The sequence below is a fragment of the Caloenas nicobarica genome, chromosome 27 (genome assembly GCF_036013445.1).
Source record: "Caloenas nicobarica isolate bCalNic1 chromosome 27, bCalNic1.hap1, whole genome shotgun sequence".
NCBI classification, from domain to species: domain Eukaryota; kingdom Metazoa; phylum Chordata; class Aves; order Columbiformes; family Columbidae; genus Caloenas; species Caloenas nicobarica.
Genome location: NC_088271.1, coordinates 2,625,774 through 3,090,359, shown reverse-complemented (window position 1 = coordinate 3,090,359; position 464,586 = coordinate 2,625,774). Strand labels below are relative to the sequence as shown.

At 51.8% G+C, this 464,586-nt stretch overlaps 35 protein-coding genes across 64 annotated transcripts; 17 read left to right on the top strand and 18 right to left on the bottom strand.

The window, feature by feature from the left end:
* Positions 1-5,651: 5,651 nt before the first annotated feature.
* Positions 5,652-24,348, top strand: MAST3 (microtubule associated serine/threonine kinase 3). 3 transcript variants are annotated; one of them, XM_065652576.1, is made up of 27 exons: positions 5,652-5,787; positions 11,087-11,175; positions 11,717-11,789; positions 11,906-11,926; positions 12,844-12,922; positions 13,309-13,466; positions 13,887-13,962; positions 14,324-14,533; positions 14,615-14,716; positions 15,122-15,254; positions 15,766-15,833; positions 16,218-16,303; positions 16,442-16,650; positions 16,955-17,093; positions 17,327-17,459; positions 17,570-17,735; positions 18,072-18,173; positions 18,336-18,458; positions 19,193-19,302; positions 19,420-19,568; positions 19,990-20,222; positions 20,320-20,520; positions 20,604-20,830; positions 20,952-21,074; positions 21,185-21,321; positions 21,499-21,680; positions 21,779-24,348. In XM_065652576.1, the coding sequence occupies exons 1-27, from the start codon at positions 5,702-5,704 to the stop codon at positions 22,780-22,782; spliced, it is 4,419 nt and encodes a 1,472-aa protein (XP_065508648.1). In that variant the 5' UTR covers positions 5,652-5,701; the 3' UTR covers positions 22,783-24,348. The 3 variants fall into 3 exon arrangements, with proteins under 3 accessions (XP_065508648.1, XP_065508649.1, XP_065508650.1); XM_065652578.1 differs by lacking the exon at positions 5,652-5,787 and adding an exon at positions 7,614-7,803; XM_065652577.1 differs by lacking the exon at positions 11,906-11,926.
* Positions 24,349-25,392: 1,044 nt separating this feature from the next.
* On the top strand, positions 25,393-43,741 carry PIK3R2 (phosphoinositide-3-kinase regulatory subunit 2). Of its 2 annotated transcripts, none has more exons than XM_065652429.1 (16): positions 25,393-25,480; positions 31,146-31,874; positions 35,214-35,306; positions 35,778-35,840; positions 36,641-36,772; positions 36,917-37,118; positions 37,229-37,314; positions 37,796-37,901; positions 38,007-38,105; positions 38,215-38,395; positions 38,596-38,721; positions 38,845-38,987; positions 39,172-39,348; positions 39,631-39,702; positions 40,146-40,316; positions 41,056-43,741. In XM_065652429.1, the coding sequence occupies exons 2-16, from the start codon at positions 31,535-31,537 to the stop codon at positions 41,246-41,248; spliced, it is 2,184 nt and encodes a 727-aa protein (XP_065508501.1). In that variant the 5' UTR covers positions 25,393-25,480; positions 31,146-31,534; the 3' UTR covers positions 41,249-43,741. The 2 variants fall into 2 exon arrangements, with proteins under 2 accessions (XP_065508501.1, XP_065508502.1); XM_065652430.1 differs by lacking the exon at positions 25,393-25,480 and adding an exon at positions 28,151-28,208.
* Positions 43,742-44,384: 643 nt separating this feature from the next.
* Positions 44,385-47,709, top strand: IFI30 (IFI30 lysosomal thiol reductase). The gene is made up of 7 exons (XM_065652683.1): positions 44,385-44,622; positions 45,170-45,349; positions 45,420-45,494; positions 45,577-45,672; positions 46,924-47,076; positions 47,164-47,232; positions 47,597-47,709. The coding sequence occupies exons 1-7, from the start codon at positions 44,488-44,490 to the stop codon at positions 47,660-47,662; spliced, it is 774 nt and encodes a 257-aa protein (XP_065508755.1). The 5' UTR covers positions 44,385-44,487; the 3' UTR covers positions 47,663-47,709.
* Positions 47,710-47,899: 190 nt separating this feature from the next.
* On the top strand, positions 47,900-51,871 carry MPV17L2 (MPV17 mitochondrial inner membrane protein like 2). Of its 2 annotated transcripts, none has more exons than XM_065652597.1 (6): positions 47,900-47,957; positions 48,662-48,828; positions 49,776-49,937; positions 50,187-50,263; positions 50,584-50,712; positions 50,802-51,871. In XM_065652597.1, the coding sequence occupies exons 2-6, from the start codon at positions 48,663-48,665 to the stop codon at positions 50,847-50,849; spliced, it is 582 nt and encodes a 193-aa protein (XP_065508669.1). In that variant the 5' UTR covers positions 47,900-47,957; position 48,662; the 3' UTR covers positions 50,850-51,871. The 2 variants fall into 2 exon arrangements, with proteins under 2 accessions (XP_065508669.1, XP_065508668.1); XM_065652596.1 differs by having other exon boundaries at positions 47,933-47,957; positions 48,603-48,828.
* RAB3A (RAB3A, member RAS oncogene family) lies at positions 51,718-56,226 on the bottom strand. The gene is made up of 5 exons (XM_065652601.1): positions 56,133-56,226; positions 55,120-55,347; positions 54,826-54,944; positions 54,605-54,729; positions 51,718-53,063 (listed from the first exon to the last, which is right to left on the bottom strand). The coding sequence occupies exons 2-5, from the start codon at positions 55,345-55,347 to the stop codon at positions 52,873-52,875; spliced, it is 663 nt and encodes a 220-aa protein (XP_065508673.1). The 5' UTR covers positions 56,133-56,226; the 3' UTR covers positions 51,718-52,872.
* A 1,500-nt stretch (positions 56,227-57,726) lies between these two features.
* PDE4C (phosphodiesterase 4C) lies at positions 57,727-67,114 on the bottom strand. Of its 3 annotated transcripts, XM_065652581.1 has the most exons (16): positions 66,970-67,114; positions 66,205-66,419; positions 62,972-63,154; positions 62,861-62,897; positions 62,693-62,757; positions 62,536-62,585; positions 61,958-62,070; positions 61,743-61,836; positions 61,097-61,275; positions 60,925-61,023; positions 60,690-60,854; positions 60,496-60,595; positions 60,249-60,403; positions 60,041-60,163; positions 59,047-59,229; positions 57,727-58,971 (listed from the first exon to the last, which is right to left on the bottom strand). In XM_065652581.1, exons 1-16 carry the CDS (start codon positions 67,009-67,011, stop codon positions 58,453-58,455), a joined length of 2,322 nt encoding a protein of 773 aa, XP_065508653.1. In that variant the 5' UTR covers positions 67,012-67,114; the 3' UTR covers positions 57,727-58,452. The 3 variants fall into 3 exon arrangements, with proteins under 3 accessions (XP_065508653.1, XP_065508652.1, XP_065508654.1); XM_065652580.1 differs by lacking the exons at positions 66,205-66,419; positions 66,970-67,114 and adding an exon at positions 64,755-65,044; XM_065652582.1 differs by lacking the exons at positions 66,205-66,419; positions 66,970-67,114 and adding an exon at positions 63,878-64,468.
* On the top strand, positions 63,001-196,390 carry REX1BD (required for excision 1-B domain containing). Of its 4 annotated transcripts, none has more exons than XR_010607679.1 (6): positions 193,623-193,653; positions 194,382-194,464; positions 195,029-195,233; positions 195,318-195,406; positions 195,705-195,868; positions 196,258-196,390. XR_010607679.1 is itself a non-coding variant. In XM_065652599.1 (5 exons), exons 1-5 carry the CDS (start codon positions 63,002-63,004, stop codon positions 195,775-195,777), a joined length of 453 nt encoding a protein of 150 aa, XP_065508671.1. In that variant the 5' UTR covers position 63,001; the 3' UTR covers positions 195,778-196,214. The 4 variants fall into 4 exon arrangements, 2 of the variants coding, with proteins under 2 accessions (XP_065508671.1, XP_065508670.1); XR_010607678.1 differs by lacking the exon at positions 196,258-196,390 and adding an exon at positions 196,012-196,214; XM_065652599.1 differs by lacking the exons at positions 193,623-193,653; positions 196,258-196,390 and adding an exon at positions 63,001-63,004 and having other exon boundaries at positions 195,705-196,214.
* Positions 67,830-70,458, bottom strand: CIST1 (colon, intestine and stomach enriched 1). Its single transcript, XM_065652807.1, has 4 exons — positions 70,358-70,458; positions 68,467-69,015; positions 67,990-68,135; positions 67,830-67,905 (listed from the first exon to the last, which is right to left on the bottom strand). Exons 1-4 carry the CDS (start codon positions 70,413-70,415, stop codon positions 67,858-67,860), a joined length of 801 nt encoding a protein of 266 aa, XP_065508879.1. The 5' UTR covers positions 70,416-70,458; the 3' UTR covers positions 67,830-67,857.
* Positions 72,191-73,569, bottom strand: JUND (JunD proto-oncogene, AP-1 transcription factor subunit). Its single transcript, XM_065652426.1, has one exon. It carries the CDS (start codon positions 73,426-73,428, stop codon positions 72,469-72,471), a length of 960 nt encoding a protein of 319 aa, XP_065508498.1. The 5' UTR covers positions 73,429-73,569; the 3' UTR covers positions 72,191-72,468.
* On the bottom strand, positions 78,040-84,203 carry LSM4 (LSM4 homolog, U6 small nuclear RNA and mRNA degradation associated). The gene is made up of 5 exons (XM_065652345.1): positions 83,837-84,203; positions 83,625-83,666; positions 83,416-83,514; positions 81,579-81,762; positions 78,040-79,425 (listed from the first exon to the last, which is right to left on the bottom strand). The coding sequence occupies exons 1-5, from the start codon at positions 83,837-83,839 to the stop codon at positions 79,337-79,339; spliced, it is 417 nt and encodes a 138-aa protein (XP_065508417.1). The 5' UTR covers positions 83,840-84,203; the 3' UTR covers positions 78,040-79,336.
* On the top strand, positions 84,057-99,418 carry PGPEP1 (pyroglutamyl-peptidase I). 3 transcript variants are annotated; one of them, XR_010607670.1, is made up of 6 exons: positions 84,420-84,480; positions 87,127-87,179; positions 92,337-92,453; positions 92,966-93,198; positions 93,545-95,936; positions 96,528-99,418. XR_010607670.1 is itself a non-coding variant. In XM_065652344.1 (5 exons), exons 4-5 carry the CDS (start codon positions 92,993-92,995, stop codon positions 93,735-93,737), a joined length of 399 nt encoding a protein of 132 aa, XP_065508416.1. In that variant the 5' UTR covers positions 84,057-84,072; positions 87,127-87,179; positions 92,337-92,453; positions 92,966-92,992; the 3' UTR covers positions 93,738-99,418. The 3 variants fall into 3 exon arrangements, 2 of the variants coding, with proteins under 2 accessions (XP_065508416.1, XP_065508415.1); XM_065652344.1 differs by lacking the exon at positions 84,420-84,480 and adding an exon at positions 84,057-84,072 and having other exon boundaries at positions 93,545-99,418; XM_065652343.1 differs by having other exon boundaries at positions 93,545-99,418.
* On the top strand, positions 106,475-108,228 carry GDF15 (growth differentiation factor 15). The gene is made up of 2 exons (XM_065652822.1): positions 106,475-106,796; positions 107,444-108,228. Exons 1-2 carry the CDS (start codon positions 106,475-106,477, stop codon positions 108,226-108,228), a joined length of 1,107 nt encoding a protein of 368 aa, XP_065508894.1.
* LOC135999201 (uncharacterized) lies at positions 109,701-111,636 on the bottom strand. The gene is made up of 3 exons (XM_065652756.1): positions 111,102-111,636; positions 110,382-110,498; positions 109,701-109,993 (listed from the first exon to the last, which is right to left on the bottom strand). Exons 1-3 carry the CDS (start codon positions 111,614-111,616, stop codon positions 109,987-109,989), a joined length of 639 nt encoding a protein of 212 aa, XP_065508828.1. The 5' UTR covers positions 111,617-111,636; the 3' UTR covers positions 109,701-109,986.
* Positions 112,697-123,213, top strand: SSBP4 (single stranded DNA binding protein 4). 2 transcript variants are annotated; one of them, XM_065652593.1, is made up of 18 exons: positions 112,697-112,911; positions 113,982-114,054; positions 114,190-114,251; positions 115,228-115,312; positions 117,959-118,048; positions 118,783-118,863; positions 118,992-119,051; positions 119,147-119,213; positions 119,322-119,392; positions 119,890-119,957; positions 120,079-120,124; positions 120,226-120,261; positions 120,354-120,408; positions 120,515-120,585; positions 120,683-120,761; positions 120,986-121,014; positions 121,574-121,675; positions 121,929-123,212. In XM_065652593.1, exons 1-18 carry the CDS (start codon positions 112,856-112,858, stop codon positions 121,956-121,958), a joined length of 1,161 nt encoding a protein of 386 aa, XP_065508665.1. In that variant the 5' UTR covers positions 112,697-112,855; the 3' UTR covers positions 121,959-123,212. The 2 variants fall into 2 exon arrangements, with proteins under 2 accessions (XP_065508665.1, XP_065508666.1); XM_065652594.1 differs by lacking the exon at positions 118,783-118,863 and having other exon boundaries at positions 121,929-123,213.
* On the bottom strand, positions 123,193-128,149 carry ISYNA1 (inositol-3-phosphate synthase 1). Of its 2 annotated transcripts, none has more exons than XM_065652589.1 (11): positions 128,023-128,149; positions 126,845-126,969; positions 126,592-126,753; positions 126,261-126,390; positions 125,994-126,187; positions 125,754-125,903; positions 125,461-125,676; positions 125,219-125,383; positions 125,025-125,138; positions 124,738-124,955; positions 123,193-123,734 (listed from the first exon to the last, which is right to left on the bottom strand). In XM_065652589.1, exons 1-11 carry the CDS (start codon positions 128,132-128,134, stop codon positions 123,524-123,526), a joined length of 1,797 nt encoding a protein of 598 aa, XP_065508661.1. In that variant the 5' UTR covers positions 128,135-128,149; the 3' UTR covers positions 123,193-123,523. The 2 variants fall into 2 exon arrangements, with proteins under 2 accessions (XP_065508661.1, XP_065508662.1); XM_065652590.1 differs by lacking the exon at positions 128,023-128,149 and adding an exon at positions 127,791-127,881 and having other exon boundaries at positions 123,195-123,734.
* Positions 134,410-183,255, bottom strand: ELL (elongation factor for RNA polymerase II). The gene is made up of 12 exons (XM_065652726.1): positions 183,099-183,255; positions 160,183-160,230; positions 154,974-155,095; positions 154,507-154,670; positions 151,410-151,663; positions 148,286-148,410; positions 145,488-145,584; positions 142,184-142,679; positions 139,311-139,377; positions 137,147-137,318; positions 136,178-136,222; positions 134,410-135,246 (listed from the first exon to the last, which is right to left on the bottom strand). Exons 1-12 carry the CDS (start codon positions 183,231-183,233, stop codon positions 135,142-135,144), a joined length of 1,830 nt encoding a protein of 609 aa, XP_065508798.1. The 5' UTR covers positions 183,234-183,255; the 3' UTR covers positions 134,410-135,141.
* On the bottom strand, positions 184,358-189,700 carry FKBP8 (FKBP prolyl isomerase 8). The gene is made up of 9 exons (XM_065652790.1): positions 189,614-189,700; positions 189,091-189,378; positions 188,751-188,920; positions 188,494-188,582; positions 187,978-188,195; positions 187,731-187,903; positions 187,542-187,619; positions 185,241-185,378; positions 184,358-184,718 (listed from the first exon to the last, which is right to left on the bottom strand). The coding sequence occupies exons 2-9, from the start codon at positions 189,362-189,364 to the stop codon at positions 184,632-184,634; spliced, it is 1,227 nt and encodes a 408-aa protein (XP_065508862.1). The 5' UTR covers positions 189,365-189,378; positions 189,614-189,700; the 3' UTR covers positions 184,358-184,631.
* KXD1 (KxDL motif containing 1) lies at positions 190,046-191,941 on the top strand. Its single transcript, XM_065652791.1, has 5 exons — positions 190,046-190,141; positions 190,440-190,540; positions 190,637-190,789; positions 191,150-191,196; positions 191,516-191,941. The coding sequence occupies exons 2-5, from the start codon at positions 190,446-190,448 to the stop codon at positions 191,749-191,751; spliced, it is 531 nt and encodes a 176-aa protein (XP_065508863.1). The 5' UTR covers positions 190,046-190,141; positions 190,440-190,445; the 3' UTR covers positions 191,752-191,941.
* UBA52 (ubiquitin A-52 residue ribosomal protein fusion product 1) lies at positions 192,432-193,477 on the top strand. 2 transcript variants are annotated; one of them, XM_065652521.1, is made up of 5 exons: positions 192,432-192,513; positions 192,711-192,830; positions 192,904-192,990; positions 193,111-193,213; positions 193,319-193,477. In XM_065652521.1, the coding sequence occupies exons 2-5, from the start codon at positions 192,728-192,730 to the stop codon at positions 193,410-193,412; spliced, it is 387 nt and encodes a 128-aa protein (XP_065508593.1). In that variant the 5' UTR covers positions 192,432-192,513; positions 192,711-192,727; the 3' UTR covers positions 193,413-193,477. The 2 variants fall into 2 exon arrangements, with proteins under 2 accessions (XP_065508593.1, XP_065508592.1); XM_065652520.1 differs by having other exon boundaries at positions 192,492-192,583.
* Positions 196,383-204,414, bottom strand: CRLF1 (cytokine receptor like factor 1). 2 transcript variants are annotated; one of them, XM_065652592.1, is made up of 8 exons: positions 204,282-204,414; positions 199,892-200,170; positions 198,553-198,682; positions 198,126-198,295; positions 197,800-197,957; positions 197,549-197,717; positions 197,125-197,307; positions 196,383-197,003 (listed from the first exon to the last, which is right to left on the bottom strand). In XM_065652592.1, exons 1-8 carry the CDS (start codon positions 204,352-204,354, stop codon positions 196,987-196,989), a joined length of 1,179 nt encoding a protein of 392 aa, XP_065508664.1. In that variant the 5' UTR covers positions 204,355-204,414; the 3' UTR covers positions 196,383-196,986. The 2 variants fall into 2 exon arrangements, with proteins under 2 accessions (XP_065508664.1, XP_065508663.1); XM_065652591.1 differs by having other exon boundaries at positions 197,129-197,307.
* A 4,855-nt stretch (positions 204,415-209,269) lies between these two features.
* On the top strand, positions 209,270-214,822 carry TMEM59L (transmembrane protein 59 like). The gene is made up of 8 exons (XM_065652595.1): positions 209,270-209,425; positions 210,607-210,712; positions 210,964-211,058; positions 212,117-212,263; positions 212,355-212,454; positions 212,753-212,864; positions 213,011-213,128; positions 213,325-214,822. Exons 1-8 carry the CDS (start codon positions 209,270-209,272, stop codon positions 213,484-213,486), a joined length of 996 nt encoding a protein of 331 aa, XP_065508667.1. The 3' UTR covers positions 213,487-214,822.
* Positions 214,823-222,920: 8,098 nt separating this feature from the next.
* On the top strand, positions 222,921-241,319 carry KLHL26 (kelch like family member 26). 4 transcript variants are annotated; one of them, XM_065652584.1, is made up of 5 exons: positions 222,921-223,066; positions 233,534-233,716; positions 236,782-238,345; positions 240,372-240,542; positions 241,004-241,319. In XM_065652584.1, the coding sequence occupies exons 1-4, from the start codon at positions 223,020-223,022 to the stop codon at positions 240,519-240,521; spliced, it is 1,944 nt and encodes a 647-aa protein (XP_065508656.1). In that variant the 5' UTR covers positions 222,921-223,019; the 3' UTR covers positions 240,522-240,542; positions 241,004-241,319. The 4 variants fall into 4 exon arrangements, with proteins under 4 accessions (XP_065508656.1, XP_065508658.1, XP_065508659.1 ...); XM_065652586.1 differs by lacking the exon at positions 233,534-233,716; XM_065652587.1 differs by lacking the exon at positions 241,004-241,319 and having other exon boundaries at positions 236,782-238,157; positions 240,372-240,465.
* Positions 241,320-248,861: 7,542 nt separating this feature from the next.
* Positions 248,862-290,641, top strand: CRTC1 (CREB regulated transcription coactivator 1). Of its 7 annotated transcripts, none has more exons than XM_065652353.1 (15): positions 248,862-249,026; positions 266,817-266,933; positions 268,128-268,175; positions 270,990-271,127; positions 271,918-271,979; positions 272,437-272,531; positions 273,535-273,620; positions 274,014-274,057; positions 274,294-274,514; positions 276,658-276,791; positions 277,356-277,607; positions 279,608-279,709; positions 284,094-284,180; positions 284,991-285,171; positions 285,962-290,641. In XM_065652353.1, exons 1-15 carry the CDS (start codon positions 248,901-248,903, stop codon positions 286,171-286,173), a joined length of 1,905 nt encoding a protein of 634 aa, XP_065508425.1. In that variant the 5' UTR covers positions 248,862-248,900; the 3' UTR covers positions 286,174-290,641. The 7 variants fall into 7 exon arrangements, with proteins under 7 accessions (XP_065508425.1, XP_065508418.1, XP_065508419.1 ...); XM_065652346.1 differs by having other exon boundaries at positions 248,879-249,026; positions 266,823-266,933; XM_065652347.1 differs by lacking the exon at positions 268,128-268,175 and having other exon boundaries at positions 248,879-249,026.
* Positions 290,642-294,322: 3,681 nt separating this feature from the next.
* On the bottom strand, positions 294,323-308,593 carry COMP (cartilage oligomeric matrix protein). The gene is made up of 19 exons (XM_065652829.1): positions 308,348-308,593; positions 306,220-306,305; positions 304,032-304,083; positions 302,434-302,606; positions 301,049-301,186; positions 300,195-300,272; positions 299,920-300,078; positions 299,270-299,374; positions 298,986-299,093; positions 298,681-298,840; positions 297,970-298,088; positions 297,507-297,559; positions 296,966-297,159; positions 296,352-296,530; positions 296,130-296,178; positions 295,687-295,883; positions 295,381-295,553; positions 295,076-295,215; positions 294,323-294,907 (listed from the first exon to the last, which is right to left on the bottom strand). The coding sequence occupies exons 1-19, from the start codon at positions 308,421-308,423 to the stop codon at positions 294,861-294,863; spliced, it is 2,286 nt and encodes a 761-aa protein (XP_065508901.1). The 5' UTR covers positions 308,424-308,593; the 3' UTR covers positions 294,323-294,860.
* An 18,472-nt stretch (positions 308,594-327,065) lies between these two features.
* On the top strand, positions 327,066-346,128 carry UPF1 (UPF1 RNA helicase and ATPase). 2 transcript variants are annotated; one of them, XM_065652411.1, is made up of 24 exons: positions 327,066-327,582; positions 331,642-331,784; positions 332,209-332,298; positions 332,824-332,991; positions 333,897-334,077; positions 334,661-334,822; positions 334,960-335,044; positions 335,241-335,339; positions 335,535-335,643; positions 335,900-336,059; positions 336,182-336,300; positions 336,575-336,739; positions 336,963-337,077; positions 337,253-337,396; positions 337,835-338,048; positions 338,219-338,336; positions 339,261-339,417; positions 340,421-340,563; positions 341,253-341,427; positions 341,916-341,997; positions 342,517-342,678; positions 342,859-343,076; positions 343,478-343,600; positions 343,712-346,128. In XM_065652411.1, the coding sequence occupies exons 1-23, from the start codon at positions 327,358-327,360 to the stop codon at positions 343,595-343,597; spliced, it is 3,354 nt and encodes a 1,117-aa protein (XP_065508483.1). In that variant the 5' UTR covers positions 327,066-327,357; the 3' UTR covers positions 343,598-343,600; positions 343,712-346,128. The 2 variants fall into 2 exon arrangements, with proteins under 2 accessions (XP_065508483.1, XP_065508482.1); XM_065652410.1 differs by having other exon boundaries at positions 335,526-335,643.
* An 877-nt stretch (positions 346,129-347,005) lies between these two features.
* Positions 347,006-350,712, bottom strand: GDF1 (growth differentiation factor 1). The gene is made up of 2 exons (XM_065652776.1): positions 350,061-350,712; positions 347,006-349,081 (listed from the first exon to the last, which is right to left on the bottom strand). The coding sequence occupies exons 1-2, from the start codon at positions 350,344-350,346 to the stop codon at positions 348,246-348,248; spliced, it is 1,122 nt and encodes a 373-aa protein (XP_065508848.1). The 5' UTR covers positions 350,347-350,712; the 3' UTR covers positions 347,006-348,245.
* Positions 350,713-350,771: 59 nt separating this feature from the next.
* Positions 350,772-364,473, bottom strand: CERS1 (ceramide synthase 1). The gene is made up of 7 exons (XM_065652778.1): positions 364,222-364,473; positions 356,194-356,353; positions 355,553-355,733; positions 354,324-354,485; positions 353,288-353,435; positions 352,591-352,739; positions 350,772-352,389 (listed from the first exon to the last, which is right to left on the bottom strand). Exons 1-7 carry the CDS (start codon positions 364,441-364,443, stop codon positions 352,347-352,349), a joined length of 1,065 nt encoding a protein of 354 aa, XP_065508850.1. The 5' UTR covers positions 364,444-364,473; the 3' UTR covers positions 350,772-352,346.
* Positions 364,474-366,927: 2,454 nt separating this feature from the next.
* Positions 366,928-372,624, bottom strand: COPE (COPI coat complex subunit epsilon). The gene is made up of 10 exons (XM_065652629.1): positions 372,485-372,624; positions 372,037-372,099; positions 371,209-371,309; positions 370,862-371,014; positions 370,418-370,471; positions 369,872-369,953; positions 368,660-368,815; positions 368,314-368,382; positions 367,798-367,872; positions 366,928-367,278 (listed from the first exon to the last, which is right to left on the bottom strand). The coding sequence occupies exons 1-10, from the start codon at positions 372,608-372,610 to the stop codon at positions 367,231-367,233; spliced, it is 927 nt and encodes a 308-aa protein (XP_065508701.1). The 5' UTR covers positions 372,611-372,624; the 3' UTR covers positions 366,928-367,230.
* A 191-nt stretch (positions 372,625-372,815) lies between these two features.
* On the top strand, positions 372,816-377,712 carry DDX49 (DEAD-box helicase 49). Its single transcript, XM_065652494.1, has 13 exons — positions 372,816-372,975; positions 373,047-373,170; positions 373,260-373,345; positions 373,544-373,665; positions 373,762-373,949; positions 374,071-374,211; positions 374,571-374,646; positions 374,755-374,831; positions 375,299-375,396; positions 375,719-375,793; positions 376,368-376,456; positions 376,850-376,921; positions 377,117-377,712. Exons 1-13 carry the CDS (start codon positions 372,861-372,863, stop codon positions 377,291-377,293), a joined length of 1,440 nt encoding a protein of 479 aa, XP_065508566.1. The 5' UTR covers positions 372,816-372,860; the 3' UTR covers positions 377,294-377,712.
* A 6,622-nt stretch (positions 377,713-384,334) lies between these two features.
* HOMER3 (homer scaffold protein 3) lies at positions 384,335-403,772 on the bottom strand. The gene is made up of 9 exons (XM_065652454.1): positions 403,551-403,772; positions 393,846-394,002; positions 392,823-392,954; positions 392,300-392,407; positions 389,254-389,375; positions 388,237-388,393; positions 387,239-387,349; positions 386,169-386,249; positions 384,335-385,397 (listed from the first exon to the last, which is right to left on the bottom strand). Exons 1-9 carry the CDS (start codon positions 403,553-403,555, stop codon positions 385,209-385,211), a joined length of 1,062 nt encoding a protein of 353 aa, XP_065508526.1. The 5' UTR covers positions 403,556-403,772; the 3' UTR covers positions 384,335-385,208.
* A 3,605-nt stretch (positions 403,773-407,377) lies between these two features.
* Positions 407,378-416,627, bottom strand: LOC135999004 (semaphorin-4E-like). The gene is made up of 16 exons (XM_065652376.1): positions 416,528-416,627; positions 415,522-415,610; positions 414,200-414,497; positions 413,648-413,793; positions 413,264-413,323; positions 412,974-413,072; positions 412,689-412,788; positions 412,428-412,538; positions 411,912-412,063; positions 411,415-411,590; positions 410,216-410,372; positions 409,663-409,885; positions 409,154-409,269; positions 408,575-408,741; positions 408,350-408,402; positions 407,378-408,000 (listed from the first exon to the last, which is right to left on the bottom strand). Exons 3-16 carry the CDS (start codon positions 414,300-414,302, stop codon positions 407,378-407,380), a joined length of 2,286 nt encoding a protein of 761 aa, XP_065508448.1. The 5' UTR covers positions 414,303-414,497; positions 415,522-415,610; positions 416,528-416,627.
* Positions 416,628-416,934: 307 nt separating this feature from the next.
* On the bottom strand, positions 416,935-431,135 carry SUGP2 (SURP and G-patch domain containing 2). 3 transcript variants are annotated; one of them, XM_065652375.1, is made up of 11 exons: positions 431,011-431,135; positions 430,355-430,476; positions 427,877-429,499; positions 427,397-427,514; positions 426,186-426,694; positions 425,886-425,997; positions 424,513-425,024; positions 423,906-423,970; positions 423,346-423,482; positions 421,315-421,435; positions 416,935-418,508 (listed from the first exon to the last, which is right to left on the bottom strand). In XM_065652375.1, the coding sequence occupies exons 2-10, from the start codon at positions 430,467-430,469 to the stop codon at positions 421,315-421,317; spliced, it is 3,312 nt and encodes a 1,103-aa protein (XP_065508447.1). In that variant the 5' UTR covers positions 430,470-430,476; positions 431,011-431,135; the 3' UTR covers positions 416,935-418,508. The 3 variants fall into 3 exon arrangements, with proteins under 3 accessions (XP_065508447.1, XP_065508444.1, XP_065508446.1); XM_065652372.1 differs by having other exon boundaries at positions 430,923-431,102; XM_065652374.1 differs by lacking the exon at positions 416,935-418,508 and adding an exon at positions 418,528-421,125 and having other exon boundaries at positions 430,923-431,102.
* Positions 431,136-431,304: 169 nt separating this feature from the next.
* On the top strand, positions 431,305-437,634 carry ARMC6 (armadillo repeat containing 6). Its single transcript, XM_065652572.1, has 8 exons — positions 431,305-431,412; positions 431,898-432,050; positions 432,503-432,585; positions 432,932-433,502; positions 433,987-434,132; positions 434,745-434,876; positions 435,404-435,541; positions 436,360-437,634. The coding sequence occupies exons 2-8, from the start codon at positions 431,930-431,932 to the stop codon at positions 436,570-436,572; spliced, it is 1,404 nt and encodes a 467-aa protein (XP_065508644.1). The 5' UTR covers positions 431,305-431,412; positions 431,898-431,929; the 3' UTR covers positions 436,573-437,634.
* Positions 437,635-438,445: 811 nt separating this feature from the next.
* SLC25A42 (solute carrier family 25 member 42) lies at positions 438,446-457,497 on the top strand. Of its 3 annotated transcripts, XR_010607682.1 has the most exons (9): positions 438,446-438,521; positions 447,066-447,193; positions 448,312-448,423; positions 450,264-450,289; positions 451,113-451,279; positions 451,934-452,050; positions 452,535-452,686; positions 453,077-457,065; positions 457,205-457,497. XR_010607682.1 is itself a non-coding variant. In XM_065652740.1 (8 exons), the coding sequence occupies exons 2-8, from the start codon at positions 447,110-447,112 to the stop codon at positions 453,400-453,402; spliced, it is 984 nt and encodes a 327-aa protein (XP_065508812.1). In that variant the 5' UTR covers positions 438,446-438,521; positions 447,066-447,109; the 3' UTR covers positions 453,403-457,497. The 3 variants fall into 3 exon arrangements, 2 of the variants coding, with proteins under 2 accessions (XP_065508812.1, XP_065508813.1); XM_065652740.1 differs by having other exon boundaries at positions 453,077-457,497; XM_065652741.1 differs by lacking the exon at positions 451,934-452,050 and having other exon boundaries at positions 453,077-457,497.
* Positions 457,498-459,604: 2,107 nt separating this feature from the next.
* Positions 459,605-464,365, bottom strand: TMEM161A (transmembrane protein 161A). The gene is made up of 12 exons (XM_065652396.1): positions 464,329-464,365; positions 463,600-463,703; positions 463,437-463,517; positions 463,100-463,197; positions 462,851-463,007; positions 462,407-462,558; positions 462,275-462,335; positions 462,011-462,154; positions 461,679-461,792; positions 461,313-461,487; positions 461,143-461,239; positions 459,605-460,488 (listed from the first exon to the last, which is right to left on the bottom strand). Exons 1-12 carry the CDS (start codon positions 464,362-464,364, stop codon positions 460,232-460,234), a joined length of 1,476 nt encoding a protein of 491 aa, XP_065508468.1. The 5' UTR covers position 464,365; the 3' UTR covers positions 459,605-460,231.
* Positions 464,366-464,586: the final 221 nt, after the last annotated feature.

Genomic DNA, 464,586 nt, shown 5'->3' with positions numbered 1-464,586 from the left:
GTGCTGTGCGTAGGAGTTGGGTGCTCTGCGTGTGCGTGTGCAAGAAGTGGGTGCTGTGAGCGAGGGGTGGGAGTTGGGGTCTCTGGGTGCTGCATGCAAGAGGTGGGGGAGCTAGAGGGGGACACCCACCCGTGCGGGCGCTGAGGGCTCCTTGGGAGCATCGTGGTCCCTTCGGCCCATTTCTGTGCCGAACCACTGTGCCAGCGCCAATTTACTCCTCCGAGCAGCCGCCCCCTCCATCACCCTGTGTTCCTGCTCCTGGCAGGCCAAGGGGCACCCATCCTGCACCCGCTGCCATGCTCAGAGGGGTTACAACCACAGCCCCCCCAGTTTGCAGGGCTGAGCGCTGAGCCTGATTTTCCAGGTGACCTCCCACCTCCGTCTCCATCTGCAGAGCGGGGCTGCAATAACCGGGGGGGCCCAGCCCGAGCTGTCGGGGCGGTTGGAGAATGGCACGGCACTGCCTTCATCCAAGCTGGCAGCTCCGCGGGGCAGCTGTGCTTCGCTGCACGCTCCCCCCCGGGAAAGAGCCTTTGCTGTGGCTGCCTCCCCACCAATATAGCCACTTGCAGCCACAGCCATGAGGTTCGGGGCTCTTGGCCCTGGGTGTCACTCCCTGGGGACAGCAGAGCCCTGGGGCCGTGCCTGCGTGCCGGCATCCCCGTGGCAGAAGGGGTGGGAAGGGGATGATAATCCCGAAATGCTGGGCAGTGATACTGTCCCCGATGGCATCCTTGATGCCGTCCCCGCAGGGATCAGCTGATGGTTAATCCTGGCTGGTGGGAGATGCACTGTGCCAGATGGGTGCATCAGGCACCCTGTGGGTGCTGGCCCCGTGGCACTGCCCCATGCGGGTCCCCAGGGCCCTCGGGGGACACTCTGGCTGTCCCCGGGGATGCAACATGGCCAAGGGAGCCCCCAGCAATGATGGGTGTTGGGTGCCACAGGACCACTCTGCACCCTCACTGCACCCACAGGTGGGTGGGGAGGCTGTGCTGTGGGACAGAATTGAGTATGGGGAACAAGGCTCAGGTCACCCAGTGATGCTGGGTGGTGCTTGGACACCCACATTCACCCCAGGCACCCACCCCATGCACCCACACCACCCCTGGGGGCAAATACACACTCGTGGGCCTCGGGGCTGCCGAGTCCCTGTGCGCCCAGGCGTGATGTCACCCGTTGCCATGGCGATGCTGCTGCATCACTGCGTTGCAGCATGTCCCAACTCTGGGATTTCCGCAGGGGCTGTACAGCGTGGGCTGTGGGATGGGGCAGGGGTACCCCGAGGGGTGCAGGGTACGTGGGTGCTGCCATGTGTCCCCTCGTGGGTGGCAGCAGCCCCTGCCCACAGGGAGCACCTTGCCCGTGTCTGGAAAGTGGTTAAGCTGTTTCGGGGTATGGGGCTGGTGGGCGCAGGATCAGGGCGATGATGGGGCATCAGCACCTGCCACATGTGCCACCACCCCATGGCGTGCCAGGGCTCACACTGGTCCCTTCACACTGTGCCCCTCGCAGCATGCCCGTGAGACTGGTGCCGTGTGCTGCGACATGTCCAGCGGCACACGGGTGGGCACGGGGGCTGTGCCGGAACCAGCTGGTGCCCACCGCAGTGGGAGGATGGCGTGGGCCAGGGCTCCTGCCCACACAAGTGCCCTTTGCCCTGTTGCAGCACCTGCGAGCAAACAGCTCTGGCAAGAAATATTCCCAGCGGCTGGAAAAATAAACAGCGCGGGGGCTGTCGGCTGCTCCCCACAGCCAGGGTCAGGGGGACGGGGTGGGGGACAGGGCACAGCCACCACCCCAGGGCCACGCTCCAGCCCTGCAGCTGGGTGCTGCTCCCACTCCACCACCCATGAGTCCTCATGCCTGGGGCCACCAGCCCTGGGACTTTAGAAGGAGATGTCCCCTTGTGCCGAGCATGGGCGGGTGATTTGTCACCCCCATCCAGCACAGCAGAGATGGAGCACCCTGGGCATGGTGAGGGGGGACCGATGCTGTGGTGACACCCGGGTGCCAAGGGCAGTGGGGGTGCTGCCAGGTTCTGCTGAGAGGTGGGGGTCCCACATGTGGGCACCCCCCGACACCTGTGGCCACGCTCTGACTCTGCCTCTTGCTTTTCTCCTTGCAGAAGGAGCTGAGCCTGCCACGCCGTGGAAGAGCGTAAGTCCCCAAGCTGGGCCACCCAGGGTGTGGGACGGGGTGTCACCGGGAGGGACACACTCGGGGATGTGGCACTGTCGCTGCGGGGCACAGAGGGGACGGGTGTCGGATGGCGCTAGGGCTTGTGGTGCCCAAATCCAGGGTGGCATCACCATGTTTTCTGATATTGGAGGGACCTGATTGTGCATGTGCTGGGGTGTACTGGGATGTACTGGGGTGTGCTGTGCTCTGCTGCAGGTGTATTGGGCTGTGTTGGGCTGTATTGGGGTGTTCTAAGTGGTTCTGGGGTGCACTGGGCTGTGCTGTGATCTGCTGCAGGTGTATCAGGGTGTTCTGGGATGTTCTAAGCAGTACTGGGGTGTACTGGAGTGTGGCGGGAGGCTGTCGTGAAGCTGTGCTGGGTTTGTGTGTTGGACTGTACTGGGGCTGTTACTGGGTTTGTGTGTGGGGCTGTACTGGGGCTGTTACTGGGTTTGTGTGTGGGGCTGTACTGGGGCTGTTCCAGGGTGGTTTAGGGTGTTGAGGAGGTAACGCAGGAGGCTCTTGGCACTGGGTCGGTCACGGGGCTGTTCTGGGAGGGCACCAGAGGGATGTTGGTGCCGTACTGGGGCTGTGTTGGGGTGCACTGGAGCCGTACTGGGGCTGTACTGGAGCTGTGCTGGGGCTGCGGTGTCTCAGCACCGGCACATCCCGGGGCCAACCGGGATCAGGGCTGCCGCTGGACCGGGTCGGGTGCGCCGGGGGCTGCCGAGCCGTGCCGAGCCGAGCCTTGCCGAGCCGAGCTGTGCCGAGCCTTGCCAAGCCGAGCTGTGCCGAGCCTTGCCAAGCCGAGCTGTGCCGTGCCGTGCCGTGCCGAGCCGTGCCGTGCCGTGCCGAGCCGTGCCGCGCCGCAGGGGCGGGCCCGAGCCCGGCGGGCCGAGCAGGGAGCCCCGGCGGGGCCGCCGCTGCCGCCCGCCCGCGGGAGCCGCCCAGCGCGGGGGCAGCCGGGGCGGCGGCGGCGCGGGGAGCGGAGCGGAGCGGGGCGGCATGAAGTCGCGGCGGGACAGGCTGAAGATCCCCTCGCTGACCTTGGAGTGAGTCAGGACTAGGGCAGGGAGCGCCGGTACCGGCCCCCGGGGGCGGGCGGCGGGGCCCCGGGGCATCCTCGTCCTGCTACGTCCCCATCATGGAGCATCCCCATCCCGGTCCATCCCCATCCCAGAGCATCTTCATCCCTGTCCAACCCTATCCCAGAGCATCCCCACCCTGCTCCATCTCCATCCCAGCTCATTCCCACCCCCAGGCTCCAGGTCCCAGCCCTTCCTCCTGCACCCACAGCACCGGAGACCCCCGGTGATGTCCCCCCCAGCAGCACCAGACCACCTGGTGTCTTCTCCTACGCAGCTTTAGACCCCACAGTGTTCCTGCTGTCTCTTGTGCTCCCGCGCCAGCTCTGCCCCACTCCCCCTCCCTGCCCTGCCTGCCCCCTCAGCTCTTGTCTCCTCTCCAGCCCTTTCTCCCTCTGCTCTTGGGCCCCCTCCGGACCCCCCAGCCTGGTTGGGGGCTGTGCCAACGAGGTGCCCACCGGCACTGCTGACGCCATGCCGGCACGTCTTGCCTTGCAGCTTGTCTCCGCGCAGCCAGAGCCCGACGCTGCTGAGCCCCTGCAGCCCCTGCAGCCCCTTACTAACCCTGCACCCCTGGAGGTAAGACCCCCTCCCAGACCATCCTCGGGCACTGTGGCCACCAGCACCGGGGCAGAAGGGACCGCGCAGGGAAGGGGGAGAGGTGGAGATGGGGGCAGCGAGGTGGGGTCCCCCCACCAGGGGTGCCTCGGGGGGCCCTGAAAGCAGCGCTGTCTTCTGTGGGACACGTGGGGTGATGTGGCCGGAGTCTGTCCCCAGCCCTGTGCACCCCAAAAGTGGCCTGGCCACTTGGGAGCAGGGTGGGAGTGGGTATGGTGCCTTCATCCCACCCAGGAATCCTCCCTCGCCGCCTTTTCTGCTTTGCTCTGTGGGAAGGGGAGGGAAGGCTGCTCTAGGGCATGGGTGCTCCCCACCCAAAATGCCACGAGCCCCTTGTGGTGCCCCACTGGGTGCTACCATCACAGAGGCAGGTGCCCAGACCCTGCAGCATGTGCCGGCTGAGCTCTGCCCCGGGGACAAGGTGCAGCAGGTGTGCTGGCACCTGGCTGTCACACCCCACCCATGTGTCCCAAGGTGCCCATGGGGCAGAGCCGCAGCCTGCCTGGCACCCACAAGTGACACCAGGTGCCTCCATCCATCGCCCAGCTGACGCTGGGTGGGAGGGACCCAGTGGGGAGCTCTGCCACTGCTCAGCAACCGGCAGAGCCATTCGTTGCAGGCAGGAGCCAGGGTGCTGCCTGCATTCTGCTTGCACAGGGGGCCCTGCCAGCTGCGCTCCCCCCATCAGCCCTGGCTGGCCACCCCTTGCCTACAGTGCAAACATGGGAAAACATGAGCGGCCACGCGCTTGCTCAGCTAATGCCTCGGGTGGGGTGTTTTTGGGATGCTCGGGATGGGGATGAGGACAGGCAGCCTGGCAGCACCCCTGGGTGCCTCCACGTGCTGGAGTCTCGCAGCTGCCGGGCAGGAGGTGAGGGAAACGCGGTGCTGCTGCTCTCGGTGCTGCCCTTTCGCCAGGCTGAACCCCTGCCCGAACCCCCAGCGTGGTGACTTCTGGCTGTGGCGCTGGCCGGTGGTGCCCGGTGAGTGTGGCGATGCCGTGCCATGCGGCTCGGGTGGCTTCGCTGGCCTCGGCGCGCTGCCACACCGCATTTTGTCACTGGTGCGGTGGAGGATGGATGTCACTGGGTCTTTGCTCAGGATCACCCCGATTAAATGTGATAGCCGGCGTGGGAGGGGGGTTGCGGGGTGTTTACCGGGATGCTACCGGGGGTTGCCCTGTGATCACGGTGTCCCGGGGGTGCCAGGGTGCTGCTGGGGGAGTGCTCCTCCCAAGAGACCCCCGGGCTTTGGGGCCACTCCCGCTAATTTGGGGAGGGGGCGATTTGTGCCCCTCGAATGCATCAGCAGCAGATGCTGCATCTCCATGGTAACCCTGACCCCATTTTGGGGTGCCGCCCTGTCTCTATGGTAACCTCAAGCCTCCATTTTGGGGTGCTGCCCTATCTCTCCGGTAACCCCGACCCCAACTTTGGGGTGCTGCCCCATCTCTCCGGTAACCCTGACCCCAACTTTGGGGTGCTGCCCCATCTCTCCGGTAACCCTGACCCCAACTTTGGGGTGCAGCCCCATCTCTCCAATAACCCAAACCCCTTCTCCCCCGTCCCCTTATTCCCCCCCCACCCTTTTGGGGTGCTGCCATGGAAACCCCGACCCCGTTTCGGGGCGCTGCCCGTCTCCATGGTAACCCGGGCGGGAAGGGGCGGGCGGCGGCGGGAGGCGGCGGCGGCGGGAGCCCGGCCCCGGTCCCCGGTCCCAGCCCCCGGCGCCGTTCCCGGCCCCGCGCGTCCCCGCCGGCTCCTCCCGGCCGTCCCGGTGGATGCGACCGGGCCCCGGCGGGGCCGAGCGCTCCCGGGATGTCGGACCCGAGCTGCTGGGGAGCCGCCCCGCCCGGTTACCGGGGCCAGCGGGCGGCCGGCGCTCTGCTCCAGCGCTCCAAGAGGTACCGGGGCGGGAGGGCGCACCTCGGCGGGCGTGGGTTTTGGGGGGGCCGTGTACCCCCGGGCGTGGGCGCTTTGCACCGGGGAGTGCACCGGGGTGCGTGGTTTGGGGGGCGCTTTGCACCGGGGAGTGCACCGGGGTGCGTGGTTTGGGGGGCGCTTTGCACCGGGGAGTGCACCGGGGTGCGTGGTTTAGGGGGCGCTTTGCACCAAGGAGTGCACCGGGGTGCGTGGTTTGGGCGTGCATTGCACCAGGGAGTGCACCGGGGTGCATGGTTTGGGGGGCGCTTTGCACCGGGGAGTGCACCGGGGTGCGTGGTTTGGGGGGGCGCTTTGCACCGGGGAGTGCACCGGGGTGCGTGGTTTGAGGGTGCTTTGCACCAGGGAGTGCACCGGGGTGCGTGGTTTGGGGGGCGCTTTGCACCGGGGAGTGCACCGGGGTGCGTGGTTTGGGGGGCGCTTTGCACCGGGGAGTGCACCGGGGTGCGTGGTTTGGGCGTGCATTGCACCAGGGAGTGCACCGGGGTGCATGGTTTGGGGGGCGCTTTGCACCGGGGAGTGCACCGGGGTGCGTGGTTTGGGGGGGCGCTTTGCACCGGGGAGTGCACCGGGGTGCGTGGTTTGGGGGGCGCTTTGCACCAGGGAGTGCACTGGGGTGCGTGGTTTTTGGGGCGCTTTGCACCAGGGGGTGCACCAGGGTGCGTGGTTTAGGGGATGCTTTGCACTGGGGAGTGCACCGGGGTGCGTGGTTTGGGGGGGCCTTTGCACCGGAGGTGCACCCCGGCGTGCGTGGGTTGCAGGGGAGGAAGCATGCATGAGCAGGGCGCACTGGAGTGTATGGTTTTGGGGGGCTGTGAACCGGGGTGCATGGTTTGTGGGGGGAGGGCTTTGCACCAAGAGAGCACACGGGAGTGTGTGAATTTGGGGGGGTATTTGTACCAGAGCGGGGGGCGGGCATCGGGAAGTGCATGGTTTGGGTGGACTTTGCACCAGGGGTGCACCCTGGGGTGCACAGCTTGGGGGGTCTGTGCACCGGGGGGTGCACACCGAGGCGTGTGGCTTGAGGGGGCTGTGCACCATGGCTGCACCTTTTTGGAGGGTTTTGGTCACTGGAGGGGGAGAGAGTGCATCCCCAGAGGCCCCAGGTTTCTGGGGTGGGGTGAGCTGTACATCGGGGGGCATGCATTGTTTGGGAGCCTAGGGCCATGGGGGGTGCAGATTTTAGGGTCCCAGGGCATTAGGGGATGCATTAGGGGTGCAATGAGCACCTGCTGAGCCCCCCCGGGTGCAGGCGGTGGGGGCTGGCACCTCCATCCAGCAGATTTGGGGTGCCATAGCCAGCTCAGGCATCAAACCCTTCTCTGACTTGATATATATATAAAAAAAAAAGGTGTTTTAAGACAGCGCGGAGGCAGAGTGGAGATATTCCCATTGTGAATGTATTTCAATATTACCGTGGGCTGGCACAAAGCGACACGGTTGCTTAGCAAATGAATCCATCCAGCACCGATCCTGGCCCCATAAGGCACCTGCTTCACCTAGGCTGCGGGAATTACTGCTAACGGCACATGAGGATGGGCCAGGGAGATGCTTAATAAATGAGAAAAGGCGTTGGATGGAGTTTTCCAACCCGGGGTGGCTGAGCCAAGGGGGCCCTGGGAGAGATGTGTAATTGGAGAGATGATCCAGGCAGTCATATGTGTCCAGCTGAGTGTGATGAGGCTGTAATTCTCATGAAGGGCAGAAGGATTTGCTCTTCTTTCATTGGTATTCCTAGAATCCACGGCGAGAACCGGTCTGGCCTATTTTACAGTGGGCAGAAAGCAGATGATGTTATTTAAGTGGGATTAAGAGGTCTGAGGGATCCTGATTTCCCACCGGGGGGATGCTGAGCTGGCTGGTGTAGGGCAGGACGGTCGGTGGTTCAGTGGTTGATGGGACTCTTCTCCTCCGTGGATGCTGCCCGTGGCTGTTCACACCTCGTACACTGCAGGAAAACGTGCCAGCAGATGTAACAGGTACCATTTCCTACCCGCTGATGGGAAACTGTGGCACGGGGACATGCGGGGGTGTGTCCCGAGGAGCAAGGCAGTTTCTTTAGGTTGTTTTCTTGCAGCGCAAAGAAATAAGTCTTGACGCAACTTGGTACCCTGTGATTCCCTGCGAGGATTTGGGATTTTGCTTGGTGCTCCGGGGTGGGTTAATAAGAGCATCCGCAGTGCCAGGTTTTCGGCTGGGGTGGGATGGGGGCCAGGGTGGCTCCGCAGCGCGATGCTGGGAGCCTGACGGGGTGGTTGTGAAGGTGTGCTGGGGTTGTGAAGATGTGCTGGGGTCATGCGTGGCCTGTGCCAGGCAGCGTGTTGCATTTCCCCACCCAGACCCCCGTCCCCAGCCTCCCCCATCCCAGCCTCCCCCATCCCAGCCTCCCCCATCCCAGCCTCCCCCATCCCAGCCTGCATCCCCAGTTCAGCGCCGTCCCAAGTCACAGAGAAGAAATCTCATAGAGAAACTTGGAGATGCAGCTGCTTGGTTCGGCGCGTTTTAACATTAAACACGAGCTTATCCCACTGGAAAAATAATTTTTCCAGGATGTGGTGATCTGTGGCCCTTCCCTAAATCTCTAGGCATTTAAGTTCCGTGCACCCGTTTTGGGGGGATAAAGAGGAAAAATGTTCTCTGCGGCCGCATGAAGAAAGGAGCCGGGAGCAACGACTCGTGCTCTGAATCACGTAGCTGGGAGCGGAGCCACCCGCCTGCCCTTTGAGACTGCGCCCGCTCCCTTATCGCCCCGACCCTGCCCTTGCTGCCGTGCTGCTCCCACCACCCTGCACCCATTTTGCTCCAAAACAACAGCTTTTTGCCTGATTTTTCCCCCCAGCACCCGGCTGGCACCTGGCACATGATGCTTTGTCGTCCTGGGAAGTTTGCAGGGTGGGATGCTGCGGGAGAGGGGTGGGATGCTGCGAGAGCAGTGCGGGATGCTGCAGCCCCTCCGCGATTTTCCCGGTGATGTTGGCGTGACCCTCGGTATCGCACGGTGCTGACTCTTTGCCACCCAAAACCACTCGTCTGGATCCACGCACCAGTACCGGTTGGGGAGGAACAACCCCAGGCACCAGTACAGGTTGGGGGTTGACCTGCTGGAAAGCAGCTCTGCGGAGAAGGACGTGGGAGTCCTGAGGGATGCCAGGGTGACCACGAGCCACCAACGTGTCCTGGTGGCCACGAAGGCCAGTGGTACCCGGGGTGTGTGAGGAAGAGTGTGGGCAGCACATGGAGGGAGGTTGTTCCTCCCCCTCTGCTCTGCCCTGGGGAGGCCCCATCTGCAGAACTGGGACCAGTTCTGGGCTCCCCAGTTTAAGAAGGACAAGGAATTACTGGAGAGAGTCCAGCACAGGGACACAAAGATGCTGAGGGGTCTGGAGCATCTTTGTGCTGAGGAAAGGCTGAGCGAGCTGGGGCTGTTGAGCTGGAAAAGAGAAGCTGAGAGGGATCTGATCCATGGGATCAATATCTCAGGGCGGGTGTCAGAGGACGGACCAGACTCTGTTGAGTGGTGCCCAACGCCAGGGTGAGGGGCAACGGGCACAGACTGAAACACAGGAGGGTCCATCCAAATATGGGGAGAAACTTCTGTGCTTTGAGGTGCCAGAGCGTGGAGCAGGCTGCCCAGAGCGGGTGTGGAGTCTCCTTCTCTGGAGACGTTCGAACCCGCCTGGGATGCTGTGTGATCTGCTCTGGTGACCCTGCGTGAGCAGGGGGTTGGATGGGTGATCTCCAGACGTCCCTCCAACCCCAACCGCTCTGTGTGATTCTGTCACACACTTTCCACATCCTTTGAAATAAACGCTGGATGGCAACGGCAGCACCGAGGCTGAGGCAGCCTCAGCATGAGCAGCGCGGGAGATGCTGACAGCGATTTTTCCACTCCATTTTTGGTACCAAATGTGCAATTCGGTGATGGAGGCAGAGGGCAGCAGCCCCAGCTCCTGCCTCCAGGGCTCGGCAGCTCCTCTCTGCCCCGGGGCTTGTTTCCAGCCTGAGGTTTCTGTGCGTGAAGGATGGGAACCAGCTGGAGATGATGCATCGGGCGAAGCGGTGGGGGGGTTGAAGTGGCGCAAGATGGTTGCGGAGCCGAGGGTGGAGCGCACGGAAACAGGAAACATCGGCCTCTCTCTGTGTCACCGCGGCTGGAACTTGCTTCGTTAAAGATTTATTTTCACTTCCAAAATGAAACCTCCCGAGCAGAGAGTGAGCCCCTGGTCCCATGGGGTGTCCCCCACACTGCAAGACGGGGATGCATGTGCACAACCGAATGGTGAAGCTGGTGCTTTCTGGCTGATAAACCTCTGCTCGTGGCGGAGCGGGTTTGCTTGCTGTGCCTCAGTTTCCCATCCGGCGGCGCGGAGCTGCGGTTTTGCTCTTGCTCCGGCGGTGGGTGCTGGGCTGTGAGTTTGCAGCTGCGGGTGCTGCAATGGGTGTTCAAGCCGGTGTTTAAGCAAGAAGAGTCTCAAGCAGAAGAGTTGAGGCTCCCAGGTTTTGGATATAGCGAGAATCCCTTCGCCTCGGGTTAATCCTTTCGATTTTGTGGGTATATCTGATGTTAAACGATGTCCTTTAATTAGAGGTACCTGTGTGGGTTCCTGTTCCCAGCCCAGCGAGGAAATCTAGCATCACCTTTGCAGAATTTGCAGCCCGAGGAAGCGCGGATAGAGGAAGGGGAAGGTTGTCCTCGCGCTTGAGCTTCTACTCTGTGCTGGAAATATCTGCAGTTCCCTCTCGGCAGAGGGAAAGAACTTAAATGAGCTGATCATATTTTAAATAGGGTTAAAGTGGGCTGCAGACGGTGTTTAGTGACACAGGGGCTGGGGACCTACTGTTCTCCCCGCTGTGATGTGGGGACTGCCCAATATAAGGAGATTTATCAGAACTGGGGGCATTTTCCAGGCGATGGAGCAGGTCGGGTTGTGGCCTGAAGCCGCGTGGGCATTTCCATCGCTTCCTCCTTTTACATCCCTTTTTCTATTCCTGCCCTCGGCGCTTTGCCCAGGGGGCCGCTGCCTCTGCCCCCCCACAGCGAGCCAAAACCAGAAGTGGGACCTCAACGAGACGGTTTGTCATTAAAAATAACCCTGTTGGCCCATCTCCAGCGGCGTTGAACCAGGGACAGATCTTCCCTGCAGCAGGAGACCCCTAATTGGTGGGGTGACAACAGCCACGTCCCCTGGCACATCATGGACCCATTCGTGCCCAAACCTGCCCTTTCCTTCCCCAATTTAATTCCTTCTTTTTCTCCCCCAGTTGCCGAAGCAGCAATAGGAAGAGCTTAGTGGTGGGGACCCCCTCTCCGACCCTCTCCCGGCCTCTGTCCCCCCTCTCCGTGCCGACAGGTAAGGGATGTCCCAGGGGGTGGGTTGAGCATCTCTCAAAATTACCCCGATATTTTGGATGCGGGGGTGGGGGAGCCCTTCTCCTTCTGCAGCATCTTGTTAGCCGCAGTGGGCTCTCTCCTGGCCTTGGGTGCCTTTTCCGGGAGGCAATACCTTGGGAAATGATTTATCCCCTTTTTCCCCTCACGGAGCAGCTGGGGTGAGTATTGGGGTGACTCCCTGAAAGGAGCTTGGAGCCAGGGGGGGTCGGGCTCTGCTCCCCAGGAACAAGCGCCAGGACCAGAGGAAACGGCCTCAAGTTGCGCCAGGGGAGGCTGAGGTTGGATCTGGGGAACAATTTCTTCCCCAAAGGGCTGTGGGGCATTGGAACAGGCTGCCCAGGGCAGTGCTGGAGTCACCATCCCTGGAGGGGCTGGACAGACGGACATGAGGTTCTCAGGACACGGGGCAGTGCCAGGGGTGGGGAACGGTTGGACTCGATGATCTGGAGGGGCTTTTCCAACCAAAATGATTCTGTGAGTTTTCCCCTCCCTCCCCGCAGCCGGGAGCAGCCCCTTGGACAGCCCGCGCAACTTCTCCGCCAGCACCTCCATCAACTTCCCCTTCGCTCGCAGGTGAGCCCCCAGCCCTCCTCCCACACCGTTAATATTCCCTAATAATTCTAATCCACCAACTGGGATATGTTTTGATTCTTTTTTTTGCTTTTTTTTTTTTTTTTTTTTCTCCCCAGCCATGCTCCTCGGACTGACAGGTGAGGGCTGGGGACGGGCTGGGGCTGCGTTTGGGGGAGATGTCTGCCCAGCATCAGCACAGCCCTTCGTTAAGTGCATCCCCAGGTGGTAGATTTTGCACTTAGACTGGGTCCCCTGCGGCTCCAGGGACAGAAATGTCCCTGTTCCCATCACACTGTCCCCATTCCCAGCTCGGACACTTGCTTGGCCAGGTCCCTGCGGACATAGATCTTGCTGCATCCCCTCCCCATCCTGCACAGCCGCCAAAATCCTGTTTAACTAATTAATTAATTGCACACACGAGGAGGGCGGATGGCTGATTTTAACCCATCGATCGTCACATGGAAAAAAACCTGGAGGCTTACGGATGCTTTTCACGCTTGTAACGGAGCAAAAAGCCAAAGCAGGGGGTTGCGAGCCGGTCGGTGGTGAGGGCACGTGGTGATGCCGGTGCCGAATCCGGCACCCGTCCAGCTCCCGTTGCCCTTGGCCTCACACGGGAAGCGGGAGGTAAAGGTCCTCGTCTTGACCTGGACATTGCCCCGTCCCTTAGAAACATCTCCGGGAGGAAACATTCGCCTACGTACGAGCAGTTGCCTTCCTGTTTATAACCGGGCTCAGCTCCGTGGCGCCTGTTGTCTCGGGATGGGGCTTTAGGAATCCCCATTTCTCCTAGAACAAAGCCCCAGAAGGCTGAATTTTAGTCCAATTGAAAAACAGATTCCACTATTCCTTTCCTTTTCTGCAGAACAACCCCCTCCCCTACCTGCAAACCCCTCTTATTTCACCCAATTTCAGTCCATACTGAAAAGAGATTTCAGGGTTTATTATTCCAGCCAAACCTGGATCCTCCTCCCCATCCTTATCGCTCTGACATTATTTGCATTTAGATGTTGGGTTTTTTCCCTGTATATGATGGGCACATTTGCACTCGCAGGGCTGATGGCAGAAGGTGGTCACTGGCTTCGCTCCCCTCCTCTGGCTACGGGACCAACACCCCCAGCTCCACTGTCTCGGTAACGTTTGCTTTCTCGTGGCAGCGGGCGAGAAGAACCCAAAACCTTTGATTTTTCGTGAAATGCCTCCTGAGACCCTGTCATTTCCTAGGCAGCCCCTCCATTTCGAGAGGACCATGTGCTTTAGCCACATTGTGCTTTCCAAATGTGCTTTTAAAAAAGTCATAGAGTTTGGTGAATGGCTTTGCAGCATCCCCGGGTGTCAGAGCATCCTTGAGCGTTACTGCATCCCTGGGTGTTACGGCATCCCTGGTGCTGCCCATTGGTGTTTCCAGCCTCCTAAGAGGCTCTGAGGAATTTTTTCCTCGTGGTCTCGCCGGTTTCCACCCCAGCACCGAGAGGGACGGCTCCATCTCCTGATGTCCTGCATCTCTCTTCTTTTCCAGTCGTCTTCGTCCTCCCAGGAGCGCCTGCACCAGCTGCCGTACCAGCCCACCCCCGACGAGCTGCATTTCCTTTCTAAGCATTTCCGCAGTACGGAGAGCGTCACGGACGAGGAGGGCCGGCACTCGCCCTGCCTGCGCCCGCGGTCCAGGAGCCTCAGGTACGGCACCCACCTTGGGGAGCAGCCACCATGAGGAGCATCCACGGTGCTGCCGGGATGATGCACTGGGTGCTGGAACATCCATTGCATCCTCTGCTCCTCCCAGGAGCTGTTCCTGGGATTTAATAAATTTTTGACACCAAGGGTGGTGAGAGCCTGGCCCAGGCTGGCCAGAGAGGTGGTGGATGAACCATCCCTGGAGACATCCCAGGCCAGGCTGGACGGGGCTCTGAGCAACCTGAGCTGGTGAAGATGTCCCTGCTCATGGCAGATGAGCTAATGGCTCAGCTCAAATGAGCTTTAACCACTTGGGACTGGGAGTTGAGAGGAGGGAACAAATTAGTCTTCAGGAGCAGTAGCTATTTGCGTAGATGGAAAGGACTTGCACCTTGTAATGCAACTGGTTTCCTCGCTCCGCAGCCCTGGACGGACGAGTGGAACATTTGATAATGAGGTTGTGATGATGAACCATGTCTACAAGGAGCGGTTCCCCAAGGTAACTGCTGGGACCGGGGAGGACGAGCATGTTGATTCCTCCTCAGCCTCCTGACAGCATCTTCTCCAGAATGCATGGGTAGATATACCAGGGGGTGTTGGAGAACACTGGAGACATGGTCAAGAACCAGGGAGGCAGAGGTCTCTGGAGACTTTGGAGCTTTTCCAGCCTGCTGGAAGCTGCGTTCCAGGTGGGGCCAGGATGTCCGCATGGATATTGGAGCTGTGGGAGGTGGTAGCATGAGATCCCGGTTGGCCAAACCCAAAGCAGGAGGTGGTAGAATGAGATCCTGGCTGGCCAAACCAAACCTGTGGTATGGGGGTACATGTTCCTCGGCATCACCATCCATTCTGCCTCACAGGCCACAGCCCAAATGGAAGAACGTCTGCAGGACACCATCACAAACTTCTCTCCGAGCAGCACTCTGCCGCTGGCAGACGGGGTGTTGGGCTTCATCCACCACCAGATCATCGAGCTGGCCCGCGACTGCCTGGCCAAGTCCCAGGGAGCTCTCATCACCTCCCGCTACTTCATGGAGCTGCAGGAGAAGCTTGAGAAGATGCTCCGAGATGTGAGTACGAGGCAGTTCCCTGCCCAGTGTCATCTCCTGAGCCCACCGGTAGACGCCTGGTTTCTGTCTCCTCTCCAACAGGCTCAGGAGCGTTCGGAGAGCGAGGAGGTGAAGTTCATTGACCAGCTGGTGAGGAAGCTGCTGATCATCATCTCCCGTCCCGCTCGCCTTCTGGAGTGCCTGGTAAGACATTGCAGCTCCTGATGTGTCTTGTCTTGTATGGACCATGAAAGGCAAAGCATCTTCTCACCACTTTGCCTGGTCCACGGTTTCCATGGAAACCGCTGCTTCTCACCATCCTGGCCAGGCTGCAGCAAGGAGCTAAGACATTAAAGGCATTAAAGCCATTTCTTGGAGAGGAGAAGCTGTTTTTTCCTGGCAGAGTAGGGAGATGTGAACTTCTTGGCAAGCTTTCTCATCCATTTTCAGTTTTTTTTAGTTGTTGCACTGAATTTCTAAAGCACTCACCGTTGTGCTGTGGTTCCTGCAGCTGGAAGAAGGAGCTCTTGGGGCTTTGTTTTTTTCCCATCAACCCTTTACATGGGGAAAAGTCTCGCTCCTCAACTCTGCTTGGTTTTCCCCATCCAGGAGTTTGACCCAGAGGAGTTTTACCACCTCCTGGAAGCTGCGGAAGGACACGCTAAAGTTGGCCAAGGAATAAAGACCGATATTCCCCGCTACATCATCAGCCAACTGGGGCTCGTCAAGGACCCGCTGGAGGGTAGGGAAGCGCTTGGGTTGGTGGCTTTGAGGTCTGCAGCGGGATGCGGACTCCCAGTTTGGCCACTGGCAAGCATGAACGAGCACTGGGAAGTGGTAGAAGGACCAGCAGGGCTGAGCTGGTGTCATGGGGTGGGTCACAGCAGGACCAGGACAATGTCCAGGTCTCCCAGCCAGCCCCACATCCCTGGTTATTACTCCCAAAGTTCAGCAAAGCAGATTAAGCTCAAGAGCACTTAATCCATAGGAAGCCACAGCATTGGGAGGGGAGCCATAATTCCTGAAGAACATGGGGATGACTATGGAAAAAAGAGAATTCTATAAAATAAATGTTTAACCTCATGTTGAAACTCTTAATGCCATGGCCTGGATTTCTCCATCTGATAGCTCGAGCAAAGTATGTGGCTAAATCTCCATGGGATCTCCAAGTTTGGAGGGAAAGTAGTTGGTGGGGGGTTATTTTGGTGAGGGCTGAGGATGAAGAAGGTGAAAACCATCCCTGTCTTCTGCAGAAATGGTCCAGCTGGATCACTTTGACAGTGGGAACACCATCACACCGGAGAACGATGACACCTGTGAGGTGAGTACAGTCCTGCCTGCCCGTCCCACCTGCTGCCTCCAGCATTGTCCTGTCTCACCCCACACCAAAGCAGCTCCTCTGCTCTCTTAGGCTGCGAGATGTTAATTCGGGTTGTCCCCAAGGGTGGCTGCTCTATTCAAGCGTCACATCTCACAGTCCCTCCTCTGGCTTCTGGACTAGACAGAGCTCAGGGCGGGCTCTTGACCTGCAGAGCATCTTGGTCTTCTGCTTTGGGGCTGGTGGCTGGACAGGGGTCAGGGAGGGATGTTCTCTGGCAGCGAGGAGCACTCGGAGGTGATACCTGATGGTGCTTGGTGAAGTCCTGATGGCACTCAGAGCGCTGGCACGCTGGAATACATTAAAAACTTTTCGTGTCTTCTTCAGAGCCGACCTTCGGCCACCGCTCCTCGGAGGAAGCCCTGCGAGGGGGACTTTGAGACCATCAAGCTGATCAGCAATGGGGCTTACGGGTGAGTTGGGAAGTTCCTAACCCTTGTCTCCATCTCTAAACATCCCAAAGTCCACTCCGGCTGAGCCTCACGGTGCGGCGTGGTCAGTCCTGGGGTTGGAGGACGTGTTTGGAGGTCCAGCATTTTGCCCTCTCCTAGGGCTGTGTACCTGGTGAGGCACCGGGAGACGCGGCAGCGCTTCGCCTTGAAGAAAATCAACAAGCAGAACCTCATCCTGAGGAACCAGATCCAGCAGGTGTTCGTGGAGAGGGACATCCTCACCTTTGCGGAGAACCCCTTTGTGGTCAGCATGTTCTGCTCCTTCGAGACGAAGCGACACCTCTGCATGGTGATGGAGTATGTGGAAGGTGAGAACGGGATTCGGGACTGCAATGGGGAATATCAGTGTCTGAGCACTGAAGACACCACTTGGGCATCTCCTGCCCTATTTTGCTTCAAGAGTGGAGGGAAGCATGGGGAGATCCTGCGTCTCCCCTTGATGAAGGTGATGGTGCTCACCTAGGAGAGCATTTGTTCCCCAACACTGGTCCAAGGGAGGACAGGAGAGTCTGGTTGGGATCCTGCTTGGCAGAAGAGGCAATGTCACCCTTCCCGGTGACCTCCCTGCCTTCTCTGAGCCCCCCATGCTCAGGAGGACCCATGTCCCCACAGGGGGCGATTGTGCCACGTTGCTGAAAAACATGGGCCCGCTGCCCGTCGACATGGCAAAGATGTACTTCGCTGAGACCGTGCTCGCACTGGAGTATCTCCACAACTACGGCATCGTCCACCGTGACCTCAAACCTGACAAGTGAGGATGTGGGTCAGGGCTGAGTAAGGATGGGGCTGGGTTTGAGTGGGGATGAGAGAGGGACTGATCCAAGCCAGGAGGATAAGGCAGGATGAGGTCATGGGTTTTTGGTGCCCAAAGACCTGTTTTTGCGTTGCTGCAGCAGGACCAGAGGTCTTGCGGTCCAGCTGGTCCTGCCCAGGTCTCCTCAGAAGCAAACAGCATCGTTGTGGGGTGTTGGTCTTCTCTTGCAGTTTGCTCATCACCTCCATGGGCCACATAAAGCTGACGGACTTCGGCCTGTCAAAGATCGGCTTGATGAACATGACCACAAACCTCTACGAAGGGCATATGGAGAAGGACACTCGGGAGTTCATGGACAAGCAGGTACGAGGTCCTGCTCCGCTCGGCCGATCTGGTGTCACCGGGGACCGGGATGGCCTCAGGACCTGCTGCAAAGGTCCTTGCAGAGGTACCAGCCGCTGCTCCCCACGCAGGTGTGTGGCACCCCGGAGTACATCGCCCCAGAAGTCATCCTCATCCAGGGCTACGGGAAGCCCGTTGACTGGTGGGCCATGGGCATCATCCTCTACGAGTTCCTGGTGGGCTGCGTCCCCTTCTTTGGGGACACCCCCGAGGAGCTCTTCGGGCAGGTCATCAGCGGTGAGTGTCGGTGGCAGCTCTGCTCCTCGGGTCGCTCTTCCCAGTGGTCATGGCTCATCCTCAACACCTGGAGAGCTTCATTCCTCCATTTTACACCTACATTTTCACCCTCCCTGCAGCACTTTGTTGCATCTCCTTGAGCAAGAGTGCTGAACAGTGAGGAGGCTCCTCAAGCTTTGATTTTCCACTTTGGGCAGATGCTTTCATCTCCTGCATCTCCTGGGGGACTCTTCTCTTGCCCAGAAGTGTCTTCTCCACCAACCTTGCATCATCACAGCCCCCATCGTGTCCAAATTCTTCCAGCCACCCCAAACTCGTTTTCCTTTCTCCCTGCAGATGAAATTATGTGGCCGGAAGGGGACGAGGCTCTTCCCGCGGACGCCCAGGACCTGATCACACGGTTGCTGAGACAGTGTCCCCTCGAGCGCCTGGGCACTGGTACGTGTGGACTAGATGAGCTTTGGAGGTCCCTTCCAACCCAAACTATTCCATGAGTCTATTATTTGCTCTGCATAGAGGAGGGACCGTGACATTTGGGATGGGGACGGGAGCATCCCGGGTCCTGCCCCGTCCCCCTGACGGGGGTGTCTCTCCTGGCAGGGGGTGCACACGAGGTGAAGCACCATTCCTTCTTCCTCCACCTGGACTGGAACGGGCTGCTGCGGCAGAAAGCCGAGTTCATCCCCCAGCTGGAGTCGGAGGAAGACACCAGCTACTTCGACAGTGAGGCCAAATCCATCCCTTTTCCCCTTTCTGCCCCCCAATACGTTTCTGTTATCCCAGCCACAGGTCGGATGCTCCCACGGGAGATGAAAATTGGTCCCTTTACAACCCAAGTCGCAAACCAGATGCAATCCTGTTGCCACACTGCTCAGCCTTACCAACCCCCTTATTTTCTCCCCCAAAAACTTCCCTGGGGTTTGGGACCAGGCTTAGTACTGGGTCCAGTTCTGGGCTCCCCAGTTTAAGAAGGACAAGGAATTACTGGAGAGAGCCCAGCACAGGGACACAAAGATGCTGAGGGGTCTGGAGCATCTTTGTGCTGAGGAAAGGCTGAGCGAGCTGGGGCTGTTGAGCTGGAGAAGAGAAGCTGAGAGGGATCTGATCCATGGGATCAATATCTCAGGGCGGGTGTCAGAGGACGGACCAGACTCTGTTGAGTGGTGCCCAACGCCAGGGTGAGGGGCAATGGGCACAGACTGAAACACAGGAGGGTCCATCCAAATATGGGGAGAAACTTCTGTGCTTTGAGGTGCCAGAGCGTGGCCCAGGCTGCCCAGAGCGGGTGTGGAGTCTCCTTCTCTGGAGACGTTCGAACCCGCCTGGGATGCTGTGTGATCTGCTCTGGTGACCCTGCGTGAGCAGGGGTTTGGATGGGTGATCTCCAGACGTCCCTCCAACCCCAGCCATCCTGTGGTTCTGTGACTCTGTGACTCTGCTCTGCCTCTTGCTCTCAGCTCGCTCCGAGAGGTATCGCCACTTGGATTCGGAGGATGAAGAAACCAACGATGAGGAATCATCTGTGGAGATCGGGCAGTTCTCCTCCTGCTCCCATCGCTTCAGCAAGGTGCTCCCATCCTTCCTCCGGCAGCTGAAACACCGGGCACTGCACTTGTGCTGAGCATCCGTGTCCCTGGGGACTCCCAAATTTCTGCTCTTGGCTGATGTCTCGTCTCCTCCTCAGGTGTACAGCAGCTCCGAATTCCTGGCGGCTAACTCCAACCTCAGCCTCTCGTCATCCTCTGACCGGAGTCACAGTGAGGACAAAGAGGAGCGATGGGACCGGCACTCGGGAGACGAGGACAGGAGCCGGCTGGCGGGCACGGAGCCCCGGTGCGTGCCGGGACGGGGGATGCACCAAGGGTTTGTGCCGGCATCGAGGGTTTGTGCTGGCACCCATCGTTTGTACGAGCATCGAGGGTTTGTGCTGGCATGCAAGATTTGTGCCAGCTCCAAGGGTTTTTACCAGCACTGAAGGTTTGTGTTGGCACTAAGGGTTTAGGCTGGCATTGAGGATTTGTGCCAGGACTATGCGTGTGTGCTGGCATTGGGAGTTTGTGTCAGCGCTGAGGGTTTGTACCGGCATTGAGGATTTGTACCAGCATCCAGGGTTTGTGCTGGCACTGGTGGTTTTTACCGGCCCCGAGGGTTTGCAGAGGTGCCCGTGGGACACCTCCTGGGGTCCTGCCGCAGTTTGCTGTCACCCCTCTCACCCCTTTTCGGTTGCCCTGAGCCCTCCCGCTGTGCCCCGCAGGCTCCGCTCCTGGACGTCCTGCAGCTCCACGCCGTACAGCTCCCGGCACGAGCGCAGCCGCAGCCCCGCCGCGCTGCCCAGCACCTACAGCCTGGACACCATGCCCAAGTTCGCCTTCTCCTCGGAGGATGAAAGCCCTTGCGTGGCGTCCTCCAAACCGGAGAGACCCAAATTTGTGCTGGGAGACCCCGACGCGGGGGCCAGCAGCGCGGTGAAGCCATCGGCGTTATCCGGTATGTAGATGCCGGTGTGGGATGCTCTGGGGGCAGCTGGGATGGTGTGAGGTGGCTTCTCCATGTCCCCAAATTCTCCTTCGTCACCTCGGCGCAGCTGATCTCGTCAGCCTGAACCGCATCCGCCTCCGGAGCAACAGCACTGGCACCAAAAACTCGGCTCCTCGGGGTCTGGAGCCGGGCGGGAGCCGTCGGCTGGGCAGCCAGAAGGACATCCCGGACAGACAGAGATCCTCGCCGGCTGGCCGTGTCCCCAAATCCGCCTCCGTCTCAGCCTTGTCCCTCATCATCACCTCAGGTCCGTGTGCCGTGCGGTTTGTCCCGCCGTGTGGTGGTTGCCGCGTGGTTTTCCCGGGCTGAGCCGGCTTTTCCTGCTCACAGATGATTTCGGCGGCGGCGCCTTGATGAGCCCCATCTCCCCCCACTCCCTCTCATCCAACCCCTCTTCCCGCGACTCCTCCCCGAGCCGGGATTCATCCCTCGCCATCGCCAGCCTGCGACCCCCCATCATCATCCACAGCTCGGGCAAGAAGTACGGCTTCACCCTGCGCGCCATCCGCGTCTACATGGGGGACAGTGACGTCTACACCGTCCACCATATGGTCTGGGTAGGTGGCCTGGGCTCCGCGTGGGGAGGGACTGGTGGCGCCGGACACATCTCCCGATGGGAAAACCCCCGGAGGAAACTCAGGCTTGCATCCAAATAAAATCTCGGTGTTTCGATTGCAGAGCGTGGAAGAGGGGAGCCCGGCGCAGGAAGCGGGGCTGAGAGCGGGCGATCTCATCACACATGTGAACGGCGAGTCCGTGCTGGGTTTGGTTCACCGGGACGTCGTGGAGCTGCTGCTGAAGGTAGGTGAGCGGCGCTGCTCCGCTCAGCCGGCACCGGCGCACCGATCCGGCGGCTCCCCGGCATCGCGTCTGGTTCTTGGGCTGCACTGACTTGTTTTTATTCCCCCCAGAGTGGGAATAAAGTGGCCCTGCGCACAACCGCCCTGGAGAACACCTCCATCAAAATCGGCCCCGCGCGGAAAAACAGCTCCAAGACGCGGATGGCGCGGAGGAGCAAGAAGAGCAGGAAAAGGGACGGCCAGGACAGGTGGGGACAACCGGGGTGGGATAAAATGGCATTTGTCCTGGGGGAGATGCTCTGGCTCTGCCGTACCGGGGTGTTTGTTGGGGTCCAGTTCTGCATGGCAGATTTTGGGTTGCCAGCTTTAAGGAGAAACCAGGGCTCTTCCTTTCCCCATCACCATTGTGTCCTCCCCCCGACCAGGAGAAAAACCCTTTTCAAGAAGATCTCCAAGCAGTCGTCGGTCCTGCACACCAGCCGCAGCTTCTCCTCCGGTCTCCATCACTCTCTGTCCTCCAGCGAAAGCCTCCCGGAGTCCCCAACGCACAGTTTGTCCCCCGGTCCCACCACCCCCTGCCGCAGCCCCGCTCCCGACCTGCCCCCAGGTACCTGTGGCGAGGGGGGGGATATTTGCTCCGGGCAAGGCGGGGATGCCACGTGTCCCTCTGTCCCTCTCCATGACCTGTTTCTCTTTGTCCCCCAGACGCTGTGTCCCCACAGAGCACCTCTCCCTCCTCCAGCACCCCGACGTCCCCCGCCGGCCACGTGCGCCCCAGCTCCCTGCACGGGCTGGCGCCCAAACTGGGGGGGCAACGCTACAAAGTGGGACGGCGCAAATCTACCAGCAGCATCCCCCCCTCGCCCCTCGCCTGCACCCCTTCCTCCGCCCAGCGCCCCCCTTCTCCCCAACGCTCCCCGTCCCCGCTCCCCGGTTACCCCAAAACCCCCCATCATTCCTTCCAGGGCAAGACCCTGTCCCCCCCAACCATCGTCCGGCAGAGCTCACGGCCCCGCAGCGCCGACTGCCCCCGCTCCCCCCTCCTCAAACGCGTCCAGTCGGCCGAGAAGATCGTCACCATCCTGGCGGAGAAGAAAACTGGTGGCGGCCGCAAACTGGGGCTGGAGATGCCGGCGGCGGATGGCGAGGCCATCGGGGAGGGTGAAGTGCCGGCGTACCCTGGGGAACACGGTTATCACCCCCCCGGCTCCCGGCACGACCGGGACCAGGAGATGGTGGTCATGCGGCGCCTGAACCTCTCAGAGCGTCGGGACTCCTTCAAGAAGCAAGAAGCGGTTCAAGAAGTGAGTTTTGATGAACCGGAGCCGGTACCGGCAAGCGAAGACGGTGACAAAAGCGAAGCCGCACAGGGCGCAGCTCTCTGGTGTGGCGGCGCCAAGCCCGGCGCGGTGCCGCAGATCGCGGTGCAGGGCTCTGAGAGCGACGAGCAGGAGCCGCCGGCGGCCGAGTGGGAATGTCGCGGCTCCTACCCCGTCGGCAGCGCCGCGCAGCCGGACGGCAGCGTCCCCTCGCCGTGCTGGGACAGGTGCGAGCAGTGGGACCGCGGCTCCCGGCAGCACCGGGACTGCGGGGAGCGAACAACCGGCCACCAGCAACCGCCACCGGTGCCGGCACGGGGCCGGGAGCCAGCGGGTGCTCAGGTCCCGGCACGCCGGGGTGCTGCGTGGAATGGGGCCAAGCACCCCTGAGCCCCACGCCGGCACCCGGGGATGCCCCGTGACATCCTACCACCTCCCAAAACAACCTTCCCGTTGTGGCGTATCCATGAGATGAACCATCCCTGGAGCCGTTTTGGACGTCGGTGCCCCAGCATTTCACCTCCCTCCCCACAAAAGGCTTTTTGTACTCCCCGAAAGATGCTGATATTTTTATAGAGACACGGGAGCTTTTCCGGTGGCGGCGTTTCCCCGGCAGGGCCCCAACCCTTTGTGTATAGAAAGGACTCGATGCAAATATTCGTTAATTAATTTATTACTTTTATAAGCTAAACGGGCAGTGCAGGATGGTCGCAGGGTCCCACCCGGACCTGGTGGGGTCCCCAGGCTTTTCCGTGCGGTTCCCAGCTGGATGACATGATGTTTTCTAACCTTGCAAACACCCACTTGCTTTTCCCCACTTTTTAACTTCAGTTTTAGCTGGAAACACCCTAAATCTCCTAAAAAATGCCTATCAAGGGGGGTAATTGTAATATTTAAAATAATAATTAAAAAAAAAAACCCAACGCACAGCAACAGCCCCCCAGACACTTGCAGCCTGAGCTGGAATGCATGTGCCTGATTTTGTATGCATACGGGTCATCGTATGATGATGCATATGGTTCATTTTATAAGCGTATAGCAGATGTAAAGGTTTTAATTCTTTTATTCGGAGCCTTTCGGAGCCGCTCGTCTCCAACGGCTCTTCCAGGCGGGAAAAGCAAAGATGGCCCCATGGGGGCAGCAATCGGATGTGAATATTAATGGGATTTTGGGGTCAGTTTTCACTCTTTGCATTTCTTCTGCCACCACATCCCACGGTGTTCATCGGTCGGTGCATTCAGACGTCCGTAAAAAGCCCATATTTCTTTAAAAAAACCCACAAGCAACCACCCACCCACCCAGCCAGCAAGCGCCTTTGCTGCTGCTTCATTTGTAATTTGGAAATTTCACCCCCCTGTCACTTTTTATCCAACAAACTATGGCTCAACCCAGCGTTTCCCCCCCGTTTCTACTGTTTTCTATGATATAAATGTTTCCATTTGATAACGCATGTACTGGCTTTGCCCCCCCGGCCGTGATTTGCCGCCCCGGTGCTTCGGGCACCATCCTGGCAATGGGGGGGGAACTGTCCCCAATTTGCTGACCCCCCCTTGCCATCGGGCATCACCGTGCCACCGCCGACATGTGCGTTTTCAACCCCAAAGCAGCCGGCGGATTTTTCGGCTGCGTGTTGGATTATTTTGTGCGCGTGCGGTTTGTGCCAGGCTCCGGATCCTACTTCTCTCCCCGTTAAACCGGCGTCGCTGAACCCCCAAAAACGAGCAGCCGGGGCCGCTCCGTGTTGCCTTTGCTTTTTCCCTCGTTGTCTGTATTAAAGTCTCGGGAAGGCAGCAGGATTCGGGGGAGACACCGGGCACCCCCTGCCCACCGGCACCACAGAAAGGGAGCTCAGCCGCACACCGGCAGCATGGATATAGCAGGAAAAATTATTTTTTTAATGGAAAACGTCTTATAAACCAAGGGGACCGTGTCTTCCTGCGCAGCGCCCAGCTTTATTCTGCCTCCGGGAAGTTTGATGTTGTATTAAAATTGTTCCATTGGCTGAGCCATGAGGTGATGTCTGCAGCCCGGGGGGGTTTGGGGTGCATGGGGGGATGGCGAGGGGTGATAGGGGCCGGGTTAGGGGGTGGGGGCCGGGGCTGGACTGGGGGTGCCCAGTGTGGTACCCGGCGCAGTGCCTTGTGTCTGCGGTGCTCGGTGCAGTGCCGGTGCCCAGTGCAATGCCCGGTGCAATGCCCAGTGCAGTCCTGGTACCCGGTGCAGTCCCGATGCCTGGTGCAGTCCAGGTGCCCAGTGCAGCCCCGATGCCCGGTGCAATGCCCAGAGCAATGCCCGGTGCAGTCCTGGTACCAGGTGCAATGCCTGGTGCATTCCCGGCACCAGATGCAATGCTCGGTGCAGTCCCGGTGCCCGGTGCAGCCTCGATGCCCGGTGCAATGCCCGGTGCATTCCCGGCACCAGATGCAATGCTCGGTGCAGTCCCGGTGCCCGGTGCAGCCCCGATGCCCGGTACAATGTCCGGTGCAGTCCCGGTACCAGGTGCAATGCCCGGTGCAGTCCTGGTACCCGGTGCAGCCCCGATGCCCGGTGCAATGCCCGGTGCAATGCCCGGTGCATTCCCGGTACCAGGTGCAATGCCCGGTGCATTCCCGGTACCAGATGCAATGCCCGGTGCAGTCCTGGTACCCGGTGCAGCCCCGATGCCCGGTGCAATGCCCGGTGCAATGCCCGGTGCAATGCCCGGTGCATTCCCGGTACCAGATGCAATGCCCGGTGCCGTCCCGGTGCCCGGTGCAGCCCCGGTGCCCGCTCCGCGGTCCCGCCCCGCCGCCAGGAGGCGCCGCCGCGCTCTCCCGCGGCACCGAGCGGCCGTCGGCTCCGCCAACCACTCGGCTCCTTCCGGAGCGGCTCGGGCGAGGGGCGTGGTCCCGAACGCAGCCGGCGGCCGAGGGAAGGGGCGGGGCCAGCGAGCCTTCGGAGAGATTCGTTCCTCTCCGGCATCTGTCGGGTGTTTCCGGGGCGGGTTCGGGCCGTTCCGGCGGCGTTCGGGCCCTTTCCCAGGCTGCCGCCGGGCTGGGAGGTCGGAGCGGGCTGGAGCCGAGCGGCGGCGGATGGGGCCGGCGGAGAGGTGGGACGGGACCGGGACCGGGACCGGGACCGGGACCGGGGGAGAGGGGAGGCCGGGATGGGAGCCAGACCCAGCGCCTGGCGCCGGGACCCGCGGTGAGCGCGGCCCCTCAGCGTGAGGCGCCCCGGGGGCCCTGGGTGGCCTCGCTGGGCCGAGGCTGTGCCCCGTCCCCGGGGGCCGCACCGGGACTGTCCCCGTCCCTCTCCCGGTGCTGCCAGCGCAGTGTCACCCCCCCCCCCCACCTTCCCGGGGCTGTGCCACCCCCGGGCTGGCCCTGTCCCCTCTCCCCGAAGCGCCAGGGCAGGTCCCCTGTGTCCGCCCCATGGTGCCACCGCTGTCCCTGTCCCCTCCCCGTGCAAGGGCCGTGTCCCCCAGCCCCCCCGGCCTCTCTCCGTCCCCTGCAGTGGGGACCTCAGTGCCATTCTCCATGCAACGGTGCCGGTGCAGGGACCTCCCCCTTGGTAGGGTCCCCCCCTCATTGTTGGGGTCCCGGGCACCCCCTCGGGGTGACAAAGCCCCTGTCAGGGCTCCCGCCTGGGCTGGGGACTTGTCCCCACCGCAGTTCTGCCCCAGCAGACTGGGGCTGGGTGACCCAGGGGTGCTCCTGCCCAGCCAGGGTGGCTGCGGCTTTGTCCCCAAACCCTGGCTCTGGGGTGATGACCAGCCCCTCTTTGTGCCCTGCGTCCCTTCCAATCCTGGGGATGTTTCTCGACCCCTTTGAAGAGGGACCTTCCCGTGGCCATGTACATCCAAAACCGAGGCTCTGTGTTCGATAGGAAACAAAACCGGGGTGGGGAAAAGCCAGTTTAAAATGAGAACTGCAAAGAGTGGCACCAGGATTGCGCCTTTCGGCACCCGGCGTGGCGGGGGAACGGCCGCCTCTCCTCCCTGGTAAAGCTGGGCTTTTATTTCCCGAGCCACTCTCAGAGCCACTGGGGAACTGGCCCTGTGACTTTCTCTGTGAGAGCGAGAGAATGGAGACAGCTGAGTAAATATAGCCTAAATCACTGCTTTCCTGGCCATTCCCCCGCCCTGCGGAGGGCTGGCGTGTCCCCGAGGCTGGGTTGGCCTCTGCTCTACTCATCGGTTCCTCCATGATGTGGGAAAGTCCAAGCGATGGTTTGGTTTTCTTTGGTGACTCTTTTCTCTGACGTGGGCAGATCGTGCTTCGATCTGCCCGTGCGGTTCGCGGCGAGGCTCCGGTCTCCCGAAGCTCATCGCTGCCCCCAAAAATCTCAGTTTTTAACTCGGTGGAACGTGGCTTTCGGCACAACGGGGAAATCCTTTTCTGCCCGCAATTGGGTCTCGCCGGACAAAAGCTCCGGGTTGGAAGAGAAGCTGTGGCCGAGCTGGAACGCGGCGAGGAGCAGAGCGGTTTGCGGAGCCAGTTTGGAGCCGTGTCAGAGCGCCGGCGCTTCGCTCCCAGCGCTGGGGTGTGTTTACAATGAAAAAGAAAAAAAAAAAAAAGGAGTATTTATAATATCGAGAGCTCTTTTAATTCCTCTGGGAATATGTGGAGCCGCAGCTTGGAGCTAGAGTAGCCAAGTAATGGAAGATAAAAAGCAAACAGAGGAAGGGACAGTGGGTTTCTCAAGTTGGAAGGTCTTGCCTTTCTCAACCAATACCCGAAACATGTTGGCCTGCTAACGTGATTGCTGTGCAGAGCTGCTAAAAAATCGGCGTAGAAATCTCAAATACCCCAGGGAATGTGATTCTAAGCAGATAAGTTAGCAAGAGCAGTTGTTTTTTGGTGTTTTTTTTTTTTAATGTACTCAGGGGTTTTTTAAACTGTAATTTTTGAGGGAAGTAGCCAAAACATTGGGTTTATTTCTGAAAAAGAAGTCCCTAATCCCAGCCCTATGAATGCTCCTAAATGGAAGTAGTTCTCTCTTAAAAATGAGGAAGGTATTCGGTTATCCCGAGGAAGGGATTTATGAGGCTCCTCAGGTCCCTGCTCACCATAACATTTACTTTTTCAGTGGAAATGTTGGCGATACTCCTTCATTTCCTTGGGCTTCCGTGAGTAAAGCGAAACATTTACTGAAATTCAAGGCTGAGCAGTAAGTGCTCTGTGTCCCTGGCAGGGGGTGGTTGCATGGGGAGTGTTTCTTGGTGAGAAAAGAGGTAAAACCAGCCTAATCTGTCCCAAATTATACACTGGGGATTCCCAAGCTCTCACCCCAGCTGTGCAGGGCAGAAGGACTCGATGCAGCAGCAATTGTCACCATAGGGCACAATGTGGCAGGCGGTTCCGTGTCCATTTTTATTTCCATGCCCAGTTGCATTGTCCCATTTTCTCTCTTTTTTTAATTAAAGGAAAAGTTTGTTCTCGTTGTAACCCATTAACATGTAGGGTTTTGCAGTTCAAGCCTTGATTTGGTGGGTTTTTGCCCGCTAAGGATTTGATGTAACTTGGAAAGATTTGAGCTGTTTAGATTGTCGTAAGCATATTCTTCTTTAAAATATTTTTATGCATTTTTTTCACCTCACTGCAGGGAAAATAATTCTCAGTCTGGCTTCGAACTTTGAACTGCACTTGGAACTGGGTTAAAAAGGCACAGGAACCACATTTAAAACGTTAAGATACTTTTATTTATGCGCTGGGCACACACAAAAAAGGCTTGTAATGTGTTTTTTGTTTCAGACCCATGTATTAAACAAAGCAAGTATTGACAGCAGTTAATGAATCGAGGGATTGTTCCTGGGCGCTGAGATAGATTTACCAAAGGTATTTAGATGTCTGATGCATGGGATTTTTTTTTTGCAGAGCGGCCTCAGCGAGCGCTCGCCAGCGCGGCAGACACACCAGGTTCTTCTCCGAGAGCTGAGAGAAGCTGGAGCCCAGCCCAGCTGGAATCTTTTTTGGCAACCCGCTCCCCGTCTCCCGCGCACGCAGAGCCCCCGGTCACGGCTCCGCTTCCAGCCGACATGCTCCTGCCTGTCCCCGGCTCTCGGTTCTGCCTTTCCCGGCTCGCCTTCCCTGCAAAAAGCTGGTTTTTAGGGATTTGGGAAGCGTCTGTTCTCTCTCCCCAAAGACGGGCGGATTCGCTCGGCTGCTTTTCGGGGGGGTGCGGAGCTTTCCTGCCGTCCCACGTGCACAGATCAGTCTGGGAAAACACTAACCGGGTCTGTGGCAGGACGTTGGGACAAGTGTTTCCCCTGACGGTGCTGGCATTTACTGTGTGGATTTGGCTTTCGCAGGAGGCTCCTCACCCCTGTTCTGGCTTTAAATTTTCTGTATTTTTTCATTTTCCCAGTGACCTGCTGGGACATGGATAGCAGGGGGGGCACAGAGCTGCATCTGTGTTCCCACCACAGGGGAGGAGGCTGGAAAGAGTCATAGAATCATAGAATAGACCTTAGAGATCATCTTGTCCAACCCCTGCTATGAGCAGGGACATCTGCACCAGCTCAGGTTGCTCAGAGCCCCGTCCAGCCTGGCCTGGGATGTCTCCAGGGATGGGGCATCCACCAGCTCTCTGGCCAACCTGGACCAGGCTCTCACCACCCCCGGTGGCAAAAATTTCTTATGTCCAGCCTGAATCTCAGAGCAGAAGCTGCAGGACCTGCTCTTTGGAGAGACTCGCTGCTCCGGGGCAACTCTCTCCCTCTTCCCACCCTTTCATGCAAGTTTTAAAAAAGCTACTGAACAAGTTCGCCAGGGCTCAGCGTTTTGTCCTTCCAGCCTTGTCGGAGGCACCGGGAGCTAGGGCTGGAAGCCGGGGAGCACCAGCCCCGCTGGGTTTGGGCTCTGGGTGCAATTACAGGGTCTGTCGGACCCTGACAAGCAGCGTTTAGAGGGGCGAGAAGCCTGCTCATAAATCTATCTTTATACTCTGGATGATGAAGTAATATTTTCCTGGATGGAGCTGGTCGGGTTGGGGAAATGCTATCCCGGTGCAGCGGGAGCTTGCGTGGCGGCTCCGCTGGGATGTGCCGCTTCTCTTGCAAATACCCCATCCCCGGGGTCTCCCCATGAGTCCTGCAGCCTCGTATCGCTCCTGGAGCTGCAGGAAAACTCTCCAGCGACCCAAATCAAGCTCGATCCTGTTCCTCACCCGCCGAATCCTGCCTGCGAGCATCCTGCATCCCCGAGGGCAGCGCCTGCTCCTTCATGGCAAAGCAAACCCAGCCGGGACGCTTGCCCAAGCAACGAGCATGGGCTCTGGCTGCTGCACAGGTTTTATGTGCCACGGCCTCTTTTTTGCCTTTTTTTGTCAAGAGAAGGAGCCCGCAGCGTGGCGAGCTGGCTGCGGAGAGGCAAAACTGGCTCCTCGGGGGAGATTTGCACCGATTTTGGGCTTTCTGGCGGCGCATGGGGGTGGGAACGTGCCAGAGGGACGAGGGGCTTTGGAGCCGACGTGAACTCTTAACGTCTTGCTGGCCCGGGAGGTTTTATTTTGAAATAGCGCAGATCCCTGGCGTTAGTGCCTCTCGCGGAGTCCAGCCAGCGGTCGGAGCGGCTTTGGCTTTGGCCCCGCTGGGAAGGGTGCCCGGGCTCCCCGCGCCTCCCTCCCGCAGCCCTGAAAAGCTCCTTCCTGCTCGCTAATAGTTTGCAGATGAGACTCGAAAGTTTGAGCCGGGTCGGGTGGGTTTTGGGCCAAAACGGCTCGAAGAGTTAAGAGGACCCGCGGAGTTTCGGCGAGCTCGGGGTGTCCCTGGGAAGGCTGGGGTTTGAGTGCCCCTAGGTCCAGGTTTGCTGAGAGAACTGGGATTTGCCCCGGGGAAGTGGAAAACTGGCCGGTGCAACCGGGAGGGGATGGGAAAAAAAGGACGTGCCCGACTGGTGGGAATGCCCCAGCTCATCCATCCCTTCAACAACATGTTATAACCCAGGTTTGGGGTTTGTTTTTTTTTTTTTTGGTGGATTTTTGGGCAGGGCAGGCAGCTTATTCTTCAATTTCTCTCTGAATAGCTGAAAGGCAGTTAGCAGCTTTAAGCAGACTCGAAGGCTTCTGAAGGTTATTTTAACTCGTCTCGCCTCCGTTTCTGCGAGAAGAACCCGTGCCCACGCTTGATGCTGGTGCTGCTTTTGAAAAGTTCAAAAATTTACTTTGCTCAGAGCGAAGCTTTGAAGTGCTGCTCTGTGGGAATGGCAAAGGCATCTCGAAAGCCTTTTGCCAAAAGCTCGGTTAACCTGCATTTGTGGGCAGCTACCTTCAGAAGATGACTTTGCGCATGGAGGAGATGTAAAGGTGAATTGTGAAATCGAATCGATTTAGCAAGAAAAGGTTAAATCTGTTTGTTTTGCTCCTATTCAGGGCCTCCAGCTGGTGGTTGCGGAGGTCACCCTTTTCTCTGTGCAGAAGTTCCTGCATAAAAAGGCTTTTTTGTCCTGTTTGTTGTCTTGTTTGCATAAGTGCTGCGAGGAGGGTGAGCTGGAGAAGCAGGAGTGGAACCTCTTTAAGATGCAGAGCCGGTGCCGGGTTGGAGCAGGGAGGAGGTGACATTCCTGCACACAGCTCCTCGCTCGTTTTTTTGGGAGTGTAAATTGGAATTAAGCATCTCCTGGTTGGATCCAGGGCTCAGCAGCAGCTGCTAGGGAGGGGAGAAGCGAGTCCTACCTCTCCCAGCTGCTCAGATGAACCCCTAGTTTAAATCTTGGCGTCTTGGGGGCGGTTTGAGTGTCTGACTGTGCAGTGACAGGTTCTTCTTCTCTTCGCAGGCGCTGGGAAGGGAGACGGAGCACGTCACGCTGTTCCAGGCTGGAATCGCACCGTGGTTTTGCCCCCCAGACTCCAAGAAACCTGCTTCTTTTTCAGCGGAGCGGACCCTGATCTCCTGTTTCTCCGCTGCATGCCCGCTCACGAGTGCTGGATTATGTTTGTCTCCTTCTCCCTTTGCTCCATAATTTGGCTGAATCGCGGTTTCAAGCTCAGGAAAAGGGGCTGCACCTAAGCGTGCCGGGACACCCAGACCAGGCTCCTGCGGTGCTGGTTCACGTCGAGACGTTCAGAACGCCGATGGGGGAGAGCTGCCTCTGAAATCCCTCCTTTCTCACCCAAAAACCGCGCTGCCTCGCCATTCAGAGCCCGTCTCCCCGCCGCAGAGAGGATGGGCAGCACCGATGGGTTCCAGTACCGCGCGCTCTACCCCTACCGCAAGGAACGCGAGGAGGACATCGATCTGCTGCCCGGGGACATCCTGGTGGTCAGCAAGGGGGCCCTGCAAGCCTTGGGCTTCAAAGACGGGGATGAGCAGACCCCTAACCAGATCGGGTGGATCCTGGGCGTTAATGAGCGGACCAAGCAGAAGGGTGACTTTCCCGGCACGTATGTGGAGTACGTGGGGCCTGTGAAGATCTCGGTCCCTTCTCACCGGCCGCGGGTGCAGAGACCCCTCCCCGCCACGCCGGGGGCCGGCGGGGGCCGCTTGCCGGAGGCTCTGGAGCAAGGTAAGCGCTGCCGCGGGCCGGGTTGCTCCAAGATATCCCCACTCCCGGCGTGTGGCCAATGAGGGGGTGTTGGTGGCTTTGCAGGACAGCGGTGAAGCCCTTGGCTTGGCAGCAGCATGGTCAAGTGGCCTGGGGGTCAGAATCACAGAGTAGTTTGGGTTGGAAGGGACCTTCCAAACTCATCTGGTCCAACCCATGAGCAGGGACATCTGCACCAGCTCAGGTTGCTCAGAGCCCCGTCCAGCCTGGCCTGGGATGTCTCCAGGGATGGGGCATCCACCAGCTCTCTGGCCAACCTGGGCCAGGCTCTCACCACCCTCAGGGCAAATAATTCCTTCCTCATGTCTCAGTTTTGGGCTCGCACTTAAAGAAAGCACATTGTCCCTCCAGCTTCTTGGGAGTTTAGCAGAGCTTCTTGGAGCGAGCCTTGTCCCACTCCTTGTTACCGCTCCAGGATCCTTCTCCCTCTCTGGTTGTGACCAGCCAGGATCCCTGTGGTCCTTGGACCCTCTCCCTGCTCTGCTGAGGGTTTTGCTCCTCTCCCTCCCTTTAGGAACAACTCCTGACCTCTCCCAACCACCTCCCTGCCTCCGGAGCGCCCGGGGCATCGCTCCCTGCCAAGAGCCGCTCGGCCCCGCTGAGACACGCAATTAACTTGTCTCTGGGCAAAGAGGAGAAAAGTCAGGCTCTAAAAGAGAACTTCTGAGAACTGGAGCTAATTGCTTCTCTGCCTGGCACCCGTCCCTTCCCGCAGATCGCAGAGCTCCATGGCTGATCCTGGCCGGCGCTGGGCTCGGGACCGACCTTCTTTTCGCCTGTATTTTTATATTTTTGTGTTTTACAGGCCTTGTGGCATGGGCTCAGCAGGCTCCGTGTGCTCTGAGACGGCAAACAGGGGCGATAGCCACGTTTCACTGCCTTTGCTCCTCCTATACCTTGCAGAACACCACGAACTGGTGTGTACTGGGGGAGCAGGGTCAGCGGAGGAGCTGACGGGGATCAGAATGCATTCCCACTCCTCCCCGTCCCATCAGATGCTTCAGGCTGTGTGGAACATCTCTGGGGTCATAAGGCACAGAAAGGAGACCCCGTCTCTTAACTTGGGGTGCTGGGGCTGTGTCTGCAGCTCCCCAGAGCTGCCCCACAGCCGGAGGGGCGGCCCTGGGAAATGTCTCCGCAGGGTGGGAAGGCGGCAGGGCCGTGAGTTTGGGTTGGCAGTGAGAGCCGCTGTCCTGAGTCATCCCGCTCACAACCTGCCTTTCCAAGAAAGCAGCTTCTCCCGGGAGCCAGGGGCACGCTCTGTGGTGGATGATGCGCCGGCCGTGCCCGCGTCCAGCCCCGCGCTCCCTCGGGGGCTGCATTTGCTGGATTTGTGCCTCCGTGGGCTCCCTCCTCCTCCTCCTCGTCTCGAGCGGAGCTTGTCTGAGGCATGTTTGGGTGGTCAAAACCGTCGCCCTGAGCAGGGGTGGGGATCGCGGGGATGTGGAAGGAGATACGTGCCGAAGCGCCCAACACGCAGAAAATACAAGGTTGGGAAAGAAACCCAAACCTGGCCGGTCTGCACCCTGCCCGGGGATGGAGCAGAGAGCGGGTGGGGTACCAGGGCACCCCAGGGGGGTGTCAGCCCTGTCCCCATCCCCTGTGGGTGCATCCCCACAGCTGGGGCCTCAGGGTGACAATTCAAACCCCAAAGGCCATTTTGGCACCGGGATGCTGGTGGGGAGACGCATTTTTGCGACTGAAAAACTATGTTTAAGCCAAGCTCGTGTTATTTCTTCGTGGTCTGTGCTTTGGGAGGTGCAGGGATGTCTCCTGGCTGCCCTGCGGAGCTCAGAGCTGGTGGCATTTCTGCCCTGTTGTCCCATCCTGGCTGACAGGGACCCCTGAGCTCCGCGGTGTCACACACGGAGCAGGGACAATGCCACAACTGCCACCCAACCCTGGAGCGGCACTGTCCCCACCGAGCAGCCAAAACCCAGCGCTTTCTGCCCACGGACTTACAAGCTGCTGGGCTTTGCCTTCCGTAGAGAACACGAGCGGAAAATGCGGCTGGGAACTATTTCCGCAGCTGCCCCGGCCGTGCTGTGAGCAGCCTTGTTCGCGGCGGCCTGGCCGGCTCCGGCACAGCCTCCCTCATTTTATTTTATTTTATTTTATTTTTTTACAAAAAGGCAAGCTGCTGCCTGCTGAAACAGCACAATCCCGGCCAGGCCACGTGTGCAGCACCAGTATTTATTCTCCTTTCAGCCCTTCCCCAAGGGGTCAGGCCCAGAGCTGCCAGTCTGGCACCTCGCCTGCAGCTTCCCCAGCCCGACCAGCACCACGCTGGGTCCCTTCCCGTGCCCGGGGGCTCTTTCTGGTGGCGGTTTTACCCCCCTCCAAACAACGCAAGCCCTCACAGAACTGCCTGCCTGCCCCTCTGCTCCATAGCACCCACGCGAGCTGCTGCGTTTCCCCGTGGGTGCGGGAGGAGTTCCAGAATTGCTGTGAGACCACACCGGGCGCCTTGGGGTCAGATCCGTGACAACAGAGCCATGTTTCACAACGGGGAGCGGCCTTTTTTCACCTGTGGAGTGTCCTGGGTGTCCTCGCCCACCATGGGCTCCCAGGGATCTGCCCAGTGCTGTGGATGAGCCTCGAGGAGCCTCCTGCACTGGCTAGTGCTTAATTAGAAGAAAAATGGGGCTCTGGCACGGCTCATCCTTTGGCAAACCTCCCGCTGGCAGCTGCTTGCCCGGGCCTGCGTGTTCCTGCCCTGGCATGTGTCACCCTCCGGCACAGCGTGCCCGGCGCTGGGACATCGTGATCTCCTGGAGGTGACAGCGAAATGCCTGATGTAGCTGTCGATCCCCTGGGAATAGTGGGGAGGACTCCAGTCCCGTGTCCGTGCCCCGTAACGGCGTGCGCGGCGGGGGAGGCCGAGGGCTGGTTTCCATGTTAAACGAGCAATCGAGGGCAGGAATTTGCTGACGCGGCGTTCTGCTGGTTTAATCGCGGCTCAGCGCCGCCAGCAAGCTCCCTGGCCCTGCTCCACCAGCCCTGGGCAGGGACTGAACCCAGGGACACAGGGGAGCAGCAGGGATCCCCCAAACCCACCCTGTTGGGGGCTCAGAGCAAAGCCGGGCTTAACCAGTGCCATACTGGTTTCTGAGCCAGTTTATGGGTTCCCCGCAGCTTCCGTGCGGTGTTTGCGTGGGCTGTGGCCTCATGGCCGTGGTTTTTCTTCGCTCTGGGACACCAGCGTTGGGAGCAGCGTTGGTTGTTTGTACCCCAGCCCATCTGTGGGGGGCTGAGCAGGGTCTGATCCCCTTCTCTCCCTCCCTCTTTTTCCCCCTCCAGTGTCTCCTCTCCCGGATTTGCAGGACCAGTTCAGCCCTCCAGAGCTCGCGCCGCCACTGCTGGTGAAACTGGTGGAAGCTATTGAGAAGAAAGGTAAGGGGAGATGCTGAGCACCCCCCAAAATGAGCACTGAGGGGCTGAGACCACCCCAAAGCCCCCCAGCGAGGGCAGAGGGGGAGGCAGCTGTCTTTAAAAGCTGTTGGCGTTGGATGGAGCTCCGTGGGGGACACTGGATGCAGCTTCTTGCAGAAATGTGGGGGGGGTCTCTGCTCCCCGACCTGAATTGAGCTGCTGTTCCCCAGGATTGGGCTCACCCCCCACCTGCAGAGGCCTGGGGGTGCTGGGGTTTGGAAAACGCTTCCAACCTGGATCTGTGATGCAAAGGAGAAACGGGGCCGCTAACCCGAGTGTCCCGGGGGCTGCGGGAGGTCGGTTTGGACACGGTCCAGCCCCGGTTAGCCGTGCCGTAGCCATTGCCCGGCCGGCACAGGGCTGGCACCAAACCGGTACGTGCACTGGGAGCCGCAGGGCTCGCCGCTAACAGCAGCGCCCTCCCTCCTGCAGGGTTAGACAGCGAGATGTTGTACAGGACATCTGGCTCCGAACTGCGGCAAGCGCTGCGAACCGGTAAGAACCAGCTCGGCGCGGGGAGGAGGCGAATCGGCTCAGATGGAGGAGATTAGGGGATGTGACAGCGCCAGTGCTAATGCAATCCAGGCAGTTCCTGGCTCCCAGCACCACTGCCGTGGGGCTGGGACGGCCCCACACATCCCCCTCTCGTGTGGAAGGGACGGGATGGGGGGGATTCCTGTCCCCATCCGTGGGCTGGAGCAAAGCATGAGAGGAAACGGCCTCAAGTTGCGCCAGGGGAGGTTGAGGTTGGATCTTAGGAACAATTTCTTCCCCAAAGGGCTGTCGGGCATTGGAACAGGCTGCCCAGGGCAGTGGTGGAGTCACCATCCCTGGAGGGGTCGAACAGACACAGAGATGAGGTTCTCAGGGACATGGGGCAGTGCCAGGGGTGGGGGAGCGGTTGGACTCGATGATCTTGAGGGGCTTTTCCAACACAAATGATTCTGTGAAAGGGACGTGACGCCAGCTCAGAGACTCGCAGCCCACCAAGCGAACCCCTGCGCTTGTGTCCCGCTGCTCTCGGGGTGCTCTGCTGATGGGCTGGCAGAGTTTTCTCTTGCTCTGTCACACCACAAATGAGCAGAGGAGGATCTTACGGCTCAGCTTGTTGGCTGGAGCCATGGCTCCACTCTGCCGGGAGCCTCATTTCTGGGGTGCAGGGGGGCACTTCCAGGCATCATCCGTGTCCCCACGTGGTGTGTGACAGTCACCAGGACTGGTGCCGGCAGCACTGGAACTGCCGTTTGGTGCCCAGTGCTGTGCCCACCACCCATGGGATGTCTCTGTCCCGACAGATTGGACCCTGGGCGACCTGGAGCCCTTCGACGTGCACTCCCTGGGTGAAGCACTGCGGGGTTACCTGCAGGACCTGCCGTCCCCTGTGGTGCCAGTGGCCGTGCACGGGGACATCCTGCGTGTCCTGCAGGGTAAGAGCTTCGGGAATGCGCAGCTTGGTGGGATGGACACATTTGGGGTATTACAATATTTCCTATGGCTGTGGGGTCTGTGTGACACAGCCGAAGCGTGGCGAATGGTGCCGTCTCTTCCATCGTGTCTTCTTCTCTCCCCAGAGATCCCCCAGCCAGAGAATTGTCGGAAGCAGCTGCTGCTGGCCCTGGAGTCGCCTGTGGTCCCGCTGCAGAACACGCTCACCCTGCAGTTCCTGCTCCGGCATCTGGGGAAGGTATCGCAGCAAGCCGAGAGCAACAACCTCCACCCTCGGGCCCTGGGAGAGATTTTTGGGCCCCTGCTCCTCCGGCTGCCCGGCGCCAGGTACGGCAGGCTCTTGGCTGGGATGGAGCAGGCAACACCAGGGCTCAGGCATGGGAGAAATTCCAAGTTCTCCCCAACAGCTGCTGATCTCTGCTCCTCTCTCCCTGCAGCCCAGAGCTGAGCCCTGACTTCTCCGTGCTCTTCCTGGAGATACTTCTGCAGACGAAGGAGTTGGAGCCAGAGCAGTTGCCTCCAGGTATTGACATCAAAGAATCACAGAATAGTTTTGGTTGAAGGGACCTTCCCAGCTCCCCCAGTGCCACCCCTGCCATGAGCAGGGACATCTTCACCAGCTCAGGTTGCTCAGAGCCCCGTCCAGCCTGGCCTGGGATGTTTCCAGGGATGGTTCATCCACCACCTCTCTGGCCAACCTGGGCCAGGCTCTCACCGCCCTCAACGTCAAAAAGACGCCCCTTCCTTGGGGCCTGAGGCGCTGGCGTTTGTGCTCCGTGGGTGCGGAGTCTCTGCCCCCACGAGCGGGTTGCCGAGGGTGTTTCTGTGCCTGGGGGCAGCTCAAAGTGTTCAGCTGCTGCTGTAGATGTGTCTGGAGCAGCTCCCGGCAGCGTGGTGGCCAAGGGGGCTTCCCAGGATGGTCACTGCTGGGAGGGGAGCACTGAGGGAGCTGGGACATGAGGCCACCCTCCTTCTCCCCTCCTTCTCCCCTCCTTCTCTTCCAGCTTTGCCTCCAAAACCTCCTAAGCCAAAGCCCAGCGCAGCCAGCTTGGCCAACGGGAACAGCGTGCCTTTGCAGGACGCCGAGTGGTACTGGGGGGACATTTCTCGGTAAGGGGGTGTCTGGCAGGTGACGTCCTGTACGCCCTGTCCTTCCCGTTATCCCAGGGAGCTCTGCTGGCACCTCACAGGCCATGACGATCACGTTCCTTGCAGGGAGGAGGTGAATGAAAAGCTCCGGGACACACCAGATGGTACCTTTTTGGTGCGCGACGCCTCCAGCAAGATCCAGGGAGAGTACACGCTCACGCTCAGGTGGGCACTGGGGTCCCCGAGAGCCTCTGCTGCTCTGGGAGGGAGTTGTCACTGCGTGTCCCACACGTCAGGGTGGTGATCGGTGCCCTCTGTCCCCTCCCCGCTGCAGGAAGGGCGGCAATAACAAGCTGATCAAGATCTTTCACCGGGAAGGGAAATACGGCTTCTCCGAGCCCCTGACTTTCGGCTCGGTGGTGGAGCTCATCACCCATTACCGGCATGAGTCGCTCGCCCAGTATAACGCCAAACTGGACACCAGGCTGCTCTACCCCATCTCCAAGTACCAGCAGGTGAGGCCTGAGCTGCTGGGACAAAACTGGGAGCGCAGCTCCAACCAGGGGCCATTGCACATCCATCCTTGGCAAATAGCATCCCACTGCTTGCCCCGTGCTGGGACGTCGCTTTTTGGGGTGCTGGGGGGCGGTTTGTGGGAGCAGCTGCCTCGCCGAGGGGCAGGAGCAGGTCCTGACCGAGGCTGCCTGTACGGCAGGACCAAGTGGTGAAAGAAGACAGCGTGGAGGCCGTTGGGGAGCAGCTGAAGGTCTATCACCAGCAGTACCAGGACAAGAGCTGGGAGTACGACCTGCTGTACGAGGAGTACACGCGCACTTCGCAGGTACCGACACCCCCCGGGCTGCCCCAACACCCCCTGATCGCTGGGCCAGGAGGAGAAGGGATGAGAATGAGCAAAAACCTGCCCAAGTCCTCCCCCTTCCTCAGCCCTCCCCTCCCTTTTCAGGAGCTGCAGATGAAGAGGACGGCGATCGAGGCTTTCAACGAGACCATCAAGATCTTTGAGGAGCAGTGCCAGACGCAGGAGAAATGCAGCAAGGAGTACATCGAGCGCTTCCGACGGGAGGGCAACGAGAAGGAGGTGCAACGGTGAGGACTGGGGGTGCCGTGACCTGTCCTGCAAGGGGATGGGGGCTGGAAAGGACCATCCTCGGCCCAGGCATGCGCAATCCTCACCTCCCCAGCAGCGTGCTGTGTGCTGGAGCTGGCAGGCCGCCTCCTCTGCCTCCCCCACGCTGGCTCGCAGCCTAAACCTTTTTTTCCCCCCGCCAAGGATCCTCATGAACTCAGAGAAACTCAAATCTCGCATCACGGAAATCCACGACAGCAAGATGAAGCTGGAGCAGGACCTGAAGAAACAGGCCTCGGAGAACCGGGAGATCGACAAACGCATGAACAGCCTCAAGCCAGACCTGATGCAGCTGCGCAAACTCCGGGACCAGTATTTGGTGTAAGTAATTCCTGCCCCCGCGCAGGGCTGGGAACAGGGCCCTGCTGCCCCTCCAGCCCAGCTGGGAGCCATTCAGCTGGTTCCTGGAGGGTTTTGGGGTTTGTAAAACCGGCTTGTGGGCTGCTGAGCCCTGCAGTGTGTGGCCTCGGGGCATGGCAGCCCCTCAAAGGGGATGGCTGCTGCCCTCTGGTGATAGCAGAACAAGCGCCTGGCGTCAGGGATCCGAGCACGTTGGGGATCCGGGCACGGTGCCCGCGCTGAGCTCTGCCTGTCCCTCCCCAGGTGGTTGACGCAGAAAGGAGCCCGGCAGAAGAAAATCAACGAGTGGTTGGGCATCAAGAACGAGACGGAGGAGTGAGTGTCCCCGCTGACGTGTTGTGGGGTGGAATCAGAGAATCGCTTTGGTTGGAAAAGACCCTCAAGATCGAATCCAACTGTTACCCAACCCTGGCAATACCCCATGTCCCTGAGAACCTCATCTCTGTGTCTGTTCGACCCCTCCAGGGATGGTGACTCCACCACTGCCCTGGGCAGCCTGTTCCAATGCCCGACAGCCCTTTGGGGAAGAAATTGTTCCTGATATCCAATCTAAACCTCCCCTGGCGTAACTTAAGGCCGTTTCCTTTCATCCTCTCAGGATGTGGGGGGCTGTGGGACCGTGGGCAAGTCCCATCTACCCACCTGGGAGCTGGGGACACCATCCCTGCTGGAAGGGGTGACAGCAGATGGCAGAAGGGAGATGCGGGGGCCGTGTCCCCAAACCAAGGGGTCCTGACCCTCCCTGTGCTCGGTTGCAGCCAATACTCCATGATGGATGACGAGGAGGAGCTGCCCCACCACGAGGAGCGGACGTGGTACGTGGGGAAGATCAACCGCTTGCAGGCGGAGGAGATGCTGTGCGGCAAACGAGACGGCACCTTCCTGATCCGCGAGAGCAGCCAGAAGGGATGTTACGCCTGCTCTGTGGTGTGAGTAACCCCCACGCAGACCTGCCGGGACGTGCCTGGCATGGGCTGTGCTCCCGCATCACTCTCCCGGTACTGGTAACAGGCTGGGGGGCGAAGGGATGGAGAGCAGCCCTGCGGAGAAGGAGTTGGGGATGCTGGAGGATTAAAGGTTGACCGTGAGCCGACAATGTGGGCTCGTAGCCCAGAAATCACGTTGTATCTTGGGCTGCATCCCCAGCAGGGGGAGGGAGGGGATTCTGCCCCTCTGCTCCGCTCTGGTCAGATCCCCCTTCCAGCTCTGAGTCCTCAGCACAGGACACACATGGACCTGCTGGAGAGGGGCCAGAGGAGCCCCAGAAATGATCCGAGGCTGGACCAGCTCTGCTGGGAGGACAGGCTGAGAGAGTTGGGGTGTTCAGCTGGAGAAGAGGAGCTCCGGGGAGACCTTAGTGTGGCCTTTTTGTACTTAAAAGGGGCCCATGAGAAAGATGGGGACAAACTTTTGAGCAGGGCCTGTTGCGATAAGACAAGGGGTGATGGTTTTAAACTAAAGGAGGGAGATTCAGGCTGGACACGAGGAAGAAATTGCTGCCCCGAGGGTGTTGAGAGCCTGGCCCAGGTTGGCCAGAGAGATGGTGGATGAACTGTCTCTGGAGACATCCCAGGCCAGGCTGGACGGGGCTCTGAGGTGACACCCACGTGTGCTCTGCTGTCCCTGTCCCCGCCATGCGCTGACCCGTGCTCCCTTATCTCCCCGCAGGGTGGACGGTGACACCAAGCACTGCGTGATCTACAAAACGGCCACCGGCTACGGGTTCGCCGAACCCTACAACCTCTACGCCTCCCTCAAGGACCTGGTCTTGCACTACAAGCACACGTCCCTGGTGCAGCACAATGACTCCCTGAATGTCACCCTGGCTCACCCCGTCCTGTCCCAGCCGCCGGCCAGATGAGCAGCCCGTGCACCATGCAAGAGCTGCCTCCAGCTTCTCCCCAGGGCGCTGCTTTCTGGCTCTGGACTCTCGCACCCTGTATAGTTCGAGTCTATGTGCTCCTGCCCCTCCAGAGCCTCTGAGATGTCTGTGACCGTTCCTGGTGTCCCTTTTGGTCAGTAGCTTGAAACCCGCGTTGGCTGGTGGGACAAAAAAAAACCAGGCTGAGCTGTCGATTCTTCCAGCCTTTAGGAGGTGGGATCCAGTTGTGATCTGAATTGCCGGGAGGCAAACGCAGCCCACTCCTCTTCTCCGATGAGCAGGTCAGATCCTTTCTTGCAGGCAGGTCGTCCCGCTATGCATCGCCTTCCCAATTCCTCGGCGTGTGTCACCGTCCCCGTGTCACTGCGGGGTCCCTGCCTGATGCTGGAGGAGGAGGAGGCTCCACTGAGCATGTGCATCCTCTGCTCTCACTTCCCTCGGGGGTTTTGTTCGGTACGAGGGGTGCTGCTCCTCCGACTCATTTAGGAAGGAGAATCCCCGTCCTCCGCAGGGCTTCTGGGCTGAGGTCTCCGCTCACATCACACTCCACCTCACCGTCTTGTTCCCTGATGTCACCACCCCCCTGGAGCGTTGCCGTCCGGGGAGGGAGGATCTGGTTAAGCGCCGAATCTCTCGTCTCATTTGTGCCAACTAAGCTGTGAAACCCCTGTCGGTACCCGTGGTTTTTCCCAGCAGAATCTGGGGGATGTGCAGCTGGTCGTTTCAGGCTTATCTTTTGGTGCATCTTTGCAAACTTAACCTGTTGTAGCTCTGTAAATACGGTTCATTTCCTAATCGGCTGCTTCCCTAGTCCTGGTTTTTGCTGAACTCCCACAAGCGGCCGGCCGGGCTGTTCTGGACTGGGCTCCTGCAGCTGCAGCAGGAGGGGCCGGAGGCGACGCACACGATGAGCCCTCCCCGAAATGAAGGACCTGTCTGCTGCGGGAGGACGGTATCTCCTGAGCACGTAGAAATGTATATGCATGACGTGGAATTATGTATGCAAAGCACTTATAATCGTCAGTACTGTACGGGGAATTGGGGTGAAGGAGCCGGGGGTCGCCGGCGCGGGATTTATTGTGGCTTTTTTTGGATAACGCTGAGGTCAGAGCGCTCGAGGGCAGCAGGGGTGGCCCTGGAAGAGCTTTAAGAGTCGAGGCCGCGGTGGCGTTTGCTTTGCTGGGTTATTTTGCCTGCCTGGCTGGAAGAAAGCGTTCATCGTCCTCTTGACTAGCCGGAGAGGCTCTTCCCTTCTCCGGGCTGCAGCCGGTGGATGCCGGAGCTTCTGCCACTTCTGCTTCGTGTCGCGACTCGGGCTGCGCCATGTCCGTGGGTGCTGCTCTGCCTCCGTCCCCTCCCCAACGTGCCACCTGCGTCGGGGACCGTGCTGTCCCTTGTCCCCACTCAGCTCAGCCGCGGGACGGTCCCCGGATCCTTTTGGAGCTGCGATTGCTGGAGCAAAACGTCTTATTCCTGTTGCTCGCGGCGGTTCTCGGCTGTACAGACCCTGCTCCGTGCGTTGTGCTTTTTGGCTCTGGTTTCTCGGTGTGCGTTTTGGCTTTGGGGATCGCTTGGGAAAAGCCGTCGGGGATGATTAAGGGAATAGTTTGGGCTCGGCCACGTGAGAGATGAGAGCACGGGTGCTCAGCACTGTCCCTGCAGACCCTCCTGGGGCTGGGGGGGCTGTTGCAACACCCCAAATCCTTCCGCTGGGGGTTTCCAGCCTCTGCTGCTCCTGCCCCACATTCCAGCTTCTCCTGATGGTGTGTTTTTTTTTTTTTTTGACCCTTTCTGTTGAATTTTCACCCCACGCTGCCCCTTCCCAGCCAGAGCCTCTTGCACCCCAGGAGCACTGGGGGGGTGACGGTCACCCCTGCGCATTGTCCTGGCACCCGTCACCACCAGGGTGACACCGCTCGCGAGTCCTGTGCACAACGAGGAGGAAAATGCCCTTTCCAGGGCCCCCTTTCCCCGACTTGCCCCCCAAAACCCCAGCTTATCCCCCCCACCCCGAGCTCCCCAACCCACGCAGCCCCCTTGCAATCAGCTCCTTGTCATTTGTCCCTTTGCTGCTTTTGCTCGTGCTGTTCCCAGCGCCGGGTGACCCGGCAGCGACGTGTTTTCAAAGTCCTGGGCTCCGCTTTGCTGCTTCGTGACCCCCCCCCGTGTCCCCAAACCCGTGTCCTGTGGGTACAACGTGGCCGTTCCTGCTCCCCGGGGCATGACCTGGGGCTTCGTCCCTTCGTGTCCCCCGTTGTCACCCCCTCGAGGGCTCTCGTGTCACTGGTGGCTTTGTGCTCGGAGGGGACGTGGTGACCGCGTGGTTTTTAGTCCCTAGGTATCCGCAATAATCAATAACTCGCCACTTCAGTTGTTCGTTACCAGCAGTAGTTCTCTATGCTCTTTCTGTTGATGTTTACTAATGTAAAACCCAGTATTTGTTACTGTAAGAGGATTTTTTTTTTTTTTGTACGGTACTTCAAAAGAAAAAAAAAACACAAAAACGACCAAAAAAAAAAAAAAAAAGGAAGAAATAAACAGAATTAATAAAGGGGCTGCGAGGATTTCTGTGGGTGTTGTGCCAATGGGGCTCATCCTGGGCTGGGCGCAGGATGTGACCCATCGCCTGGGGACCTGCGGGGCTAGGACAAGCGGGGATTGTCCCCGTGCAGGGAGGTGGCACCGCAAGGAGGTGGCACCGAACCCCGAGGGGCGAGAAACAGCCGGAAACAGCGGCTAAAAACAGCGGGGGGAAGTACGAGGTTCCGTGTTCAGCACCAGCAATGAGCCCAGAGGGATTTTTTTGGGCAGCACCGAAGCCCCTGGGTGTTCCACAGGGATTTGGGGGGGTCCCACACAGAGCCACCCCCCTGCCCGTTTGGAGACGCCGAGCACGGTGTTGGGTTTCTGTCCCCAACATGTCACAACCTGCGGGGAAGCGGCAGCCACCGGCGGGGCTGAGCGAGGGGCTGTGACCCCAAAACCCCAACTCGGGGCTTGGCTCCCAAGGGGACAGCGGGGACGGGGTGTCCAGAGCGGGGTGGGACAGCGGGGACAGGGTGACCCAAGCCGGGCGTCCCCACGTGAGTCAGCAGCGTTGGCGTCACAGGAGGAGGCCGGTTGATCCGGGCAGGACGGGTGCGCGGGGGCGGGCGCAGCCGGGCTTTAAAACCCCCAGCAGGGCCAGGCTCGGCTTCCCGCCACCCCGCAGCGTCCCCATGGCCCCCGCGGTGACACTGGCGCTGCTGGTGGCCCTGCTGGCCCCGGGCCTCAGGGTGGTGGCCGCTCCCCCCGGCTGCGACACCCGGGCCCCGCTCTGGTGCAGCTCGCCGGAGATCGCTGCCGCTTGCCAGGTCAGAGCCACCGCGGCCACCGGCCCACGCAGGGCAGGGCCACCGGGCATATGGGGACAGACGGTGTGGGGACATCGCCCGCGGTACCCGGTGCTGAGCACCCCTGCGGCACAGGCTGGCGTGTCGCGGGGCTGCCCAGGGATCCTGTGCCGCACTGGCACCGCGGGGACGCACCGACCCCCAACCCATCCCCAGCTGCTTTTTCAGCATAAAACCACCTTTTTGGCTTATTCCACCCTGGACGGTGACGCTGCTGCGATGGTGGGTCTGGCAGCGCCCTGGGGGGTGCAGCCACAACCGGGCGGTGGGCGCTGGGCTGCGCCCCCACCCAGACACATCCCGGCCGCACCAGATCTGTTTTCCCCAAAAATACTTTGAGGAAGTTCCCCCGGAAAGCCCCAGCGGCGCGTCGGCAGCGCACAGGACCCTGCGGCCGCAACAGCCGCTCTCACTTCCCTCCCCAACCCCGTGCACCCACATCCCAGGAGCTTCGCCCCCATCCCCTGCAAATATCGGGGACCCTGAGCCCCCCGAAACCCTCCCACAGGCCGAGAGCCGCTGCGCCCACCGCTCGCGCCCCGCGGCCGCCCCCGTGGAGCTGAGCCTGTTCTACGAGAGCCTGTGCCCGGCGTGCCGCGCGTTCCTGGTGCAGGAGCTCTTCACCGCGTGGCTGGTGCTGCCCGACGACGTCCTCAGCGTCACCCTGGTCCCCTACGGCAACGCACAGGTAGGAGCCGGTGCCACCGGTGCTTGTCCCCGGTGCCGCCGCCTGCTGCTCAGACCCGTGTGTCCCCCAGGAGAGGAACGTCAGCGGGAAGTGGCGCTTCCAGTGCCAGCACGGCCCCGAGGAGTGTTTGGGCAACATGATCGAGGTGACGGTGACAATCCCTGTTCCCACGGTGGTGGCACAGGGTGGGTCTGGCAAGCCCCTCACCGTCCGCCCTGTCCCCATAGACCTGCCTGATGCACGAGGCCAAGAACTTCAGCACCTACTTTCCCGTCATCTTCTGCCTGGAGTCGGGCAGCTCCGTCACCAAGAACCTGGAGGCCGTATGTTCCCTCACTGTCCCCTGCGCCCCGCACACAGGGATGTCCCTGTCCCCCTGACCTGCCTCTGTGTGCCTGTGTCCCTGTCCCCATCCCCCTGACCTCCCAGTGTGTGTCCCTGTCCCCTGCACCCCACTGCAGGGACGTCCCCATCCCACTGACCTCTTGGGGTGTGTGTCCCCTGTCCCCTGCTCACCACCACGGGGATGTCCCTGTCCCCCTGACCTCCTGGTGTGTCCCCATGTCCCCTGCTCACCACCATGGGGACATCCCTGTCCCCCTGACCTCCTGGTGTGTCCCCATGTCCCCTGCTCACCACCATGGGGACATCCCTGTCCCCCTGACCTCCTGGTGTGTCCCCATGTCCCCTGCTCACCACCACAGGGACGTCCCTGTCCCCCTGACCTCCTGGTGTGTCCCCATGTCCCCTGCTCACCACCACAGGGACGTCCCTGTCCCCCTGACCTCCTGGTGTGTCCCCATGTCCCCTGCTCACCACCACAGGGACGTCCCTGTCCCCCTGACCTCCTGGTGTGTCCCCATGTCCCCTGCTCACCACCACAGGGACGTCCCTGTCCCCCTGACCTCCTGGTGTGTCCCCATGTCCCCTGCTCACCACCATGGGGACATCCCTGTCCCCCTGACCTCCTGGTGTGTCCCCATGTCCCCTGCTCACCACCATGGGGACATCCCTGTCCCCCTGACCTCCTGGTGTGTCCCCATGTCCCCTGCTCACCACCATGGGGACATCCCTGTCCCCCTGACCTCCTGGTGTGTCCCCATGTCCCCTGCTCACTGCCACAGGGACAAACCTGTCCCCCTGACCCTCCCATGTGTACGTCCCCCCTGTCCCCATCCCCCTGACCTCTTGCTGTGTGTCCCCTCTTGTCCCCTGCTCACCACCACAGGGACATCCCTGTCCCCCTTACCTCCTGGTGTGTCCCCATGTCCCCTGCTCACCACCACGGGGATGTCCCTGTCCCTGTCCCCCTGACCTCCTGGGGCATCTCCATGTCCCCTGCTCACTGACACAAGGATGTCCCTGTCCCCCTGACCTCCTGATGTGTCCCCATGTCCCCTGCTCACCACCACAGGGACGTCCCTGTCCCCATGACCTCATGTGTGTGGCCCCCGTCCCCACCTCACCACCATAAGGATGTCCCCATCCCCCTGACCTCCCACCGTGTGTCCCCGTCCCCAGTCCCTGGCGTCCCCACGTGTCCCCTGACGTCCCCGTGTCCCCCGTCCCCGCAGTGCCTGCAGGTCTACGCCCCGCAGCTGGACAGCGGCCGCGTCGCCGCCTGCGTGCAGGGGGACGTGGGGGCCGCCCTGATGCACCGCAACGCGCAGCTGACCGAGGCGCTCGACCCCCCGCACCAATACGTGCCCTGGATCCTCGTCAACGGGGTACGGCGGGGAGGGGACAGGGAGGGGACAGCCGGGGGGGCCGGGGCGCCGCAGGGACCCCCCTGACCGCCCCGTGTCCCCCCATAGAAACACACGGACGAGCTGCAGGCGCAGGCACAGGCCTCGCTGCTGGGGCTGATCTGCCGCCTCTACCAGGTGGGATGGGGGGCCCGGGGGGGCTGGGGGACACATCCCTGTCCCTGTCCGTGTCCCTGTCCCCGTCCCTGTCCCCATCCCTGTCCCTGTCCCCATCCCCATCCCTGTCCCCATCATCCCTGTCCCTGTCCCCGTCCCTGTCCCCATCCCTGTCCCCATCCCTGTCCCCATCATCCCTGTCCCCATCATCCCTGTCTCTGTCCCCATCTCTGTCCCCATCTCTGTCCCCATCTCTGTCCCCATCCCTGTCCCCATCATCCCTGTCCCCATCATCCCTGTCCCCGTCCCCATCCCTGTCCCCATCATCCCTGTCCCTGTCCCCGTCCCTGTCCCTGCTCGTGCTCCACCAGCCGCTCTCTGGCAGGGGGAGAAGCCCGAGGCCTGTGGGGGCTTAGGGGCCTCGAAGGTCCCGGCCGGCTGCAGGCGCTGAGGGACGGCGTGGGAGCACGGAGCGAGCGGCGAATAAAAAGGACGATTTTGTGGAAAAATCAGAGGCTCTGGAGTGTGGTGTTTGAGGCGGGGGGGGGGCGCTGGGAACGCCGCTGCCTCGGTAGGTGTCATGGCGGCCGCTTGTGCCTCGGTAGGTGTCATGGCGGCCGCTTGTGCCTCGGTAGGTGTCATGGCGGCCTCCTGCGCCTCGGTAGGTGTCATGGCGGCCGGCGGAAGCGGAAGACGCTGGGTTACGGGGCACGCCCCGCTGGTGCCGGTGGCGGAGGCGCGCGGCGGTGAGTGGGGGGGGCACCGGGGGAACGGGGAGCGCCGGGGGCCACGGGGGGAACTGGGGTGACGGGGGGGGAGCTGGGAGCACTGGGGGGGCACGGGGGGAACTGGGAGCACAGCATGGATAACTGGGGGGGCACAGCATGGATAACTGGGGGAACTGGGAGGGTACAGCAGCAGTAACTGGGGGACAGAGCACGGATAACTGGGGGGGGCACAGCATAGGTAACTGGGGGAACTGGGAGGGTACAGCAGCACTAACTGGGGGGAGCACAGCCTGGGTAACGGGGAACTGGGGAGCACAAGATGAACTGGAGGGGTACAGCAGCACTAACTGGGGGGCTCAGCATGGATAACTGGGGGAACTGGGAGGGTACAGCAGCAATAACTGGGGGACAGAGCATGGATAACTGGAGGGGGCACAGCACGGATAACTGGGGGAACTGGGAGGGTACAGCATCAGTAACTGGGGGGCACAGCCTGGGGACCTGGGGAGCACAAGACGAACTGGAGGGGTACAGCAGCACTAACTGGGGAGCACAGCACGGGTAACTGGGGGAACTGGGAGGGTACAGCAGCACTAACTGGGGAGCACAGCACGGGTAACTGGGGGGCACAGAGTGACTGTGGGGCCATGTGTCTGTGTTCAGGGGTGTCTCTGTCCCCGCTGACCCCTGGCAGGGGGCCCCGGGGGGGTCTGTTCCCGCAGGATGCTGTCGCGGGGCCGGCGGCTGCTGCGGCCGCTGTTCCGCGGGCGCCTGCTGCTGCTGACCAACACGGCGAGCTGCGGCGCGCTGCTGGCGGCCGGCGACACGCTGCAGCAGGCCTGGCACCGCCGCCACCACCCCGACACGCAGCCCCAGCTGGCACGCACAGGTGACAACCCGGGGCGGGGGGGGACACATCCGAACCGCGGCGGGGGGCGCAGAGCAGCCTCGCTGTGCTGCTTTGTCTGAAAATGGGTGAATTTTCTTCGCGTGGTTAGAGACTTTTTTTCCTAGCTAGCACGGTCATCGTGTGGATTTAGTTTGAGAGCAAGGGATAGCAGCCCAGCACAGAGTTAATGTTTTTAATTGCTCTGGCCTGGGAGCCAAGGACACTCTGAGCTCTGCCCACAGGTGTGAGGCAGCGAGGATGGATGGACAGAGCTGGACTGACACCCAGACTGATCAATAAGAGTATCCATCCCATTAGCATCACACTAGTTATTTAAGGAGAGTCGGGATCTTCCACTTCCTCTCCTGGGCGTTATCGCTCTTGCTCTCGGGCTCATTTTTTTCTTCGCTCTTTTTTGCCGGAACCGGGAGAGTTTTGGTTCGGAACGTTTCGTTCGGCCTTTTGCTGTTTTGCAGAGGGCTCTGGGCTTTTATGCCTTTTCCCTTTTCTTCCTTTTTTCCTCTTTTTGGGATCGGGGTGCGGCTTCCTGGGACTGGCTGCTCGGTGTGGACAGAGTTCATGGGGAATTGCCTTGAGTATCTTTTATTTCTATTTTATATGTATATTTACTAGTAGTGTATTAGTATTTTGTTATTTTATTAAACTGTGTTTATCTCAACCCAAGTTTCTCCCTTCTCTTTTCGATTTTCTCCCCTATTTGGGGAGCAGGGGGTGAGCAAGCACCTGTCGTGGTTGTATCACCAGCTCGGGTTAAACCACAACGCTCGCGCATCGTTTAATCGCGTCGTTAGCAGAATCGGGGTCACATTTGCTAAGCCACGCTCCCTTTGTGTCTTCCCCGGAGCTGGATCTGCTTTCGGGGGGGTGGGGGTCCCAAGCGGGGTGACATCAATAATTCAGGGCTCCCGGGGGGTGTTGTGTTGCAGGACGCATGTTCGCCGTGGGCTGCAGCCTGGGCCCCCCCATGCATTACTGGTACCTCTGGCTGGACACGGCGTTCCCGGCGCGGGGGCTGAGAACCGTCCTGAAGAAAGTCCTGATCGACCAGCTGGTGGCATCGCCCGTCCTCGGCTCCTGGTACTTCCTCGGTACGTGTCATTGTCACTGGGGATTGAGCGTGACACCCATCAGCCCCCCCTTAATGGGGAAAACAGGGGGTTCCTGGGGGTTTTTTGGGGCATTTTTCAGTCTCTGGCACAGCCGAGATGCTCATTCTCATCCCCGCTCCCCAGCGCTGGAGCCTCGGGGGCACCCCTGTCCCCACTGGCATCCGTCTGTCCCCGCTGACACCCGTCTGTCCCCAGTCTGTCCCTGCTGACACCCGTCTGTCCCCGCAGGCATGGGCACACTGGAGGGCCAGTCGCTAGAGGAGAGCTGGGGGGAGCTGAAGGAGAAATTTTGGGAGTTTTACAAGGTAAATACATCCCCCCTGAGCTCCCCATCCCGTCCCTGGTGAGAAGATAGAATCATGTTGGTTGGAAATGCCTCTTAAGATCGAGTCCAACCATAACCCACCCTGGCACTGCCCCATGTCCCTGAGAACCTCATGTCCGTCTGTCCAACCCCTCCAGGGATGGTGACTCCAGCACTGCCCTGGGCAGCCTGTTCCAATGCCCCACAGCCCTTGGGGGAAGAAATTGTTCCCCAGATCCAACCTCAACCTCCGCTGGCGCAACTTGAGGCCGTTTCCTCTCTTGTTAAAACTCTCCCGGCTGGTTTTTTTACCCCCTCCAGGCTGACTGGTGCATCTGGCCGGCTGCTCAGCTCCTCAATTTCCTCTTCGTCCCCCCCAAATTCCGGGTGGTTTATGTCAACGTGGTGACGCTGGGCTGGGACATCTACCTCTCCTACCTCAAGCACCGGGTGAGCACCGGCACCACCACCGTTTCTCGCCGCCGCCACCAGCCCCACTCGCACCGAATTTGCCTTTTTTTTTCCTCTTTATTTTCCAGCCCGGCAGCCCCAAGAGCACCAAGAACCAGCACGACGTCGAGACATAGAGGCAGCTGCTCACGACGACTGCGACATTTTGCCCACGGCGAGCGGTTTTTCTGGGCATTTCAGCTCAACCCACTCTGAAAACGACAGCCAGAACCCACCGCAACCTGATTAACTCACTTACTAATTGCAATGATGGCTTGGGATCGCATTTATAACCCATCTCGTGTCATAGATGAGCCTGGAAAGCTGATTTATTTTTATATTTTTTCCACAGAGCCCACGCTTTGCCTTAACACCCCGGGGAAGGTCCCTGCGCTCTCCCCTTGTCTGAAAACAGGGGGGTTTTTTCCCCCTTTTTCCGGCGTTCCTCTGCTTTTCCGCAGTGGGACGCTGCCCCCTCAGCTCCTCAGCCTTTTTACCTGCTAATTTTTTATTTTTGAGCTGAATCGAGAAGCCGCTCGGCTCCTTTTCCCGGCCCCACCTCCCCGGCGCCGCGCGTGGGCTCTGCTGCCGACCCCGTTTTTATAAAAATAGGGGTGCGATCGCTGCCACCCGCTCGCCACGTTTGCCAGCAGCGGAGCCAACGTGGAGGCGGTCGGGGGGGTTTTTTAAGGCGAATTTTGCAGGATTTGGGACCAAAACACCCTTCTGATCCCAGCCCTCGGGCAGCTGGACCCTCCCCCTGTAACCCAAGAACTTCATTTATTTCCAGCAGCGATGAAAACTGCCTAAATGTGATTTTTTTAATATATATATATATATATATTTTTAAAGCTGTGCCTTATTTCCAGCTCTGTCCTCATCCCCCCCAGGATGACACCAGCCCCCCCCGCTACCAAGCCACCATTTGGTAAATGTTAATTAAGAAACCGGCTCGTTTTTGCGCCTTTCCGGCAACAGGAGGAGCAATGACCCGGAGGAACAGGTGATCAGCATCGATTTATTTCTTCACAACATTTCTTTTAATACAGTGATTTTTAGGAAATTGTACTCTTTTTTTTTTTTTTTTTTTTTGACACTTTTGACATTTGTACAGTACAGTGTTAACTCTTCCAGAAGTAAACTTCACAAAAAATAGGAAAGGGGAAAGAGGCGGGGGGGGAAAAGGTGGTACTGGGCGAGGGGAAATCTGTAAAATAAAGACACAGCGCTCCGAGAAAAAAATAAATAGAGGGCGGCAGGATCTTGGGGTCCGTCGTTGCTACAGAAATATCCACTTATTCACAGCACGGTACGACAGGAACACACGGAGCCCAACGCCCTGCAGCAAATTAGCGACACTCCTCTGAGCCCTGCACACCCCCATGAGCCAAGAAAAGCCAAAACTGAGCCAAAAAGAACCAAAACCAGCCCAAACTGACAATTCTGCAAAGGTCCCCGTCCCCAAACTGGGGCTAATTTGCTCCAGGGCTTGGCTGGCCTTGCTCATGTATTATTATTTTTTTTTAAACCTTTTAAATAATAGAATTTTTTTTAAGTGATATTCACAAGCAAGGTTACCACACCGAGAAAAAAAAAAACAAAACACAACATAAAATTAAAAATAAAAATAAATGCACCAACACGGCCACAGCACGGCAGGTCACGCGCACAGCGTCACTTCTACGCCTATTTACAAGGAGATTTTTTTTTTTTCTTCTGTACAAGGAGGAAGACGGCGGGAGCATAAATTAGCATCTATTTATACAAATAAACAAGAGTTTTAGGAGTTATCCATCCAGCGAGGGGGGAGAAATGGGCACAAAGAGCCTCCGGGGGCCCTTTGGGTGGGTGGGTGGGGGGGGACACGCGAGGTTTTGGGGGGTACAGTGGAGAAAATCATATTTTGGGGAGTGATAAAAGCAGAATGGGAGGGGGGATCTACCAGCCCAGGCTTAAAAATAAATTAAGGGCGGGGGGAGAGGGAGGGAGCACAGCCTAAATGAACGGGGGCTCCTAGGTAGGCCGCAGCCCTTTGGGAGGTACCAGCAGCAAATGTTTTGCCCCACAAAAGAGGGTTTTTTTGGGGGTGTGGGGTGCGCTGAGGGTTTTTTGGGGGGTGTGGGGTGCACTGAGGGGTTTTGGGGTGCGGGGGGGGTGTCCCTAGCAGGCGCAGTCCTGGTGCGGGGGGGCCTGCTGGTCGCTGAGCTGCGGGCCCTGCTTGGCGCCGGTGACGGCCGGGTCGGCCGCGTCCAGCGACTCCGACATCTTCTCGCAGATGATGTCCACCAGCCGCTCGAACGTCTGCTTCACGTTGATGTTGTCCTTGGCGCTGGCCTCGAAGAACTCGAAACCTGGAGGCGGGGGGGATAGGTGATGCTACGGGGGGGGTATCAGGGGGTAAAACCCCCTCCCAGCCCCGCACCCAGGAGCCTGATGCCATGAACCTCGTGCAGCTCCTCCCCTCCTTAAATCGTGAAAATATCCATCGCTATTGAAGAAAATTGGCATATTGGAGAAGAATATTGAACAATATTAAATGATATTGAAATATTGAAGAATCATTCTGAACAAGAATGTTGAATATTGAGGAATATTGGAGAAGAATATTGAACAATATTAAACAATACTGAACAACACTGAACAATATTGAAGAACAATATTGAACAAGAATGTTGAACAATATTGAATAACATTGAACAATATTGAATAAGAATGTTGAATATTACACAACATTGGAGAAGAATATTGAACAATATTGAATAACAACATTGAATATTGAACAATATTGAGCAATATTGAAAACCAATATTGAACAAGAATGTTGAACAATATTGAACAATATTGAATAAGAATATTGAATATTAAACACTGGAGAAGAATGTTGAACAATATTGAATAACAACATCGAATATTGAACAATATTGAGCAATATTGAAACCCAATATTGAACAAGAATGTTGATAAATATTGAACAATATTGAATAAGAATGTTGAGTATTAAACAACATTGGAGAAGAATATTGAACAATATTGAATAAGAACATTGAATATTGAAGAATATTGAAAACCAATATTGAACAAAAATGTTGAACAATATTGAATAACAATATTGAACAATATTGAATAAGAATGTTGACTATTGAAGAAGAATATTGAACAACATTGGAGAAGAATAGTAAAGAATACTGAAGAAGAATATTGAGAACTACTGGAGAAGGATATTGAACAATATTGGAGAAGAATATTGAACAATATTAAACGATACTTAAAAATATTGAACAAGAATATTGAAGAATACTGAACACTATTGAAGAACAACATTGAACAATAATGTTGAACAATATCGAATAAGAATATCGAACGGTACTGGAGAATAATATTGAACAATATTAAACAATACTGAACAATATTAAACAATACTGAACAATATTGAACAACAATGTTGAACAATATTGAACAAGAATACCGAACAACATTGGAGAAGAATATTAAACAATATCAAACACTATTAGACAATATTGAACTAAATTGGACAAGAACATTAAACGATACTGAAGAAGAATGTTGAATATTGAAGAATATTGAACAATATTGGAGAAAAATCCTGGAGAATATTGGAGAATATTGAAGGGCTGCATGTGCTGCACACCCAGACCCCCCCCAGCCCCTGCACCCCCCGGGAACACCCAATTCCCCCCCCAGCACTTGCCAGCAGGTTTACAGCACCGTAACCAAACCTGCCATCACACGCCGGTGCTCGCGGCTTAATTACACCTTATTTTTCCTCTTTAACTGACGAGTTACCGCAGCTATCGAAGCAGAAGAATTACAGCCAGGGAATTAAGCCCCTAATTAAATTATTTGTGGGAAGACAGCAGCCCCCCCGGCTCACCCAAGTGCTCGGCGAGCTGGCGGCCCTTCTCCGAGGAGACGACGCGCTCGTCCTCCATGTCACACTTGTTCCCCACCAGCAGGACCTGGGCGTTGTCCCACGAGTAGGTCTTGATCTGGGTGGACCTTTGGGGGACAAAAAAAAGGGAATTATGGTGGGGGGGGGGGGAAGAGCACGGGGATGGTTTTGGGGAGGTCCCCCAAGGCCCCATGAGTGCTCACCAGTCCTGCACGGCGTTGAAGGACTCCTCGTTGGTGATGTCGTACATCAGGATGAAGCCCATGGCGCCGCGGTAATAGGCCGTGGTGATGGTGCGGTACCGCTCCTGCCCGGCCGTGTCCTGGGGAGGGGACAAGGATGTCACCCCCAGGGACACGACGTCACCCCCGGGGACACCGCTGGGGTGATGGATGCGGCCGCTCCAGGTGGACAGCGAGGTCCCCAGGGCACCCCAAAACATCACATCAGCCCCACGGGGAGCACCGGGGACACCCCGGGGGGTGCGGGGACCTCACCCAAATCTGCAGCTTGATGCGCTTGTCGTTGCGGTAGATGGTCTTGACCTTGAAGTCGATGCCGACGGTGCTGACGAAGGCGGGGGTGAAGGAGTCGTCGGCGTAGCGGAACAGGAAGGAGGTTTTCCCCACGCTGCTGTTGCCGATGATCAGGATCTTGAACATGTAGTCGAAGTTCTGGTCCGAGGATTCTTTCTGCCCATAGCGGGAGTCGGTCGCCGACGCCATCTGCAAGGCAGGGGGGAGGCCATGACGGTGGCGGCGGTGACAAACCCGCACAGCATCGGGCTCCGGGCGGCACCGGAGCCACAATCCGGAGCCGCTTCCCACCAACGCGGTGGCAATTAAGTCCTATTTTAATTTGAGATGTTGGCGGGTGTATCACCCAGGGTGAGGCACGGAGCCATCAGCGCTGGGGGGGGGGGGGGCTCTGCTGTCACCCCCAATGGTGACCCCGAGAAGGTGCCACAGCGAATTTGGGGTGCACGGATGGGGGGGGGAGCTGTGACTCTGGCAGCGGTTGGGGTGCTGCGGCCAATCCTGCATCTCCCCTGCAAAATGGCACCTGCAGCGGTGCTGCGGGGGGGATGCTGGGGAGGGGGGCACGGCGGTGGGGGCTCTCCCCGGGGGGTGCAGGGCGGAGCGGGGGTTGCTGCGGGGGGGGGATGCACTGTAGGGTGCCGCAGGGTGCTGCGGGGAGGGGGCGCTGGGTGCTGCAAGGAGGGGGCTCAGCCCCTTCCCCCCCACCCGCAGGCCCGAGCCCGCCGCACCCCGCTGCACCGGCAGAGTGACCGGGTGGCGGGGGGGGGACCCGCGGCCCCCTCGCTGCAACCCGCCCGCCCCCCGCCCCCAACGCCCGGTGCAGCCGCCATCCCCGCCAGCTGGCGGACACCCCCTCCCCTCGCCCGGCCCTCCCGCCCCACCCCGGTGCGATGCAGCCGCCGGTGCCGGGGGGTGCCCGGGGGTTGGGGGGGGGGGGGCACACCGGGGGGGGCGCGGGGGCGCGCGCTCACCTCCAGCCCGCGCTCGCGCCGCCGCCTCCTCCTGCAGCAACTGCAGCAGCGGCGCGCGCCGCCCCGCCGGTTGCAGAGCCCGGATGACGTCGGCGGGGCGGAGGGGGGGGCGGGGAGGCGTGGCGAGGTATGTAAATGAGGGTGACGTCACGGGCTGGCCCTCCCCCGGTGGGGAGCGCTGATTGGCCGGCAGCGCGCTGTGATTGACAGGTGGCGGGGCGCCACGCTGGGCGGGGCGGGGAGGGGAGGGGAGACGCCCCTCCCGGCGCGGTGGTGGGCGCCGCTTTCCCCCTCGCGGCGCGCAGTGGTGCGGTCCTGCGGCGCCGCCGTGGCCGGGGGGGGCTGAACCATCCCCTCCCCGGGCGGGGGGGTGCGGGGCGGACCATTCCCGCTCGGAGGGTGGGGTGGCCAGCCAACTCACAGCCTCCCCTGTCACGACATGACCCCTTATCGCGACGGCCTGCGGCTTCCCTGCGGCCACGAGTGGCCTGACCCTCTCATTTCGCAGGGGCACCTGGCCCCTGAGGTGAGGCCTGGTGCTCCCAGCGCCCCGCACAGCTGGGGCGGGGGGCGCAGGTGGGCGCCGTGTCCTGCCCGAACCCCCGCGGCCTCCCTCGCCCTGTGGCAACCGGCGGGGATTAGGGGGAGGCAGCATATGGCTCCGCGGGCCCCCGGGCGGTGATGCTCCCCAGCCTGCGGCCTCGGCCTCGCCCAGGCCGGCGCGGCCCTGCCCGGCAGCTCCTTGTGCGGAGACGGGGGCTCGCAGGGGAGCGGGGTCGGGCTCTGCTCCCCAGGAACAAGCGCCAGGACCGGAGGAAACGGCCTCAAGTTGCGCCGGGGGAGGTTGAGGTTGGATCTGGGGAACAATTTCTTCCCCAAAGGGCTGTGGGGCATTGGAACAGGCTGCCCAGGGCAGTGCTGGAGTCGCCATCCCTGGAGGGGTTGGACAGACGGACGTGAGGTTCTCAGGACATGGGGCAGTGCCAGGGCTGGGGGAACGATCTTGAGGGCCTTTTCCAACCCAGTTATTTTCTGATTCTACAGATGCTGCAGCCCCTCAGCCAAGCAAGGGATGAAAAAGGCTTCTTCAACCAGCTCCTGCCCTGCTGGAGATCACAGATCACAGAGCCTCGTCTGGTCCCTATCGACCCGCCAGCTTCATTGGGAGAAACAGAGCGATGCTGAGCACCCGCTGGCCAGGCAGGGACGGCACGGAGCCCCTGGTTGTGCTGGGGAAGGAGCATTCAGCTCCCGCGGCCCCATCGCCGATGGGCGAGCGCTGGCGGGGCCCTGCGTGCCAGGGCAGTGCCACGGGTGGGGACGTGTTTGCAGATATAAATCACCGTGGGGAGCAATGCGGAAGAGGCCGGGAGTGGGGAGAGAACGGTCTCTGCGCCACGCCAAGCCGGCGATTAAATATTTACCTTAGCCGGTTGTGTTTGCCAGTGATGGATCGAGGTTTCCAGGGAGGAGCTCGGCTTTTGTTCAAACACCGAGCAGGGCCACCAACAACGCCAGTCCCCAGGGACGGTGGCACGAGCACAGCTCCCGCGGCAGCAGCGCGGTAAAGAGGCACTTAAAGGATCGGAATTAGTGAGGAACAAACCAGGTTTAATCTCTGGAAGGTGAAGGAAGAAACCCAAAGGACCCCAGGGGCTGCGCCGGCCCCTGTGGAGATGTGGGGGGGTCGCGGCACCCACCGGGGCCCGAAGTGCAAAGTACAAACGCAGCGTTTTGAGGATCGATCACAGAGCAGAAACGCATCTTTCTGCCGCAGGAACGCGTGTGAGTGCGCCTAGGTGAGGCTCGTATTAAAAAGTGAGCTACAAAAAAAGGCTTGAAAAAGTGAATTTGTCCCCAAATAAATAAACCGCTGGCTTGCGCCTGTGCTGCGCCCCAGTCCCTCGTGCTGGGGGATGTCACCGGCCCCCTTCGCTGTCCCACCGCGGGGCTGCGGTTCTGCCAGGGGACACCAAAGGGACACCAAAATGCTTCTGGGTGTGCCTGGCCCCATGGGGGACCTGTCCCTGGAGCCCTGTGGGGCACCATGCCCCAAAGATGTGGCAGGAGCAGTGTCCCCATGCCCTGTCTGAAGGGGACAGGGACTTTCCCCAGCAGCTGCACACAGGGACACCAGGTCGGAGCAGGGGACAATTGCTGGGACAGGGTGAGCGGTGTCCTCGTGCCTCTCAGGACCTGCCCAGCTCCCACATGGGACAGGCGTTGTGTCCCCTCGTGTCCCCGCAGTGCCCGTCACTTGCCGGGGCAGCGCCCTGTCCCATGTCCCCACGGCAGCGAGGGGACCCACCGGCCAGTGCTGCTACCTGCCCAGGGACAGGAATGTGACGTTGCCCTCCGTGTCCAGGCACAGCCCCTGGCTGCCCTCAGCGCCTGGCACCGAGCACCCGCCGCCACCGTCCTTTGGCAACGTCCCCTCCAGCACCCGCCGGTTGTCCACGTCCCTGGGGTGGGTGACAGGCGAGTCCCGGTCCCCAGGGCCGGGTGAGAGGCGCTCGGTGTCAGCCGACCCCGAGTCATCTGTGGCTGGTGTCTTGGAGCCGCTGTTGTCCTCGTCCAAGGGGCTTTCAGCCCCCTCGGGCTCCGTGTCCAACTCACCCTCCTCCTCCTCCTCCTCCAGCGTCAGCTCGAACTGGAACTTGTCGGTGGCAGCGGGGGACGCACCAGGTCCCTCGGGCGGTGGGGACGGGCTGCGTGGGATCATGCTCTGGTACCATTCCCGGTTGTCCTCCAACGTGTCCAAGATCTCCTGGGCGTCGGGATGCACCAGGTCGGCCCACGTCTCCCACAGCGGGTGGGCGATGAAGTCGATGAAGCCCACCTGGGGGGGAAAGCAGAGCTGAGCCCCCTCAAAAACCCAGCCCTGTGCCCCACCAGCCCCACAGCGCTGCCCCACCTGGGACTTCTCCACGGAGGCCGTGAGCTTGTCGCACATGGGGCTGATCTCCATCCCCTTCTCCCGCTCGCGGTCACCCTGGTGGAAGAACTCCACCATGATGCGGTCGGTCCACTGCCGGTACAGCTCCAGCGGCTTGGTGGGGTTGCTGAGGTCGGCGCAGTGCACCATGTTCTGCAGGACCTGTGCGGAGAGTCACGGGGTGGTTGGGGTTGGAGGGACGTCTGGAGATCACCCATCCAAACCCCTGCTCAAGCAGGGTCACCAGAGCAGATCACACAGCATCCCAGGCGGGTTTGAATGTCTCCAGAGAAGGAGACTCCACACCCGCTCTGGGCAGCCTGGGCCACGCTCTGGCACCTCAAAGCACAGAAGTTTCTCCCCATATTTGGATGGACCCTCCTGTGTTTCAGTCTGTGCCCGTTGCCCCTCACCCTGGCGTTGGGCACCACTCAACAGAGTCTGGTCCGTCCTCTGACACCCGCCCTGAGATATTGATCCCATGGATCAGATCCCTCTCAGCTTCTCTTCTCCAGCTCAACAGCCCCAGCTCGCTCAGCCTTTCCTCAGCACAAAGATGCTCCAGACCCCTCAGCATCTTTTTGTCCCTGTGCTGGGCTCTCTCCAGTAATTCCTTGTCCTTCTTAAACTGGGGAGCCCAGAACTGGTCCCAGTTCTGTAGATGGGGCCTCCCCAGGGCAGAGCAGAGGGGGAGGAACAACCTCCCTCCATGTGCTGCCCACACTCTTCCTCACACACCCCAGGTGCCGTTGGCCTTCGTGGCCACCAGGACACGTTGGTGGCTCGTGGGACACAGACACAGACTTACCCAAAGTCCCTCGTCCACCGGGGCCACCACCCCTGTGCCAGGAACCCCCTTGGCCATGGTCGGGCGGGTGGTGGCACCAAACAGGACTTCACAGCAGCCCTGACCGGAGCCACAACCAACACGTGGAGCATCACTAAGGTTCCCCACCCGTGTCCCCACGCCCACCTGGATCCGATCAGAGTAGTTGTCCAGCAGCAGCACCCCGAGGCTCGTCACCTTCTTGGTCTCCACCATGGTTTTCAAATCCGCCAGCAGATTCATGTGCTTGGACATGTCTGTGGCCAACACCTGGGCAGGGCGAGGTGGGAACGGGGCTCAGCCTGACCCCCCCACAAAGCCCCCCCACCCTGGGGTGCTCCGGGCCCCCCCGTACCATGTCGATGGCCATTTTGCGCAGTGACTGCCTCTGCTTCTTGCTCAGGTTCTGGAAGATGTCGCAGTTCTCCTCCTGGAGAAGCTTGAAGCCCACGGCCAAGTGGTGGTTCTCCAGCACTGAGGCGTCGTTGTACATCAGCGCCAGCTCTGAGTCTGCGAGATGACACCGGTCACCCCAGGGTGACCCAGGAGGACACCGGGGTCCCCCACATCCCCCCCAGCTCCATCCTTGTGCCCCGGCTCACTGGTGTTGATGAGGAACTGGTTGGAGACACCAGGGTGGTCAACATCATGGATGGCGCTGGCGAAGATGGCGGCCATGATCTCCAGGTCTGTGAAGACAGCCTGGGATGGGGGGGAAAAAAGCCATTGTGGGTGCATCACAGCCCAGCCAGACACACTTGGTGGCCTTGGTGGCCTTGTGGGGACCAGGACTCACCTCCAGCGCGGGCGTGGAGAGGAGGACGTGGGTGGACTGAGCCACGTCGGCGGCGTGGATGCTGTTGTGGTAGGCCACGTCGGCGTGGTAGTGGTCCTCCAGCGTCAGCATGTAGGTGATGAAGGTGTCGACGGGGATGCGGAAAGTCTTCATCAGGTCACGCTCCTGCAGGGAGGCGGCTTGTCCCCATCTGGCCGTGGAGACGGGGACGGGGACATCCCGCCGAGGTGCTCACCTGGAAGATGCTGTACATGATGACCGTCAGCGGGCGGTTGCCCGAGTACTCGGCGACTTTAAACACGTTGAGACCCCACTTGTTGGTGTCCTCCAGCTCCTGGGGACCAAAGGGACAACGATCCAGCACGGGGGACCCCGCGGCTGGTTGGGTCACCCCCGCTGGGACCCACCTTGGCCAGCAGCCCCTCCTGGTCCGTCCGGACCCCGAAACGGGGGATGGCGGCGGCGGCGAGGCTGGAGCCATGCGGGAGCTTCCTGACGCCGCTGATCTGCGACATGGGACGTTTCCTCCGCTCCTTCTCCTTGTCCTTGTCCTTAGCTGGGGGAATCTCCACCTCCTGCTGCTTGTCTGGGCCGGCACAGGGGGGTCATGAGTCGAGGGGAGCCTGGTGTGTCCCCCAGCGTCCCCTCGGTGACGTGCGGATGACAACGTGGTGCCATGGCAACGGGGGGATGCCCAGTGCTTCTTCTCACCCCCCCTGCATGGGGCCACCCACCTTAGACCCTGGGCACCCCCCCATGGCCACAGGGATGTCCCCACCAGCATGCACCAGTATACATCAGCACTCCCAGCCAGGACAGTGACTGTGACACCCCCACAAGGCAGCAAATCCCGCAGGGACATGTGGAACCTCCTCCCCCGCAAGCTCCATAAATTGAATTGTTTTTGCAAAAGGCAAGCGGCACCGTCCCCGTGGGTGCCACGAGGTGCCACAGGATTCGTGCCCAGATGTGAATCCCACCCAGCTGCCAGCCGAGAGGTGACACCCAGGTGGGGGTGTCCCCAAGCGGGGGTACCCAGGAGAGGCTCCTCACCCAGGAAGGTGCTGGAGATGTACTCGGAGACCTGGTTCCCTGAGCGGCTGGTCTCCGAGAGGTGCGTCAGCTCCCGGTTCAGCATCCTCTTGAACTGGGGGGAGCGGGAAGGGGCTCAGCGCCAGGGGGAGCGGGCAGGACCCCCAGTTTCCCATCCTGGGGGGTCTCCGTCCCCCCACCCAGGGCAATGTGGGGTCCGTCCCAAGGGTTCTCACCTTGTTGGAGGCCATCTCGCTGACGGAGTGCCGGGTCCGCAGGGTCTCCAGCTGCTCCAGGCACCAGTCCAGCTCCTCCAGCGTCTCCCGCGAGAGCTTCTGCTGGGCATCCTCTGCCGGGGGGGGACACCGGCTTGGCGAGGGACCCGCCACCGCCACGGTGACCCGGCACGGGGACACACACAGGGTCCCAGCACCCCGAGCCCCCATGGGTGGCTGTGCCCCCAGAGCTGGGGACACGGGGGGACGCGGGGGACCGGACGGGGGTCAAGCATCCCCAGGCAGCGGGGTGTCACGCTGTCCCCATGGCCTGGCGTGTCACGCTGTCCCCGGGCGGGGGGTGACAGCTCCCGCGGGGCCTCGCCGGCCGCCGGGGTTTTATTAATGGAAGGTTTGACGTCAACGGGAGCTTTTCCACCGCGCCGAGAGCGGCCGGAGCTGCCGAAAACCAGACATGGAGCCCAAAGGGCAAAGCCGTGACTCTGCCCTGGTTTGGGGGTGGCCTTGTGCACCCCCCAGGGCCACATGGGACCCGTCCCTCGTCCCCGAATCGTCCCCCATCGCCCCCCGGCACTCACCGGCCAGGCTGGCCTTGCTCCCGGAGGGGAGGCTGCTGCTCGACGCTCGCCTGCGAAACACAGGGGGGCTGAGCACAGGTGTCCCCCCCCTTGCCGTGGGTCACAGTTCCCCCCAGCCAGGTGACACCCTCGCCCTCCCTGTCCCACGGACACTCACTTGATGCCGGCGCGGTCCTGGAGATGGCTCAGGTTGCTCCGGACGGTGCGGAGACTGGCCAGGACCTGGCGGGGGGAAAGGGGGCTGGGGCCACGCGGACCCCCCCAGACACCCACCCCAGTGTAGGGCAGCGTCCCCTCCTTGCTGGGACACAGGGACAGCACCTACCTGGGCGAACGGGGTGACGATCATGTCTTCTCCATGCCTGCGGGAGCAAAGCGGGTGTGAGGCTCAGGGCGGGGGGTCAGGGTGGGGGTCGGGGTGTGGGGGGACACTCACAGGTCGCTGGCAATGGAGGAATTGCGGGACATGGCTTTTGGGGACAGGTCGTAGTCGCTGTCGGAGCGGTAGAGGAAGGACTCGCGGCGCTGGCCATGGGGGAACGTCCCTTGCAGGACCAGCCCCGGGCTGGCCTGGGGGTCCAGTGCCCCCCGCCCGGGGGGGCCATGCTCCAGGTCGAAGCTGCGAGGGGACAGGGGGCAAGGCTGGCACGGGGCAGGTGGCCTGGGTACCTCTGCGGTGACACGGGCCACCGCCCAGCATGGCCACACCAGCTCCTTCGTCCCGCTGCTGAGAACGGGCACAACTCAGTGCACACAGACCTCACGGGTGCTGGGGACACCGGCCAGCCAAGGCGGGTTGTCCTGTGTCACCCAGGTGGGACAGGACCCCCACGCTCAAGCCACCAGCTCCAGAGACCCCAGAAGGGCCACCTCCTCTCCTGTCCCCTCCTCACGGTCCCCGATTGTCCCGAGTCCTCAAAAGCCCCAAAACCTCCATCAGCTTCAGCTCCAGGCACCATGTCCCATGGGGGGTGACAGTGTCCCAGCCATGGCACGGAGCCAGGGGACACCAAAGGACAGAAACCACTAAGGAAGCCAAGGCCTGGCCCTCGGGGACAGGCTGGTGGTGACCTGGGGACACCCCAATCAGAACTGCCCAGCAGCTGTGCGGGTCCGTGGTGGGACAGGGGACACGGGGACAAGGATGGTGACCCTGCTGTGTCCCCTTGGTGTCCGTGGCCGCCTCACCCCCCTCTCCTGCTCTGGGATCATGGGAAAGGCTGTGTGTCCCCATGGCCACCCCCGCTGTGGGGACAGGGACGAGCCACCCCAGAGCACTGGGTGAACTGGAAAAGCGCGGGGGCCGCTGGGGCCACCCTGTCCCCATCTCGCTGTCACCTACCCGATGCAGGAGTGCCTCCGGGACGGGCACCGGTTGCCCGGCAGCATCTCCCCGCTCCGGCAGTGCCACCGCTCCCCGCGCTGTGACCGTCCCTGGCAGCGGCACCGCGTTGTGCCACCCCCGGCCCCTTGTTGTCCCTGCCTCTGCCTTGCGTCCCCGATGGTACCAGGGACACAAAGCCGCATTGTGGCTCCGACGGCCCCGCGGTGACACCCGCGGCTGCTCCCGGCCCCGTGCCACCACCTCTGACCCCACTGCCACCCCAGGGGACAGCCCTGAGCAGGGGGAGAGGGGGGACAGGAGCCCCCATGGGGGGGTTTGTGATTAATTAAACCCCCTTGTTTGGGTGACAGGCTGTCGGTGTTAATAACCGCGGAGCGGCGGGGGGGCCGGGGGCTGCTATAAATAGGTGCTGTTGCTGCTGAGGAGGGACCTGCTGATCCCCACGGCACCCACCAGCACCCACCAGCACCCCGGGGTGCAAGCAGGGGGGCACCCAAAACCAAATCCTCTATAGCTCCAAGGTGGGAGGCTCAGAGGGGTGCCCAGCTGTGCCGGGGTGGGTGTTTCGGTGCTTTGCGGTGCCAGGAAAAGCCCCTCTGCCCTCCCCACCACCCCACTTGCCCCCCCATGGCACCTGCACATCCTCGCCTGCCCATCACTGCAATGAGGGTGTTTGTGCTCAGCTCCCCACTGCTCGGCTGCGAGGGGACCCCCGCTGACCCCTGCTTGTCCCCCATGGCCTTGGGGACATGCCACAGCACGGGGGGGCTCCACGCTGACCCTGTCCCAGCAGCGCAGCCCGGTGCCTCCTCCCGCCTGCCCAGGGCCGAGCGTGTCCCCTTGCCGGGGACCCTCCAGCGTCCCCCCCCCTTACCAGAGGGGATGCGCCACGGTGAAGCGCCGCTGCAGGCGGATGCTCTGGTTCATCAGGAGCTTCCGGAAGAGGACGGGGGAATTGCGGGGGGAATTACAGGGGGAACCGCAGGGGGACGCCGCCGGAGAAGCCCCCCGTGAGCCGTACGTGGTGGGCAGCATGGCCCAGCCCAGGGACCCCCGACAGGGCGGTGACGGTGACGGGGAGGCCACGCTGCCCGCCGGTGCGGAGCAGGAAGCGTGTGGCCGTCCCAGCCCCGTCCCCCCCAGCGGCCCCGGGAAAGTTTCCATCCCCCTCCCGCCCGCGCCTGGGAAATTAAACAACTGTCTGGCTCCGGCACATGGAGCGGGTCCCCCCCGGCTGCGCTGCCCGGTGTGCGCCCAGCTGCCTGGGCACGTGGCCCCTCGCTGGCCCTGTGCCACTGGCCACTCTGCTGTCCCCAAGGCGGCAGCTGCTCCCACAAGGACAGGGGTGCTCTGCCCGGACACGCGGCAAAATGCCCCAAGTGGCTCTGACATGCGGGGTGGCCGTGCCATGGTGCCACCAAGGGATGCAGCCAAGCTTGGCGCATCCTGGACATGCAGCGTGGACATGCCACGGTGTCACCAAGTGATGCGTCTGAGCCTGGAGCAGCCCGGACATACTCGCTTCCAAGGGACTGCAAGCATGGGGACATCATGGCAGAGGAATGCTGTGACAGAGGGACATCAGGGGACGTTGAGGCAGGGGCAAAGCCTGGCCCCCTGGGCTACCTGGCAGCCAACATGCCCTAGGACACTGGCCACAGGACAGCCAGTCCCGTCCCCCCCTGGCTGTAGCTGTCCCTGCCAGACACGTCTGTGCAGGGGGTGGACAGCGAGTGACACCGGAGCCAGGTCCCTCCGCTGTGCCAGGCCCATGCTGTCCCCACAAGCCAGGCTGGGACAGGCACGGGGGGCGGGGAATGGCCCAAAAATAACCCTGCAGCAGCACAGCCGGGACTGAGGTCACCTCCGGGCAGGGGCAGGCCAGCCCTGCGGTGGCACCAGGCTGGGACAGGGGATGGGGACAAGGAGGGCATGAGGAGGATGGGGACAAGGAGGGGATGAGGAGGATGGAGACAGGGGATGGGGACGGGGATGGGTGATGGGGGCGGAGGTGACAAGGATGGAGGTGATGGGGACAGGGGTGATGGGGATGGGAACAGGATGGGGGAGACACGGGTGACAGGGACAGTGACATCGGGTGCACAGGATGGACATCCCGGGGCCGGAGCAGCGGGGATGGTGACAGAGGGGTCTGTCCCGCAGCAGCCGCTGGCACCGGGCGCTCTCCCGGTGCCGGTACCGGTGCCCCGGGGCCGCTGTCCGCCCCGCCGGTGCTGAAACCGGGAGCGGCACCGCCCTGCCAGGTAACCCCATCCCGGTGGCACCGGGGCGAGCAAACACCTCGCCCCCCGTCCCGCTCTTACCGGGGGGGCTCGGACTCGTCGCCGCTGCTGGGGCCGCTTTCCTCGATGGTGAAAACCACCCGGTTGCCCTCGGGCTCGGGGCCGCGGGCCGCCTCCGCCAACCGGCAGCCCAACGGCGGCAGCAACGGGCTACCGGAGAAACGCCGGCGGACGGCGCCCACCGCCGTTCCCGGGCCCGGGCCCGACGGGGCGGCCTCGGTGGCGTCGCGGCAGCGCTGCGGGGAGACGGGGCGGCGGTGAGGGGCGGCGGCACCGGTACCGGCGAGCTCTGCAGGGTGCTGCTCCCGGTGTCCGTGTGTGTCCCCACCCGCGGCACGGGGGTCCCTCCCCCGGGGCAGCTCCCCCCACCCGCCTCCCCGTTACCGGGCGCCGGTAGCGCGCGGGCGCCCCCTGCTGGACACGGTGCCGCCCTGCACCCCGGCGGTACCGGGGAAGGCGGGGTGCACAAGGCCAAGGGCACGGCCGGTGCACCGGGAGCGGCTCAGCCCACAGCGCAGGGAGCCGCCGGGACTCCCCAGCCCCCTCCCCGCCGCCGCCGCCTCCCGCTCCTTCCCCGGGGACCCCGCCGGAAAAACCCCCGGAGCCGGCGCGCAATTACGCAGAGGTGAATAATAATTAACCGCCCATTAAGAGGATAATTAACTCCCGCTCAACGCCTCCATCCCGGTTATTGCTGCCCTGGGGCCCGGCGCGGGGACGCTCGTACCGGGGACACCCCCGCCCTTGGGACACCCCCCCGGTCCCCGGTGTCCATCCCGGTCTCACCTCCGCGCCGAGGAAGGGCAGCGCCGTCCGGCTCCGTCTCATCGCCGTCCCTGCCGGGGGGGAGCTCCGAGAGCTACGGTCGTGAGGGGGTTCAGCGGCGGGACCCCCCCCGCTGGCCGGGACACGCGGGATCCTCCCGCCCGTGATTTATGGGCGCCGGGTCTCGGCCGTGACAGCTGCCCAGGCTCAGCCTCTGCGTCGGGTTTCAGGGCCCCGCAGCTGCCCCCCCCGGCACAGTCCCCCCCGTCCCGCTGCCCCCGAGGTCTGATGAGGACAGGTCACCCAGGCCTGAGGCCACGGGGATGGCCTCTGGTCCCAGCACCCGCCAAGCCATGAACCCCCCAGTGCCAGGGGCACCTGTTACCACCATCCCTGGGGACCCCGGGTGCACCGGTTGTGAGCACACAGCTCCCGCTGTTCCCTGGGGCTGAGCCCCCCACACCCCAACCAGCACCAGGAGCAGCCTCAGCCCGAGCTGGGGGGATGCTGAGCCCCGGCACAGGGGTCCCTGCTGCCACCAGCCCCTCGCCCTCACCCACAGCCCCTTACCAGCGCCCGGTCCTCGCGGTGCGCCGCCGTCCCCGCAGCGTGCCGAGGCCCTGGCCGAGTGCAGCGGAGCAGAAGGAAGGCGACGTGCGTGCCTGGCTGCTCGCTCCCTCCCATCCCACCCCGCCGGGGGGGCCTGCACGGCCCCCACCACCTTGTGCGCCACCGTACCGCACCCCACACCCACCCTGGGGGCACCCCGGGGCCTCCAGCCTGGTGTGGGGGGGACCCCAAAAGCAGTTGTGGCCTCCCCCAGGACTAGGGGGTTTTCCCTGGGCAGGGTGCAGAGCAGACGGGAAACCAGAGCCAAGGCAGCAGCTTCTTTATTCAGCAGCGTGGGGGTCACCTGGGTCCGTAGTGGGTGATGGGGGACCCCTCTGTCACCTTGCTCTAGAGAAGAGAGAGAAAGTGGGGTGAGCACCCTCAGCTTTGCCCGACTGCCCTCCCTGCCACCCCCCAGCCCCCCCCACGCACCATGGGCACCTCGTCCAGGTGGCGGAATTGGGGGGTCCCGCGCCGGCATAGCCGCACCAGCAGCACCGCTGCTGCCCCCACCAGCACGCAGACGAAGAGGCAGATGACGACGACCACGCCGGGGTTGGGTTTGGCAGGGGCCTGCGCTGCAAGAGCGGGAGACAGGCACCCCGTTACCCCCCAGCACCACCAAGCCGTGTGCCTGGGCGAGAGGGAGCTCAAGACCAGCTCCAGGTGCCCCCATCCCACCCCTCACAGACCCAGCACCTGGCTCTAGCGTCACCTCCACCTGTGGGGGACCAGCTTGGGCTCTGGGGTCACCTGGAGACCTGCACCCCTGAGCCTCCCATCCCATCCTGTGAGCACAGCCCCTGAGTGGGGGGGTCTAGGGGGAACTTGGGGCTCCTGTCAAGCCCATGGCCATGAGCAGGTCTGGGGGTTCCCTTCCTGCACAGTGCCCCCCGGCCTGGCTCTCACCCGAGCTGCTGGCTGCGGTGCTGGTGCTGATCGCTGCTGTCGTTCTGGAGCCGGTGGCCAAGGTGCTGGCACTGGGGGTCACAGTGGGCGCAGGAGAACTGGGCGCAGAAGAACTGGGCGCAGAAGAACTCGGCGGAGAAGAACTCGGCGGAGAAGAACTCGGCGGAGAAGGGGACCCGGAGGTTCCAGGTGAGGATGGGGCCAGCGTTGCCGTCGAGCTGGGTAGATGCTCGGTGGTCGGGGAGCTGGGCACGGTCGGCTGCGACAATGACGGTGTCATGGTCGAGCTGGAGCGAGGTGTCAGAGATGTCGTAGGTGCTGCTGAGCCTGGTATCGTGGTGGGAGGTGATGCTGTGACTGGGTTGGATGAAGATATAGATGCTTCTGGAGCCGATATGGTGGCTGTGTCAGTTAAAGGTGACGCAGACAGTGATGTGGCCGGTGCACTGGACAGAGGCGCTGAGGTGGGTGAGGCGGATGAAGGTGCAGGTGTTGCTGTGGCCGATGAGCTCACAGACACTGTGCTGCTGTTGGTACCATGTCCTCTCTCTAAAGTGTGGAGGAGAGAGAGCTGGTCAGCAAGGATGTGGCAGGACCGTGGGGCAGGCAGAGCCCCGGGGGGGACAGTGGCACCTGCCCCAGCTCCCGGCCTCATGATGCTCATTTCCCAGGTGGTTTCACCACACACAGAGAACCAGAAAACCGGGATTAAGCCACTATCAGATCCCAGAAATCCAGGGTTGGGAAGAGCCTCCCGAGCCGTCACGGCACAGGCACAGTGCGACAGGACGAGCAGAGCAGCGCGGCAGGTGGGCATGTGCACAGGGACACGTGCCAGCCCAGCCCCGGTGGCACCCACCAGGCAGCCCTGGGCCACCCTGCGATGGGGACTCTGCTGTGGCCTCGTGGGACGGGGATTGCCGGGCAGCGCCGGCACCGCGGTGCCCTTATCGGCCCAAGTCCTGTTTGCACAAGAGGAGGAGCAGGTCCAGCCTGGCCCCACGGGGGGACACCGGAGCAAAATGCCCCACGGCAGAGCCAGCACCCAGCGCCAGCACCCAGGCGGGACTGTGTGAGTGGCTGCTGGGGGTCCCCACGACCACGGGGCCCACAGGATGGGCCATTCCCACCCAGCTGCCACTCTGCACCGGGCTGGCGGTGAGCCCAGGGCTGAGCACCCAGTGTTGGGTGCCAGCTCCCGTGCTGGGACGGGCAAGCCGAGGCACCCCGGGGTGCAGGGGAGTGGTCGGGGGGCCCAGGCTGGAAATGGGGGGACCATGGTGCAGCAGAGCCCACAGCAGCACACAGTATGGGGGCCCTTTGCCCCCAGAGTGCCAAGGCGGTGCCGGAGCACCCACGCCACCGCAAGCACCAGCCGGCCCAGCCGGTTTGGCAGCACCAGGGCCGCATCCTGCCCTGCGGTGCTGCCAGCTGCGGGAGGGGCAGGGTGCTCTCCTCCCACCCGGGGAGCCCCCAGGGGGGACAGACCCCAACAGCTTCCCCGGGTCCCCCAGGGAGTGGGTGCAGCCACCCCACCTTCCCAAAGAACCCCGGCTGGCCCGGGCAGGGCCAGATCCGGCCCCGCTGCACCCCCCGGAGCTGGGTTAGCAGGCAGAGCCCCCCCGCAGTGCTCCCCAGGCTTGGGGGAGGCATATGGACCCCAGAACACGCTGAGCCCGGCAGAGCAGAGCGTCAGGGAGCCCACGGGAACCCCTCCCGGCCCCCCCCCGGTGGCCGGTGCTGCAGGGCTGGGCAGCGGGAGGCCACGGGGAAGCACACAGCCCTCCCGGTACCGCGGCGTGCACGGCCCCCGAGTGCCCCCAGGACCTCACGGAGACCCCCGGGGTGCACGGACCCGTGCCGGTGCCCCCCACCCCTCGTCCCCCGGTACCTGCGAGGAGCACGGCAGCGGCGCAGCAGAGCAGCAGGCGGAGCGCGCCCCGGGCCATCCCGCCGCCCCGGGCCCGCTCTGCCGCCGCCCGCCGCCGCCGCCGCCGCCGCCGCCGCCTTTATCCGCCCCGGGGGAGGCGGGGGCGACCCCGCCCGCGGCGCCCCCTGGCGGCCCCGGGCCGCGCCGCAGCATCCCCCGTACCCCACCCCGTGCCTCAGTTTCCCCTGTGCCGCACCCCCCGAACCGTGAAACCACCCTGGGCAGTGGGAGCCACCCCTGCTGGTGTCACCCCGGGGAGGGGAAGGGTCCGAGTGGGGACATGGGGACACAGGGGTGGGGGGCGGGAATAAAGTGATCTGGGGACATGGTGACATTGGGATGGTTGGACTTGGGGATGTGGGGACACAGGGATCTGGATCACAGTGACCTGGCAACATGGACATGGGGACACAGGGATCTGGGAATTTGGAAACACAGGGACTTAGGAGATGTGGGGACAAAGGGATCTGGGGATGTAGGGATGTGGTGACAAAGGGATCTGAGGACACGGAGACTTTGCGATGTGAGGACACAGGGACTTGAGCACAAAGTGATCTGAGGACACAGGAATGTGGTGGCACTGAGACCTGGGAACATGGGCACATAGGGACATGGGGACACAAGACCCACAGCCACGGGGCTGCGCTGGCTCTGCCGCAGGGACAGACAGACACCCCGTCCGTCCCGGTGGCGCAGCACCACATCTGGGGCGCAGCATGGCCGCGCCGGGGCCGCTTCCGCACGGCGGGGAACAGCGCTTCCTCCCGGCAAACCACAGCCGCCCCGGGTCCCCAGGGAGGCCATGCTCCCCCCACTGCCGCCACCACCCAGGGCAGGGCCCCAGTGTGCTGGGCCCCCCGCCAGCAGGGCCATCCTCGGCGTTGGCATGGTATGGCACGGCTCGGCACGCCGCGGCTGAAACCAGCCAGAGCGACCAAGTCAACCTTCCTGCGGCCGGTGCCACTGTCCCCAAATGCTCCCAGGACAGAGGGTCTGTCCCTTGGGTGCTGCTCCATGGGTTGGATTGGGGAACCAGCCCTTGCAGGTGGGGGCCATGGAGAAGGAGCCATGGCAGTGCCAGGAAGCCAAGGCCAGGTGCCAGAGCCCAGGACGCCCAGACTCGGGGTGGCCCAGCCAAGAGCTGTGGGGTGACCCCAGGGTGCCAGAGCACTGTGTGTGTCAGGGGGGTGTGGGGGACCCCCCCATGGAGGCACCAACCAGCCCCGGGGGCTGGCAGGACAACACCACAGCCGGGACCAGCAGCCAGGTTCCCCACAACACCTCCCCACCCGTAGGGAACCCCCAGTAACCCCAGACACCCCCGAGGGAGCCCTTGTAACCCCAGACCCCCCTCTCCAGGGAGCTCTTTTAACCCCAAAACATCCCCCTCTATCCAAAGCCCTTGTAACCCCAAAACATCCCCCTCTACCCAAGGGAGCCCTCCCAACACCCAAAGCTTCCACCATCGCCTGCTGAGATCACCCCAAACACCCTCCAGCACACACTTCACCCCCCAACACCTCCAGAGCCCCCCAACACCCCCTCCCAGTGACCCCCAGAGCCCTCCTCCCCGCCAGCCCCGGGGGTAACCCCCCCCCCTCCTCCCAGCACCCCACATCCCTCCCCTCCGCCCCCCATTCCCCCCAGTACCCCCCCGCCTGCCCTGTCCCCCCCCCGCCCCAAGATGGCAGCCGGCCGCGCCGCTTCCTGCCCGCGCCGCCGCGCCAGGTCCCATCCGTTCCCCCCCCCCTCCACCCCCGTTCTCCCCCGGCGCAGCAAACACCGAGAAGCCGGTCACCGTTGTCGCGGGGGGAGTTTTACTGGGGCCTGACTGGAATGTCTCGGGCGCGGGGGCCCGTGAGTCCCGGCGCGGGGTGGCGGGGGGGGGGCGGCCCGGGCTCCCCGTCTAAGTCCGTTTGCAGCGCGGGAAGAGGCCGGTGCCCCCCCACACCTCGAGAAAAAAAAACAAAACACTGTCCTCTCCCTCCCCTCACACCCTCAAGTCCCGCGGGGCCCCTCAGTCCGTGTCCGGGCCCCCTCGGTGGTGCAGGGGGGGATCCCCGGGGGGGAGGTCAGTACGCCGGCACCTGGTGCTGGTGCTGGGGCAGGAGCTGGCAGCCGCTGTTGACGTGGCTCAGGACCTTCTGCTTGAGCTGGGCGACCTGCTCCCGGAGCAGGCTGGCGGTGGACGCCAGCTCCGTGTTCTGGCTCTTGAGGCTCTTCACCTTCTCCTCCAGCCGGGAGATCCGCTCCAGCTTCCTCTTGCGGCACTTGGAAGCGGCGATGCGGTTCCTCAGCCGCTTGCGTTCCGCCTTGATGCGCTCCTGCGTGTCCATGTCGATGGGGGAGAGCGGCGGGCTCTCCCCGAAACTCGGCACCTCCGGGACGATCTGAGGCTCGTCCTTTAACGGGGGTGGCGGGGGCGGCGGCGGCGGCGGGAGCCGCGGGGGTGGCGCCGCGAAGGGGCCGGGGTCGGCGGCGTAGCTGACCGCCGGGTAGCTGCTGAGGTTGGCGTAAACCGGCGGCTCCGGGGCCAGCCCGGCGGCGGGCAGCTCGCCCGCTCCGCCGCTTCCTCCTCCACCGCCGCCGCCTCCTCCCGCTCCGCCGCCGCTCCCCGCCGCGCCGCCGCCCAGCTGGTTCTGCTTGTGCAAGTCCTCCAGCGCTTTAACGAAACCCTCGGCGAACTCCTGCTCCTCGGAGGCGGCCGCTTTGGGGTAGAGGAACTGGCCGCTGGTCGGTGTGGTGGTCACCAGCCCGTTGGACTGGATGATGAGCCGCTCCAGCTCCGGGGACGCCAGTTTAAGCAGACCCAGCTCGGCCGAGCCCAGCAAACCCGCCGCTTCGCCGCTCGTCGTCGCGCCCGGTGCTTTCAACGCTGCCGCCACCTGCTCCGGTAAGGCCATCCCGAGCGCGTCTTTCTTCATCATGCTGCCGCCGGGGAAGGGCAGGAGGAGCCCGCTGCTACCGGAGGACGGGGCGAAGCCGCTGCCGAGGCCGCTCAACACATCATCATGGTAGAAGGGTGTTTCCATCCTCCTCCCCCGCCCGGCTGCGGGGGAACGGGGGGCCGGGGCGGGGGGAAGGGAAAGGAACGGGGCGAACGCTGCGCCGGGGGGGAGGGGAGGGCGGGGGAGGCGCCGGTAGGACCGGCGGCGGCCCAGCTCCTGCGCGCGCGCACACACGCGTCTGCCGCGGCCGCGGCCCCCGCGGGGCTTTAAATACGCGGCGCCGCGGCGGTGACCTCACCGCGCCGGGCGCTGATTGGCTGCAGATGACGTCCTCGCCCGCCTTCGTTTGCATAAAGGGGCGTGGCCTCCGCCCCGGGAGAGGCGGCGCCACGCCCACTCCTGGCTCCCGCCGTCGCCGGGGCGACCGGGCGGGTAAACCGGACAACAGCGCGGGGGCCCCTGGGCTGACGTCAGCGCGGGGGAAGGGGCGGTCACGTGGTCCCCCCGGCGCCGCGCGCGCCCCCGCCGGGGCTGATGGGGCACAAAGGGAGGGGCGGGACCGGGGACCGGGCACCGGGCACCGGCTGCGAAACGGTGCGGTGAATAAATAAACACACCGGGAACCGTGTGGGACACACCGGGCCGGTAGCCACCCCCGGTGCACACCGGGCTCTGCCCGCCCGGTCCCTGTCCCGGTGGGACGGAGCCGCCATGGCGTGCGTGTGCCCCCGGTGATACCGGAAAGTCGCCCCGGCACTGCCTCCCCGGTGTTTACCCCCGGTGGTACCGGGAACGGTGCGGTTTGCCCAGCGAGCACCGGCGCGCACGGCCACATGGCGGGGGGGCACGGCCAACCGCGCGGTCACGCCGCCCCGGTCTCCGCCAGCCCCGGTGCCGTGACGCGGTGGGTCAACCGGGCCAGGCCCTCCCCGGGCCACCCCCGCTCAACCGGCAGCGCGGAAGGAGTTAAGCGGTGGCGCGCACGTCACGGCCGCCGGACCCGCGGGCGGCTGAGGGGGCGGACCGGCGTCAGCGCTGACGTCACCGGCCCCGGCCCCGCGTGCAGCCGCCGCGCGGGGGGAGGCGGCGCCGATGGCCGCCGATAACGCACGTGCTGGCGGGAGGCGGCGCAGCCGGATGGTCCCGGGGCTGCGCGAATGAGAGCGATAAATGAGCTGTGGGACGGTGTGGGGACAGCGCCGGCTGTGGGGACAGTGTGGCACCAGCCATGGGGACAGCACCGGCCATGGGGACAGCGTGGCACCGGCCATGGGGACAGTGTGGCACAGCGTGGGGCACAGTGGGACATGGCACCGGGCGTGGGGACAGTGTGGCACTGGCCATGGGGACAGCGTGGCACTGGCCATGGGGACAGCATGGCACAGTGTGGGGCAAAGTGTGACATGACACCGGCCATGGGGACAGCGTGGCACTGGCCATGGGGACAGCATGGCACAGTGTGGGGCAAAGTGTGACATGACACCGGCCATGGGGACAGCGTGGCACTGGCCATGGGGACAGCGTGGCACTGGCCGTGGGGACAGGATGGCACCGTGTGGGGCAAAGTGTGACATGACACCGGCCATGGGGACAGCGTGGCACTGGCCATGGGGACAGGATGGCACTGGCCATGGGGACAGTGTGGCACCGGCCATGGGGACAGCATGGCATGGCGTGGGGCACAGTGTGACATGGCACTGGCCATGGGGACAGCGTGGCACTGGCCATGGGGACAGTGTGGCACCGGCCATGGGGACAGCGCCAGCCATGGGGACAGTGTGGCACTGGCCATGGGGACAGCATGGCATGGCGTGGGGCACAGTGTGACATGGCACTGGCCATGGGGACAGTGTGGCACAGCGTGACATGGCACCAGGCGTGGGGACAGCGTGGCACAGGGCACGGCTTGGCCCTGGCTGTGAGGAGGCTGTAGGGGACACAGGTGACATCCAGGACAGTGCTGGGGCAGCCCCCGGTGCTGGCACTGGGGAAACTGAGGCAGGAGGCGGCTGGGACAGGGACATCCCCTCCCCCCATGCCTGCAGTGAATTAGATCCCAAATCAACTCAGTTGCTTAACCCTCAAATAAACCAGAACGCGACCGAGGTCCTGCTGTCCCCGCCAGCCTGTGGCCTTCGCCGTCCGTGGTGTCCTGACCCAGGGAGGTGGCAGTGCCAGTGTCCCCAGGGCTCGGCGGTGCCCGCGTCCCCAGGGCTCGGCGTGCCGACCCGCCGCGGAGCTCCCAGGTGAAGCCGCCATCTGCGTTTCCGCTGCAAACCCGTCATTAGGGGCGCGGCGGCGGCCGGACCGGCAGGTTCAGACTTTCCGTCCTGACGAAACCCGCCTGGCGAGGGACGGGGACCGGGGAGGGGACAGGGACCGGGGGATGGGGGTGGCTCCCCCTGCCCTGGCACCGCACAGGGACCCCCTGGCCGGGGACGCCCCCGTGGGCATCGCGCATCCATCCGTGCTGCTGCCCGTGCCCCCGCGTCCCCCCCGTCGCTACCGAAATGAGAACCAGCTTTGGCTGAAGGTGCTTTAATTAGTTGCAGGGAGGAACGAACCGGCCCTGGGGCCCCCCTGGAAGTGCGGCTGGCCGGTGGCCAGGGCTGCGAGCCACCAGCCACGGTCCAGCCCGGCCCAGCCGCCGCTGCCGCACCCCCCGGCAAAACCCGGCTGCCCCCCGGTGTCCCCCTCGAGGGTCACAGCACCCCGGGGCTCGTCCTGCCATGTCCCCCCATCCCATCGCCACTGCTGCTTTGTCCCATGTGCCTCTGGTCCCCAAAACGGAGGCACCACAGCATGTCTCGCCAGTGGCCACCTGATGCCCGTGGCGAGCTGGCAGCTTCATTTTCTTAATGAGCGTTTAATGAGGGTCATGATTCAGCCGCCCCTTCCGCCTGCAGACCCGTGGGGAACACGAGTGGGGCAGCCCACGGAGCTGGTGGCAGCGCCACTGTCACTTTGGCCGGGGGCTGGTGGCTGAAGCTGCTGTTCCCGGAGGTGTCGGAGCCCCCGCCGAGTCCCGCTGTCCTTTGCCACCTGCCAGGGGGTTATATTTACCCCAGAGCAGGCGGCGAGGATTTCGGATGAACCCACGTCCAGCGCACGACGAGCCTTGAGCCACGTTTGCCGGATCATCCTCGTACCCCCCGCATCCCCGCGTGGCTCCTGCTCTTCCCATTTCCCCCGTAATGGGACCGTTCCCTGCGTGTAACCGGCTCCATCGCACCGGTTGGTCCTGATCCCGCTCCGGACGGGAGCCACAAGGTGCCACGGTGACGCTTGACAAACCGGGGACACAGGCTGGACCCAAAGATGCCACGATGCCCATGAATGACCGTGGATGCGCTTGGATCTCCCTGTCCCCCCAAAAAGGGAACAAGCAGGACAGTGTTTGGCACCCCGGGATTTGCACCATGGGCACAGGGGAAGCTGCCTCTTAGTCATGGAGAGGAACTGGGAAGACAAGAAGTCACCGGCTGCCTGTCCCCAAAGCCACATCAGTCCCTGAGGAAGCCCCGAGGGGCCGCACTGCCCCGGGGCCTCCAACAATCCAAACCAAGAATTAAAAAAAAAAAAAAAAAAAAAAATTAGGAAGAAAGAAAGAAAACACATCTAAAAAGGAAAAAAAGGAGGAGGAGGGTTTGACGTGTATTTTTAGTTGCTTAGCGCAGCCCTGAAATATTTCGGCAGCCACTCCCTCCGCGTCGCAGGCGGCTGGTGTGTAACTATTCCTGTGCTGCTCCCCGGCGCGGCACCGAGTTATGAGTCACCGCGGGGCACCGGCACCGGGGACACGGCCCCACAGAGGTGCCACCAGCCCCGGCCACCACCGCAGTGTCCCAGGGAGGGTTTCCAGTGGCCTTTGCCATGTCCCCTGCGCCCCAGCCCGTCTGTCCGGCCGGGACGCGTCGGTCCTGCCCGGCCGTGCCACCCGCCCTGCCGGCAGCGCGGCTCAGGTGCTTGGTGCTTTTACCTCGCTCCTCCCTGTTTTGTTGTTGAAGTTCTTTTTATTTATTGTTTTGCAGCCTCCCTGCGCTGCCGTGGGGCACACGACAGCCCCTGACACCCATTTTTGGGGTAAAAAGGCCCAAGGCCACAGCCGTGCCGCTCTCGCACGGAGCCACCTTCACCCAACCTGCTGCCAGTGGCCGCGCCTGGGGACAAAAATATTCCGACAGAGCTGGAAAAAGGAAGAGGGGAGGCGAGCAGGGCAGGCTGCTAAAGCCTGGGGTTGTAATTAAACGAAAGCAGAGCTTAATGAGCTCCAACGCCCGACCCCAGAGATAAGGCACATGAGGAGGACTCTGAGCCGAAGCCAAAGGTCCCATTGTTGCGGTGAAGATTTATCTGGCCAGAACAGCCCTGAAATCCAGGCAGCGCTGCGGCCGTTTCCTTTTTTCAGCAGGGCAGCTGGAGTTTCTGCGGCTTGGAGGGACCCGAAAGGGAGGGAGCAGGTTGGGAAGGGAAAGTCTGACACAAGGCTCAGGCTGGGCTTTGTTCAAATGCCACACGGGTGTTTATGTTGAGTTTCCAGGAGGGAGGACGCTTTGCCCCGTTCCCATCGCCTGGAATCGGCTCCTTGGCCCGAGAAACCGAAGGTTTAGCTTGGGGATTTATAACTTAGACCAGAGCGAGGGTTTAGGCGAAGCCGGGCTCAGCGCCGTCGCAGAGAAAAGAGAGAGGGAGTCGTTTTGTGGAGGTTGGCAATTTATTCCTACTCACCACTGCACGCGAGTTCTAGAAACGTTAAAAAAATAAGTATATATAAAAGCATGTTCTTCACTCATTTTCAAGACAGTGGCGATGGCAGAGAGTAGGCTTCAATATGGGAATCGCTTGTAAAAAAACCCAACAAAACAACAAACAAAACCTGTTCAGGAGAAGTCACAATATCAGCTTTTCCCCACAAATTACACTATTTCATCCCTTCAGGGGGATGAGCCACGGTCAGAGCCTCTTTCTCCCCCCATGTCCCTGCACGGACGCTCAATTCCGATCAACCAGGATATTTCGCGGGTGCGTTTTGCCCGCGGGACCCCATGGGTTGGAAGACTGGAGCAAGTCGAGCCGGGAATCCACAGGAGGTTCCTGAATCACCAGGTAGCAGAAGAAAAGAAGCTTGAGAAATATTGTCAGAATTCAGGGTTTTAAAGTGGGAGGGGGAAAAAAAAAAATAAATAAATCAACTCAACAGCTCGGTTGCTTTTCAGAAAAAAACCAACACATGAGGAGTAAGGGGCAGACCAGCCTTCCACAAAAAACCACAGAAAACTCTTTCCTTTAAAGGAAACTTCTAATCTCAAGTCAAATTAGTAATAAGCTAATTGGGAAACTCTCATTTATCACAAAGCGCTCTTGGAAAAAACCCTTGATGGCCAATGCAACGTTCATCCCACGTTCTCCTTTGAACCACAGGAGAGAGACAGAACTGACTGGCCAGAAAGAGAAGATAAACGACAGCTTAAAAGTTTGTTGTTTTTTTTTTTTTTTTTTAAAAAAAAAAAACCCAAACCCTTAACACTACTCAGGTGAAGATACAATATCCTCAAGTTCAGTGTTTTTAAACCAAAACACTCACATCTGTTACAAATGCAACAAGTTTCCCACGTTTCAAGTACATTAAAAAAAATCCAAAAAATCCAGAAAGTGTTTTTGCCTTTGTTCTGACGCCACATGGTTCATCTTTTAAATTAAACCTGGCGACCCTGAAAAATGAAACGGTGCTTTCCCTCTCAGGAGAAGGCAGAACTTAAGTCCTTAAAGATTGTTTTTTAAATATTTCCAATGACTTGCTGACTAGAAGGAGCGAATAACTCCGCTTTCCCAGGTTAAATCGCGAGGGGCTTTCCAAAACAATACGATTCGGGCACGGACCGGCTGACGGAGGAGCGGGAAGGTAACGGGTTTTGAACAAACGGCGATCCTGAGGTGCTAAAAACCCACATGGCGGCGCGGCAGCGGCCCCGGCCGGGGTGCAAACAGCCTCTCATTGCTTCGCCGATTGTCTGCCCGGCTTTTTTTCCTGCTGGCCTCTTCCGCTGCCTGGAATCCCTCGGCCACGGCCGCCAAACACACCTACGGGGCAGAAAGAACGAGCGCAGATGTGAGAGCATCCCTGTGAGCCAGCGACACCTCCCAGAGCTTTATATGTATTTATGTTTTACCCAAACTCACGCCTATTTTCTAGTCGTAGCAGCAGAAACGGGACTTTTAGACGAGCTGCGCTATCGGCGTAAAGTGAAGTTTAACTTCTTCTGAAAAACGGAACCGAGGAAGCGATCCCGTGTTTTAAATCCCATGGGATGAGTGGGTTATACCCTGTCCCTCAAAAGCAAAATGGCAAATAAAAGCAACGAGGAGGGCGACTCGGTTTGAAGAACGCTCAGTGATAAAACAGAAAATAAATACATCTGAGCGTCCTCAGAGTCGGGAGCTGCGACCGTCCGAGCCCCCTCGTCCTTCCCTCACCGCTCAGATTCACCCCAAATACACAGAAAAGCAAATCCAGGCAAGGGGAATTTGATCTGGGTGTGCAAAAGCGATAAAGGGGCTGCGGATCTACTGTCACCTCCCTACAAAGGGCAGAACCTGGAGGAGACCCAGGTTGGGCAATGGGCAGAAAAGCTTCTCTGGAGCACTCGGCTCTTGTGGCTTCACCTTGGAGACGTGACTAAGCCAGAGGCAAAAAGAAAAATAAAAATAGTAATAATAAAAATATCACTCCTAACCCTGCAGTCCCAGAGAAGTTGAGCAGAAACTGTTGTACTTCTGAATTTGGCAAGCCGAGAAGTAAAAGGCGAAAGATTTACCAGTGTCAGAAACAATAATCCTTTCAACTCTCTGCACAATTACAGCTTTGCTTCTGCCTGCTGGCCTCGCAACAAAATTGTCCTGCTTTTTTATTTTCTTCCTCCTCCCTTCGTGTCTCGGTAATGAGAGCCAAACGTTTGAGCTAATTAGCAAATGCCGAAGCTTCCCTTTAAAATATTCCATCAGCGAATTGAAGCTGCACATCAAAACAGCGGGGAACTCCGCCTCAAGCAGAGCTCAGCTCTGCTCTCCACGAGGTGGTTATTTCCACAGCAGAGAAAAAAATATTTCAGCTGAAATGTTTGTCCAAATAACCATCTTCCAGAAAAAAAAAAAAAAGAAACCTGTTATGCCAAGTGCTTTGGCCACTGAAAAAGGGGAAGGAGGAAAAAGAAAAGGCGCCTTCAGATTTGTAAAGGTCACTTTTGCGCGCTGGGAGGAGAAGAAATCACGGGGTTTTTCCTCCAGAAGTCCCTGGGAGTCGCAGACGTCGCGCGATGGCCCTGGGTACGTCCCACCAGGTTTCCTCGCGTAATCTAAACGAGGGCAGCTCGTTAAGGCTGCTCTGCAATCAGATGTCGCCCCTTCGGTGTCACAGCGACTTTTAAAACCTCCGATTTCCTGCACCAAACCCGGTTTTGTTGTCGGGAGTGAGCGCGCTCGGGATTTTTAAGCAACCCTGGGGCTGAGCGAAGTGATCACAAATTGCAAATACATGGCGGGAGGGATGAGCAGGAAAAGAGAGAAGTGGCTCTTGGGCTTCCAGCTGGACAGTTTGGGGAGAAAACAGCAAATACATCCCCCAGCTGAAGTGCTCCAAGATCTCCTGACCACACTGAGCAGGAAGGAAGAGTTGGTTTGGTGACTTATTTCTTCCAGTGGCAACCTGTCCTTTTATCAGAAACATGAATTATTCATGTGGAGCAGGAGGAACACAAACCCTCCAATATTTTTGGTTTTTAAAATATAAATAAATCAACAAGTCAGGAGACCAAAAGCCCCATTCTCCCGGGAGAAAAGATGATGTTTTTCTATCAGTGCCACGGTCTATTTCCAACCAGAACAGCCAGTTGTTTCCCTCCCAGACTTGTTGAGCCAAGAGACACCAGTTTTGTAAGGCCACGCTCCCGAATTAGCCAGGAGGAGTAGAAACAGTCAAGCTCAGACTCTCTGAAGCTCCTGCCCAACCCCAGGAGGAGGGAGGCATATCCCTGGCACTAATCCGCCCAATTCTTTGGCAGAGGCAACACGCTCGCTCGGCTACACCTCACCCAGGATCGGCTCCAGCTTCTCCCAGATACACGGTTTTGGGTTTAAAGCCGAGAAAAAGGAGCCATTCCTTGCACAAGAGGTGAAATTTAAAAGCAAAGATCCCGCTCGGCCCCTCTCCGAGCTGAAAAGCAAACCAGGATCGTTACCTCGTCCAGCACCTCCAATACCACGGCCCTTCTGTTGCTTCTGCTGCTGCATCCCGCCGCGGCCCCGGCCCTTGGACACCACCTCTTCTTTCACCATATCGATTATTTCATCGGGAATACGCAGGTATTTAATGGTGCTGCCACGAATGTAGCACTCCGGCATCCTCCAGAACTTGTCTCCATCCTAGCGGGGAGGAAGGTGTTAGGCTACGAACAAAACCAGGTGCTTTTTGTGTTACTTTTGGGGCGTTTGAATATTTCCCATCACTTCTGGAGAGCGTGACGGCTCCACCAATCTCTTCTGAAAGCGTTACCTGTAACTAGCTGCAAAAAAAGGGGGTTTTGTTCCTCTAAAACATGGAGCCCTATAACTTGGGGGGGAAGAGCGTTCAGCCACAAGCAACCGTAGTTTTAATTTGTTCCACAACCGCAGGAAACGAAGGATGAGGAGACCGAGGAAACCAGCACCTTCCCTTCTCGTACGAGAAAGGAATTGAAAGTGGGAGCGAAGAGCGTCGTAAGTCACACACAACAGCTAAGAAGAACTGGATTTTTTTGGCAAGAAAAACACCACAAAAGGCGTCGTCGTGGAGTCACCTCGCTCCTTCCCTCCTCTGGGGTGGGGATGGAACAGCGAGGCAGGTCTGGAGCCAGCTGGCATGTGCCAAAATAAAGAGCTTACAGATATATATATAAACTTTTCAGGTGTACAATTACGCAGCAGCCACCTCTATACGTTGTTTAACGCAGTTTTGGGGCTTTCCTACGATGTAAATTCTCGGGGTTTCACCTCCGAGGGCGGTTGGGGGAAGAGGAATCGAGTGTCGAAGCTGAAACAACAACTGGGCTGCCCATGATGTCAGCGGGAGGGGGGACGGGACCCGCCTCGCCCCAGCACCGCAGCTCCACCAGGGTTTGGCCGCGGACGGGTTTGGCTCCAGCCCAGCGATTCTCACGCGGCCGAGGCGCCTGTAACGCCCCAGAAGAGCGAGCGAGACGAGAACGCCTCGTTCCTCCTCTCCGGGGAGAAAATAAATCGCTTGCCTCCCTCCTCCCCGCCCCATGAGGAGTTATTTGGGGCGACTCTGCCTGTACAGGCAAGTCCTTCGTGCACAAGACGAGACACAGAGAACCAGTCGTGTTCCAAACGCCGCCCAGTGAACCCCACCCTGCCCTGGATGCTGCTCCTTGGCTGGGGAGCGGGGAGGACGGAGCCAGATGCTGCTTCGCTTCCTCGTTCCGGCCTCTCCCCCCGGAGTAAACACCCGCCCGGGGCCGGGGACGTCGTTCCGCCGCCGCTCCGTGCCATCTAGCGGCCAGTGAAACCAGTGCCACCAGTACAGCCCCGGCAGAGCCTCCAGTTCTGCTCTCACTGGGTTTGGGTGTTTTACGGTGAGCCTGGCGGGTCTGGATCCCTCTAGAGCAGAGAATCACAGAATCTTTTGGGTTGGAAAAGCCCCTTGAAATCAGAGTCCAAGCATTAGCCCACCCCTGGCATTACCCATGTCCCTGAGAATCTCGTCTAAACGCCTTTTAAACCCCTCCAGGGATGGTGACGCCACCACTGCCCTGGGCAGCCTGTTCCAATGCCCGACAGCCCTTTGGGGAAAAAATTGTTCCCAAGATCCAACCTCAACCTCCCCTGGTGCGACTTGAAGCCGTTTCCTCTCATTCTAACTGTATTACATTTACATTTCAGGCAGAAATCACCCTTGCACAGTGGTGACGGTCTCTGAGCTGCAGCAGAGCTGCCCCAGGGATGCTCCCCAAGGGCTCCCCGGGACACGGAGGGTGGGAAACCCCGACCGGCTCCCGGTACCGGGCACTCCAGCCTTACCCGGGACGTGCAGATGACCTCCCGCAGGTTGATGTTCATCCAGTTGTCGCAGCTCACCAGGTGCCCGTTGTACGTCTCCCCGTTTTTCAGCTCCACCAGCTGCAAGACACGGGAGTCACGGGGATGGGCGTCAGGTCAGCTCCCGGTACCGGGAACCCACCTCGGTGTCACCGGCGATCCCGAGGCCGGGGGTGGGCGCCAGTACTCACCATGGGATGGTTCTGCGCCGTCTTCAGCAGGGACAGGGGCAGCTGTGGGGGGAAAAGAGAAGTCTCAGGCACCGCCGGTGACCGGGACACCGGGCAGCGGGGAGAGGCGAGTCAGGCCCCGGGCCTTCCCCGCGGCCCCGGGCCCTTCCCCGCGGCCCCAGGCCCCGCCCCGCGGCCCCAGCTCCCCGAGCCCCGGCCCCGCCGTCACTCACCATCGTGCCGGAGCCGCGGAGCCGCCGCCGCACCGAGCGCTGCCGCTCAAACCGCCCCCGGCTCTGCGCGGAGCCAATCAGCGCCCGGCACGGCCCCGGCGGAGCCAATCAGCGCCCGGCGCGGTCCCGGCGGAGCCAATCAGAGCGCGGAACCCGAGCTCGGCCGTAAAGCGTCGCCGCGGCAACTCGGTCCGCGCTTTTACGACAGCAGAAGAGCAGGGCGGGAAGCGGCGCCGGTTCGTGTCCTCCGCAGACTCCCCGGGGGAAAGAGAGCCCCGCGCGTGGATTAGTCTGAACGTTTTGTAACGGTTTAACCGGCTGCCCCCAGGGCCCCTTACAAACTCCCGCCCGTCCTGGCGGACACCATTCAACGGTGCAGCGGCTCCACCCCCTCCCGCCGAGCGACTTCCGCCCCGCCGGCGGAAGCGGCAGGCATGGGGCCGCTCTAGGCGGCTGGGCGGAGCGCTCTCGGTGGTTGCGGGGCGGGTGGGGGGGCCGCTCTAGGCGGCGGGGCGGAGCGATCTCGGTGGCGGGGCGGGGTCGCGCGCTCAGTGCGGGGCGGCGGCGGGAGCGGCGGGGACGGGACGGGACGGGACGGGACGGAGCCGCGATGGAGAAACCGCGGCGGGCGGTGGTGGTGACAGGTACGGAGCTGTCCTGGGGCGGGAGGGTGAGCTGAGGGGCGGCTGCGCTGGGCGGGGGGGGGGCAGTGAAGGGGGGAAGATGGGGAACCCCTTCCCTGAGGTAAATTTGGCGGGGGATGCTGTCCCCTGAGGGGCTGACTAAGGAGGTGCCTTGCGGGGGTGTCGGGGGGGGGGTCTGTCCCCTGTGTGGGGTGATCAGCAGATGACTAAGGGGGGCAGGGGCTGAGGGGGGGTTTGGGGGATTTGGGGGGGCTGCTGTGGGTGGGGGGTGTCAGGAGCTGGGGGGGTGTCAGAAGCTGGGGGGGTACATTGTTCGCTGAGGGGCTTTTCATTGACTTTCCAAACACTTGGCCAGGAACCGGGGAGGGAGATTGGGACCCCCCCGACACCCCCCCCCCCCCCCCCCAGAATGGTCTCCTGGCTGGGGACAGACTGGGACAGAGTCTCCCAAGGAGCAAGAAAACCAGTCAGAGCACTGGAAGTGGGGGGATTTTCTCACCGACCACCCCATCAAGGTGTCGGAACCATTCCCAAAAATCGCCCACGCAGGACAGCAGAAGGAAGAACAACCACAACCCCGGGGGTGAAAGGCCCCGGCATCGCGGGGGAGAGCTCGTCAGGCCCCTTTCCCCCCCACGTACAAAGGACCGGGTGGCTTGATTTGTGGGGCAGGCAGTTCTGTGACAAATGGGGAACCCGGGGCAACTATTCAGGTCTCTCCCCCCTCCACCACCCGCCTCCGGCAGCTGAAGTTGAGGCCGTTTGAATAGCGGGGGCGAGGGGTTCGTTGTGGTCGAGGCGCTGGAGCGGTTTTGATTGGAGGCAAAGTGTCTTTGCAGAGAACGGGCGCGGAGAGCGGAGAAGCAGGTGGCAAAGTCTGGCTTCCCCAAACCCGGATCTAACGCCGAGCAGCCGCGCTCGGCTGTGACTAAACAGAAAACTCGCGTCAGTAAATAGTCTGCCGCTTGCAAAGCTGCTCCTCGCTCTTTTTTCCCCTGTTTTCAGTGAAATCTGTTTCTAAAACGCAGTGGTTACCTTGCCCGGTCTACCCATATTTGATAATGTGCCATCGATATCACGCTAAATTCGTTTTTAAAATCAGCAGCGGCGTTGTGTTCCCGTTCAGTTAGAAGCCTGTGCTCGCTGGCTTGCTGCGGATGAGCGTTATTTGTGTGCGGTTTCTTTTTTAGAACTCTTTAAGGAGATAATCCCATAAAGATCCCTGCAGCTGGTTTACAGCTAATGAGCCTTGGAGGGGCCCATTGTGGATGAGGAGCTCGGCGGAGTCGGATGCTGCCGCCAAAGTTGCTTATCTTCTGCGAAAGAGATAACGCAAGGGATCTGTATCGGGGATGAGTCAGAGGAGCAACAGCCCCCAGTTGTTTTTGTGCCAGTTTGCGTTTGGTTTCAGAGGGAGAGGATTAGGTTACTTGCGTGGGCACCTGTAGGATTTCACCATTCCGGTGGTTGAATTGTTAAAAAGAAATACGTGTATTATGTTTTATTTCTTTTGTAAGACTGTTACGATTTCTTTAGGAATGAAACAGCAGGTCGCGATTGTTTCCAGAGGGTTGTAGGACCTTGTTGACTTGCAGAAGCACCTGAAAAAACATTTGATTATTCGACTTATTCGCCCGTGCTGCGGTCGTAGGTTGTCTTAGTAATGTTGGAGGTTTTCTCCCAGGAAAACAGACCTACATTTTGATTTTGTGGAAACCTTTGGAAGGTTTATGCCAGGGAGGTATCAACTTTGGTTAGATTGTGAGAGATCCATCAGCGCAGACGAGCCCACGCTGTGCAAATTCCTGACGTCTTCGTGTGCAGCGTAACCTCAGACTTACTGTGGACAGCAAGTAGAAGGTTTCCATTAATGTGTCACTTAATATTTGTAGCTCCTCTCAAGTCCTTTCACGAGTTAGACAGAATTTATGCCTCCTAATTGCATTAGACTCATAGGGTAACTCTGACATTTTAAATTAAAGCATATTGACATTGCACCCAGATAAATTGCCTAACCTTTGTGTGCTTGCTCAGGAAAAGATGTTATGGATTACTAGTTAACTCTAAGTTACTCATTAGGAAATTTAGATGTGGTGAATAAGTATTTTTGATAACACTATCATAAACTTTGCTGCTCGGAGTAGGTGGGTTATCAGCAGCATTTTGTTTTTTCCTCTGAAGGTATAACCGATGCTAACAAAGATCTTGGTGAAGGGCTGAGTAGAGAAAAAATATTCGAGACTGGTTCATCCGCGTTTGTGGAAGCATCTGCTGCGGGCTAAAACAATCAGGGACAGCAAATCCAATAATGATTCTCATTCCGTGACATCGGTCAACTTATCTGCTCATAACAAGTTTTTCTAACCCGGTCAGGAAGGAAAAAACGTGCTTCCCTGGTGTCTGTTGGGGGAAAAAAGAGTTTCTTTTGAGGTGAGTTACTGTTTTCCTTCGCAGTAAAAGGTGCAGAGTTCAAACATTTCTGTGAAGGTCTCATTTAGAACTTGGATGTAAAGGAGATAAGGACTGGGCATTAGAAGAAGTGAGTTTTCTTGCAGGCTATGTAAACCAGGGATCGCTTTGCAACGTTAAGCTTAGTCCAATGTGTGAGGGTGACTTCATCACTGTGGATTTTCGCTTCTCTTGCAGGGTTTGGGCCGTTCGGAGAACACGCCGTCAACGCCAGCTGGATCGCAGTGCAGGTAACGCTGCTCCTAACAAGTTCAAACACAGCGCCCTGCTCATAACACACCCCTAAAAATCTTCGTTCACAGCTCTTTTTATGACTTGTCTTCTCAGTCTGTTAACCGAGACCAGCTCGCTGGTCAGCTGGGTAATGTTTTATTCGCTTCTCCGAAAACAATCCCTTAGCTGGTGGAATTTAATGAGATTTGGTTAATGTAGCTAAGGCAAGTGAGGAATTCATAACTCCCTGAGTTTGGAGAATGTTAAATGGGGCAGGGAGCCTGGAATCTTCCTCCACAGGAGATAATTCCAAATAAACAAACAAACCCAGAGGAATTTTAATGTTTTCTCTCAGAAAGGAGGATCCTCGCTCGAGCAGATCATACGTGCTCGAGCAAATCGCGTTGATGCCACTTGTAGCTGCATGTCTGCTCGAGCGCATCCCTCTGCGTAACGCCGATATATTCACAAACAAGGCAAGAAGAGGAAATCAAACTCTTGCGAGATGTTCGGCTAAACCAAGGATTTGAGGCTGCTTGCAGTAAAAGCAGCATCTAGGGACAGCACTGCTGCATTATCCCGCTTCTTATTTGTCACTTCTGGATGTGGTTTATGACAAAGCTACTGGGAATTCCAGGGTACCTTTTAGTACAGTTGCTCAGGGAATTAAATCTATTTTTCTCCCCAACACGTCTCTCTTCCCTTCAGAGCCCTGAGATTAATATCTTCTCTAGAATGCTTTTAAATTAAATCACAAACTCTAATCAATTACAGTCAACTAATGTCCAGATGTCTAATGTGTTGCCTGGTTCAAGAAGACGAAACCTTTGCCTCCAAGAGCTTTTTGAAAATGCATATGTGAGTGAGGGTTTGCTCAACTCAAGTTTGGGGAAAAATGCAAGCTGTGTATGTGGAAAAAAATGACATGTTACTGAAATTATTAGTGAGACTAATTGATTTGTGTTTTTCTTACTCTCTAGAGGAGACAGACATAAGAGTATTTTGCTCCTGGGACAGGAAGAGTGGTGGGTGTTCTGATGTAGCTTACAAAACCAAATATATATATATATATATATACATAAAAAGAGCAATTGTGTGTCATTCCTTCAGCCTGGTGGCTCAAGGGTCCGTGTGGCTGGTAGATGAAGTAATCAAATGCATTTTAAATTAATTTTACGGGTCTGCGGGTGTTTTGAGAGTCTAAAACTCCAGTTGCTGGGGTGGGATCTGCCGCCTTGCAGCCCGTCTTCCTCCCGGTCCTGTTTAACAGCTCGCTTTTGCTTCTAACTGAAACAAAAAAATCAACTTTCAGGCAGGATTTTTGCCTTTCCTTCCCCCGTCTTGGCCCCGAGAGGCCCAGACAAAAAGGAACAGCGTGTCTTTGAGCACATGCGAGTTGGGCATTGTGCGGGTTTCAGACAGGGGACTTCATGGAGCTGAGTGGACACAAAGACATGTCTGAGTTCCTGAATCCCAGACGGTGTGATCTGCATTTTAATAGAAGAAAAAATCAATTAAACAATCTTTGTAAATCCTTCCTAGCTTTAGGGCTAAGCTAGTTCTGGTTTATTATGCCTTTTATTATCCTGCATCCTGAGGATAAAATTCTCTGCTTTTCTTTCCTGGCCGCTTTTTGGTTTTATTTGGCTTCTTCTCTAGAACAGAGTCCGGTGTGACTTTTCCCTGGGACTGCAGTGATTTTCTAGTACAGCTGCATGTTTTTGAAAGCTAAATGACTTTTACACGTAGTTAACACGTAGAGTACCCTAAATAGCAGCGCTAACCATCTCATAAAGTGAAGATGAAATGTTTGGAGATTTTTACACATAGGGGAGAGATTGCCTATAAATTCAGAGGGAAGAAAAACTTCTTTCTGCTTTCTTTCCGGAGGCTTCCACTAAAAACATCCCGTGTTAATGCAGATTTGCTGTTCGGTGTTTTCATCTTTTTAATATTTCATTGAAGGAATTTTTTTTTTTTCCAGCTGCAATTTTTGCTTTTTAAATATGAAGTTCTATGAAACGGGCTTTCTGTTCAGTGCATTTTCTGGCCTTCCCGATGCGACTTTAGGTGTAGACACAGGTGTGTCCCGTGGACTGTGAAGCCGATGGGCTCCTGCCTTCATCCCCTGAAATGCTTCTGGCGAGGAGGAGGAAGAGGAGAGAGGTCAGAGCGCGTTTTGACATCGCGAAGGACAATTGCTGTCAGGGTGTCTAGACAGACCTGATAAGGATATTAAAGGCTGACAAAGGCGACCATTGTTGAGGGGTCAGGGAATCGGTCAAACACGTTCGTTTTTCTGTATTTGTCAGGTATACAAGGCTGGGGGTAATCGGTTGTTGTCTGGGGGCCCGCGTACATCTTTATACATCTTTATTATTGAACGGCAGCGCGCGAACGCTGTGTTTGGTTAAAAAAAAAAAAAAGTTGTGAATTTGTAAAGCAAAGGTTTAATGTCTTGAGAAGGTGGTTGGCGCCAGGATGGTACAGCCCGAGGTTTCCCCTTCGTTATAGATGCTCGTTCTGCACAGCCGGTAAAACTTCCCGCGATCAGATTCATCTTTAGGAGGCGTTTCACACTCCTTAGAGAAGCGATGATGAATTCCTACCAATTAATGCTCTGTAGATCTTCCTAAAGAGACTTGACTTGTATTTGAATACTTTCATTTGCAAACTACTTACTTTATTAACGCACCGCATAAAGCAGCTAACGTTTGGAAGGCGGGTTCGTGTAAAGAAGATGTGATGAGACATCGCTGAGCATCCATCTCTGGTAATGAATGTCTGTGTGCGCCAGACGCTAATCAATACTTTAATGCTTTAATATCAGACTCGCCTTCTGAGCCAGAGCAAGTGATTTATCATTGTTGTTGCTCAGATCTGCTGGGCTGTGAAAGTCTCGCTCTTGCTTTTGCTGTGTGTTTTAGGTTATTTTAAATCTCGTTCCGCTCTCTGTGGTCTGTACAAGTGTTGAAAGGTTGGGGGTTTTTCTCAGTAAAAAAAGACTCGTGCTGATAACTACAGAAAAAAAAGTTCTAAAATAACTGCTCACGTTTATACGGAGGAGGTAGGATTGTAACGGGAGAGTCCAAGAACCTCGACTTGTCCTCTCCTCTGAACTGTCTTTACCAGAATTTTAAACCTAGGGGAATTCAAGATATGAAATTGAGTAGGCTCTGTTGAAAACAGCTGATCTGTACTCCTTACCCTGAAGTTTGCAAGTCTGATCTCCGCACACAGGAAAATAAAGCCAAATCATTGCGTGAAAGTGCAACTCTTGGCTCGGATCACCAAATCTGAACCTGAAATGGAGACAATTTAATAATTCAAGCATATTTTAAAATGTCCTTTGATAGTCTGATGGCTTCTTTCATCGCTGTTTCTACCTCAGATCCATGAGAACAACAACGCTGGCATACAGATGTGAGAGTTGCAGGTTATGTTCTTGCTGTACATACAGCCCCTTTGATGTTAGCACAAGCAGTCATTTCAAGCTCTTGGCACAAGTGAGTTTGCATTTTTCAACCGACATATATCTCAGGAGAAGAGCAACATCAGACAACAAACTTTTGCTGTCTATTAACGTGTGAAAAGCTGGAGTTGGTTCTTCTAAGTGACCCCAGGGCCTGGCGATGGAGATGCAAGAAGGAAAAGGATGCGCTTGCGGCTTCTTTCCAGCGGAGACGGAGCTGCAGGAGGACTCTGCCCAAGGCCGTTGGCTCTGTGGCACATACAGTCACTTATCGCTCTTGAAAAGCAGACGTGAAGTTTTTCAGAGTGCCAAAAAATGTCGTTTTCATCAGAGGGAAACTTGATCTGAGTTAGACGCCGTTGGAATTCGTTGAACTCAACAGCTAAAGTCGCTTCAGTCGCTGGGAAAGTGTCAACTTGCACGAGGCTCCTGGGGTTGAGCTCAGCTGATGATTGTGTTTAAGAACATGATTTTTTTTGAGCAGCTTTAGACCGTGGGGGTGTATCCTCTCCTTGAGTTCTTCGAAGTTTGGGTTTGATGGCCCTGGAATGTTTCAGTTCTGATAAAGTCCTGTTCTGGGCTAGACCAGTAAAGTCTGCAGGACCAAGTGAAGCCTTACTGGTGAGACTGGAATGTGTCGAAATGGAGACCAAAGAAGAGCAAGGGAGAAGTGTCCAGGACCAGGGGATCTGGTTAGAGGGAACTCACAGTTTTGGGAGGAAACACTGTGCTTTCCAGTCAGGTATACTGGGGGGAAAAAAAAAATATCTTTCCTCTCCCTCTGGTTTTAAAGAACATTTTTCAAGGTACTTAACTGCCACTATGTGCTTTTAAAGGTTTAAGGAAATTGGATAAGTTTATTGCCTGGATATTTGGGATGTTTTCAAGGTGTGGCTTTAGTTACTGTTATAGAGGGAGAAATAATTTATTGCATTAGTTGAATCACTACAATGGTAACAAGTCATGTTGCAAAATTAAGTACCATATATTAGGTATAGGTAAAGCTAGTGATGGGAACCCATTTTTTGGAAATGGGCTGTGTTATCTTCCAGGTTCTGCCAAAATAAATACGTTGAGGAGAGTGTGGCAATGGTGCTCTGGTTTCTCATCCCAGGAACATTTGCTAATTGTGGAGACACAGACATCAAATCACAGCCCGGGAGCACCGGCCCCTCACCCCGAGAGCTCTTGGTCCTCAAACAAATGCGAGTTTGCTCCCCAGGCCAACACCCCCAAGAGAAGACAAATTACGTGATGAATATAATCTTCTCAATTCTACTTTCTCTAGAAAATACCTGGTTCTTTCAAGAAGGGAATGTGACTATCTGCTTCTATAAATAATGTAGCAAACCCTTCTTTTGAGCGTGGGTGCTGCTGATGACTGTTGTCAGTTAAATGTTGATTTCTTTGTTGATAACTGGTGTCGGTTAAATGTTGATTTCTTTGTTATACACACATCAGAGCAAAACAAACGGGCCTGTCAGGGAAGACTGTTAACACAGGTGGAGAGACGCCTTTCTTGTTCCCTGTTATGGGTTTTTTTCTTCCCTTCTCGCTCTTTTTGCTGCTTCTTCTGTCTTAGCTCTCAAGAGACTCTCTCTTTGAGGCAGTGCAGGGTATGAGCTAGAAAACCACTTTAATATCCTGAATATCCTAATATCCTGTGCCTGAGCATCCTGGGTTTCTTCCCTTGTGTTTGTAGGAGCTGGAGAAGCTGGGACTGCGAGATGATGTGGATCTGCACGTTTATGAAGTCCCAGTTGAATACCAGACGGTGCAAAGACTCATTCCCGCATTATGGAAAAAACACAGTCCCCAAGTGAGTGAGTGAAGGGAGGAGAAGAAAAGACAGAGCAAATGGTTAAAATCTGCCATTCTTACAGCAACCAGCGTAGTGTGAAGTCCCGTTTTTAAAGTATATTCAGACTGGTAGTCCCTCAACTAGATCTTTTCCTCTGTTGTTTGTGAGAACACATGAATTTGTATAATTTTATAGCTTGGAATAGAGCGTTCCAATTAATGGGAGTAAAGAAGCCACTGCGAAGGGATGTCTAGATGGCTTGCAGTGAGTCCGTGCCACCTGGGCTCTTCCATGGACATGCCCATGTTCATTTTTACCCTGAGTAAATTACAATTTAGGCCAGGAGAGGGTGAAACAAGAAGAATTGTTTTGTCCTGGACCCACGAGTTCATTGATAAAATATCTCGTTACTGCGATATCCACACGAGAACCCTATAACAACTCCGTTGGTCTTTGACTGGGAAGAGCGGGCTGTTGCTTTTCCGCCGGTTGTATTTTGGTTGATTTAACTCGTTTCTTTTCTCTGGTAGCTGGTGGTTCATGTGGGTGTTTCCGGGATGGCCACGACTGTGACTCTGGAGAAGTGCGGCCATAACGTCGGTTATAAAGGTTTGGACAACTGCCGTTTCTGCCCGGGCTCTCAGTGTTGCGTCGAAGGTGGCCCCGAGTGCATCGATTCCATTATCGACATGGACACAGTTTGCAAGAGGGTCTCGGCACTGGGGCTGGATGTCACCGTCACCATATCCAAGGACGCCGGCAGGTACGAGATGCCGGCGATCGGTGAGGGAAATAAGACTCATCCCGCAATGCGCGTTCCCTTCACGCTCAATTTATGAGGCCCGTACGATTCGTGCGCTCTTCCCTTCTCATGGGGCTGGCAATACCATCAATTTTTCAGTGGTTACCCCGTTGTCAGGGGGAAAAAGATAAAACTTGTCCTAAACTTGATTAAAGCGACCACAGACTCACAGTACCTGTCTTCTATTCCGCTCTTCATCGCAGGATGTTGCCGCAATGCCAAATGATAAGACAGGTCATCCTGCCCTGCACTTTGCACGCTGTTATTTATCGCTTGTTGCTAAATAAACTCTATTTTTGTGTTTCAGATACCTCTGTGACTTCACTTACTACACTTCCTTATACCAGAGCCGCGGGAGGTCGGCTTTTGTCCATGTGCCTCCTTTGGGAAAACCCTACAGCGCTGAACAGCTGGGCCGGGCGCTCCAGGCCATCATAGAGGAAATGCTGGATGTTTTGGAGCACTCTGAAGACAAAATCAATTGTCAGCACGAACACTGAACACGGGCAGAAGCTCTCCTAGTATTGCACTTCCACAATTTTTTCCCTGCTACTGAAGTTACTGGGGAAAATGGTTGGAAACGTCCAGATCCAGAATTGGAGACTTAAAAAAAAAAAAAGGAAAAAAAAATTCCACTTCTAGAAATGGACCTTTTTTTTTTTTTTTGGTCAAATGTGAGCATTTCAGCCTAGGCAACAAAGGATTCAAAATCTCTTCTTTTAAAACACCCGCGACTGCTCGTTTTCTGAAGCGACTGATGTGTTTGTGCCGTGTTTTATTGTCTGTCAGCCAAGCGACGGCTCCCGACCCGTCTCACACAGCGCGGACGGGGAGTTTCTCACCTGGGCTTGCTGTTCAGGTGCAGGGAATCAGTAACTCCATCTTCTCATGACTAGTTCTTAAACCAAACAGTTTGCTTTCGTTTTGGTTTGATTTTTTTTTTTTTTGTCCCCCCTCTTTGGCCCAGATTTTAGGTTATAATGTAAAAGAGTTGGAGTGGTGTGGGTTTGTTATAAAACAGCGCTTGGCAGAGACGAGGAGTCTTCAAAATTGCTTTGCTGAAATGGAAAAATATTTTAGGCACTGATTTTTCACCCCCAATATTCATCGGATCCTCTGTAATGCACTGGTAGCTGCAGGTAGAAGGGATGTTTTGGGTTCCTTTTGTTGTGGAGCAGGAGATATCTCTCTTTTTTTCATTTCTATGAGCCCAACTTGCGCCAAATATTCCCAAATGTCTTTTTTTTTTTTTATTACGCTCTCGACGCCGCCTTCCTCGCTCAAGTCAACCATATACCTCCTGTACAAAACACATTGTTTCATACATGTATAAAGCAAATCATTAGCAGTTAAATAGCTTTGCTAAAGGCCACTTTCTCCGCAGGAGATCTTTATCCAGACTCTTGGTGCTAGCTGTTATTTTTAAGGTGAAGGTTGAGTAATTTATAACTTCCTTAGTTATACATTTTCGTTCTCGTTAAAGGTTAGAAGAATAATGTTTAACTTCAAAGTTGCCACCTTGATTTATAATAGGCATAAATATGCAAACATGCGGATTCGAGGACGTTCTGCCAAATCTAAAAATCTTCAACCTGTTCCCGCTGTCTGTAAACCAGAGGAGATTATTAGAAAAATAGGAATTTTGCTTCAAATGAGGATTCTGGGCAGTTTATTAGTGTCCCCCTCCCAATGGGAGGGTACAAAGTGCTGCTTCTTGTGTGAACTTTCCCAGGAATTAGTTTGGGGAAGGGTGCACGCAGGTGCCAAGCAGGACGTTAAAAGTGGTTGACGTGAATCGTACGTGTCAGTTTTTGCTTCCAAATGACAAGACTCCAGCAAAAAACAGATGATTTTACAATGGGAACAGACACAAAATTGGTAATTGGTGACCAGTAGGTCTCGTTGAAGGACCATTTAAGTGAAGAGGTCTGTGATTTGATTCGAATACTTTTACAGATATATATGTATATATAAAAAATAACATTTTGGAAACATTTCAGAATACCGTTATTTTAATTTTTCTAATCATGAATGATTCTGCTATAGTATCTCTCAGTGAGAGCTGCCGTTAACTTGCTGTTTGCCAGTAGAAATCTAGTGAAAAAGGAAATACCACTTCTCGTAACCCTCGGGAGAGGATGGAGACTTCTGCAGCTGTCAGAATTTTGCAAAGAGGACCAGTGTATAAGGATTTTTTGGGATAGATTTCTGGTTTACCGAGGAAATTACCGCTGTATTTTCAGGCTTTCCAGGTCAAAAGAGTTTTGCCTTCAAAGTAAACATTCTCTTTTGCGTTCAAATACGAAGTAGCACTTGTCAGATTGTCAGCAGGCAGGCAGACTTTCTGATTAGTAATTTATTCTATTTAATATTTTGTTGAAATATTTGTGGTTTGACACTTTTTTTTTTTTTTTTTGCAAATAGTTGAGCTGCTTATCTTGTAGGTCAATTCCTTTATCTGGTAAGAAGTTATTGTCGTCAGTGTACCTTAGCTGCTAAACTTATAAAAGAGGAATAATTTGCATATTCTGTTGAGTCAGCAATTGATTTAAGTAATTTTCAGTAACGCTATTTAATTTACTCGTAGTTGGGAATCAAATGGGAGTGGAAGATCGACAGTTTAGTGAGGTGATAACAGAAAAAAGACGCGGCGGCTCCAAATTCAGCGTCGGGGAACGTCGGCAGCGGCGGCTGGTGGGGTGAGCAACTTCCCACGCTGCTTTATTCCGTATATCACATCTCACACCTACAGATTTTTCTTTCCTGAGTCCACTCAGCTGCTCTGGGGGAAAATCCGGAGCCGCTTTCTGCAACAGAAATTTTTCGGAAAATAATTTTGGAAAATATTTTCGGAAAATAATTTTGGAAAATATTTTCGGAAAATATTTTCAGAAATATTTTCAGTGTCACTTCGAGCTGCGCATTTCCTCGTAACCTGTTTTGGTGAAGCTTCCATATGATCGGTTTCTTAGAAAACATAATTTATTTTATAATATTTTTTGGAGTGGGGGGTTGAGTATTAGTCCTCAGAGGTTGTATTTGTAAAGGGTGTCTTTGTGGTAGAGGAATTTTGTATAGTGAAACATTTTAAAATGGCATTAAACTAATTTTATTTAATCTGACCTAAATTAAATACTTTTGGGTTTTTTGAAAGCTTTTTGTTAAACTCATTAATTCATATTGCCTTTCTTATAGGTGCATATTTTCTTTGGAAACACGACATAAAAATGGTTCAGAGCTTCAAAGAGCTGATGTTTCGTGTAACACTTCCTATCTGCTTTCTTTTCCAGATCATCAATAAATAGAATTTGCTCATTTGCACTGACCTGGGAGACGTGTTGCCAACCACAAAAAAAAAACCATTTGTGCTAGTAAGTGTAGGAAGTTCAGGTTTAGTGTTAATCACTGTGCCTGCAATTTGTAAATTGGAAAAGCTGGTAAAAGTTTTGGAATCCTGTGATTGCAAAATGGTCTCGGGGGATATCGCGGAGAAGCGAGGACGAGAATATTTAGCATGGAAGAGAGAATTTGGGAGGTTCCGCCGCATCAGCTCTGGTGTCATTTTTATCTGCGCCGACAGCTCGGAGTAGGAGCTGGTTGACGCGGTGGTGGAGTTTGGTGATGACAATTTAATTGTTTCGGTTATTAAATGCTGCGGAGGATTTTGAGGAACTCCAGATAACTCGTCAACTCCTTCATAATTCGGTGACACTGATGTCGGGAGGCATCGATTCAAATTTCCTTTGGATTAAACCTGATAATCTGCTTTATAAAACAAATCAAAAAGCAACTATGGGCTTGAAAATTACCTTAAAGACGCGTGGGGGACTTGATGATCTGTATGGGTCACTTCCAATTCGAAATATTTTATGATTCTATGACATCGTTGAAGGTAAACACCCATTGTGCATTGGTTTTTGAAAGGGCGTCAAAAATCTGTAAGATTTTGGAGCAGTTCACTCTTATCTGGAGCATTCCCCAACCTGATTGCTTCTCCTAAACGTGCTGGTAGTGGGAAAGGATGAAAAAAAAAAAGGTCATGAGGATGGTTCGAGGTGTTGAGTGTGGTTGTGACATGAGGCTGCGGCCGAGTGAGCTTCCAGAGTCCTTCAAAAGTTTCCGACTCCGTGAAAACTCACCGGTTGCTCAGCTCTCACCGCAAAGAGGAGGGAAATTCAAAGGCAAAAGGTGTCGAGAGTAAATTGGAGATATTAATAAATGCTTCCCGGCTGACTCCTTGCAGCAGCAGGAAAACAGCCTCATTGAGCAGGGCTCTGATCTAATACACCCATTTATCTTTATTTATCTCTGTCGGGCTTGTACGTACGTACAGGTAGGAAACTCCTATTTGTATTTACGCGCCCAGACGGTCACTGGGAGATGTAGCGTCCAAACTCCGCCATGTCTCTGGCTGTTCTGCCGGTTGTACGGCCAATATTTCACCTTTTAGTGCCTCGCTCGGCTGGCGAAGGGGGATTATTTCGGGCCATGTCACACGTGGAATAAAAACCCCAGAGCTTCCAGGCCTGCAGACTCGCACACCCACAGCACAGGCTCCTGCTCTTGGCATTTTTGTTAATGAAAAGGCTAAAAAAGTTTAAATCCACTGAAGTTTCTCCTGATACTCAATCTTCGTCTGAGTGCCTGATTTGTTGACCGCTTGCTTAGGAAACGTCTAAAAGGAATCGCGGTAGGAGGAGTTTCTTCAAACCAAAAATGGGGAAAAAACCCACGTAAATGAGCTGGATGGGTAATTCCTCACAAACACAAGATCTGGCACTGGGCTAAAGCGGCGATTCCAGTCTGTCCGTGTTGTTTCACAGTTTAACTCCTCGCGACTCGCGGCTCTTTTTTGAACTCGTAGCGTTTTTCCGACTCTCTGATCGTGCAGCTGATGCTCAGACACGAAGCTGCTTCACGAGAGAGCAGGAGCGTTTGAGAACGGACTGGAAACCGGGATGTTTAGATGTAGAAACTCCACTTACGTGGGGTTTTTTAGTCCTGATTTTCAGATTTCATCCCGCAGTGCAGCTGATAGTTGTCGGCAATTAATTTGTACGTACTTTCACAAAGTAACTTCCTTCCTGTTGTCTCCTTTACTTACTTTAATATGCTCTCCGATAATATTTTAATGAATTTTCAGAGTTGCGAAGGCTTTCTTACAAACTTTATCTTGGATAGAACGCCCCCAGTTGATACTGTAACTACACATCCCACTGTAGACGGATTTATTATTTTTGCACCAGAAACCCTAATGTTTTGCAGTATAAAGTGCACTTTTTCTTAAAAAAACCCTTGTGTTTGTGTCTGATTAGTGTCTTAGGTGATGAAAGCGATATTCTGCCAAACCTCCAAAGCAGAAACAAAGCCGAGGATATTGTTAATTCCTCGTCGTATTAATTGAAACCTGCGATCCGCTTCTGCTCGGTCTATTTTAAGACAGCGTAGAGAAGAAAATGTCTCCCCGTAGGTAGGAATTAAATATAGGAAATGAAACTACACGCTGCCCTTAAATAAAACTCGTGTGCTACTTAAATACACCTTCAGGTCTTTTATTGCACCAGCTTCTGGAATCACAAGTGTTGACTTTGATGCAACAGGGAGTGCCTTGTCCTGGGGAGTGAGGAGCCATTTGATGGGAGGTGGGTGTTAAAAATGGGGCGTTCAGTGTCCCCTTTATCCGAGGATACTCTTCAGAAACCGCCCTGAATTGCCTTCTCGAGGTTTTTCTGACACACGCTCAGACCCGACAATAAAAAAAAAAAAAAAAAGAATATTTGCTGCATTGTCGTCACTCTCGGTTCATTTGGCCAAATTCGTGAAGGTTTTTCTGTCTCTTTAAAATTCTGTTTTGTTCGGACTCGGTTCTGCACATCACTCGGCCTCTCGGCTCCTCCGTTCGTTAATTGTGGTGAATTAATCAGCTGTCTGGGTACCTCAGGTGTTGCTGATCTCGTGCTTATCGGGACTCTTGGAGCCACAATTCTCAGTCTGTCGGGGCTTTTCTGTTTTTTCTCAGTGTGTTCTTGCAGTGCCTTGTAAAACCAAACAATCCCACGTGTCACAAAGGGCTGTGTAATAAAGAACCATTAACGAACCCTGGGCTCGCTGTGGCTAAACTGGACTTTGTCACTGGAAATTTAAACCCCTGTTTTAAAGTAAATAAAGAGTTTAACTCTGACTCCTGGTGTTCTGGGACGATCGTTGGATCAAGTGGGTTTTAAAAGGGTTTTGTAGGGTCGGTAATTGCGTATCGGCGATCAGATAACGGTGGATTTGGTTTTATACCGTTCCCTAAGTGCGTATTTGGGTTTATATCATTCCCTAAGGACCTGCTGTTTGGATCTCCTGCACTGTCCCACGTAACCATTTTTTTTTTTAATGTTAAGAGGCTATTTCTGTCATTTTATTCAAAAGCGTATTTGGAAATCTTAACTTGCCATTATCTAGTATGTAGGCACGTTTCTTTTATCTATTATGTTCGTTCTTTGTACTTTGAGGTCAATTTTCCAGCTCTAGCTCAGACCACATAGCCTGACGGAGCAACAACCACCCTTCCGAAGAGAGTCCTGCACCAAAATATTTACGCAAAAATTGCTTATTTATGCAAAAAAAACCCCTTTACTGGTATTAAGATACAGAAGCCCAGGGAGCAAAAGCTACTTCACGGTTTTTCTTTATGAGTTTGAGACTCCGAGCTGGATAACTCCAGGAAGCAGCTGAAAGGATCTGATTAATATCTGATTAATTATCAGTGTTCCACACCAAAAACACCGGTTATACTCAGATTTTTTTTGTTATTCATGAGGAAAGGTTTGGCAGAAGCTCTCCCTGGGTCTGGAGAGTCTGGAGCCACATTCTGGAGTCGTCTCTTTGCATCCCATGCTTGAATTCGGACAAAACTCACTCGGGTTTTGCAGAATTTAAACAAAAAAGAACGATTTGGTCTTAAATGAGGGGTCTGTACAGCCCAGTCTGAGGATGCTGCCGCTTCGGTTTCCTGCTGCCACTGGTCCTGACTGGGAGCAAACTGGGACGGCTGGTGCCACCAGATGGTGCTGCCATCCAGGGATGGCCCGAAGGTACCAACAGCTTGGGTTTGATCCTGGGGGGGTCTGGTGGTCCCCCCACCCTGCTGGTGCAGAGCTGGGAGCAGTGAGGATGTCACCGGTGAAGGGACAACATCAGGTCCCCGCAGCACAAGTGACAACGTCGAGAATTCAGCGTTTACGTCTCCCAGAGCAGACTTGGTGTTGTATTATATTTCTTAGTGCAAGGCGCAGCTTTGTTAAGCCCGCGGGTTAAAGCCTGGCTCAGGTAGAGCCCAGAGCCAGCCCAGCATCCCCATGCGGGACGGGGCTCGGAGGCGTGACACACACAGATCTGGGGGCTCTGGAGAGGTCACGGTGCTTTGTGACTGCAGGGGGGGCAGAAAGCAAAGCTTCACAGTTCTCGTTGAATCTCTGCTTTTTCTTTTTTAGTGTCCTACCTCTGGGAACGATTTTTCCCCGAGGTTTTCTTACACTCACTAATAACCAGCGTGCGATGGGCACCAGAGGTTTGAGATCTTCCCCAAACATCATTCGGGACGTGAGGTCCCTGGAGAGGACACGGTCCCTCCCGCCGGCCAAGCCCTGATGAAATCGCTCTCATTTTAATTTGCTTTACGAGGCAATGAGCTTTTCCTGTGCCGCAGCGTTTCCAGGTGATGTCATGCTGGTGGGTCAGCCCTGTGCTCATGAGGTCGTTTTGCAACCAGAACTCTCCGGGGGTGGGGGGAAGATCGAAGCTTTTGCTCCTCAGTCATGAGGAAGCTCATCGTGGAGCATCTTGCTTGGGTTTCTTGGCTGTAGAACCCGAGATCTCTTTGCTGGGCTGGCTCCTCGTAGATCTTAATTTTTTTTTTTGTAGCAGCCTGGTCTGTTCCCCTTCTTTTCTTCCTCCCCCACTCCTCAAACCCTCTGTAAACGAGGTGGGATTTTTGGGCAGCGTCCATCTGGCGGGGCCGCTCGCCTCCCCGCGTTTTCCCGGCTCGCAAATCAAAGCTGAGCTCAAGCGAAGGTGCTGGAGAAACACCCCCCCCCAAACCCCTTCACGCTTTTCCAGCCGCTGCCCAAGGGCTCCCCAGAGCTCCCCCCAGAAATCCGCAGCTGCGGGGCTGGTGCAGGGGAATGGCTGGAATTTCCTGCCCGCTCCGAGCAGCCCTTGCATGTTCGGGCAGGTCCCAGGTCAGGGTTTGCTGCCTCTCGCACCCTCGCTGGGGATGAACAGGCTCCCAGTACATCGGGAAATTCCCAGTATGAGCTTCCCACGGCAGGGGGGATGCTGTGGTGGAGGATTTCCCCATCTCGGGGCTCCTCATCGTGGTGTTTCAACCGTGTTTCTCTTGCCCTGCTGCCTGGAGGTGCCTCATCCTCCAGCTCCAGCTTTTCGGGAGCTTCACCCCAAATCCTGGGGTCAGTTTTGGGCCCCTCACGCCAAGCAAGACGCGGAGATGAGGTTCTCAGGGACACGGGTTAGTGCCAGGGGTGGGTTAACAGTTGGACTCCATGATCCTGAGGGGCTTTTCCAGCCAAAACAATTCTATGATTTTATAGAAATGGATTGTCACCACTACCTTTGCTACAGGCTGGGGTTTTCTTGGCTGGTTCCCAACCAGCATCAGAGTCCAGACCTGGGCGAAAACCGATTTTCGCCGCTCCTGGCCGGCGGTGGATGCTCTGTACACAACCCTGCCCCGAGTCACGTTCCTCTGACTAATTCCCTCCTGACGGGCACGTGAAGCCCGGCGGTATGCAAATAAATAAATGTATTTCTGGTGGAGGTTAGGCTGGCAGCAACCTCACCTAATTCTTCAGCAGCTTTCATTCTCGCGCCCCATCCAAAGTTGTGCCTCGCGCTTAAAAAAAACCATCCAGACTCTTAAAATCCTATGGTTTTAAGGAGCTTTCTGGGTTTTCCTTCCCTTGTAGCATCTCCTGAGGCTTCCCTTGGTAAAAGAAATGATGCTCTGGGATGTACTGAGGTTGGATTTTATTTCCTTCATCTATTCTCCCCCCCGGGCTCTACTGCTTCTTTTTAAAGCTGCTTCTCTCAATAACCATCACTTTGATCCTGCCCAGGCTGAGCTTGTCACCTGCTCCTCATGCGAATGGTGCTCCAGAGGCATTTTACCATATACCATTATACCATATACCATATTTATGTTTGCCGAAGGGGGAATAACATTTGTAAAGCCTCCTGGCTGAGGGACAGACCTTGCCTGGAAATCCGTCTGTCCAGGCAGTCTGTCCCAGGAAAGATGCTCAGGGCCAGCGGAGAACATCCTCATGCCCAAAGGATGGTGTTTTGGGGCAGAAAGTGACGTTCTCTCAAGCAATAGTTCCATTTTTGGTGGCTGGTTTGGAGACATCTCCTGCACTGTCCGGGCAGAGGGGGCTGGAAATTCAAGTTAATCATTGATCACGGGTGCAGTCAAGGCAGAAATGGCTTTTTCCAAGTGGAGTAGAAAACACATTTTTGTCAGATGCTGTAAACTTGCAGCAAAGGTAGAAAAGCCTGATTCCCACTGTGTCAGGGCAAAAGCTGTGTTTCTGCACTCACCTGACTCATCCTGTTTATTTATTCTTTATTTAGAAATGTCCAAAGGTCGATACATTGACCACTCTGCAAATTCATCATGACTGCGGTCAAGCGCTGGGAAAATATGGGCTGTGACTTCCCGACCACGCCAGGCTGGCAGCGGAGGGAGCTTCCTCATCTCCATCCGCGAAACGAGCCGAGATGGACCAAACCTCATCCCCGAGGTGACCGATGGACCATGTCAGAGCCTGGCTGGGTTCCTCCTCTCCACCCGGGGGTTGTTCACCCCAAGTTACTTCTGGAAATGCTGAAGCTGCTTCCAGCCACCAATTTCCCCAGAGACCGAGAGCCCCGGGGGCTGCTCGGAGCTTCACGTGGTGGCAGCCGCTATGGGAAGCTCTGCTGCTCTTCCCTCCCCAGCTTTTGGCTGAAAATACGCCGTGGGAAAGAACTATTGACCTCGTTTGCAGGAAATATCCCTCCTCCAGCATCCAGTTTGCTCAGCCTGAGTGGTTGTGGGGAGCACGTGAGGTCCTGGAGGTTGTGGGGAGCAGCCCCCGCCTGATGCTGTTTGCAGAGGGATGCTCTGGGTGTGGGATGCCCTGGGTGTGGGATGCTCTGGATGGGGGATGCTGTAGGTGACGGGATGCTCTGGGTGTGGGATGCTCTGGGTGTGGGATGCTCTGGGTGCGGGATGCTCTGGCTGATGGGATACTCTGGGTGTGGGGTGCTCTGGATGCGAGATGCTCTGGGTGTGGGATGCTCTGGGTGCAGGATGCTCTGGCTGATGGGATACTCTGGGTGTGGGATGCTCTGGATGTGGGATGCTCTGGGTGTGGGATGCTCCGGATGTGGGATGCTCTGGGCGATGGGATGCTCTGGATGTGGGATGGTCTGGGTGACAAGATGCTGTAACGTCACTCTGTCTGTCCTGGGGCTGATGTGCTCTCATTCCTGGGGGGGGCTCTGGCTTTTGTTGGAGGCTCTCAGCACCTTTTTGGGAGCTCAACAGCCGTGAGGAACTAACAGACCTAAAATCTGGAAGGCAACACTTCCCCTCCTGCTGCTTAAGATAAATGAATTTCTGCAGATAGCTGCAAAAATACCCGGGGTTTCTGCAAACACATGCAGGCAAGCAACTGCAGGGAGTTTCCACACTTTTTGGGGAATGGGAGCTCTCCAGAACCCCCTTGTCTGCGCTCACCCCCATCAACCCCATCCCACTCCGAGCCCTACATGAGCTGGTTCAAGTTCAAGGCTGCGGCCAGCTTGCGTTTCATGGGGAAGTGACTAAAGTTCATGTTCCCCTTCTTATTTCTTTTGGTGTTTGATCTCAGCGTTTGCAATGTCGATTCTTCCCCCGGTGCTGGCTCAGCTGGGAGCTGCAGGTGGCTCTGGGGACCCTATGCCATGTCCCCTCCCCGTACCGACCACCTCACCTCTGGAGGTGGAGAGAGATTGAAAATATTATTTCCATCTTTTCAGGGCTCAGCTCTGAGCTTTCCCGGGGCTTTCTAACCTTCCCAGCTGCTGGCCTCCCTGCGATGGGAGGGATGCGCACGGGATGTATTAACGGGAGAGGAACCTGCATCGCGCTGGGAAAGAGGCGTTGGACAAATCTGACTTTCTGCTGCAAAAAGATGACGCGGTACCGGCCCAGTGAGGACTGGAGGACCTGTGGGATGCCGCTTCCACGCGGGGCAGGGGCTTTGCAATCGCATCTTGCAGGCTGGTGAGGACACGCCGGGACATTTCATAACCGGCCACTCAGCATCCGCAACCGCTGCTCTTCAAACACAAGTTTTACGACTGTTGCTGGACTGTAAATCTCTGACTTCCATGGCTGGCGCCTTATGGGGGAAAAACATCTGGCTTTGGCGAGCTTTGATGCTCGTGGAGCACGAGGCCCCATGCGTCACTCACGGATGGGACTCGGACCACGCAACACGCCTACAGTTTGAAAATTCATTGCAAAAGCAGAAATTTCAGGATTTTGGGGTTTGGCCGGTATTGCTCAAGGGACAAAGAGATTGCTAGTGGGTCAAGGCCAGTTCCTGCTCCTGGACATGCTACATGGCCCCCATTTGGTTTTCAATGAGCATCTTTGGCACCTCGCAGAGGGTGGAGGGGGCTGGCGGCCGGGCTGTCACCTGCTGGGGACCCGGAGATGTTACTGGTGCTCCCAGGAACTCACCAGGGATCCTGCAGCTCCAGCTGGAACAAAAGTTTGGGTTGAAAGTTTGGGTTTGACCTTCCCAGCTCCCCCAGTGCCCCCCCTGCCGTGAGCAGGGACATCTGCACCAGCTCAGGTTGCTCAGAGCCCCGTCCAGCCTGGCCTGGGATGTCTCCAGGGATGGTTCAGCCACCACCTCTCTGGCCAGCCTGTTCATGATGCTGCTTGTGCTGCCAAACTTCTCCTTTTGCACGTTTTAAGGGGAAGAATTTGGCCTTGGTTTTGCCTCAGGCAAGCCCTGGAGAAACTGGGTGAGAAAGGCAGGAATTAGGCTGGAGCGGGGGATAAACAGCCGTAAATCCTGGGATTACTGGAAGCACATTCATCCCGCGGCGGGAGCGCAAAGACCAGGTGCTTGGCACAACTTCGGGACATTTGGGAACAGCCTCGTCAGCACCGGGGGGGAACTGCCCGTTGCCTTGTCCCACCGGGGGGTTTCTGGTCCCTCTACTTGTGTTTTTTGGTCAAAGCATCCCTTAGAGAAGGCAAGAGATGGGTGATCCCGTCTTGGCGTTGGCGGCTTGTTCCAACCGTGGATTTTCTCCGCTTCCCGCTGGCTCTGTGCCACCCCGGAGCACTCAGCTCCATCCCAACCCGGCTTCGGGCTGGTGCCCGGGGTGATGTAACCACGGCCGTCGTTGCTTCAGAAGGGACCAAACCCAGGGCAGGGCTGCAGAGGAGCCGCTGCCGCAAAGCCGGGCGGCGGTGTCATCAGCCACTTTGGTAGGACAAGGTCTAACCTTAATCCTCTTCCTCTTCCGTGCATTGCCAGGATGCCCAGATGCCACTTCAGCCGAGGGGTTTTAGGGAAAAACTGCGTGTCTGGCTCAGCCCTATGTGATGATGGGGACCTGTGTGACAACGGGGACCTGTGTGACAATGGGGACCGGCACGAGGAGAAGGATGGAGGCGGCCACCGAGGACGCAGGGATGGACAAGCCGTGCCCGCAGCGCTTCCCACCTGCACGTCATCCTCCGTCCATCACCCCCTACCACCTCCGAGGCCACCGCTTGTCACCCGTGGCCACTTGTCCCTCACCGATGGAGTGAGTGGGATCCCCTCGGCCACGAGCTGGCTGGGGAGAACAGGAGGTGGAAGGGAAATGTTTGTGCCTGAGAAAAACTATGACATATTTATCATCTCCGCGGCTGCAAATCGCCTGATCCTGGCACCACCGGAGATCCCGTACGAAATCCCAGGCAGAGCAGGAGAGATTCCTGCTGGGTGTTTATTCCGGCGTCACCCGCCGGCAGCCTGGGACGGGGAGGAGGGGGGACAGAGGGCGGGCAAAGTTCGGCTCCTATAAAAATCCGATCTGGTCCACTCCATTCATCTCCCTGGCAGCATCGCCAAGAGCTGCACCTCCAGCCCTTTTTTTTTTTTGCGCAAGAAGTTTTGCAAATAAATCGCTCCCCTGCGTGATGCCGAGGGCGCTGCGGGACGTCGGGGCTGCCGTCACCTGCCTCCAGCTCCTGCTGCTCGCCACCCGCGTGGAGCCGAGGCCGCGCGGGTGGGATGAGGACAGGATGCAGCTGGAAGCCGTCAAGAAGGGGATCCTGGAGCGGCTGGGGATGTCGGCTCCCCCCGTCATCCGGCAGCGGCTGGACCAGGAGAGCATCCGCCGAGCGCAGCGGTTGTACCGGCAGAAAGTGGCCGAGGTGATGGGGAACCGGAGCCGGGAAGAGGAGGAGGAGGAAGGAGCCGTATCCCGGACCAAGCGCCTGCACCGCCTGGCACCCACCCGTGAGTGGCCGCGGCTTCGTGTCCCTCCTGTCACCCTCGTCCCGCGCGTGTTCCCTGTTTTGTCCCCACTCGGGCATGTCAGCGTGTGCCGGGACATGACCGGGCATGAATCACACGTGTCCCCATCACCCTTACCCAGGCGGCTTCTCCTGCCCTGGTGGTGACAGGAGCTGCTGTTTGAGCTGTTTTGCTTAAAAACACCAAAAATTTGGGGTGAAGGTTTTGCCCAGTGGCAGCTGTGGGTGCTCGGAGTGGGGGCTGTGCCAGCTTGGGGACAAACGGAGGGGACATAGGGAGGTGCCATCCCTAAAGCCCTAGTCTGGGGTTTCATCTGGATCTGGGGTGATTTAGGGAAATATTCAGCTCCCTGGGCTGGGGGGGGAACTGGGGCGGGGGGGTCACAAGGCGCCACCCCTCAGTGAGACCCTCCGGTGGGGGGGTCCCTGGGGACAGGGTGTCCTGGGTGGTCCAGGGCTGAGGATGGGGCTGGATGTCCCCATGTCCCCAACCTCGGCATCTCCTCGGGGTCCGGGTGACTCCACGTTGGCGGCAGCTTGGCTGCGGGACAGGAGTCAGTCACGAGCCCGGGCTGGGGCGGGGGGGTGGATTGCCAGCTCTTACATCAGCTGTCCTCACTGTCCCCACAGTGCTGCGCTGGCCAGATGTCCCCCAGGGACACCAGGACCCCCAGGACCCCCGTGCTCCCTACCGCTACCGCCTCGTCCTGTCCCGCACCGAGACTTTCCACCGGCAGCTCCGGGTGGTGCAGGCGGAGCTGAAGCTCTTCAAGAAATCATTGGCATCCCACGCCACGTCCCCTCCGGCCACCTCGCTGTCCCCGCGGGTCAGTATCTACACACTGGGGGGGGCTCACGACCCCCCCAAGCTCCTGCGGAGCCAAGAGCTGGACCGTGACGCCCCGAGCTTGGACATCACGGCGGCCGTGCGGCCCTGGGCTGCGGGTCCCGAGGACACGCTGCGCCTGGAGCTGGTCTTCACGGCCAACGTCACCGCCTCGTTGGCCACCTCGGAGGGCGAGACGCTGGTCCTGGAGGTGGAAACCCACGAGCCAACCATTCGGAGAGCCCGGCGAGCCCGGGGGTTGGAGGAGGAATGCGGGAAAAGCGATGGGAAGTGTTGCCTCAAGTCCCTCAAGGTCTCCTTCCAGGACATCGGGTGGTCGGACTGGGTCATCGCCCCCAACAGCTACTACATGAGGTTCTGCGAAGGTTCCTGCCCCCACAACTACAAGCCGGCCAGCATGCACGCCCAGATCAAAGCCCGCATGCACTCCCTGTCCAAAGCCACCCCGCCGCCCTGCTGCGTCCCCGCCGCCTACGACCCCATGGTCCTGATGCACTACGACGGGCAGGGCCGGCTGGTGTCCACCCTCTTCGAGGACATGCTGGTCACCAAGTGCCACTGCGCCTGATGCCGGCGCCTCGGACTGGGACCCCGCACGCATCCCGGCAGCTCCAGCATCCCAAAACCCAGCCCCCTTTGGCACAAAATCCCCCCTGGGCTCTCCAGTTGTGACCCCCCTCCTCCGCAAGCCACAGTAACTTATTCCCCCCTCCCGCTCTTCCCGTATTTAAAACCTTATTTTATATTGTAGGTGGGTCCTTTCCAGCCCAAAGGGGTCAGGGGTGGGTCTGAGCATTGTTTCTTCTCCGCTTAGAGACTTATTTATACAACCTTCTTATTTATTGCTAACTTATTGCATTTTATAGCAAAATACGTTTTTTGGGGGAAAGGTTTTTTTGTGTATATTATTATTTTATATATTTCTATAAAACAGAAATAATGCCATAATGTAAATGAATAAAGTGATGGGAACGGGGATGCTGGCGGCTCCTCTTGCACATTTTGGGGGGTCTCCAAGAGGACGGGGTTGAGCAGGGACCTTCAGCTGGGGGTCCCACAGCTCGGCCCCTCAGCCACACCTGCTCCACGTGGATTCTCCGGTAAATCCTTACAGTTTTCCAGGGCTGGACCAGCTCGATCCCTGCCCCGGGGGGTGAGTAACACCTGGGTGATGCTCCCAGAGACCTTTGAGTTGTTTATGTCCTCCAGATGGGCGCTGCGCACAGCCTTGACCCCCCCAGCGGGATGACCAGCTGGGATGTGGGTGATGCCCAATTTCCAGGTATCTCAGCTGTGTGTGTGGGGAAACCCTGGCTCCCCCCCGGTTCTGCCAGCACGGAGGTCGGTGGCACACACCATTGTCCCCAAGGGACTTGCCACAGGATGGGGCGGCTCTGCTGGTCACAGCTCCTCTCTGTCCTGTCCCCTCTTCCAGCACGTCCTGGGGGCGTCCTGGGGGTGTCCTGGGCTGCTCGGTCCCTTGGCAGCTTCTGGTGGGAACCTGGGCTTGGGGAGCGTGGGATATGGGGACCTCCAGCCTGGGGACATGGGCTTCGGGGACCCGGACTTGAGGGATAGGGGATATGGGGACGCCCAGTCTGGGGACATGGGCTTTGGGGACCGGGACTTGAGGGATAGGGGATATGGGGACCTCCACCCTGGAAATGGGGTCTTTGGGGATCAGGACTTGAGGGCGATGGGATACGGGGACCTCCAGTCTGGAGATATGGGCTTTGGGGACCAGGACTTGAGGGACACAAGCTGTGATGTCCTCCACTCTGGGGACATGGACTTGAGGGACTTGGGCTTCAGCGACCTCCGCTCTGGGGACCTGGGCCAAAGTGATATGGGCTCTGCGGACCTGTCCTTGATGGTCCTGGTCCCTCGGGACCCCTGCTCTGGGGACTTGGGCTCTGGGGGCTCAGGGACTTTCTCCAGGGACCTCCAGCTTTGGGACGGCCACCCCGTGTCCTGCCCAGGGCTCCCAGCAGACCACGAGCTACGCAGGTAATTTAAGATAATTAAACCATTTAATGGGGCATCACGAGGGCTGGAGCTCAAGGGACCCAGGCAGAGCCGTGGGGACACCCGGACAAGCCCTGGGGGTCCCCATGTCACCAGGCTGCCGGTCCCCTTGGGCTGCACAACCCAACAGCACCGGGCTCAGGGATTTTGCCAGGAGCATTAAAAAATAAAACGGCATGTTGCTCCGTTCCCAAAATCGGCAGATTTAGCAGGAAAAGGGGAGGGGTGCGGGTGACCCAGTGCCCGGATGTCCCCAACCGCCAAGATGTCCCCAAATGCACGTGCGCCGTGCAACTCGCCATCAGCAGCTGAAAGGGGAAGAGGAACCGGGGGCTGCGGTCACTCCACGCCCCCCCCACTTTCCAGGGGGGCCCCACGCGTGTCACCAGCCGAGACGGCTCCGGCAGACGCTGTGACAAGGTGACCCTGCGGTCGGTGGCCACCGGCCCCGGGAGGACACGTCAGCCCTCACACCACAGTGGGAACTGGGGCAAAAGTGGGGGGGGATTAAAATACCCCCCGCCCCCCAAGAGAGGCGTCCCTGGCAGGATGAGTGCGTGGGGACACGTGTGTCCCCGTGTCAGCCATGGGGAGTGCCCATCCCCATCCCCTCTGGGCTGGGGGGACACCAGGGCAGAATCAGGGGGAGTCAAAGTGTCACCCCACAGTCCCCCCCAAGCTCCCCTGGCCCCTCACTGGTCGGGGACAATGTAGATGTCCTCGGGGGCTCTCTGCGTGTTGGCGTAGATGGGCTGGTCCCCGGGGACTGACTCGCCCTCCAGGAAATAGTCGTCGTCTGCTGGGACCTGGGACCTGGGGAGGGGACAGAGGGGTGACACTGTGCCTAGGTGACGGGGGGTCAGGGGTGGCCGGTCCCCGATGGGGGACCAAATGTCATGGGGTGGCTCTGGGGGTGCGGGTGGGGAAAAGGGCTCAGCCCCAGCAAGTGGCTGGGTCTTGGGGAGGGGACAGCACGGGATGGGTGGCACTGGGGGGGTGGCACTGGGGGGGTGGCATGGGACAGCGCAGCATGGGATGGGATGGGATGGGATGGGATGGGATGGATAGGGTGGGGTGGGATGGGATGGATGGATGGATGGATGGATGGATGGATGGGATGGGATGGGATGGAATGGATGGGATGGATGGGTTGGGGTGGGAAGAGATGGGGTGGGATGGATGGAATGGAGAGGGTGGGGTGAACTGGATTGGATGGGATGGGATGGATGGGATGGGATGGATGGAATGGGATGGGGTGGGATGGGATGGATGGGATGGAGTGGGATGGGATGGACGGGATGGATGGGATGGATGGGATGGGATGGCCCAACATGAGCTGGCTGGGTTGGGACACCACGGCACAGTCCAGCCCAGCCGGGGAGGGGACGGGCCATGTCCCACCAGCCAGTCCCTCACCTGTACCGTTCCTCCTGCCACCGCGGTGTCCACCCCTGGCCAGCACGCCGGCTCACAAACACATTCTCATACTCCGGCGCGGTGCCGGCGTCGCTGCCACCGACCTCATCACCCCGGCTGATGTAGTGGGGCTGCCCCAGCGCCGCGGGGGGCTCCTGCTTCCCCCACCCCACGCCAGCAGAAGCCGCTTTCCTCCTCCGGTAGCAAACCACGGCGGTGACCGCCAGCAGCACGGCCACCCCGCCGGCCGCCCCGGCCACCTTGGCCACCAGCCCCACGCTGCCCCCGCACTCCCGGGCGTGAAAATCGGTGACATTGAGGATGTGGCCGTGGGCCGTGAGGCAGTGGCAGGGGGACACGGTGCAGTTGTGTGGGGAGCAGGAGCAGGGGGCCGGGACGCTGCCCAGCGCGTCGCAGCCCCACGGCACGGCCAAGGGCTGCAGCAGCAGCAGCAGCAGCAGAGGGGACGTGGGGTGACCCATGGGGACCCACATGGGGGCTGCAGGGTGACCCATGGCCCCTCCACCCTGCCAGGCGCCTGGGGAGAAACAGGGGGGTCAGCAACGCCCGCCCGCGCGGACCCCCAGTTCTCCCTCCCAGTGCAAACCAGTGCAGCCCAGTCTGGCACCTGCCCCGCTCCCTCTCGTCCCCCGGGGATGCGGGGGGTGCTTTGCTGCCCCCCCAGCCCCAGCACCCCAACTTGCCTGCGCTCCGGCCGCCTCTCTGGCGCAGGCAGGGGTGCGGGAAGAGGAACGGGCGGGTCCCAACGTCCCGTGTCACCCTGCCAGGGCGTCACCGGCCCCGGGGGGGGCAGAGGGCAGCACCCCCCTCCTCAGCGCGCCCCCGGTCGCTCCCGGCCCCCCGGCCCTTTCCGGGGTGCTGCTCTGAGCCCCCGAGCTGCGCTGGGGCTGCTCCTGGCCCAGGGTCTGTGCGTGGGGGTGCCCGTGTCCCCGGGGTGTCCCCACCCCGCTGTTCCCCACGGCCGCATCCCCCCGTGTCCGCCACTCATGTCAGTGTCCCCCAAGGCTGTGGTGGTGTTCGTGTCCTTCCTCCCGTGTCCGTGTCCCTCCGTGTCCACCCTCTCACGTCCCCATGTCCACCCAGGCCACGTCCGCCCCCTGGTGTCCGTGTCCCCCCTCTCACATCCACGGCCGCGTGTGCACCGTGTCCGTGTCCATCCCCTCGTGTTCGTGTCCACGCACGCCCACCCCTCCACATCCGTGTCCCCCCTCGTGTCCGTGTCCCCCTTGTGTCCACCCCCTCGTGTCCGTGTCCCTCTGTGACAACCGCGTCCGTATCCACGCCACCCCCTCCTCTCCGTGTCCCCCCGTGTCCCCCATCTCCGCGCCCACTCCCCCCAGCCCCCGTGTACCTCCGCGTCCCCCCTCGCCTCCGTGTCCACCCTCTCGTGTCCGTGTCCCGCTGTGTCCGTGTCCATCCCCTCGTGTCACTGTCCCTCCGCGCCCTCCCATCTCCTCCATCCCCGGGTGTCCCCACCACCACCGGCCCCGCTGCCATCGCCCTTTTAAGAGCGGCAGGCGCGGGCGGGGGGGGGCGGGTGGCGTTGCTGGAACAGCCGCGCGGGGGGAGGCGGCGGCGCGCGGGGACCCCCGGCCCGGCGCGGCGGTTTCAAGCTCCCCCGCGGGTGCGCGGCCGGAGCCGCCGGGGCCGGGGCCGGGGCCGGGATGGCGGCGGGGGGGAACCGGGAGCGGGGCCGGGGCCGCTGACAGCCGGGACCGCGCCGCCGCCCCAGCATGTACGCCAAGGGCAAGGGCTCCGGCGTGCCCTCGGACGGCCAGGCCCGCGAGAAGTGAGTGCGGCGGCGGCGGCGGGGGGCGGGAGCGGGGCCGGGGGGCGCGGAAGTTTGCCGGGGCGGCCGCCGGGGGAGCGGGGACGGGACGGGAGGTTGGGGGGGTCGGAGGGGCGGGCGGACCCCCCCGCGGCCCCGCCCCGCCGGGGAGCACCGGCAGCCGCCGCGGGGCAGCGGGAGTCGGCGGGTTCGGCCGGACAGCGGGGCCACCGGGAGCCGCGATGTCCTCGGGGCAGCGGGGGCGGTGATGTCTATCTGGGCAGTTCCATCCCCGGGGCACCGGGGGCGGTGATGTCTACCCCGGCAGTTCCCGTGGCACCGGGGGCGGTGATGTCTACCTGGGCAGTTCACCCCCCGGGGCACCGGGGGCGGTGATGTCTACCTGGGCAGTTCCATACCCAGGGGCGGTGATGGTCCCCCCGGCCGTTCCATCCCCCGGGGCACCGGGAGCGTGACCTCGCATCCCGGCGATGTGACCGTCCCCACCGGGGCTTGGGGCCACCGGTGTCCCCGGCGGGGGCTTCATCGGTCCCGGAGCCGGGCGGCTGCAGCCCCCATGGTTCCCCCAGGCCCGGCCACCCCCGCGGGTCCTGTTTCCCGCTGCCGGGGGAGTGATGGAGTGCCGGGAACAGGGTCCCCCGAGGAGTCCCCAACCAGGGGACACCCACGGTGTCACTCACCCCTCGGCCACATCGCGCATGGGACGTGTCACCCATCCCTGACTCATCCCAGTGATGGGAACCGGGGTGGCCGCCCCGGGGATGGCGCCACTTGCTGTGGGCTGGTGTCACCCGTGGGACTCGGTGTCACCGTGATGCCCGTGGTGGGGGTCCCTTGCTGGGAGGTGACATCGAATCCCCCTCGTTATTTCCACACTTATTTAACGGGGGCTCCATCCTGACCGTCCCTCGGTGTCACTCAGGGTCCCTCTCTTTTTGGGGTGTGTGGGATGGGGCTGTCACCGTCGTGCTCTGCCGCGGGGATGCTGTCACTGCAGCGGGGGCACCCTGGGGACGGTGGGTCCCAGGGGGTGGCCGTGACACCCGGTCCCTGTCCCCGTGTCCCCGCAGGCTGGCTCTGTACGTCTACGAGTACCTGCTGCACGTGGGGGCCCAGAAATCAGCTCAGACCTTCCTGTCGGAGGTAAGAGGCGGGGGGAGCACCTCCCGGCCCCCCCAGCCCATGGATTTGCGGCTCTGCAGCCCCCCCAGAGCCCATCCCCGGGGTGTCAGGCCTGGGAAGGCGATGCCTGACCCCCCCCGTGCCCTCTCTCCGCAGATCCGATGGGAGAAGAACATCACGCTGGGGGAGCCCCCCGGCTTCCTGCACTCCTGGTGGTGGTGAGTTGGGGTGACAGGGGGGCTGGTGGGGGGGCTGGGAGCAGGACTGGAACCCCCCCACCTCCCCATAGCGCTGGGGCTGGGATTGGGACCCCCCCAACCCGATCCCCACGCTGCTGCCACATCACTTTGTACCCCGTAGACTTGCTGCTCTGCTTTTCCCATCAGCGATTTCGGGGGGGGTCCATCCCCGCCCCCCTCCCCCCCGCCTGGCCCCTCCAGATGGATCCAATTTGGCACCAAGTGTGGGGCGAGGGGGGGGGTCCCAGCCCGCGACCGGACCCCCCGCACCTGGGGGGGGCCCCAGCAGAGCACCCTGGGGGGGCGATGTTGATGCTGGGGGGACCGGGGGGGTCAAACTGGAGGTGTCACCCCAGCTGGCGGGCGCAGGATGTGGCCGTGCCGGGCGCCGCGGTGCCGCCACATGTGGCCGTTTCCAATAAATGATTAGTTGGTGATTTATGGGGGGGGGACATGGTGCCTTCCAGTCCCTTAACCCTCCCACTGCCAGTTCCTGGCCGCTGCACCCCAAATCCGGGGGGTCACCCAGAAACAGTGCTGGGGGACACACACACCCCCCACCGGCTCCTCCTCTGTCCCGTTCCCACCTCAATACCCGGCGGGGGGGGCGCGGGCGGCCGGACCCCCCATCCCGCCCCGGGATGCTGCAGCCTGATGTAAAGTCCCAGGAATTTGGGCTCCGGCCGTAGCAACCGTTTCCAGGGAAAACAGGCGGCAGTGCCGGAGCCGGGAGGCCCCGCCACACCGGGGTGGGGGGGGACACACGGACACACAGATAACACTGCCCCCCCCCACCCATCACTGCCCCCCACCCCTCTGGCCATAATTGACACAAGTGTGACCGGGCTCAGCGACAGTGGGGGATGCCCTGGGGGGCACAGAGGGTGATGGTGGTGGGGGGGACACACAGGGACGGGTGTTGGGGGGGTCTTGACCTGCTGTCCCCCCGCTCCAGCGTCTTCTGGGACCTGTACTGTGCTGCTCCCGACCGCCGGGAAACCTGTGAGCACTCCAGCGAGGCCAAAGCCTTCCACGACTACGTGAGTACCAGGGGATGGGGGGCTCTGCGCCCCCCCGGCGCTGCCCCCCTGTCAGTGAGACCCCCCCGGTGCCGAGGGACCGGCGGTGGGGGGGTTAATGACGGCGCTGCCAGCCTTGGCCTCGCCAGCACGGCCTGACCTATTTTGCAGGGCAGCGTGGGGGGGGTAATCCCTGCGGCCCTGGCTCAGCCGCCCCCACCCAGGGACCCCGGCATGCCCCCGTGTGCCCATCCCCCCCCATGGGGACAGGGGCCACCCCCCCCCATCCAACCCCATCCCACAGCGTGGGCAAAGTAACAGGCTCTTGCTTCCCAAGCGGGGGGCACTCTAGTGGGGTTGGGGTCCCCTCCTGCCTCACCCTGTGCCCCGGGGTGTCACTGCGGCCCTGGGATTCGGTGACACCCCCCCCCCACCACCAGTGGGAACCCCCCACACCAGCAGCTCCACTGCCAATCGCTGCCTTGGGCGAGTTAATCATTGGCACAGAGTCAACAGCCCAGCCGCCCGCGGGGCTGCGGGTGGCAGGGGGGACACGGGGGGTGGCAGGAGGGGAACTGGGTCCTGGGGCAGTGGGGTCCCGTTGTGGGGGGGACTGGGGGGTACCGTGCTCCGGGATGGGTGGTGGTGCGGGGGCCCAGGGACGCAGGATGCTGCGGGGTCCACAGGGATACAGGATGATGTGGGATGCCATGGGATGCCGTGGGATGCCGTGGGATGCCATGGGATGCCGTGGGATGCCATGGGATGCTGTGGGATGCAGGATGCTGTGGGATGTGGGGTGCTACAGGATGCTGTGGGATGCAGGATGCTGTGGGATGTTGTGGGATGTGGGATGCTGCGGGATGCGGGGATGCATGATGCTGCAGGACGCTGCGGGATGTGGGATGCAGGATGGTGCGGATGCAGGGTGATGCTGTGGGATGTGGGATGCAGGATGGTGCGGATGCAGGGTGATGCTGTGGGATGTGGGATGCAGGATGCTGCAGGATGCTGTGGGACAAACAGTGCTGTGCCTTGGGGGATGCTGTGGGGGCTGTGGTGCTGGGGGCTGCAGGATGCTGCGGTTTCCCTGGTACCGGGGGATGCCGGATGCCGTGAGGTCCCCACTGCCACGGGGTATGGGGTGCTGGGGACATGCGGTGCCCTGGGGCTCGGGCTGCTGGGGCACGTGGGAGGCCACGAGGGACATGGTGCCCCCCACCCTCTCCCCATCCCACTGCAGCGGGGCCAGAGCCGCTCCCGCCTGCACCCTCCCAGGGTCCTCAGCACCCCCCAGGAGCACCAATCCGGTGGGGGTGACCAGGTCACCTGTCACCATCACAGGGACAGCGGGTCCCCATGGGCACGCGTGTGCCTGCGCCAGCAGCGCGGGGGCTGCCGGGGCTGCAGCAGGGCCCCCCCCTCGCCACCCCCGGCCCCCGGCGCGGCGCAGAGCTGATTTCCATGCTGGAATTAATGAGGCTGCCGGTGCGGTGACGCCGGGGACGTGGCGCGGGTCAGGCCGCGTTGCCATGGCAGTGCTGCCTGGCAGGCAGAGCCGGGGACCGCTGTGGGGGGAACCGCAGCTCCCACCCCCCCATTGCACCCCATGGCACAGCCGTGTCCCCATCCCGGTGCCAAACCCGTCCCCACGGCACAAATCAGGGCTCCCTGGTGTGGGGTGGGTGGCCCTCACCGCCCCCATGGGTGCTGCTTAGCTGCCCCCACTCGGGGTGCGTGGGGACCCCACCACGAGCATCATTGGGACAGTGGCCCCCCTCCATCACCGGGGGGTCTGGCCTGTGCATGGCAGCAGGAGGAGCAGTGACAGCAGCATTTTGGGGTCCCCCCCGTGGTGCAGAGGTGTGGGGACCCCCCCCTTAGCCTGCATCCCCCTTGTCCCCCGCCCCGGGTCCTGTTTTCTCCCTCCTGACCTTGAGGCTGCAGGAGGAGCCGAAACTCCCCCACCTGTTGCCATGGCAACTCTGCATCTCTGAGTGTCGGGGGGGCCCCAATTCAGTCCCCACCATGGTGGGGGGGGCAGCACATTGCCCGTGCCCCCCACCCCAGCCAAAGCTGTGACCCATGTACATGGTGTGATGCGTGACCCATGGGACCCTCCCCTTTCCCCTCAACCCCATTTCCACCCCAGCAGCACCCATGGGTGCCCCCACCCCATCCCCCGTCACTGGGTGATGTCCCTTTCAAACGCAGCCAGGGCCCCTTCTCCCCGCAGGGCTGGGGGGGCCGTGGGGCAGTGGGGGCCCCCCGGGTGGAGGGGGCAGTGCGAGGTCCCCCCCGCTTTCTCTTCTCCTCCAAATTGAAACCAGTTGTGGCGGAGGGGCCGAGCCGGAAAACCGGCACATTCCTTCCCTTAACAGCTCCCCCCGGACGGGGCCGGCAGGCGAGGGGGGGCCGGGGCCCCCTGCCCGCGCCCACGGGGTCCCCCCAGGCCTGGCCTCAGCCCCCCAGCCCCCCCAGTTTGGTTAGGAGGGGCTGGCACCCGGTTCTCCCCGCGCTGCCCTCTTGCTCGCACAGGGTTTGCTTGGGGTCACCGCGGTGGTTTCATGGCTGGTTGGGGACGTGGGGACAAGGTGGCCTTGGGGCTGGGGGGGGGCTGTGGTGACCGCCCCCCCACCCCGGTGCTGAGCTCTCCTCTCCCCACAGAGCGCGGCGGCGGCGCCCAGCCCGGTGATGGGGAACCTGCCCCCCGGCGAGGGGATGCCGGGGGGGCCCATGCCCCCCGCCTTCTTTCAGGTACCTGCCCGAACCATGCATGGGGTCCGGGGCGGGGCTCGGTGGTCACAGGGGTGTCATCCTGCTTGTGCACGTGTGTGTGGGACTGTCCACGTGTGAGCCGGCGTGTGTGCACGTATGTGCACGCGTGCAGGTATGTGCGTGTGCACACACGTGAGCATAGCGTGTTGGGGTGTGGGGTCCGAGCGTGCACGCGTGTCCCTGCAGAGCTGTGCGTGATGCAGACGTGTGCACGGAGGGCACGTGTGTGTGTGCGCTCAGGCACCGTGGGTGTGCAAAAACGTGGGTGTGAACACAAACGTGTGTGTGCAGATGTATATGTGTGAGAGCACACGTGTACATATGTGTGCAAACACGTATATGTGAGAGCGCACACGTGTGTGTGTGCAAACTTGTACGTGTGAGAGCACACGTGTGCAAACACATGAGCACACGTGTGCCAGCCCCCGTGCGTGCCAGGCTCCGTGCACGCGGTGCTGGGGACAGTTGTGCCCCCCCCACGTTTGCATGACCTTACCGTGTGCACACGCCCGTGCCCCATATGTGTGCAGCCGGGGGGGTTACACAAACCAGACCCTCCCCCAGCACAGCCAGACACCCCCATCCCCCTGGTGCTGCCCTCTCCAGCCACATGTGCCCCCCCCAACACCCCCCACTGGGGTGCTCCCCCCGGGGGCCGCTGCACCCCCTCCCCAGGCCCCCCCGCCCGTAACCGTGTTTTATTTCTCTTGAAGGGACCCGCGGGCTCTCAGCCATCGCCCCACGCCCAACCTCCGCCCCACAACCCCCCCCCCATGCTGGGGCCGCACAGCCAGGTAAGGCCGGGCACAGCCCGGCTGCCCCCCGCAGTGCCCACAGGAGAGCCCCGCACCCCCCAGCCCCCCAGGGTGACGCCGCAGCCCCCCCAGCCCCGGTTCACCCCCCGCTGCTCCCTCTCTTGCAGCCCTTCATGTCCCCCCGCTACCCCGGTGGCCCCCGGCCCCCCCTCCGGATGCCGAACCAGGTGAGGATCTGACCCCCCCCAATGCCAAAATGGGTGCAGATGCCTCTGGGTGGGGGTCCCGCAGCACCCTGACCTGTGTCCCCCCCTCCCCGCAGCCCCCCGTGGGTGTCCCCGGCTCCCAGCCGCTGCTGCCCAACGCCATGGATCCTGCACGGTCACAGGGTGAGTCGGGGGGTCCCTGTCCCCGTGTCCCTGTCCCCCCACACTTCCCAGGTGAGGGGGGGGGAACTGCGGGGTCTCACGCCTCTCCCCCCCGCTTCCTGTGCACAGGGCATCCCGGCATGGGGGGCCCAATGCAGCGCATGAACCCCCCGCGAGGCATGGCCGGCATGGCCCCCCAGGTGAGGGGGACGGGGATGTGGGGACAGGGATAGAGGATGGGAACGGGATTGGGGACAGGGATACAAGATGGGAGTGGGGTTAGGGATGGGGATACAGGGATGGGAATGGGGTTGGGGACAGGGATACAAGGATGGGAATAGGATTCGGGACAGGGATACAGGGATGGGGACAGGGATACAAGATGGGAATGGGGTTGGGGACAGGGATACAGGGATGGGGACAGGGATACAAGATGGGAATGGGGTTGGGGACAGGGATACAGGGATGGGGACAGGGATACAAGGTGGGAATGGGGTTGGGGACAGGGATGGGGACAGGGATACAAGATGGGAATGGGGATGGGGACAGGGATACAAGATGGGAATGGGGTTGGGGACAGGGATACAGGATGGGAATGGAGTTGAGGACAAGGATACAGGGATGGGGTTGGGAACAAGGAGACAGGGTGACGGGGATGGGGACAGGGCTGTCACTGACCCCCCTGCTCTCCCCGCAGACCTATGGCAGCGGGATGCGTCCCCCCCCCAGCTCGCTGGCCGGCCCCGGCATCCCCGCCATGAACATGTAAGGAACCAGTCCCCCCAGCCCCAGCGCTGGGCAGGGGGAGCCGGGTGGCCCCGCAGGGTGGGGGGGACTCCGGCAGGACCCCCCCCTTCCATCCTTAACTGTCCCCATTGCCTTCCAGGGGCCCCGGTGGCCGCGGGCCCTGGCCGAACCCCAACGCCAACTCTGTAAGTCATGGGGGGGGACACCTGGAGGTGGAGGGACTGGGGACATGGGGGTGCTGGCACTGCGCCCCCCCCATGCTGACCCCCTCCTTGTGTCCCCCCAGATCGCCTACTCCTCCTCGTCCCCTGGGAACTATGTGGTGAGTATGGGGGTGCGTGGGGGGGTGGGCTGTGCTGCAGCAAACCCGCTGTGGCCCCCCCAAAAACCCACCTCTTTCTTCTCCCCACCCAGGGCCCTCCCGGGGGTAGTGGCCCCCCCGGCACCCCCATCCTGCCCAGCCCGGGAGGTGAGTGTGCGCAGGGCTGAGATGCAGAGGTGGGGAACATTGGAGTTGGGGGGGGAAATTTGGGGTGCCACGCTCACGGCCCCACCATGTGTCCCCCCCCACCCAGACTCCACCAACTCCAGTGGGAACATGTACACCATGATGAACCCCATCGGACCCGGGGGGAACCGGCCGAACGTGAGTGACGGGGATGGGGGGGCAAAGGGGGGGTTGTGGGAGGGGTTTGCCCCCCCCCTCCATTTCTCACCCCCCCCCCCCGCCCTTTTTCTTCCAGTTCCCAATGGGGCCCGGACCGGAGGGGCCCATGGGTGCCATGAGCGCCATGGAGCCGCATCACATGAACGGATCATTAGGTGGGTGCCCCGCCGCCCCGCACCCAAAACCCCGCTCCGGCCGTGGGGGGGGGGTCCTCCTGCCCACCCCCCAGCACATGGGGGTGTCCCCAGCCCCACGTGGCCTCGTCCCACGGCCCGTGAGCTCCATCTGCGGGCGGCCGCGCTGCGTGCAGGGCCCCACCATGGCGGGGGGGGGGACATGCGGTGGGGGGGGCACTAACGCGCTGCTGTCGCCCCCGCAGGCTCCGGGGACATGGACGGGCTGCCAAAGGTGGGTGTGGGGACCCTGAACCCCATATGTGGGGACCCCCCCCTGCACTGGGACCCCCCCTGCACTGGGACACCATTTACTGAGACCCCCACGTACACTGAGAACACCCCCCATTGATTGGGACCCCCCTCATTGATTGGGGACCCCCCCCCTATTTATTGGGACCCCATTTATTGGGACTCCACCCCCATGCACTGGGACCCCCTGCTATTTATTGGGACCCCATGCACTGGGACCCCCCCTATTTTGGGACCCCATTTATTGGGACCCCCCCCATGCACTGGGACTCCCTGATATTTTTTGGGACCTCATTTACTGAGACCCCCCCCCTATTTACTGGGACCCCATTTACCGGGACTCCCCCATGCACTGGGACCCCCCTATTTACTGGGACCCCATTTACTGCCCCCACCATGTACAGTGACCCCCCCACTCCATGCACTGAGACCCCCCCCGATGCACCAGGACCCCATGCACCACTCCCGTCCCCCACCCCATGACCCCCCCCACACCATTCCCCTCCCCCACTAACATATTTTTTTTCTCCCCCCCCCCCCAGAGCTCCCCCAGTAACCTGGGGGCCCTGAGCAACCCCCCCGGCACCCCCCGGGACGACGCCGAACTGAGCAGCAATTTCTTAAACCCCTTCCAAAGCGACAGCGTAAGGGACCCCCGGGGGGGCCGGCGGCGAGGGCGGGGGGCCCGGGGGGGGCACGGCGGCCGGGGCCGGGGGGGGTCAACACCCAAATCCCTGTGGCGGAACGACCCCCCCACCCCGATTCCAGCGGGGGGCTCTTCGCCTTGGCCAAGCAGCCGGGAGGCGTGAGGTGGGGGGGGGGCAGTGGTGTGTGTGCCCCCCCCCCCGTGTGCCCCCCCCCATCCCATTAACCCTCCGGTGTCTCCGCTCTCTCTAGTACTCGCCCAGCATGACAATGAGCGTGTGAGCCCAGCGCCGAGGCCGCCGACAGCCAGACAAGAGAAAAATAATTAATAATAATTACCGACACTCCCCCCCCCCCAGCAGCCCCCCCCACCCCAAAACACTAAACAGCAACAAGAAAAAAAAATTGATAATAATTATAAATAAGTCACGCGACTTATTTACTGCCCACCCGCCTCTGGGGAGGGACCCCCCCCACCCCAGCACTGGGACCTGCCCCCCCCCAACACAAATTTTACCCCCCCCAGTGTGGGGGCAGGTGCTGGAGTGGGGGGAAGGGGAGGCACAGATTGGGGGGGGGGAAGCTGATTTTTTTTTTGGGGGTGGGGGGCGTTCATGGCACTGTGCCCCCACAATGGCAGGTAGTGCCAGGAGGAGGATTTTGGGGCGGGGGGGGCGGATCACAGCGTTGCGCCCCCCACCCAGCCTGGCCTGCTGCCCAGCTGGGGCACATGCACTTAATTACAATTAGCTGAAATGCTAATGAGCAATGCCCCACCCCCCCATTCTGGGTGGGGCGCTCACTCCCTCCCAGTTCTCCCAGTGCCCTACTGGGCATCCACCCCCCCCATCCCACAAGGGGGGAGCCCATAGCCACCCCCCCAGCCCTGCCAAAGCCCCGGGGGGGCTGTCCTGCCAGCACAGCCCCCCCAAAAGCCAGGGGCACCCCAGGTTGTGCTGGGGAGGCGGGGGGGGGGGGCCAAGCCATACACCCCCATGGAGCACTCGCCCCCCCCCCGCTGTATAGGGCAGGCCCCAGTGCAGAGAGCAGCCCCCCCAGGCCGCAGGGGGGTTCCCGGCCCCCCCCAACCCTGTCTGTGTGCTCAGCCAGCACTGTGATCCCCGGCCCCCCCTCCCCGAGCGCCAGACCGGGCCCCCCCCCGCCCCCCGCCCAGGGACCACTTGTAAAACTTTAATATGAAGGAATTTTTTTGGTGTGTTTTTCTTTCTTTTTTTTCTGAATTTTTTTTTTTCTCCTCTTTTATAACAGAAAGGACCTCAGAGCCCCCCCCAACCCCCCCAAAAAAAGCCGCGGCGCACCCCGGCCCCCACCCTGTACAGCCCCCAGCCATAGTCGTTCTGTGTAGGGACCCCCCCACCAATTTCTAGTCCCTTGAGCCTTTAGAGACCCTGTTGCTTATCAAAACAAAACGGGGGAACTCCCCCCGCCCCCCCGGAAAAAAAAAAAAAAAGAAAAAGAAAAAGAAAAAAAAAATTTAAAACCCTCCCAAAACCAACAAAAATAACACCCGCCCCCCCCACCCCCCGCATCAATAAATGTAATTTGATTTTTTTTCAGAAGGCGCCGGCATTCGGCTCTCGCTTTACCCGGGGCTGGGGTGCGGGGGGGAAACAAGGAACCAGGTGAGACCGGGGGGGCACACGATGTGTTTTGGGTTTATTTGCGGGTACAAAGCTTCACAGTTTCGAGTTCGGAGCCAGACAGCACCCGAGTGCTTGGAGCAGGGGTGGGCAGGACACAGGTCGTGGATGCGTGTCCCCCCCCAGCCCCTAAATCCACCCCCCCCCCCTAAAAAGCTGCTATGAAATACAAACAGGTGCCCGCCCTTAGTCGGCCCCGTCGACGTGCAGGGGGGGGCCCGGCCGGGGGGGGGTGCTGGGGCTGGGGTGCCCGTTGAGCTGGGTGGCCCCCAGTGTCTTTTTGGGGGCGAGGGGGCAGGCAGCCCCCCCAGGACAGGAGCGCTTGGGGCTGGGAACCGGCCGCTGCATCTTGTGCTCCAGCAGCATGTGGTTCTGGGGGGGCAGCCCCAGGCAGGCCCTGGGGGGGGGAAAAAAGAGGGGGGTGAGGGATGGGGACCCCAGGACTGGGGAGGGGGGTGATGGAACAGGGCGCCCTGTGCACTGGGAGGCACTGGGACCCACTGGGAACCCCTTGCATTTGATACTGGGACCCACTGGGAGCCCCGTGTATCAGGCACTGGGACCCACTGGTGTTGGGGAGTCCCCTGGGCACTGGGACCCACTGGGAAGCCCATGCACTGGGCACTGGGACACACTGGTGGCACAGACACCGAGCACCAGTACCCACCAGTACTGGGCACCCGCAGGCACTGGGACCCCCACTGGTGATGGGCACTGGACCTACTGGTGGCACAGGCACCAAGCACCAGTACCCACCAGTATTGGGCACCAGCTCTTACTGGTGTTGGGCACCTGTGGGCACTGGGACCCACTGGTGCTGGGCACCCATGGGCACTGGAAGCTACTGATGTTGGGCACTGAGACTCACTGGTGTTGGGCACCCATGGGCACTGGGACCCACTGGTGTTGGGCACCCAAGGGCACTGGAAGCTACTGCTGTTGGGCACTGAGACTCACTGGTGTTGGGCACCCATGGGCACTGGAAGCTACTGATGTTGGGCACTGGGACCCACTGGTGCTGGGCACCCATGGGCACTGGGACCCACTGGTGTTGGGCACCCAAGGGCACTGGAAGCTACTGCTGTTGGGCACTGAGACTCACTGGTGTTGGGCACCCACGGGCACTGGGACCCACTGGTGTTGGGCACTGGGACCCACTGGTGTTGGGCACCCATGGGCACTGGGACCCACTGGTGTTGGGCACTGGGACCCACTGGTGTTGGGCACCCATGGGCACTGGGACCCACTGGTGTTGGGCACTGGGACCCACTGGTGTTGGGCACCCATGGGCACTGGGACCCACTGGTGCTGGCACCCGCCCGTCAAGCACAGGGACACCTCCGCAAGCCGCGGGCGCCAGCACGGGCAGGGGGCGGGCAGGAGGTGACACCCCGAGGTACCTGAGGATGTTCTCGATGCAGCTGCGCTGGCGGAACAGCGCGTTGACCACGGGGGTGCCCTCGGGGACCAGCGGGGCCTTGCAGAGGAAGGCGACGATGGAGAGGACGCTGTGGAAGCCCTGGAACTCGGGGTCCCCCTCGGTGCAGAAGCTGATGCGCTGGCACAGCTCGGTCAGGATGGCCAGGTCCAGGATGATGGGGCTGGCCAGCAGCGAGTCCTGCGAGGGGCAGACGGGGGTGAGTGACCCACCAGGGACGCGCCAGCCCCCCCGGGGACACCCACGCACCTCACAGGTGTTGTGGATGACGATGGTGTTGGTGCCGCCCATCATGATCTCCGACGTGTACTCGTCCAGCGCGCGCTTGCTGTCCCCCACGTAGGGCACGTACTTGATCACCACCTGCCAAGCGACGCCCCGTCACCGCCCTGTCCCCCCCTCCCCGTTGTCATCCCGTGTCCCCAACCTGGCCCCCAACTCACGCAGTGGTCGGGCTTGTCCTCGGGGCCATAGAGGATGGGGTTGGCCTGGACCGTGTCGTCTACCACGTTGCTCTTGGAGATCTCCTTGGAGCGAAACTGCTGCGGGGCCGAGAGGTTCTTCCCGTCGTTGTTGCCCAGGTGGTTGTAGCTCACGATGGACGTGGTCTGGGCGGGGGGGTGCGCACAGGTCACCCCTTGTCACAGGCAGGTCCCCCGCCTTGGGCCACCCTGTCCCCACGTACCTTGAGTCCGGCGCCCACCAAGAAGTCCACCAGCACCGACTTGAGCTTGGTCTGACCCGACTTGAAGTCGTCGCCGCAGATGAAGACACGGCGCTGGGCGGCCAGTTCCACGGCCCCCGGCACGAAGGTGTTCTGGGGGGAGCCGTTGATGTAGGCGCAGCCCTCCAGGATGCTGGCCACTGCGAAGAGCGTGGATGGGGACACCTCCAGGCCTTGCTGCGGGGACACAAGGAGGCTCAGCACCACCAGGGTGGCCGCGTCGCCCTCCCCGGTCCCCTCCCCTGTCCCCCGACCTCGATGGCCCGCAGCAGGTTGTCGGCGGTGTCGTTGAGCCCCGGTGTGACATCGCAGAAGCGCTCCGTGTTGGCCGTCCAGAGGATGATGACTTTGTCCACCCCGCTGGTCTCCTTGAAGTCCCGGATGTCCCTGCGGATCTGCTCCACCTGGGATGCCACCAAAAGGGGACACGTCAGCACGGTGGCATCCCCCCCATCGCCTGTGTCCCCCCTCCAGCACCACCACCCCACCAGGACCTGCTCAGCCATGGACCCGCGCAGGACGTTGTCCGCTCGCTCCTCCTGGTTGGCGGCGATGAACTCGGGGATGTAGATGGAGGGTCGGGGCTTCATCTTCTCCAGGTGGGGCCAGAGCTGCTCCTGCAGCGGCCAGTCCAGCACCTCCGCCCGCCGCATGGCCTCCGCCAGGTTCAGCGAGGAGATGTCCCAGCCTGGAGACACGGGGTGACCAACCACTCAGGGTCCCCCCACCCCAGCGCCAGGTCCCCCCGGAGTCCCACCTACCGTCAAAGACGATGTCGTTGGGGTGCACCATGGGCAACAGGTCCCGGAAAGGCACGTAGACGTCACCGGTGGGGCCGGTGCCCAGGCAGACAGTGGAGGCTTGGAGCAGGGACCCGTAGTAGTTGGCTTTCTGCCATGGAGAACATGAGGATGAAGCCACCAGCACAAGAGGGTCCCCAGCTCCCCAGCACCCCCAAAACAGGGGGCCGGGGTTGCAGACCACCTCCACAGGAGCAGGGAAAAATCAGGGTGCAGGACCCAGCTGGAGATGGGAGCAGCCGAGCTCTGTGTCACCGTCCCCATCCCCGCACACCGCCCATGGGACACCCACCTTGCGCCCCGTCTTGGTCATCCAGGACAACCCCAGCTTGTTGGCCAGCACGGCCGCCGTCACCGTCGTCCCGTTGTTGCCCCCCCAGCCCACCAGCATCACCCCCAGGCGAGGGACCTGCCGCCCCGTCCGGAAGGTGAAGCGGGTGGAGCACGGTCGCACCTGCAGAGCCGCGAAGGTGAGAGAGAAGAGGGGACACGCGGGGACGAGCAGAACCGGCACCGAGCCCCCCCCGCCAGCCCCCTGTCCCCACCTTGGTGACGCCGTTCTCGGTGCAGACGTGCACGGTGCTGTACGTGTACTTGGCCTCGATGAAGTCCTTGCTGTACGTGACGTCGGGGCTCTCCACAAGGAATGTCTCTGCCATTGTTCCCGGAGCTGGAATAGAAGGAAATGGGTGTCAGCCCCGCAGGCCTGGCACGCCGGGCCCCCCGGTCCCCCCGCCCTGCCGGGACGCCGCTCGCTGCCAGGCTGTGCCGCCGGTGGGGACCGTTGGCTCCGTGCCCCGCGGCCTCCCAGCGCGGTGGCGGCGGTGGGGCGGCCACCGTGTCCCCTTCCCACGGGGGGGTGAGGGTCCCCGCCCTGGACCCCCCCGAGCCCGGGAACTCACTGAGAGCCCAGCGAGCCAGGAGGGTGCACGGACCCCGTCCTGCTCCGGGACTGTCCTTGCTGTCCCCTCTCCGGAGGTGGCAGGGGGCACAGCAGGGCATAGGGGACAAGGGATGTACCCAGGGGACACGGGGTGTCCCTGCACCCCGGGGTGGCAGAGGGGACATGGGGACAAGGGCTACCCCCACTCCCAGGGGTGGAGGGGATTTGGGGACGGGGCTGTCCCTACACCCAGGGGCGGTAGAGGATGCGGGGGACCTGGTGACACAGGCTGTCCCCACTGCCTGCAGTGGCACAGGGGACACGGGGACAAGGGCTGTCCCTGCACCCTGGGGTGGCAAAGGGCATAGGGGACACGGGGACAGGGCTGTCCCAGAGCTCTGAGATGGCAGAGCATGCAGGGGACACAGGATGTCCCTGCACCCTGGGGTGACAGAGGGGACACGGGGACAAGCGCTGACCCCGCCGTGGCCGGGGCCACACGATCCGGGGACGCCCCCGCTCGCCAAAGACCAAATGTCATCCCGGCCGCCCCCGCCCTCCCCGCGGGCACCCACCATGCACCCCCCGGGCACCCACCGGGCACTCACCGGGCCGCGCTGGAGCCGCTGCCGGTGCTGCCCCGCGGGGGATGATGCGATCGTGGCTGCGGCCGCCCCGGCTCCCGCCGCTTAATCGGCTCCCAGGACCCGCCCCCCCCCGCCGGCCCCGCCCCCCCCCCGCCCCCCCCGCACGTGCCCCGCCGCCCCCTCGCCCCCCCGCGCGCTCCCGCTTGTCCCGCGGCAGGTGCGGGCGGCCCCGGGTCCCGTCGGCGGCTCTTACCGGGGGGGGTCCGGGAGGTGAAGGCGGCGGGAGCGGCCGCTGACCCGGGAAGGGGAAGTGGCGCCGGGGCCCGGGACGGGACCGGGGAGTCCCGCCGCCGCCTTCCGGCCATTGAGCGTCCCGGGCCGGCGGTTTCCTGCACCCTGCGCCTTCCCACGGGCACCGGCCCGCGGGCACCGGCGCACGGCGCTGCTCCCACGGTGCTGCCAGACCTGCCCCGCCGCCGGCACCCCGGCACCGCCGTCCTGCGGTCCCCGGCACCCCGAAGCCAGCAGCACCCCGCAGCCCCTGGCACCCCAAAGCCACCGGCATGGGCATCCCTGCACCGGTGTCCTGCGGCGGCCGGCACCGGCACCCCAACACCGGTGTCCCACAGCCAAGGGCACCAGCATCCCAGAGCCCCCAGCACCCCAAAGTCCCCGGCACCCTGCTGCTGTCAGCATGAGCATCTCAGAGCTGGCACCCTGCAGCCGCTGGCATGGGCACCCTAAAAACCATGGCACCAGCACCCTGGCACCCCAGAGCCCCTGGCACGGGCACCCCAAAGGTCACGGCACCAGCACCCTGCAGCCCCCCATACGAGCACCCCAGAACCCCTGGCATCCACACGCCGGTATCCTGCAGCCCCCAGTGTGGGCACCCCAAAAACCACCTTGGCACCCCAGAGCCCCCACCGCCCTGCAGCCCCTGGCATGGGCGCCCCAAAGGTCGTGGCAGTGGCAGCCTGCAGCCCCCCCACCATGTGCACTCCACATCCCCTCCCCACATTGCCCCGCAGCCCGCACCCCGGGGGGGCAGCCAGGCCCCGCCTGAGGCTGCACCCCACATCTCAGCCATGGGAGCGGCGAGAAAAGGCAGCGAGGGGCCGCGGCTGGCACCCCGCTCCGCCACCCCCCCGCGGCTCCGGCCGCCTTTCAATGGGCAGGACCCGCTTCAAAGGAGCCCCCGGAGCAGGAGCAACGCCCGGGCGGGTCCCGGCCCCTTCCCCACCCTCGCTCCCCGCAGACGTGGCGAGGACAGCTCGGCTCCGCGCATCGCCACCCACCGCCCGCCCGGGGCCCCGGCTCCGCGGGGGCACGTTGGCGTCGCCACCCGCCCTCCTGGCAGCCAGCGGGACGGGACCCACCGGGGACAACGCCGGGGGCACCTGCCGGGAGCGGGGGGCAGCTGTGGGGAGAGGCGGCGGTGGGCACGGGGGTGCCGGGGGGGCCGCGTCCGGCCCCTTGGCCATGGAGGAACAATGATCCCTTGGTGCCGGGCTGGAGGACAAAACGAGCCCCGCGCTGGAATGCCAGTGCCTCAGCAAATTATTGAAACAAAAATAACATTTCTTTGTACAATAATCCTGGGGCGGGGAGGGTCCGGGCAGCGCTGCCAGGGGCCCAGAACTGGTATTTTTCCACTGCTTTTCCCTTTTTTTTTTTTTTTTTTTTTCTCTCTGCCCCCCTCCCATAACTCCCACCATTGTTCCTTCCCCCACTCCCTTCCCACTCCTCCCACGCTCGGCACCGCATGAGCGGGGGCTCCCTCGTTCCCCCCCCGCTCGCCCAACCCGCTCGTGGGCCGCGAGCCCGGGCCGGCCGCCCAAAGCGCCTTCGCTCCCCAGCTGCCGGGGGGCTGGCGGGGGGCCAGGGGAGCCGCAGAGCCATAGCGACCGGCCCGCTCCCCCAGCAATGGTGCCCACACCCCCCCGTTCCAGCGGACCCCCCCGGCTCCATCCCCGGGAACGGGCGTCCTGGCCACAAACTCCCCCAAGAGCCACCATCGTGGCACAAACTCCCCCCGCGGTTCATTCTAAGCAGGTTCAGGGCCGGATTCTGCGCGAATCAGGGATGCTGGGTGCGCTGGGAAGGGCTCGGCTGTGGGGGGGACACAGGAGGACCCCCCTTTGCCCCCCCAGCAGGTCAAGGCCAACACAAGCAACCCCAGATTTGTGCAGCACAAACATCCCCGGCCACGTTTTCCTCTGTTCACAATTGGGTTTCTTCCTTGTTTCTGACCCTTCCTCATCTCCGCTCGCAGCTCCTTGTCCTCCCTGTCCCTGTACTGTCACCCTCCAGGTGCCGCGTCCCCAAGGACGGACCCACGCGGGGAAAGGGACGAACGGCCGATTCGGGATGGTCGTGCTCGGCCGTGCAGCAGCCGCTCTGCAAGAGGGACCAGCACCATCAGACCGTGTCAAGGACAAATTATTCTAATGAGCTTCCTCCTATAAATGAGCAAAAGGTGCACAGGAAAATCCCGAGGGGCTTTCGCTGCGTTTCGAGCATCCTGGGACAGCCAGGACACCGCGGGATCATCTCTGCCCTCCCGCGTCTGCGTGGCCCCAATTTAGGGGCATCTTGTAGTTGATCTGGTGCAAAGTGACACTTTTCCTTGGGATGACCCAAATTATCAGAGCCCGGGGACCCTCCTGAACCTGCATGGAGGGGACAGACGGACACAGCCTGAAATAGCTCCTTGTCCCTGGGGAGGGCCGGCGGCCACGGTCCCGGCTGGGTGAGGATGAGGAGGCAGCGGCAGAGCCGGGCTGGCCCTGGCACCGCCGATCCAGCCAGTAAATTTCCACTGGGGCAGCTCCCAGTTAATGAGCTCAGTGCGTGACCCCGGAGCTGCCAGCGGTTGGGAAGAATTTCCCCAGGAAAGCTGGGAGAGGAGGGGACGGGGACCCTTCCTGCACCAGCGTCCCCACGCACGTCCCCAGCCTTTCAGCAGCCAAACACCCCAGGGGTGCAGCTGACACAAGAGAGGAATTAATGATGGCAAAGGGGGGATGTAGGGGGGTGCAGCTTGGCTCAGAGGTGGCGTTTGGAAGTCAAAACCTGAGGATTTGGGGATTTATGAGCATCAACCAGCCCCGCTCGGCTCTGGCTCCGTTAACCGGGTGAGCGAACCCTTGGCCGTGGGAGCATCGCGCTGTTGTGTCAACTCCAAGGTCAACGGTGGTGAGACAGGAGTGAGCAGAACCCTCCTTGTTCCCCCTACCTTAAAAAAAAAATAATAAGGCATTTTTAAGACATTATTTGATTGCTGGATTATCTTCCCTTTCTCCATATTTTGCCATTTTGGAGGTAGAATCCACTGTGGGCTGGGGATGGACATGGGTGGATTAAGACTTATTGCCAGCACATGGGAACCTGTCACTGTCACCTGCTGCTGAAGGGGGGGACCCCAAAGCAGCACTGAAGGAAAACAGAAGATATTTAGTGTATATTACAATTTTCTCCCCTGGTTTATCTTGCCTGCTCCAGCCGCGGCGAGCAGCGGAGCCAGGGATGCTGCAGGAGGCAGGACCAGAGCAAAGGAGCAGAAAAAAGGGACAGAAATCTCGCTCCAGCTGCTGTTTGCATCCCGAGCTGGAGCTGCGTGACTCAGTGCCGGGGGTGGGAGATCAGCAGCATCGCTGTCCCCTCCGTGACTCACCCCCCACGCAAGCTCAGACGTCAAACCCAGCTCGGCTCAGCCCCTTCTGATCCTCTGTGAGGTCCGGACCCCCCCAGGAGCCACGTGCTGTCACTGAAAGCCACCACAACCTGGGTCGTCACGCTCCTGGGACCCTCCCAACCGCCACCAGCGATGGGCACCTCTTCAAAAGCAGCTTTTCCCCCAAAAAGACTGGCGTTGAAGGCAGAAAAACCCCAGCACGGAAACGCTGATCCCACCAGAAAAATCTTCCCCAAAGAGAATCGAGTGGTTTGGGTTGGGACCTTCACAGCTCATCTAGTCCAACCTCCCGCCACGCGCGGGGACATCTCCAACTAAATATAATCATCTGTAATCACAGAATGCCTCAAGTCAGAAGGGGCCCACGAGGATCAGAGTCCAACTTTTGCAAGACGACCCCAAACTGAAGTGGATGGTGCAGAGCGTGGTCCAGATGGTCGCTCAGCCTCTGCTCTTCCCCTTCCGTCGCTTTTCGCATCTTCTCCTTCTCCAAAGAGCAAAAAAAATGACAAAAAATGGACTATCCACACCCAGCACCTTTTCCTTCTGTTTCTTCCCTACTTGAATCCCCCTCAACCAACTCAATTCCTTTAATTTTCCTGCTCCCAAACTCCACACCAGCCATTTCTCACCTTTCCCTTTGGATTCTCCTCGCACTGAAAAGAACTGTACAACCTGATGGTTTGCTCGTTTTCCAATACAGTGAATTTATTATATGTTGCAAAATCAGCATTCAGCTTTTTTTAGTGTACAAAAAAAGACACTAGCTCTTAAGAAAAAAGATTAGGAAAGCTGAAGACTATGCTGCCTTTAAATTGTAACATTTTGGCAAAGTGAAAAGCTCTTTTTGTAAACTCCAACTCCATGGCTCAATATAGTTTTATCCACAGTACAATATTACAAAGTAAAACACAGTATCAATAAGTTAAGATCATACTTAATCACCTAGAACTGGTTTCTATTAACCCAAAAAGCACAAAATTTGCCTAGCTTCATAATCTCTAAAGAAAAAACAACAAAAAAAAGGCAGATTCGACTACAATTCTTTAACACAGTCCAAAAGAAAAGTGAAGCAGAAAGTTGTTGAATGCTAATTGGGTCTCACAGTTTGGATATTCATTAAATATTTTCAGGTTTTTTATATTCAAATTTTTAGAAGTTCCAGAATATACATGTAAATGTACACAATACATCTTTGTATACAACTCTGTTTGCAAAAATATCTTATAGCAGATGTATAAAGATTGAGATCCATCTCTATCCCCCTCCCTCCCCAAAGCAACAACAACAACAACAAAAAATACCCCAATTCAAAATATTAAGGATCAGGAGAAGTGTTTCCATGGAAGAATTTACTCATCCTGGGTTTGTAGCTGCTGCCTCTTCCGAGTTTCGGGCTCCTCGTGCGCCGCGGTCAAAGTTCGCGAAATCCAGCTTTGTCCCCCCCAAAAAATGCCAAAATAAATCCCTGTGACCCACCGGCTGGTGACGCCGCTCGCGGATCCGGCGTCGAGAGGGTTTCATGGTGACAAATCCCAGCGCTGCGGTGCTCCCGGTGTCCCCGGTGACGTCCGCTCCGCGGCACAAACGCCGGCGACGGGAGCGTTTTGGGATGGAGCGCCAGGAGCTCAGACGTCGCAGCCGCTCGGGAACCTCCCGCACCCACCAAAAAAAGGGGGGACAAACTTCTACGGACACGAGCTCGTTGCCTTTAGCTCCTGCTCAACGATTCCTGGCTGAATTTTCGGGAGCGGCGCGGCGGGTACGCGGACACAAATCGCTCCCCGACCTCTCGTCTTCGCTTGGGGAAGAAGAGACGGGACCGAGCGACGCGACACAAAGCGACAAAGCAAAGCGGTGGCCCTGGCCAGACAACGCAGCAAAACCAATCTAGCCAGAATGGAATTATTATTAAATTCTTTTTTTTAAATACAGCAGATGGACCCACTTATTTTTTTGGGGGTGGAAAAAAATAAAAATACTCCTCATGTAAGAACTCTTTCCCTCCTTAACTCTGCCATTCCGCTCCTTCAAAGGGTGAAAGGCTCTTCAGGGGGAAGGAGACGCCACAGAAACGAATCCTCTAGTTTGGGATAAACGGAAGCGAGAAGTCAAATCACACAGGCTGGCAGGATTGAAAGGGGAGAGAAAGAAATAGCAGAGTTAAAGGACACCTTTGTGCTTTTTGGCGTGTTTCTCACACCCTGGCCATACTCGAAAAATGTTCCCTTCAAGTCCAAATTAAATAAAAAAGAAAAAAAAAAAGGAAAAAAAAGAAAAAAGAAGAAAGACTGGAGAAGCTGGCGAGATAAAGCACAAGAGGGGAAGGACCCGCATGGGAAAATGCCACCTCGCTCCTCTCACGCTCGGGCGCCTGTTCCAAGAACCATTTGCTGCTGCTGCTTCTTTGGAAATAACACGAAAAAGATCACCCAAAACAAAACATAAAAACAGAAGAAGAAAAGCATCACGTCCCCCGCCCCCTCCCCTCCTCTCTTCTGGGTCAGTACAGGTAATAAAATAACGTTTCTGGGTAACTGCCCCATCGGTAATACTGCGGTTATAAGACAGGAAAGGTTCTGAAACACTTGGCCTAAAAGGAAAAGGGAGGCACAGTTTTAGAAAAAGATGCTCTTTTTTCTTTTTTTCTTTTTAAATACAAAAATACACCATAGTCTCATTAGCGATTAATAAAATTGGCTGCCTTGGTGTGTGTATATATATATATATATATATATATAAAATTATAAAAGTCAAAAGACAGGCAGGTCTCGATCTTCCCAGCATCGGTATGTGAAGGATTTAAACGCAGGCGGGACCGCGCGTGCTGGAGAGGCTGCTGCAAAACTTTTACTCAAAACAAAACAAAAAGGGTTTTTTTCTTTTCTTTTTTTTTTGCTTTTTCTTTTTCTTTTCTTTTTTTTTTACATTTTTTTTTTTTTTTTTTTCCACGAAGGATCCATCTCAGCGCTTGCACAAGGCACACGAGCGCAGATCCCGGGGCTGATCCCCTCTCCTGCCACAACCACCCGCAGAAAAGCAAACGCCGGAGATGAGAGAGAGAGAAAAGAAGCAGGAGCAGCCACGGGGACTCGGGGGACGAGCGTATTTGAGATGCACACGAGCGGCGCAGGTGCCAGAGAAGGAGGTAACCGAGCAGCATTCCAGTTCCTCACCATTTGAAGGACAATTTGTAACCCGGGCCAGGGGCAATTACACTTCATGTCAAACTTTAATCCATGAAAAACTACCGATTCTTAACCTTTGGGAGCTTCGTTCGCTTAAATCTTCCCTTAAGTGTCAAACGCTGGCTTCAAATAAGCAAGATTTTTTGTGTGTGTGTTTTAGTCTTTTTTTGTTTTTGTTTTGGTTTTTTTTTGTTGTTTTTTTTTTGTTGTTTTGTGTTTTTTTTTTTTTCTTATTTGTTACATTCCGACATTCAGAGAGGCTAAAACTTGAGAGGACCGTGCCAGGCGCTGGGCTCACGACCCGGCTCAGATGCGGACACGACAGATTCGGCATCATAAATAATCCCCAAGTTCTTCAACCGCGAGGAATTAATGCTCGTCTCTGAAAAGAATCTACTTGTATAAAAGGGAACGTAACGTCCAGGTGATTTTTTTTTTTTTTTTAATTTTTGTTTTTTTCTCCCTACCCAGTCCGGATTAGCGCCAGCTAGAACTGCTGTTGGTCGTACTCTGCTATCAGTTTTTTAATGTGAGCCAGTTTGTTGTGGAGGTATTCGCAGCGGTTCTTCTCTTGGCTGTAATTGGGGTTAGTCTGTAAAGAAAAGAAATGGAAATGCAGTGACGGGAGGTGATTCTTCAGGACGGGGTGACACCTACGCTGAACCCAGACAAGGCTGCTGGACCTCAGAGCGTAAATATATGGCTGAGGAATTAAAAATGGACCCACTCTGGCCAAACAAGGTAAAGAACAAAAAGACTTTTTGTCAATATGAGGAGAGTCATTCCAGGGAAACGAGTGCACCTGGAGCAAAGCTCAGCCTAACTAGGCACAGCTGGGCCAGGCCTTGGCCTCCAACAGGCATCACCTGCCCTGCGTCAGCACCAAACCGTGCAGGTCTGGGAGCTTTAAAATAAAAGATGAACTTGTAACACACACAGAATCTTCAAAAAGCTCCTACATCTCTCAGGGACGGCAAAGCTCGGGGTCATATTCGTAGGTTTAAATAAAAAAACCCAAATCCTCGCCCTGGTGTATGGTGCCCCAGCATTTCTACCTCATCCAGCAAAGCCATAAATCCCTCCGGTCAACAGCTGTTCCTTTATATATACACACGGAAATGCAAAACATTCTGCGTGCCCCGCACAGCAAACAGCCCCACAGGGCACGATGTGCTAGAAATTGCACTCAAATCAGCCCAAATACACCCGTAGACCCCAAAACCTGGAGCATCCTGTAATCACTCAGCCTGTGCATCTAAAATATCAACTTTTCTGTCACTTGACGGGATAAAGGTGCCAATTTAACACATTTTATGCTCCCCAGGGTCCAAGGGACAGTTTCAACCCCCCCCAAACCCTCTCCGATCCAGGCAGGGATCATTTTTTGGACAAGCTCGAGCTGAACAAAGATCTGCTGGAAAGCTTCAGAGACTGGGTTTGTCACTTGGCACGTCCCCATCTCTTTCAGTCACTAGGGGAACCCACCCAAAAGCCTTTTTTTGTGGCCAGCCATTGTTACTTACCTTTTTAATTTTCCGATATTCCTGTAAAATTTGATCATGGATGGTCTAAAAAGGAAAAGATAGCTTATTATTTTCAAAAGCAGCAAGAGTCCTGCGACCTACCACAGCAGGCAAGTCTTTACTGATGGCTCAATATACATATTTCCTTCAAATACTGACAAAAATCTACTCTCTCCGTGACTTTCCCCATGACATCTGATGGCTCCAGCCCCCACCAGTTCCACAACTTTACTGGTGCTGACACCAGAAGCACTGGGAGGATCAGGCCCAATTCCCCAGCCACGAGAAGTATCCGGCAGGATAATCGACGTTTCCTCCACAACTCAGACTAATTTTTCCCCCCGCGATATAAAATAATTCAGCAAGGAATAGCTGAATTTCTCAGAGAGAGGGGAAGGATGTTTGAGGAAGGAAACAGCACTTAGTACAATAGGTGCTCTGTAAAAATCTCTTTATTCCACTCAATGAGACTTTCTCAAGATAATGAATAGTTAAAGCTCTTTTAAAATCAGTCTGACAAGTCGAATAATGCTACATTATTAAGATCAAAGATTCCAGAGGAACAGATGACCCCGTACTAACTCCCCTTCCAGCCCTGATACACAACCATATGTGCAAATATGAGTTTTCTGGCTGGGATACACTAATAGCTTCCAGCAGCTTTTGGCTCAAGACGCCAATTGTCTCACTGAGGCCTTTCCTTGTCAACAAGTCCCATGATGTGCGCTGCGGCTTGAAAACGAAACAACACGGAGCTGTTTTAAGAACAGCCTACAAAGCCGTCAGCTCCGCGGACGTTTCTGCATCCCCCAGCTCTGGGCAGCACGTTTTAGACATCAACCCCATCCCAAACAGCCCCGCACGCCGAGCCATTAAAATAACGAGTCGCGGCATTGCGACTTGCAGAAGTGGCTTTTCAAAAAAAAAAAAAAAAAAAAAAAAAAAGAGATGATCTGTTTCTGTTTCTACCTTATATTCTTCAGAGCCCTGCAAAAGCTGCTTCAGCTTGGCGTCTAACTGCGTAAACCGTCGGGTTATCCTCTCTATCCGAGCGTGCAAGTCTCTGTACTCGTTGTATTCGGCGTTGAAGTCGTTTTTGTAACTCTGACGCTGCTCCGAGGAGGAAATGGCTGCATATTTTCTGGAGGGAGAACAATTTAGTTTATCGGTTTAGTAAGTCTTCTCTCCAGAGAGCACGAATGCTGCAATGCCAAAAGCAGGATTGGTAAGTCTACCAGGTGATTGCATTTGAGAATAAACCCAGACTCTGATGATTTGCGCTATAGTAACACAGAGTTAACAGGATTGTTGCCTTGACCTCTGTGTAAAACAGGACAGGGTTTGCTCCCAGAATTTCCTATCTACACCAGATAGGGCGGAACACGCAGGTCCAGCGAAGCCTGGGAGCAGCGGAGGGTGGAGGGGACGCTCAGATAGTGCGGCTGCGGCTTCTGACTCCCGCTGTCCCGCGGAACACGGAGTTCTGCATCTGTGCCAGACCTTGGAACAGCAGGAATACGACGCTCGCAGCGTTCAAGAGCCCTTAAAGGCACACGAGGAGCGTTCAGCTGTCGCTGCAAAACGCTCGCAGCACGATTATGTGGCAAATGCACAAGAAACCACGTTGAACAGGCTCTGACTGTATTTCCACAAGATACCCAACGTGAAGTGAGCACAGTAAAGAGCTCACGGTTAACAGATACACCTTTGAGGCCCTTCAAAAGTTACTCAGCTCAACACAGAGCCGTTAAACCCGATGTTTTGCAGAAAGCCCAGCAGCCGGTCCTCTCTGATGGCAAAACTCATCTTTTTGGAGGTGATGACTCTACTTTGCCACCTCACTCTGCCTGCAGCAGCACCAGCTCAGTGTGTGAACACGTAGAAGCTAATTTAGGTATCAAATTAATGGAAAAACTTTCCCTCTGTTAACCAAAATGTGGTCTAGCCTTCAAGAACTGAGTCTTTGCTCGGGGTTGGTATAAATAAGCACCTACACAGGATACGCTGCTGTGAGATAAGGAAGTTGTCCTCCCTGGTATGAAACGTGTGTCTATGATCAAAACGGCAGCGACAGCTCTTAGAATTTAAGGAGCTGACCATCGAAACAGTCAGATCGTACCAAGAATTGGGACGACAGACCTTGCAGGAGTTCATAAACCTTGCAGGAGTTCATAAACCTTGCAGGATTCCTTTGGAGATGGACCAAGGAGCTGCAGGAACCCTCCATAGGAGGGATCAGCGCATCCATTGTAAGAAAAAAAAAAAAAAAAGAATCCCTCAGCCATCCGCATTCTTCTGAATGGTACTGGGAACGCCAAGGGGAAGCGGTTTGTGTGGTTTGTACAGCCCAGCAAACCACAGTTTTGTAACCGTACGCGAACCCTGTGTATCCTCCAGTCAACTCCATTGACTCCTGTGGAGCCAGAGTGGAGGCTCCTTCCTCCTCCTCCTCCTCCCGTGTGATCGCAGCCAAACCAGATCGGATGGCACTAAACCCCAGGCTGGGAACGTCACCCCCAGCGACGCTGCTTCGCTATCGCGGAGCTTTGTTTTACAACAGCTTTGGCTTTATGCAGATTTTTGGCTTTCTGCGCAGGGCTTTTTGTGCTTCCGCAGACGAGTTTATTGCTTAATTAACCTCAAGGGGATCTGATTAAAAAGTCAAGAGGTGAAACAACTCGCATCCTAACCCACGGGTTATAACCTCCCCACCAGGAGTATTTTGCTGGTTTATGCAGATGATCTTGGCTCTGACCGGGAAGAATTAGCTAACCTCTCAAAATCCTTTCTTGCCCTGTCTTCCACGACATTAAAGCAGATAATTTCTTCTCCAGGTTTCCAACAGTAACACGGAGACGCTTAATCCTTTCAAACCCCCCAAGATACACCGTGTTTCTTGAAGTGCTTTAAGAACTGGTTTATAGGAAGATAACCTTGAACCCCAGAAGGAAGAACAGACCTTAGTTTAGTCTCCGGAACTATCTGCAAAGTTGGATTTACTCTTTTTTTTTAAAACCCACCTTACAAGTTTACACTGAGTAACAGTAAAGTCCAACAAAAATCCCCAGTACATTGTGATTTTTAGCTTGCAACATGATCCCAAAGTGATGAAGGAACTGATAAACATACTTACAATAAATAATCTGGCATTTCTGAAGTTGATGTTGGTACGCTAGAATTATTGCATGTTCCATTTAAACCTGAAAAAATAAAAACTTGTTTACAGACATCCTTCAACTTTAAGGCTTTATGCAATTAAACTTCAAATTCATAAACTTATCTGCAATATACGGTTTATCGAATTCTAAAGGATTTGTTTGGCTTTGAACTGACAGAGATAGAACATCCACAATAAGGTGGTTGAAACTTCAAGGCTTCTCTAATATTTGTCTGTCAGCAAAACAGTATCAACATCAGCCAATGCACCAAGCAGCAAAAAAAAAAAAAATCTTAATTTATCTGGTTTATAAACACTGCCGGCAGGGAGGGATAACACTGATATCACCACCACTAAACTGCAAAACAAATGTACGAGTCCAGATGAGCAGAACAGAGAGCTGAGCAAAGCGTGCAGGTTTTTTTTCCCCGATTCTACACTATATAGATTCTTACTCTTAATGTTCTGGATCCTTCCAGGGCACATGGGAGAGGTTTGTAAGGAATTCAGCTTTTTCCCTGCAGAAAAGCAAAGCACCCTCTGCTCTGGGAGGCTGAAGAAACATGAATCAAGCTCAAATAAGAACGTTGAGGAGTTTAAGCGAAGGGACTGAAGACCTTGGGAGGAACGAGATTCTGAACACGAGTCTGAAATATCCCAAAACAAACCTAAACTGACCTCGTGGTGTTAGTTGGGATGGAGAAAGTGGTTGGATACAGGTTTGGAAAGGGATATTTCTTACAAACTGTGTATTAAAGCTCTAATCAGAAAGTCAACTGCATCCACAAGAAGGCAGCAAAATAAGAGGAGAGTGAAGGCGGCTGCAAAGGACTTAACTCATCCGCTTTGTGAAAACGTGTTTCTGCTTCCCAAGCGTGATCCTCAGCACAAGCAGAACCCCGACTGCCCCAGGTCCACAGGAAAGGTTTGTCCCCACACTCACCTATTTACAGTTATTACCCCAGACAAACTGTCGGGAGCATGAAATGTCCAAGTAATAAACACAGCGATGTAACAGCAATAACCTAATTATATATATTTATATATATTTTTTTAAATTTATTTTTCCCTGAACTTCCATGGAAAGCAGAATGGAAGAATGGCAGAAAAAACAGTATCAATATAAACCTTCCCAGCTTCAATTCCTCGTGCAGATGTTTGCAGACAATTCTGCTTTTGCCCTTACCTGAGCACCGGCACGAATGATGCGGAACGTGGGGAAGGGAGATTGGGGAAGGAGAAAAGAGGGGAAAAAAAAAAGGTCTATTTTGCCTATGAGTGCCACCTACTGACGTGCTAAATGATCCCAAAATCCCTCCTGAAGAAACTTCCAAGGGGAAAACTGCTTCCCCGCAGCACAAGGGGGTTTGTTGGGACAAAAGGAGCAGGATTAGGCTCATGTTATCCACATGAAGAGAAGGAAAAGATCCCAAGGGAGCCGCGAGCTGCACCGACCGCATCCTGGTTGTAATTATTGCCATGTCCGCTCGGATTCGTTACCTCGCATACATCAGTGGGGCATCAGGAACGGAACCCGGCTCCTACTAATTAACTAAAAGCCAGTCGTTAAAACTGCTTCTAAAGCAAAGCAGGAAAGGTGGTAAAGGGTCAGCGACTTCGCAACGAAAGAATTCAGAGCATTTTGGTATAAGAAACACTGGCAAAAAAGCACATCTAGATAAAGAATGCGTGTATCCGCTGCCATTTAAGACAAACTACATGGGGAAGGAAAACAACATTTAGAGAAAAAGTGAGAATTGACACAAGAGATGGAAGCAGAAGTATCTGGAGAGTGTGGTTCTGCAGTGCCATGCAGTGATCAGAACGGACTGTCATCGAAAATCACGGGTGAGCGATCAAAATGCATTTTGCAGGTGCTACGAAAAGCGTGGGGAAGGTGAGAACTAGTATCACATTAACCCAAATGCCCGGTGAAGCTCTCCCTCTCCAAGAATTCCACTAATTAGTTTCCATTTCAAGTTACTGTCCTTTTTGAGCCAAAACTGGATGATTTTCATGAAGAGGAGCTCAGAAAATAGCAACAGGGCAAAGGAAACAAGACAGATGCAAAAAGAAATTTAACAATACAACTGCAATATTCCCGGAGGCTGCTGGGGAGTTGTGACGAACCTGCAGAAAACACGAAGACAGCAGGCGAGGGAATGGATGGGATTATCCAACGTATGTTCTCTAAGAGTATGTAGAACTGACTTAGAAATATACTGATTTAATGGAAAATATTGTAATCGCATCTCAACGGGTAACAGATTCGCAGTTGTCAGTCCTTAAAGAAATTGGGAGGAACAGTGGGACACAACAAGGAAGGTCTTTCAGCCTGAAGAAAGAAGAGCTCAGCCTGAAAGAGCCGGCTGTGTGCTGCTCTAGCAACATTTATCACAGGACTTATCATTTCTTTTGTATCCAATATCAAAAAGCTTTTGTAACTTTTCATTACCGAGTTAAAAATCAATACAACAGTCAGCACAACACCAAACGCCAGCAGAAGAGCTGTAAGTAATCAAGTAGCACTGCTTTTCCCAACACATCTTGATGTCTGCCTTTCATCCCCATATATTAATCCGGCTTTTAATTTAACAAGGAGAAACACGACATGGTCTGCGGCAGCTCACAACAGCGTGAAAGGTTAAACAAGAAAAACCTGATATCCTCTTTTGAGAGGAAGCGCGTTTGTTGATTTGTAGGTAGGGACAGCGATATTATTTCGTGAACCACACGGTCTCTGCAAGTAGACACGCAACCTCTTTCCTCAAATGAATTTAGAGCAGAAATCGTACAGAGCCGATAACAATATTATCTCCGTACAGGAGGACGTGTCGGGCCTTACGTACCTGTGACCTGCTCCTGGGGAACACTAACTAAGTCAGCATTTTTTATTACTTCACAGTCCTGCTTCTCCTCTTTGCACTTCTCTTCATTTTTCTTCTCCTTCCTCTCCTTCTCCTTGTCTTTGTGCTTTTTGGACTTTTTCTTGGTTTTTACATACGAGCTGCAATTGTGCTTGCTCGTCTGCGGACAGTCTGTTGACAAAGGGTGGCTCAGTCTGTCGGCCGGCTCCGCGTTCTCAGAGTCTCTGCCGTTGTGCGTCAGGTCGTTGCTGACATCGCACAGGGGATCGTGCGGCCTCGGCAGCTCCAGCACCGGCAGGTTGGAGCTGGAACTCACCGACTCCGGCAGCGCCGGCGGCAGCGCGGGGGCAGGAGCATCCTTCCCGTTGGAGGAGTTCAATTTCCCGTTGAAGGTGGGTTGAGTTCTGTGAGCCAAATGAGAAATCCTGGGCTTTTTGTTGGCCAGGGGATCGATGAACTCCAGAGGTTGAGATCGTTTCTAGGGGAGGAAAGAGTGGGGAAAAAAAAAAATTAAATAATCTCGGAAGTCTTGAGGGCAGAGTTTTGGATGCTGTTACCACTAGGTGGTGGTGCGATACCAAAGAACGAGGGAATATCCCCAGAAAAAGAGCTTTGCTGCCCAGGAGAGCTGCCAGCGAGTGTCCCAGCTCAGAGGACACAACCTCCAGAAGCTGCTCCATCCCAAATCGTTTCCCAACAATCCCAACGGCCACTCGGAGCCTGTGGTTTGGTGGGAGAGCTTGGAGAAACCCACCGCCCCACCAGCAAGTCTGGACCTCCTGCACTGTTCATCCTCAGGCCACACAACCTGCTCCCACCGCATCTTATCCCAAACCGAGCCCTTTCGGAGCAAAACCTTCACCTTCCCCGCTTGCAGACACTTGTCAGAGAACAGAAACAACCATCAAAACATCTGTTCTCTCTTCTGGTCATGGTGTGATGTTTAGAGCCCCTCAAAGTCCTTGAAAAGGAGAGATGTGAATACCTCCCTGCTCCAGACAGCCAAGCACAAGTTCTGCATTTTATTCCAAACTGATTTTTTACCAACTCTGCGGTCAACAACTTCACCCCTGCAACACCAGCCCTTCCCCTTGTCGAGAAAGAGGCATTTCCCAGAAGAGGTCAGAAAGCGTTAACTGTTCTCAGAATTTAAGGCAAAAAGAGGACGTTTGCAGCAGTTCTAGAAGCCACGTCACACAGGCAAACACAACCTCAATGCCCCTTCCTTAAATAAGCGTAGGGATTCCCAGATGCCCCCACCAGCCCTCCCTGGACGGTCACGGGCAGGGCTTGGAGATGCAAAGAAGAGCTCAAGGTAGAGCCAGGCTTGGGCTCAGCCCAGCCTGAGCCAGCCCAAATTCCCCTGGCCACCCCTGGTGCCCGCAGAAACTCTGAGCAAAGATTATTTAGCGTCCAGCGGAAACCAAGTGACATCTCCAGTTGTTTCTTTTGGATATTTTATCCTTTTCTTCATGTTGCTGGCAGGACTGTGATGCGTTTGCAAATGGAAATTTTGGGCCGTCACAGACGTGCAGCTGGATGTACAGCTGCTTTGCCAGAGACCCACCAATTTGTGCCTTTTCCCCCAAAGTTCTATTTTTTTTTTCTAACCCCAGGGGTCTCAAAGCCAGGAATCCTTTCAGCTGTCAGGGCTGTTAGGAAGAGGAGCAGCTTGCAGAGCTCAAGGGGCAAGGCCAGGGCGTCGAACCGGCTTTACAACATCCCCGGCTGCCTCCTCAGCAGAACACAGCCGTGTCCATCTCCCAAAAGAAGGAGCCGCATCAGCTTCGGCTCCGGGTCTCAAACCAGCGCTGCCACCTTCTCACCTTCCTTCAAAACCGAACACCAGCTTCACCAACATCACGTCTCTTGACTATGAGGTACCTCCTCTGCCACGCTTCCTCAGAATTCCCAGGCCAACCTTCATTCCACAACCAAACTTTCCCAAAATATTTGGCGTTCCAGCCTACTGAACCCCAGTCCTCTGCTGGGACTGCAACCATCAGCAGGCATCCCCTTCTCTAAATAGAAACTACAGCTATAGAGTATCAAAAAACCAATGGCTTACAACAAAAAGCTGCCTGTGGTTTGCTGTCTGTCACAACCTACATTAGACATTTATATTCCACGTTTGGTTGCCTCTGTTGCTTTTCTAGATCCAAACGAATCGACAACTCAAATTTTTGATGGGGTCATCTCAAGAGACCAGAAACATCCCCTGCAGACCTTTCTGTCTTTCAAAATATGTACGGCCAGAAGCAAAGTGACTTTTCAACCTATTTTCAGAATCAGGTTAAGAAAAAACACAAGACCAGCCTCTTCACAGCATCGTGTCTTTCCAAGCGAACTCCAATGAAGGGGATCACTCTTCATTCACCAGGATCATGCTCACAGCAGAGCAGGAGAGGATTTGGAATTAGTTACCTGGCAAACGAGTTGCACGGTTCTTGTTCTCAATAGCGAATCGCCTCCCATTCCCTGCCAGAAAGCACATAATTTCTTTACCTGCTAATATTCTTTGCCACTAATCCTCAGTGCGTCTGTCCAGACAAGTAGGCATTACACATTCCATTGGCAGGAGGAGAATAAATACTCAACTTGTCTGGGCTGACCCACGGTGGAGAAACGAAGCTGGCGTTGCACAACGTGAGCAAGAAACGTGTGCGCTCAGAGATCCCAAGAGGTGTGGGGACACACTCTGCTTAACGCACAAGCAAACGCGGCTCCTTCGCAGTTTATTGTCACGGAAAAACCAGCCGAAACGTGCTTTTCACAGCTCCACACGCTGGCATCTCGACAAATCAAAGAGCAGACCAACCTGCCCCTGATCTGTCACGGCAATTAGGTTGCAAAAGGTCAAGGTTTTTAATAACTCGGCCGTGTTCAGGAGCTACTTATTACTGCTTCGTTCCAGTCAATTATTAGTAATGAGTAAAACACAAGCTCGTTCTCCCAGGAACTCCAAGAGGGATTGTAGGCACTGCCGAAAAAAATAGAGCCCTTAAGACTAAACCTGAGACACGCTGTCAGAGATCCTCCCTATAGGCCCTCACTGAACCACATCCAGAGGAGAAACAGATGCTGAGGAAACCTGGAATTAGACTCTTAACTTAATAAAAATGGGGAAAAAAAATAAACCCAACCACCTATTGACCTAAGAGCCTCCAGCAGCAGGCGATTACAGCGTGCAGACAGGCTGAACGGCTCAGCCCCGACTCCACGGCGAGCAGATGGAACCGATTTGGGGTTTCTGAGCTCCCCGGATCCTCGGAGAGGGGTCACCCACCTGGGGAGGAGAGCTGGAGTTCACGGTGTCTTTAGGTGGGCTCAGGGAAGGTGCTTCTCCTTGGAAACCACTGCTGTTCTGGGGCTGGCAGAGTTTCCTGAAAAACAGAATTGGGGGCTGTTCAAACCTGGTGCTCGACAAGCCGATGGGTGGTAATTCGGATCTTCCCGCAAAGAGCCTTTTTGCGGGCTCAAATTCGTACTGCTTGAAGGTGCTGTCAAAGTGGGTCCTTCAGGCACTTACAGCTTCGATGTCGGGCAAAATCTACAAAGAAGAATCTACTACGGGAAAATATAAATGGTAATTTCTTCTCTCTTTCTTGCCTCCCTGTGATTTTTGTATTTCTCCATGAGTGGAGGTAACACCTTGGACTGATGCTGCTCATGGTGGGCTGAGCTATCAGATACACCGCAGGATAGAACTTATTTTCTGGCAGGTTCACCTCTTTTCTCTTGACCTGGTCATGCAATTATTACATCAAACAAATCACAACCTTGGAAAAATGATCCATATACAGACTAGTAAAAACTGGCATTGAACTTTAAAGTGTATAGGATATATATATATATTCTAGCTACCGCTTGAAATACAGCTTAATAAGCAAGACAGCATTTAAACTGATTTCTGCTGAGTTTGCCTCAACCCCGCTAAAACTGACTTAATGAGAAAATTCCAAAAGCAAGCGCACTGAAAACGGGCCAAACTCAAGTTCAGATGTTGAGGAATAAGTTCTCCCACTCATTAGCACCATAAAAGCAACACTTTACAGGAACAGCCGCCTTCTTTCAGCAGCAAGTCCCTTTGGGTCCAGGAAATGGAGGATTAGAACAGGAACTGGCACTGTATTATTGGTCCACTAGGATTTACATTTAGGGCCTCATAATAATACTTTTAAGTTGCATCATGCAAAATAGCACTACTCTGGTGTGTATTTGCGGTATTCGACAAACAACAGGAACCTCTTGCAGCAAAAAAACCCAAAAAAGGTACAAAGAAAGTCATTCTGATCACGTAAGCGCGTTAATTCGCGTTCACGCTGGGTATTTCCACTCCCCAGATCTTGGAGTAAAGTTTCCAAGGCACCAGCTTTGCCCTACTCTGATATTAATCACCCAGGAAAAACTACTGGTGCACCAAGTTGCAGCTGTCAAACTGAAAAAATAAAATTCAGGGTTAAAGGTTTTAATAAACCAGCTCGGCAGTCGCTCTATCACCAGCTGTACAGCCTCAATAACCAGCGTCTAAATTCTTCTACAACAGGCTATAATCAGCTTTAAAGTGCACATGTATTTTTCAAACATCGGGAAAATTATTTCAGAGATCGAGCCCACACTTCATGAGATTTTCTTTGAACCTGAGCTGGAATTTTCGGCCGTGCTGCAGCAGCATTTAGACGCCTCCAGTTTCGCCACCATTCTGGCTTTGGTTGCTGCTTTGTTTAATTTTATTTAGTACAATCCCAACAGCCAAGGATCAACCCAAGTACTTGGAGACTGTGAAAACAGGAAGGGCAAGAGCGATATTCAATAAACACCCCGGTGAAAGTGGCTTTTTGGATGTTGTTTGACTGGACTGAGCAACCTCGTCACATCTCCTAATGTGTTAATTACGGATTTTTAAAAAAGTGATCGAAAGACAACAACTTTCAATTCTTGTGAGAGCGGAAAAAACTTTTCACTACAATGGTGAAAGAAGGATGGAAAACACAAACAGCACGAGGAAAAATGAGTCAGTCCAACACGGCCACTGTCACATATCGTTCTAATAATATTTGCAGATGCGTTAATTATTGCGGCTGATGAACCGTTGAGTGGCAACTGGACCTGAAAACCGAGAGGCCTGTGCCCTTTTGGTGAATGTTTTTCTACTGTCCTCAGCCCTACATGTTTTTTCCATTTTGTAGCCTCATTACCTGTGCTGGCCGAGCAGGTCTTTGTTTGTACAGTTGAATACATCCTTGCCAAGGTCTATTTTTAGGCCTTCGCATAACTGAATGCCACAATTCTAGAAAATGCAGTAAACATCGCTTTCTACAGGGAGAAATTAACTTTTTTTTTTTTTGAAAGCCATAAACTTTGCATGGCAGTTGTATTTTTCCATTTAATTATAATTCAACGTCAAGGCCATTTAAACGAGTTGGATTTTTTTCTTTAGCATGCCAAAGCACTTTAAGTGCAGGTTTCTGTTGGTTTAACAAAGTCTCATCTTCAAGCCAACTGTGCTTTCAAATCATGGAAACTGTTCAAACAGAGCGCGCTCTACTTAATCTTAACTAAAAGTGCAATAAAATAAACCTCAAAACCAAGTAAAAATCTCTATCTGCATTACGAAAATCTGTAGCAAGTCAGTACAAACACATTGAAAAATCAGCGGGGGAAATAAAAATACTCGGAGTGGAATTCTCCTTTAGAAACCTGGGAGATACGTTCTCTCTCCCTGCCAGCCAAGAGCTTCCAAGCTCGGAGGCTTCACCTATGGAAAAATATCCCAAGAGGGGAAAAAAATCCTTTAGGAACCAATGAGACAAAACCACCAACTCAACTAAAGGTTCTTTTCAGGAAGGAAGACGAGAACAGGTGTCCCTTGGGATCACACTGTATGTGCGGTAGGACTTGGATATTCAAGTTTAGTCAACTACAGCTACCTGGATGATAAGCAGATTTATTTTATGTTAAAGTCAGTCAAACACTCAACTTACCGCAGTCCTACTGCCTTTGGGTACCCTGATTTATAGCAACCAACCTGGCCCAGTGTTTTCAAGCTCCAGGTGATTATTACACAGAAGATGGAATAATTACCGAACAAGTATCCTCTTCAGCAACTGCTGATCTCCTTCTGAGTAGCCGGGCCAGTCCTTCTGCACCTCTTTGTACACAGAGTCTTTCAGCGTGAAAGTGCTGTCCTTGGCACTCAGGTTTGCCACCTGAAACAAAAGTAATACACACAAAAAAAAATAACACACCCCACGTTAGGGTTTAATTTTCTCACTTGTTCTAACAAAAGAGATCTAAGATACAGGCAAAATCTCAGACTTAGTGGCAGTGTCGCAGAACAAGGAGAGACTTTATACGTGATGCCTATTCAGATGATTTAGTCGAACTGTGCCTTTCCTTTCGCCTGGTCATTGCAATGGTTTATTAGGAGTTTCCAAAGCATATCCTGGGAAACAAGTCATATCTAAACAGATTATTCAGCTTGGATAGCCTGGAACAGTTCAACATCAGTTTATGGAAAAACTTGGAAATAAACCCTAAAGGGAACAGGCAGTTCACTTATCACACCTGTGCGATAGCTAAAATGGGGCAGTTTATGAGCTGATAGAGGAGCTCTCGTGTGATAGCTTAGTTAACAATTGCCAGAAGATAATTTCTCACTAACGAGCCAGTAAAACAGGCAACAGAAAGCTCCTTTCTCAAGGAGCAGCGAAGAGAACGCCAGGCAGATCTATTGCACCAGGGAATTTGGAGGTTGTCCTGTACAGTTCAGTGCTCTGGGCTCATCTGCTGGATTTAACGGAGAACTTTTCCAAGGGCTACGCCAGGGCAAGAACACAACCTGTGATTACCAGCTTGTAACCCAGGGTTTTACAACCCAGCCTTGCACCTAAACCATGTGCTGCAGTTGGCTCAGGACGCTTGCACCAGCAGCTTTCTGACATTTTATCACGTGCAGTTTCCTCGCAAAGCTCTGCACGCATAGGAAACGCTGCTGGAACCGGCAGAACCGCGTTAGAATGGAAACAACTTGGTAAGAGTTATCCCACTTTAATCAGTCTTTCCATAGCTCAACTGAAAATTTCGCTTCTTGCTGCTGGTTACACGCATCTGAAAAATACAACGGTAACACGTCCCAAAAAGCCGCAATTAAGTTTGCACAGATGCTGGCTCAGTGAACCCTCTTTAGGTGATGAAATTTAGAAAGGAAACAAAGCCTTAAATTTGTTTTTATAAAAGGGACATGGAGGCAGAGATGCCACGTGCTGACCCACTGGCAAAGCCTCCCAAATTCACCGCTTTGGTGACCGTGTTCCACTTGGAACTGGAAGATGCTTTGATTGAGTCGGTGGAGATATTGTGCATCTGTTAAAGGATCAGTGTTCTCTCCCTGTTGCTTGCTCTGTTCGGGAAACGGTTGGGCTTATGAATTTCTATCATTCCTGCAGCAGTAAGACAGCCCCAGAAAAGCAAGTGAAGGAGCACAAAGTCTTGAATTAACTAAAGATGCTGTTAATTCCTCTGCTTTTGCTTTAGGGAGACTACGGCCTAATATTAAAAGTTTAAGAATTTAAAAAGCAAAAAGCTGCAGAGCTAATAAAGCAAAGCTCTCCTGATAAGCGAAAAATAGAAAGCAGAGTTATCAGTTTACATGACGAACACTTTGTTTTTCCTTTCAGTTCTGTCAGCTTTCCAAAATCCGGAGCCAAAATACAAGACGACTTTGAGCCGTGTTTTACATTTAGATATCCCAGTAAACACGCCCAAGAGACAAAAGCAAAAACCAGGTTATTTAAAAAAAAAAAAAACTCTCCGAGGATCCCTGGTTACCGCTGCTTTACACACGCTGCTCAGCAAGGCTTGGAGCCCAGGCAGAAAAATAATTCTGATTTTCTCTGCAGAAAGGCTGGGAGCTGCTACCTCCTTGTTTTGCTGGTGTGGGACTGTGCAAGCTCCACCCCGGGCCTCCCAAAAATAGAAACCTTGCAAAATGAGGCAAAAAGGCCAGCGGGAACACGGAGTCCTGGGAGAGATGCAAGAGCACAATGAAACCCACACCTAGACGTATTTAGACACGGGAGTTTTAATGCAGGCTGTAATTTTCAGCTTATCTGAGTCTGCTTGTGGATGGGAGCCCTGGTAGCACTGAAAGGAGATTAATTACAGGCAATACATTTGCAGCCAAATCAGTATTTAGCCCCATCAGGTTGATGCCGCGGACGCTACCGAACACAGCACTTGCCTGCCCGGGGTTTGTGCGAGCATCAATAAAAGGTGGTTATCAGAAACAGCATTTCTAGTATGAAATCTATTTCTAGCATTCAAAAGGGCACTCAAAAGAATTCTAGCGCTGCTGGAAAATTAAGGGCTACAGGATTAATATCTAGGAGCAACAAGGAGCAAGCTGTGCCAGCAGTAAGTATATTTTCAATATGACCTGCCCTGTGCCCTTGGACAAACTCACTCCTCACTGTCTGATTCTTTTCGGCTATGGAAAGGAGTAAAAAAAAACCCAAAAAAACCCCAAAACACAGAAAAAGGCGGCTGCAGCATTTAAATAAATAACCATGATGCATTTTGCACTGTGAGAGCAATAAAGGTATTTACTGCAACTCCTGAAATGGCACCTTCGACATGACTCAAAGCGTTGAGAACTGATTCAGCTTGGAGACGGCTCTCGCCCTTGACATACACATAAGATGCTTTGCAAGGAGCTGCATGATCCTCACAACTAACCAGTTGCATTTCTGGGCAGGAAAGGCACAGCTCTGAGCGACACAAAGCAGATGTGAAGCTCAGCCAGGAGGGACATGTTTTTACCTTCGCATAGGAAACATAGATGAATACAGAATGTGTTCCTCTATGTCCATGAAAATATACAGATTTATAGGTTATAACAAATCAAACAGCTCCTAGATCCTCTGTTAGATAATTCTCCCCACAACCAAGAGTGTTCCTCTAAGGATTGATCTGGTGAGATCAAATCACGCAGCTTAGCAGCAAACACCTCGATCAAGGCGTATACACGAGAGGCGTCTATCTCTAGAAAAATAGCAAATTGTGACTTTCTGTCGGACACGGCCTTTAAAGAAACATTCAGCTGCAGCTTCGAGATACACAGGTTACGTTCAGACTAATACCGACGTTGTTATCGTTCTGAGAAGACATTTCCCTTTACCTAAATCGTTGCCTTCATCAGAGTACAAACCTGTTGCAGAAGGTTGTCCAGCAAATCCTTGTCCTGCTGAGAAAGTCCATCCTTCTGCAATCTGAGAATAAGTTCAGGTTTCTTATAAGGCTTTAGTGCCAGTAAGTGCACAACCCTATCTTTGAAGGGTCTCTGAGAAATGGCACTATTGCCCCTCTTTATTGCACTGGCAAGGTTGACTGGCGTTGGGCGCTTCCTGGAGGGAACAGCATCGGAAGCTCCTGGTGCAGGTTTACGCACCTGAACCTTTTTGCCTAAAATGAGACGAGAATAGTGAAGTGCAGCAGTCACCTTGCAAAGGCCAGTGGGCTGTCAACGCGTACGTGGAGCTCGTTACGCCGTCCCAAGCACTGGGAGATGACAAGGAAGGACAAACACAACCAGCACACCCCGTCCGTTCCGATACGCCGCTGGAACGAGCATCCCGTGAGTTTTATGATTTATGACAAGCTCGTAACAAGTAAACAGCAACACCAAGCTCTGGAAACCTGAGTATTATAGGCCACAAGCTTCAATAAAGCTCTCTTTGTTTGCCAGCTTTTCATTTATCCCAAGTGTATGTATCCCCATAGTTAATCTAACCATTTTTTCCCCTCCCTGTGAGAAGAAAATTCTGCATTATTATGTAGAAGAGTCGAAATATGGAGTGGAAAGACCAGAACTGGTCAACGAGTGGCTCCCTGCTGCTGATCTCAGCAAAACACGCTCCTCCAGCAGATGTTTCTGCTTTTAGAACAATAGGAACTTTATGGGGCTGTGTCCACCTCCCTCCCCCCTGCCAAACGCAGCCACACGAATGGGGTCTAACGTGATACATCAGCCTATTCACTAGTGTCTGTTCTGATAAAATAACCCCTTCTACACTGCAGAAATCACTGCTTCGCCCCCCAACTACATTTACAAATACGTGAGAACATGAAGCTGCCTCAGAAGTTCACCTCGAGCTTCCCCAGCTCCATTCCAACTGTGGTTCTTGGGTTCTGACAGCATCACACAAGAATTCAGATTCCCCGTTCCTATTGAAAACCAGCTTTAACTAGAACCCTCATCACCCAAGCCCTGCATCACTCACTAAAGTGCCAAACAAAGGATTTTGCTATTTTGAACACAAAAAAAACAGGTCACAAAGGCAGGTTCCTGCTACCGAAGGCGAAAGCAGCAAATCAAAAAAGAAAATTTGTAGCTTCCAAGGTCTAAAACCAGGGAGATGCGATCAATAATCACTGTGGTTCAAGAAAGTGACCTTCACTGGGACAAACATCATCCAGCATTTACTGCAAGAACCGTGGGGGTTTATTTCAGCGTGGCAATTCTCCACTGCTAGGAAGCAATGTTTTCGACTGAGTCATCTGAAGATACTGGCGATTGTCTGCAGTGTTTATTTTACTGAAATGCAGATTGCGTAACCGAGGCCCCATTTCCTGGCTTTTTATTACGCACCACGCTGATGCAAATAAACGCGACCCATCATTGGCAGGGCTGCGTTGAGATGAGAGGGAGAAAAACAACAATTCACACGTTAAAACATCCCAAAATTCAGAGGTCAACTGGACTTCATTTCCAGAAATGGGATAAGAGAAGATTCGCCAGCTTTCTAGAACTCCCTTAACTCTTGGCCAGGTCATGAACAGCAAAAACACCCTGGGACGCTTCCACTTAAGGCTGGAGCCAAAATGTGCAATGACAGGAGTTCAACTAAGTTGAGCCAGAAGACAAAGTATTTTAAAATATTTATACATGTGCATATACATAAACGTATACGCACACACATTTAGTGCATACATAAGCACACACATCGCCCTGCAGACACATCAACCACCTATTCCCACATATATTTGTTCAAGTGTCTGTTCTGTTGATCTCCAATTTCAACATTTCATAGAAATTCTCCCCCATCTGAGCTGCCTGGAATGACTGTGCTGCTGGTGAAGTGCTGAGCTCCGTGTTCTCAGGGAAACGTGAGAGCCCCTGTCCCTGCGGAGCAGCCGCGAGGAATCAGCTGATGCTGCTGGCACCAAAAACACGCGGGTCCCACCACGGGACTGTCCTTGCCCAGGTTCCTCCTTCGCTGCTTTCCTCCCATCTTAAACACCAGCATCTTCTACATGCACTGGGGACTCCACTCTGCTGCATTTTTTTTTTTTTTTTTTTTTTTAAACACACTCATACCTCCACTTCAGAACAGTTAAAGTTTTAACAGCAGTATTTTTAAAAACAAAACTTTTGCTGTATCTTTCCAGGAAGCAATTTGCTCTGAGAATCTTCTCCCTCACAAGCCTCACAACCTCATCCACTTACTGTAATGTTCTCGAATGTAAGCTAAACAAAATAATCTTCTAGTCTACAGGAAATCAATGCATTTCCTTCCTGATTACTATCTGACTTCTCAGCTTCAAGCACTTTGCTGATAGAACAATGAGTCAGGGTCAGTTCTACATTTTGCAACTCACCATCCTCATCCCAGACATGCCGAGAAGAGACTGGCTACAGATCACGTGGGCTGCAGAAAAAACAGCTGCCTCAAAACACAAAAAATGACCCCAAAACTCTGCTTTCTGTTTAATATTTGTGCCAGGACTGTGGTTGAGCACGGAGCTGAGCCCTAAGTTGGGTCTCTGCAGGCTCCCTCTGGAGCCTGCTCATTTTTGCCGCTGTTTTATTTCCTCCTCTAAGGTTCTCTTATCACCGTTCAAGGCTGTGGTGCTGCTTGAGGCTCTGGGTTTATTAACGCAAGCGCTCTCCCGTCTGCATTTGAGACATCGCATGTTCTGGCACATGCCAGATGAGCGACCCAGCGACAGTGACGCTGGAGCTGACGCTTCTGATGGGTCAGCGGAATGCTCCCAGCATCCCAAATATGAAATAACGCCAGCGAGCGGTGTGACCGCACACGGGCAATCCTCAGAAACCACAAAAAAAACCCACCACCCGTGTTGTGGGGTGAAGGTGGAAGCCACGAAGAAGTCACAGCACAGGGAGAGCAGCACCCTAATAAATCAGACACCCAGAGGAACGACTGGGTACTTGTTACAGGTTTGTATGTCGGTGTTTGAGTTCAGACGCTATCAAAGACACCCCAAATCAAGCGGCTGCTTACCTACGTATCTCCCGCCGGGTTTGATGACGATGGCGCTCCGGCTGCGCGTCTCCTCCTCGGCCTGGGCCATGCTCTGCCTCGCCTTCTGGTAGGAATCGTCAGTAGCACACACGGTGATTTTATCCTGTATGCTTCCAAGGCAATCCAAATGGATATTGCCATTGCTGCAAGAGAAACGCAATGGGAAAAAAAAGATACTCCCGACACCGCAGACGGGCACTTCTGTCACCAGTGAATAACGGAGGTCACGTTATCTAAATAATTGGGGGGACAGAAGCTGAGAGGTAAACGGATTCTGCTGTGAGTGCCTCTTTACCCAGATATACACACGCAAACACATTAGAAAGACTCTAAAAAGAAAGAACACATATTAAGCTTTGTTCAGGTTTGTTAGGGAAAAGATTCTACAGAAGATATACATATATATTAAAAAAAAAGGCTAGATTTTCTTCTGCTGTACCACTCACCTAGATACATACTGCTGGATACAGTCAAAGCTCCCTTGGGGGCTGTCCTTGCCAATATTGGAAAGATAAAATGTGAAAGTCCGCACTTCCGTCGGTCGATCAGGCCTTGGAATCGCAATGTGCTGTGGGGAAGGAGAAAAAATATTGGTCACTTGGGTAGCCCACACTAACACAAAATTCAATTTTGAATTTTGCTGCCATCGCTGCGTTTTGAGCCTTTTACCCAGTCCAAGTAAAGCACGCGGGTTACTGCATGGGTGACTACGGAGAGCAAGAAGCCGCGAGAAGGATCCAAATTAGCAAAACTATATGCACTGAAAAGATACAGTAATATAGGTAGACAGATGTAACGAGCAGCTAAAAAGACAGTATGTCTGTGACAGAACAGATCGGAGCTGGCGGCTCGCTGCCTTTCAAAGCAGAGCCCACAATCATCTTGCTCCAGGAATCTGACCCAATTCTATTGATTCAAGGCTCAGAACAGACGTGCTACCACTGTTTATATTCAATTTAAAGCACTTGAGACTTGTTTCTTTAGAATTTGTGATCCAGCACTAAACATAGTACACGCCAGGTCACTAGGTAGCATGCTTATTCTTTTTTAAGATATTATAATTCCATAAAGAGATTTCATGGCTCACAGTAGAGTGTGACGCCGCTGCTAAATTAAATATTTAATCAAGCATTAAGTGTGCTCCGCAGACAGTGATCTGCACTGTTTTTCTCCCCTCCAGCCATTCATTTTTCAACAGGGAAACTGCTTCCCCTCTGCGTTCAAGACCCAACATAAATCTCAGCATCTGAGCTCTACTATCACATCAATATTTGATAATTAAGACGGTTTCCAGAAAACCAGGCAGAAGGAACATTGGCTTCGACCTATTTTAGGCTACGCTCTACAGCACGGATTTATATTTACCCAGATTGCCACATTTATGCAGGAAATACCCATGGCCAGCAAACCAGCTGGCAGGTTCCACATCTGCCTGTGCTCCCCCGAAGATCAGCGTGGGTACAGAAGGTGGTTTCCCCTCGACCTCAGATGTCTAGAGCAGCCTGGACACCCAGCACATCTGTGTCACTGGGCTGAACCACAGGGATGTTCTCAGAAGCAGTGAGAAACGCAACCTGTGCTGGTGCAGCTTTTTCCATTTACCCCCCCGTACAAACCAGTTGTCCTCGGGCCAGACCTCCCCTTCTTTTGGAACGGCAAACCCAGAAACCCAGGCGTGAGTGAGACGGGAGGATGAGTGACCCCTGCACAGCCCTGGGATTTGGATCTGAAGATATTTGGAGCGGATTTGGTGGCGATGCAGGCGTCGCCGAACCCTGTTATCACCCCGGCCAAACCTGCGCTGCGGCCCTGAGCCCTTAATCGGCCCTGGCACCCTCTGCCCCCACCCATCCAGAGCGAATCGACTTCTCCTCTGCTTCCCGAGCCAGCTGAGAACACGCACCAAGTTCTGTAAACGGCAGATTGTGGGTATTTCGCAGTTGGCACCGCTCACCCTGCGGTTAATGCACTGCGGGTAAATGCAACGGGTCTGTTCAGCTCCCAGTGCTGCGAGTTGTGCCGCACGCGACGGGTTTGTAAAACAAAGCCTGGAGGATGTCACCAAATCATATATTCACATAAATAACTTGCTTCTAGCTCCTCATTTACCATTGTAAAAAACTGCTGCTCCCACAGCCCCGACTTCAGTGTTTTTTTGTAGATTCTCTGCGGCTTCTTCAAAGGACGTAAAACGAGTGAGAGAATCACTTAAGCATTAAGCGCTGCTCGTTCCAGTACTGAAAAGTGTAGCATACGCAAACTGGCCGTTATCTAGGAATTATTTTTAGCTGAAACAGAAGGTTTCTCAAGCCACCAAATCAGCATGGTAACTGCTCTGAGGGAGCCCTAATTTTGGTGCCGAGTAACACACCAGTAACCATAGACACTTAAAAATAGCTCAGGGCAGATGTGACTTCTGTTTTTTCTTCTTTCAAGTAACATTCATCTGTGGATGGCTCATTCTGAATGGCAATTTCACCTTCCTCTATTAATACCAGCACAAGTTCATCCCAAGAAAAAGGGGAAAACGTCACCTTTTCCAATAACGTCAAGTTAAGACGTTTTGTTCCTAAGAGTCATGTTTAATAAAGCTGCATGAACACACGTGTATTTGGCAGCTGAAGATTTTTCCCCCTCCAGCTCAGCTCGCTCTTTACTCCCCAGATCTCAGGTCCCCCCCAGTAAACACCTGCAAATTTGACCCAAACTCATCTCCAATTCTGCACATGCTTTTACAGAAACAGAAGCACCTTCAGCCTTTCTCATAGAGTTGCGCGCGTCATCAACTACCACCCTTTGTAACGCTTTAGTACTCAAGCTCTTAAACTGATTTACATGCTATTTAAAACAGGCAAAATGCTCAAGACTCCACATCGACTCACACAAGTATCCATGAAAATCCAGTTCATGAGGAAAAACTAATAAACAGGTGCTGCTCTTAAAGAACATCCAGATAGTCCCACTTTGGCATCACAAAGCAGATTAATACTCTCTTAATTTTGACCTAGTTACTGCTACCGAAATTCTGATGATTACACAAATTATTGCACCAAAAAAGGAACGAACAAAACCGGCATCGCTATAAAGAAACACATCCCAGGCCAAAGATCATTTACAGCCCATGGTTTATACGAACTTTGGTGAGATTTGATCCGCATCGGGATCCACGCAGGAGGTTTTGTCCCCATCACTGAAAAAGCTGATTTATTTAGGGCTGGAACCACCAATATCCTCCTGTCAGCACCTGGTTGACCCTGTGTTTTCTTCCTGGTCAATTCCCTTCCCTCTTTAATTAGGCTATTAATCACCAAAGTTGTTTTCTGTGTATGAGAAGCTGAGAGTATCCTCGACAGCACTCATTAGACAGGCACTGAGAATAGGTAAAAAAGACACACACACAGTCATTTAAAAGCCCCACAAATAATGAGATTCAACAGGTCAGGAGGCCTCTAGAGAATTAAATTAAGGATGCAGTAGTTTGGCTTGAACTCCTATTTTATGTCCTGCTTCCCCCAATCATTTTCCTTCTTGCAAGAGGGGTATTTACACAGAAAAGTCACACTATCAAAATCTCCTCTCACTGGATGATGTTTTAAATAACACCGACAATTCTGCTACGTGCAAAACCTACCACAAAAATGAAGGGGAAATCTTCTCCATAGCAACATTGATTAGGAAGCAAAATAGAAAAGTGACAAATTAGGGAAGTGTAGTGGAAACAAGTGTAATCCCAAAAATAAACAGCTAGAAAAATATGTTTTCATGGCATCATCAGAAGTTGAGAACTTGTCAAATTACTGAAATGGTCTTTTCTGCCATGAATTCCTTCAAGCCCAGCACAGCCGTGACATATATGACACTTAAAAGCAGATGGTTACGCAGCTGCCAGCTTCTTGTCGTACCCAGGAAAAATAATAATAAAAGGACAAAGAGCTCTTTCTATCTGCCCCCATTGAACTGGACCGCACTTTCTTCAAAGCTCTACCTTTGGCCTTTACTCGACAGCACAATTAATTAACCAGCTGAAAACGAGGGAAGCAGAGGTCAGATCCGCTCCTTTTCTGTTCCACGCAGGCTGGAATTACAGGTGACCGGCAGCTCCTTCACCAAAAAACTCCTCTCTGGAAGTGGAGGGCTCAAAAAGCATTAAATAATCACCAATTTATTTTTATAAGGAACAGCGTAATTTCAAAGTATTTTTATTTTTTCAGAAGGAACTGTGTCATTTTAAAATAGGCATTTAAAAAATTACTATAACGAACTAGATCATTTTAAAAATCGTCATAATGAACTGCAGCGTTTTCAAATAGGTATTTTTAAGATCATTATAAGGAACTGCATAATTTTAAAATAGATATTTTAAAAATCGTTATAAGGAACCGCAACATTTTAAAACAGGTTTTCGTTTCGTTAACCTGGGAATGCCCGGGTCTGTATCACAGCAGCTGAGGGCGCCGGAGCGTTTTTAAGCTGTTCTGATCCATTTTGCTACATTTCCTTTGAGGATGAAGATTCCACGAGAGAAGCAGCATTTCCAGCACTTGAGCCTTTTCAGCTTCTTTATTCCACGCAAAGCTCTTTGCTCATCTAATAGCACCAAATCACACACCCTTACGAAGTTTCCCTTGTCACTCGCTCCTAATTCTGCCAGACTTCACTTGCAGGTTTTTACCTGAGCTTTTCTGCTGAGCTTTCTGGGAAGTTTAATTGTATACAAAGAAGCTGGAAATTGCTCCTTCCTTTATTTCCCAGGATAAAATGGTTTGTATTTTTCTTCTTAACTTATAATAACAATCATGTCTTTCCTGCTACGATGGACGTAGTGAGACTAACATCACAAGGTAAAATACGAAGTAAATGTGCTAGACTTCAATGCCTACTTAATTCAAGCCTTTTGGAAAATTTTATTGTGCCACTGCAAAGAAATTAAAAAATTATTTACAGCTGAGCTCAGCTTCTTGAACACAATCAAATTCCCCTTCCTTAGGCAGGGTGCCAAAGTTAAACACACACCTGTTTGTATTTAAAACGTATAGAAATGACATTTTTCAAGTTCCCTGGAGAGTTGCATCGCTCTACCAGAAACACCACCAATTAAATCTCAGCATTGTCAGGAACTGGCACGACAGACGGTTTCAAGCATCTATAAATATCAGTCACCGGAACAGCAGCTAAAGAAACAAAACTCCTAAATATAAAAACCCCCTTCTGATACTCACAGAAAACGGTGCAGTTGTTTGGAAGCGCGTATTAAATTGAGCTTCAGTGGAAACAATTCATGCCCATAAAGTTTTACACCAGGTTTACCAGATGTTTCCACCGATTGCTGCGCCCACCACTCTCCTGCCACCACTGAACTTTGTGTCCTTGTTCTACCCAACGGCGTGGCCTTAAAAAACTGAATTTCCCCACCAGCAACGCTGTGCATCGCTGTGGATTTAGCAAGGTTAGAAAATAGAGAGGGGAAAGTTTTTATAGAGAGATAATCCATGCGATCAATGAGCAAACGCTCTTTCCTGGACCACGTGAGTTTTGTATCTCTCGCTTTTGAGAAATCAGAGCATCATTCTTTGAACAGGACAGACATACAGAACAAATACCTTATTCAGATTAATTGTACAAGAACTTTCCAAGGTAACCCACATCCGAACTTACCCCTTGGCTTCCTTGGAACTGGATGACTGGTTTTGATGTCACAGCATCCTACAAAAAACAAGAGGGGAAAAGAAAAAAAATAGATTAGCTTAAAGAAATTTAAAGCTCCAACATTCACTGCCAAAAAATAGCTTGATTTTTCACCTATAGTTTTTTTTTAAAGGTTCAGGGAAATATACGTCATTTTGGAGAAAACACAAAACCTCTTGAAGTGGTGATTTCTACCTAGAAAAGGGATAAAACTGTAACATCACCAGTGGTTCAACAACTTCGCTCTTGAAAGTCATGAACCTTACTTTAGAAAATCTCGGAGATAATCCCTCGACAGGCCACGTTTAGTTCCCTCCTGAGCCCCAAACCCCATTTCAGGCTTCGGTGTCTCTGCAGCACTTGGGGAAGTTTTGAGTTAAACCACGGATATTCCAGGGGAAAATTTATTACAGTTCTAGGCCTGAGAACGCACTAAGCAAATTTTTTCCAATAGAAAGCTGGCAATCCATTGGAAAAGCAAACGGCGACTTTATTGCAAAATCCTGTTATGTTGCCCATTTCAACAATCACTCTCTTCCTCCACAAACTCCTGCAAACTGTAAAACCCCTGAAATGTGCTCAGGACAGAAGCACCGCTGAATTTCGGCCTTTTCGCTTTGCTGGGATTTTGCGCAGATCACAAAAGCTTCGGAATTCAAACTCGAGGTTTCAACTATAGGGAAAGAAATAACGTAGGCAATTCAAGCCATGCTAAATAAGTTTTTAGTTCTTAAATTTCAGGCGAATTGCGGCTGTGTTGGTTTTATTTCCCCGAGTCACATAAAACACTAAAGACACACTAAAAACACCCTCCTGCAGCAGCTGCGGCAAAACACGATCCCACCGTGAAGAATTTACAAACGGGGAGAAATGTCGTTTAGGAGCGAACACGTTGCCGCACACGAGACCCGTTTTCGTGGGAAAAACGCCAAGAAGAGTTTCAAAGTCCAAAGGGCGCGTTTGTATCGGCCTTTTTGTGCGACACTTCTCACATCTCCCGGCTTTCCCGAGATCCCATCGGCTTCCCCAGAATTACACACACAAACGCACCGAGCAGCAAAAGAGTTAATGGCCTGAAAGCCCATTAAGTTTATCATCTCTCATAAAACCTTTCAGCCCAGAAGTGAAGGATCTGAGCCACAACACGCTGACATTAACAACAAAAAAATCACTAGCAAGAAAATATCGCTCTAGCACAGATGAATAAGCTCACACCGAGCCGCAGACCCAGATGATTTTAAGAGCCCATCCAATGTGATTTAACCTAAATTATTACGAGATATTTAGCAAAAATATGCTTGGAGCTGACAGCACTCACTGTGCGTTATATAGAGAGTTTTACAGACCCGCAACAACCTTTATAAAGAAACAATCGACAACATCTTGCTCTTCGCACGGCGATCGGTGGATTCCTTGAGTGCCACGACACCGCATACCACAGCACGATGTTCATCCCCGGACCCGCCAGCGTTGTGTTCACCGTGTCAGCATGTACTGCGCAACGGGGCCAAAAATTCAGCCCAACGTACTTGAGCAAACAAGCATTTGAAACATTAAAAAAATCTGGATTATAAAAAAAACCCATCTGAACGCGGATCTTGTACGGCTGATGACTTTGGTGAAGCGCTGCGATTAATTCTGGAAAATTACTTAAGTGGAATAAAAAGGCAATGTGGAGCGTGTAAGGAGAATAAGGAGGCAGTAACAATAAAAAAGCACTGCTACACAAATCAGGACAAGCTTTAATTACAGAATTTATAAATTCCCTCATCCAAAAATGGTTTGGAGTTAAACGTGTAATTCCGAACTCATAAACGAGCGTTCGTGCAGGTTCAATGGCAAAGTCCAGCTTTATTTCCTCGAAGCCCCGAAATACAGGATTTCCACGTCTGCTGGGTCTGTGATCGGGGTCAGACAGTGGGATCCCAGGGACAAGCTGGATACCGGAGGGTTCCCCTGTTCGGGGAGAAGGGAAAAGCTCTTGGCCCCCCACATCGCTCCCCCTCTGCTGACACCCAGTTCCTCGGCTACAGGTCACTTGAGAACAGCCAGGGAAGGAGAAAACACGCACACCCTGACCTAATTAAGGACATGAATTAAGAGCACTTTTACTACATGAAATTAAATCCCTGCGTGGACACCTTCATTCAGAATAAATGCAAGCAGATGAATTAAGCTGAACCAAATTAAAACCTTATTTCCATTTGTATCTTCAGTTTATTTGGATTAAGTTTCCTGAACGTTCTGGGGTGGATAAACCCCAATTTTAAAGAGTTCTTGCTGCCATTTCCAAAAATCCTTCTGCCATCTTCTAAAAACTCACACAATTCTTCTTCCTTAGTGATGCCAAGATGGTGAAATTCCTTCATTACTGTTCCCTAGAAATGTCGTCCCACCCACCTTTCCTGGGAACAAGGTCTCTCCCTTTTTCCACCTTTCCTTCTAATTAAAAACCTCATCTCCTAGGCCAGGACCGTGGTGCTGCTGCAGGTCCAGCTCTGCCTTCCCCAGAGCACAAAACTTCCAGGGTTCAGTCAGTCTTTAGCGTATTACTGACGTTGACGAAGTTTCACCTTTGTGATCAACTAAGAGGCAAAACAAGACGGATCCGTACGAGCAACCGGGCACAGCTCACAAATTCCACGAGACTCGCCGTATTTAACAACGGCTATCGGAAGCTGATTAAGGATAAAGACAAAAATCTTGAGCGAGAACAACAACAGTTTGAGTATTTTCAAGCAGCCACCTGCGAGTTGAGCAGGTTTCCTGCTGCTGGGTACCAGATGTTCAGCTCTGCCGAGGATGCTCGTCCAGAACGGGGACAGCGTGGGTGACGAGGTCCAAGCGGAATGAGCGACATGGGACCAAGAATAACTGATTTTGGAGCTCTGCGTACGCCAAGAGTGAGCAAAGCCGCTTTAAACACACCGAAAGCGCGTGAATTATGTCTGCCCTGCGCTCGCTATTGTTTCAACGAAAGGTTTCCTGACGCAGGGCTGAACGGTTGGCAAATCGTCACGACGGCTTCGCTGTTTGCCAGGTCCTATAAAGGAACTTTAAGAAAATGCGTCAAGCTTCCTCCTGTCTTACCGTAAGAGAAAATGGAGCGTTTTAAAGCGGAAAGTCCTCCCTGCAGTCGGACTCACCGATGCCCCAGAGCTCTATAGGAATAACCTCCAAAGGAACAGCCGAACTGCAAATTTGCGGCTGATCTACCCAAACTTAAGTTGTCAGCGTCACCGGATTGACCCGACTTGCAAATGGACCCTCAAAAGGAATGTGAGCCGACCCCAGCAACGCCAGGTGACAACCCAGCATTTCAACCCATAAAAATCCACTGATTAGCTTTCTGGAAAGAACATTTTCAGGCTTCTGTAGCTCCTGCTGGAGAAATAACGCAGCAAGTTCATGAACACTCAAGCTCAGCTCTGGGACACCATCGTGAATCAAACCCCACAGACCCAAGTGCTTTTTGTTAGACAATCCTCCAGATACCGTAAAATGAGCTCCCGCAAAATATTTGTGCTTTATTAGCACAGTATTATGCTCATCTCTGGGCGAGAGGGGAGCTCATAACCCTTAAAACACGCTCTGAACAAACCAGCTCCTCGCACATCAATACGCCAGATTTGGCACGTGGAAGTTTGAGTAACATCAATAAAACGCACAAAAATTGAATGTGTAAAACAAGCAACAACAACAAAAAAGCCCGATCAACCAAAATACTGAGTGTGAGCAAAGCTGGCGTGAGGTTTTAAAAATATTTGAGTGGAAAAGCTTGATGGGATATTCCTACACAGGACCAGAAAGGACACTTGAAATCCTCAGATCAAGTAACCAGTTGGAAACTTCCCCGTTTCTTCAGGGAAAGACAGATAATTAAAGAATACGTTGTTTCGAGAAGTTCTGTTATGCGTTTACTGGAATTTAGACTAGAGGCAGTGTTATACGGAAAATATTTGCCTATGCTCAGGCTCGGTGTATTTGCCATTTTCTTGAATGTCCAGAGTCACAAATGCCGAGCAAACAGAGCAAATGAAAGCTTCCCCTTATTTATGTTGGAACAAGGGAATTCTTTTCAGAATTGAAAAATCTTCTTGCAAACATTTAAAATTAGTAGCAAGAATTCCAGTAAATATACAGGGAAACTCTCGAATGGTGCCAATCCCAAGGCTGGCGCTAGTTGGACGTTCCCAACCGTCATGTGCAATTCCAGCCAGGTAAAGCAGTTAAAAACAATGAGAACAAACAGAAATGGCTCCAAATTCATAAATTTCAGACTCGCTAATACCCCGAACTCAAAGTTCCTCCTTCATTCTTTGGCTGGATCCCAATCCAGGGGAATATTCGGTTCAAGTAGACCTGGATGTTTGAGAAAACGTGTCCTGCAGACCCGAACAGAACCAAGTGGTTTCTATGTCCACATAGACTCTGAGAAGTAAAACAGAGATCAAAAGCAAAGCAAATTTATCGAGCGTCTCGTTGTGACAGACTCACAAGAGACACCTCAGAGTCCCAAAGTTCATTAGCAGCAAGATATATAAATCCCAGGGGAAATAAATACCTTTGAATATACCCACAACAACTTCAGGCGACTGTGTGAAGTTTACTGGCAGTCATTTAACCAGAGAACCACTCCACAAAATAATTCTCCCAAGACATTCCACTTTTTCAAGGCTTATATTTACCTCCTACCAGAAACAGAGCAGCAAAAAGCCTCCTGAATATTCTTTCTTATGTCACGTCTATTACTTACAGAATTAAAACACAATCTACATCCGCGATTTAAGGCCCTGCAATAATGTCATTTGAAGTCGAGGACACCAACAGGCTGCAGAGACTCGGAAATTATAGATCCTGTGTAATTTCCCTTGACCTAAACTACAAAGTCTCCCAGACCTTTTAATGCTACATCAGCCCCAGAGACAAGCTACTGGTTTTGCTGCTCAAATACAGCGTTCTTAGGGAAGGAGTCTTGGAAATCTCATGTAAATCCAGAACTTTGAAGGAAAAGCTTAAGTTTCTACTTAAGAGACATGTCGGCAACCACTGTGACAACCGGCATTTTCCTCTCCCCAACATTTAAAAGAAATATTTGTTTGGGGCAGGAGCAAGTACTCGAGCTTTTAATACAACTAATCTTTGAGAAAAAGTGCTTTTTATGAAGCTTTAAGAGCTGGAGACTTACCAATTACTCTGTGAACTGTAGTTTGTATTTATTATAATCTACCTTTTTCCCAATATGCATTAATGGATGTGTACTATCACTGTAATACTAAGGCGCTCACAAATCCCAGACATAACACAGTACGAGCAGCAATAAAATGATAAAGAGCTTTTATGTCAGCCAAAATGCTAAGCTGCACATTTGAAACTTTTAAATTGCTAAACTGCAAAATACATCCTGGCTTCCTTGTTTGCAATTGCTTCATTTTAAGTGGGTTATTACAGCACAAACGTCACTTCCTCAGAAGTTTAACCTTCCAGGCTCAAACTCCAAGAGTGTCCCTATAAGACAGAAAACAAGTTTTATGAAAAGTGTCGGCTCAAAAAAAAACTACTCGACATCAGTGGAACTGTGGCCGAGTTACAGAATTTCAACATTCGCAGCTCCTTGTTAAGGAAGCATCGTAAGCGTACAAAATTTTCCATCATTTCACAATCTGAGCATCAAATATACTTGAAATACAGAAAGCCACCACCCTTGAGTAAGTTTAGAGAGCAAGACACACGATTTAAGCTAAAAAAAAAAAAAAGAAAAAGCGTAGCCTAATCGAAACGCTTTGTGCCTGCAATGTAAAGCAGAAACTCGGTCTCCAAACAGACAATAGCTTGTATCAGCAAAGCAGAGCGCAATTAAACGCCACTGTCATCAAGATGTCACCCCAGAGGCACGAGCGCTGAGCCAGCCATGGAGCCTGTTCCTCACGCATGCCTGGGCCTTCTGAGCTCCTCTAATCCACGGTAAATAGATCTTCCTGGGTCAAACGCAACGGAGTTGGCGATATATTCGCTCGGAAACTTAAAGCGAAGGGACTGAGCAGCGCCCAAGGCCTCGGTGCAGCTCCCAGGCGCCAGGAAAATCTTATTTAAAGAGGAACCGTGAAAGCGGTCGCCCGGCTTTTCAAACCCATCCGTCCTCTTCATCAGTCCTGAGGATGAAGCTCCTTGGTGGGTCTTTGAAACCCTCCACAGCACCAGTCACACCATTCAAACCAAACTCACTCCAGGGATGTTTTACAGAAAGGGTAGTTTAAGTTTTACGCTAGGTGAAATTTTTGCATTTCAACTTGGTAACTTCAAGTAAATCTTACTGGACCTGCTCCAAAAGATTCTTCGCTTCCTAGCACAGAACCAACCTGCGTTTATTCCCGATTCTGTGTTTGCAAAAATAAACCTTTAAATTCCAGAAGAACAGATGCCTCTGACACAAAATCTGATGCTCTGATCACCTTTAACAGCAGACCACAAATCCTGCAAAAGGCGGCTGAAAAATCCCGGCACAAACCGCACATCGCTCGCCATCACCAAGCCAAGGTACGGTAGTTTTCCACTAGAAAGGAAAGTTGCACATACATGCAATTTAGGCAATGCCTTTCAGGAAGAAGATTAAAAGGAGGCTCAATTCTGTAGAGAAAGAATTAAAGTGTTGTCACTTGGTTTCAAGTTTGCTCTGATCGCTGTAGAGCAGGAGACCTTGTTTGGCCATAGAACAACCAGCCCAGCAAACCCATCGCATCCGTCCTTCCCATGAGCAGGAACCGCCAAGTGACTCCTTGCAACCCTTATTCCTAAATTTCTACTGCAACGCAAAGAGAGGAACTCTTTTTCGAGAGCACCGAGATGGAGATAGAATTTTTCCATAGTAAATATGAACAAACGCATGACCTGAAATGGCAGCAGGAGGATGCAACGGTCTGTCTACACGGAAAACGCGAGTTTTGTTTTTGCAGACAAGGGCCTTGGGGCTTCTAGAGGACACCGAGGAGTTAAATCAACGTGTCTCCAGAGAAGGGCTCACCTGGCAGGGACAGGTTACTGCAGAACTCGGCCTCGCTGGGGAATCCACCTGCAGAGACCGTTTCCCAACGGCACAACACTCCTTTTTTTATTCGGTGTTTTTTATCTTCCCTTTTCCGGGGAGTTCAGGGAGACCTGCTTGTTAAGTCGAGCAAGAGAAGCAATAAAGTCTCAACTCTTTACTCCTGACACCAGACTGCCACGAGAGCTTAAAGGACCATTATCTGGAGTTTAATCATTACAAACTCCCACTAATTTCACTATTAACAAGACGGGGCTACTTTGTGCAGTTTTACTGTCCAACAGCCAAACTCCCACGATTTCCAAAGGCTTTTGGGGGAAAAAAAGAACCTTTGCATCCCTGTGTTTAGTACAACTGTCCAAAGCAGCCTGGTAGTCAACTAAAAATATATCATCATGAAAGAATTGGCAAAACACAAGACATCACAACCATTTTTTAGTGCAAAAAGCACAGCAGGTCTCCTTCGCTCCAAGCAAAAACCCGAGTGGTTCTGATAAAATTATTGGATGTCTCTGAAAAGGAAGTTTCATTTTTCGTTGTTGGATTTTCTGCATCCGTCACTCGTTACAAAAGGATGTTCCAGCCCCTCACCGAAACTGAGAACCAGGAGCCCTCAGAGCTATTTTCATTTTCTTAGTGTTGCATTTTTGAACCAGAACTGTCCACACAGTTGAACACCCTCACCTTCCTCTCCAGGTCTCATTCTCTACAACCCAAAGCTCGAGACAGAGGTTCAAGAACTAGAAAATCAGCAAAATTCTGCACAAACGGTTCTTTTTATTACCGTTTTTCCTGAAGGGATTTTTCTTCTGTAACTCAGGCTAAAAGCAATAGAAGGTCAAACTGGGAAAGCATAAAACAAGTTGAAACAGTACTTCCCAAAGCGCTAACACAAAGATAACGCTGTGCTGGCAAATTCGTGGCAAAAACTTAAGCACAAACCTAGAAATAAGTTCCATTGTTTCGTTACACATAAGGAACTGAATGGAGTTTGGGCAAAAGTCATTTTATGTTAAATTAACACATCCCAAAGCCTGCTCCTTTGTAAAGAGAGCAACCCTACAGATATTGGCTTATACAGGAGGAAAAAATGGTTTAGATTTAAAAAAATAAGTTAGAATTTCAGTCTGATCGTGTGGCCTGAACCTATCGCTTTCTTCCAGAGCAGCACCGCGTATCTTTTAGCACAGCTAAATCTGTGGCAGATACAACCACTGCACTCTAAGTTACAGATAGGGGAGAAAAAAGGAAGGTAAATATTGGTATTGCTAAAGTGCAGGCAAAGGAAAGCAAACCCTCTGAGATTTGTTTTCTGAACACGTGGATTTGCTTTGAAACAGTTTTCAACAAGAAACACGATTCCAAAGACATTTCCTGTTCTGCCTCCATACACTGGAAATACTAAGAAGTGTAATAATTATTAAATATTCTCTTAAGAAGAGTTCAGCAGAATGGCTTCAGCATCACATTTGCATTACAAGACAATTTAGAGGGACCTTAGTCTGGCAAGAATCCCATTAAGCCTCAAAACTCCCTGGATAATCATCTCTTGCATGCAACACTGCTTGTTTCTGCAGCAGAATTTTATTGCAGCTATCAGCTGATCTTGTTAAATTGGGAAAGGACTGGAAAAAAAACACCAACAAAACAACCCACCCAAACAAACAAAACAAAAACTGGCAGAAGGAAACTGAATCAGCCAAAATTCCCAACTCTGCTAAAGGTGAACAGCAGTTCTGGTTTTCCCTAAAGGCTTTACTTAAACAGTTTTACGAGCCAAGAATCATTAAGGGGTTTCAGATTTGCTCAGATTAATATTTTAAGAGTCATTCCTCTAGTACAAGGTACCTTGAATGAAGGTTTCTGTGCTGCCTCCGAAGGAACAGGGAGCTTTGCTGACGCTTTACTGGATGCTGGAGACGTGGCCACTTCTCAAAGGAAACCAAAAAGCTTGCGAAAATGCTGAGGAGAACAATTTCAACCCTGGAAATCAATTGGTTTGCCCTCATGTCTCTTAGAAACAGCACTTTTCACCGATTAGCCTTTCTGAAGCAATAGGAGCAATGCTGCTTTTGGTCCGTTTTGACAGCAAAATCAGGTCCGGTACTACAAATATTTTGCTTTTAGCTTTTGCGCCGTACAAAATTCCCAACTATCAGAAGAAAACATTCCCCAAATTAATATAGAAAGTGTGTCACGATAGCACATCTCAAACAACTCCCCCTTACATCATAAATAAAGTTTCCATAACTGATTACAACAGCCAAGCGCTCCCATCCGAGGCCGAGAGCTGTGCTTGAAGTGATGCAAAGTGATGACAGGAACACATTTAGGGTCGACACTTGTCCCATTTGCCCCATCAGAAGTTTTCCTTGTGTGACCTTCTATCGAGAATTTCACCTCTGGGTTGAAACTCCTCTTATATGTGAAATGCAACTAATATTTCCTGGGTGGTACATGGAGATGTGGCCACTTCATCCAATATTTTTTGGGGATCGCTCTGGTCTGTGAGCAAAATCTGGACTGCACTGGTACCCAAAACCCAAGGGTGTCCAACCCAGGGATCCTTCCATCCTAGAATGGGTTGATGAGCAACAGAAGACACACGAGAAAAGAAAATATAGTGTATTAAGAACAGCTTAATAAAACAACTTGCCATTCTGGAAGACTTTGGAGAGATGACAGCTCAGGCAGAATTTAAAACCCACAACCTTTAAGCTATACTGAAAAGTAAGAATTCATTTAAATACCACTTATGCAAGAATGTGTAAGTATTCCAATACTGCTAGCTAGCTAGTCTGTCTAAAAGAAAGGAGTAAGGATACTCTTAAATTACACCAGGTGGATTTCACTGAATACTGAGCCACTCGGGCTCAGCCTTCAAGCACCATTCCAATAATAGTCTTATAAAAACGCTGAATGGGTACAGTCAGCTAGAACGCTCAGTTAAAAATAAATATTTTAAATGACTTCCAACATACCCGCTTTACTGTGTTCCTCGCCAATCTGTGGGTTTCCAATTACTTGATTTTTTTTTTTTTTTTTTTTAAAGCTATTTTTCTTTCACCCATCAGGTTAAAAAGCCACTCAAGACAGAAAGAGAAGCTAAAAAACCTGCTGGATGCAAACTGCCAGCGAATGTACAGATAGAATTTGTGGGGAAAAAAACCTGTCAGTTTGGCATCTTTGCATTATATGTAACAAATGGATAATTCACCTTTTCAGACCCAATCAAGGTAGCCTTGCTTTTATAGCCAAGATGTTCTTTTGAGCAGCTTTACCAGCTCTCCTATGTCAGGCTGCTCATGAAGAGCAAGACGAGACATTTAATACATTAAAAATTAAAGCAAGCGATTGAACGCAGAGCAACACTGGGTTACAACTTATAAAACAGGAATAGTGAAATATCAGAAGCTGACGGTGGTTTCTGACCTAGTTTTAACTGGAGAACAGTCAAAGAGCCGAGCAGACTGAGGCGAGGCTGAAGGTGCTGCAATTCCAGTACTGGGGAACAGGACGACGGTGAAAACCCTCAGACATTCAAACTACCGGCGAAGTTTCACAGAGAACGAGGAATTTAAGGTTCAAGAGCTTTAGTTCAACGTCAAGTGACATCCCAGGGACGGGAGGGTTTAAGTAAGACGGTGATGAAGTAAGAGCACTGAGGACCTTGCTGAGTGGTGGCTACAGGGCAGGGAGAAACAAGGCTGGGAGATAATCTCAAGTTCCGAAATAAGGGAAGAAATAGCTTTAAAAAACAGCACGTGTGTATCTTTTGAAGGTATTTTAGTGGCTTTTCTTCTGGGAACTGTCAAACACCTGTTTGCATAACAAGAAAAATTAAAACCCATCACGCAAGTGAAAACTGCAAGGACTTGGGTACCAAGGGCTACACAGAGACACAGGGGGGTTGGTGCAGAAAAGAAGAGCAACCCCATCCCAATAATCTGGTCATGTCTCTCCCTCTTGCTCTAAAGTCGAATATATTTCCAGCCAGCAGCTACACGTAGGTTTTAAGCCTCATTAAGAAGCAGTAAGTCGCTGGCCTGACATGTCAGATTTTTTAAATGACCTTTGTACTGAGAACAGCGTTACCAAGCTGCTAAGAACAGGGGGAAAAAAAAAAAAAAAAATTGGTTTCCATGATTAGGAGAGGTACGTTCTGGCTGTTTGCATTTATTTTAGTTCAAAAAAAACCCCACCTGTCAGTAAGGCAAGCCATAAAAAAAAGCGAGCAATTCTCTCTGAAGGGCAGCTGTGACGGCATCGGCACTGTTGGCCATTCTTAACGTCGCACTTATCACACAAGGTAAACAGGAGCAACTATCAGTTAATGAATAACACAACCCTAAGGCTGAATTTTAAAGAGCATTTTCTCCACTGCAATCTTTTAATGAAAATACAGCGGCTCTAACTCACCGAATTTGCTTACGAAAGTCTAATTTATTTTAGGACATATGAAGACACCGGGGCTGATTCACTTGCCTTTGTGCTTATAAGATGGCTTAAACGAGCTGCTGAAACATCAGCGTGATCCTTATCTTCCACACAGCTCTACCACTTTTCTTGCAAGAGAAAAATATAGAAAGGCAATTTAGAGATCAGATTGACTAACTTGTTCAACCATACCCGAACAAATCTCACCCAACACACATGCCGTGAGCCCAGGAAAACAAGCCTGGACCAGTTTGCTCCTTGTGCCCGGCTCTATCCTATTGGCACTTCAAGTGTAATTACTAGTCTGCTGAAGTTCTACTTAAGACAATCTTCAGATGTTCTTCATGGAGTCAGAGCCAGCCCTGCTGGAAGAGGCGACAATAAAACAAAAGGCAGAGCCAGGATGCTAAAGGAATTCCAAAGAAATCCGACCACTGATGCCTCTTGAGCCAGATCAGCCTCCGAAGCTAAAGGAAGATGCTCAGATAAGGCTTTTTTTGGCCTTCGGGTAACCAGAGGCGCTCCAACGCTGAGTGGGACCCTGGGGACACAGCCCAACAGAAACTCAGTATTCAAGACAGATATCACTGATGTTTCCTCCCATCTTGCTGGGGGAGTCAGCAATAATCACCAACACCAGGTTTTCTCCACTGCTGTGAGAAGCTGCCCACAAAAAATCCAGCTGAAAGGACCGAACAAGGCGATCCCACTGGATCTTGTACGATGTTACAACCTCAGCGTGTTACATACCCTCTGCTAACACACCATCTTCCAGGGGTACTTGCTTTCTCTGACAGAAAAGCGAAGGCAGCTGCCTGAAGAAGCCACCACCGAGTTAAACCAGGTGCTCCCTTTCCTCCAGCGAGCAGCACAGAACCCGCACTGTTCCAGCTACATCTCTATTTGCACTGCCAGGCTGGTTGGTAACAAACCTGCTCCAAAAATAAAGCGACAAACAGTAAAAGAAAGAACACACTCTTCTAAACTGGCAAAAAATTACCTCGAAATAAAAAATGCAAAGCAGATATTTCTTTGCTCCCTGCGAGGACACCTGTGAAAGTTCAGGTTACAATGGATTCCAAAAATCTGAAAAATTTTCATGTTCATAAGAACAGTAAAAACAAACCACCTCTGCTGACTAAATAGAGACTGACCACAGAGCTGCAAAAAGCCTCCCTGGGTTCAAGCCCAAAAGCCCCGAGAGATTTCATGCATGAAGTTAGAGAATCGCTCTTGCCCGACGGTGAGTCGAGGCAGTTCGTCTAATTCATACATGCAAAAGCAGCGGTGTGGCCACCGAGCCGGCACTTAATTGTCTGACCAGAATTTTTGGTCTAAATATAACAATCCGCCCGACTTCTAGTTCGCTGAAACGTTTTGCTTTCTTAGGCAGGCCCATCTGAGGTTGGAATAAAAGTGCGTTTCTTCCTGCTGTCAGCGTCCATAAATTCAGTCTTAATGACAAGTGAAAGGCCTTTATATTGAGTTAAATGGCCTTAATTGTATGAGAGCACTAAAAGTTGCAGCAAGATGCAAGCAGCACCTACATTAGATACATCTCCAGCGCAAACGACTGCAGAGATTCAGTAGGAAGGTCATGAAAACGTGCCTGACACTATAATCTCAAACCTTCTAGGTAATAAATCTATTTTTCCCCTTCATGTTGAAAAAGCCCAAAAGAAAGCGTTCTAGATTTTAATGCAGTGACCGCCACTGTACCATTTTACCGCATTAAGAACAAAGTCCTTAAACGATTTCAGAATCACGCCTCTAGAAAAATGTTTGCCATCGGTTTTAATCACCGCTACGCTCCACGTCAACTAAAGTGCACATTTCAAACAGGTTTAAGATATCCCATTTACGTTCACAAAGGTTAAGTGTGTTTTACTTTATCCTTTATCCGTTACTACCTCCCCTTTCCCATTTCCACATTTCTAAAGATTAAACAAAAAGCCACTTCCTTAGCAAACTGCGCGTTTTGGGACTCTGTCAGCACAGGTCTGCTCCTCGACTCCGGGCTGGGAGAACTGGTTTCGTACATACACTTGCTCGGCTGCGCTGTTCTCTTTCAGAAAAAACACATTTTCATTTCTGGAATAAGGGAGAGAATTGGTAGCCATCCATTATATATGTCAAGACCACCTCCAAGGTGCACAGGACCCATCCTCACCTCTTCAATGGCATCAGGGAACGTGAACTCACTAACACCAGGAGCATTTCGGATCTTAGAGCAGGAAAAGCAAACAGGATAAATTCCAGCAACTTCTCCACTGAAAAATCCTGACTGCGAAGAGCACATCACCTTTAGTTACCTGTGTGCTCATAGTTATTATTGAATGTCTATGGGGAGCTCACGGACAGGACCCCCGCGCTCCCATCAAAACACAGCTGCCCCGGCAAGCACATGGGGGGCAAACAGGGAGCAAGGTCATTGTCACAGGTGTCACCGAGAGCACTTTGCAAAAGAAATTGGCCAGCAGAGCTCCTACGCACTTCTTAAGAGACTATTTATGGGAGCAGAAGTTGTTCTTAATTCTGCGAGAAGCAACAGCAGAGGTCACGGTTTGAGCTTCGCCGGCTCTGGCTGCTGAACGCCCCGTGAAGCGTGAGCAGGTTCTGTTAGCATTTCCGAAAAAAAAAAAAAAAAGTGTTTTAATGACACAGGGGCTGTCATTTCAGAGCCAAGTCCTGCTCAGCCCAGTCTGCCGTCAGACAAAGCAAAGAAACCCTGTGACAGGGCTCCCCGACCTCCCTCACCTTCTTCCCGGCTCCAGTCGTTTTATAGCAGTTTCACCCTGAATCATGAGCTCACGCCTTCGTTTTGGGACAGCGTGCTAAAGCCCCACGAGTCAGGGAGTTAACGAGTTGCTGCGACTTAATCAGGCCTGCCACACCACACCTCCGGCGAGCGGCGGACGCAGAGGGAACGACTTCAAAGGGCCAGGAGACCTCACGCTGTCCCTGTGAGCGAGGGCTGCTCCCTTCTCCATCCTCCTGGAGGAAAGGTGAGCCCAGCGAGAGCCGGCTGACTCGCCTTATACGGCTTCCAAGGCACAATTTCTGCTTGCCCAAGCTCAGGCAGGGTGGAAAAATTTGCTTCCTTGCTACTCCGCCCATCGCGGGGCTCTGAAAAGCATGCACTGAGTCCTGGATCTGAAAGGAATGGAAGAATTTAGAGCGATGTTTGCACGGAGCTCAGCTCGCTGGAAGAGGTAGAGCCACAGTTTTAGCAACGAGCTGGATCACCTCAAACACCAGAGAGAAATGGGAGCCAAGGAGCCGATACGCAGGCAAAGATCTAACCACAGCCTTTATTCTTCGCATGCCATACGACCAATTTTTCTTGCTATTCAGATGCACTTAAGCCTTTTAAATCTCATGGCAGCAAGCTTTACAAGTTAATTATGAGGTGGGAACATTATTTCCTTTCGCCGATCTATCCATAATACATTTTACTATAAACCAGGAGTTTTGTTTTCGGAATCTAATGAATACAGTCCCAGCTCAGGTTTACACACTATTTTCTGCTGGTGGCTGTTGACGTTACTGGGGCCTGTCCTACCTTCTGGTCCCAGTGATGTTGATGTGATCCAGGTCTGTGTCATTATCAGCTTCTCCAAGCATCACAGAGAAACTCTCAGATTGACCAAACACAGAGCAAACCCTCCTTTCACTGAACATAAATAATGTCACATCCATAGTCCAGAATATCTGCGAGTGCAAGAAAGCTGCTGCCTACAAATGAAGCCCAGTAGACGCAGTCAATTAAAAGGCTGCTTCAGCCTCAACAAATACTCTCACTTTGTGGATTATCAAGTTTTTTTACTTCCAAAAATATGTGCATACTCACTTTTTCTAGCCTTGATTACCTACGCCAGGATTATATCTTTTTTTTTTCACAGCAGGTTTTTCTCAGTGCGAGAACCAGGAAGAGGTTTATCTCCAGCCATCAGTGGTTTGTCTTTGCTTTCGTCTGCAAGTCACTAAATGGCAGAACCCAGCTCATCCACACACAGATTCGCTCAGAAGAGAGAAAAAATGGTGGTAAAAGAGCTTAAAAAAACCCCTAAGTTCTGCCAGTTCCCTTGTTCCTGTCTTTTTGGGGACTGGGAAAGACAGAAACACAGCCCATTTGATTTTCTCATAGAAACCAGGAGCCAAAAACAACTTAAATCAGCGCCGGAGCTGGAAAGGTACAACAAAAATCACACAAACATAAAGTCTAGACACTGAAATGTGGAAATATGATTCAAATAACCACAACTGGCACATAACGTATTGATTGCAGCCCATCACAGAACAGGCCTTCAGTGGGTAAGAATATAGAAGAAAAATTAAACTAGCATCTTTCACCTCAGTTTTAGAAAATACAGACCCTTTGGAAACAGCGGTATGGATTGAGCTCGCATTTCTTCCATCCTGCTGGGCTTTTAAGCAACACACCTGGCCTTGCTAAATAATGACAATTAGCTCAAAGCATCCTCACAGCACCGATCCGGTGTACAAACGAAACTGCCACGGGTGCCGGGCGGCCGCTCTTATCAAAGCGCGGCCTATCAGCCAAACTACACGGGGCTCGAAAATATCCGAGCCAAGTAGTTAAGAGGATGTTTGTCCTGATGAAATCTAAATACTACAAAGGTTTGGGTGACTGGGTGTTTCTAGGAAGTTTCGCAGGACGTCGTTAAGCCCCATTGGCGTGGTTTGGGACGGGGGCCGAAGCCAGTGGCACATCTCAAGCCTTTGCTTGCTGTGTTATGCATAGATCCACCCTTCTCCCCACACTGACCTGCTTTCCTGCAGAGCTGACACCCCGGGACTGTGCCCAGAGCCTCCCTGGATGGCTGCACGTTCTGCACATAAAAAAAGAGCGACTGGTGGTGGTGGTTGGCCTGAAGATACCCTGAAAACGACACCATCTTGGTTTTCCATGAACGCCTTGGGCTAAAGTATTCTCTCCCGCATAACACAAGCCAAGAGAAGTTGTGCAGAGACGGAGAGCGGAGGGTTAACAGCAGTCGGATGGCACCGGCTCAGGGGAGGCTCAGGGTAGGCAGCGAAGTCAAGTCATGCTCCCAAGCAGTGACCTCTTTTTGAGTTAAACAAACGCTGGTTTCTTTAAATTAAAAAAAAGGCATTAGTCCAATGTAAAGAAAGGAGAGACCAAGCGCATGGAGCAGTGTTTTTCCTAGGCTGGCTTTTTGCTGGAGCAGTGCAAAAAGGATTAGATTTTGGAAGTCTGCAGCAGGGACATACATGTTGCAAACCAACTGCTGAGGGGTTTATCATGCTCTTTATTACAGCAATTCTTTGGAAAAAAAAAACCAACCCTAAACAGCCAAAAGGCAATACTAGGTTACCATGGTGTGCAAAAGTTGCCTTATGTACATGGGATGTTTCTAAGCAACACACGAGCTACTACAGAAAACTCCTCTTATCAGCAAATCCAAGCTCCTTTCCTGGATAATGCATCTAGGTCAAGCTAAGGCACGTTGAAGGTAGAAGCCTAGTTTTGGTGATGTCTCCTCTGTATCCACCCTGTATAAAATATTAGCACAGTTCAGGTTATCAGGCTTTTTTTTATTATTATTATTTCGTTAGTGTTGAGTTCACTCCAGATAATGGCTCCTCCAGAAACAGCATTAACTTTAATTATTCAGAGGTAACTTGATCTTAACCTTCCTGACATGATGACACCCAGCTGATGACCACTTCTCCTCCCTCGGCTTCTCCTCTCACACCCCAAAACTCAAATAAACCAGGATATTACAGGAGTGTGTTCACAAATTGGGGTTATCTGGTACGGGATCCCAGCCACATGGTATCTCTTCAAAGTCTGTGTAAACCAGCCCCTCCATCCATTCAAATGCATTCCCCTGTGCATTAGCAGCAAAACCCCTAAGTCAGCCAAAACGTATTCTTCTCCCATGGATTAGCTGGCACAAATTAGTGCAAGACTGACGCATGCAGTCTGTCCCTTCCCTTTTTTCAACATGCACAAACATCAGGGATTTGGAGACGCTTGACAAGTTTACACTTACAAGTCACAGGCAGAACCGGCGTTTTAAATTGTTTGAGATGTGCAAACTGTTCGGGAGATAACGCGTTCATTTACTAGCGAGACCTCAAATGCTTTTTCAAACAAAACCTCCCCTCCCTCACCAAGTCATCAAGGCTCTCCTGCTATCCCAACAGTCGGCACTATGCAAGTGAACTATTTCAACAGCCGCCATCCCTCTGCCAAGCAGCACGATGACAAAAACCAACTCAACAGGACAGAGCACTTTAGAAAAAAAAAATAAATATGTTGGAGGATCAGCCGTAGAGCTCTGTAAGTTGACTGGTCCATGGCAAGTGCAGAAGCCACTCGAGGTGGGACCTGCTGGCCAAGTAAGAGGCAAAAAAAAAATTTAAATAGCTTTTCTTTCTCCCTTTGCTGCTGCTTAAGTGAAATAAGAAACCAAGTGTTGAATACGCTGAAAGGGAGCAAAGGTAATGAGTACAATTGCCAGGATCCAGCTGCTATTGCCGCTGATACAAGTGCCAAAACGCTCCACTTGCTTATCTTAAAAAAATAGAACCTAGCCTCAGAAAAATTATCTAAGGGGTTAATCTTCAAGCTTGCTTCCCCTAGTATTGCTAGAGAGCAAAAACTTAATAATGCCCAACTTCTCCAATTAGTGGTGGTGTATGATTTGCTGATAAAAAGCAGATCATGTTTGAAAAAAAAAAAAATTTAAAAAAATAAAGCACTGTTGGTCATGAGGATTCTGTCACAAACTTTCTATTTTCCCTTGGCATGTCAATGATTAGACCTACTTCAGTCTGCTACCACCAGCATAAAAAAAAAAGGCATAATGGGTTTATAATTTGCCACCGAATCCCATAGCAACTGTACGTCACTTTAGATGTAAATTACAGACAATTCTTTCCCGTGCAATTTGAAAACTATAGAGATGAATCTATAATTTGAGCAGATCCAAATGGTATATGGTTGGGAGAAAAAGCTACCCTAAATAATTGAAAGGAAACTGCCACAGGCCAAAACATTCCTTGCGCAGGACGTTCAATGTCTCTTTGTCCCCTTCCTTCGAATGGGAGGTGCCACATGCGGGTCAGCGTGAGGAACGTTGAGCAGGAGTCGAGCAGTTCAGCATGTTCTGCATATCCTGTCCCATTTCTGCTGATCACAGGGGGACGTACATGTACAGCGAGTTTCCTTTCCAGCCAACCTCCTCTGAGATTCATTGAGTCATGTCACCGACTCATGCTCTCGATGTCGTAATAGCTTCAATTTTGACGGGCTACAGCATCAGTGAATTAATAGGACAGGAAAAAACAGGTCACGGGAAAGGAGGAATGATGCAAAAAGCTCTAAGATAATTCAATGAATTTTGATTCGAAAGCTGGATTGTTCTTTCTGCTCCTGACACCTGCAAGCAGCTTTCAATTCCCAGCTCAGCACGAATACGCATTACCCTAAAGACCCTGTAATGACAGCAGGAGCCTTCATTTTGTATTTCGTGCTTTAAACACAGCAAGATGAAGGCATCTACAACAATCTGCTCCAAAACCAAAGCCTGAAAAAGTTCTTTCAATAAGTGGCAACTCCAAGGGGTGGGTTTAACCCTAACCTTTGAGAAAGAACTTCTGTCACGGTCCGTTTAAGCACAGAAGGCATGGGGAAGATGACTTGGGAAGCCACATCTGTCAGACCACGGTTCCAAAACTCAGTTCGGCCCGTAGAGCACAGGGGCAATGTGCTTCGGTTATCTCAGCTTAGCCCCCAATAAATATTTGTGCATCTGCCAAAGTTCACCGGTGAACCAACCAGTGGCTTCAGTTCAAAATACTCCGTGTAGGGGGACAAGGGGAGCAGGAGGCACCGTCCAGTTGCTGCACTGCATGCTGAGCAAAGTGGGGATGCTACGAACCTCTTTACGTCCTCCTAAAATCACAAGGCTTCCAGGCAAGCAAGGCCTAGGGCTGGCACTGAGCTGAGCCTGGCCCCCATCAGCTACGGTTAGGTCAGCGTTTAACCTCCAAATCATAGGAAAAGGTGCGCAACCACAGTCACGCCATTCGTTATCAAAAGACGATCCACCATTCAAGCTCGCCAGCACCGTTCAAGCCACGAAGAGAGTTTTTAAATAAATACATGAAAGTTGGGAAATTCCCAGGTGAGAGTTCCAGGAACAGCCCTAACGCCGTGTACGTGCCATTGGCACCTACACCACGGTAGCGGGAGGAGATGGACCGACAGCCGAGCGACACTTGGGTCTGCCACAGAGCGTTTTAAATCCTGCATTCAGACTTCTACAGACCCAGAAACCCCCACGATGTTGCTAAAAAAACCCCAAAACACGGGTGTGAAAAACAAAGGATGAATGCCACGGACGGAGATGTGTTAGCGAGGATGGATACAACATCTCGATAAAGAATGAAAGAGGAAAATAAGGCAGGTGCATGAGTTGTTACCTTGTACCTCAACATGGGCAGCAAGAAAGCTGGAGGCAGACCAGAAGAGATGTGGAAAAGCTGTGACTTGCCTTTTTTTGGGGGGTGGGAGGCCTAAACAGTGTGTACACACACCCGAAGGGAACACAGCGAACTGCAAGCTAATAGGGAATTAACCTCCTTGGAGAAGCAGGAGTTGTTTTGGGCTGACACACCGGACCGGCTCCATTTCATCAGTGGACAAACTGACTCCGGCAACATTTTCCAGCACTCGGCCTTTGGCTGGGGAGCTCGGTGCCCAGGGTTTCACAACCGCGGGTAAGCTGCTTCGGGGGCAGCAAGTTTCACAAGGAGCAGCTGGGTGACATCTTAAAGTATCCTCTACAAAGCCGGTGTTACTTTTAAGACTCTTATTTCTTTCAGGTGAGCGTACAGGAGAAATAAATCCTTGTAAGGACCATGTGCCCTGTGCCCGGCACCAGCTCCACATTCTCCATACAGGATACAGCAGCAGCTTGCTGAAACACAGAGTTGGGCATCAACATGCTGACACCCAAACGTAATCTTCACCAGAACGCAGACAATTTAGCAGAGACACAAGCGGGATAGACTCGAGAAGACAAATATCTTGTTTCTCCATAGTCCTGCTGCCCGATGCACACATGGTTCGGCTCCCACACCGCGAACGCAACTGCTCTGGCACAAGGGACACTCAAAACAAATGGCAGCTCGCCCGGCTGGGTGATCATTTTTGGATTATGTAATCCCAATACATTATTATTAGACCAAGAACAAACTCCAGCGAGCAACTGAAGACATTACCCGGCCTGTTCTGGCAAAAGGACAAGAGACTTGTCGCAGGAATCGCACCGACGTGCCGTCCCGGTGCATAAAACAGGTCAGACTGCACACATGTCGGACTTCAGGTAACACAAACAACAGTATTGGATTCCAGGCCATTATACATATTACACAACGCTGTCGTCAGTTATACCGCATTTAAAAACCAAACCGAGCAGAAGAAGCCTTAGCAAGTTTTTTCCATTTACCTACTGCAGCCCCAAATTAAATCAGAGCCTGGACTGGACAAACACACGCTCCGAAGGTGTGTTATAAAGTCGCTTCTTGGCATGGCCGTGACCGAGCGTTTCAGAGGAAGCAGAGACGTTCAACAAGCTGGAGAAACTGTTTATAGAACAAATGCAGAATGAGCATATGTGTTTAATAGCCCACTAATTGTTGCGTTATTCACTGTACAAACAAGCGAGCTCTTCTGCCCTTATCCCTTCCTGCCCATTTAATCACCAGTAGCCTTTGACTATTTCTCTTTTGGGTGGCGGTGAAGGAAGCAAAGTTCATTAGTGGCCGTTGGCCACCAAACAATCTAGAGACCAGACTTCATTTAGAAAATAAACATCACTATTCATGTGTGACACGGACTCAGAATAGCTTCCCAAAATATTTAACACAGCTGCCTGTAGTCTTCCTACTCTCCCGACTCTGAAAGAAAAGACTTTCCTAATATATAGAAAAGCATTTATTTGGATTTTTTTTTTTCTTCGGAGAAAAAGCTACTCTGTCTATCCAAGGCACTTATTGCTACTGACTTCTCATAACGCTGATAAACACTCATTAAAATACAAGTTGATAAACCCTGGTACAGTAATTACCTTCGTCCTCACACAGAGCTTGCCCAATTCAGTGATGTGATGTAACCAACACCCCAAATTAAAAATAGTGTTGTGACAACATATGGTTTATCCTACAGAAGCTGGCAGGCAGGACGCTCCTAATGACAAACGGGTTGGGTTCCCAGCTTCCCCAGCTCCCTGGCAAGATGAGGAGACAGATACGCTCGGGATCAGAGGCGGAAAGAAAAGAAAAAAAAAATAAAATTACAATAAAAAGGACAGCTTTTAATCTCCCTCCGGTCCATTCTAAGGACAGATGCCGAGCGTTGCCATTATTCTTTATTTACGTGACTAATAAAGCTCTCTGGATGCATTTCAAGGAAATATCTCGGAAAACACAATCTGGAAATTTCAAATTACAGCCCCAGTCTGAACCTGCCTCCCCCCGCAGGGAGCCGAGCGCCGGATCGGGGCCGGGACGGGGGGGGACACAAGCGGGTGCCCCGGAGGGGGTGGCAGCGGGGAAGGGATCCCCCGTGCGTGATGGCAGCACCGGGGGTGGGACCCCCCCACACCGGGACACGTCCCCGGGATGAGCCCGGCCCCCCCCCGGGCCCTGGGAACCCACGTCACGCACACGGGGGGGGCCGCACCCGCTCACACGGTCACCGCGGGGGGAAGGGGGGACACCGACGTCCCTTGGCCCCCCCACAATCACCCCCCCAGTGTCTCCCAGTCCCCTACCGGAGAGACACCGAGAGCCCTTCCCCCCCTCGGTATCTACCGGGGGGCGGCTCCCCGGTCACCCACCGGGGGGGGGGGACATTGGGGTCCCCCCAACAGCTACGGAGGGGGTTCACTGACACCCCCCGACCCCCCGCAGGCACTTACCGGGGAGTCACGACCACTCCCCGGTCACATACCGGGGGGGCCCCTCAAACACCCCCGGGGGGAACGCGAGGCGTTCCCGGGGCGGGGGGCACAGCCAGAGCCCTCCGGTGTCCCTCAGGCACCCGACGGCGCGATCGCCGCCCGCCCCGGTTCCCTCACGCAGAAGGGGGGGCCGGGAGCCCCCACATCTCCTCAGCCTCCCACCGGGGAGGGCCCCACAGCGGCCGACCCCTCTCCCCACCTCCCCGCCACACACCCGGCAGCGGCAGGACCGGGCCCCCCCCGCCCCGCTCCGTGAGGAGGCCTCTCCCCCCCGCAGCGCCGCCGCTGCCAACCCCGCCGGTGCTGCCCGCGGGGCTCCGGCCAGGGCCTCGTGGCGGCCACCCCCCTCCCGCCGCGGGGCCGTGCCCACCGCCCCACGCCCCTACCTTACAGGCCTGGTAGCTCTCGAAGGCGCGCAGGGCGCTCTCCGTGAGCTTGACGTGGAAGACGGAGACGCGGGTGCCGCGGCCGAGGCGGCCGCAGGACAGCCCGTACCCGCGCTCCGCCTGCAGCGCCGCCATCTTGGGACCGTCTCCCCCTCCGCGCCTGGGCCGCCGGGGCCTCCCGCCGCCGCCACGCCCCCTTATACATTATTCATGAGCTGCCCGGCTGTCGCTCCGCCAACCCCGCCCACCCGGAGAGCCTGTTGCTGGGGCGAGGAGGTGGGCAACGCGCGCTCCCATTGGCCAGGCCACGCCGGCCGCCGCGTCGGATTGGGAGATGGGAGGAGGAGGCGGGGATATGCAAACGAGCGCCGCGGGGCATGGTGGGGAGGGTGGTTTGGTGCAGCCCGCAGCACCCCGCGGAGGGGGCGGCGGGGGCAACCCCGGTCCCCGGGCATAACCCCCGGGCACGGCCTGGGGGGCCTGGTGTCCTCCCCGGGCTGGGCCTGCAGGGTGCGGGCTCCCCCCGCAAGCAGGGGTTGTAGGCGGAGGACTCCCCCCGCCCCAAGCGGGGCCTGGACGCCCCAGGTTCCGCGGGCACCCCAGGGCACAGCTCCGAGCCAATAACTTCGACTGCGGAGGTTGCTCCCTCCCGCCACAGAGCTGTAAAAATTCCCCCTTTGCCCCCAAATTAAGCAGCTCCCGCTGCAGCCACATGCATGTAACAAGAGGGGGGACAGCCCAGAGGAGCACGCCCCCACTCTGGGAATGAAGAAGTCCCGAGCATGAAGGAATTGTCCTTTATTTGGGAAGTTCACAGTCAGTTTGGGGCAGGAGGACAGTGCTACCCCCCCAGCCCGTGAGCAGAGCTGAGACCGGGGCACAGGGACAGCCCCGGGCTGGAAGGAGCTGAGGGCAGAGGGACCCCGAGCGCTGGGACCTGCACGGGACAGCCCGCAGAGGAGGGTTCTTTGGCTTCCTTTGGACATCGCACGCTCTGGGGAAGCGCTGAGGAGGAGAGCGGGTGCCTGTGGGGGGGCTGAGCCCCCAAGGACACGGGGAATCACACTGCACGTGCCCCTGGGCGCATCCGCATCCCTTTGCCGCAGAAACCACCGTGTCCATTCATACCCCCGTGGCTTCCTTCCACGTGCCTCCCCCTCTGCCCTCCGCACCGTGTCGGCAGGACCACGGCGCCCGCCGAGGCTCACCGGGCTGGGGACAACCATGGCGTATTGGTGTGCAGGGGCTCCCGCTCCCCCCGACACGCTCGGGGCTGGGGGCTGAGCCCCCGATTGCAGGGAGGGTGCTGGGGGGTCTCTGCTCTGCCTGCGGCTCCATCCCTGCAGCTGCGCCTAGAGAGATACAGGGGGACGTCGGGAGGGGGATCCGGCGCCTCCGGCAGAGAAAGCATCAGTATTTCTGCAAATGCAAGTCCGTGGGGAGGGGGCGGTGGAGCCCAGAGGAAGCCCCTTGGCAGGAGAGAGGCACGTCCCGGCGCAGGTGCTGTGCCGCGGGGCTGCCCTGCCGCCATCCTTAGTTCCTTGCTGCGATGACCACGGACAAGGCCACGCCGCCCAGCGCGATGGCTGTCGCACCAAAGAGCCACTTCCAGGGGATGGACTAAAGGAGGAGAGACCGGCGAGGTGATGGGATGTGCCCGGTGTGCCACCAGCAGGGACATGCAGCCCTGCCTGTGCTGGCATGGTGCCATGGGGCAGCACCGAGCTCCTGACACGCATCAGAGATAACACAGCCCAAAAATGGCAAGTGCTGCGTCGGCTCTGCCCAGCGCGTGGCCGGTGCGTCCCTCCGCAGGGACAACGTGTGCCGCTGGCAGCCCAGCTGACAGCGCTTTCCACCGGCGGCAGCTGGGAGCAAAGTCCAGAGCCTCCAGCTGGCATCGCCGGCAGACACAGCCGGGAGCACAGCCGCGGCTATCGGCGTGTTACTGGCAAGGCTGCCCCCCAGCTCCCCAACACAGCAACTCTGTGGGTCACATCAGCGTTCCCCCAGCCCAGGAGCAGGACTGTGTCAACCCCCAGGGACCCAGGGGACAATAACACCTCTCTTGTGCCCTCGCCCATGCTCCCCAGCCCAGGGATGACCCCCACCCACTCTGTCACCCCCCCGCAAGGCCCTTACCCAGGGCAGCTTGTCTTTGCACTTCCCCGGGGCGCCGGCAGTGCTGGGATTTCCCAGCATCTTCCTGTACATCTCTGTCTCCATGTTCTTCTGGTCCGCGTGCTTCTTCACCAGCTTGGAGAGCTCAGCGTGGATGGTCTGGGGAGGAGAGCAAGGCGCTGCCGTTATCAGTTATCAGCCTCGCGCTGTCCCCTGGGGTGGGGACAGGGACCGCAGTGCCACCAACAGCAGGTCCCATCCCCCAGGGCCATGCAAGAGCTTTGGGGAACAGCCCAGAAGCAGCTGGTGGGTGATGGCCTGATCCTGCCCCACTCCCCAGCGCCCAGGGGCTGCATCAACACCCAGGGTGGGTGACCCTGGCTCTGAGTGTCCCTCTGTCCTTCCTGGCCACCCAAGCTGCTCCCCATTCCCTGGCAGTGAGGAGCGGAGCCCAGGGCTGATGCCAGACATCGGGAAAAGGATTTTTATCCTTTAATCGAGACGGAAAAGCGTCTGCCTCAGGGACAGACATGCCCAAGCTCTCCCACTGCTCTGTCTGGAAGCAGGCTGGGAAAGCGGCCTCGACTCAGCCTGCGCTGAAGTGGGATTGCAGCAAGACCTGGGAGCGTGTCGGCACCTGCCCAGCTGTGCCGAGCGGCAGCGATGGCTGTGGCTGGAGGGAGCGCGGCAGGAGAAAGCTCCATGTCCTGCGCAGAGCTTGCAGGCTCCCAAAAAGCAGCAAGGAGCACCGGAGAGCCGAGCACGGCACTGCCAGTTGTTCCCCGAGCCCGCAGTGGCAAGGAAGGACATGGCGTTGGTGCAGCTGGCCGGTGCCGCGGCCGTGCTGTGCCCTCTGCTGGGGACACCTCCCTGAAACACCAGCACTCCCACCGGCAACCACATCAGCTCCAGACGACATTGGCTCCCTCGGAGACCGACCACAGCTTCACCAGGTTGTGCCATGCTCAGAAACGCTGCCTCAGTGTGAGACTTTGGATGTCTGGAGGGTGCAAGGCAGCAACGTGCTCACAGACACCCCCAAGCTGGCATGTTGACATAGGACAAACGTTGGCATCTCCTCCTGCTCCCAGAACGTGCATTTCCGAGGGCTCAGAAGGGAACCCAGTTGCTGATGGGCTGTAACAGCTGAAAAGTTCCAACAGCCCCAGAGAACCAGTTTCCTCATCTGAGGCAGGTGGAGCTGAGCATTTCTCGAGTCTTGTTTTCACCACCGGTAGCTGCAGCCCGTGACTCAGCGACGCGTGTTTAACGCTGCCGTCTGGAGCGGCACCGCCACTTCCCTGGGAGTCCCGGCAGCCAGCCGGAGAGGCCGGTAATTTGCTGTACTTGTGGTTTCACTGGTAACGTCACTGCTGGGCATTTTGACTTTTTTTCACCCCTCTCCAATTAAAAGCTTCGTCCAAATGGGCGGCAAGCAGCCACCCCACCAACAGCGACGTGTCAGAGACGCACGGGAGGAGCTGCTCCCAGTGCTGCCTGTGTCGCTTGCGCTGCTCCCTCCCCGCGGCTGCCCACCCTGACTTTGCTGGGAGGGTGGGTGCTCGCAGACCACGAGCTCTGCAGGTGCTGCGAGACCACCGAGCACTTGCTCGTGGTGCCCCACCCTGCACCAGATCACGACACAAATCAGGGTGGAAATCCCAGAAAAAGAGGTGGATAAAACAACAGATCCAGTCAAGGACTAGAGCCTCTGCCTCGACCCCTCGCAGGCAGCACGTCCCTGCCTCTCCCCCCAGTTTGCCCAGGTTCGCTCCTGCCGGGGCCATTTCCTGGCACTGGTTTTTGATTTCTCCCCAGGCTCCAGTCCTGCAGCTGATCATTAACCAACAGGAAATTCCTGACCCAGAGCTTGCCCTGGCCCAGGCGCTGGACCGAGGTCTGGGCTGCTCCCACCGCCCAGTGAATCACACTCCAGGCTGCTGAGCGAGTCTGTGGGGACTCAGCTCTGCTCCACCTCCCGCAGCCACGGCATGAGGTGCTGGAGCCACCCCGGAAAGCTGGGACGCACAGGATTGCTGCAGGAGGGATGGGCTGGCAGGGATTCCTGCCACTGCCAGGACCAAAGGGCAGAGGGAGTCTCGCAACATGGAGATAAGGGACCCACCAGCCCAGCCAAGCTCAGATATTGCACCACAGGGTGCATCGCACCACGGTTTCCCAGGTCCTGGGGGGCTATTTCCAGCCTCCCTTTGTGGGGGAGGCTGGGAACAGCTCTGGGGGGGCTTCTGCCTTCCATGGGGGACACTGAGGAGGGACACAGACAAGAAGAGTGTCCTGCAGCCGCCCACCTGAGCAGCCTACCTTATTTGAAGGCTCCAGCTTCAACGCCGCCTTTAAGATGGGGATGGCGTCTCTGTATTCACCCTGCTGAGCCAGGACCTGGAAAGCAAAATACAGATTGAGCAGGACGGCTGAGGTCTCTCCCTTGTCCCTGCTCTCCGTCATGCTATGGAGAAGGGACAGCAGCGCATGGCGCACGTCCGGCCTCACCTTGCCCTTGCGGAAGAGAGCCTTGATGTTCCCCGGCTGGTGCTCCAGGACAAGATTACAGGACTTGAGAGCTGCCTCGTAATGGTCCAATTTAAGCTGAGACGCTGCCAAGTTGTTGAGACATTTCACCTTCACGTCCAGCAGCTCAGCCTCCTCCTCCGAGCTGAAGTCAACTGCAAAGACCCCAGAGTTGGGTTACAGGGGAAAGGGAGCCCAGGCGGCCCTTGCCCAGGGTGGGAGCAGGTACCTTTTGAGCTGGAGCCGATGACCTTGAGGGCGATGTCGTAGGAGTTGATGGCCAGCACGTAATCTGCCTGCTGGTAGAAGAAGTTGCCGCGCTCCCGCTTGCGGTTGGCCAGCTCTATCTTCTCCTTCCCGCTCAGCAGCTCCAGGTCCGGCGCATCCTGAGCCGCCAGCAGCTCCACCTCCAGGGTGAGGGTTGCATTGGGTGGGACATCAGGGCTCCTGCACAAAGAAGGGGACAAACCCACAGCACCTTTACCACCTCTGCAGGTCCCACCACCCACCAGGCCCCACAGATTTAGGCCCAGAAATCAGGGAAGCTCCCCAGGACAGGGTGTGACGCAGATTTGTTCTCCCCAGGCAGGACATGCTGCTGTTCCCTGCATGTAGCAAGTGAGACGGATCTCCCAGCCCGTGGAAGCTGCGGGTTGCTGGCTGGGCTGTCACCGAGAGCACAGGGGACAGCTTTCACAGCCCTGTTTGGGGCAATTCTGCTCCACCCTGTGCCCTCCCCGCTCACCTGCCCTGAGCGCCATAGCAGTACTTTGCATCTGACACGATCAAAGCCGTCTCCCCCATTTCCAGGAGCTGCACACACAAGTCCAGCGCCTGCAGGGAACAACATCATGGGGACGGAGCATGAACAAAGGCAGACGGGCCACTTCTGATCCGCGAACAGGGACACCACCGACCCCAAACCCTCCCTGCGCTCCCCAAGGCGAGTTCTTGCCCTGCAAGGCAGCGATAAAGGCCAGCAAGCTTTCTCCCAGCCCAGACCTGCAGGACATCGCAGTCCCCCAGCGTGAAAGTGAGGGCTGGGTTCTCCTCCACCACGCTGCCATCCTCCAGCATGGCCTTCAGGCGAATGGTCACGTCCTGGCCCTTGTGAGGACAGGTGTCCACCCCCTGTCCTGGCACCAGCGTCGTCTTCTTCAGCAAGCCGTTCCCTGGGCAAGAAGCCGGAGGCACATCAGCCCATGGCCGGGAGGGAAAAACCTCACTCCCACTGACCCGCTCTGACTCCTGGCCGGCCTTCATGGCACAGGGAACACTGGTGGAGCTGCAGGGAAGCCCGTGAGGCCCCACAAGCCAAGTGCCCTCCTGCCCAGGTTCTCACCCAAAACATCGAGCCACTCCTGGGGGTCCTCAGCTGCTTCCTCCCGGCCCTGCTCCGAGGGCTGGGCATCGTCCCGCGGCAGGGCCGGCGGCCTGCTCATGTCCTCCAGCGGGGGCAGCTCACTCAGGTCCTCCTCCTCCTCTTCTTCCTCTTCCAGGACCTCGAAATCCTCCCCCATGTCCAGCTGAGCGGCGTCAGCCGTCGGCGACAGCTCAGTGCCGGTGCCTGCCTGGCCCGGGGAGCCGCTCCTCGGTTCCTCCCCGCTGGAGGCCATCGCGGCGGAGCAACCTGGAGGCGGGGGGAGGACGTGGGTCAGGCCTGCGCTTACCGGGAGGTGACGCGGCCGCCAGCCCGGGCAGCGCCGGGACCCTCCGGGGAGGATGAGCGGTTCGGGCAGGGGGGACCCCGGCAGCCCCGGGGGAGTGAACGGGCCCCGCGGTGGTGGGGGGGGGACTGGAGTGACGCGGCCCCGGTGCCGGTACCGGGAGGGGCCGCCCCGCGCGCGCCCCCCGCCGCCACGTGCCTTCCCGCCCGCGGGGACCCCACGTCAACGTCACCGTCACCGTCACGCGCCGGGACTCCCCCTAGCAACGGCCGCCGCGCGCCCCGCGCCGCTCCCACCTGGTCCGCGAACCCGCGGTCGCCGGCCCCGCCCCCCCGCTCCTATTGGACAGGCACCGCCCACCGCGCTGACGCCATTGGGTGGCGAGAACGCTCGTCACCGAGGCGCCGGACGGGGCTCGGCGCCGTCTTAAAGGGGCCGCCGCGGGGTGTTGGGGGGACCGGGTGGTGCCCGCCGCTGGGCCATGGCGCGGGGGCGTGTGTGTGCGTTTGTCCGGTGCGCGGCGCGGGGGCCTCGGGACTGGCACCGGCGGGTCCCCTCCGCCGGCCACCACTACTTCCGGCTTGGCGCCGTGACGCAACGGCGCGCTGACGCCACGGGGTCGCGCTCGACGTGACCCCGCACCCGGAAGCGAGGTGCGGCCGCCGGTGCCGCCCTCGGTGCTGCTCCCGCTCCGGTCATGTGAAGCGGCGGGACGGGCTCCCCCAGGTGCGCGGGCACTACCGGCGGGAGGCCCCGGGGTCACCGGGAGGGGCCCAGGCCCGCGTCCCCCCGAGAGGCGCTACCGGGACCGGGAGGCGGCGGGCGGGCGGGGAGACGCCGTTACCGGCGGCGGGAGCGTGTGTGGCGCTCCGGGACCGGCACGGCGGCGGGGAGGGGGGGTGGCTGCGGTACCGGTGGCACGGCAGGGTGGAGGGGACCCCGGTACCGGCGAGGTGTGTGGGGGCGTGTCCCCGGTACCGGGAGGCTCCCGCTCCCCGGCTGAGCCGCCCCCGCCGTCCCGCAGGCCGTGATGGAGCCCACGGCCTCCCAGGTGTTCTGCGGGCGGGTGCTGGGTATGGTCAACGCCGAGGACGTCAATGCCATCATCCTGGCGCAGAAAAACATGTGAGTCCCGGGGGAAACCGGCCCGCGGGGACCCCGTACCGGCACCGGGAGCTTCCTGGGGATCGTTGCCGAGCTCCGTCTGCTTCCCCCTTGCAGGCTGGATCGATTCGAGAAGACCAATGAGATGCTGCTCAACTTCAACAACCTCTCCAGCGTCCGCATGCAGCAGATGAACGAGCGTTTCCTCCACCACACCAAGACGCTGGTGGAGATGAAGAAGGACCTGGACAGCGTGTTCCGCAGGATCCGGTGGGCAACGGGAACGGGGCTGCCGGTGGGGAGGGAGAGGGCGTGGGGAGCGCAGGGCGGCTGGCTGAGGTCTGGGTGGGCCATGGGGGGTCTAAAGTGGGGCACAAGGAGGAGATTTCAGAAGCAAAAATAGTCAGAGAGGGGAAAACGTGCGGCCGAGCGACGCGTGGAGGAGGCGGGAGAGGAGGCAGAGCTTTGAGATTCCTTGATTCTGCTCCAGCCCAAGGGAGAGACGGGCCCAAAATGGGGCTGGGGGGGGGAGCCCCATGGCCCGAGGGACCCCCCCGGGATCCGTTTACGTTGTTCTGTGAATCTTGGCTCCGGATCTTCCCCGCGCTGAGCTCGCTGTCTCCTCCGCAGGACGCTGAAAGGGAAGCTGGCCAAGCAGTACCCGGAGGCGTTCAGCAGTGAGTGGTTCCTTCCCGCGCGCACAATTTCCGTCGCTTCTCTTCCCGCGTGACAAGTCCCTTTATCTCAGAATGCGCGAGGCGGCTCTCGGGTGTCAGGAGAAGCCAATGAGACATCCAGCGCCTGGAAAGCTCCTTGATTAGAATAAATGCGGTTGCAAGAAGTTACAAATGGCCGCTAATTTACGTGGTGTGGGTTTTGTATCGATTACTGGTACAAGCTGACAAAATTCAGAATTAGAGGAGCAAATAATTTGGCCAGGGCGCCTCTGTTGCAGCACCGCAGCGGCAAAGCTAACATTTGCATCTTCCCTTCCAGACATACACGAATCTCCCATCCTCGAAGACGACGACGACTTCGACCCCGTCCCGAAAAGCACCACAACCACCATCGCTACCTCGGAGCAGAGCACGGAGTCCTGCGACACCAGCCCTGACATCATCTCACCCACCACCAGTCAGGATTTTGAGGATTTATCCCAAGGCCAGTACGATTTACCGGCCGTGAATGGACAGAGTCTCACAGACGAAGACATGACCAATGACCTGGACTAAGCACGTGGGTCGGGCACCGCTCCCGGAGGACTTTCTATCCTGTATTTATATTTGTGTGTTTATTTTTTGGGGGGAAGCAAAGGCCGAGAGAAGCGATGGACGCGTGAAGGCCCTTCTGCATCTAAACTGCCACTGTAGTGTAAACCCCGCCACTCGCTTCGGGGTAAATAAGTAAAACGTGGGTTTGAAACGCCTCTTGTCCTTTCTCGTTTGCGTCAGGAGAGCTGCAAAACTCTATCTTCAACGTAGACTTTGATGCTGGTTTGGGGCGGAAGAGCTGTTTTGGGGTTGCGGGTGGTTTTTTTTCTTAAGGAATGCTGTCTTTGAGGTTCACGCGTGTGCCCACGAGTGCTGTCCGTGCTGCTCACGGCCTCTTGCCCACCGCCTTTCCCTTTGGTCCCGGCCTGCTCCATATCGCACCTCGGCCCCTCACACCGTGTTCTTGTGGCCTGTTCCCTCCCCGGCTCTTCACGGTGTCCCGGGGGCTGAGGGGAGGGTGTGATGCCGCAGCCCCGGGCTGTGCGGCAGGGGCTGTGGGGGGACTGCGAGCCCGTTCCTGAGGCCGTGGGGTGGGTTCGAGCCCGTTCCCGGGGCCGCGGGGCCGGTTCTGGGCCCGGTCCCGCCCTGTGGTACCCGAGGCGGGGCGGGCGGCGCATGCGCACTGCGCGGAGAAAGGGGCGGGGCCACGCAGGCGCCGGTTGTGACGTCGCGACGGGCGGGTTCCGGTTCCGGCCGCCCCTTTTCTCAGCAGCGAGGCGGCGGGTGCGTGCGGGCGGTTCCTCCGGCGGGCCCGGGAGCGGGGCCTGGGCTCGGGCCGGGGGCTGATCCACCGGTGGGGGATCGGTCACGGGGAACGCGGGGTCGGGGAACCGCGTCCCGCTGGGCGCGGGCACGGTGGGGGGAGCGGGGGTTTCTCCTCAGGGCCCCGCCGGGGTTGACGTGGCCGCCGCTCTCCACAGACACCCCCGGTGCCAAGATGCAGATCTTCGTGAAGACGCTGACGGGTAAAACCATCACCCTGGAGGTGGAGCCCAACGACACGATCGAGAACGTCAAAGCCAAGATCCAGGATAAAGAAGGTACCGGGGGGAGCGGCGGGGGCGGCCCCGGGCCCGGTCACCGCCCCCCAGCCTGATGGTTTCTGTCCCTCAGGGATCCCCCCTGACCAGCAGCGCTTGATCTTCGCGGGCAAACAGCTGGAGGACGGGCGCACCCTCGCAGACTACAACATCCAGAAAGGTGCCGCAGACGCATCCCTGGATTTTGGGGTGGTGTTTTTTTTTGGGGGGGGGGGGGGTGGGTACCAGCTGCTCCCCAGCAGTGCCTGACCACACCATGCCGCTTGTTTCTCAATTTCAGAGTCCACCCTCCACCTGGTGCTGCGCCTGCGCGGGGGCATCATCGAGCCCTCCCTGCGCCAGCTCGCCCAGAAGTACAACTGTGACAAAATGATCTGTCGCAAGTACGTCCCTGTCCCCACCACCCCCCGCAGTGGGGTGGGGACCCAAACCGCGTCCCCGGTGAGACGGTGACATCCCCCTCACGCTGTGTTTTCCCCCCTCCCCAGGTGCTACGCCCGCCTGCACCCCCGCGCCGTCAACTGCCGCAAGAAGAAGTGCGGCCACACCAACAACCTGCGCCCCAAGAAGAAGCTCAAATAGAGCAGGGCGGCCCCGCCCGTGCCCTGCAGCGCCCTCTCAATAAAGCATCGCAGCGCCCAAAAACATCCCTTTGTGTTGTTGGTTTTTTTTTTCCTCAAATTGGCGCGTTTTTCAATAAAAAACGGGGGGCATGTTGTGGGGGGGCGGCGGCGGTACCGGCCGGTAGCGGCAGGGGGCGGTGGAGCCGCGTTCCGCGCTCCACCCCGTCGGGCCTGCGCCGTCCGACCGGGCCCGGGACATGGTGAGCGGGGCCGGGCGGCCGCGGGGACGGGCTGGGGAAGGGTCTGCCGGCCGGCGTGGTCCTGGGACCGGTCCGGTTCGCGCAAACGTGGCCGGGGGGGGGGACGTGTTCCCCGTACCGTTCCGGTTCGTGCACGCGTGGCCGAGGGGAGGTACCGGTCCCGTTCGTGCATGCGTGGCCCGGGGGGGGTTGTCCCGATACCGTTCCGGTTCTGGGTGAGGGGTCCCGGTACCGGTCCCGTTCGTGCATGCGTGGCCCGGGGACAGGGGGGTCCCGGTACCGTTCCGGTTCTGGGTGAGGGGTCCCGGTACCGGTCCCGTTCGTGCACGCGTGGCCGGGGGTGGGGTTCCGGTACCGTTCCAGTTCTGAGTGAGGGGTCCTGGTACCGGTCCGGTTCGTGCACGCGTGGCCGGGGGATCACGGAGCCCGTTTGTTTTGTGTGCACGTGGCTGGCGGGGGGGCGGTCCCGGTGCCCGGACAGGGGGTCGGGGGGGTTCCGGGCCACGTGTGGGCGTGATTCCCGGGGCCGGTCCGTTCACACGTGGCTGGGGGGGTCCCGGTCCCGGGCTCAGCCCGAGTTCCCCCAGTACCGGCACCGAGGGGGATAACGGGGACTCGAGGCTTTGGCACCGTGGTGAGACCCCCGGGTGACACCGGCTCTGCCTGGAGCCTGTTAACGGGAGCAGAGCCGCCGTCCCGGTGCCAGCGTTGTCCCGTGTCCCCGGCAGACCGGCGAGCCCGTCACCGTGCTGCTGCGGCGGCTGCAGGCGCTGCAGGGCGAGCGCGCCGAGGCGTACCGGCTGCTGGAGGAGTGAGTACCGGCACCAGGGGATGCGGGGCGCACCGGGGCACCTCCCGGGGTCCCCGGTGAGAAACCAAATCCCCCATCCCCGTTTATTTTGGTTTGACATCCTGATGGGAAGAGGCTGCCGGGGCGGCTGATGAGCTGCAGCTGGCAGGGGGGACACCTGTGTCTTATTTTAGCATCCGACAGGAGATGATGGACTTCCCGGGACACGGGCTTGCGACTGAAAAGGAGAATAAACCAAATCCCCCTCCAAAAAAGCAGCTGCCAAGCCTGTCCCGTGCGAGGGGTGAAGCTGCCTGGTCAAGGGGGGCGAGAGCTGCCAAATCTGGGGGTCGGGGGGAAAATTGGAAACTGCTGCTGTAACTGCGAGCGTCATGCTGGAGGCTGTGCTTTTATGCTGTATTTTTGTACCACTTTTTGAGAACTATTGGTCAAGGGTTTGATAGAGAAAGAGAGAGAGAGAGAGAGAGAGATAAACCTCCCTGGTGTTCCACAGTGGGGTGACGAAGGGGACTCAGTCCCCCGGCTGCGTTGATGGTGTCTTCTCCCCCCCAAACCTGTCCCCAGGGGCCACCAGGCGTACCTGAGCAGCGCACCCCACTATGATTTCCCCCGTTACCGGCAGCTGGTCCACGAGATCACCTTGACCTTCAGCGGCATCTCCCGGGAGGTGCTGCGCATCGGCGGGCGCCTGCGGGACGAGCTCGCCCGCCCCGACCTGGCCCAGCACCTCACCCGCCTCCAGGAACGGGAGCAGGAGAAGCTGCAGCTGGTGAGCGCTGGGCTTTGGGGGGGGTGTCCCAGGGCTGTTTTTTGGGGAGGAGGGGTCTCATTTCCTGCCCTGTCCCCCCTGCAGACGGCGCAGCTCCAGCTGGCCCGGCAGCGGGTGCAGGATGAACCCGACGTGGACGCCCATCAGCAGGAGGTGCGGGAGCTCAAGCACAAGTAGGTGGTGGCGCCGCTGCCGTCTCCCCTCCAATTTTGGGATGGCGGCATCTCCCCCTTGCCAAGCTGGGAGCCCCTTCCCCGCCTTTCCCTTCCCTCCAGCCCAGGGGGGCCCCAGATGGTGCCTTCAAAAGCACTTTTCGGCCGCAGCCCCAGGGAGGGTTTGGCGATGCCGCGTGGCCGCGGTCCCCTCGGCCTCCCCGGGCTGAGTGTTTCATAAACAGCGCGGGGAAGGCGAGGCGGCCCAGATAATACACTCCATATGGGCTTTATTTATAGTTTCCATCCGCTCTCGTAGGCTAATTAAAACCATTGAGGCAATCAGCGAAATTCTCCAGGACCTCAAGTACGATTCGGAAGAAGTTGAGTGATGGGTGTCCCCGTGGGAACGGCTGGAGGGGCCGGCGGGTGGAACGGGGGCCCCGCTTGTCCCCCCGGCCCACCCCACGCTACCTCGGCAAGGTGGGCACCTTCCCCCCGACCCCTTCTCTTGGCTGTGGGCTGGGAGGGGTGCAGAACACCCCCCCGGGAGCAGTGGGGTCCCCCCAAATCTTGAGCATCCATCAGCGGAGGGGTCCAATGTGGGGCTGGTTCCCCCTCCCCAGCTCTGCCGGGGCTTTTCCCAAGGAAAACCTGCACCCGTGGAGCCAAGGGGCCGCCTTGCTTTGAAACCCCACCCTCATTGGGATGGGCACAGCCTTTGCTGCCGGCTGGACCCCCCAAACCCACCTCCCCGGCCCCACACCAGCTCTGGCACCCCCCAAGTGCCCTTTCTCCGGTCACCCCACAATAAACCCGTCCCCACGGAGCTGGCTCGAGTTGTGCGATCTAAAAGGTTTGTCCCCACCCAGTGCCACCCCGTCCCCCTTGGCTGGGTCCCCCAGGAGGGGGTGACGAGCGACACGGGTCCCGTTTGGCTGCCCGCTGCATCCCCGTCCCCGCGCGCTGCTGCCGCTCCGCTGACGCACACCCCGGGGGGGTTTCAGAGGTTTATTGGCATTAAGCTTAAATCTGTTCCTAATTGACTGAAATGGAACCAAAATAAGGCTGGTTTGAATCAAAATTGGAGCAGGCACTGGGGGCAAACCCCAGCAGCCTCAAACCAGCCCGCTTGGCTCCCCGGGGACGGACCCCCCCACCGCGCGCTCGCACGTGGCTCCCCAGGGAGAAAAACCAGCCAAAACTGCTTCCCGGGGGGGGCTGCGCCGAGAGGGGGGGACACCTGGGAAGCCCCCGCCGCCCCTTTCATCCCAGAGGCTGCTCCGGCTGGTGGGGAAGGAACAAAACCTCCGTGCCCCCCACAGCCGGGTGACGCTGGGGGGTCCCCTCGGTGCCGTGGGGCGCGAGCGGCGTGGCGGGGGGCTGCGGTGCCGCGGGGCCAGCGGCACGGGATGGGCTCCCAGGGCTGGCCCCCCCCGCCTCACGCCATCCCGTGTCCCGGGGGGGCCGCGGGGCCGCGCTTCGCCCCACCCGCCTTCCTGCTCCGCGCCGGCGGGGCCGGGGTGGGCGCGGGTGGTCCCGGGTGGGCGCCGGGCGCCCCGTGTCGTGCCGCTGGCGCTGGGTCCCCCGGGGGCTACAACTTATCGCCGGGAAGAACCTGCAGAGAGGAGCAGAGCCCCGCGTCGCCGCCGGCCGCGGTGTCACCCCGTGTCCCCCCCACCAGCATCCCCAGGGTCACCCCCCCATCCCGGAGAAAAGAAGTGCGAAAGGCTCCTTACCTACCTGGTTGCGTGTTTTGTGCGATTTCTGCAGCCACGCGCGCCACTGGTCGTAGAGCTTGATGCCGAGGTTGGAGCAGCCGTAGGCGTGTTTCTTCACCCACCCGAAAAACTGCTTCAGCTCCCGCCGCAGCGTCGTGTTTTGCTCCCCACCCTTGGGGTCGCAGCCCCCTGCCGCTCGCTCTGCGGGGACAACGGGGTCAGTGCCATGGGGAGGGGGGACACGGCTCAACCCCCCCATCGCCACCGCGCTGTAAATAATGGTGGGCGAGAGGAAAACGAGCGGATTTTTGGCTTCCTGCTGGGAAAGCCGAGCTCGGAATTGGCTCCTTTGCAAGAAATCCAGGTGCTGGGCACAGAGCGGGGACGGGACCCCCCCCGCACATCCCGTTTGCGCAGGGGAGGGGCGCACAGCGGCACTCACCGCTGCGCGGGGTGGAGGCGGCCGTGGGGTTGCTCCAGTCGCTCCAGATCCCGGCTTTTTTGGAGCCGTAGATGCCGAAGGGATTACAGCGCACCTGGACGAAGTAGACGGTGCCGGGACGGAGCCCGGCCAGGCGGCAGGAGGTCTGGTTGCCCACGTCATCCACCACCTGGGGAGGGAGGAGAGGGCAGCGCTGGCACCGTCGGGCATCCCGTGACGTCCTGTGACATCCACGGGTGACAACGACCCACCTTCCACTCCGAGCTGTCCTCCACCCGGTACTGGATCTGGTACTTGGCTTGGAAGAGGAAATCTTTGAGGGCTGGGGGTGAGCTCCAGCGCACGCTCAGCTGGTCCTCCAGGTCCCCCACCCGGCTGACGTGCACGTCGGACGGCGGGTCGGTGGTGACTGCGGGGACAGGGTTAAAAAGCTGCAAACGCCAAAGAAAAATCTCGGGGGAGGGAAAAACAGCCTAATTGGATTAGGAGCGATTCTGCTCACGTATCACCCGTTCCCTGCACCGCGCCGCGTGAAATGTCACCGGCACAGTGGTGACGTCAGGACAGCATCGCTCACCCACGTCGAGGATGTCCAACATGACGACGTCGGAGACGGCCACCCCCAGCCGGTTGGACGCCTCCACCCAGATCTCGTAGGGCGTGAAGAGCGCCAGGTCCTTGGGGATGTGGCAGGAGTAGGGCCCGGCCGTGTGGTACTCCTGGCACGTGTTGTCCCGGCCGTACCACCTGCGGACGGGCGCCGAGTGCCGGGCACGATCCAGCCGAGGATGCTCACCCATCCCCGCAGGAAACGGGGAACCGGCGGCTCGTTTATCCGCCGCTCAACACCACCGGTATCAAACTGGTGAGGTGTTGGGTCACTGGTTCTCACCCTCCTTGGCTGAGACCCACGGAAACTCATCACAGTCCCCGTTACCCCCTGTCCTGTGAGCCTTTAAATCCCATTTTTTAAAAGAATAACGGGAGTTACGGCGAGCACCCACCTGAGCTTGTACTTGAGGGTGTAGTTGGTGTGCAGGAACGTCTCCCCTTCCGTCCCCGGCGCCCACGTGCAGGTGAGGTCCTTCATGTTTTTGGACCAGCAAGTGATGTTGACTGGTTTTTCTGGGGGTACTGGGAAAGAAAAAATATAAAATAAGAGGGGGATGAAATGGCAGAGCAGTGAAATGCAGCCTGTGGTCACAACCTTGGTCCCCAGGTCTCTGTGCCATGGGTGCAAATGTGCTTGCTGGGGGGGTTTAAGCTCCTGCCTGTCCCTGCCTGCACCCCGCTCCGCCTGCACCCAGCCCTGCCTGCACCCAGCCCTGCCTGCACCCCGCTCTGCCTGCACCCCGCTCTGCCTGCACCCAGCCCTGCCTGCACCCCGCTCCGCCTGCACCCCGCCCTGCCTGCACCCAGCCCTGCCTGCACCCCGCTCTGCCTGCACCCCGCTCTGCCTGCACCCCGCTCTGCCTGCACCCAGCCCTGCCTGCACCCCGCCCTGCCTGCACCCAGCCCTGCCTGCACCCAGCCCTGCCTGCACCCAGCCCTGCCTGCACCCCGCTCCGCCTGCACCCAGCCCTGCCTGCACCCCGCTCCGCCTGCACCCAGCCCTGCCTGCACCCCGCTCCGCCTGCACCCCGCTCCGCCTGCACCCCGCTCCGCCTGCACCCCGCTCTGCCTGCACCCCACTCTGCCTGCACCCCACTCTGCCTGCACCCCGCTCCGCCTGCACCCAGCCCTGCCTGCACCCCGCTCCACCTGCACCCAGCCCTGCCTGCACCCCGCTCTGCCTGCACCCCACTCTGCCTGCACCCCGCTCCGCCTGCACCCCGCCCTGCCTGCACCCCGCTCTGCCTGCACCCCGCTCTGCCTGCACCCCGCTCCGCCTGCACCCCGCTCCAGAGCTGTTTTCTTTCAGCAACAGCAACCCAAAAAAACAAATCCAAGCTGCGTTCCCAGCTAAGCCTCTGTATTCCTGGGATGTAGCATCGTCCCTAAAATAGCCCGAGATAAAAATCTTACGGTTATTGATTCGGACAAGCGTAATTTTATGGAGGCTTTGCCAAAAAACAGCCTTTTTCTGCCGCGCGCTCCTGCGAGCCGGGACGCGAAACCGCGGGGAGGAGGTGGAAAAAAACATAAAAAAATAACATAAACGAGCAGCCGCCAGCGAAGCGTTGCGAGCCCACGGCACGTTTTTTGGCAAGACCCGCGGCGTTAATCCCCGCGGGGATCCCCCCCAAAATCCTAAATCCTGCCATCCCCGAAAACGGCCAAAGCGGCGGCGGGGCCGGGGTGGGGGCGGAATCCGAGCCGGCACGTGCGGCCGCACCGACGTACGTCCAACGTAAAGGCAGGAGCCGGCCAGGATGCCGCCGTCTCTGCTGTGACACACCAGGTTGTCCCCAGACTGCTGCTTGGAGCCGTTGAGGCGGGCGAGGGACACGCCGAGGGTGCTGGGGCCCAGGGCGCTGTACGAGGCCGCGGGCAAGCGCCGCCCGTTCAGGGTCCAGTACAGGTCCTGGGCGCGCAGGTGGAAGTCGGGGCTGACCGTGCACGTGGCCACCAGCGAGGAGCCGATCAGCAGGGTGGGGTCTTGGGGGGAGATCACGGCGGGGTCTGCAGCCGGGGAAACAAAAAGGGGGGGAGAACTTAAAAAAAAAATTATGTATACCTATTTTTTCTATCTTTAAATCCACTTTCTGTCTCCTTTTCCTCTACTTAAATCCACTTTCTGTCTCCTTTTCTCACTTAAATCCACTTTCTGTCTCCTTTTTCTCTGTTTAAATCCACTTTCTGTCTCCTTTTCCTACTTAAATCCACTTTCTGTCTCCTTTTTCTACTTAAATCCACTTTCTGTCTCCTTTTCCTACTTAAATCCACTTTCTGTCTCCTTTTTCTCTATTTAAATCCGCTTTCTGTCTCCTTTTTCTCTATTTAAATCCACTTTCTGTCTCCTTTTTCTCTATTTAAATCCACTTTCTGTCTCCTTTTTCTCTATCTAAATCTATTTTAAACCTCCTCATCCTAGATTTAAATCTATTTTAAACCTCTTTCTATAATCAGATATATATTCTATTTTTTCTATATCCAAATGTTTTATAGCCACTTTTATTAACTATATTTTGTGTCTGTTTTTCTCCATGTCTAAATATATTTTATAGCCATCTTTCTATATTAACTGTATTTTATGTCTTTTTTTCTATATCTAAATATATTTTATAGCCATTTTTCTGTATTTAACTATATAGCCATTATCTGTATTTAACTATATTTTATATCCGTATCTTCCCTATTTAACTGTATTTTATAGCCATTTTTCTATATTTAGCCTTATTTTATATCGGTTTTTTTCTATATTTAAATATATTTTATATCTAAATATCTGTGTATCTGTATCACAGGAGCTCAGGAGGCGCTGGGGGCTCCTCGGTTGAACCAGGCGGGGGGTTCAAGAGCCTTTGGGGGGGGTCTCAGTGACAATGGGGGGGGGTCTCAGCAACACTGTGCTTTTACCAGGGCCGGCTTGTGGCTTTGCAAATTTTGCACAATAAAAAGATTTCAAAAGCAACTATGGAAAGTTTGGGGGTATCTCCCCCACTGCCCCATCGGCGACACCAACGAGCCCAACGCTTCCCGGCACCGACCGCGCCGCCGATCCAACCGTGCGCCCCCAGTTCTGCCAAAACCCATCGCTGGGCCCCCCCCGTGATGGGAACCCGCTCCCCGCGCCGCTTTATTCCAAGGGCCCCCCGGCCCCGCTGTGGGTTTTTCTGTGTCCGTCAGCCTTATCGGCTCCGTCCGCACGCGCCGGCTAATTTCCCAAATTACCTCCCGGAAAGTGCCGCGACCTCCTCTCCCCTCCGACCCCTCTCAGCTTTCAGCGCCCACCTCCGCTCCGGCTCCCACCCTGGCGTAATTAATCCTCCAAACCCCTCGTTACCCGGGGGAAGATCTTAATTAGCGGTGGCTGCTGCCGCTTGGGGGATGCTCATGGGGTAAAAGCATCCGGGTGCGGAAGCGTCTGGGACACATTGGGACCCCGAGCATCCCTGGGTGACGACGCGGATCCATCCCCCCCCAAGCCAAAAATCAAACCCGTACCCACGGGGGGGTTCAGCCTCCGCTCACCCCATCATCCAGCAAGGCCTCCCCAAAAACCTTCACCCCACTGCACCCCCCCAGCGTCCGCTGCCGTGAGCCGATACCCGACCCGGCGCTCCGGGCCCTAATTCTCCTAAATCTTAATCTAAACAGCACCAGAAACACACACGAGTGCCGTAAAACAGACATTTCCCGTCCTCCGAGCGGGACCCTCTGAAGGGGCCAATTTGATATATTTTTATTATTTTTATTATTTTTTTTTAATTTCTTCCTGCGATTTTTTCCCCCTCCTCAGAGCAGGAGCCTCTGGAGGGGCGAATTTTATTTTATTTTTTTCCTTGCAATTTTTTTTCCTCCCCTCTCTGCAGACGCAACGCCGAACATGTGTTTTAAAAGGGAAAAGTGTGAAGTTTTCAGATTGGAGAGGAAAGGGCCGGAGAGACGCAGGCAGCCTGTGGAATGTGCAAGTTGCAACGAAAATACCTGCTCGGGGGTTTTATGGCTTTCCTATTTAAAAAAAAAACGCTGATCAGGTGCTAAGTAATGCTATAAAGTAAAACCACATTTCCAAGGTGTCGGGAACGTTTATGCTTTTCTTCCGAAGGGCCGGATTTCATTTTATTTTTATATCAGCGTTTTAAGGGGCTGGGAAAGAAAAGAAAAAACCTTCCGATAAGTGTCAGAGATCGCGCGGTTAAAAAAGATTTATTAAGATGTGCAGAGGGTTAAGGAAAAAATAATATAAATAATTGACCTGAAGAACAAAAGGAAATTTGGGCAGCTCTGAATTATGCAAGAAAAATAAATTTTTTAAAAAAATATATACATTTAGAGCTCTTCTAAAGCTCAAGCAACAAGGTTTGCAGGCAGACACAATGCCCAAAATCGCTTTATTTCTCCTTTTGACTATTATTTTTTTTTTAGATCTTTTTCCCTTTCTCTTCCCCAAGTGGCATTTCTGGTGCCCATCCCTCGGCTCGAGGAGGGATTTATAAAAAGCCCAGGCATTCCAGCCAGCGCGACCGAGCTGAACCGAGGGGAAACATTCGCTCTCTAAAAGGAGATTTGGCTTCGCCTTCCCCCAGCGCCGCACGTCGAGGGGCCGTGGGGTGAGAGCTCCCCCCACCCGACCCCGATGCGGGGAGAAAAATGGGGGTCTCAGGGGTGGGAAATGGGCTGCGAGTGGCACCGGGTGCCCCCAAACCGCAGTGCGCCAAAAGGAGACTCTTGTTAACGGCTCCTCAAGGGACTTTTGGAGCATTTTTCCTCCCCTTTCCACTGCTTCTGCAATTCCTGCCCCAATTATTGCCCTGGGGTACATCCCCGCTAACGACACCAATGGGTCAGGGGGTACAAGAGCCCGGTGGTCGGGACCCGGTGGCATCGGCGGTGCTGGGGACACGGGAGGTGCCAAGCGGCGGCTTTTTGTTGGCGGGAGCCGCCGAGGCGTCGGAGCGAACATCCATGGATCGCCCTGAGAAATTCCCATCGTCGGGAGGAAGCCAAACTTCCTGCGGCGGGGAGCGGGGTCTCAACTCCCCTTCGCTTGGGCCAGGGGGGAAAGGGATGAGGTGCCGGGTGGGACAAAGGCTAATTGGGTTGAGGGCTCTGCGGGGTTGGGGGGGACCCTCCCATGTCCCCCCCCAGCAATGGGGGATCTTGATCCCCCAGGGGCTGAGCCCACAGGTGGCACCTCCCGGACCTGCCACCGCCGGGTGGGGCCCCCCAAATGAGCATCATTGTGAAGCCCCCCCAAGGAGGATTTTTTTTTTTTTTTTTTCTTGGAGGTGGGGGGTAAAATTCATTGTTCTCTGTGGGGGAGGGAGCTCCCTGTTGTTCTGGGTGGGGAAAAGGGGGATTCATTGTTCTCTGGGATGGAGGGGAGGCACGGCTCTCCGGGGTAAAGGGGGGGTCCCCGTTGTTTTTAGCAGGAGGGGGGGGGGCTCAGAGGCTCGGGGGGGGGCAAAGGGGGCTCATGGCTCCCGGGGGTGGGAGGGGTCGGTTGGGGAAGGGGTTCGCTATTGTTCTCTGGACAGAGGACGGGGGTTTCCATTGTCCTGGGTGGGGAATGGAGCCGCATTGTTCGCCGGGAGGGGGTTCTGCGGGGCTGGGGGGGCAAGGGGGGGCCCCACCCTTCTCGGGTAGGGGGGGGTCCCTTCTCCTCTATGGGGACAGAGCGCACTCGCTGCTCCCAGGGGAGGAGGGGGGTCCCCGCTGCTCTCGGGGATGGGGGAAACAAAAAAAAGTTTCCTCTATTGTTCTCTGCGGGGAGAGGGGGGGGTCCCGGCTGGGCTGCGGGGACAGGGAGGGAGGGGGGTCCCGCCTGCCTGCCGGGGGGAGATGGGGGGTCCCGGCTGCCCTTGGCGGGGGGGGCCCTGGTTTCCTGCAACGCGCAGCCCCAAGGTGCGCCCGCCGATGCCCCCGCCGCTCCTGGGGCCGCTCCGCATCTCCGGGGGGTGGCGGGGAGACACAGACACCGCCCGGCCCGGCCCGGAGTGAACGGCGGAATCCCCGGGGAGGGGGATCCGCGCAGCGCCCGCCCCGGCCCCGACGGGACCCCCCGGCTCGCCCCCCTCACTTCCCCGCTCCCACCTTGCGGGAGCCGCCCGGTGCTCCCGGTACTCACAGGCGAGCGGCTCGGCACGGAGGAGGCGGATGCAGAGCAGGAGCACCGGGAGGAGCAGCGGTAAGGGCGGCATGGCCGGCTCCGGTGCCCGTCGGTGCCCGGGGCGGCGGAGCGCACCGGCACGTCCGGGGAAGTCCCGAGCAAGTCTGAGCAACCCCCCGGTTACCAAAGCCCTAAATGCCGCCCTGGCCCCGCCCCGCCCGGGCCCGGACCCGCCCCCGGGGGGGCAGAAAGGCACCGACCCCGGGGCCCCGCCACCGCGCTCCGCTCCCGGTTCCCGACACGCGGTGCCCGCCCGGCCGCGCCCGGTGCTGCCGCGGGATGCTGCGCCCCCCGGTGCCCCCGGGGCCGGTGTCCCGCTGCCCCCGGCCCCGCGGTAGGTGAGGAAGAGCCGCCCCGGGGCCGCCTTCCCACGGTGACTCATGCGCGGCCGCCACGGACCCTCCCGCGGCCCCGGGGCCGCTCCCGGGGCTGCACCCGCCGCCCAGCCGGTCCCTCCGGGTCCTGCCGCCCCCCGCAGAAGTGGCTTTAGGAAACCGAAATCCCCCTCCTTTTTTTTTATTTATTTTTTTTTTTTCTGGTGAGGGGTCAAAATGGGTATATCTTCCCATAAACCCCGATGTTTTCTATCGAACCCAACATCTTTGTTTTTCACAAAAAAACCAAAACAAAACCAAAAAGGTGGGAAAAAAGCCCCCCGTGGCTTCACACCCCCGCTGGGGTGGGGCTGTGGTTGTCCCCCGGGGCAGCCTGGCAGCGGTGGCGTGTCCGGTTGTGCCACCGGCACCACGGCGAAGCCATCTGCCCATGTGCCTCCTCCTGTCCCCCTGCCCAGGATTTGGTGGCACCAAGAGCTTTGCAGACCCCCAGGCAGGTGGCAGAGCCCTGGGACAGCAGGTTCCAGCTGTGACAAGGCCACCGTCCCCAAGCATGGGTTGGGATGGGAGCCCTGAAGCTGTGGGACCGCGGCCGCGGTTGGGGTTTGCGGGTGACTCTGGGGGCTCAGAGCTGGGGAGGGACATTCCCAGCCCATGGGGACATTGTCTGGTGGCCTTCCCTTGTCCCTTTGCTCCCTGTCCCAGCTCCCTGCATCCCCTGGGCTACGAGGACAGGGACGTCGCTCCCTGCAGGGGATGGAGAGTGGGGAGACAGAGCCAGGGTGGCGGGGGACACCTCGGTGACCCAGGATGCCCCTCCCAAAGGGGTGACACCGTGAGTCAGCCCCTGCCCCAAAGCACCCAGGGGGAATCTGAGTCCTGTGGCCATGTGGGGACAGTGGGGACACTGCGTGGGAGTCAGCGCGGGGCTCAGAGGTGTTGGCACCAGCCGAAGGGACCGCACAGATTAAAAACCTAATAAAAAAAGAGGGCGGGAGAGAGACAAAACAATGCCTTTTCCCATCGTCCTGTTTTTTGGAAGCTTCTGAACTGTTTTTGTTGAAATTTCCCAAAAATGTCAGGCTCCGGGAGCCACCCAGCCTGAGAAACTTCAGCCCCAGTGTCCACAGTCTGGCTGAGTGAATCACGGCCCCCCCGGGGCTGGCGGCCGCCCCCGCTCCCAACCCACCGCCCGCATCCCCCCGGAGCCCCCCCGGGCTGGGAGCCAGTGCTGGGTGCTGGGGGGCGGGAGGAGGCGAAATCACCCCCCCTGGAGCTGGGGACCAGCAGCTGCCCACCTGCGTGGGGGGGGTGACACCCCTCCCGTCACCAGCAGAGGCGACATCATCATCAGAAGGTGGCCTGAGGCTTTGCTGAGGGGTCAGGGGGAAGGTGGGGGGACAGTGGCGTGGGTAGCATCGGTCCCCACTGGTGTCACCTGGGATATACCCAGGGTGTCACTTCAGGTGGCTCAGGGACGTTCGCTCTCCCTGACCCACGGCAGCATCCGGACCCGATGCTGTGGGGTGGGGACGGGGTGTGGGGACAGAGCCGGCCCTGCCGTGCCCGTGGTCCCCAAACTCGCACAGCACCGGGGTGGTGGCAGGATCCGGCCAGGGCAGGGAGCAACCGAGGGTGCCAGAGCCGCTGACCCGCGCTCTGAGTCAGCGCGTCCCTTGCTCCGGAGGCAGATGTGGGCAGATGTGGTCAGCGCTGCCCTTTGACAGTGACCTTTAAAGGGCTGCTCCCTCCTGCTCATGAGCCACCGCACTTGCAGGCACTGGCCGGGAGGAAGGATCCAGCCCGAGAGCCCCCCTGACTCCCGGACCGGGCTGTCGGCGTCAGCGCGGTGGTCCCGCGGGGCTGGTGCGGTCCGGCTGCCCCCCGGCGTGGCTCCGTTCCCAGGGCCTCTTTGCCCTGTTGCGGTGCAGGATCCGGCCGTGGGGCCCAGCTCCCCGACAGCCACGGGCTCCCACTCTGTGACCCCCCCCCCGGATGGATCCAGGACCCCAGGGTGGCCCTGGTGACGTCCCCAAACCCGGGCTGAGCATCCTCGGTCCGGCTTCCCACCAGCCATCACCTTCCTGCCAACCCTCCATCATGTGTCACCAGGGCTTGGCCCAGCGCATCTACCCTGAATTAATCTAATTACTTGATTTCCCAGCCAGAGCTCACTTCATAAAATCCTTGGACAGAGACAGCATCTGGCTCAAGGGCCAGGGTGTAAAAAACAAACAACAAAAAGAACCAAAACCCCAGAAAACCGGGAGGAGAGGCGCAGCGGAGCTGCCTCTGACTGCCTGCATCCTTTTAAAGTGACCTGGGGGAAAAATAAAGAGGCTAGAAATGCAAAGAATCCAGCAGTCAGAGTTTTCTTTATATTCCTCTCAGTCACATTTCCACATCCACGGGTAATTTATAACCCGCTTAACCCCTTCCCCGCCACTCCCCCAGCACAACCATTTCTCTCAAGAGCATCCTCGCAGTGGCGGCCGCACCTTCCCGCCTTTGTTTGCTTTGGGAAGCACAAAAAGTCCCGCGATGGAGTTTGCTGATCTCTAGAGGGGGGGGGAAAAAAATGCGTTTGATGTCGAGGGGGTGCTTGAGTACATGGGATGGGCTCTGTGGGTTCGGGGTGTGGGGTGACAGGTTCCCTGACCATGGGGACACCCCAGCCAGCGTGGGGGGAGCCCGTGGCTTCATGAAAGGCTCCAGAAAAAAAGCAAAACAAAACAAACCAAAAAAAGTAGGTCAGTAGTGATAAATGCAAAAGGCATCGAGTGTTTCTGGAGAGGGGTGGGAAGAGGAGGGAGGGCTGGGAATTACCCGACAGTAAATATTTGCCAACTTGAATACTATTGCCTGGGAAAGGGGATTTTTTTCTGCTAAAAGGTGAGTGGATGGAGCATGGGCTGGCGCCAGGCGCAGTGCAGGCAGGTGCGGCGGGAGCGTTGCCCACCAGCCGCTCCACCCATGGTGCTCCCAGCACTCGATCCGTGGGTTTTGGTCCTTCTGGGGGTGGGGGCTCCAGCTCCATCCCTCCCGGCCACTGGAAACCTCACCTGCGGCGCGGTGCCGTGATTTACGGTGACGGCCTCCAATCTATCCCATTTACTTGGCCATTCGTCACCGGTGCCGGACACAAAGCTGAGGGGCTGGATGGGCTCCAGGAGGGGGAAGAGGGGGAGCGAAGCCGACCTGGCAGCCCCGCCAGCCCGGCCGGAGCACATTTTCTCCCGGCCCTGGTTTGATTAACAAGATGAATAAGCTGGCGGAGCACAGCGGGGCGAGGAGAGGCCCCAGTCCCTGCTCCCGGGGGGGGCACGGCGCTGCGCTCCCCCAGCCATCCCCATGGGGATCCAGCCACCTCCACCCCTCTCCCCCTTTCCCAGGGTGTGGAGCACCCCTCAACCCTGAGCTGGGATTGGGAGACCCCCCCCATCCCCGTTACGGGGTCCTGCCATGTGTTCCCCATTAGGGCTGGAGGTTAGCGAAGTCCCCAGCCCTCCTCCTCCTCCCCCCGGGCCCACTTTGGGGTGCTGCCATAAATAAGGTGAAGGGGCAGGGCAGCGGCCAGCGCGGGGCCAAGCCTGCGCCTTTTATGTCTTTTAAACCCTGCAAAATCAAAGCTGTAAATCTGGGGTGTGAGGGAGAGCCCAGTGCCCTGGCTGGGATGGGGCCCTGCAGAACAGGGTGTGGGTGGGATGCAGGGGGGTGACTTGAGGAGACCCCAAGGGTGGTGGCACATCCGGGTCTAATGCTGACTGGGGACAAGGGGCTCGTCTCCTCCTGGGGGGACAGTCCCTGTTGGGGTGGGCAGTGAGACCCCAGTGCTGCTGGTTCTGATGTGCTGCCAGTGCCAGGGCAGCCCTGTCCCTCTGTGCCCCTGTGTGCCACCAGTGTGCCCCTCCCGGCCCCCATGCGCCCACCAGTCCCCCTGCTCTCCCCAGTCCCTCCGTGCTCCTGGTGTCACTGTGGCCCCCAGTCCCGTTGCTCCCCCAGTCCCCCTGCATCCCCCGGTCCTGCTGTGTCCCTTTGATCCCTGTGCATCCCGCAGTGTCCCCCTGTATCTCCGGGTTCCCCTACACCTTCTGGTCCCTGTGCATCTGTCGGTCTCCCTGCATCCCCCGGTACCCGGCCCCCACCTGTCCTCCTGCACCCCCCGGTCTCCGTGCACCCCCCGGTCCCCGTGCACCCCCCGTCCTCCTGCATCTCCCGGTCCCCGTGAGCCCCCGGTCCCCGTGCACCCCCCATCCTCCTGCATCCCGTGCTCCCCCTGCATCCCCCCCGTGTCTGAGCATCCCCCGGTGTCTGAGCATCCCCCGTCCTCCCGCATCCCGCGCTGCATCTCCCGGTGCCCGTTCACCCCCCCATCCTCCCGGTCCCTCTCGCCGCTCCCAGCATCCCCGCTCCTCGCCTCCCGCCGGTACCGCGGGCGGGGGCTGCCGGTGCCGGTGCCGGCGGAGCTGCGGCAGGCTGCGGCGGCTCCCCCCGCCCCCGGCTCCCCCCGCCCGCCGCACGGCGCGTCACGGCGGGGCCGGCAGCGGCGGCGGCGGCGGCGGCGGCGGTGGGTGCGCTCCGCTCCGCGCCGCTCCGCGCCCCGCGCCCGCCATGGCCGCCCGCCGCCCGCGGGCCCTGCTCGCCCTCGGCCTGGCCCTGCTCGCCACCGCCGCCGCCGCCGCCACCGACCCCTTCTCGTCCCAGCTGGGGGACACCGCGGGCTGCCGCGGGCAGTGCGGCCGCAGCCTCCCCCGCCGAGCCGCCGCCGTGAGTCCGGGGGTACCGCGCAGCGGGGGCGGGGGATCGGGGGCACCGGGAGCATCGCGGGTACTGGGAGTACCGGGGGTAGCGGGACATCGGGGGTACCGGGAGCATGGGGAGCATCAGTAGCATCGGGAGTACCAGGAGCATTGGGGGCATCAGGGGGATCAGGCACATTGGGGGTACCGGGAGCACCAGCCCCCCCCCAGCACGGGCATCGCCGCTGCATGGCCCCGCACCGGGCCACCCCTGCGGGCGGCACTGGAGGGGCACTGGGAGCACCGTGGGGGGCACCAGGGAGCCCCAGTGCTCTCCTCCACCACGGCTTTGGGGTGCCCCCAGTGAGGGCATCCACCCCGGTTTGGGGTGCCCGCAGCAATTTTGCACATCCCAGTGCCCCCCAGGTCTCACCCACATCGGGTTTGGGGTTCCCTCCTGCACCCCATCACTGGTGCTGTGGCACAGGGACAGCCAGAGAGAGTGGGTGACGCCGTGGCAGTGGCGTGGGCCACGGCAGCGGGGATCGAGATGGAGCTGGGTGCTGGTTGCTGGACCCGGAGCATCACGGAAAGCGCCGGATCGGAGCTGCCATCGCCGTGCTGCTCCGGGGACCACAGAGGGGTCATGTGGTGGCACCCGGGACTGTCCCCGAGCCCCCGTGGTGGCAGGGCCGTATCTAGGCCAGCGCCTTGGCAGGAGCCCGCGTGGCCCCCGCTGCCAGGGGGGCTGGAGCTGTTTTCCCATCTGGCTCCCTCCCTGCCAGCACCCAGCCCTGCCCACACTCCCCGTGGGGCCGCAGAGCCCTGCGCTCCCCAGTGCCGTGCATGCAGTGACCCCCACGTGCGCCCCTCATGCACACACACCCCCGGAGCAGCGCCCCCCGCCAGCCCACGCCGGGGCCCAGCCGGTGCCACATGCCCTGGCAGAGATGTGGGGACTTCGACGGGGACGAGGCCACGTGCAAACCCCATCACCAGCTGCAACCCAGGGCGCGAAGGCAGCTCTCCCCGCCGGGGATGCTGTCGCCCCGCGTTCGGGCTGCCAGCCCCGGCCGCGGTCCTGCGGGAGGGCAGGGGTGCCCGGTGCCCCCCAGCCAACTGCTGGGGGGTCACAGTGTGTGGGTCCAGTGCGGCCACCGGGCTGAGCCTGGTGCCAGCTCTTCGCCCTCCTCCTCCTCCTCGCTGCAGGATGCTGTTCTCAACGCCTGTTACCGGGGCTGCCGGCTGTTCTCCATCTGTCACTTCGTGGATGCGAGTGCCGAGCTGAACACAACCAGAGCCGAGTGTGAAGCAGGTGAGGAGCCGGCAGCCGAGTGTCCCACACATCCCAGGGGGGTCCCCCACATACCGCTGGCACCACCGCGACGCCTCGACCCTCCCGAGCATCCTGCCCTGGGGCTGCATCTGAACCCCTCTGCAAGCCCAGCGGGGTGCAGGTTTAGAGTCACTGCGTGTAAATCGGAAGGGGCGTGGGGGTTTTGGGGGTGCAGGGCTCAGCAGAGGGATTGAGCATCCCCCAATCTTGCCCCCCCTTCTGCCCCCCAGCCTGCGCCGAAGCCTACAGCAACGCGGAGGAGCAGTTTGGCTGCGTGACCGGGTGTCGCAAGCAGCTGCCCGAGGTGGAGAGCAGGAGGGAAAAGGTGAGAGGCCGGGGAGATGGAGATGGGGACCCCCTGTCCCCCCTTTCACCCATCCAGCCTGCCCCTGGTGCCACCGGCCGTGGCTCCACCACTGTCCTATGGTGCTTCGTTCAAAGCATAAACCTCAGATTAACTGGGCTCAACCTGGGCTGCTGGAGCCTTGGGTCAGGGAGGGCGGTTACACCGAATTCCCAGGGTGAGAAGCTCTGCCTGGTGGTTGTGGCAGATTCCCCCAGTTTTGTTCTGTTATCCTTCCCAGCAATTAGCAGCGCTTTTTCCTCCTACAGTTAATTAATTCAGCTTTTGTCCAATTAATTAAATCAGACTTTGGCCCAAGGTAGAAGCTTTTGGCTTTGTACACGTGCAGGCAAAGATGAATTTGTGCAGTAGGAATCTGAGGCTGCATCAAAAAACCGCTTTGCAGCCTGTTTCTGAGACCTTCCTGGTGTCTGATCCCGTTTTCCAGCCCCTCTCCGAGGTCGGGATGAGCATCGGGGGGCGACCGGCTGGCGGGAAGGGCCGTCCCCCCCTTCACCCACCGAAAGCATTTTTCCTTCAGCTTCCCAGACGAGCCGGCAAAGCAGATTTAGTATAATAATTAGATACAGAATCTGACCTATTTATTTCCTGTTTGCTGCTCTGACCGTGCAAGGGGCTGTCGGAAAATGTTCGAAGCCAGTGGCAGGGAGCAGCCAAGCGGATTCCAGCAGGGATGCTTTAAAAATAACAAACTGCCGCGACGGCCAAGAATCCAGGGCACGGAGAGGCTGCCAGGAGAGAAAACGCCCTCGGCATCTCAGGGCCGCTCTGCTCCTATTGTTTAAAGAGCTGGTGCGAGTGCGGGGCTGCCGAGGGGTGGGTGACAGCCCTGGCACTGGGTGACATCCCTGGGGACACAGCCCCAGGCTCGGTGACCCTCCCGGGGCTGGACCACGGTCCTGCACATCTCTGGCCCTGAGCATCCAACTCAACCCGGCCGCATCCTCAGCGTGGGACGTTGTCCCCTGGATTGGTTGACAAGGGGACAGCGGTGACATGATGTCCCTGCTCCTTTGCAGAGCCTGGAGCTGAAGGAGCCGTCGTTCTCCATGTTCGATTTGGTCTCCACCTTCTGCAATGACATTGTCAGCTCTGCCCAGAGCTTCATCTCCTCCACCTGGACCTTCTACCTGCAGGCAGACGATGGCAAAGTCGTGGTGTTTCAGGTGGGGGTGTCCCGTGTCCCCTCCCTGCTGGGTGCCAAGCAGGGTGGGGACCCCCTTGCTCATCGCTTTCTCCCTCTTTCGGTGCCACCAGTCCCAGCCTGAGATGGAATATCCAGTACCCGAGGTGCAGGAGACCCAACCGGAGCAGCCGGGACCGAGGTCCAGCCCCCGCATCCCCCAGCCCCACACAGGTATGGGGGGGGGCCTGGGCTGCTGGGGGGGTGGGCTGGGATCTTCCGAGCCCTCTTGGTTCTCATCTGATTTCTCCAGAGCTAAACAAATGTCCCGCTTCTGGGGTCTGATTTGCATCCCACACCCCATACCCACACAGGGGGGTGAGTCCAGACTCGGGACCCCCTCCAAGAAGCTGCTGGGATCCTCAGCAAGCAGAGGGTCCCTGGAGGGGGGAGAGGGGACCCCCCGGCACCCCTGCACCCCATCACGTGCCCACGGGGGGTGCGCGGGCTCAGCATCGCCTTTCCCTGCCAGGCCCCCGGGCGAAGGGGGAGAAGCCCCTTGGGAAGGAGCCGCGGGGCAAAGCCAAGGGGCAGCACACGGAGCCCCCCCCGCCGGAGCACGACTTCCTCGGCTGCATGTCCAAGTAGGTGCAACGCGGGGGCCGGGGGGAGCTTGGACCTGCCGGACACACCGGAGGAGATGCTCCAGCTCCACCCCCCAAATTCCCAGCCCGTGCCCTGCCATAAACTCGTTCCGTTTTCTTTGGCGGGGGGCGGGGGGGTGTTACAGGCGCTCGGGCCTTCCTCGCTGGATCCTGGCCGCCTGCCTCTTCCTCTCCATCATGGTGATGCTGTGGCTGAGCTGTGCCAGTTTGGTGACGGCCCCCGAGCAGCACGTCAAGACCCAGGTACGGGGGGGATCCTACGAGGGTCCCCCGACACCCTGTGTCTCCCCATCGCTGCTGGGTGGGATGTGGCCAGGGTGTTCGTGGTCCCCAGTCACCGATGTGTCCGTGCTGTGTGTCCCCGGCCAGTCCTGCAGTCTGGGGACAAAATGGGTCGTGTCCCCTCCTCCCTGCACTGTCCCCTCTGCCTCTTTTCCAGCCTCTGAGCATCAACGGGGACAAGGAGTACCTGGAGGATCTGGATGGCCCCGGCACCTTCCCCCTGCCACCCGTCATCGCTGTCACCCTGTGCCCCACGCACGGCGGCGAGGACGCGGGGCCGCTGCCCGTCAAGGTCGACCTGGACAAGACCGTCCTGTAGCGCTGCCACCCCTTCTTGTCACCTCCACGCCACCCCCCTTGTCATCATCCCCATGGCATTGTCCCCAGCTCTGTTCCCCTGGCTCCCCCATGTCCCCAGCTCCCAGAGGGACATCACTGGCTTCGGCACGGTGGGGACAAAGGGGACGATGCGGCTCAGTCCCACTGTCCTCCCTGGGGACAGCCGCTGCGGAGGAGGCTCCCGGGAGCCGGGCAGCGGCTTTGCCTCCTCCGTAGATGTGCTGTTTGCTGGGATCCTGGTTTCCAGAAGAGCTGCCAGAGCTGGGGGAGCCCGTCCTCGCCGCGGGGCTGTCCATCCCCTCCCGACCGGAGCCTCCGGGGTGGCACAGCCCTCCGGGCACGGGTCCAGCACCGGGCAGGAGGGAGCCGGCTGCCGCGGGGGGATGGAGAGAGCGTCTGCAGCGCTCGGCACTTGGGCTTGGCACATCCCCGGCCTCCCACCTTGGGCTGAGCCCCCGAGGCGCCGGCTCTGGCCCTGGGAACTCCCTTCCGCCGGCCGGAGCCGATTGCCTCGGGGACCCGAAACGTGGCGAATGGATTTGGTGTTGGCAGCCGCAGAGAGGAGCGGATCTCGCCCATCTCGCCGCCTCCGTGCCCACACGAAGACCCAGCCGGCTCCTTCCCGGGGCTGCGGAGGGGCCCCGGGATGGCTCTGTCCCCTCCCTGCTCCGCAATGTCCTTGGGATGATGCCAACAGGTTGCCAGTGGGACCGAGCAGGGGACAAGGTGGCAATTCTGTGCCTCGTGCTCCCGGCTCATGTCCAAGCTCATGCGGGAGCTGCGGGGATGCTTCATCCTGGGCGCAGCATCCCTGCCCGATGCCGGGGCTGGAGCTGATGGTGGGACCGAGCAGCAGCCGGCAGGACACACGGGGTCAGCCCTGGGGTCTCCTGGCCAAGCGGGGACCCCCGGGCTCACCCCGACGCAGCCCCTCAGCGTGGAGGGGTCCCCTCCCTCCCCTGCTCCGCGGGGCTCTGCTCCCCCTCTCCCCGCCATTCTCCATCACTTGACTTCGTGTGTCATTTTGTGGTTTGATTCGCACCGGCATGTGGTTCCTCACCCCCCCCGTGGGGACACCCCTGCGTTTGGGAGGGACGGCTCAGTGGCAGCGGTCCCTGCTGTCCCCGCAGTCACCTAACACGTCTGTACAGATTAACTTATTACCTGTGGCTCCCTGCCTTGGGTTTTTTGGGTGCCAGCCACCCCCCAGCGCTGAGCGGTTTCGGGGGGGCCTGGCGTGGTGGGGTGGGGGGGTCTCATCCCAGGCCCCCGCCGGTTTTGTGCTGCTCCACGTCACTGTCACCCGTGCAACATATCTGGGTTTGGGGAACCGGGTTTGGGGGGTGGGGGTGGCAGTGGGAAGGGGGTGTTGTGTCCATTTTGGGGTACATTGTCGCTTTTTGGCCGCTCGGCTCAATGTAAAGCTCGGTGGAGTCTGTGGTGGTGTCCTGGTCACGGTGGCTCTCGGGGTCCCCAAAAGGGTGGTCACAGAGCCCCCCAGGCGTCACTTCCAAAGGGCAAACCCAGCCCCAGGCTGTCTGGGCAGCGCGGGCAGAGGGGAAATAAAAGGTTTGTACCAGAGCCGGATGAGTCGGTGGCTTCATGGGGTGCCCGTTGCCGGCTGGGGAGGGCACAGGTCTATTCCCAGCTCACCATCCTGTCTTTACAAGCTAAGCTAGGACTAAACCTGTGGCAAACAGGAGAGAAATCCCCTGCACAGGCTGTTTTGCACGGACACGGAGCGATGCTCGTCTCTGCTGCAAACTGCGGGGCCGACGGAGACACCGGATCGAGAGATTCAGCATCAGGTTTAAGATGAGATGCTGCGTTCCCTGGGGAGCTGGTACCAGCCCATGGGCTGGGGGGCTCGGTGGGTGCTGGGGGTGCATGGGGTGGGCAGGGGGCTGCGCACCCCAACATGTAGAATCATTTGGGCTGGAAGAGATGCTCAAGATCCAGTCCAACCGTTAACGCGACACTGGCACTAACCCATGTACTTCTTCAGCTGTGACTCGTACCGACCCCCCCAGCACCCACCTGCAGCCCCCCAGGTCAGGCAGCACCTCCCCGTCCCGGCTCCGCATCCCGGAGAAAACCAGCAGCCCAGGCCAGAACCAGCCCCAGCTCCTCGGGGCCCCCGCGCCGCTGCTGGCTCCGGGGACGGGACCCCGCTGAGCTACTGAAGTGCTAAAAACGAGGCAGTTCCAGGACTTTGCGTGAGCTTTTGTGTCGTGCTTGGCATGGGGAGAGCTCGGCTGTGGTGTGGACGCGGGCGCCGGGCCAGGACAAATACGCACAAACGCACGGCTCGGGGGAAAGGTGGGTGCGTGCACGTGCGAGCGTGTCCCAGCCCTCCAGCCCAGGCAGCCTCGGCGTGTTCCGCTGACGTGCACAACCCGATTTACTCTTTCCCTCCTCAAAATGGGTGCTGGGGTGTTGGCGGGTGTTTTTCAGTGGGAAAAACCCTCGTTCTCCCTCTTCTTTCTATGCATGCATGGGCTCATGCGTGCAGCTCAGCCTGCTCCTCCTCCTCCTTGCAGCTGATGGGTGCAGGAGAGGAAACGGCCTCAAGTTGCGCCAGCGGAGGTTGAGGTTGGATCTTGGGAACAATTTCTTCCCAAAGGGCTGTGGGGCATTGGAACAGGCTGCCCAGGGCAGTGCTGGAGTCGCCATCCCTGGAGGGGTTGGACAGACACTGAGATGAGGTTCTCAGGGACATGGGGCAGTGCCAGGGGTGGGTAACGGTTGGGCTCAATGATCTTTAGAGCCTTTTCCAACCAAAACCAGGAGCAGAGAAACCCTGGGATGGTGCTGCCCTGGGGGTGAGACCCCCAATGTGGGGCTCTCTGCATCCCCCCGCCACAGGCTGGTGCAGGGGGGTGTCAGGGGACGAGATGGGTGCAGACAGCTGGTCAACCCTGCCCGCCGCGGGCAGCGGCTCCGAGCGGGTCCCCTCCTGGGACGGGAGCCGGGCTGCAAACCGTGGGACAAGCTCCTCGCCTTTAAACTGGAGTCAGATTCCTCGTTGCTGGCTCGGGGTGCAGGAAACTTTGCCCAGGAGCAGGTGAGGAGGGACCCCACTCCAACGAAAAGGAGACGCATGAAATTAGCTGGTTCCACTCCCCCCAGCAGGCAGCCGGGGGCTTTTCCATCCAACGCCTTTTCCTTTTCATTCCCCATTTCATTTTTTTTTCACGGGGGAAGCGAAATTCATGGTGTGTGGCCCCATCGGCCAAGAGAAGAATAACAGGCAAGCCAGCCGGCCATGGAATCGCATCGTCCATCCCATGGCTGGCGGCGAGGACATGGGGGACCACGAGCCCGCGGTGGGTCACGTCCTCACGGTGAGCATCTGTGCACTCATGCTCACCTCCCACGTGGGGAGAAATGGCCTCAAAAAGCAGGGGGAGGCCAGCAAGCTGTCCCCCACACCTCCACCATGGACGTGCTTGTGTGATGCCACGGCTCCATCTCCCTCGGGTGCCGAAGGTTTTGGGGGTCTTGCTGGCCGGGGTTTGGTTCGGTGGCCCCACAGCTGCCTTGGGCTGCTGTTCTCGCCTCTGGAAAACGTCCCTTTCTTTCCCCCCCCCAGCAAGTCTCAGCTGCCGGGAGCTGGCCCGGCTCCACCGCCACTCGCACACTCCAGCTGAGGAGCTGGACCACGCGGCAAATGCATTTGTGCACGGATTTCCCTCCCCTCTCGCTGTCTGCTCCTGATGGCATCCTTCTCCCATCAGGGATGACTTGGGGAGCGCTCACAGCTCCTTGTCCCGCCGTCGGGTGCCTGGAGCCCTGTGCTGTGTCCCCCCAGGACATCTCTGCTTGGGGTCCGTGGTGCGGGGATGCCGCCCAGGACTGGGGCAGCAAGGTGGAGAATGACTCCGAGAAGCCCCTGCCTTGCACGCATGCGTGCCAAGCCCCAGTTTTATGATTTGTGACTCATTCTCCCAATTTGGAATGGCCGTGGTGTCGGTTCATCTGGGTCCGTACCCATCGCTGCCCTTCGCTCCTTCCCATGCGCATCCCAAGGAGATGCTGCCAGATACAAAGCAGCCAGCGGGGAGGTTTCTTCTTCTCATCTCATGTGGGAGAAATGAGGGTCTTCCGTGAGAAAGCATAATCGGGAGGAAACAGCGGGTTCGGGTCTTGCCAGAGCAGAGCTTTTGAAGATGAAGCGAAAAGAGCCTGGGCTGCTATCTCAGCTGGGGAAAGGATATTTTCTGGCTGCTCCAGCTGCCTCTCGCTGCCCCTGGCCCGGCTCCTGCGAGCACATGGCTGCAATCCGGCACTGTCCTGACCAACGCGCGGAGCTGTAAATTCAGCTTTAACCCCCAGGGAGGTGAGTCTCCATCCGGAGATGAAGCGATGAGGATGAGGATGGAAGGTGGGAAGCTGGACGGGGGTTCAAAGCGACCTCTGGCAGCACCGCTGGTCCTGGCACCGTCCCGGCCCCGCACATAGGAGCTGAGCCCTTGTCCTTAAAAATGCTCCTTCGAACCATGCTGGGCACCATCCTGGAGCCGGCAGCATAGTTCGCGTGGCCTTCAAGGGTGGAAACATCATGGTGCTGCCGAAATCAGGCTGGCAGGGCAGCACCATGGCCCGGACAGCCACCCGAGAAAACACATCCGTGGGTTTCCTCTCCCCGTCCTCCTTCCTATGACCTACCCCAAAGAAGCAGAGCCACGGGTGATTCAACATCAACAAAACCAAACGAAAAACAATCTCCTCGTGCTAATGGGATTGGTTCTGTCCCTACCACGCACATTCCAGCCCGGCTCGAGGGACCGCTCGGGGCTGGTGGGGGGGCGGGAAGGAGGAGGCTTAATGAAGCCAAATTATTCTCCGTCTTCAAATGTCAGAGTTCAGCGCCGTGCCGCTGGCTGGACCTGGCGCAGCTGCTGTGCCGCGGCGATGCCGTGTGGAGGCGAAGCGCCCGGCTCGGCAGCCGGCACGGCGCGCCTGCGCGCAGCCAGCCCCGCCGCCAAGTGACATGCATTTTCCATTCCCTGGGCTTCATTACTTCTTGGAACGCAGACCTCGCTCGCCGGGCCGCGAGGGGCTTCGCTTCCCTCCGTGTTTATTTTCGCTGCCGTGTGTTCTTTTGCCAGGTGAGGAGCGCAGCCAAGGCTGGTCCGGGGAAGTGGGGATGTGTGGTTGTGGTTTGGCCGGGTGGATGGGAATCGGGCTCCCTTAAGTGCCGCGGTGGCGGCACCTGCTCACCTTCAGGCGCTGGAGCCATCCCCCCCGATTTCACGGGGACGACACGTGTGTTTTACACCGCAGTATGTGCGGAGGGGATGTGCTGGATTGCGGCCTCGCGCCAGTGCCGAACGGCGCCGGGGACGGCCGACAGCTCCAGCTGGCGTGGTAGCCGGCTCCCGCGGGTGCCGTGTGCGTCAGCTCGCCCCGCCGTGCGTGGGAGTGGAAGGAACCCAAGACTCGTAAAAGAAGGTGTTGAGCTTCCCCCAAACCAGATTCCAGGTGGCTTTGCTGTCAGCTGCCTGCTCGCTCCTAACCGCAGGGCACAGCGATGCCGACACCAGCCGGCACAGGGTGGGTAACGCTGCCCAGGGGTGGGAGCCGGGTCATAGAATCATAGAATTATAGAATGGTTTGGGTCGAAGGGACTTTCCAAGTTCATCTAGTCCAACCCATGAGCAGGGACATCTGCACCAGCTCAGGTTGCTCAGAGCCCCGTCCAGCCTGGCCTGGGATGTCTCCAGGGATGGTTCATCTACCACCTCTCTGGCCAACCTGGGCCAAGCTCTCACCACCCTCAGGGGCAACAATTTCTTCCTCGTGTCCAGCCTGAATCTCCCTCCTTTAGTTTAAAACCATCACCCCTTGTCCTGTTGTAACAGGCCCTCCTAAAAAGTCTGCCCCAACAATGGGTCGTCTCCACTGACATCCCCACCACGTCCCTGGGGCTGGTGGCCCCAGGAGTTTTTAAAAGCGGAGTTTTTATATCTGCGGTGACAACTGGCAGATGTGGTGCTCAAGGTGGGAAGGAGAGAGCATCTCACCTTCACCAGCCTCCCAGGAGACACCGAGAACGTCTCAGGGAGCTCAAACGTCTCCCAATCTGAACATGACCGTGGGGAGATGCAGGCGGGTAAAATAAGGGAAAAGTGGGGTAAAATAAAAGGGAGGGAGAAGGATGAACTCAGGTGACGCCGTGGCGCATCTTCACATGGAGGTCGCCAGCACACGCGGCCACATCCCAGCCTGCACGCTCGACCCCTCCCTGGGATTACACGGGGATTAGCAGAGGGCGGTCGAGAGAAACCGAGAGGAATTAACACCGGCCAGAAGCGCAGGCACCGAAAAAGCCCAGCGGCACCCTCCAGACACGCGTGACGTGGAGATGGAGCCGTGTCGGCGGCTGGCGCTGCGCGAGAGGGAGGTCAGAGGCTCCTCCATAGCCGTCGCAAATAAAGGAATGGAGAGGCTTCGTGCTGGGGAAAATCTAGCAAGAACTGAGGAGAAAATAAAAAAAAGCTCGTTGTGGCCAGCTGTCCTCCTCCTCCACCCAACGCAAACCGCGCGGAGCGACCGCGCTGCGAGGAATTCCTGTTGCTGAGCGCCTGCGGGATGAAACGCAAAGGTCGGAGGAAAAGGCTGCGCTGCCAGCTCATGATTTTGTCATTAGTCTCACAGTGCTGGACGCAGATTTTAAAGCCCCAGCTGTGGGAGTCGTGGGATACGCGAGAGCTTGGCTTGCAGCGAAAGGTACATTGCTAGACCTCATGTTTTGTAGCAGAGGAAAAAGAAAAAAAAAGCGAAAATATGACTCAAATACATCCTGATGGCTTAAAATGAAGATCAGAAAGAAGAAGAATGTAAATAGTTTGGAGTTTATTATATTCTTTTTAACCCAGTCAGTTAGATTTGTGGTTTTACAGCAGAGCGCCGCTCCTCACAGTAGGAATACCAGGACTGCCTTGATATACTGTGTGTGCGGGATAAATATATTAAAGTTGTGCGAGTGGCTCAGATGCTGCACTAACACCGGTCGTAAAAATCACCTTAGATATAAGGCAGGCTCCTTGGGGAAGGGGCTAAGTGCACTCAACAAATAATGAATAGAAATAAAAATAAATATCAAATGGCCCATAAAATCAAACAATAACGGTAACTAAAAAGTTCCTGGATTTGCTGTGAGAGATAAAATCCCATCAGCGGTATGAAATAATGAGAAATACCCCCTTTTGGTTCCTTCTCCACATGACCCAAGTCAGCACGCCTGGTCACCAGAGTAGTTATGGAATACATCTTCCTTCCAGCGTTTTATAAATGCATTTTTCATGCTTTGAGAGACCTTCTGGGGTTCGATTTAACCAGGATCTGGGGAACATGTGAAAGGCATTTACAGCACGCGGCACAGCCTGGTTTTTCCTGCGGGGAAGCAGAGGTGTAACGTTCACAGCTCCCACTCCACAGCGAGCGGGCAGCGCGGCTGGGCTGCCACGCATTCACCGAACCCAAATAATGCACTTAAGATATCTGTATGGGCCTAAAAAAAAAAATAAAGGGAAAGTGTTTCTTTCAAATATTTTAAAAGGGGGGTGTGCTGCAAAGCCAAAGCTACAGGAATCGGCCCCAGGAGAGAGGGGAAAGTATCAAATGAAGCAGAGCTGGTGTCGGAGGAAGCAGGAGGAGTGCGAGGGGTTGGTAAGGAGGGGCAGGAGCCCCCCAAATGCCAGCAAAATTCGCAGAGGTGTGGGGAGTCATGCTCGCTCCTGCAGCTCCGGCTTGCGGGCAGCACTGCCCAGCAGAAAGGGTGAAATCCTGGGGACGAGCTGCTGCGGGCTCTGCCGAGGACTTCACGGCATCAACTTCCATCCGCTGCCTATCCTCCCGCTGACATCTCCTCTTCTGTGTAGGTCAGGTCTAAAATAACAGGGCCCCGAGGTCCTGGCTGGGGTCTCCGTGCGCCGCAGCAATACAAATAGCAAATTAATAAGTACTGCTCCCCTTTCTCCCAAAGGTTTTACGAGGCTTAATTAATGAAGGTCTGTAAAACGCATTTGGAGCTGGGAATGAAATGTGCTGTGGAAATGCCAAATATTTTTAATGCTCCAGCAGATTTAGAAGGTTTAAATAAGAAAAATACACAGCTTTGCCTCTGAAACAGATTGCTCTCCTTGAAGCGGAGGGCTCCAGAACATGAAGTTTTCATCAGGCTGACTTGAAAGAGTATTTTCATGGCTTTCCAAGTGCGTTTATTCTCATGTACGCATTCCCCCTTTCCCTTATACAGATGTGGACACCGAGGCATGGTAAATCAAAGAAATTCACCCCCGGACGTTGGCAGAGCCACCGCTATGAATAATTTCCTGATTTCCACCGATGACTGGAATACCCTCTAGACCGTCCGCTCTCTCCAGATGCGCGCCAGCTTTAGAAATTACACGGACCCCGCGATGCTTTGGCCTCGGCCACTTTGGGGAGAGCCAGGAGCGACTCTGACGCCGACCATGTGCGGGGACACAGCGAAGGCATCTTTGGCACCGAGACGGTGCAGCCGGAGGACTGATGACAAGACTGCACCCTCTGGAGGGTACTGCTGCTCTTGCACAAAGAGCTTGTGGCAATAAAACCTGGTCCATAATGGTCCGGATGGTGTGGCAGGAGCCGTTGTCCCCAGGGTGATGAGGAGCAGGGTTGTCCCCCCAAGTCCCAGGCTGGTTGCACACACGGTGGTCCCTGCAGGAGACAATTAATGAGTTGCATGTGGAATCCCGAGCGAAAAATTAAGTGCTTGGGTGCAGGACACGGGCAGGGGCCATCGGCTGCTGCTGGATGATGGTCAGCTGGAGAGTGATGGCATGAAGAGGCCCATGGTGGCCTGTGGGGTGGTGACAGCCCCCGGGACCCCTCAGCTGAGGGATGGGGACAGACCCCCAAGTCGTCTCAGCCATGGGGAGGTGGCAGCCCCTGGGATCCCTCAGCCAAGGAGGGGGACAAACCTCAAATCCTCTCAGCCATGGGGAAGTGACAACCCTCAGTGACCCTGTGGCCGCAGGGAGGTGACAGACTCTGGGGCTCTCCATCAGATGGTGACAAACCTCTGGGCCCCTCAGCCGTGGGGCAGTCACAGCCGTGGGGAGGTGACAGACACTGGGACCCCTCAGGCGAGGGATGGGGACAGACCCCAAGTCCCCTCAGCCGTGGGGAGGTGACAGACTCCGGGGCTCCACATCTATCCGATGCCCCCTCAGCCGTGGGGCAGCCCCAGCCGTGGGGAGGTGACAGCCCCGGGGCCCCCTCAGCTGGGTGATGACACCCCCCCAGGTCCCCTCCGCCACGGGGAGGTGACAGACTCCCCACAGCCGGGAGGTGACAGACCCCCCCTCAGCCGCGGGGCGGTGACCGGGTGAGCGGCCCCGGTGGCGGCGGGGCGGCGCCAGGCCCGGCGGGCGCGGAGCTGCTCCCCGGTTCCCGCCGCGGGCCCCGCTCGCTCCTGCGCCTTTAACGCGGCGGCTCCCGCCGCCTCCCAGCTCAGCGAACATGGCGGAGTCCGGCGGGGCCGAGTTCGGCGCGGAGCGGCCGAGCAGGTGAGCGGGGCCCGGGCGCGGGCCGGGCCGGGGGGCCGAGGGCGGGCGGCGGCGGGCGGGCTGCGGGGCCCGGCCCGGCTGGGCCGCGGCGGCGGGCGGGGGCCGGGTGGGCCCGGTGGCGGTCGGGGCGCTTCACCGCCGTCCTCCGGCACCGGCAAGCGACCCTGTAGTCATTTATTTTCCCTTTATTTTCGGCATTGCCGTTCCCCGGCGAGGCGGAGGGGCCCATCCCAGTGTGCTGCGTGGGGGTGGTCCTGAGTGGGGCCCAGCGGCTGCAGGTCCTCTGAAAAATAACAATAATAATTAATAATAATGCTTTCCCGGTAGAATTTATGAGGAGGAAGACTGAGGTTTGGGTTGGGTTTGTAGAGCCGGCAGCTCGGTGGGTTTATAGACATCAGGTTTGCAGAGCTCTCAGGTTTATATGTTTATGGAGACGCCAAGTTTTTGGTATTTCAGGCCCGTTCTGTTGCGCCCCGTCCCCTCTGCCGTCCCCCCGGGCCCAAAACCCCTCCCCGGGTCATGGGGTTTGGTCCCTACGGGGTCACTCAGCAGCACAAAACTGGCGGCGGTACCTGGGGGGTTGCGGTGGGAGATGGTTCCTGTGTGTGGGGAGCTGCTGTTCCCAGGGCTTTTCTATCCCTCGTCATCCCGAAGTGACCGTGTTGGACGGTGTTCAGGAAGTTGTGTTGTCTGTCTGCGGGACGTTGCGCTGTCAACCTGTCACCTCGCTCCAGAGCATCGTTTATTCACAACTTCACTCTCTCCACGTCCGCTCCTGGAATAACCACCCTGTATGTCACGCCACGGAGAGGGAAGCTCTTACCGTCATTGAAGCCTGTCTGAGTTCTCACCTTATATACATATATAGTATTTTCTTTTTTCCTAATGACCTGCCTGTGTAAACGATATGCTGTGTTGCCTGAGGCATTTCATTTTGTTTTATCTCTGTGCACCTCCTTTCCTTTCCCTTCCCTCTCCGAACGGGAACAGCAGCACGTCTTTCACACAGGGGTTGGTGGGGCCGCGCACTCGGGAGTTTCTTGTTGCGGAGTTTGGAGCAGTGAGAAATTGAAGTAATTTGTTTCAGGGCCGTGATAAATCACCTGGGCTGGAGCTGCAGCAGTTTTGTTCCCTGAGCTGTAACTCTGTTGTGTTCCCTATCGCTACGTGTTTATTTTCTTTGTTAATTTTAAAGTAAAGCCCGGTGAAGTTTGGATACTGCTTCTTGTTGCTCGTTAGTCTTCTGTTTTAAAGGATGGATTTATTGGAGAATACAGGGGAAAAACCTGGTGGGGGACGTTGGACATGCTGCATCATCTCAACAGAGCGGGAGGAGAATTTCAAGGGCATTCCCTATCAGCAGTGATTCCTTGTTAGGTGCTTCCACTTGGGACTTTTTTGCACTTACTGAGGATTTACTCTCTAAGGCAAAAGGACAAAGTCCTCTCTTGCTGTTACACACATGCCATTTCGGTGGTGCGCTGTTGCTCAAACAGAATTTCCATCTTTGGAATTGCTACCGCGTGGCTGATGCTCGTTACCCGTTAAGTACGCTGGCTTCCCCAAAGCAAGAAAATTCACTTGTGTGCTGGGGATCCTGTGCTTTCCTTCGATAAGGAACACGCTGTGCCAGATGGGATGGAGAAAAGGCTTTCGACACACTGATGGTGTGAGATAAGGCGATTGCTGCGCATTGAAAAGCAAACGGCCCGAATCTATTTTGAAATAAACTTGGCTTTTTTTTTTTTTTTTCTTTCTTCCTCTATGGATAGAATTTCATGAGTTACAACTGGGTTTCATATTTTACTCCCAGCCCTCTGTATCATGTGGAGGGAATTCACTCTCTAGCACTGTGCTGCTCATGAAGATATGCTTGGAGATTGGGGAGCAAGTAAGTAGAGAGGAAACAGTGAATTCCATCGGTACCCTCGGTAAGAGAAGCTCTCTGTGCTTTAGACAGTGAGGCAATGTTGGTACGGTAGAGTTGTACAAAGCAGGGTGACAAAGATCTAGGCAAAACTTCTTTTCAGGTGCTGGTGAGGATGTTATTGTGCAGGCCTTTAAACAGGAATTAACCGGGGTGTCCAGACAAGGTGTCGAGGAGAGCTGCGCGTCTCCCAAATTGGGAATAAACCCCTGAAAAAAGGCAGGTTGTGCAAACCTTTCCCCAAACCTCCCTAATATTCCATGGCCCGGCTGTTGGAACCAGAACGAACGGGTGAAGGAGACGTGCGGGGCTTCCTGAGCTAAAAATACCTCTGTCTGGGGTCACACCACGAGAGAGTCGACCTGAACGCCCCTCACCTTATTCCTTCTTCAGAAAGTGGTGGGAGAGGGAGCAAATGTACAGGAGGATGGAGTAAAACTGTGGTGGGGGAAGATAACGATAAGGGCTGAGTCTGCCTGGATTTTGTGCTCCTGTAATCTTATATAGCTTCAGTCTTCAATTAGACTTTTTTATTCATTTTGAAACTGTTCAAAGTTTAGGTTTGTGTGGTTTCCATGTTCCATGCTCTGCCACATGGCAATTTTAAAACAGATTTAGTCGTTAGATCTGGTAGACATGGTGTAAATGTTTACACTCTAATTGAATCACTGTAAAAATAACTGCTGCCTTCTTTTTCGACATTGGGAAACTTCTGAGCTGGAGGTTTTATTTAGACCAAAAGTAAACTTCAGTGATTCTTTAAAGGTTCCTGTCTTACCCCCAAGTGTTGCGTAGTGTTAACTGCTTTGTAAGGAAGAGCCTCGCATCACAGGATGATGGCTGAGCCGTCTTTTCCCGTTTCTCATTTATATGGGAGATAAATGCTGAACTTGCACAGAAATCAGTGACCTTTAGGAAAAGCTGTTGCTGCAGTTCTGGTGGTCTCGCGTTGTTCCGTGAGGGTGACACGGAGCCTGTGTGAACTGAACTGCCTGAGGAGCTGAGAAACGTGATGTTTAGGATGGGCACAAACCTGTCAGAAGGTGAGTGGGGAACAAGGAAAATGGGCGACAAACAGCTGCCGCGGCGGGAGGATTTGACCCTGGAATGGAATTGGAATTGGTATTACGGTGCCAAGTGCCGGGGCAGCTGCTCGCGTCTGCTCGAAAACACGATTTCTTTAGTTTGCCTTAGAGGGACGCTGGTTTTTTCTCGAGTTGCCTGCTGTTTCATCATTTTATATTGTGTTTGCTTGAGATCCCCAGCTGCTTGGAGGCAACAATCAGGAGGGTGAAGGTGTAGGGAGAGGAGAGCTGCTGGTCACTGCACCCTGTAGTACCTACTCCGTGTGTAACCAGTCCCGTCATTTTGATTGCAACACTGCCCAGGGGATGCAATCAGGTGCTGCAGAAACAGGCCAAGACTTGACTTCTCCAAGTACCTCGCAGTCTGATTTGGAAGTTTTTTCCTTTCCAAGGCATGGAGTGGAGAGCCCGGTGCGGCTGCGCGGGTGAGGGTCACGGAGCTGTTTGCTCAGTGGGATGGAACTTTGTGCCCTGCCAGGAGCTGCTGACAGAGCTGAAGGGTCTGTCCCCAGCAGGAACGTGACCCAGACGTTGCTGACAAGCAGGGAAGCTCAGGCAGGTCCTGGCGAATGTTTTGGCCGAAAGCGGCGGCAGCCGTGCCACGGATTGGCTTTGCTCTGTTCCCCAAGGTGCAAAGGCGATGCTGGGGTGCAGCGATGGACTAGAAAAGCAGGGGGGTGTCCAGAGGGCCGGTAGCACTCGGGGCTGTGCTGGGTGTCACTTTTGGGGTGGCCTTGGTGGCTCTGCTGTGCTTCCCGACACCACTAGGTGCCTCTCGGCCTTTGCACAGCGGCTCTGCCACGGGTGCTGCTGGGAGAGGGGATGGCGGGCGCAGAAAAATACCCGTTGCTGGCTGCTAAAAACCACCGTGGTGGTGCGCGGAAAAGGGTGGCTCTGCTTTTTGCAATTTTTTGGGGGTTTTTTGATCCGGTATCGCTATAACTTTTTCTAGAGCTGCGGTTGGCAGGGTTTGAGCAGATGGTGGGGGAAACGTGGAACTGTTTAAGGCAGCGCTGTCAGCAGGAGTATCGGGTGTATGAAGAGCCTGTACTCAGCTGTGTACTGTGGATACACGGGCAGGTTTTACGTGGTGTAAAATCCACCATCCTTCTGGGGGTCCTTGTGTGCTGGCTGAGCTCACAGCTCACTTTTCCACTGCTGCGATACTCCCTGTGCCTGCCAGAGTAATTTATATGCTCCGGGTGATTTTTCTATTTGCTCAGTTTGTCCCTGTCTCAGCGGGATTAGGTTTGGGGCTGACAAGAATATAATAATGGTAAAGTTTGGGGAGCGGGATGGTATCTTCGTGTTCTCGGTTGTTGTAAAAGTACAGGTTGAATTGTGGAAGGCAGAGCGGTGTTAGTGATGGGCCATGTCCTCTGTGACAGAAACATTTTGAAGAATCTTATTAATTCTTTCCCCCACCCCGATTTGTCCTGGGTACAGCATGTATTGACCAGTCCCTCCCATTAAAACTCCGCAAGGTGCCGCGGAATTTAATATGTTCAGATATTTTACTCTCCACTCTTTTTTTGTTGCACCAACGCTCCATTTTGCCAGGCCAGCCAGCTCTTGACAGACATCCGGTTTTATTAGTTCTTGTGGCAGAAACCAAAATCCCACCTCCTTTGGCTTGCGAACAACCCACCGATTGAAGCCTGTGAGCGGAATATATTTGTGCCTGTGTGTGTGTTTAATGGGGCCTGTGTGAGCCCAGCTCAGGAAAAAAGAAAAACATAGATTTGGAAATGTGTCCCCTGAGAAGTCCCAGACAAAAAAAAAACCCCAAAAAATAAAAAGCCACTTGCTTCAATTTGCTGTTTACCTTTGGGTTAAATGGTTTCCTTGATTCCAGATTGGGAGAAGTAGGATATGGATGAGAAAATAAGGGGATCAGTAGGATCTGATTCAGAAAGCGCTTAAAAATGCAACATGAAGGCACCTCCTGGCCTCTGTGAAGTATTTCTTTAATTGTTTTCATTAAATGCAGGGTTGAATCAGGCGTGGGACGTCCCGCAGTGCCCGGTCCCATCCCAGTGTCGGACCGTCCATCCTTTGAGACCTCGGTTCCCTCTTTGGGAGAGGGACAAGCCTGTTGGGTCCCTGTAATACAAATAAAAAAGCTTGGGTTGTTAGGCTTTGTTCTTTTAGTTTTTTTAAATCGTGAATGTTACTCGTTCTCCCTTTGCCAAGCGTCGACTTCCCTTAAATTTTGGGACTCAAAGTGTAAAAGAGAAAAGGCGAGACTTTCCAAACTTCACTATTCAACTTCAGGCATTTTACAGAAAACCCTAAATTACTCCTAAAATTCAGAGCGATTTCTAATCTATTTGAGCCCTGCTAGTTGTTTCTATATAGAGGCATTAGTCTCGGGCTTTCTACTTGTGTTTATTGCCTTTGGTGAAAAAGAGGGTGTCAGGAAAGGAAAATGAGTGGAGGCAGCGGAGAGAAATAGGAGAAATTAAGGGAAGGAGGTGGAAAAGGGGACAAAGAAAGCGATTAAATTATTTTGCCTGCATATCTTTGCTAAGGATGATCACGTTTCTCTGGAAAACATCCCCCTCATTCGATGTGTTAATATTTCATTAGTTGCTGATCATTAAGTGCTTGCTGCTGTTGCTAATTTGGAGAGGCAAGCGCTGGGAAATGTTGGTTCTGATGGGTGCTGGGGACAGTCTAAGTAGGTTACCGGGGCAGGTATTTTTAATTCTCATCGCATCTGATCTTCTTTGAACCCAAACTTCAAGGAAACCTCTCTGTGCCTTTTCGTAGGGGGTGCAAAGGCCACCGGAACCTCGACAAGATCCTGCGAAGCAGCAAATCCACAGTAACGGGTTGAGCCTTTTCGCCCCAATGTAACATTTGTTAGTGTGAGGTGCTGAAAACTAATTTTCATCATTCGGGCATGTGATCTAAAGCCTCAGGATCTGAAATATTACAGTAACCATGGCTACCAGTGACTTATCTGAGGGAGTTTGACTTTTGTTTTGATTTTAAGTGTCTTAATTGTAGTTTAAAAATCAGAATCTGAATGTGTTTTTTTACTTAGGCTTGAAACTAAAGGCATTAAATGATTTGCATTATTAAAATATCTATAATGCCGCCTTTCAAAGGTTCTTAAAGAAGATCCTTAATATTCATCCCCTATGTTCTAAATAAAGTTACTCCTCAGCTTTCTGTTAGTTCTGCTGCTCTCACCGTAAAAATTCTCTTGCAGGCTCGAGCTCTCAGAAGGTGCCTCGCTGGCTCTTTTGCCATCCCAAATCTTTTGTTTAGCCCTGGAAAAGCTGCGCCACCGCGTACCCGATGCACACGAACACTCACACACGCGCTGCTGCTTTTCCTCCCTCCTCTTTTGTACCCCGGCTGTGCCCCGCGGGGTCCAACCTTCCGTGCTCATGCTGACGGGAGAGCTCGGCTGCTGGAAGTTTGCCCTGGTAGCAATCTTGCCAACCCCCTCTGGTTTCTCTTGGATTAAAAAATTACCAAGTGGCACTTGCCTGGAAGACGTGGGTGGATATTGGGAAGGATGCTGAACTGGGCTGCAGAGCCAGCCTCGCTCACACCGAACCGTCCCTCCTTCCAAGCAGGACCACGTTATAAAAGGAGGAAGACAACAAGCAGTTGTGTAGCAAAAAACCATTTTTATTTAATTTCAATCACTGAAATGTTCTAATCTGGCCTAGTATAATTCTCTCCATTTGTGCTCGTGCAGTAGTTGCAAACATGCTGAAATATGAACTTGCGCTTGGTTAAGCCTTTAATTCCAGCTTTGATGTTTTTAATCATCAGGACAGATTTAGTAAAAATGATTCGTTAGCTTGAAACGTGTCTTGGATTGCACACGATGTTGTGGAGAATCGGGAGGCAGAGACGGGACGGTCGTTCTTTGGGATGTTCTTTGTGCCTCATCTGAACTGATTCTTGAAGTACGACCCTCGCTTTAATGTTTTCACAAGCCTGTAACATGCTATATATAGAAATATGTCATATTTATAATATATAATATATATAACAATCCGGTTTGGGGGTGATTTTCCCCAAGCTACGGCTGCATACGCCACGCTGAGCTCTATCCTGCAGCGACTGCGGAGGATTGAAAGCAATCTGGCTCCAGAGCAGCGGCTCGGATACAAATCCTCAATCCCATTACTTGCTCCCTGCCAGTCCCTTGGTGAAAATCGGGTCCCAGTGATGCTATCAGAGTCTTGGAGGGTGCTGCCCAAGATGGATCAACGTGTCTATTAAATTCCAGCGGCCCCCACCATTCATGCTATGGATGCCGGTGCATTAGTATAAAGATGCCTTTCACTGCTGCAGCTATTTCCATATGTAAAGTGGGATTTCTGTTCCAGTAAAGTCACCTTTATACCAGTAAATTCACGTCGTTGGCCCCAATCGTGTAAATATTTTCAGATCCCCTTGCAACCAACTTGTGAAACGTGTGAGGTGTGCAGTGGACGCTGCTCGATGTGCAGGTGATTTTTGACATTTTTTCAAAGGGTAAATGTGAGCGGGACACTCTCGACCCGGCTCCGAGCAGCCGTGCTCGGCCCCTGCCGAACTTCGCTCCATCCACAGCAACCTCCGCAAAGCTCCTTTTGAGGACAAAGGCGCAAACCTGAGGAAGGTTCCAGAAGCTCTCCAGCCCTGCCTGCAGCAGAGAGGGACGGGGGAAGGAGCGGAATAAACACTTTCTCACCATTGTGTGGTGAAAGGCTTTTATCTCCAAGGCATGTTCTGAACCGCTGAGATGCAGCTCTTCCCAAGTTCGTCTGCAAGGCTGTTTCTTCCGTAACAAATTGTTAAGCAACAAGTACACGGCATATTCAGATCTCCAGTGAGATAGGGACAGCCTCACAAAGGCACTTTCAGATGTTCAAGGCTTCCTTTTGTGCCTTTTATTTTTTTTCCCAGTCTCTGACATCCAGCTGCCGCCTCTCGTGTTCCTCTCCTTCTCGAAGTGTTAGGTTTTGTTTTGTCCTTATATTTTTTTTCTCCCCTGGATGATTGTGTAATCATTGGAGCCTTCTATACTTGCACATAGACATGGGAACTAGTACAGGGAGTTTTTCAGGGGTCACACTGTTCACAATTACCCACTGAAATGAATCGCACGTGCAAACACATTTATTCCAGCACAGAAATATCTGCCTGCCCAGATTTAGTCCTCCATCTACTTTAAGCTTACACTCTGGTTTTTAGCAGTGCCTGTGAAAGTTAATTGAGAAAAAGGAAAAAAAGAGCGATGTTTGTTCAGGTAAAGATTGTTGTTTGAAGAGGATTGTGGATACAGTGCAAGTAAGTGTAAATGGGTAAGCCCTTCGGCTGGGAAAAGGAATATTTAAAATTGGTCTGACGAAGACACTGAAGGAAATTCCCCTGAGAAGAATCCTGCAGCAGATCAAGTCTAATGAAGTTACAGCGATCTCAGGAGTTCCAGCCGGAGCTGGGTGTATTTTACCTGTCCAGCGTGAAGCAAAATGGGTTTGCTCGGCGAAAAATAACAGCGTTCAGAGGCGAGATCATTTACTTGCTTTTGCTGGATGTTTCCTGCGTTCGGCTCCAGCGAATCAAAGCCGTTGTTCCAGCGGGAGAGTCAAATGAGTTGGACACGATGAATATTCATGCGCTCGCTCCCTCCAATCTCTTTCCTCTTTTGCCACGGGAAGAGCTGGAGTGGATGGACGGCTCTTGGATAAAGGTCTTGTCGGCAACTGACTTTTTGCTAATCCTTTTTATTATAGGGAGGATGTTGTAGCGCGACTCCGCTCTCTGAACTAAGACTTTTTAGCGTGCTTTGACTTTAAGGTAGGACTTTCAGATCTGTGGGACAAGAAGCAGAGCTGACCGCTATTAGTCACCCCAGTAGGAACTCAGATGAATTTTGGGGTGCGTTCCCAAGCCTGCACAGATTTGCTATCTGCATCCTGCAGCATCCCAGAGAGCTCCAGAGCTGCTCATAGCAAATCTTTGCTATCTGCATCCTGCAGCATCCCAGAGAGCTCCAGCGCTGCTCGCACAAAGCGGCTGCTCTCGGGGCTCTGATGAACATCCCAGGTTTCCCCTCTTCTGTAAAGCTTGCAGGAAATTGCAATGCGATAAGTTGGGCAAGTAGCAAGTCCCGTCCATTGTTCCTTATTGTTTGAGGATTGTTTACATCCCTGTTTTATTTATCCCATCTCCCTGACTCTTCCCTGACCTTGCCGACTTGTTTCGTCCATTGTGTGTGGCTTGTGTTGTTTAAGTAGTAAACTCTTAGCAAATGGGATTATATAGCTCCAAGTACACTGGGACCTGGTCTCTACTATTTTTTTTGGCTTCGTTGGTTCGTTTTATCTAAATAATAATACCCTTAAAGCACAGTACTAAGTGCACTCTCCCACTGTAGACTAGAGAGCAAGTAATGCAGCTTTCCAGATTTGGTATGATCTGCTGGGGATTTTTTATGTCACGCTTCCATCAAACATTTCTTAAAATGCAGAGACCAAACAGCAGGATGCTTCTCAAAACATAAAACCCATCCTGAATTCTAGTCCTTGGGCATGTTTTCTTCCCAGAAGGATCTGGATCCTGAAAAGTAGTTCAGAGTTGGATTAAATTTGCAACCGAATTTAGGATTTCACGGGCCCCGTTTGGTGGGCAGGGTGCGCTGGCCCCCTGTTGCCTCGCTCGGAAAATCCGCAGCGTAATCGGAGTTATTTTCAGAGGAACAGAGAGAATATGATCGTCTTTTCCACTTGTGCAGAGATCCCGCTTATGTTCACCTCCACAAGCAGCGTCCTCACTGACAAGTGCATCTGAGGCCAAGCGAATCTCTGAATGATGCTCCCCGCGCCGGGGAACATGTGCGAGAGGCGTTCGGAAAAGCAAGGAAATATTTACACTGGGAGGGGGCTGTTTACAGTGCCGTTCAAACAGCTGACGTTATTTAGACCAGCCAGTGCTTTGCAATATTTTGCTTTTTCGCTCTTCTCGTGAGGGTCAGGCATAAGGAAGGGATCAAACAGGGCCGGGCTTGGCCGCTGCGGAGTCTCTGACAGCTGCGCTCGGGAGAGGTGCTGAGAGGAATAAGCAACTGTGATTCAGCCTCGTGGTTGAAGTCGAGGTCAGGGTGGACTCGGGGGTAGTTGTAGCGTGGGGACAGCAACGACCGTTGGCGATTTTGGCCCCGCTCGCCGATGTTCGGAGGGTCTCTGACGCCCATTTGCGTGGCGGTGTGATGGCTCATCAGTAATTCAAAAGTATAATTTCAAAATCTGGAAGTCTCGTTTGTGCTGGGAGAAGGGAATACAGCGGAGGTGCTGATGTCATGATGTTCTGTGTGGCTGTCGAGCTGGGAATTTGCGGTCAAACTGCTTCGTGTTACAGTATCTTCCCCAGCATGCTTTGTAGGTGTACCACATATTGTTTTAATTTCAAACCAGCCTGTCTCTCTTGTTCTGTTTTTAGCATGGCTGACAAGAACAGCACCCTGAAATGCACGTTCTCAGCTCCTGGCCACAGCACCACTCTGCTGCAGGGACTGGCCTCGCTCCGAGCTCAGGCTCAGCTGCTTGATGTCATCCTCACTATAAATAATGAAGTGTTTCAGGTTCATAAAGTTGTCTTGGCTGCCTGCAGTGACTATTTCAGGTGAGAATCCGATAGGGTAGCAGGCATTTTTTCTCCCTTTCCTGTTGGTTTTTCTGTTTTCCCCATCCTCCCCCACCCCAATCTCCCCACTGCCCCCCAAAATCACACCCACGCCCGGCCCTTTGGAGGTGTGGGCTGCCCCACGGATGTCGCTGGGATCACCTGCAGGCACGCAGAGGCTTGGCCTTGGTCTCTCTGCACCCACGTGAGGTTTTTTCGACTACAGGTTCAGGCCCAGGTCTCGAACCCACCTGGGCAGCATGGGTAGGTGCTCTGCCTGATAAAGGAAACAGGGTTTGGCCCTGGAGCTACTTGAGCTGATTTCCAAGTGGCAGCGAGGGCTCTGGAATGAGTCATCACATCGAACGGATGGTGCCCATTGTAAATACGCTCATGTTGTCTTTAAATACCACTGGTCTGTCTCCAGTGCTCGCTGTTCACAGGCTGCAGAGTATGAAGCGTCTTCATGTCGCGTGTGTGTTCCCCAGGTCCTGGGAGATGGGAAAACCGTCCCATCTTGTGTGGGTAGAAAACTGAAGCACGGAGACGAGTTTTCTCAATCAAATCAATGCAGAGCAAGCCAACCGCGGAGCCGGAAAATCAGTCTTAAGCAAAAATATATATTCAGATTCCTTTGTAATGGTTCTCTGACTTGGAATGACTCTTTGGCTTAGGGATCTTCCCTGTCAGCACCAGTAGCAGCGCTGAGTGCGGGGCATGCTGGAGGCCACGGGTGTAGGGAAGGTTTAAAACAGCGGAGAACGCGACCTGAGTGATTTCTAGACCACAAATAAGGGCGGAGAAGGGCTGTCCAGCGGGGTTTGCAATCCCTCGATGAGTAGGTCCCTTCCTGACCCAAGCAGACTGGTTTGCTGAGCAGGTCACCGAGAGCAAGGGACTTCAGTGTCCCTTGGCATGTCGCTTGGATCCCTCCACACATCTCTTCAGCTGCTCTGATCGTGTCTGTCTTATGTACACACGTATTTTCTAGGCTGTTCCCTTCTCTCTCCCTTTGGTAATATAAACCTTCCAAGCTTATCACTCTCCTTAACAGGCAGGCAATTAATGATGGAGCTGATCTCCCACCAAATGCTAATAGCGCTATTTGTATTCATAAATGCTGGATGCAGTGCCACTGCTAGTGTGTTTGCACTGTCGAAATATAATTGCTGAGTAGGTTTCTTGTTATAACTTCTGTGTTGCTAAAGAAGGTTGTCCTGGGGAACAATGGCAGAATAATCGAGCTTTTGAAAATACTCTGGTTTTATGCAGAAAGGGGGAGGGAAGAGAGTGAACTTGTGGCATTTATATAATCAGCATTTTAGAACCGTAACACTTTTTAAAGGAATTGCATTCTATTTGACGAGTTGTCTTCATCATGGCAGCAATAACGCTTTTCTAACGCACGTCCAGCTCTGTGTAGCTGATGGACGAGTGCTCATATGTCTGCAGATCCTCGGGGCCACACGCTGTGCTGGGGATTGCAACAGGGCTCTCATCTGCCACATGGACAAATCATTGCAAACAGAATTCCTGCTCACCGGGTTACAGAAAGCTGATTTTATATGCAGATATTTCCTTATTTAGGTCATTTAGGATTTCTTGGGTTTCTGCTGGACGGCAGTAGGTTCTCTAGCCTGGCTTGGACGGGGAACTTGGAACTCCTGTCTTTTGACAACGTTCCCAAGATATTCCTTTATTCCTGTGTTGATGCAGAAGAAAAGGGTCTGTTCAGTGTTTTTTCCTGACTAACTTGCACTGTAGAGTCACTGCAGCTTCCTAAGGCAGCTCTAAGGACACCGTGAATTTACCTTTCCCATGGAAGAGTGTAGTTTATCAATGGTGGGAAAAAAAAACCAGCCCAAAATGTGCAGGCAGCTGCCAGGAATTTAAAAAGTCTCTAGTCTACTGGTGTGTACCTCGCTGGGATATGTGTGCAACGGCAGCGAGTGGTGAAACTCTGTGTCGCGGTTCTGCCGGTAACCTGTTCTGGCTTCGGCTGCCCTACACCTTGCTGACCGCAACACAGAGCGCAAACCTTTGCCCCCGAGCCACCCGTATGTAACAAAACCTGCTGAAATTTAATGTAAATGTCTAAAAACCTCAAATGCGCGGTGATGTCCCCATCACGCCCACAGGCCCCGGGGCTGGGAATGCGGCGCGGCTCTGGATGAGTGGTTTGCGAGAGGTCTGATCGCGGCCCTCGGCGGGTTTGTGCTTCCTGTGGAACATCGGAGCCTCCCAGGAGGTGATCCAGGGCCTAATCTCTGCCTGGCCTGCTCAACTGATGTGCTTGCAGCTGTGCTGTAACAAAACCTTTTGGTTTTTTGTTTGTTTTAATTGCCTGCTAGCCCCCTGCCGTCGTACTGCAACATGACAGACGTTTGCTGGAGCGGCTGCAACTCCTGTTTTCTTAAGGCTTTGGGAATGAGCCTTGGAGGGGAGGTTCTGTTGGGATTATCAAAGCCGTTCAGATGATGTGTTGTATCTGCAATATTTAAGCCATTTCGTAGCCAGCCTGCGATATAATGGGCTAATGGGCAGCGCTGCAGGCAGGTGCAGAGGATCGCAGACCTACATGCAGGTGTCTTACGAAGCGTATTCTTTCTTGGTGCTCACAGATCCTGCACACTTAAAAATTAAATGCTTTAGGGTCTGGTTCCCAATTTCTGCTGATGCAGACACTGTTTGTTTTCTGCTTTGGTTGGTGAATATCACAGGTTTGTTGGTGTCCAGGGTATCACGTTCTGTGCTGTGGTAGATCTACCTACTTGAAGCTTTGTCCTGTGCTTCACTCTTATTTGTGCTGCCAGTGGGATTGGAAAACTTAACTTTCTGATAGCTGAATATTACTTCTCAGTGCACCGTTTATGCAAGCTTTATGTAAGTAATTGCAGACTCTCTCCTGGCTTTTAGAGATTTAGCCTTGATTTATTCCCCCCCTTCCCCATCCTCCCTGAGGAAATCAGTATGTTTAAAATAATAAAATAAAATTCTGAAGAGTTATATTGTCTTACATGCATTTAAAAGGAGGAAAACTTCTTGTTTGTGTTCTTGACCTCCAGGGCGATGTTCACGGGCGGGATGAGAGAAGCCAGCCAAGATGTGATCGAACTGAAAGGTGTATCTGCAAAAGGACTGAAGCACATAATAGACTTTGCGTACAGCGCTGAAGTGACTCTTGATCTCGACTGCATTCAGGATGTACTGGGAGCTGCTGTTTTCCTCCAGATGGTGCCTGTCGTGGAGCTCTGCGAAGAATTTCTGAAATCTGCCATGAGCGTCGAAACGTGCCTCAATATCGGGCAGATGGCCACCACCTTCAGCCTCGCGTCCTTGAAGGAGTCGGTAGATGCCTTCACTTTCAGGCATTTCCTCCAGATCTCCGAGGAAGAGGATTTCCTTCACCTGCCGCTCGAGCGCCTCGTTTTCTTCTTGCAGAGCAATAAGCTGAAGAGCTGCAGCGAAATCGATCTCTTCCGCGCCGCCGTGCGCTGGCTGCAGTACGACCCGACGCGCCGCGCCAACGCCAGCCAGGTCCTCTGCCACATCCGCTTCCCGCTCATGAAATCCTCGGAGCTGGTGGACAGTGTCCAGACCTTGGACATCATGGTAGAAGACGTCCTGTGCCGGCAATACCTGCTGGAGGCCTTCAACTACCAGATCCTGCCCTTCCGGCAGCACGAGATGCAGTCCCCTCGCACCACCATCCGCTCGGACGTGCTGTCCCTCGTCACCTTCGGCGGCACCCCCTACACTGACAACGACCGCACCGTGAGCTGCAAAGTTTACTGCCTGCCCGACGCTGGCGGGCGCCAGTTCAAGGAGCTGACGGAGATGGAGGTGGGGAGCAGCCACTCCTGCGTGGCCGTGCTTGACAACTTCGTCTACATCGTGGGCGGGCAGCACCTGCAGTACCGCAGCGGCGAGGGAGCCGTCGATATCTGCTACCGCTACGACCCGCACCTCAACCAGTGGCTGCGCATCCAGGCCATGCAGGAGAGCAGGATCCAGTTCCAACTCAACGTCCTCCACGGCATGGTGTACGCCACCGGCGGGAGGAACCGCTCGGGGAGCTTGGCTTCCGTGGAAAAATACTGCCCCAAAAACAACGAGTGGACCTATGTGTGCTCCCTGAAACGCAGGACGTGGGGGCACGCCGGAGCCACGGTGGGGGACAAATTGTACATATCGGGTGGGTACGGCATTTCGGTGGAAGACAAAAAAGCCTTGCACTGTTACGACCCCGCCGTGGATCAGTGGGAGTTTAAAACTCCGATGAACGAACCCAGAGTTCTACATGCCATGGTCAGCGCGAATAATAAGATTTACGCTCTGGGAGGCCGCATGGACCACGTTGACCGTTGTTTCGATGTTTTGGCCGTGGAATATTACGTGCCTGAGACAGATCAATGGACAACGGTGAGCCCGATGCGTGCAGGTCAGTCAGAAGCTGGCTGTTGTTTACTAGAAAAAAAGATTTATATTGTAGGAGGGTACAACTGGCATCTGAACAATGTCACCAGCATTGTGCAGGTGTATAACACAGAAACCGATGAGTGGGAAAGGGACCTGCATTTTCCAGAGTCTTTTGCTGGGATAGCGTGTGCTCCGGTGATACTGCCGCAGGTAACGAGCCAGAGATAACCATGAGACGGCGTCGGCCAGCGGGATCGCCTCGTGTTGCATGTTAGCAGGATGCGGTGTTGTTTCCGTGTTGTTTGCAAATGGTAATTGTGCATTTTGTGGGCGAGGGAAGGAGAAAAATCACTTGTGTTCCCTCCTCCACGAAGTCCCTCCTCCTCCTCGGTAGTGTTCTGGCAAGCGTGTTTCATCAGAAGCACTTGTCAGCTAGTTAGACTTAACAGATGTTACAGCTGGAAAAAGCTTTTCTCTTTTTTTATTTCTTTTTTTTTTGATTGGGGAGGGGTGCATTTTGCCAACTTTTCGTATTTTTAACAAGATTACACATCGCAAACATCGACAAGCTCAGGAGTAACTCAGTACTGTGGTATGTTTCAAAGAGTTCAGGTGTGATTTTTTTATTAATAGCTCCAAAAATCACTGTATGTCGCTTTGTTGTTTTTTTTTTTTTTTTAGCAAAAAAAAAAAAAGAAACCAAAACCTGTAGAACACACTGACCTCCAAAAGCAATAAAGGGACAGTGGGAGCTGGAAGAGTTCAGGTGCTTGGATTATAAAAGCATATTCTTGCTTTTCAAAGGTGACTTTTTTGTTTCCTCCCTCCTAAAAGGGGGAACACTTATCCCTGCACCTCCAGTCTCCGTTGGTTCATCTTTGCCTGGATCACGCTGCAATTCCCCGTCCCCTCCTCACCTCTCCATGCAGAAATTCCAGAAATTCTCCCTTCATTGGGGCATCCAGAGCCTGCAACACTAAAGCCATGTTGATAGCTTGATTACATACAAACAGGAGTGATGGGTTTTTTTAATAATAACTTCCAAAAACGTGTTTGGCTTTCCTGGCAATAAAGCTCTGCAGCTGTTTCTCCGGCACGCTGAAGCAAAGAGCGCCCGGAGTTCCCGATTTAGGACCCGGCGCCTTTTCCTTTCCCGTCGCTCCACCAACACCCGCTCGTCCAAACTCTTTGTGCAGCAAAGGAGGTGGGTGCCACTTGTTCATAAGCTCAAAGGTTTTCTCCCTTGGCTTGTAAATAAGATACTTGGCATCATAATATGATGGAATTCTAAGTGGAAGGGGGTGGGTTTTTTGTTGTTGTCGCTGGTGGGTATTTTAAATTAAGAGATTCATTTCAAGATGACTCTGTCATTTTTGTAAAAATCTGTGTTTACTGCACAGAATACTGTTACTTCCTGAACTTTCCTTTCCTCCAAGCCATTTTTTCAAATTAATTTGAGTGATTAACAAATTGAAAGTTTCTCCTTTGATCAGGTTCTTCTGCTTCAAGGGCTTTGTTTTGTATGGGTTTGATTTTGATGTATGCAATCTTCTTTTTAGAGAAACTGTTGCATTCTGCTGTTCAATAAACACTGCGCTGTAACCTTTGGAGACAATAGATGTCTGTTTTGCTAATGACTCACTGAGCAGGTCTGTGTACAGCATGAACTCCATCCCTTGCCTTCACTTCAAGGTATTTTTCCCTAATAATGAAATCAAAGCACCTTCGGATGTGATCCGGTGAGGGCACGTGCTCCTCAGCTCAGCTCTGCGTCCCAAATTTTCGTTAAAATAATGCACAGTTTCATCTCTTCCTATCTATTTGCTGGTTTGCCAATAATAAATTAATGAAAAGTACTTGTTGTTGCATAATATGCTGAAGCCAGTGGGCCAGCTCCGTTTCGTCGCTCTCGGACAGTTAATTTACTCCATTCTCTGCTCATTTGCTCTGGCACCGACGCCAGAAACGCTGTGAAACAGTCTTGGCAGAAAACGAGAAAATTTTGAAAGGACGAAATGTAACCCGATACCAGGTTCAAAGTTACAAAATAATGGATTTTCTTTTTTTTTTTTTTTTTTTTAATGCTTCCATATGTTTATGAAAAGGGTGCTTTGTTAGATTAGCAACAAATGGAAGTTTACTCGCTTTCCCATTTGCAGAATGCGGTTAATCCTCTTAAGCGTGTGTCATTCCTCCATCATTGCCTTCCTAAAATACTGCCCTATTTTATTTAAAGTTTCCTACCAAAAGCGTTTCTCTGGCAGCGATTGACGGTTTGGGTGTTCTGCAACAACGACGTTTTCCTGAAGGTGCAGCCATAGCGCTCACAGATGACCGGAGAACCCACGCGGTGACCGTAGTTGGCATCTCATCATCAGGAAAATGAGCTTTATTTTTCACTTCTAAGGTACGTGTTTGCGTGCGCTGGGGGTGGAAAAAAAAAAAAAAAGAAAAACCTTTGGGGAAAAAAATGAAGAAGTTTGCTCTTGCTTTTAAAACAAACTTAAGCTCTGGATGAGTTCAGATTGGAACGGTGGCTTTGCAGAGAAGAGGTTACACAAAGCCGTTCTGTAATTGAGGAATAAACCAGCTTGGTACCTGTGTTCCCATCGCCTCTCTTTGTTACCGGAATGCTCTTTTTATAGCAATATAAATAGTTATTTTTCATAACATTAGCTAGAAATATTCTAGCTGTTCTAAATTTAGCAGAGACTAGCTAAAATATTTGTGGAAGTGCAGAACATCCGTCTTGATAATAAAGTTTGTTTTACCCCTGTGAAGCCTGTAGTTATGGCCGTTCTGTGCATAAGCTGTTATTTGGAAGATAAATGGGTTTGATTCTTTTGCTTTATTGCAACAACTTGACAGGGTCTTCGCATGAATATCGAAGCGATCGTGGAGATGGTACTTTCTGGGATGCCCTGTGCGAAAAGCGAGTGGACCGGGCTCTTCTCTCCTTCAAGAGTGAGCAAAGCCAGAGAAATGTTCGATTGCACTCGGCGTCATTTATTAGTCTCAGAGCAGCAATAAACGTTACAGGGTAAACCTGATTTGGTACATTTTAAAATACCCTTGACCAGATGGGGAACAGTAAAAGCCCAGCGTCGGTAGTTCTGGGTATTTGCAGAGCGCGTGTCCCATCGGGGACGCCTGTCATGGCTGGGATAATAGCTTCTGTCTTCTCTGATGTTTTATGAGCCTGAAATTGTGCTTAAAACTATCGAGAAAGCACCGGGACTCTTGGCAGGGCGCAGAACAGCTCGAGATGGGGAACGTCTGCATCCGATTAACGGTGTCACTGACCCTCGTCCAGGGGGCTGTCGGCTCCGCGATCCCACTGTCATTCTTCCCTAGCCCAGAACCTCGCTAATTCCTGCCGACGTGGCCGAGCTTTCCTACCGAGCTCTCGGAAGTTGAACAGCAGCGGAAAAATTCCGTTTCTTTTGATTTACAGCGAAGGGAGGCGCTCCCGCTAGTTCTTAGTACCCCGGCGCTGATTGAAGATGATGCTGTGCAGCAGAACCGCTCGGGACCTCGCGTGAGCCGCATCAAACCCCATCTGATGTTTCCACTTCGTGTCTGCGATAAGGTCTGAAGCTGCCGAAACTCCGCAAACTTTCGGGACATTTATCATGCAAGGATTATTGAAGCCAGACTACTGTCAGAATAAATAAAACATGTTTCCCAGTGCAACTCTAATTATGATTTTTAGCCGGTTGGGTAATGTGCAGAACTTTATTTACAATAAATCTTCCAGTTGCATAAATGAATGAGATTTCATCACTTGTGACTTAAGGACCAGGAAAAGTGAATGTGGCTGAATAAATTTCCCATCTAGCCGGGGTGTGCTGGTGACAGGCGAGCGAGGGAGCAGAGCCGCCTGGTCCTGCCTTCCGAAGATATCTGGAATTTCACCTGGGAGCACGGATATATCACAGATATATCACAGATATATCACACAGACATCGCTTCCCTCGAGTGATTTTTTTACAGAGACAGCTTAGATTCCACTCTGCATTTTAATAGCGAGTAGGCACAGTATCATCCCACAGACTCTTGTTTCTCGTTCCAAACTAATAACTTGAGTTGCAGTAATGCAAGTTTGGCACTTTTCAGCTTAATATTTCAACTTTAAGAGAGTTTCGCAGAGAAGTTTGAAAATTTTATTTGTGGGGTGGGTACAACTTCAACTGCTCCAACGTGGAACGTTCCATCAAATGAACGCAAAACGTGCTTTTCTGCTTGGAAACAGCTGCTGGTTTAGGTGTGCAACCTGAAATTAGCCTCAGATTGTAAGACAAAGGGTAAAGATTGAGCGGAGAGCGCCGGTGGGGGCCTGCGGGAGGGAAATGGAGAGCGGAAAAGCTGTCAGAGCAAAAGTTTTCCCAACATTTTATAAGCTGTAGAGAGCAAATCAAAGGCTCTTGGCTCCGTCCCCGAGGCTTTGCAGTTGCTCTTTCACACCCAGGCCCCTGTCGCCTAATTAGCTAGAACTGTTTTATGTGGCTTCTTCAAAACTGAAAATCTTTTTTGCTTGTTGACACAGCGACCAGCCTGTCTGCTGCTTCCCAGCTGCAGCAATTCCTTTGGAGTCACGTTAACCCTGGAACACCTGGAGCAGAATTGATCCTTTTAGCCGAGTTGGGTATTCTTGATGTATCTCCCGGTCACAATGCTTAAAAAACGTCCTGAGAAGTATTTTCTAGGCGGTTATCTGATGTTTGGAATCAGGCTGCTAATGTGTGTCTTTGTAGAAAGTTTGCGATTATTTTGCTTTAATCGTGTCCCTGTTTTGTGTTTTTTTTTTTTTTTCTCCTCGCTGTGGCCTGGGGTCTTGTTTTAACATGTGATCCTCCTTATGATGCAGATTTTACTCCTTGGCAGTATTGATACTCGCATTCAGTCTTAGTGCCTTAAGGACAGCGGTTTACAACTGGATTTAGAAGGAATGTATGAATTTCACTGAGGTTTGGAGGAGAGAAATTTGCCCTGTGGTGCCGTTAGCATGTCTGGACCTTCATTTTGCAGCTTTGGGCTTCTCACGTGCTGAAAGTTTCCTTATGCCAGAAGTGTGGACTTGCTATTTCTGAGGAGGAAAGTCAGAGCGTACGCCATGGAAAGGGGGTCAGGTTTAGCAGAGATCCAAGCTCATGTGTGTTTGCCCGTGAGTTTTGCAGGCTTGCAACAGCTTCTCTCTATTTTCCATGGGGCTGCTCGAGGCTTTTCGGAGAGCCCGGTGTGTTCTGTTGTACACCTGCCAGTGCAATTACACTGGGGGTAAGAGGGTGAAGGAAGAGAGACCCTGTCCTTCCCACTTTTGTTGGGAATATTAACCTAGAAACGTCTCCACCCGTTGTACCGCGAATGACCGTAAGAACCAACCTTGATCCCAGGCCAGACGTTCAGCAGGTTTCCAGCTGAAGGTTTAGAGCTTGCAGGGGAGAACCTCCCATTTCACAGTGAAAAACAAGTTGTTATATTCCTCCTGAGGGTTTTTCAGGACAGCAATTAGAGTTTGAGTGAACGACTCAACTTGCTGCTAAGAGGCCCAAAAGGAAATTCTTAGAAATGCGCATTTTTGGAGGCACAGATCCTTCCTCCGCAAAGCCCAGCGGCTGCTGAGAAGCACAAGACACCCCGTTCTGTGAGGCACTTAGGATGGTATTTTGTTATTTCAGTCCAGTGTAGAGTTTGCTTTTAAATGTGTGCATAGTTATTTTGCTGAAATAGGGTATAACCGCGTGTTTAAAGTAGCGGTGCGCTGAATTGCAGCCTTAAAATGGCTCCAGCTGGCGACCAGGTCTGCACTACAGACTTTGCAAGAGAAATCCGCCACCGTCCCTGAAAAACAAAATTAATTTCCCCCTTGTTGAATCCTCCCATTCAGCCAGTTTACCAGTGCAGCTTGTTTTGCTCCGGTAGCAGGAAGAGGGAGAAAGGAGACGCTTCTACTTCTGTGGCTACAAAACGGTTTGCGAGCATGGCAAATGTTTTGCTGCTCCTGTCCCCCTAAAGTCCTCGCAGGGGCAGACCCGGCGCCGCGTTGGCACAGGGTGCAAAGGGAATCGGCGTGCGGAGGGTGAAGAGAACAGTTCAGCTCCAGAAGCCACAAAAATGGGGCTACTGTGGCGGTTGCGTCGTCTCCTGCTGAGAAATCACCGACTTTGTGTAACTCCTGCTTTACCAAGATGATTGAAACTGAGGTGCCCGAATTGGGTTGGTGTGTTTGTCCAACTGGTCGTCAGGTTTTCATGCAAAAATTGCCTGTACCTGCAAAAAACATACTGAATCCTCCTTCACGCTTAGATTTATTTTCTTTTTTAATGCTTTCAGCATAAAAATTGAGCTTTAACTTGTAGGTGAACATCTGTCCAAAGGCAGGGAAGTGGCCGAGGTTGGTTTTGCACTGGGATGTGAATCCGAGGAGCAGGCAGGTGTTGCCTGTTTTATTATACTTGAGCGCTCAGGTAAAAAAAAAACCTTTGGATTTTCAATCTGTTACTTGTGACCCTTGTAGCACACGCCTCTGAAGCTGAACCATGAGCTTTAAAAATATTTCCTGCTACTTTATATACAGAATATCACCAATTTCTCTGAACGTTCGTTTGACAGACGGCCGTGGAAGGAAACGTCTTGCTCCCTGATACGCTTCTCTGTCTGATCTACAATTTGATTTACAATGGTGTAATCTTAGTGGTAAAAAAGTTCTTTTCCCAGTTTCCTGTTTGTTTTAAGAAAGCGCACGGCTCTTGCGGGTGCCTCACTTTTTAGCACTAACTGCGAATATACTCACATAGAATCCTTTGCCTCCCATCTAGGTGTTATCTTTGGAAGGACACGAAGCGGCTGCCGCTCACCACATCATCTCGGCACCACTGGAAACCTTCTGGCTTCAGGGTGGTGTGAAGCCGAGCCTCGATTCTGGGAAAAATAACCCCAACAGAATCCTCTGGGTGGTTGCCAAAGTATTTCAGAGCACCAGAAGATACAGCTCGTAGAAATGAGATGAGTATCTTTTAGCGGTCAGTGTTTGCTTGCTTTCTGTCATTTTAGGATTTACAGGGAATGGTAAAGAAACGAAACGGGCAGGATGGTGAGGGAATGTTGGTACAGAGAGCAGAACCAAGCGTTCCGGGGGGTTGCTTTGCCTCGTCAGATTTGATGAGTGGTGTGGAGAGGGAATTCAGGTGCTTTTATCTGCCCTCTGGAAAGAAGGATCTCTTGAATTAAGGAAATGGTCACAAATTCCAAGTGAAACAAGAGAATGTTTTCCCACCAGAAGCACAATTTGGAGCTGAGTTCAAAATAGCGTTGGAACCAGGGACTCTGTGGACTCGCCGGGATATTCTTCTTTGAGGATAATGGGAACGTCAACAGGAACATTAAGTAGGAAGTGTGAGAGATCAAAATCTTTGTGTCTGTAGGCAACGAAATGTCAGTTTATTCAGCGATCCAGGCACGATCTCACGCTGCCTGCCGTTGCGTAAGCTGTTCGACCTCACACCTTCCTCTGAAGCCTCCAAGGGAGAACACGGAAGGAGCTGGATCTCATCTGCCAGAGCAATTCCAGGGGAGCTGGAGGACAACAACCAAGCGACGAGTAAACACAACCTCCTCCCCGCAACCCGCTCGCTTGCGGCTGCATCTGCTCCAAGGAGCTGCAGGTTGCTCGGCAAGGAGGTTTTTTTTTTTTTCAAGAAAAACAGATGTGAACACCCCAGCCCGCTTCTCCAATGACTCTTTGTTTGCTTCTTGATTCTCAGTTGCAAGAAACTTTTTCAGAATACGTCTGTAAGGCTGGGGGAGACAGAGCTGCTGTCTCGGGGGATCCCATTGCAACTTTCTGGTGAGATCGAGTTGTTCTCACGTGGCCCCATATGTGCTCAAGGTGAAGATGGCAGGAGACATAAATAATACTGATGGTGTGAGCTCACCGTTTGGTCAAATGCGTGGCATATCTCCTTCGGTGGAGGAAGAAGGAAACCTGGCACCCATCTGAAACGTCTCCTTGCCTTAATGCACTCAAGATTTACATTGTCGGCTGGGTCATGCACTTCACAGCCATTCAGATCCACCCACACCCCAAAACGTGGAGTGCTGAGTGGGTGAGAAATTCCAGAAGCAACTCTGGCAAACGCAAACATATTGAAGAGAAGGTTTGTTGCGCAAACTGTTTTAAAACCGGAGTGTTTAAGAACAGAAGCGGGGTCCAGGCTGCATGCTGGAATCCAATCTGATAAAGAAACAATAAGAACAGGGAGTCTTGTACTGGGGGGAAGTTGTAACCCCCCCACCTCCCCGGCCATCTGCGTTCGCTCCCTGCGAACTGCAGCCGGCGGAGGGGAGATTTCACTCTCTTCCACCTCGGGAGATCCGAGAGGGGAAAATTTATCAAGTTTCATCTCAGGCACTTAATCTTCTGGTGCTACAGAAGAGGCAGAGTGGCAGCAGCTGGGTCTGAAGATGGTTGATATTACCACCTATGGTATTAAATCCGGGATAACTCAGCAAATTATTTATCATTGTCTCACTTTTCAAGCAAAAACACTGTGGGTAATCGGTATCTTACTGTTAAATCTTTATGATTTATATGCTTTTAGCATGACAGGCCAATTTTGCAGGTCATGTGCTATTCCTGTACGCAGCTAGAGGGTATTTAACTGAATGTGTGTGCTGGTTGTTTATTCCTGGTGAAAAATGCAAGAAGTGGTTAGACTCACATCTGTCAGGAGCGACAGGGGAACGGCTGATCCTGCTGGGGCCTGGATGAGCTTTTACCTCCCAGCTCTGTTTCCTGTGATGGTATCTCAGCTTGTGTTAGAGACCTTAAGTGCAAGTTGGCAACTGGAATTGAGGGTAGGACGTGACTTTGTGGCTAATGCTAATCCTGACAGTTAGAGCTGAGTTTCAGCCATCCGTCTCCAACAGCCTTGCAGCGGTGGATAATTATAACGTCTGATTTTTACGTGGGCAGGAAATGCTTATAAATGACCGGTGAACTGCCTGAACCAAGGCCACCAAGGTGAGCAGCACTGGAAGTGAGAGCAGAGTCTAATTTCTTTGATCTGATAGTTCAACCGTGACAGGATTTGGTTACTGGAGTAAGGGCGGTTGAGGGGCAGAGATGCCCCCCAAAAAAGGAAAGTGTCCGCTTTATGGCTTTGTAAAAAAGAAAGTGTAAAGGGCAATGTGTGGGTGTTGGGAAACGGCACTGTCAGGATTTATGACTGCCTGACGCGTGCGTCCTGCATGTCGCGGCGCTTTGCACCCATCGGATGTTAACGCAGCTGGAATCAACGGCTCAGCAGCCTGAGCTGGTGTTTCGAAACATCTCGTGTCCCAGCAGGGTCAGCTCTGTCCGCCACTCCCTCCTCGGGACAGATCCGCTGCTTCCCACACACGCACCGGCCGTGTCGGCCAAGGTCCTGGCTCCACGGGGAGGGGGAATAACCCTCTGGTGGCGTTGACGTAGAGTTGAGGTTCACCGGGACATGCGGAACGCCACAGGAGCGGGAGAAGGGGGAGCTGGAGGCACTCGCAGGAGTCCGGCAGTGAAGATGTGCTCGTGTGGGGAGTCCGCACCGGTTTGTTCTGTGCAGAACGGAGCCGCTGTAGCACCTTCTTCTCTGCTGTACAATGGACTACAGGGGTCCAGGAAAACTGGGGAATTTCCCAATCACTAAAGCTCGCCCAGAAATAATGCCTTTACTTGCTATCTTATAGAATCAGGGAATCATGTTGGTTGGAAAAGACCTTTAAGATCATGGAGTCCAACCATAACCCAACCCTGGCACTGCCTCCTGTATCTGACCACCTCATCTCTGTCTGTCCAACCCCTCCAGGGATGGTGACTCCAGCACTGCCCTGGGCAGCCTGTTCCAATGCCCCACAGCCCTTTGGGGAAGAAATTGTTCCCCAGATCCAACCTCAACCTCCCCTGGCGCAACTTGAGGCCGTTTCCTCTGGTCCTGGCGCTTGTTCCTGGGGAGCAGAGCCCAACCCCCCCTGGCTCCAAGCTCCTTTCAGGCAGTTCAGAGATCAGAAGGTCTCCCCTCAGCTCCTGTTCTCCAGGCTGAACTCCCCCCAGTCCCTCAGATTTTAATCAAATAGTTAAAATAATTTAAATCGAGACTTTATATTTGCTGGTTAAAAAAATACATGGCTTTGTAGACATTTGTGATTTACGTACCCCCTTCAGGGTAAGGAGTTTGCTATTTGAGCACCCCGTGGGCACACAAACGCACACACCCCCTTTTCCCTGGCCGGCATCGCCCATTCGAGCCCGGCGGGGCTGCCGGGCCGGCCCCGTGTGCACCGGAGGCCGCACGAAGCAACGGGCAGTTTTGGCGGGAAGCGCCCTCCGCCGCGACGCGCGGGGCCTGCGCGAATCCCCGGGACGCACCACTGGGGCGGGGATGCCTGCGGGCTCCGGAGGAGGACGCTGGGTTTCCCAGCGAGCCGCATCCCGGGAAAGGACAAGGACAGGGCGGAGAGAGCGGCGGAACGACCCCGGGACCGGCCCCGGCGCCACCTCAGGGCGCCCGCCCGGCACGTGACGCCCCCTCAGCTGCGCAGGCGCGCGGCCGGCCACCGCCCCGCCTCCCCGCGCGCGCCGCCGGCCGCCTCGCGCATGCGCCCCTCCGCCCCCTCACCGCCCCCTGCCGCCCCGCGCCGCCGCGCAGGCGCCTTGCGCTCCCCCGCCCGCCCGCCCGGCGCATGCGCGTCGCCCCCTCCGGCGCGGGGAGGGGGATGCGGACGGGGGAAGATGGCGGCCTCGAACAACCCGCGGAAATTCAGCGAGAAGATCGCGCTGCACAACCAGAAGCAGGCGGAGGAGACGGCGGCTTTCGAGGAGGTCATGAAAGACCTGAGCCTGACCCGCGCCCACCGGGTGAGCCGGCGCCTTCCCTCCCGCCTATCCCTCCCTCCCTCCCGCCTGCGCGCCCCCGCCGCAGCCCGGCCGCGCGCGCCCCCGGTGGAGGCGCGGGGCGGGTGGGAGGGAGGAGGGGCGGCGGCCCCCGCGGCGCCCCCGGCCCCGGGGCAGCGGCGGCGGGCGGGGCGGCGGGCAGCGCCCCCTGGCGGGGCGGGGGGCGCCCTGGGCGCGGGGCGGGTGGCCGCGCGCCGCCCCCTCACCCCCACCCGCGCCCCCCCCCCGCCCCCTCCGCTCCCCGTTTCCCCGGCACCGGGGCCGCCGCGAACGGAGCATCCTCCCGGGCGGCGGGAGCAGGTGCGCTCCGCGGAGCCCCGGGGCAAGGCCGGGCGGAGGGGGAGCCCCCCCCCCTCCCCGGTCCTCCCGGCGGAGGCGGGGATGTGCGCCGGGGCACAGTCGGGGAGCGGGCCCGGCTGGATGGGGCTTCTCTGGGATGGGTCTGAGGGGGCGTCCCGGTTCCTCACCCGAGACAGGCTCCGGTTCTGAGTGGAGGGACCCGCTTCCTCACCCCAGGACAGGCCCGGGCTGAGGGAGGGGTCCCCGGTTCCTCACACAGGACAGGGCCCGGCCTGAGGAGAGGCGTCCCGGTTCCTTCTCCCGGGTCTGTGATGGGATCCCGGTTCCTTCCCCCGGGTCTGAGGGGGGGAATCCCGGTTCCTTCCCCCGGGTCTGAGGGGGGGAATCCCGGTTCCTTCCCCCGGGTCTGAGCGGGGGAATCGCGGTTCCTTCCCCCGGGTCTGAGCGGAGGAATCGCGGTTCCTTCCCCCGGGTCTGAGGGGGGGATCCCGGTTCTTTCCCCCGGGTCTGTGAGGGGATCCCAGTTCCTTCACGCGGGTCTGTGAGGGGATCCCAGTTCCTTCACGCGGGTCTGTGAGGGGATCCCAGTTCCTTCACGCGGGACTGTGAGGGGATCCCAGTTCCTTCACGCGGGTCTGTGAGGGGATCCCAGTTCCTTCACGCGGGTCTGTGAGGGGATCCCAGTTCCTTCACGCGGGTCTGTGAGGGGATCCCGGTTCCTTCCTCCTGGTCTGAGGGGGGATCCCAGTTCCTCACCCTGGGACAGACCCAGATTGGGGTCCCAGCCTCCCCCCCGCTGGCCCCAGGAGCCCTTTTCCCTCAGGGCCCCGCAGAGCATCCCTGGAGCACCCATGGGTGTGCGGGGACCCGGCGGGCGCTGCCGGACTTGGTGTCGCTCCCGTTGTTCCTGTCACGCTCCAGTTGCTGTAGGTGCAAATCACTGCACTTAAACCTCCCCAAGCTTCTGATACCACTGCAAAGCCCTTCAGCAGAAATTAACGGCGTAACGAAGGCGCTTTTCGAAGATCAGATGCCTTTTCTGGTTCACATATAGCAGTGTCAGAGCTTTTCTGCGTGGCGCTTGTCTCACCTGCTTGCGTCAACATTTTTCGTTTTCTTTTAATGGTTTAAAGAAAATTTACGGTCTTGTTTGTGGCCGAACCTTCGTGGGAATGGGAACAAGAGAACCTACTGTTGAGTTTGCAGTAAAATGTTGCCTTTTATTCCTCTGTGTCAAGGCAGGGCAAATATTTGTTCTGAATCAGTGCTGCTGCTGGTCAGGTGTAAAAGAAAGTCGTGGTGCTTCTGGCGGCTCCTGCTTGGGAAGGTGCGAGGCCGAAGCTTCGCTCATGATAAACTATTTGTTGCTGCTTCATAGGGGGTGTGGTTCAAGCTACTGTAGTTGAGAGCAGAGTGAGGACAATTTCAAGATGTTTGCAGTCACAGGAGTCATTTCTTGTGCCTCTGTCATGCCTGCGTAGCTCAGTCCCCTTTGCTGCCACTCGAGTGCTGGGTATTCTTAAAAAGAGTTCCTCAAGTCTGCAATTACAGGTTGGCCTCCGATTAACTCTTACAGTTAGCATTCACCTTGTGCAAGATTAAGTCAGAATCCTAATTCAATTTCTCCCAAATCTGGGTGTTCCTAAGCCAGGTTTTGCAGAAGGAAACCCGTCTTATTTTCAAGAACCGGGTATGGAGGGAAGGACCCAAGATGAATAAAGTATCTGAGGATTCTGGGTACTGAAGTGATGGAAACACTGACCAAATAGCTGAGTAAAATGTCTCCTTTGTAGAGTTTTTCTTCTAAATTCCATGATTTCATCTGTCTCTAAAATGCAGTAGAAAAGCAAAAAGGGGTTAAGCACGACTTTGCTGTTTGCTCTCATTTTCATTTGGCAACCAACACTTTGCTGTCAGTTTGAAAATGCGTTACTCAGTTTGTGGAAGCAGCCCAAAATTTCTGTTGCCTTTTCATTATTAGTAATTGTCTTTTTTGCAATGTTTACCCTCTTGTCTGTTGTATTGTTTGTTCCTGGTCCTAGCAGAGGCACAGAACTACTGTTCCACCATTTCTTGTGCATACACATGCTGTTTCTGAGCTTGCTTTCTGCTTTGGGAGTCTTCCACCTATGCTGTTCAGACCATCTGAGATTTTTAAGTTACGATACGTCTTTCTTGCCTAGGAAAAAAACAGAATATGATATTAACTCCTCCTTTATCGCCCTCACCATTCAGCTGGAAAAAAAAAAAGCTTTAAAAAAATAAATCGCTGTGGTTTCAGAAGTGTTCCCCTGTTCCCAGGAGCAACAAAATCCTGTCTTTCAGCTGGCAAATTCAAGAATGCATTTTAGCTTTTCTGGGAGGCACAGACCTTGCAAAGAGTCGTGGAGGTGGGTGGCCGATAGAAGCACTGGAGCTGCTTAATTGTCTTTTGAGTGGGACCTTCATGTTTATAATCCAGAGATTTCTGCGAGTCCCATAGTAACAAAGTGGGTGAGAAGAGGAGGAGGGTTTTTTTTTCTGTGTGGCATTGACTCTTCTATTTTGCTCGTGGTTCTGCTGCTTTGTTTTCTAAATTTTTTTTTTAATGTGAAGTATGAAATTTTAGAACCGCGCTGATTTTTGTGTTTTAAGGACAGGTTGTTTACCAGGGCCTACTCTCAATTTCTGTGGTGCTTGCTGCCTTACGTGTATTTAATCATACAAGGCTGTCACTGCCCTTTAAAATTGTAATTAACAAAACATTAACATGCAGGATAACGCACATAGTGCTGAGCTCTTCAATGTGCGGCTCTTCAAATGCAGGAGAATGTAAGATTTTAAAGAAAAATTGGGCGCAGCTTGTGACCTGCAGTTTGAAGGTGGTTCTTTTTCAGTTGGAGATGTTCTCAGGTTGCCAGGATTGGGTTTTTTTTTTAATATATATTGTTAAAGTTACTTAGTTTTGAGAGATTTCAGCTGGAGCTGTGTTTGAGCTCCCTCTTGGTCTTTTCCTGCACACAAACCCCTCCCACATTTGAAAAAAATGAAGTAAAAACCCCTTAATTTGTATTTGTATGTGTGTAAAACACATACACAGGCACATACCTCCCCGTAACAAAATCTGTACTTACGTATGAGACAATTACTCATTTACTCGTTCCTACTGGCTGCGGAAGAGATCAAAATGCCTCTTTGTACGTTCACAGATCATCGTTTGATGTCGATAGTATGCAAAACAGTATTTAAAAGCTTAGTTAAATCAGGAATGCTAATCTGTGGTTTTAAAAATGAGAAACGCTAATGATGATGACAGCGTCACAATGTTTCCCAATGTCTTCAGCATGTTTTTATTGAATAATTTGATAAAAAAGAAAATCCTGACTACTCAATAGTATTTTTGAGTGTCTGAAAGATATTAAAGAAATGCATCAAAATCAGGACTGAGCCTTCCAAGCACGGAGATTAATCCTTTCAGCTGGAAGTGGTTTTGTTCAAGTTAATAGTGTCATGAGTTTCTCTCAAAACACAAATGTTAATTTTTCAAGCTCTAGATGGTGTTTTTCTTCTTTGTCGCTTCCCCACATACAGGGTTTGGACCCTATATTTGCACATTTCCAGGCCAAGAAATAGGTTGTTTAGGCTCCGTCTGTGATTTCCTCCAGCTTCTCTGCTGAAGGACGCAGAACCGCATCGGTTGCGTTCGGTGCCACCCAACTCGCTCCCCACATCGCGTCTGCATCCGTGGGCACCGTTGTTCTTTTGATGATCCCAGGCTGGGCGAGGAGCTTCGTCGAACGTGCCGCAATAATGGTGCGGCGTCCTTAATTCTTTGAAAGAATTCCTGTGGATGGGAGGGCGAAGGCGCGGAGGTGAGGCTGCCGCAGGGGCACAAAGAGCCCCTGTTCTTGTGCAACTCTCGCCTTTGCGGAGTGCGGCTGAGCTGTCCAAGGTAAACACGCCGTCGGCTGCTGATATGCCGTGCTGGAGAACTCGCATTCCTCCGGCAACAACATAATGCTGCTTCTGCGAAACCCACTCAGGGGTTTGTTGTAGTATTATTTATTTTTTTTTTCAAGGAGACAATGACTTTTTTTATTATTATTCCATCCTTACCCTGTGTTACAGCTGCTTGCTTCAGCTCTCAGACAAAGTCTTTTTCTGTGTGGTGGCCAAGTCCGTCGGGTTTAATGATGTAGCAAAGCTATGAAGGATCTGGAGGCGCGTGAAACCGTGATTGTACAACCGCTGTATTTCAACGTATGAATTGTAATTCACGGGACGAATGTGTGGAACTCAGCGTGTTGCGGTTCAAAGTTTTCTTTAGCTTCAGCAGCAGAGAACGTTCGCAGTAATGTGCATTTATAGCAGCTACTCATTTAGTAAGAGATACGTTCTGCAGGTTATGTATAGTCAGCTCTTCCTACTCTTTGAAGGGTGATTTGGGGTTTTCCCTTAAAGCAAATTTCCGAGCTGCAAAGCCGTTCCTGCAGGGCTTCGCTTCGCCTGGCGTTCAGATCCTGAAAAGTTTTAGGTCTGGATACCCATTTTCTTGGTCTTGTGTTTACCAATTGAAGTTTGTAGTTTTGATGACTTTGATGACTTTGAGTCGTGGTTGTGAATGTAGGAGCTGCAAACCCGCCGAAGTTACAGACGTGGCAAGACCATCGGTCTACAGGAGCTGGCGCTGTGTTAATCTGAATTACGTGCTGGCATGGATGGAAGGACAGAGGTAAACGAGCGTTCTCTGAATAAATAAAGCATTAGACCACAAAAAGGTCCAACAGAGATTGTTCCTTAAAGTAGTTTTCAAGAGTATATTGTACTGAAGAATGATTTTTAGTAGCCGTGTGGCCTAGGCACAAACTTTCTTCAGTACCTGTTAGATGAAACAGAAAACAGCTGTTCTCTACACAGCGCAAAAAAACAGAGGGGAAAAACCCCTAAGCCCTGGAAAGCCTGTAACGTGATTGTGTTGAAAACCATTTGTAACCATAGTTAGGTTTCTCCATCAGATGACTTTTTATTTGAATATTTGTTTTAATTACTGAGTATTTCTAGACACTTTTGTTGTAGTGATAATTTGGCGATAAGTAGGCAGCTTCTCAAAAATGATCAATGGGGATTTAAACAAAAATGTCTTAAAGATTAACTATTTGCGTTTGGTTTCTATTCTTTGTATGCAATCACAAAGGACCCTTTTGTTGGGCTGCGTTACAGCGGTTTTGTCTCTCCCCGGCAGCGTCCAGCAGTCTCCAATGGTACGTTCTGCGCTGGCATCAATATTTTTGTCCCTAATGTAGATCTGAAACTCAGGTACACTTCAGGGCACTTTTCAGCAAATGTAGTACTCTATCTTAAAAAAATGAAGGAAATAAGCTTTTCTTTTTTAAAATAACATTGCTGTTTGCGATAGCTGGAGTTTTACTCTGGTGTTTTTGGAGATGTGCTGGAGTGGCTGTTGCTTTGCAGTTGAGGGTAACGGCAGCTGACAGGATTGGAATGAGCGAAAAGAAGCAAACTGTCCAAATCTGGAAGGTTTTTTGGGAACACCAGCTTGCAGCAGTGTTCGTTTGGTGACAGTGACCAGTTAGGATCTCGGTGCTGCTTCCCTCTTATTCTTTTGGTCTCAACTGCTTCCATTTTGATAAACAAATGTGGTGTAAACTTGAGGTGGTAGCCAAATGTGAGTCTTCATTAACTCACTAGCTAAGACCAGTGTATCTGATAGTGTGTAGGAGTTAATATTTAAAATGCTGCTTTGATTTGGTTTAAATGGTTTGTGTAGCATGTTTAGCGCTGTGTAAGTGATATCCAGGAGTAAGATTTCTGTCAAGATCTCCAGTTGTGCTTGTCGAGCCAAACCAGCATTGCAAAAGCGCATATTTGTCAACCAAGGATGTTTGTGTATGATCTCATTGGTACTTTATAAATTATAAAGTTGTAACCGAGTGTTGATAATAGTCCTGTTTTGCAAATTATTTCTTGGGAAGTGAAAATTCTTCCCCTTGTACCAGAACAATCCTTTGCAATAACACAACAACAACACACGCCCACAAAAGTGGGTTTTAAATAATGAGGCAGAGGAGGGTGAAATGACGCATTCTGGCTTTAGGCTTCAGTAATAATTCTGCAGCACTTCATGATCCTTGTCTAAGAGTCTGGATTTTACAGGCAGATTTTCTCCATGTGTATTTTAGTTTCTTGCCTGCTTGGTCTATCACCTTTCTTGATGACTGCGAAAATATTCTCTGCAATGTCCCCGCTGGGCTACTTGCTCGTGGTTTTTAGTACAGTTACTTATCACTACGTAGTAGTAAGATGTGTTAATGGCAGGCTGCAGTTCTGTTAGATGAATTTTCAATTAATTTTGATACCCAGCTATTACTATTTATGTTAGTAATATTTTCCTTGGACGGCTGAGGTCTCAAAGGAGAGGGAATTTGGGTTGATTTTCTAAAATATATGTATTTTCAGGCAGATGGTGATAGTTCTCAACTTGGAAAGCATATCAGTTATTTGCGACCTGCCTTTCTGTACATTGGTGCCTCTTTACCTTGTTGTAGAAGCAGCATCTTTGAGTGATGTGAAGCTTTGCAGAAGATTTTTCTAGCTCTGGCGTCCATAAGTGGTGTTTTGACATCAATAAGCTGGATTAAGGGGAAAAAAAATGCACCTCGGTGGCAAAAGGGAAGACAGTGATTGTTTAATATACTGACTTTTCACCTTTTTCTTTCCTTGCAAAGTCTTACGCAGATCGCATTCATGGCATCCACCAATTATTGCAGTGGTGTTGCTGGGTTTCTCCGTGTTCCGTCTCTGCACGCAGTGGACAAGTCTTGTCTTCGTTGCAGGTTGTTAATTGCAATTTGTCCGATAGCGAGGGAAGCGCAAAAATAATACCTTAAATATTGCGCAAGTTTCCACCAGCCTACTCAGATTCAAATGTCTTATTGACCTCCTCATTGTAATTAGATTTTCCTGTTGTGCGGTGAAATGATTATATTGTATGGGCCTTTTGCATTCGAAGAATTGTGACTCTAATGGGAGGCATTTTTAATACCTGGAGAACTGTCTGATGCCTTAAGAGCTACAAACAGTTTCTTGAGCTGCAACAGGACTTCAGATTGAGCTGCAGCGGAGGGAAGAACATGCTGCAGGGACCGTGGTGGATTTGGGGACGGGTGATGGGTTATCTTGGTGTCGCGGGCTGAAGGTAAATCACCCATTTCTTCTGGACCGGTAGGTTTTTACTGTCAGGTGCTCTCGTGCTCGCTGCTAAAACTCCAAAGAGTGCAAACGTGCCCGGTGCGTCTCCTCATTTACGAAACTTGTAGGGTTACGTAACTGAATTTTCATTCTTTAGCTAAAAATAAAAAATGGAACATAAAAGCTATTTTTATCTTGCTTAATGAGGGCATCTCTGCTTTTATTTGATCTTTTCTGAGACATTTTGATAGGAGGAATGGGGATGGTTTAGGAACTTTTTTTCTGAGCCTGGACGCTCGTTCTCTGTTGTTCTCTCAAGTGTTGTCCATCAACCAGCAAACAGATACGTTGGCCTGCTCAGAATGAGTATTTTCTTTAAAAGTACGTTGTTAGCTAATAATGATCATTAAATCAATTTTGAGAACGTCACGCTGGATTTAAACATATTAGGGAGGCAAAGAATTCTTCTTGCTATCAAATAATCAACGAGCTTCAAATTGGAGTCCTCCCTCTCCGCTGTATTATATTGAATTATCAGCAACATACGTGCCTTTCTCTTTTTGAAACCCTTTCAGAAAAGAAGGGTGGCATTTGCAGAACTACCATGGGATCTGGTTTGTTTTTAAAAGCAGTTTGGTTCATATTGTAGCTCAGCTTGGCGCTCTGCCCAGTGATAGAGCAGAACTCTGAAGAATAGTCACTATTTTAAGTCTCTAGTTGTGCTGTATCCTGTTTTTACTTGCTACTCAGTTGTGACTGTTAAGTTTTAAACAGTAAACCTTTGTTCACCAGAAATAGCAAAGTGTTTTTAAACACTGAGTGACAGCCTGTGCATTAAATGTTACTATTTATTATTATTTATTTATTCCAATTCTGCAAGGCATCTTCTTCCCGATTCTTTGCCCTCAAACCCCAAAACATCAAATAGTTCATAGTAGTTCATTTTTAGGAGGAAGTGAAATGCAGCTAATGTGTAAAGAAGTGCCACTGTTCAAAGTTCTGCTGCTGTAAAACAGAAAAAAATAATAATTTTTAAAATGCAGCATTAAATGCTGCTGCCTCTTCATCTTTCCCTGCAAAAGTTAAACATTCTGGTTTGGGTTCACAAGAAAAAGGATTTTTGATTTGGGGTGTAAGGCGGATTTGGGGTCGTTTATAAATAGCAAGTGTCCGTTACGGGGTGAAATTTTTCGCTTTCACATGAATTCTAGAAGGCACTTGGGGGTAGAGGGCCGAGTACGTGTGTAATTTTTATAACCCTGTTTCCTCACAATTTTATAGCTGAGGAATCTGGGGAGTTGGTTGCAGCTCCTGAAGGAGAATCTAATGGTGCCTTGGAATTTGTAGATGACTCATAACAGGACAAAACAATCCAGTTAAGTGATTTGAGGTCTTAAATAATCTCTTCAACAGGAAGGTGAAGAAAACATCATGAACTCATGAGGAATAATTGGCTCTCTTGGAGTGCTAAAAGTGCAGCGCTGGTGGGTTGGCAGCGATTCAGGCCATTCCTGGTTCAGCCTTGCTGATCAATATGGATCTCAGCTCTCGTGAATGAAGTTTGTTTGACCAGACTATAGTGTTTTTAGCAAAGCCGTATTGCAGTTACCAGTTGGGAGAAGTTCATTTTGGCGACGTCTCATCTTCCCAGGTTTGCGTTTTTGCCTGTTCTCTGCTCTTTCCTACATGAATCAACCAGGTGACCAAGATGGTTTTTGGATGAGGAAAGACCTACAATAACAGCTGCACGTCCTGAAATGGAGAGAAAGCCATCCTTGCCTTTGCGCTTCTTTGCTTTGTGGACGTGCTAGCTGCAAAAATTAGATAGTTTTACATTGTCCCAAAAATAAACCATTAGAAATGCCTTCCTCAGATGACTTACATTGTCATAGACGCTAGAGAAAAGAATTTACTCCATCATCTCCTTTCTCCTCTTCAAAGCACAGAATCATTCAGGACTGCCTTAATTTTATAGAGGCTTTAATGCAGCCGCAAGGTCCCAGGCGGGTGTTCCAGTCGATGCAAACCCTTGGAACGTCCCGGTTTTGCTGGTAAACAACTGGAAGTGCAGCATAGATGTCACACTATCAGGTAACCTTTAAGCTTAATCAGCTTTAGAAAGTCTTAAGTTAGCTATCTTGCTGTTCCCTTTCCTCTGACTAGCAGATTTCATTAGTTTATTGATGGAAGTGCTGCTTCTGATGCCCAGTTTGTTTGTTTTTCATGGTATCTGGCTGAGCTTCTCTGTCCTTTCAAGCTCTGGCTCCGTGGGACAGAGAACGAGGATTCTGATCCCCTTCCCCTCCTGCAGCCCCTCGGCCTCACTTAGTTTGACCTGGGACGCTCGCGGGCTGTAGCAGAATCCCTTTGCTTCTGCTCCTTGAATTTGATGCTAATTTCTGAAGTCTTAGAGAATATTTGGGTGTGTTAGTGCATTGGTAGAGCCATCGAACAGTATATTTGGTAATGTACTGTAGATCTCCACGGGTAAAAATCAAGCGCAGTGCTGGGCTTGTGTTTGCAGCTCTGTTGTGAGTAAAGAGTTGGTTGTGAAATGTCTCCGTGTGGCGGAGACAAAGCTGTTGTTCTTTTGTGGCTGCGAAATTCCGATATATTACAACAGATTCCTTCTCTAAAAAAAAAAAAAAAGGCAAGCAAAAATGCATTTTTTATTCTTTTCTTAAATTTTGGTTCTTAATGACTGTATTTGGCTGGCCCGCAGAGTTTTTCTGTTTGTGTCCTGACATGTCCATGTGCTAATGGAACAAATACTTGAAAACGACTTAAATGACAGTTATGGTGATGGAAGAGTAAACAATGATGTAGCAGTTCTAAAAGCAGGGGTTCAAATCCAGTTCATACCATATGTCTGGATCTTTTCGTGGTAATTTTCACTTAGTTTGTAGTAGACATTTGGCTTCCTGGCTTGGCTTGGTAGTACTTTGCTCTGCAATATCTATTGCGCTGGGATGCTAATAACGTTAGAAGGCCAACTATGATTGGCAGAGGTAACAAGGGAAACTTTTTCTCGGCTTGTCCGCGCTTGTCTGTCTCCAGCCAGTGTTACAATCTTCACTTTTATGAAAATAAAACCACACTAAAATAAAAAAAAAAAAAAGAAGAGGCCCAAACATTGCAAAACAATTTGTTACAAAGCTGCTGATGGAATGTTTGAAATCCCGAGTGGCCCAGGCGGAGCAGCTGCTATCAGTGCGGATTATACCTTTCCTCTAAACTTCAGCCCTCATTTCCTTGAGCAGCCTTCCTGCAGGAACAGCTGCGCTCGGAGCCTCGGCCGCCCTTGGATCCCTGCTCCAAACTGCAGGAAATCGGTTACTTTAGCAATCTGCCTTGATGGCGTTTCTTCCTGATTGTGACAGCCCAAATGAGAGAGAAATGCAAGGGATTCTCTTTTCTTTTGCTGTGATAAATGAGGCCGTGTAGTCTGTCTCCATTAGCCAGAAGGGCTGTGAAGCAGCAAGCTGTGCTTTTTCTACCCCGGTGTCACTCTGGGTGCCGTGTTCGCTTGGTGGTGTTGCCATGAACAGTTGGTTATTCAGAAAGAAAAGAATGGTGTCACTTGCTTTGTGGCAGGCATGTTTAAATGTGTTCTGATTTTCCAAGGAATGCCGTTTTCAGAATTCCCTTTTTATATTAATATCTCCAGCATGCGTTAGCTTTAAGGGGCTGGTAGCAGACTGGATACTTCTGTGTAATTCTAGGTATTTTTTATCTAGCTCTGTGGTCAAGCCTTTTTCTAGCGAATCAGTATCTTCGATAAGCGAACTTGAACTGTTGTTTCCTGATACTGCGCCTTTTTCTTTATATTAGGCGCAGTAGCATTAGGTGCTCTGAAAGTTTAAAAGAAATGGGTTTACATCATAAGGTTTATTTCTCCTGTCTATCAGGACAGTCTTTGGATTGAAAAGAAACATCTGTCATATACACACTTGTGCGGGTGCATGCTCAGATGAGAGGGGAAAGACTGATGTTATTAGATTTCATCATCTAATTTTTAATTACTTGGCAAATGAAAGTAAAGGGCTAAAATTACAAATAGGAGTCTGTCTCTTTAGCCACCTATTCAGCTATTAGAGAACATGCATGGGTGGATTTTAATCGGTAACATCTAAATAATTGAAGTATTTTTAATTGTTTGCAATAAATTGTCAAAAAGCCGATAGCACTATAAAAACAGTCAGTATTAACTTATCAGTGGTACCCAAACTATGAAAGCGTTATATAGATTAAAAAGTGAACCATTCCAAACCTCTTTTCAATCTTCATTTATCTCCTTCTGTGCGAGCAGGATGATAGTCTTTAATTAATTTATCATATATTCCCCGCTGCCCTAGTGAGACTGAGCCCCCTCCCTCTTTCAGCACTAAAATAGATAATGGTGCCTTACTGGGAGGCTCTGAAATATCTTGATTTACACACATTGTTCAGTGTATTGCTCTGGGCCTCCGAGTGCACCAGCCAGACTTTGGTTTGCTATAAGAGAATTAAACCCCCAGGGACGTGCTCTGTGCTTTATGCTGTTGAGGAGTCTGAGCAGTTCAAAACCAATCTTTACAATATTATTCTGGTGTGATTATCCTCATTTTATAGGAGGATAACTGAGGTGCAAGCAGTAAAATAGAAGAAATTGGTGCTTTGAATATCCAGTTTGATACACTTGGTACTCTGGGGATGGGTGGAACCCAACAGCAGGTTTTCAGTTTTTAAAATGCTTTATACACTCCCAGCGCAGGTCCAGGTGACTCCAGAAGCTCTTTAGACCCCACTTGGTAATTTTGACACACCCCCGATATTTTGTGTCAAGTAACCTGAAAATCAGCGTTTGCCTCTGCAAAAGGTCTTAATTGCTCACCTAGTGTCCTGAGGAACTTGGATGGCAGAAGGAAACAGAAACGCCAGGTTGCTGGTGCTGTGCTCTCATTGTTTGACTCATTCTTTAATATTTTCCAGCTTCTGGAGGTGAGGTTTGCTCGGCCATCAGCTCTGAAACACAATGTGAGATTGGACCATACAGCTGAGTTAGGCCGAATATTGCAGAATTCATCCTCTTGTTGGCTCCCGCTGGCCTCTCCTGTTTCCCTTCTGCTGCCAAAAATTCATCTGGTGGTGGGGTGAGCGAGTTAAGGGAAACCAAGCTGACCCACAAAGTTTTTCTGCTGGTTCAGCTTCTTTCAGCAGATTTCTCTCAGGTCGTAAGAGTTCTGGGGCAAGGTTATTCCAGCTTTCCTGGGAAAGAAAGAGCAGCCAGAGCGCTGGGACCGTGCTCTCCACGCTGGGATATAAAACTACGTCCTCCGTCACTCACAAAACTTTTTTGCTGCTAATAACTTTCTGTGCCTTCTCATTAGTGATAGTAATTTTAGGTTCTCGGCTTTAATGAGATTGCGTCTGGGTCTGCTCATGTAGAGAGGGACTGGCAGCTGAATACCTGCTATAATTAATGAAATTGTGGCTAACATTTGCATTTGCTTTTCCTTGGCTTACCAGGATTCTGTTTTATTGATTTGTGAACCCTTTCTCATTTAATTAAATAAATTCTAGACAGCTTTCATGGAGGCTGATTTAGTAAGTGAGCAGTTATTTTTTTTATTGATATAAATTCATTTTAGAAATTGTTTGGGTGGCAAACACAGAGTTTAAAATTCGAATTCTAATACAAAGTTTAGAATATTAACAGAAAAGGGTTAGTTTGAGGGGAATTGGGAGCAGAACTTTTTTGGTGGTCAGAGCAGTGAGTTAATTGTTAGATAGTGTTTGGCAACTTGCACACAAGTGTAAAGAACTTTTAAAATTTAATAGTTAGATGGGCAATTGGCTCATAATTAGGTAGTGGCTGTATTACCACTAAGCCTAAATGCAATAACTGTGAATCATTAAATCGATGTTAACTTATCTTTCTTTTTAAGACACTGTTTACTTTTCTTATCAACACGAGGATTGTGAATGGGAAGAAATCTCCCGTTGAAGAAAACCCTTCCCCTGGGATTCCTGCCTTGTCTTGAGGGTTTGTTTGACGTGGTGTTTAATTTCCCGCTGGAGAAAGGCGCCGGATTTGTAGTTTGGGAGATTTTCTGCCTTCTGCTCGCTCTCAGGACAGGCAGAGCTGACCACACTTGACCTGCAAAGTTTCTCTCCCTGCCCTACATAACTTGACAAGTCCAGTTCTGCAGATAAAAGGGCACTTGGTCTCTGTCTGTCTTTGGTTCTTCAGCAGCGAGGCCAAAAATAGTCAGATAAGTGTCTTTTCATCGAGGCAGAGCTTTCTACCAACACTTTATTCCTAGGGAGAGATCAGAAAATAGCAGTGGCATATTATTGAGGATGCCAAATCAATCCCAGCTGCTTTAAAAACTCCAGGCAAGTGTAGATTCTTTTTCTGTGGCAGGTCCTGGTTCTTCAGGAAAAAAGCCTCCTGAGAAATTTCAGACCCATCCAACTGGGAAACTTTGAACGGATTTGAACGCCAGGATTTACCTATAATGCAGTCTCTAAAACTTGCAGTTAATCCTTTAAACAGAATTTGATTTCCAATTAAGCTTCAATAATACATTTCTAATTTTAATCTGCACTCGTTTTGCTGCTTATTAGCCTCAAACACGCTAAAGAGAAAGCTTTCTAAAGTGAGCGGCTAAAATTTGTAAAAAAGCTTGTTATGGAAACTGCAAACTGGCAAAAGAGCAGTTATCGTGAAATCTTACTTCCTGTATTCATCAGATAGCTTAGGTTTTATTTTTTTTATCAGAAGGACACTCCACCCTTTTATTACAGTTGTGGGTATCAAATTTTTGTATATTAAAAGGGGCATTTAAAAAGAAACAGTTCTAGTGGATTTTGGTGGACTGAATTCCAGTGTCAGATTTGCTGTTTGATGACAGATGAGTTCTGTCCATAAGTTTGTAATTTGCCCAGGATTCTTTGGGAAGAATTTAGACAAGTTGAAGTGTTGTATTTTAATAAATGCTTCCTTTGATTCACACCTGCATATTTTGGACACTTAGGAAGTCTGGAGGAAAACTGGATATGCTTTTAGGGATACATTTTGCCTCTATTTTTTTGTTGTTGTTGGTTGTATAACTTGAATCTCTCCCTAGAAACACAGCTGTACATCCAGCAAACTTTTAACCCAATCTAAATGGAAAAATTTAGGTAGTTCATATAAATGGGCTCACATAAAATCCAGTGTCTGGAAGTGTGTTCCATTTTTAGCAAGTCAGTTATTGTGTTAGTCTAATATTTTTGATTTCTAACTAATGTTTTGTGTGTCCAGCTCCATTAACCAAAGTAAGATCATGTCACGCTACTCAACTGTTAGCTGAGTTAAGAATGTAATTGCTTGCAAATTCTTAATTACTCCATGAAAGGGTAATGATTCCTTTCCTGTTTGCTGCCTCACAGATTGTTACTCTTGCACCTTTGCAGCAATTTATTGGTTTTAGAATAATTTCATATCTGGGGAACCAACAGTTTGTCAACCTTTTATGTGGGGAACCTTTTCCAGCTGTTCTAGAAAACTGCTTATGTGGAAGTATTTGATGTTTAACAATTAAATTGGATTTTAACTTAAAATCTTCATTTTTTTTCTTTAAGTAGCCTAAGAGAAATGCTGGTGGAGGGAAAATCACAGACCCAGTTAGGATCTGTCATTTGGGGAACATTTCTTCTGGGCAAGAACACCAGGCAGAAATTAAATGGTTTAACAAGCAAAAGCTTTTTCTTTACCAAACGCTTTCTCAGGAAAGAACTGGAATATTTGGCAATATTTTCAACTGTCAAGGAGCTATTATCTTGGCCACATAATACGGACATGGAAAAGCTGTAAAGTAGAGTCACTGAGTTCTCGTGGTTCAAGAAATTAATATATCTGGTGAGCACTAAGTAATTCGTTATCGTACTTCGCTATCTAAATTCGTATAGAAAGAAAGTTGCCACTAATTGAATCTAACCCCAGGAGGTGAAGCTGGAGTTGTCATGAGGCTTGTTAACATTTTAAGAGTAAGCTGGATTTTTCTGTTAAGAAAAGGCTTTTTTTTTTTCTTTCTTTCAAAATAAAACCCCACAGTCCCCTTCTCCAAACCCAATCCCCAAACCTAAAACTGTGCAATAGTCTTAATTCACCTCACCAGGTAATCTTACAGAAAAAGGGGGAAACGTTCATTTGAGTCACAACTGTGTTTCACTTTCAGAGCCGCGTTCCTTTGTGCACAGGTTCCCTTCGTAAGACTTGCGACTCCCGCGTTATCTCAACGCACGACAGTGAAAATCACAGGGGTTTTTTTTGCCGATCCTCTTTGAAAGACCGGAGCTGATTTTGCTTGAGATCGCCCGTTGGAATGACGGTCAGATCTGACGTCGCAGCATTTAAAAATGCTTTTTTAACAGCTAAAAAGCCGGAGATTGGAGGCGCTCAGCAAACTGGCCTGTTCTGCTTACGCTTGATCTCCCCAGATTGCAAGTGGCAGTTGTTGACGGTCTCCTATAAACCACGGAGTCTGGGGGCCGCTCGCTCTTAAAAGGCTGGAGAGAGGAACAACTACAGCTCTACACGCTGGTGCGGTGATATATGATGGCAATAATGAGCAATCAGTTTTCTTATTTTTGGCACGCATCTCCAAAAGTGTTTATCGAAGGTAGGGTTACTGAAATTAATGACACTGCAAAGCCATTTAACCAGCTCGTTTTTGAGAAGCGCTGGAGTTCTCCATCTCTTTGTGTTTCCTCATTTCTACATTTAACTGCAGCGGAAAGACAAATGATCGTGACCTCCCTGTTACATTGGGCTTTGGGGTAGGTACATAGGGCGGAAGGCCAAAACATTAAAAAAAACATAAAGCAACACCCCCCCACCTCCCTGGGTGCCTTATAGTAGGTTCTTTAGAAGAAACCAACACCTGTTGAAACAGTTACTCCAATGTTTGGCACAAATCCCAAGCAAGCCTTTTTTTAACAACAAAAACATATGTAGGGGCCAGGCGAAAAGCACAGCGAGTTCTGATATTGTGCTTTTAGTGCTCGGAGGTAGCGGGGCTGTGACTCATTAAATGATTCTCTAATTTCATGTATCGCTTCGAGAGCGCCGGGTTGTAATTGTGTGTCAGCAGATGGCGAAAGAGAAACGGGAGGGACTTTTTCCTGCTTTTTAGGTGGGATCTTTTTGAACCGTTCGATACGGCACGCTGTAAATGTTTTATAAGTCTTTGGGCTGAGGGGATTTTTCTGCCCTTTGGTTAAGGAAAAAAAAAAAACCATCAGCCACTTTGTGACTGGTATCCTGACGAACAGTTGAGGCTTTTGAGAGTGCCCGTTCCACAGAGCATCTTGTAAACTTTGGATTAATTCAGTCCCTCAGGTAAAGCATAAAGATTTTGACTGTATATTTGGAAATTGGTGGCTTCTAGGGGAGATTCTGTGAATAAAGAGTATTTGAGTTGCTTCCCTCGGGATAGTTTTAAAGTTGGAAGAATGCATGCACTGTTTTCCTCGGGGTGGTCTCATTTTCTCCTCTGTTTGGGGACTTTTTTAATATACGTACACCCCTAAGTGTCGGCATGATGCAATCAGCCCAGTCCCTTTTCTCTCGCTCCTTGGTGCAGTGTGATATCGTCACCATCAACGCGGCTCAGCATCCCCGCTCCTGGTGTCACTGGTTGATCAGAGCACCCGCCATCGATCACCCTCTCGACCCAGAACACATAAATGTCCAGTTTTGGAGATGCTGCGTTTTCTAGTACTTTTGCAAACTCTTCAAAATTCCGGTGTCTCAAGGCAAAGGCTTTGGGATCCGTTTGAATGAAACTAAAGCGGGTTTGTTGATGTACACACTGCGGTACCTTAGCAACCAACCTGCAGCCAGTCCAAGAGCTGAACGTTTAGTCTTTAAACAATTCTTTGCTACCGATCTAGGAATGTTCTTGCATTTCAGAGTGCAAAGCAGCCACTTGACATGTAATGAGGAACGACACACATTGTAAAGTCTGTACTTCACCGTTTGGGGAGAGGGAGCTTATGGAAGCTCATTTCTTTGCTACGTTAATTGTAGTTTCTTGAGCCCTTGGAAGATGCATTCGGGGGAGCAGGCTTGTTGTCTGTGGACTTTGAGTAAAAAAGCTTTTCCCGTTGCAAGAACCAAGAACACTTATCTATGGTATCCATTCTCGGTGACAACGGACTTGGTGTCCGGTTGAGTTAGTTAAAACAGCTGAAAAATAAATGAGTTGCCCTTACAATTTCTTCCTCCTTTTCTTGTAGTTACAGCTGCAGAAAACCCAATATTTGCAACTGGGCCAGAGCCGCGGGCAGTACTACGGCGGGTCACTGCCAAATGTCAACCAGATTGGAAACAGTGCCATGGATCTGCCCTTCCAGGTGGGTTTCACTGGGTATTTCGTGCTTTTTGGTCATTAATGCTGTGCCTGGATGATATTTTTTCTTCACAGGAGATCATGAAATAGCTGCTGGTTCAGAACATAGCACTGTGGCCTCAGCAGATCACCCTGGTTTAAAAATTGTTGCTTTTTTTGGGAATAGAACATAGTTGTGTATGGGATTATTCTTGTATATATCTAGTGTTAGATATTAGTCCTTGTGTCCCGTCGTGTTGCTTTTGTGTCAAGAATACGCAGAGGTGACACAGGTTCTTTGTCAGTGAATACTCGTGGTGGTTTGGACAGAAGGTGTTGTACGGTGTGCAGGATTAGGTGATGGATACTTGTGACACTCCTGATTTCTGTAGTTCGTTGATTTAGGGTGCTCAAAATAATTAAAATTTCTGCATTAATTCTCCTTTCTTGAATAGTAACATTTACATTTTATCTCACAAGGATGTGGTAAGAATTAAATTCTGCAATTTGTGGTTTTCTGCTGAAGGCTGGCCTAAGAAATACAGAGAAACTCTTGATGGCGTCCTCTTAACTAGGCATTTTGAAATATGTGTAGACACCTGAGTTTGTGGAGGTTAAAAGCTTGAGTCTTGTGCAAGAGGAGAAGCAAATGTCTATTTTAATCTGGGTGCCTTCAGGGAATACAGTGCAGAGGTTTGTAATGTTACAAAGTCCTTACTATTACTCCACAAGCATCTGGTCTCGTCAAGATTTTGTCTTTAGTTTCTTGTTAAGGAGGTTCATAGTTACTGTTCTTTTTGAGGAACAGTATTTCAGTATTTTTGTGCTTGATGACCATTACTGATGGTTATGACACAGACTCTTTTAGTCTTGAAACTCTTAAGAGAGTCCTTGAAAGTGAGTATTCAAAAATTTATGAATGACTAGAGGAAGATACGGCAACAAGTTGTCCTTAAACTCCAGGTTTTTATATATTTTTTGACACACACACACAATTCCAAAGTCGATGCTGTTACAGATAACAAACGGTGACAAGCAACACAATTAAAACCACATGTTTGTATCAGTGATGAGCGCTTTCCAGGTTTTCCAGTTTGAAGCTGACATATGATGACATTGCTGTAAGATATTTGTTGGATGTGCTGATGAGCTGCAGCCTGTCCGGGCGTTTCTGCTGAGAGCAGGAGTGTCTGAGAATGTTGGTTCTTTGCATTTACAGCACAACGGAGCTCTGGCAGAAACCTTTGGAGCAGTTCCTGTCTCTTTGGTAAACAAGCATTTAGGTTTGTGCAAATACGTATTTAGGACTGGCGTGCAGTTTGCCCAGGTAGATACGTATTTCAGCACATGTTGCACTTTTTCTGGTATGCACAGTATTTATTTGATTCACCGGCCCAGCTCTGGAGGAGTTCTGGTCTGTCACATAAATACAGGTTTTGCCATGCATCCCAGTTTGGAACATGCATCATAATTCCTGTCCAGACTCCCCGGACTTGCTATGGTCTGTCGTGTGATTACGTATGATTTACGGGGGATTAATCTGATGCAGGCGGCGGTTCATTTGGCACTGTCTTGGCCTGTGATTTAAGCCATCTCTGAGCATGTGCACTTGGCCTGCATGTTCAACTCCAGCTGCAAAGGCAGAATTATTCCCAAATGCTGCTTGTCTCCAGGAGGCACCAAGATCTGACCTGGCAGTAGGTACCGCTCCTCGCTTTCCCCTCATCCACCTTGCTCGTTTTTATTTCCTAAGTCAACGCCTTGATAAATCTTAAAGGGACACTGTTGCTGTAGAGCACTGAGCTTTTTCCTTCCTGTCTGTATTTTGCTGCTTTTTTTTTTTAATGTTCTGTGGAGTTTTGGTTCTGATCTCAAATCCTGGAATGTTTTTTCGGATGCTCAGATCTGTTGCGGGTTTTTTTTTTTGTGTTGTTGTTTTTTTAAATCAGAGTCTTTTACTGTAGTTAAATATCTGCAAGGATGGGGATTTTAGTTGCCTGGTGTTTGGTCCAGAGCAACTTTCCTGGGATGGTTGCGGAGAGGAGCCAGAGCCGTTCGAGGTGATACCTGTTTTTTCAAGTGTTTGGATTATTTTCTGATTTCCGTCAGCGAGTTAGGGATTCACTTGGGATCTTTGTTCCTGGAAAGCCAGTGAACAACACTGACCACAAACTCCTCGCTCTGTAAATTGTAGCCCTGTGAAGGAGCATGGTCTGTGTTTCCTTGTGCCACTGTTGCACTCAAATAACATTTTTGTTGCGTTTTTACGTGGAAGTTATGCCAAAAAAAGGGAAAACTTAAGAAATGACTATTTTTGCGTTCAACTTTTTGTCTGTATACTAATATGCACTGGCTTCCTTTTAAATTCCAGGTGAGGTCTGCGTTCTGTGTCCATCAGACTGGCTTCTTTTTTAGTACCATTGCGGCTGAGACCACAGTTGCTTCTCCTGTTGGCCTTCCAAGCATGCATGTATTTGCAAATTTTGCCACCTCTTGGGGTAGAATTGCTGTAACAACAGTACAAAAAAAAAAGAGTTTGAGGCCTTTTGTTATTGTTTTGGAATGGAAAATATTCCCAGTTCTGTGTGGTGCCTGGTTGGGTGGAACTAGATTTTTGTTTAGTGTTTGCAGCAGAGATTAAACCGATGTGTTTTAATTACGATTACTTGAAATTGAGATGCTATGACTTGTGGTTTCCGAGTCTTCACACGAGAAATTCACACTTACTAAGGAACTGAAGCAAAACACTGATCTTAATGGCTGAGTGCAGTAAAAAGTCACCGTGCTCTTGCTTGTCCCTTGTTGACTTAAGCAATATTCTGCTGCATATAAAGTGCTGGCCCTGAAACGAGAAAATAAACACCACTTTGCATCCATTTCTATTAACATAGGTTGTGTGCGGAGAGAGAGAGGAGACTAATATTTGAAAAGAGTTTAGAATAGTAGAAAGACTCTTTAAAGAGTTATTACAAAGAAAGCATTTAAAAATAAGTGTAAAACTTTTTAGAAATAGTCATTTAAGCGACCAAAGCTGGGCACTTTAAAAAAAGAAAAGAAAAAGATGAATGTGGAAGCCAGATGGTTTCCTGGCTTGGCAGACAGGACAGCGCATTTGCCACGTGCAGCAGCACCTGAATGGAGGAGGAAATTTTGGATTTCCAAACAGATGGTGTTGAGGGACTCAGCAAAGCTGTTCACATTGGCAAGGACTGCAAGACTGTAGCTTTTTTTTTTCTTTTTCCTCCCCCCAGAGACCCATATATTGCTGTTAAAGTATGAGCAGGGGTTGACCATTCGGTGCTTCCTTCCCCCAGTCTGTAGATATGCGCTGAGATGGGCTTTTGAAAATGTTGGGCAAGTTTTCCAGTTTACCCTGGGAATTTATTTCCCCTGTCTTTTCTCTGCCATCCTCATTCTCTGAAATCACTTGCTGACAAGTAAACGCTTTCAAGATATCGGCACCGATGAGATTCAAGGTGGAATCAGCCCACCTGGGTTCAGCGCGCAACCCGAATCACTTAAAAAATATTGGCTGCCGTAACTTTTTCTGGACAGAGGAGGAAGGAAACTGCTTTTCTTTTAGTTCTATCAGTGTCCCCTTAAAATAACGCTGCTGAGAGGAGGGGTGAACGGCAGACTGGAGGGAGCGTGGCGGTGAATGTTGGGCTCACTGTGCATCCTCCTCCCGCATCTCCTGCCCTCGGAGCTGAAGCTCTGGTTGCTCAGCATGTTCCTCTGGATGCATGCTGCATGCTGCACCGGGGAATGGCAGCAGCCCGCGGCTGGAGGCTCCCAGCCACGCTCACGGGTGGAATTTGAGAGATATAGAGGTTGGAGAGCAGCGCCGATGTACGAGAGGGCAGGTCTAGCATGGTCTGCCTCCGTTTGTCTCTAATCTCCGTCTGAAGAGACAGCCTTGGGAATTGCTTTCTGTGGCTACAGCGAAAATGTTGCCGGAGGAAGAATTTATGTGGTTACGCTTGTCCATGTCCTTATATACAATACATACCATCTGAATAGGTTCTGGGCAGACTGCTTGTGCTTTTGTCTTTGTGCTTATGACTTCACGTGTCTCTCTCAGACTCCTTTTCAGTCATCGGGGCTGGACACAAGCAGAACGACTCGGCATCACGGGCTGGTGGACAGAGTGTATCGCGACAGAAACCGTCTCGGCTCCCCGCATCGGCGCCCTCTCTCTGTGGATAAACATGGAAGACAAATATCCTTTGGTTCGTGAGCTGGCAGCGAACATCAACCTTTTGAACAATATCACCTTTTTCAGTTTTTCTAGCTCCCTTCTCCCTCCCCTGCTCTCCCATCAGTGGAGTTCCTTCCCATCTCCGCACAGTTCGTGTCATCGGCTTTTTCTGAACTGTGATCTAGTCTATAAATACCTACTATTTTGTAAAGTAAGCATTTACCTTTCTCTGTTTCCTCAGCTCTAAGTGGGGATAATGATCCACATGAAGCTGAGGGGGTTTGAGATCCCTTGATGGAAAAGGCAAAGCAGTCTTGGTGGAACTGAGTTTCTCTTCAGAACTGAGTAAATCCAACCCAGAATAATTCTTCGCTCTTTGTGCATTTTATTACAAGTTGATTCATCAGTTTAGCGTTTGCCAAGCGCTATTTCTTGCCATTTTGTGAAAATGAATTGGCTTATTATTTCTGACTGGCTTAAAATGTGTCGCAGTCAGACTTGATGGGGCGAAAGGGGACGTGTGAGTGGGAGAGCGGGGAGACGACAGCTTCTCAGGGAGGAGTTGATGCTCAGAAAGGGAGAAGGAGGATTGTTGTCCTGTTGCTCAAACATCACAACAATCCAGGTGATATTTTTTGGTCTGAGTGTCCTTTTAAAGTCAGTATGTTCCCCACAGGGGTTATGCTGCATTTCTTGTGTGAGCTTCGTGGTTCTGACAGGGTAATTTGAATTATTCCTTAGAAAAGGATTTCAAATAGGACTTCTGCTTAATTGAGCAAGTGGTGTTCTTGCCCTTAACTGCCAGCATCACGTGGACAGCTGTCCGTACGGCACTGTGTACCTGTCGCCTCCATCAGACACGAGCTGGAGAAGGTGAGCAGCACGGTCATGTGTGGATTTGCACTGTGTTCTCTGATCCTACAACACCTGCATTATGTTTTTTCTTTTATTTTCCCTCCCTATGAAATAGGGATGCTTTCTTTTCAAAAACTGGTATAACCAAAGTATGTATAAGCAGCTTTCAACTCAAAAATGGCATTATTTGATCATGCCTAATCTTAAAAAAGTGTATAAAATTATTTTCTAACTACAGCAACCAATTTATCCTGTATTCCTCTCAATCCCATTTTGAAACATTTGCTTCTTCAAACTTGTTCTGCGAACTGATTGTTTCACAAGGAAACTGTGCCAGGTGTATGCCATATCCAGATTTTGTTTTTTTAATGCAGAGTATTTAGGTTTTCCTGAGTTGGTTACGTTTGTCTGAGATTAAACATTTGTTTCTTTAGAGAAACTGGCGATAAAAATGTTGGGTTTGCCTTTCTTTCAGGACAAATTCCGATTCTGCCCTGCACCAGAGTACTATGACTCCAGCTCAACAAGAATCCTTTTCAGGAGGGTCACAGGACATGCAGCAGAAAAGAGGTAAACAGAAAAAAAACCCCCAAAACCACGAAAAACATTTGTAACATTCGAAGCATCGCACTTCAGCTTATATCACATGAATTGGCGTTTATCTGTTTCTGTGAATACATGTGTGCATAACACTTTCTAGATTGAGTGGAATTGGAACAAAGTGCCACATTTATTCTTCTGGGTACTGAAATCCAGACAACATTATCCAAAGCTGATAGAACATTTTCCGTAAAGACAATACTCTCGGGTAACGTTTCTGCTGAGAAGCTGCAGCTCCGCACCAACAATTCTGGTGCCCTCTGCTGGCCCTTGTTCTGCTGTCAGTTTGAAAAATACGTTAAAAGCTCCTAAATCTGTGTAGAGAAATTTAATCCCTGAACAACCAGCCAGAGGCAAGTGAACACGCAGCGCTCGGATACATCGGTCCTGTACTGCAGCTCTTCCATATACTTCTAGAGCTGTAAAACATTAAATAATGATCATCTTAAACAATATTGCATACATATGGGTTTATAATCATTGCTGTGAAAGGCTTCTGTTGATAGATCTCTGCCTGGGCTTGCTTTTGATGTTTCTTTGTCACTTATGATGAAACAGTTGATTGCTTTGAACAAACGATATGGTTGGAATATGGAGCAGTATCAGTTTTATAGCGTTTCTCTGTCCCAGGGGAGATGATGTGGATTTTTCCCCACTAATGGGTGGCCAACCGGACAATTCCAGCGGTCGCAGGTGTACATCACTTGTGCAAAATGCAAAAGATTGGAAGAACTAGGGCCCGATAGACATTCTTCCACTTAGAGCTAAGCAGACTAAATTGGAAGCCAAAATTTTTTTAAGTATTATCTGGGAATTGTTTTTGAATTTCGATCTTGTAACAGTAGACTGCCACTGTTTCATGTTCATTATTAATAAGTTACTTAAGTTTTCAAATGGTTAAACTTCCAGTCTGAAAATGTCTTACTGAGAAGCTTAATATTACGATCTGATTCCTTCTGTTCTCATTTTTTAGTTTTATTACTGACTGTCCCTGGGATGGAGGAGAGCACCTCTGAGGCAGACAAAACCCTCTCCAAGCAAGGATGGGACACTAAAAAGGTAGGAATCTCATGTTGCAAAGTGGAGTGATTTTATTTTCTAAACATATTTAGGTAAATTAGTGCTCTAAATACTGTCAACCAAAACAAACTACTTGCAGAGATTAGAGATTAAATGCTATATTTAGCAACAAATCACTAAACATTAGATCAGAAAGGCGCTTTATATGTATGTGTGCATGCATGTTGGATTTAAACTCTTTAAATTTGAGCGTTGCTGGGCCAATAATGCAAAAAAGGTGACAGGTATCTTCTAAGAGCTTCACAGAGCTCTTGTGTAGAAGAATAGAAATACTTCTGTACAAATAGATTAGATGAGACTAATTGAAATCTATCTTAAACATGAATCTCTAACACTATCTTTGCCTTGAAAAACACCTTCCTTTTCTTTCAGACTGGGTCATCAAGACCTAAATCATGTGAAGTTCCAGGAATCAAGTAAGTTTTGAGCAATTTCATTTTTAAAGAGCATTGAGATCTTTAAGAAAGAATGTTGTATATTGACTATCCTCTTGCTTGTGAGTTTTCCGATTGCTTTATCAGAAGTACTATATATAAGTCTATAGAGGGCACTTTCCTTTTTCAAAAAGGTTTTATAAAGACCTATTCAGGCTGAAATTTTAATTGAGATGTATCCTTTTTTTTTTTTTTTTTTCTTTTTTCCTCTCATTTAGCATCTTCCCATCGGCCGACCAGGAAAACACTACGACGCTGATTCCTGCCACGCATAACACGGGCGGCTCACTGCCCGACCTGACCAACATCCACTTCCCCTCCCCGCTCCCCACCCCGCTGGACCCCGAGGAATCCACCTTCCCAGCCCTGAGCAGCTCCAACAGCACCGGGAATCTCGCTGCCAACCTCACCCACCTGGGACTCGGCACCGCCACTCAGGGTAAGACAGAACCCGGGCTCGTTTGTGCAGATTGGCCGTAATATGGCACTTGTCTCCAATTAAGATGCATTATTGAATTTGTCTGAGAGGTAATTGCACTTCACTCTCGATTGGCGTTTCCTTGTAAACAAGTTTTATCAAGCCGTTTCTGTATGAAAACGTGAGCAAGCTGTATTTAGTTATATGACTTACAAATCGTCTTTCGTTTTTCTCATCTTGGTGCCCAAATCTGCTTTTTTCCCCTTTGTTTATTTGTTTTAAAAATAAACCAAAACAAACGAACAAACACAAACCTCAAACAAAAAAACCACACAAACTTTCTTTGCCATGCTGGCAATATTCATGCTCATCACCTGATAGTTTCAGGGTTAAATTTAACTTCATAGGTAAGTAGCCTAAACTGGTGATTGTTATTTTTTCAATAATTTCTCTGGGTCAGTCAGTTGATTCCTAGAACAGCAATAAGGTCCTGTATCTAAAAATACAAGTATATTTCCTGTGTTAGGAAGAATTCCCTTACCCACTTAAAAATCCTTTCCTATACTGGGAAAAGGAAATAATTCTCATCAGGTTAATGTAGTGTCCTGACTGAGCAGTTGTATTTAAGAATGAAGCAAGAAGACACTTTAACCATTTGAGTACAGAGCAGGTCAGCAGCTTTCAGCAGCCTTTAACAAATTGTCTGGTCTCAAAAGAGACTGTACAAAGTTTTGGAGAAATGACTTGGGCTGCCACTCGAGTAGAACTGAGCGAGTTTGTGCAAAGAGAGCAATTTTGCGTAGAAAAAGAAACTACTTGCACAGACTTAGGCCAGATTGGGTCGCTACATTTTTTGCTGTACTCATAATTAGCAAAGTAAGTGATGTAAAACCAAACTGGTAAGTATATAATTGCTTTGAAAACATTTCCTGATCTATCAAAGACATAGCAAACTAAAAAGATACACTCATTGCTGATTTTCCTGCTTCTCTTTGGAGACTGTCCCGTAGTTTAACCATTGGCATAGTCAGTGTTTGGTGCTTTTTGAACTGATTTTTCCCAACCCTTCCCCACCTCTCTTTAGCTTCTGGCTCTTTAGCAGAAAACGGAAATGCTTTGGAACCTTTTGCAGGAGCTCCGCGCGTTGCGCAGACACACCCCAAGAAAAGGTGGAGAAACAAACACCTGGCGGGTCACAAAAGAACCGCCGGTGATTTCGCAGCACGCGTTTGTGCGTTCGAGTTTGTCGCTTCGTTGCCATGTTCCGCGAGACACTGCTGGTTTTGAAAACGTCGCGGAGGAGGCCGGGCAGCCTTCGGAATCTGCGCCGTTTCGGCCGGTTTGCCTGCTGGCTCCTTGGCAGCCCGGCCTTCCTGGCTCGCTGGCAGTTTGCCTGGGAGCCCTGAGCGTTTGCCAAGTGCCGAGGAGCTCGCGGACTCCTGTGAATTCCTCCTTTCTGGCAGCTCGAGAAGAACAGCTCGCTGGCTACGTTGTCCTGAAATCACTTCCCAGGGTGTCTCGGTTCCTCTAGGGTGAGGCAGAAAATAAGGAGAGGTTTCAAAACTTGCAGGTTTTTGTCTTGAATTGTTTATCGCTGCCCCCTGCCAGGTCATGGCTCTTCGGAGTGTGAAGGATATTTCCTGCCTTCCTGCGCACTGGTATGCCGTTAAAAATGGAGCACTTCCTGTGCGACCAGTTTTTCTTCTGTGTTTTCTATTAAACACCTAGTTTGCTTTTCTAAGATCGCAAGTGCCCTTCTGATTAATCTCGTTATATGATCTGTTACCTTTTTCCTGAAGTTTGAGCCCTTGCAAACAGAGCAGAACGTGCTTCTTCCAGGTCCGATGCGCATTAGAGCGGTACCAGTGGTTTCAGTGAACCCCTGAAACTTCTCTGCCTGTCTCAACGTCCAGTCAGTATCTGTGCATGAACCTGAACAACAGTGACTGGTTTTTATCTGGGATAAACCACAGGGATCTTCCTCTCATCCCGGCGCTCTTCGGCGTGACAAAATTAATTGCAGATTAGTTTCAGCTTGATTGGCCGAGGCGCATTCAGCACTTTGCATTGAGTGGTTGTCCGCATAATGCCGTTCGTTTCTCATCGGTTAGGTAATTACCTCCGTACAAGCATCACTAAAGGATTTCTCTTGTTCCCTCGGCAGGGATGACGCCGGCAGCGCCGTCGCAGCAGCACCGCCCGCCGGCCGTCAGCCCGCTCTCCCTGAGCGCCGACTCCAGACGGACACAGTCACAGCAGATGTCTCCTACGCTCTCCCCTCTGTCACCAATTACTCAGGTAAGAACTTACTTGGAGAATCACATTTTTTAAGTCATGGAGGAATTGTTTTACTCCACCTAAGGACAAGCTGGCTGTAACTTCATCTCTCTTGTTCTGTAGTTTTCTTCTTTAAATGTGTTCATTAATTCAGAGCTTTAAGAAAAGAGTTTGTAGAGGGGACAGATTTTACTTTCACTTTTCTAGAACCGTAATAAAAAACCGTCTATTTGGGATACTTTTCTGTAACAGTATTGTCTCAAAGTTAATTGTGAAATTTGAAGATGTCTCTAATTCGTGAGAGCAGCTCAATTAGTTTTATAAATTGATTTGATAAGTGTGACTCCCTGACTGCCTGGGCTGTCAGTCCTGACCTGCACGTTCAGCTGGGCTTTTCGAGTATTTGTTTATTGTACACTGGAGGTGATATTAAGTCTTTTAAGACATGTTCTTGACTGCTTCTGAACTTCTAGGTAACATTTTTTAAATGCATTAGGAGATTGACTGTGCGGAGTTCACCTGATGTGCTTGAAAATGAAGGGAACGTCCCTGCCAGCGTGGGTGATTCTGATTCTTCTTTTTAAGGCCGTGGCTATGGATGCGTTGTCTCTGGAGCAGCAGCTTCCCCCGTATCCGTTTTTTACCCAGACAACTTCCCAGCAACAGCAGCAGACCCAGGTGGCGAGTACCCTGCCGCAGAACACTCCTTTAATGCAGAGCTCCGGTTTGCAGCGAGGAACGCAGCTCCCCCCGCTCTCCGTCACGGTACCGTCCACCATCCCGCAGTCCCCTCCGGGCAGCCAGACCCAGCCCTCCATGGGAATCGACATCAACTCGGTAAGCGAGAAGAGTTTTCCTTTGGAAAACCTGGAACGTATGGCATGGTGTGGGAGATCAGCCCTTGTCATAAGTAGAATTTTAGGCAGAGCCTGAAGTAGACTTAAAATGGTTTGGGTTGAATCCACATTTAAACGTTTTACAGAGGAAAGCTTGGTTTTAGTGTGCGCTTAGAGTGGCCGTATTTTCATAAAGTGGTCCTTTATGACTCCTGTGGTTTATTAGACCAGCTGAAGTATATCAGCATTGATTTCATACCTTGCTGCTGCCATTGGATTGATACATTTTCAGGCACGTTGTGTGTTACGCAATGTGTTATAGGCTGGAGGAGGTAACAGAGCTTTGACAAAGAAACCGGCTAACAAGCATTTTCCAAAAACTGGAGAGAACCAGGTATTTTCTATACTTTCTATATTTAGAACCCTCTCATTTTAAGGGATTTTAGGGCATACATTATTATCCTAAAAAATTGGATTTGTGGCTGCCTCCAGATGCCCAGCAGAAATGGAATGTGTACACACATACAGCAATGAATTCCAGACAGATTTCTTGCTTGTTTTAGGAGCTCTGTTACAAAATGGCGTGTGCGTCTCTACATACGAAAATCCGGAATGCAGAGCAAGGTCAGGATTTCAGGCCAGCGAGGGAAGAGTTTCCCAGCTTGTGTAGGATCTTGGTTGGGAAAGGAACTGGTTTGAGAATGAGAAGAAATCGTTGTCTATTGATGCAGCACTTGATTGCGGATGAAATTTTTAACAGTTGATGCTGATAAATCAGCGCTGCTTGAAAGAAGCTGCTTCCCTTTCAGGATTGGAAGGGGAAGAGGAAGGACAAATGGAAAGGATACCGACCCACTCAAAATGGGTCTGAATGTTTGAATTCTAATATGTAGTTACCAGTACAGATGATTCTGATTTTCATTCTTTGCTTTCTGTGTTGCTTTCCCCATCCTAAACTTCTTTATAACCTTAACTTTTAGGGTGCTGTGCTTATCTTTTAAAGCAACTGAAAGACTCATAAATAAATTTAAAGCTAGTTTACCAAAAAGCCATTTAGGCTGCATTACAGTCTCACTGACAACATTTATGCAGTTTTTGTGAAGCAATATTGAAACTCATTTTGCTGCAATTTGGATGTCTGCTTAACGTGCGTAAGTAACAATGCATAGCAAAAAGATTTAAGACCTATTTTCTTGAGGTTTAGAGAATTTGGAGTCAGAAAGCATTGGTAGGACAGCATTCTCCCACACTGCAAAGCTGTCTGATTAAATTACTCCGTTTCTTAGAACTCCTGGATTGCAGGTTTCCCTCAATCCTCTGTTAGTTTCTAAAGGAATAATGAGAAGAGTTGCACTTACTGTTTATGTTAATTAGTGCAACACTCTGTTTAAATGCCATTAAGATTAATTTGTTCAAATCCAGGGTTCTTTATGGCTAAAAAAAGGTAAATCTTTGAAACCGTGTTCTCAGGACGTCTGAGAACAATGGAAATATAATTAATATAAACCTGCAAAACGTAGTGTGAGTTCTCAGACACTGTCAGTTCTGTGTCCTGGGGTCAGATGCAGCTTTGAGCAGGATTCGAGTCTGCTCGGTTTTACGCCTCAATTGCGATAATATACCCAGGCCGTTCCAGACCCGGCACAGGAACACGAGGAGGATTTCCAGAGCCACATTAAGAATGCACGGGTATGGCAGCTGATTCAGAGAATAAATTACATTATTTTTGAGTTATCCCCCGTTTTCAATACTACTTTTCCCCACATCGTTGGCTGACCAGATTTTTTGGTTTTTTTAATTGAACATAAATGCGACCAGTGAGCAAATATTTAAGTGGTTTTGCTTGTACAACAGCACAGCCGTTCAGTCAGGCAAGACCATATCTTCCCACATAACCAAGAATTGCCAAAGAGGATGATATCTCCCAGCTTCCTCGAGAAGTTGATGATTTTTCCGACCTTCCATCGATGCCATGGTCTTTAACTCTGTGTTGTTCTGTAGGCGTCACTCCAGCAGTACCGCAGTAATGCTGGCTCCCCAGCCAACCAGTCTCCCACCTCTCCTGTCTCCAATCAAGGCTTCTCTCCCGGCAGCTCCCCTCAAGTAAGGGCCTCTGTGCTTCCCAGGCCTCGCTTCTCGTGTTCGTTTGTAGTCGAGTCTCCATCACTGACCCATAGTTGTCTCCCCGTAACTGTGTGTGCCTCATGCGTTACCGATGTCTCATCCTGTTTGCAGTTTTCATGCGGTGCCAGAGTTTTTCAATAGCTGGTGAATTGCCTTTTTATTGAGCAAAGCTGCTATTTGAACACTGTTAAAACGCAGAGATTTTTGGGGTATACCGTGCACAGAACCTGCGGGTGGACCCCTTTAATTAGCAACATCACGGAGGAGCTGACAGTTGAGGGAGAGAGACGCAAACTCAAGTGTCTCCTGCAGCAGGATAACTCCTGTGGTACTAAATACCCCTTGTGTGGCTAAAATCATTTAATCAGGACTTTTTTTTTTACACTTTGAAAGAAAACACTGGAGAAAATGCTCATAACATTAGAGTTGTATCTTGTGGCTTGCAAGTGCTGGGTTAGTAAACGCGCTTTCTTGCATGCTGGCTGATTTTTCCTTCTTGCGTATGTATATCCTTGTACATCCGCACGTCCTACATGCAACTGTGTGCAATTCTACGTAAGGGGAATTTTTATCTGCCAGCAGCAAGCCCGTTAAAACCCAGGCAGCCTTTGGGGTTGCCCCTAATGTGAGGGAGCGAGCGCATTTTCCGTACAGAAATAACCTGCTGCTCAAATATCTCCGTATGGCTGCTCTTTTCCGAAATCCCACCTGGAGAAGCGCAAGGAGTTTCTCAGAGGGCATCACCACAAAGTCTGAAAATACATTTTCTGTTTCATCGTTGAACGTTGAAGGCTGTAAGGAGAATCCTATCTAAATAAGTGGTTCCAAAGCAGAAGCTTCGTCTCTCCTTCCATTAGCCAGAGCCAGGTTGCTGGTAAGCTCAGTACTAGATCCGAGTGGCAGGACTGTCTGGATTTTCTTAACCCTTGCTTAATTGCTTCTTAACTTCTCCCTCCGTTCCGCTCCTGCCGGTTCTGCTGTGTCCTGTGTGTGGCTCAAAGAAAAAAAACCAATTGATTCCTCCCAGCTGCCAGGCAGAGCAAACTGCTGCCAGTCTTGCTGCGCATTCTCAGGTCCCATTCTCAGCTGGGCAGCACATCCAGTTTTCATTTTTGCGTTGATTTTCTTTCCCCCTTGACTTCTCTTCCTTGGTTTTGTCCCCAGGCTTGTCGCCACTGCTCAGTACTGGGGTGCAGCAAACACTCCCCAGTGCAGCACACACTTGAATATACATTTTTTTTAAATAATTTTTTTCTCCTGGGCCTGTTTTATCCTGTAAACTCTTGCTTAGGTTTTGCTATTTTCAAGTGGGACGCCATAACTCTGTGTGCAAGGAAGAGGGTCTATTAATATGCCTTGCTTTAGTGTTCGCCTCTTAAAAATACCCACATAAATCTTTATTTTTGCTAAATTAAAAACGAGACGGCTTTCCTGCCTCCAGCAGTGAAGTGAAACATAGTAGTGGTGGTTGCAAATACTAAAAGTGGAGAGAATCAACGGAGGAAGAAAACACAGTTCAGAAGAAAAAAATTGGGGTTGGTTGTGATTATGGGGGCAGCTCCCAAATAGCAGGATCTACTAGATCAGTTCCAACAGCAGAATGTGATTCTCCAATTTCTGTGCCAATCTGCCTGTTGTGGAACAGTCTGGCACTGGCTGACGAGCGGAAGAAGGTCGTTGTGACCGGGTAGGCGTCCTCCACTCGCTCCTGTTGCTCTGATTAATTTTAGGTGAAATCACTCGCCAGCGCATCAGTGCAATGAGTGACTCGCTCTAAACCCAGAAATCTGCCGCTTGATTTTTATCCCGCACACGGTTCATTCACCACAAGTTATTTTTTCATCTTTTCACATCTCCGGCTCTCTTTGCTCCCGTGTTTGAGATGTGGTTATCGAAGGCGTTCCTGCTCGGACACGGATTGAAAAGCTCTGCCGTAGTTTTCGCTTGCTGTTTGCATGGCTTTTCATCCACAGCGCTTTGTTTATTCCTACTGCGCTTTTCTCCTCTAACACCTGCCATACTGTTCCAATTAGATAGAAATCTACTTGGTTTTTTTTTTTAGTCGAATGGCTGTGTACTGCATAATATGGTATGTATTTTTAGATTAATAATTTAAGCCAGGGGTTTTGTGGTTTGGGTGTGTGTTTTTTTCTTGCAGTCACCACATCATTAACCCAAGAAGATGTACTGTTGACAAAACAGACCTCGTCTAGTGTTTCTGGAGGAGACGGTGTTAGCAAGATGTTTTTCACAGAGTTGTCAATAAATTATTCTAGGACTCCGAAGTGTTGAAGTAATGACATTCCCAGTTGATTTCCTTTGGGAGCTTCAGTGCTTACAGATGTAATAACCGGGATGCTTCAGAGCTGGGGAATAAATATGGGCTTGTATGTTTTGTTAGGAGTTATTAACATAGAACCGCACAAATAGATTTTGGTCTCCTGTTGATTATTTTTAAGGTTGACTGAACTTTTTAGGATGGGATCGATGCTTAGAGGAATACACAGATTTTAGGGTTTGCCGCTACTGCTGAAAAGCTCCTGGAAAAACGAAATGTCAGAAGTTAAAGGAAAAAAACCACCTTGGTTTTCTTTGGAGCTTTCGAATCACAATTGCATTTCTAGTGCCGGTACGAACTGGATTTGATTCACGTCGAGCATCAGGAATTAGAAAACCATCCCCCAGCTCTGGGGCTGTGCCAGCCGCTTCAGATGGGATGGGTTTTCCGTGATAGAGTTAAGCTGGGCTGGTCCTGATCCGCGTGCTTGAGTTGGCTCCACCTTTTCCCTTCCTCTTAAAGAAAAAAAATTAACACTTGGAGCAGGTTGAATAATGTGGAGTTTGAGTAGCTGATCAAAATGTGACTGGGCAGCAAGTCAGGTATCAGTGGTTTAAGAAAAAACGTGGAGTTTTTATGTAAGTAGCGCTTTGCTTTTTCTCTTGTCGGGAGTAATGTGGCTCTTGGGAGCTCCCTTGTAGCCCCAATTCATGCGAGGGACACAGCAGGTGCCTGAGTTTTGGGGACCAGATGATTAATTAGAAGGCCAGTTCAAATTACACTGGTTTCCATTTGCACCTGCTTCTGAGGAGAGCATCGAGCATGGTCTTAAGCTGCAAAGATCACAGCATCATTTTATGATGTCTTTACTGTTCTGTGGTCATGGCTGTGACAGGTCATAAATGCCTGGAAAAGTGAATCAAAACCTTATTTTTGTCCATAAAACACTGTTCTTGGCTCAGGCTCTATTTAATCAGCCTTGAGGATCAGGCTTCATTTACTTAAACCATTTCTCACGGGGAAGTTACTGGTACGATCGTCTCCGAGCACGATTTGGAGCCGGTTTTCTCCCACCTTCCCAACCCTGCCAGTACTGACCATTCTGGCTGAATGGGAAGGTTTTTGTTCACTTTAAAAAGGATATATTGCTTTAGGAAGAATATATTTTTGCTTTTTTCCTGATCGTCCCCTCTCATGGAGGTTGTGGGCAATTCAGGTTTTTTTAGACAAGATTTCCATTCTTTTTCTTGCATGCAACCTGCAAAGAGGCTGCACCGAGATGTTCCCCTGATAACAGAGGGAGAATGTTTAAAATGGGACGTTTGCTGAAGTTCTGATGTTCACTCTTGTGGACGTCCCGTGTTTTCTGAGTGTCTTAATCTCTGGCTGCGTTTAGCGCTTGTACCTGTGGTGTCTGGTGTGACTCTTCTGCTATTTCTTAGGCTGAATTCCATATACTGTTAGGTTTTTAAAGGAGAAAATTTGTAGCCTTCCTCTTTTAATGCGGAGACAAAACAGCTGGAAAATCCTATGTGAGGTATTGAAGTATTTTCCAGGATGGATACAAACCCTCCGTGCCAATTGTCTTTTGCAGACACCATCTGTTGTAGGTGTTCTCTTTGTCACTAGGTGTTTATTTTTTGTTTCAGCTGGAGTATCAGAATTTGGGATAGTTTTAAATAAGAAACGATCTCGCTGTGCGGGGTTTATCTTTCACCAAAAAAAAAAAAAAATCACAAAAAAGCCGAAGTTGCAGATTGATTTTATTTCTCGTGTTCTGTAGCGCACTCGTCTGTTTTCATAAATCCGAAGTTTTATATGTTGTGTGTCCTCTGTGAGGAAGTTTGTTGGGTTGACCTGACCGTATTTTTGTGCTTAAAAGGCAGCGTCACGCGGAAGGGTTTGTGTCTTGGAGGGAAATACCAAATGTTTAATGAATTTGCTGCTGGTTAGTGGTTGTTAACAATGAAGGGCGCTGCTAATTAACGTGGAGAAGAATCGGTCGGAAGGCTGGAGTCACTCACACGCCGTGGGTACGTCTGTTTGTGAGATTTTTGCACCATAAAGACTCTGTTTTGTTTTCAGCATTCTTCCATTCTGGGGAGTGTATTTGGTGACTCCTATTATGATCAGCAGATGACAGCTAGGCAGGCTAATGCCCTATCCCACCAGGTGAGCAAATTCATCTCGGATTTTCAGCTATATTTCGGCCACTTTCAGCTTAAAATAAATATAGATCGACTTCTGATTATTTTATGTAAGATCACATTTTGTCCATGTAGTTTTACTTCTGTTATTTTGAGTTTGTGATACTCAGGATTTCATTTTCTTCTGGTTTTTTGTTTGTTTTTTTCCCCCCCCTCTTCCATCCCCTTCCCCCCCCTTGGCCATTGTAGCAAGTGTTTTTTAAAGGTGTTCTGCCAAGTTTATCGGATTAAAAATAATGAAAGGAAATTTTAAAATCCCTGCATCTCTGGCCATAGTTGCATTTGGGGAGGACTCACTCATAGGTGGTAACAATATTTACTCCTGAATTTGGCAAACAACTCGTGCACAGTACCCAAATGGAGCAAGCAGACCCAGGCCTTCGTGCATTGATTCATTCACCTGCGAAACATGCTCTGGTAGGAGGAAAAAATGAGATGGTTTTGGAGAGGCAGATCCCTGGAGTTAGCAGCATGAATTACGGGGGTTTTTTGTTTTGTTTTAAACCTACTTTTTCTTTTCTTCTTTACGATATCAACAGCAATAATTTTATTTTTGCATCCACCCTCTCCTCGTTCTCCCGCACTCTGAATTTGGCAGTAAACTCTTCTGGAAAGTTACGTGAAAATAGACCATATTTTGATCGACAAAACCTAAAGATGAATTTGTTTGCCTGTCTCTTTCAACGCAACTTCCCGTCCTTGAGCTTTGTAAGTTGTTTCGCCGTGTTTCCTGATGGTCAGAAGTAACGTAATTCCTTTGTGCCTTGGTCTCCAGCTCGAACAGTTTAACATGATCGAAAACGCCATTAGTTCCAACAGCCTGTACAGCCCGTGTTCCACCCTCAACTACTCGCAGGCCGCGATGATGGGACTGACCGGCAGCCACGGCAGCTTGCAGGACTCGCAGCAGCTCAACTACTCCAGCCATGGAAACATCCCCAACATCATTCTTACAGGTAAGAAGACAACTCAAACCCACAAGTATTAATATTGTATTAATATAATAGTAGTATATTATATTAACATCATAATACAGCCATCGTGGTGTCGGCGTTTCTCTTCGTTTTGCAATGACTCGCTTCGAGATGGAAAGGAAAACGGGATTGTTGCCTTTGAAGGTTTTGTTTAAATGCGTAAATGTTGGTGTTACCCATCTGGTGGCTCCTGGTTTCATCCCAGCGAAGTGTTAGAGCTGCAGCGCTAATTGTCTTACAAACCTTCCCCGTCTCTGAATTCACTGGATCCTCTGCCACGGTGAGATTCCAACTCCTTCCCGTGCCGCTCCGGCCGCGTTTGCCAACAAAGGATTGTTTTTAGTGTCACATATGGTGGCGAATCTGGTCACGGTTGGACGTTTGGAAACAATTTCTGCACTGACAAAACAGGAGTTGGGTCCATGTTTTAGCTGAGGGCTCTTGCTGATTACAGTCGCATAAATCAAGGTTATTGCTTCTAAACCTGAGGGGGAGAAAAGAGACCAAAGTGGCACCACTTTGTGGCCCCCAAATATATATATATATATATGTTTTAGGCCATTGTGATGGTTTTGGGGTGCTTTGACAAATCTGTAATTCATCCGGCTGGAAACGAGGGGAGATGCTTCTCACCTGAACTTAGTTCAAGAAGTCCAAGCCTTAGTCCAAGAAGTTATTCCAGAATTTTTGCAAGCTGTTTGATGACGCGTTTGCTTGGCAAATGCATGTTTGTCACGTCCTACCGACACCTTTCTCTTCCTCTTCCCTGCAGTGACGGGAGAATCTCCTCCCAGCTTATCAAAAGAACTGACCAGCTCTTTGGCAGGGGTGGGAGACGTCAGCTTCGACGCGGATTCCCAGTTCCCCCTGGATGAACTCAAAATTGACCCTTTAACCTTGGATGGACTCCACATGCTGAACGACCCCGACATGGTCCTCACCGACCCCGCCACAGAGGACACGTTCAGGATGGACCGGCTGTGAGGGACGCAGGGGAGCCCGACTCGAGAGCCGCACCGGGCCGGCGGTGCCGGAGCGGGAGCTGCCGAGAGCAGCAGCTCCATCCTGCACGACGTGTCCCATGAGTAACGCTTGTCGTTCTGAGCTTGCCGTGCTGCAGACCCCCCACTCCCCGGATTTCACCCCTTTTTCCACTCGTTGCCATGAATGAGTAAGGAGTTTCCATCGGCCTTTTCCTCTCCAGAGCCCCCTCCCACCAAAGCTCCAGCGTTAAGTTGTTAATTTATCCTTTGCACTAGAAAAAGGGGTTTTTTTCGGGTAGGAGAGGAAGGTTCAGAGCCGAGGGTAGAGAGATTCGAACGCACCAAATCGTTGGCTGCTGTTTGAGCCAGGGAGGGGGAAACACCGACCGCGTCCCCCCCGTCCCCTCCGCGCTGCCGCCCTCGGGGGGTTCGACTCTGCTTTGTGCCGGCTGCTTTTCGAGTAAAACGCTTCTTCCTTTCTCGCTGTGCCACCTTCGGCTTCCGTTTCGGTTTCCTCCGCTCTCGTCCCGCACCCGCTTGCCTCTTCTCGTGCCCTGAGCAAACTCGCCCGCTTGGCAATGCCAGGGAGCAGCCCAAAAAAGGCAACTGTAAACACTAGTTACAAAGCTTTGTTTTGTTTTTTTAATATATATGTAATAGATATATTTATAAATATATGTATACATATATATATAGCATTTCTGAGCACACAAAAAAGTACTATAATTCATTACTTGATTAGCACGGAGGAAGGATCAGAACATTTTAAAGCAGCTAAAATAATATAGGAGACTTAACTTGCAGAGCGAATTGCTGATTTTACTGTGCGAGAGATTCCTGGGCAGCAGGAAGGGCATTTCCACAGCAAAGCCTGGCTCAAGTATGATGAGTATTTTTTATTTTTTATTCTTATTCATTACCTGGCTCAAATATGGTGACTTTTTTATTTTTTATTCTTATTCATTACTTATTCTGTTACCATTATTTATAATTTTTTTTTTTTTAATTTAAGTATTTGGGTATTAGGACAGTAGCTAAACTACATACAGCCAATTGAAGCACTCTACATAATACTTGTACAGTACATCTTTTTTGTGTTTTTATTCCAGAAATTTATTATATATATTATATATATATAGGTATTTTTAACTAACTGGAATTTTAAGCAGGTGTTGAGCAGAAGTGAGGAAGCCCAAGGCAGGTTGAGATGTTTTCCTTTTATATGGTCAAAACAGGGCGGCAGGAACTTAAAATTCCTTCGTTCACCCTGGGGAAAAACCAGTGGTGACCAGTTCAGTGTCCTGGAGCAGGTGGAGATTCTGGTAAAGTTACAACAGACTATTTGTTTAGTCCTTGTTCGTATTCTGTGCTGCAGTAGAAGGGGCTGGTGAATCACATTGATCTATAACAGATTTTAAAAAAAGGAAAAAAAAGAAAAACCAAACCAGCCATTGACTCTGAATCGGCGATGATCCCCAGATCTTTGCGCTTGGGGCTCTCACCATGTTTAAAAAATGCATTTAAAGATTTATGGGGAGCCCGACAGGTTGATGGGAATCGCCGGGGGCACCGTTCAAACCTCGGCTCCGTGACAGAACCTGTAAATACAGGACCCTTCTCTTCAGCAGAAGTTACGAATTAACATTCCTTGAAGTCTTATTAACAAATTAACAATGACATTGCGCCCAACGCCCCGAGATGAGCAAATACCCACCAGCGGAAAGCGTTTCCATGCAGTCGGGGCTGAACATCCACATCCATTTTTGTTAAATACGGCCTCGATAAAAGAGCCGTTTTAGTTTTCATTTCAAGATAAGTTGCGGCTTCTCAATTTTTAATTTTTTTAAAAATTTTTTTGCCCCCCCTCTGCCCTGGTGGTTCCACATCTGCTCTTCCCACTTGCATTTTGCTTTTTGTCCAAACCCCCGTCCGTTCTTTCTCAGCTGTCATGACTTTCAAGCAAAAAAAAAAAATCCACCCCCCTTGTCACTTCTCCCCGTCCCGTCCCCTCGAGTGGGATTTTCTGGGCTGTTTTCAGCCGGCGCTAACGAAGGAGCCCTTAATGAGTTATATTAGGTTTCTGTGTGCTTCCAGAAATGGGCGCGACGCCGCCCCGAGATCCGCCAAACGCTGCTGAGCAGAATCGTCGTCGGGATCTCTCTAATCTGGCTGTGTGTTTGCTCATGTTTGTGCCATTAGTTGAACCATTTGCACTAAAAAAAAATGCTTTTTTTTTTTAACTTTAGACCTCGCTTCCCTCTGTCTTTTTTTTGTTCCTCCCCACGCGATTGAAAGTTTCTCCCGCATCTTCGTTGCAAATGTTTTTCGTCGGGATTTAAGCCCAGTAGTACGTGTTAACTCCCGGTGTCTGCTTGTTTCAGATTGCTTTTTCGATTTAAGGAGGAGAAAATTTTTTTAAAAAAGGTAGCTCCGAACAGGAGGATACCCCCAAAAAAAGGAGGAATTCGGGCACAGGTGACTCGGAGTCCTTTGTTTTGAACCAGCCGCAGGTAGAGCGTGAGTCGAAAACGCTTCTCGCAGTTCGTGTCGTTCCTCGGTGGGGTTTTGTCCGTCGCTCTCTCGCTCTGGTGACTCCTCTGCATGTAAATTCCTGTTGCGATCTATTTTTTTAAAACCAGAGTCACTTCAGAGCGAAGCGTCCGCGGAGGAGCCGCGATTCCTCCGGGGAGCCCTCGCTAAATTGCTACCTTCTCATTTTTTTTAAACGACACGTGTATATAAGAGATCTTGTTTATCAGACTTGTAAGTAGACATTTAAAATGGCCTTAATTTAAAAAAAAAAACAAAACAAAACAAAAAAACCATGTCTGGATGCAACTGTCAAAATTAGGGACCATCTAGTGGAGAGAAAATCCGGGTTTTTGTTCCTTTTGTGTGGGGCAAACGGAGAAAAGGTGCTTTGGGAGTGGGAAAGAGGATGGTGATGTCATCGCGGGAGGATGGTGATGTCATCGCGGGATGCTGGTGATGTCATCGCGGGAAGCCGGTGACGCCGTGTGGGACAAGATGTCGTTTCATCTCGTACGCCCCAGTCGCGGGCAGGAAAAAAAAAGCTGCTTTTAGTCCCGACCCTTTGAGAGCCGGAGCGGTTGTTGCGGCAGTGCCTGGAGGAGCTGCCCCCAAAACTCACGGTTTGTAACGTCTGGAGCCACAAAGCTGATTTCGAAAGCAAACCCAAATCTCTTGGGTTGTCAAATAGAAACGTAGAGCGTTTTCAGAGCAAGTAATTTGATTTTATCGGAAAATCAGTGCCGTTTTCATGGCAAATTGTAGGTAAGGGTGAGCGGCTGCCCCTTCCTGGCCAGGGATGGCCGAGAGCAGTGCAAACAAAAATAATTCTTTGTAACTTCTTTGGTTAAATGATGTTCAAACTGTCTGGCGTCTCAAAGGGTTCCTGTCCAAACATACCTGCTGAGTGCCCCCTACCCCCCCCTACAATGTGTTTTTATATATAAATATATCTATATATATTAAAAAGTTCCCGAGCTAGACTGTTGCATTTGCCAATACAACGGGGAAAATAATAGGAATAAACCTTCGGTGTATGAAATACTGTGATTTTTCAGAAGCAAACCACGACTCGTGCTGTCGGCGGGGGCGGCTCCGCGCTGTACATAGTGTCCTGCACCCCGGGCTGTGCTGCATGTCCACGCCCCCAGCTCCACAAACACAACTGCGGGGCTTTCCCTTGATATACATCCATTTTTTTCTTAATTCGAAGAGGGGAAAAAGGTTTCCAGAAAGAAGCTGCAAATTAATGGAAGAAATCGTTAATGATTTGTACGTTTTCTAACCTTCTTTTCAATTTAATTCTATTTTCTTTCCTTAACGAACGTGCCTGACAACCAACTCCTGCGACAAGAACACTCGTGGATGAGGAAGAAGAGCTGCCCCGAGTTTGTATAAAAGCCGCGTCTGCTGATTACGGAATCCTTTGACTCCCCTCAAAACAAGAAGGTCTTGTTTATCAAAGCTTGGATTTCTGTAGAAAAAAGTAATTAAGGCTTGAGATCCGTCCCTTAACGAGCACCGTCTTGGAAACCCCCTGTGTGTGTGGGGGGAGCGGAGAAGCCCCCAGACCCTTTAGGTCACTGCGTGCGCCCCAAAAATCGTTTATTCCTCCGACAAACGGCCCCCCTGTCACTGTGACGGCAATGTGAAAGCGCAGGCAGCCTTTGTTACGTGTGTCCGTTCTTTTTAAAAAAAAGAAAAAAAGCAAAAAAAAAAAAAAAAAAGAGATAAAACATTTGTAGTGTTCCTGTTCTTTGTATTTTTAGTTGCGTATTATTTATACAGCGCAGTGTGGGCATGGATTGCATGTCGGTTTTCTACGCGGGCACCATGACGACATTCTAACTCTGTATTATAAATCATTTTTACCTTTTTAAACAGAACCATTGTGTGGGATTTCTATACTGCGAAACAAAACACTACATTACGTACTTCTATTCATTTGTGTTATTTATTTTATTATTTCGGGGGGCGGGGGGGGGGGGGGTGGGTTTAACCGTGGTGTATATTGCCTTATGTGGGCTTGACCAATTTTATCAAAATAAAGGCCTGAAGGGGTAAAATAATGTTTACTGTTTTCTTCAGTAAGTTGGCTGCAGGATAAACGCTGTAGTGAAGGGATCGGGACGGAGGAAAACGCGGCCGCGTGATGCGGTACCGACACGGGCAGCTCGTCGGAAACATGATTTGGGTCTTAACGGGACGATTTGAGGTCAGTGATTGCGTCGCGAGAACCAGGGGCCGCGTCCGGCCCCCTCAGACACACCGTGTCCCCATTTCTGGGCAGGAAACTCAGAACGGGGTTTGTTTTTTGGTTTTTTTTTTTTTTTTGGACCAGTCATGAAAATTCTCACCCGACCTAAACCCCAACGATTCTGGGGTTGTAGCGTTGCTGGAAACAAGCGGCGTGGGTGATTGGGTTTGGTTTGGTTTGGTTTTTTTGAGGAAGATCCTGCTGCTCTTGACGTGTTGCAGGTTTTCTGTTTCTGAAATACAGGGATTTCTGAAGGTCATGGGTAACACGACCAAAGAGAAAAGAGCAGGACCAGCGACCTGCACCCCTTTTTTCGGGTTAATTCAGGGGAATCGGCCCCGCTCTGGTTGTCCCCGGTAGCTCGAGCTCCCTCCTGCGGGTCTGGTTTTGGTGCAGACACGGATCCTTTGAGCCCAGCGGATCTCTTGGCTCTCGCTGTGTTTTTTGGGGAGCAGCGTCGCGGTGCCGCCCTTTGCAGGCAGGGAAGTTTTGGGCTGAATTCTGGAGAAATTGGCGCCGCCGCAGCAGCTTTTCCTACTCGTTTCTGTCTCCGTGTAACCACCTTAACCTGCTGGATCCTTCAGGTTGTGTGTGTCGTAACTAAATAGGCAGGTAAACACCCAAATAATGTCCGTTTTGTTTTCTTGTGGTTCTTTTTACTTTAAATTTTAAGTAGCTACAAGAGAATAAAGTCAATTCCACAGGTTGAATTTTCTGCTGGCTGGAGAATCACAGGGGTTAACGTTGGAATCGCTGACTCCAGAGTGAGCAGCGGCTTTTAGGGACCCGTCACCACGATCTCTGTTTTCCAAGGTGCTTCGCTTGCTGTCGGTGTTTCTGTCACCGCAACGACGATAGGATGGAAATGGAGATGACGCTTTAGATGCTTTTACTCCTTCATTTCGCCACCTTCAGCCTGTACCGACTTCCCGAGGCTGCTGCTTCGCTTTTGTCACATTTACAGACCGTATTTCCCCTTGGTGGCTGTTTGTATGTTCAGGCAAGAGTGATAAACCCATCAGCAGGAAAATTAATTGTGGGATTTGCAGGAGCCGCATTTGGGACTGGCCGATCTTCGGGATAAATCACATTTTTCTTGCCGTCCTCATTGCTTTAGTTTTTTAAGAAACGGGATCTGGGCACGCGCGGCAGCGCTTTGGTTTGACCTGGACGTGGTGGCGTTGAATTTGTCGCTGGTTCTAGTCCCCCTTATTGAGCTCTAACCAAAAAATCGTAATTTGAGCAGTCGCTCTGTTCCATGGGAACATTAATTATCTATTTCTACTAGTCTGTTTCTAAACTAACAGTTTTATCTGCGTGCAGCAGGGCCGGTGTGAGGATTCCTCCTGCCCAATATGACAGAGGCTTTGCTGCCATAGTGTATACCTGAGCTTGAGCTTTGCTTTAATTCCCGTTTTAGTGAGACCTGAGCTGAGTTTGCTGCTCAGGAACCTCCGGGAGGGGACGGAACGCGGGTTAACGCGGGTTCCTGTTCACGGGGCTTCTGCCCCTCTGAAAATTGTGCGGTTTTCTCTCTAGTTCCAGCCTCCTGCGGATAAAGCTTTAAAAACCTGTCGGAGGGTGCCCTGTTCTGCAAGTGAACTGCGTGGTTTTTTCATTGCGGGTGAGATTTTTAACTAGGAAAATGCGGATTAGAGGGAAATGTGCGTTCTGCCCCGGGAATGCGATTCTCTAGCAGCCGCAAATTGTGTTAAATCTGTGAAGTTGAGTCTGAGCCTTGTGCAGCTTCATCCGCCCGCAGATCTGCCCCTCAACCCGCAATACAAGTTTTTCTGTCGATAAGCTTCAATTGTCTGAGTGCAGTAACGGTGCAGGGGGAGCTCAGAGGTGTCGATTTGTCATTAATCTCGGCTCAGTTAATCTTGGCTCAATTAATCTTGGCTCATCTGTGCTGGCCGGGCTGGGTTTGGTTGCGGAGGAGCCGGAGCTGGTTCTGACACGACATCCCGTGGCCGGTGGGTTATTCAGTCCAACCCATTCATACTGTGGCTTAGGAAAAAACGATGAAAGTTCTGCATTTATAAACCTAATTTAAGACCTGGTTTCTGCAGCCGGAGTCGCGGAGTTGTCGGTTTTGCCCTCAAAAATGTTACCGGCTGCAACTCGCTCCTAAAAATGGAATTGAATTGCCCACCCCGAGGGCAAGTTTTTAATTGCACAAAATCTGCTCTGGCTGTTTATCGAGCAAGAGACACGAGCGCTTCTCAGCTGCCCTTACGCATCATGTCCGGTCGGAAAGGAAAATATTAAGCTTGGCTTAATTTTTGAATTCCTAGAATTTCTAAAAGACATTACGTATCGAAAAAATAAATAGGTAAAGCTTCTGTTCCTGCAGAGTAGGTGATGAATATAAAAGTTACATGATGTTATTTGTGGGGGACAGCGCTGGGGGGTAGCGGGTTTGCTTCAACAAAAGGGTCTTTATTGCCTGGATCCTGAACATTGTGGCATCAGCGTCGCCGCGCTCGGAAGGTCAAACTGCGTAGAAATGCAGATATTGTATCTCAGCTGTTCACTCATAACACAGGAGATCCTGAGGGTTGATTTGCGGGGAGGAATTAGAACTTTTAGGTGCTTTTTCTTCTTACCTTAGGGGAGCCCCGTCTGGGGCAGTTCGGTGTGTCCGTTTGATTTTAATCAAATTAACCACAGCTGCGTGTGGCAGCTCCTCTCACAGACTGGCAGCTAAAACCAACTTTATGTCGTTCATTGAGCTTGGGGGAAAAAAAAAGTCAGATTTATGCATTTTCAGAGGACAGTATAATATACTGTTCTTTACAAGCTAAACTTTTTCTATTAAAATGATTTGTGGATTATTTCACTGATATATGCAATCCTATATTCAGCTACAGCGTTGGTGGCACAGGAACTCTGGAAAAGTTGTCCCTGCGACATAAAAGTTTTATTTATTGTGTTTTTTCTATAGGTAAAGTGGAAAACTGAAGTTGGCTTTAAGTGTTTGCAATCTGAGAAATGATGTGAAAAAGCAGCTCAACTAAATGTACATTCTTTTCAATCTTTTTTTTTGTGTGAAGGCTTTTGTCTTTGTATCCTGGCATTATTTGTAAATGAAATGTAATAAAAGTTCAAATGTTTTTGTCTCTGGCTGCTTCGCTTTTTCTTACTTCTGTTTGTGGTACGTTTGCTTTTCAACCGAAGGTTTTAAATATTGGTGTTTTCGGTGCTCGTGGTTAGAAAGAACCAGCAAAATGGGATTATTTTGCTCAGCAAACTCCTCTGAAAACTCCAGAGGAAACTGCGGCCGTGCTGTCGCCTGCAGCTTTTGAGGGTTTCTCTGTTACACGTTCATATCAAGTGTTTCAGAAAAAAAAAAAACAACATGTACACAACCAAGGAGAAGTCTATTTATTACATTCCAGAGTATTTATTATCCAACATTCCAGAACAAAGATACTCTCCTTAAAGTGCCTTTTTTTTTCTTTTTTAAATGTTTTTGTGAGCAACTTTGTACAGAGGCTGCTCTCTGGGTCCTTTTCGGCCTAGTGCTGGGTTTGCTGTGCAGCAGGTCTTGAAAAGGAGAAGAACATTCACACTTGGAGCAGGGAAAGGATTCCTGGGACTCGGCCAACACTAAATTTACTCAATTCCAGCTACTCCAGGTAACTCCTCAGCACATCTTTATCCACACGGCGTAGAGAACGAGCGTTGACAGCAGCACAGGCTTCTGTCCACACTTGCTGTCTACGCCTCTGCCCTTCCAACAGGTTCTTGTAGCGTTTTAAAGAAAGTTGCCTTTGTAGAGAAGATGCCGGGGAACTGCAGTGGTGCGTTACTCACAGTTCTCACACCAGAGCGACGGTTGGGGCAGCTGAGCACGTTTTGGAAAGCGAGTCTGGCTGGACAGACGTTCGCATGAGAGGTTAGTCCTGCTGAACTCTGAACGTTTCATAGTCTTCTGGAATGGTGTCTGAAGAGGGCGAGATGAAAGAAAATAGAGATTAGAAGTAGAACTAGGAGTGAAAAATAGGATAAGCTACTGCATGACCTCCCGTTACAGATGCAAGAACAAATTATATTAACAACTTGAAAGCAAAATGGCAAAAATGTCCGTGTTTGACTTTGCAAACGAACTCACCATTGCAGCGGTAACGCAGGTTTGACCAAATAATGTTCTCCTGGGAGAAGCAGAAGACTCCGAGCCGTCCCCCTCGCATAGTCGTGTCGAGGACAACTCCAGTGTCTGCTACGACTTCAGGGCCTTCGTAGAACCGAGCTCTAGAAGAGAAGCAGCACGTGTAGGACACGAACGTGAGCCTGGTACACCCGTGCAGACGCCGTTCCTCAGACACTCTCCTTCCTCTTCACCACGGGGACGAGAGGCGCTTGTTTTGTGTGTCAAACTTCCTCTCAGCCACGCAAAGGGAATCATAAACCCCTCACCTGATGTACCCAACCTGAGGCCGGTGCTGCAGGAACCAGCGGTAGGACGTCTTGTCCTTCCAGCCGGAGTTGCGAGGGTCTTTCCAGAGCAGCTTCACCTGGTCCGTGGTGTCCCCCGTGTGCCACAGGGAATTGCGCAGATACTCGCCAGGGCCGGTTTTAGACTTCACCGCCTAACGCAGAGAACAGACAGGTCAAACGTGTGGATGAAGGACTGACCGAGCGCAGCTGCTGGCCCCTAGCAGCACAGCAAAGCAAAAGGCAAAAATCCACTACCCAAATTTCTTTTTTCAGCGGCTTTTTTACCTTCAGCTGAATTCCAGGTTCTGCTACTGCCCGGAAGGGGTTCGCCTGCCAGTACGTCTGTTCCATCTGCTTCCACATCACCACGTAGAAGCTGGAACTGTCCTGGTAGCCAAAGATGAAACCGGCGTAATCGTCATCTGTGGCAGTGTTGACGTGGAACGTGCCCTCAAAGTCCACTCCGTTGAACGCCGTGTAACCTGGAATTGGCAGGAAAACAAATACTCTGTTCTACAACAAAATGTAGACCCATTTCTTTCCAGATTCAGATGGGGCTGGTGGATTTTGCTAAGCCAAATCTGAAGACTCTGCCTACTACAGGAAATATTTTCCCAGGAGGTGGATGGAATCGTAAAGTACTGTCTGAAATACTTATAAAAGCTGTACCGAGAAGCACGCAGTTTGTCAGAGAGAATTTTCCAATAGGATAAAAAAAAGGGCCTCACCTACAGCCAGGCCAGGATCGCTGTTCATGGTCTGGACAATCTCCATGCCCTGAGAAAGGCGAATGTTGACTCGTTAGCACAGCTCCAAACGAACTAACTTGACTCTCGTTATGTGATCAGGAGAGGTACAGCAAGGGTGAGACTCCGGGATTAAGCCTGCAGAGTCTTTCAATTAAAACTGCGCCCAGTTTGGTCCAGGCTGGTTCTGGAGCAGGGTCCTACCTGGTTGAGGACAATCCAGTTGGGATCAATCTGCGCGTCACCCTCAGGGTCCAACACGACCGTCTGGAAAGCCCTGAAGTCGGTGAGCGTCACCTCGGCATTCTCCGGGCACACGTCGATTCTGTCGATCACCATGTCTCTGTCAAAGTCATCTTCACAGAGGTTCCCCACACCATCGCCTGCGAGCGGGACACAAGAAAAGGAGTAACGAGGTTTCATTAATTAATTTCTCCTACCCCTCGCACCTGAGGTTTGCTCAGCGAGCTCTTGGCTCGCACAGTAAAAGGTGGCCGCATCTGTGTGATGTTAAGACATGGTCAGAGCTCCAGCAAACTCGGCCTTTGTCAGTTGTAAAGAAACCCTGAGGCTTCCGCTCGCAGAGATGCTGTGAACAGAAGAAACACCTCAAGTTGTAGATACTTCTGGAAGGGAACTTCTCCCAAATCTCATCCTGATCTCAGGGTTACTGGAGATCTGAAAATGGTGTAAGACCATCTCAAGTTAGGACTAAGGAGAATTTGCTTCCTGCCTAATCTCTAGAGCCAAAGTGATCAGCGTTGGCCACCAGGAATGGGATCTCTCCTGCAGAGCTGACGCGCAGCTGCTTCTCTTACCATCCGAGTCTTCCTGGGCAGGGTTGGGGACGAGCCGGCAGTTGTCGGGGCCTGGAGGTCTCTCATCTGGGATCCCATCATTGTCATCATCATCGTCACATTCATCCCCCAGCCCGTCGTTGTCTGTGTCCACCTGGGAGCTGTTGGGCACCGTCGGGCAGTTGTCCCGCGTGTCTTGATGGCCGTCCCCATCGCTGGCGGAGAAAACGACAGGTCAAGGTTGTCTGCTGATGTGTGCTTTGAAAACCAACATGCAATGCCTTTCTAGGAGCCAGGATCCGCAGCAAGGACGGCAGTTGGGGATTTTAGCCTGGTGAAGTCTTAAAGCTGTTAGTGACACGAATAGAGGAGAAATATTCCGGCCAAACTGCCACTGGCAGGTTTTTCTGGGATCTAAAGAAAATTCCACTTCCCTTAAGTTCTGTCATTTTATGGGATAAGGCCAAGCCAGGTTGCCAGGGCGTTGCCAACATGCACCTTTTCCCCCTCCATCCCCAAGATTTCATGGAACCTAAGGATAATTTTTGCAGCAAGCTCTCACCTGTCCTGGTTGGTGTCACAAACATCTCCCACTAGATCGTGATCGGTATCTTTCTAGAAAAATCAAGGAATAATAATTTAAACTTTACATAGACCAAGAGGCAATAAAGAGAACAGAGAGGTGTTTGTCGGCCTCAGTGCCGTGGTCGCTGATTGAAAACAGAGCTGAGGGCAGCAGGAGAGCTTCTTCTGTCCAATTTATGAGTCACCCTGCTGAATTTGAGCAGCATTATTTCTAAACACAGATGAGTGGGGTGGGAAGAGAGAAGCCCAGAGTGCAACGTGTCCTCTCTGACTTGCTCTTCTCTACCCCAGGACGTTTGATCTCGAGGGACTGCGTTCTGTGCTGCACGTGGTGATGTTGGTGAGCGACCAGGCGTGCAGACCTCAGGCAGGTGACACAGCGTTGTCTCGAGTGAGAGAAAGGAACCCGTAAGATGGCAAAACCGGGAGCGTTTCCTGACCTGGTCTGGGTTACTGACGGTTGGGCAGCTGTCACACACGTCTCCTACTCCATCGCCATCACTGTCCTTTTGGTCCGGGTTGGGAACTCTTCGGCAGTTGTCCATCGGGTTTTTGATCCCTGTAAAACACACAGAGTCGACCCATCAGAGCAGCGGGGCCACTGAGGTCTACGCAGCAAAATCTCTCTTGGATGTAAGACATGGCAAAAATCTAGGAAGGCTGAGGTCATGTAACATCAACAATTTCAAATTTTGTGCACATTTTATGCACTTTTAATTTAAATTACATCCTAGCAGCTATGGAGGATGGAAGAGATCAGCAGCAACTGATCTTAAAATGTACTCCAGACATCTATAGAATTATAAAAATAAGTCAGGGTTAATCTTAGCTATTTGACATGGAAGATTTAGGCAGGGCTGTTTCAAGGCCCAAGACAGGATGGGACCAATCGAATTAGCAACCTGTGTGACTTCACTTTCCCCTTCTCCGTGGGAATACCCTGGATGCACTGGAAATACTCTGTAAATAAACATGTACATCTCAGGCCAGCAGCATTTATGATTTCTGGCTTTGTGCCCATCCGGAATTGAATCAGAGAATCATAGAATTGGGTTCTGCTCCTGTAAAGCTCCCGCCTCTGAAGGCTGGGACCTGCTATGAGGATCTCCAGCTGCCCTCAAGAGTTTTCACCTCGCTGAGGCTGCTCTTACCGTCTCCGTCCATGTCATCGTCACACTCATCTCCCCTCCCGTCGCCATCGATGTCCTGTTGATCGTTGTTCTTCACTTGGCGACAGTTGTCACACGCGTCACCGAAGTTGTCCTTGTCGGCGTTGCGCTGGTCAGCGTTGCGCGTGTACACGCAGTTGTCCTGCGGGAGAGAGGGACAGATTAAAAGGAAGCATTGATGGCTGTGACCTGCCCGTTCTTGAAATTCACGTGACAGGTGGAGGCAGTTGCTCTGCAGGACCTCTGGGTATGTTTAGATATGTCAGGGTAAAAATCAGAATCCAAACCTCAGCGTTTAATATCCCATCTCCGTCAGCGTCGTCATCACAAGCGTCTCCAATCCCATCCCTGTCTGCGTCCTCCTGGCCGGAGTTGGGGACAGTCATGCAGTTGTCCTACAAGAAAAGCAGCGAAGGGGCCGTTGCGAAGCTCCGCGTGTCATTTTGCCAGAGTTCTGAAGGTTGGGCTGGGTCTCACCAGCACCCAAGGCCTCAAATCAAATTGCCTAATTCTCCTTAGGCGTCCCTCCGAGAGGTCGTTCCCAGCAAAACACGAGGCAACAGCACCTCACCTTGCGGCATTTTTTGTCAGAGCAGCGCTGCTTCTCGTCGGGGACTCCATCGATGTCCGTGTCCTTCCCGCAGACGTAGCCGTTCCCTGCCCACCCCACCACGCACTGCAAGACAGTAGATCAACAAAATGAGGCTGCCAGCGAGTCCTCCGATGGCCGTTCTGCCTCCAAAAGCGAAGGCTTTACAGGAGAACCAGGACAAACCATTGCAAATCCAGGTACACAACGCTCTATGGGAAAAATATTGCCTGGAAGAAAACAGTTAGGCTCTAAAAAGCATTTTAAATAGCTCAGATACAAACTCTCTGCTTGTTCCTGAGATTATAAAGACAGATGCAGCAGCAGAATAGTTTGGCTCCAGCAAGTTGCGGAACAGCGCTTCTCCCTGCTCAGCTGCGTGCAGCGTTCCGTGACTCACAAATTTGCAGCACTTCAAGCAAAAAAAACCCAACTCAAACAACCGCGGATCTGAAGTGCCAGGAGCAGCCCAGTTCTCCAGAGAGCACCCAAAAGAGATCCTGTGGCAGCTCGGCTGTTGGGAGCGGGAAGGCGCGATCTCCAGGAGAGGGCAGTGGCAGACCCAGGAGAGCGAGCGCAGCGCCAGGGAAAGCGGAGCCAGCCCCAGGATGGCGCGGAGGTTTGGCCCTTACCACGCAGGAGATGGACCCGTCGCGCTCCACCACGCACTCGGCTTTCTCGTGGCACGGGCTGATCTCGCCATTGGGGCACCGTCTCGCTGACTGGCTCTTGCAGCCAGTGATTTGATCCCCGACAAAGCCGGGTTTACAAGCCCCGCACTTGTAGGATCCCTGCAAGAAAAAGCAAGAGGAAATTGATTATAACGTGAGTCCTGGATTGCCACAGCAAACAGAGGCCCCGGAGCCTGGGCAAGAGAGATCCACACATGCTTTCCGGTAATATTTACCCGTGTATTGATGCAGATGGAGTTTGGGACACAATTTCTGGCAGCGCCTGTCTCGCATTCGTTGATGTCAGTACAAACCTGCCCAGAAAAACCAAAGCAGACATTAACTTCACTCCTAAGCAGATACCACATCAGGTTACGGACTCAGGGCATCACTAGGTGTAAAGCAAAGCCCCTGACACACCTCACTAGGACCCCACAGCTCAAAGTTTTCCCCCAGACAAGCTTGAACCAGATCCCAGCACTAATCCTGAGCCCAGACGAGCTGTTCACCCTCTGCGGTCACCAGAGCTCTGAGCCCGGCGACAGAGCTCAGCGCTGAGCTGGAGAGCAGCTCCTCACTGGAACAGGGCAGAACAGAGTCCATGGAGCAGGAAGGTCAGAGGCTGCGTCCTGTGAGCAGCCAGCGGCTCGCTGAATAACACAAGCCACACGCCTGCCCTGCTTTGGGCAATGTATTCTTATAAAGCATACTAAGACTAGGTGTTTTTTCGTTTTTTTCACTTTAATCTGTCTGTAGCTGTAGGGGATGCAGGCAGAGGCAGCAGCTCTCTTGTGTCGTAGGAATGAAGGGTGTCCCAGGCTGGCTTCACAGCCACAAAGGCAGCTGACACGTAACATTTTGTCCAGCCTAAATTCAGCAGAGGTGAGGGCTCGGACGGAGGTTCCTTTGCTGCTGATGTGCCAGGACATCCGTGGCGAGTCCCTCACTGCACCAGTCTTCCCACCGCTAAACCCAGGAATCTGGGATTTCCCTCCCATTTCTTTAAGGGCTCCAAGAGCTTTGAATGACGATTACAGAGGGGAAAGAGTTAATGGCATCTGAAGGAGACAGAAATGTTCGTGGGCCTTACCTGTTTGTTGGCCCTGGCATAAGCCAGTCCAACCCCTTCGACCGTTTGGCCGGTGAAGCCGGGCGGGCAGGGATCGCAGCGGAACCCAGGGCTGGTGTTGATGCACTGGACTTTCGGGAAGCAGGGGTTTGCGTTGCACTGCAAACGAGAAAGAGGATTTCTGTGCGGCGGGCTCGCACGAGGCCAGCTGCGAGGCAGCTCTCAGAGCTGGGTGAGACCCAGCTATTGTACTTTTATTTTGAAAGAATAAACCAAAAACGCATAGAAGTTCCTGGCTTTCCTCGCAAGTGGAAAATGCAGCTTCCCCAGCTCAGTTGTTCTCCCAAGTTCCAGTATGTGCAGACAAGTAAAACAAATCAACTTTCAGGACTAATTCTTTTTAGGTGACATCAATTGCCCAGGCAAAGAGCTGGCTTCGCTTCCCACTTCCCTTCCTGGCCGTCTCTGAAGCCAGAGAACTGGATAATTTCTTACACTGGTTTTGAAAGACAACAACAGTTGTTTGTTTACTACTCTGGGAAGCGATTGTCTTTCCAAAACTGCTATTAATGCTTGCTTTATTTTCTCCAACACTCTTATTTTTACTGATTTTTTCTGCTCTGTCCTGGCAGATGCGTTACAGCAACAGAGCAGTTCCCACGTTTGGGTGACTAACGGATTATCATCAATCTCAAAATCTCTCATCAATCCTTTTAACCTCAGCGGGTTTTTAAATGAAACGCTATAGAGGTGACACGGCTTTGAAAGACAAGAGTTGCTGGGTGGACTAATCAGTGAGCACAGGACTATGGTTTGGAAACCACAGAACTAAGGAGTCTCAGGGATATGCAAAATTAACGGTTGAGTAAAGATCTGATACACACAGAGAGGAAACTTGATGGGATGCCACAAAAAAAAAATTAAATTAAAGAGTATCTGCCTAGCAAGGTTTGATTTAAAGGCAGAAGTAAAGCCATACGAGTAATGTGGTAAGATTTATTTTATAAAGGACTATTCGGGAAGCATTTGATTCTGTTCCACACATAATAAATCTTATCTCTAACAACTCAGCAGCCATTAGCTCAAAAGATCATAAAAGGGACTGTTCTGGTCTCCCAAACTCACCTTCCTGTGTGGTACAAACCAAAAGATTTATTTAGTTTGAGCCTCTGTATCTTTCAGAAAGAATTGCCTAGCCAGGGTGGTTGTAAACCCAACACAGAACAGAGCTTAAGGGAGGGTGAGATTTAGATTTCCTTCCCGCGAAATGATGTTTCTGTTGAATTTCAGCTTCTGTTGAATTTCAGCTCACAAGACTTTTCTTTACAACCACAAGACAAACCCGCACCACTCCAAGAAAAACCAGCCAGTTTTAGAACTTCCAGCCTGACCCGCTTGGTTTTTACCTCATTGATATCTGTGCAGTGGGTCCCGTTGCCCGAATAACCCGGGGGGCAGGGTCCGCAGCGGAACCCGGTGCCGGTCTCGGTGCAGGTCACTCCGGGGAAGCAGGAGTTGGGGAGGCATCTGTTAAACTGTGTCACGGTGATGACGGGGCCCGTGGCCTCGGTGTGCATGCCTGGGGGACAAGAGGGACGTTAAAAACAGAGCTGTCACTGCCCGTCCCCACACCAGCTTCCCTTCAAGTTTTAGGCCACATGCCAGGTTTTTGGCCTTATCCCCATGACCTGACCCACAGCACAAGAGAATTCGCAAAATTAATCTGCATGGGATGCAGAACTTCACTGAAGGCCAATTCAAAACTGGGAGTAAACTCTCCCAGAATCTAGAATTGTCACAAGTCTCCTACACCCACTACTGCAAAGTGGCAAGGACACGTTTTCCTCCCAGTTTCTCCAGCTTAAAAGCCCAACATAAAAAATGTGGAACAAAACAAAACAAAAACCAACACTCTACCACCACCAGCAACAAAATCTTCACTAAAAACAAGACCTCCTCTCTTCACTATTCTCTTTCTGAGAAATAATTAGAGAAGCACACGAGTGCTGTGAGTCACGTTGTTCAGTGCCTGACTAAAAGAGGCTCGAAATTCTGCAGTAAGGAATACGGGAGAAGAACTCGTGTAACGCAGAATAGCAAGTGGGGAAGGCAGAAATCAAGCGACAGAACGTTCAGGACAGCTTTATGAGCCAATTATTAAAACAATTGCTGTGGATTAATGCATTTCTGTGCTGCAGCTCCCCAAAGCTCGGGCTAATCTCTTCTCCAGCAGAACTCCAATCTCTCCAAATGCAGAAATGGTTACTGCTCCACCCTTGGAGCGTACTGGCAAATTATAGAGCATCTCCAGGAACCAGGCTTTCTGAAAGCCAGCTATACTGGAAACAAGTTCCAGTCTGTTAAAGAAAAAAACACATCATTTACTGGGGAGCAGAGGGTAGATTTATATGGGAAAATTTATGAGCCTGTTTCCTAAATCCTCTGTAAAGAGCCCCTTTGCTTGGCTGGTGGCGGCACTGGGATGGAGGGAACAGCAGAGCGAGGCCTCCTGGGGGTGACGTTCTCTTCAATTGCAGCTCAGCAGTGGCCAATTCCATCCCAGGGATCCCCCGTGTGTTCCCAGGCAATTCCACCATCGGCCAGGGGATCAGGAGACGGGCTTGGGCAGCTTTCCGCAGCCCAGTGCTGAGAAATACAGCGTGGTGTGTCACAAAACCATGAACAAAGCTTAGTTCAGAAATAGTGGAAGCGCAGGAAGGAAAGATGAGCATTTTAAGGCTACTTCTGCACCCTGTAATAGCTTCAGCTGCCATGGAACCATGAGAACAGCATGAACACCAGTCCATGTGTGCAGAATGTCGTGTTTAAAACCCCCAAATATCGCTAATATTGAGCGTTACTCTGTGACACTCAGGTTAATTGTGAAACACTCAGGTTAATTGTGAAACAAGCTCACAGGTGGCATTTTACTACTTGTTTGGACAAAGGGGTATGAGGGACTTGGAGGAGGCAGTTGAACACAGGACTCAGCTCCGTTACTCACCACAGGCATCGCACTCCATGACTGTGTTCTTCAGGAATGTTATCTCCTTAATCTATAAGAAAACAAGAATCACCACTTAGCCAAAGGCTGAGTTTTGCTCCCACACAAACCAACAGCCCCAGTGCCAGAAACCAGGGTGGCTGAGACTGCACAGCTGCTCACAAACAAATCCACTCTTACCCCAAAGTCCGCGTTGCAGGTTTGTATTCCCTGCTGTCAGTCACTCCCTACTGCAGTGTTTCCATAGGCTAACTTGATAATATTGTTCTATTGCAGATGCAAGAAACACTTGAATACACAGAAACAAGCGTCATAAGGAAAGAGGAATCTGCTTTCTTTGGGTTTTCTGCTGTAGAAGAGGCTGAGCAGCAGTCCTAGCGTCCTGCTTCACCTGCAGCCTGGGTACTGCAGGGGTCAGGGCAGGAGGAGGTTCCTCTCTGAGCCATTTTTGCAGATACAGGAATAATCTCTGAGGTTGCTGATGCCACTCGGGCCCTAACGCCCTTGCCATGAGGAAATTTAGAATCTATTTAAGAAAGCTCCTCCCTCCAGACTTTGTCTGACCTCCTCTAGGCTGCTGTTCCTTCAAGCTTGCTTCAGCAAAGAAAGAATCAGTGCGAAGTTCCTTTGGTGAACAGAGGAATACGGGCAGGCACAGGGAAGCATGTCAGTCCCAGGCCAACATTTACACAGCTCTCCAGCACCTCAGCAACCCCAGCAGAGTCCTGTCCTGCAAAAGCCTTACTGGCCATCTACAGCTGCTGCTCAGAACTGCACTTCCACACCCTGTGCGCTTTGTGTTTCCACTATTAAGTCATTTCACTTTGACAAAAGCTCCTACCCACGTCTCTTTGCCAGCTCCCAGGTTGAAGAGCAAGTTTTCATTCTGTGTTAGATTCTCTCCTCCCTCCACCACAGCCTGGGGTCACATATTTTGAATAGTTAATGCAGAGACAGATCTAATCCCCACAACATCTGCCATTACAAATGAGTGACAGAGAGCAGAGGGGAGAATTCGGAGCACGGCTAACGAGTATCGGCGATTCCTTTGTGCCAAGAATCCTTCAGCCTTTGTCTCAGGAGGGCAGATCTGGCCTTTTATTGTTATGCCTTTTGCGATCCTTATTGCCAACATCCCGAGATGCTGAATCAAGGAAAAGTACATTTTAGGAAGAAATTACGAACCGCCACCTTGGCTCTCCAGTGATATATGCAAGTTTGTTTTTTTGAGTTTTCTTGAAAGTGCTGTTGAGAAAAAGGCCACGGATTAAAAAAAAAAAAACAAGAAGGAGGTGGCGAGAGAAAAAGAACAAACTAAAAACCTGTATGGAGAAGCAGCGCTGAGCTGGAAGCGAACATTGGAAATCATCGCTCGAGGCTGCCAGGAACCATGTCTGACCTGATTCCTAGTAAACACTGGGTATTTATGCAGCAGCCTGAAATGTGAGAGTAGCTCAACGCAACAGATGTTTTTGCAGATTAGAGGCCGCCCAGTTTGCACTGGCACAGAGACCCGTCTGCCATTCCAATTATCTGGCAGGCAGAGGCTGCTGCCCTCAGCTCCCGCAGTGGGTGAAGGGAGAACAGAACCTTTTTCTATACTTTAAAGTGTTGAGCAGACAAACCACCATCCCCTCGTTAAAACGGGAAAAGATCTAAGCACCCAAGAAGCTCCAAATTCCCCGAGAAACGACTGGAGCCAGAAAGGCTTAGGATTAAAACAACAAGAGGAAAGAGTGAATACAGAGCTTGTTTAGGCTCCATACGACTTCCCTTTCCAGGACCCTAATGGATGGCTGAAAGGTCTCCGCCATCTTCCAAGTTTGGACTCTCTACTGATTTCACACGCCCACAAAACCAAGGAAAAAGTGACTTGTTTTTCCACTTAAATATATACCCACTCTGTGTGTGTGCCTTTTTTTTTTTTCTAGGCGTTCATTATGTACGCTGTTTTTCAGCAGCCGTGGTTCTAAGCAGCAGGTTTTGGAATTCAAAGGAATCCACTTTGTGTCAGAATTACGGATCTGATTGTGAGACCACCTCTTGATCCTGGTTTCCAGAGCAATAATTCTAATGCTCAGTTCACCTAAAGTGCCCCTAAATTCCAGAACTCAGCACGTAAGGCAGAGGACTCAGCGATCTCTCTCGTGCAGCATAATGTAAGGAATTAGATCCCTTTCTCACTTACCTGCTGTTTCAACAAGTCTCGAACTTCCATTAGCACACGGTTAGTTTCTCTCATCTCTTCCAGCATTTCTGGCCCAACTTCACCTCCTAAAAAAGCCAAAGTGGTTGGGAAAAAAAACACAGAAGAGCCATTAGCAGCACAAACCAACTGATATTATTAATTTCAGCTTAATATTCAAGACCCAGACTCCTCCGCACCAGTCGCTGCCTGTTCCTAACTAGAAGCTTGCTGGAATTAATGGAGATTTGCACATGGGGTAGAATTTGCTCTGGGCAGGACAGTGATAATCAGCTTTGCCTGTCCAGTAGGTACCAGTTACCCCTCAGCAAACCAACTGGCCGGGCAGTCTGGCACTGTGGTCGCTGTTCATCTGGCGCAGCCTCCGCAGTTCACACATAGGAAGGTTTTGCTGCCAAAAGAAGCAAATTAATAATTCAGCGCTGGGGAAGCTGCTGCGAAGGGCACCGCTCAGGGAAGGCTCTTCGCTGGGTCTCTCGCAAACGTGCTGCCAAGCACCAACCGTGGAAAACAGGCACATCGGCCGTCGCCTCGCCTGTTCTCGTGGCACAGGCTTTTTTTCTTGCCGGAGACAGGTTCTTTTTGGGGAGTGGGAATTTCAAACTGGCGTGTGGCAGCTTTGGGACACAAAGGACACATCTGCTCATCCACGCAACATTGCAAAATCCCATTTAAGCTACGCTGAACAGAGGATATAAATCATCTTACAATGTCATCTAGGGCAGATTAACATGACTTTTCCTTCCCATCTGTAGAGTCCAGGCTTGCTTAGTCCTCTGAGACATGCTAAAAATCTGATCTATACTCTAGCTTCACTCAACAAGAATGAATGGAAGCAGCTCATTGTTTCTAGAATTATGTAAGTTTTAAGAAAACCTGAACCATTTAAAAACAATTGGACACCAAGTTCAGGTCTGGTATCCTCCTGTCTGCCGTGAGAAAGTACAAGCTCATTCCTCTAGTTTTTTCCAGATTAATCGATCCTCTCACAGAAGTCACAGCTTGCCTACAGTGCAAGCAAACCTTTGTGAAGAAAGGGGAAAATGAGCTGGGATTTGGGCTCTGCCCCCTCAAACATGAAGAATTTGCCAGTGCCACACACAGGGTGTGAACCCGGGCTACTGATTTAGGACAACTCGGGCATTCTCGTGTGACAAATGAGCCCGAAAGCCTCGCGGGTCTTCCCGCACAGAACCAAGAGGACTTTGTGTGAATATTTGTAACCTCTCCAAAACATTTTGGTTTGGGAACTAAATTGCAAGTACCACAAATGTGTCATTCTAAGACAGAAAGACTGAATTAAGTGATGTTTCTTATTTTCTCGAAGACAGGGAGCTTGCACATAGTTTCTAACTTCAAAGAGAGGTTTTGAATAAGCTCTGCACAAAGGCTTCAGGCAGCTTCTGCTATTCCTGGGGAAAATTTTCCATCCTTAGTAGCATGATGTAATTTCAAATAAAAGTTTGGGGGTTTTTTATTAATATTCAAATTCACAATAACAATCTGACCACTCAGGAGTGATTTCCAAAGGAAATCTATGCACTCGCAGACATTCCCATGACTTCTCCTGGACTCGTTCTGTCTCCATGAGCACACGCCGGAATCTCTAGGACAGTCGGAGCTCCCAGATCCTCTTTCAGCTGAGGATTCAGAGAAGTGGAACTTTGGTAACGAATTCTGCATGACTACGCTCCTAAAAGTCAGGGATTCCCCAGCTCCGTGTGCACAGCAGAGAGAATATCCACAGGACATTCTGTATGACCTGTTTTTTTAACCTCAATCACATGCAAAATGCAGATTCATGTGAAGCGTCTCTTGTAGGTCATCACAAAACACAACACAATTTCCAGCTGCCCCGGAATAAATGGTTTTCTTTAAAAAAACTTCACTACTTAGGAGGGGAACTGGGAAAAAAAAAATCTAAGACTGAACATTGAGACAGTTAAGCTTCAAGTTTCATATGAAACTACAAAATCCCTCAACACTGGGATTCAGTAGATGCAGTTGCACTATTACCTTCTGCCTCACTCCCTCCAGCAAAATAGAATTTTCATAAGAGTCTAGAAAGCATATGAGCCCAGAAAATATAGAGATAATTAAAGTTACTTACCTATTCTTCTCTGCTGACATGATGAAAAAGGACAGGAGAGGCAGAGGAGAAAAACAAAGGCTAGAGCTGCAATCATCTTGGACTCTCCAGGCAGTGTGGATGTCCCGGCTTCTCTTGCAACGGATTTTTAACCTGCAGGTTCGCCTCTGCTCCCCATTAGTGTCTGTGGTTTGCTATTTATGAAGTTGCATTCCTTCCTCTGAAGTTCTTATTCTCTGATGCTGGACGAGGGGTGGACGTCATTTCTGGCTGCTAGTCCACAGAGAACGTTACAAAAGTAAACAATATGAGAAACTCATCAGGAGAGTAGTTTAAATTTTTTTTTTTTTTTAGACCAGTTTGCACCAAAATAGGTCAGAAAATTCCAGAATTCAATGGATTCTTTTTGGATTTTTTTTTTTTTCTTCTTCATGGACACAGGATAGGCAGATGATTCATAGCCCTATCCCTCACAGATTTTCCTTCTACAACTGCTCACAAGATCACAAAAGCGACATCTGGACTTCACTAGAGTTTCAGAAAAGGCTCTTGAAACTCCCAAAAGACAGTTTCACCACTCACACTCGGGGCAGAATTATTGAATCATCTTCCAGCTCCAAAGAGGAGCTACTGCATCCTATTTCGGAGAGGGATGGGGCAAAGGTACCAGCCCTTAGAAGCTGATGTTCTTCTTACCCCCCACCCAGGCCTGTGGAAAGGAAGGACGCGGTGCAGAAGTGACGGCACGAACAGGACGGTAGAATTTGCCTTTCCTTGTCTGTGAAGGAATGAGTCTCACTTTAGCATTTTCCATCAGTCAGTCTCAATCCAGCACTTTCCATCAGAAGACACAGCGCGGATTGAGAAATCCACCTAGAACAGCCAAAGAAAATCTGCCCAAAGAAAACCTTCGAGCTGCTACATCAAGGAAATTGCGAGTGAAACGGTAAAAAATGTTAAGTCTGCAAACGAGTGAAATTCTTCATCACACATTCGCACTGTTTGATTGTGAAATCTGTCAGTTTGTTGATCACACAACACCCTTGGGATGCACACAGGAAAGCCCCAGGAAACAGTAGCTCAGTCTTTAAAGTGTTAGAGCAGCAGGATCTTTGCCTATTTACATAAAGATTTTTTTTTTCTCTCCCATTTTGACCTCAGACCTCCCGCGTTCAGGAAAAACTTCCCATCCCTGTGGCTGTGCACAATTCTTGAAGGCAGCTGGGTGCAGTCTTGCAGGCGCTGGTGAGCAAGCATGTTCACTAAAGCAAGCAAATAAATATTATTAGTTTTATATTACGGGGACGTGGCAGCAGACAGATTTTACACGTTCTTGCACCAAGCGAATTTCTACTGAAAATTAATTTGCATGTGTTACCTGGGTACCAGCAACAACTGGTAGTTCTGCAGTAGCTGGAACTCGTAGTTCCAGCAACAACTGGTAGCATGGTGACAGAAGAGTGCTTATTATTGCTCACTTATTCTATTAGTAAATGAAATGAACCAAAGCATATTAAATCCACATGACACCAATTTTCAATATTTGAACAAATTGAAGCAGAAATCAATATATCTTTACATTCTTCTAGAAAGCCAAAGACATTTCTCTGTAGCCTGAAACGGTCTCTGGGATCATTGACGGTAGCAAAATAACTGTACAAATTAAAATGTAGCTGGTTTCTGCAGAGCTTTCTGGAGTTGAGCAAGACATGGTGAGGTCATTCCTACCTTTATTTTCCTTGGACTCATTTTATACCTTTCTATATTCAGAGCTGAGACCTAGAAATCCCTGTAAATCACTGCTCTAACACAGTACAAACACAGAGTAGCAGATCAGTGTTTGGTTACCACCTGGTTATTTCTGGGTGCCTGTGACTGTTTAAAAAGGACAAATTCAAAAGTAACTGATATATCTGAACTTCTTATTATTAATATCTGATAGGAAACATCCTCCAGATTTGTCAATATAATTTTTTAAGCATTACTGATTAAAAAAAAAAAGCGAGCAAGAGATAGTGTTTATTTGGGCTTCAGTGTCCAAGTGTTTTTGCATTCTGTGCAGTGCCAGGTTAGTGACACCTTTTTCCCTGACTGCAGTTGACATCACAAATGAAAGCAGCACACAAACAAACAGCAAAAAAGAAAAGCTCATACTAGTTTAAAGTTTAAATATTTTTCCATCTCTGTGTTTTTAACTAATCTTTGCCAAGCGAAGGGCAAAAGTCAGAAGGAAAAACTTATTTTTCAGTCTTGTAAGGTCAAGTTCTAAAAATAAGTGAAAAAACACCTACACCCTCTGCAATGGTATGCTAAGTGTTTTACAGTCTCTTATATATTAATCATTGTAAGATTCCTAATTATATAAAAGGTGACCAGCAAGGATTTCACAAAACCATCTCCTTTTCCTCCCAGTAGAGGATCCATGGTACCAGTGCCACTCTTCACAAAGACTTCTGTATCCCGTTCTTAAATGGTTTATATTGTTTATATATGTTAGGAAATGTTTCTACAAGCTATTTAAGCTCATTGCTTCTTTTTCTTATTCACCGTGGACTCGGAGAGCAGATTAGTCCCTTATTTGAAGCAGCACTATATATTTGAAAACTTGCATTTCAATTCTCTGCTTTGGTAAAAGCGCCTGGTAACATACCCGGCTTCTAAATTCTGTATAACCAAGATAGAAAGGTGGAGATGAAAAATGATCGTTGTCATTGCAGACTGCCGACAGTTCTAAGAGAAATGCAAGTCTTGAAGTCTCAATTAAATCATAATCAGGCATGATTTTGGTTAATTGTCACAATACATAAACTCTCCGTGACTCAGAAGACGTGTTATATTTGTGGTGAACTGCGAGATCCCGGCTGAAGTTGAACCAACCCGACACGTTCATGCAATACTTCTGGTTCACTCATGAGCAGATCAGTAAGAAGCCGAATACATCAGAATTTCACAGTACAGTTTTTTCAGCATCTGCTTATTTTGAGTGCTATTGTCTAATATTTGCAAATTCCAAAGATCCACCCTGTGACAAGCTCTGCACACTGAAGTTTGAGGCTCAGCTGCCACCAGAATCTTCAGTCTTGTCCCACCTTTCTACTATGTGCTCCCAGACAAAACGAAAATCTGCTTTCAAAAGTTTGCAAAACATCATTTTACAGCTTGATTATATACAAATACTTATTTAATCCGTTGCTAAAACACAATCTCAACAAACAGGATTCCTAAATGATCTGTACTTAGAGTTATTTGCAGTCCAGAGTTTAAAAAGTTTAGGTATTAACTGATTTATGTAAAGAATAACACCAATGCTTTATGGAAGACAGATTCATTATTTGAAATAAACACCTAAATTGATGCAAATATTGCACACAAAATCTGTCAGTCAATACCTGGAAACATCCCCTTCCGCCTCATCCCTTGCAAGATAGAATAATCCATTATAGGTTGTGGTTTGTTACGTGTTTGAAGAGTTACAGCCTGCTGCAGTCTGGTTTATGTCTCTAACTTTGAATTCCTGGGGAAAGCAAGGCACTGCAGCTCACTCAAGACCTTTTATAAGTACTTTTGATGGGTTTTTTTTCATTTAATCAATAGAAATCTGCAATGACAGAGAATCAAGCCTGCAAAATATAATAAATTGACACAGCTCCATGTGTGCTTTTAAATTTATCATTCATTCATCTTGTTGTTTTCTACCCTACTAATGGAATTTGACTAATGGCAGCAAAGCCATTTACATGAGCTAAAAAAAAAAAATTCACACAAGTCACTGTGACAATAGGCAGAATAACATAACGCTGGGCAACAACCAGAGCGCATAAAACCAGCGGCAAAATGGGTTCTGAAAAAAGGTGCAGAGATGCACCCACAAAAAGAGACTGATGAGCTGAGGACACAGTCAAACTCTTTGTTTTCCCCTCAGCTCCAAATCCCCAACCAACAACAGGAACAGAATCAGCACAACCTGAGGAGGGGGTTTCCAATATTTTTGCTGTCAAACAGCTAATACGACACACGCACGTTTCATAAGGAGGAGACATTTGTAAGCCAGCAAACATATATTGAGAAATTGCTGCAATAAGCCCCCCCCCACCTTTATAAAAAAAAATTAAATTCAGTGAAAAGAGGGAAAAGAACGGTGCTAGTCTGAAAATTTCTAAGTGTGTCATCAGGACAGACTCCCTGAGCCTTTGGACCTGACCCAGGAAGCCACCAGTAAAATTCAGAAGCAGCTCTGGTCCCACAAGTTTTTGTTTCTTGATCTCTCTAATGAGATTCCCAACAAGATAACTGATTTGTAGCAACCAGAGAGCTAAATGGTCTCACTTTTTATTGCCACGTGACTCTTCTGAGGAAGAATCCTGCTCCACGGACGCAGAACAGAATCGCTCAGAAGCGAAGTGGCTCGTGCTGGGTCACACCACGCGAGTAAATCGGACCTGGAAGCCCAGGCTCGTGCCATCACTGGAATAACTAAACTGTCTTTCCCCGCTGAAGCCGAATCTTCATTCACAAACACTGGCTGGGAAAGACACTAAGAAAAAAATGCGCATTCATCTAAAATAAGTGATACTACATATTGTCTGGGCAGCCTTACCAGTGCTGGACGTGGCTGATGTTCCTGGAAGTGACGTATTCTGCCCGCACTGGCTGAGAAAATGACACATGATGACGCAGGAACTCTGAGAAACTTCTGCAAGAGAAGAAAATATCAAATAACTAAAAGCCCTGGACAGTTTGGGCGGTCTAGGTTACTAGATGACTTAGTAACTAGTAGCTCCATCCAGGGAGTCCCCTCAGGCTATTGACAGGACTGGTGACAAAGCCACAATATATGTGCAAGGTCTATGCAGAGATGGGGCTACAAGATCACCCTGAATCTTGTCCTTCATTTAAAATAAGGTCCGGAACTTCCCAGTGGCTTGCTGAGTTTCGATCATCTAATTTGTCTCTAGAAAGGTCGCAGCGCTGTCAAGTGTTCCGCACTCCTGGGTCCCACACTGACAATCCCACCCCCTCCAAAATGCCTGAGATATTGTGTCAACACCACCCTGTCTGAAAAGAACTAAGACACCTGGAACTAAGTTTTTTTTTTTTTTTTACAAAACCGAGGGCAGGAGGCCAATCGAAGGGCCCACAAATTTCATACCAGCCCTGATTCAGTTCTGCTCTGCCTCACCTTTAACCCTGCCACAGACAAACGATGACAAATGGGAAGGCCAAGGGGCTGAGAAGCGGTGACACGTTCCGATGAAGATGAGCTGTGTCCCATCCTTCCCTTCCCCTCACGGTAACGAGCCTCCCAGATGGGGTGTAAAACGCTGCCAGAGCTCCTGCTCCCCACACCACCCTGCTCCAAACCATTCCCCAGCATGTGTCGTAATCGCACACCCAAGAGGGCTGTTAAAACCTTACAGGAAACATCTCGCATTTTTTCCTTTACTATTCATGCCATTTTCTATTAGGGACAATAAAGACGACTAACACTGGATTAAGCTCATTTGCAACAATGAGCTACTATTGCTCCAGGAGCCAGCGGGAGCTCAGATTCGTTGAGGGAACTGGGAATAATTATCTGAATTGTACTGGAAAAAAAGAAGACCAAAGGCTGTTTTGACCAAGAGATATGCAAACTGATGCGATGGTTAAGCCATCACGTCTTGCTGGGAATTATTGTTGGGAGTATCATTAATGCTCAGGGTATGCAGTTTTTTCAGTCAAACTGCTTTGGCCCTGGTCTCCCTTTTTGGGTTTTGCTACTAAAAGACACCTCCCAGAGTCATAATGACAATAACAGTTTTACCGATTGCTTCCACTCGCTGCTCAGTACTCACTAAGCCACTTCCCAAAACTCTTGGGGATGGCAAACCTTAAAAACAAGAGCTCTCCTAAGCAGTCTTGTTTTTCTTTTGCTTTAAATTATGTATATAATTCGTCTCCGTGGTCAAACCTTCGCATTGTGTAATCCGGGGGTCTTCAGCAAGGGTGTAAACAGGAATTGTCTCATTGCAGAGGGGACTGGAAGTGCTCAGTGCTCTGAGGTCACACGTGTAGGTGGGCAGACAGCACGTACACTTTTTAACAGCCTCGTGAGCTCTCTTGGGGAGCGCTGACTTGGTTTTGGTCATGTACCAGGACTTCGTAACTCAAAAAGAAACTTCTAGCATTGACCTCTTCATAGGCAGAAAAGTGAACCTGAGGGAGCCTGGAAAACCACTCTGATATCTTGCTGGAGCTGTCTACACGATTAGTCCAGTAGCTATACATAAATGCACACACTGTGCATAAATAACGCTATTTCTGTATCATATATACAAGCATTACATAGATGAGCATTTGCTGTCCTCAAATTACTGCCTGCTGCCCACAATTTGGCACACACCATAAGCCTTTTGCCAGGAGGCTTCAAAAAAAGTTCAGGTTTCCATCGTGCCTTTCAGCAAGGAAGATCCCAAGGAACTCGACAATCTATTCATACCTAATACCACCAGAACACAGACACCTTTGGGACAGAGAGCGCAGCCAAATACATAACAGAACAGCAGGGAAAAAAAAGGGAAACGTTTGGCTTGGGACTCCAAAGAAAACCTTGCTTTTTATAGAGAGAGCCAAGGAACAGTTTAGCATCCACTCGCAGGAGACAACCGCGCTTTCTATGGTCGCATCCCAAAAACCCAGAGAAAATCTGAACTTCGCAGTTTATTCTGCCTCAGAAGTGTGAAGTGGTTAAGCCGGAGCAGGAGTTCTGATCGCCGTGTTCGCACAGACCACAAAGCTCGTCCTTTCTGTGGGCATCTCGAGGGAACAGCAAAAAATTTTCCAGGCCAGAAGTTATATTAAGCAAACCTGTTCAGGTCTCCTGGATATACGCAGCAAAAAGCTGCAGCTTTTTAATAACTGTTGATTCAAGAGTAACGATAGCTCTCTTGACATTTCCTCTCTTACTGACTGCAACAGGGGCCATTTTTTTCCTTTTCCATTTGATCTTTTTCACATAACCTCTCCGTAGCAATTAGCTCTACTTGCTTGCATTAAAAAAAAAAAAAAAATCCAGAAGGAAGATATCTAGTGGGATTGAACAGCTGGAAATAAGCAAAACCAGCCCTGAGCAATCAGGTCTTTTCAGGACACCAGTGATCAAAAGACCACTGTTGAAGTACTCTGTAAAAATGTAATTTGGAGTCAGCTGTTTGCAGGAGACATAAACCTTTTCACTGTTGAAAAGTAGGGTTAACTTCCACGAAGAGGAAGAAAGGATCACTCTGTACTAATCCCCCCTCGCATCTTCACAGGCTACGGGGATGCTGGAAGCATTAGGTCAAAGCCTGACCATCACTTTTTCTAAATACAACTCTTCAAAATCCCGGATGGGACAGAGAAAGGGGAAAAAGGAGTTGATAACTAAATGCAACACTCTTTGTCTCATCTCAGGAACAGGCTACACACTTCAGTTCAGTTCTAATATGAGTAGTTTCACACTTGCATGCAGAAATATGATTTTTTTCTTGCAGAAGGGAAATGGGGGGGAAAAGCCTTTATGAATTACAAGGAAAATTCTTCAAGTGTAGACGCTTTCTTTGATTGCTGTGGAATGGGGATGACGAGGACACCCATGGAGGGCACAAAGAATAGCGGGATCGAGGAAGCACCAGCAGATTGTCAAGGCTGTTCTCTAAAGTCGTCTCATTATCCATATGTAAAATGAGAATCCTGAATATGAAAAAAGAAAATGGGTTTATTATTATAGCAGAGCCTTAGTATTCCACAAAAATCATTCTTCCTCTTATGATGGTGGTAAAGCAGAGTATCATCTCCATCTTTTTCACTTATACCCTGCTTCAACTGACTAATAACTTTTGTCAGATTTCAAGCAAACAAGAATGGTTCTTCTTCTTCAAAACTGTCTTTTATGCCTGTGATTAATTGTTCCCAAAATCTTGACCACAAAAGGATGCCAGCTCCCTGAGGATGAGCAGAGAATGACAAACCCTGTATCTTCTAGACATGCTATCAGCAGCTACGTGGTCCAGACTACTACCAAGTTGTAATATTAAACAGGTGCAAGTCAAAATAATCTATTCAAGAGGCCTATTAGCCTGAAAATAAACATTTGCATTTGTGAAATTCCTTGTTTCACCAGCACCATGGACTGTGGAAACAAAGCAGCCACGGGCTACCCAATGTGTGCTTTTCCTGGCGCAAATGCTGTCAGGTCACCTTATCATACATCTCCTTTCATACGCACATTTTATTTTCCTAAGCTTTGAGACATTACAGATTACTGGTTTTATCCGAAAATTGTGCTTCTTTGTACATCATTTATAAACTCAGAGGAAAATTCAACATCATCCAGACTATGGTTTGGGTTTTTTATTCACCCCTAGAGAAATGGAAAAATGGCATGTACACGGGCTCACAAGTGGTGGGAAGCTCTCCAGAAAGATGGAGCCTGGAGATGAATCCAAACCTCTTGAGTTTTCAAGAAAATATCAGACCAGAAATCTCACAGGAATGAACTGGCTCTGGAGATTTCTGGCAATTCCTTCTCCCGACCCCACCCAAAGCTGAAAAACAGCCATAAAAGCAAATATATATCTATTTTTTCACAATATTTTTCAGTATCAGGCTCTGCGTAGAGATTCAGAGTAAGTCCTTGCTCCATCTAAACTGCTCTTCCCATCCAAAGGTTGCAAAGACACTTAGTAACCTAATTGTGATGGTCACAGAGTGACTCTGATTTTAATTCCACATGGAAACTAGAAGTTGGATCCTCTCTATTTTTGCAATGCTTCCCTTAATAAAGGCCAATCGCTTTTGGCCAGCACAGCAGTCATTTCTTCCCTTAACCTTTATTCAAGCCAAAACACTTCGGGTGTAAGCGACACTGAGTTCCCCAGAAAACAACAGCCAGAGAAATACCCATCATGAGAGCGGAATCCGAGAGCTCTCCCTCAGCCCCAGCTCCCTCCTCTCTCGTTGACATCTTTTTTCAGTCTTTGAATGCTTTCTGCACAAGCCATTACACCCCTCAACACTTCTTCCAGGAAAGCGCACACAATTCCAGGAACCCCACGCCTCAGGTGAATAAATAGCAATGACAAAAGCAACTTTCTGCTGGAGAATAATGTTGCAACTTCAAGTCTCTATACACAAACGCAGTAAAAGGCCAATATTTCCCGAGGAAATCAAATATCAATGCATGGTTTGGATAGGAGAACTTCTGGAAAGAGTCAGGAACATGTCTAACCCTGTACACTCAGCAAAATCTGATCTCCCAGCCTGAGATCATTTGCTGGCTTCAAGTCACATCTGGGAGTTACTCCTAACACAGCGGGAGAAGTCGTTTCTAGGGAGATCCAAGTTCCAGTTCTAAATCTCCCTATAAAACAGGAGCTTTTGCCATTTAGCACTGCAGGTGCCCCCTCCCTTTCTCTTTTTTTTTTTTTCAGATGAGGTTTGTGGTGGCCTCTAGCGGAATATAGAACAAATGGTATAAAAAGGAAAAAAAGGAGCAAGGCATGTGCAGCCTCCTACAAAGCTGACCAGGCCTTCAGCTGTTCATAGCTGAGCTCAGTGGGAATTTCTTTAGAACTGTTTGTACTTGGTAGTAAAGGGCTGATCTCTGTACTCCAGCCTGAGAGTGCTCCGTCAATTCAGACCATTTGCAGCACCGTAATGGATCAGCCTTTAAAGAAAAAGCTAAACCAATAGTTTTGAAATTATATTTTTGATATTTCCTGATGTTCATCGAGTTGTCAAGTCCACAAGAATAATATCCCTTGTTTTGTTTCAGCCTTTCTGCTTCCTCAGTAGAGGAGGTAAGTACTGATTATCACTGCATTTGTTTTGAGCCCCAAGAGAACAGTTCAAGATCTGTCTGAGATCACAGCAATCACTCACGCTGTTCCAGTGCTCCAGCTCCCCCAGGATTTGGATTCTGACTTCAAGACACATGGACTCATCACAAGTGGATATACTACTCACAGAAAATATTGGATTATTTATCCTGCCACTCCTCAGGATTATTCTAATATGGCTCTTCCATCACGACCTTGCATGCTTTGGACTTTGCACAAGCTCTTTATTCCACCATGCAACTTCTGCTATAGAAGTTCTTCTGCCTCTTGGCCAGTGGCCCTGTGTTGCTCCCAATCCAAAGGAGTTCATTGCTCAATGTTTAACATTACTTTTTTTGTTTAAATGACATCATTACTAAAGCGCTATTTAGAATTATTGCTCTCCAGACCTCCTTCATAACCTTTCTGCAATCATCTCTTCCAGCAAAGTCATACACTCGTCTGCTGCCAGAAAGGCGGCTTAGTGTTAGTATCTTGTCTGAGGCTGGAACACCACTCACCAGAAGGCTTCCCGTAGCACCTTCACTCTATCTTCATACTATAGCTCAAATAAAGCCCATAGGATCTAGTTCAACATTTAATTTTCTTAATAACATTTACTAACAACGACAGGAAAAAAAACACGTCTGTGTTTTGGGTTTCCTCCACATGACATAGGCTTATGGATTTCTGGACCAGAGTTGAGAAGCCATTTGAAAACTTCTGTTTGATCATAAATCAAGCCTAGTAATTACATTTTTAGGAAAAACAACCCCAGTTCACAGTTTCCAGACTGCAAAATGGGTTCATGGTGTTGCTATGAGCCTTGCTCAGGGTCCAGGAATTTAAGCAGACTCCACTTCCACTACAGCAGCTCCTGCAATGTGAACCTCAAATGGCACCACTAGATAATTGCTGCTCTGCGTGACACCAGAGGGAACAGCGTGGAAGGACTCCGTATCTCTCAATCTTTTCATAGCTCTTCCAGCACCTTTCTATTTATTTACTCGCTGTCACACTGGCTGCCTTCCACAGTGGGAGCTCTGCCTCCTCACAGAGCCCATGGAAAAGCCAAACGCAAAGGCAAGCAGTGAATTTGGAGGTGCTGTTGAAAGCCTAGTAGAAGGCAGGTTGGCTCAGGTCCTGAGGTGTTGCCATCAGGGTCCTGCTGCTCCCAAGGCAGGTCAGTGGGTCTTAAATTATCCAGTCTGAGGAGGTGTCAGTAACCAGCCCCACCGAGTTAGGGTGAGAGAATCCCTCCAACTCTGCCCCGGTTTAAGGAGCAGCCTATGAAACCATATTGAGAAAGGGAAAATCAGAAACCCTTAGCAAAAGAACTCTATGAAATACTCCTTAACATCAATCTGATGGTGGAAAACCTTGTTTCAAGCGAGTAGGGGCAAATCCACTGTATTTTAAGCCCACTGTGTTCAGAAAGCAGATGGTATCATCAACTGAAACATTCACTCTCGGGAGCACGGTAAAATCTGGGACCCCACCGTCCTCTTGATCTTTTCCTGTGCTGCTCAGTGAAATTCCGCCAGTGGCCTGGGTACATTTCCAAGGAACTCACCACTTCTGGGAAGGCATTACAAAGCTTCACTGTAACCATTCATGACCTGTGTTCAGTGCTGGCTTGGTTCCTCCTCAAATCCACAGCATTCTGCAAAGAAAACATTCTTTCCACTCCAAGTAAGCTTCTCCCTTCTGAAACCAGTCTGGTTCAGGCACCCAGCCTCTCCTTGCCCTGCACTCATCCCCAGACATCAGAAATACGGGGCTTCCATGATGGCAAAACAACTGTGACGCCCAATACAGTTGGTCTACCTCGATTCTAGATCTGTTTACTTTTATTCAGGCAAGAAATAAAGGAAAAGAAGCTGTTAAGTCTTAACTTACAGTCTTACCTATAGCTGCTACTACAATATGAAAGTTCTCACAATGATTGTTTTCTGAACCTTTAATATTTGCAACAAATGGATAAGGCCTAGCTGGTGAATTCTGCATTTCACATTGAAAGGAACTGAAATGTCCACGAAAAAGACAGAGAAGATAATTCTTGAGAACTAGAGACCAGAAAATTAAATGGTTCATATTTTGGGACAAGGACCGTCTTGGATGTAGGTGTTTAGTCCAAGAGGAAGAATGTGAACCGCTTGTGTAAGTCATGTAGCCACATTACATGGCTAAATACATGTTCCTGCACGTGTTTAGATCCCCCCCAGCAAAACCCAAAGGGCAACGCACCTAATTATTGGATTGCTTACATCATTTCATTTAAGACAAGCGCCAAATTAACAGATTTCTCCCACAGCAGGGAGAAGGATTTACTTGGAAGGCTTTACTCTATATGCAGAGCATGTTATTCACTTAAGCAAAAAGCAAAGAAAAATAAAGGGTGGGACTCAAAAAAATTACTGTTTTTCAAATTATTTGCTCTCTTAAGGTGCTCTTTACAAAAACAACCTCACATTTAACCCTGTACATGTTACCTTCCCCAGAAGTTACAAACATGTCTGTAAAGCAGTCATGCTTTGAGAAGAAAGCAAGCTGCTACCACATGAGAAGTCATGTTGTTAAAACTCAAAGTATTTATAAACTTAAATGAAACACCAGGGATAACCTGAAAATTCACCGCTCTTCTATTTTCCCCACTAAAACAGAGGGAGAAACACCAGTTCACAAGATTCAAACACACATCAAAACCCTTTGTGAAGTCCTGGATTTTACATTACACCGAAATAACCTCACTGCTGCTCCATCTGCCAAGGATTACTGCCAGAAATTAAAACAAAGAAACATGCACACTCTTTGTAGGCAATCAAGAGCTTCAAAATTTGTTTTTAAGCTCAGATACAACATCTGTTTTGAAGAAGCCCCATTTAAAGAAACCTTGATGCCCTTTTAGAAATATAATATTTTTAACAAGCCTGTTCCTTCCAGAACTCCTACCAAAGACAGATTTAATAGCTAACAGATACTGTCACACATCTTCTCAAATACATCCTTCAATTCCAGCGATTCAATTTTTTCCTTGGATTTTGGAAACAATGCTTTTTTGCTAGCGATCTTTAACTTTCATGGCCAGTTAAAGAGAAGTAGATCACTTCACATAGCACTTTTGCAACCAAAAACCTGCAGGAGGCCAGAAGCTCTCAAAAAGATTTTTTTCCCCTCTATTAGTTCCTTGAATTCAGACTCTGTGCTAACGTGGCATTGTTTAGGATGAAGACACACCTCAGCTATTTTCAAGGAGTAGGAGTTAAAAACAATTTAAAGACATTTTTAGAGGAAAGGATTTCAAATTTTATACTGAAATAAAGTCTTTTTCATTAGTATTTTAATATTAAGTTACTTTTTTCACAGTTTATTAGCTTTCTAGAATCCACTTACCTTAGACTGCGAAAGAAAAATGGTTTATAGCAGAGTTTATAGCTAGTTTCATTTACTGGCTTTCATATATTCCTATTATCTTTTTATGTCACTCACCACCTTAATATTTAAGTACCTTCTTCATTCAAGATCACTGAAGAAATGTCAAGATCTCCTCCTCCTTTTTCTTCATTGTTTTAAGTTATCTATAGCCACAATGGAACCTGCAGGTAAATCAGTTGAAACAGAAATATTACACAATTTGCTGAAGGCTGAAAGCATTGAGATTCCCATGATAATGAGTAATAGCCTTTTTCTGTGAATTTTCTATACTATGTTATTCATAATCCTGAAATCAAAGCTGGGTTGCATTTACTGTTGCCCTTAGATTTCTGGCACCTTAGAGAAATTCTTACATTTACACAATAAGACTTTTCTGATATGCTTTTAGCTTGTGAAAACATTCTGCGCATTAAAGGGCTTTTGAAAAATGCCCATTCGATCTAGTACCACTTGACAGAGATCTTTTAATGCGATGTTAAAATACCCGTTGGATAAATTCAGGCATTAAGATCGAAGTCCAAGAGGCTATAATTTAAAAAGTCTTTATTTCCACCTTACTCAGAACAGTCCTTTCTCACAGTACGATTGTTCAGATCCCATAAAGGAACATGCCCAATGAGCGACGCCTCCGTCTCATCACAGCTGGAAATAAAGCTTTACTGACATTAGGAATTAATAGACTGCGTATCCTTAAACACACATGCTGCATTACTTCCAATCTAGTGCATATTAAGACTGTACTTTTTAATGCCACAAGAGCCCAATAAACCCTTCAATATTTACTTAAGTGGATTTTATGGTCCTCTTGTTTCATGAAGGCATTTATACGAGCTCTGATCTTACGACATCTGCATCGTCAGCCGTTAATTTGTGAAAATTAAATAGAAACAAACAAAAGGAGCTCCATAACCTTCTTCTCCACATGCCTACTAAATGCTGCAACATTTGTTGGTCTGATAGCTGGAGATGGAACAAAACTACAGCCAGCCCGACCACTCCCTGTCCCGACACCGCTACAGACGTTCCAATAGGAAAAAGCTGAGGATAGACTGTAAAGTTCTGGGAAAAGATTGGATTGCTTACAACATTTTAGCTCTTCATGCTTATTATCACATTTTCTAAGGTCTAGAAAGCTTTTTAAAGATTATATGGGATGAAGGAAGCTATAGGAATGTTATGGTCCCAGAAGATCTTCCTAAACAAAATGTTGCTATGAACCTGCGTCAAGCTGTTATTCTGATTTCTTTTGCCAGCGCTGCCTTAACTTTCCTTCTATGTCCCTCTTGTGGTAACTGAGCAGAACTGTTAACATCTGCAATGGAATAGCAAATTCATATAGCCTCCAATAGTGTTTGCTTTGTTGCTGCATTATTGCTGCATTTTTTTAAATTTAAAAAAAAAATTATTGAATTTTTGTCAGTTTTCAGGGGAATAGTTTTTCTTAAAAATAAAAAACACAGCAGGTATTCTTTGCTGTTCCATTTCCTAACACTCAGGCTAGGTAAAATTGTAAGGAATTTTCATTTGAATGTTTCTTTTGGGGGAGAGGCAAGCCAAAGGCAAAACAGAGAGAGACAGAAAATTAAGAACTTTAAGAACAATATGAGTTACTGAACATTAAACAAAAAAGAAGAAATAAAGAGACGTTAAAATGCAGATGCAAAGTGACAGAGCAGACAAGGAGGTAAAGTGATTAAATATGCATAATAAATGTATTGATTGCATTTATTCTATAATATGTTAATGTATTGCCAACCACAGCACTCATTACACAGACACATCACGTGTGAACATTCCCTCAGCGTTCTTTGTCAAGAACATCCAGTCTCCACTTCACACTCATATTCCCCTAACCTGAATTGTTTTATCCTAGGATAAAAATACACATTTTTTTCTTTTTAAGTCCAACCCTGTCATTTGAAGTAGCGGTTTTGCAAAGCTTCCTTGCCCTCCGTTCGATTGGCTCTGAAGCCTTCACGTCACGATGACACTTCCCAGCTCTATCTCCAGGGCTGGGATTTTGCAGAGACCAATCAGTTCGTTCCTTTCTGCAGCAGCTTGTTTTCAGTCCCCTCTCATTATCAAATCCCAGCGCTGGTTTGTCTTGGAATTGAAACGAATTTCAAGGAAAATCCTCTGGCAAAGCCAATTATTTTGAGTCAGGACTGTTATTTCTACCAACACCCAAACTGCTGCATGCGTCAGTTTTACACTTGTAATCATCAGGAACCTTTATTAGGACCTCTTCAAGATAATCACCTTAAACATTTTAGCTCATGGAAGCAAGGAGAAAGCATCTTTTTAAAAATTAAATTCACCCACATTTGTTCTCTTGGATAGCTTCTTATGGCTAAGTATGTCCTGCGAATTCTAGCTTCTAAATATGCATGAAAATGCTAAAGCAGCAACATTTTCAGAGAACGTGTTCCAGTTTTCAGAAGTGTTACCTTTTAAAATTTCAGATTGGATGCACAACAGCAAAGACCAATGAGTCAGAGTGCCATTTCTCTGCGCTGGCCCAGATTTAAGAGAAAACTTTCACAAAACATGGCTTACACAAAAAATAGCCTTTAGGAGCTCTGTAGCATAGCCTGTATATGAACCTCCATGATTATCTTTAAAAGCACCAATAGACTCCACAGAGTTTCCAGCATGCAGTGAACTACAATTAAGCAATAATGTCATTAAATTCAAATGTACCCTCTCTCCACATGCTATGCCTCTGTATTGGTATAAACACTAATCACAGTCTCTGTTTTTAAACACAACCAGGAGCCCAACGGCCACAACTAATTGCCAGTTTGATCCCTCATTAAACCATCTCAAAGTAAACTGCAGGCTTTCCGCCCCCAACTCACTCTGGGTTCATTTTCGCCTTGTGTGCCAGGGGACTGGAGCGTTTCGGGTGGGGGAATCTCCTCGCTGTTCTCCAGCCTCAGCACCTCAGACAGCAGCGGCATCTTCCCCGGGAACACGGCCAACCGGCCCTGGTGCCTCCACATCAGATGCCAAATTTACCTTCTGATAGCATAGCAAGCAAAGGACCTGAAATCTTCAAGGAGTTTTCCGAACGACTCCTCTTTAAAAGCATCCTTATTTTCTGTATTGTGGAGGAGACGAGGAAAAAAAGTCCAGCAGCGCATCAAAACTTTGATCGGTTTCCAAAGCTTTTGAGGATTCTGTAAATCAGCCAAATGTTGCAAGTACGTTCTGTTGATTAATAAATAAGCGTTCATTCCAAATAGCCTACCTGGTTTTATAAATTTCTTCTTCAATTCTGCTTTTGTCCTCAAGTAAGACTTCATATTTTGTCACAGTTATGCTTTTCTCTGAACTATAAAACTGTTAATTTCCAGTTTGTTTTAAGAAAGCAGTGGTTTAGTTCATCCACAGATGCTTTCCAACCAAACTTTCAAGGGGTTTTAATTCAGTCACCTTTCAGCTTTAGGAATCAAGAGCCTCAACATTCAACTTGCTGTATAATGCTGATGAACTGACTTATCTTGATGTCACCATGTTAAACTGTAGCTGTAACTGTACTTAAACTGATGTGACAGTCATAACTCAAAAGACAATTTACTGTTCTGCCTTTTGATTTTAGTGGCTTGTTGGATTAACCTATTTCAATCCGAATACTGAATTATGTATGATATTATAGCATGATAAACTATCGGTACAGTCTATTCCTTCATAGAGGCTTAAAGTTAAAGATTAATTCAAACAGTCTGTATGCAGAAGTGATGACTCCTGTATTCTCTCCCCTCCTGTACTTGGTGCACAATATTCCTAGGACAAGAATCAGTCTTCATTTAGATCTTTTCAGCCTAACAGCTGCAAATCTGGTACACACTGTTTCAGTTCCAGGCTTTATCCTACACAAAAAGCAAAAATAAAATTAAAATCACTTTTAAAAGAAGATACATATTTGTACCTTATAGTTGAAGGCTTTAGTAGGGAAGTGGGACTGAGTATGTGGCCTTCACATCAATGCTTTCCACGACACAGAAGTTACCTTAAAAGAGATTTGTTTTGTGCCAACAAAAAGGATGTTAAAATGAGGGCACCCAAATGCCAACTTTCTGTTTATTTATGAGCAGAAACACATGCCACTCCCTCTCTTTTCACTAACCCGGTCATTCCCCTTCCTTGACCTCAGAGGATCTCCATGGCCAGCTCCACTACCCTTACCTCACAGCAGCTCAGCTTTCTGGCTATCACGCTGCTATATTAGGTATTACAGGTATAAGAGGCATTGCAGGGCAGGTATTACTATAATACCAGATCCTTCTTAATTTACCACATCTGTCTCAAAACACGTAAAGCCCGTGCACAGCTCCCTTACCCTGACACGCCTGTCAGCCCTGACCCTCAGCACTCATTTTAAACAGGGACATGGGGTGGGTAGGCCACAAAACCAGCACCAGGTACACGGGGACTTCACTGGGGGAACCGCACATCCCCTCACACCAACAGGTAACACCGCAGGGCTCCCCTCAGCACCACAGCCCTGCAACCCACTGGACCCTCCCCACCAGAGCCCCCCTCATCACCTCCACAGTGGCCAGCGACCACCACAGCCCCTTTCGTCCTCCAGCCGCCCCGCGGCCCTTTATCGCCTCAGGGCCCGGCTGCCCGCAAAGAATCACAGAATGTTAGGGATTGGAAGGGACCTCAAGAGATTATTTAGTCCAATCCCCCAGCCAGAGCAGGAACACCCAGATGAGGTTACACAGGAAGGCGTCCAGGCAGGTTTTGGATGTCTCCAGAGAAGAAGACTCCACAACCCCCCTGGGCAGCCTGGTCCGGTGTTCCGTCACCCTCACTGAGAAGAAGTTTCTTCTCAAATTTACGTGGAACCTCTTGTGTTCCAGCTTGAACCCATTACCCCTTGTCTTACTGTTGGTTGTCACCGAGAAGAGCCTGGCTCCATCCTTGTGACACCCACCCTTTATATATTTATAAACATTAATGAGGTCACCCCTCAGTCTCCTCCAAGCTGAAGAGACCCAGCTCCCTCAGCCTTTCCTCATAAGGGAGATGCTCCGCTCCCTTAATCATCTTCACGGCCCTGTGCTGGACTCTCTCCAGCAGTTCCCTGTCCTTCTGGAACTGAGGGGCCCGGAACCGGACACAATATTCCAGATGAGGCCTCACCAAGGCAGAGCAGAGGGGCAGGAGAACCCGCCATTTCCGCCGCACCCCGCTCTTCCTCCTCATCTCGAAGACCGATTGGCTGGTGGAGCAGTCAGTCAACACCAGGCCCCGCCCCTCCCCGCAGGAGGTCTCGGGGGCGCCTCTGACAGCGCCCCCCCCCGCGAATCCCCCTTCGCGCCTTTCGCCGAGGCCACGCCCCCTCCGCCTGCCCTCCCCAGGTGTGTGCGTGCTACGTCACCCCTCCCACGCGTACGGGACGTGCTGGCGTCGCCGTCCCTGCGTGCGCTCCGCGTCACCGCTCCTGGCCTGGCGCGCGGCGGCAGCAGCGGCCGGACGGTTCCGCTCGCAGCGCCTCGGGGCTCCGCTTCTCCGGCGGCGCCCGCCCGCCGCCTACGGCCGCTTCCCTCCGCCGTTGGTTCCGGCCGCGTGGGGCCGCCCGAGCGGGGGCGGCTGGCGGGCTGGTTGGTGGCCGCTTAGGCGCGCGCGGCCTGGTGCGCACGGCGGATCCCGCCGCTCGCGTAGTGCGGCGCCCGGGCTCCCTGAGGTGAGGCCCGGCCGGCTCGGGTGTGCGGGGAAGCGCCGCTTCTCCTCCTCGCCGCCGCCGCCATGAGCGTGGAGGCGTACGGCCCCAGCTCGCAGACCCTCACCTTCCTGGACACCGAGGAGGCCGAGTTGCTCGGCGCCGACACGCAGGGCTCCGAGTTCGAGTTCACCGACTTTACTCTGCCCAGCCAGACCCAAACGCCGCCCGGGCCCGGGCAGGCGGGGCCGGGACAGGGCCAGGGGCCCCCCGGAGCGGGGCAGGGACCGCCAGGACCGATCGAAACACAGGTGAGCCCGCGGCCGGAGGCGGGGGTGTGGGGAGGGGGTGTGGGGGGGTCAGGGCGGCTCCGCCACCGGGGGGAGCGGGGAGGTCCGGAAGGGGCGGGCGGGCCCGGGCGTGGGGCCGCCGAGGGGAAGCCCTGGGCGGGCTGCGGGGTTTGGCGCTCTGTCCCCGGTTCGTCCACCCCCCCCGGATGGGGAAGTGGAAGCCGCGTGTGGTTGCTGGGCTGTCCCGTGGAGGCCGCGGGCTGCGGAGCGGGGCCGGCACAGCCCTGGGAACGCGGGGAGAAGGTAGAACTTGCGGCCGGTTGCCGGCTGGTGAAGCCGGCGGGCTCTGCGGTTGTATCGTGACAGTTGCGTGACGTTGAAATGAGAAATCGGAAAAGCGTATGGGTGTCATTTCGGTTTCCCTTTTTAAAACAGCTGTGGCGTTTGGTTATCAGAAGCTGAGTACTGTGGAAATTCAGTGTTGCCTCTTTTAATTTCTTCCTAGGACTAAAAGCAAAATATACCCTTTTTTTTTTTCCCACCCTTTTCTGCTCCACGGTTGCTGGGCTGATTTGTTTTGGGTTTGTATGGGAGTGACAGGTGATATGGCCTGAGACTTCAGTTCAGAGGTCTGGTTCCTCATAACTTAAGAGCAGGTGATTATTTTTTTTTTTGCTATAGTCTGTTGATGGTTGCTACATAAATGACACTTAGATTGTGTTTATTTAACGATCCACATAAGTGGAAGGAAAGGAGGAGCTGGGGTTATATGCTCACAAGCGAAGTGTTGCAAATGAAGATACTGCTTGTCACTGTGCTGCATCTTGACTGTCTGCAGTAAAAAACCCAAACAAACAAAACCAAAGAACTCTGTCAGGTGTTTTTTTTTTTAAAGTCAAACTTTTCTCCATTTAAAGATCATGGAATATTCTGTTGAGTTTCATTACATATAGATAAATACCTATGTGGTTGCATTATTAAATGTTTCTACATTATTAGTTTAAAGAGAAGTTGAAATGCTTTACATAAGTTTTTAATCCTGAACCAAACAGTTTGAGTGGGCTTGATTTTTTTTTTTTTTTTTCTTGTAAAACCTGATGTGTTGGGATCTGTAAATGTGGAAACAGAAGCAAGTGAACTGAAAACAGGCCGATGTGTCTGGGTGCTGACGATCTACAGGTGTGTGGTGCAGGACTGAGGGAGGTGTTATCCCAGCTGGGCCGTATCTGGTTTATCCCAGGACAAATTAAATGACTTTCTGGTGTTTGGAAGTGCCCAGCATACAGCCTGTGCGGGGGCTTGCTCCAGGTCGGTGTGTTTATAAGACAGAATTAGAGATGTGACCACCCCGTGGGCTGTTTGTTTATTTTCTGTTTGCTTATTGCTTTTGAATTTGGGTTTGGCAGACTTTTTCCAGTTGGAGTGTTGAGATACCAGAATTGTGAAGTAGTAAAATAGTGGCTGTGTATAGCCAGACTACATATTAATTGATTAGAAGACAGTTTTAAAAATCTTAGTTTTTAAAGCTTTAATGGATTGCGATCATTCCAGAACTCGCAGTAGAGAATATGTGGCTAAAAGAACCACCTCAAAATAAGCCTCATAAGCTAAAAAAAACAGAGGAGAGGATTAATTTCTCTTTTTTTTGTCTAAACATGTTGGAAAAGCCTTTGAAGTAAAAAGAAAAAAAGTACCTGGAGAGCACATTCAGGTATTAGTAGGTCTATAACCAACTGTCCTGGCAAGAAGGGATATTTCTTTTTTTTTTTTTTTTCCTTTAATGGAGTGTGTTTATGATGTTTCCGCGAGCTCTTGCGGTCATCCTGGTCCTCCTTCTGACTCTAGAAATGTTGGTTTTGGGGAGGGTAGGGAGAGGGAATGGACCTGTTGCCACAAGAACTCTCACAAGTGGAATAAATGTCGTGTCCTCCTGAGCTGGAGTGCAGCAAACCCCAGATCCCTGGATCTGTTTAGACTTGTGCATCTCAACGGTCTCACGAGTGATAAGATCAGAAATCGTGCGGTTCTTAAAGATTCTGGGGAAAATTTTGCTGCCTCGAACAAATAATTTAAACTTGTTATGTCCTTTGGCAGGGAACATACTAAATAATAACTTCTAGGGCTCCAAAATTGATCACATACATTTTGCTTAATTAAAGGTTGTTGTTGTGATTATAATTAAAGCTACTTGAATTAAAAATATATACGTATATTTGCAGCTGATAAACATTGGAGGTATATACTCTGCTGTTCATATTCTGGTATCTTTAGTGTCCTGGTATTTGAAAAGATTAGTTGAGCATTACAGAGCACCCAGATTGTTAAGAAAATGTGATTGCTCTAGCCGGTCTATAAGAGCTTCATTTTCCCAATGTATATTTAACGAATAGTTTAAGAGGATGTTGTTACAGTTGATTAGTGTCCAATTGAAAAAAGATAATGAGGGGCTGGTAGTGCAGGAGCAATGCTGTTTTCAGAAAACTATGTTTCCATTGTTTACATATAATTAAAATCAAACATAGGAATAGATTTTTTTTTCCCTAAATATTTTCAGATAAATTCTGATTTTTGCCTTAATTTTTCACTTTTCCAGCCAAGGACTTAGTTTGGATGATGAAACAGTCGCATGCCCAAGGAGTCTGTGTTGGCCAAGGCACATGGTGTTAATGTGTTTGGGTCAGCCATGAGATTTTTTTTTTGGTCTAGACTATGGGAGCTGGATTTAATTTCCAGTTCTGCCAAAGACTCTTGTCTTAGCAAAGACAGAAAGTTGCTCATGTCCCCATCTGGAAATATGGCCGGAGGTGGTGTGGGGGTGTGTGTTCTCACTAATATCTCCTTCCTTATTTTGAAAGGGAAAACAGAGAAGTATAAGAGATGATCATAAAGCATGGTAAATACTCTATAGCTTTAATGTAAAGAATCTATAAACAACAAATAGTTGGGTTATCCATGCAAGTCCAAAAGTGTGTATATTTTTTTTTTCCTAAAGCAAGAGGGAAAATTACGTGAATCAGGCCAGTGTGACGGGTGGTCCCGTGGCTGCTGTGTTGTGTTGAAGTGCATTGCCACAGTTGATGGGACTGTGATCTTGTAACAAGAATATTCTTCTAGCAAAATACCTACTTAAGTGCAATTATTTTTCTTGTTCCAGCTTGAAATGTACTGCTTTAATGTTGAACTCCATTAAGTGGATGTAGCTGCATCCACCTGTGGATCAGCTGCTGATGTGGGTGGGGGGCGTTGGCCAGAAGTGCTGTGAGAAAATGAGACAATGATATTTTGTTCTCACTGATTTGAGGACTCTCTTCCATGGTTGGTAGAAGCCATTACAAAAATTATATCATTTGGTTCACTGTTCTGTAACTCACTTCCCCGGACCTTTACTGTTGTCTCTCTACCAGTATTTTAGAGGCCAAAAAAGGAGCGAGGGAGGGACCGGGACCTTGGTGATGGTTTTGGAGCAGTTCAAACTGCTGTAGCTGTTAAACTGGCTGTGCCAGAAGTTTCAGTCAACACTTTGAAAACAGAGAAGCCCCCCCCACTCCCTTATACAACAGTTGGCAGTGCCAGATTTTTAATAATATGCACATAGGCTTAACATCACAGTAGGTTTTTAGAACAATAGTTGAGTCACTTCCTCACTGTGTGCCTGCCAAGGTCTGGCCTCCCTGCTGGATTTTGGAGTCACAGGTGACCTCATTCCTGCCCAACTCTGGGTAGGAGCTCCCCAGGGTGTAATAACGCTCACCTGGTGCACAAGTACTAATAGCTTGCAGTTGTTGTAGTTTCTTGGTTTTCAGCCTTTAATAAAATTGTAAAGCTTTTTTTTTTTAATGTTCAGCAATCCAATTTTTTTATGGCGACCCAAAAAATTTGATTAACTTGTCAGCTGCTGTGTATAATAATGTATTATTGCTCTCTGGAACAGACTGATCAAAATGCGCCTGTGAATGCCTGATATTCCTGCTTTTAAGCAATTCAGTTTAACCTAAGGCTTTGAAATTCCACCTGTTCCATGATCAGTTGGGAAGTCACCTGCTTTGGTTGTATCACTTAAGCACTGAGCTTGTGTTTCAGGTGAACGGACCTGATGGCATTCTGCAGAACGGAGCTGTGGATGATAACGTGGCAAAAACCAGCCAGCTCCTGGCAGAGCTGAATTTTGAAGAAGATGAAGAAGACACCTATTACACAAAGGATCTTCCTGTGCATGCTTGCAGGTAAGACCTAATCTTTCCCACAGGCTTATTTCCAGAGGGCAGGAGCGCTTTGTGTGAGTGAAAGGTGTGTGCTTAGAGGATTTTTGGAATTTGAGAGCCACTTCCTTGCAGACAGACACTACTGTTAGGAAAATGGTGCCCTCTGGTGAGCTCTTGTGTGTTGTTACAGCTGCCATGTCCAGTAGGTCTGTGACCTTCCTTTGGGAATCGAAGGCTAAACCAGCTGAGGGATGGGGATGCTGGGAAGCGTTAAAATACTTGTGACTCAAACAGAAATTTAGCTCATGTTTGGTACTTTCACCAACACTTGTGTTCCCTAATTTTCACTTCCCCTTATTTTTGTGCGCTACTAGGTAGTTTAAATCATGTATTTGAATTTTCCTATAAGCACAAACCCAATCACTTCCTGTTTTTTTAATTCCAGTTACTGTGGTATCCATGACCCCGCTTGTGTGGTTTACTGTAACACCAGCAAAAAGTGGTTCTGTAATGGGCGTGGAAATACATCTGGCAGGTAAGCAGTCAAATGATGGAAATGAATGGTTTAGAATGTGTTTTGAAGCGGTGTAATGGCTGTGACTTATGTTTTGGTGATAGCTTTGCCACTGTTACTAACTTAGACCTTACTAAGAAAGACTTAGACCTTGATCTCAGCAAAACTTGAAACTTAAATTGCTTCAGTGAAGTGAGCTTGCCACTTCTTCTCCCATCCTTTATTCCTGCAAGGCACAGCAGAACTGATGCTTTTGACCTATGGAGCTTTGAGAGGCTGCTTTCGATTACCAGTAACATAAAAACAAGGGATTTTTACACATTTCCTATTCTTTTACTCATCTACCTGAAACCATTTATGCACTGAGAAACCATTGAAGCTGTATTAGCAGTATCTTTGATGAAAAGAGCAAGATCTTACTGATATCTGCCACAGCATAAATAGATTTTGTTTGTGTCTTTTAATAAGTGAGTTGATATATTAAGTTAGATCTAAATCTGATTTTCCTATTAACTTCACATAAATGTATGTCCTCTCTGGTTTCAGCCACATCGTTAATCATCTTGTGAGAGCCAAGTGCAAAGAGGTGACTCTCCATAAAGATGGACCTTTAGGAGAAACCGTCTTGGAATGTTATAACTGTGGATGTCGTAATGTGTTTCTCCTTGGCTTTATTCCAGCTAAGGCAGACTCTGTGGTGGTTTTGCTGTGCAGGTGAGAGAATGCCTTTGTTGGCACATTCGTGTCAAGTCTCTTGCGTAACCTCCTTTCTGGAGGGCAAGGCTTGCTTTCATTTTGCACCAAAATATATTTTATACTCTGATTTGCCACCGTTTTTCCTTTATGTGATCGAATGGGGCTTTGTGAATTGCATACAAGTAGATAATGCAATGAAGAAACATTCTGTTATGCTGGGCAAATGTCTGAAGTCTATAGGAAAGTATTTCTCCCAAATGAAGCGGTGCTTAATGGAAGAAAGGTGGTTTTTCCCCTTTTGTTAAACTGTGATTTTCACATTTGGAAAAATAACAGATCAGTTGAGGAAATTACCCTGGAGCTGCCCTGGAGTAGTGACTCTATTACACAGTATATTTTTCTGTCAGCTTGTAGAACCATTTCAAGACAACAGTGAATTGGAAATTGTTCTCTGGAAGATTCTATAAGAAATCATGATTTTTATAATTGTATGTGCTTTAACTGCTGTCACTTACCATGTATTTGACAGCAGAAGGTGTGTTTCTACAGAGTGAGTCCTTCTATTTGTTTAAACAGATGGGAAGTAATCCCAAGTGTTTTCTGATATGTGTGTGTAATCTTAATGGACTGTAACCACTTTCAAACATGTCATATTTAAGATATTAGATGCTGGAACTTTCAATTCTAGAAACACCCAATAAACGCTACCTATGATACTGACCCTTCCTAGTGTTGAAATAGCAAATAATAGGAACTAAAAAATTAATTGGCCCAGCAGTCTTGGGTTGTTCTGTTTTTTCCTTTTAACGGAGATACTTGAGTTGTTTCAAGAGCACGATAAACCTATTTTTACACTTCACACAGTAGACTTTTTCTTACACTTGTCTAATTTAATAATATTTTTCAATATTTTGGTTGTGCAGGCAGCCATGTGCCAGTCAGAGCAGTTTAAAGGATATTAATTGGGACAGTTCTCAGTGGCAGCCTCTCATCCAAGATCGCTGTTTCCTTTCGTGGCTGGTAAAGATTCCATCTGAACAGGAGCAGCTGAGAGCACGTCAGATTACAGCTCAGCAGATTAACAAACTGGAAGAACTTTGGAAGGTATGTGCTGCTTTTGAAATACTGGTTATATTTTACCAAGTGCAAATTTTTTATTTTTATGAAGGAGGGACAAGACTGGTTTTAGCAACTGTGTAAGGCGGGGAATGTATTTAAATCACTTGCAGTTCAAATATTCCAGATTTGACAAGTAATGCAACAGAGAATTGATCAAAGGAGTCAGAGGATGGTTTATCAAAGTAGGAGAGTTTCATCCTTAGGTTCTTTAGCTTTGGTCAAGTTGCATTGTTGCGCCATCTGAAAAAGCAGCTTTCCTGCCTCATACCAAGTCTTTCACTTGTTTATTCTTCACATGATGACTAGCTGAGTAGGGAACTGTTAGTCCACACTTGGTATTCAGTTATTGCTTTTTGAGAGGCTTTTATGTACATCCTTTAATGCATAACAAACCTGACTGGGTGTGAGTGAGCACAACAAATGTCGTAGTGTTGTTTTAAGACATTGTCGTACCTTAATATAACATCCTGTAGCAGTGAAGCATGGTATTATCAGTCCTGTCGCACAGTGATTGTTACTTGTTTATGCTTAAAACTTCGAAACAAAACGTTTGTGCTTTAAATTCTAGGAAAATCCATCTGCAACCCTTGAGGACTTGGAAAAGCCTGGCGTTGATGAAGAACCACAGCATGTCCTGCTGAGATACGAAGATGCTTATCAATACCAAAATATATTTGGTCCTCTAGTGAAGCTCGAGGCAGACTATGACAAGAAACTCAAGGAGTCTCAGGTAATATACTTGAAACATGCCTGTTTGAGGGGACTTTGGCCAGTTCTTCAGTATCAAATGCATGGTGACTGGGGTAGTTGACAAACAGCTCTTTAAGAATGTAATAGATGCTTTTGTTTGTTTGTTTTTACCATTAGACCCAGGACAACATCACTGTCAGATGGGACCTGGGCTTGAACAAGAAAAGAATTGCTTATTTCACTTTGCCAAAGACTGATTCAGGTAATGATGGCTTGATTGTCTGTTTTATCTGATTTTTTTTTTTAATTATGATTTTTTTCCTTCTGGTGAATAACATCAGTGTTTAAAGAACTGTGATCATCTAGCCTGGGATATAAGATAGTACTATACATTTTCTGTGTTGGGGGTGATTGGTCTTTGGTGAATATTCTGAGAGCATTTTTTCCTTCCTTTGTAGATATGCGTCTTATGCAAGGAGATGAGATCTGCTTGAGGTATAAAGGAGACCTGGCCCCTTTATGGAAAGGAATTGGTCATGTTATCAAAGTTCCTGATAGTATCCTTTACTTAGCGAGCCTTCAGGAAGGCTTGATTCAAGGTTGAAATGTTTCTGAAAAAATCACTAAATGTGTATAAAAGTAATTTTGAGATAATTTTAATTTGTCATGGGGATCTGCTAAAAAAAAATCAAAATTGGGAAAAATAAAATTCAAATTTTTACTATAGATTACTACTTAACGAGGTTCTACAGATTATGGTGATGAGATAGCCATTGAGCTGAGGAGCAGCGTTGGAGCGCCTGTGGAAGTTACTCACAACTTCCAAGTGGATTTTGTCTGGAAGTCTACTTCGTTTGACAGGTATTGGGAAAGCACGCTGAAACTTGCCAGTTGGTGATTTTTCTGGTCCTAATACTTTGTGGTATTGATGCTGGGGAAAAACAAGATCTGTTATTCTTGGAGTCTAATTTTTGTCTCAGCTCTGTTAGTATTCCCAAAATATACTTTAATTTGTACCTGGTGTCTGATTAACCTTAGTGTAGAACGCTTGTGGATATTTATATTTGAGGTCTTACGGATACATTGGGCTTTTTTTCCTGTCCTTCCCTCATTTCAGGATGCAGAGTGCTTTAAAAACATTTGCTGTGGATGAGACTTCGGTGTCTGGGTACATCTATCACAAACTGTTAGGTCATGAGGTAGAAGATGTAATTATTAAATGCCAGTTGCCAAAGCGCTTTACAGCACAAGGACTTCCTGATCTCAACCATTCTCAGGTAACCTCTTCTCCTTTTTACTGCACACAAAGAATATGATAAAGGACTTATGAATGGAAGTTGAACAGCTATGTAACTTCTTATGCATTGAATGCTAAATAGAAATTTAAAAAATTTTATAGGTTTATGCTGTGAAGACTGTCCTGCAGCGTCCTCTGAGCCTTATTCAGGGTCCCCCGGGTACTGGAAAAACAGTGACATCAGCCACCATCGTCTATCATCTGGCTAGACAGGGCAATGGGTAAGAACTGTTCTCTCTAAATCTTAATGACATTACTGTATTAATGGTCAAAGAATCAACTTGATTTAAATTAAAATCATTTGTATCTTTGAACTAAAAAGGCTTTCTAGATGTATATGTATATTATTCTGGAAAGACTTGTGCTTATTTCCAAAAATATTTTTCCCCAGCATATTTTTTAGGGGATGTGTCGTAACACAATTCTGATTTTGTTACAAGTCTAGAGGAAAAAAGTTTACAACTCATTGAGACTTTTAACTTTATTTTTTTCAAGGCCTGTGTTAGTCTGTGCTCCCAGTAACATAGCTGTGGATCAGTTGACTGAGAAGATCCACCAGACTGGACTGAAAGTGGTTCGTCTGTGCGCTAAAAGTCGTGAGGCAATTGACTCTCCTGTGTCCTTCTTGGCTTTGCATAACCAGATCAGAAACATGGATAGGTAAGAAATTGGGGGGGTGACAAGGAAACAAAAAAACCAGCTCGAATATTGTGATGGAAACAACTGGTTAACTGTGTAATGATGACAACATGTATTTGCTTGATGTCATAACTTTTTTTTGGTTCTGTACGTGTTATATTTAGTTTTACCGATGGGTTCCACTGTAATCCTGAAAAGTTGTTAGTTAAGCTGTAAAGCAAATTTCCTTTTTTTTTTTTCCTAGCATGCCAGAGCTTCAGAAATTGCAACAGCTTAAAGATGAAACTGGAGAACTGTCATCTGCTGATGAAAAACGTTACCGTGCACTGAAACGAACAGCAGAGCGGGAATTACTTATGGTAAAGTTCCGTCAGTAATAGCAGCTTAAATAATTGCCTTCTCCCACTTGAGGCTCAGTTGCAACTTGCTGGTGGAGATCAGAGTACAGTTTAACTTTTGGGGCGTGTTGAATACTCTTCCTTGTAAAAATACTGTCTATTGATATCCTGAATTTCCATTGCATTTCTATCTCAGAATGCAGATGTGATCTGTTGTACGTGTGTGGGAGCTGGTGATCCAAGACTTGCAAAAATGCAGTTCCGCTCCATCCTGATTGATGAAAGCACACAGGCCACCGAGCCGGAGTGCATGGTGCCCGTTGTCCTGGGAGCAAAACAGGTAAGAGCTGTGGGATTTTGTTAAAGAGAATAGAGTTCATAAACAGAGGAAGTAACATCAAGCAGTAACGTTCACAATGTGGGCGCATAGGGATACAAAATCCTTTCATTTCATGGAAGATGCTTCCATAATATAGACCCAAATGACTGTATTTTGTGATAGTCCTGTTAGTTTTCTGTTTCCATGGCATACACTTTGCCTGGAACATGTTGGTCCTGTTGGAACAATCTGGAGGCTGAAGAAGATTTTACTCAAAAATGATCAGCTGAATATCTAGTTGACGCTAAAGGTTTTTAAGCCTTAGGTTAGATCTTGAAGCTTATTACAAATCAGACTGATTAATTCCACATATATATTAAAGTAGGATATTGCTGTCATTTCCAGCTATTGAACAAGCTTCAGCAAATACCAACTGGGATCAAACTTTCTTTTCCACAGCTGATTCTTGTTGGTGACCACTGCCAGCTGGGTCCCGTTGTGATGTGTAAAAAAGCTGCCAAGGCCGGGCTGTCTCAGTCGCTCTTTGAGCGGCTGGTGGTGCTGGGGATCCGGCCGATCCGCCTGCAGGTGCAGTACCGCATGCACCCCGCACTCAGCGCCTTCCCCTCCAACATCTTCTACGAGGGATCACTCCAGAATGGTGTCACTGCAGGTGAGCAACAATATTACTTCTGCAAATGACTTTTTAAAAAATTCATTAAGCATCAAAGGAAGGATTATTTAATCTAGATGAATTTTTTTAAAACTTTAACTGCACTTAGGAGTGGGTGTTCTTGCTAGTAAGGCAGCGCTTTTTTTATCCTCTGTTTTTGTGCTCTTCAGCGGACCGTGTGAAGAAAGGTTTTGATTTCCAGTGGCCCCAGCCAGATAAGCCGATGTTTTTCTATGTTACACAAGGACAAGAAGAAATTGCCAGTTCAGGCACCTCTTACTTAAACAGGTAAACAAAATTCAATGCCGAGATATACACTCCCAGCATATCTCAAATGTAAAGGAGATTGTTAAACAGGTCTGTTAATAACCCTGTGACATCCTTTGGAGACAGTCACAGTTAATGAAGTCAAGGGAAAGGGCAGTATACAGTTCCTGTATGGGAATTTCATTTTCTTTTTTCCATCCCTTTTTTCCCTGCACATTCCAACTGTTTTTTCAAAGAGTGAACTTAAGACGTTTTGCTCCTTTTGGTCATATGCATTTGTTCACGTTCCTGGAATCGAAACCAGACCAACTTAGGAAAACTACCTGCTGCGATATTTTTAATCTCTGCCTGTTTCACAAACAGCATGTGCAAGGCCATTGAACGCGACAAGCCAGATTGCGCACAAACAAATGGCACGATAGCTGGCTGACAGGGAGACTGGCTTTAAAAACATTCTATATTTAAAACTTTAAGATAAAGCAACTGAAGGATGTGTTTGCACAGCAGGCTGGAACATTTGTGATCTCACTCGAAGTAAATGTGTACATTTAACCCTGCTGAGAAGTTCCATTTCAGAATGGTGGCCACCATGAATTTTATTGCTCCAGGAGGCATAGTTGTGTAGTTCTGAGAAGGTGGAGGTGTATATTAAGCAGAAACTTCTGTTATTCTGAGACATTTTTTTGAGGTGCTGGCATTTGCCTGTATTCTTGTTGTCGAGAACACCTCTGCATGGCCCAACTCAGGAGGCGATGGTGGGGAATGTTCCTGCAAAGCTTAAGCCAAACTAATGGGAGCACTTGAGCAATGCAGTGTAAAATTGGTCTTTTTCTTGAAGCAGCCTTTCTGACAGAATATAGCTTCAAGTTTTTTAAACCCACTAACTTGCAAAAAGTTCGACCTAGTGCCTTGATTCTCCTTAGGTAAATGAATCTCTCTTTCTAGGACGGAAGCTGCCAATGTGGAGAAGATCACTACAAAGCTCCTGAAGGCTGGTGCCAAACCAGATCAGATTGGCATTATTACACCTTACGAAGGTCAACGATCCTATCTGGTGCAGTACATGCAGTTCAGTGGTTCCTTGCACACGAAGCTCTACCAGGTACAGAGTCATCGCATGAATGAGAAACACTTGGATGCAGAGCCGCTAGAAAAGTCAGATATTGTGAAACTTTGCGATTTTTTCATTTTTGCTCTGCTTTCTTAGGCATCAGTCTGTGTTTAGTAATTTTAGAGTGCTTTAGATGATTGTAGTTAAAATAGACCAGGGAGAAGAGTTCAGGAGGTATCTAATGCCAATAAGTGTCAGGAGAGCAGTTGGCCAGATAAAGGAGAAAACCCTGTAAAGGTCTCTGAAAGGAAGATTTCAGTGAGTCCATCCTCTGAGGACTCATTGAGGCACAGAAGGGAAAGGTCATTAGTGCTTCAGCTGTGGAAAAGCTTCAGTCAGCTTGGGGCTTCAATAAAAACATCAAACCAAGAGACATGCAGGAAACCAAGCTCCATAAATTCTTATGGTCATACTATTTATTTGCTTGGGAATATGTCCTCCCATCAGTGGAACTGCTCTGCCAAACATCAAAATTTGTTGCTACAAACAAGGCAGTTGTATGTTTAATATAGCCTGTTTTGCAATATTGAGAATTTGGGCAGTGTTTTCACTGAAGGAAGACTTGGTGGAAATAGTTTTACTTCTGCCAGGAATGATCTGTCCCTCTGATTCAGGTTTCTTGGTAGCAAGGAGTAGCAGAGCTAATTTGGACCGGTCTTACTACGAGGTTTTGGAATAGTCAGAAGTCTTTTTGGCAACATACCTAGAAAAGGGATGCTTTCCATAGTGCAAATGCCAGTTTGGGGGAAATATGAGAACCATAAAACAGTGAACATAAAAGTAATTTGTCCTAAACTGAGACTGTCTGTTCTCCTTTAGGGAAACTGTTTAGCGACCAGTGGAATTATCGAATCATTCTTCGTTACAAAAATAACATTTTTCTCAGATGATGGGAACTGCATATGCAGGGCCAAACCGCATTTTGTAATGCCTGTTGGTGGCATAACTGTTTTGCACTGTGCTTCCGTGATTTACGTGTTTTCCTCTGTTTCAGGAAGTGGAAATTGCGAGTGTGGATGCCTTCCAGGGACGAGAGAAGGACTTTATTATCCTTTCTTGTGTGAGGGCCAACGAACACCAAGGAATAGGGTTTCTGAATGACCCCAGGCGTCTTAATGTAGCTCTCACAAGAGCAAGGTAAAGTAAAATTGGGCAAATTTGTATCTGTTCCAGGGTACTAACTTGGTGTGATAAAGCGCTGAAAGTGTCTGACTAAGGAAAGGTCTGTGTTTGGTGGGCAGCAGGACCATTCCCACCCACTCTAAGGGAGCCTCAAATCATTTCCACAATCCCTACAATTTACAAGAGCAATTTCAACCTAATCACTGTTACCATTTGGCATCAGGAGTTTGTAGAAGCCAACGTGTTGTTCTCCTGTGTTTGCAGGACAGAACTCTTCCCCTCAGCTGCTTCTTTATCCCCTCCAGCAACCATTTTTTACCATTTTGCTTCTCTTAATGGATGTGATGACTTGGGAAGGGCGATGCGGAATCCACGCTGTGTCGGTTGGCTTCCATGGGTTCAGGCTTTCAAACCAGTGCGATGCGGCGGCTGGTTGATCACGCTGACGCGGTTGGCAAGCCTGCAGAAGGAAACTTGTGATTATTGAGAAACTTGCTGCAGCAATCTCCTTGCAAGTGTTTTGTCATACTGCAGAAACCATCCGCTGCAAACAAAACAGTTGCATCAGGGTCTTCTCCACCTCTTGGGCTTAAGTACCTTGATTTACTGCGAAAGAGATTGACTTAAAGGCTGTTCTGATGCTAATGGGCAAGACAGCTTGATTTTTAGTCAAAGTTCATTTTGATTTCTCTGCTGTCGTACAGGTACGGTGTAATTATTGTTGGGAACCCAAAAGCGCTGTCTAAACAACCCCTGTGGAATCACCTGCTGAACTACTACAAGGAGCAGAAGGTTCTGGTGGAGGGACCACTGAACAACCTCCGGGAAAGCCTCATGCAGTTCAGCAAGCCCCGCAAACTTGTCAACACCATCAACCCCGTAAGTCGGCCTCTCCTGTCTCTCAGATGTTTGTGGTGTGAAGCAGTTGGGGGTTGATTGATCCATTATACATGGATGGAATAAACAGTCACCCACGTACTCTCACACACCCATAACTTCCCGTTTTTGTTGCCAGCTTAATACGGCGTGATCCGAGTATGTTGCTTCTCCAGCTGTTTCTAAGCTGAGCATTTGTAGAAAAGCCTTTCTAGTGCTTTATTTTTTTTGTCTTTATTTACTGCAAAATTGTCTCACAATTTGAGAGAGGCTGCCTGTAGAATCTTTTTTTTTTTTCCTTGTTGTCATGATGTAGTTGAAATGATAGTTGGATGTTTTCCATCTATTAAAACTGGATAGTTGCCTCAGCACTTGTGGTCTTGCATGATCTGCGGAGTTTTACTGGATTTTTACCCAAAATAAGTTAGACTGAAATTGCAGTGCGGAGTTTTCTGTGCAAAGGCTTTGTCTAACTCCTCTAATGCTTCCAGGGTGCCCGTTTCATGACTACTGCCATGTATGATGCACGGGAGGCGATTATTCCAGGGTCTGTCTATGACCGGAGCAGCCAAGGTAAAGGAGTTAATTTTGACAACACCTCCAGAGAGTTCTTTTTTCATCCCTGCCTAGTCCTTGGGGTTTGCTGTCTCATAGACTTCAAACTTTTAAATGTTTGAAGAGCCACTACAGAAAAAATATGGAATTTAAGAACTGAAAATGTTCCTGATGTGTCTAGATTTTGCTCTTTATATCAAAGCCCCTATGGTCTAGCTCGATGTATGCAGAGCAAGTGAAAAATGAGGGAGGAAGGGAGTGTGTGTGAGTGTGAGCATTTCAGGAACCTTAAATGGTGCTGCAAAACAGTAACCGAGTGGGGATGAACCTGTTAGATGAATCTCCGAAATTTTCAAACGTGGAATAAATGGTGAACTAGAAATACTGGTGGCTCTTGGCAGTGGTAGCATCGTCCTTTCAATTTCTGGCTCCGATATATCCTGTTCACGAGACCTCCCATTACTGCTAAAAGCAGGAATATGAATTGGTTTTTAAATATTCAGGATGTCTGAAATCTCTGCGGCTTTTCCTCCCCAGGGCGCCCGTCCAACATGTACTTTCAAACCCACGACCAGATCGGGATGATCAGCGCTGGCCCCAGCCACGTCACCGCCATGAACATTCCCATCCCCTTCAACCTCGTCATGCCGCCGATGCCGCCACCGGGATACTTCGGCCAGGCTAACGGACCAGCTGCAGGTACGGGGGCAAAATGGTAGGAAAAACCCCACATTTTGAGGTTTGAAGTGGGAGAACAGTTTTTGCTACTCTTGCAGCAGTGCTGGTGAGCGCAGCGATCAAGTCTTTATAGAAACGGTTATTTCTCACATTTGCACGTGTAAGATTTCTCACTGTTGGTTGGAATAAACGCTTTTCTAGGACGTGGGGCTCCAAAAGGAAAGACTGGTCGTGGTGGGCGCCAGAAAAATCGTTTTGGGATTCCTGGAACTAGTCAGTCGAACCTTCCGAACAGCCAAGCGAGCCAAGACGTGGTGTCCCAGCCGTTCTCGCAGGGCCCCCTGACTCAGGGTTACATCTCCATGAGTCAGCCCTCGCAGATGAGTCAGCCCGGGCTCTCCCAACCAGAATTATCACAGGTGAGCTGTGCGAGATGTACAGGCTGCTCTTTTTCCTGGGTTTTATGTCAGTGATCTGTGTGCATGCACGTCCTTGTTTCCTAGTACTAAGGAAAGTGGAAACTAAAATCATTTCCAATGACTCAGCCACAGCATTTCATCCACCTCCACTTGGTGGACTCTAAGTACACTCAGGGATTTTAGTTTTGGTGAAATGCTGCATGTTTGGACTCAACTCAGGCCTTAACTTTGGAGTGCTTGCCTGTTCAGCAGCCAACAAAAAAAGAATGGCAAAAAACAACCACACAAAACAAAATCTGTCAGACTTCGTCATTAACCTTGGCTGCCAGGTGTTCTGCTCTGCGAAGGAACACTTGAGCTTGATAATGAGTTAGAGGTTTAACACCCACTTTCATTTTCAGGACAGTTACCTTGGTGATGAGTTTAAATCTCAGATTGACGTGGCGCTGTCACAGGACTCTACTTACCAGGGTGAACGTGCGTATCAACACGGCGGAGTGACGGGACTGTCACAGTATTAGAGTGTAAGGCACCCGAGGGTCACTCCTCTGCTTTCTGCTCCCCAATTTAAGTTCATAAACACGGTATTTGTCTTAAGAGTGATGTCCCTAATGCAACTGTCGCTTTGCTTTCAGGTTGAGGAAGAAGAGCTAAGCTTGCGTGGAGCTTAGTTCATCAGCATTTTATTCTGGGTAATAAAAAAAATAAAATAAAATGGATACCTGTTTTCCACTGCTAAAACTGAAGCACCACTGTGTGAGAGCAACAGGAGAAAGAAACCAACCAACGGAGAGGAGAGAGAGAGAGAAAGGAGCGCGCGAGAGAGCCCACTGCTAGCTCACTGAGACAAGGAGACTGACCGAGAGGAGAGAGAGCACCGCCGGACTGGCTGGCGCCTCCCTGGGACGCACCTCACCCCGAAATGAGTGGTCAGCCGAGTCCCTGCTCCCCCAGTCCAACCAGCTCGAGAGAAGGGCCTTAAGCAGGTTTCACTTCATTCCACACTTCTCTTTTTGCGAGCAGGGCATTACCTTTCAGAGCAGATGGGGAGAGGAAAACCCTCATCTCAGAGTTGTTCTCGTTTTCAAGGGGTACTATATTTTAGCAGTAACTGTTTACACTTTAGAAGCAGAGTATCTGAGAGAGAGGGAGAGTTCGGAAGCGACAGCGAGCCAAGCAGAAATCCAGCGGCACGTAGCTGATGCTCAACTCTGAGATGCAGGTTTTGTTGTCCAACACCGGCTCTGAAATCCTAGTGTCATCGTGTCGCCCACATTCTGAACGGGTCTTTCGTGACAAGGTGGTTTAAAAGAGATTCTTTCAAAGGAGCGCTGAATTTTTTAAGAAGTTTGTCTCTGAATTCTTAGTGGTGGACCTGGGAGATCCTTGTTCTGAGAAGCTTTAGAAAAAAGTTTAAAACAAAACTAAATTAGAGCAACCAACCTTGAGAACTTTCAGTGTGATTTAAAAGTTGCAGCAATCAGCCTCTTCTTCCTACATTGGATAGCAGTTAGAGTGGAAGGAGCCTGCGCGCTCGAGCAGGAGGGTTTCAAAGTGTTTTCTGTATGCTTTAATTGGCAACTGTCTGGACTCTACTCTGTGAAAAACAAGCCTTTCTGTAAGATGAACTTTGCGCTTGAAAAGGGGATGGGTTCCTGTGCCCTTCGGCCCTGGAGGAAAATGATGCTTAACAGGCCTGCTTTACTCGATCCCGCAGATCCAGGGAAGAAGTAGTGGAAACTGGGGATTATATTGGTTTTGAAGTAAAAGATTCTACAATGTTACTGAAGCAGGTTGGAAAAAAAAAACCCAACAAAACATATGGACAAAGCAGGCAGTTGTTGGAAGGTGGCCTCTGAGAGCTGGGTCTAATTAGAGATAATGGGTCAGGCTTTGGTGTGGCTCCTTCGGTGATTACCACAGAGAGCTGAAAGATTCAGGTGTGGAAAAGCAAACCCGGAGCCGATGTTTCAGGTAGTGGACGCGGCTGCGCCATCAATGCTGGAAGTCAGAACTGAACACAGCACAGAAGAGAAGCCATCCAATTTCTAAGTTGTACCCGTGTCTTAAGTCATATGGGAACACTGGGAGCATTTTATTTCTGTCTAAACCTTTTTAGAAACAGCGCGGAGAACTTAGAATTCCTACAGACCCATTTTTATCAGATCCCTAAATTAGACTTAACCTCTACCTCCTAATTGGCAAAGATCAGTAGAGTGAGATTCACTAACCTGGGTGTTTTTAAGCCGGAATTAAGTTTAGCTTTATACTCAAAGGGCTCCAAGTGTTTCTAGTCTTTTTTTTGGGGGGGGGAAACTCAAATACCTCTCATATGAATGTACTTAAATGACATGAAACCCACTTTTTGTAACCGGGGGGAAGCCCTTTCATTCCTGTCCTTTCTGTAACTGTTGACCCGCTTTCATAACCTGTATTTGCTGTAGTTTTTCAGGAGTGTCTCTCCCCCAGTGCAGCCCTGGTGCAGCAGTACCCATGACCTGTGAGTAGCCTGCACCCAAACCCGGAACAGGTGTTCAACATTTGCGTTCAGTCCTGCAGCAAATGTAGCTCGAGAACTGCAAAAAGAAACTTTCCAGAAATGAAACCCATTCTTTTCTCATAAAAAGCCTCCAGAGTTTAGACTTCTAAAATGTGAAAGAATGGAGACACAGGCCACCTTCCTTCCTTGTGAGATGGACTGTTTTATTTATTAACATTGCCGAAGGGCTTTTTAATTTTGTTTTCCTGCTGTAGGCTGCGTAGTTGCGTAGACTTTTCCGCTAGGTTGAAGCTGTAACCCTCTGTGCAATGCAATCCATTGAGTAACATACCCCCTCCTCTCCCCAGCCCTTTCTTTCACCACGGGAATGCTTGCCTCTGCTTCGTGCTGGTTTTTTCCTTTGTAGCAGTTAACTCTGAGTTTTATAAATCCAGACATCAGTGCTAGCACGGTGTTAACTTTTGATTTTTTTTTTTTGTCTCAGTTTGTTTTAAACCTGTTTGTCATCAATAAAATATTAATAAACAGCTCTTGCATTCAAGGTGGCCCCTACCTTTCAATGATGAAACCATGCAACATTCATTAAAACTTAGTCTGATTGTATAAACTTCAAGTTTATTACCTTTTTTTTTTTAAACACAGACTAGTACAAAAGTGGAGGGTGTGCATAGCGGACATGGGTAAGCAAATGAACTGTGAAAACTGTTAAATGCCTCCCCTGCTAGAGATGATTCTGAGCAGCAGGAGTGACCAAAGGCTGGGCCCCCCTCCTGCTGCAGGAAACACAAAAGTGGCTTTTACCTGGTGTAGGCGCTGGCTCAGCAAAGCTGAGACCACCCCAGGTGTGGCTTAATGCCTGCTGCACTATGGCCACATGCTTTAGGCCTGGTCTTAGCACCCCTGTGTCCATTAGAACATGTCCCCATGTCCGGTCATTGCTGTCACCCACCTCCCCTTGGTGCTTGCAGGGGGGACAGTTGCCCCCCAACATAATACTTTTTTTTTTTTTTTTAATCTTGCCCATTTAAATATGAAATAAACAGCTCCTGCTTTAGTTAAGTCCTACACTAAGCCCTTAAAACACTGAAGTGCTTCAAGTGGGTTTTGCAGAGCTCAGGTTTACCTGCAGGGTTTTGCAGAGCTCACTGCCTGTCCCCAGGGGGAGATGGAAACGTTTTAGTGCAGGACACAACTGTCCCTCAGGCTCCTCCAGTCTTGGTCCTCAGCTACACAGTGCAGGGGCAGCAAAAACTTGTGGAGACACTTGTGCTGCAAACCCAACAGTGGTTAAACCTTCAGTGCTCGGTAATACTTCATCAGACCTTGAAGACAACACAGCATCAGTACAAAGAAAAATAACAACAAAAAAAATAATCTATGCTATGGTGTCAGGTTCATAGTTTAAAAAAACCCAAAACAACACACCAAGCAACCTAGAAAAAAATTCAAGTCTAACACGGATTTCTGTTCCCTCCCTGCCCCCCTCCAAAAAAAAAGCAGGAAAGCCAAAATGCCTTCAGGAGCTTCAGCTGCTTTAACCCAGGCCAGCACACACCTGGAAGGGCCGAGCAGAGCTGACAAGGTGGGAGAACAGCAGCGATTCCTCCAGCGGGATCACCCGCAATGGCGCAAAGTTGGGTCCATTCGGCACTGCTCGTGTTAGTGGCGTTAAACACTCGCTACATGCACGGCCATGCTGCTGCAGTGGGCTGGGTACTGCAGCCAGCACAAAAACAAACAAAGAAAATAATAATTAAAAAACCCCACAACGCAACAAATTTAAAAACAAAACAAACCCCTAAACTGCACAAGCACACGAACGTGTCAGGGCTGTGTCACTGTGGAGCTGCCACTGCCCGACACTCAGCTGCTGTCTGGCTCCAGCCCTGTCCTGCAGCTGCGGGGAGGGACCCTGGTCTCATCAATTTGCAAATGAGGTAAATTAATTACTGACTCACAGGAACAAGATGCCACTGACTCTGCCCTGTCCCCACCTCTGCATCGGGGCACTGCATCCCCCGCTTTACCCAAACCATCTGTGGGCAGCGATGTCCTCCAGCGATGGCCTCCACCTCCATGTCACCAACCGTGCGATAAAACCAGCAAACGAACCCGCAGTGAGAAGGGACAAAGTCACACAGAGCCACCACTCCTGCCGTGACACCATCAGCTCTTCCCGCAGCGGGACCGGAGCCACTGTGTCACCTCCTCCTACTGCAGCAGAACCCTGTGCCCAGGAAGCACCAGCAGCATGTCACCAAAAAAAAAAAAAAATTTAATTATTTTTGCACTGAGAAAGCTGCGGTCAAAAAAAAGCCAAAAAGCACAAGCCCTGCTGCTGCTCTCTGGAGCAGCACACAGGGTCTGGGATTCACAGCCTGGTGCCCCCGCTCCTCGTGGAGAATGGGACAGAAAACCAGCATCAGACTTGATCATAATCCCAGAATAGTCTCCGGCTGCGGCAGACGGACACCTGCAGCACCAAGCATGCAGCCACCGCTAAATCGCAACTCCAATAACCATCCCTTCATGCCCGACCTCACCTGCACGTGGGGAACTCCAGCAACGCACCACCAGGAACCTCCCCGAAACACCAGCACAGAGGGGCTTTAACACACTCGGATTTATTCCATCAACCCCCGCAGCGCACGCAAGCCCCGGCAGCTCCGCTACCTGCAGCCGCACTCGTCCACCACCATGTCCTCATAGTGCCGCAGCACCACGTTGTCGTTGTTGTCGTAGTAGAGAATGGAGATGGGGGACAGCCTGACGGGGACGCAGCAGGGCTGGGGGGTCCCCTCGGGGTCCAGCGAGTGCACCATGGTCTGCAGGATGGCGTGGTTGGTGCTGTTGAGCTCGGCGGTCAGCGGGAAGGGACACTCGCCCAGGCAGTAGTTGGCCATGTAGCCCTGCGGGGCGATGATCCAGTTCTCCCAGCCCACGTCGCTGAAGCTGATGTAAAGCCGCCGGGGTTTGCAGAGGTTGCTCGGCGTGACGGGGGGGTGCTGAGCGCTCCTCCTCCTCCGGGCAGCCCCGCACTGCTGCGGGCTGAGGGTCACCACCAAGAGGGACGTGGTCAGGAAGGAGTCGACGCTGGCGCAGACATTCCGCAGCCCCTCGCTCGCCGGGGCCGACGCGGCGTCTCCGCCGCTCAGTGAGATCTCCAGGATCAAGCCCAGATTCCTGCTGTGCGTCCTCCAGTCCTTCGCCACCCCGGTCAAGTTGAAGAGAAGCAACTTGTGCAGCTGCGCAAAGGACTGTTCCACCAGGAGCTTTCGGCTGCGCTCCGGGGACGGCATCCCCCGGAGAGACATCTGGGAGCTTTGGTAGAGCCGCAGCTCAAAAACCTGCCGCCGGCTGGAGGTGTGGTAGGAGTTGTGGCTGAATTTGATCTCCAGCTGAGCCATCGTCAAACTCTCGCCCTCCTCCAGCACCGAGAGGTTGAAGTACAGACGCTTCTGCAGACACAGCAACCGCTGGGGCTGCGCGCTGTGAATGAAGTGGCCTGGCAAAGAAGGAGAGATAGAGGTGGTGGTGGTGGGAGCCTGTTGCGCTGAGCAGGATCAGCTTCCCAGGGCTCCAGCTTAAGCTCTTGGCTGCACAGCAAGAAGATGGGACTGACAGAGCCGAGGACGCCCACAGTTGTTAGATGGAGGTGACAATGACGCAGGAAGGTCTATTGGCCTGACGGCGCAGCCTTCAGAGAGGGCTGGAGGCACCAACGCCAGCCTGGGCTCCAGCATCTCCTCTACTCAACATCTTGGCAAGTTATTTTTCCCCCAGTTGCAAATATCTCCCCCTGGTATGGGGGGGTGTTGGGGTGCCGGCTGTTTGGGGTGGAGGGGAAAGGAGGGCAAATAGCAGCAAAATTTCAGAGCTGGGCAGCTGCCGATTGAATCCAGCTCTAGGTTTCCATTGGAAACCCGGAATGATGAGAGGAGCGAGCTCCGGTGTTTCCAGACCGGGAGGACACCGACCAAACGGCTCCCACGTAACCGAGAACGGCTCAGAGAGGCCAGAGGCAGCCAGATGTGCCGCGTGGGCAGGCAGAGGCGAGGGGACAAACAGCAGGAGGGGGGGACGCAGCCACACGCGTGAGTGTCGTCCCGTCCGGCCCGGAGCTGCGTGCCCAGGGGACAGAGGAGCCGTCACCACGAGCCCAAGGGGTCAAACCAGTCACCGGGGCTCAAACCAGCATCTCCCGACTGCTTTGGGGCACTCCAGGGCAGATCCCGCCACAGCTCCACCCCCTCCCCTGCTGCCTCGATTACCGACTTATTTCTGAACTGTAAAAAGTTATCGACAACACCCAGAGGGTCCAGAGTTTACACCGCAGTGATTTGGAGACCGATTCTGGCCGCTGCCCCCCCAGCCCGTCCTACCGACACCCAAGAGACAGAAAAGGAAGAACTGGAGCCAAGTCTCTCAGCCCAGAGAGCAGAGGGGCTTCCAAAAGACAGGACCAAACCACAGCCTGTCTGTACCTTGGTCAGCGAAGACACGGATGATGTTCCCAGGGACGTTAAACTCCTCCACCCTACAAGCATCCGCCGGGTCTTTGTTTGGAGCAGGCAGCGTCTTTCTCTTCTGGAAGATCCGCCAGAGCACCGAGGGCACGGGAATGGGGCTTTTCGGGCTGGGCTTGGCACTCAGACCCAAGGATTTTAACAGTAAACTTTCCTGCAAGCTTAACTCCATCCCCAGAACCGCGCTCAGGAGGACCCAGGCAAGCCCGGCCCTAAAGCTGGGGAGCAGCCGCATCCTGCGCATCCGCTGCTCTCCTTCCCCAGACAAAGAGCAGCCTGGGCTGGGGACTAAGACAAGGGGCCAGGGGGGTGTTGATTGCCTGATTGGAGCCTTTGATCTGGTTAGTGCTCAATTAGCACAGAGGGATTCCCGGGATTGGGCAGAGGGTGTGAAGGTCCCTCCAGGACCTGTTAACCCTTTGAGGCAGCTGCCCCTTCCCGCATCTCCGCACCATCCAGGTCCAACAAAGTCCTCGGTGGCCGGGAAGGACATAAGATTGATCTCCCTGACATAAAGACGCCAGCCAGTCAAGCGCTGCTCCCATCTGCTGTGGACATCCCACCCAGATCCAGGCGGAGACCCAGATCAGGGTCCCTTCTCCCAAATCACTTGGGTTTTGTTTTGTTTTTTTCTTTTTTTCCTTTTCCAATCACAGCATCCAACATCTCTCCCTCAAGCTCATCAAAACCCAGCTCAACGAACCTTCAGACCCCCGTTCAGCTCCCGGCCGCACACGCCGCTCTGCCCACGAGACACGAAAAGCCACCGGCACCCACCGCGGCACAGCCCCGTTACACACACACAGCTGAACGGGAAACCCTGGCCAGGCTGGTACCATAAAACCGAGTCTACCCACATGGACTCTGTACTGCCGTCATCCCAATTCGGCACCGTCGCTGCCCCAGCCGAGCAGAAAGACGCCTGGGATATAGTGGTTCCTTTCATTTCCTTCTTCCCGCAAACCCCACTCAAAAGCCGAGGAACTAAAGCACCGAGATGCCCCCTCTGAACCCGCCCGGGGTGACGGATCCTGCCACAGCTCCAGGCAGTTTCCCTCAGCCCAAGTCACATTTTGCTTTCTTTTTAGCAAGGAACTTTGCCTCTGGCTGACACAATGAGCCTGGAGTTGAGTCAATATGACAGACGCAAAAATAAAAGGAAAAAAAAAAAAACCACAAACCAAAACTAAACAAACCAACAATTAACCAGCCTCTGATGCCTGGAATTAACACCCTGGATCCTCCTGTGCTGCCTGGTGTCCCTGGCTGGGTAGAAGCTCCGCTTCCCAGGGAGGACACAGGAGCGGAGGGTCCCAGCCCTGCGAGAGGAGAGCGACGGGACGGCCTCGGTCTGAGACGCTGGAAAACGCACAGGAATTCCCCCCAGAGACACCCAGCCCAGCCTCGGTGACCGGCGAGGCCGGTGCTGCCTGGAAAACCAGCCCGGGGAGCACAAACTATTTGTTATTTACTTGAACAAGCAGCCATGGCTGGGGCAAGAGCCTTGAGATCCCTCAGCAGGGGAGCCTGCAGGACTGGGACTGGATTTTGTAGCAACTAGAAGACTTAAATAGGCTTTTTAAGCAAATTACATCTCCTGGCCATCGTCTGGCAGGACAGGAGGCTGGAATAACGCGCCGGGGCTGGGTTTCCAGGCAGAGCTGCAATGGGAGCTGTGCTGCGTCCCCAGGCGTGTGGCAGCTCCGTGCCCAAGGAGAAGGCTCGGGGTGCTCCGTGTCACCTCTGCAGTCCCCGCTCGGCAGCTGAAGAGCTGGCTTGGGGCTCCCCGGGCCTGGGATTCCATCGATTCCGATGTTGAGAGGACGTTTCCCTCCCCAGTTTGATGCTGTGTCAGAGGACAGGAGCCTCCACCAGCTGCTGAGGAAGCGTCGGTGCGGGGGGTCCAACAATAAAGATGGGAGAAATCGCAAAGAGACCGAGAAGAGCCGAGGGATGGAGTGACAGAGAAACACCAGGGGACCTAAAGCCAGCTCCAAATCCCACCTGGACCAGCAAAGCCTCCCAGCTGACCCAGCACAGACCGGCTACAGAAAAAGCATCAGGTCACAGGTGAACCCGGCGGGGGCCTCATCCTGTCAGTGGCATCTCCCCCCGGCGCTGGGCGGGGGTCAGGGGGTGTCGGGGGTGAAGTTCTTTCTCCTTGTGCCGTTCGTTCGCTGGGTTTGAGCGCGGGGTCCTGGGTCAGTCCCCAGCTCCAGCCGGGCTGCGGCGGCCGCGCGTCCCTTATAACCGCTTGTCTTTTATAAGTCCGTTCTTCAGGTGCAGCCTGCGAAACAGAGCACAGCGCACAGTGAGCTTTGGCCTCTGTATCTTCCTGAGACTTACGGCAATGTTCTACGCTCTGTGCCACGGAATCCTGCTCTCCTGTTTTCCGGGAAGCCTTCGGCAGCGGCTCCAGAGCCCTGGGGTCGGCCAGCCCCTGTCCCCCAGCCCGCAGTGCTGTACCTGTGTCACCCCCACCACGTACCCTTCTTTCAGAGCGCTGGGCAGCTGCAGTCCAGCCTCTTTCTTCTTGGCCATCGCGGTTTTCTTGCTGACCTCCACGTCGTACTCGCGCACGTCGTTCACCTCTTTCATCTGCCCCATCAGCACCTTGGCCACGAACAGGACGATGTACTGCGCGGGGAGAGACACCGTCAGCCGCAAACCCCAAGGCTTTGGGCTGTTCCACCCAACCCACTCACTCCCGGTTGCCAACTGGGACCTTTCTGCACTGTCCTGCACCCCCAGAAGGGCAGAGCAGACCCCTCCGGGACGCCCAAATCCCGCGGCTGTGATTGATGACCCGTAACTGCCATTAACCGATTCAATCCCCGCTGCAGGATGAGCTCAGACACTACCCAGCTCTGCCCAGGGTTGAGACAAGTCCACCCTTGTCACCCCCCGCCCATCCTCAGGATGCCAGAACATTTACACCCGCGTCAAGTGCCAGCCTGTCCCAGCTGCTGTTATCACTCCCCTGGTCCCGGGGGTGCGAGACAGTCTGAATTCCAGCACAGAGAAACCCCCCGGGCACTGACGGGGTTTCCCTCCTCCCCTCCAAGCCACCCCCATGGCACCCGAGCCAGCTCCGTCCCTGCCATCGCCAGCGCAGCAGGCGCCGTGCGGGAGCCGCGGAGGAGGGAGAAATTAAGCGTAGGGGTTGCTGAGCTCCCCCTACTCACCAGAAACCAGTAGATGTTCATCAGAGTGAGGACAAGGAGCAGAGCATTGAAGAAGAAGTAGAAGGGGATATTAGGGACCGACTGGAGGCTGGAGTAGCAAGTGGCGTAGAGCACCTTGAGGGGGAACCAGTAGAGACGGAACCAGAACCTGCCGGGGCAGAGGGAGCAGGGTGGGTTGAACGATCCCACGGGGATGCCGGGGGAAGCGCCAGAGCCCGCGCAGCCTCCCCCAGCGCGAGCTCCTGCTCCGGGCAGCCCTCGCGCCCGCCAGGCTCGGCTCTCGCGTCCGGCCGGGGTTTAACAGCCTGGCTCTAGGCGGGACTTCAAACACGCCCTGCGAAACGGCAGAATACGGTTTCCGCGGGCAGAAAGGCTTGGCAAAGAAAGGGCTTTCTCAGGGGAGAGACGCAGGTCTGCGCCGCAGATCCTCTCAGCTGGATGGGGCACAGGAGGGGAACACAGCCTGAAGGTTTTCTTAGTCCTGTGCATCCCTAGTTGATCGCTAAAAACCTTCCTTGCTCTCCCTTCCCTCAAACTGAGGGCTCTTGTTGCCACCTCTGCTTTTCAGAGCACCCCCTGCAGAGGAGACAAAGGGACAAATGAGGAGCGACAACCTGCGAGTTACCCATCTCTATTCTTCATCTTCTTTTTCTCCTGTCTTGCCCCAGGAGGAAAAAGCAAAGCTGGAATCTGGGACAGCTCCACGTCCCGTCTCCTCCTTGCAAAAAAGCACTTCTTAACGGCTAAAGCTCAGCGAGTGGGAACATGGAAACAGCTCCTCCTCCCCTGGGGTCATTTGTCATGCTGCAAGCGAGATTTCACAGGCACTTTGGTGGTGACAGACGGCAAAGCGACTACAGAGGGATTCCAAACCCAGCATGGGGCCAGGCTCTGCGGGAACCTCTTCCCAAACGTTTTTTTGAAAAAAGGGCTGGTTCCCATGCAGACAAACGTAGCCCGGGGCACTGGGGGGGTTGCAAAAGCTGGCAAGGAGGGTTGGAAACGGGATCAGGGCTGGACAGATGGACAAACTCACCAGCTGACGCTGAAGGCGAGGCAGCCGACGTTGGAGACGATGTCGTTGAGGCGGTGATAGACTCCCCCGCGGTGCTTGAAGTAGACGTTGAGCTTGGTGAACTCCAGCTGAATGTCATTGACGTCGTGCAGGAACAGCACGAGGATGCCCACGTTGTGGTACCTGCGGCAAAGGGCAGCGGGGAGGGAGACGCGTGGGGCAGCGGGTTGAGCAGTGTAGGGGAAAGGGAGCTGGGGGTCCTGGGGACAGCAGGGTGACCATGAGCCAGCACTGGGCCCTTGTGGCCAAGAAGGCCAATGGCATCCTGGGGTGTATTAGAAGGGGGGTGGTCAGTAGGTCCAGAGAGGTTCTCCTTCCCCTCTACTCTGCCCTGGTGAGACCTCATCTGGAATATTGTGTCCAGCTCTGGGCCCCTCAGTTCCAGAAGGACAGGGAACTGCTGGAGAGAGTCCAGCGCAGACACAAAGATGCTGAAGGGAGTGGAGCATCTCCCGTGTGAGGAAAGGCTGAGGAGCTGGGGCTCTTGAGCTTGGAGAAGAGGAGACTGAGGGGTGACCTCATCAATGTTTATAAATATATAAAGGGTGGGTGTCACGAGGATGGAGCCAGGCTCTTCTCAGTGACAACCAACAGTAAGACAAGGGGTAATGGGTTCAAGCTGGAACACAAGAGGTTCCACTTAAATTTGAGAAGAAACTTCTTCTCAGTGAGGGTGACGGAACACTGGACCAGGCTGCCCAGGGGGGGTGTGGATTCTCCTTCTCTGGAGACATCCAAAACCCGCCTGGACGCCTTCCTGTGTAACCTCACCTGGGTGTTCCTGCTCTGGCAGGGGGATTGGACTAGATGATCTTTCGAGGTCCCTTCCAATCCCTAACATTCTGTGATTCTGTGGTTTTGGCCCCCAGCAGCCACAGCCCATCCCGCCGGGAGCACGCAGACCCCCCTGAATAACCCAGACAAGCGGGGCTGGCCCAGCGCAGCGTGCTGAGCGGGGCTCTGGCACCGCGCGGTGGCTCCTGAGCACCGGGATCGCACCGCGATCGCACCGGGATCACACCGCGATCGCACCGGGAGGCAGAGGAGAATCCACGCGCCCCCGGTCAAAGTCCCGCGACGTGCCCACGGGACACGCGCGAGCGCAGAAACGCCGCAGTTTTCGCCGTGTCGTGGCCCGAAACCGTCCCAGGCGGGTCGCGGAGGGACAGTGTCACAGCTTGGGGCCTCACCTGAAGGCGTACGAGAAGGCGATGAGGGTCAGCGTGACCACGTGGTGGAGGAGCATGACGACCGAGTCCTTGCGCCACGTGTCCATGTAGGCGGTGGCGTAGATGGAGTGTCCGTAGAAGCTGCACTGCAACAGGTAGGCGATGGCGATGTCCGTGGGGACGTCCATGCCCTTCTTCCAGTCTGGGGAGGGACAAAGACAGGCGGGTGAACCCAGAGCTCCAGCAGCAGCAGAGACGGGAGCGCAAAGAGCAGCCAGAGCTGCCCCAGCACATCCTCGGGGACTGGAAGGAATCCCGGGTACCCCGGCTCCCAAACTCTGCCTTTGGCATTAGACCCGCTCCCTCTCCTAGATCTCGGGGAGAAGCCTTGATTTACTTCTCTCCAGCATTAATGACTCAATCCCATTCCCCTCTGACACATCCCGGCCCGGCCGGTCTGCAATAGCCACTGGGTGACTCTCTCTGTAACAAAATGAACAGAGACCGTGCCCTTTGGCACCCACGGCATCATTAAAAAAGGCAATTGAGGGGTTCAGTCTTCTCTTTCGCTCACTCCAATTCTTGTTCCCTTGTTCAACCCAGTCGTCCTACGAACCTGGACATCTTAATCCACAGCCACTTCTCCCCAGTTCTTACTGTACCATAAAAGACAGACGGTGGGTCATAGAAGAAGGGGTAGTCAGTGAAGAAGAGCAGGTAGATGCCATATGACCAGGATAACGTGTAGAAAAGCAGCTTCCAGGCACTCTCGGGCATCTTGGCGGCATCTTTCGGCTGCAGGTTGCACCACTCCGCGAAGGGCTGCGAGGAGAAGGGAAAAATATCATCGCACGGGGCAAAGAGACGTGGGGAACCCAGGGCAGAGCGCGCCGAATCTCCAAGAAACTCGAGCACACGTGCACCACCAGACAGGGCAAAGCCAGCGTCACAAACCCCACTTTTCTGGCCTTTACAGCACCAAGAAGGCGGCGCGTCCCGCGCTCTGGGCACCGCTCCATCCCCCCTGGCTCCCGGAGCGGGGCTGACCACAGCTGGCTCGTGCAGAGCACAGGCAATAACTAATAAAATAAAAATAGAGCCCTATCTGCCCAAGGAAACCCAGCAGAGGAAGCCGTAACGATATTATCCTGCGCGTACGGACCTTGTGGTGCTGCCAGCTCCCAGAAAACTGAGAAAGCAAAGTCTGTGCAGAGTCCTAAACCCACAGCCGCTGCTGCTCCCAACCCGCACAGCACAGTCTCCCCTGTGTGGGCAACTGGAGAGGGGCAGATTTGCAGGCGACGTGTCAGCAAAGGCTCTGGCGCTGGGTTCTCTTGCACCTGCCCGTGCTCGCCTCCCTTCCCAGCAGCTTCTCTTGCTGAGCAGCACCAAAACGCTGCTGGTTTTCCCCTCCCTGTGGTTTGCAACATCCCCTCTCACCGGTCAGGACTCCAAAACAGGAGGCAAAGCCACCACGAATACGGGCAAAGCGAGGGGAGGGAGACCGAGCAGTGCTGCGGGTTGCTCGTGCTAATCAGAACGAAACTTTCTCACACCGAGTTCCCCACGTTCGCAAGGATGCTGAGAACCACCCCGTGCTCCCAACTTGTGCTCCGCAATAGTGAGAGAGCCGGGCCACACTTTCGAATCACAGAATCATTTTGGCTGGAAAAAGCCCCTCAAGATCACGGAGTCCAACCATAACCCACCCCGGCACTGCCCCATGTCCTGAGAACCTCATGTCCGTCTGTCCAACCCCTCCAGGGATGGTGACTCCAGCACTGCCCCGGGCAGCCTGTTCCAATGCCCCACAGCCCTTTGGGGAAGAAATTGTTCCCCAGATCCAACCTCAACCTCCCCTGGCGCAACTTGAGGCCGTTTCTTCTTATTGCTTGTTCCTCGGGAGCAGAGCCCAAACCCCCTGGCTCCAACCTCCTTTCAGGCAGTTGTAGAGAACCTGGAGAGTTGTAGAGAACCTGGAGAGTTGTAGAGAACCTGGAGAGTTGTAGAGAACCTGGAGAGTTGTAGAGAACCTGGAGAGTTGTAGAGAACCTGGAGAGTTGTAGAGAACTTGGAAGTCACAGTAAAAGCAAAACCCCAGCGTTAAACAGCCTCAGCTCCCCAGGAGTAAATTTTACTCCAGGAGTAAAATGGAGCAGCCAGTGCTACCCTTGTTCTTACACCGTGAGAGAGACACGAGCGATGCCGCGTGCGCCCTCAGCTCCGCCGCGCTCCGGGCAGGGATGTGTTCCCCCCCCCGAGCAACCCCAGGCACCATCTCTGCTTCTCATCACCAGTGACGGAGCCACATCAGCCCAGCCACAGCTGCAGGGGAGCAGTCAACCGGATAATAAACAAAATGCCTGCAAAGTAACCGTACCCTGCCCCAGGTCAGCACTTTCTGCAGCTCCAGGATGCTCAAAGCTATATTAAGGTCCCAGCTGTCCCCAGGCAGTGGCTGGTCTGGCTCTAACCCCTCTCCGCATCAGATCTTTCAAAGGATTCCACTCCAAGCATTGTCCCAGCCTAAAAAGTGTTTTGTTCGAAGCTCTGAATTTCCCAGAGCTGGGAGCACCGGCCCCACAAAGCTCTTGCCAAGTTGTCCGTCCCCCACTCCAGCCCTGGCCTCGCCGACACATCTCGCACTCGGAGCACGGCCGGCCCCATCGAGGCCAGGAACCCGCGGCTGCCAAGGCTTCTTCCAACCGGAGCCGCGGCAGGAAAAAGAGGAAGACGCTTGAAGGGTGAATAAATAATGCAGAGACAGAAAGTCCCGAGCCCAGAAAGCATAAATTATTTGCGTTTCCATAGAGCGGAGCGGACCGGCAGCTCGGATACGGGACGGCTCGCCCCTGCCCTCCTCAGCCAGGGCTGGATTTAGGCTGCTGAGCTCAGCCGCAAAGCCCGGCTGCGGCTTTGCTGCCCATCGCCGGCCAAGTCATTTCGCTGCTTCTCTGCGCCTCAGCTCCCTGCAAAGGGGGAAGGACACCACGTTTCTACCCCCGGCAGGCAGAGCTGATGACAAGGACCATCACCTGCAGGGCTGGCACGTTCTACTGAGAAAAACCTGTGTTTTATGGACACTCGGAGCCTCTGCAGAAACGGCAGCAGCGCAGCAGATCATCTGATGGACAGTCCACGGCAGCAGCTCCCAGTCTGGAGCAAAAGCAAAGCTTCCAAAAGGGAAGGGCTACTCCGCTCCAGCTGCTGGTGGCCACCACTCCAGGAGGTTTTAAGCCCTGGAGAAACCCTCCTCCTCTCTTAAACCACCATAGGGCATCTCAGGCTGGACCTTGCAAAGGGGAGCTGGCTCTGGAGCAGACACTGGGAAGAACTGGGAGGGAACCAGCATCTCCCAGAGCCCTGACCCGCACAGGGGGCTGGAGGAACAAATTATTGTCCCTGGGGAGGTCCCACCGAAACGTGGGCTGCTCCCACGGGGGAAGCACAAGCCAAGGGGAGCACATCTGCCCTCGCCCCGGGGGCGGGAGATGCACAAGGTGGGGGATGTCCTCTCGCTACCCCGCTGCCGTTCCCATGGCAACGGCACAGAGATGCCTGTTGCTACGGGTGACGGGCGCTGCGGTGGGAGCAGCGGATCCGACTCCGGCTGAAAGAGCCCAAGGCTCTTGGCAAGTGATGTAATGAGGCTTCATTTAAAGGGCGACCGGCTCTTCCTCCTCCCTCCTCCTCGTCAGCCCCACGCAAACCTCCGCAGGCATCTTCTGATTCATTTGTAAAATTACGCGGTGGGAGGGACGTGATTGTTCCCCCGCAGCATCGCTGGGGTGGGGGGAAGGAGCGAAGCGGTGGGTGAGAGCGGTTTGGAGCTGGAAAGAGAAACCAAATGGAAACTGTCGCTGCCCACAGCTCTGCTGAAGTGTCAAAAAAAATACTCCCAGCAAAAAAGCAAACACATGCTCGCTCCCTTTTTACAGCCTCTGGCACTAGGGGAAAGCAGCCAGTCCTCTTCAATCTACAACTGGCTAAAGCAGCAGGACACGAGTCCTTCCAGTTACGGATTGCGGCTTCTTACGGAGGACTCGTGTCCCCCGGGGCGTCCCCAGCTCCTCTGCCCCCTCCCCAGCCCGGAGATGAGGGCCCAGCCAAATCCCAGCCATGTCGCAGCTGGTTTCTGGGCACGCCGAGCTCCCCAGAGGAACACAAAGGAATGGCTGGCACGACGCATCCTCGGCCCAGGGAACTGGCAGCTCTGCATCAGCTTTTACTCAACGCAGACGATAACGATGAGCCAGCAGAGCTCCGATTCAAAACCTGCCCACAACCTACAGCTACCGCCCGTTCCGCGGTGGCAGAGCTCCCCGCAGCCCCGTGCGCGTCTTCCCAGAGCTGTGACGGTGTCTTTGCACCCCAAGGGACCACGTCCCTCCCGCACCCAGCCAGGCTGTCGCTCCTGGACCAGCCGCCACCCCGCGTCGCATCAGGGACATGCCACCGAGCCCGCAGAAGGAAAGACCCAGTGAAATGTCGCTGCTCTCTGAACAACAATAAACGAGTCTCCTGGAGGCTGTGGACCCACGGGCGGGGGCTGTCACCCCACCGTGAAAGGGGATGAACCCAACGGAGCACGACAAGCTCCAGCTCTCAGCGCTCCATCCCTACCCCAGTGCCTCAGTTTCCCTGCCCGTACAGCGGTTCACACACTGGGAAGCTCTGTTACGCTCCGCGTGATGCTTTTCAGATCGACAACACGGCGCTACAACAATAGCAACAAACCAACAGGTTTTATTTCTTCCTCGGTTCCTCCGCAAGCACTAAAATTTGCCTCCGAGAGAGGAATGCAATGGAAGATGCTCTTGGGAGAGGAGACAGAACCTCCCCGTGCCCGGCCGCTGCCGTGGGGAGAGCAGCCCCCGCTCCCAGACGCAGCCGCGCAGCTTCGGCCCCCGAGGTGAAGACAAGACCCATTGTTGTGGTTTTCTCCCCTCGAGTTTCCAGGGTTCGTGCTCCGAACAGCGGGACGAGCCGGGGAGATGATGTGGCAGAGCCTCCTCCCACCCCCGGGCTCGGCAGAGATCGCGTGGGGTGGCGGGTTTTTGGGACAGTGGTAATTCCCCCCCTTAAGCCACACTTGGCAAAACAAGTCTGGACAATACTGTAAGGGTGGAGAAAAGTTGCATAAATCACTGAAAATGTACTAGAGACCCTTGCTTTCCCGCTTCCACATCCTTCCCGGGGCTATACCGTATCACTCACCTAGAAACCCTGCTTTGCAGAGCATATTTTTCAATTTACACAACACCTTTCCTTGCAGAGGACACTGCAATGTCCTACAAATTTGGACACCACTAAGATAGGAAGCTGGCTAGTGTCTGGGCCAAAAATGGAAAACATTCACCCACTGCAGGGGAAAGGCAGGTGGTTGTTAAGGACAGAGGTGATACCTGACGAACAGCACCAGATTCAGAGGCGGCTTTTATACGGAATGGATTTTGTGCACTTACAGACTTAGTGCTGCCTTGGGGACTTTAACTCCCAGCAGCAAAGACGGCTCAGGGTAGGTCAGGGCTGCGAGTGTCTGCCTAGGCTTGCCACAGCTATCCTGGGTCATCTTCGTGCATCAATCCAGGTTTTATCTTAGTTTTATCTATTCAAGTTCACTGCCGAGGCGCTTGGCCTCGGCGCGGCTGGGCTCAGCTGCCCTCCAGAGGTTTGACTAACGCAGAGATGCTCAGGTTGCTGATTTTCAATCGAGCTCCTCCGAGCCCGGCTGCAGGCGCTCCCCAGGCAGGGGACAAGTCAAGGACAGCAGTTTTCGGAGAGCGACGGAGCTCAGACACCGACCGTGGCAGGGGCGCACGCACCGAGGGGGCTTCGTGGGATGGGAACCCTGGCCCAGAACCATCTTGCTCTTCGTTTCTGGAGGTGACCTGCAGCTCCAGCGAGCTCATCCAGAGATGCCCCGAGTATCATTTAAGTCTGTGCACTCAGAGGTCAACAGGACGAAGAGCAGAGACTCTCAGACCAGAGACTCTCAGACCAGACCCCAGGAGGACGGACACGTCTCTCGGGCCTTTGCAGGGATGCCCGTGCTGACTTGGGGGGTCTTTCCCTACCCAACCCACATTTGCTCAGCAAACTGAGACCTTTCCTACACCAAAACAACTCCTTTCTGTATTTGCACCAAGTGAAGATTCTGTAAAGAAGAGGCAACAGGCTAAAAGTTATCTTTGCTCCAAGGATGGTGGGAAAACCACGTCTAACGCACAGCCACCAGCCTTGTCGTTGTAACGGGTGAAAATCCACACTTCCAAATCCTAACCCAGCCCTTCCCAGCACAGGCACAACCTTTACTGCTTCCTCAACCCAACTGCGAGACCTCTCGTGGCAAAGATGTTGCGGGATAAATGCTGCTGTGGTTCTAGGAGAGGGCGAGGAGCCTCCCCGTCCTGCTCTCTCCATCCCGCTGACGCGAACGGGGCCACGCAGAGAGCGCAGGACGAGGCGTGTGGCTCCGACACCCGCGGTTCTCGGAGGAGCCGTCACGGCCAGAGCTACGGTGCAGCTTCGAGGCCTCGCGGTAAGAGTCGCTTCCTCTTCAGACGCAGAGAATCACAATCCAAGCAGCGAGATTTATTATTTGTAGCTAACACGCAGGAAGGTAGCGTTCTCCGGACGCTGAGCGGATTCATTTTTATAATTGTGTTTCAGTCCTTGCAGGGAACACGAAAAGATTCAAAATGAGGAAGGATGCTTTTTGAGTCTGCACTGGGAAGTGAGGTCCTGAGCACGGGAGACATTTCCTCCCAGGGTTAAACAGGAATCATACAATGTCCTGAGTCAGAAGAGACCCACAAGGATAACCAAGTGTGTTTTTCCTCCCTGCCTTCGCTCCCCTCCATGCGATGAAACCTCTCCCTGCTGCAGAGTGATCCGCTCCTGCACTACCTGTACAGAGGCCACGCAGGACAAACCGATTTCCTAAATACTGCCAGAGGTTTTAGAGGAAAGCCACGACCTCCAGCTTTCCCAATAGTAAGTCCAGCAGAAAAAAATAGAAAAAAAGAAAAAAAAAAAAAATCAAACAGAGTAAAACTTCAGATGATTTTAAAATATAGAGTTGTCTCTCTGTACTGCTAGCCTTCCACCTATCTGCTGGGAGAAAACTGATGCTGTCACAATTTCCCTCAGCATCTCATCACTATAACACATGCAGATGCGGCCACAGGACCCGGCTCCAATCAACCCCCCTCGCTCTTCTGCAGTTACAAGCGTGACCCATTTCTCGAGGCAGTGACACCTCGGCGCTCGCACAAGCCGCCGAGCATCCTCCGACAGCTCCGAGCAGACTGCACGGCACGAGGAGCTTTTTTTCACGCTCTGATCACCGCTCGCTCTGTAAAGATGAGCCTTACACGAGGGGAAACCGGAGCACAAAGGAAATTAAGTCTGATTTGTTAGGACAGACCTAGAGCCCAGTCCCAGCGTTCCCAGGCGCTGGACGCTGCCCATCGGTACCCGCAGGCAGATGGGTGCAGGTCACAAGGAGAAATTCAGTCCTACATAAAAAGCCAGCACGTTACCTTGCCTATATGCCACTTTAGCAGCTTCAAATGACTCCAGAGGACTTAGACTGGAACCTCGCGTTACCAGATAAGCAAAGGAAGAGCCGCTTTAAAGGCTCTTGAAGCTACTTGAGGCCTCGTGCCACTGTACTTGTGAGAAAAGGGTCGCCTCTGCATCCCTGAGAGCCGAGGACTATCCCCTGATCCAAAATACTGCATCTCTGTCACTTCTGCCTTTCGAGGCCAGGGTAAATGCAAAGTGCACAGCGTCTCGCTAGAAAAGCGGCATGGAAGAAATCGCCTCAGCTGGGACCGAGCCATCAGAGAGGGGAGGTCTCATTTCATTCCACACGCTTTTCACAGCCAGAAATAAAACAGAGCCGGTCTTCGCTCTCGGGGACATCCAGATCGTCCTGTCCCTTACCAAGTACCATACGAACGAGGAGGGGATGACGGCTGGCAAAGCCGTTGGGCGGCTGCACGGGGGGGCTGCTCGCATCCCTGCGCTCCAGAGAAGGTCAGCCCAGCACTGCAGCACCGCAGCCATCCCCACGCCATCCCCTCCACCGCCGCACCGGCGACGGACCTTTTTTTCCCATGCAAACCGCAGATGACAAGCAGAAACACTGGTTCTTCTTCTTCCCCCATGCAAGAAATAACCCCCAACCCCTCTCAGGACGCAGCTAAGGGAACATGGCAGGGCGGGAGGAGAGCTCGCTGGTGCAGCACGATGCTCCAGGATGCAGCTCCAGGGGAAGGGGAGGCTCTCTAATGGCACATCCCCCCAAAACGGGCAGCCTCGGGTGAAGGGGGGGCTTTCTCATTGCCATATCCCCCAAAAAACATGCAGCCCCGAGGGAAGGGGGCTCTCTCATGCTACATCCCCCTCCCAGCACGAAGCCCTAGAGGAAGCAGAACGTCTTTTTCCGCACAACCAGCTCCCGGGATGTGGCCCCGCATAGCGGAGAAACGACCCCTTCGGTGCAACCGGCGCCGCATCGCCGCCGGTCCCCGGTGCCCCCATCCCGCATCGCCGCCGGTCCCCGGTGCCTCCATCCCGCATCCCACCGCTCCCCGGTGCCCCCATCCCGCATCCCACCGCTCCCCGGTGCCCCCATCCCGCATGTCCCGGTGCCCCGTCCCCCGCGGGGGTCCCGCACTGACCCGAAACACGCATCGTGCGGCGGTTCTGCGCAGCGCGGTCCAGCCCAGGGCGCAGAGCCCGCACAGCAGCAGCTCGGCCCAGCCCAGGTACGCGTTCTCGGCCCAGCTCCGGCGGGCCAGCTCCCAGCCGCAGTCCCCGCAGCCCCGCACGGCCCCGGCCAGGCTGCCGTAGCCCCGCCGGAGCAGCTGCCCGTAGCCGGGCATGGGCTCGGGCACCGGCATGGCCGCTCCCGCCGCCTCACCGCCCGCCCATGGCCCCGCGGGCTCCGCGCAGGCTCCGCGAGGGGCGGGACGGGGCCGGGACTCCCCTCCCCGCCGGTACCGGGGCTGGAGAGCCGCCCCCCCGGCCCCACTGCGGAGCTGAGGGCGGGAGAAGCCGCTTCCCCCCCCCCCGCCTCCGGAGCGGCGGCTCATTAGGTGCCCGTTAATCAGCGTGGAGCTGAGCAGCAGCTCATTAGGTGCCCGTTAATCGGCACAGGCACTCGGTGAATTAAATTATGTTGCTATTTCTTATAAACACACACGAAACATCCCCCTCCAAAAAAAAAAAAAAAAACACACCCCACAACCAAATCAACAAAAACAAACCAACCCCCCCCAAAAACAACAAAAAACCCAATAAAACCCAAATCAACAAAAACAAACTAACCCTCCCCCCCCAAAACAACAACCAATAAACCCCCCAACTCCCCCCACAAAACACACAAAAAACCCAAACAAAACCAAAACAAAAACTCCAAACAAACAAACACAAACAAACACAACCAAGTAAGCGCACGCCACCAGGGCTGCTCTCTTGAAGGATGCGCCGTGGCAACAGGCTGGAGTCAAGAACCAAATACTAATATTTCAGGATCAAGAGATGACAACTGACCACGTAACAGTGGAAAAGTGCTGTCCTGCCAAGGGCCACCCTTGGGGGAAGGCACGCAGAGTCCCTCCACTTCTCACCCTTTAATATTTTTTTTTTTTTAATCTGATATGCAAAGAGAAACATTTCTCCAGATCTTTTTTCCCCCATACCTCTCAGTAAAAGCCTCCCAGGAGCAGAAGATTCGTCCCTTCCTCACAAAGCTTTTTGGTGGAAGCAACCAGGTGTTTCCACCCTACTCATGCAACTGAACTTCACCTGTTGCAGCAAAGGCGGCTCTGGAATAACGAGATGCACCTGAAAAATGCAAACACACGCTCCAAAAGCTCAGCCCTGATCAAAAACTTGGCTGGACGCCTCCTCCACAAGGCAGGCAGCTGATTCATGAAACAAATCTCATTATGTGTATGTTTAAAATTAAAAGCGATACATCCAGAGTCACATACAGACAGGCATTTGGCTCGCTAGGAGAAGCATGAGTTCAAGATGAAGATTCTCCTAAAATGCCAATATTTACACTGTCTCACAGTAAGGAACAACAGGAACCTCAGCCCAAAGGGGCTGGAGCAGCACGGGGGTGTTTGGTTTCAGCCATGGAGGAGTAAATTGAGTTCAGTTGTGTCCTAATGCACCCAAACTCTCACTTAATTGCAGCTGTGGGATCTTACTACTAGAGATGGAGAATCATCATCATTATCATCACAGGCACTCATGGAACTGTAACTGGAACCAGCTTGATAGGGAAAGAAAAAAGACAGACTATAAATGAGTTTTATGTCATTTAAAGTCATCCCTCTGACCACAGCCTTCGAGTTCTCTGGAACCTCTCTCATTAGTCTGGGGCAGCACCGAGAAAACACAAACTCACTCCTCCCCGAGGCCTGAACAACGTGTTCCCCTATTCTCACACTGACAGCGCTGGCTCCTGCTATGCCACTTGCTTTTATTGTTTATATTTTTTAAGTCAATTTATCATGGCCCATCAAGTGGGGAATGGCTGCCCTGTGCACACAAACCCCTTTCAGGGCTCCCTCAGACAGCTCCACAAAGGCCACATTCATTCCACGCTGGACCATGAATAACCCCTCATTGAAAAGAGCTGCTCGCTAAACAAGCCAAGGAACGAGACAATGAGCCCTTTGAGAGCAATCGCAGCCGAGGGGGCGCAAGGGAAACGCCAGTTCGAGACATTTACAGTGCAGTATAAACCCCTCATCTCCCTCTCCCCAAACACAACCCAAAAATAATTCAAATATTTGAGTTTGGGAGGTCTCAGCTGAGGGTTCCATTCGGACATCTGCTCTTTGCCATCTCAGATACAGCACAATCGTTCCACGCATCCTGCGGTCTGAAATGCTACAGAAAAGCGTCATCACGTGGTGTTGGATCACGTTATTACGTTCCACGACACGATGGGTTCAACCACCACCAGTTTCAGCAGCCACTGGTGACAAACGCACTTCCACACACATGGCAGGATGTACTTTGTCAAGCAAAGACCTAAAGCTTTCCTGGCTCCAGGACACGAGCTACTGCATTTTACCAATTTAAGATTAAGGCTGAGCTTATTACAATCGGATTATTTTTATTTCAGGGAAGCCTTTCCCTCTCACCAGCAGTAACCCCTACGGCTGTGTGTGCTTCTTCCAGAGGATGCTGGAGTTAATGGAGGAGCCTCAGTCAGGCTGAAAGAAGATCCATAACTCAGGATTCATCCACGTACTGAACAGAGACGCTTAAAATTAACCTTCACACAAGTACACCCTCGGTACAGATGGCAGGGCTCAGTCCCAGAGCGGAATTACTTGAATTCCAGAAATTAAGGGCCACGCAGATCCACAAAAGGCTTTATTAGGAATGTTTAAAGGTACAGTGCTGTATACTCTGGATTCACACCGTATTTTAAACAGTTCAGGACGCAGGTAAGCCAGAACGCAGGCTTTTCAGCTACCAAAATCAAGTAGCTACCTGTTATATACAGGTGCAGCACGGGCTTCCTGGCCCACAAGACCCTGCCACAGCGAGTTAAGCCAGACCGACTTGCAAAGGGTGTTTTTCCCCATTACCAGAGAGGCTTTGAACATCAGCCCCAGTTCCCGAGGTTCCACAGAGCAGGGCCGAGGCTCATTCCGCTCTCCTCAGGCGCTGGGTGCGTACTGCATGGCCAGCCGGTCAAAGTCATTCTCCTGCAAATCAGAAACAAAAATGAAGTGAATAAACCTTGAACTTTACTGAAAACTTAATAAAATCTGAATTAACTGAAAAGGACACTAATATCACAGCTCGGTAAAGCAAAAAGAATAAGAAGCAAGATCATCTGTGTCAGTTCTCAATATTTTTTCAATTCGTTCAAGTTTCCTTTCACTGTTATCTTTATCCTTTCCCCATCCCCAAATCCTCTCTTCCAGAAGGATGTTTGCACTATTTAAGCATAATGATAGTAACAAACTTGTAACTCAGATTAAGAACCCGTATCTCAGAGCTATTCTTTTGAGATGTTACCAGGTTCAGGCACATTGTTCCTTTGTTTAACACCCAACATCTCTCACAAGGGCTAGAAAATCTGCCAGCAAGTGATGTGACAGAATGAACATGGACTTGACCCCTCAGAACTGCAGTTACGTTTATCGATAAAGAATCCACCCGCTCCAGACACTGGAATAAGAAATAAGACATTCAGTTTTATATGAGAAAATAATTAGTACCTTTGCCTGATACTCCTTTATGAACGGATGATTTTTATGTGCATCTTTCAACTGTGACAAGTAGCGATTTGTGACCTGATGGGATGAGAGAGAGAAATATTGAGATAACATGACGAGAAGCCAGGAGTTTAACACATCACACTCCAATGTATTTGTTGGCAGCAAGTGAAGGCCATTTTCTCAGTGTCCTGATTGTTTTATTGAACCCACTATTTAAGGTCTGATTGTTAAGTGCAGGGAACACACAGGTCTTACTGGTTTTAACTGGGGCTGCTAACAATCAGTGAGAACTGATCTCAGAACTCTCAAGAAAACTTTTTCCACCCAGATATAAACCATTGGCTATAACATCTGTATTTCCACAAACACTTTATTGAATTTTGAAGATGTGAGCTCCCCACCCCAGAACTACTCCCTTTCGTCAATGCCAATCCTGATGAGAACACATCAAATTGCAAAGCCCAAAGTTACCACTAGGAACAGACGAGGACACGAGTCCAACGGAACCAGCCTCACCTCTGGTGGTTTGCCCAAGTGCTGCGACAGGACAACCAAGTTGATGAGGGTCTCAGGGTGGCCGCTGTCCTGAAAACAAGAACACACACCTCAGCTGCCTGACCTCCCTCTGTCCCGGCCAGTGTCCCAACCAGCACGGTTCTGCAAGAACGAGTTCTGCCCAAACTCAGAGCTCACTTCACCAGAAAAGGCAAAGTAGAAGACAAAGCAGGTCTGACAGCGACCATCCTTAGCGATGCATATCAATACAGTGGTATTTTCACCAAGTTTACCAGTGAAAAGTCCTTGCTGTTTTACTCTATATCCCCAGGAGAGCAAATATCTGCCTGAAAACACCAGCAAGCACCTTGTCCAAGGCCTCCTGGAGCACTCCCTCCGCGTCGTCCCACTTGCCCTGGGCCATGTAGCAGGCGGCCTGGCCGTTGAGCAGGAGGAGGGTGGAGGAGCACTTGTCCGCCATCTCTTGGAAGATGTAATAGGCATCTTGTAACTTCTCACCGCCCTGGAGGAGACAAACACCCACAGGTTGACCACAGATGGCAAAGCAGCCCGTACGTTCTTGCCAGGCCTGGAGGACTTGGCACGAAGTTCATTTCTAGGGTTATAAAGCCCAGGTAGAGAATGTATAAGAACCAACGCTAACAGCTGTTGGCACATGTGTGATCTTCTGTACCACAAGAGATCACCGTCAGACTGCAGATGAAAGAAATGCAAAAATATTAAATATTAAGAACCACTTAAATGATCAAAAGATTCAGGTTTCCATTAAGAAAACAAAACAAACTTCAAAAGAACCACTTTAGATGTTTGATGTAATAAAGGATTATGAAATGAGATTTTTTTTGAAATTAAACCCAGGTATGAGCGCCTGGCCTTTCAAAATGTTCCAGCTCCAGAAAGGTTCTACATGCAGCGGTTTCCATCAATTAGAGGTGGGAAGCTTAGTGGAAACAGAGATCTTAGGGAAAATCCAGCCACACACTATTGTAAGGCAAGGGCTACGTTTGAGAGATTTCATCACAAAACAAAGTGAACCCTGAAAAAAGAAATATTAATAGTGTAAGAGATGATTGCACATAACCTTGGACTTCACTGAATTTTATTAGACCACTTATTTTCAACCATCTGATTAACTGGACTGCAAAACTGTTTGGTTTTGCCTGATTTACAAATAAACTTAAAGACGGTCTGCCCTAAGCAGAAAATTACTTTTTTTTTTTTCCCTTGAAGTTTAATTGCAAAGTCTGGATGCTAGTAACACCGCAGTTTTCTATTTTATATTACAATGGTTTGTGAATTATTTAAGTATGGTTTAGCCCTTCCCTGTGTGAGCTGAAGGCTGAGGAGCACAGATGAAAGGCCAACAATCACAGCCAGTTAGTTTGTGCAGCCAGACACTGGTATTTTCTGTGTACTTGAAGGAAGGGGAAAAAGAAAACCCAAAAAACCAAAAACCCAACAACCTGGATGTTTTTTGGAAAGCACAATGTGAAGAGAGCAATGAGGAGTGGTGTTTCTCAGATGCTGTGGGTGAGGGATCCCCGTCTGAGATACTCACCGTGGCCAGGTTCACCCAGGCAGTCGCCAGCTGAGTAAGAGTCGCATCCTCATCTTGCTCCTGCATCTTCTTGAGTTCCTTGCTGGGGAAGCAAAACCAGGAGTCCCATAACAGGAAAAAACCAAAAAAGGTATTTTATGCACTTCTTTAAGACAGAAACAAAAGGTTGTAGTTTCCTCTCTCAGCCCCTCCATCACTGCAGCACAACAGCCACAGCAAGGTGGTAACGTGGCACAAACACCTTTTAATGTTCTAATGAAAGCACCTGTGGAAGATCTCCCTGTTTTATTTCCCTTTGGGAAGTCAGAAACTCAGGACTAGAGATTCAAACCACATTCTGCTGCAGGCAAGATTAAACCTAAAGGTCCATCTCTAACTGTATCCAGCTCTATTATCTCCACAGCTTTTGCAGCTTAAAAGAATAAAACCATTTTGCAGTGCACCCGTACCTACACACAAGCACTTCTGTGTTAAAATGCTGTGCCCTGGGGAGGCTGGATGAGGAAAACTCTCTGATCAAGGCCCAAGCAAAGGGACACGACTCACCGAGCCAGATCGAGCCTGTCGAGCTTCAGCAGAATCTGTATCATCATGGCCATGCTGCAAAGAATGAGAGCAAAGGGATTTTCACAGCTGCAGCCTTTACACTTCACTTGGAAGCTGCAGCTCAGTGGGAGACATTCCTGCCAGAACCCGGAGACGCAGGCGGCAGAACAGGGAAAGTTGTTCGCTGCTCCCAAGTGCTCCCTCACTGAATTAAAATAATGCTCATTTCAGCAATTCTGAAATCAATAAATCAGGTTCTTAAGTTTCACAATGGAGCAATAAATTCCATGTTGTAGGACGAGCAGCAAATCACTTCCTACTTCGAAGGGAGACAAACCTCAGAGCAGCTTCTCAATTGTTTTGAGGCTTTTTAGAGACAAGGCAGAGCTCAGCCGCTCTCTACTTACACAAGAGAGGCTTTGCCAGCACCCCCATTACACTCACCATTCCAAGCTCTCTCCTTGGTGCAGAGCACGCAGAGCCGCGTCAGGATTTTTGTCGTGGAAATAGATGGAAGCAGCCATCAGCAAGAATGTCGTATTGGCTATATCGACACTTTTTGCCATTTTCTTGTCCAAATCGGCAACGATTGCATCCCTATGAAGAGCAAGAGTGAGAATTTGGGAGCGTTTCATTACTAAGTAATAAAAAAAGACCATGACCCCACAGGAGATTCACTGCAAAGCTACAGAAAAATCACAATAAAGACCACACTTCCACAAGGGACTTTCCACAAGGAAAAATATTCCCCATTAGACAGGGCGTGAGTTCCAACTTATTGTCAGACGTACCTTTGACTCTCATTTGAAAGATATTCTGCAAACATCCTCACTGCCTGGAGCTCAGGACTGGCGTTGGCTTTAATCTCATCCAGGACAACACCATATTTTCTCTATTGAAGAGAAAGTAAAAGAATCTAGAATTTAACCGTTTTAAGAATCCAGAAAACAGTTGCTTACTTTCTAAAACCTTTTTTCACAACAACAGCAACCAGGAACTTTACATCTTCTATTGTGCTCCAAACATGCAGCCAGACTTCATAACTGAGGACTATTTCATAGAAACATTTTGGTTGGAAAAGCCCCTCAAGATCACAGAGTCCAGCCGTTCCCCACCCCTGGCACTGCCCCATGTCCTGAGAACCTCATCTCTGTCTGTCCAACCCCTCCAGGGATGGTGACTCCACCAGCCTGTTCCAATGCCCCACAGCCCTTTGGGGAAGAAATTGTTCCCCAGATCCAACCTCAACCTCCCCTGGCGCAACTTGAGGCCGTTTCCTCTGGTCCTGGTGCTTGTTCCTTGGGAGCAGAGCTCGACGCCCCCGGCTCCAACCTCCTTTCAGGCAGTTGCAGAGAGCAAGAAGGTCTCCCAGACAGTGAGAAGATCTCCATACACGTACAGTTTCCCCATATGCCATTTTAAAGGTAAAAAAGCACCTCTCAAAAAGGTCTCAGCAAGTCACCCTGACCCTACGTGAACACGCTGCATTCACGACTGTGTGACTGCCAGGGAATACATTGTGTTCCAGCGCTGAAAGAAGAATTGTAACCCAACTGCATCACACTGGACTCTGACCCACAACCTCCCCAGCTCCAGCCCCACGCTCACATTCACCTCACCTGGGCGATGTAGGCTCGGAACAAGAAAACGTCCCTCTCCACCTCCTTCTCTGGGTTGGAGGGCTAAAGGGACGGCAGAAAACAAGAACCGCTCTCAGGGACCTGCATGGTCATAACTCAATCTCGCACCGACCCGGCCCCACAGCAACCCCCCAACGACCCGGCCCCACAGCAACCCCCCAACCCCGCACCGACCCGGCCCCACACACGAGACCCCCCCCCCAAAAACGACCCCCCCCGGTTCCCAGGGTCACAGGATCCACCCCCCTCCCTCCCCAGCGTCCTCCTGTTGGAGCAGGGACGTTATAGCAGCGAACACCGCCCGGGACGAGGCGAGCAGGGACAAAAGCCGCTCGGGGAGCCCCAGATTCGCCCCTTCAGCCGCTGAGGCTCCCGAGGGCCGGCAGGTCCCGGGGAGAGGCCCCGGGCCCCTCCGAGCCGCCCCCACCTTGACCCGCTGCGCCTCGTTGATGGCGGCCTGGTAGGCCCCGATGTAGAAACTGTTCTTCACGTCGAACAGCTCGTCGGCATCGCCGCCCTGCCCGGCGGAGCCCGCACCGGCCCCGGCCGCCATCTCCCCGCCCCAGACACGTCTCCGGAAGCAGCTGAGCGGCGGGGGCTGCTGGGAGCCGCAGTCTCCATGGAAACCCTCGGCGCCAGCCAATAGGTGTGCGAAGAGGAGGGAGCGTCACTAAAGCGCCGGAAGAAGCTAAAAAAAAAAGACCGGCTGGGCGGGGCTAGCAACAGGCAGCCAATGAGAGAGGCGAGTGCGCCCGCCGACGCGCTACCGGGAGCGCCACGTGGAGGAAGCGGCCGGTATCGTTATGGCGGAGTTCCGGGCGCTGGGGCTGGCGCCGTGGCTGGCGGAGCAGGCGCGGCAGGTGGGGCTGAGCCGGCCCACGCCCGTGCAGGCCGCCTGCATCCCGCCCGTGCTGCAGGGTGAGTGAGCCCAGGCCCGGGCCTGGTCCCGCCGTTACCGGCCGCTCACGGTCCTTCTGCTCCCCCCGCAGGTCGCGACTGCCTGGGCTGCGCTAAGACGGGCAGCGGGAAGACGGCGGCGTTCGTGCTGCCGGTGCTGCAGGTGCTCTCCGAGGATCCCTACGGCATCTTCTGCCTCGTGCTGACCCCCACCAGGTACCGGGCGGCCCCGCTCCGGGCTCAGCCGGGCCCGGGAGGCCCCGCCGTTAGCGGCCGGGCCCGTTTCAGCCCCGTCCTCCCCGCAGGGAGCTGGCGTACCAGATCGCCGAGCAGTTCCGCGTCCTGGGGAAGCCGCTCGGGCTGAAGGACTGCGTGGTGGTGGGCGGCCTGGGTGAGTGCGGCGGGAGGAACCGGAGCCCTTCCCGGGGGGCTGGGGGAGTTTCCCAGCACAGGGAGAACTTCCATCGCACCGAGGAGCTGTTACTGGGGCTGGGGGGAATAAGGAGAGTGACGTTTTCCAGGCTTACAGACCAGCCGGTTTGGGGGTTTGTGTTCAGTTGCTGGTAACTTGTCTGTGGTTTTGGCGCAGACATGGTGGCGCAGGCGCTGGAGCTCTCCCGCAAACCCCACGTCGTCATCGCTACGCCCGGCAGGCTGGCGGATCACCTCCGCAGTTCCAACACCTTCAGCCTTAAAAAGCTCCGGTTCTTGGTAAGGTAGTTTTCCAGTTTTTTTTTTTAAATATATGCTTTCAAGAGTTTTAGCTTTTTAGGCGCAGATGAGCCCAGTGTTTCCGGCTGCGCGCAGGTTTTGGACGAAGCTGACCGGCTGTTGGAGCAGGGCTGCGCTGACTTCACCGGGGACCTGGAGGTGATTCTGGATGCCGTTCCGCCGCGCAGACAGACGCTGCTGTTCAGCGCCACGTTAACCGACACACTGAACGAGCTGAAGAGCCTGACGGCCAACAGACCCTTCTTCTGGGAGGCTGCGTCCGAGTGAGTCTCCCCCCGCTGCCAAGTGGGTCAGGATTCCCGTTTCCTCCCTGTTATCTCCCTTTTCTTCCATCTTCGCTTCCCAAATTGATGTTTCTTGATGCTCTTCTTCCCCTCCCGACAGGGTGCGGACAGTGGATGAGCTGGACCAGCGCTACTTGCTTGTCCCCGAAGCGATCAAGGACGCGTACCTCGTCCATTTAATCCAGACCTTCCAGGACGAGCACGAAGACTGGTCCATCATTATCTTTACCAAAACCTGCAAGTGAGTGGCCTTGTTCCTCCTGATCCCTCTTAATGCATGTGCAGCTTTACATTTCTAGTGGAGATCTTAAATTCCCACTTTATCAGGTGTTAGGCTTGGTTTGTATTTGCTTCTTTAGTCTATTTTGAAATTTGGTAGAGAAAAAACCTCTTCCTCTCAGCAATGTGGGGCTGAGGGGTCACCCAGAAATGTCGCACGCCAGAAGGTTGAGCTGATTTCCCTCCCCATCTCTGTCAGGGCCCTTTGGTAACTAATTGCGTTGGGTAATTGTGGTGTGAGAGCTGCTTGAGGAACCCCAGCTCTGTCCTGATCATTTCCTTGTTATATTCTGATATTTTGATTTTTTTTTTCTCTTCCAGGGACTGCCAGGTGTTGAACATGATGCTGAGGAGATACAAGTTTCCCTCCGTTGCTCTGCATTCCATGATGAAGCAGGTGGGTGCGGGATGGATCTGTTAGATCCCTCCAGCTCATCCCTGAGCTGTCGCCGAGTCCTCCAGCTCCTCCGGTCACAACGTCCCTCACAGACTTTGCTCTTTACAGCGACAACGCTTTGCAGCTTTAGCCAAGTTCAAGTCCAGCATCTTTAAGATCCTCATTGCCACCGATGTTGCTGCCAGGTAAGGGAAAAAGCATAACCTGTGTTGCTAAAGGTCTTAAGCCGCTTTTTAAGCAGCAGAACCGCCGTGGAGATTAGACTGGGCTTAGCAAGAGCTTTAAATTCCCCGCCTCGGGTAGGCCAGGGTTGTTCATTCCCTTGTAGAACATCTCTGAGCCGTGGTTTGGAGCCCACTCCTGTGGGCTGTAGCTCTGATCCCGGCTGGTTTTGCTGCAGTGGGTGTGTTTTAGCAGGAGAACGATTTCCGTGAGGCTCAGCATGTTCTCTGGGTGTAGGAGGGAACGGGTGACATTGCGTTTTGTGGCTGTTGGAGAGTTGCGTGAGGAGTTTGTCCTAGAATCAGCCCAAGCCAATAAAGACTTTATTCATGAGAATATGGGGCTTTTGGAGAAAGCAGAGGACAGGAACTTAAACTGCAAATATTAAAACCTTGTTTCTCAACTTCCCTTCTCTTCCCCTGCATTCCAGAGGTTTGGACATTCCTGCAGTACAAGTTGTCATCAATCACAACACTCCCGGCCTGCCAAAAATCTACATTCACCGGGTTGGCCGGACAGCACGTGCGGGTGAGCGGGGAAAACCGCCTGCGGTTTGCCGGCCAAAACTGGGATCCCGGCGCTGGGAATGGGTGCGAGGAGATGTCATAGCAGCTGCAGCGCAGGTTTTTCAGTCAGCACCAGATCTGCTCAGATCACTGGCTCGGAATCCTGCCTTAGGCTTGCAGTTTTGGCTTGCTCTGACTTGTTAACTCAATTTTCAGAGCAAATAAAGACCCCTCTGAGCACCCTGTCAGCGTAACGTGCCAGGCTGGCTCAGGGATGGCATGGATTAGGTTTCATCTCCCTCCGCTTGTCAAGTTTCTGATATCGTCGTGTTTTCCTCACTCAGGTCGGAAAGGAATGGCCATTACGCTGGTGACACAGTACGACATCCACCTCGTCCACGCTATTGAGGAGGAAATCAGTAAGAGCACTGTTAATGCTGCTAAGATGTGAGATTGTGTGTGTTCCTTTGTGCTTGTGGCACCTGCAGCCCTGATTTCATCGGTGCAGAACCTAAAAATGGTTTCCCTGTGTGGCTAAAGCTTGGGAAAGAGCAGGAGCCCTTGAATCTCTGTCAGCTTTGATTCCACTCCTGAGCGTGCCGGGTGTGTGTTTGTCTTCCTGCTGCTTCATATCAAGTAGAAACTCTGTTGAACTTTCTTTGTAACCTTTTGATTGAAGCAGCCAGCACCTTCCTTCCTTCCTTGCTGATGTGGACAAAAAGAACAGGTTCCTTTGCACAGGTTCATACGCCCTTTTTTTTTTTTTTTTTTTGGAAGTAGGCCTAATAACTGCAACATCTTGTGCTATGGGGAATTGTAGGCAGAGGGAAGGATTTAATCCTTTGTAGGTTGAAGAAGTGAGTGATCGTAGCATATGCAGCAATTTCACTGATTATTGGTGGAACTACTTTTTTTTTTTTTTTTTTATGAGCTGAGAATTTGCCCCTGGATTTTGTAACCAACCGTGGTCTGTAAATGTCTCGCCCGGTTTAGAGCTGAAGCTGCAGGAGTTCTCCGTGGAGGAGCAGCGTGTGCTCGACATCGTCACCCAAGTGAACGTCACCAGGCGGCAGTGTGAAATCGTACGTGTGCAAACGTGAAGCCCTGTTGTGCGGAGGACGGGAGGTGTGCTGGCTGTAACCAGGAGATCCACTGCTGTCTAATGTGCAGCTCCGGATATGCAGCTTTGCTCTTGAGCACAGAAATAAGAATTTTTGTTCCTTTTTCTAGTGGAAGCACTTGGATGGGTGTGTGGGGAGGGTCATTTTAGTTACCTTCCCCAGGTTTGCTCGATTATTGCACATATTTTGCAGCGGTTTTTCCACTACTGAGCGTTGAGGCTGGTACTTTTGGGGGAAGGTCTGCAGGTTACCAAATGTGTGCACGCTGCTTACCCTGCGGAGCCACATGGCTTTTCTCTGTGTCGGACTCAGCGCTCGGTTACTGATGGCCCTGCTGTATTTTTGCTTTGACAGGAACTGGAGGGAACGGATTTTGATGAGAAGAAAGAAATAAATAAGCGGAAGCAACTGATCCTCGAAGGGAAGGTGAGAGTTGCTGCTGTATAAACTACTTTGATCAGTAGCTGGTCTAATGCCATTGATGTGGAAAAGGAGTGATAGTTCCTCCCTGTCTTTCAGGGTGGTGAAGTTTTATATTAAAGGGTGATATTTAAAAGTCTAGGAAAGGTAAAGGGGCTGGCAGTGTCCCTAGGCATGTCATTCATGTCCTTGCCATCGCAGGATCCAGATCTGGAGGCAAAAAGGAAGGCAGAGCTGGCCAAGATAAAGAAGAAAAACAAGCAATGCCGTGAGAAGGTCCAGCAGACACTGCAGAAGAGAAAGGAGCTGCAGCTGAAGAGGAAACTGCGGAAGAAGATGGAGCGGCGGAACAAACTGAGCGCTAAGGAAGAGAATTAACATCCTTTGGCCTGACACACTGGGCTCGGACTGTCCTGACGTTGCTGCTTTGGGAATACTGGGATCTAACACTTAACACAGACACTTCTGACCTGAAATCAGTCTTGGAGAGTCTGGGGAACGTGGGGTGAGGGAAAAGGGACATTTTGATAAACACCTCTGTTATTTTTCCTTCCTGGTGGGCTGGAGGGCGCTGAGCTCTCCTAAGAAATGGTTTTATTTCCCTACAGAGCTTAAAATCTCCGAGTAGCTCAGGCTGGAGTCTGGCCAGCTCTCTTCTGATGTCAGGTTTGATCCTTGGTGCCTTTTTAATGGTCAGAGCTTTCTATGACTTGAGACCGAAGATGTGCTATTTCTGTCCTCTGGCTTACAAAAATAGTTTCTATTTCCAGTGCCCAAATAAATATTTATTGCAACAAGTGATGTTTGACCTTCTCCAACACGTGGGGGAGTTGTGGGATCTCACGGGCAGGGAGCAGTAGTTGTGTGGGCAAGCAGCTTAGAGATAAAATCGGGGTTTTTTTGAGAGACAACGATGGAGTTTACGGGTGTTATATCCCACGGTCCCTTCACGTGAGCCAAGCCCAGCTCCTTCCCTGGGAGCGTGTGGTCTGTGCTTTGTGCACAGTTGGATCTTGCGAAGAAAAGCTGGTGTTTCCTCAGGGAAACTCCTCCAGCCACAGGATCCTGGGCTTGGGACATGCGGGTCCATCTGCCGCTCGTGAGATGGGTGTGGAACCATCGGGAGATGCCTCAACACGCTCCTCCTCGCTTTGTCCTCTCGGGTGCCCTCCAGGAAGGAAGAAGCACTTGATCACTGGCCTGGCAGCTCAGCTCGTCGTCACCGCTGGCAGCTGCTGCAGCAGCAGCAAATGGGTTTGGATCAGTCCGATGCTTTCTGAATACTAAACACTCCTCTGGCCTCACGCATGCTAATTTGTGGAGCAGGGCTGTTAGCTGCAGATTAAAAGACATCGTCTCTAGGACAAGCTGCTCCTGCCCGCCTGGGGAAGATGCTGATGCTGCCATGTCAGTTCATCCCCTCCCTCTTACAGATGCTTCCTAACCCGCTGTCTGAAGTCTCTTTGCTTCAGCCTGGTGGGGGTTTCTCAGTTCGTCTCCTTCCACGTGTGACATGTGGGGTTTGATCAAGGCTCTTGTCTTGAAGCTTTATTCAAAATTCCTTTTAATACAACCCTTGTCTTTCTTGAGCAGCCTTCTCTGTGAGAGTAGGACACGTGCTAGAAATAAGAGCTCTCTGTCGTGCTACCTACATATTCTTGCTTCAGATAATCAGGCTTGAGAGCAGAAAAAGAGGTTGCTGTGCTAGTTGGGATGTAGAAAGATGCCTTAAATTCCCAGATTAGGGATTTACACCTTGCTCAGGGCCAAAGGACATCTGGTGACATTTCTGTATGTGCCCCATGAGTAGGATATTCCATTCTGGGGTTTCTATGCGTTGTCAGAAACCTTTGGGATCCCCTAGGAGTAGACGATTTCCTTTTCGTCACAGCATAGATTGCATCTCTGCTGTAAAACCGTGTTCTGCTGCGTGCGGCTCTGCCTGCCTGTCCCCCCAGCAGGTGCTCGCATGCTTCCCAGTCTGTGCTGGGCAAGAACTGGCCCGAACGTGGCTGCTTTTTTGCGACCCAGCACACCCATCACCCTGTGCCTTCCTCCCCTCTTTCAGCCTCAGCTCTGGGGTTCCCTGCCTGCGTTGCCATGGAAACTCCTCAATTCAGCATCTCTCATCGCTGCTTCGCTCACCGGGACCGTGCACGGCTGCTGAACGCCACGCTGGCACGGGGGCTGTGCAGGAGGGACAGTCCTGCACCCTGCTAGCCATCCCCATCCTCATCCTCATGGATGTGAAACCATCACCCGGCCCTGCTGCTCTGAGAGGCTCAGCAGGAAGATGCTCCCCCACCTCGCAGGGCAATTCTCTCTGGCTTTGACACCAATGGGTCTGTAGGCACATACCAAGGCCTCGGGTGTGTTTAAGGAAATATTTTTTCTGTTCCTAGAGTGTTTCCCCCCATCTCTGCCCCTCTTAAAGAGGAACAAACATCTCTGAGGAGCACTTCCCAGAAGTTTTGCAGGGAGAGGCTGGGATCCTCTAGGTGAGATACACAGTATTTGATAAATCCTCCCCACTGGGGTTCTGGTGAGCAAAGAAATGTGGCAAGTGAGGACAGGTTTGGTAACACAGCGGTCACCTTCAGGTCTGGCACCCTCTTCATCTCTGGGTGCTGCTCTGGATCTCTACAGTGAAGAAAAGGCAGCTGCAATGAAATAGTCTGGGATATTTGGGCTGGGCTTTTGATTTCTCTCTGCTGAAACAGCAGTGCTGCATTGGAGCTCAGGTTTTTGTTGAACCTTCACCTTCCCTGCTGTACCTTAGAGCTCTTTCCTGCCAGTTTTTGCTGATTAAAGTCCTCATCCATGACACACCCTCATTTAGGGCTCGACTGCAGCTGCCCAGACGTGTTTTCACTCCGGGTATGACATGCTTGACACCATAACTCCCCCAGTTCCTCCCAGGACTCCAAAAATGGGACAGAGCGAAGGAATACCTGGATATTTTTTTTTCCTCCATGCTAAGAAAACTTCTTTGCTGGCTGTTTAATTCATACCCATCTCTCGTTCCCTGCAGCAGCTGTGTCTCCTGGGAATGCATCCCTGCGTGACTCGCTTTGGCTCCCCGTCACCCTGGTACGAGAGCAGTTGTCAGGGAGCAGAAGACTCCGCTCCAGCCTCCAAAGAGCAGCTGTGAGCGCAGCACCTGCCTGTTGCAGCAGCTCATCCCCATCCCTTCATCTCTGCTCCATACTTCCCAGTATCGTTATTGAATTCCCAAGCCCATGTTGAGACGGCAGGAGAGGTGGCACTCATGTCACCCATCTCCAGGCTCAGACACCGTTTTCATCTACCCGTAACAAGGTCTGGACTTTAATACCTCCAGCCAGTAAGGCCAGAGTGAAATATTCTCTGTTGCCTGCTGCGATTTGAAACCCTGTTAGCCCAGCATGGGTGGAAACAGAAGGCAGAGACGATATTCAGCATCGACTCTCGCTTGTTGTCTACCAGCGATTGGGAAAAATAAGCCAGCAACAGGGTGGGGAGGAGTGCTAGGGTGACAATTCCCATTTGGGGCAGGCTGTGCAAGTCCCGGTGACCTACAAAGTGGACAGAACCTCTGGAACAGCCAGTGCTGCTGCCTGCAGAGCCCTTCCCCGTGCACCACAGGGACAGAGATGATGCCACGGGGACAGTGGCATCGGAGGAAACTGAATTTGGTACCTTCGATTGTCACTTCCCAGGTTTGCGCTCAGCAGAGCCCGGGGAGCTGAGGGGCTGCAAATGGTGCAGCCAGTGCTGCTCCCGCATGTCACCTGTTGCTGCGGCTGCTCGTGTCCAGAATGTCGCTCACTCTTACCACAAATGTCTCATTTCCAGCACTATTCCAGCTGCTGCTTTTTTGGTAGGATGGAGAGAGGCTGACGGAGGAGGCAGGACCTTGCGCGGAGATGATTAGTGCTGTAGCTCCTTTTCTTTTCCCTCAGAGCAGAAACTGCCTTTACACACCACAATCTAATAACGATAATAATTATAAATTACTCTGGGAAAGGGGACTGTGAACCTCATTGGATTTGGGGGGCTTTATTATGTATTCATGGCCATTTTCCAAAACACATACTTAATTGCTTTCTCTGGTGCACACAGAAATTGTCTTCCAGCATGTGCATGTGTGGGGGGTGTTGTGCTCCCAGAGTACGTTTGCCTGTGCTGTCAAGTGTAAACAGACCATTTCAGAACTAAAAATAACCGATCCTCTGAGTAACAGAGCAGCTGATCTCTGCAGCCCAGATGCAGGAGCTCAAAAGGGTTAGGTCACCTATTTTTCATTAATGGTGCTATTTAATTACAGATTCCCCTAGGTTGGATGCTTTGGAGATGTAAAACAAAGTGCCTGGTTGCTTTCCCTCCACCAAGAACTTGCTTCAGTGTGTTCTCCCAACTATAGAGATATCAAAGACAATCTGTTAAGTAACTTTGATGTGAGGCTGCCTAACAACAAATCACATATTACCAGGGGGCTCTCAAGCAGCTTTCTGAGAAGAGAATGATTTTTACCTCCTGTTTTAAATCACTCAGTGGACTCAGGGCACTAACCAGCCCAGGCTGTGTTAGTCTTTTCTTCTCCTGGCTCTGCAGGCACCTTGGAGATGTTGGTAATTTCAGTCCAACAGTCCTTCAGGGAGGGTAATTCTGTGCTCTGTGGAGGAGGAATCAAAGGCTGGAGAGGTGCGGGGGTTTGCTGCCAGGTCAGCTCCAGGTCTGGCCTGGATTTGCGTTCCTGCTCAGCCTGGAAGGCTGGGATTGGCATCTGTCAGATGGAGTTTGCATTAAATACATCCTATTTTTCTGAGGCTCTATTATTGGCATGTCCTGTAAAAGCAAAGCTCCGTTTCCTCTTGCTGAGCTGGTCAGAATGACCCTGTCTCAGGTCTGGATGCAGAGCAGAGAATCCCACCTTGCATCAGAACATTGTGCAAAGAGGGGAAGGTCACAAGATTTTTTATTTGTTCCTTCTGATCTCATACATGAGCCATTTTCCCCATGTTCCCTTTATTAATGTTCTGTCTGGGTTGTCTATGAATAATTAAGATCCTCGTTTGCCAAAAGAATTAGGTCTCTCAAGGTACCTGCAATCAGTAGCATTTCTCCTCCGGCAAGGAAGCCGCTGTTACTTCGCTGCTGACAGTAACTGTTATTATGAGACAGCCACAAACATAAAACTGCAGCCTGGCTTTTGTAACACCAGATTTTCTCCTTTTGAAGCACAAGAAACATAAACAGGGAAGGGGTGAGGGTTGGAAAGTGGATGGTAGGGATGTATTAGAGCTGCTGTTCCGAGACACAATTGAAGTCCTTTCAAAATGCTCGCTAGAGTGGGGCAGAGGGAATTAGTCCTTTGCTGCTATCCCCCCTATGGTAGGGTTGTCTCATTGCTAACTGCACGTTTAGGGTATTTGTGGAAATAGCTGGTGATGAATGAATTTTCATTAGTTTAGAAGAGGGGAAGACGGCAACGGCAAGTGCCTCGCGGAACCATCCATCACACTGCCCTCAATAAAAGACTTTGAACAAATGCCGAGCACAGGACGGATCTCATCAAAAAGCCACTATTCAGATTATCCTGGCAAGGAAGAGTATTGCGACCAGCACCCGTGGGGAAAAGTGTAAAGGAAAATTGCTTCTGTTCCCAATTCCTGACAATGGAAGAGCAAAGCTGCGCAGCAGGTTTCCTTATATTTGTGACTTGTTGCATAACTTGCAGACTTTCTTGCATAACTCGCAGACCTTCTTGCATGACTCGCAGACCTTCTTGCACTCAACCTAGACTGTCAATGGGCGAACTGTCTTTGCTGTAGGTCTAAGTGAAGCTCTCCAGTGATGCCAGGTTGTGCTTTGAGGATATAAAATACATAAAGGACAAGAAGAGGCTTAAATAGCTAAGAGCTGGGTCCGATGCTCTCCTGCTGCCTGACGCAGGGCAGGGCCAGTCCTGGGCAGCACCGTGAGCTGTCGCGGCTGCCGTCTCCGCTGAGCACCGCGCTGCAGCTCACGGCTGCCCCTGCCCCGCTCACAGGGAGCCCTGCTGGGATGTGCAGCAGCCTGACCCAAGTCCTCCCTCTCAGTTTTTGGGAACAGTCCGAACGTGGCCTCCCAGAGGAGGGATGATTCACGCAGGTGCGGCGCACACAGCTCCCGTCAGCCCCCGGCAAGGAGCAACACAACACGCGCACTGGCAGTGCGCAGCTCCAAAATGGTCTGAACTGCCAGAATTTACAGATCCAAACTCATCTCTACCTTGTCGGTCACAGCCACAGAAGTGTGAGAAAGGACCAGTACAGAACGTAAGAAATATTTGTTCAATTTCTCCTGTAGTCCCAAATCCCACCCTCCTCCCTCCATATTAAAGTGACAGAGATGCAAACCAAACACACCTTTCTTGGAGCTCATTTCTATTTCAAAAGAAGGCTGCTCCTGTAGGAATAAAATACGGACACTGGCATGGGGCGGTAAACAAGTCCCTAGAAATTTTTGCCACCCAATTACTTCCTTCCCTTCTTAAATACCCTGAAACAAATATTACTACAGTAGCTCCAGCCCCATACAGTCATGAGAACACTTCACGCAAAAAAAAAAGTAAAAACCAACAAAAAAACCCTCACCCAACCCTCAAACGGAACAGTCCTTCCCTGGCTATGCAGGTCTGGGAATCTCGATGTTTCCTCCCCAGCCCTGGGAGAGGTAAGGGCTTTGCCCAGACAAGCACAGTCACCAGCAGATTCCCAAGGTGCCAGAGCTCGTCCTGCCCGGACACGCAGGCAGCGCGTGGAACGGTGGGTTCCTCCCGTGGTCACCGGGTGAGGGGGAGAAGAGGCGGCTCTGAGGAGCCACATCACATCCCACAGCTCTGCCGAGGGCCGGTGGTGTGCGGAGAGCTCGGTACTTGGCAGACGGCGCTTAATAAGTGCCGGAGTTTCCGCAGACCTGCGAGGCGGTCCTGTCTTTGCCTAACTTATAGTGGCAAAGAGGGCAAAAATAAAAATAAAAAAACAACAAAATCCAAATCCATCGACACTCCTGTAAGGTGACTAACTACTTCTACATAGACACTGCTCATCATTCAGCACGAGGCTAAGCATGCTCCTAGGTAACTATGGGGGTGCAGCGGGTGCTGTGGGGGGACGCAGCTTTCCAGGCTTCTGCAGTGCCTCCCTCAGGCCCTGCTCAATTCCTGGTACTAGACAACATCTACGACAACTCAACAAACTTCCCACAGGCCCCGCAGGACACCGGTCCCAGCGTGCTCCAAACGCCTCCAGTTCTCGTTTAATCCGGCCAAGCGTGGCAAGCTGGGACCCGTCCCTTTCGCTGGGAACACTGCTTGGCTGACACAGAGCAGGACATCTCTGTGGACTGTTTCCCAATTAACAAACAAAAAAAAAAAAAAAAAAAGAAACCAAGAGCAACTGCTATTTGCTCCATTTAATTTCAATTAACTGCAGCCCTCGGAGGCCGGGAGAGACGCCAATCTAGCAGTTTGTTGGCCATCCCCTCAGGGATGGCCCATTTCTCAAATGCCCCTTTCCCAACCAAGCCTCTACTCTTCTCAGCCTAAAGTTTTTAACAAGTCATTAAATCCCACTGGGTTACACTAGTAAGAGCTTTAAAACCTGCAGTTCTCTTCTCTCTGGAGGATGTGACTGAACAGTGAAAGGACACACAGGCAGACAAGCACCCTCTCTGCAGCAGGGACGTTGCTGCCTCTGGAAGCTCCTGACAGTGACCAGTGCTACTGGATCCTGTTGGAAAGACACGATGTCATTAGGGCTGGGAAGAGGAAAAGGAGGAACTGTTGTCCTTGGTGTGCTAGAACTTCTCCCTCCCTCCCTAGGTGGGGAAACGGGCAGCTTATTTGCAAAAGGCAAGTGGTTTCCTAAAAAACTACTGAAAAAACGCGAAGGCTGCTCAGCTCCTTCCCCTAGAAAACCGTAAAAATATTGGAGACACAGTGTGGTGGGGAGGCTGGGACAGCAGCATGGGGACAGCTGCTGTCTGGACCGTGCCACAGCCACGGCAGGGTCCAGAGAGGTCTGACTGTAACGTGTAGATGCTCCCTGTGGAGGATTTGGGAGCTCAGGTCCCCTCTGCCCGCTGTCTGGGTGCTCAGCGGGCAGCACGTGGCTGCGGCTGGTCTCACACTGTCCAGGCAGCTGCTGGTATGTTGGCGTAACCTGCCCGAACGGGCCTCGAGGCTGTTCTGTGACTGTAATCGCTGTCAGTGACTAGTCCCAGCTCAGGTCCCTTCCTCCGGAGGTGTCTCCTTGGAACGTGCTGCCGCTCAGTTGCTCTCCACCAGCTTGGCTAGTCCTTGCCGGATCTCACTGAGCTCAAATATCTTCACATCCATTATCTCTGCCACCTTGGTGACCTCGTTCTGGATCTTCTCCCTCTCGGCCAGGGTCTCTGCCAGCGTCTGCTCGGCCAGGTGAAGGCGCCGCTCCAGCTCTGCATTGTGTGTCTCCAGCTCCTGCCGAAGGACACGAGGACACTGAGGTGGCTGTCCCAGCGCTGACAGACGCTGCTCACGCCACTCTTATCTCCACAAACCAGCCCTGGGCCAGGCTGCCCACACCCAGCTAGCCCAGGCCTCCAGCAGTTCTTTCACCAAGGGACATCCCTATCTCCAGCCACAGCTCTCCAGCACGCACGTGTAAGCTGCAAATGCAGATCTCCTCGCACGCCTGTCATCTCCAGGTCTGACAGTGCTTGGAGATATTATTCTGCCATGAAAGGCGGTGCGTGTGTATGGGATGAGCCCCACAGCACATCCCCTCGTTCAGCAGCTCGGAGGTAAACACAGGCAATGCCCCCAGAGACTGCACAACAGACCGTGCCTCCATCTGTGTCCTCACCCTGTGGCGCAGAGCAGCTTGCATCCCTCCTGCCAGCCAGACCGAGCCAGAGCTCTGCTCCCCGGTCACCCAGCCACCCACGCAGGACCTGGGAGGGACGAGGGACACCACCGGTTCTGCCACAGTCCCACGTCATGGGCGAGTGCTGGAGGAGAGCACGTGAAGGCTGGGTTTGCTACTGCCAGCTAATTATGCCTCGTGTCATATCTCTGAGGGATATAGGGAGGGTGGAAGAAGGCAGAGATACAGGCGAGGACCTGTTCCCATCATCCATGGGCAGAGACAGGCACAGCAGCTCTGCGGCACTCACTCTTTGGTTTGAAGGAGAAACGGGGACGGATCCATCTAGTCCAAGTGCTGAGGTGTCCCAGATCTGCCATCCTTACCTGCAGCTTCTGCAGCATCTCCTCACGCTCGCCCTCTGCTTCCCATCGGCCACATTTCTGGCTCTTTAACATCTGAATCTCCTAAAACACAGGGAGCGAGAACATCACGTCAGGCCCACCCTGTCACACTGGGGCCGGCTCCCAATACAGACCCCAACCAAGGCCCCTTCTCTCTCTCCAAGAATCACATAGCCACACTCAGCTCTGAATTTTAAAACCTCCATTTCTAACCTTCTAATTCTGTTGTACCTGCTGCCTCTCTCTAAGCCCTTAGTCCCTATCCTGCTTTTTGCTGGGATAGAGTTTCCAGCTGGGATTAAACCACAATAGTCCCTAATCATGATGACCGGCTGAGTGTCCTCTGCTCCCTGCTGTGTCCCTGCTCCAGATCAGATCCCAGGCTCTTGCGGCCAGGATCCCTGCTCAGCTGTTGGGCAAAAGCCTCTGCACACCCTTGTCCCAGAGGTTTTCCTCTAGCCTGAGTGAGCTGGGGAGCAGGAGGAGAGATCTCACTAAGGATCGGGAACCCCAGAACACCTGCCAACCCCCACACACCTCTGCTCCCCAATCCTCACTTTGTGGCTCCAACCCTAAGGCTCCATCCACACCCCACTGAAGCGCGGCCACCAGAGCCTGCAGATGTGCAAATCAGAGAGACTCCTCACACCTCCCCTCCTTCACTGCCTCTGTAATTAAAGCTCTGCTTTAAATCACTCATTTAAATGCAGTGGAAGTGAGAAGCAATTACTGCACTAGAAGCTGACTGCAGCTGCCGATGGCTGAGTGGGGAAGGGGTGAGACACAGCCCTGACGTTTGTGCCATGGCTGAGATTTTCCACTCAAGGCTATTTGCACGGGAAACTCCCAGCGCTTTACTCTCAGCTTTGCTTCTCTGGGGCAGGGGAGCCCTGAGAGGGCTGCGCTGGCTCACAGAGGCTGCTGGCTTGCACAGCAGCATGTGCAACAGCATAGGGTGCTCTCTGATCACATACAAGCAGAATGACAGACAGCATGTTGGTGATTGACAGGCCACCCAGCTGCAGGCTTTACTCTGCTTCGTGGGGTATTACCTCGTCTTTAGCCTTGATCAGTAGTTCCAGCTCCTCCAGGGTTTGGCTCAGCTCTTCCTTGTTGTTCTCACTGGAGGAATCATGAGCACCCTGTGACTCCAGCTCTGCTACCTACATGGAAGGAAGCACAGAGATACAGGAATGTCCTGACATCTTATCACCCACAGTCATTCTCTGTCACATTTCAGCTCTCTTGCAAACCCAACCAGGCTTACAACAGGGTAGCAGCTCCCACTCTGGGGCTGTTAGGAAAAAATTCTCTCCTTCTGCTCTGCCTAGATCATGCTGCAGCAAAACTCAGTCTAGAGACTCTGTCTCTGCTTTCTCTGCAGGCTTTCACTACCAGCAAAGCTCGACTGACATCAAGCACATGAGCCTTCAGCCCACAGTGATGGCCGGATCCAGCTCCATTTACATCCCTGGGCAGAGATTGCCACTCCTCTGCGCAGATGCCCACAGGCCTCCTCAGTTGATCTGTGGCCTCTCTGACATTACGTAGGTCAAAAGATCCCATTATTTCAACCAAACAAGGGCTTGTTTGTACCGCGCCACCCGGGTTTCATGATGTTGCAGCTTGGATTTGAGCTAATTATAGCATAAAGAGCAATCTTCATCCTTTCTGTCAGTGGGCAGAAGATTGCCCAGCTCAGGGAGGGCATGGACCTTACTCAGTATTGCTGGCAGCTGGGAATTACCCCCAGAAAATCTGAAGGGAAGCTGGTATTTGACTTTGTGCTCTGGTTTCCTCCCTTTATCCACAGCGTCTCAGCACACTCTCAACTTGCTCTGCAGAAAACAGGAGCTCATGTGAGAGCTCCCTAGTTACATGGGCTTATTCCTCGACATGTTTTCCCTGCCAGGCCCATGCAGCATCTTGGATTTCCATCCCATCTCCTGCTGACACCCACGGAAACCGATGGGAGAACAGGGTCAAGGGCAGCACATGGCTCTGGGACGGGGCTTCCTCTGACCTGCTCTGCATGGGCCCCTGTGCTCACCCGTTGCCGCAGCGTTTCCGTCTCCTCCTGATAAGCAGCCAGCTGCTTCTTCCACTGGTCCACGTTGGCGTTGGCTTCATGGAGAGCAGCCACCAGCTTGTTGTTGTTGTCCTGGAGGCTGAAGAATTCGGCCTCCCACTGGACCTCGCTCACCGAGCTGTGTGAAAGAACGGGAAGGTGCACAGGAGGGTGTAAGAGCGTGAAGGTTTCTTCCCCCTGTGCTAAAATGTGCTGAAACCACGCGCTTGGAAGTGCTGGGCAGCTCCCTGTTTTCTGTTTGGCTTTCATGTCACTTCCCAAATTTAAATGCTTCTTCCAGCCCTGAATCTGCATCTCTTTCCTCTATCCCTGGATAACATTTGACTTTGAGGCCATGTGTGCTCGAAACTGCAGAAACCACACTGTGAGATTAATGGGGTGGGGGACATACAGCTACTATAAAGGAGCTTTGCAATATGGGACTGTGAATCCAATAAAAATATCCTTATTACATCTGAGTTTGCTTTGAATAAAACCCTACCACTCCAGACTGAGGAGAGGGTAGCAAAGGACACTTGCTTTTGATTTAAAAATATTCTAAGTGTTCAGCTGGGAGCTCAACAGGAGCCACACAGCAGAATCCAGCCCAGAGTCTTTTGAACAGACAAAGAGCGGAAGCAGCAGGGACTTTGCTGGAACCAGGGGAATTAACACAAACACAGCCCTGGGCCAGCTGGAAAAGTGTGAACATCTTCTGGTCTCACCAACTACCGATCTGCAGATAACTGGCATCAACTCGTCCCCGCTGCGGGCACAAAGCATTCTCCTTCCCACGCTGCCTGAACAGCAATTTCACCTCCAAGCTGGAATAACTTTTTACTGGGGAGGAGGGTTTGAGCAGCAGTGCACACAGGGCATTACTTGGCTACCTAAAGAAGTAGCTTTGGGTCAAAAGCATTTGGGATGACAGGGACATGCACCAAATCCTGGCAGAATAGACAGCTGAGTCAGAGCAGAGGGCACTTGTGGCAGCCTCACCCTTCTGAAAACATCTTCTTCAGCCGCTCTTTCTCTGTTGTTATCTCAACATCGGCACTTTGGCTCCGGAATAGCTTATCTTCTCCTGGCCCATTGGAGCTGATGATGGGGCTGGGAAGTACCTGGGGGATGAGGAAAAGGTGGTTTATGATAACACTGTGTGATCATCGGTTTTGCCACAAGGTCTCTGCAAACTCGTTCACGGGGCTAATTCTCAGTCTCTGCACTCCTGTGAGAAACCCCAGCTTTCAGTCCCAACTCCCAGGTAGTGCTGGGCTTGTCTACACAACAAGGACAGGCAAAGATCCTCATGTACGGCTCAGCAGCACCAGCCATGGCACAGCGAGGACTTTTGTGCGGACACGGGGCTTTCTCTTGGGTCAGGGGGTTAGTGCTTAGCTCTTCCAGGAACTGCTCTGCTGCCCCAGCGTCCCCTTCCCCGTCTCCATGCTGGGGCAGCGATCCCAGCGCACAGACATCCCAAGCAGGTGGCCTCACAGCACACACGCACCCTCTCGACGGGAGGTACCGAATTCTCTGGCCCTCAGCTTCGCCTTGAGAAATGCCAGCGATGTCACAGCCAGTAACCCGAGTCCCGCGGCCGCGCTCAGCACCCCGAGCCGCTCAAGTCAGCCATTTCTGGGTTTTGCTGAATTCTTAATAGGATTTTCTTGCTGGTTCTCAGAGCAGTGCGAAGACTTAATAAACTCTAAACACAGACCTGCCAAGCCAACTGGGTTCAGTCACACGTCCAGCTTTTGTACCTTGAATTTAGACACCAGGTGCCATCGGGACAGTGTTTTTTAGTCTCAAGGGAGGGAAAGGTGTGAGAGGAAACTCACAGCCTCTGCATCAACGTATACCCTTCCCTATGGCTCCATATTCCCGCGTATGGAGCTAGCAGAGACAAACAACGCGTCCTCTCAGGCTGGAGGGGACTGACAGCGGAGCAGAGATAATATACAGAAGCCAAAGCAGATTTTACATCCCCTGGCCCCTCCAGAACACCCCGTCTGCACGGTCTCCTTGCTCAGCAGGGAAGAAGCTTGGCGCTGACAGGGCAAACTGAGCTATAAAAAGATTCGCTGAGCGATAAGTCTTTGGGATCCCAAGTTGGGGGCTGTGACCAGGTGGCTGGTGATCTTCCAGGAGTTCATAGGTAGCACTCAAACAACCACCTGCCTTCGGAGTCGGCTGACATCTATAAATAGAGCCACGAGATGTATTGACCACCAGCCTCATGACGCCTTCCAGAGAGTGACTAAGAAGTGAGACCTGTGAAACAACCCTGCCTTGCCTTTGCCACAAGGTGGGGAAACTAAGCCAGGGAAGGGGCAGAAGTTTCCTCTTCTGGTGTGTTGAGTTCCTGTGAGTCCAACTGAAACTGGTAACAGCTGAAGATGCTCCATACTGTTTTGTTGCTTATGTTATCCACAGTGATGTACTCTGTGATGGGGATGCTAAATGGGACGGACATTGGCCTAAAAGGTCCTAGAGGACAGAAGAGAGCTGCTACCCTGGGACTTCCCCAGCTCTGAAAATCCACAGCCTAAGTAAACTAGTGCAGATGCAGAAAATGAGGGAGCCTTGATTTAATTTCAGGAGACAGATCTGCTCTCTGCTCACTTGCAAACAGAAACATAATCAATTATTCAAGGGTGAAACTCATTTTTGAAGCTCTGCTAATGCAGAGACTGCGAGCGGGAGAGGGAGAAGGGATGATGGGCTGATGTATGCACCGGCTGGGGAAGGCAGGACAAGATCCATGTGTCCACATGGCAGGGGACACTGCACGTGTCACTGTGTCACCATGCTGGCTGCCAGATGGCTGCAGGCAGGGGCTGTGCATACTCGTGCCCAAGCTCTCAAACCAAGAGATAAGGCTGAATGGGAAAAGTGAGCGTGTGTTCCCATTGTGGCAGTTTTAATGCTGCTGAGTCAGGTAAGAAAAGAGGACCGGAGCCTTAGGCCATTTCTCTGATCTGTGTTTCATGTCCTATTGTGGCACCTGATGAGTTCTCCCTGGTGTAAAGAGGATAAGAGGAGTATGTCTCCTCCCAGCCTCCACCTCCTGGCCAGGAGAGCTCTCGTGGCTGCAGCTGGCCACAAAACTCTGTCTCAGGCAACTATAAATGACCAGAGTCTTTTATCTAAAACTTGGGTTCTGCAATGAATTCTCTACCCTACTTCCTTTTTCATTTGCCACTCACTAGGATGGGGCTTAGAGTCAGCAGGAACCAGAAGCTGGGCAGATTTTCCCCATTTCTGCACCCCACATGACATTTCCAGTCTCTGCAGAGCCACCGCCTCCACCTCCCCCTCTTTTCCCTGCAGGCCAAGGTACCGTTCGCACTCCCTCCTCCTCCTCTGCTGCTGCTCCATCTGTACTCAACCAGGAGAACGCAGCGTCCTCCATCCCACAGCTCCTCTCCTCCTGCCAGGAGCTCTAGGAAATGCAGAGTCACCTCTGGAGTGAACTATTTGGGAGCACAACTTTGTCAGCAGCACTGAACTGCTTCACCGAGGGAAAAAGCAGTGTTAGAGTTCTCCACGGTTTATCCGCTCCCCTGCATCCTGCTGCTGCCAGGGTTGGTTTAGCTACACAGGGAGAAAGGTAAAAATTGCAAGTGCAAGGCATGTGAGAATGATCTGTGATGGGCTTAAGCTTTCTGGCTTGGTCTCCTGGGGGAAAGAAAATTGAATGACCGGCTGTCATGCACACAGTTCTACCATAGGGGACAGTTCCTAAGAGGATAAGAAATTTCTACTCTCACAGCACAGCTTCTCTTCCACGTCGGAAATATAGCCGAAAAAAGTCTGGCCAGGGCTCTTCAGTCATCAGCTCTAAGAAATCAGTTCATCTTTTCATGGACCTCCATGGTCAGCACCATCACCTATCAGAGACACCTGGAGAAGAACCCTCTGCAGCCCCAGAAAAGGAAGAAAAATGGCTGGAAATGCCACGTGTCTTCCCTGCTGTGATCTTCAACCAGGCGACATGCACTCCCGCGTGCTGTTTGCCTGTGACTGTCACACTGAGCATTACCTGGTGAGATGTGATATTCAGGGCAGGATTGGTCAGCTCTGTTTTATCCTGGGACTTTTCCCTTGCCAAACGAGCCGCTTCTTTCACCTCCTGGAACTTCTCTGCAAACTAGAGGAGAGTGGAAAAGTCACTCCGGTGCTATGCCAGAATGCAGAATGAACTATAATTAATGTCTGCATTACTCCTCCTCCTTTTGCTGCTTCATTCAACATGTTTTTGAATTCTCTTCAATTAATAATAAAATTCAGGGAATAGTCCCTTCCTGCCCCTGCCCACGATTCTGGCACTCGGGGTTGTGGGGTTCGCTAAGTTGCAACGACAGAAATTGAGCCCGAAGCCCTAACTCAATTTGTGATGCTCAAAACGCTCTGCCAATATTATTTTAAAGCTCTTCCTAGCACCTTGCATTAGATTTTAGAGCAATGGTAACAGCATTACATCAGGTTTCTGAAGTCTTTTCTCCAGGGTTTCAGGGCCATTCCCCCTGCTCGGAGCAGGTTCCTGCCAGCAGCTTCAGTGTTACCTGGGAGAGATGTTGCTCCGATGCAAAGCCCAAGCCATACACGGTGTTGGCTCGGCTGTCTGCCCATTGTCCGAATTTCTGGGATGTCTTTGTGAAGGTCATGTTGGGGGTGATAGTGCTGTTGATGATTGCCTGCAGAAAGAGGCAACAACGAAAGTCAGAGAAGGCTCCACCCTGGAGTGGTGGGGTGGGATTGATCCCTATAATCCCTGTGCATTTAGGAACTAGGAGTAGAAAGCTCTGGCTTTTAATCTGTAAGACAACAGTTTAGGCTCCTGATGACCAAAAGTCTTTCTAGTATGGCTCTGTGACACAAAAAAATCTAAATCATGGTGTCTACTGAAAAAGAAAAAAAAAAAAAGAAAAGGCTCAGTATCATCAGCTTCTTCCATTGCTGGAAGAGAAGTAAGACGCAGCGTGTCTCTGGGGACAGAACAACTTTCTAATGTTCTCCATTTTCATGGTAAGTAAGAAAAAAAGGCTTAAACAGCAGTCAGGACTAGGTATTACGAAACACTCTCTGCTGGTCAGGGAAACCAAACAAACTGCCTGGGAAGACTGCCGAATTTCTGCCATCAGAGGGCTTCAAGAACAAGACAGTCTATCAAGAACAGTTTAGGGAGAGTTAATTGTGTTTTGTGGAAGTGACCAAACTGACTGCGTGAGACTCCCGCACCCTCCGTCTGTGATTTCATTAGATCTACAGGGGTTGGTTTAGCACAGGCTCTCAAAAAACACTTCTATTTTAGATGCTCGGAGGGGCTGGGGGTGAGAATAGAGTGGGATGGGATGACACCAGACCCTAAGGCACATTTTTCATCAGCAGGGATTCCAGTGTCTAACACTAAACACACTCGAGCGCAGCAGGAGTTTTACCTTCCATTCCACATAGGGAAGATGCCACAGTGCCCATGCTGGGGAACTGACCAACCTGACACCAAAAACATCAGCTCCACGACAGCTTTTGGCTGGAAAAAAAACTCGCTGTCAAGCTGTGTGATGCTGTCAGCATTTGTCCCCCACCTTGGTGCCCCCCACGCTGATGATCCGGTACACGTTGCGTGTGGCATCGTAGAAATAGGAGACGGTCAGGGCGTGCTTGCTGGCTGGGATCCAGTTCCGTTTGGTGGCAGGGTCGATCTGGAAAACGTGGGCCCTGGTGCTGAAGATCGGCTGCTCCCTGCAAGAGAAACGAAGGGGGCTGTGAGTGCAGAGAGGAACTGGGCAACGGGGGAACTGCACGATTTCCTGGTACCGGGGTTGCATTATGCACTACCAGAGCACTTCTGCTATTCGCCTGCTCTCCAGGGATCTGAGACACTGGCTGCAAAGCGCTGCAGCCCCCAAGGACACAGCGTCTCTGCTTGCCCCATACCATCTACTGTCCCTTCTTATTAGGAGAGTCATGATCCAAATTCTCCAGCATTCCTGCGAGTTGCTTTTCCAAGATCTCTGGGCTTCTCTGTGATCTCCCCAGGAGCCCTGCACATCCCTGGCCCTCTTATTCAGCAGTATATGCTTTCTCTGGTTGCTGTATTATTTGTACTTCATGGGATATCTCCAAGCTGGAGCTCTAGGGAAATGGATGGATGGAGGATGTGTCTGAGATGTGAGCACAAAAAGCGTCTTCCCCTCAGCACAGCTTTTCCTCCCTTGACTCATGCTTGGGAAGCGCATCCTGCAGCGAGAGGTCACATCACAGGACTAAAAGCAAGTCACTTAACAATGAATTAGAGGAAACACTTCACCACACAATGTGCAGCTGCTGCAAGAAAGCACTGAACCACGCACTGCCTTGGTTTTGTAAGCAGTAATATCTGAGCTGAAATAAGGAGATGAATGTTGGGCATCAGGATGTAACCTGAGCGTGTCAGGAGGCAGGAAGGAATGTTTCCATGACACAACAGCCCAGGTGTATCAGGGCTTGGAGTCTTCCATTGCCACACTCTGTATCCAAACCTACTGAAACTGATGCGACTGGAAACATCCCACACCCCCACGACAGCTGCAAACAAGGCGCAGTCACAATCCTGCCACGTGCAAGCACTCAAAATCCAGACATCTCTGTTTCCTCCCCATTCCAAGCCATCGCAGCTGCAACAAGCAGACCTTCCCATCAATCCAAAGACAACTGTACCTGGTGCTTTCCGAATCCATTACCAGAACTTAGGAAGGAAATAAAAGGCTCCGGGCTACCTCCTGGTTTCAAGCCTGTTCCCAGGTTACAGCCCTGACACGGATCTCCTGTCCAGAGGCAGACTGCACAAGGGTCTAAACCAGCCCCATCTCAGCATCCTCTCTGACTGGTTTTACTCATCCACAGTCTGTTTTCTAAATGAGATTCAAATTTTCCAGGCTGCACTGAGAGATACTGATTTTTACACGGATCACAGCTTATCCTTTGAGACACAGTACCTACAGAGCAGGGAGAAACTGATGGTTTTGTACCTTAAGCCCCAGTTCTGGGCTAGTGTCAGAAAGAACAGAGGAAGGACATTACCTAGTTGTTGACATTTTTTAGTAAAGGTAAGACAGACTAGAGGCCACTGGAGTTAGTACGCGTCTCTCCTCCAACAGCTTCTTTCTCAGGTCTCCTAGCTGGACTGAGTCTCCTCTTTGGTTTTCCCTCCACAGTGATTCATTTCCTAGCGATGGAAAAGTCAGCTGTTATTTATTACACAGAGCACAGACAGAGCGATCAACCAGGCAGTGTTTAGGAGCTCTGTCTGTCCCGAACTCGCAAACCTTGTAATTTGTAATGATTTCTCATCACTGAAGAAGTTTTCTTCCCTGTCATGGGAGATAAATGGATGACCTGTGTAACTGGAGTAAATCCCTCTGGCAGCAGGGGCTGGTTGTTGGGAGATGGCCATGGAGGAGTCGGGAAAGCTCTAGGGTTTCCAGTCAGACACACGTGATGCTGGTTGCATGACGGAAAACCTTCCTTCGAGATCAGCTCTCACACACTGGGCAGCTATTCCTGTGCTCAGCAGTGAGCTCTGCGCCCAGAGTCAATGGAAACCATCCTGCTGATGGCAGCAGCTTTCGGACCAAGTGATGTTTCAAACAGCCCCCTGACCAAGCTCTCCGCCATTCCTGGAGATAATCCTTCCCTGCCCACAGGAATGAAAGAATCATAGAATGGTTTGGGTGGGAAGGGACCTTCTCAGCTCATCTAGTCCAACCCATGAGCAGGGACATCTGCACCAGCTCAGGTTGCTCAGAGCCCCGTCCAGCCTGGCGTGGGATGTCTCCAGGGATGGTTCATCCACCACCTCTCTGACCAACCTGGGCCAGGCTCTCACCACCCTCAGGGCCAACAATTTCTTCCTCATGAGCAGCCTGAATCTCCCTCGTTTAGATTAAAACCATCACCCCTTGTCCTATCGCAACAAGCCCTGCTAAGCAGCACCCACCGGCCCTGTGCTGCACAGAGCCCGGCACGACCCCAGAGCCCAGCGGTGAGGAGCTCCTGTGCTGTCTCCTCAGGACCTGTGAGACCGCCATGCTATTCATTTGCCTTGTAAATTAGTCTCTCCAGTAAATGGTCCCCACCCTGCTCTCCCCCACATCAACTGAGACTCAAAAAAAAAGGGGAAAAAGGGTAAGAAAGTGAATTTGCATGATGAAGGATGCCTGTAGAAGGGGTAGAGAGCCTGGATCTCCCAGCCCCTCTGCTATGTCTGCCTTCAAACAGGTCAGCTTAGAATGTCAATACTTGGAAAACTCCACCACCTTCCTACTGATCGCTCCAAGACAGGACAGGCTCAGATGGCAACTGTCCTGCAATGACAGTGTCACTAACCACAAAAGCCAGCGTCACTCTCCTTCTGAGCACCGGGAGTGGGAAATAAAACGCCACTGGAAGGCCTGTCAGACAGGAGAAAAGCCCGTCTTCACGAGGATTAGCTGATGCTTTTTCTGCTCCCCCGAGGCTGGCTTGGCTGCTCCCTCACCCCACACAGCCCCTGGGCACACGTGCTCTTTTCCCCGTCTTGGGTACACCGAAATATTAACCGCTGACAGCATAGATGGAGAAGAGTGCTCTACTTTCTGTGCCTTCACGTAATCACTTGCTGTCTCAACACTCTTCATGCATTTGTTCGTGCCTTATGGTCTTCCCCGGAGCAAGAAAACTTCACGCTGTCTGCAAGAGATCTACCCCTTCCAGTTACACATGCGAAAGCCTCGCAGACTCTCCGAACGGGCCCGCTGCCAGTCGCACCAGATGTGCTTTGCTTCCAACAGACAGCAAACAGCAGCAGGGCACATCGGCAACTCCACCTGACTGCTGCCGAGGAGGGAAACCCTGCACCCACCTCCTTCCCAGGGAAGCAAAATATGCAGAATCTCCAGAAATTGTCTTTCGCATCTCCTCTTTCCTCACTGCAAATGGGAACGGTTGCTGCCAACTTGTTTTGCCTCTAATCGCGGTGACTGGAGATTGTTTTATGAGGCCAGCACATTATTGCCTTCTCACAACTACCTGAGCATCGTGCCAGGCTGGCACGGGGACAGGGCTTTCTAGGAAGTGGTTGCTTAAGCTCTGGAGGTAAAGCTGAACAACAGCTTTACGCTCAGCTTGAGAACAGCACAGAGATATTAATATGCTCCTTTTGCAGTGGTTGTGTAAAGAAAAAAGCATTTTGTTTGTTTAAAATCCATCAAATAATACAAATTGTACCCAGCTAGTAGAATTTCATTGTCAAGGATGCTGGGCAGCCTGGAAACCTGCCCTTCAGTACTCACTTGTCTGACAAGGTTAAAGCAAATGCTACAAAACAAAAGCTCTCCTAGAGTCTAAGTGGTGGAGCACAATAAAAAAGCAGACAGAAAGAGTAGGCAGAAATGCAAACCAAGAGAGAAGAAAAGCAAGAAAGTCTGCAAATCTCCAGGCACATCTCTAAGAACACATGAATGGCTTATTAAATGGAAAATGGCTCTACCTCACCCTTTCCACAGTTCCTTTGGCAGCAAAGAACCACGGCAGGGTTTGACACAGCAGAGTGGATCAGCAAGGTGGGGACACAGGCAGGACAAAACCACTACCAAGCATTTAAAAATAGTCCTGAAAGTGCCTAAGATTCAAATTGTTCTCTCTCCCGTTACAGCGCTCTTTTCCCCTGTGCTTTAAGTGTATATGCTGGATACACCACACATCCCTAAACGCTGACACTTCTTTTCCTGCTCCCAGCTGGGAGTTCCCATAACAATGCAAACATAGCAGTGAAAAGGGCATGTGTAAATAAAACCACTTACATCCCCCCAGGGCTGTCCTTCGCAGATAATTAAAAAAACCAAAGCAAATGACTAAAAGGACAAAGATCTGGCTGAGACAGAGACATGATCAGCAAGGGCCTGATGGCAACTGGACAGGATGCAGGTCAGCATTTGTTCCCAGCCCAGGGAGAAAGGGCAAAATTCAATATCCCACATCCCACTGCTAGCTTAAAAATGACTTGTCCCCAGTGAATATGCCCTAATATCCCAGGGGCAGGCTGCCAGCAAAACCGAACAGTTAAAAATGAAATGATGATTGAACTGATCGAACTATTCTAATGTGTTCTCTACATCAGCAAAGCACCTGGCTCCAGGATGCTGGCTCAGTAAAGACCCACCTGCCTCCTCTCCTGATTTCTCCTTACAGAGACGCTGCAAGAAGGTCACTGGTTGGGGAGGACATGTGAATATAGAGTTTGGATCAATCATTTCCGATTTGCTCACTGCCTGGAGTCTCTGACTCAGTGGTCATTAAGACGACACGTAAAAGCACATGCTGGTCTTATTTCCACCTTGGTTCTTACATTATTCCCCTCTCTACAGCATCCAAATTGATTTCTTAATGAATAGCTGCTTATTTCCACCATTGCCAGGAAAGCAAATCATTATTTGTCCTCTTAATTTATGGTCTCAGCAGAGTAGCAATGGACTGAGCAGGCCAAAGGGACTGAGTTTGCTGAGGCTGGACAAGGGACCTCACCAGGTCAGGACACACGGACACGATGCCAAGACCCCGGACAAGCACTGCCCCGTGCCAAGGAGCACAGATGGCATCAATACGGTTCCTTGCAGTACATTTTATCTACCCCAACTTCGGCTGCCTGGTGGAGCCCTCACACTGCAGAGTCTCCTCAGATAAACTGTATTTTATTGCTTTTATCTTCTCGAGGTATTTCCAATGCAAATAGCACCTCTTTGGGAAAATCCTGTTTGACAGTTACAGGCTCGCTCTCTCTTCAGCAGGTTCCTAAACCTAAGGGCAGCTGCTAAAACCCAGCCCTCCTGCCAGACCTCTTTGAAAAGAGAGAGGGAGAGGAAGAAATCAGGGGTTTATTGTTTGCTTTGGATCTTTTATTGCAGCCAGCGAGGTCTTTGCTCAATAGATTCTAAACTGGCTGTGGGGAGGGGTCTCTTTCTGACTGCACAGCTGCATTTGACTTATGCTTTGTCCTTGCTCTTCTCAGATTTTCTGTGCAATCCGGATGATTTTTCCCACTGAGATGGTCTTATTTTTTTGTTCTCAGTAATTCTCGCCTCACAGCCCGCTCTGCCTGCCTGTGATATGCCCATTTAGTTAACTGAATTGCTTATCACATCCTGCTCACCTGCCCCCACCCTTTGCTGCAAGACCAGAGAGACCAAACCTTCTGTTTGCTCTGGAAGGGGAAGCTTTTAAAGTCACCATTCTCCAAATTTATACTAATGTTTCTACCCATTTTCAGTTCCAAAGTGACAAAAGAACAGGATTCAAACCTAGACACAAGTACGGCGTTTTAAGAGAGAGATTCAGTGGGTGAGTTCAAGTTCAAAGCACTCCGGGGACACAAACAGTGAATAGGTCTGAGGTTTTAAATAAAGTATTTTAGCCACTTAAGGCAGCAGCTGGAATGTGCTGGGGAGGCTGAGCTGGGCCCACGTTAACTGCATTTGCCTTAGTGCTCCTGGATGGGGTTCAGCCAAGGGCATCTCTGCGAAGTCCATGTGCTGCTCCCCAGCCTGCACCTCCTCTCACTCACTGCAGCTTCTCTTTGCAGGGATATTCATTTACTTGTCAGAGAAAGGAGCATCTCTGCACTTGGCAGCAGAGAGAATAATCACTTCAAATACTTTGCTCTGCATCGAGGCAGTCTGTGATCCCCCTTCATCTAAAAACCACACCAAAAAACGCCTTGCAAGGAATCACAATGTACCAGATCAGCAGAATCACTTGTTTCTGCGGACCACGGGCACACCAGCACTCCACCACAAAGGCAGGGAAGGGCTTTGGGGTGCAGTGTTCCTGCTGACAGCAGCAGGATCCCTTCAGAGCGCAGAGACCTACAAACATTATTTTTGCACAGTGTCCTGTGGCTGGGCTCAATATGCAGCCACAATAAGCAAGCACCCCAAAAAAGAGGCCATCCTCTGATAAAAGGCCCATTGCCAGCCCCAGCAGGACTTCCCAGTTCTCACTGCAGCCTTCCCAAAAGGCCCTTTGTCTCGGCAAGGTCTGGTTTGCTGGCTGGGTGTTCGCAGGGAGGGTTGTGCAGAGCAGAAAGGGGCAGGTGAGAGTCCCCAAGAGCTGGTGCTTGGTGCTGGCGCCCAGCCCAGCCCCACGCTGAGTCAGCAGGAAGGCTGAGCGGCTGCGTCAGGGCTCTGCTCCTGCCAAAACCCCCAGAGCAGCACAGTCCGGATCATCTGAGCGAGGATGGATAGGGGGTAATACGTGTTTTAGACAGACAGAGCCCCGGATTTCAAAAGGCACAACTGGAGCACAGAGAGGGCACGAGAACCCATCTCCTCCTCCTCCACGGCTGTCTTTGCTTCCTTTTATCTTCCCTCAGCAGCTTGACTAGCTGCTGCCTGTGTGTCAGTGCTGTTTGGGGAAGAAGTGTGGGTTAATGAGAGTCAAAGCTCATCTCTTTCCCTTTGCGTTTCTCCCCAAAGTCTAACCCTTCCGCTGAGCCAGGGACTGGGTCTAAGTCCCTGCAGAGCCCATGGAAACTCCTGCTTCACTGAAAACAAGTGAAGAGAGCGTACTTTGATATTGTCTATCCAGAATTTGGGCACAAGCCCCCAGGACATTCAGTGTTAGACACAGAACCGCGAAACTGTTTTGGGAACAAAGTTTGGGAAGACAGATTCCCAGCCCTTTGTTCTAACCACCAGGCAGGTTTTCAAGCCCTCTTAGCTGCAGCTTTGCTTTTATTCTGTGCTGCATAATGTCACCTTGGGGAAAATGAAGAGATGCTTCTAGTGTCCAGATGGGACTGAAGGAGGCCAGACTTGTACCCTAGAGCCACAAAGGTGGAACAGTGCAGCCCCAGCACTGCTGCCCTCCCCTTCTGCCTCCCCCAGCTCCCAAGAGATTACCCGGCAGGGCTTAGCACAGGAATGAAAAGCAGCTGCTCACGGCCTGTCTGCAGATAAAGGGCAGCAAAGGAATCCTGGCTGAATCTGCTCCTGTTGGATCAGCGTGGGGAACAGCGACAGGCATGCAAGGTCAGGCACAGAGACAGGAGATCAAGGGCATTTAAAGACACAACACAGCTGAGAGAGATTTTTTTTTTTTCTTTTCGAAACCAGTCCCCATCTACAGAGCATCCTGGCTGCTGAACACTGTGCTACTGGGTGTCTACAACGCAATCTGTGCATTCACCTTCCTGGGACAACTGTTACTTCTGCTACTAAGCTGCAGCAGCTCTTTGAGACACAGAGCGTTGCTGGAAGTCTGTACAGCAATTAAAGTTAAAAAACCCAGCCGAGCCAGACTGCAGCTAAGTCATTCTTTACACATTCCAGAAAATATGTCTAGCAATAATTAGAACCAGAGAAGTGGAGATAACACGTACATTTCAAAACGCTCCATGCCTCCAAGACACTCTGCATCTTCAGTACAAGCTCTGGGACTCGCAGCACCTCCAGCCATGGGTTCCTGCTCAGCATCACTAGAGCAAGTCCCCAAAATCTGCTGCTATTTTTGACCTGCCTTTGCCAGAGCTCCAAAAGCAGAACCAGCAGCCGCTCTGACAAGGCCAGTTCAAATCGCCTGTTCAGCAGAGAGGTCAGTGGATGACAGTCTAGATGAGAGTGAGCAAATTGATTTGCTTGATATACATGACAAGTGGGTAAACTCTATACTGTTCAAATGAGAAGCCAGTAAGTTGCATCTACCTGTATTTGACAATGCAATCAGCAGAGTCACAGAAATGTAAGTGTCCACTGAAGACTCAGCTAGCACCTAACTAAATCCACTTCCCTCAGAATCAAGCATTATTTACAACTGTCCTCTTCAGAAAGGAAGTGCTAATGCATTAATATCTATAGCCCAATGGTTCCAAAGGAGTCCACGGAGAATTTATCCATGAAAAACAGAACATGATGTTAAAAAGAAATCTAATATGGAGAAATGAGACCAGAATCCCTGCTTTAAAAATAAGTTAACTAAACTCAACTGCCAGAAAGTGATATAAGAGTTGACGCGCTTTCAATGTCTTTTGCATCCAGAGTCATCTAAATACTGCTTGAAGGCTACTCAATATCCCCACGTGATCAACGTACAAGCAAAAAGACACTTTTATCTCAGGAATGAAGTGGAAATAAGGAATTTGGGGTGGAAATGTCATCTCTGGCTTAAAAATAGTTTTGCTACTACACCACTATAATTATACAGTGAAATCTAAGCAGACCAAGATAGTGACACGGTCTCGACATTTCCTATGGGAGCTGGTGACCCTCCAAAGAAACCACACAGCTGCCGGGTGTCGCTGCGGTCGCTCCAAGGGTTCATCCGCTAACTCTAATAAAGTGCTAGTCCTGAGTTATCTGCTTGTTAAACACCTCCTGGCAGTTCTAGCAGTTTTACAGTAACTTTGTGGATCGCAGGGGAACGGGGATACTTTCTGATTGAACCTGGATCAGCACACACTCTGCCAGATCCACGCTGCTGTCACTTTTGATTCTTTGCTTCTACTTTTTCTGCCTCTTGAATCTGTGTTGGACTGTTCTATCACTTTATCTAGATAGTCCAAGAAGAAAATTAGCAAAAGGAAAACAAGCCCTGAAGAATGTTATTTATTTCTCTTGCATTGCCAAACCCGCAGGTTTGGAGGGAGCTGATCAGACAGGCTTCTTATGGACCCACTGTGCTTGCAAACAGCCAGAGTTTATTGCACAAGAAACTCACAACACGTCACGTCCTTGAAGTTATATGATTGAGACTTATAACTAGGACATAAATTAAATACCAGACTAAGCTCCTCTTTCCATGCCAAAATTCACTGCCGCATCCATGCAGCATTATTTCACTCTTGGAAAATCTGAGGGGGAACATAAGCTAAATCATCAGGGATTTTCAATCAGCTACTTATCCATTTAGAAATGCAAACAGGATCCACTTCACTGAATGCCAAAGTCACAACAGCCAAACAAATCCCTTATTTCTAAGTTGTGGAAAAGTTTGTGAACACATCCCAGCTCCAGTCCTCCCACCCTGCCTCCCAGTATGGATTTCACACAACATATAGATCACTAGAGGCTTCCCTTACATATTTAAAGTTTATTTAAAGAAGTTGCAGAGACTTGCAATTACCTACTTTCTAACTCATGAAATAAAAGGCAAGTCTAAACTTTACAGCTTGCAATGTGTAAAAAATGCAATTTAAAACCTTCTTTTGCCATTACCTTAAAAATAGCTGAGCGGCCATGAATAATAAAAGCAATTCAAGAATAATAAACTGCCAGCCTTACCCCATCTCTGCCTGGGTGTCAGCTTCTTTCTCTCCCGTCCTTCCTTCAGCAGCCTCAAGATTCTCTCCACGTTTTGATTTATTTCTCCCTTCCTCTTTCTTTCTTTCTCCGGATCCGGATGCTCTTTAAATTTCCTCCGGAATTTCACTTCGAAATCTTGCTAGTTTTGCTGGTGGCTCGAAAGGTTCAGTAACCCGCGGGTGTGCGGGGGCAACGCGGGCAGGGGCCGCTGGAACCCCCGAACCCCCGGAACCCCCGAACTCCCCGCTCCGCGGCCGCCCAGCCCCGCGGTTCCCCCGCTCCGGCTCCCAGGATCCCGCCTTCCCTCCAGCATGGGAGGAGAGCCGCGGGATTAGGTGGTGCTTTTGCAAGCCCTGGTAGACAAAGCACAAAACTACAGAGTGCAGCCACCTTCTGGAGCGCGATTTCTTTGTTCTCTCCTTTTTTTTTTTTTTTTTTTCCCCCTTTCCCTATCCGTTTCCTCCCTCTACCAACTGCCCCATCTCGGTCACATTTCTCCGCTTCTTCTCCCGACTTTATTCCCGGGGCCGGGGCCGGCTCGGCGGCACCATCTGCCGGGAAGAGCCGGGAAGAGCCGGGAAGAACCGGGCAGGGCCGACCCGCCGCACCCGGGGGATTCCGGGGGGCCGGACGACAGAGATTTTAATGGGCGCTGGTTACCCCTGAAAACAAAAAACTGTGTTCTTTAATCTCAGTCTAGACATCTCCTATCAGAAACGAGGCGCTTTTTGTTGTTCTTTTATGAAGCCATTTATACAAATGGAAAATTAACATAGGCCATGAAGACATTTTTATGAAATGGGAAAATACCCTGGGAAGAAGGGAGGCTGGAAAGGATTGGGGAGCGGAGCAGACGATCAGCGATCAGCTGTTCCCAGCGCGTGGCTGTGACCAGAGGAGCTAAAGCAGTCACTGAGTCACAGAATGGTTTGGGTTGAAGGGACCTTCCCAGCTCTCCCAGTGCCCCCTCTGCCATGAGCAGGGACATCTGCACCAGCTCAGGTTGCTCAGAGCCCCGTCCAGCCTGGCCTGGGATGTCTCCAGGGATGGTTCATCCACCACCTCTCTGGCCAACCTGGGCCAGGCTCTCACCACCCTCAGGGCCAACAATTTCTTCCTTGTGTCCAGCCTGAATCTCCCTCCTTTAGTTTAAAACCATCACCCCTTGTTCTGCTAAGTCTGTCCCCAGCTGTGACTTCAGTACTTGAACCAAAATAGTAAGCTCTGTACCAGTAATGTTACAGTAAAAGGTGGAAGTAGCGCTCAGAATTTAGCAATATGAATAGGAGAGTTCAATACTAGCAGCATAAACACCAGCAACAACACTTCTCACTCTCTGCTTTCAGCGTTTTACCTCCACTCTTTTTTGTAATGTGTTTAGAAGGGAGATTTACTAATTCCTTGTCTCCCACGTCCCCACTACTATCATCTCTGTGTCTGGGGTTATGGTTTGCTGCCAGTTACTGAAGCATGATGTATTCTGAGCGCACTGAGGTAACACTGTTGGAAACAACAGCAGGAGCTGTCAGCACAAAAGATTTTTGGCACCGAGAGAGCCAAAGCCACGTTAGCAGCAGTGTTTTCCCAGCGTGTCAGTGTACGCTCAGAGAAGCCGTTGTGGGGTGCAGGTCGGAGCCGCACGGGATGGCTGTTCTGAGCTGGCAGCTGAACCAGGAGCTCAAGGATGACTTGCTCTGCGCAGCGCTGAGCACCAGCACTTCTGCCCCAAATTCACCGTCCTTCCTACGTGCGACGTGGTGACCAATGACAAAAGGACTAAAACTGCGCCAAAGACACTACTGAAAGTAGGGCACAGTATATTTTATATCAACCTGTTAACTGCAACTTATCTATGACTTCTCTTAGAAGCTAATTATTTTACATGTTTAAATTAGGGTAATTAGATCAGCAGGAATTGAACTAAACCCAAATGCTCATAGCCTTGTGAGGATTTTCTGAAATGGGGTTTTATATTCCATCTGCACTTCCTTCACTAAGGGAAGAGAGTGAATGTCCCCAAAGGTAAGAATGGAAATTTCAATCACTTCTTTCGTTATTAGTCACATACCACTATCTAGCCTGTATCATTAATTTCCTTATAGCCCTTTGCATATAGGGAGTAGGATTATAGGTAAAGGAGCCCTGCAAGGCTCCCTTTCAAACTGAGACAGGGTAACGCACCACAGATCTTGTTCTGCATTGCACTGACACCATCACTGAAACACAGCCCGGCAGGTCCTGGGGTAACGGTTTGCCAGCAGCTCTCCAGTCTTCTGATTTTCAGATGTCCATTTTCTATAGTCCTCTTGTCCACACTTCGTGCCTATGGCTTGACCTCGCTGCAAATGCTGATGTTTCTCCCAGCTTTACATCCTCCCATTGCAAGGGCAAACGTCACTGTGTTGGTAAGTAGCAGCGTGACAGACACAGTAATCTGTGAATTTGCTTCTTCCAAGTTCGACGACTGCCTTCACCTCCCTTCCACGGTATTTGCACATAATACACAAGAACCTGTTGTGATGAAGTGTAACAGAAGAATCATTTGATGCTAGGAGAAAGAAGGCATCCTAAAAGAAGAGACTGTGAGTTTGCTCCAGTGGAAAGAAGCTTCACCAATTTATGTTTTAAGGGAGAATGAACACGGAATAGCTGCTTATCTGGCCTTTCTTCCTCTCCAGGTATCTCTGTTGTACACATTGTCTTCATTTCCAAGCATTCCTGTTGGACTCAAAAGCAGGTGTCTTCCTACAGCTGGTAAAACTTCCACATAGGAGAACCCATTTCCAAGCAGGTTTCGCCTTCCATACCTATGTGAAAACTGGAAAAAACAAATGAGCTGTCCATGCCTAGAAGAGCATCAACCTTGTATTTCATGCATGTCTGGCAAGAGACAGAGTGAGGCAGCAGAGCCTGTTCAGGGATTTTCGTGACCAAGAACCCATGGTATTTTCCGTACAAGAAAACATAAGAGAACATTTACTTGAAGAAAAAAAGTGTCTCAGAAAAAATGCTCAGCTTTCAATAGCCTTTAAAAAAAGGAGCTACAATGTGACTTTTGACCACACCTTAGAAACAAATTCAGAATAACAATGCAGTACCTAAGTTGATTTTTGACATTTTTGGACAGAGGAAGATGTATCATAAAGGTCACTAAAACACATTAGAAAAATAAATGTGTGGAAAGTGTTTTGAAAGCTTAAATAAAGGGAAAGAAGAGGAAAATAGAGAAATATAAAATATAGGAAGATGACTCGGGAACTTCTAACAAAGCAGCGCATCTGACACAAATACTCACTGTGGTCAGTGACAAGTAATTTAACCTTACATGTAAAATGAGGATAGCAGCAACCTCTTGGGGCACTGGGAGACTTAATTAGTTGCTATTCGTAGATTAAACAGAAAGTCTGAAGGTGAAAGCACTAAATGGTAAGTATTATTAGCTTCTGAAGTATTAATTTCTGTAATTGGGCAACCCCAACATTACAAAAAAGTGGATCAGTGTCAATTTTTGAAAGAAATTTATTCTTATGGTTCGATCATGTCCAAAAGGCACCCAGACAAGGAGGTTTGCTCTTAAAAAGTAATAACTGCTAACACATCTATGCAATACACAATGCAGCTTATCTTCCATTCAGAGCTTCTGACTCCTGCCCAAATTTACGCTCCACATTCCTTACCAGGAAACATCATGTCACCTTCACCAAACAGCTCCGTGAGCTGCCGGTGCCCAGAGCACCCTGTGAAACTTGCACCGTGCCGGGCACCGGTGCTGTGCTCCTTCAGAAAAGCTGACAAGTGTTGCTTCGTTAACACAAGATGTTCATTTGTGGGGCTGAACAATTCTTCGCACTGCCTGACCCCTCCGTAGCCAGGGCTGGACTTCCCAAGCCAGCTGTACCGGTGGGTTTGGAGCCGATTTCTCTCCTCTTCCAAGGCAGAGAGAAATGACCCTTGTAGAAGTTCCAAAGCAACAAGAAAAAGAAAAGAAGAGCAAACCCAGTTCCCAAGAGTTTTAAAAGAAGGTTCTCGCTTTGGCTGTCCACAGGCTTCTGGTTTGCTGCCTCATCCAGTAAAGAAGGTTGTTCTGAAGACTGAAAAGATTCAGCTCCTGCTTTGCTATGCTTATTCGCTGTTGGGATAACATGTGCTTCCTGTGTCTTTTCTTGGGCATAAAGGGCATAGCGGGCCATAGTGATACGGAATTCCTTCCCTTTGGATTTCTCTACCGACAGACAATCATAGAATCCAGCCGCATCCATTGTCACATTCAATATTGCTATTCCTCCATCATAGAGGAGATATTTAGAGTCCTCGGCCTGAAGTCTCCTCCCATTAAACGTCCACACTACGCTTGCCAGATTCGACAGGGGAACACATTTAAGATGAACATTGTTTCCAAGGGTAAAGAGACATTTTTTGACACTATTTTCTGAAATGATGGAGATAATTTTTTTTAAGTAAGAACACTGGGGGTTTTAGTTGAACTTACAAAACCAAATATGTATTCAAATAAATATAAAATTTAATTCACCAGTCTGACAATGGGTATTGAACAGGTAAGGGGTAAAGACAAAGAAATTCCACTACTAACAGGTCTGGCTACCTCTCAGCGACATCTTGCTGGCCTTATTCCCACTGATGTGTAACAGAATGAATACGTGAAAGTACTAATCAACATGATTTTAATTCTATGGTTTTCTATAAGGCACGAATTTCAGCGAGCATTTTGATCGCACAAAGTTAAAATATATACTTTCTTAAAACCAACATTTACATACCTACACTGTGGCAGCTGGAAGCATCTCCATATTTCACACTTTGAATTAAATTCCTAAAAAACAAAACAAAACAAAACAAACAGATGAAAACACAGACAAGAAGTTTTCCAGCTTGAGTCATTCCATTTCTAGGAATCCCCCCAGTTTTGTGTTACAGACATTAGGAGTGCAGATAAAGAAATCTCACAGCAGGTGCGTACCTGAAACAATGGTGTTTTTACTTACTTGGTATGACCGGTTTGATTTGCCAGTAGAACACATTCGTTCGCAGACTGAGACCAGGCGCAGTATGGATCCCTCGCCAAGACGCAATCCACGCAGGACACGTAGCGGCCGCACTGCGCGACCGGGAGCTGCACCACTGCGGACAGGGACCCCACATAGAGCATCCCCTAGAAACGCAGCAAAGAGTTTTTTTACGATAGCGAGTGAGATTTTCAGCTGTTATTTTCTGATATGGATTGTAAGATTTTCTGGTATTTATTAAAAAATCAGTAAACTAAAAATCTTGTAAGAATAGGTGGTGATATGAACGAGAAAAAAACTTAGCTTCCCATGCGTGCAAAATGATGGAGCTCCTTCTTTAATTTTTTAATGAACATAAAGGCTTGTTTCAGTTATATTTTGACCCATACAAATTATTCCTCTACAGAATAAAAGATGTTTTGTGCTTCTGTTATTAACGAATATGATAGAAGCAGAATTATTAGACATTTATGGGTTATTTAAAAGCCAGAAGAATAACAAGGCCTGAGGCAAGGCATAGCAGCAGCCACTTGCCATATGGAGGGACAGAAATTGTACCTTTCCGGAAGACAGCTGGAGTGATCGTACGGGCTCAGGAGACACAAACAGCTGCAGCGCTTCCACAATGAACATTTCCCCGTCACTATTGAAAGCTTTATGCAAATATCCATCATCTACATCAAATGAAATGTATTTCTAAAGATAAACTTGTTTAAACATAGCATAACATCTTAGCCTGATAATTCATGTTGACATTAAGAGATTTAGAAGACATTCCTGGGCACAGGGAATTTTTGAAATTCTTCAAAGCAATTCTTATTTTTTCTTTCAATAAAAGAGAAGCAATGATTCTTTTTCAGGGGGAAAAAGACCTTAAACTATTCCTGAATTTGCAAATATTACTATGTCAAGTCTCCTTTGATATGGAAAGTTTTTAAGGAGAGCCTTTTAAAGTCCAATATACAAAACTTCAAACAGAGCTTCAGGAATACTGTTATTTTTTTGAAGTCTCTGGAACAAAATACATTAAAATGTATAGTATCTTTTCCTAAAATAAAAGCACTTACCTGTTCCTAGAAACATAACATCGTATGTTTGTTGATCTAGGCCAGTGACTCTGTCTACTACAATCCTGGTGTAGTTTGAACCTCGCTTCAGCAGCACCGGTCGATTCCCGATTGGATTTACGGAATTATCCATTAGAGGGTGATCTCTAACAAACTGCAGGACTTTGTCAGGCAAGTCAGAAGAAGTATTATACCCAATACTCCGGGCAAAATTATCAATGCACTAGAAACAAAACATAACGAACATGATTATAATTGCTTTTACATTTCACCAAGGTATATAAAAAGGTGTTATTTCCTTCTAAACATGCAGTTATTTCTACTTCAAAAGATAAAAACCATTATTCCCCTTGCACTTTACGAACTAGCTAATAACCCCACATCTCCTGTGGAGCAGAACTGTAACTTTCATATGATGGAATGAGAAAGCAGGGATCTCTTTCCTGATTATAAAATCTACATTTATATTGGTAAAACATGAGCTAAGGATTTGCTATCAAAAAAGATAATCCACAGGCTGTTCTTTAATTAGAACAAGTAAATTCATATTTACAGCACCAGGACGTGGAACTGGCACTTCTCCCCTATATACCATCCACTTAACAGGGGAATGTTCTACAGTTACTGGTCCTTTGTAGTTTCCTTTGGAGAAGACTTCCTGAATATTTTTCATACCGTATGCACAAACAGCTGATATGTCTAATCTTCCCCTTAGAAGAAAAAACAAAACAACACACAAAATAAAAGCAAGTTTGATTGGCTTTTATACACAAATACTATCAAATAACCTAATCTCCACAGTGCACACTGCTGTCTCTTTTTCAGGATCACACAAAACATACCGAACACTAAAAACACTTTTAGGAGCGTCTGGATCAGATGCTGATGTGATTTCAGTTCTACCAGTGAATCCCAAGTCTGAGTCTCTTTGCCACACTCAAAGGAATAAACGTTCTACAAATTCCTGTTTTAGGAGACATTGAACCCAACCTGCCATTACTAGAAACAAAATTCATCTAAAAGCTCCAGTGGGTATAACAGACAGGAAAATAAGTGGCAGCAGGTTAAGCTGGACAGTGCTGACTGCACTGCATTTTGATAATTCTGAGGCTTTTATAAAACATGACAATTACCCACTCGGCTACTTTTCCCTTGGTATTTTTTGACATGTAAAGTGTTGATACACTTTGTCTTGTTTTTCTTCATTAGTCAGGGCATTAAGGAAAAGCTGGTTAACCCTAAAACCTGTAGGAATTTGTTTGGAGCTCTGTCTGCATTTTCACAGAACATTAGACAAGGAGTCCATGACAGATACTTGTTTTGGAACAGGAGACTAATTCTGCACCTTGAAATGTCAGCTATTTCCTTCAGTGCAATAGAGATCAGAAGAATCCAGGGCTTTGTGTATGTAATTATGTAAATTTATATGTAATTAGTTTTAATTGCCCCACCATCCCACCAGAAAAAACGTAACTCTAAAAACCTGGCTTAGGAGAAGCTTTTGGTTAGTCTTTAATTGAAGGTTTTGGCCCAGGAACCAAAACCATCTTGTTTCAGATGATAATGTTTGCTCAGTTGGATCAAGCTGTAAAAAAAACAGATGTGGCCCATTAAAACATGCAGCGTAAGTAGCTGGTAGCTTCTCCTTCTGAGTTAAAGCCAGGAGGCTGTACTCAGGTTATTAATGCTGAAGTGGGAACCCTTGCTCCGTTCATTATGCACTTTAGTAGAATATGTGGCCCTCTATCTCACCATTGCTGGGAAAAAATTCCATAAAATATGCTGTCCTGCCACCTTTTTCTCCGAAGTAAAAAGATGTCCTGAACAATATTGAAATCGAAGTTTAATTCTGGCACGGAACAGGAAAGGCGGGATTTTAAAAATGACGTCCATCTTCTCTGCAGTACGCGTTTTCCACCAAGATCACTCTAAAGGGAGGAATAACAGCAACACTGTAGAACACATAAAGAAACAGATGTAATTTTCACATAATAGTGTTGCTGTGGGGAAAAATACAGTTGGCCTTTCAATACAAATCTGAGTTCAAAGGCAAAGAAAAAAGGTTTAAACGTCAAATGCAACCTGAACCAGCTGGTTCTGTTCTAGCAGGAAGAAGGAGAAGCTAGTTCAGAAATAAAATGTGTATGACAGAATTTTGTTTGGTTAGCCAGTGTAGATACCATTGTTAATCAACTATGAAACTTCATCTGCAATACACTGAACAAAATCTTTATACTACAAACACTAACTCTGCAGACACGGGCAATTCTGGAGACCAGCAGCTTGTCATAGAATTCAAATTCAACAGCTGTTTCAGTGAAGAACACATAAATTTTATCATCATCTCCATTTGGATTAGATTCACTTTCATGCACTATTTCCATGTTGACAAAGCTTGGTTCTGAAACACATAAATACATGAAACATTTTAAGTTTATTAAAAAAATCCCAAACACAAATGCCAGATATTATTTCAGAATTAAGTCTAATTAAACTTTTTTTGTGGACTAGTGGACAAGGAAAGGGCTGAAAAATATCTGTGACTCTCCCAAATATTAAGGGAATGAACTGTGCTTTCATAAATGGAGCGTGGCTGTGGCTCATCTCATCACTGTAGTTCACATCACAAATTTCTTTTAAATTCTGTCCTTAGTTCAAAAGCTCACACTACAAAATCAATATATAACACACTACTATATTCTAGAGATAATTCTTACATCTAATTACATTAATTAGAGACTGAAATAGATGAAAAACCTTCTTACCATTTAGCCAGGATGTTTGAAACTCTGTTCTTACAGGATTTCTCATACTGCGAAGTATTATAGGTTCTGTTCCCAAGAAGTTATTTGAAGTAGCTGAGTAAAATTCCCCATCTGTAACGATTTAGAAGAAACAAAAAAGTAGGAACTCCTTATTTTTAAAATGCAATGATGTATCATAAGGAAAAAAATTGGGCTGACATGCAAAACCAGAATTAGGATAACAGTATCCAACAGCTTATTTCAGGCTCAGTCTACACATACCTACAAAAACAGATGCATATTTCAGAGTTGGTTCAAATGGACACTTTCCTCTGCTCTCTTCAGCTTTTCCTCGCAAGCTGATGTTCGCCCCATGAATAACCTATGGCAAACATTTAAATAGGATGAAAAAAATAACATTTAGTAAGCACTCTTCTGGTCTTTCATACTTTTATAAAAGAATTAGGAAAGTTTCTAATTTTCAACAGGAATATTTGGGAAAGGTGTTCAAAGAAGTGCCATACTACTCAAATATCTTCAGTACAACCTCTATTCAAACATAGTTACCATATGATCACAAGTTGGGTGATACGCGTTGGTTCCACAAACATACAGGTCGGAGTCATTTATCTTATGGAGGAAGAGGATGTAGTTCTGGCATCTCATCTAAAATAGAAAATAAAAATAAAATTTACATAGTGTAGGGGATGGCATCTAAAAATTTCCTGGTGTCTTAGCAGCAAGCAAACCAACCCAACACATTAAAATCAACTTGCTGTTACTTCTTTATTAAAAAGAAGCCTGATACTGTAGCATTTTCATTTTAGTTAATACCTTGGGGAAACAGAAGTTCCTACCTCGTCCTTTCCTCTACGAATACACTCCAGTTGTCTTTCCTGTGTAGGGAACCAGTATTCCTAAAAGCCAAAAATACTTGTAAGGTGGTACGTTGCGGGTTATTTTTTTTTTCACAAAATTATGCGTAAAAACCCCTCCAAATAATCCTAACTTTGAACCTCTTGAGCAAATAAGCATTTTTATATATCTCTCCATAACAAGGCATAATAATTAACCTGAAAAGAGGTATTGATTTGCTTAAAAGATTTTGTGATAAACTTTCAAGCCTTAATATAGTACTACTTTTATACATTTAAAATCACAACATTATGTCCAAATCAGAAAAAACACAGGCAAAGTACTTTTTTTTCAAGAGGTATAAAAAAGAAAAGTCTTTAATTTACCCTGGCTATTTCTCTGGAAATATTATTCAAGTCAAGAGCAAACACTGCATCTCTGCCTCCAACAAACAAGGTGTCGGTTTCTTCACTCACAAGGAGAGTGGTCACATTGGATAATCCTTCTCTCATAAAAGTGTTTATATTTCCGGCTGTAAAACACAGAAGACAAGTGATTTTTCAAATATTTATCACTAGAATTGGTGTTATGTAATTTTTTAAAAATCCAGATTGAAAACAAATTGTAACAGATCAAAAGTAAAAGCTTATACACATTTCCACGTTTTCTAAATAATATGAAAGTATTTGAATAACTGCATGGGGTTTTTTTTCCCAATTTATTACAGGAAAATAAATTATTGCCTCGAAGCTAGAACCTCCAGCTACAACAATGATTTTTCAGGCATTCCTCACCGTCATTTGGCTGATTTGGGTGAGCGCATCTGCAACACTGGAGGTGAAACAGCCCATGGCATTCTTTCTATGCCTAATAAAAAATAAACTCCCAACACTGTGCTAGGTTTCTTTCTGCCTGTGAAATTATTTCTTTTCACTTACTTTGGTATTTTACTGTTTTTCTAGGAATGCAGTTCCCAAAAGATGCTTGGGTCTCTTGTATTAATTGCAAGACAAGATAAAGGACAACAGCGGTGCTACCCATTTTCAGAGATTCAACTAGAAAGAAGTTCTTCCCAGTTTTAATTCCTTGTCATTAAATAATTACAGGCAGTAATTTCTTCATGGTTCGTGAAAATGTCCCGCGGAAGGACTCCAAAGTATCTGTGGTCTTCAAATATTTTCTCAAACTTGTCAAAAACTCTCACATTTTCCGTCCAGATAACGACTTCCAGATGTCCTAAAATTAAAAGCAGTTTAAGTTCACTATAATATTTGGTTACCTTCATTTTTCTAAGAGATAGACAACCATTCCCTTTCACAAGATTTTGTGACTATTACCTGTATTTATACTAATTAGAACTAGACACTACTCTGACGGCTATTTCAAGCTATTCCTAGCAAACAATGCATTTATTTATTAACTTTGTGCAAAGTCTGTGGTTCTTATTTGCAAGATGCAATGTTTCCGATTTTCTGCAAGACATCCAAGTATTATTTCACAAAGAGTAACAACAAGTGAGAACATTTTGCAGCAGTCAGCTATTTTAAGTATCTACGAAAAATCATAGTTAAAACTGCTTTATTTACAGTATTTCACCAGGTTTTATATATGTTATATAAAAATTATATATATACATAGCAAATCAACCATATGTTATGAAAAAAGAATTTCTATTTTATTAAATTAATTAGAATCAGGTACTCTTGTGCGTGGAATTTTGGCAGTCCAGCCAAACGAATACACCCTCAAAGTTAGAAAACTGAGTGAAATTAAACCCGGGTAGGTATCATCTGCAATTAGAGAAACCAGATTCCAAATCTGCTTTCATAAAGATGAGAATCTCTGCTCTTTCTGCACTTTCATCTGTAGGCGAACACCAGCAGCTGTGGGAACTGTTTGCCTTCGCATAAGCCAAGTGAAATATTGTTTGGGTTAGAATACTTTTAAATTAGTAAGTCAGGTTGGAAACTTCAGAAAACCATTAAATAATTTCTGTCAGCCTCTGTGTTGTAACCTGGGGTGTGAATCTGCGCAGATCAATGTTGCCCATGCACCACTTCCCAGGGCGCGAACATGGTATTTGACAACAAACTTTTTGCACAGTCTTGTTTTAAACTTTCCCGTGACCAGCTTTGTTCACAGCACCTGGGGCAGCTGGTCCTCACAATAACAGGTACCAGGAGTTTGGGGCAGCTGGTCCACACAATAACAGGAGTTTGCAGATGTTTTGTCCCACCACATCTTTGTTTCAGTGACAAACCTTAATTCGGAGCCTGGGTCCCCACAGCACGTTTTGCTTTAAGCCCCTTCCCTGATGGGCACACCTGGTGCAGCAGAGGTGGCGCAAGCCTGAAAGGACAGGAGGTCTCTGACCACTCATGGCTCCCAAGCTACGCCCCAACCCGACATCACTGAGCCCTGTCACCCCTCAGGGGACACCCCTCACACCCCACAGAGTCCCCTCAGCCAAGGCGGCCGCTCCTGAGGGGACACGCCCGCCTCGCTGCCCTCAGCCCACACACCCCAAAATGGCGCCGCCTCCCTCAGCGCTGAGGAGCGACCGTTGGCGCCCCGCGGTCACGTGATGCCGCCCGCCACGTGGCGCCGCCCGGCGGGACACGCGGCCCCGGGACCGGCGGGAGCGACCCGGGACAAACCGGGAGCGACGGGACCGGGCAGCCCCGGCCCCGCTGCCCCCCGCAAAGGGGCCGCGCAGCCTCCCGGGGGAAGGAGCCGGCGGCACCGGAGACAGGCGGGAGGGGGGCGCTGGGAAGCGCAGGCACCGAGCGCCCCGGGCCGGGGGCTGAGTTGGGAAATGAGGGGAAATCGGGACAAAAACGTGCTCCTCGCCTCACGGTAAAGCCTGGCCTGGCGTCTGGCGCCTTACTCTGTCACCGTGGTGTATGGAAGCTGCTGCTCAGCAGAAACATTTGCTGTTGTATCTGTCAAATTATTGTATTTATATACATTTTCATATTTTTATATATCCATATGTATTTATACTATGATATTTTACTATATATATTTTGATATAGTACTTATAGAATTTTTTGAGTTACAGAAATGCACATAAATTCCATGGATGAGACCCGATCTGCGTCCTCTTCGGGACTTAATTCCCAGGACTGACCAGTGAACTGATTTTTCTGTGCTCGGTGAACACACCAAAGGAACTTTGCAGAATCCCCTGGGCCAACCGTCCTCCCGCGGACACGGGGAAATAACCCCCAGCAACCGACAAGGCATTGAATAAATCCCGAACTTACACATCCTCTCTTCACGTTTGTGTTGTTTGACCTCTTAATGAACTCTCGTTTTTAGACTGTTTTTCAAAATTCCCATTTCCCATCCAGCAATAGCTCCGGTTTCTGAAATACGGCTTGTAAACTGTTCCAAGATACAATTTTTGTTAACCCCATGAATCAAATAATCTGCAATGAACTTCTGCCGAAGAGGCAGCTGTTTTAAAAATTAGATTTTATTGCTTTGTATTGGCTGCTTTGCTATTGATTTATTACCTAGCGGCAGGATAACGAATTATGCCTTCCCCTTCAAAGCAAAGTCTTGCCTAGGAAATAATTTTCCAGGAAATGAGCACAACTTTCTAACGACAAGAATTAGGCACAAAAAGCTGAAGAGAACACACCGTGTGCTGGCGCTTTCTTAAACAGCAGTAACTTTATTGCCCACAGATAACGCAAACATTTTCCACAACTTGCTGCAATTCAGCAAGTTACCTACTTAACAAGGTTCACAAAAACTCTTTATTTCAGAAGCACCCTATTGTTCTTTGAGCATCTTTTCATTTAAGGTGTTTATTATTGCTCAAATCTACAGTCTGGTTGTGATTGGCCACTCAGTCACGAGATATGCAGAATTAAAGATGATAAAGGAGTTTCAGGAATTCATTTTTAATTAGAAAATGTATCTCCTTGTAGGATAGAAAACAATCCAGAGTAACAGTATTTGGATTTCTGAGGCCAGACTTTCTTTGGGCACAATACATCAGGATTAACTTTAAAGCAGAATGGAATATCAATAGAAAAAAAATACTGTACGTGGATTTTGAGAAATCCCATCGCAGCGCAGATTAAGTGCTCACACTAAGGATGCTGTAGTGTCTTCAAAAGAAAACAAACGAAAAAATAAATAGGAAAAAAGTCATTGGTATTAGACCAAAGAAAAGCTTTGAAGGCAAAAAAAAAAAGGAAACCATCTCAATTAGTCCAACAAAATGACTCCAAAGAGTGTATTAGTGACTGTGGTTCTCTTACCCTGTTAGGGCAGCTCCCCCAAAATGTGGATCTCATTTCTCTCCAACAAGAGCAAATGTCCTTTCTTCTAGAACCAGGTCCTTAACATGTAACAAATTTTTGAAGGAAAAGGAGGAAAAAGGTGTAGCCAGGGCTTGGCCTTGCCTCTGCAAAGTCCTTCCTGGCTGTCACAAAAGGGACATGGTGGCTTTTGCAAATGAACACTCTGGCTTTACCTCTCGATTGAAGGCGACTGCACAAGGGTTAAACTTCCCCCCCTCATATCCTGTCTAAAAAAGGAATCTGAATTCCAAGGCAAAGGTAAACCACACACATGCGTAAAGAGAAAGATTTGCTGTTTTAAAGTCAGTACACTAAGAAAATCAGAGCGACAACCAATGCCTGGATATGGGAATAAAGTGTAAAACTCTTTGAGTTCTGAATGGGGCATGATGGTTTTGGCATTCACGTGGAAAGTAACGCTGTTGTGTATGGATTTAATGCACTAGAAGCCACATGAAAAAGTAACTAAGAAGTGATTTAGTGGGTATTCTAAACAGACATTTAGCAGCACAGAAACAGAGGGACCTTCCTTCCCTCGTACACTAGAAAATCCTGCTTTACACTAATATCACACTGCATAATCTCAATTCCACTCGTTAGTGCCAAAATGATGCATATCTCTTACAGATGGCCAAATTCACAAGCAAAACATTTAAACCAGAAATCGTTTAGTTCCACATTTATTGCAGATATTAAAAGGTTAACAATGCTAACATGTTTACTTACACTAAAAAGAAATGTCAGTTATCCAATAACATAAGCATCTAATTGTTACTAGCTTAGCACTACTGCCAGTTTGCACGGAACAGAAACCAGCAAATTGCTCTGCAAGAATAATGGCAAAAAAACAACCAAAAGACAGTAGACACACCACTGAAGTTAGTTAAAATGTTCACTGAAGCTTGCAGTCTTCATGGAAGAGAGCCTGGAACTAAAATAACAGAAAAGAAGCTAGTAAGCTTTAAACAAGGCAATGGATCTGCACAACAAATGTTTCACATGTACAAGTATTGCAAATTTTCAAATCAGAGCTGCCTGCAAAAGCAGGTCAAAATAAAAAGGAAACTCCTTTTGCAAAAGGAGTATAAGGTCATCTCTTGGTAAAACAAGATAAAAGTGGCAAACGGTAACCCATGCAAGAGCAGCGCCGGAATCTCAGCACTAGCGCTGCTCTGCTGATATCTTGTCCAAAATTAAAGCTTGGCACAAGAAAGACAGACCATACTAGAGTCAGCCAGGGTGGCAGATTCAGATTTTCTCAATGTTCACCTTTATTCTCAAGACAGCATCACACTCTGAACTGAAATGCACTCAGAAAGGATGGGACCATCTTCCAATCTGGATGCCAACAGCTCTCCCAGATTGGGCAAGGAGGTGAACTGGAAGTTTGCGGGGAAATATAATTGTGAACAGCAACGCTGGCAGCTTCATCACTAAAAGAAAAGCCAAACCCGTTTGAGCGGGCCGGGGAAATAAATCAGATGCCAACAATATTGGTTGCAGAGTGTCGTTCTAAACCAGACTGTGACCGATAGATAATTAGGCACAGGAGAGAAGGATGGGCAGTGAAGAACACACCCAAATAGAGTTTAACAGGTAAGCACACGCTGCCAAAGACTGTAATTGATGATCTTTCGAGTGGCCTGTGGTGCAAAATGTTTAAAATCCTTAAACATCTCCAAGTAAAGTCTGTGAGAAATGTCTGGGCTATCAAATGTCCTTAAGTTTGACAAGCAGATGAACTTGTATTTATAGCCTTCATGCTTCAGCTTCTTGTAATGTAAAGGTGAAGACACATGTGACGTTCATGGAAAAACAGAACTACCAGTATATTTTTCTATACCTGCCATCGTGGTTTCATTTAGTGATTATATGCTTCAAGGCACCTAAACCCAAGTGATCGGAAAATTACACTGCAACATGATTTTGTTTCTCATGGTTTCAAAGACTTGTACAGTAAAGGAGAAAAAAAATCTTGCATTCATCATCTAAAACTGGTTGTTACCAGCAAGGAAAAGTTTGTTGCTACAGAATGAAAATGAAGACACTCCCTTTCAGCCAGCAGGGTTTCTAATGGAGAAAGAATATCGTTTTGTTCTTTAAACAGCAGGCACAGGCAAGTGGATAACTGAAGAGCACATTTTCTTATGTATTTGTCAGTGAGGAACTTGAGATGCTGCCACATTTTTGTGCGCTGCTATTAGTGGGTACCACAAGCGCTTTGCTCTGCAAGAAGCACGGTGCAGGATGAAAACAGCGGCAAGACAGCGCTCACTCCTACTCAGCAAAACATGCGCCAGCTCAAGAGAAAACTCTTCAGAGAAGTAGATTTTGGCAGTTTAACATTCCAGGGGAGACTTTGGACTGGTTTTAGAAAGGTAATGATGGAGAATGAGTACACTAAAAAGCATGCTATTGAATTCTGTCACGGTCAGTAAGCCAGTCCCAGATCCCTTATTGATGTGCAAGGTGGAAGAAGATGAATGATCAGACCTTGAATGATTATTTGTGGTAACACTGCTAAAGCTTTCATGTCTGCAGAACTGCTTCGCCAAGCAGCTCCGCAATGCTTTTTGTTGATTAATCCGGTCTTCGCTTTCAGTAAATTCTGGCATAGTCCCTTAGAAGTACCACCTTGTTATTTCTTGGGATTTTTTCAATAAAAGAACTCCTGCAAAGCAAATATTTAATAGAAAACAGAAATGACTCTCTAAACTGATGGTCTTATAACACTGGTGATCCAATTCCAGGTGACTTCCGAATATCTGACTTCCAAGTATTTTCTTCAGTATTTTCTGCAGACACATGAATTGCACCTTCTCGTGGCTTAAACTTCTTTGAGAAGGAAAGAAATTATTCAAGAATGTGTCGGAGAAGAGCTGCAAATTTGTGTAAAAACAAAAAGCACACTTAAAATATGTACTACTTGCTCATGACAATGAAAAGCCTTAGCAGCTGAGGTTTTCAAGGAAGAGTTTAGTGTTATCACACTCAGATGAACTCAGTTGTTCATCCTATGCTTCAAAGTCTAGAATCCTATACAAAATAAGCAGGCAGGCAGACTTCTTAAAATTGGTGTATGGAAGAAAGGAAACTGCTTTATGCAGACTCCAGAAGTAGATCAGATTAAGCCATCGATAAAATGTAGTAAAATAAAATCTGAACTGCCTTGCAAGAAGATCTGAACTTGAGAAGATTCTTGGCTTCAGCAAGGATCAGAGCCAAACCAGGCTAGTCGTATTTTTCATGTTGCTTATTCCATTTCTCATCACAAAACGGGCAAAATCGGCCAAAGAGAGAGGTAAACGGGCACTTCCGAGAACAAAAGCCGTTGTTTCTTCCTCAGAAGACGACATTCAAGTTGTTAGCTTGCACAATTAAATACAAGACTAACTTTAATCTTGGAAAATGTTTTAATACTTTAGTGTTCAAGTCCACTACTATAGAACCAAGTGTTCTTCACACTGGCATACTCTGCCGAGGATCTTGCACACAGCAGCCTTTGCATGTCCATGCACTTTCTAGCAAGCGAGTCTCTTATGTCAAACCTAGGAAGTAACATTGGGGGTAATTCAGCAGTTAAAGCAGTTCATCGGAGCCCTGGATTTTCATTAAATGTTAAGAAGCCAAATATACCCATGGAAACAGTAATATTTTCTGGGCAAAGGAAGACTTAAAAACCCTGATATTTTAATGTTTGCAGGAATTCATAAACCAGACGTGTCCATTGCACATACCTATTTACTTGCTCTTTTCTGCCTGTACATTTGTATCATTCTTTGACGGAAAACATCAAATGCATCTTCTTTATTTTCTTCCCCTGCAACACCCAAGCCCTCCCCTGCAGAGGTAGCACCCCTAGGGAGCAAAATGAAGAGTTAGAACACTCCGTTTCTGTTACATTTCACAATGTGCAGAAGAGATCTAAACAACAGCTTCCAATATAGACACAATTCAAGTGGAAAGTAATTCTGCTTCGTCTGGGGGAGAAGGGGAGCGAAACCTTGGTACCTGGCACACCAGATCAACTAGAAACCGGTTCCCACCTCCCACTGCACATGCAAATACCCAAATTCCAGAAGAAAATGCTCCTGGGATATTAAGGGAGCAGTGAAGATACAGTCATCTAACAGATCGAATTCTTACATGAACTTAAATCACTTTATTCTTGGTAGATAGGATCCTCTGTTGAAAAGATGGCAAAAATTGCCTTGTTTCTTGCATTTCAAAAATGGCAGAAGTCAGAGACTTTGAGGAATGACATGAAACACCATGTAACTCTGCATAAAAGATGGAATTTGTACCAAGGGAACATAGTGCTGCTTGCTCAAAATTGCTAGCACACAAAGCAAGCTGAAGTCTTGTAGGACACACACCATAGAACAAAACCAGGAGCTCCTGCCTTTCAAAGAAAACCAAATCATTAACTCGTTTCATCCTCAGTGAGATTGTCCCAAAGTACTGTCTGAAGAATAACTTTGATGGGGAAGTGAAGAGAGGTGCACACCATGAAAATAATAATACACAGTTCTCTCTACATTACCGAAAAGGTCAACAGGTTTTTGGAAGAGGTACAGAAAGCAGCTCTTCACTGCTCTTTGCAGGTGTCTTTACCAGAGTGACACGGCAACGGACTCAAGCTGGGAAAACTGTATTTTCACATATTAAAAATGCAGTTCTTAAAGATAGCCAGAAAATTCTGGAATGCAATGGGCAGTCAGACCAGGTACAATTAAATAGCTCATGATTACCTGGGCAGTTACATGTGCCAGGAGCTACAGAAACAAAAAAATTACTCATATATTTGGTCCCAACAAGTTTTGAGGTTAAGAACCAAGGTTCTAACACTGGTGAACACAAGAGAGCTACAAGCAAAATAAACTGCTCTCTCACTGCCCGTTTGCGGCTGAAGAATGAAATATAGAAAATAAAGTGATGGCCACTGGACCACTGGGAGCACTAAGGAAAAAAGGAAACAAACCACCACAAGTATCCACCAACTAAAATGACCAGTGCTGTCCAAGGCATGAAGAGAAAATAGAAATCCCTGGAGAAAGAAGAGTGTTAAACCACAGACTACGTGTGTGGACTAGAAAGCTTGTCATATGGGTTCAGAGAGAACTAAAGAGTTTCTGGCTCCTTATTCAGCCAGGGAGCTGGCAGCAGTGGACACTGGATACAGCAACTTTAGAAGACAAAATGAAGATTCAGAACCAAAAGTGTATTTTAAAAGAAAAAGCAGACTTACCTTCAGGCAGATGTACTTACCTCATTCAGTATGCAGTGGAATGAATCACATAATTAGAGTGAAAATAAATTTGTTGCCTAAACCTAGGAGTACTGTGTAGGACATTCCTAAAGTTTATGTATATATTATGTACCTGGTGTGCTAGTGAGGAGATTCCCAGGATACTACTATGTGTTAAAAGACCTAAATACACTAAAAAATATAAAACACCTCCTGAAGAACAGGGGCACCCACATAATCTTTAAGTGTCCGCACACTGCAGCATTCAGGCTGCAGCCTCCAGTCATGTCAAACTGGACAGCAAGGAACAGCCCCCTTCCAGACCAGACTTGGCCCAAATGGGCCAGAAAAAGGCATGAAGTCTCCACGCTCGACTCTGCTGAGGCCCGAGGCCAACGTCAAGAAGGGAACAAAACACTGAACTGGCCACATCTAGGTGGCTTAGAGAAATCGAGTGACTATTAGAATCCCAGCCTTTGCCAGAGCTGTCAAATTTCTGTATTGTGTTCCCATTACATACACTTTTACAGGCTCTCGGATTCCTTTTCCCCGTGTACCAAGGCCGTGTCCTTCTTGCCAGCCCATCTTCTGAAGCATCTGGAACCCCACGTTCCTGTTTGTCAGTTTCTTGTGTGAAAATTCCAAATCTTTTGGTTTCTATGAAGAGAAAAAAAAAAATGGAAACACAAAGGTTCTTTTGTTATACAGGGAGATCATGTACTAAAAATCCCTCACCTCCGCAGTAAATGGGCGTGTTGCCCCCAGGCTTATCTCTGTTGAGTCTGGTTTTATCCCTTTGCCCCTTCAAATCTAGTTTGGAGCTCTTTCAATGAGCAAAGATCCTTTTTCCCCATTAAGACAGGCGTACCCCATCTGCTGCCAGCAGGCCTGGTGTCCTGTAAACCAGCCCATGATCAAAACCCTCAAATTGTGCCAGTGACGCCAGGCTCAGAGCCACATATTGATCTGCTGGTTCTTCTGTTGCTTCCCTCATCATGACCACGGTATGTTTTCAGAGGCTGTCTCTTGTAAAGACAGCTGATTCTCAGAATGCAAAGGCAAACCACAAGAGTTCTTTACCTTCTTCTTCTTTGTAACTGGGCAACCACGAGGCCTATCATAAGCAATTCGGACAGGTTCATGCACTGCAAATCAAATCAATGACAAAATTCAGCTGTAAAGAGAAACAATTTTAATACAGAACTCCAAAAGTACATCTCAAGTGGGACTAACTCAATGCTTTGGCCTAAAATCGGAACCCTCAAGAAAGATCAGAATTAAAAAACCAAAAAAAACCAAACCAAACCACACAGGGTTTTTTTCCCCCTCCACCACAAAACTGGTAATTAGTACAGGCATGTATTTAGTATTGGACACATCATGCCAGCAATACACTGACAGATAATATACTATAAGGATTTTCGATCTTTCCTTTCCCTGAGCATCTGTAATACTCTGACAGAGAATTCAAACTGGACTTAAATGAGGTTATCACACGTCATTTTCGTATCACAAATGAGAACCTTCACCAATAAAAATCATTACGCAAAGACATTTGTTAAACATTGCATTCATTTTTATATTAAATAAATGTAATTGTTTTAGCCATTAACGATCAGTACCAAGCACATTAAAAATCAGGAATTCTGTACTGATACCTCCACAATCTCTTTTAAGTAACACTCACCTTTTGGTTCTTCTATGAGGCAAATCCTTTTAGATGCAGGAATCATACCAACTTTCAGAGACTTGCTGCTGATTCGTTTGCGAGGAAATAGGGTACCAGGAGCAGGAGTGGATGCCTGTGTCGACAGATTGGGTACAGCACCGTCAGATGAGGTGGCTAGCTGCATTTCACCTGTCGAAATCTCCTCTCCTGTTTTGGAACACATCTCTTCCGCTAGGTTTTCCACACTTCTACCTGCTGACGTGTCATCCTCTTCTTCCTCCTCCGCTTGCTCCATTTCTTCCAAAGGCTGGGAGATATCCTCCTCAAACTCAGCTTCCTCCTCATTATCTTCTTCCTCTTCTTCTTCATCCTCTTCCTCTTCTGAAATATCCACATTTCTCTCTTCAGGTTTAGCACTGTCCCCAGCATCAGTTACTTCTGACACAGCGGTGAAGTTAATAGATGGACACAACTCATAGACTTTCATTCGGTAAAACTTGAAAGCAGAACTGTTTCGATCCTGTAGAAACCTGAGCAAAAATTACAGTGAAAAATAATATCAGAAAGAGATTTTCTTTAGCCAGCGTGAAGTAAGACACTAGAAATAAATATCTCATTATTTTTTTGAATTCTCATGCCAGGTGTGTTTTTGTAGAACTGTAGAATTCCCCAACAACATGTACCAAGAAGAACAACCATTCTCCTCAGTTCTTACAGACTGCTTTTTATCAGCACTTCTCAAACTGTGTTGTAAAGAATTCAGTACAATTATCTTAATGATATAGGTGGAGAAACTAAGAAAGACACCAGCTCTGGATGACCCAGAAGGCAAAGAGCAGACCCCAGAAGAGAATTCAGGCTTCCAAATTTCAGTCACGTGGTCTATATGGAAATACGAGTATTGACTCAGAGACGGAAGAGATTATAGGGCTCCATTTTTATTGGCACAGTATGACTGAAAGAGAAAAACCTGTGCTGATTTACACTAGAGCACTTAGGCCATTTTAATCAAAGCCTCGCTTAAAAAAAACCAAACCAAACCAAAAAAAACCACAACAAAACCAAAACCCCAAGATTGAAAATACTTTGGCAGAACACTGTTTCAAGATGCAAGCTGATTACTTAGGATAGAAAAGCAAAAAATAACAAATCAGTGCATGTACGTGTTTGGGAGAGGTGTTTTTCTTTCTTAGGTAATGCAGATATTCACCATTAATGGAGGTGCTGAGCAGGACAACAGGGAGTGTTGCTCAAAATCCTCTGTTCCTAAACACATTGAATAAAAGCATACATCTCAACAAACAATAAAAGGAAATATCTCCTTAGTAATTGTTTAGATGCATTTTGATTTTTCTTATCAGTGCATTTACACAGATAAATGTGGGACTCACCAAAGATCTGGGTTATCTGCACTGTTGTCTATGCTGAACTGCTCAATTTCTGGTCCTACCTGAGCGACAAACTTGGCAAGTTTCTCGGCAGTTTCCATTGTTTTAGCATCCACTGCAAGAAACAGAACGCTCGTTATCTACAGCTTCCTACAAAATCTGCATCACTGGAAGGTTAATAGAGTTGAGAACTATCTACTTAAGCAAAATAAATGATTTTTAGAATGCCCAGCAGAACATTCGATGCGATTCTTTTCTCATAAAATTTACGATTTTAAAATCTTATCTTGAATCTTCACTTACCATCAGGAAACTGAGAGGACAACGGTGGGAAAAGTTCAGGTGGTGCTAATAAATCCTCCACATCTGCCCTTTCTTCTGCTGGCAGAGCGAGCTCTGAACCGGTGACACATTGTGAGGATGAGGTGGTGTCGAGGGGAGAATTCTTCTCAGACAGGCTGGTTTCTGACACAGAAGTTTTTGACTGGACGGAACCTTGAAGATGTTTGTCTTGGTGCTTCAGCACTGTACCCGCCGAAAGCACAGTCTGCGTCCCTGCGGTTGCTCTCCTCACCTTCCTTCTTCGCACACCGTGTTGGGCAATAATTCCAAGCCTTTTCCTTTTAAATAGCTTTCTCTTAATACTTGCGACTTTCCTGGCGTATAACATGGCTCTGACTGATTCTGTTGCAGATTCTTCCAGTGTTCTGCCCTCACCACCCGCTTCCTTTCCAGCTGACGTCCGCCTTTGCACCTCTGATAACTTCAGTCTGTAATACTTGTATTCTAGACTATCTTCATCAGACAAGAACCTAAATAAAATCACAGAAATACAAGGAAAGCCCAAGCTAAAAGCACAATTTATCTCAAATTCTCAGACCAAAAACTCAGTAGCAATTGATCCTTTTTTCTAGGGTTATACACAAGTTCTTCCGTTAACGTTAGCCTGCATCAGTTTTTCTCAGAATAACGGCCAACTCCACTTCTAAAGCAGTAAGTGAAGGATGCCAAGCAAATAAATGATGGAGAGTTTTGACATAAATCATTTGGTAAGTAATTAATCAGCCATGCTGCAATTCATACATGAAGAGGTACGTTACATTAAAAGATTGTTACACTTGGAAGTGTCCCAGCTTTCCTTTTCCAACTTTATTCATAGAGCACCAGATCCATAAGTCTATTACCTTGCTGTATGGTTATATTAACTACATTTGCTTACTATTTTCGTCTTGTAGATGGAAATTGCTTTGAACATCTTATATTTGGATTGACATACAATCATAATTGACAGATCAAAAGGAACGTGATCTACTAGACAAAACAGAAGCAACAGGACAACTTCCAGGGATATCAGGAAGTATAATTAGCTGAGGAAACATTTTCCTACAGTCTGATTAGATATACAATAGGCATTGATCTTATACCCATTGGATGAAATACAGTGTTTAATTACATACATTCCAAATATCTTTAGCAGAGAGTACTCATATGACGTACTGTTCAAACACACCTACCAATATTCAGGACAGTTCTTTTGAGCATTTCTCTCTTTGGCAGACAAAGTGCCTGAAACAATGCTGTTCACCAGCTGTTCGATTATCTCTACGACTTTCCGATCAGCTCGCTGGGGGGCTGTGGGGAGAAATAAAATGCAGTTGTTGTATTATTCTCATCATTGGAGTATCAATATGTCATCTTAGTTATTCTTTGACACACTGACGTTTGCAATTTTTCAACATGCTAACACAAAAAAGTCTGCACTTAATACTAGAATAAACTAAGGAAATGTCAGAAACGTTCTGACTGTTTTCTCAATGCAAGTTAGATTCTAGAGCACTTTATTACGAGAAGCACTGTGGTTTACAAAACTTACCCTGAGCCATCCTGGGCAAGTTAAGCCACCCTTTAAATGGAAATGACTTACAGCACCAAAAGGATTTTGTGCAAAATAAAGGAATTATATACTGCAAAGTATCTTACAACAGTTCACTCACTTTGAGCTTTTGTGTCAGGAGAGGGTTTTTTAAGCTGTGCTGTGGACTCTGGTTCAGCCTTCTTCATCTGAATTGGATATCCACTTTTCTCCAACCAAGCCTTCAAGTTTTCAATGTACTCTCTTCCAAACAACGTTGAATCGTCAAAGTTTGGGAATAGTGTTGGCGCTGGAGCCATTTCCTGGAGTCCTACGGCTTCAAGTATTTTCTCTTGCCTAAAAACAGATGCTAGCGCGAAGGTCTGACCCAGAAGGGCTAAAGACTTACGGCAAAGAGAGACGGTGGTCTCAAAAGCACTTGCCATTTCTCTTGGATTACCAAAACCACTCGTCTTAATGCTTAATTCATAAGCATTGCAGGCCATAAGCAGCGGTGTAACACCTTTTAGGAGGCGGTCTTGAAGTCTCATTATGTATTTATCAAAAGGTTTGATTATTTCAAAGAAGCAGTTCTTTGTTTTCACAGCACCTTTGTCCAACAGCATATTTAAAAACTCATTGTCCACTTTGGGAGTTTTCAGAGCAGCATGTTGTAAACTCTTGATAGTAAAGAAACAATAATCTCTGTGTTCTGGCTTTAAGGAGCATTTGAATGAAGCAAGCATTTTTGCACAGGTTTCTGTCTCCAGCTCGAAGAGAGCTCCAAAGAGCCGGGAAAATTCTGCATCATTTTTTATTGCATGAAACCCAGCCCATTTGATAATTTCTATTCCAAACGTTGAAAAGATGTCCGATTTGTCCACAAGGTCAAAACTGAGATTTCTGAAAACATGTGCAGGCTTTGGGAGCCTCAGAATAGGTCTCTGGGTTGTTAAAGCTGGCCTCTGATTAGGTCGTGGAGGCAACTTTTGATTAGGGCGTGGGACGGGCACCGGCCTCTGGTTGGGTTGTTCAGCAGTTTCGGGCGTTTGATCAGGTTGTAGAGTTGACTTCTGATCAGAGCCTGGTGGCAGTTTTTTAGTGTTCCATTTCTTCAGGGGAGGTTTGATATCTCCTTTGAATACTTTAGTTTTAACAGCGCCCCTTGTAAGGCGCTTTCCTCGCAGAACTCTTCCCCTGCCGATGTTGCCCCTCCGTAGCGGCGGTCGGAACTCGCTGTCAGATTGAATTCCAAAGTCCACATCATACTCCTGATTCTCCATGTTGCCATAATCATCTTCCATGAGTCCTGGTGATCTAAAATCACCTAAAATATCCGAAGAACTAAAATCAGTTTCATGTGGTCCGGTTGATTCCCAAGAGTCAGGAGGGCCATAGTCCTGGTCGTGCGAAACCAGACCCCCATACTCCCGGTCATGGGATGTCGGGTGTCCGTATTCCTGATCGTGAGACGCTGGATGCCTGTACTCCCGGTCGTGCGAAGCCGGACGCCCAAACTGCCGGTCCCGAGATGCCGGGTGGCCAAAGTCCCGGTCCCGAGACGCCGGGCGGCCGTATTGTTCATGGTAATAGTTCTCTTTCCTGATGAGAGGACTGGCGGATCGATAAGAAGGTCCTGGATAGTCATCTCGAGGGTGTTCACTCCAGTCATCGTGTGGATGGTGCTGGGCATTGTCATGAGCGTATCTTCCATCGTCATGAAAACTGTCTTCGAATCTTGGTCTTGGGAGAGGCCTTGAATGAGCTGAAATGATAAAAACATAAATACACCAATGCACTGCAAGTACTATTTAGAAAAAGAAATAATAAACACGTTTACACACTTGGTAGAGTCAACTTACTAAAACTTCTGAAAAACAGTGCACTGGAATTCCACAGTTGAACAGAAGACCATACTTTCTACAAACTCATACACGATTATCTCAGATAACATTAAAGTCAGAAATACTAGAATTTCCTGCAAAGCATCCAAGAATTCCTATTCCTTAATTCCAGTAAACTCAAAAGGTAAAGAATACTTGAACAAATTAAGTATTCAAAATAAATTATTTCATTGAAGCTTATACAACTTTGAGGAAACAGAAGAGATCTCATTTTAAGACTCTCAATTTCATATGAAAAAAATACAAGTTATTTTTCTAGACATTTTAAGTACCAAAATCAGAAGATAAAAGAATTTGCAGATGTTTTGTATACATTCACTAGATTAATGTCCTGCTTTTAGCTTTTTCTCTAAAAATAACACGGAATACAAAGACCCAGAGGCATCAAATGCACTCCTACATTTATTTAACTTATCAGCCATCAACAGAATTCCATCCTGCAGTGATGTCTCTGGAGTCCTCCCTGAAATTGGACCCACTCTCTGATGCAGTCTAAACAGAATTCCTTTGTTTGAAATTCGCTTTTTTTGCCTGGAATTTGCCTCCCACATTGAAACAGTGGCAATCATACCAAGCTATTAGCTTCTTAAAAATGGAAGTGGAAAAACACCAGCACAAGTCCACGGTTTAGGCAAATATATATAAACGGAAGGCAAGAAATCGAACGTAGCTGTTACCAGAATAGCTGTTATAATCCACAGCACGGGTTTCATTACCTTTGAAATGATGGATTGTGTTCTCCAGAGCATCACCCCGGTCCATGCGATACCTTTTAACTTTGTCCTGCACCACAGCATCAAACGTCTCCCGTGTGATCCGCCGAGAGGCCATTTTTATCCTGGAGCAAAACAGCACAAAGCCGGCCCTGACCGGGGCAGCTCCTCCCGCCGCCGAACCGCTAACGCCGCCGGTACCTCCCCGGTGACGCGGCCCCCCCCCCGCGCTGAGCTGGGCCCGGGCGGATTCTCCTCAGCGCGGCGCGGGAGCTCCCTCCCCCAGCTCCCCTCACGGGCCTGACGTGAATGGCAGCGTGACGGGGGAACCGCTGCCGCCTCCCGCCTTCCCACCCCTCACCGGCTGACCCCCCCGGCAGCCTGTCCGCCCGCTGCCACACGCGCAGGCACCGGGAGGAGAAGGAGCCGCCCCCGGCCCGCCCCGCGGCCCGCCCCGCCGGGAGCCGGCCCTGCCCTCACCGCCCCCGCCCGGGCCCGCCGCCTCCCCGCCACACACGAATCTCCCAGCAGCCCCCGCGGGACACCGCTCGCCCCCCGCCTCCCCGCGCACCCCTGTCCGCGCCTGCGCAATGCGGGCCACGCCGCGACGCACGCGCCGCCTCCTCATCCCCTCAAGGCGGGTGGTTTCGGGCCGGTACCGACGGTGAGGGCGCGGGCCCGAGCCGCACGGCGCGGTAAGGAGAATGAGAGCAGGCGGGGGCGGCCCGCAGCCTCCCGCTCCGCCGGCGGGGCCCTGGGGCACCCGCTGCCGTGCAGGCCCGCCTCAGCGAGTTGTCGCGTACAGCGCATGCGCAAACGGCGACCGACCGCATGTGTGTGGCGAGGGAGCACGTTACGGGGGGGCGCAGGCGCACTTGGACACGCCGGGTTCTTTTTCGCGCCGCTTGGGCGTGACTTTTTGCGTTGGCGCATGCGCACTGAGGGGCTGAGCCGGCGGTGGGCGGAGGCGGCCGCGCAGGGCCGGTGCTGTCAGCCCGCTGCTCTTTGTCAGGCGGGAGAAGCCCGTCACGGAGCGGAGCTGCGGGCAGCGAGGGACGGAGGTGGGTGGTGAGGAGAACCGGGGCTCGTTGTGCGCCTGGGAGCTCCTCCGGTAGCTGCGCCCCGTTCCTGGGTCCTGTCCGGTGGAGGCCTCGCTGGGAGCCTGAGGGGCGGGAGGCGCTGGGCCTGCTGAGGGGGTGCGGGGGTGAAGCCGAGGGGCCCCGCCTGCGATGGGCCTCGAGTGTGAGGGGTTTCTGGACTGTGTGTGCCCGGGCAGGCTGCCCGCCGTGCCCTGTCACCGTGACACCCATCAGCAGCAGTGCCTTCCCCATCCAAATCCTGCGCCTCTGGAGTTCCTCCCTTTTTCTTTCAATTGCTCTATTTCTAACCGTTAAAAAACCACCAAACCCAAACATCCTTTTTACCTTATATTATTGATTTCGGGTTCTATGCTTTTGTTTTGGGAAAGAGCAGGCCACTCCCTTTGTTTCTGATTAACTTTAGAAGGTTTCGCACCATATCTAATTGTGAACTGTGTTAATGACAGGACAAGGAGGCAGTTTATCCCATTTGAGGAAAATGGGATCGAAACAGATTGCGCAGGAAACATTTGATGATGCAGTGCAAGAAAATATTACAGAATTTGAAATGGATCCAGAAGAGGCTGTGAGAGAAGCTGTGCAGCAGTTTGAGTCCCAAGGTATTATAAATTCATTTATTTTTGCAGTTTGGGTTATTACAGACTGAGGTTTTACAGATCTTAAAATTTAAGAGAACCTGCATGCAAAGATTGAGCATCTGGTATTGAAAAGACACCTTTGTGAAGTGGAACGTAGACACTATTAACGCTAACCTAGTTCCATGGAGTAATTATGACTGAAAAACTGCTTTAGGTCAAACTGCAGGGTGCAGTCTGGTGGGTGAAATTTAACTCTTTTTTTCCCTTTTTTTCTTTTCTCCCCCAGTTTAGACATTTAGCTGGAATCGATGCTTTGTTCCAGGACATATTTGACCGTTATAGTTAGCCAGAACTTTGTCAGCCTTTGATCCATGCTTTACAATAAGTTTATCATTGTTCACTTAGGTTAACTTGACAAATTTTAGCCAAGCTCCTGTAACTAATATTAATCTTGTTTCTGTTTGTCCTTTTAGGTGTTGACCTAAGCAACATTGTAAAAGCTGTGCGGCAGCCTGCCTCTGAAAATGGTCAAAAGCAAAAGCACCAAATTTTGCTGGTAGGAGCACAAATATACGTTGTCTTCTAAGGATCAGAGCTATATAATAGTTTAAGTAATAGACTAAGAATGAGATTTATCTTCAGTGTCTGCCTCTGTCCCATTTCTTTGTGAGCTCTTTGACAAAGCAAACAGTGGTGGCGTGGTGTACTTTTGTACAGAGGAGCCCCCATTCCTCCAGGGGTTCTATTCATTCTTTGATACAGCTGTTTCTTAGCTGTGTCAAACTAATTTTAAATTTAAAAGAAGGCTATTATTATAAATAAACAAATTTGTCTGCTTGTGAAGAACTGTCCTTGTTCCTTCACAGTTCAGATTGAAAAATGACTCTTATTCTCTTCTTTAGACTTTAGATTCCCTTGGGAGAGCCGTTGCTGACTCTGATCTTGCTGAGATGGCCGAGCAACTTGTGGTCTTCACCGATCAGTGCAAAGAACAGCTGGCTTTCCGCTACCTGGCTGGGCAGAATGGTGCCTATTCTGTGGTATTCTCTGCCTGCCAGCTGACTTCAGGAGACAGAAATTTAATGCTGAAAGCCTTTTCTACTTTATCTGCCATCTTGGATGGGCAGCCAGACCTGCTTGACTCTGCTGGCCAGGATCTACTGCTCCAAACTCTGAAAGAATATAGAGAGGATGCGGAAATGACGCTGGCTGGGATCCGGTGCATTCGGCACGCGTGCCTGAAACACGAGCAGAACCGTCAGGACTTTGTCAAAGGTGGGGTTCTGCCGCTGCTGACCGGAGCGATAGTCCAGCACGGAGACAGCGCCGATGTCGTCCGAACAGCTGCCTCGGCGCTCAGGGTCATGACATTTGACGACGACATCCGCGTGCCCTTTGGTCACGCTCACGATCACGCCAAAATGATTGTGTTGGAAAATGATGGGTTGAGAGTCCTCATTGAAGCTGCAAAAGGTAAAACTAACCCTGTGGCTGTTGATCCTAATTTTGAATCATCTGCGCTTTCTTACCTCAAAACTCTGCTTTGTTGTAACTTGAAGCTCCTTAGAGATGATTCAGAAATTTGCCACTAAAATGTTTAATTCTTTTGATGAAATGTGCCCCAAGAGAGAAAAATCACATAGCTGCTCCAGAGGCCAGCAGCAGCACCGAGGTGACTGTTTTCAGAACTATTTGTCAGTCTGTCTAGGAAGTATTTAACAGCCCAGAGCAGCTTTACAGACGCGTTATCCCTGCTGAGGTGCTGCATTCTTGCCAAGAAAAGATATTCTGACTACAGAGTGAACAGGATGTCATCTATGTGCTGATGCGTTTTAATATATAAAGTGAAATTCACTGTTTCCTTTTTTTTTTTTTAAATGAAGCAAAGTAAAACACCTTAATTCTGCAGCACCCGTCCTTCCTTGTAGTTAATCCATTTGTCATCTCTCCTCTGCAGCATTCACAGATAACTCCAGCGTTCTCAGTGAACTGTGTGCCACCCTTTCTCGCCTCTCTGTCCGGAACGAATTCTGTCAAGAAATTGTGGACCTTGGCGGCTTAAATTTTATGGTGTCTCTCCTGGCTGACTCCATCGACCATCCGGTGAGCGACGTAAAATGTACTTTGGAGTGGACGTAATGGAGCAGGGTGTGCTCCTCATTTTAAGTCCTGGCTGTGAACAGGCCTTAGACCGTGTATTGTTTTAGGTGCAGTTAGGGTTGAAACCCAACCACTGATCCCTATTTACAGCTTTATATACAGAACTAGGTTATGTGTGCTCTGCTGGGTGAGAATACAAGAATTCTGAGCCCCTTGTGCATAGTTACTTCTGTCCTCCACGCTCCAAGAGCAGAACTCCGCTTGCTCCCAGAAAAGCTGAGCTGCTGGTTTTCCCCCATTCTAGCTAGAAGATGTTCAAGAGGATTTAGATGCTTGAGTCCCAGAGGATTGATGTTTGATTCTTTAAGCTTCTTTGAAAACCTCTGCCAAACTAACAAGGTTCATTATTACTCTGTCTAGAAAGAAATTGTGGCTGAGATGTGAGTGACTAAGAATAATGTTGCTGTTCATAACTGGGAATGACAACTGTTTGAACGAGATGTTCTGGTTGGCTTTGAAAAATCTGTAAAACTTTCTGCAGCTTTCTAAGCTTTTTTTTTTTTTTTGGCCTTTTTTTTTGCTTTTTCTTTTGCTTTTTTTTTTTGATGAATGAAGGATGTGGTGAAGCAGGTGCTCAGCGCCATCCGAGCAGTTGCAGGTAATGACGACGTGAAAGATGCCATCGTTAATGCTGGGACAACGGACCTCATTGTGCTGGCGATAAGCCATCACCTTGCCAACCCTCAGGTACACGCTGGAGTGGGTGATGAAGTCCCGGCAGGGCTGGGAACGGAGATCAGGTTCGGGCTGCGTAACGCAGCTGCGTTATCTTGTCTGGTGTGGGGGAACAACCCACAGCATTGCTCTGTCTTGTGGTAATAAACAGCTTGTGCTGAGAGCAGATACATTCTACGTACGGTTGTTAAATGGTTGCAGCTGAGCAGTGTATTAAACCTTTAACTCCAGTGTTGTAGCATGGATAAGCACGTGCTTTGGCAAGTATTTGTGTAAATGTAAAGGTATGTCCACTTTATTAGGGTTTTTTCTTGTTCCTTAATCAGACGAATACCAGATACAGTGTTTTACAGCTCTGGGGTGTAAAACTTGGTTTACATGCCAGAGAAGCAGGATGTTTCAGTGGAAGACACTTAAAAAAAATAAAAAAATAAAAAATTAAGAATTTCCTAAAAAAGAAACAAACTCCAAATACTTTTTTTTTTCCCCTTAAATCAACATTTTCAGCCAATGAGTGTCTCTTCTCCTTTGCCTTGCAGATCTGCGAGCAAGGCTGTGCGGCCTTGTGCATGTTGGCATTGCGCAAACCCGAGAACTGTAATGTCATCATGGAAGGCGGAGGGGCGTTGGCGGCTCTTCAGGCCATGAAAGCACACCCTCGAGAAGTGGCTGTACAGGTATTTGCCTCGGAGCGCTTGATTATTTATTCGGGATTGGCACTGGCTGCGTTCACAGCTTCATTGGGATTTTGTCCTTTACTTGACAAATACCAAAAGGTTCTGAGCGTGTTGGGAATGCGGCATCTAAATGCAGGACTCCCTGTGTCTGTCACCCTGATGTGATCAGAGCAAAATTTAGTTTGGATTTCAAACTCACCTGAATTCAGGTTCAAGCAACTGTGGAATGCCATGCTTCTCTTGCAGGTGTTACTTCTCCTTAAAAAAGGACGAGGACAGGCTCTTTCAGACTCAGCCTGGGCTACAATATTATCTGTCCTATAGGAGACATATAGATTGCCATCTGTTCTCCAGAGTTGAATAAAACACCTGCATGGCAAAAAGTTTCCCTCTGGTTTCTCACACGAGTCTCAGTAGGGCCTGTGTCCACTTTTGTGTTATCTAGAGTATTAAAATACCATAGAAAAGATATATTTTCTGAAAGAATATTGTAAGCTAAGCACCAGGGAAGGTGGAGAAGGGGGGTGCCTTGGCATCATTTAAAGAAGTATTTGGTATTGCCTGGTGGGTGTTTGAGATTTGCTGGTGTTCTGACAGAAGCAGGAGGTTCTGTTGTATAAACTTTCATGGAAAATAGCAGCCATACTTTTGTCCACGGATTTATTCTTCCAGGAAATAGTTTGTTGCTGTCTACTGTACATTGGTTGTGCAGAAAAGGTTCTTCAGTTGGAGCCAGATCCACGTTGTGCGTGCCAGCATCCTCCACGGGTGGGATTCCCCTACAAAAGACGCTAAAAACTATTTACCTCTCTCCTCAGAAACAGGCTTGCATGCTGATCCGCAACCTGGTCTCCCGGAGCCGGGACTTTTCTCAGCCCATCTTAGAGATGGGAGCTGAGAACCTGATAACAGAAGCTCGTGCGACGCACAAGGACTGCGATGACGTGGCCAAAGCTGCGCTGAGGGATCTGGGCTGCAAAGTGGAGCTCCGTGAGCTGTGGACAGGTCAGAAGGGAAGCCTGGCTCAGTGAATCATCCGCCACTGAGCTGCGGAGCTTCGAGACATCTGTGCACGTCAAGTCTTAAGGGGGGGAAACAAAGCGGCATGGATTAATTTGCAGTTCCATCCAACTGGAATATCTGAAGCAAATGCCTGGCTTGTGAGGCTGCGGTGAACTTTTTTTGGGAGCTACAGCTGAAATGGCTTTATGCATTCACAGGCTGCAAGTCAACTCTGTGTAGTAATTATTCACCAAATCATCTAATGCCTGAAGATGATCTGCCCCCTCCATTGTTATGTCTGTTCCTTGTGTACAGAACGGGGCCATTCCCATGTGCTCTGTCCTGTACAGCAAGAGCAAAAGCGGTTCTTTTTTGGTAGGAGTTTGGTACGTACTGCGGCAGCTGGTTCTGATTTGTTCCTCTGCTCTCCACAAGCAGCCCGATCTGGTAACGGGATGGATGAGGAGGAACCCCATCATTTGTGAATGTGTTCTGTCCTGTTGTACTGTTCTACTAACTGTTATTTTACTGCTGACCATATTCCATGCTGCTGCTTTGTTTTGAATTTTCAGCCAACGTAACATTTTAAACAAAAGCAAAGTAAGGATTTTGAATATGTGTGGCCCAAAGCAACATAACTTTGATGTTGCCTTTTGCATCTAGGAGGAAAGTTCACATTCTCTTTCAGTGAGATGAGCAAGTCAAGGACTGGTTTCAAAGCAGGGACAAAGCAGCGGTGGTGGCACGCAGCAGGAAACCAGCCCTGGGGAGCCAGGCTTTGGTTATATCTTAGCAGGGTGACGCTTCCCTGTGTTGTGATTGCGATGAAGAGGCTGTGTGCCTCGTGGACTGAAGACAGCTGTGGACTTGGGGGGGAAAAAAAAGGAGATGTGAAACATCCAGAAAGGTTCTGAAGTCTCCCCTCAAGGCATCTGCGTGCCCATGTTTCTGGCTGGGCTGTGTTGTTACCAGCTCGGCTCTGGGTGCTGAACCTTCCTCCTGCACCGCTACTGATGTTGTACTTGAGTGGATGTTTTCCAATGTGATACTCTCTGTAGAAATGTTGATTCTATAAAATATAAAAAAAGTGCAAGGGCGGCTAGCTCTTTATGGAGCCTTTTTGAGACAGAAGAAGAAAAGTGGTGGCAATGTCTCAGTGCCTCCTCCAGCCCCACGCTATCTGCCAGCAGATAGCAAAGGTCGTTGTGTTCTGAGGCTTCTAACCCTGCGTGAGCGTTTGTAGGAGGAGAGGCTGCCTGGCTCTGCTCTCTCCTGTGTGCCAAGCACCGTGTGCTGCTCCGACCTCCTCCCTGCCATCCTCCGGTGCAGGGTCCAGGCTCCTTTGTGGCAGAGCCAGCAAGACGAGCTGATGAAGAAATCCTGAGGCCCAAGTGTCGTGGTGCAGCCTGGTGCTGTTGGGTGAGGAGCAGCACCAAAGCTGAACGTGGTGGGGTAATGTTGAGCTTCTTGTACCTACCGTTTCTTGGTTTTTAACCCCTGAGACATGGGGAAGGGGCAGATGAGGGGTGACGGGACTGTCAGGGTGAAGCCCCGCTGGGATGCAGCTGCAGGCCCGGCATGGCACGGTGCCCTGCGGGACAGCGGGGTCGGGCATGGCACACGGCCGTGCAGGCCGGGCTCGGGGCCGGGCCGGTGAGCGGAGCCGCTGGAGCCGGGCAGGGCCCGCTGCGGGCGGCAGAGCGCGGGCGCTGCGCAGGGCTCTGGCGCGGGATCTGCGCGCACCCGCCGCGCCCCGCCCTCCGCCGCGCCCCCCGCCTCTTCCCGGCACCGGTTGGCTGCCGCCACTGCTTGTCTGCGCCCGCGCAGCCACTCCCCACGCTCGGTACTGCCCCTGTTGCGGGGATTGGCCGCCCGTCAGGCCAAGCCCCGCCTCCTCGGGGGCGCAGCGGGGGAGAGGGAGGCCTGACGGCCGCGGGGAGACAGCGGCTGAGGCGGCGCCGAGCGCGGAGTGGAGCCGGTAAGTGCGGGCCGGCCCCGGGCCTCTCCGCCCCGCAGCGGAGCGCTGACACGGCCCCGGGCGCCCATCCCCGTGGCTTCGAGCCTGAGGGCCGGGCGCTCCCGGGCCGTGTCGCGGTGTAGCGGGGCCGGGTGACATTGCCGCGGCCTCCCGCGGGGTCACCGCCGCTTCGCCCCCCGTCTCCCTCCGTCCTGTCGCGGCGGTGCGGCCGGGGCCGGTGGGGTTCTGGCTCTGCTGCCGCCTCCGGGAGTTCGGGGGGGAGCGGCGCCGGCCTTTGCCGTGGTCACCGCCGGGCTGCGGCACCGCGCCGGAGGCCCAGCCCGGCCCCGGGTCGCGCTGCCCGGTTGTCGCTCCGCGTCTTGCCCGCCTGCCCGGCCCCTGCCAGCCTGTCCCGCGGCTCCTCTTGCCCGCTTCTGCCTTCCCCGCTGCCCCCCCTTGTCCCCCCCGTCCCTGCTGTCCCCTCCCTTGCCAGCGTCCCAGGTGCGAAGCAAGTGTCTGCGTGAAGCGCATCGGGCTCCTCTTCCCCTTCAAAGTCTTTTGATCCAAGCTGGGCTCGGATGAACATGCGTCTCCAAATCTGCACTTAGGTGTGATTATTTATTATTATTATTATTATTACTATTATTATTATTATTTTAAGTTGATGTGAACCTGAGAATAAGGCGAGCTTGTGTTTCTCTGCTGAGGGGTGAGTAGCAGAGGGTGTGGAAGGCATTAAACATGTGTTCTGCTCCTCTCCTACTTCTGCATAAGCAAAAAGTTGCAGAGCAGGGGTGACTTTCCTCCTTTGCCTTCAAGTGTGAAATGCAAGAAGCGTCTTGATTTAAGTCATAACATAAAAAGACACGTGGGAAGTGCTGGAAATGATTGTGCAGGGTTAATAAACACTGTTCTCCCTTCTCTAACTCGCGGTACCACAGGCGAAGCAGTTGGTGCTGCAGTTGTTTTGTTGACTTTAAGCCTGTGCTCCCCTGAAGTCTGGAGGAGCTGAAGATGTATTTGCTTTTGTCGACTCTCTTTTTCCTGCTGGCTGTTAATCTGGCAAACTGCACAGCACAGGTTTGGACTCTGCCATCACTTGGCTCTCTTTTTTTTGTGCTGGGTTCTTCTGCTTCATGGTCGCATAAGTTGCAAAGCTTTTTTTGGAGGTTGCGTGCCCCTCCGGTGTTTTCCTGTGGTTTGATGAATTTAGAGTGTTTTGGAAACATTCTGGTTTTTAAATGACTCTATTTGGGAGAAGAGGGTGTGTGTAAAGGAAGAGAAGAGATGTCTGTGGGTGTTAGAAAACAGCTGTGGGAAGAGAGACTGTGGAATAAGGTACCAGCGGGTTGGTATCATACCAACAACCTGTGGGTGAATGTATTTAACAATAATCATGTGTTTGGGTGTCTAAAACACCAGGGCTGGGTTCTAGGTAACTCTGAGCATCTTTACATTTTACTAGAGCTGTAGATACTCAACACTTACTTTTCTTCGGCAAGTGAAAATCGTTGTTTAGAACCTCTGGATGTTGGTCCCGAGAGCTGCTGCGGAGGGGGACGGGGCCCGTCCTTGGTGTTGGATTTCAGCAGGAACTCTCTGGCCCCAGCGATTGCTTCAGGCGGGGGAATTTTAGCTCTTGATAGCGCAGCAGTATGAGTCAGGAGCTGCGATCATTTCTTTTTGCTTGACCTGCAGCTAGTGCACTGACTCAGTCCCCATCGTGAGTGCACGTTGCAGAAATATCTGATGTGTCAAACTTGGCTTTGAGAGGTTGCATAAAACACAAGGTGAGCACCAACGTGTGGTTACCTAGTGAAGCAGACGGGCTGAGTACAGGTCAGACAGGTTTGCTGTTAGAAAAAAGCTCAGGCACCAGCAATCACTTTATTCTAGTAACTTTGCTGCTAATTGTAGGGAGATGGTTTGTACCTTCCTGGTACGAATGCTTCACGCTGCAGGGCTTTTCTGTTTTCCAGGTGATATATAACTATTCCTGGTAGCTGTCTTACAAACGGAGATTACTTTTTGTGCTGTATGGAAAGGTGAACTGGAATGCAAACGGCTTACTCCAGGTCACAAAATAAATGTGTTGCAGGAATTCTTTGCTCTCTAGTTGCACTTTAAAACTGCTATGCCTGTAGTTGTGCAGTTAATGATGAAGGTGTGTCTTTCTGATGTGTTAATGCTGCTTGTAATCAAACTTAATTGGCATCTTTGGCCAAGTCGAGTTGATGCTTAACTTTGTGTTAATTTTTGTGTGATATGGAGTGAGTACAGACAGCGGGGTGGGTAAATCGCAGTCTGGTGCGACTCCGTCCAGTCAATGTGGAAAGCATTAAGAAATTACACCTGCTTGGCACACTTGTGGATCATTCTGCTTAGTGATGGAAGATTTTAATTATTTCTTTTCCTTTTTTTTTTTTTTTTTCATAGGCAATTTAACCTGCTGGAGTTTTAGAGCAGAGATCCTAATTATCCATTGTTGTGTTGAAATAGTTCCTGGCAAAGATTACTGGTGTATTGACTGGGGGTTACCTGTATTCCAAAGAATCGCGGTTTGAATTAAAAAAATCACCTGTACTGGGATGTGTCACTTTGGGACCTCGTGTGTGACATTCAGGTGACTGTACCTGCCATGTAGATCTATGGGAAAACTTGCATTTGAGTGGCCTGCAGGAGGCCTGCGAACCGAGAGCCCAGATATAATATTTTATTGTCATTTCTTTATGCCATTACCTTTGAGAAATAACTTTTGAGAGGAGTATTGAAGCTGTTCAGGCTGGGAGGATGCTTGGGCTGTTGTGTGTGTGGTTATTTATCTGTTTTTCTGCTCCCGAAGGACGGTGATCTCAGCCGGACAGCTGGAGTGGGTTCAGCAGAGGACCCTGTGATCTCATCCCCTGGTTTAAACGCTCCGTCTTCCCCCAGATAAAGCCGTTATCTGCCTTCCAGATAAGAGCTGGTCTTCAGTTTTTGGCTGGGGGAAGCAGAGCTGAGGTGTTCCCAGCAAGAGTTTTCTTTCAGCAACCGAAGAATGAAGCGCTGTGTTTTCTTGCCAAGATTTTCTCTGTTCCGTGGCTCCTGCCTTCCTTCCCAGCTTGGTTCCAAATATGAGTCTCCTGGACTCCTCTGGATAATAATACAGCTGAAGTTTAGATTTAACCATTTCTCAGTGTTCAGCAACTGGCTTAATTCAAACCAGATTATCTAAAACCACGCAAAGAGTTTGTATCTTTATCCTCAGTTTTATTGGCAGGCTTATCTCTGGCTGAGGGAGGCAGGAGGAACATTTATTTCGTATATTGGAGCTAAGAAGGCATGTAAAAAAAAAAACCAAAACTCTCCCAGATGTTGTAATTTAGTGAGTCTTTTAATCAATGATTCTTTATAAAATTAGGCTAACAGTTTCTCTATGGATGCTAAAGGAAGAAATGCAATGGGCTGTTCGTAGCTAATGTTTTGGGATCAGATTTATATGCAACCGAGAGATGAATGTGACTGAAGAGAGTTGGGTCTTCAGGGCATATCTGGGTTTGATTTTTAAGGGCTTAATCAAACTGGAAGGCAAAGACAGACCTCAAGGGGCCATCTAGTTAGAGTTCATCCCCTGTTCTGAGTGTTTTCAGCCCTTTTTTTCTGTGATTTTTTTTTTTTTGGTGATGCTTTTGCTTCAAGGGTGGATTTAAGGCTGCGGTAATCTCAGCTCTTACCACATCTCTTTTTCTGTCAGGCTCAATTGCTCAGTTTAACAATAATAATTGAAGGAAACCTAATTGAGCGACTTCCCTGGGTACTGCTTAACTTGAGCCTGCCTGGGAAAACAGGTGAAAATTTCTGCAGGAGCTCCTTTGGTTTTCTTTTTTCCTAATTTAATTGTATGCTTTCATTAGTGATGATAATGACATGATAATAAAAAAAAATTAGGAACTAAAGAGCTGAGTAACGAGGGAAGCTGGTACATATGGAGTTATACCAGTGGCTTTACCTGAATGAAACTGAAATGTTGCCCCAGAGATGAACCATGATCCCAAGTTTGTGTAACTGATGTCTGGGAGCCGTACGTGTGGTACAACTCCCAATTATTGAATCAAAAAGTCTCCATTTCTGTATGCGCCTCGTTTTATCTCCTCAGAAGCAGTTACCCATCCTCATTTTCGGTGACGATTAGAGGGAAGCGGAGAGCAGGACCAAGTTTCTCTTGCCTGTTTTACGAATATGGTGCATTTTATGGGCATCAAGTCCTGGCAGCTCTCCTGCTGAAACTCTGTGGTTTTGCCATTACCTGTTGGGACACTCCTGTGTCCAGGGCTCTAAACCACTTTTATAATTACTGCTGGGGTCGTCCGAGGAAAAACCAAACATTTTTTTTTAGCAAATTCAGAGAGCTGGTGGTGCTGTTTGCTTTGCGGTGCATCTGCTGCTCTTGCCGGATAAATTATATTCTTTCCGAAATCATCGTGTCGTGTGACAGGTCTAAATTCCACTAGAGAATATCAGACAAACATGTTTTTCGGTCATGACACGTTGCACGCCCATCTCTGGGCTGGATGCCCAGGTTTCTCCTGTTTTCTGACTACATGGTAATGCGAAATCTGTACTGACTGGGTCTGCTCTGGTAGCTTTTAAGGTATTTTTCTGTGAACAGGTAATTTTGGATCTGGCAGGTTGGGAGTGGATCGGATGTTTGTGCAGCCTGGGGAGGATGGGTGGTGGGATTTCAGTGGGATTTCTGCTTCCATCTGCTGGGAATTTGGTGTTTAAAAAAAAAAAAAAAACCAAACAAACAAAACAAAAAAAACTCCAAAAAACCAAAAAAAACCACCAAACCCAGATTTCCTCCTTCCTGCTGCTCCTGGGAGCTGGTGGGATCCTAAAGGAGAGATTTGGGGGCAGGTTGGCTGCAATGAGGTGAAGTCAAACTTTTAAATAAGCTCTAATTTTGAAATATGGAGCCGTATAATTATCTGCGAGCCTTCATTTAGTAATGCGATTTTAATTATGCACACCCTAACCGGAGGATTTGTGCTTATTTCTTAGTTGCGTTGCTCATCTCTGACTCTCCTGCTAAGGAACTAATTATCTTCAGACCGTGTGATTTAAAGTGTGTTCGACTGAAATAGCTGAAATGCAGCATAGTGGTTGGGTTCGTGAGTGGCTCGGACAGCTAGAACTGGTTTTAATCCAAACTCCCACCCCGCCTTGGGCGATAAACTGGCACCTGCCTGTAGGACGTTCTTCCAAGTAGGTTGCTTTTAGCATCCGAATAACTCAATTCTGTCTCGCCTGTCCTTTTAATCAGAGTCACCACCAAGAAAAGCAGAATGTCTCACTTGTCAGAGACTCAATTTGACAGCTTGATTGAACTGGCTCAGGTATTTGTTAAGTGCCGCCGGAGATCTGGGGGAACGCGAAGGAGAAAAACAACAGCGCTCTAGTTTTTAATGCGTATTCTGTGCATTTGCTGTGCGGGGAATGGAACTTGTTTTAGCGCACAGATGTTTCTGCGATTGCTGGAAGATGCCTAGAAAGCATCCCAGGGCTCAGAGGACCAGCACAAATCGGTTCATCGGTCCGAGATGCCACAGCCAGAAACGAGGGGCCTGAGCTCCCCTGTTTCACAATTCGGTGAATAATCTTTAATCCGTGACTGAATTAGCGTGGCTGAGTGACGAGCGGCGTTTTCTGACGGGCTTGAAACTGGACGCCGGAGTTAAGTGCTTTGTACTTTCAATAAACCGTGGTGCGTTTTGTTGTAAAAGCACAGCGTGTGTTACTCATTAAACCTCTCTAACTTTTGAACTCGCCTTCGCCAGCAATTTTGCTTTCTGATTATCTGTTCTCTTAGGGTTCACTCCGCACCACGTTGTATTGAAGAGTCTGGATCCAGGTGTGTGACAAGGACTCGTGTAGCTACAATATAAATAACTCAGAAGTGCTTTATTAAAAACAAAAATCTAATCTGCAGCTATTTTTTTTTCTTGTTTTCTGTGGCTTTGTAAACACAGCTAATGGCTGTCTGCGGAGCTCTACAAAATACACGGATTTAAAAAATATCCAGCTGCTCCGTGTTGGGTTTCAGCGGATTACTTAATGAGCAAGTCAGATGGCTGTGTATGCAAAATGATGTCTGGCTTCTAATGGGCGGGCGCTACAAATTCACACTAAATCCGAAAGCAAAACTTTGTGCCCTGTGGCTCCAGTGTCCACTATTGGTCAAAACAGCCAGAATTCCGTTAATAACTCAGCGGCATCAGAATCCAGCCCAAAGCCAAAGTAAAATAAAGCTGCATTGCTTCGCAGTGAGCAGATGTGAATTAAAATAATAAATGCTATTTTTGCATTGAAGCCTCTGCAAGTTTAGAGCCTGTATTTATGTAAAGCATGTGGGCAGTTTTAATATGTAAAGTTGAGCATATAGACAGGTGTTTGTGAGATCAGGGCATTGGGCACTAAAAATAAAAACAAATAATGTTCTGAATAAGATGAAAGAGAATATTGTTGAGTAAATGGGTATCATCTTTATGCATGTACATGTTCTAAAATAAGTCTGGGCTTAATAACATTGGTTGAGTTTTTTAAATTTCCTTTTGGTGATCTTTCTCAATCATCTTTCAAAACCATGTTTTAAAATAAAGTTGCGTATTGCATTCCTAAGCTCTTTAGCATGATTTCTATTTCTGTGGGCTTATTTTGGGGAGAGATAAATCTTCTGCTGTGACCTACATTTCTTTATTTGCGACAGCCGGGGTAATATCTCTACCTGTGATCTCTTGCATGCTTTTGCTGAAAGACATTGTTTTACAGTAAATTTTCCAGGTACCTGAGATAAGAAGGAAAGGAAGTAACTGCAGATGGTAATTAGAAATAATCAACAGTCTGTATTCTTCAAAATAATTTAACGAAGTGCTCCGCTCCGTGGTGTTACGAATCATCTTTAGCTCTGATCCTTATGGGACTTTTTCTTCACGTGGTCTGATGCGACAGAACTTTTGAAGTGCCACCGTTTAGGTCGTGTTTTGGACCATCAGATGTTCTCTTTTGTTACAATTTTAAGTTATTACTCTCCGAGCAACATCCTGCGATCTCCTCTTTCCAAGCAGGAGCTGTAAACACCTTGCTAAATGTCTTTCCAAAGCTCCAGTGAGCGACGTCTGGCATTAAAGACACCCGGGTGCGTTTGTACTCCCTCGGACTGAGCACACGGGTCGTACGGGGCTTCATCATCACAAATCGGTCACGCACGAGTACCAGCAAAGCTGCTCCGGCCCCGCGCGAGCGCCTCTGCTGCAGCCCAGGGCCTTGCAAAGTGATGTCTGGCACTAATTTATGAGAGCGGTGTTGGGGGGCGAAATAGGTCAGCAGGTATGAAAGGTGCTGACAAGCATGTCATGTCTAGAGATTGTTAAAAAGGGAAAGAAATAGTCGTAAAATGGGCTTTCCAAGTTGGCAAGAGGTTGTGCCCGGGGTTTCGTGGGCATCGGAGGGGATGGGGGTGAAGTAACTTGCTGGAGGACACGTGAGAAGGACGCGGCAGAACTGGGGAGCAGTTCGGGAATTCGGGTTTCCTAATGCCGCATTCCTCGGAAGGAAGCTAACAAAGTAGAAATGTGGAGATCTGAACGGCCTCGTGGCTTAGAAAACTGATCTTTGTGGTTACACAGACCATTTGGGAAGAGAGACAGAACTCAGAGGGGCCGCCTTTCTGTGCTGACTCGAGTTTGTCGGACTTGAGCTCCTTAATTTCTGCATATTTAAGGATGAAAAAATTGCGTGATAAAAAGCAGAAGTATTAGAAAGATGCTGAAGCGATATCTTCTGTTTAAACCATTATCTCTGCACTTATACTCTGCAGCTAAGGTTAGGCTGACCTTGCCTTTCACAGAGCAAATGTGTGTCACAGCAAGAGAGATCTGCGCAAACTGCACCGATTCACCAGCTACAAGCACATGTGCATTGTGACCGGGAGGAAAGGGAGTTCTGAAATCACCACCGTGCTGCTTTCAGTCGAATCGCTGGCGTCATCAAAATAGCCTTTATGGCACGTGTGAGGCATTGGATCTATCCGCTTCCTAAAATAACCTCCAATTGCTCATGACGGGCTTGCAGGACTTACTGCTGTGACTATTTTTTTCCATTTTCCAAGGCTGGGTTTTAAATTTCTGTATGCCTTCTCCGATATCTAGATGCTCAGACCGAATAACAACCCAAATCCTCACTGTAGGTGATGGAAGAGGACAAAGGAGGATCTGATTCTTCTCTCTAGAAATCATGGATATTTTGGTGTTGTAGCTTGGAGCTGAGTTCCTTGGAGGTTGAAAAAAGTGAATATAATGGAAATGGTTTTTACATAGCGCCCAAGTATCCCCACACATACACTTGCACATTAAAGGAAGGGATTGATGCTGGGAACCTAGAAATGCTCCTCAGCTGGGCGCTTGGGATGGGGGTTTTCCTACTGAAAATGGCCCTGGGAGTAGGTCGCTATTCCTTCCTCTACAAGCTTTTTACTACTTGCGTATTTTCTACTTTTGACGCTAACTCTTGCTTTCTCCTTGTTTTCAGTTCAGGAGCTGTAGCTCTTCTGCCCACTTGCAAGTGTGACTGGTATGGGTAATGGTGTGAGAAAAGGTCAAGTGGATTTCAAACAGCAGGATGCGGAGCCAGTTACGCCAACCCACCTCCCGCCAGAGGTGAGAAGTCGTTGGGTCCAGGCGGTGGGTTGGAGAGAAGTCGTTGCATCCAGGCGATGGGTTGGAGAGAAAAGCTGCATGGCTGCTCTAGAAAACAAGCAGCTCCGTGGGATTCGAGCTGTGGATCCTCCAGGAGCTGTAGCGTACACAGAAGCTGCGTAAAGTGAAATTTTGGCTTTCTCTGAGGGTAGCCGAGCGGTTCCAGCCCGCTGGGAAGAGTCTGGGCATCGCTCATGGCTGACGGGCAGGCAGGGCTGCGTTCCACATTCAAGGTTATGGCTTGTTGTGTCTTCAGTGGCGGTGCTGGGAAGGGAGCCATGCGTCCTGGTTTCCCCGCTCTTGTTGCTGTCACTGGATGCCTGCTAGAAACACGGGAAGAGGTGCTGAACCTTGGTCTGGTTTAGAGCAGAGCTCAGGCTGAAGTTCACACTTTGCACGGCTACCCTTGTGTTTAGCATCAGCCAGGCAAAGATTGGAGTGGAAAATGAGACTGAACCATGGATTTTGGTAATAAACATTAACTTCTTAGCTGGAAAGCAGTCTGAAAAAAAGAAAAATGTTGACTCCTCCATGAAAACACAAAGCATATCAAAAGTTAGCATTCTTAAGCCGTGTCTTGACTTGTCTTTCAGTCCATAACCTTCACAGTGTTAGATTTCAAGTCATTTACTTGCCTTCTGCCCGTGTGTTGGGAGAAGATAGCTGCTTTACAAATATGAGCTGTGGCAGGAATGTCAATAACAAAAACACTTCCTTTCCATTTATCGTAGTAGGAAACCTGTCTTGTTTTATTCTTAGAATCTTGGGAACAGTGTGGAAATAGGGCTTGTGTGTTACTGGGAGGGCAAGAAAGAAGCTTCTGTACACGGAGGCAGTGGCTTAGCTCTGAGAAATGTGGACGGAGAGAAAACGGTACGTGTAAGAGGTGGCAGACCTTGGAACTCTGCGTTTTGGCAGACAAATCTAATCACTCTTCATGGTCTGACCAGGAATTTCCTGCGCTTAGGATTTTGAAGATAATTTTGACCCCAAGACGGGGTAGATGCTGCAGCAAAGGTAAAATATGACAACTTTTGCTTAGGACTGACCATGTTATACTGAACAATGCTTCGTTCCAGGGCAACCAGGAGAACAAGAAAGTGCTCAACTCCCTGATGTCTGGTGCGTTGGCTGGTGCTGTTGCTAAAACTGCAGTAGCTCCACTGGATAGAACAAAAATCATGTTTCAAGGTGAGCTTTTACAAAATGCTTTTACTTTATTGTTAGCAGCAACAAGAAAGGGGAAAGGAGCAATATAAGGCGAGGTGGTGACACTGGAAGGAGGTAATTGAGCTGTCTGGGTTTTTGCTAAAGGCTGCATGCCAGCCTGTGCCTGCTCAAATGTCTTTTCTACTGAGAGTTGCATTGTATTCCAGCTGAATTGTTTTGGTTGGAGTTAATTATGAAAAGTACTGCAAGAGGCATTGAAGCTGGCGTAGCAGCTTTGTATCATAAAGCCCTTTTTGGAACCCGTAAAGTGCGTAACTGAAAATGAAATTCAGCAAATTGGAATGGAAAATTCTCGTACGTTTAGCAGGATTTGGAATTCAGCCCCGTCGTGGGCTCTGTTCCGTTCCTGTCTCGGCGCAGGAGCTGCTGGTGACACTAATTGTCTGGAGGGGAAGAGCACAGACAGTTAATACAGCAAACATTTGGTGAAGCTGAGAATTTTAAATCTGGTTGACGTCTCAGATTAAACGAATTGGGCAGGTTTAATCTAATCCCTGCATGAGATTTAATTTTAAATTGACTTTCATTTGACATGATTTTCGTTCTCGGCGTAGCAGAGACTGAGGTCTGGGATATAGATGCGGGGGTTGCGGCTGAACCCTGCGCTGGGATCACGTCTGTGAGCAGCTGCTGGTGCTTTTCCACCAGAACAAACCCCACGGTTCAGCCGAGGGTGGAAATGTTAGGGGCAGAGGTGAGATGGAAATGGCAGAGCCAGGACGAGCCAACAGCCCTCTGTGTAAATCACCTTTCATTTGTCCAGGCCGACGTTTATAACAAGACCTGTTTGGTTTGGCCCATTAAACTGGCTGCAAAGGAGATGATTCAAGCTTGCCCGTTCTGACCAATTTCTTAGTATCTAATGGATTTCTTAGTCTCTTGCTCTCCTAAAGGTTTTTCCTCGCTTCATAAACAGGCGCCAGATTGAAGCATCTTTGCTTTATGAGCTGGGAAGGTTGTCTGTTGAACGGGAGACCGAAGAATTCTGCTATGGGAGAGGGACAAGAGCTCTTTGCCATTGCAGATCCATCTGCAGTTGGCTATGGAGGTGTTTTTATTTGTTAAAAAAAAACACAAAAGAAAAGTGTTGAATTGCGTAAAGGAGCAGCGTGGTGAAAATATATTTGCATGCGATAGTTTGATACACTTGAGAGGTTACAAGTCTCAAAGGAGTTTGAAAGAAACTGCAATACACACTTAATTGGAACCACGTTTCATTAGTGTTGCTGCTCAGGTTTTAGCCTGGGTTTCCTTCCCGCTGGAGGAACGTTACAAACAGAGCTGCCGTATGCCAAATAAATCTCGCTTCCAAATGCCTCGTGTATTACACAGTTAAAGAGATGCTGTCAGTTGGAGCGGAGGCAGGAAAAGAAGCCGAGTGTTCATTTGAGTTTTGCTGGGCTGAAACCGTTCTTGCGTGGAGCCTTTGCTGAACAGCCCTGTTCTTTGCTGATTCTGGCATTAGTCTGGAACCTGTGTATGGAAATGATCTGCTCAAATAAGTGGTCGGTGCAGTTTTGGGGTTGTTTTTTATTTACTTATTCATTTATTGTTAGTGCTTTAAAGAAAGAAGTGTGACAGAAGCTGTTTTCATAACAGTAGATGGAAAAATGGATGTATGTGCTGAAGAGAGTTTGGGAGCACTTACCTGTGGAAAGTCTTTGTTTATTGTAAAGGATCTTTATTTTCTCTTCCATTAATTATTTTGCCTCTATTTTTATCCCTTAGATAAAATGCCTGTAAGGTTTATTTAATCCACCTAAATGTATTGCAAGACCTAACGCTCATTTTTTCTTTTTAGTGTCTTCCAAAAGATTCTCTGCCAAGGTGAGGTGATGTGTCTGTCTCCTGTTGACCCGAAGTGTTTGATTAATGGTAGTAATAGCCCTAACAGCATCTTTTATTTGTATTTATTTAACTTTCTTGCTGGAGCTTTATTAGCAGCACTCACAGCATAGAGGGGAAGACTGGAAACAGCGCTGTTTATAACACCCCTTAGGACAGCGCTCTTTCTTGTTCATGTTTTTGTCCAGTGCGTAGAATGGAAGTGCCTTGGTCCTTTTTCATGCTCCAGGGTCTAGGAAATGTTGTGGCATCGCCCAGGGCATTGTTTTGTTAGAGCTTCTCCTTTAGTGCATGTTTTCTTCCTCTGCACACCATTGGAGTTGTTTTCAGAGTATAGAGGAAATCTGAATTCAGGAGCTGATGGCTATCATGGCTCGCTGAATATTTTGTTGCGTGCGCATTCCGTGTGTTCTGTGCTAATATGCATAATCCAAATGTTTCTGTCTTACACTAAGAAGATTAATTTGGGTTGAGATGAATGGTTTGTGCAAACAGCAGCCCAGCTCTGTGCCTTACCCATGGAGGGAAAATGAAGATGTCTTGAATCTAAAACTCTCCCTTCCTGACTCGGATTCTTTTTCACGCTCATGTATCTGATTTAGTCTCCCCAGAGAAGAGGTTTTAGTCGTCTTACTCTGGAGTCAGCGTTGTGAGCACAAACAGCTGATACCAGCTTTGCTGCGGTCGGGGTGGGAAGGAGGATTTGGAGAGGTTAAGCCATAGGGTCACCTTTTCCCTCTTGTCTATTGTTTGGACTCCCTCTTATCATGATCTCCGTGTCTGACCTTTGCTCCGTTGCCCGCAGGAGGCTTACAGGCTGATTTATCGCACCTACCTCAACGAAGGCTTCTGGAGTCTCTGGCGAGGGAACTCCGCCACCATGGTCCGCGTCATCCCTTACGCCGCCATCCAGTTCTGCGCGCATGAGGAGTACAAGCAGCTCCTGGGGAGTTACTACGGCTTCCAGGGAAAGTAAGACACAGCTTTGATCCCTGCACAGCAGGACGGAGTGGTTTGTGGGACCGTAGGTTGCAGGGAGGGAGCGCGTTTCTCCGCGCTGCGCAGAGAAATTCTGCCGAGTTGAAAGCTCTGTTGGTGCAGAGTTCTGGCAGCCCCTCTCATTGTGGTTTTGCAGAACAGGGTGTGAGGGGGTTAAGCAAAGGGCTGGGCTTCTTGTCTTGCACAGGGGAGATCTTTGGGAGGAGACAACCCCGTCTTCTGGAGGCATGAGCAAGAAGTGGCCTAGACATTGAGTTAGCGCTTCCCCGTGCCGAGAGTGGGCAGGCAAAACAAAGAGCTTTTCTGTGCAGGAGAAGCAGCAAGATCCAGCCTTGCGCTGTTATCTGAGCTGTGCGTGTGGCCTGAGCCTCCTGCTCTTGGCCACGTAGCATCTGAGACGCCTCAAGTCAGGCTTGCTGTCCTCAAAAAACATTTCCTAATAATATTTCTCTGTGTCTGGACTGGCTGTGGCAAACCACAGCCGCTTCAACCCCCACCCACCCACCTCTTTCAGTCCACAGGCAGGGAAGGGATTCAGTAGCTGATAGAGTAGAGCCATCCTCAAAAGCCATGGAGCGTTTCCATCTCCAGGTGATCTGTTTGGTCTCTTCTCTCACCTTACTTTAGAGCGCTGACACCCTTTCCTCGATTCATTGCTGGCTCTCTGGCAGGCACAACGGCTGCCATGTTAACCTACCCCTTGGATATGGTCCGTGCTCGAATGGCTGTCACGCCGAAGGAGATGTAAGTGCCTAACGAAATCAAGTACAAGCACCACGAACAAACGCAGAACTTTCTTTTAAGGTCAGATGACTTTATTCCCGTTTTCTGGGTCACTTCTTGCTCAGAGCCTTTGGTGTAATAAACCTCTTAAAGGCTGGGGTCTGAGCGCTGATTAAATGACCAGATTCCTGGTTAGTCCAGGGGCTGGGAGGAGATCGATACTGAAAGAGCTCAGTAGTAAAAACCTGGGTGTTGGTTCCTTAGGAGGCCAGCTGGCACGGTGCCTCCTGACAGACAGGACAGCATGTCGTGACAGGGCTGTGGGAGAGCTGCTGACCGGCTTCTCCATTTACAGACAGGCTTCTGAAACCCCTTCTGAGCTGTTTGATGAGCTCAGAGATGAACTAATTCATTGTTGATCCTTCAGAAAGCCCCGTCGGAAATATTACTGGTGCGCGCAGTCACTAACCGGCGCAGATTTGGTTTTCCTGTGTTCCCGTGCCAGGTACAGCAACATTGTGCATGTCTTCATCCGAATATCCCGAGAGGAAGGACTGAAGACATTGTATAGGGGATTTACACCAACCATCCTGGGAGTGATTCCGTACGCTGGGCTTAGCTTCTTCACCTACGAGACGCTGAAGAAACTGCATGCAGGTAAAGGCAACTTGGTTTGCTTTCCAGTGAAATGGTGCGGACTTTTGGCCAGTTTGGGGTGTTTGAATTCAGTGGTGCGAGTCCTTTTGCTGGCCTCGGAGCCAACTGCACAGTTCTGGGCTTATGGAGGATGTCTTGTACCCTCATCTCTCCAATTCCAGACCATGGAGAAGTCAAGCTGCAGAAAAGCAGCATCTCTGTCTTGCAGAGGAACGAGAAAATGCAAGTCCTGGCTGCAGAAGGACTTGGTGATACACCAAGTCAGCTGCCAACCGAGTCGGGAACGAACTCTGGGGAGCTCTGTGCTTTCCTTGGCTCTCAGCCCACTTGACCTCGATCGTGTGTTCGTTACAAGAAGCTTTCTACACTCGGCTACTTTCTCTTTCCCAGATCACAGTGGGAAATCGCAGCCATCCCCTCCGGAGCGGCTTTTGTTCGGTGCCTGTGCCGGCTTGATCGGTCAGTCGGCTTCGTACCCCCTGGATGTGGTTCGCCGACGAATGCAGACGGCGGGGGTCATGGGACACACGTACAGTTCCATCCTTCTCACCATGCAGGAGATTATCAGAGAAGAGGGACTAATCCGTGGCTTGTACAAAGGACTCAGCATGAACTGGGTCAAAGGGCCGATTGCAGTGGGAATAAGCTTCACAACCTTTGACCTGACGCAGATCCTTCTCCGTAAATTACAGCACAGCACTAACGTTGAAAGGTAGTAGCTTAATCCCCACAGCTCCTTGCTGGGGAAAAGTACAACACGTGTAGAAAGAGCAATGCTAGCGTTCTCTCACTTCGTACATGCTGTCCTGCAGCTGAGAACTTACCTTTCTTGTTTGGGTTTTTTTTTCTGTTATTGTTGGATTTATTTTTTTTTTTCCTTTTTAATGAGCCTCTGAGTTATTTGGAAACCTTGACCTGAAAATAACCCTTTCCTAAACAAAATTCTCCTTATGATTCCGCAGAACCGAGTCCCTCTAAAGTAGCTGCCTCACCCTTCTGGTTTGCTCCTCAATTCCGGGAGTGGAGCCTCTCAAACGAACACGTGCTGCTGCCGGCTCCTCACTGGGTCTGTGTGGGCAGATGAAGTGGTGGATGATGGAAAGGAGGACTCGGTGCTGTCAGGATGATCCCCTGAATCTGGGAAGTAGCTGCTGCTCCTGGTCAGAACCCATGTTAGCTGGAGGCAGTCTGCCAAGTGCAATATTCCAGCTAATCTGTAGGGAATTCCAGATTTCCCCTGGCCTGTAAGCGTCAGTCTCCTTAAAACAGGACGCAGCAGGATTTAACAGGTCCAATTCACTTCTTTTGTTCTGGGTGAGCTCTGGCTGGAAATGCTGCCCTTTTTTTTTTTTTTTTTTTTTTTTTTTTTTCCAAATGTTCTTCTCATTTCTGAGTTTTATTGCGTAAAATATCCCTTGCAGTGTCCCTCTGAGATTACCAAAGACTGTAGGCAGCAGGGGAGGAAAGTTCTGAGCTGTTTTGTAAATCAACTTCTCACGTTTGTTGTCAGTGTTGTTGAGTAGGTGCTGTGCCTGGATTCACAAACTGGACTGAGTCGAACTGCAGCAGAGCTTTCAGGCCACCCAAACCCTTCCGTTGTTCTCATGGTCTTCAAGGCAGCGTTTTTTTTTTTTTTTAAGGATTTGGCAGACTGTAGTGGTGGTGCGCTAGAAAAGTGTTACATGCTTAAAATTTAAAGCAGTTTTATCCTTCAGTATTGTTGCTGCTGCTTTATGCACGATGCAAGAACAAACATCTCAAAGACGCGTGTGACGCAGACTAAGCTTTTCCCAAAGGCTGTTCATGCCCACTGAGTGCAGCCTAAGGGTTGGCTTAAGCTGCTGTTTCTGCTTCCGAACAACCTTGTTGTCTCCTGGTACCTGCTGCGTTGGTCGTGTCACCTCCGTTCATTAGTCCACACCTAAACCCACTTGCTTTGATTCCTAGAGCTCTTCTGGGGTCCATGGGAGAATGGGCTCCACAGCCAGTATTGCCCCTCAGAAGTTGGATATAGCGCCAGTCATTTCCAGTTGCCACTTGAAAGTGAACGGTAAAGTACCTTCCAGTGTTTCTGTTTCAAATCGGTCTTCAGGGAAATTGAGATTTGGGGGTGGTTTCTGTTACGTTCCATTCCTGTATTAAATTTGGAGTGCAAGAGAGGTCAGAGCAAACTTCAGGCTTCTCTGAGAATCAGATGACATAAAGCAAGATTAAAAATCCCTTTCCAGCTGATATAGTCTAATGTATAAAAGAAAAATAAGGCATCATTTAAGATCTGTCCTTTTCTGATGTATGTATTGTAGCCATTGTAGTTTGAGCCTTGCGTCATGGCTTTATTAATGAGAATGGAGGTAATCGCACAACTGGTAGAAATAGCTTTCTCCTTCCTTTTGTCTTTGCACTTGTTCTTCGGAGCGTAATTTGCTTCTAATGCCAAATATTTCCCTAGGAATTGAGCACCTACACTTCCATTTAGTGGACATGGCGGAGAGCCAGCATACTGGAGTATTTGCGCACGTGTTGTTCCCAGAACGCGTGGTATCAATCGTACTTTAATGGTTTTGGATGGGCGGGGTGCTAACCTCAGTAATTTCTGCCTCCAAGCCCACAAATGACTATTTCCGTTGTGAAACTTGACTGCAGCCACTGGTTTACCTTGTAATTAAAGAAACATTAGGTGGTGGTGTTTTAAGAGTCTTTAGAGATGACAGCCATGAATTCTGTATATTTTTTGCTTCCATCGCTAGCAGAAGATGCTCAGCTGTTCTCTTTGTTCGGGTGAAATTTCTGTTCAGTCCTTTGCAAGAGCTCCGATTTCTTTTCTCCAATGGAGAAGCCGATTAACTTCTGCTCTTGTCTTTACCCTGTGCGGCCTGGTGGGGAAATACTAAGGCAGTTGCATCCTACCACAAAAAAAGGAGGTGTAAACCAGCAACCTGGTGTGTCAGCAGTTGAGCGTGCGTACATGCCTGACCGTGTGTCTGTCTGGGTGTACGATCTGTGCCAAGGTTGGTATGGTCAGTCATCTCGGGGGCAAGCACAGCAGATCTTGTCTTGTGAGATGCTGAACATGGCCAAACCCTCATCGCTTAATTCCCCCTGGGTCCTGCCCAAGGAAGGGTTGACACTGGGTGACTCAGCCTCTGTTTTGGGACTGAGCGGAGGGTAGATCTGCACAGGTACCTGCTGCCCCGTCTAATGAGTGTGCTAGCGAGTGGGAAGCACGCGGAGGAGGCGGATTTTGACTAAACAACCCTGGCATCTCCCACCTCGCAGCCGAAACGCCGTGCGGGCAGCTCATCCAGAGCCCGGGGACGTGGCTGAGAAACTAAACCTGAAGCCCAGCCAGGCCTGGAAGCATTTGGCTCTGATAAGTTCTTCCTTAATTAGCAACTGCACCTGATTTTAATTCAATGGAATTGTAGCCAAATGTGGGTTTTTTTCCAAGTTTTGCAGGCTGAGTGTTTGTTCAGAGACGGATCTTTGAATTCAGTCTGTAATGGTTTCAGTGCTTTTGTTTCTTGGGCAAAAAGTGTTCGGAGTAACTGTGTGTTATTGCTTTGGGTTGGTTAAATAGCTTTTTCTTTTTCTTTTTTTTTTTTCTTCTTCTCTGATTTGAATGTAGAAAAGGAGAAACAGAGTGTTCTCTTCCCGTCTCTTAATGCTTGTGTTAATTGAGACGTGTTCCAGATCTCTGTGCTGCCTGGAGTGGGTGCCCGAGGAGTCCTGAGCGCACTGGTTTGTGCTGGCCAAGAAGATCCTTTGCCTTTAGCTATGGGAAAGGAGGCAAGCCTAACAAGAATATTCTCTAGTCCTCCTTTTCTTTAGAACTTCTTTACTACCGCAAATCCCCTGATCTTTCATTTTTTTCTCTCCTCAAATTCCTTGCTTTCATTTTCAAGTCACGTTTCTCATTGTTCCTTAACGCGTTACCGCCAAACATCAGTTTGTGCTCTTTTTTTTTTTTTTGCTTGTCTGCTTCTGCACCTTCAGTCCCGCACTAGCACTTCGAGAAAATCAGGTCCGATGAAACGCATCCAAAATGACAAAATTGCAGCTTTGATGCCCAAACAGCCCGACTTGGCTCCCCGCTCCCAGACAAGGCTGCTCGGGGGTGTGGGGCAGGAAATTAAAGGCACTAGATGATGGGACATGAGGGTTTTTTAAAACATTCTTGACCTACTTGTCCATCCTGGCACTTTTCCTTCTTTGGCAGCTCTCCAAAACCAGTTTCGTAGCTTCTGTGGAAAAATAGCGGTACTTGCGTTCACTTCTTGCCTTCCGACTAGAACTTGAGCTCAGTCGTCTTCACCCTCTGGTGTCTTTAACGCGAAAGGTGTGAAAGGAGACTTTAAGGAGAAGAGCCGTGGCAACCCGGAGTGAGTCTGGTGCCGGTCCCGGGTGGGCTGGATGTGGTGGGACATGTCCCGTGCGTGTCCGTGGGTCTGGTACGGACCCTCCCCACTGGGCCAGGGGATGAAGTGGCTTTCCTACAAAACAGCCTTTTATTTATTGTAGGGGCTGATCCCTCCCGCTCCCCCCGAAACGCCGTGTGGCGCAGGGTTTCCCAGCACCGTTCGCTGCCTGTGTGGTCTATGCATCTATCAGCACAAACGCTGTTCAATGCCTTTTGTCGGGACGTGTCCTCACCACCCGTGTGTGCGTGTACGCATGCGTGTCGGTTTTTGACTGCTTTTTCTTGGATCTGGAGTTCTATTTTATTGCAGTGAAGACACTTTGTTATATAATGTTTATATATTTTAAGATTTGTGCCAAGAGAGGATGTATATTTAATAAAAAATTATAACTGACTTTGCAGGCTCTCTGAGGGTGTCTCCTACTATATGTTGTTTGTAAGAGAGAGGGACCTGGCACGTCTGGGTGGAATTATTGAAGGATTAAATATTGGAGGTGTCTGGGTGGGGGGAACTGTGGCTGGGGGTACTTTATGTGACTGTGGGGTACATTATGTGACTGGCTGTGTCCCTAACCCTGCAGGTCTCCTGTGCACGGAGCACCCCACAAAGCGCAGGGCTCGGTGCTTCGGGCTTTGCATGGAAGTTGGGAGAAGCTCGACGGAAGGCAAGCGACTCTGGAGATGGTTGGACACCAGCAGAGGCCTGTGCTGTCCCTGGCTCTGCAGCCTGGGACGGGTGTGCAGTGGCAGCAGGTGGCACTGTCGGCTTAGGCATGGCCTGGTGGCTTCCCCGAAGTTGGGGACCCCCGGCTGCTGCTCGGCTTTTGGGGCTTTTGGGGCTTTCAGCTGCATTTTGTGTCTAGTTGGGGATGTGACGCTGATGATTCGTGAGGCCAAACCTCGAATCCTGGGCTCCTCACGCCAAGAAAGCCCTTGAGGTGCTGGAGCGAGTTGAGTGAAAGGAGCGGAGCTGGGGAAGGGGCTGGAGCACAAGTGTGATGGGAGCGGCTGAGGGAGCTGGGGGTTCAGCTGGAGAACAGGAGCTGAGGGGAGACCTTCTGATCTCTGACCTGCCTGAAAGGAGCTTGGAGCCAGGGGGGGGTCGGGCTCTGCTCCCCAGGAACAAGCGCCAGGACCAGAGGAAACGGCCTCAAGTTGCGCCAGGGGAGGTTGAGGTTGGATCTGGGGAACAATTTCTTCCCCAAAGGGCTGTGGGGCATTGGAACAGGCTGCCCGGGGCAGTGCTGGAGTCACCATCCCTGGAGGGGTTGGACAGACGGAGATGAGGTTCTCAGGACATGGGGCAGTGCCGGGGTGGGTTATGGTTGGACTCCATGACCTTAAAGGTATTTTCCAACCAAAATGATTGTGTGGTTCTAAGGCAGCAAGGTCTCAGCAGTGAGGACAGGTCCAGCCCTACCCCAGTAACCTCTCTGCAGTGGTTTCTTGCCAAGTGTGGCTCGGTGGCCACCGAAGGTGGGTATGGAGGGGAGCAGGGGCCGCGTCTGGGTCACTGCGGGGACTCCCAGTCCGAATCCTGGTGCCAGCAGAACCTCTGCAGCAACAAACCCTCTTGGTCCCAGCTGCACCCCGAGCGTGGCCCTTTGCAAAACCCAACCTGCACTTTATTCTGAACAAAGCAAAGATAGAAAGAGTTAAAAAAAAAAAAAAAAAAAAAGAATTCTGGGGTGAGGAAGATGGGGGGACTTTATCACTGTATTTGATGTGGCCCAATTTCAGTGCCTGTGGATCTGTCTCCTGCTCTTGGCTGGTCCATCAGTCATTGTCCTCGCCTGAGAGGGTCACGTCTGGGCAGATCTCCGGGGAGGAACTGTCTGCATGTCTGAATGCAGCGCAACCCCCGGCCTTAGCAACCGTCCTCCTGCCGCGAAGGCTTCCCCGCCGGCTCAGCCCCCGGCTGCTTCCTCCGCGTGCTTCAGGAAAATTAGATAAATGAGCCATCAAGGCAGTCGGACTGGCTTTTAATGGGACGGTGCAGGATGGAACAAGTCCCTTCTGCATCCCAGCCCTGGGGGAAATCGCTTCTTCCTCGCACCTTCCCACCCATGGCTCGGTGACAGCCAAATTCCTCCTGGCCCTGGGCTGGTTAATGGTGCTGCTGGTTTCCCCAGCTGTTTGCTAAAAGGGAATTTCCCCATCTTTTTTGGTTTGGGTTGGGTTTTTTTTGCAAAAGGGTTTTTACTGTGTCCACAGCTTGGGTAAGCAGGGGCCAGGCGGAGCAGGGCTGTCTGGATTAGCCCTGTTAACACCGGGCACAGGGCTGCTTCTCATCTCGGCCCTCAGCAAGAGGGAATTAAGGCCATTACAAGGCTATCAAATAGGATCAGAGCCCCTCTCCCTTTCTCTGAGCAGCCCAGACCTGCTAATCCCTTTTCATGCAGCCGGACCAGCACCCACCGTGCGCTGGGGAAGAGCTCGGCCGAGATGGACAAGGGGCTGCAAAGCGCAAAGAAAATCAGCAGCTTTCAGCACAGCAAAGAGACTCTGGGGTACTTATTTATTTCTAAAACAACCAGCAGCTGAGGCTGCTGGGCCTGAGGATTTCACACGAAGCAGGGGGATGACCCCAAGGAGCTCCAACCCAGCTGGCCAGAGCAGCGACCCTACAAAAATACACTTACCCTTGGCTGGGGGAGGCAAACACGGGGCAGAGCAAACCCCAAAGTCTGTGCTTACAAGCCAAACTGCAGCTCCAACCCAGCCGTGAAGTCTCCACCGCACTGGGACGGTCCCCACCGAGTCCTTGGCCCAGGGGCTGGCAGGAGCCGCTGCCCTCAAGGACAACGCAGAGTCCCCACAGAGTGTCCCCAAGGCGCAAACAACCCAGCAAACCCAGCTGCGGCTTTTTGTGGAGCTTCGGCTCCTCCGTCACCGTGCAGGGCTGGGAGGGGAAGAAGGGACACTGGGCAAGAGCAGGTGCGGTGGTGATGGGCGGCAGGAGCAGGCGATGCCCACGCCAGCCCGGCTGCATAAAACCCATCGTGCCAAGAGCTGGTGGCAGAAATGTCCCCACGTGGGTGTCCTTGTGTGCCCACGGGCATGTGCAAAGCGGGAAACCAGCCATGGCAGGAGCGACTGCACGCCGGGGCACCTCCCAGCTCCCCCAGTCAGGAGGCTGCCAGGTACTGGTGGAAATAGAGACCGAAGAGGCTGGTGACGACCTGGCAGGCGGCCACCCACCAGGTGAGGAAGGCAAAGAGTCCGCGGAAGAAGAGGGGGGTGAAGATGCCGCCCAAGACGCCCGTGATCTGCTCCACCGCGGCACGCACATCCTCCCCGTCCTCGCCACCGCGGTGCGGAGATGCCGCCGGTGCTGCCAGAGGGAGGGGAGGGGGTTCCGGGTACAGCCCCCACGAGTGGTGCCCTGTGTGACAGAGGGGACAGGGCTGAGGGGGTCGGTCCCTGCACCGCCGTTCCAGCCCCACGCTGCAGATGTGCTGGTGGCTGACGCCCAGCACGCTCGCTGCATGCGTTGGGTTCAGGCCAACTGCAAATCAATCATTTTGGCTGGAAAAGACCTTTAAGGTCATGGAGTCCAACCATAACCCACCCCGGCACTGCCCCATGTCCCTGAGAACCTCATGTCCGTCTGTCCAACCCCTCCAGGGATGGTGACTCCAGCACTGCCCTGGGCAGCCTGTTCCAATGCCCCACAGCCCTTTGGGGAAGAAATTGTTCCCCAGATCCAACCTCAACCTCCCCTGGCGCAACTTGAGGCCGTTTCCTCTGGTCCTGGCGCTTGTTCCTGGGGGGCAGAGCCCGACCCCCCCTGGCTCCAAGCTCCTTTCAGGCAGGTCAGAGATCAGAAGGTCTCCCCTCAGCTCCTGTTCTCCAGCTGAACCCCCAGCTCCCTCAGCCGCTCCCATCACCCTTGTGCTCCAGCCCCTTCCCCAGCTCCGTTCCCTTAATCATGTCCCAAGAACCTGGGGACACTTTGGGTGCCGATGGCTCAACAGTGACCTGCAGGTCCCATCCTGCCCCTCCCAAGCCCCCATGTCCCCCCTCGCCACCTCCTCACCCAGCGTCTTGAGGAGCAGCGCGCAGTGGAGGGTGAGCACCACAGGTCCCAGGTACTGCAGACTGACCACGGCCACGTAGCAGTAAATCCTGGTGATCTGGGGGTAGTGGGGATCAGCAGGACCCGCACCCGGACCCCCCCGGCTCCCGCCCCAGCTCCCGCACCCTGACCTTGCGCTGGATCTCCAGGCCGGTGATGCGCCCGGCTTCCCTCCGCATCTGCTGCACCCAGCGCTCAGCCAGACCCAGGTACGCCTGGAGGTGACAGCGGGTGACAGCCAGGCGCAGCAGGCAGAGCCCCACGATGGTCCAGAGCCGCGCAGTGTTGTACGTGGAGTCCGACATGCTGGGGCAAGAGGAGGGGGCTCTCAGGGAGGTCCCCGGGGTCCAGAAACACCCCCCTGTGTCCCAGGGAGGGTGTCTGGTGGGAGAGGTGGTGGTGGTGGTGGTGGGGAGGATGGAGGGGCTGTTGGTGTTGGAGGAGGTGGAGTGGTGCCCCCGTGCCTCAGTTTCCCCTCGCAGCAAGGACCCACTTACAGCTGCACTGTCTGCTTGCCCATGGGCGTGTGGAGAAGGAAATCCCGCGAGATGGGCTTGATCCACATCACCACCACCAGGACGGGCGCCAGGAAACTCAGGTGAAGTAGGACCCTGCAGAGGAGCTGTCAGAGACCCCCCCCCAACAGCCTGGTGCCCCCCGCTCCCTCCATCCCCCTCTTCATCCCCGCTCCGTGGGCAGGGACCACTCCTCACCCACACCCCCTCCACCCTCTCCCACCACCGAACCTCTTTGCCATTGGGTCCCAAGCCCCCAGAACTGCCATCACCCACCCCCTCGTCCCCTTCCCCACCCACAGATTTCACCCAACTGGGTCAGGGGCTTGTCGGCCGCCATCCGCAGAGCGTCGAGGTGCGTCTGGGCCAGGCGCAGCCCCGGGAAGGTCAGGCAGGCGCCCAGGAAGGAGCACAGGGCCACCAGCCCCAGCTTGAAGGTCAACTTGGCAATGGGCAACCTGCAGAAAGAGAAAGTAGCGCTGCGGGGGGGGAACCGGTTGGCCCCATCCCCGGTGGGGTTCCTGCTCTCAACTTCCACAAAAAATCTTCCCAAATGCCTCCCTACCCAACCAACTCACGTCCACTCCCAGCCCCGCTGCTTCAGGATGTTCTCCAGGTTGCTGGTGACACTGGCCAGCCCTGTGGGGAGGGAACCCCCGTAAGTGGGGCTCCCGCAGCCCCCAGGGACCACCCGTCCCCCCTTCACCCACCGGGCTCGAGCCCGAACTCCAGGTAGTCCTCGCGGATCACCAGGGCCACCATGGCCAGGAGGAGGAAGAAGAAGGCGAAGGTGAGGCAGACGGAGCGCTCGCCCCCCTCCTCTGAGCGGAAGTAATGGCGCATCACCGTGAAGAAGACCTTGCTGCGGGTGAGGGGTGGCCGTCAAGGAAATCACTGGCTTTGGGGACCCCCCCCAAGGCCGGTGGGACCCCCCTGCTCATTAGGATGTTGTAAAGCATGCGCATCGTTAGGCCACTGCCGCCTTCTCCGCGGGGAAGGGTCTCATTAGGCACCTTTACAGCTCAGCAGTGAGCGGTTTAAAAAGCCATAAATTTTAATTTTCCACCTCAACTGGCTTTTAATGGGAAAAAAACCCAAAGGATGGTGGGTTCTGTCTCCTGCCCATCGCACCCTGAAAGCCGGCAGGAGGATACATGGAGAAGACGACGGTCAGCAGGCACCAAAGCACCCCCATGTTCGTCTCCTTCTGGGGGTCCGCCAGGCAGTAGTAGCCCTCAGTGAAGATGTACACGGCGGTGGAGTAGACGGCAAAATCCACAAACCACTGGTACTCCAGGAAATAACGCAGCACTGGTGTGACAGAGGGACAGGTCACCGCGCGGTGGGGACCCGGGCGTGGCCGAGGGTCCCAGTCCAGGGCGATGGGTGCACGGGGTGGGTACCCAGAGCATCCACGGCGGTGATGGGGCTGGTGTCCAGGCGGAGGTCGATGTCGCGGGGCACGGAGAGGGGCTTGTCATCTGTCACGCCGTTCACCCTCCTGCAAGGGAAACTCTGGCTTGGGACGGCAGGCACAGAGCTGGCTCTGTCCCTTGTGTCCCACGGTGCTGCAAGCTCCTCGCGTGCTGGCACGTCCCTCTCTTGGGGCTCCTTGTCACCAGCACCTCCCCAGGGGAGTCCCGCAGCACGCCAGGACGACTTCCATGAGCACCAAACCCAAATGTTCATGGTTTTAGGTGCATCCAGCCCGCCGGAGCCGCGGGCACGCGCTGAGCTGACCTGTCGCGCTTGGCCTTGGGGCGCTGCTTGCCCGCCAGGGCGCAGAGCTCCTCGTCCGACGGGTGCTTGTAGCGGTGCAGGCTGGAAGGGAGCAGCGGGGTGTCAGCGGTGACGGTGTCCCCGAGCCCCCACGGGGACGAGCGAGGAGGGACGGGCGACATACCTGCCGTTGCACAGCAGCCAGCGAGCGAAGGAGCAGTGCGGGGCCATCTTCTGCATGACGCTGGCTGCCAGCAGGGTCACCACCACCTGCACCCCCATCACCGCCTGCGCCGGGGACACCCGCGGGGGTCAACACGGGCACCCGGCCCCCCCAGAGCCGGGGGGAGCTGGGGAACCCCCAACAGTGCCAGGGCTGTTGCTTTCCCCGGCCCCTGTCCCTGTCATGGGACAACCCGGGCGTGCAACCCCCCGGAACACCCCGGGTGTGCAACCCCCGAGTGTGCGCCCCCTGGAACACCCCGAGCGTGCACCCCCCCTGGAACACCCCGGGTGTGCACCCCCCCTGGAACACCCCGGGTGTGCACCCCCTGGAACACCCCGAGCGTGCACCCCCCCTGGAACACCCCGTGTGTGCAACCCCTTGGAACACCACGGGTGTGCAACCCCCTGGAACACCCCGAGCGTGCACCCCCCCCGGAACACCCCGAGTGTGCACCCCCCCCTGGAACACCCCGGGTGTGCAACCCCCCTGGAACACCCCGAGCGTGCACCCCCCCTGGAACACCCCGGGTGTGCAACCCCCCTGGAACACCCTGCGCGTGCACCCCCCCCGAGCATGCACCCCCCGGGACAGCCTCCGTGCATGCACCCCTGAGCGTGTACCCCCCGGACGTGCAGCACCCGGGACAGCCTGAGCATTCACCCTCCTTCCATGCACCCCTGAACATACACCCCGGAGCGAACGCCCCCCGCCCGCGCCCACCATGCCGAGGTCAGCGCAAAGGCGGCCGCAGGAAGCCCGTCCGCAGCCGCTGCTCCCCGCCGGCCAATCCGCTGCTGCTCTGCTGCTGATTGGCAGCTGCTCGACCAATGAAAAGGCGATTTTGGGAGAGGGCGGGCTCTTCGCGGCGCCAGGTTCCGCGGGCGCTGCCTGCTGGGAGCTGTGGTCCCTGCGCAGCCCCTGAATCCGGGGTTCGAGCCCCGGCCG

What these genes read in the sequence shown, in the direction of transcription:
- MAST3 (XM_065652576.1), top strand. Translation starts at nt 5,702, where the DNA reads ATGTCGGACCCGAGCTGCTGGGGAGCCGCCCCGCCCGGTTACCGGGGC. An exon ending in AAAAGGGACGGCCAGGACAG is followed by an intron (nt 21,322 to 21,498) that starts GTGGGGACAACC and finishes CCCCCCGACCAG; the next exon opens with GAGAAAAACCCTTTTCAAGA. An exon ending in CGCTCCCGACCTGCCCCCAG is followed by an intron (nt 21,681 to 21,778) that starts GTACCTGTGGCG and finishes TTTGTCCCCCAG; the next exon opens with ACGCTGTGTCCCCACAGAGC.
- PIK3R2 (XM_065652429.1), top strand. Translation starts at nt 31,535, where the DNA reads ATGGGCAGCACCGATGGGTTCCAGTACCGCGCGCTCTACCCCTACCGC. An exon ending in CTCCGGCTGCCCGGCGCCAG is followed by an intron (nt 37,119 to 37,228) that starts GTACGGCAGGCT and finishes CTCTCCCTGCAG; the next exon opens with CCCAGAGCTGAGCCCTGACT. An exon ending in ATCAAGAACGAGACGGAGGA is followed by an intron (nt 39,703 to 40,145) that starts GTGAGTGTCCCC and finishes GCTCGGTTGCAG; the next exon opens with CCAATACTCCATGATGGATG.
- IFI30 (XM_065652683.1), top strand. Translation starts at nt 44,488, where the DNA reads ATGGCCCCCGCGGTGACACTGGCGCTGCTGGTGGCCCTGCTGGCCCCG. An exon ending in TCCCCTACGGCAACGCACAG is followed by an intron (nt 45,350 to 45,419) that starts GTAGGAGCCGGT and finishes TGTGTCCCCCAG; the next exon opens with GAGAGGAACGTCAGCGGGAA. An exon ending in CCTGGATCCTCGTCAACGGG is followed by an intron (nt 47,077 to 47,163) that starts GTACGGCGGGGA and finishes GTCCCCCCATAG; the next exon opens with AAACACACGGACGAGCTGCA.
- MPV17L2 (XM_065652597.1), top strand. Translation starts at nt 48,663, where the DNA reads ATGCTGTCGCGGGGCCGGCGGCTGCTGCGGCCGCTGTTCCGCGGGCGC. An exon ending in GCCCCAGCTGGCACGCACAG is followed by an intron (nt 48,829 to 49,775) that starts GTGACAACCCGG and finishes GTTGTGTTGCAG; the next exon opens with GACGCATGTTCGCCGTGGGC. An exon ending in TCTCCTACCTCAAGCACCGG is followed by an intron (nt 50,713 to 50,801) that starts GTGAGCACCGGC and finishes TTTATTTTCCAG; the next exon opens with CCCGGCAGCCCCAAGAGCAC.
- RAB3A (XM_065652601.1), bottom strand. Translation starts at nt 55,347, where the DNA reads ATGGCGTCGGCGACCGACTCCCGCTATGGGCAGAAAGAATCCTCGGAC. An exon ending in TTCAACGCCGTGCAGGACTG is followed by an intron (nt 54,730 to 54,825) that starts GTGAGCACTCAT and finishes TGTCCCCCAAAG; the next exon opens with GTCCACCCAGATCAAGACCT. An exon ending in CCAGCTCGCCGAGCACTTGG is followed by an intron (nt 53,064 to 54,604) that starts GTGAGCCGGGGG and finishes CCCCGCCTCCAG; the next exon opens with GTTTCGAGTTCTTCGAGGCC.
- REX1BD (XM_065652599.1), top strand. An exon ending in GCGTACCGGCTGCTGGAGGA is followed by an intron (nt 194,465 to 195,028) that starts GTGAGTACCGGC and finishes ACCTGTCCCCAG; the next exon opens with GGGCCACCAGGCGTACCTGA. An exon ending in GTGCGGGAGCTCAAGCACAA is followed by an intron (nt 195,407 to 195,704) that starts GTAGGTGGTGGC and finishes CCGCTCTCGTAG; the next exon opens with GCTAATTAAAACCATTGAGG.
- PDE4C (XM_065652580.1), bottom strand. Translation starts at nt 65,044, where the DNA reads ATGGAAACTTTCCCGGGGCCGCTGGGGGGGACGGGGCTGGGACGGCCA. An exon ending in GCGAGATGGCCTCCAACAAG is followed by an intron (nt 61,837 to 61,957) that starts GTGAGAACCCTT and finishes CGCTCCCCCCAG; the next exon opens with TTCAAGAGGATGCTGAACCG. An exon ending in CCAGTTCCTCATCAACACCA is followed by an intron (nt 60,404 to 60,495) that starts GTGAGCCGGGGC and finishes GTCATCTCGCAG; the next exon opens with ACTCAGAGCTGGCGCTGATG.
- CIST1 (XM_065652807.1), bottom strand. Translation starts at nt 70,415, where the DNA reads ATGGCCCGGGGCGCGCTCCGCCTGCTGCTCTGCTGCGCCGCTGCCGTG. An exon ending in CGCTGCCGTGCTCCTCGCAG is followed by an intron (nt 69,016 to 70,357) that starts GTACCGGGGGAC and finishes TCCACACTTTAG; the next exon opens with AGAGAGGACATGGTACCAAC. An exon ending in ACCTGGACGAGGTGCCCATG is followed by an intron (nt 67,906 to 67,989) that starts GTGCGTGGGGGG and finishes TCTCTTCTCTAG; the next exon opens with AGCAAGGTGACAGAGGGGTC.
- JUND (XM_065652426.1), bottom strand. Translation starts at nt 73,428, where the DNA reads ATGGAAACACCCTTCTACCATGATGATGTGTTGAGCGGCCTCGGCAGC.
- LSM4 (XM_065652345.1), bottom strand. An exon ending in CGGCGCAGAACCATCCCATG is followed by an intron (nt 83,515 to 83,624) that starts GTGAGTACTGGC and finishes CGTGTCTTGCAG; the next exon opens with CTGGTGGAGCTGAAAAACGG. An exon ending in AGGTCATCTGCACGTCCCGG is followed by an intron (nt 81,763 to 83,415) that starts GTAAGGCTGGAG and finishes CCTCCCCGCTAG; the next exon opens with GATGGAGACAAGTTCTGGAG.
- PGPEP1 (XM_065652343.1), top strand. Translation starts at nt 84,447, where the DNA reads ATGGAGAAACCGCGGCGGGCGGTGGTGGTGACAG. An exon ending in GGAAAAAACACAGTCCCCAA is followed by an intron (nt 92,454 to 92,965) that starts GTGAGTGAGTGA and finishes TTTCTCTGGTAG; the next exon opens with CTGGTGGTTCATGTGGGTGT. An exon ending in ATATCCAAGGACGCCGGCAG is followed by an intron (nt 93,199 to 93,544) that starts GTACGAGATGCC and finishes TTTGTGTTTCAG; the next exon opens with ATACCTCTGTGACTTCACTT.
- GDF15 (XM_065652822.1), top strand. Translation starts at nt 106,475, where the DNA reads ATGCCGAGGGCGCTGCGGGACGTCGGGGCTGCCGTCACCTGCCTCCAG. An exon ending in GCACCGCCTGGCACCCACCC is followed by an intron (nt 106,797 to 107,443) that starts GTGAGTGGCCGC and finishes CTGTCCCCACAG; the next exon opens with TGCTGCGCTGGCCAGATGTC.
- LOC135999201 (XM_065652756.1), bottom strand. Translation starts at nt 111,616, where the DNA reads ATGGGTCACCCTGCAGCCCCCATGTGGGTCCCCATGGGTCACCCCACG. An exon ending in TGGCAGGAGGAACGGTACAG is followed by an intron (nt 110,499 to 111,101) that starts GTGAGGGACTGG and finishes TCCCCTCCCCAG; the next exon opens with GTCCCAGGTCCCAGCAGACG.
- SSBP4 (XM_065652593.1), top strand. Translation starts at nt 112,856, where the DNA reads ATGTACGCCAAGGGCAAGGGCTCCGGCGTGCCCTCGGACGGCCAGGCC. An exon ending in GGATCCTGCACGGTCACAGG is followed by an intron (nt 119,214 to 119,321) that starts GTGAGTCGGGGG and finishes TCCTGTGCACAG; the next exon opens with GGCATCCCGGCATGGGGGGC. An exon ending in ACCCCTTCCAAAGCGACAGC is followed by an intron (nt 121,676 to 121,928) that starts GTAAGGGACCCC and finishes CGCTCTCTCTAG; the next exon opens with TACTCGCCCAGCATGACAAT.
- ISYNA1 (XM_065652589.1), bottom strand. Translation starts at nt 128,134, where the DNA reads ATGGCCGGAAGGCGGCGGCGGGACTCCCCGGTCCCGTCCCGGGCCCCG. An exon ending in CACCTCCCGGACCCCCCCCG is followed by an intron (nt 126,970 to 128,022) that starts GTAAGAGCCGCC and finishes CTTCTATTCCAG; the next exon opens with CTCCGGGAACAATGGCAGAG. An exon ending in AGGACAAGCCCGACCACTGC is followed by an intron (nt 125,139 to 125,218) that starts GTGAGTTGGGGG and finishes GTCGCTTGGCAG; the next exon opens with GTGGTGATCAAGTACGTGCC.
- ELL (XM_065652726.1), bottom strand. Translation starts at nt 183,233, where the DNA reads ATGGCGGCGCTGCAGGCGGAGCGCGGGTACGGGCTGTCCTGCGGCCGC. An exon ending in ACTCCAGCTCTCCTCCCCAG is followed by an intron (nt 142,680 to 145,487) that starts GTGGGTGACCCC and finishes TTCCTCCCCTAG; the next exon opens with AAACGATCTCAACCTCTGGA. An exon ending in AATATCGGAAAATTAAAAAG is followed by an intron (nt 135,247 to 136,177) that starts GTAAGTAACAAT and finishes TTTTCTTTACAG; the next exon opens with ACTAACCCCAATTACAGCCA.
- FKBP8 (XM_065652790.1), bottom strand. Translation starts at nt 189,364, where the DNA reads ATGGCCTCCAGCGGGGAGGAACCGAGGAGCGGCTCCCCGGGCCAGGCA. An exon ending in GGAGTGGCTCGATGTTTTGG is followed by an intron (nt 188,921 to 189,090) that starts GTGAGAACCTGG and finishes CTTCTTGCCCAG; the next exon opens with GGAACGGCTTGCTGAAGAAG. An exon ending in CTCTCTTCCGCAAGGGCAAG is followed by an intron (nt 187,620 to 187,730) that starts GTGAGGCCGGAC and finishes TTTGCTTTCCAG; the next exon opens with GTCCTGGCTCAGCAGGGTGA.
- KXD1 (XM_065652791.1), top strand. Translation starts at nt 190,446, where the DNA reads ATGGAGCCCACGGCCTCCCAGGTGTTCTGCGGGCGGGTGCTGGGTATG. An exon ending in ATCCTGGCGCAGAAAAACAT is followed by an intron (nt 190,541 to 190,636) that starts GTGAGTCCCGGG and finishes TCCCCCTTGCAG; the next exon opens with GCTGGATCGATTCGAGAAGA. An exon ending in AGCGTGTTCCGCAGGATCCG is followed by an intron (nt 190,790 to 191,149) that starts GTGGGCAACGGG and finishes TCTCCTCCGCAG; the next exon opens with GACGCTGAAAGGGAAGCTGG.
- UBA52 (XM_065652521.1), top strand. Translation starts at nt 192,728, where the DNA reads ATGCAGATCTTCGTGAAGACGCTGACGGGTAAAACCATCACCCTGGAG. An exon ending in AGACTACAACATCCAGAAAG is followed by an intron (nt 192,991 to 193,110) that starts GTGCCGCAGACG and finishes TCTCAATTTCAG; the next exon opens with AGTCCACCCTCCACCTGGTG. An exon ending in GACAAAATGATCTGTCGCAA is followed by an intron (nt 193,214 to 193,318) that starts GTACGTCCCTGT and finishes CCCCCTCCCCAG; the next exon opens with GTGCTACGCCCGCCTGCACC.
- CRLF1 (XM_065652591.1), bottom strand. Translation starts at nt 204,354, where the DNA reads ATGCCGCCCTTACCGCTGCTCCTCCCGGTGCTCCTGCTCTGCATCCGC. An exon ending in CCGTGCCGAGCCGCTCGCCT is followed by an intron (nt 200,171 to 204,281) that starts GTGAGTACCGGG and finishes CCCCGGCTGCAG; the next exon opens with ACCCCGCCGTGATCTCCCCC. An exon ending in CGCCTCCACCCCGCGCAGCG is followed by an intron (nt 197,308 to 197,548) that starts GTGAGTGCCGCT and finishes TTGTCCCCGCAG; the next exon opens with AGCGAGCGGCAGGGGGCTGC.
- TMEM59L (XM_065652595.1), top strand. Translation starts at nt 209,270, where the DNA reads ATGGCCGCCCGCCGCCCGCGGGCCCTGCTCGCCCTCGGCCTGGCCCTG. An exon ending in TGGAGAGCAGGAGGGAAAAG is followed by an intron (nt 211,059 to 212,116) that starts GTGAGAGGCCGG and finishes GCTCCTTTGCAG; the next exon opens with AGCCTGGAGCTGAAGGAGCC. An exon ending in GCAAAGTCGTGGTGTTTCAG is followed by an intron (nt 212,264 to 212,354) that starts GTGGGGGTGTCC and finishes CGGTGCCACCAG; the next exon opens with TCCCAGCCTGAGATGGAATA.
- KLHL26 (XM_065652584.1), top strand. Translation starts at nt 223,020, where the DNA reads ATGGCGGAGTCCGGCGGGGCCGAGTTCGGCGCGGAGCGGCCGAGCAG. An exon ending in GCCTGCAGTGACTATTTCAG is followed by an intron (nt 233,717 to 236,781) that starts GTGAGAATCCGA and finishes CTTGACCTCCAG; the next exon opens with GGCGATGTTCACGGGCGGGA. An exon ending in CTCCGGTGATACTGCCGCAG is followed by an intron (nt 238,346 to 240,371) that starts GTAACGAGCCAG and finishes TTTTATTTAAAG; the next exon opens with TTTCCTACCAAAAGCGTTTC.
- CRTC1 (XM_065652353.1), top strand. Translation starts at nt 248,901, where the DNA reads ATGGCGGCCTCGAACAACCCGCGGAAATTCAGCGAGAAGATCGCGCTG. An exon ending in ACTCGGCACCGCCACTCAGG is followed by an intron (nt 274,515 to 276,657) that starts GTAAGACAGAAC and finishes TTCCCTCGGCAG; the next exon opens with GGATGACGCCGGCAGCGCCG. An exon ending in TGGGAATCGACATCAACTCG is followed by an intron (nt 277,608 to 279,607) that starts GTAAGCGAGAAG and finishes GTTGTTCTGTAG; the next exon opens with GCGTCACTCCAGCAGTACCG.
- COMP (XM_065652829.1), bottom strand. Translation starts at nt 308,423, where the DNA reads ATGATTGCAGCTCTAGCCTTTGTTTTTCTCCTCTGCCTCTCCTGTCCT. An exon ending in CGATGACATGGACGGAGACG is followed by an intron (nt 298,089 to 298,680) that starts GTAAGAGCAGCC and finishes TGTGTTTTACAG; the next exon opens with GGATCAAAAACCCGATGGAC. An exon ending in ACTGGATTGTCCTCAACCAG is followed by an intron (nt 296,179 to 296,351) that starts GTAGGACCCTGC and finishes CGCCTTTCTCAG; the next exon opens with GGCATGGAGATTGTCCAGAC.
- UPF1 (XM_065652410.1), top strand. Translation starts at nt 327,358, where the DNA reads ATGAGCGTGGAGGCGTACGGCCCCAGCTCGCAGACCCTCACCTTCCTG. An exon ending in TTGTCCTGGGAGCAAAACAG is followed by an intron (nt 337,397 to 337,834) that starts GTAAGAGCTGTG and finishes TCTTTTCCACAG; the next exon opens with CTGATTCTTGTTGGTGACCA. An exon ending in GGCTAACGGACCAGCTGCAG is followed by an intron (nt 342,679 to 342,858) that starts GTACGGGGGCAA and finishes ACGCTTTTCTAG; the next exon opens with GACGTGGGGCTCCAAAAGGA.
- GDF1 (XM_065652776.1), bottom strand. Translation starts at nt 350,346, where the DNA reads ATGCGCAGGATGCGGCTGCTCCCCAGCTTTAGGGCCGGGCTTGCCTGG. An exon ending in CCGTGTCTTCGCTGACCAAG is followed by an intron (nt 349,082 to 350,060) that starts GTACAGACAGGC and finishes CTTCTTTGCCAG; the next exon opens with GCCACTTCATTCACAGCGCG.
- CERS1 (XM_065652778.1), bottom strand. Translation starts at nt 364,443, where the DNA reads ATGCCGGTGCCCGAGCCCATGCCCGGCTACGGGCAGCTGCTCCGGCGG. An exon ending in TGAACATCTACTGGTTTCTG is followed by an intron (nt 352,740 to 353,287) that starts GTGAGTAGGGGG and finishes CTCCCCGCGCAG; the next exon opens with TACATCGTCCTGTTCGTGGC. An exon ending in CCCAGCGCTCTGAAAGAAGG is followed by an intron (nt 352,390 to 352,590) that starts GTACGTGGTGGG and finishes TCTGTTTCGCAG; the next exon opens with GCTGCACCTGAAGAACGGAC.
- COPE (XM_065652629.1), bottom strand. Translation starts at nt 372,610, where the DNA reads ATGGCGGCCGGGGCCGGTGCGGGCTCCGCCGGGCAGGGCGGCGATGCC. An exon ending in GACAGGCTCGATCTGGCTCG is followed by an intron (nt 369,954 to 370,417) that starts GTGAGTCGTGTC and finishes TTGCTTCCCCAG; the next exon opens with CAAGGAACTCAAGAAGATGC. An exon ending in CCTGGGTGAACCTGGCCACG is followed by an intron (nt 368,816 to 369,871) that starts GTGAGTATCTCA and finishes TGTCTCCTCCAG; the next exon opens with GGCGGTGAGAAGTTACAAGA.
- DDX49 (XM_065652494.1), top strand. Translation starts at nt 372,861, where the DNA reads ATGGCGGAGTTCCGGGCGCTGGGGCTGGCGCCGTGGCTGGCGGAGCAG. An exon ending in CATCCCGCCCGTGCTGCAGG is followed by an intron (nt 372,976 to 373,046) that starts GTGAGTGAGCCC and finishes CTCCCCCCGCAG; the next exon opens with GTCGCGACTGCCTGGGCTGC. An exon ending in TTCTGGGAGGCTGCGTCCGA is followed by an intron (nt 373,950 to 374,070) that starts GTGAGTCTCCCC and finishes CCCTCCCGACAG; the next exon opens with GGTGCGGACAGTGGATGAGC.
- HOMER3 (XM_065652454.1), bottom strand. An exon ending in AAGAAGATGTTTTCAGAAGG is followed by an intron (nt 388,394 to 389,253) that starts GTGAGGCTGCCA and finishes TCTTTCACACAG; the next exon opens with CTCGGTGAGCGAGGTCCAGT. An exon ending in AGATGCTGCAGAAGCTGCAG is followed by an intron (nt 385,398 to 386,168) that starts GTAAGGATGGCA and finishes GTCCTTCGGCAG; the next exon opens with GAGCTGGAGACACACAATGC.
- LOC135999004 (XM_065652376.1), bottom strand. Translation starts at nt 414,302, where the DNA reads ATGGGTAGCACCGCTGTTGTCCTTTATCTTGTCTTGCAATTAATACAA. An exon ending in AAAAACAGTAAAATACCAAA is followed by an intron (nt 413,794 to 414,199) that starts GTAAGTGAAAAG and finishes TGTGTTTTACAG; the next exon opens with CCGGAAATATAAACACTTTT. An exon ending in TTTCCAGAGAAATAGCCAGG is followed by an intron (nt 413,324 to 413,647) that starts GTAAATTAAAGA and finishes TTTGGCTTTTAG; the next exon opens with GAATACTGGTTCCCTACACA.
- SUGP2 (XM_065652375.1), bottom strand. Translation starts at nt 430,469, where the DNA reads ATGGCCTCTCGGCGGATCACACGGGAGACGTTTGATGCTGTGGTGCAG. An exon ending in GCAGATAACCCAGATCTTTG is followed by an intron (nt 425,025 to 425,885) that starts GTGAGTCCCACA and finishes ATTTTTGCTCAG; the next exon opens with GTTTCTACAGGATCGAAACA. An exon ending in CCTCATAGAAGAACCAAAAG is followed by an intron (nt 423,971 to 424,512) that starts GTGAGTGTTACT and finishes TTTGATTTGCAG; the next exon opens with TGCATGAACCTGTCCGAATT.
- ARMC6 (XM_065652572.1), top strand. Translation starts at nt 431,930, where the DNA reads ATGGGATCGAAACAGATTGCGCAGGAAACATTTGATGATGCAGTGCAA. An exon ending in GCAGCAGTTTGAGTCCCAAG is followed by an intron (nt 432,051 to 432,502) that starts GTATTATAAATT and finishes TTGTCCTTTTAG; the next exon opens with GTGTTGACCTAAGCAACATT. An exon ending in AAAAGCACCAAATTTTGCTG is followed by an intron (nt 432,586 to 432,931) that starts GTAGGAGCACAA and finishes TCTCTTCTTTAG; the next exon opens with ACTTTAGATTCCCTTGGGAG.
- SLC25A42 (XM_065652740.1), top strand. Translation starts at nt 447,110, where the DNA reads ATGGGTAATGGTGTGAGAAAAGGTCAAGTGGATTTCAAACAGCAGGAT. An exon ending in AACAAAAATCATGTTTCAAG is followed by an intron (nt 448,424 to 450,263) that starts GTGAGCTTTTAC and finishes TTTTCTTTTTAG; the next exon opens with TGTCTTCCAAAAGATTCTCT. An exon ending in GCTGTCACGCCGAAGGAGAT is followed by an intron (nt 452,051 to 452,534) that starts GTAAGTGCCTAA and finishes TTCCCGTGCCAG; the next exon opens with GTACAGCAACATTGTGCATG.
- TMEM161A (XM_065652396.1), bottom strand. Translation starts at nt 464,364, where the DNA reads ATGGTGGGCGCGGGCGGGGGGCGTTCGCTCCGGGGT. An exon ending in CCCAAGGCCAAGCGCGACAG is followed by an intron (nt 463,198 to 463,436) that starts GTCAGCTCAGCG and finishes TTTCCCTTGCAG; the next exon opens with GAGGGTGAACGGCGTGACAG. An exon ending in GCCTGGAGATCCAGCGCAAG is followed by an intron (nt 461,240 to 461,312) that starts GTCAGGGTGCGG and finishes CACTACCCCCAG; the next exon opens with ATCACCAGGATTTACTGCTA.